The following is a 576,716-nucleotide window of genomic DNA, read 5'->3' as shown; positions in this document are numbered from 1 at the left end:
ATTTTGCGTCTTTTAGGGAGGCTGCACCTGGGACAGGCAAAAAATTTTTTGTGAGAGCCTGGAGATTGATGCATCCACTATCTGTGGTTTTTCCTATTTTTTCCTATCCTCAGGAGGAAAAGGAAAAGATGATAACAACCTTTTAGGGATTTTAAATTTCTTATCTGGATTAACCCACGGTTCTTCAAACAGGGTATTGATCTCCTTTGACACAGGAAAAGTAGCTGAGGATTTTTTCTTTATCTTCTATATAATAGCCTTGTGACTCTGTGCCTGGCCCTCTAACGCTGGGCGGAGTCACAGATCTGGCCAATTATATAGGAGCGGGATAAGAAACACCCAGGCCAGGATTCACTGTCTCTGGTGTCCCAGCATGGCTGCAGCCACGGGACACTGAGGCACAGCGCTCTCCCTATCCGGCGGTCTGCCCCGGGGCACAGCTCTCCAGACGCAGCCCCTCTCTGCACCATGCTGCAAGGGGGACTGCTCAGCTGTGTGACCCGGGGATCAGGGCCGGCGGCGGTGGCAGTGAAGCAGAGGATGCTGCGGCTGGGTGTGGAAGTGATGGGCTCGGGGGATGCCGGGCCACTGTTTCTCCTAACGGAGACGCCGGGGAGCGGAGGAGGCAGCGGCGGTGGCGGCGCTGTACGTGCTGCTGCTGTGGGAGATGTACTGCAGCTGTGTGATCCGGGGATCAGGGCCGGTGGTGGCGGTGGAGCAGAGCACGCTGCGGCAGGGTGGGGAAGTGACTGGTTCGGGGAATGCCGGCCCACTGTTTCTCCTAACGGAGACGCCGGGGAGCGGAGGAGGCAGCATCGGCAGCGCTGAACGTGCTGCTGTTGTGGGAGATATACTGCAGCTTTGTGGGGAAGTGCCGGGCCATGGGAATGCTGGGGCCCAGCACAGACACAAGTGGTGAGTGCGGACAGGAGTGCAGTCGCTGCGTCTGTATATGTCCATGCTGTACAGACCAGTATGTGTGTGCATATGTGCAATGCATGCTGTGTGTATAGGACCCCGTCTGCCACCCGCGGCAACCCCTGCAACTGCCCCTCCACCACCCGTGCCACCTCCTGACCCCCTCCCCCATCTGTCACACCACCGCACCTGACCTTCTCCCACCCGCACCACCCATGCTTCCCCCCCCCCACGCGGCACCTCCCAACCCCCTACCCCACCTGCAGCACCCCCCCTCCCCCACCTGCAATGCCGTCGGAACCCCTCCCCCATCCCCAACAGCCCTGCACCTGCCCCTGCCCCACCCGCCACACCCCCTCCCGTCCACTATTCGCACCGCCTCCAGACCCCCTCACCCATCCAAGCACCCCCTCCCCCATATTAACCACCCGCCACCCGTAGCATCTACAGACACCCTCCCCCACACCGCAGCAAACCCCGCACCCGTACCTTCCCCACCCACCCCTCCCCCCTACAACCGCCCCTCCCTTACTGCCCTCGGACCCTGTCCCCACCTGCGGCAACCCCCGCAACTGTCCCTCCACCACCCGTGGCACCTCCTCACCCCATCCCGCACACCACCGCACCTGACCCGCTCCCACAAGCACCACCCATGCTTCTTCCCCCCACATGCCACCTCCCAACCCCCTACCCCACCTGCAGCACCCCCCCCTCCCCCACCCGTGATATGCACACACCCCTGCACCTGCCCCTCCACCACCCGCAGCACCTCCGAGCCCCCTCTCTCATCCACAGCACCCCCGCAACCAGCCCCTTCTCCACCTGCAATGCCGTCGGAACCCCTCCCCCATCCCCAACAGCCCTGCACCTGCCCCTGCCCCACCCGCCACACCCCCTCCCGTCCACTATTCGCACCGCCTCCAGACCCCCTCACCCATCCAAGCACCCCCTCCCCCATATTAACCACCCGCCACCCGTAGCATCTACAGACACCCTCCCCCACACCGCAGCAAACCCCGCACCCGTACCTTCCCCACCCACCCCTCCCCCCTACAACCGCCCCTCCCTTACTGCCCTCGGACCCTGTCCCCACCTGCGGCAACCCCCGCAACTGTCCCTCCACCACCCGTGGCACCTCCTCACCCCATCCCGCACACCACCGCACCTGACCCGCTCCCACAAGCACCACCCATGCTTCTTCCCCCCACATGCCACCTCCCAACCCCCTACCCCACCTGCAGCACCCCCCCCTCCCCCACCCGTGATATGCACACACCCCTGCACCTGCCCCTCCACCACCCGCAGCACCTCCGAGCCCCCTCTCTCATCCACAGCACCCCCGCAACCAGCCCCTTCTTCACCCGCAGCGCCTTTGAAACCCCTCCCCCATCCCCAACAGCCCTGCACCTGCCCCTCCCCCACCCACCACACCTCCTCCCTCCACTGTTCGCACCGCCTCCAGACCCCCTACCCCATTTGCGGCCCCCCCAGCACCTCCCGACCCCCTCTCCCATCTGCGCACCTCCCCATATCAACCTCCCTCCACCCGTAGCATCTACAGACACCTTCCCCCACACTGCAGCAACCCCCGCACCCGTACCTTCCCAATCCCCCCCTCCCCCCACCAACCGCCCCTCCCCTACTGCCCTCGGACCCTGTCCCCCGCCTGCGGCAACCCCCGCAACTGCCCCTCCACCACTCGCGGCACCTCCTCACCCCATCCCGCACACCACCGCACCTGACCCTCTCCCACAAGCACCACCCATGCTTCTCCCCCCCACACGCCACCTCCCAACCTCCTACCCCACCAGCAGCACCCCCTCTCCCCCACCCATGACATGCACACACCCCTGCACCTGCCCCTCCACCACCCGCAGCACCTCCGGGCCCCCTCTCTCATCCACAGCACCCCCGCAACCAGCCCCTTCTTCCCCCGCAGCGCCTTGGAAACCCCTCCCCCATCCCCAACATCCCTGCAACTGCTCCTCCCCCACCCGCCACACCTCCTCCCCTCCACTGTTCGCACCGCCTCCAGACCCCCTCCCCCATTCGCGGCCCCCCCAGCACCTCCCGACCCCCTCACCCATCCGCGCACCTCCCCATATCAACCCCCCTCCACCCGTAGCATTTACAGACACCCTCCCCCACACTGTAGCAGCCCCCGCACCCATCCCTTCCCCACCCGCATCACCCACCCCTCACCCACACTCGGCACCCCCACAACCACCCCTCCCCAACTGCCCTCGGACCCCATCCCCCATCCGCGGCAACCCCTGCAACCACCCCTCCACCACCTGCGGCACCTCCGGACCCCATCCGCAACACCTTCGCACCTGTCCCTCTGCCACCCACGGCACCCATTCTCCTCCCCCACACACGGTACCTCCCAACCCCCTCCCCCACCCCCGCCATCGCCCTCCCCCTCCCGTGGCATCCACGCACCCCCTCTCCACCACCCACAGCACCTCCGGGCCCCCTCACACATCCACCCAACCCCCACAACCAGGCCCTTCCCTACCGGTAGCGCCTTTGGAATCCCTCCCCCCATCCCCAACAGCCACGCACCACCTCCGGACCCCCTTCCCCATCCACTGCCCCCACACCCTCTACCACACCCGCAGCACCTCCTGACCCCCCTCACCCATCCGCACCCCCCCATCCACCCCCTCCACCCGTAGCATCTACAGACACCCTCCCCCATCCGCAGCAAACCCCACAACTCCCCCATCTGCACCCCTCCCCATCCGCCCCCCCTCCACCCGCAGCATCTACACACACCCTTCCCCATCCGGGGGCCCCCCCGCACCCGCCCCTCCCCCACCCGTGGCATCCCCACACCACCTCAGGAAACCACACCTGCCCTTCCCCCACCCATAGCACCTCTGGACCCCACTCCCCTGCCCATCTACACCCGCAGCACCTCCCAACCCCCTCCCCCATCCAACCCTCCACCTGCAGCATCTACAGACACCCTCCCCCATCCACGGTCCCGCCCACACCCGCTACATTCTCTACATTGTGCCCTGCAGCCACAGTTCACGCCGTCACAAGAAGCGACGCTCCCTTCACTATTGGCTGCCCTTACATTACGCAATATTTTACCACTAACAACAGTAGGAATGCAGGTAATAATAAGAATTTACTTACCGATAATTCTATTTCTCATAGTCCGTAGTGGATGCTGGGAACTCCGAAAGGACCATGGGGAATAGCGGCTCCGCAGGAGACTGGGCACAAAAGTAAAAGCTTTAGGACTACCTGGTGTGCACTGGCTCCTCCCCCTATGACCCTCCTCCAAGCCTCAGTTAGGATACTGTGCCCGGACGAGCGTACACAATAAGGAAGGATTTTGAATCCCGGGTAAGACTCATACCAGCCACACCAATCACACCGTACAACTTGTGATCTGAACCCAGTTAACAGCATGATAACAGAGGAGCCTCTGAAAAGATGGCTCACAACAATAATAACCCGATTTTTGTAACAATAACTATGTACAAGTATTGCAGACAATCCGCACTTGGGATGGGCGCCCAGCATCCACTACGGACTATGAGAAATAGAATTATCGGTAAGTAAATTCTTATTTTCTCTGACGTCCTAGTGGATGCTGGGAACTCCGAAAGGACCATGGGGATTATACCAAAGCTCCCAAACGGGCGGGAGAGTGCGGATGACTCTGCAACACCGAATGAGAGAACTCCAGGTCCTCCTCAGCCAGGGTATCAAATTTGTAGAATTTAGCAAACGTGTTTGCCCCTGACCAAGTAGCTGCTCGGCAAAGTTGTAAAGCCGAGACCCCTCGGGCAGCCGCCCAAGATGAGCCCACTTTCCGTGTGGAATGGGCTTTTACAAATTTTGGCTGTGGCAGGCCTGCCACAGAATGTGCAAGCTGAATTGTACTACAAATCCAACGAGCAATAGTCTGCTTAGAAGCAGGAGCACCCAGCTTGTTGGGTGCATACAGGATAAACAGCGAGTCAGATTTTCTGACTCCAGCCGTCCTGGAAACATATATTTTCAGGGCCCTGACTACGTCCAGCAACTTGGAATCCTCCAAGTCCCTAGTAGCCGCAGGTACCACAATAGGCTGGTTTAAGTGAAACGCTGAAACCACCTTAGGGAGAAATTGAGGACGAGTCCTCAATTCTGCCCTGTCCGTATGAAAAATTAGGTAAGGGCTTTTATAGGATAAAGCCGCCAATTCTGAGACACGCCTGGCTGAAGCCAGGGCTAACAGCATTACCACTTTCCATGTGAGATATTTTAAGTCCACAGTGGTGAGTGGTTCAAACCAATGTGATTTTAGGAACCCCAAAACTACATTGAGATCCCAAGGTGCCACTGGAGGCACAAAAGGAGGCTGTATATGCAGTACCCCCTTGACAAACGTCTGAACTTCAGGAACTGAAGCTAGTTCTTTCTGAAAGAATATCGACAGGGCCGAAAATTTGAACCTTAATGGACCCTAATTTTAGGCCCATAGACAGTCCTGTTTGCAGGAAATGCAGGAAACGACCCAGTTGAAATTCCTCTGTAGGGGCCTTCCTGGCCTCACACCACGCAACATATTTACGCCAAATACGGTGATAATGTTGCACAGTTACATCCTTCCTGGCTTTGATCAGGGTAGGGATGACTTCATCCAGAATGCCTTTTTCCTTCAGGATCCGGCGTTCAACCGCCATGCCGTCAAACGCAGCCGCGGTAAGTCTTGGAACAGACAGGGTCCCTGCTGGAGCAGGTCCTTTCTTAGAGGTAGAGGCCACGGGTCCTCCGTGAGCATCTCTTGAAGTTCCGGGTACCAAGTCCTTCTTGGCCAATCCGGAGCCACGAGTATAGTCCTTACTCCTCTCCTTCTTATGATTCTCAGTACCTTGGGTATGAGAGGCAGAGGAGGGAACACATACACTGACTGGTACACCCACGGTGTTACCAGAGCGTCCACAGCTATTGCCTGAGGGTCCCTTGACCTGGCGCAATATCTGTCCAGTTTTTTGTTGAGGCGGGACGCCATCATGTCCACCTTTGGTTTTTCCCAACGGTTCACAATCATGTGGAAGACTTCTGGGTGAAGTCCCCACTCCCCCGGGTGGAGGTCGTGTCTGCTGAGGAAGTCTGCTTCCCAGTTGTCCACTCCCGGAATGAACACTGCTGACAGTGCTATCACATGATTTTCCTTGCAACTTCCGTCATTGCCCTCCTGCTTCTTGTGCCGCCCTGTCTGTTTACGTGGGCGACTGCCGTGATGTTGTCCGAATGGATCAACACCGGCTGACCCTGAAGCAGAGGCCTTGCCTGACTTAGGGCATTGTAAATGGCCCTTAGTTCCAGGATATTTATGTGAAGTGACGTTTCCATGCTTGACCACAAGCCCTGGAAATTATCTTCCCTGTGTGACTGCTCCCCAGCCTCTCAGGCTGGCATCTGTGGTCACCATGACCCAGTCCTGAATGCCGAAACTGCGGCCCTCTAGAAGATGAGCACTCTGCAACCACCACAGGAGAGACACCCTTGTCCTTGGAGACAGGGTTATCCGCTGATGCATTTGAAGATGCGATCCGGACCATTTGTCCAGCAGATCCCACTGAAAAGTTCTTGCGTGGAATCTGCCGAATGGAATCGCTTCGTAAGAAGCCACCATTTTTCCCAGGACCCTTGTGCATTGATGCACTGACACTTGGCCTGGTTTTAGGAGGTTCCTGACTAGGTCGGATAACTCCCTGGCTTTCTCCTCCGGGAGAAACACCTTTTTCTGGACTGTGTCCAGAATCATCCCTAGGAACAGCAGACGTGTCGTCGGAATCAGCTGCGATTTTGGAATATTTAGAATCCACCCGTGCTGTCGTAGTACTACTTGAGATAGTGCTACTCCGACCTCTAACTGTTCTCTGGACCTTGCCCTTATCAGGAGATCGTCCAAGTAAGGGATAATTAAGACGCCTTTTCTTCGAAGAAGAATCATCATTTCGGCCATTACCTTGGTAAAGACCCGGGGTGCCGTGGACAATCCAAACGGCAGCGTCTGAAACTGATAGTGACAGTTCTGTACCACAAACCTGAGGTACCCTTGGTGAGAAGGGCAAATTGGGACATGGAGGTAAGCATCCTTGATGTCCAGAGACACCATATAGTCCCCTTCTTCCAGGTTCGCTATCACTGCTCTGAGTGACTCCATCTTGAATTTGAACCTTTGTATGTAAGTGTTCAAGGATTTCAGATTTAAAATAGGTCTCACCGAGCCGTCCGGCTTCGGTACCACAAACAGCGTGGAATAATACCCCTTTCCCTGTTGTAGGAGGGGTACCTTGATTATCACCTGCTGGGAATACAGCTTGTGAATGGCTTCCAATACCGCCTCCCTGTCGGAGGGAGACGTTGGTAAAGCAGACTTCAGGAACCGGCGAGGGGGAGACGTCTCGAATTCCAATTTGTACCCCTGAGATACTACCTGCAGGATCCAGGGGTCCACTTGCGAGTGAGCCCACTGCGCGCTGAAATTCTTGAGACGGGCCCCCACCGTGCCTGAGTCCGCTTGTAAGGCCCCAGCGTCATGCTGAGGACTTGGCAGAAGCGGGGGAGGGCTTCTGTTCCTGGGAAGAGGCTGCCTGCTGCAGTCTTTTTCCCCTTCCTCTGCCCCGGGGCAGATATGAGTGGCCTTTTGCCCGCTTGCCCTTATGGGGACGAAAGGACTGAGCCTGAAAAGACGGTGTCTTTTTCTGCTGAGAGGTGACCTGAGGTAAAAAGGTGGATTTCCCAGCCGTTGCCGTGGCCACCAGGTCCGATAGACCGACCCCAAATAACTCCTCCCCTTTATACGGCAATACTTCCATATGCCGTTTGGAATCCGCATCACCTGACCACTGTCGCGTCCATAACCCTCTTCTGGCAGAAATGGACAGCGCACTTACTCTTGATACCAGAGTGCAAATATCCCTCTGTGCATCTCGCATATATAGAAATGCATCCTTTAAATGCTCTATAGTCAATAATATACTGTCCCTGTCCAGGGTATCAATATTTTCAGTCAGGGAATCCGACCAAGCCACCCCAGCACTGCACATCCAGGCTGAGGCGATTGCTGGTCTCAGTATAATACCAGTATGTGTGTATATACTTTTTAGGAAATTTTCCAGCTTCCTATCAGCTGGTTCCTTGAGGGCGGCCGTATCAGGAGACGGTAACGCCACTTGTTTTGATAAGCGTGTGAGCGCCTTATCTACCCTAGGGGGTGTTTCCCAACGCGCCTGTTATGCACACCAGTGCCTGCAGGAATGTACTGGTGTTTGAACTGTTATGCAAAACAAATGGACTCACAGACAGACTGGGGAATATGACATAACGTACACAGAAGGTGATAGGGTAACAAAATACACACAAAGTGAACAGAGAAGCCCAGAGGCTAAGGAACTGGGTGTCTCCCTTGTATTAGTAATGCTCAGATGAGAAAAGCAAGATGTTGTGTTTTAATACGTAGAGAACCCGAAATGCTGTTGCTAAGGGCAACAGCAAAACCCTAAAGGGTTACCAACGGGTGTGGCAGTAAACTCCTTGGTCAGAGATGGAATGATAGACACAAGGAGAGTCTCCACAATCCTAATTCTCACTTGCAGTGCACAGGTTCAGCTTACTGCCACTAAACTGACCCCTGACACCTAGCACAGTGAGACAGGATTAGACAGACAAGTCTTAGAATACAGCCGCAAACTTGCTAAGTTCACAGAGTAGTAACAGAACCCCAGCAAGCTAAACGACTGACTCCAGTCTTACTGCTAGGTCTGGATTGGCAGAGTGTAATACCAAATCCCCAGGCCTATTTGCAGTAAGCAACAAACAAATACAAAGCTACACAGTACTGGCTAACTTTCAGGAACTGACTAACCAACAAAGATTCAGCAGCATCTGCTTACCCTAAGAAGAGGCCTTATAAAGCAGGTGCTGTCCACACCCCACTCAGACCTCACAGACTGTGAGCACAAAAACCAGCACCGGATTCCCTACCGTGCACAGAGCCTGTAACCACTGCACAGCAAAAGACCCGAACCGGAGTATCAGCTGCGCTCAGGTTACTCTGCTAGCACTTGTCTCCCGGTTGCCATGACGACGTGGCAGCACAGGGCAGGAGACCCTAACAGTACCCCCCCTCTGACGAGGGGTCAAAGAACCCCTACCACCAGGTTTATCGGGGAACTGCGAGAAGAAAGAGCGTATCAGTCTGGGGGCATGAAGATCACAACTGCGCACCCACGACCGCTCCTCCGGGCCATACCCCTTCCAGTGCACCAAAAATGACAGCCGACCCCGAACCATCTTGGAGTCAAGAATCCTTTCAACAACAAACTCCCTCTGGCCACGTATCAGAAGAGGGGAAGGTCTTCCACTGGAAGAAGGATTACTAATCGCCCGTTTTAAAAGGGAACAATGAAATGTTTTATTGATACCCAAAGAACGGGGCAGATCTAACTGAAATGCCACCGGATTGATAACCCTGGTGATCTTATAAGGGCCGATGAACCGGGGGCCTAACTTATGAGATGGCTGTCTCAACTTCAAATTCTTGGTAGACAACCAGACGAAGTCTCCTAATTTGAAGCTGCAGGGTCTTTTCCGCTTATCAAAAACCCTTTTGCTCACTAATGACACAGACACAAGGGCTTTCTTCACTTTCCGCCAAATACCTCTAAGGACCGAAACCACAGAGGAACCACCAGGCGTGGAGTCCAGGGGGTCAAAAGAATTGGCCTTAGGATGATGCCCATACACACAAAGGAAGGGAGAGATCCCTGTAGCAGAGTGAGCCGCGTTGTTATAGGCAAACTCCGCCATGGACAGATGAGCAACCCAGTCAGTCTGACACTTGGAGACATAACACCTGAGGAACTGCTCCAAGGACTGGTTCACCCTTTCAGTCTGCCCATTAGACTGCGGATGGTAGCCTGACGACAAGCTGACAGAAATCTGGAGATCGGAACAAAATGCCCTCCAGAATTTGGCCACAAACTGGGATCCGCGGTCAGAGACCACATCAAGTGGCAACACGTGGAGACGCACAACATGCAGCATAAATAATTCAGACAGGCGTCTGGCCGATGGCAGCCCAACCAGTGGAACGAAGTGCGCCATCTTCGAAAACCTGTCAACGACAACCCAGATGGCTGTCATCCCCGAGGATTTGGGCAAGTCCACCACAAAATCCATTGAAATGTGGGTCCATGGTTTAGATGGGATAGAGAGTGGATGTAATGGGCCAACAGGAACCCCTCTAGGAGTCTTATTTCGGGCACAGATGTCACATGCCCGAACCCACTGATCCACATCCTTAGCCACCGAGGGCCACCACACCGCCCTAGATAGCAACTCCCGAGTTCTGGCAATACCCGGGTGACCTGCCGACTTCTTGGCATGGAATTCCAGGAACACTCGCTGTCTTAACCTAGGAGGCACAAACAAAAGACCTACCGGAAGGTCTGGAGGAGCCTGCTCCTGTGCTCTAAGGACTAATGATAAGAGGTCCTGGGTAATGCCCACTTTAATACATGATGGGGAAACAATGGGCAACGGCTCCTCGGTGGTCTCCTGGATTGGAGCAAAACTCCGCGAGAGCGCATCAGCCTTGATGTTTTTTGACCCAGGGCGATATGTTATCAAAAAATTAAAGCGAGCAAAAAACAAAGCCCATCGTGCCTGCCTGGCATTGAGACGCTTCGCTGACTCTAAATATGCCAGATTCTTATGGTCAGTGAGAATTGAGACCACAAACTTAGCCCCCTCAAGCCAGTGTCTCCACTCCTCGAGTGCATCCTTAATAGCCAACAATTCCCGGTTACCCACGTCATAATTCATCTCGGCAGGCGAAAATTTACGGGAAAAGTAAGCACAGGGATGAAGGCGATTATCAGACACTCCCATCTGAGAAAGCACTGCCCCAATACCCATCTCAGAGGCATCCACCTCCACCACAAAAGGACGCTCTGGATCTGGGTGTCGCAGCACCTTGGCCGAAACAAATGCCCTTTTGAGACGGGCAAAAGCCGCTTTAGCCTCACAAGACCAGTGAGCAACATCCGCCCCTTTCTTAGTGAGTGCCACCAAGGGCGCCACTATAGACGAAAATCCAGCGATAAATCGTCTATAAAAATTCGCAAAGCCCAGGAAACGCTGAAGCGCCTTCAAACTAGTGGGCTGCACCCAATCCAGGACTGCCTGTACCTTGGAACCCTCCATTTGGAAACCTTCTGGGGAGATAATATATCCTAGAAATGCGATTTGCTGAACTTCAAATTCGCACTTCTCCAGCTTCGCCCCAAGCCGGTGGTCTCTGAGTTTCTGGAGGACTAAGCGTACATGCTTCCGATGTTCCTCCAGGGAATGGGAGAAGATTAGGATGTCATCTAAGTATACAACTAAGAATCTATCCAAATATTCCCTGAGCACATCATTCATGAAATCCTGGAAGACTGCCGGGGCATTACAGAGCCCAAAAGGCATCACCAAATATTCATAATGCCCTGAGTGGGTATTAAAGGCAGTCTTCCATTCATCCCCCTCTCTTATTCGGATTAGATTGTACGCACCGCGTAGGTCAATCTTAGAAAAAATGGTGGCAGTACGAAGCTGGTCAAACAAGACCGAAATGAGAGGCAGTGGGTATGAGTTTTTAATCGTGATACGGTTCAATTCCCTGAAGTCGATGCAGGGTCGTGACAATGCTAAATTCCTTTGTCGTATAAACAACCCTTATGAAGCTAAGAACACTGTACGCTGCTTACTTAAGAAATACCGTAATGATACGCTATTTGCGTAACGATCGCTCAGCCGTAGGCGAGACGCTCAAGCGTCACGTTCGCTCACGGCCCAGTGATCACAGGACACGTTATTGGTTATGTCTAGGGGAAAGATTCGCTGTAACGTAGCATACGCTAGAGACCACGAGGAGGTCACCAGCGGTGCAGACGCTCACAACACTATACCTTTATGTTAAACCTTATACCGATGAAACACACAGAATACCTTAATGTGAGTACAGGGTGTAAATGCAACCTTGTGTAACCTGACTATCTACAAAGCTGTTTGAGCGTCACCGACGCTCAAGTGAACACTTAACACTATAGTAAATACACAGATACTGGTTTAGGTTTCCAAGGCCTATTAACTGTATTATGTCTAATATACTTGTAAAAGGGGATAACAGTACATATGATACACTACAATATAACAGAGACTTCCTAACCACAGAACTAAACAATAAATACAAAAAAGACAATACTACACTGACCTAAATGCAATACGATACAATACTATAATACTATAAGGTATTTAAGAGAAAAAGAGAGAGAGAGATAGAGAGAGAGAGAGAGAGATTGGCTCGCAGAAAGACAATGATTATGGAGAGAACTTACGCACAAAGGGTATGATCGCCAGCGCCTCGATATCCAGCTCCCGATTATCAGCAGATAACCGTTGATGAGAGAGTGAGAGCTGGATGTGGTCGGCCTGCCTATTTATGCTCCACACACAATGCAATCTCCTGGTCCTACAATCCCATTGTCCATTGGCCGAAGGAATTCGGCCCTGCATCATAACAAAAGGTCATAGGGTGATTCATACAGGTGGGCTGTGACGATTTCCAACAGCTCAGGTGGGTGGGAAACTGGGTTTCCCGCCGCATACCTGAGTATGTGCAAATCATAGAAATGGACATAAACTTCTTATGTCCATAACTATTCGCACGAGCGATTAATACGCTCCAAACCAACACCGGAATATTGCTAATTAAATACTCTTCCGATGGGTACCAAACACTGCAGTATGATTCCTGTTAAACCCTTCGTACGATGCAAAGAGGGATTCCTCAGCTCTGGGACATTATACTTTAACCAAACTTACAGAAACTATCAAAGGGATCATGATCTATAAACTACATTAATTGTGAACATTTGTAACTAATGAGTCGCACGCTACGATCACATAAACTCTACCGTAAATGCGCATACTGCGCGTGCGAGTGCACGCTATTGCGGGTATGCGCTTCCACGGGAGAGCGTACGCATGCGCAGCACGGACCAGTGTGCGGTGCAAATATGGCAACGTGCATTGAGACATTTTTCTGACTTTGACAGTCCACCCTTTGGCAGTCAATAATAACTGCCACAAAATATTTAAGGAGAAAAATGTAAGTCAGGGGTTAATTGATTTCCATGGTGGGGAAAGGAAGAAGAATGGAGTAGGTGTGAAGAGGGTATGACCTAGTGAGAAAGTAGAAGCATGTGTGTATGAGTCCATGTTTGGAGGGTCATGTATCATCGTGCCGTACGTGTGGTAAATCAAGCTTCGAGGTATTGCGAAGTATACATTTGAATTCCTTCTTATCCTGTGGTACAGGTCTGTGGATGGGCTGTCAAACTCTACCGAGCTCATTTCGGCTGTGGTTGTAACACAATGGGGATGCACATTTTAGTTGATGATACATGAATTGGGGGGGGGTATGTGGTTGCTGCTATCTGTGCCTGTATTCCCTATCGACTATGTGTGTTATTACCTGAGGGTTGCAGAGATGAAGATAAAGAACACTTACGAAAAATGCAATGATATTCTATGTCAGGTTAATGTACGTTCGTCGATTGGGGTCTTGATTGGTGTCGGTTGATTGGAGTCTTCTTCTTTGTGCTTTTGCTCATAAATCGTGAGTAAAGCATACAACGTCCATGGATTTACAAAAAATGTTGGGCTAGCGTGATTTTGAAGTTCCTAGGGAAACTGGGGTACCCATGGCATTGTCCATCAAAATCTTGTTTATCAGGTCGTCTGCTCTTCTTCTTTCCATCTTTCCGTTGTCGGCCCCTTGGCTCATCAAATCCTTCGTCTACGTGGGTCTTTGTACCTCGGAGGAAAACATAGAAATGGGTGAAAGACGGACCGTATACTCATTACATCATTACGTCATGGTTTCTAGCATTGGGTCATAAATCAAATCCAGGTTAATTACAGTTTCCTCACTCCTCAAGCTCATCACTTTTGTACTTTGTTTGCACCTTATTAAAGCCTGCCCGCATCTAAATATCAATCCAAACGATATAACGACACCCAAAATACATAGGAGAAACTTTCCAACATCCATTATGACTCCTTGAGCCCAGTCTCCTAAACCGGAGAACCAATTTCGCGGGTTCAACCATGACACCCAACCAGTCAGCTCATTACCTACAGCAGCAAGGGTGAGATTGTGTTTTCGACGAAATTCCCACTTCAATTGGAGAATATCGTCCATCTTTTGGTCTATGACCTCTACCGGATCCTCGGTGCTATTTGTGATATACGTGCAACACTTTATGCCGTACTGTGTTGCCAATGTAACACAATATCCGCCTGTTACTGCTGTAAGATAATTAAGAACCATCCTATGCTGAACTAGTTCTGTTTTGTAAGCTTGAAGTTCTCTTCCAGTGTATCTAAACGTGTCATCATACATTTCAGTGATATTATCTAACAAATTGGCGAGTGCGGAAATGTATCTATAATTCATCACACCTCGAGCGGTGCGAGTGAAATCTAACGCTACCAGAACCTGAATCCCGGTGGATTCATGGATAAGATCAGAGGCCGGATGCTCTAACCTTTCTGACAGTTGTCTTTTAACAAGGTGCTCGTAGTGAGTGTGAGTATAAGGAGTTTGGGCACCACGGTGTATGTCCTTCATTTTGTCATGTGTAACAGTCATTACTTCAGGCAATACTTTTCCAATATAACACAATCCTTCAGAGTTTGGGGCAAGCCACTTGTACGCCTTTCTCCCACATATGAAATATGCATCATCGGGGAGAACATAGGGGACGGAGAAGGACATGACCATGTTACAAACCTTCCAGGTGAAATCTCCTGACCCTAATTCTTCCATCTGCCTAATGCACGTATCGGTTTGTACGATATGTGCACAGTATCCTGGTGATACCTCTCCAACTTTAGTAATCCTATTTCCTAAGGTATATCGATACCGGAAAGATTTTCCTCTACTGGCTATGTGGCGTACGAGCTCTGTATCTGTAGGCATTCTATCTGCTCTGTGTGAAAAGGTCATGGTAAGGTTGCTCCATGACACTTCCCAATTTCCCGGTTTTCTGGGATTGGAGATGTTAAAACATATGAGGGACCTATCCACATGGTATTGGTGGAGCTTCAAACTAGGAGGGCTGGAGATGTTAAACCTCCGGTCCACCGGTCTCCCACCACTTAGCTCAAGTACCTCCCCTAACGTTAAAGGAAATGGTACTAGCCCTGATTTACTGTGACCCTGAGGTACTTGAGAGCATACCCAACAATCTGTTTGGTTTAACACGTTACCCACTAAGGAGTGATAGTCACTCAATGGATGCCGGTCTATATGGATATTAAAACTAGATTGGCATTTCTTTATGCATCCATCTTCAACCAGATTATCACAGAGCCTACAGATACAATTTTCCTCAGCTAACAATCCATCACAATTTCTTCTATCGGATCGTTTTCTGATACTCGCCTTTGCTTGTTGGCTTGGTTGATCTTGGAAAACTACGCCTACATCATCATAATCGGAACCCATTCCAGAACCTCTTTCGACCTCTATGGTACTCTCGCCGGAACAGACTGCTCTGGTCAACATCATGGTTAACATCAAAATCCGGACCACAGTCTCTTGGGGCAAGTCCATCTTTGAGGAGGAAATAGAGAAGAATGAGAAGGGGGAAAAAGAAATTTTAAAGGAGAGGGGATGGGAAGTGGAGAAAACAATAAAAGGGAGAGGGGAGTCGACAGCTGCTTTCGGTCTTCAAGGCTCAGGTGCCGCCTCAGTCCTCCTGGAACAGACACTCTAGTGATACAACCTCTACCGTCTGTTCCTTATCACGGGACTTCTCTGGATCAGCAACCTTCTTGCAGTGGGATGAATGGACCCAAGTCTCTCTCTCAGCAACCTTCAATGCTGTGGTGCTAGTCAATAAGACCTGGTATGGTCCTTCCCATCTATCAATAAGACAACCTGAGCGTAGAAAATTTCGTATCATTACATAATCCCCAGGTTCAATGTCATGACAATTACTACCTGGTAAATCAGGAATCACCAACTTCAGATTATCATTTTGATTCCTCAACTGTTTACTCATGTTAATCAAGTACTTTACAGTTACTTCATTGTTACATTTCAAATCATCCTGAGGGTTAATCATGACATGCGGTTGTCGACCAAACAAGATTTCAAAAGGGGACAGATTAAGAGGGGACCTGGGAGTGGTTCTGATGCTATACAGAACAATGGGTAAAGCTTCTGGCCACGTCAATCCTGTCTCTGCCATTACTTTACTCAATTTATTTTTAATAGTGCTGTTCACTCTTTCGACCTTCGCGCTCGCCTGTGGACGGTACGGAGTGTGCAGCTTACTATCAATTCCCATCAACTTACACATTCCTTGAAAGACATCACCTGTAAAATGGGTACCCCTATCACTTTCAATGATTCTAGGGATACCATATCTACATACAAATTCCTGCACAATTTTCTTAGCTGTAAACATAGCGGTATTTGTAGCTGTTGGAAAAGCTTCGACCCAATTCGAGAAAACATCTATACAAACAAGTACATATTTCAAATTTCTACATGGGGGTAATTGAATGAAGTCAATTTGTATTACTTGGAAAGGGCCGCCGGCAGGTGGGATATGGGATGGTTCTGTTGGTATTGCTTTTCCAATATTCTTTCTCAGACAGGTAAGGCATGACATTGCTCTTTTACTAGCATGAGAGGAGAATCCTGGGGCGCACCAGTATGCTCTTACCAACTTGCACATCCCCTCCTTGCCTAGATGAGTCAGCCCGTGAGCTGCTTCAGCCAGACACGGAAGGTATGCCCTGGGGGCCACTGGTTTACCATGTCCATCCGTCCAGAGCCCTGAGGACTCCTGGCCATATCCCTTTGCCTTCCAGACTGCCTTCTCCTGAGTGGAACACAAATTCTGCATTTCACACAACTTTTGTGTGTTGATGGTATTAAATACCATCAGTTGTGTGGTGTCTGTCCGTATGGGGGTAGCAGCTGCAAGCTTTGCAGCTTCGTCTGCTCGGCTGTTACCAAGGGATACTGGGTCTTGACTATATGTATGTGCTTTACATTTGATAACAGCCACTCTGTCGGGTTCCTGTATCGCTGTTAGAAGCCTTTTTATGTGAGCTGCATGCGCTATCGGTGTACCAGCTGCCGTCATGAAATTTCTGAGACGCCATAGCGCTCCGAAATCATGGACTACCCCGAACGCGTATCTAGAATCGGTGTAGATATTGGCAGACTTACCCTTAGCCAATTCACATGCTCTGGTTAGGGCGACCAGTTCAGCAACCTGGGCTGAGTGAGGTGGGCCTAGCGGTTCCGCTTCTATGGTGTCTTGGTCATCTACGACTGCGTATCCAGTACACAAGTCTCCCGAGTCTGACTGTCTGTGACAACTACCGTCCGTGTAGAACGTGAGTTCTGCATCTTCTAGTGGATTGTCACTGATGTCAGGCCTTGCGGAAAAATTTTGGGTCAATTTTGGGTCAAATATTCCATACAATCATGTGTATCTTCCTTTGCATTAAATCCTCCTTCCCCATCACTCTCACCTCCCACCCTTTGTGCCTGTCCAGGCACACCTGGGAGAAATGTTGCAGGGTTTAATGCGCTGCATCTCCTTATGGTGATGTTTACTGGGGCCATTAATGCCAATTCCCATCTCGTAAACCTTGCTGATGAGACATGTCTGGTTTGGGCAGAATTCAATAAGGCCGATACCGCATGTGGTGTATGGATTGTGAGGTTGTGGCCTAGCACGACATCTTCGCTTTTCGTCACTAGCAATGCTATCGCTGCAACGCTACGCAAGCATGTGGGGAGGGATCGCGCTACCGTGTCTAGCTGCGCGCTGTAGTATGCAATTGGCCTGCTGGCATCACCGTGTTTTTGTGTTAGTACACCTGCTGCGCACCCAGCACTTTCTGTTCCGTATAGTTCAAAGGGTTTCCCATAGTCTGGCATACCTAATGCTGGTGCCTGCGTTAGGCACTGTTTGAGTCTCTCAAATGCTGTTTCGGATTCGTCTGTATGCGAAATCCGATCAGGTTTGTTTGAAGAGACCATTTCCTGCAAAGGTAGCGCCAATATGGAAAACCCTGGGATCCAATTACGGCAATACCCACACATTCCTAAAAACGTCCTGATCTGTTGCTGGGTTTGTGGCAGTGTCATGTCTCTAATGGCTTGGATTCTATCAGCGGTCAGGTGTCTCAGTCCTTGTGTTAGACAGTGTCCCAAGTATTTTACCTTAGCTTGGCATAATTGCAACTTGTCTTTGGAGACCTTGTGACCTGTGTCTGAAAGATGAAACAGGAGCTGTTTCGTATCCTTCAGGGATGCCTCCAATGAATCAGAACACAGCAGTAGATCATCCACGTACTGTATCAACACTGATCCACTTTCCGGTTGGAAAGACTGTAAACAATCATGCAAAGCCTGAGAAAATATACTTGGACTATCTATGAAACCTTGGGGTAACCGAGTCCACGTGTATTGGACTCCTCTGTATGTGAATGCAAACAAATATTGGCTGTCAGGGTGCAGAGGTACCGAAAAGAAAGCGGAGCAGAGGTCAATAACAGTGAAAAATTTGGCAGTGGGAGGAATTTGCATTAGGATGACAGCTGGATTAGGCACTACGGGGAACTGACTCTCAACTATTTTGTTAATCCCCCTTAGATCCTGCACTAGCCTGTAACCCCTCCCCCCACTCTTTTTAACAGGGAAGATGGGACTATTTGCTGTGCTGGACGTTCTTACTAGAATGCCCTGTTGTAGCAAGCGCTCTATTACCGGGAAAACTCCTAACTCCACCTCTGGCTTCAGAGGATACTGTGGGATTTTTGGAGCTATCCTACCATCTTTTACTTGTACTACTACTGGAGCTACGTTTGCCATTAATCCAGTGTCCTGTCCATCTTTTGTCCAAAGCGACTCTGGTATCTGAGATGTCATCTCTTCTACTTGGGATGGATTCCTATTTGTCATAATGGAATGTGACATTAATTTTGATGGGGAGTCTAACATGTCTCGTACTTCCTGAGCGTGATTCTCAGGGATGTCCAAGAATACACCTTCAGGAGTACAATAAATGACGCAACCCATTTTACATAGTAAGTCTCTTCCCAGGAGATTGGTCGGTGCCGATGCAGCCAGCAAAAAGGAATGCTTGGTATGCAAAGGCCCTATTGTAATCTCGGCTGGTTTGCTAACAGGGTAGTGCTGGACTACTCCTGTTACTCCTATGGCTGGAACTGTCCTACCAGTGGTTCTCATGCCCACTGTCGAATTGATCACTGACTTGGCCGCCCCTGTGTCTACAAGAAAGTTTAAAGTTTTACCGGCTACATTGATTGCAATCTCTGGTTCGCTTCCAAGACTGGCAATCAATTTAACTGGTTGCAGATTACAGGTATGGCCACACCCCTATTGGGTATGCTGACCTCCCTGAATCCCGCTGGCAGCAACTACTTGTGAGGGAGTTAGCTGGGAACTACCAGAGGCATGCCAATCTCTGTGTGGGGGATATCTTTTTGTTTCCCCTGTATGTGGCTCAAAACTCCGCCTCTGTGGACCCTGCTCCCAATGTCGTGTGTGGTGTTGTTGTCTAGGGGGTTGAAAAGATCTTTGTACATTTCTTACTCTACAGTCTCGTGCAAAATGTCCTGGTTTGTTACAAGAAAAACATGTTATTACACTTGCCTTACCCACAGGATTCGGTGGTACATACGCAGGCTGCCTTGTGGTCAGCGCCTGTATACTTACGGACATCAACTTATCACTTTGCGACTCCCTGTGCCTAGTGATATTTCTGTCGTGATCAATAGCAGCCTCTCTCAAGGTGGACACTGACAGACCTCGCCAACATGGCTGCGTGGTCTGTACCCTAGCTTTTAATGTTTCTTTCAAACCATCCATCAGTACAGATACTGCTACTTCTCGATGGTTTGGGTTGGTCTTTATGTCTTCTATACCAGTGTACTTTGCCATTTCTAATAGTGCCCGGTGAAAATATTCTATTGCCGTTTCGGACTCCTTTTGCTTAATGGAAAATATTTTATTCCATTTAACAACGGCTGGGAAATACTCTTTTAGCTGTAAATTTATCCTTTTTACATTATCCTTATTGTACACGTCTGTAAGCGGTACATCTTTATCCAATGCACAATCAGCTAAAAACTGAGTTGCATCAACATTGGAAGGTAAACAAGCTCTTAGCAGTATCTGCCAATCCTTGTTGTTGGGTTCTACCGTGTTACCTAAATCCCTGATGTATTTTTGGCTAGCAACTAAATCCTTCCTGGGGTCAGGAAATTCGGACACTATTGTTCTTAATTCCATTCTGGAAAATGGAGTGTACATGGCAATGTTCCTTATGGGAGTGGCTCCAGACACATCTGTTTTTCCATTGGGAACTGCTATTACCCTTACAGGAGCAATTCTAACAGCCTCTTCCTGTGTAGATTCTACAGCTTGTTGTGGTACAATTGTTTCAGTGTAGTGCATGGTGCCGTACTTACCCGTTGACACGACCTCACCTATCCCTCCGCTAGGGGCTTTCACTAATCTCGTGGGTGTCGCTGTGCCTACTGTGGTCTCTGCTATGGTGGCTGCAAGAGAGAGAGCTGAAATTGTTGCTGAATCGTCTTCTTGATCACACTCCTGAGGAAGGTTCAAAACAGGGTACATCTTGCACGGGTTAATACTTGCATGAGTTATTTGGTTAACATCATTAACATTTACAGTGTTACTAAGAGTTTGTGTTTTACAACCCAGTGCGTTTCTCTCCGCAATCAACTTCTCTCCTGCAATGTATGGTGGAGGAGGAGCTGTGGCAATCAACTTCCTGACTGCCCCAGATCCCGCCGCCAGAGCCAAACCTCTCTGTATCTCACCTTCCTGGTGCCATAACTGTAAATAATCATGATGCTGAATTCGTCTCTTTGCTGATTTTACGAGACATATCCTCCTCCTTAAATTTTGTAACACCTCTGGACTGAAGCTACCTATTCTTGGGAACTTGTCCCTGTCTTGTACAGTCATTCTCTCCCATTCATCACATAAAACCTCTGTGTGACTACCGTATTTTTCACACATGATGTATCTTGCCGACCCGACTGGTCGGTTCTCTGAATCAACCTGAACCTGGGTTGATCGCCCCCTACCTGAGCAACTGGCCCCCATCGTCTGTAGGTGTTGCTTAATCCTCCTTGGATTTTCTGTATCAAGGTTTTCAGCAAGCCTTTTCAGACAACCAAATTACTCCACAGTAGGCCGGCGGTGGCGGTTTACCGAGTACCCCACTCACTCGCCCACCTCGACCAATACGACCTGTAAACACCGTTATGATGCCAGCGTACTCGATACAGGGCCCCTATGGAACCTTCAGTTTACTGGAACATATGAGGGTTACCCGCAGGACACTTACTCTTTCCAGTAAAGTTGGGGTTGTTAGATAGTTCCTGAGTGACCAGCGAACTTCCCTTCCAAAAATAAAAAATTACACAAATCACGTCAGAATGTACAAATAGCGTTTGTGACCACTTTACTCTAATGGTATTTAGGTCAGATTACTAACTACTGCACACAATTACGTGCGGTCCAATCGTTCAGTACACGAGCACTACTTGTCATGTACTGAAAGACCAATGGAATCGATGTTTCCGGCCGCGATTCCTTCAGCAAGAGCTTATGGCCTATATGGGTTCTGCACCAACACCCCAGGCGTTGTGCCACTGGACTTTTATAGCGGACCTTTTACCTTATGACCTCCTGGTCTTGTTACCTTATGGTCCGCTATACTCTAATGCTCAAATATTATTTAACCAGGGATGCCTCCCTGGCCACCGTATATGTCACTTACACGTATGTCCCTTGACGAGTACCCGACTTTCCTTTTGGTTCCACCTTAAAGTTATATAAACTTTTGTATACAAACACACTCACTCAACACATGTACACTTTGTTTCTATATCTATTTCTGCGCAGAAATTGTCTTCAGGCCAAAAGTGTTACCAATTAGGAGCAGGATCTGTTAAACTAAATTTCAGATTTTCCAAAAAATAGATTTGCGTTATTTACCGCGTCGCGTTATCTACCGCTGTGCGTTACTTATCGCTTTTGCGCTAATTATCGCTTTGCGTGACTTGGGCTACGTGGGCGTAACCAGACGCTACGTTGCGTAATGAACGCTGCGTGCGTCTGCCTTTTGGATTGCGTGCGCTAGTCTTTGTTAGCGACACGTGTACGCAATGCAAAGGATCCACCGTAACACAATATATTTATTTATCAATGTAGATGATCCCTGATCATCTACCGCAATCCACACTGACTGCCTTGTATCTCAGACAAACCGTGTGTTTGTTCTATACTTTAACTATTACCTCTACTTTTAAATAACAGCAAATCTCTTTTTAGCACTTTCTATCAACTATAAAAAAATTGGCAAACAGGAATAGTGATATACGAAATTTGAAAAAGAAATGCAGATAAATGTATGCGTACGCAAGACAAAAGAAAAATAAACAGTTTTAAAAGACACAAGCGTTTTGTTCTTACTTCCGGTTACCGGATTCCTTCAGCACTCTTTACCTAAGCGAAGCAGACGCTTATCCCGCCAGCACTATGAGACAACCTCCCACCCTTTGCTGGAGGGATAATGTCTGCTGATCTACCTAGTGCAGATGTGAAAAGGACCGGACGAGCCCGCAATTGACAATGCTAAATTCCTTTGTCGTATAAACAACCCTTATGAAGCTAAGAACACTGTACGCTGCTTACTTAAGAAATACCGTAATGATACGCTATTTGCGTAACGATCGCTCAGCCGTAGGCGAGACGCTCAAGCGTCACGTTCGCTCACGGCCCAGTGATCACAGGACACGTTATTGGTTATGTCTAGGGGAAAGATTCGCTGTAACGTAGCATACGCTAGAGACCACGAGGAGGTCACCAGCGGTGCAGACGCTCACAACACTATACCTTTATGTTAAACCTTATACCGATGAAACACACAGAATACCTTAATGTGAGTACAGGGTGTAAATGCAACCTTGTGTAACCTGACTATCTACAAAGCTGTTTGAGCGTCACCGACGCTCAAGTGAACACTTAACACTATAGTAAATACACAGATACTGGTTTAGGTTTCCAAGGCCTATTAACTGTATTATGTCTAATATACTTGTAAAAGGGGATAACAGTACATATGATACACTACAATATAACAGAGACTTCCTAACCACAGAACTAAACAATAAATACAAAAAAGACAATACTACACTGACCTAAATGCAATACGATACAATACTATAATACTATAAGGTATTTAAGAGAAAAAGAGGAGAGAGAGAGATAGAGAGAGAGAGAGAGAGATTGGCTCGCAGAAAGACAATGATTATGGAGAGAACTTACGCACAAAGGGTATGATCGCCAGCGCCTCGATATCCAGCTCCCGATTATCAGCAGATAACCGTTGATGAGAGAGTGAGAGCTGGATGTGGTCGGCCTGCCTATTTATGCTCCACACACAATGCAATCTCCTGGTCCTACAATCCCATTGTCCATTGGCCGAAGGAATTCGGCCCTGCATCATAACAAAAGGTCATAGGGTGATTCATACAGGTGGGCTGTGACGATTTCCAACAGCTCAGGTGGGTGGGAAACTGGGTTTCCCGCCGCATACCTGAGTATGTGCAAATCATAGAAATGGACATAAACTTCTTATGTCCATAACTATTCGCACGAGCGATTAATACGCTCCAAACCAACACCGGAATATTGCTAATTAAATACTCTTCCGATGGGTACCAAACACTGCAGTATGATTCCTGTTAAACCCTTCGTACGATGCAAAGAGGGATTCCTCAGCTCTGGGACATTATACTTTAACCAAACTTACAGAAACTATCAAAGGGATCATGATCTATAAACTACATTAATTGTGAACATTTGTAACTAATGAGTCGCACGCTACGATCACATAAACTCTACCGTAAATGCGCATACTGCGCGTGCGAGTGCACGCTATTGCGGGTATGCGCTTCCACGGGAGAGCGTACGCATGCGCAGCACGGACCAGTGTGCGGTGCAAATATGGCAACGTGCATTGAGACATTTTTCTGACTTTGACAGTCGCAACGAACCGTCCTTTTTACCCACGAAGAAGAACCCAGACCCAACTGGAGACTGTGAAGGTCTGATAAATCCCTTAGCCAAGTTCTCCTGAATGTACTCTGCCATAGCCTGAGTCTCAGGACGTGACAGGGAGTACAACCTGCTCTTGGGAAGCTTAGCATTTGGCAACAAATCAATGGCACAGTCATAGGGGCGATGGGGAGGTAGTACCTATGCAACTTTTTTGGAGAACACGTCCGCAAAATCTGCATAACACCCTGGCAATCCTGGCAAACTTAGTTGCGAGAGCCTGACTGGAAGGCTCAAGCAACTCCTGAAACAATCAGTACCCCAACTAAGAATCTCCCCAGAGACCCAGTCAAATTGAGGATTGTGGGCCCTTAACCAGGGTAACCCCAACACCAATGGGGCAAAAGTACAGACAGTCACATAAAAGGACAATTTTTCAGAGTGTGTGGCTCCAATAAACAAAGAAATCTGGCTAGTGCAAGAGGTAATTTTACCTTGGGATAATGGTTCCCCGTTTAACCCACAAATCTCAATTTCCGATGCCAAGGGTACTAAGGGAACAGAGTGTTTCAGGGCGAATTGGCGGTCCATAAAAACCCCGTCGGCCCCACTGTCCACAAAGGCCTCAGTCTTGACAGTTTGACCGAGGATCTTCAAGGTCACCGGAATGATAAAAGTCTTCTTGGGAAATTCTGACTTCTGGCCTGACAGGATATTTCCCATCACCCTCAGGCCCTGAAGTTTTCCGGCTTTTCTGGGCATGATACTACCACATGACCTTTATTCCCACAGTACAAACACAACCCCTGCTGTCTCCTCCGCGTCTTCTCACGCGAGGAGAGGCGGGTAGTCCCAATCTGCATAGGCTCCTCTGAAAATTCCTCAGAGTCTGAGGTTCCCTTGGGAAGGAAGGAAATCTCAGTCTCCCTTTCAAGCCTACGCTCTCTCAGCCGTCTATCCACCCGGATGGATAACTGCATGAGCTGATCCAAGCTATCAGGCAAGGGATATTGTACCAGTTGGTCCTTTATCTGGTTAGAAAGACCTCTTCGGTACTGGTGTCTCAGGGCTGGGTCATTCCACTGGGTATCATGGGCCAACCTCCGAAACTCCGTACAGTAAACCTCAACTGGCCTTCGCCCTTGCTTAAGGATCGAAATCTGAGCCTCGGCTGAGGCCGTCTTGTCAGGGTCATCATACAACATGCCCAGTGCCGTAAAAAAAGCATCAACACTTTTAAGCGACGGACAGTCAGGCTGCAACCCATATGCCCAGACCTGTGGGTCTCCTTGTAGCAAGGAAATCACTATGCCCACCCGCTGAATCTCCGACCCAGAAGACTGAGGCCTAAGCTGGAAGTATAGCTTGCAGCTCTCCTTGAAACAAAAGAACTGCGAGCGATCTCCAGAAAAACGATCCGGGAGATTTACTTTCGGCTCCTTAACCCCTGCAGGTGCTGCTGCTGCGGGAGCTCCGCCAGCAGCCTGGGAGGTGTGCATTTTAATGGACAAATCATTAAATTGTCGAGTCAGGACCTGCACCTGATCGACCACCTGTTGCAACGTATTTTGAGGGGTATGCTCCATATTCCCACAAAATTTCAACAGGAGTATTAGGCTGCTGAATATGTTATGCACACCAGTGCCTGCAGGAATGTACTGGTGTTTGAACTGTTATGCAAAACAAATGGACTCACAGACAGACTGGGGAATATGACATAACGTACACAGAAGGTGATAGGGTAACAAAATACACACAAAGTGAACAGAGAAGCCCAGAGGCTAAGGAACTGGGTGTCTCCCTTGTATTAGTAATGCTCAGATGAGAAAAGCAAGATGTTGTGTTTTAATACGTAGAGAACCCGAAATGCTGTTGCTAAGGGCAACAGCAAAACCCTAAAGGGTTACCAACGGGTGTGGCAGTAAACTCCTTGGTCAGAGATGGAATGATAGACACAAGGAGAGTCTCCACAATCCTAATTCTCACTTGCAGTGCACAGGTTCAGCTTACTGCCACTAAACTGACCCCTGACACCTAGCACAGTGAGACAGGATTAGACAGGCAAGTCTTAGAATACAGCCGCAAACTTGCTAAGTTCACAGAGTAGTAACAGAACCCCAGCAAGCTAAACGACTGACTCCAGTCTTACTGCTAGGTCTGGATTGGCAGAGTGTAATACCAAATCCCCAGGCCTATTTGCAGTAAGCAACAAACAAATACAAAGCTACACAGTACTGGCTAACTTTCAGGAACTGACTAACCAACAAAGATTCAGCAGCATCTGCTTACCCTAAGAAGAGGCCTTATAAAGCAGGTGCTGTCCACGCCCCACTCAGACCTCACAGACTGTGAGCACAAAAACCAGCACCGGATCCCCTACCGTGCACAGAGCCTGTAACCACTGCACAGCAAAAGACCCGAACCGGAGTATCAGCTGCGCTCAGGTTACTCTGCTAGCACTTGTCTCCCGGTTGCCATGACGACGTGGCAGCACAGGGCAGGAGACCCTAACAGCGCCCTAACCTCTGGCGGGAAAGGGTATAATGCCAATAATTTTTTAGAAATTAGCAGTTTTTTATCGGGGGAAACCCACGCTTCATCACACACCTCATTTAATTCATCTGATTCAGGAAAAACTACGGGTAGTTTTTTCACACCCCACATAATACCCTTTTTTGTGGTACTTGTAGTATCAGAAATGTTCAAAACCTCCTTCATAGCCGTGATCATGTAACGTGTGGCCCTACTCTAAAATACGTTTGTTTCCTCACCGTCGACACTGGAGTCAGTGTCCGTGTCTGGGTCTGTGTCGACCATCTGAGGTAACGGGCGCTTTAGAGCCCCTGACGGTGTTTGAGACGCCTGTACAGGTAATAACTGATTTGCCGGCTGTCTCATGTCGTCAACAGTCTTTTGTAAAGTGCTGACACTATCACGTAATTCCTTCCATAAGACCATCCAGTCAGGTGTCGACTCCCTAGGGGGTGACATCACTATTACAGGCAATTGCTCCGCCTCCATACCATTTTCCTCCTCATACATGTCGACACAACGTACCGACACACAGCACACACACAGGGAATGCTCTGATAGAGGACAGGACCCCACTAGCCCTTTGGGGAGACAGAGGGAGAGTTTGCCAGCACACACCAGAGCGCTATATATATACAGGGATAACCTTATATAAGTGTTTTTCCCTTATATAGCTGCTGTATAGATTTATCTGCCAAATTAGTGCCCCCCCTCTCTTGTTTTACCCTGTTTCTGTAGTGCAGGACTGCAGGGGAGAGTCAGGGAGCTTCCCTCCAACGGAGCTGTGAGGGAAAATGGCGCCAGTGTGCTGAGGAGATAGGCTCCGCCCCCTTCTCGGCGGCCTTTCTCCCGCTTTTTTAAGGAAAAATTGGCAGGGGTTAAATGCATCCATATAGCCCAGGAGCTATATGTGATGTATTTTTTGCCATGTAAGGAGTTTTTATTGCGTCTCAGGGTGCCCCCCCCCCCAGCGCCCTGCACCCTCAGTGACCGGAGTGTGAAGTGTGCTGAGAGCAATGGCGCACAGCTGCGGTGCTGTGCGCTACCTTAATGAAGACAGGACGTCTTCTGCCGCCGATTTTCCGGACCTCTTCAGTCTTCTGGCTCTGTAAGGGGGCCGGCGGCGCGGCTCTGGGACCCATCCATGGCTGGGCCTGTGATCGTCCCTCTGGAGCTAATGTCCAGTAGCCTAAGAAGCCCAATCCACTCTGCACGCAGGTGAGTTCGCTTCTTCTCCCCTTAGTCCCTCGGTGCAGTGAACCTGTTGCCAGCAGGATTCACTGAAAATAAAAAACCTATACTTAAACTTTTTCACTAAGCAGCTCAGGAGAGCCACCTAGTGTGCACCCTTCTCGTTCGGGCACAAAAATCTAACTGAGGCTTGGAGGAGGGTCATAGGGGGAGGAGCCAGTGCACACCAGGTAGTCCTAAAGCTTTTACTTTTGTGCCCAGTCTCCTGCGGAGCCGCTATTCCCCATGGTCCTTTTGGAGTTCCCAGCATCCACTAGGACGTCAGAGAAACTCCATATAATACGGGCGCGATGAAGCACCTAGTATTAATGTAAGATTCCTCACTCTCCTCTGTCACCTTATCAGGAATTTTGAGGGCTTCCCTGATAGCCTCTAAGAGAGCCTCTATTCCCTGCGACAGAGTACCCTCCCCCACCTCTGAGTCCACCTCACCCTCCTCCATTTCTGACTCCTCATTGTCAGAGTGCAGAATATGGGCCAAAGTACGTTTTTGGGGACTGAGATGCTGGTCTGGGTACTGAGTCCTTTTTCATAAACTCAGCCATAGACTGTCTTACGTATTGCATCTCTTTCTCATTCCGAGATAATTTAGAAGAAATGGTGGAAATCATTCCCCTAATGGAGTCCAGCCATGCTGGTTCTGCTCCACTAGCCTGGGAAGGGATACTACACTGAGTACACACCAGTGAACCCCCTGGAGAAGAGGAACACTGTGCCTTACATGAAACATACTCTTTGCCTGACATACTGTAGCAGTGACAGCACACACACATAGGAAAATGTTAAATACACAATTAACCCACAAAGAGCCCTTCCAGGGAGACACAGAGGGGTATATTTACTAAGGTCCCGATTTTGACCGAGATGCCGTTTTTTCATCAAAGTGTCATCTCGGTAATTTACTAAGCAAAAATCACGGCAGTGATGAGGGCATTCGTAATATTTTGGAAGTCCTAGGAAAAAATCACAAATCAATACACCATCGGTCAAATACACCTGCAATTTGCTAGAAATCGGGAATTTACTAAAAAGTGCAAAACACAAACACTGCCGACAATAGCCAAACACTGCCGTGATAAAATACAAATCGTGAAAAAGTGCTAAAAAAAAAACAGACCTGCTTTTTTATCCCGTGTTTGTATAGGCATGCACGGATCCATGAGATCCGTGCATGTTTTTCAGTGGGAACGGGGGGGAAATGTTATAAATTTTCTGGAAAAAAATTGCGTGGGGTCCCCCCTCCTAAGGCAAACCAGCCTCGGGCTCTTTGAGCCGATCCTGGTTGCAGAAATATGGGGAAAAAATGGACAGGGGTTCCCCCATATTTAAGCAACCAGCATCGGGCTCTGCGCCTGGTCCTGGTTCCAAAAATACGGGGGACAAAAAGAGTAGGGGTCCCCCGTATTTTTGAAACCAGCACCGGGCTCCACTAGCTGGACAGATAATGCCACAGCCGGGGGTCACTTTTATACAGTGCCTTGCGGCCGTGGCATCAAATATCCAACTAGTCACCCCTGGCCGGGGTACCCTGGGGGAGTGAGGACCCCTTCAATCAAGGGGTCCCCCCCCCCAGCCACCCAAGGGCCAGGGGTGAAGCCCGAGGCTGTCCCCCCCATCCAATAGGCTGCGGATGGGGGGCTGATAGCCTTTGTGAAAAGTGATTGATATTGTTTTTAGTAGCAGTACTACAAGGCCCAGCAAGCCTCCCCCGCAAGCTGGTACTTGGAGAACCACAAGTACCAGCATGCGGCGGAAAAACGGGCCCGCTGGTGCCTGTAGTACTACTACTAAAAAAATACCCCAATAAAGACAACACACACACACCTTGAAATTATAACTTTAATACATCCATCCACACCTCCATATACACATACTTACCTTATGTTCACACGCAGGTCGGTCCTCTTCTCCAGTAGAATCCATGGTGTACCTGTAGAAAAAATTATACTCACATAATCCAGTGTTTTCGGCTCCTCTGTAAATCCTTTTGTAATCCACGTACTTGAAAAAAAAAAAAAAAAACGGATACCCGACCACGAACTGAAAGGGGACCCATGTTTTCACATGGGCCCCCTTTCCCCGAATGCCAGAAACCCACTCTGACTGATGTCTAAGTGGGTTTCTTCAGCCAATCAGGGAGCGCCACGTTGTAGCACCCTCCTGATCGGCTGTGTGCTCCTGTACTGTCTGACAGGCGGCACACGGCAGTGTTACAATGTAGCGCCTATGCTCTTCATTGTAACCAATGGTGGGAACTTTCAGGTCAGCGGTGAGGTCACTTTCGGTCAACCGCTGACCTGAAAGTTCCTGGAACCAGGACCAGGCGCAGAGCCCGATGCTGGTTGCTTAAATATGGGGGAACCCCTGTCCATTTTTTTCCCATATTTCTGCAACCAGGATTGGCTCAAAGAGCCCGAGGCTGGTTTGCCTTAGGAGGGGGGACCCCACGCAATTTTTTTTTTAAATTTAAACTTTATTTTTTTGTTAAACAAAGTGCACAATGAAGCCCAGCACGGATCTCTCAGATCCGGCCGAGATTCATTGTATTAAAGTCGGCAGTGTTTTACAAGTCACTCACGTAAAACACTGCCAAAAAAAAACGAATGACATCGACATCGGAAAACCCGAAAATGCAGAATACGGCAGCTTAGTAAATTAGTCGTAATCAATTCAAAAAGTTGCATATTTACACTTTCGATGTCATTCGTGATTGAACTTTGACCTCAAACGGGAAAACACGAATCTTAGTAAATTTACCCCAGAGAGAGTATGGAACCAGCACACAGCACCCTAGTCCCTAATGCCAAACTTAGCCGGGTCGCAGACTAAGTACCTAGATTAGGGACTTAGTACTCTAATAAGTCGCTTCTTCCCCCCCCCCGCTATGACCCCATGGTACCGATGAGGTAATCTGGAGTTTCTCCGGAGGAGCTGCGCGTCCCTGTCAGTCAGCGTCTGTGTCAGCTGCAGTAGGGAAAATGGTGCTTGTGAGCTGCTGGATCCGCTCATAGTGAAGCCCCGCCCTTTCAATGGTGCGCGGTCTTCCCGCTCTTCTTTATACTGGCTGTGTATATCTATGTGCATAAAATGGAGTAAATCTCCTTTTATGGCTGTGGTGCCAGTCTGGGTACAGTGTATGCTGTACTGTACAGTGTATGCTGTACTGTACACAGTCAGGAGACTTAGTCCGCCCCCTTTAGAGGCCATGCGTCTCCATACCCTCATGCTGCCATAATGGCTGGCGACCCGCTAACCGGGACGCCAGCTTAGTACTCAACACTCTTCATTCTTCTGGGTCTGTTAGAGGTGGCGGCGTGCTGCGGGAATGTATGCTCACCATGGTGGGGCTTGCGAATAGTTCCCTCAGGTGCTAGTGTCCCGTCAGCGGGAACAGAACCATTAACCCTGAGAGATGTTGGGCAATTCCCCACCCTAAGTCCCACGAAGCAGGCAGGCTTGTGCCATCCAGTCCTGCCTAAAAATAACAGAAAATGCAGAAATGCAGAAAACTGTTCAGGAGCTTCCAGAGATGTGACTGGTTCCTACGGGCACATTTTCTAAACTGAGTCTGGTAGGAGGGGCATAAGGGAGGAGCCTGCACACCTAATCAAACTTCTATAGTGCCCATGGCTCCTAGTGGACCCATCTATACCCCATGGTACTAAATGAATTCCCAGTATCCCCTAGGATGTAAGAGAAATCAACATGAATTTTTCATACTTTACCATCCCAGTGGACATAGAGAGGGAATATAATAGTGTGCCGAGTGCTGTAAACTTATACGGTGTCCATGTATGTCAACATACACACCACATTTAAAAAAAAAACTGTCGACTTCGACCTGTCGACGTACTTTCACAACAGCTGAAGTAGTTTCACATAAGGTCTAGCGAAGCTTTTCAGTCGCACTGCTGGACGCAGAGTGATTGACAGGAAGAGGGCGTTTCTGGGTGTCAACTGACCGTTTTCAGGGAGTGTTCGAAAAAACGCAGGCATGCCAGGAAAAATGCAGGCGTGGCTGGCCGAACGCAGGGCGTTTGTGACGTCAAAGCAAGAACTGAATGGTCAAAATTATTTTGCAGCCGCTATGCGATCCTTTCATTTGCACTTCTGCTAAGCTAAGATACACTCCCAGTGGGCAGCGACTTAGCGTTTGCACGGCTAAAAGCAGCTAGCGAGCGAACAACACGGAATGACCACCATTGTCTCTATTTTGACAGTCGGTATTTTGATTATAGGTAAATCATACTGAGCCCCTTTTACTAAGGGGGGGGGAGTGGAATATAAAACTTTTTTTTTTTTATACTAAGGGCTTGGGAAATGAGTAAGGCAATCTTAATCCAATGTCCTACACATATATTATGGGAGTGGGGGAACCTTTCTAGGGCAGAGGTTCTCAAACGCGGTCCTCAAGGCACCCCAATGGTCCAAGTTTTAAGTATATCCATGCTTGGCCAAATGTGACTTAATTAACCCCTTAGTCAATTTGATTTAACCATCTGTTCTGAGCCTTAATGTCTGGACCGTTGGGGTGCCTTGATGACAGCATTTGAGAACTTCTGTTTTAGGGTAAGTTTTCCTCCACTCCCATATCATACTTGTAGACATTGGATTATTATTTCCTTACTCATTTCTTTTTTTAAAAGGGTATTTCCACACATGGACCACCCTGTATATATATATATATATATATATATATAGAAAGCTGCGGTCCGGCACTCCATGTAAGCCATTGTAGTAACTGTCGCTGGTGCCCTCACGAAAATATTGCAATATCAAGTCCACGGTGCGGCACTCATGCTAAATTCAGAATTAAACGGACCAGAGTCCTGGTTGCTTCAACGTTTCAATTTATTGTGTCAAATTGTCATCAGGAAGTGATACAACAAGAAATACAAAACATTTATATAGACATACCACATCAGGAGCAGGAAAGAATCAAGCGGGAAAATCACCCCGATCACCGGTGTGTGGATTACTCTGACATCATCAATCCAAGACTAAAGGCCAACCTCTATGACCTCAGTAAGATTGGTTGTCATAGTAACCGTGCAAATATATTTATCAAACATCGCATTTATTATAAGAGAACAACTTTAAAAATTACTTTAAAAACATACAACCATCAGAAAAACCCATAACACCTTTACTATAACGTATATACAAACGGTGTGTTATTGACAAGCTTTTCACAGTTGCACCGCACCACTCAGAGCGCGGCACTACGAACATTGTATTACAACATAAGCATCCAATGTGCAGAATTTGTTGTCCAAAATAAATCAATACTGTTAATACTAAAAATCTGTTTAATTTATATAACCAATATCAACTATTATTGTCATTATGCTGCATCCATTAATGCTTGATGTGAATTGGCTCACAGATGTATGTTACTGCTCATCAAACATCTGTGAGCCAATTCACATCAAGACATAGATGCTATGATCACACAATTCATGCAACGGGGTTACAATTTTGCATCTTTACAACAGGCAAAAGGGAAAGCTTTAGCTCTTCCCAGGGCACAACTGCTAGCGCCAGCCATATCCAGAACCGCACTACAGAATAAACAGGTATTTGTGCAGCAATACCATCCATTCAGTACATCAATTTCTAGGAAAGCAAAAAGGATTTAACGGTAGGTATTAAAATCCTATTTTCTCATACGTCCTAGAGGATGCTGGGGTCACATTAGAACCATGGGGTTATACCAAAGCTCTAGAACGGGCGGGAGAGTGCGGATGACTCTGCAGCACCGATTGACCAAACTTGAGGTCATCATCGGCCAAGGTATCAAACTGGTAAAACGTAGCAAAAGTGTTTGATCCCGACCAAGTAGCTGCTCGGCAAAGCTGTAATGCCGAGACCCCCCGGGCAGCCGCCCAGGACGAGCCCACCTTTCTAGTAGAATGGGCCTTCACCGATTTCGGTAATGGCAATCCTGCCGTGGAATGAGCACGCTGAATCATACCACAGATCCAGCGCGCAATGGTCTGCTTGGAAGCAGGACACCCAATCTTGTTGGGAGCATACAGGACAAACAGAGCCTCTGTTTTCCTAATCTGAGGCGTTCTGGCAACATAAATCTTCAAAGCTCTGACCACATCCAGAGACTTTGACTCAGCGAAAGCGTCAGTAGCCACAGGCGGGTTCCGTATGGTATGCCGGCGGTCGGGCTGGCGCCGGGAGCCCGACCGCCAGTTTACCGACAGTGCAACCACCGGCTTACCCGACCGCCGGCTTACCGAGCGCAAATGAGCACCTTGCGGGAGGAAACGTCACCTCCGGTTTCTTTTTTTTTATACATACAGACCCGTTTATCAGGAACAGCAGGGTCCCTAGTGATATGCAATACATCTTTAATAGCCACAATCATGTACTGAATGCTCTTTGCCAATTTTGGATCTAATCTGGAATCACTATAGTTGACACTGGAATCAGTGTCCGTGTCGGTATCAGTGTGCATCAACTGAGCAAAAGAACGTTTTTGCGACCCCGAGGGGTCCTGGACTTGCAATAACATATCCTCCACAGATTTTTTCCACGCCTGGGTCTGAGACTCAGACTTATCTAATCTCTTACTGATAAGAGCCATATTCGCATTCAAGACATTCACCCAGTCAGGAGTCGGCGGTGCCGTCATGGTCACCCCCACAGTCGTCTGTGTCCCTAATACAGCCTCCTCCTGGGAAGAGCACTCAGCCTCAGACATGTCGACACACGTGTACCAAACACCCACAGACACACCGGGCTTATAGGGGACAGACCCACAGTAAAGTCTGTCAGAGGGACACAGAGAGGATTTGCCAGCTCACAACCCAGTGCCAAACTAACAACTCTGAAAATACAAAAAAATGCCTCAGACCTGTAGCCCTTTCAAATGCCAATATACTGCACCAATATTTACTGCGCCCCCCCCCCCCCCCCCGTTTTGCACCCTGATATTTGTCAGCCGTGTAAGGAAGGACCAGCGTCTCTGCAGCCTTGTGGAGAGGAAATGGCGCCGAGCAGTGAGCTGTGAGAGTGAGGAAGAAGCTCCGCCCCCGTAATGGCGCGCTTCTGTCCCACTCAAATTAAACAAATAATTATACTGGCGGGGGTTAGGACAGTGCCCAGGCACTAATGTTGCCTCTTGCCAGTTAACTTTTAATGAGGATTTATGCTGCCCAGGGCGCCCCCCACGCCCTGCACCGTGCAGTGCCTGTGTATGTGTGGGAGCATGGCGCACAGCATTCCGCTCGCTGCGCGGTACCTCAGAATGCCGTCACTGGAGAAGTATTCTGATCTTCTGCTACTCACCTGTCTTCTGACTTCTGGCTCTATAAGGGGGTGACGGCAGGCTGCGGGAGTGAGCATCCGGGAGCGCCCAGCGATCATCACCCTCAGGAGCAAATGGTGTTCTGTCAGGCAGAAGCAGAGCCATTGAACTCACCAGAAGTTGGTCATACTTCTCTCCCCTAAGTCCCATGAAGCAGGGAGACTGTTGCCAGCAGTCCTCCCTGAAAATAAAAAACCTAACATAAGTCTTTTCAGAGAAACTCAGTAGCACTCCCCTAGAGTGCATCCAGTCTGCCTGGGCACAATTCTAAAACTGGAGTCTGGAGGAGGGGCATAGAGGGAGGAGCCAGTTCCCACCCTTTCAAAGTCTTAAAGTGCCCATGTCTCCTGCGGATCCCGTCTATACCCCATGGTTCTAATGTGACCCCAGCATCCTCTAGGACGTATGAGAAATAGGAATTTAATACCTACCGGTAATTCCTTTTCTCGTAGTCTGTAGTGGATACTGGGGAACTGTACTTTAGTACCATGGGGTATAGACTGGATCCACTGGAGCCTGGCACTTTAAAAACCTTTAGTGTGTGTATGTGTGTGCTGGCTCCTCCCCTCTATGCCCCTCCTACCAGATCAGTTTAGGAAACTGTGCCCGAGGAGACGGACATACCACGAGAGAAGAAAACAGGTACAACAGCGGTGAGGCACTAAGGCAACACACAACCATAACCGAAAGGAGGGTGCCAACCAGAACAGAGGATAGCAACACCAACCTAACCAGGATAGCACAGCTATCCTAACAACATAATGGGACCGCAATGGCGGGCCAACCAAACGCTTATCAGGTAAGCAGGAATCGAAGCACTGAGGCGGGCGCCCAGTATCCACTACGGACTACGAGAAAAAAAATTACTGATAGGTATTAAATTCCTATTTTCTCTAACGTCCTAGTGGATACTGGGGAACTGTACTTTAGTACCATGGGGAAGTCCCAAAGCTCCCAATCAGGTGGGAGAGTGCTGAGACCTCTGTAAAACCGCCTGACCAAACTGAAGGTCATCCTTGGCCAAGGTGTCGAACCAATAGAATTTCACAAAAGTGTTCGAACCAAACCAAGTAGCAGCTTGGCACAACTGTAAGGCCGAGACACCCCAGGCAGCCACCCAGAAAGAGCCCACAGACCTCGTCGAGTGGGCCTGAATAGACGTCGGCAAAGGCAGAGCTGCCAAAGTATAGGCCTGTTGAATGGTCAACCTGAGCCAACGAGCAACAGATTGCTTAGAAGCTGGATGACCAATCGTGGTGGCATCGTAAAGGACAAACAGCGAATCAGAGTTCCGATGACGAGCCGTCCTTTTGACATAAATCTTCAGAGCCCTCACCACCTCCAAGGACTCTGGACCAACGGAAGCGTCAGACAACACCGGAACCACAATGGGTTGATTCACATGAAAAGCTGAAACCACTTTTGGCAAAAACTGAGGCCGGGTCCTGAGTTCCGCCCTGTATTCATGAAAAATCAAAAAGGGCTCTTACAGGATAAGGCCCCCAATTCAGAGACATGTCTGGCAGATGCCAATGCTAACAACACCGTCTTCCAGGTAAGAGATTTCAACTCCACCATATGTAAGGGTTCAAACCAGTCCCATTGAAGAAAGGACCGCACCACTTTGAGATCCCATGGAGCCGTGGGAGGTACAAAGGGCGGTTGCATATGAAGAACTCCTTTTAGGAAAGTTTGTACTTCCGGCAACATGGCAAGTTGTTTCTGGAAGAAAATAGAGAGTGACGAAATCTGGACTTTGATGAAGCCTAAACGTAGGCCCATACCCACTCCCGCTTGCAGCAAGAGTAGAAAACGACCAATTCTAAATTCCACGGAAGAAACCTTTCTACTTTCACACCAGGAAACATACTTTTTCCAGATACGATGATAGTGTTTAGACGTAACCATCTTCCTGGCCTGGACCATGGTGGAAATAACCCGGGAGGGAAGACCTTTTCTTGCTAGAATCTGCCGCTCAACTTCCAAGCCGTCAAATGTCGCCGCTGCAAGTCTGGATAGACGAACGGACCTTGTTGAAGAAGATCCTTTTGGAGCGGCAGAGGCCAGGGATCCTCCAGAGCCATGGTTAGGAGGTCCGAGTACCATACCGTCACGCCCAATCCGGGGCAATTAGAACTGCTTGAATGCTTTCTCTTCTTAGTCTTTTTAGAACCCTTGGGATTAGCAGTAGAGGAGGGAACAGGTACACAAACTGGTACATCCATGGTGTCGTCCGCGCGTCCACTGCTACAGCCTTTGGATCCCTCGTTCTGGAACAGTAACGGCATAGCTTCTTGTTGAGACGAGAAGCCATCAGATCTATCTGCGGACAGCCCCACCGGTGAATTTTAATGTTGAAAGACCTGGGGATGTAGGCCCCATTCCCCCGGATGGAGGTCGAGGAAGTCTGCTTCCCAGTTGTCCAGTCCTAAAATGAATATGGCTGATATGGCCCTTGCATTGGCCTCCGCCCAGAGGAGGATTTTTGACACTTCCCACATGCCGCTCTGCTGCTTGTTCCCCCTTGTCAGTTTATGTACGCCACCACCATGACGTTGTCTGATTGAACCTGGATCGCCTGATCCTTCAGGAGATGGGAAGCTTGCAGAAAAGCATTGTAAATAGTTCCATGATATTTATCGGCAGAGCAGATTCCTGAATTGACCATATCCCGTGGAACTGGGCCCCTTGGGTCACAGCCCCCCAACCTCAGAGGCTGGCATCCGTTGTCAGTAGAATCCACGAGTGGATATTGAAATTCCTGCCTTCTACCAGGTGAGGAACTTGTAGCCACCATAATAGAGAAATACAGGCTTTCGGAGATAAGGTCACTTCCTGATGCATATGAAGGTGAGACCCCGACCATTTGTCCAGCAGATCCAGCTGAACTGGCCGGGCATGAAATCTGCCATATTGGATTGCCTCGTAAGCAGCAACCATCCTGCCCAGCAAGCGGATGCAAAGATGTATGGATACCTTGCGAGGATGGAGCACCATGCGGACCATAGCATGGATAGCCAAGGCCTTGTCCACCGGGTGAAACACCTTTTGAGACACTGTATCCAGTATCATTCCCAGGAACCGAAGACGTTGGGTCGGTTCCAGGTGAGATTTCTGAAAATTTAGGCTCCACCCATGATCCGTAAGCAGGCCGAGTCGTCAGATCGATGCTGTGCAGAAGATGCTCCCTGGACATAGCCTTTATCAGGAGATCGTCCAAGTAGGGGACAATGTTGACTCCCATCATGTGCAGTTGCAGCATCATCTCCGCCATGACTTTGGTGAAGACCCTCGGAGCTGTGGACAGGCCGAAGGGCAAGGCCTGAAACTGGAAATGGTCATCCAGGATGGAGAACCTGAGATAAGCCTGATGAAGGGGCCACATGGGAATGTGTAGGTAAGCATCCTTGACATCTAGAGATACCAGGAATCCCCCCTCCTCCAGACCAGACACCACTGCCCGCAGAGATTCCATCTTGAATTTGAACACCCGCAGATATGGGTTTAGAGACTTCAGGTTTAAGATGGGTAACACTGAACCGTCTGGTTTTGGAATGACAACAAGACTGGATCAAAAACTCCTGTTGTACAACAGAGGAGGTATCGGATCCACCACCCCTGTCCACAAAAGTTTTTGAATAGCCTCTTGCAAGGTAACTTTTGCAGAGGGCAAAACTGGAAGGCTGATTTGAAAAATCTGTGAGGAGAAAGTGCTTGAAATTCCAGCAGGTATCCCTGGGAAATGAGGTCCCTCACCCAAAAAGTCGCCTAGCTGCTGGGGCTAACCGTCACGTGGAAGGCTTAGCGGCAGGGGATCCGGTGGTCTGGTCCAGGGATGCAGCAGTTGCAGGTTTACGGGACTTACCATGAGATCCTCTCAGAGTGGTGGAGACTCCCAGGCCCCTGCCTCTGAACCTTGCCACACGAAAGGACTGCAAGGAGGGTCCTGTGTAAGAACGTTTAGCAGGTGGCGCAGTTGACGGCAGATATGTAGACTTACCCGCTGTTGCCTGGGAGATCCATTTATTTAATTTGTACCCAAACAAGGCATCACCTGTAAAGGATATAAAAAGTAAAAGAGCGCTTGATATATGTAAATATGTGTATGCGCAAGCCTGTGGAAAAAAGAAAGATTAGTAAAAATGTTTACAGCCCTTTTTGGACTATTTGGGATTGGATTGCAGTTCAGCCAAAGAAAACCAGGATAACTATCTACCCCTATCTAAATAGTTGTCAGTCCATAAGTTGTTAATAACTGGATTTGTATAAGGAGTGTCTTACCCCTGTTCGTCCTTGCTTTTGACGGCGGTCCCTGCACCCGTAGCTCACGGTGCTCACTCCCCACTGTTGTTGGGTAGATGGCTGATGGCTGGCCGCTTTGTTAATCAGCGGCTGGGCGGCTGGCTGACGGCTTTGATTAGCGGCTGGCTGGCTGACGGCGGGCCGCTTTGTTAATCAGCGGCTGGGCGGCTGGCGGCCGGCTGACGGCTGGCGGCTTTGATTTGCGACTGGCTGGCTGCTAGTTCCCCGTCCGTGTTACACAGTCTGATTTTCCAAATTCAGTGCACAGTAGGGGCTCCTTAGTGTGTAATCCAACACGTTTCAGGCCAGTCGCAAATCAAAGCCGCCAGCCGTCAGCCGGCCGCCAGCCGCTGATTAACAAAGCGGCCCGCCGTCAGCCAGCCAGCCGCTAATCAAAGCCGCCAGCCGCTGATTAACAAAGCGGCCAGCCGTCAGCCATCTACCCAACAACAGTGGGGAGTGAGCACCGCGAGCTACGGGTGCAGGGACCGCCGTCAAAAGCAAGGACGAACAGGGGTAAGACACTCCTTATACAAATCCAGTTATTAACAACTTATGGACTGACAACTATTTAGGTAGGGATAGATAGTTATCCTGGTTTTCTTTGGCTGAACTGCAATCCAATCCCAAATAGTCCAAAAAGGGCTGTAAACATTTTTACTAATCTTTCTTTTTTCCACAGGCTTTGCGCATACACATATTTACATATATCAAGCGCTCTTTTACTTTTTATATTATATCAGAACCTTGAACTGAGCTGCTTTAAAATCCCGTTCATAGCGCAATTTAGTATTTTTATTATCACCTGTAAAGGGAAGATTTTCTACACCTTTTTTGGAATCCGCATCCGCTGACCATTGAGGTAACCACAGAGTGTGCTGAAACTGCCATAGCAGTAGTGCGGCCATTTATCTTACACAATTCCTTTATAATCTCGCTCATAACATTTGCAGCATCCTGTATGTGTTGCAGCAGAGTAATGACCTCATCCTGGGGCAGAGTGTCTAATCCATTAATAACATTATCGGACCACTTGACTACTGCCCTGGAAATCCACCCACAAACTATTGTGGGGCGCTGTGCCACGCCTGCTGCTGTATATATTGCCTTGAGAGTGGTCTCAATTTTACGGTCAGCAGGGTCTTTATGGGATATAGCCCCTGGCACCGGCAGTACCAATTTCTTAGACAGTCTGGACACAGACGTATCGACTGACGGGGGGTTTTCCCATACCTTCCTGTCCTCAGCTGGTAGGGGAAAAATAGATAAAAACCTCTGAGGAATTTTACATTTCTTGTCAGGGTTTACCCATGCCTCCCTGGGCAGGGAGTTTAATTCCTTAGACACAGGAAAAGTGGCTGAGGTCTTGGGTCTAACATTAAAGTACAACTACTCATCTGGTTCTGCTTCCTGATCTGGTATGTTTAGTACCTCTCCTACAGCATACATGAGGGCCTCCACCCCAGTGGACAGAGAGCTGTCCTTATCCATATCATCATCATCCACATCAGGCTGATCAGAATCAGACTAGAGCACCTGTGGCAGTGAGCGTTTATGTGAGACCAACAGAGGGGGCTGAGAAGCCTTTTTGGTATCTGCTGCTTTAGCCATACAATCAATAGACTGTTTTAACACCTGTCTCTCCTTTTTAGCTGCAGGTAATTCTGAATTTACATTCTGAATCATGCTTTTAAAATTATCTAGCCAGTCAGGTGCCTGTGAACTGTGTCCCTGTGGAGATACAGAGCACTGTTCACACATGAGGGACCCTGCTGAAGAAGGGGTAGCACACATAACAAGAAGCACACATAACCATGTCAACTGACATATTTACACAACTGTAATACAGCACAGCTCACTGAAAAAACACCTCCACACAGACCGTAGAGAGCCCCTGGAGTGACACAGAGAAACGGAGTCCAGCACACAAAATACAGTAGTGCACTGTGGGAAAATATGTGTATAACCTTATAGATGTGCAGTGGCGCTACCGCTGGTGTGCTCCCCCTCTGCTATGACCCCCTGGTACCAGAACAGAGTCTGCAACAGTGTGGGTCCGTGGAGGAGTGGCGTGCATGCAGCCTTGATGATCCGCAGCAGCAGGAAATGGCACATTCCCGCCTCTGGTCCCGCTCTCCGGGAAGACCCGCCCCTTGTAATGGCGCGCGGTCCGATTAATGTTTATACTGGCTGCTTTCAACATAAAACAGTACATACAAAGCCTAATTGACAGTGAGCACTGTGGAGCATAAGCCCGCTGAGCCAGTGTATTCAGCGGCGGGCACCGCAGCTCGTGGCCCATGACCGCCGCATGACATGCCGCCAAACCGCACTGGGGACCCCCTAACCGGGACCCTGGTGTTAACACTCACCGCACCAGACCATCTTCGGCATCTGACTGTTAGACGGTGGTGGCTAGCTTCTGGAGTGGGCACACACAGTATTGGTGTGTGAAACAGCACCTCAGGAGCTCAGTGTCCTGTCAGCTGGGATTATGAACCATTAACCCTCAGGAGGTTGGTTCGGTCCCCACTCTAAGTTCCACGAAGCAGGTAAATGGTTGCCAACCAGTACTACCTGAAAATAAATAACTAAAATAAGAAATAAAGGAAACTCTCTGGAGCTCCAGAGAAATGCACTCGGCTCCTTGGGCACATTTTTCTAACTGAGTCTGGTAGGAGGGGCCTAGAGGGGAGGAGCCAGCACACACATACACACACTAAAGGATTTTAAAGTGCCAGGCTTCAGTGGACCCGATCTATGGGGGTAATTCTGAGTTGATCGCAGCAGGAAATTTTTTAGCAGTTGGGCAAAACCCTGTGCACTGCGGGGGAGGCAGATTTAACATGTGCAGAGAGAGTTAGATTTGGGTGTGGTGTGTTCAATCTGCAATCTAAATTGCAGTGTAAAAATAAAGCAGCCAGTATTTACCCTGCACAGAAACAAAATAACCCACCCAAATCTAACTCTCTCTGCACGTTATATCTGCCTCCCCTGCAGTGCACATGGTTTTGCCAAACTGCTAAAAAATTTCCTGCTTCGATCAACTTGGAATTACCCCCTATACCCCATGGCACTAAAGTACAGTTCCCCAGTATCCACTAGGACGTTAGAGAAAATGCCATTATCACACGAGTTTACCTGCCTAGCAGATATCAATGTATGTAAATTGTTTATGATTAAAATTGTATTACTACATACTGATATGCATATTAAAATAATACTGGAATAATAGGATTTTGATTACCTACCGGTAAATCCTTTTCTCGTAGTCCGTAGAGGATGCTGGGGTCCACATTAGTACCATGGGGTATAGACGTGTCTACCAGGAGCCATTGGCACTTTAAGAGTTTGAGAGTGTGGGCTGGCTCCTCCCTTTATGCCCCTCCTACCAGACTCAGTCTAGAAACTGTGCCCGAGGAGACGGACATCTTCGAGAGAAGGATTATACACAGATAGTGGCGAGATTCACACCAGCTCACACATACAAGGCACATCAAGCTAACTAGCTTGAAAACTCAGCAACAGCTGAAACATTACTTACCAAGTAATAATGCAGTACGTAACCAAAACAAAGTTGTACTGAACTAGATAACAATTTGCAAGGAAACAAAGCACTGGGCGGGCGCCCAGCATCCTCTATGGACTACGAGAAAAAGTATTTACCGGTAGGTAACCAAAATCCTATTTTCTGTTACGTCCTAGAGGATGCTGGGGTCCACATTAGTACCATGGGGATGTACCAAAGCTCCCTGAACGGGAGGGAGAGCGCGGAGGCTACTGCAGAACTGATAGACCAAACTTCAGGTGCTCAGAGACCAAAGTATCGAACTTGTAGAACTTTGCAAACGTGTTCAACCCAGACCAAGTAGCCGCTCAGCAGAGTTGTAACGCCGAGACACCCCGGGCAGCCGTAAGAAATTTGACCTCAACCTTCTATAGAGGCTCAAACCAGTCAGATTGGAGAAACTGCAACACCACGTTAAGATCCCATGGCGCCGTAGGCGGTGCAAAGGGAGGTTGGATGTGCAGAACTCCCTTCAAAAAAGTCTAAACCTCAGGGAGGGCAGCCAACTGTTTCTGGAAGAAAATGGATAGGGCCGAAATTTGACTTTTATGGATTCTCACCTCAGGCAAATATCCACACCTGTTTGTAGGAAGAGGAGAAAACGTCCCAGTTGAAGCTCCACCGCAGAAAACTTCTTGGACTCACACCAAGATACATATTTTTTCCAAATACGATGGTAATGTTTTGATGTTACTCCCTTCCTAGCCTGTATCAGGGTAGGAATAACCTTGTTCGGAATACCCTTCCGAGCTAGTCTCTGGCGTTCAACCTCCATGCCGTCAAACATAGCCGTGGTAAGTCTTGATAGGCGAACGGCCCCTGCTGCAGCAGGTCCTCCCGAAGAGGAAGAGGCTTCGGCTCTTCTAGCAGTAGATCCAGAAGATCCGCGTACCAAGCCCTTCTTGGCCAGTCCGGAGCAATGAGGATTGCCTGAACTCTTGTTCTCCTTATGAGTTTGAGAACTTTTGGAATTAGTGGAAGTGGAGGAAACACGTACACTGACTGGAACACCCACGGAGTCACTAGGGCGTCCACCGCCACTGCTTGCGGGTCCCCCAACCTGGAACAATACCGCCGAAGCTTCTTGTTGAGACGAGAGGCCATCATGTCGATTTAGGGTACGCCCCAAAGATCTGTTACCTCCTTGAACACCTTCGTATGGAGACCCCACTCTCCAGGGGGTACATTTACAAAGATTCGTGTTTTGGCAGTTTTGAAGGGTGTTTGAACTCGAACGGTATCGGGTGCATTTTACTGCAACTTTTTGAATCCTGATACGATCATTCACTAAGCTGCCGAGTTTTGCACAATCGTTTTTTCCGATGTCGATGTGATTCGTAATATAAGGCAGTGTTTTACGGGAGTGATGAGTAAAACACTGCCTGACAAAACACAAGGAATCCCGGCAGGATCTGTGAGATCCGTGCAGGGCTTCATTGTGTACCTTAAAAAGTTGATTAAAGTCTTAAAAAATCAGAAAAAAATTGCGTGGGGTCCCCCCTCCTAAGCACAACCAGCCTCGGGCTCTTTGAGACGGTCCTGGTTGAAAAAATAAGGGGTAAAAAATGACAGGGGTTCCCCCATATTTAATCAACCAGCACCGGGCTCTGAGCCTGGTCCTGGTTCCAAAAATACGGGGGACAAAAAGCGTAGGGGTCCCCCGTATTTTTGAAACCAGCACCGGGCTCCACTAGCCAGGTACATAATGCCACAGCCGGGGGACACTTTTATGCTGGTCCCTGCGGCCCTGGCATTACATACCCAACTAGTCACCCCTGGCCGGGGTACCCTGGAGGAGTGGGAACCCCTTAAATCAAGGGGTCCCCCCCGCGAGCCACCCAAGGGCCAGGGGTGAAGCCCGAGGCTGCCCCCCCCCCCCCCATCCAAGGGTGGCGGATGGGGGGCTGATAGCCCTGTGAAAAAATGTGAATATTGTTTTTAGTAGCAGTACTACAAGTCCCAGTAAGCCTCCCCCGCAAGCTGGTACTTGGAGAACCACAAGTACCAGCATGTGGTGGAAAACCGGGCCCGCTGGTACCTGTAGTACTACTACTAAAAAAATACCCCCAAAAAAACAGGACACACACACCGTGAAAGTATAAGTTTATTACATACATGCACACCTCCATACATACATACTTACCTATGTTCCCACGAGGCTCGGTCCTCTTCTCCATGTAGAATCCTTGGGGTACCTGTGAAAAAAATTATACTCACATAATCCAGTGTAGAATCCGACCTTTCAATAATCCACGTACTTGCCAAAAAAATAAAACGGAAACCCGACCACGCACTGAAAGGGGTCCCATGTTTACACATGGGACCCCTTTCCCGACTGCCGGGACCGCCCCTGACTCCTGTCAAAGAGGGTCCCTTCAGCCAATCAGGGAGCGCCACTTCAGCCAATCAGGGAGCGCCAATCAGGGGTCAACCTCTGACCGCAAAGTTCCCACCATTGGCTACAATGGAGCGCATAGGCGCTACATTGTATCTGTGCCGTGTGCTGCCTGACAGACACTACAGGAGCACACAGCCAATCAGGAGAGTGACACGACGTGGCGCTCCCTGATTGGCTGAAGGGACCCTCTTTGACAGGAGTCAGAGGGGGGTCCTGGCAGTCGGGGAAAGGGGTCCCATGTGTAAACATGGGACCCCTTTCAGTGCGTGGTCGGGTTTCCGTTTTATTTTTTTGCCAAGTACGTGGATTATTGAAAGGTCGGATTCTACACTGGATTATGTGAGTATAATTTTTTTCACAGGTACCCCAAGGATTCTACATGGAGAAGAGGACCGAGCCTCGTGGGAACATAGGTAAGTATGTATGTATGGAGGTATGCATGTATGTAATAAACTTATACTTTCACGGTGTGTGTGTCCTGTTTTTTTGGGGGTATTTTTTTAGTAGTAGTACTACAGGTACCAGCGGGCCCGGTTTTCCACTGCATGCTGGTACTTGTGGTTCTCCAAGTACCAGCTTGCGGGGGAGGCTTGCTGGGACTTGTAGTACTGCTACTAAAAACAATATTCACATTTTTTCACAAGGCTATCAGCCCCCCATCTGCCGCCCTTGCATGGGGGGGGACAGCTTCGGGCTTCACCCCTGGCCCTTGGGTGGCTGGAGGGGGGGGACCCCTTGATTTAAGGGGTTCCCACTCCTCCAGGGTACCCCGGCCAGGGGTGACTAGTTGGGTATGTAATGCCAGGGCCGCAGGGACCAGTATAAAAGTGTCCCCCGGCTGTGGCATTATGTACATGGCTAGTGGAGCCCGGTGCTGGTTTCAAAAATACGGGGGACCCCTACGCTTTTTGTCCCCCGTATTTTTGGAACCAGGACCAGGCGCAGAGCCCGGTGCTGGTTGTTTAAATATGGGGGAACCCCTGTCATTTTTTACCCCATATTTTATCAACCAGGACCGGCTCAAAGAGCCCGAGGCTGGTTATGCTTAGGAGGGGGGACCCCACGCAATTTTTTTCTCAGTTTTTACACTAAACAGACCCTTTCCCATAGATAACCATGCACAGATCTCACTGATCCATGCATGGTTATCCAAACTCGACTGGAAAAAGCAGGTCTATTTTTTTGCTGCTTTTTTTTCGATCATAAAATTTTTTATTATGAGAAATAAACAAAGTGAACAACATTCGGTAATAGAGCGAACAATGATACAATAAATGTGTCATGGGTCAAATTTCACAAAACTCGTCATGGAGAATGTTATGACAATAGAGATTCATGAGTGATCAGGGGAGAAAAAACACAGGAAAAAAAAAAAAAAGTGTGACTCCCCTAGGTGTAATCGTCGTATTAGAAGGTCTAGTCAGATTGAGTAAGGGAGGTGGGTGGGGAAATATCGGGAAGGAAGGAGAGATGGAAAGCAGGAAGAGATCTCCGACGAGCCAGGGGCCCAGGTAATAGGGAACAGGGAAAAGGAAAGAGAGCGAAAGGTATGAGAGAGAGAAGAGAGAGAAAAGGAAAGGAAAAAAAAAATGAAAAAAAAATGGGGAATTTGTGGGGGGGGGGGGGGGGGACGGAACATCAATCGCGCCCATTTTGAGTTACAATCTAGTTAAGTCCTGGAAGGGGTGAATTTTTATATCTGTACCAAGGAAGCCAAGTGGAATGGAATTTTTGGACTGTGTTGTGTTGGAGACTGGTAATGTATTCCATTTGTGCGATGAACCAAATCCTATTTGTTAGTGCCTGGCGGTTGGGGGCGTCTGGTGCTTTCCAGTTACGCGCTATTTGGTATTTAGCCGCACAGGAGATATGGAGGATCAGTTTATTTGAGTCTCTGGGTACTTGGTCCATGGGGGCACAGAGGAGTAGGTTTTTAGGTGAGAGAGGCTGCGGCAAATCTAGCAGCTGGGCAAGCAGGGCACGGACCATGGTCCAGTAACATGAGATCACTGGGCAAGATCACCACGTGTGAAAAAACGTGCCCACCTGACCACAGTTTCTCCAGCAAAGGTTTGAAGTGCTAGGAAACATTCTATGTAGGCGGTCTGGAACCAAATACCATCTTGTATAGATTTTAAACGAGTTCTCACGGATGGCCACGCTGATGGAGCACTTTGAGACCGCGGCCCGGATAGTTTCCCACTCCTCGACCTCGAATTGTCGCCCCAAGTCCGTTTCCCAGGCCTGTTCGTGAGGTTCTAGGGCGGGGGTTTCCGGGGATAAGATGGTTTTGTAAAGAAGAGAGATGACGCCTCTGTCAGTAGGGTTATGCAGGCAAAGCCTTTCAAAAGAGGAAGGGAATGGAAGTGGGAATGGAAGGTGTAGAGATGAAATGTAGTGCCGTATTTGTAGGTATTGGTAGTGCAGGGAGTTGGGCAGGCCATATGTAGTCTGTAGGTCAGAGAAAGATCTGATGGCGTGAGTTCCTGTAAAGTGGTGGATTCTAGTGACACCAGCAGAGATCCAAGGACGGGCCATTGCTGAGGATAAGCCTGGGGGAAATGCCAAATTGTTCCAGATAGGGGTTAGGGGGGAGGGGTAAATGGGCAATTTAAATTTTTTGCTCAGAAGCTCCCAGTTTCCGAGTGTGACCGCTACAGTGGGTGTAGGGAGGCTAAATTGAGGATAGCTTTTGCGGTGAACCCAAGGTAGATAGGAGACCGAAGGGACGCCAATTAAGTCGCTCTCTAAGTTGACCCATCGTTTAGCGCCCTTCGGAGCGTGCCAAGCAACCAATTGGCTCAGTTTAGTCGCAGCAAAATAACGCTGAAGGATGGGAAGGCCTAGGCCACCCAGCTGAGAATGTTTGGCCAGGGTTTCTCGGCGGAGTCGAGGTTTTGTATGGTTCCAAATAAAGTCACCTAACGAGGACTGGAGAGAGCGGAGGGTATGCGAGGGGATCTGAATTGAGAGCGTTTGGAATAAGTACAGGAGTTTGGGGAGTACATTCATTTTTATGGCGTTAATACGTCCAATCCAAGAGAGATAATAAGAGTCCCATTGGCGGATGTCCTTGAAAATTGAATTTATGAGTGGGGGGTAGTTAGCTCGGTAGAGAGAGTTGTAGGATTTGGTTATGAAGACTCCTAGGTATTTAAGTGAATGTTTACGCCATGAGAATTCGAAGTTTGTTTGTAACAGAGTCTTGGTGCGCTTGGGGATGTGTAAGGAAAGGGCCTCGGATTTTGATTGGTTGATTTTATATCCCGAGAGGTTGCCGTATACAGACAGCTCTCGAAATAGATTGGGAAGAGAGATGGTCGGGTTCGTTAATGTGAGGAGTATGTCGTCTGCGAATAGGGAGACAGTATAGTGAGTGCGGTTAACAGTGATCCCAGAAATATCTGGGTTGGCTCTGATACGCCACGCAAGAGGTTCGATTATCAGTGCAAAAATGAGGGGGGACAGCGGGCAACCTTGTCTAGTTCCGTTAGAGATCGTAAAAGGATCCGATAGTAGACCATTTGAGTGTACTGAAGCCGAGGGGTTGTGGTATAGAGCTTGTATAGCCTGAAGGAATTTACAGCGAAAGCCAAAGTGTTGCAGGGTTTGCAGCATGAAGGGCCAGGAAACCCTATCGAAGGCCTTCTCCGCGTCCAGAGCAAGCGCCAGGGATGGGATCTTGTGGAGGTTAATATAGTGAATAATGTCAATCGTGCGTCTAGTGTTGTCAAGCGCTTGTCTGGACGGGACAAAGCCCACCTGGTCAGGGTGAATCAGGGAGGGGAGAATAGGGTTGAGCCTGTTAGCCAAGACTTTGGCAAAAATTTTGAGGTCTGTGTTCAGTAGCGAAATGGGCGGGTAGTTAGTAATTAGTTGGGGATCTTTATTTGGTTTCGGAATTACAGTGATAGTAGCCTTGGTGGTTTGAGAGTGGAAGGGGGAACCCTCCAGTATTAGGTTAAATACCTTCGTGAGATGGGAAAGTAATGAAGATTGAAAGGTTTTGTAGTATGACATAGGAAAGCCGTCTGGGCCAGGAGCTTTAGACGGTTTCTGGAATTTAATAGCGAAAGCAATTTCTTCCTCAGAGATAGGCCTGTCCAAGCCTGAAGAGGTCTCTGGATCTAAATGGGGCAGGTCGCACGATGTCAGGTAGTCAGAAGCTGGCGGGTAGGTCTGGTTGGGAGTGGGCGGTCTATCTGGGAGATTGTAAAGTCGCTCATAATAAGCTTTAAAAAGGGAGTTGATAGTGGAAGGGTTATATTGGAGTGAGTCACTGTCATCCTTGATCGCCGAAATGGCGGATTGCGCTTTCCGAGCCCTCAGTCTGCTGGCCAGTAAAGTGTCAGCTTTGTTGCTCTTTTCGTAGTATCTTTGTTTCAGCCAGCGGAGTGAGTGCTCAGTTTTTTCGGCCAACAAAGCGTTTAGGGCCGCCCTGGCAGTGGTAAGTTGTGCATAGAGAGGGCGGGAGGGCCGCTGTTTATGTTGGGTTTCCAGATTGTGGACCTCTTCTGTGAGGGAGGCCAATTTTTGTTTATGTTCCTTGTTCCTGTGTGAGGCGTAACTAATGATGTGACCTCTGATGACGGCCTTGTGTGCCTCCCATATCAATGGGGTGCAAGAGGAGTCAGTGATGTTTAAAGTAAAATAGTCTACAAGGGCAAGTTTGATTTTTTTCCTGGAATTGAGGAATTTTCAGCAGCGTCTCATTTAAACGCCAGGCAGGTCGGGATGTCGGGGTGTCAAGGAAGTCAAAGGTGGCAGTGACGATGGAGTGATCTGACCACGGGTTGGTGATGATGGATGAGTCGGATATGTGTTTGGAGGCCTGGGTACTGCAAAAAAAGAGATCGATACGGGAGTAAGATTGGTGTGGAAACGAGAAGAAGGTGTAATCCTTGGATGTGGGGTTGAGGGCCCGCCAAACGTCAATAAGACCGGATTCCCGCGTGTGTTTATTTAGAGCTTGGGATGAGGAGTCACGGTGTAGGCGTGACTGGGGAGAGGATTTATCTAATTGAGTATCCGGGGCAGTATTAAAATCTCCACCTAATATTAAATAGCCTTTTCTGATTTTGGACAGTGTGGAGAAGAAGGAGTTGAAGAAGGACGCTTGTCCAGAGTTAGGGGCGTAGACAGTGGCTATTGTGCATTCTAAGTGTCCAAGCCTACCCGTTAAAATGATGAACCGCCCGTCTTTATCTGTATGTGAGGAATCCAACACAAATGGAATTTTAGAGTTTACCAAAATGGCCACCCCACTGTGTTTGGATTGGCTCGAGGAGTAAAAAGCCATCGGGTAATCGGGTATCGTTTGGAGGTGAGGGCCGGGTGTGACTGGGATTTGAAGTGAGTCTCCTGGATAAATACTAGGCCCGCCTTAAGGGTGCGAAGGGATCGAAATAAGGAGGAGCGTTTCTGGGGGGTATTGAGGCCCTTGACGTTCAAAGACGCTATCAACAGAGGCATTGTAAGTTGTGATTAAGAGGAGGGGAAAAAGAGAGGGAGAGGAGAAGAAGGAGAGAAAAAAGAAGGAGGGGGAAGAGAGAAAGAGGGGGAGAAAAAAAAAATTGTGGGGGGGGGGGGGGGAGGAGAGAGCTAGTGGAGGGTCCCGGCCCGTCGGAAGAAAAAGGGGAGTTAGCGGTAATGAACCAGGAGAGGGCAAGAGAAGAAAAAAAAAAAAAGGGGGGGTCCGTGCTAAGGTACCTCACGACCAGCGAGGAGGAACCAGCACAGAGATTAGGACTGACTGGTCCAGGGTGGGGAAGCACCGGGTGATAACCGTACTCCCTCCGAGGAGGTAGGGTGGGGGGGAGTGTGTTTACAAATTGGAGTTCGGCAATATGAACTCGTGGGTTATATAGAGTGGATGAGGGATCAAGGCCCTCCAGTGGTGGAATATTCAGAGAATGAGCTAACATTGGCCTTAGGGAAAAAAGCATTAAAGAGAAGTAACGTGGAATAAATGTATAAGCAGTAAATAACATAACAGTAACATTGATTAAGTATAAACAGAGCAAACAAGGTAGGGTCGTGAACATCAACCAGTACCCTATGTGCTCCAACATATTATCTCAAAGGTCGGTTCACACCCTATGGAGGTGTTCCGAGTCATAAGCCCAAATGTGTCCAGTATGACCGAGGCGTTGACTTAAAAGCAGTGAGTATGATAGCAAGATGGAGGGGTCTCGTAACACATTCTTAACTATACCGTTACATTAAGCATTGTGGAAGAACTAGGTGGTTGCTATATAAAACCCCTCCCCCCACATAATAGTAACCAATATATATTATATGCAATAAGCGTCAACTGGTCAAGTGGATCTAAAAAAAAAAAAAAAAATTTACACGGGTGGGCCAAGGTGCTTCTATCAAGCAAAAAGTTTAGGTAGCATTTGAAGTGAGGGTAGTTAGGTCGCCTGGTGGGTAGGGGTTGCCACCTGTGCTGAGTCGGAGTCCTCTAGGTGTGACAGGAAGGCTCTACCTGTTATGCACACCAGTGCCAGCAGGAATGTACTGGTGTCTGAACGGTGAGGGATGCGAAACAAATGAACTCACAGACAGACTGGGGAATATGACATTACATACACAGAAGGTGATAGGGTAACAAAATAAACACAAAGTGAACAGAGAAGCCCAAAGGCTAAGAACCTGGGTGTCTCCCTAGTATTAGGAATGCTCAGATGGAAAGAAGCAAGATGTAGTGATTTAATACGTAGAGAACCCGAAATGCTGTTGCTAAGGGCAACAGCAAAACCCTAAAGGGTTACCAACGGGTGTGGCAGTAAACTCCTTGGTCAGAGATGGAATAATAGACACAAGGAGAGTCTCCACAATCCTAGTCCTCACTTGCAGTGCACTGGTTCAGCTTACTGCCACTAAACTGACACCTGAACACCTTGCACAGTGAGAAAGGATTTTGGCAGGCAAGTCTGAGAATACAGCCGCAAACTTGCTAGGTTCACAGAGTAGCAAAAGAACCCCAGCAGGTTAAACGACTGACTCCAGTCTTACTGCTAGGTCTGGATTGGCAGAGTGTAATACCAAATCCCAAGGCCTATTTGCAGTAAGCAACAAACAAATACAAAGTTTACACAGTACTAGCTAGCTTTCAGGAACTGACTAACCAACAAAGATTCAGCAGCATCTGCCTAACCTGAGAAGAGGGTTTATATAGCAGGTGCTGTCCACGCCCCACTCAGACCTCACAGACTGTGAGCACAAAAACCAGCACCGGATCCCCTGCCGTGCACAGAGCCTGTAACCACTGCACAGCAAAAGACCCGAACCGGAGTATCAGCTACGCTCAGGTTACTCCGCTAGCACTTGTCTCCCGGTTGCCATGACGACGTGGCAGCACAGAGCAGGAGACCCTAACAGTACCCCCCCTCTGACAAGGGGTCAAAGAACCCCTACCACCGGGTTTATCGGGGAACTGCGAGAAGAAAGAGCGTAACAGTCTGGGGGCATGAAGATCACAACTGCGCACCCACGACCGCTCCTCCGGGCCATACCCCTTCCAGTGCACCAAAAATGACAGCCGACCCAGAACCATCTTGGAGTCAAGAATCCTTTCAACAACAAACTCCCTCTGGCCACGTATCAGAAGAGGGGAAGGTCTTCCACTGGAGGAAGGATTACTAATCGCCCGTTTTAAAAGGGAACAATGAAATGTTTTATTGATACCCAAAGAACGGGGTAGATCTAACTGAAATGCCACCGGATTGATAACCCTAGTGATCTTATAAGGACCGATGAACCGGGGGCCTAACTTATGAGATGGCTGTCTCAACTTCAAATTCTTGGTAGACAACCAGACGAAGTCTCCTAATTTGAAGCTGCAGGGTCTTTTCCGCTTATCAAAAACCCTTTTGGTCACTAATGACACAGACACAAGGGCTTTCTTCACTTTCCTCCAAATACCTCTAAGGACCGAAACCACAGAGGAACCACCAGGCGTGGAGTCCAGGGGGTCAAAAGAATTGGCCTTAGGATGATGCCCATACACACAAAGGAAGGGAGAGATCCCTGTAGCAGAGTGAGCCGCGTTGTTATAGGCAAACTCCGCCATGGACAGATGAGCAACCCAGTCAGTCTGACACTTGGAGACATAACACCTGAGGAACTGCTCCAAGGACTGGTTCACCCTTTCAGTCTGCCCATTAGACTGCGGATGGTAGCCTGACGACAAGCTGACAGAAATCTGGAGATCGGAACAAAATGCCCTCCAGAATTTGGCCACAAACTGGGATCCGCGGTCAGAGACCACATCAAGTGGCAACCCGTGGAGACGCACAACATGCAGCATAAATAATTCAGACAGGCGTCTGGCCGATGGCAACCCAACCAATGGAACAAAGTGCGCCATCTTCGAAAACCTGTCAACGACAACCCAGATGGCTGTCATCCCCGAGGATTTGGGCAAGTCCACCACAAAATCCATTGAAATGTGGGTCCATGGCTTAGATGGAATAGAGAGTGGATGTAATGGGCCAACAGGAACCCCTCTAGGAGTCTTATTTCGGGCACAGATGTCACATGCCCGAACCCACTGATCCACATCCCTAGCCACGAGGGCCACCACACCGCCCTAGATAGCAACTCCCGAGTTCTGGCAATACCCGGGTGACCTGCCGACTTCTTGGCATGGAATTCCAGGAACACTCGCTGTCTTAACCTAGGAGGCACAAACAAAAGACCTACTGGAAGGTCTGGAGGAGCCTGCTCCTGTGCTCTAAGGACTAATGACAAGAGGTCCTGGGTAATGCCCACTTTAATACATGATGGGGACACAATGGGCAATGGCTCCTCGGTGGTCTCCTGGATTGGAGCAAAACTCCGCGAGAGCGCATCAGCCTTGATGTTTTTTGACCCAGGGCGATATGTTATCAAAAAATTAAAGCGAGCAAAAAACAAAGCCCATCGTGCCTGCCTGGCATTGAGGCGCTTCGCTGACTCTAAATATGCCAAATTCTTATGGTCGGTGAGAATTGAGACCACAAACTTAACCCCCTCAAGCCAGTGTCTCCACTCCTCGAGTGCATCCTTAATAGCCAACAATTCCCGGTTACCCACGTCATAATTCATCTCGGCAGGCGAAAATTTACGGGAAAAGTAAGCACAGGGATGAAGGCGATTATCAGACATCCCCATCTGAGAGAGCACTGCCCCAATACCCATCTCAGAGGCATCCACCTCCACCACAAAAGGACGCTCTGGATTTGGGTGTCGCAGCACCTTGGCCGAGACAAATGCCCTTTTGAGACGGGCAAAAGCCACTTTGGCCTCACAAGACCAGTGAGCAACATCCGCCCCTTTCTTAGTGAGTGCCACCAAGGGCGCCACTATAGACGAAAATCCAGCGATAAATCGTCTATAAAAATTCGCAAAGCCCAGAAAACGCTGAAGCGCCTTCAAACTAGTGGGCTGCACCCAATCCAGGACTGCCTGTACCTTGGAACCCTCCATTTGGAAACCTTCTGGGGAGATAATATATCCTAGAAATGCGATTTGCTGAACTTCAAATTCGCACTTCTCCAGCTTCGCCCCAAGCCGGTGGTCTCTGAGTTTCTGGAGGACTAAGCGTACATGCTTCCGATGTTCCTCCAGGGAATGGGAGAAGATTAGGATGTCATCTAAGTATACAACTAAGAATCTATCCAAATATTCCCTGAGCACATCGTTCATGAAGTCCTGGAAGACTGCCGGGGCATTACAGAGCCCAAAAGGCATCACCAAATATTCATAATGCCCTGAGTGGGTATTAAAGGCAGTCTTCCATTCATCCCCCTCTCTTATTCGGATTAGATTGTACGCACCGCGTAGGTCAATCTTAGAAAAAATGGTGGCAGTACGAAGCTGGTCAAACAAGACCGAAATGAGAGGCAGTGGGTATGAGTTTTTAATCGTGATACGGTTCAATTCCCTGAAGTCGATGCAAGGTCGCAACGAACCGTCCTTTTTACCCACGAAGAAGAACCCCGACCCAACTGGAGACTGTGAAGGTCTGATAAATCCCTTAGCCAAGTTCTCCTGAATGTACTCTGCCATAGCCTGAGTCTCAGGACGTGACAGGGAGTACAACCTGCTCTTGGGAAGCTTGGCATTCGGCAACAAATCAATGGCACAGTCATAGGGGCGATGGGGAGGTAGTACCTCTGCAACTCTTTTGGAGAACACGTCCGCAAAATCTGCATAACATCCTGGCAATCCTGGCAAACTTAGCTGCGAAAGCCTGACTGGAAGGCTCAAGCAACTCCTGAAACAATCAGTACCCCAACTAAGAATCTCCCCAGAGACCCAGTCAAATTGAGGATTGTGGGCCCTTAACCAGGGTAACCCCAACACCAATGGGGCAAAAGTACAGACAGTCACATAAAAGGACAATTTTTCAGAGTGTGTGGCTCCAATAAACAAAGAAATCTGGCTAGTGCAAGAGGTAATTTTACCCTGGGATAATGGTTCCCCATTTAACCCACAAATCTCAATTTCCGATGCCAAGGGTACTAAGGGAACAGAGTGTTTCAGGGCGAATTGGCGGTCCATAAAAACCCCGTCGGCCCCACTGTCCACAAAGGCCTCAGTCTTGACAGTTTGACCGAGGATCTTCAAGGTCACCGGAATGATAAAAGTCTTCTTGGGAAATTCTGACTTCTGGCCTGACAGGATATTTCCCATCACCCTCAGGCCCTGAAGTTTTCCGGCTTTTCTGGGCATGATACTACCACATGACCTTTATTCCCACAGTACAAACATAACCCCTGCTGTCTCCTCCGCGTCTTCTCACGCGAGGAGAGGCGGGTAGCCCCAATCTGCATAGGCTCCTCGGAAAATTCCTCAGAGTCTGAGGTTCCCTTGGGAAAGAAGGAAACCTCGGTCTCCCTTTCAAGCCTGCGCTCTCTCAGCCGTCTATCCACCCGAATGGATAACTGCATGAGCTGATCCAAGCTATCAAGCAAGGGATATTGTACCAGTTGGTCTTTTAACTGGTTAGAAAGACCTCTTCGGTACTGGTGTCTCAGGGCTGGGTCATTCCACTGGGTATCATGGGCCAACCTCCGAAACTCCGTACAATAAACCTCAACTGGCCTTCGCCCTTGCTTAAGGATCGAAATCTGAGCCTCGGCTGAGGCCGTCTTGTCAGGGTCATCATACAACATGCCCAATGCCGTAAAGAAAGCATCAACACTTTTAAGCGATGGACAGTCAGGCTGCAACCCATATGCCCAGACCTGTGGGTCTCCTTGTAGCAAGGAAATCACTATGCCCACCCGCTGAATCTCCGACCCAGAAGACTGAGGCCTAAGCTGGAAATATAGCTTGCAGCTCTCCTTGAAACAAAAGAACTGCGAGCGATCTCCAGAAAAACGATCCGGGAGATTTACTTTCGGCTCCTTAACCCCTGAAGGTACTGCTGCTGCGGGAGCTCCGCCAGTGGCCTGCGAGGTGTGCATTTTAATGGACAAATCATTAAATTGTCGAGTCAGGACCTGCACCTGATCGACCACCTGTTGCAAAGTATTTTGAGGGGTATGCTCCATATTCCCACAAAATTTCAACAGGAGTATTGGGCTGCTGAATATGTTATGCACACCAGTGCCAGCAGGAATGTACTGGTGTCTGAACGGTGAGGGATGCGAAACAAATGAACTCACAGACAGACTGGGGAATATGACATTACATACACAGAAGGTGATAGGGTAACAAAATAAACACAAAGTGAACAGAGAAGCCCAAAGGCTAAGAACCTGGGTGTCTCCCTAGTATTAGGAATGCTCAGATGGAAAGAAGCAAGATGTAGTGATTTAATACGTAGAGAACCCGAAGTGCTGTTGCTAAGGGCAACAGCAAAACCCTAAAGGGTTACCAACGGGTGTGGCAGTAAACTCCTTGGTCAGAGATGGAATAATAGACACAAGGAGAGTCTCCACAATCCTAGTCCTCACTTGCAGTGCACTGGTTCAGCTTACTGCCACTAAACTGACACCTGAACACCTTGCACAGTGAGAAAGGATTTTGGCAGGCAAGTCTGAGAATACAGCCGCAAACTTGCTAAATTCACAGAGTAGCAAAAGAACCCCAGCAGGTTAAACGACTGACTCCAGTCTTACTGCTAGGTCTGGATTGGCAGAGTGTAATACCAAATCCCAAGGCCTATTTGCAGTAAGCAACAAACAAATATAAAGTTTACACAGTACTAGCTAGCTTTCAGGAACTGACTAACCAACAAAGATTCAGCAGCATCTGCCTAACCTGAGAAGAGGGTTTATATAGCAGGTGCTGTCCACGCCCCATTCAGACCTCACAGACTGTGAGCACAAAAACCAGCACCGGATCCCCTGCCGTGCACAGAGCCTGTAACCACTGCACAGCAAAAGACCCGAACCGGAGTATCAGCTACGCTCAGGTTACTCCGCTAGCACTTGTCTCCCGGTTGCCATGACAACGTGGCAGCACAGGGCAGGAGACCCTAACACTACCCTCTCTCGGGTCAGCAGCTTGAAGGGGAACCCCCAGCGATATCGAATTCCGCTCGTGCGAAGCGCGGAGGTCAGATCCTTAAGCTCTCTCCTTTTGAGTAGCGTGGAGGGAGCCAAGTCCTGAAAGAATTGCAACCTAGCGTTTTCGAATAGGATGTATGGCTTGCTCCGGGTAGGATTAAGAACCAGTTCTTTATCTTTAAAGTTGAGAAAGCGCAAGATTACATCTCTGGGGGGATCACCATCACGTGGCTTGGGCCGGAGAGCTCTATGGGCCCTTTCCAGTGGCAGTTCACGGGAGCCTAGGGTCGGCACTACGGTGGAGAATAGTTTGTGTAGGTATGCTTCGAGACTCGCGGGGAGGACGGATTCCGGGACATTCCGTATGCAGAGATTGTTTCTTCTCTCGCGATTCTCCAGGTCCTCGTTCTTATCGCGTAGTTCCGAGATGTCCCGGATAAGATGGTCGATGTCTCTAATGGTCTCACTCTGCTCTTTGTGAAGGGTGTCCTGACAGGTTTCAAGTTTGGAGGTCCTAGAGGATAGAGACGTAATATCCGACTTGATGGTGGCAACCACGTTGTCTAGTTTGGACTCCAGTGATTCCTTGAAATCCATGATGAGCGATTTCAGAGCTAGGATGTCCTCCTTGGTTGATAGAGCGGGGGATGGAGATGAGTCTTCCTTTTCGGACACCGAGTGGCTAGGGGAGGAGGGTCCAGAGAGCGAGGGTGGTTTGTCGTTTTTGTCAGCCCTGGTGAAGTGCTGGGTTATATCCGTCCCCGCCCGCTTTCTAATGGAGGCGGCGGATTTAGACATGGTAGCAGTCTGGCAGATTGAGTCGGGATGGGTTAGATAAAGTGTCGGAGCGGCTCGTGGAGATGTGCAAGTGATAAGGCCTGGGGGCGAACCACTGGAGGGCTAGATTATGGTATGTTCAGTGGGGCATGAGGCCCGTGGGCAGTAGTGTAGAAGAAGAAACCCAGGGGGTAGAACGATGCCCTGCGGGTTGTGGCTGAAGGTAGACTAGCAGTAGATGGGGAGAAGGTACGGCCTCCTTGTGTTGGTGCGGCCTCCTAGTGAAAGGGAGGGCTCGTTATAGATGGGTCGTGGCAATAGCTATATGCTGGGGCTGTAACTGTAAGATAAGGAAGCTACCTGCAAGGTTAGTAGGTCTTCAGCCAGCTGCGTGATGTTCACTACTGGATCGCAATGCTCCAGAGGGCAGCTCGTAGCAGCAGGGGGGAAATGGCCACCGGGACCCGTGTCGCGTCAGAGAGGTGAGATGCGGCACCCCTGTTCAGGTCCCCCTGTAGGGTTATCGGTCGTGGGCTGAGCAGGGCCGTCCGCTGGCAGCATCCAGGCCCAGGGGGATATCGGGGTAGATGGTGCAGGGTCAGGTGTCGTTGCCACTACGCGCCCGGAAGATCGGGGGACCCGGCGGGGGCTGGAAGTGGGGTGCTGCTGTTGTTGCAAGAGTGTTAATGATGATCCCCTGGCTGAAAATCCCGGTCGCAGGCACCTCTGATCCTCTGCGTGGTGGCGTTGGCGGGCTCCAAGTTTCCGCTGGCGGCCCCACGGGTCCGCAGGCAGAGGGAGGTAATGAACAGGGCAGGAGGACAGAGGGGAGAGTTCCTCACCGCACCATCGACGAGTTGTGGTAGTGACAGTGCGGCTCCCGTCTCCTTCTGTCACTGGTTCCCTCAGCAGCGGTGGCAAGATGGCCGCCAGGCCGGGATGAAGTGCTGGAGGTGCAGGCTTTAGGTCCGTCTCCAGGGTCGCCGGTGCAAGGTAGCCACCCCCGGGTCACCCAGGGCCCGCCACGGGCGGATGGCACCGCCGGATCGTGTAGGAGGGAGCAGGGCGCGCTCGTCCGTGGCCAGCACGAGCGCCCGGAGGTCCGGCGGGCCGACGCCAAACTCGATGTCCCCGGCTCTGAGCTGGTGAGTGGGCCTCCGCTCGCGGGAGCGTCCGCAGCAGCCCCCCGTTCAGTTTGGCTGCAGTGTGCGGTAGGGGTGAGGAGGGGGGTGAGGGTGCAGGGCAGTATAAATGCTCCCCAGGAAGGTATTTTAGGGTATTTGAGGGTGGATGATTGCAGGAGCTGATGGAAGCTGCATCCACTCTCCTCTAGCGCCAAGCCACGCCCTCTTTTTTGCTGCTTTTTTTAACGATTCGAAAAAAAAACAGACCCGCACTTGAGCACTCAGAAACTAACACCCAAATACGAATGAATAGTGAATGCCCGTATTGTATGAAATATCAGCCGCGTTTCACCGATGGTCTATTCATTCGTATTTCGGAACTTTGCAAATGAAACCATTACGAATAGTCCAAACACTGCCGAGATTGGTGCTTAGTGAATTCCCGGATTGGGACTTAGAAAAAAAACAACAAATCGGACAAACTCGAATTCTTAGTAAATATTGGCCCTGGATGGAGATCGTGTCTGCTGAGGAAGTCCGCTTCCCAGTTGTCTACTCCTGGAATGAAGATTGCTGACAGCGCCAATGCATGTTTTTCTGCCCAGAGGATGATTCTTGTTACCTCTGACATTGCAGCTCTGCTCTTCATTCCGCCCTGTCGGTTTATGTAAGCCACTGTTGTCACATTGTCCGACTGCACTTGAATGGCCTGATTTCTCATAAGATGGGCCGCTTGGCGAAGACCGTTGTAGACAGCTCTTAGTTCCAGAATGTTTATCGGCAGGCCGGCCTCCAGACTTGACCACCTTCCTTGGAATGTTTCCCCTTGAGACTTGCATCCGTAGTTAGAAGGATCCAGTCCTGAATCCCAAACCTGCGGCCCTCCAGAAGGTGAGGTAATTGCAGCCACCAGAGGAGCGAAATCCCGGCCTTTGGGGACAGATGTATTCTCTAGTACAAGTGTAGATGGGATCCCTACCACTTGTCCAGGAGATCCAGTTGGAAGGACCGAGCGTGAAACCTCCCGTACTGCAGAGCCTCGTAAGAGGCTACCATCTTTCCCAGAAGGCGAATGCACTGATGAACCGACACCCGGGTTGGCTTCAGGACATCCCAGACTATCATTTGAATCACCAATGCTTTTTCCTCTGGAAGAAACACCCTCTGCACTTCTGTGTCGAGGATCATTCCCAGAAATGACAACCTCCTGGTTGATTGCAAATGTGATTTTGGAAGATCAGGATCCAACCATGTTCCCTGAGAAGCTGGGTCATGAGAGCTATGGACCGTAACAGCTTCTCCTTGGACGATGCTTTTAACAGCAGATCATCCAGATATGGAATTATGTTCACCCCCTGCATGCGGAGGAGAACCATCATCTCCGCCATCACCTTGGTGAATACCCTCGGTGCTGTGGAGAGGCCGAATGGCAGGGTCTGGAACTGGAAATGACAGTCCAACAATGCGAAGCGGAGATAAGCCTGATGCAGCAGCCAAATCGGAATGTGGTGGTACGCATCCTTGATATCCAGGGATACCAGGAATTCCCCCTCTTCCAGACCTGATATCACTGCCTTTAGAGACTCCATTTTGAACTTGAACTCCTTCAGAAAGGGGTTTAGCGATTTTAGGTTCAGAATGGGTTTGACTGAACCATCCGGTTTCGGTACCACGAAAAGGTTTGAATAGTAACCTTTGTTTTGCAGATGAGGTGGTACTGGCACAATGACCTGTGCCTCCACCAACTTCTGGACGGCTTCTTGCAGGACAGTCCTGTCTGCCAGCAGAGCTGGCAAGCCTGATTTGAAAAATGGGTGAGGAGGGAGATTTTGAAATTCCAGCCTGTACCCCTGGGACACAATATCTTGCACCCAGGGGTCCAGGCCGGATGATACCCAGACATGACTGAAATGCCTCAGTCTCGCTCCCACCAGCCCCACCTCCTGGGCATGCAGTCCACCGTCATGCAGAGGACTTTGGTGTTCCTGAAGCAGGTTTCTGTTCCTGGGAACCTGCGGTAGCAGGTTTCTTGGACTTGGGCGACCTCCCCGAAAGAAGGTGTTGGACAGCTTGGCCTTTCTGGGCTTGGTAGGCCGAAAGGGCTGTGATGCAGTTGAAGAAAAGGGTTTCTTCAGGACAGGTGTAGCTGAGGGAAGAAAAGGTGACTTATCCGCCGTAGCCGTGGAGATCCACGCATCTAACGCTTCCCCAAAGAGAGCCTGACCTGTGTAGGGTAGGGTCTCCACACTTCTCCTGGATTCCGCGTCGGCAGACCATTGGCGCAACCACAGTCCTCGACGAGCTGATACAGACATGGAGGAAATTCCCGCAGCCATGGAACCCAAGTCTTTCATGGATTCTACCAGAAATCTTGCCGAATCCTGAATGTTACGTAAAAACAATTCAACATCACATTTCTCTATAGTATCCAAATCTTCAAGTAACGTGCCTGACCATTTTACTATAGCTTTGGCAATCCAAGCACTTGCAATAGTGGGATGTAGTATTGCTCCAGAAGCCGTGTACATGGATTTGAGAATATTACAGGTTGAGTATCCCATATCCAAATATTCCGAAATACGGAATATTCCGAAATACGGAATTTTTTGAGTGAGACTGAGATAGTGAAACCTTTGTTTTCTGATGGCTCAATGTACACAAACTTTGTTTAATACACAAAGTTATTAAAAATATTGTATTAATGACCTTCAGGCTGTGTGTATAATGTGTATATGAAACATAAATGCATTTTGTGCTTAGACTTCGGTCCCACCGCCATGATATCTCATTATGGTATGCAATTATTCCAAAATACGGAAAAATCCGATATTCAAAATACTTCTGGTCCCAAGCATTTTGGATAAAGGATACTCAACCTGTAGCAATTTTACGATCAGCCGGCTCTTTGAAGGCGGTAGATCCTGGAACAGGTAAAACCACCTTTTTTGAGAGTCTGGATACTGATGCGTCAACAATAGGCGGGGTTTTCCCATATTTTTCTGTCCTCTACCGGGAAAGGAAATGCCACCAGAACCCTTTTAGGTATCTGAAATTCTTTATCCGGGTTTTCCCAAGCTTTTTCAAAAATAGCATTTAATTCCTTTGACGCAGGGAAGGTTAGTGAGGTTTTCTTATTCTCAGTGAAGTAAGCCTCCTCAACCAATATTCAACACATCTCTAATAGCCTCTATCATCAACTGCACCCCTTTAGCAAGAGATGCTGCCCCCCGCAACACATCCCCATCACCGTCTGCAATGTCAGAGTCGGTATCCGTGTCATCCTGCATGATCTGCGCAAGAGCACGTTTATGTGAATATACAGCGGGGAGCCCTGAGGTACCTGAACTGGGCCAGACTGCCATAGAGTTCTGTAAAGCCTGAGTTGCAGATTAATTTTGTGCAACCATATTTGAAATCTGAGAAATCATAGCTTTGATAGAGGATAACCACTCAGGCTCCCTTGCTGGTATCTGTGCTAAACCAGTGCAATCCTGATTACATGGAATGGGATCATCTTGAGAGGACATATCCTCTGCAGTATATGACACAGAGGGGGTCATTCCGAGTTGATCGCTCGCTAGCAGTTTTGAGCAGTCGTGCAAACGCTAAGCCGCCGCCCTCTGGGAGTGTATTTTAGCTTAGCAGAAGTGCAAACGAAAGGATCGCAGAGCGGCTACAAAAAAAAATTGTGCAGTTTTAGACTAGCTCCAGACCTACTCAGCGCTTGCGATCACTTCAGACTGTTCAGTTCCGGATTTGACGTCACAAACACGCCCTGCGTTCGCCCAGCCACGCCTGCGGTTTTCCTGGCACACCTGCGTTTTTTCGAACACTCCCTGAAAACGGTCAGTTGACACCCAGAAACGTCCTCTTCCTGTCAATCACTCTGCGGCGGCCATTGCGACTGAAAAGCTTTGCTAGACCTTGTGTAAAAATACATCGGCAGTTGTGAAAGTACGTCGCGCGTGCGCACTGCGCCACATACGCATGCGCAGAAGTGCCTTTTTTTACTTAATCGCAGCGAACATTTTCAGCTAGCGATCAACTCGGAATGACCCCCAGAGTCCCTGGACATAGCTCAATGGAGACCACAGACACTCCACACACACACACACACACACACACACACACACACACACACACACACACACACACACACACACACACACACACACACACACACAAGGACAGACAGAGTTTCACCCCCAAGAATGGCAAGAGAGACAAAGAGATTGGAGCCAACCCACACACAGCGCTTCTAATGTAAAGGGTGACCCCTACCAATGCTGACTGTGCACCTTAATAGGTTACACAGTCTTTATGCAGCCCCCCCCCCCCCCCCCCTTCTACAACCCCCTGGTACCGTGTGTGATAGCTGGAGTTGCTGTGGAGGGACTTGCTCTTCCTGGACAGCGCTGTGCAGGCAGGAAAATGATGCTGAACACTGCTGGGTCCACTCTGAGGAGAAGCTCCGCCCCCAAAATGGCACAGTCTTCCCGCTCTTCACAAGAATTATACTGGCCTGAGGTAAAATGCTGGCTGAGATCCACGGACCCCGACAGGCTTGCTGAGCAGTGCAGGGTTCAGGCGCTGGCTCAGGGCGCCCATCACAGTACCGCTGAGCCTCCAGAGTGCAGTTAGTACTGCGCTTCCACCCTGTTGCCGCCATCTTCACACTGGCCCCCCCTTGCTAGGGGGGTCTGTGACTCACTCGCCACTGATCTTCTGGCTCTGTAAGGGGGTGGCGGCATGCTGCTGGGGTGAGCGATCCCCTGTGGCGGGGAACGATCTATCCCCTCAGGAGCTCAGTGTCCTGTCAGCGGAGATAGTGGCTCAGACCCCGCAGGGCGGACACTACTCCACCCTTAGTCCCACGAAGCAGGGAGGCTGTTGCCAGCAGCCTCCCTGTAAAATAATAAACTCTAAAAATAACTTTACTAAAGAAGCTCTGTAGAGCTCCCCTAGCTGTGACCGGCTCCTCCTGGCACATTTTCTAAACTGAGTCTGGTAGGAGGCGCATAGAGGAGCCAGCCCACACTCAAACTCTTAAAGTGCCAATGGCTCCTGGTGGACCCGTCTATACCCCATGGTACTAATGTGGACCCCAGCATCCTCTAGGACGTAAGAGAAAATAGGATTTTAATAACTACCGGTAAATCCTTTTCTCTTAGTCCGTAGAGGATGTTGGGGTCACATTCAGAACCATGGGGTATAGACGGGATCCGCAGGAGACATGGGCACTTTAAGACTTTCAAAGGGTGTGAACTGGCTCCTCCCTCTATGCCCCTCCTCCAGACTCCAGTTATAGGAACTGTGCCCAGGGAGACGGACATTTTGAGGAAAGGATTTATTGTTAAACCACGGTGAGCATCTTACCAGCTCACACCTCAAGTATGCCGCAGAACGTGGCATTTAACAGAATACAAACCAACGGCATGAATGATTTCAGCAACATGCTGACAAGAACCGTAACACCATATGTGTGTAACCACAAGTAATAACTGCAGATACAGTACGCACTGGGATGGACGCCCAGCATCCTCTACGGACTAAGAGAAAAGGATTTACTGGTAGGTATTAAAATCCTATTTTCTCATACATCCTAGAGGATGCTGGGGTCACACTCAGAACCATGGGGTTATACCAAAGCTCTAGAACGGGTGGGAGAGTGCGAATGACTCTGCAGTACCGAATGACCTAACTTGAGGTCATCATCGGCCAAGGTATCAAACTTGTAAAACTTAGCCAAAGTGTTCGAACCCGACCAAGTAGCTGCTCAGCAACGTTGTAACGCCGAGACCCCCCTGGGCAGCCGCCCAGGACGAGCCCACCGTTCTAGTAGAATGGGCCTTCACCGATTTCGGTAAAGGCAATCCAGCCGTGGGATGAGCCTGCTGAACCGTATTACAGATCCAGCGTGCAATGGTCTGCTTGGAAGCAGGACATCTAATCTTGATGGGAGTAGACAGGACAAACAGAGCCTCTGTTTTCCTAATCTGAGCCGTTCTGGCAACAGAAACTTTTCAACGCTCTGACCACCTCTAGAAATTTCGATTAAAAAAAGGCGTCAGTAGCCACTGGCACCACAATAGGCAGGTTCATGTGAAAAAATGAAACCGCTTTCGGCAGAAATCATGAACGAGTTCTCAACTCTGCTCTAACTTCATGGAAAAACAAATAAGTCTCTTGTGAAACAAGACCGCTAACTCAGACACCCGCCTCGCGGATGCCAAGGCCAACCGGATGACCACTTTCTAAACAAGGAATTTTAATTCCACCTTTCGTAAAGGTTCAAACCAATATGATTGAAGGAACTGCCACACCACATTAAGAACCCATGGTGCCACTGGGGCACAAATGGAGGTTGGATGTGCAACACACCCTTCACGAAAGTCTGAACTTCTGGAAGGGAGGCCAATTATTTTTGAAAGAACACCGAAAAGGCTGAAACTGTACCTTAATTGAGCCCAAACTTAGGCCCGCATCCACACCTGCCCGTAGAAAATGGAGAAAACGTCCTAGCTGAAATTCCTCCGTAGGAGCCTTCTTGGATTCCCACCAAGAAAATATATTTTCTCCAGTACGGTGGTAATGTTTAGATGTTACTCCTTTCCTGGCCTGAATAAGTGTGGAAATTGAAGATCTGGATACCAAGCCCTCCTTGGCCAGTCTGAGACAATGAGGATCACTTGAAACTTTGTTCTTCTTATGATCTTTCGAACTTTTGGAATGAGAGGAAGTGGAGGGAATATACCGACTGAAACACCCACGGTGTCACCAGTGCATCCACTGCTATTGTTTGAGGGTCCCTCGACCTGGAACAATATCTCTGAAGCTTCTTGTCTAGACGAGATGCCATTATGTCTATTTGAGGAAACACCCCAATGACTTGTCACTTCCGTGAAGACCTCTTGATGGAGGCCCCACTCTCCTGGATGGAGATCGTGCCTGCTGAGGAAGTCTGCTTCCCAGTTGTCCATTCCTGTAATGAAGTTCGCTGACAGAGCGCTTGTATGTTTTTTCGCCCAGCGGAGAACCTTTGTGACTTCTGCCATCGCTGCTCTGCTTTTTGTTTCGCCCTGGCGGTTTATGTACGCTACTGCTGTTACATCGTCCAACCGGATCAATACGGGCAGATCGCGAAGATGTTCCGCTTGCAGAAGGCCGTTGTAAATGGCCCCTAACTCCAGAACGTTTATGTGGAGACAAGTTTGATAATGTCGATATTATCTTAAACCATAAAGCTATACCTTTAAACACACTTTTACCATGGAGCCGCTGCGGCCGCTAGACTTAATACACACGCTACGCACTTTGTACGCTATTTGCGTACAGACTCCTGTACCTTGTACGGACTTAGCGTACAAACGCCGCGCTGGGGGTACAAAGTACACACAGCGCGCGCACACACTCTTGATGAACTTTAAACCTTATTAGTAATGAAATGCAATGATGTTATTACACTCTAAGCCGTATGCAGCAAAGCACTGCAATGATGTTACACCTTAAACCTTATGCAGCGCTGACGGTATAAAGTACCCGCAGTGCGTACACACCTTATCAATACACTCTTAAACCTTATACAGTTAAATACGCTTTTAAACCTTAGCAGGGAAAAGAGGACACAACACCGATTTGTAGTTAAACACTGGGATCCGAAACCTCAGCGTATATATCTGGAAGGGGATAACAATACAATTTATACACTACAAAATACAACAGAGTAAAATGGCTACAGTCAATGTACATACGTGAGAATATTCGCTTGCGTAACCTGGACCAGTCCTCCGCTCATCAGGTAGATAGCGTTCAGAGTCTTCTGACCGGCCAGGCAGCAACAGGCTTTTTATACACTACTTCCATAAACAATACAATGGTTACTGTAATCCCTTTGTCCATTGGACACAGAGATGCATCTTTACATTACAGGAGAGGTCATAGGTTGATTTGAAAAGGTGGGCGATGTCTTTCCCAACTGCTTTTGTGGGTGGTCTCCTCTGGATTCCCGCCGCATACATAATCTACAGTAAATACAGTTTATATCTATATTCTACTTCTGCACATAACTATACGCAGGAACATGCGATCTTCCTCTAACCAACACCGGAATGTTACCCTTAAAATACCCTACAGCTGGATTCTAGACATCACCTTATAACCTTAGTCTGTTCCTTCCTATCATGCAAAGGCGAATCCCTTAGTCCTGGAATCATTTAAACTGTTGATACTTGCTGATGTGGTGCAGGGGGGGCGGGGGGGGGGGGGGGGCTATGTGTACAATGTGCACTATTTGGGTTAAATATGTAATGTTTTGATAACCTTCTATGCGCTCACAAACTCCGCCGTAAATACCCATACCACACGCAGGACCGCGGGAGTGATCATACGCAAATTGCGGAAATGTGCACGCACGGCGGAACAAGTGCACGCGCAGCGGGCATGTGTGTGTGGTTAGTACGTGGTGTATGTACTGGAATATTTTTCGACTTTGACAGTCCACCCTTTGGCAGTCAACAATAACTGCCACTATCTAAACATTAAAAAGAAAAATATACAATACAATATCTACAGATGATTGGATGGTAGGAGGAGAGGTGTAGGTCGGAAATGTATGACCTAGTGAGATAGTAAAAGCATGTATGTATGAATCCATGTCTGAGGGGCATGTATCATCGTGCCGTATATGTTCTAGATATGCTTCGAGGTATTGCGAAGTATACATTAAATCCTTCTCATCCCGTATTAAGGGTCTGTAAGTGGGCCAACAAACACTACCGAGCTCTTTTCGGCTTCTTGTTCCAACAAATGGGGTGCACATTTAGTTGATGATACATGGAGGGGGGAACATATGTGAGTGCTAGTATATGTGGATATCACCTGTCGACTATGTGTGTCACTAACTGAAGGTTGTAGAGATGAAGATAAGACACATATCAAAAATACATTCACATAACATTTTCGTAATCATTCTTGGGTGTAGTTGATGTCTTTTCCGGATCGGTGTATCTGGGCCAAGGGGTAGACAAAGGAAAAACGGGTGAAAGAAACGGACCATGGAATTCATTTGCAATCCTTATCATAACATGGGCCCTCATTCCGAGTTGATCGGTCGCAAGGCGAATTTAGCAGAGTTACACACGCTAAGCCGCCGCCTACTGGGAGTGAATCTTAGCTTCTTAAAATTGCGACCGATGTATTCGCAATATTGCGATTACTAACTACTTAGCAGTTTCAGAGTAGCTCCAGACTTACTCTGCCTGTGCGATCAGTTCAGTGCTTGTCGTTCCTGGTTGACGTCACAAACACACCCAGCGTTCGCCCAGGCACTCCCACCGTTTCCCCGGCCACTCCTGCGTTTTTTCCGGAAACGGTAGCGTTTTCAGCAACACGCCCCTGAAACGCCGTGTTTCCGCCCAGTAATACCCATTTCCTGTCAATCACATTACGATCGCCGGAGCGAAGAAAAAGCCGTGAGTAAAAATGCTATCTTCATAGTAAAGTTACTTGGCGCAGTCGCAGTGCGAACATTGCGCATGCGTACTAAGCGGATTTTCACTGCGATGCGATGAAAAATACCGAGCGAACAACTCGGAATGAGGGCCATTGTTTCTATGGATGGGTCGTAAATTAAATCTGCTGCTGTAACAATGCCCCCGCTCCTTAAACTCATCAAATTTGTGCCGTGCTTGCGCCGCTTTAGAATTCGAACTGTTACCATATGGGTAATTGTCTGCACTTAGTATAATATTAGGCTAATAGATGTTGTCTGAATCAAAATATAATTCATTATAAATAGGCGATGTTACCATAGTGGACAGTATACTGGATATATATAGTAAGGAATAGATATGAAATAAGTTTGAATGTATGAGGTAATGTTTAGCTGATTTAAGAAATTAGTTTTGTATATGTGTTTATATAGATATACTGTATATTTGTGTTTTACTGCAAGATGGTAAAACAGTGTAGGGAACAGGTTTATTCTGCTCTAGCCATAAATAAGGCTAGAGAGGTCACAGTATAATAAAGAATGCATTTACAATCAAATGGACACTGGAATCCACAGGTGTACATTTAGATCAGAATCAAGATTGCAATGCCTCTGGCAATTATAAAACTAGCTGGTCAATTGTCCAGTAGAGGTTAAAGCTAGGGACCATAAATTAACTACTACGAAAAAAGATCACATCCATTGATAAAACATGCTTCAGGCAAACAAATATTGTTACACTTCAAATAACCAAAGGAAGGTCTTTGATGTACAGTATAAGGAAAGGACACGTTTTATGGCACCATACCTGCTTGAGCAGAATATCCAACTTGGAGCAGAGCATGTTTTACGACACCTTGGAATGTAAATGGCAAATCTATAATTATCTACTCCATTGGAAACTATGAGAATGTGTTAGTTTGAATTGGTAAAATATAGGATAAAAAGAGGTAGGTCTGATAGTTAAGAGTTAGAAGGAAGAGAGAAGAAGGAGGCAGGAGAAGGAGAGAAGGTAGGAAGTCAGTCAGGAGGAGAAGAAGTCATGGAGAAGATGCAGGAGCAAAGGATCTGTAACTTGCAAGTATAAATATGATAGTAATTGAAACTGTTTGTGAAACTTATGTCATGTTGTTTTATGTTATGTAACGAAGGAAGCATAGCATAGCTTAATATAATAATTAGTATATATATCACTACTGTGTATATCTTATTCTGTACGATTTGATCTGCCTGTAAATAAATAATCATATAAAAAGAGCGGTAATATTCAAGCTTGAACTCTCTTTAAGGAATCTTAACTTCATAATTTCATAAGTCATATATATATATAAGGACTGCATATATTTATCAGCCACTTAGTAAGCCTGACATAATATATTTGCAGATATATATGATAAACGCATATTAATTAAAATATATCCATATATTAAATACCATATATGATATAATAAATATTAATATTCATAAATATGATTCCATAAATCAATAGAACACACCTAAATATCAAGCCAATAATTATGACGACTCCCAGGATACAAAGGAGAAACTTTCCTACACTCATAATAACATTTTGAGCCCATCCTCCTAAACCTGAGAACCAATTGCGTGGGTTCAACCATGAGACCCAGCCGGTCAGTTCATTACTCACAGAACTCAGGGTAAGGTAGTGTCTCCTTCGGAACTCCCATTTTAACTGCAAGATATCGTCCATCTTTTGATCGATGATCTCGGTTGGGTCATCAGTGCTGTTTGTAATATACGTGCAGCACTTCACACCATATTGAGTTGCCAAAGTGACACAGTACCCACCCGTCACGGCTGTCATATAATTAAGGACCATCCTGTGCTGGATCAGTTCCATTTTGTAAGCTTGCAACTCCCTACCCGTATACCTGAAGGTGTCGTCATACATCTCAGTGATATTATCTATCTGGTTCGCTAGCGCATGGATGTACCTATAATTTATAATTCCTCTGGCAGTACGGGTGATGTCTAATGCGAGAAGGAATTGAATCCCGGTGGATTTGTGGATCAAATTAGAGGCTACGTGCACTGTCCTATCTATGAGGTGTCTCTTAACGATGTGTTCATAGTGAGTATGAGTATAAGGAGCCTGAGCACTGCGGTGAACGTCTTTCATCTTATCATGGGTTATGGTCATGACCTCTGGCAACACTCTTCCAACATAACACAATCCCTCTGAGTTTGGGGCAAGCCACTTATACGCCTTCCTCCCACATATGAAATAGGCATCATCGGGGAGAACATATGGGACAGAATATGACATTATCATATTACAAACTTTCCAAGTGAAAAACCCAATTCCTAGTTCTCTCATCTGTTCAGTACAAGTATCAGGCTGGATGATATGCGCACAGTACCCTGGTATAACTTCTCCGACCCACATGGTCTTGCTTCCTTGAGTATACCTATACCGAAAATACCTTCCACTGTTGGCTATTTGGCGTATAAGTTCAGAGTCTACGGGTATCCTATCAGCTCTGTGCGAAAATGCCATGGTTTGATTATTCCATGTCACCTCCCAATTTCCTGGTTTTCGGGAATTGGAAATGTTGAAACATACCAAGGATCTATCTACATGGTACTGGTGGAGCTTCAAACTAGGGGGCCTAGAAATATTAAATTTCTTGTCCACCGGTCTCCCACCCCGTAATTCGAGTACCTCATTTATTGCTAAAGGGTACGGTACTAATCCTGACTTGCTCTGACCTTGAGGTACTTGTGAGCACACCCAGCATTCTGTTTGGTTTAAAACCTTACCCACTAGTGAGTGGTAATCACTCAATGGATGAAGGTCCATGTTGATATTAAGGCTGGACTGACATCTCTGGATGCACCCATCCTCAACTATGTTCTCACAATTTTTACAAATGCAATTTTCCTCAGCCAATAACCCTTCACAGTGCCTCCTAGTTCCCTGACTACCAGATCGTTTTCTGATACTCGCCTTTGCTCGATTGATGTGTTGCTCTTGGAATTCTACAAATCCGTCCTCGCCATCAGAACCCATTCCAGATCCTTTCTCGACCTCTCTGGTACTCTCACCGAAACAGACTGTTCTGGTCAACAACAGGGTTAACAGAAAAACCCGGAACGCAGTCTCTTGGGGTAAGTCCATCTTGTTAAGGGAAGAGAAAGGAAACAAGAAGGGGGAGGAAAAGGGAAGGAGAGAAGGAGGGTAGTGGGAGATGGAGAAAATAATAAAAAAAATAAGATTTTACTCACCGGTAAATCTATTTCTCGTAGTCCGTAGTGGATGCTGGGGACTCCGTAAGGACCATGGGGAATAGACGGGCTCCGCAGGAGACTGGGCACTCTATGAAAGATTTAGTACTACTGGTGTGCACTGGCTCCTCCCTCTATGCCCCTCCTCCAGACCTCAGTTAAGGAAACTGTGCCCGGAAGAGCTGACATTACAAGGAAAGGATTTTGGAATCCAGGGTAAGACTCATACCAGCCACACCAATCACACCGTATAACTTGTGATGGAGCTGGGCTCATTAGCTCCGTCTGGTCACTAAAGAAATATCCTTCAAGTATCAAGTCACCTCTTTGCAGCAAAGGCCAACGCGTTGGGAGAACACTCAAATGAAACAACCACACAGGATATGTCTCACAAGTATTCTAGGTTTATTTTGGTCTGTTAGCATTTTTATACACACATTTCACATTCAGCCATAGTTGGCCAGCCCACATCTCTTCCCCAAAAGGAGGGGTTACAGTCTAAACATTGGTTCAACGTAAGCTACGTCCCTTCCATTTTGTAACATTCAATACATAATTTCCAGTAAATGTATAGCATAATAACGTCATACATTCCTAGCTCCACTACGCCCTGTCAACATCCTTTCACATCCGCCTATCTATTGTTCTCAACTTCCTCTGAGAACTACATTTAGATGCATTTCTGTTTCTCATGAGAGAACAGGACGCTAGCTACTTCCCTTTCAAACAATGGTGTGCGTGACTAACTTATGGTTCCAATATTCTATATATCAGTCTGAAATATGTCCAAACCTTGCTTAAACACAGCTTTTTATATATAAAGCATTTGATTATTATAACCCAATATAATGGCTAATTATCAACTATATAATTTTCCCTACTTTTTTATAATAAACAAATATTACAACCTTATCTGGCATTTTCCTAACAAGTCTATGCAATAACAGTCTACTCTAATGATACAGTGGCTACCCATCTCCTATAGGTAGGAAGCTACACCCTATCTGCAACAGGGTTGATGTCTTTCTGTTGGTCTTGGTTGGTAGACCGTTGACTCATATCCATTAGGGCAGACTGTTGTTGGACTTTCTTTGCCAGACTCTTCTGCAATGTCTTATATCTGGAAGATTCAAAGGCTTTCCTTATTCGTTTCTGACAGACTGAAAAACAACAAAGCAGTATCTTAAAACACAAATATAATTGCAATTCCAATAGCTTTTAGAAGGAACATTAGTATTCCTACAATCCATCCTTTAATTCCACTAAACCATGAAACTGGATTTAGCCATGATAACCAACCCCATTCACCCTCTAGAGTGTCAGGGATGTTATGTTTGTTGGCATATGTCAGTTTTGCATCTTCTATCTCTTGTACATGTTTTTCCACTATTTCTTGAGCATTGTCTGTTTCATTGGTAATAAAAGTACAACACAACTTTCCTGTCTGTGTATACAAGGTCATACAATAGCCTCCTGTCTGTGCTGTTAAGTAATCAATCAGAAGCCTGTGTTGTAACTGTTCCTTTTTTAGTTCTTGGATTTCTTTCCCTACATATCTGAAGGTACTATCATAGATTTCAGTAATATCATCCAAGAGTCCTGCAAGAGATTCAACTCTATAATATGAGTTTGACCCAAAGAGATCCAAAAATCCCATTCTCTCATGCCAGGGTGCATAGATTAGTTTCTTTGCATTTCTCCCTGCTTGCTTTACCTCTCTCCTACCTCTGTGCATAGGACTATACTTTTTCACTTGACCTTTTTGGTTTTTAATCATTTCTTTTAGCTCCTCATGATCTATTGCTCTTGCTGATGGTACTATGCGTCCTAGGGTGCAATTTCCATAATCACCATAGTTGAGCCACTTATAGGCATATTTTCCACATAGAAAATACAGATCTCTTGGAAGCCAAGGGGGTACATAGTCCCACATTCTTTTTAGGTTCTCTAGTCCTACTCTGGCAGCTCCATGTACTATTAACTGAGCAGGGGTGCTTCCTGTCTCATTCATCCAGTTAGGGAAACCTGGTCCTGGCCATACTCCAAAGTTGATCATTGATCTCCCTTCAAGTGGTGTCCCTCTATAGGTTGTAAGGGTTATGGGGTATGGAGCTTCTCCTGGCGTTGTATCCCCCTTTACACCACCCACTCTGAATGGGGCTGTAGTACAAGGGTAAAATGTCCCTAGGTAGACATTTGATGGATAATGTTGAACCTGTCTGTGGTCAACCACACCTTCCCTTTCCCTTTTTCCAAAGTCAATGCAAAAGAATACCTCTGGGGTGACTAGATGTGCCAGCAACTTAGGTGGTTTCTGGTTTAAATATCTATCTGATCTTGCCTTAAATAATACTTCATCAGTGTAGTCTTCTTGAAATTCCTCCCATTCCTCAAATGTGATGGGAAGGAATGTCCACTCTCCCCCTCCTGCTGAAGTGGGACCATGAGAGCAGACCCAACAATTTGTTGTGTCAAGGGCATTCCCTACTAACTGATGCAACTGTAGCAACATGTTTTGGTCTGATCCACTAGGGGCCTTACACCATTCTGTACATGACTCCTCTGGTGGATGTCCACAGTGCTCACAAATACATTTTGGGGTGAGTGACAGATTTCTGCATTCATGGATAGGGTTCTCTACTTCCCTTTCCTGGCGTGTGACGTTCACTTCACTGCCTCCTCCTTTCTTCAAAATGTCATGTAACTCTCTTTTGTGTCGCCCTATTTCATCACTTATGTTTTTCTTGTATGTGTCAGTTTCTTATTACACATACAATCTTTTTCCCCAATTACGACATATATGGCAAGAATAGTGCCTACTGTTACCAGTGGGGCACCCAATATTATTCCCCAAAGTGCTTTATCTGGCTTTTGGCCTAGTAACCTGTACATTCTTGTTTCTTATCCAAACTTAACTTTCAAAAGTTTGCAATGTGATGCATGCACCCAAGCCTCTCTGTCTTTCAACTTCACAGACGTCGGGGTAGTCAGTAACACCTGGAATGGACCATCATATCTGGGCTCCAGGGACTTCCTCACGTGTCTTTTCAGGTACACCCAATCTCCTGGCTGGAGATGATGTGGATTCTGATCTGCTGTAGAATCTGGAAGAGAAGTGTGTGCTACAACATGAAGATGGGTTAGTCTCTCAACCAGACTTTTTACATAAGCAGTTAAATCACCATGTTTATGCTGCAATTCTTGTGGATAATAACATCCTATCTTAGGTATACTACCAAACAAGATTTCATATGGTGAATATCCTGACTTTTTGTTAGGTGTAGTTCTAAGTCTAAACAGTGCCAAAGGCAAACAGTCAACCCATCCCTTCCCAGTGTCTTGCATTGCCTTCATGATCTTTGCCTTGATGCTATAGTTCGTTCTCTCCACTAGTCCACTAGCCTCTGGTCGATAGGCGGTGTGGAAGGCCTGCTGTATGCCCAAGTCTTCCATGATATGGGTCATGACTGCTTTTGTGAAGTGACTTCCTCTATCTGATTCAATCACTTCTGGTATCCCATACCTACATACTATTTCAGCCAGTATTTTCTTTGCTGTATTCCTTGCTGTGGCTTTGGCTACTGGAAATGCTTCTACCCATTTTGAGAAGGTGTCGACACAGACCAGTACATACTGGAAAGGCCCATGAGTTGGCATCTGAATATAGTCTATCTGTAATCTTTGGAATGGCATATTGGCTTTTGGAATGGCTCCTGCTGGAGTCTTGGTTCTCCTTCCTGGATTTGAGATTCCACATATCCAGCATGCTTGTGTATGCTTCTCTGCTGCCCCTTAGAATCCTGGGGCTATCCATCTTTGATTGACTTGTTTTGTCATTTGGTCTTTTCCTGCATGGGTGATTCCATGGCTTACTTGACACATAGCTGGATATAGTACTCTTGGCAAACATGTCTTATCTTCTGTCTTCCAGAGTCTTGTATCATGTTCTTGTATGGCTCCCTTCCTTTGCCATGTGTCTTTTTCTAAGGGACCTGCTTGATTCTGGAAGAGGATGAGTTGTTGTAGATCAGCCATGTGTGCTGGATTCTGGGTTTCACTTTCAGCTAGCATTACTTGTACTACTGATTTGTCAGGGCTCTTGGCTGCCCTCTTTGCTTCGGCATCTGCCAAATTATTTCCTCTTGTCTCTTTAGTCTGATTCTTAGTGTGTGCTTGGATCTTTATGATGGCTACTTCGATTGGCTTGTCCAGAGCTTCAAATAGTTTCTTTATCAGATCTGCATGTTGTATCTGTTTTCCTGTAACTGTTTTGAAGTCTCTGCTCTTCCAAATATGACCATAATCTTACGTAATTCCCCAGGCATATCTGGAGTCTGTGTATATGTTAGCTGTTGTGTTCTCTGCATACTCCAGAGCTTTGGTGAGAGCTATTAGTTCTGCAGCTTGTGCTGATAGTTGTGCTGGTAGACTTCCTGATTTGATTATATCAGTCTCTGTTGTAACAGCATACCCTGTATATGGGGTTCCATTATCATAGTATCTTGATCCATCCACATAGAGGTAGTGCTGGGCATCAGGAAGGGCTGTGTCTGTGACATGAGGTAGTGGTTGAGTCTCTTGTTCCATCAGAGCCATGCAGTCATGGGAAAAAAATTTATTGTGAATATTTTCATCACTTTCTGCATTCCCATAGTTCACGTGGTCCTCATCATCCTGGTTACTCTGGGTACCATTGCTAGAGATATATGTCCCTCTTCTCCCTCCTTTTGAATCTAGGGATTCACACTCTGCTCCTTCTTCCTGCAATAGGGCTGGTAGTAGAGTTGCTGGGTTGAGGGTGGTACATCTCTTGATGGTGACATTTGTAGCACTTAGTAGAGCTACTTCATACTTGGTGAGTCTTGCAGCTGATAAGTGCTTGGTTCTGGCTTGCTGTAATATTTCAGTCACTGCATGCGGTACCTGGATGATTAGTTCATGATTGAGCACAATGTCTATGCATTTCTGTTTGAGAACTGCTGTTGCTGCGACTGCTCTGATACAGGTGGGTGCTCCTTGGATAATGTTGTCCAGTTTGCTTGAAAGATAAGCTACTGGGCGTTGTTTGCTTCCATGCAGTTGCGTGATGACTCCAAGTGCATGGCCTTTCTCCTCATGGCAATAAAGAGTAAATGGTTTGGTGTAGTCTGGCAGACCCAATGCTGGTGGAGATGCTATGGCAGCCTTGAGTTTCCAAACTGCTTCTTCAACTTGCTCTGTGGTGTAGATTGGTACATCTTTCTTCGTACTATCATACAGAACTTGCATGTAGATAGAAGCATGAGGTATCCACTCTCTGCAGTAGCCGACAAGACCTAAGAATGACCTGGTCTGTTTGATGGTCTTTGGTACTTTGGTTTGTAGAATGAGCCGTTTTCTTTCTTCAGTGAGGTGTCTGGTTCCTTGTGAGATACAGTGACCAAGGAAGATGACCCTCTGCTGGCACAGTTGAAGCTTTTCCTTGGAAGCTCTGCAATTTTGCTCTTCCAGAAATCTTAACAGGGATACAGTCTCTTGTTTACATTGGTCTTCTGTACTTGTAGCCAGCAATAGATCATCTACATATTGTATGAGCTGTGTGTTGTCTGGGAACAATGGTCTCCATGCTTGTAGAATGAGTGACATCGCTTCAGTGTAGTCTGATGGACTGGTTGCTCCTCCTTGTGGGAGTCTGGTCCAACAGTACTGTTTTCCATCATGAGTGAAGGCTAGCATTGCCTGTGATTCTTCTGTGATCGGAATTGAAAAATAGGCGTTGGCCAAATTGATTACCGTGAACCAGGCCCCTGAAGGTGGGATCTGGTTCAGCAAGGTATGAGGATTTGGCACAATAGGAGAATTGATCACCAGTCTCTTGTTGACTTCTCTTAAATCATGAACAAGTCTATATTGTACTTCTTGTGCTCCATCTTGACCTAGACCTTGACCACCTTTCTTTTTTACAGGAAACAATGGAGTGTTCCATGGGGATCTACACTGGACAATGATCCCATTTTCTTGAAAGGCTTGGATTTGCTTTGCAATGGCTTCAGTTTGTGCAGTGGTAAGGGGGTACTGCCTGATTGAGACAGGTATGGTTCCGGGCTTGAGCTGCAGGTGGACAGGTTGAACTCGTAGTAGTCCAGTATCCATCTTTCCTTTTGACCATAGTCTGTCCGGGACTTGAGAAGTAACCCATTCTGGAAGGGTTAATTCTGTGCTAGGCTTGGCAGTTTCTTGTAGCAGAAAAACTTCAATTGCAGCTTCAATGTTGGGCTTCATAATAGCTGGAATGTTGCTGGTATACTTGATTCCTTGTGGGGTATACTGGATAGTAGCTTGCATGATGTTAAGGATATCAGCTCCCAGCAGATTCACTGGGCATGTGGGTGAAGTCAAAAATTCAATGGGTACAGGTGTAAGTTCATCATTTATACAGAGAGAAGTTGGCTTACTTCTCTGAAGAGGGAGGGGCTGTCCTCCCAGCCCTGTCCCTTCAACATAGTGGCTGGTTAAGAGTTCTTCTGGGACGTCAGTTTTCTTAAGTACAGTGACTGCTGCTCCAGTGTCCAAAAGGCATTCTAGGGTGTTTCCTGTAGGTAGAGTAAGCATAACAGTACCTTTAAGGGGGTCAGTGTAGGTGTCACTTGAGTAGGTGGACCCCGGAGCAGGATTCAGTCATTCCTGTTGTACCGTGAAGGCTGGGACAGAGTCCTTAGAGTTCAGCCATGCCTGGTATTTTCTGCAATCTTTCTTCTGATGACCTGAAACCTTGCACCAAAAACATTTACCAGTCATGTCTTCACCCTGCACATTTCTTGTGGTGTAGGGCCTGGAGTTATTAACACCTTTACCTTGATTTTGGACCTTAATTGTCTTGGTGTTAGACTGGGCAGCCTGCACTACATGTATAGTAACAGCTGGTGCTTTGGAAGTTCTCTTATCCCTCCTCTCTTTCTCATTATCTTGAATCCCTTCTAGGACTTCTACTAGTGAGGTAATGTTCATCAAATTTGCTTCTGGTCGGACAGCATACAACTGCTGCCTGTATTCAGGTCTAAGTCCATTAAGGAATCTGGTTTTGAACAGTCTGGCGTTGTTAGCCTCTGCAATGGGAAATCCTTCATTTTCTTGTTTAACTGCCAATTTATCATAGTATTCCCTTATGCTGAGGGTTTTTGTACCAGATCAGGTTCCGCTGGGGCAGTGTCTCTGATCTGCGCACACCTGACTTGTACTCTATATAACAGTTGCAAGCCTGAAGCTAGAGTATAACGGTTAGCTTCAGGGGGAGCTGCCTTAATTTCCCCTCTATCACCATCTGCAGCTTGGCTGGTTATTAGTGATGAGCGGATTCGGTTTTACTCGGTTTTACTCGGTTCTCAAAACCGAATCTTATTGGCTATCCAAAACACATGACATCACTGAGCCAATAAGATTCAGTTTTGAGAACCGAGTAAAACCGAGTAAAACCGAATCCGCTCATCACTAGTGGTTATAGCTAAAACTTTATTATATTCACCTATTCCTATGGAGGCTTTAAGAACCTGTTCTAAGTCAACCCAACATGGTCTATACACAACAGTAGCTTGTTTAATCTTCTTTTCAAATTCAGCTGGACTTTTTCTGATATCTGGTAAGTCATTTACAGTACGCATAACCTCTGAAGGGAGCCAGGGTATGTAGTGCTCCTGCTCCACATATTCTACAATATAACCCTCAGCCCCAGGTAACCTGTCAGTTGTATGTCTGGGATTTGGGTGGCTATTAACTCTGATAGGCAGTACGTGGTATCTATCACCAGGTACTGCTTTTGGATTTTTATCAGGACTATTATTGAAATCCCACAATCTCTTTAACATCCACGGAACTTGTGATTTTAGATTTCCCCCTTCTTTCACATATTGTGATTCACATGGCCCTGAGTTTGGGTCTACCCAGTTACCACAAAATGGACATTTTTCACTGCCCTCCGGGACACATCTCTCACAAACAGGACACTTTCTTTCAGGGTACTGGTTTACATCTCTAAGGACCAGTGTACCTTCTGGGTTCTCTACAAAACTTAAAGCATTTAAATAACGTTTTTCAGGTGTATTTTGTTCTGCATGCATTGGTATTAGTGAGGGATATAAGGCTCCTGTAACAGAAGGTGTAATTTGTTCTGCTTGTACTGGTACTACTAAGGGAGCTGACCCCCCTGCTACACCTTCAGTGGGTATACCACTGTTAACGGTATTATGTATTATTGGAACATAGGGTGGTGGCATTACATCAGACAGATAATCTTCCCTTCTCATTGTTTTTTCATCTTCAACTTCCTGTGAAACAGTTTGCCATATATTTACAGTGTCCAGATAACCCTTTCTCTGTAACCAGTGACCATCTGTGACTTGAAATCTTTTCCAAGCCTGTGGGTCTAATATCCCGTCTTTTGGAAAATTGGCCCTTTTAAGAATGGCATCAATGTGTTTGATGCCTTTCCTCCCTTCTTTCATCACAACAATCTCTATAGGTAAACGCGTTTCCATTCTACTCCCTGTCCCTCCCATTGGGGTAATTAAGCCCTATGGGTGTGGCCGTATCCACTTGCGGCGACGAGGGATATGTCTAGTTGTGTGAGAAGTTAACTATGTATCACTGGCTTAGGTTTTGTCTGGACATACACTTTTATCTCCTTTTTCCTGTTTCTTCTGAAGAATAATTTAACTTGTCTGACTGTAATACATCACATTTACCATACATGCAATCTAAAAACAATTTCAGTCTTCTAACATTTCTAAGAACTTGTTGGACACACTGCTGGTATTTTTTTTTAAATGATCAGTAGGTTAATCAGCTAAGCATAAAGGATATGGTTAATTTCTATGCACTGATAACATTTGAGCATTTAAATGACATCCCACAATAATCACAATTCTGTAAAAACACCTTTCTCATGCTGAGATGCTTATCTATGTTGCAAAAAATTTACTGGTTAGTTTTGCATAAAGGCCCTCATTCCGAGTTGTTCGCTCGGTAAAAATCTTCGCATCGCAGCGATTTTCCGCTTAATGCGCATGCGCAATGTCCGCACTGCGACTGCGCCAAGTAAATTTGCTATGCACTTAGTAATTTTACTCACGGCTTTTTCATCGTTCTGGCGATCGTAATGTGATTGACAGGAAATGGGTGTTACTGGGCGGAAACAGGCCGTTTTATGGGCGTGTGGGAAAAAACGCTACCGTTTCCGGAAAAAACGCAGGAGTGGCCGGAGAAACGGAGGAGTGTCTGGGCGAACGCTGGGAGTGTTTGTGACGTCAAACCAGGAACGACAAGCACTGAACTGATCGCAGATGCCGAGTAAGTCTGAAGCTACTCAGAAACTGCTACGAGGTGTGTAATCGCAATATTGCGAATACTTCGATCGCAATTTTAAGATGCTAAGATTCACTCCCAGTAGGCGGCGGCTTAGCGTGTGCAACTCTGCTAAAATCGCCTTGCGAGCGAACAACTCGGAATGAGGGCCAAAGTTTCAACCAAGGTATTCCTTTGTACCCTAACACAGCACTGGTTGCTCTGCGATTGCATGCGCTAATAAAGCACTTGACAGAAAAAATTTGAAACAAACTTTCAACCACAATATACTTATACAACATATAACACTGAGTTGATCAATTGTAAAGGCCAGGTTTGTTTTTTTTTTTTTTCTTTCTCATAAATCACCCAGGGGCTACAATTGACAGAAGACAGGACAAGCCTTTGATAGCAAATGCCAAGGGTCGTCTTTGATGATCTTATGGACTAACCACCTTTATACACTTTACACACTTATTTTTTTTTTAGACTTAAAACAGACAGTTTAACAGACAGATACGTGACACAGACAAGACAGTAAGCTGTTCATTGAGGCGGCAACCGTTGGTCGGCGATACCCCAAATTCCAGCTAAACAAACAGTTCCCGTAAAGGCTGAACCAAATATTCATACACATATACAACACATAAACATATAAACAACAACAAGCAATACGCCTTATCTGCTTTAAGCTGCAACAAGCAATACGCCTTATCTGCTTTAAGCTGCAACAAGCAATACAATATAATTCAGTTAGTCTAGGGGATGTGTGACAAGATAATCGGGTTCTATGATGACGGTCAAAAAGGACATAAATGATTTTTCTCTATAATGTACTTAGAACGACACTCAGAGAATCTGATTTTGAGTAACAATTATCACTCACCCGGGTATTATCAGAGTCTGTGAGAGCCGGTCAATTCCAAAACAGAAAGTATTCATTAGATGTCTCTTCTTGAATCAGTCATTCCGGCAACGATGCCCCCATGTAATGATGGAGCTGGGCTCATTAGCTCCGTCTGGTCACTAAAGAAATATCCTTCAAGTATCAAGTCACCTCTTTGCAGCAAAGGCCAACGCGTTGGGAGAACACTCAAATGAAACAACCACACAGGATATGTCTCACAAGTATTCTAGGTTTATTTTGGTCTGTTAGCATTTTTATACACACATTTCACATTCAGCCATAGTTGGCCAGCCCACATCTCTTCCCCAAAAGGAGGGGTTACAGTCTAAACATTGGTTCAACGTAAGCTACGTCCCTTCCATTTTGTAACATTCAATACATAATTTCCAGTAAATGTATAGCATAATAACGTCATACATTCCTAGCTCCACTACGCCCTGTCAACATCCTTTCACATCCGCCTATCTATTGTTCTCAACTTCCTCTGAGAACTACATTTAGATGCATTTCTGTTTCTCATGAGAGAACAGGACGCTAGCTACTTCCCTTTCAAACAATGGTGTGCGTGACTAACTTATAGTTCCAATATTCTATATATCAGTCTGAAATATGTCCAAACCTTGCTTAAACACAGCTTTTTATATATAAAGCATTTGATTATTATAACCCAATATAATGGCTAATTATCAACTCTATCACTTGTGATAAACTTACCCAGTTAACAGTATGAACAAACAATAGAGCATCAACCAATGGATGCCAACATAACATAACCCTTTATTAAGCAATAACTATATACACGTATTGCAGAAAGTCCGCACTTGGGACGGGCGCCCAGCATCCACTACGGACTACGAGAAATAGATTTACCGGTGAGTAAAATGTTATTTTCTCTAACGTCCTAGTGGATGCTGGGGACTCCGTAAGGACCATGGGGATTATACCAAAGCACCCAAACGGGCGGGAGAGTGCGGATGACTCTGCAGCACCGAATGAGCAAACACAAGGTCCTCCTCAGCCAGGGTATCAAACTTGTAGAATTTTGCAAATGTGTTTGAACCCGACCAAGTAGCAGGTCGGCAAAGCTGTAATGCCGAGACCCCTCGGGCAGCCGCCCAAGAAGAGCCCACCTTCCTTGTGGAATGGGCTTTCACTGATTTTGGATGCGGCAATCCAGCCGCAGAATGAGCCTGTTGAATCGTGTTACAGATCCAGCGAGCAATAGTTTGCTTTGAAGCAGGAGCACCCAGCTTGTTGGATGCATACAGGATAAACAGCGAGTCAGTCTTCCTGACTCCAGCCGTTCTGGTTACATAAACCTTCAAAGCCCTGACTACGTCCAGCAACTTGGAGTCCTCCAAGTCACGAGTAGCCGCAGGCACCACAATAGATTGGTTCAAATGAAAAGATGACACCACCTTTTGCAGAAATTGCGGACGAGTCCGCAATTCTGCCCTGTCCATATGGAAAACCAGATAGGGGCTTTTACATGACAAAGCCGCCAATTCTGACACCCGCCTAGCCGAAGCTAAGGCCAACAGCATGACCACTTTCCATGTGAGATACTTTAGCTCCACGGTCTTAAGTGGCTCAAACCAGTGGGATTTCAGGAAACCCAACACCACGTTAAGATCCCAAGGTGCCACTGGTGGCACAAAAGGGGGCTGAATATGCAGCACTCCCTTAACAAACGTCTGAACCTCAGGAAGTGAAGCCAGTTCTTTTTGAAAGAAAATGGATAGGGCCGAAATCTGGACCTTTATGGACCCTATGTCACAACTGAGGGCCTGAGCTGACGGGAGGCAGCCTCAGTTGTAGGGGCTGAGATGTACCGGAACCTGGGAGGTTGTATCAGACCCCTGGACATGTAAGTAACATGTAGAAGAACTGCCCAAAGGCGTGACCACGACAACTTGGATAAAAGTCAATGATGTTTATTATGACAACTCCGCAAAACACAGCAGCAGTAAAAGAAAACATAAAAGTCAGCAAAGAATAAATACAGTTCCTGGGTACTACAGGGTGGCAGGAGCCACAGGGCACTGGTAGTGTGAGATAGTTCTTATAATCTTCTAGATGGAAAGTCCTTACCAGGCCCGACTGTAGCAATGGAGATAACCCAGGATTGTACCAGCTGGTGTTCCAGGAAAAGCTGGGTTGCTGAAGATAAAACGGCTGCTGTGGATACTGGCTGGAACCAGACTGTTGTTAGCACGGAGTGGATACTGGCTGGAACCAGTTAAATAATAAATGAAGCTTGAGAGCGATGCAATATGAATGAAATGTAGAACTTGAGAGCGGAGAAATAATAATACCGGTGGAGAGTGGTAAAGTGTAGAAAGGACACCGGCCCTTTAAGAGAAGCTGTACTCTGCTGGAAGCTGGGCTGGAAGCAGGTAATGTTGTAGCTGGAAACAGATGAATCCACAATGGATCGGAGAGTCAGGCTACACCGCAGGTGGAATGCTGGTGCGGGTCTCTATGGTGGAAGTCTTGAGACAGGAGCTGGAACCTGGAAGACAATCACAGGAGAGAGACAAACAGGAACTAGGTTTGACAACCAAAGCACTGACGCCTTCCTTGCTCAGGCACAGTGTATTTATACCTGCAGCAAGGAAGGGATTGGCTAGGCAATTATGCAGATTAACAATACTGACAACAGATTGGAGGAAATGATCAGCTGACAGAATCCAAGATGGCTGCGCCCATGCAGACACTTGGAGGGAAGTTTGGTTTGTAATCCATGTGGTAATGAAAACAGTAATGGCGGCGCCGGCCACTGGAGACAGGAGACGCCAGGCTGACAAGTGCACATCCAACCACGCGGACACAGCGGAGGCCGCGGCTGACGTAATCGCCACTCTGACACTCTGCATGCAGAAGCTCAGGGACGGCGGCGGAGGCCGCGGGAGACGCCATGCCAGATGTAATATGGCGTTACTGTGACAGCGTCTCAGAGAGACAGGAGAGGATGCAGGAATGTGAACATTAGGATAACAGATGGGATCCGGTCCTGGAGCGCTGAGCCAGCCTTAGGAGGCATCTGATGGGTAAGAAATGGCGTCCAGATACCCGGATCGTGACAGCACCCCCCCCCCCTTTAGGAGTGGCCCCAGGACACTTCTTTGGCTTTTGAGGAAACTTGGAATGGAATCTCCGGACCAAGGCAGGAGCATGGACATCAGAAGCATTGGTCCATGAACGTTCCTCAGGGCCATAACCCTTCCAGTCAATAAGATATTGTAGTTGACCGTAACGGTGACGTGAGTCCAGGATCTTGGCTACTTCATACTCAACGCCTCGTTGAGTTTGGACTTTCGGAGTTGGAGGAAGTGAGGAATGAAACCGATTCAAGATCAGCGGTTTCAACAGGGAAACATGGAATGTCCTGGGTATTTTTAAGAAGGGAGGCAACTGAAGTCTGTAAGCAACAGGATTGATGACTTGTTCAATCTTGAAAGGACCGATATAGCGAGGTGCAAACTTCATACTGGGAACTCTTAACCTCAAATTCTTCGTGAATAACCATACCCGGTCACCCACCTTGAGAGCAGGAACTGCTCGACGCTTCTTATCCGCAAACTTCTTGTACCTGAACGATGCCTTGAGCAGAGCTGATCGTACGCTCTTCCAGATATTGGCAAACTGATGCAAGGTGATATCCACTGCGGGAACAGAAGTTGCTGGAAGCGGTTGGAACTCAGGGACTTTAGGGTGGAATCCAAAGTTAGTGAAGAATGGTGTTGAAGCAGATGAAGAATGATACTGGTTGTTATGACAGAACTCGGCCCAGGGAAGTAATTGAACCCAGTCATCTTGAGAGGAGGACACATAGATGCGGAGGAAGGCCTCCAAGTCCTGATTCACCCTCTCGGTTTGACCATTGGTCTGAGGATGGTAAGCCGTAGAAAACTTTAGCTTGACTTGGAGGACTTGACATAAACTTCGCCAGAATTTGGCTGTGAATTGAACTCCTCGATCTGAAATAATTTCTTCAGGAAGACCGTGCAGTCGGAAGATCTCTTGTATGAATACTTGAGCCAACTTGGGAGCTGACGGAAGACCGGTGAGAGGAATGAAGTGTGCCATCTTGGTGAACCGGTCAACTACCACCCAGATGGTATTGAACTTGTTGCACATGGGTAAATCTGTAATAAAATCCATCGACAAATGGGTCCAAGGTCGACAGGGAACAGATAGTGGAACCAGTTGCCCCGCAGGCGACTGGCGGGATACCTTATGTTGAGCACACTTTGGGCAAGATGCAATAAACTCCAAGACGTCCTTTTTCAGAGTTGGCCACCAATAGGACCTAGAGATAAACTCCAGGGTTTTTTGGATACCTGTATGTCCGGCAAAACGGGAAGCATGGGCCCAATGCATGAGCTTCTTCCTTAGCATCGGTTTCACAAAACTTTTCCCTGATGGGGGCGTAGAGTCCATCCCTACCGTGGAGAATGCCAACGGATTTATAATAGGATGCTTGTCTGAAGACTCTGACTCATTTTCTTGCTCCCATGAGCGGGAAAGGGCATCGGCCTTGCGATTCTGAGAGCCCGGACAGAACTGGAGTTTAAAGTCGAACCTGGAAAAGAAAAGTGCCCATCTGGCCTGACGTGGGTTGAGACATTGTGCGCCTTTCAGATATAAAAGGTTCTTGTGGTCTGTAAGTATGGTGATTGAATGAGAAGCTCCCTCCAACAGATACCTCCACTCTTCTAGAGCGAGCTTGATGGCTAGCAACTCCTGGTCGCCAATGGCATAGTTGCGCTCAGCTGGGGAGAACTTCCGGGAGAAGAAACTGCAAGGGTGTAAATGGCCATCTTTAGCCCTCTGAGATAACACCGCTCCTACTCCAACGGAGGAGGCATCCACCTCTAAGATGAAAGGAGAGTCGATGTCAGGCTGTTTCAGAACAGGCGCAGAGATGAACCTTTGTTTTAAAAGATGAAATGCTTGCATGGCTTCTTCAGACCACTTGGACGGGTTAGCACCCTTCTTAGTGAAAGCAGTAATAGGCGCCACAATGGTGGAAAAGTCTCGTATAAACTTTCGGTAATAGTTGGCGAACCCTAAGAACCTCTGGACCCCTTTGAGGGTTAAGGGTACCGGCCAATTTTGGATTGCTTGTAGTTTCTCAGGATCCATCTCTAGTCCGGAACCGGACACAATGTACCCTAGAAACGGAATGGACTTGACTTCAAAGACGCATTTCTCTAATTTGCAATAGAGATGATTGACACGGAGACGGGACAGAACCTCTTTAACCCAAAAACGATGTTCCTCTAAATCGTTGGCAAAAATGAGGATATCGTCTAGATAGACCACGACATGACGGTATAGAATGTCTCTGAAGATCTCATTGACAAAATGCTGGAAGACAGCTGGAGCATTGCTCAATCCGAAGGGCATGACGAGGTACTCATAATGTCCGTCACGGGTGTTAAAGGCGGTCTTCCACTCGTCACCCTCACGGATCCGGATGAGATTGTATGCACCTCTCAAGTCCAGCTTTGTAAAGATGGTAGCTCCGCTAACTCTGTCAAAGAGCTCAGTAATCAGGGGTAAAGGATAACGGTTCTTGATGGTAATGTCGTTCAAACCTCTGTAGTCGATGCACGGCCGCAGACCACCATCTTTCTTTTTTACAAAAAAGAAGCCTGCGCCGGCTGGAGAAGAAGAAGGTCGAATGAACCCCTTTGCTAGGTTCTCTTTAATGTATTCCTCCATAGAATGCGTCTCAGGCAGAGACAACGGATAAGTTCGGCCTCGAGGTGGAACCTTCCCTGGAACGAGATCAATCGGGCAGTCCCATTCTCTATGAGGAGGAAGGATATCAGCAGAAGCTTTACTGAACACATCCGTGAAATCTTGATATGGAGGAGGTGGAACATCAGACGACCTGGGGGAGGAAGAACAGACAGGCAATACTTTAAACAGACATGTCTCAGCACAGGAGGAACCCCATGCCAGGATTTGCGTAGTCGTCCAATCAATTGTAGGATTGTGAAGACGGAGCCATGGAAGGCCCAGGACCACAGGATGTGTGGCTCTTGGAATCACTAAAAAAGAAATAAGTTCGGAATGAAGAACTCCCACTCTCAGACGAACTGGTAGAGTCCTTAAAGAAATAACTGCATCAAAAATTTTGCTGCCATCCACGGCAGTTAAAGAAATGGACGAAGGAAGTCTCTCGGTGGGTAGGGACCACCGTTTAACATAGGCTTCGGTAATAAAGTTCCCAGCTGCTCCGGAATCAAGGAGGGCAATGACGTTCCGATAACGTTGAGCAACTTGAAGCGAGACTGGGAGATTACAATCTTGAGGAGATGGAGAGGAGATCATTACTCCTAGCCGGCCCTCTCCTTGGCGAGCTAGGATTTGGAGTTTCCCGGACATTTGGGACAGGCATTAATGGTGTGAGATGGAGCTGCACAATAAAGACAGAGAGACTCGGAGAGACGTCTTCGGCGCTCAGCAGGCGTTAAACGGGAACGGCCAATTTGCATGGGCTCATCTTTAGTTGGTGACAGTTGGCGAGGAGGAGGAGCAGAAGATTTTGGAGCAGATGATCTTCCACGCTCAGTTGCTCTCTCTCTGAAACGTAAATCAACTTTCGTGCAGAGTGAGATTAGCTCATCTAACTTAGAGGGTAAGTCTCTGGTAGCTAACTCATCTTTAATACGCTCAGATAAGCCATGCCAGAATGCAGCATACAGGGCCTCGTCGTTCCATGCCAGTTCGGATGCCAGGATCTGGAACTGTATCAGATATTGTCCTACAGTACGTGACCCCTGGCGTAAACGGAGAATCTCGGATGAAGCTGAGGTTACCCGGCCTGGCTCGTCGAAGATGCGCCTGAATGTTGACACGAAGGCAGTGTAGGAAGATAGCAGGGTGTCGGACCTCTCCCATAACGGTGATGCCCAATCAAGGGCTGAGCCACTGAGAAGAGAAATAATGTAGGCAATTTTTGTACGGTCACTGGGAAAATTGCCAGGTTGTAGCTCAAACTGAATCTCACACTGGTTGAGAAATCCCCTGCAGAATCTTGGAGATCCGTCAAATTTTGCTGGCGTTGGAAGATGAAGACGTGGAGCAGAAATGGGTAAGGTGGGTGGGGTTATAGCTGGAGTCACTGTGGTTGACGCACCAGACGCGCCTGATCCACGGAGAGTTGTCTGAATCCCATCCAGCCGAGTAGAGAAATCCTGGAGACAGCGGATGATGTGGCCCTGTGCAGCCTCCTGATGTTCTAGTCGGGCTGCCAGTTCTTGCATCGGCCTGGCCGCTTGATCCTGGTCTCCGGCTGGATTCATTAGGTCAGTGCTTACTGTCACAACTGAGGGCCTGAGCTGACGGGAGGCAGCCTCAGTTGTAGGGGCTGAGATGTACCGGAACCTGGGAGGTTGTATCAGACCCCTGGACATGTAAGTAACATGTAGAAGAACTGCCCAAAGGCGTGACCACGACAACTTGGATAAAAGTCAATGATGTTTATTATGACAACTCCGCAACACAGCAGCAGTAAAAGAAAACATAAAAGTCAGCAAAGAATAAATACAGTTCCTGGGTACTACAGGGTGGCAGGAGCCACAGGGCACTGGTAGTGTGAGATAGTTCTTATAATCTTCTAGATGGAAAGTCCTTACCAGGCCCGACTGTAGCAATGGAGATAACCCAGGATTGTACCAGCTGGTGTTCCAGGAAAAGCTGGGTTGCTGAAGATAAAACGGCTGCTGTGGATACTGGCTGGAACCAGACTGTTGTTAGCACGGAGTGGATACTGGCTGGAACCAGTTAAATAATAAATGAAGCTTGAGAGCGATGAAATATGAATGAAATGTAGAACTTGAGAGCGGAGAAATAATAATACCGGTGGAGAGTGGTAAAGTGTAGAAAGGACACCGGCCCTTTAAGAGAAGCTGTACTCTGCTGGAAGCTGGGCTGGAAGCAGGTAATGTTGTAGCTGGAAACAGATGAATCCACAATGGATCGGAGAGTCAGGCTACACCGCAGGTGGAATGCTGGTGCGGGTCTCTATGGTGGAAGTCTTGAGACAGGAGCTGGAACCTGGAAGACAATCACAGGAGAGAGACAAACAGGAACTAGGTTTGACAACCAAAGCACTGACGCCTTCCTTGCTCAGGCACAGTGTATTTATACCTGCAGCAAGGAAGGGATTGGCTAGGCAATTATGCAGATTAACAATACTGGCAACAGATTGGAGGAAATGATCAGCTGACAGAATCCAAGATGGCTGCGCCCATGCAGACACTTGGAGGGAAGTTTGGTTTGTAATCCATGTGGTAATGAAAACAGTAATGGCGGCGCCGGCCACTGGAGACAGGAGACGCCAGGCTGACAAGTGCACATCCAACCACGCGGACACAGCGGAGGCCGCGGCTGACGTAATCGCCACTCTGACACTCTGCATGCAGAAGCTCAGGGACGGCGGCGGAGGCCGCGGGAGACGCCATGCCAGATGTAATATGGCGTTACTGTGACAGCGTCTCAGAGAGACAGGAGAGGATGCAGGAATGTGAACATTAGGATAACAGATGGGATCCGGTCCTGGAGCGCTGAGCCAGCCTTAGGAGGCATCTGATGGGTAAGAAATGGCGTCCAGATACCCGGATCGTGACACCCTAATTTTAGGCCCATAGTCACTCCTGACTGTAGGAAATGCAGAAATCGGCCCAGCTGAAATTCCTCTGTAGGGGCCTTTCTGGCCTCACACCAAGCAACATATTTTCGCCATATACGGTGATAATGCTTTGCTGTTACGTCCTTCCTAGCCTTTATCAGCGTAGGAATAACTTCATCCGGAATGCCTTTTTCCGCTAGGATCCGGCGTTCAACCGCCATGCCGTCAAACGCAGCTGCGGTAAGTCTTGGAACAGACAGGGCCCTTGTTGCAACAGGTCCTGTCTGAGAGGCAGAGGCCATGGGTCCTCTGTGAGCATTTCTTGCAGTTCCGGGTATCAAGTCCTTCTTGGCCAATCCGGAACAATGAGTATTGTTCTCACTCCTCTTTTTCTTACGATTCTCAGCACCTTGGGTATGAGAGGAAGAGGAGGAAACACATAGACCGACTGGAACACCCACGGTGTTACTAGTGCGTCCACAGATATCGCCTGAGGGTCCCTTGACCTGGCGCAATACCTTTTTAGCTTTTTGTTGAGACGGGACGCCATCATGTCCACCTGTGGCAGTTCCCATCGATTTGCAATCTGCGTGAAGACTTCCTGATGAAGTCCCCACTCTCCCGGGTGGAGGTCGTCTCTGCTGAGGAAGTCTGCTTCCCAGTTGTCCACTCCCGGAATGAACACTGCTGACAGTGCTTGCACGTGATTCTCCGCCCACCGAAGAATCCTGGTGGCTTCCGCCATTGCCACCCTGCTTCTTGTGCCGCCCTGGTGGTTTACATGGGCCACTGCAGTGATGTTATCTGACTGAATCAGCACTGGTTGGTTTCGAAGCAGAGGCTCCGCTTGACTCAGGGCGTTGTATATGGCCCTTAGTTCCAGGATATTGATGTGCAGACAAGCCTCCTGACTTGACCACAGCCCTTGGAAGTTTCTTCCCTGAGTGACTGCCCCCCATCCTCGGAGGCTTGCATCCATGGTCACCAGGACCCAGTCCTGTATGCCGAGCCTGCGGCCCTCGAGAAGGTGAGCACTCTGCAGCCACCACAGAAGAGACACCCTGGCTCTGGGGGATAGGGTGAGCAGCCGATGTATCTGAACATGCGATCCGGACCACTTGTCCAACAGATCCCACTGAAAGATCCTCGCATGGAACCTTACCGAAGGGAATGGCTTCGTATGACGCCACCATCTTTCCCAGGACTCGCGTGCAGTGATGCACCGACACCGGTTTTGGTTTTAGGAGGTCTCTGACCAGAGTCACGAGCTCCTGAGCCTTCTCCGCCGGGAGAAACACCTTCTTCTGGTTTGTGTCCAGAATCATGCCTAGGAAGGGCAGACGCGTCGTAGGAATCAGCTGCGACTTTGGAATATTCAGAATCCAGCCGTGCTGTTGCAACACTTCCTGAGAGTGTGCTACGCTGACCAGCAACTGCTCCCTGGACCTCGCCTTTATGAGGAGATCATCCAAGTATGGGATAATTGTAACTCCTTGCTTTCGAAGGAGCACCATCATCTCCGCCATTACCTTGGTAAAAATCCTCGTGCCGTGGACAGGCCAAACGGCAACGTCTGGAATTGGTAATGACAGTCCTGTACCACAAACCTGAGGTACTCCTGATGAGGTGGATAAATGGGGACATGCAAGTAAGCATCCTTGATGTCCAGAGACTCCATAAAATCCCCCTCTTCCAGGCTTGCAATGACCGCTCTGAGGGATTCCATTTTGAACTTGAACTTCTTCAGATAAATGTTCAGGGATTTTAAATTCAAAATGGGTCTGACCGAACCGTCCGGTTTCGGTACCACAAACATAGTGGAATAGTAACCCCTTCCCTGTTGAAGGAGGGAACCTTTACCACCACCTGCTGGAGATATAACTTGCGAATCGCCGCTAACACTACCTCCCTTTCCATGGGGGAAGCTGGCAGGGTCGATTTTAGGTAACGGTGAGGTGGCGTCACCTCGAATTCCAGCTTGTATCCCTGAGACACAATTTGTATAGCCCAAGGATCCACCCGTGAGCGAACCCACTGATGGCTGAAATTTCGGAGACGCGCCCCCACCGCTCCTGGCTCCGCCTGTGGAGCCCCAGCGTCATGCGGTGGATTTAGTGGAAGCCGGGGAGGACTTTTGTTCCTGGGAACTAGCTGCATGGTGCAGCTTCTTTCCTCTACCCCTGCCTCTGGCAAGAAAGGATGCACCTCTAACTTTCTTGCTTTTTTGTGAACGAAAGGACTGCATTTGGTAATACGGTGCTTTCTTTGGCTGTGAGGGAATATATGGTAAAAAATTTGACTTCCCAGCCGTAGCTGTGGAAACTAGGTCCGAGAGACCGTCCCCAAACAATTCCTCACCCTTGTAAGGTAAAACCTCCATGTGTTTTTTAGAGTCGGCATCACCTGTCCATTGCCGAGTCCACAGGACCCTTCTGGCAGAAATCGACATTGCGTTTATTCTAGAGCCCAGCAGGCAAATGTCCCTCTGGGCATCCCTCATATATAGGACAGCGTCTTTGATATGTCCTAGGGTCAGTAAAACAGTCTCCCTGTCCAGTGTATATATCTCCTCAGACAGAGTATCTGTCCATGCTGCCACAGCACTACACATCCAGGCCGAAGCAATTGCTGGCCTCAGTACAGTACCAGAATGTGTATAAACAGACTTCAGGATACCTTCCTGCTTTCTATCCGCAGGATCCTTTAGGGCGGCCGTATCCTGTGACGGCAGGGCCACCTTCTTAGATAAGCGTGTCAACGCTTTGTCTACCCTAGGGGAGGATTCCCAGCGTAACCTATCCGATGGCGGGAAAGGATACACCATAAGTAATCTTTTGGAAATCAGCACTTTCCTATCAGGAGAATCCCACGCTTTTTCACATAATTCGTTTAATTCATGTGAAGGGGGAAAAGTCACTTCTTGCTTTTTCTCCCCAAACATATAAACCCTCTTGTCAGGGACAGGGTTTTTCTCCGATATGTGCAATACATCCTTCATTGCTATAATCATGTAGCGGATGGCTTTAGTCATTTTAGGCTGCAACTTTGCATCATCGCCATCGACACTGGAGTCAGAATCCGTGTCGATATCTGTGTCAACAATCTGGGATAGTGGGAGCTTTTGAGACCCTGACGGCCTCTGAGCTGTAGGATCAGACATGGGTTGAGACCCTGACTGTCCCAATGTGTCAGCTTTATCCAACCTCTTATGCAAGGAGTTCAACGTTATCATTTAACACCTTCCACATATCCATCCAATCTGTTGTCGGCACCGTCGGCGGCGACACCACATTCATTTGCACCTGTTCTGCCTCCACGTATCCTTCCTCGTCAAACATGTCGACAAACGTACCGACACACTGCACACACACAGGGGATGCTCTAAATGAGGACAGGACCCCCAAAGGTCTTTTGGGGAGACAGAGAGAGAGTATGCCAGCACACACCCCAGCGCTATATAACCCAGGGATTACACAGTAACTTAGTGTTTACCCAGTAGCTGCTGTATAATGATAAATGCGCCTAAATTTATGTGCCCCCCCTCTCTTTTTTACCCTTTTTCTACCTTGAGACTGCAGGGGAGAGCCTGGGGAGCTGCCTCTCAGCGGAGCTGTAGAGAGAAAATGGCGCTGGTGAGTGCTGAGGAAGAAGGCCCCGCCCCCTCAGCGGCGGGCTTCTGTCCCGCTTCTGTGTAAAAATAATGGCGGGGGCTCGTACATATATACAGTGCCCAGCTGTATATATGTGCCTTTTTGCCAAGAGGTATCATAATTGCTGCCCAGGGCGCCCCCCCCCCTGCGCCCTGCACCCTACAGTGACCGGAGTGTGCGGGTAGTGTGGGAGCAATGGCGCACAGCTGCAGTGCTGTGCGCTACCTCATGTGAAGACAGGAGTCTTCAGCCGCCGATTTCGATGTCTTCTTGCTTGTGCCGGCTTCTGTCTTCTGGCTCTGCGAGGGGGACGGCGGCGTGGCTCCGGGAACGGACGACCAAGGTTAAGATCCTGTGTTCGAACCCTCTGGAGCTAATGGTGTCCAGTAGCCTAAGAAGCGCAACCTAGCCGCAGTTAGTAGGTTTGCTTCTCTCCCCTCAGTCCCACGTAGCAGACAGTCTGTTGCCAGCAGAAGCTCTCTGAAAATAAAAAACCTAACTAAAATACTTACTTATTAGCAAGCTCAGGAGAGCTCACTAAAAGCACCCAGCTCTGGCCGGGCACAGATTCTAACTGAGGTCTGGAGGAGGGGCATAGAGGGAGGAGCCAGTGCACACCAGTAGTACTAAATCTTTCTTAGAGTGCCCAGTCTCCTGCGTAGCCCGTCTATTCCCCATGGTCCTTATGGAGTCCCCAGCATCCACTAGGACGTTAGAGAAAAGAAAAACTGGTGCGACAACCGCCTCTTGGTCTTGTTGTTCTCCGCGCTCAGGTGCCGTGACAACAGTCCTGCCTCTCAACCTTCTCGGAACAGACACTCCAGTGATACGATGTTCTCTACACTCTGCTCTTTGTCACGGGTTCTCTCTGGGTCAGCGACCTTCTTACAGTGGGACGAGTGAACCCAAGTCTCTCTTTCGGCAACCTTTAATGCTGTCGTGCTGGTTAGTAAGACTTGGTACGGTCCTTCCCACCTGTCAATGAGGCAACCTGAGCGTAGAAAATTTCGAATCATTACATAATCCCCAGGTTCAATGTCATGACAATTACTGTTTGGTAGGTCAGGAGTCACCAGCTTTAGATTTCTGTTTTGATTCCTCAGCTGCTGGCTCATCTTAACCAAATATTTTACAGTCACTTCGTTATTGCATTTCAAATCATCCTGGGGGTCTATCATTACATGGGGTTGTCGACCAAAAAGAATCTCAAAGGGTGATAGGTTAAGTGGGGACCTGGGAGTGGTTCTGATGCTGTACAATACTAGTGGCAAAGCTTCTGGCCACAACAATCCAGTTTCAACCATAACTTTGCTCAACTTGTTCTTAATAGTGCTGTTTACTCTCTCCACCTTCGCACTCGCCTGTGTGCGGTACGGAGTATGCAGCTTGCTATTAATTCCCATCAGTTTGCACATAACCTGAGACTTCACCTGTAAAATGGGTACCCCTATCGCTTTCAATTATTCTAGGGATACCATATCTGCACACAAATTCCTGCACAATTTTCTTTGCAGTGAACGTAGCAGTATTTGTGGCAGCAGGGAACGCTTCTACCCAATTGGAAAACACATCAATACAGACTAACACATATTTTAAATTCCTGCAGGGTGGTAACTGTATGAAATCAATCTGTATTACCTGAAAAGGGCCGTCTGTCGGCGGGATATGGGATGGTTCTGTTGGTATTGACTTTCCAATATTCTTCCTCAAGCAAATAAGACATGTCATTGCTCTCTTACCCGCATGCGAAGAGAATCCTGGCGCACACCAGTAGGCTCTCACCAGCTTACACATACCCTCTTTATATAAAGAGAGAGTAGTCCCTACAAAGAAATAGGGAACAAAAGAAAAAAGCCTCTTTGTGGGGGCACTCTTTCAAAAAATTAATTTTATTGTTTAAAAATTACATTTTATTTCAATAATTTAAAATAATGTGTATAGAGAAAGGGCAAAAAATGTACCTTTTGGTATAACCCTAAAAGACAAACAACCATAATTCTGTGGTGAATATAATATAATGTTCTCCTCCAAGCTGGCAATGTATCTCGAATTGAATAGTTTGTAGCAGCCTCTGTATCCAGTGATATGTCTGAGAGTGCAGGTAATAATCCCTGTACTCTTGACACAGGATGCAATTTAATAGAATAATTGCTTTAAGCAATACTTTATGGAGGGAAAATGGTTAATTAGATGCTAGGTGAAAATTATAGGCAAATAATTAGTATATCCAGTAGGCAAAAACTTGGTACTTATAATCCAGACCATTAGCTAAATCATTGCAATAAATTCAAACCATAGCAGAAATATTCTCATTAGTATCCTCATAGAATATAAAGCAATATAATTGCTAGATGATACTATTGTTTCAACAAATGCCTGAAATGGCAGATCCCACAGCAGAAATGTATAGCTGACAATCACTCAGGAAAACAACTTATTTGTATCAATTGTCTGGCGCATGCATGAAATAATAAGAATTTACTTACCGATAATTCTATTTCTCGGAGTCCGTAGTGGATGCTGGGGTTCCTGAAAGGACCATGGGGAATAGCGGCTCCGCAGGAGACAGGGCACAAAAAAGTAAAGCTTTACTAGGTCAGGTGGTGTGCACTGGCTCCTCCCCCTATGACCCTCCTCCAGACTCCAGTTAGGTACTGTGCCCGGACGAGCATACACAATAAGGGAGGCATTTTGAATCCCGGGTAAGACTCATACCAGCCACACCAATCACACCGTACAACTTGTGATCTAAACCCAGTTAACAGTATGACAACAGAAAGGGCCTCTTAAAGATGGCTCCTTAACAATAACCCGAATTAGTTAACAATAACTATGTACAAGTATTGCAGATAATCCGCACTTGGGATGGGCGCCCAGCATCCACTACGGACTCCGAGAAATAGAATTATCGGTAAGTAAATTCTTATTTTCTCTATCGTCCTAAGTGGATGCTGGGGTTCCTGAAAGGACCATGGGGATTATACCAAAGCTCCCAAACGGGCGGGAGAGTGCGGATGACTCTGCAGCACCGAATGAGAGAACTCCAGGTCCTCCTTTGCCAGGGTATCAAATTTGTAAAATTTTACAAACGTGTTCTCCCCCGACCACGTAGCTGCTCGGCAGAGTTGTAATGCCGAGACCCCTCGGGCAGCCGCCCAAGATGAGCCCACCTTCCTTGTGGAGTGGGCTTTTACAGTTATAGGCTGTGGCAGGCCTGCCACAGAATGTGCAAGTTGAATTGTGTTACAAATCCAACGAGCAATCGACTGCTTAGAAGCAGGTGCGCCCAACTTGTTGGGTGCATACAATATAAACAGCGAGTCAGATTTTCTGACTCCAGCCGTCCTTGCAATGTATATTTTTAAGGCTCTGACAACGTCCAACAACTTGGAGTCCTCCAAGTCGCTAGTGGCCGCAGGCACCACAATAGGTTGGTTCAGATGAAATGCTGATACCACTTTAGGGAGAAAATGCGGACGAGTCCGCAGTTCTGCCCTATCCGAATGGAAGATTAGATAAGGACTTTTATAAGATAAAGCCGCCAATTCAGATACTCTCCTGGCAGAGGCCAGGGCTAGTAACATAGTCACTTTCAATGTGAGATATTTCAAATCCACCTTTTTCAATGGTTCAAACCAATGGGATTTGAGGAAATCTAAAACTACATTTAGATCCCACGGTGCCACCGGAGGCACCACAGGAGGCTGTATATGCAGTACTCCCTTGACAAAAGTCTGGACCTCAGGGACAGAGGCCAATTCTTTTTGGAAGAATATTGACAGGGCCGAAATTTGAACCTTAATGGATCCCAATTTGAGACCCATAGATAATCCTGATTGCAGGAAATGTAGGAAACGACCCAGTTGGAATTCCTCCGTCGGAACCCTCCGATCCTCGCACCACGCTACATATTTTCGCCAAATGCGGTGATAATGTTTCACGGTGACTTCCTTCCGTGCCTTAATCAAGGTAGGAATGACTTCTTCTGGAATGCCTTTCCCTTTTAGGATCTGGCGTTCAACCGCCATGCCGTCAAACGCAGCCGCGGTAAGTCTTGAAAAAGACAGGGACCCTGCTGTAGCAGGTCCCTTCTCAGAGGTAGAGGCCACGGTTCGTCCGTGAGCATCTCTTGAAGTTCCGGATACCAAGTCCTTCTTGGCCAATCCGGAACCACTAGTATTGTTCTTACTCTTCTTTGCCGTATGATCTTCAATACCTTTGGTATGAGCGGCAGAGGAGGAAACACATACACTGACTGGTACACCCAAGGAGTTACCAGTGCGTCCACAGCTATTGCCTGTGGATCTCTTGACCTGGCGCAATATTTGTCCAGTTTCTTGTTGAGGCGAGACGCCATCATGTCTACAATTGGTCTTTCCCAACGGTCTATTAACATGTTGAAGACTTCTGGATGTAGACCCCACTCTCCCGGATGAAGCTCGTGTCTGCTGAGGAAGTCTGCTTCCCAGTTGTCCACGCCCGGGATGAACACTGCTGACAGTGCTATCACGTGATTCTCCGCCCAGCGAAGAATCTTGGCAGCTTCTGCCATTGCACTCCTGCTTCTTGTGCCGCCCTGCCTGTTTACATGGGCGACCGCCGTGATGTTGTCCGACTGAATCAACACCGGCTTTCCTTGCAGGAGAAGTTCCGCCTGGCTTAGAGCATTGTAGATTGCTCTTAGTTCCAGAATGTTTATGTGAAGAGACTTTTCCAGACTCGTCCATACTCCCTGGAAGTTTCTTCCTTGTGTGACTGCTCCCCAGCCTCTCAGGCTGGCGTCCGTGGTCACCAGGATCCAATCCTGAATGCCGAATCTGCGGCCTTCTAATAGGTGAGCCTTCTGCAACCACCACAGAAGTGACACCCTTGTCTTTGGTGACAGGGTTATTCGCAGGTGCATCTGCAGATGCGACCCTGACCATTTGTCCAACAGATCCCTTTGGAATATTCTTGCATGGAATCTGCCGAATGGAATTGCTTCGTAAGAAGCCACCATTTTTCCCAGGACTCTTGTGCATTGATGTACTGACACTTTTCCTGGTTTTAGGAGGTTCCTGACCAGATCGGATAACTCCTTGGCTTTTTCCTCTGGAAGGAAAACCTTTTTCTGAACCGTGTCCAGAATCATTCCTAGGAACAGCAGACGAGTTGTCGGGATTAAATGGGATTTTGGAATATTCAGAATCCACCCGTGTTGTCTTAGCACCTCTTGAGATAGTGCTAAAGCTGTCTCCAGCTGTTCTCTGGACCTTGCCCTTATTAGGAGATCGTCCAAGTATGGGATAACTAATACGCCTTTTCTTCGAAGAAGAATCATCATCTCGGCCATTACCTTGGTAAAGACCCGAGGCGCCGTGGACAATCCGAACGGCAGCGTCTGAAACTGATAGTGACAGTTTTGAACAATGAACCTGAGGTACCCCTGGTGTGCGGGGTAAATCGGAACGTGTAGATACGCATCCTTGATGTCCAAGGATACCATAAAGTCCCCTTCTTCCAGGTTCGCTATCACTGCTCTGAGTGACTCCATCTTGAACTTGAACTTTTTTATGTAGAGGTTCAAGGACTTCAGATTTAGAATAGGCCTTACCGAGCCATCCGGCTTCGGTACCACAAATAGAGTGGAATAATACCCCTTTCCTTGTTGTAATAGGGGTACTTTGACTATCACCTGCTGAGCGTACAGCTTGTGAATGGCTTCCAACACCCTCTCCCTTTCGGAAGAGACGGTTGGTAAGGCAGACTTCAGGAAACGATGAGGAGGATCCGTCTCTAATTCCAACCTGTACCCCTGAGATATTATCTGCAGGATCCAGGGGTCTACCTGCGAGTGAGCCCACTGCGCGCTGTAATTTTTGAGACGGCCCCCCACTGTCCCCGAGTCCGCTTGAGAGGCCCCAGCGTCATGCTGAGGTTTTTGCAGGAGCCGGGGAGGGCTTCTGTTCCTGGGAAGGAGCTGCCTGTTGGTGTCTCTTCCCTCTTCCTCTGCCTCGTGGCAGGTACGACAAGCCCTTTGCTCTCTTATTTTTGTAGGAGCGAAAAGGCTGCGGTTGAAAGGTCGGTGCCTTTCTCTGTTGGGGAGTGACTTGAGGTAAAAAAGTGGATTTCCCGGCAGTAGCCGTGGCCACCAAGTCTGATAGACCAACTCCAAATAACTCCTCCCCTTTATACGGCAAAACCTCCATGTGACGTTTTGAATCCGCATCGCCTGTCCACTGTCGTGTCCATAAGGCTCTTCTGGCTGAAATGGACATAGCACTCACCCGAGATGCCAGTGTGCAAATATCCCTCTGTGCATCACGCATATAGATAAATGCATCCTTTTGTTCTAACGACAGTAAAACATTGTCCCTATCTAGGGTATCAATATTTTCAATCAGGGATTCTGACCAAACTACTCCAGCACTGCACATCCAGGCAGTTGCTATAGCTGGTCGTAGTATAACACCTGCATGTGTGTATATATTCTTTTGAATAACTTCCATCTTTCTATCTGATGGATCCTTAAGTGCGGCCGTCTCAGGAGAGGGTAACGCCACTTGTTTGGATAAGCGTGTGAGCGCCTTGTCCACCTTAGGGGGTGTTTCCCAGCGCGCCCTAACCTCTGGCGGGAAAGGGTATAATGCCAATAACTTTTTTGAAATTATCAACTTTTTATCAGGAGCAACCCACGCTTCATCACACACGTCATTTAATTCTTCTGATTCAGGAAAAACTGTTTGTAGTTTTTTCACACCATACATAATACCCTGTTTTACGGTATCTGTAGTATCAGCTAAATGTAACGTCTCCTTCATTGCCAAAATCATATAACGTGTGGCCCTACTGGAAAATACGTTTGAATTTCTACCGTCGTCACTGGAATCAGTGCCCGTGTCTGGGTCTGTGTCGACCGACTGAGGCAAAGGGCGTTTTACAGCCCCTGACGGTGTTTGAGGCGCCTGGACAGGCATTAATTGATTGTCCGGCCGCCTCATGTCCTCAACTGACTGTTTAAGGGAAGATAAACCATCACGTAATTCCACAAATAAAGGCATCCATTCTGGTGTCGACCCCCTGGGGGGTGACATCTGCATATTTGGCAATTGCTCCGCCTCCACACCAATATCGTCCTCATACATGTCGACACCACGTACCGACACACACCGCAAACTCACAGGGAATGCTCTAATGAAGACAGGACCCACTAGCCCTTTTGGGGAGACAGAGGGAGAGTCTGCCAGCACACACCACAAAGCGCTATATATACAAGGGATATCCTTATATTAAGTGCTCCCTTATAGCTGCTTTAATATATATATATATAGCCATTAATGTGCCCCCCCTCTCTGTTTTACCCTGTTTCTGTAGTGCAGTGCAGGGGAGAGACCTGGGAGCCGTTCTGACCAGCGGAGCTGTGACAGAAAATGGCGCCGTGTGCTGAGGAGATAGGCCCCGCCCCTTTTTCGGCGGGTTCTTCTCCCGCTATTTTTCCAGTCAGGCAGGGGTTAAATATCTCCATATAGCCCCTATGGGCTATATGTGAGGTATTTTTAGCCTTGTATAAGGTTTATATTTGCCTCTCAGAGCGCCCCCCCCCAGCGCTCTGCACCCTCAGTGACTGCCCAGTGAAGTGTGCTGAGAGGAAAATGGCGCACAGCTGCAGTGCTGTGCGCTACCTTATGAAGACTGAGGAGTCTTCAGCCGCCGGTTTCCGGACCTCTTCACGCTTCAGCATCTGCAAGGGGGTCGGCGGCGCGGCTCCGGGACCGGACTCCACGGCTGGGCCTGTGTTCGATCCCTCTGGAGCTAATGGTGTCCAGTAGCCAAGCAGCAAATCCACTCTGCATGCAGGTGAGTTTACTACTTTCCCCCTAAGTCCCACGTTGCAGTGATCCTGTTGCCAGCAGGACTCACTGTAAAGAAAAAAACCTAAACTAAACTTTCTCTAAGCAGCTCTTTAGGAGAGCCACCTAGATTGCACCCTTCTCGTTCGGGCACAAAATCTAACTGGAGTCTGGAGGAGGGTCATAGGGGGAGGAGCCAGTGCACACCACCTGACCTAGTAAAGCTTTACTTTTTTGTGCCCTGTCTCCTGCGGAGCCGCTATTCCCCATGGTCCTTTCAGGAACCCCAGCATCCACTTAGGACGATAGAGAAAAATACAATTGATTAATGACCACGTTTGCTTCAACAGGTGCCAAAATGGTGAAATTCCACAGCAAAAAAAAAATTGATGAAAATAGATTTATATACTGGTTGATTTATACCATTAACCTTGTATTAATGTGGAGAGATAGTGAGAGTACCCGTGCCGTTCGTCCGCTAACTTCTGCTGCCTTCCCATATGTGAAAATTGCCACAGTGAATGGGAGGTGAGAGAGTCAGCGGCCGGAACGGGTATGAAGAAAGAAAGTGGCGTTACTTGCTGTTGTCGGGAAGCAGGGAGGGGTTACCCTGGTAACAGTTTGTCATTGCAGGGAAAAGCCCACTCCCGTCCCGCAATGAGTGCGCGCCGAAATACCTCTGAGAGTCGTATGTGGTCCTACTGTTAGGCTTCGTTATTGCCGTGGGTATACATTGACGTCACCCTGACGTCCTTTCCGGGAATCCCGTGAAGCGCTCACGGACCCGGACTCGTAGGCAAAACCGGAGACATGTGTCTAACCCACGGCAATAACGAAGCCTAACAGTAGGACCACATACGACTCTCAGAGGTATTTCGGCGCGCACTCATTGCAGGACGGGAGTGGGCTTTTCCCTGCAATGACAAACTGTTACCAGGGTAACCCCTCCCTGCTTCCCGACAACAGCAAGTAACGCCACTTTCTTTCTTCATACCCGTTCCGGCCGCTGACTCTCCCATTCACTGTGGCAATTTTCACATATGGGAAGGTAGCAGAAGTTAGCGGACGAACGGCACGGGTACTCTCACTATCTCTCCACATTAATACAAGGTTAATGGTATAAATCAACCAGTATATAAATCTATTTTCATCAACTTTTTTTTTTGCTGTGGAATTTCACCATTTTGGCACCTGTTGAAGCAAACGTGGTCATTAATCAATTGTATTTATTTCATGCATGCGCCAGACAATTGATACAAATAAGTTGTTTTCCTGAGTGATTGTCAGCTATAAATTTCTGCTGTGGGATCTGCCATTTCAGGCACTTGTTGAAACAATAGTATCATCTAGCAATTATATTGCTTTATATTCTATGAGGATACTAATGAGAATATTTCTGCTATGGTTTGAATTTATTGCAATGATTTAGCTAATGGTCTGGATTATAAGTACCAAGTTTTTGCCTACTGGATATACTAATTATTTGCCTATAATTTTCACCTAGCATCTAATTAACCATTTTCTTTCCATAAAGTATTGCTTAAAGCAATTATTCTATTAAATTGCATCCTGTGTCAAGAGTACAGGGATTATTACCTGCACTCTCAGACATATCACTGGATACAGAGGCTGCTACAAACTATTCAATTCGAGATACATTGCCAGCTTGGAGGAGAAGAATTATGGTTGTTTGTCTTTTAGGGTTATACCAATAGGTATATTTTTTGCCCTTTATACACATTATTTTAAATTATTGAAATAAAATGTAATTTTTAAACAATAAAATTAATTTTTTTAAAGAGTGCCCCCACAAAGAGGCTTTTTTCTTTTGTTCCCTATTTCTTTGTAGGGACTACTCTCTCTTTTTATAACTATATTAACACCTCTGGGGTTGCACCACCAACATATATAGAAATTTTTCCAACTACATCATGTTTATGATTATTTTGAAACTGTTGGTTTAACATTATAAAATAAAATTATCCTTAGCGGTGCAGGCAAACACAACCTTTTGCTTCACATACCCTCTTTACCCAGATGAGTCAGACGTGTGCCGCCTCAGCTAAGCTTGGAAGATATGCTCTGGGGGCCACTGGCTTACCCTGTCCATCTGTCCAGAGTCCTGAGGACTCCTGGCCATACCCCTTTGACCTCCAGACTGCCTTTTCCTGTAGGGAACACAAATTTTGCATCTCAATTAATTTTTGTGTGTTGACGGTGTTGAATATCATCAGTGATGTGATATCTGTTTGTATGGGGGTGCTGGCTGCTGATTAAGCAGCTTCGTCTGCCCGGCTGTTACCAAGTTACACTGGGTCTTGACTGTAAGTGTGGGCTTTGCACTTGATAACAGCCACTTTGTCTGGTTCTTGTATCGCTGTTAGAAGCCTTTTTATGTGGGATGCATGCGCTACAGGTGTGCCAGCTGCCATCATGAAATTTCTGAGGCGCCATAGGGCCCCGAAATCATGCACTACTCCAAAGGCATACCTAGAATCTGTATATATATTGGCTGACTTTCCCTTGGCCAATTCACATGCTCTGGTTAGGGCGACCAGCTCAGCAACTTGTGCTGAGTGTGGTGGGCCCAGGGGCTCAGCTTCTATGATACCTCTGTCATCTACGACTGCGTATCCAGTACACAGGTCTCCCGAGTCCGTCTGTCTGTGGCAACTACCGTCAGTGTAAAAAGTAAAATCTACGCCTTCCAGTGGGTTGTCACTAATGTCGGGTCTTGCAGTGAAAGTCTGGTTCAGATATTCCATACAATCATGTGTGTCAGTGTCTGTACTAAATCCTCCTTCACCATCATTCTCATCCTCCACCCTTTGTGCCTGTCCAGGCACACTTGGCAGATAAGTTGCAGGATTTAGTGCGCTGCATCTCCTTATGGTGATGTTTACAGGGGCCATTAGTGCTAATTCCCACCTTGTAAACCGTGCAGATGAGACATGTCTGGTTTGGGCAGAGTTCAGTAAGGCTGACACTGCATGAGGTGTATGGATGGTCAGGTTGTGTCCTAACACTACGTCTTCGCTTTTACTCACTAGCAAGGCTATCGCTGCAACACTTCGCAAGCATGTGGGGAGAGACCGCGCTACGGTGTCCAACTGTGCACTGTAGTAAGCTACCGGCCTGCTGGCATCACCATGTCTCTGGGTTAGGACACCTGCCGCACACCCAGCACTTTCCGTACCGTACAATTCAAAGGGTTTCCCATAATCTGACATGCCTAATGCAGGTGCCTGTGATAGGCACTGTTTGAGTCTCTCAAATGCCAGTTCGGACTCATCTGTGTGAGAGATCCGATCTGGTTTGTTCAAGGAGACCATTTCTTGCAAAGGTAAAGCCAGTATGGAGAACCCTGGGATCCAGTTTCGGCAGTACCCACACATTCCAAGAAAAGTGCGGATCTGTTGCTGGGTTTGTGGCAGAGTCATGTCGCGAATCGCCTGTATTCTATCAGCGGTGAGGTGTCTAAGTCCTTGTGTCAAGCAATGTCCCAAATATTTTACCTTGGTCTGGCACAACTGCAACTTATCCCTTGAAACCTTGTGTCCCGTATTAGAAAGGTGAAACAGAAGCTGTTTCGTGTCTTTCAAGGACGATTCGAGTGAATCAGAACACAGCAGTAAGTCATCTACATACTGTATTAATACTGATCCGCTCTCAGGTTGAAAGGATTGTAAACAGTCATGCAAAGCCTGGGAGAAAATACTTGGGCTGTCAATGAAACCTTGGGGTAGGCGAGTCCAGGTATACTGTACTCCCCTGTATGTAAATGCAAACAGGTATTGGCTGTCAGGGTGCAGAGGGACAGAAAAGAAAGCAGAACAGAGGTCAATGACAGGGAAAAATTTTGCAGCAGGGGGAATTTGCATGAGGATGACAGCTGGATTTGGTACTACGGGGAATTGGCTCTCATCTATCTTGTTTATCCCCCTTAGATCCTGCACTAGTCTGTAACCCCACCCCCCACTTTTTCACAGGGAAGATGGGACTATTGGCAGTGCTGGACGTCCTAACTAGGATGCCCTGTTGTAGCAAGCGCTCTATGACTGGGTACACTCCTAATTCCACCTCTGGCTTCAGAGGATACTGAGGGATTTTTGGAGCTATCCTACCATCTTTTACTTGCACTACTACAGGAGCTACATTCGCCATCAATCCAGTGTCTTGTCCATCTTTGGTCCAGAGGGATTCCGGTATCTGGGAGATTATTGCCTCTACCTTGGATGGACACTTGTCTATAACAGCAGAGTATGACATTAACCTTTGTGGGGTGTCTAACATATCCTGCACTTCCTGAACGTGATTCTCGGGTATATCCAAGAAGACACCCTCAGGAGTACAATATATGACACACCCCATTTTACACAATAAATCTCTCCCAAGTAGATTAGTCGGAGCCGATGCAGCCAGCAAAAAGGAATGCTTGGTCTGCAAAGGCCCTATCGTAATCTCCGCTGGTCTACTTAAAGGGTAGTGTTGCACTATTCCTGTTACTCCCATTGCTGAAATTGTTTTACCCGTAGTTTTCATACCTACCGTCGAATTTAACACTGACCTGGCCGCCCCTGTATCTACAAGAAAAGGTAATGATCTACCAGCTACATCAACTGTGACCTCGGGTTCACTACCAAGGCTAGCAATCAACTTCACTGGCTGCAGACTACAGGTGTGGCCCAACCCCTATTGTATATTGTGACCCTCCCGCAGTGCGCTGGCAGCTACAATATGTGAGGTGGGTAACTGAGAATTTTCGGAGACCTGCCAGTCCCTCCTAGGTGGATACCTCCTTGTTTCCCCTGCGTGTGGCTCATAATTTTTCCTATGTGATCCCTGATCCCAATTACGTGTATCATAATGTGGTTCATATCCTGGTCTAGGGGGTAGGTATACCTTATGTGTGTCCTTATACCTACAATTCCGTGCATAATGTCCTTACTTCTTACAGTTATAGCATACCACTACACGTAACTTACCATCAGGGGTCTGGGGTTTTGGCTGATGCGGCTTCGTTGTAAGGGCATTTATACTTACTGTCATCAGCTTATCCCCCTGTGACTCCCTGTGCTTAATGATGTTTCGATCGTGCTCGATAGCGGACTCTCTTAATGCAGCCACCGAGATACCTCTCTAGTTAGGTAGAGAGGTTTGTACCCTTGTTCTGAACGTTTCTTTTAACCCGTCCATTAATACTGACACAGCTACCTCCCTGTGATGTACATTTTCCTTAATGTCCTCGACCCCATTGTATCTAGCCATTTCCTGCAGTGCTCGGTGGAAATATTCAGATGCCGTTTCACCTTCTTTTTGTCTTATGGAAAAGATTTTATTCCATTTGACAACAGTAGGGAAATATACTCCTAATTGCAGATTGATCTGTCGTACATTCTCCTGAGTGTACTCATCAGTGAGAGGTACTTCTGCGTCTAATTTACAATCAGTAATGAATTTCACGGGGTTAATATTGGAGGGTAAACATGCCCGTAGCACTGTTCGCCAATCTTTGTTTGTGGGTTCGGTGGCATTACCTAATTCTTTAATAAACCTCTGGCATGCGACTAGATCCTTTCTGGGATCGGGAAATTCAGACATAATTGTCCTCAATTCTGTCCGGGACCAAGGATAATGCATAGCAATGTTCCTGATGGGAGTGACTCCCTGAGCGTCAGTCTTCCCATTGGGGACTGCGATCACCCTCACAGGATTTAATTCAATTACATCATTCTAAGTTGACTCCACAATCTGAGGTGCTATTGTCTCTGCATAATGTATGGTACCGTACTTACCTGTGGACACGAGCTCACTTATCCCTCCGCTAGGGGGCCTTACTACTGATCTTACTGGTTGGGCCATGCCCACCTGAGTGTTCTGTATGGTGGATGCTAGAGAGAGTGCCGATATCGTGCTGGGCTCATCTTCTTGCTCGCAGTCCTGAGGAAAGTTTAAAATGGGATACAACTTGCACGGGTTAGCATTAGTACATTTATCATCTACACTCTTATCAGATACCAGTATGCCATTGTCTGTAGCCACTTTCTCCCCTACAATATACGGTGGTGGTGGTGCAGTTGCCATCATTTTCCTGCTAGGTTTGGAACCTGCTGCGTGAGCTAGTTCCCTCTGCATATCACCCTCTTGCTGCCATAAATTTAAACAGTTTGTGTGTCTGACCCTTTGCTTTCGGGATTTTAGCAGACATATCCTAACCCTTAAATTCTGCAATACCTCTGGTTCAAAACTGCCTACCTTAGGGAATGATTCCCTATCTTCCGCGGTCATACGTTCCCATTCATTGCACAAAATTTCTGCGCGTGGTCCATGCTTCTCACACATTATGTACCTCGCCGACCCCCTGGGCCGTGGAATGTCAACCTGAACCATGGTTGAACGTCCCTTACTTGAGCAACTGGCCCCCATATTTTGCAGGTATTGCCGTCCCGGCTAATCTACAAAAAAAACAAAATACTCAATATAAGGCAACGGTGAAAGTTCTCCGAGTGCTTTCACCCACTCACCGCCCACGTTGGCCAATACTACTAAACACTGTCGTTAGCAAAGGTACGTACCCAACCTAGGGCCCCTGTATAACGTCTATTTACTGGAAGAATCTGGGAGTGACTTACCCTTTCCAGTAAATATTGGTTGTTGGAGATTTCCTGAGTGACCAGCGAAACTCACTGAACCTTTATTATACACAAATCACGCTTGCGTATGCTATATCCAGCGCTAATGATCCCGCGATTTTACGCAAAGCTCGTAAAAAGGGTATCACGTTGCGCTAAGTATTGCACCCACGAACGCGCGGTCCAATCGCACAGCGTATAGGTAACTGTTACTTATCCGCCGTACGACCAATGGAATCGATTTTTCAGGCTGCGAAACCTCAGCCGGAGCGAATCAATCAAAAACTAAATGGGTATCTTCGCTAACCCCCTGGGCTGCGGTACTCTACACAAAAACCTCGCTGACCTTTGGTCTGCGGTACTCTAAACCTTCGCTGACCTTCTGGCCTGCGGTATCTGCTACCTTGCTCATTTGTACTTCAATTTATATTAACGTGAGCTAGCTATTCTCACGCCACCAAGTCTCCACTCACCTGGTGTGGTCTCCTACGGGATCCCGAATTCACTGGGTCCACAAAACCTTTATTATGTTTGCACACTCACGTTCGTTCACTCAAATACACTTTGGTTTTTCTGTACAGAAAATTAACTTTCATTCAGATAAACAGCCTTAGTACCAGAGGTAATACAGTAAAAAAGGTTTTATTTAAACTAAATCTTGGAAACTGAGCAATTTGTGCAATTGTCGCGTGGCTACCGTCCCGCGCCTAAACTAAACAATGCTATTGTGTAATTTGTGCTTAGCGGCCGTACCCTTACGCACGTTGCGTTAACACGCGACCGTGCGTATGTCTTTACGTTGCGTACGCAGTCCCTTACTTTGTCCGAGACACGTGTACAAAGACCGTACGTCCGCAATAGCACAAATCCCACACTTCTATAAATGTAAGCGATATTACCTATAATCGTTTACTTAACACAACACAGTTTCTTCCTGTATAAACCTGTTTTACTAGGCCAGACTGTATTTGTGTTTTACGTTTACTTCCTTAATATTTAGTCTATGTTTTAAATAAATAGCAACAAATTTCTCAGCACAGGTCAAAATGAATCTAATAATCAATACTTATGGCAACAATGCAAGCAGGTATACAAATACAAAGTACAGATGTATGCTTGTGTTGTGTGCGCATTTGGCGCCAAACAGAAATTCACAGACTTTTAAAATAGCTTTGCGTATTTACCTTACGGATCCCACCAGCATCCCTACAAACCTTGCAGAGCAGACGCCATCTTATCAGCAATGAGATAGGGTTTACCAGTGTATCCACCAACCAGGAGAAGGCTTACGTGGGATACCTGTCTGCCCTTTGCTGATAGATAAAGTCTGCTTTAACCTGCTAGGTTGTGGGTATGAGGAAAAACCGGACGATGCCCCCAATTGATAATGTCGATATTATCTTAAACCATAAAGCTATACCTTTAAACACACTTTTACCATGGAGCCGCTGCGGCCGCTAGACTTAATACACACGCTACGCACTTTGTACGCTATTTGCGTACAGAGTCCCGTACCTTGTACGGACTTAGCGTACAAACGCCACGCTGGGGGTACAAAGTACACACAGCGCGCGCACACACACTTGATGAACTTTAAACCTTATTAGTAATGAAATGCAATGATGTTATTACACTCTAAACCGTATGCAGCAAAGCACTGCAATGATGTTACACCTTAAACCTTATGTAGCGCTGACGGTATAAAGTACCCGCAGTGCGTACACACCTTATCAATATACTCTTAAACCTTATACAGTTAAATACGCTTTTAAACCCTAGCAGGGAAAAGAGGACACAACACCGATTTGTAGTTAAACACTGGGATCCGAAACCTCAGCGTATATATCTGGAAGGGGATAACAATACAATTTATACACTACAAAATACAACAGAGTAAAATGGCTACAGTCAATGTACATACGTGAGAATATTCGCTTGCGCAACCTGGACCAGTCCTCCGCTCATCAGGTAGATAGCGTTCAGAGTCTTCTGACCGGCCAGGCAGCAACAGGCTTTTTATACACTACTTCCATAAACAATACAATGGTTACTGTAATCCCTTTGTCCATTGGACAGAGATGCATCTTTACATTACAGGAGAGGTCATAGGTTGATTTGAAAAGGTGGGCGATGTCTTTCCCAACTGCTCTTGTGGGTGGTCTCCTCTGGATTCCCGCCGCATACATAATATACAGTAAATACAGTTTATATCTATATTCTACTTCTGCACATAACTATACACAGGAACATGCGATCTTCCTCTAACCAACACCGGAATGTTACCCTTAAAATACCCTACAGCTGGATACTAGACATTACCTTATAACCTTAGTCTGTCCATTCCTATCATGCAAAGGCGAATCCCTTAGTCCTGGGATCATTTAAACTGTTGATACTTGCTGATGTAGTGCGGGGGGGGGGGGGCTATGTGTACAATGTGCACTATTTGGGTTAAATATGTAATGTTTGATAACCATCTATGCGCTCACAAATTCCGCCGTAAATACCCATACCACGGGAGCGATCATACGCAAATTGCGGAAATGTGCACGCACGGCGGAACAAGTGCACGCGCAGCGGGCATGTGTGTGTGGTTAGTTCGTGGTGTATGTACTGGAATATTTTTCGACTTTGACAAGTTCCATGACTTGACTAGACCATCTTCCTTGGAAGATTGACCTCCGTGCGACTGCACCTCAGCCTCGGAGGCTTGCATCCGTGGTTACCAGGATCCAGTCCTGGATCTCGAACCTGCGCCCCTCTCGGAAGTGAGAGCTGTGTAGCCACCACAAGATTGAGATTCTGGTCTCAGAAGTCAGGATAATCCTTCGGTGCATGTGTAGGTGGGATCCGGACCACTTGTCCAACAGATCCCCCTGGAACACTTCTGGCATGAAATCTGCCAAACTGAATGGCCTCGTAGGCCGCAACCATCTTTCCCAGCAACCGAATGCATTGATAAATTCACACTTTTGCCGGTTTCAGAACATGTCTGACCAGGCTCTGAAGTTCAAGAACCTTTTTCACTGGAAGAAAATAAGAATTTACTTACCGATAATTCTATTTCTCGTAGTCCGTAGTGGATGCTGGGAACTCCGTAAGGACCATGGGGAATAGCGGCTCCGCAGGAGACTGGGCACAAAAAGTAAAAGCTTTAGACTAGCTGGTGTGCACTGGCTCCTCCCCCTATGACCCTCCTCCAAGCCTCAGTTAAGATACTGTGCCCGGACGAGCGTACATAATAAGGAAGGATCTTGAATCCCGGGTAAGACTCATACCAGCCACACCAATCACACCGTACAACTCGTGATCTGAACCCAGTTAACAGTATGATAACCGTAGGAGCCTCTGAAAAGATGGCTTCCAACAATAAACAACCCGATTTGTTTGTAACAATAACTATATACAAGTATTGCAGACAATCCGCACTTGGGATGGGCGCCCAGCATCCACTACGGACTACGAGAAATAGAATTATCGGTAAGTAAATTCTTATTTTCTCTGACGTCCTAGTGGATGCTGGGAACTCCGTAAGGACCATGGGGATTATACCAAAGCTCCCAAACGGGCGGGAGAGTGCGGATGACTCTGCAGCACCGAATGAGAGAACTCCAGGTCCTCCTCAGCCAGGGTATCAAATTTGTAGAATTTAGCAAACGTGTTTGCCCCTGACCAAGTAGCTGCTCGGCAAAGTTGTAAAGCCGAGACCCCTCGGGCAGCCGCCCAAGATGAGCCCACCTTCCTTGTGGAATGGGCTTTAACAGATTTTGGCTGTGGCAGGCCTGCCACAGAATGTGCAAGTTGAATTGTACTACAAATCCAACGAGCAATCGTCTGCTTAGAAGCAGGAGCACCCAGCTTGTTGGGTGCATACAGTATAAACAGCGAGTCAGATTTTCTGACTCCAGCCGTCCTGGAAACATATATTTTCAGGGCCCTGATTACGTCCAGCAACTTGGAGTCCTCCAAGTCCCTAGTAGCCACAGGTACCACAATAGGTTGATTCATGTGAAACGCTGAAACCACCTTAGGGAGAAATTGAGGACGAGTCCTCAATTCCGCCCTATCCGAATGAAATATCAGGTAAGGGCTTTTATAGGATAAAGCCGCCAATTCTGATACGCGCCTGGCTGAAGCCAGGGCCAACAGCATTACCACTTTCCATGTGAGATATTTCAAATCCACTGTGGCAAGTGGTTCAAACCAATGTGATTTTAGGAACCCTAAAACTACATTGAGATCCCAAGGTGCCACTGGAGGCACAAAAGGAGGCTGTATATGCAGTACCCCTTTGACAAACGTCTGAACTTCAGGCACTGAAGCCAGTTCTTTCTGGAAGAAGATCGACAGGGCCGAAATTTGAACCTTAATGGATCCTAATTTTAGGCCCATAGACAATCCTGCTTGCAGGAAATGTAGGAAACGACCCAGTTGAAATTCCTCCGTAGGGGCCTTCTTGGCCTCACACCACGCAACATATTTTCGCCAAATGCGATGATAATGTTTTGCAGTTACATCCTTCCTGGCCTTGATCAGGGTAGGGATGACTTCATCTGGAATGCCTTTTTCCTTCAGGATCCGGCGTTCAACCGCCATGCCGTCAAACGCAGCCGCGGTAAGTCTTGGAACAGACAAGGTCCCTGCTGGAGCAGGTCCTTCCTTAGAGGTAGAGGCCACGGGTCCTCCGTGAGCATCTCTTGCAGCTCCGGGTACCAAGTTCTTCTTGGCCAATCCGGAGCCACGAGTATCGTTCTTACTCCTCTCCTTCTTATGATTCTCAGTACTTTTGGTATGAGAGGAAGAGGAGGGAACACATATACCGACTGGAAAACCCACGGAGTTACCAGAGCGTCCACCGCTATTGCCTGAGGGTCCCTTGACCTGGCGCAATATCTGTCCAGTTTCTTGTTGAGACGGGACGCCATCATGTCCACCTTTGGTTTTTCCCAACGGTTTACAATCACTTGGAAGACTTCTGGATGAAGTCCCCACTCCCCCGGGTGGAGGTCGTGTCTGCTGAGGAAGTCTGCTTCCCAGTTGTCCACTCCCGGAATGAACACTGCTGACAGTGCTATCACATGATTTTCCGCCCAGCGGAGAATCCTTGCAGCTTCTGCCATTGCCCTCCTGCTTCTTGTGCCGCCCTGTCTGTTTACGTGGGCGACAGCCGTGATGTTGTCCGACTGGATCAATACCGGTTGACCCTGAAGCAGAGGCCTTGCTTGACTTAGGGCATTGTAAATGGCCCTTAGCTCTAGGATATTTATGTGAAGAGACGTTTCCATGCTTGACCACAAGCCCTGGAAATTTCTTCCCTGTGTGACTGCTCCCCAGCCTCTCAGGCTGGCATCCGTGGTTACCAGCATCCAATCCTGAATGCCGAATCTGCGGCCCTCTAGAAGATGAGCCTTCTGTAACCACCACAGGAGAGATACCCTTGTCCTTGGAGATAGGATTATCCGCTGATGCATCTGAAGATGCGATCCGGACCATTTGTCCAGCAGATCCCACTGAAAAGTTCTTGCATGGAATCTTCCGAATGGAATCGCTTCGTAAGAAGCCACCATTTTTCCCAGGACTCTCGTGCACTGATGCACTGACACTTGTCCTGGTTTTAGGAGGTTCCTGACTAGCTCGGATAACTCCCTGGCCTTCTCCTCCGGGAGAAACACCTTTTTCTGGACTGTGTCCAGAATCATCCCTAGGAACAGTAGACGTGTTGTTGGAATCAGCTGTGATTTTGGGATATTTAGAATCCACCCGTGCTGACGTAGCACTACCTGAGATAGTGCTACTCCGACCTCTAACTGTTCCCTGGACCTTGCCCTTATCAGGAGATCGTCTAAGTAAGGGATAATTAATACGCCTTTTCTTCGAAGAAGAATCATCATTTCGGCCATTACCTTGGTAAAGACCCGTGGTGCCGTGGACAATCCAAACGGCAGCGTCTGAAACTGATAATGACAGTTTTGTATCACAAACCTGAGGTACCCTTGGTGAGAAGGGTAGATTGGGACATGGAGATAAGCATCCTTGATGTCCAGAGATACCATATAGTCCCCTTCTTCCAGGTTCGCTATCACTGCTCTGAGTGACTCCATCTTGAATTTGAACCTTTTTATGTAAGTGTTCAAAGATTTTAGATTTAAAATTGGTCTCACCGAGCCGTCCGGCTTCGGTACCACAAACAGCGTGGAATAATACCCCTTTCCCTGTTGTAGGAGGGGTACCTTGATTATCACCTGCTGGGAATACAGCTTGTGAATAGCTTCCAATACTGCCTCCCTGTCGGAGGGAGACGTTGGTAGAGCAGACTTCAGGAACCGGCGAGGGGGAGACGTCTCGAATTCCAATTTGTACCCCTGTGATACTACCTGCAGGATCCAGGGGTCCACTTGCGAGTGAGCCCACTGCGCGCTGAAATTCTTGAGACGGCCCCCCACCGTGCCCGAGTCTGCTTGCAGAGCCCCAGCGTCATGCTGAGGACTTGGCAGAAGCGGGGGAGGGCTTCTGCTCCTGGGAAGAGGCTGCATGGTGCAGTCTTTTTCCCCTTCCTCTGCCCCGGGGCAGGAATGAGCGGCCTTTTTCCCTCTTGCCCTTATAGGGACGAAAGGACTGGGTTTGAAAAGACGGTGTCTTTTTCTGCTGAGAGGTGACCTGGGGTAAAAAGGTGGATTTTCCAGCCGTTGCCGTGGCCACCAGGTCCGATAGACCGACCCCAAATAACTCCTCCCCTTTATACGGCAATACTTCCATATGTCGTTTGGAATCCGCATCACCTGACCACTGTCGCGTCCATAACGTTCTTCTGGCAGAAATGGACATCGCACTTACTCTAGATGCCAGGGTGCAAATATCCCTCTGTGCATCTCGCATATATAGTAATGCATCCTTTAAATGCTCTATAGTTAATAATATACTGTCCCTATCCAGGGTATCAATATTTTCAGTCAGGGAATCCGACCAAGCCACTCCAGCGCTGCACATCCAGGCTGAGGCGATCGCTGGTCGCAGTATAACACCGGTATGTGTGTATATACCTTTTAAGATATTTTCCAGCCTTCTATCAGCTGGTTCCTTGAGAGCGGCCGTATCAGGAGACGGTAACGCCACTTGTTTTGATAAGCATGTGAGCGCCTTATCTACCCTAGGGGGTGTTTCCCAACGTGCCCTAACCTCTGGCGGGAAAGGGTATAGTGCCAATAATTTATTAGAAATCAGCAGTTTTTTATCGGGGGAAACCCACGCTTTATCACACACCTCATTTAATTCATCTGACTCAGGAAAAACTACTGGTAGTTTTTTCACACCCCACATAATACCCTTTTTTGTGGTACTTGTAGTGTCAGAAATGTTCAATGCCTCCTTCATTGCCGTGATCATGTAACGTGTGGCCCTACTGGACATTACGTTTGTCTTGTCACCGTCGACACTGGATTCAGTATCCGTGTCAGGGTCTGTGTCGACCATCTGAGGTAACGGGCGTTTTAGCGCCCCTGACGGTGTCTGAGACGCCTGAACAGGCACTAATTGATTTGTCGGCTGTCTCATGTCGTCAACAGTTTTTTGCAAAGTGCTGACATTGTCACATAATTCTTTAATTACTACCATCCAGTCAGGTGTCGACTCCCTAGGGGGTGACATCACTAACACAGGCAATTGCTCTGCTTCCACATCATTTTCCTCCTCATACATGTCGACACAATCGTACCGACACCCAGCACACACACAGGGAATGCTCTGATAGAGGACAGGACCCCACTAGCCCTTTGGGGAGACAGAGGGAGAGTTTGCCAGCACACACCAGAGCGCTATATATATACAGGGATAACCTTATATAAGTGTTACTCCCTTTATAGCTGCTGTATTATATATTAGCTGCCAATAGTGCCCCCCTCTCTTGTTTTACCCTGTTTCTGTAGTGTAGTCTGCAGGGGAGAGTCAGGGAGCCGTCCTTCCAGCGGAGCTGTGAAAGAAAATGGCGCTTGTGTGCTGAGGAGAAAGGCTCCGCCCCCTTCACGGCGGCCTTTTCTCCCGCTTTTTTCAGGAAACTGGCAGGGGATAAATGCATCCATATAGCCCAGGAGCTATATGTGATGCATTTTTTTTAGCCATATAAGGTTTTTATATCGTTTTTATTGCGTCTCAGGGCGCTTCCCAGCGCCCTGCACCCTCAGTGACCGGAGTGTGAAGTGTGCTGAGAGCAATGGCGCACAGCTGCAGTGCTGTGCGCTACCTTATTTGAAGACAGGAACGTCTTCTGCCGCCGCTTTCTCCGGACCTCTTCGCTCTTCTGGCTCTGTAAGGGGGCCGGCGGCGCGGCTCCGGGACCCATCCAGGCTGAACCTGTGATCGTCCCTCTGGAGCTAATGTCCAGTAGCCAAGAAGCCCAATCCACTCTGCAGTCAGGTGAGTTCGCTTCTTCTCCCCTTAGTCCCACGATGCAGTGAGCCTGTTGCCAGCAGGACTCACTGAAAATAAAAATAAGAATTTACTTACCGATAATTCTATTTCTCGTAGTCCGTAGTGGATGCTGGGGACTCCGTAAGGACCATGGGGAATAGCGGCTCCGCAGGAGACTGGGCACAAAAGTAAAGCTTTAGAACTACCTGGTGTGCACTGGCTCCTCCCCCTATGACCCTCCTCCAAGCCTCAGTAAGGATACTGTGCCCGGACGAGCGTACACAATAAGGAAGGATTTTGAATCCCGGGTAAGACTCATACCAGCCACACCAATCACACCGTATAACTCGTGATCTAAACCCAGTTAACAGCATGATAACAGAGGAGCCTCTAGAAAAGATGGCTCACTACAGCAATAACCCGATTTTTTGGTAACAATAACTATGTACCAGTATTGCAGACAATCTGCACTTGGGATGGGCGCCCAGCATCCACTACGGACTACGAGAAATAGAATTATCGGTAAGTAAATTCTTATTTTCTCTAACGTCCTAAGTGGATGCTGGGGACTCCGTAAGGACCATGGGGATTATACCAAAGCTCCCAAACGGGCGGGAGAGTGCGGATGACTCTGCAGCACCAAATGAGAGAACTCCAGGTCCTCCTCAGCCAGGGTATCAATTTTGTAGAATTTTACAAACGTATTTGCTCCTGACCAAGTAGCTGCTCGGCAAAGTTGTAAAGCCGAGACCCCTCGGGCAGCCGCCCAAGATGAGCCCACCTTCCTTGTGGAGTGGGCATTTACAGATTTTTGGCTGTGGCAGGCCTGCCACAGAATGTGCAAGCTGAATTGTACTACAAATCCAACGAGCAATAGTCTGCTTAGAAGCAGGAGCACCCAGCTTGTTGGGTGCATACAGGATAAACAGCGAGTCAGATTTTCTGACTCCAGCCGTCCTGGAAACATATATTTTCAGGGCCCTGACAACGTCTAGCAACTTGGAGTCCTCCAAGTCCCTAGTAGCCGCAGGCACCACAATAGGTTGGTTCAGGTGAAACGCTGAAACCACCTTAGGGAGAAACTGAGGACGAGTCCTCAATTCCGCCCTGTCCGAATGGAAAATCAGATAAGGGCTTTTACAGGATAAAGCCGCCAATTCTGACACGCGCCTGGCCCAGGCCAGGGCCAACAGCATGACCACTTTCCATGTGAGATATTTTAACTCCACAGATTTAAGTGGTTCAAACCAATGTGACTTTTGGAACCCAAAAACTACATTGAGATCCCAAAGTGCCACTGGAGGCACAAAAGGAGGCTGCATATGCAGTACCCCTTTTACAAACGTCTGAACTTCAGGGACTGAAGCTAGTTCTTTTTGGAAGAAAATTGACAGGGCCGAAATTTGAACCTTAATGGACCCCAATTTCAGGCCCATAGACACTCCTGTTTGCAGGAAATGTAGGAATCGACCCAGTTGAATTTCCTCCGTCGGGCCTTACTGGCCTCGCACCACGCAACATATTTTCGCCAAATGCGGTGATAATGTTTTGCGGTTACATCCTTCCTGGCTTTGATCAGGATAGGGATGACTTCATCCGGAATGCCTTTTTTCCTTCAGGATCCGGCGTTCAACCGCCATGCCGTCAAACGCAGCCGCGGTAAGTCTTGGAACAGACAGGGTCCTTGCTGGAGCAGGTCCCTTCTTAGAGGTAGAGGCCACGGATCCTCCGTGAGCATCTCTTGAAGTTCCGGTTACCAAGTCCTTCTTGGCCAATCCGGAGCCACGAATATAGTGCTTACTCCTCTCCATCTTATCAATCTCAGTACCTTGGGTATGAGAGGCAGAGGAGGGAACACATACACTGACTGGTACACCCACGGTGTTACCAGAGCGTCTACAGCTATTGCCTGAGGGTCCCTTGACCTGGCGCAATACCTGTCGAGTTTTTCCCAACGGTTTATAATCATGTGGAAGACTTCTGGGTGAAGTCTCCACTCTCCCGGGTGGAGGTCGTGTCTGCTGAGGAAGTCTGCTTCCCAGTTGTCCACTCCCGGAATGAATACTGCTGACAGTGCTATCACATGATTTTCCGCCCAGCGAAGAATCCTTGCAGCTTCTGCCATTGCCCTCCTGCTTCTTGTGCCACCCTGTCTGTTTACGTGGGTGACTGCCGTGATGTTGTCCGACTGGATCAACACCGGCTGACCTTGAAGCAGAGGTCTTGCTAAGCTTAGAGCATTGTAAATGGCCCTTAGCTTCAGGATATTTATGTGAAGTGATGTCTCCAGGCTTGACCATAAGCCCTGGAAATTCTTTCCCTGTGTGACTGCTCCCCAGCCTCGCAGGCTGGCATCCGTGGTCACCAGGACCCAGTCCTGAATGCCGAATCTGCGGCCCTCTAGAAGATGAGCACTCTGCAACCACCACAGGAGGGACACCCTTGTCCTTGGTGACAGGGTTATCCACTGATGCATCTGAAGATGCGACCCGGACCATTTGTCCAGCAGGTCCCACTGGAAAGTTCTTGCGTGGAATCTGCCGAATGGGATTGCTTCGTAGGAAGCCACCATTTTACCCAGAACCCTTGTGCATTGATGCACTGAGAGTTGGCTCGGTTTTAGGAGGTTCCTGACTAGCTCGGATAACTCCCTGGCTTTCTCCTCCGGGAGAAACACCTTTTTCTGGACTGTGTCCAGGATCATCCCTAGGAACAGAAGACGAGTCGTCGGAACCAGCTGCGATTTTGGAATATTGAGAATCCAATCGTGCTGCCGCAACACTACCTGAGATAGTGCTACACCGACCTCCAACTGTTCCCTGGATCTTACCCTTATCAGGGAATCGTCCAAGTAAGGGATAACTAAAATTCCCTTCCTTCGAAGGAATATCATCATTTCGGCCATTACCTTGGTAAAGACCCGGGGTGCCGTGGACCATCCATACGGCAGCGTCTGAACTGATAGTGACAGTTCTGTACCATAAACCTGAGGTACCCTTGGTGAGAAGGGTAAATTGGGATATGAAGGTAAGCATCCTTGATGTCCCGAGACATCATGTAGTCCCCTTCTTCCAGGTTCGCAATCACTGCTCTGAGTGACTCAATCTTGAATTTGAACCTCTGTATGTAAGTGTTCAAAGATTTTAGATTTAGAATCGGTCTCACCGAGCCGTCCGGCTTCGGTACCACAACAGTGTGGAATAATACCCCGTTCCCTGTTGCAGGAGGGGTACCTTGATTATCACCTGCTGGGAATACAGCTTGTGAATGGCTTCCAAAACTGTCTCCCTGTCAGAAGGAGACATCGGTAAAGCCGACTTTAGGAAACGGCGAGGGGGAGACGTCTCGAATTCCAATTTGTACCCCTGAGATATCACCTGAAGGATCCAGGGGTCTACTTGCGAGTGAGCCCACTGCGCGCTGAAATTCATTGAGACGGGCCCCCCACCGTGCCTGATTCTGCTTGTAAAGCCCCAGCGTCATACTGAGGGCTTGGCAGAGGCGGGAGAGGGTTTCTGTTCCTGGGAACTGGCTGATTACTGCAGCCTTTTTCCTCTCCCTCTGTCACGGGGCAGAAATGAGGAACCTTTTGCCCGCTTGTCCACGAAAAGACTGCGCCTGATAATACGGCGTCTTCTCATGTTGAGAGGCGACCTGGGGTACAAACGTGGATTTCCCAGCTGTTGCCGTGGCCACCAGGTCTGAAAGACCGACCCCAAATAACTCCTCCCCTTAATAAGGCAATACTTCCAAATGCCGTTTGGAATCCGCATCACCTGACCACTGTCGTGTCCATAACCCTCTATTGGTAGAAATGGACAACGCACTTAGACTTGATGCCAGTCGGCAAATATTCCGCTGTGCATCACGCATATATAGAAATGCATCTTTCAAATGCTCTATAGGCAATAATATACTGTCCCTATCTAGGGTATCAATATTTTCAGTCAGGGAATCCGACCATGCCAACCCAGCACTGCACATCCAGGCTGAGGCGATTGCTGGTCGCAGTATAACACCAGTATGTGTGTAAATACATTTTAGGATACCCTCCTGCTTTCTATCAGCAGGATCCTTAAGGGCGGCCATCTCGGAGAGGGTAGAGCCCTTGTTCTTACAAGCGTGTGAGCGCTTTATCCACCCTAGGGGGTGTTTCCCAACGCACCCTAACCTCTGGCGGGAAAGGATATAATGCCAATAACATTTTAGAAATTATCAGTTGTTATCGGGGGAAACCCACGCATCATCACACACCTCATTTAATTTCTCAGATTCAGGAAAACTACAGGTAGTTTTTCCTCACCGAACATAATACCCCTTTTTGGTGGTACTCGTATTATCAGAAATGTGTAAAACATTTTTCATTGCCTCAATCATGTAACGTGTGGCCCTACTGGAAGTCACATTTGTCTCTTCACCGTCGACACTGGAGTCAGTATCCGTGTCTGCGTCTATATCTGCCATCTGAGGTAACGGGCGCTTTAGAGCCCCTGACGGCCTATGAGACGTCTGGACAGGCACAAGCTGAGTAGCCGGCTGTCTCATGTCAACCACTGTCTTTTATACAGAGCTGACACTGTCACGTAATTCCTTCCAACAGTTCATCCACTCAGGTGTCGACCCCCTAGGGGGTGACATCACTATTACAGGCAATCTGCTCCGTCTCCACATCATTTTTCTCCTCATACATGTCGACACAAATGTACCGACACACAGCACACACACAGGGAATGCTCTGATAGAGGACAGGACCCCACTAGCCCTTTGGGGAGACAGAGGGAGAGTTTGCCAGCACACACCAGAGCGCTATATATATACAGGGATAACCTTATATAAGTGTTTTTCCCCTTATAGCTGCTGTATTGTTAATACTGCGCCTAATTAGTGCCCCCCTCTCTTTTTTAACCCTTTCTGTAGTGTAGTGACTGCAGGGGAGAGCCAGGTGAGCTTCCCTCCAACTGAGCTGTGAGGGAAAATGGCGCCAGTGTGCTGAGGAGATAGGCTCCGCCCCTTTTCGCGGACTTTTCTCCTGCTTTTTTATGGATTCTGGCAGGGGTTAAAATTCATCCATATAGCCCTGGGGGCTATATGTGATGTATTTTCGCCAGCCAAGGTATTTTTATTGCTATTCAGGGCGCCCCCCCCTAGCGCCCTGCACCCTCAGTGACCGAAGTGTGAAGTGTGCTGAGGAGCAATGGCGCACAGCTGCAGTGCTGTGCGCTACCTTGGTGAAGACAGGACGTCTTCTGCCGCCGATTTTCCGGACCTCTTCTGTCTTCTGGCTCTGTAAGGGGGCCGGCGGCGCGGCTCTGGGACCCATCCATGGCTGGGCCTGTGATCGTCCCTCTGGAGCTAATGTCCAGTAGCCTAAGAAGCCCAATCCACTCTGCACGCAGGTGAGTTCGCTTCTTCTCCCCTTAGTCCCTCGATGCAGTGAGCCTGTTGCCAGCAGGTCTCACTGAAAATAAAAAACCTAAAACTAAACTTTTCACTAAGCAGCTCAGGAGAGCCACCTAGTGTGCACCCTTCTCGTTCGGGCACAGAGATCTAACTGAGGCTTGGAGGAGGGTCATAGGGGGAGGAGCCAGTGCACACCAGGTAGTTCTAAAGCTTTACTTTTGTGCCCAGTCTCCTGCGGAGCCGCTATTCCCCATGGTCCTTACGGAGTCCCCAGCATTCACTTAGGACGTTAGAGAAAAACCTATTTAAACTTTTACTTCTAAGCAGCTCAGGAGAGCCACCTAGCTTGCACCCTTCTCGTTCGGGCACAAAAATCTAACTGAGGCTTGGAGGAGGGTCATAGGGGGAGGAGCCAGTGCACACCAGCTAGTCTAAAGCTTTTACTTTTTGTGCCCAGTCTCCTGCAGAGCCGCTATTCCCCATGGTCCTTACGGGGTTCCCAGCATCCACTAGGACGTCAGAGAAAAAACTCTGTAGTTCTGTGTACAGTATGCTTCCCAAAAAAACGACAGTCGCGTTGTTGGAAACAACTCTGCTTTAGGCAAGTTTAGGAGCCAACCATGTTGTTGAAAAACTGTCAGGGAGAGTGCAATGTTTTGCACCAACTGGTCCCTGGATCTCGCCTTTATCAGGAGATCGTCCAAGTACGGGATAATCGTGACTCCATGCTTTTGAAGGGGAACCAGCATTTCCGCCATTATGTCGGTGAAAAAACCTCAGAGCCGTGGATAGACCAAACGGCAACGTCTGAAACTGGTAATGACAATCCTGAATTGCACACCGCAGTGACGCCGAAGAAAATGGATATCTGCAAGTAGGCATTCTTTATGTCTACCGAAACAAGGAAAACTCTTTCCACCAGACTGAAAATCACTGTCCTGAGAGATTCCATCTTGAATTCAAGTCTCTTATGGTAGACATTGAGGGATTTCCGTTTAGGATTGGCCTCTGTCCGGTCTCGGAACCACGAAAAAGGATTAACGGCTTCACCCTGGTGTGACGGGGGGAACCCGGACAATGACATGATTCAGACACAATTTTTGTATTGGGTCGCATACTACCTCCCTGTTCGGAGGTGAACTGGTAAGGCCTATTTGAAAAATCGTTGAGGGGAAACGTCTTGAAAACTGACAGTTTTCGAATGAATCCAGAACTGACTGAAGATTTTTTTTTTATTTTTTTTAGACGCGCCCCCACCGGTGCGGCCTCCCGCAAGAAAACCCCAGCGGCATGCGGTGGATTCGGCAGACGCAGAGGATGATTTCTGCACCTGTGATCTGGAAAAGGCTGCGGACCTCTTCCCTCTTCCCTTTCCTAAACCTGCAAAGAAAAGGGAATCTAACTTCTTGTGCATCTATTGGGTCGAAATGACGGCATCCGATAATGATGCGTCTTCATTCGTTGTGATTGACCATAGGGCCAGAAGGTTGACTTACCTGCGGCCGTTGCTGAGATCAAATCAACTAGGCCATCACCAAACAAGGCTTCCCCTTCATAGGGAAGAAGCTCCATTTCTTTTTGGAGTCAGCATCAGCATTCCACTGGTGAATGCACAACGACCGCCTACCCGAGACCGCTATAGAAATGGCCTGTGAATCCAAGAGTCCAATTTCCCCTGCAGTTTCACTTCAGCATGCTGCCGCATCCTTGATATGACCCAACGTAAGGAGTATCTCATCTCCCTCCAGGGTATCTATATCGGACGACAAGGTATCCTATCATTTTTGAATACTACTACTCACCCATGCGCCTGCCATGGCAGGTCTAAGTAAGGTACCCGTGGTTACATAGCTAGGATATAGCGTAGCTTCCTGTATACGATCCACTGGATTTGTGACATGGTCCCATGCAGAGCAGGGAGTGACTCACACTTTATTCTGTCCGTGGCGGGAACGAATAACCATCGGAAGCCACCAGGATTCTTTCTCAAACAGAGCGCTCAGTACATGAGATTAGCTATCCGTATATATCTATACATACATATACATACTATATACATATAAACATATATTAATCCACATACATATATATAGACCCTCCGTCAGGAACAGCAGGGTTCTCCGTGACGTTAATACGTCCTTAATTGCACTGCACAATATTGGATCTAATCAGGAAACAATCTGGTCGACACATGAATCAGTATCCGTGTCGGTATCAGGGAGTAGCAACTGGGCAAAATAACATTTTGTTATTCATGTACTGAATATGTTAATCATGTACTGAATGCTCTTTTCCAATTTTGGATCTAAACTGGAATCACTATAGTCGACACTAGAATCAGTGTCCGTGTCGGAATCAGTATGTAACAACTGGGCAAAGGAGTGTTTTTTTCCCCCTAATCTCTTACTGATATGCTCCATATTTGCATTCAAGACATTCACCCAGTCAGGAGTCAGCAGTGCTGACACGGTCACCTCCTCATACGTCTGTGTCTCTAATATAGCTTCCTCCTGGAAAGAGCACTCAGCCTCAGACATGTCGACACACGTGTATCAAACACCAACAGACACACCGGCGTATATGAGACAGACCCACAGTAAGACTGTCAGATGGACACAGAGAGGATTTTTGCCAGCTCATAACCCAGCGCAATCATACAAAGCCTGTGAATAGAATCATGATAACAGACTTGCAGCGCTTTTATCTGAAATACACTGCCCAAATTACAGGGTGCCCCCCCCTTTTTTAGCACCCTGATACTTGTGTCAGCAGTGAGGGAGGACCAGCGTCTCCGCAGCATGTAGGAGAAAATGGCGCTGAGCTGTGCTGGCCGAGTGAGGAAGAAGTCCCGCCCCCGTAATGGCGCGCTTCTTCCCGCTCTTAAATAAATAATTTATGTCTCTGGCGGGGGTAGGACAGTGCCTAGGCACTAATGTCCCCTTCTGCCAGCCAAAAAAAAATAGGATTTTGATAACCTACCGGTAAATCCTTTTATCCTAGTCCGTAGAGGATGCTGGGGACGACATTAAGACCATGGGGTATAGACGGAATCCGCAGGAGACATGGGCGCTCTAAAGACTTTTCATTGGGTGTGAACTGGCTCCTCCCTCTATGCCCCTCCTCCAGACCTCCGTTGTAGGAACTGTGCCCAGGGAGACTGACATTTCGAGGAAAGGAATTACTGAACTAGTGGTGAGATATCTACCAACTCACACCCTCAACCATGCCGCACACATGGCATTCAACATAATACACGCCAACAGGCATGAACTAATTGCAGCAACATGCTAAAACCAAGATAACACAACTTGTGTAACTGTAATAACTAAACTGCAGGTAAAGTACGCACTGGGACGGGCGCCCAGCATCCTCTACGGACTAGGAGAAAAGGATTTACCGGTAGGTTATCAAAATCCTATTTTCTCATACGTCCTAGAGGATGCTGGGGATGACATCAAGACCATGGGGTCTATACCAAAGCTCCAATACGGGCGGGAGAGTGCGGATGACCCTGCAGCACCGATTGACCAAACTTTAGGTCATCATCGGCCTGGGTGTCAAACTTGTAGAACTTAGCAAATGTGTTTGACCCTTACCAAGTAGCTGCTCGGCAAAGTTGTAATGCCGAGACCCACCGGGCAGCCGCCCAGGATGAGCCCACCTTCCTAGTGGAGTGGGCCTTTACCGACGTCGGTAACGGCAATCCAGCCGTAGTATGAGCTTGCTGAATCGTATTTCTAATCCAACGTGCAATAGTCTGCTTGTAAGCAGGACAGCCAATCTTGTTGTGATCATACAGGACAAACAGAGCCTCTGTTTTCCGTATACGAGCTGTTCTAGCAACATAGATTTTCAAAGCTCCAACCACATCTAGAGACTTTGAATCTGTGAATGTGTCAGTAACTACTGGCACCACAATAGGTTGGTTTATGTGAAAAGCAGAAACCACCTTTGGAAGAAAATGTTGGCGAGTTCGCAACTCTGCCCTATCTTCATGGGAAATCAGGTAAGGGCTCTTGTGAGACAAGGCCCCCAATTCCGACACCCGCCTTGCGGATGCCAATGCCAAAAGCATCACCACTTTCCAAGTGAGAAACTTCAACTCTATCTTTTGTAGAGGCTCAAACCAATCCGATTGAAGGAACTGCAATACCACGTTAAGGTCCCCTGGAGGCACGAATGGAGGCTGGATGTGCAGAACCCCTTTTTACGAAGGTCTGAACCTCTGGAAGAGAGGCCAATTGTTTTTGGAAGAACACTGACAAGGCTGAAATCTGGACCTTGATTGATCCCAATCGTAGGCCCATCTCCACACCATCCTGCAAAAAAATGGAGAAAACGTCCTAAGTGAAACTCTTCCGTAGGAGCTTTCTTGGATTCACACCAAGACACATATTTTCTCCAAATACGGTGGTAATGTTTTGACGTTACTCCCTTTCTGGCCTGAAGAAGGGTGGGGATGACCTCCTTAGGAATACCCTTCATGGCTAGGATACGGCGCTCAACAGCCATGCCGTCAAACGTAGCCGCTGTAAGTCTTGGTACACACACGGCCCCTGCTGCAGCAGGTCCTCCCGAGGAGGAAGAGGCCGAGGATCTCCTATGAGTAACTGCTGAAGATCTGGGTACCAAGCCCTTCTTGGCCAGTCTGGGGCAATGAAGATTGCTCGAACCCTTGTCTTTCTTATGATCCTGAGTACTTTTGGGATCAGCGGAAGTGGAGGGAAAACATACACTGACGGAAACACCCACTGGGTCAACAGTGCATCCACTGCTACTGCTTGAGGGTCTCTCGACTTGGAACAGTATCTCTGAAGCTTCTTGTTGAGACGAGACGCCATCATGTCTATTTGAGGAACTCCCCAAAGACTTGTCACCTCTGCGAAGACTTCTTGGTGGAGGCCCCACTCTCCTGGATGGATATCGTGTCTGCTGAGGAAGTCTGCTTCCCAGTTGTCTACTCCCGGAATGAATATTGCCGACAGAGCTTGTAGATGTTTTTCTGCCCAGCGGAGGATTTTTGTCGCCTCTGCCATTGCCGCTCTGCTTTTCGTTCCGCCCTGCCTGATTATGTATGCGACTGCTGTTACATTGTCCGCCTGGATCTGCACGGGACGGTCTTGAAGAAGATGTACCGCTTGTTGAAGGCCGTTGTAAATGGCTCTTAGCTCCAGAACGTTTATGTGAAGGCAGGCTTCCTGTTGTGACCAACGTCCCTGGAAGTTTTCTCCCTGAGAGACTGCTCCACAGCCTCGGAGACTTGCATCCGTGGTTACTAGGACCCAGTCCTGAATCCCGAACCTGCGTCCCTCCAGCAGGTGAGAGCTGTGCAACCACCACAGGAGCGAAATCCTGGTTTTTGACGACAGGATTATCTTTCTGTGCATATTGTCACGATCCGGGTATCTGGACGCCATTTCTTACCCATCAGATGCCTCCTAAGGCTGGCTCAGCGCTCCAGGACCGGATCCCATCTGTTATCCTAATGTTCACATTCCTGCATCCTCTCCTGTCTCTCTGAGACGCTGTCACAGTAACGCCTTATTACATCTGGCATGGCGTCTCCCGCGGCCTCCGCCGCCGTCCCTGAGCTTCTGCATGCAGAGTGTCAGAGTGGCGATTACGTCAGCCGCGGCCTCCGCTGTGTCCGCGTGGTTGGATGTGCACTTGTCAGCCTGGCGTCTCCTGTCTCCAGTGGCCGGCGCCGCCATTACTGTTTTCATTACCACATGGATTACAAACCAAACTTCCCTCCAAGTGTCTGCATGGGCGCAGCCATCTTGGATTCTGTCAGCTGATCATTTCCTCCAATCTGTTGTCAGTATTGTTAATCTGCATAATTGCCTAGCCAATCCCTTCCTTGCTGCAGGTATAAATACACTGTGCCTGAGCAAGGAAGGCGTCAGTGCTTTGGTTGTCAAACCTAGTTCCTGTTTGTCTCTCTCCTGTGATTGTCTTCCAGGTTCCAGCTCCTGTCTCAAGACTTCCACCATAGAGACCCGCACCAGCATTCCACCTGCGGTGTAGCCTGACTCTCCAATCCATTGTGGATTCATCTGTTTCCAGCTACAACACTACCTGCTTCCAGCTCAGCTTCCAGCAGTGTACAGCTTCCCTTAAAGGGCCGGTGTCCTTTCTACATTTTACCACTCTCCACCGGTATTATTATTTCTCCGCTCTCAAGTTCTATATTTCAGTTCATATTTCATCGCTCCCAAGTTCATTTATTATTTAACTGGTTCCAGCCAGTATCCACTCCGTGCTAACAACAGTCTGGTTCCAGCCAGTATCCACAGCAGCTGTTTTACCTTCAGCAACCCAGCTTTTCCTGGAACACCAGCTGGCACAATCCTGGGTTATCTCCATTGCTACAGTCGGGCCTGGTAAGGACTTTCCATCTAGAAGATCATAAGAACTATCTCACACTACCAGTGCCCTGTGGCTCCTGCCATCCAGTAGTACCCAGGAACTGTATTTATTATTTGCTGACTTTTACGTTTTCTTTTACTGCTGCTGTGTTGCGGAGTTGTCATAATAAACATCATTGACTTTTATCCAAGTTGTCGTGGTCACGCCTTCGGGCAGTTATTATTCATGTTACTTACATGTCCAGGGGTCTGATACAACCTCCCAGGTTCCGGTACATCTCAGCCCCTACAACTGAGGCTGCCTCCCGTCAGCTCAGGCCCTCAGTTGTGACAGTAGTAAGCACCGACCTAATGAATCCAGCCGGAGACCAGGATCAAGCGGCCAGGCCGATGCAAGATCTGGCAGCCCGACTAGAACATCAGGAGGCTGCACAGGGCCACATCATCCGCTGTCTCCAGGATCTCTCTACTCGGCTGGATGGGATTCAGACAACTCTCCGTGGATCAGGCGCATCTGGTGCGTCAACCACAGTGACTCCAGCTATAACCCCACCCACCTTACCCATTTCTGCTCCACGTCTTCATCTTCCAACGCCAGCAAAATTTGACGGATCTCCAAGATTCTGCAGGGGATTTCTCAACCAGTGTGAGATTCAGTTTGAGCTACAACCTGGCAATTTTCCCAGTGACCGTACAAAAATTGCCTACATCATCTCTCTTCTCAGTGGCTCCGCCCTTGACAGGGCATCACCGTTATGGGAGAGGTCCGACACCCTGCTATCTTCTTACACTGCATTCGTGTCAACATTCAGGCGCATCTTCGACGAGCCAGGCCGGGTAACCTCAGCTTCATCCGAGATTCTCCGTTTACGCCAGGGGTCACGTACTGTAGGACAATATCTGATACAGTTCCAGATCCTGGCATCCGAACTGGCATGGAACGACGAGGCCCTGTATGCTGCATTCTGGCATGGCTTATCTGAGCTTATTAAAGATGAGTTAGCTACCAGAGACTTACCTTCTAAGTTAGATGAGCTAATCTCACTCTGCACGAAAGTTGATTTACGTTTCAGAGAGAGAGCAACTGAGCGTGGAAGATCATCTGCTCCAAAATCTTCTGCTCCTCCTCCTCGTCAACTGTCACCATCTAAAGATGAGCTCATGCAAATTGGCCGTTCCCGTTTAACTCCTGCTGAGCGCCGAAGACGTCTCTCTGAGTCTCTTTGTCTTTACTGTGCAGCTCCGTCTCACACCATCAATGCCTGTCCCGAACGTCCGGGAAAACTCCAAACCCTAGCTCGCCCAGGAGAGGGCCGGCTAGGAGTAATGATCTCCTCTCCATCTCCTCATGATTGTAATCTCCCAGTCTCGCTTCAAGTTGCTCAACGTTATCGGAACGTCATTGCTCTCCTTGATTCCGGAGCAGCTGGGAACTTTATTTCTGAAGCCTATGTTAAACGGTGGTCCCTACCCACCGAGAGACTTCCTTCCTCCTTTTCCTTAACTGCCGTGGATGGCAGTAAAATTTTTGATACTGTTATTGCTCTAAGGACTCTACCAGTTCGTCTGAGAGTGGGAGTTCTTCATTCCGAACTTATTTCACTTTTAGTGATTCCAAGAGCCACACATCCTGTGGTCCTGGGCCTTCCATGGCTCCGTCTTCACAATCCTACAATTGATTGGACGACTACGCAAATCCTGGCATGGGGTTCCTCCTGTGCAGAGACATGTTTGTTTAAAGTATTGCCTGTCTGTTCTTCCTCCCCCAGGTCGTCTGATGTTCCACCTCCTCCATATCAAGATTTCACGGATGTGTTCAGTAAAGCTTCTGCTGATATCCTTCCTCCTCATAGAGAATGGGACTGCCCGATTGATCTCGTTCCAGGGAAGGTTCCACCTCGAGGCCGAACTTATCCGTTGTCTCTGCCTGAGACGCATTCTATGGAGGAATACATTAAAGAGAACCTAGCAAAGGGGTTCATTCGACCTTCTTCTTCCCCAGCCGGCGCAGGCTTCTTTTTTGTAAAAAAGAAAGATGGTGGTCTGCGGCCGTGCATCGACTACAGAGGTTTGAACGACATTACCATCAAGAACCGTTATCCTTTACCCCTGATTACTGAGCTCTTTGACAGAGTTAGCGGAGCTACCATCTTTACAAAGCTGGACTTGCGAGGTGCATACAATCTCATCCGGATCCGTGAGGGTGACGAGTGGAAGACCGCCTTTAACACCCGTGACGGACATTATGAGTACCTCGTCATGCCCTTCGGATTGAGCAATGCTCCAGCTGTCTTCCAGCATTTTGTCAATGAGATTTTCAGAGACATTCTATACCGTCATGTCGTGGTCTATCTAGACGATATCCTCATTTTTGCCAACGATTTAGAGGAACATCGTTTTTGGGTTAAAGAGGTTCTGTCCCGTCTCCGTGTCAATCATCTCTATTGCAAATTAGAAAAATGCGTCTTTGAAGTCAAGTCCATTCCGTTTCTAGGGTACATTGTGTCCGGTTCCGGACTAGAGATGGATCCTGAGAAACTACAAGCAATTCAGAATTGGCCGGTACCCTTAACCCTCAAAGGGGTCCAGAGGTTCTTAGGGTTCGCCAATTATTACCGAAAGTTTATACGAGACTTTTCCACCATTGTGGCGCCTATTACTGCTTTCACCAAGAAGGGTGCTAACCCGTCCAAGTGGTCTGAAGAAGCCATGCAAGCTTTTCATCTTTTAAAACAGAGGTTCATCTCTGCGCCTGTCCTGAAACAGCCTGACATCGACTCTCCTTTCATCCTAGAGGTGGATGCCTCCTCCGTTGGAGTAGGAGCGGTGTTATCTCAGAGGGCTAAAGATGGCCATTTACATCCTTGCAGTTTCTTCTCCCGGAAGTTCTCCCCAGCTGAGCGCAACTATGCCATTGGCGACCAGGAGTTGCTAGCCATCAAGCTCGCTCTAGAAGAGTGGAGGTATCTGTTGGAGGGAGCTTCTCATTTAATCACCATACTTACAGACCACAAGAACCTTTTATACCTGAAGGGCGCACAATGTCTCAACCCTCGTCAGGCCAGATGGGCACTTTTCTTTTCCAGGTTCGACTTTAAACTCCAGTTCTGTCCGGGCTCTCAGAATCGCAAGGCCGATGCCCTTTCCCGCTCATGGGAGCAAGAAAATGAGTCAGAGTCTTCAGACAAGCATCCTATTATAAATCCGTTGGCATTCTCCACGGTAGGGATGGACTCTACGCCCCCATCAGGGAAAAGTTTTGTGAAGCCGATGCTAAGGAAGAAGCTCATGCATTGGGCCCATGCTTCCCGTTTTGCCGGACATACAGGTATCCAAAAAACCCTGGAGTTTATCTCTAGGTCCTATTGGTGGCCAACTCTGAAAAAGGACGTCTTGGAGTTTATTGCATCTTGCCCAAAGTGTGCTCAACATAAGGTATCCCGCCAGTCGCCTGCGGGGCAACTGGTTCCACTATCTGTTCCCCGTCGACCATGGACCCACTTGTCGATGGATTTCATTACAGACTTACCTATGTGCAACAAGTTCAATACCATCTGGGTGGTAGTTGACCGGTTCACCAAGATGGCACACTTCATTCCTCTCACCGGTCTTCCGTCAGCTTCCAAGTTGGCTCAAGTATTCATACAAGAGATCTTCCGACTCCACGGTCTTCCTGAAGAAATTATCTCAGATCGAGGAGTTCAATTCACAGCCAAATTCTGGCGAAGTTTATGTCAAGTCCTCCAAGTCAAGCTAAAGTTTTCCACGGCTTACCATCCTCAGACCAATGGTCAAACCGAGAGGGTGAATCAGGACTTGGAGGCCTTCCTCCGCATCTATGTGTCCTCCTCTCAAGATGACTGGGTTCAATTACTTCCCTGGGCCGAGTTCTGTCATAACAACCAGTATCATTCTTCATCTGCTTCAACACCATTCTTCACTAACTTTGGATTCCACCCTAAAGTTCCTGAGTTCCAACCGCTTCCAGCAACTTCTGTTCCCGCAGTGGATATCACCTTGCATCAGTTTGCCAATATCTGGAAGAGCGTACGATCAGCTCTGCTCAAGGCATCGTTCAGGTACAAGAAGTTTGCGGATAAGAAGCGTCGAGCAGTTCCTGCTCTCAAGGTGGGTGATCGGGTATGGTTATCCACAAAGAATTTGAGGTTAAGAGTTCCCAGTATGAAGTTTGCACCTCGCTATATCGGTCCTTTCAAGATTGAACAAGTCATCAATCCTGTTGCTTACAGACTCCAGTTGCCTCCCTTCTTAAAAATACCCAGGACATTCCATGTTTCCCTGTTGAAACCGCTGATCTTGAATCGGTTTCATTCCTCACTTCCTCCAACTCCGAAAGTCCAAACTCAACGAGGCGTTGAGTATGAAGTGGCCAAGATCCTGGACTCACGTCACCGTTACGGTCAACTACAATATCTTATTGACTGGAAGGGTTATGGTCCTGAGGAACGTTCATGGACCAATGCTTCTGATGTCCATGCTCCTGCCTTGGTCCGGAGATTCCATTCCAAGTTTCCTCAAAAGCCAAAGAAGTGTCCTGGGGCCACTCCTAAAGGGGGGGGTGCTGTCACGATCCGGGTATCTGGACGCCATTTCTTACCCATCAGATGCCTCCTAAGGCTGGCTCAGCGCTCCAGGACCGGATCCCATCTGTTATCCTAATGTTCACATTCCTGCATCCTCTCCTGTCTCTCTGAGACGCTGTCACAGTAACGCCTTATTACATCTGGCATGGCGTCTCCCGCGGCCTCCGCCGCCGTCCCTGAGCTTCTGCATGCAGAGTGTCAGAGTGGCGATTACGTCAGCCGCGGCCTCCGCTGTGTCCGCGTGGTTGGATGTGCACTTGTCAGCCTGGCGTCTCCTGTCTCCAGTGGCCGGCGCCGCCATTACTGTTTTCATTACCACATGGATTACAAACCAAACTTCCCTCCAAGTGTCTGCATGGGCGCAGCCATCTTGGATTCTGTCAGCTGATCATTTCCTCCAATCTGTTGTCAGTATTGTTAATCTGCATAATTGCCTAGCCAATCCCTTCCTTGCTGCAGGTATAAATACACTGTGCCTGAGCAAGGAAGGCGTCAGTGCTTTGGTTGTCAAACCTAGTTCCTGTTTGTCTCTCTCCTGTGATTGTCTTCCAGGTTCCAGCTCCTGTCTCAAGACTTCCACCATAGAGACCCGCACCAGCATTCCACCTGCGGTGTAGCCTGACTCTCCAATCCATTGTGGATTCATCTGTTTCCAGCTACAACACTACCTGCTTCCAGCTCAGCTTCCAGCAGTGTACAGCTTCCCTTAAAGGGCCGGTGTCCTTTCTACACTTTACCACTCTCCACCGGTATTATTATTTCTCCGCTCTCAAGTTCTATATTTCAGTTCATATTTCATCGCTCCCAAGTTCATTTATTATTTAACTGGTTCCAGCCAGTATCCACTCCGTGCTAACAACAGTCTGGTTCCAGCCAGTATCCACAGCAGCTGTTTTACCTTCAGCAACCCAGCTTTTCCTGGAACACCAGCTGGCACAATCCTGGGTTATCTCCATTGCTACAGTCGGGCCTGGTAAGGACTTTCCATCTAGAAGATCATAAGAACTATCTCACACTACCAGTGCCCTGTGGCTCCTGCCATCCAGTAGTACCCAGGAACTGTATTTATTATTTGCTGACTTTTACGTTTTCTTTTACTGCTGCTGTGTTGCGGAGTTGTCATAATAAACATCATTGACTTTTATCCAAGTTGTCGTGGTCACGCCTTCGGGCAGTTATTATTCATGTTACTTACATGTCCAGGGGTCTGATACAACCTCCCAGGTTCCGGTACATCTCAGCCCCTACAACTGAGGCTGCCTCCCGTCAGCTCAGGCCCTCAGTTGTGACACATATGTAGGTGTGACCCCGACCACTTGTCCAACAGGTCCCACTGGAATACTCTGGCATGGAATCTGCCAAACTGTATGGCCTCGTAGGCTGCCACCATCTTCCCCAACAACCGAATGCACTGATTGATCGACACACTTGATGGTTTCAATATCTGTTTTACCATTTTCTGGATTTCCAGAGCCTTTTCCAGCGGAAGAAATACTCTCTGAACTTCTGTGTCCAGAATCATCCCGAGGAAAGACAACCTTGTCGTCGGTTCCAACTGTGACTTTGGGTAATTTATGATCCACCCGTGTTGTTGGAGTATTGACAGGGAGAGGGATATGTTTTGTAATAACTGCTCCCTGGATCTCGCCTTTATCAGGAGGTCGTCCAGATAAGGGATTATATTGACTCCTTTCTGATGAAGGAGGACCATCATCTCCACCATCACCTTGGTGAATACCCTCGGAGCCGTGGAGAGACCGAAAGGTAACGTCTGGAATTGGTAATGGCAATCCTGAATCGCGAATCTCAGATAAGCTTGGTGAGGAAGATAAATGGGAACATGCAGGTAAGCATCCTTTATGTCCACAGACACTAAGTAGTCCCCCTCCTCCAGACTGGCAATCACCGCCCGAAGTGATTCCATCTTGAACTTGAACCTTTTTAGGAATAAATTCAGATCTTTTAGATTTAGGATCGGTCTGACCGAGCCAGCCGGCTTCGGAACAACAAAGAGGCTTGAATAAAACCCCCGCCCTTGTTGTGACAACGGTATCAGGACTATAACCTGGTCTTGACATAATTTTTGGATTGCCGCTGTTACTGCTTCTCTCTCTGGCGGAGAAGCTGGCAAGGTCGATTTGAAAATCGGCATGGGGGAACGTCTTGAAACTCTAGTTTGTATCCTTGGGAAACTATTAACACCCAAGGATCCAGGCCAGACAGGATCCAATCCTGGCTGAAGAGTTTGAGACGTGCCCCCACCCGAGCGGCCTCCCACAAGGGAGTTCCAGCGTCATGCTGGGGATTTGGCAGAATTAGGGGTAGACTTCTGCTCTTGGGAACCTGGAGCCGGTGTGGGCTTCTTTCCCCTTCCCCTACCTGCAAAGAAGGGGGAACCTCTCGCCTTTTTGTATTTATTGGGCCGAAAGGACTGCATTTGCAGGTGATAAGTCTTTTTTGCCGGTGCAGGCGCAGAGGACAAAAATGTTGACTTACCTGCGGCAGCCACGAAACTAACGCATCCAGGCCATTGCCAAATAAGGCCTCACCTTTATATGGGAGAGCCTCCATGTTTCTTTTGGAATCTGCATCCGCGTTCCACTGGCGAATCCATAACGCCCGCCTAGCCGATACTGCCATGGTAGCGGCTTGTGAACTCAAGAGTCCAATATCCTTCATTGCCCAGCATGTAGGCGGCAGCATCCTTGATATTCCCTAACTTAAGGAGCATCTCATCTTTATCAATCGTGTCAATTTCTGATGGCACGCTTTCTGACCATTTTTCAATAGCGTGACTCACCCATGCGCAGGCAATAGTGGGCCTGAGCAGTGTACCATTGGTAACATAAATGGATTTCAATGTTGTTTCCATTTTGCGGTCTGCCGGCTCTTTAAGAGAAGCCGTGCCAGGAGCAGGGAGAATTACCTTCTTTGTCAACCTGGAAAGTGCACTGTCTAACACAGGGGGTGACTCCCATTTTTTCCTGTCTTCAACCGGGAAAGGTTAAGCTATGTGAATCCTTTTGGGAATATGACATTTTTATCAGGATTCACCCACATCCCTTCAAACAGAGCATTTAGTTTGTGTGAAGGAGGGAACATGACTTTGGATTTCTTTTCCTTACATAAATAAGTTTTCTCCTGAGGTACAGGAGTGCTTTCTGTAACCTCCAACACGTCCCTTATAGCCACAATCATATATTGTATATGATCTATCTCTCTGGATTCACTATTGTCGACACAAGAATCAGAATCCGTGTCGGTATCAATGTTTACAACATTTGCAAATGTTTTTTTATGTGACCCAGAGGGGACGCCCGCATAAGGAATAACAGCATTCTGAAAAATCACATTTTACACAGATTTTCTCCAGCATGTAGCCTTAGAGATTCAGATTTATCTAATCTACGGTTAAGCAGATGTATACTGTCACGTAGCTCTTTCAACCATGCAGGATCTTGGTGTGCCGGTAGCGCCACCACATTACAACTCTGTGTCCCTAAAATGGCTTCCTCCGGGGAGGAACTCCCTGCTTCAGACATGCCTCACACCTGTACACCACACTCACAGACACACTGGGACTTACTTTGGGGACAGACCCACAGTAAAATCTGTCAGAGGGACACAGGATAGGAGCAGCCAGTTCACAAACCCAGCGCCAGTATTGCCTGTGAACACAGTATGTCAACAGCCCAAAAGCGCTTTTAAATAGTAATATACACTATCAAATGCACCACAATCGCTTTGTGCCCCCCCTTCATAGCACCATGTACTTGTCAGAAGTGGAGGAGAGGACCAGCGTGTTCTCTGCAGCCTGAGGAGAGCATACCTCCCAACTGTCCCGATTTTCGCGGGACAGTCCCGTTTTTTGGGGACTGTCCCACCCGCGGGCCGCACTGTCCCGCGGTGGGGGGGACAGTTGGGAGGCTCTGTCTCTCGCTGCCCTGCTTAACAGTTAACAGCATGATAACAGCGGAGCCTCTGAAAAGATGGCTCACAACAATAACCCGATTTTTGTAACAATAACTATGTACAAGTATTGCAGACAATCCGCACTTGGGATGGGCGCCCAGCATCCACTACGGACTACGAGAAATAGAATTATCGGTAAGTAAATTCTTATTTTCTCTGACGTCCTAAGTGGATGCTGGGGACTCCGTCAGGACCATGGGGATTATACCAAAGCTCCCAAACGGGCGGGAGAGTGCGGATGACTCTGCAGCACCGAGTGAGAGAACTCCAGGTCCTCCTCAGCCAGGGTGTGCCCCTGACCAAGTAGCAGCTCGGCAAAGTTGTAAAGCCGAGACCCCTCGGGCAGCCGCCCAAGATGAGCCCACCTTCCTTGTGGAATGGGCATTTACTTATTTTGGCTGTGGCAGGCCTGCCACAGAATGTGCAAGCTGAATTGTACTACACATCCAACTAGCAATCGTCTGCTTAGAAGCAAGAGCACCCAGTTTGTTGGGTGCATACAGGATAACAGCAAGTCAGTTTTCCTGACTCCAGCCGTCCTGGAAACCTATATTTTCAGGGCCCTGACAACATCTAGCAACTTGGAGTCCTCCAAGTCCCTAGTAGCCGCAGGTACCACAATAAGCTGGTTCAGGTGAAACGCTGACACCACCTTAGGGAGAAACTGGGGACGAGTCCGCAGCTCTGCCCTGTCCGAATGGACAATCAGATATGGGCTTTTGTGAGACAAAGCCGCCAATTCTGACACTCGCCTGGCCGAGGCCAGGGCCAACATCATGGTCACTTTCCATGTGAGATATTTCAAATCCACAGATTTGAGCGGTTTAAACCAATGTGATTTGAGGAATCCCAGAACTACGTTGAGATCCCACGGTGCCACTGGAGGCACAAAAGGGGGTTGTATATGCAGTACTCCCTTGACAAACTTCTGGACTTCAGGAACTGAAGCCAATTCTTTCTGGAAGAAAATCGACAGGGCCGAAATTTGAACCTTAATGGACCCCAATTTGAGGCCCATAGACACTCCTGTTTGCAGGAAATGCAGGAATCGACCGAGTTGAAATTTCTTCGTGGGGCCTTCCTGGCCTCACACCACGCAACATATTTTCGCCACATGTGGTGATAATGTTGTGCGGTCACCTCCTTCCTGGCTTTGACCAGGGTAGGAATGACCTCTTCCGGAATGCCTTTTTCCCTTAGGATCCGGCGTTCAACCGCCATGCCGTCAAACGCAGCCGCGGTAAGTCTTGGAACAGACATGGTACTTGCTGAAGCAAGTCCCTTCTTAGCGGCAGAGGCCATGAGTCCTCTGTGAGCATCTCTTGAAGTTCCGGGTACCAAGTCCTTCTTGGCCAATCCGGAGCCACGAGTATAGTTCTTACTCCTCTACGTCTTATAATTCTCAGTACCTTAGGTATGAGAAGCAGAGGAGGGAACACATACACCGACTGGTACACCCACGGTGTTACCAGAACGTCCACAGCTTTTGCCTGAGGGTCTCTTGACCTGGCGCAATACCTGTCCAGTTTTTTGTTCAGGCGGGACGCCATCATGTCCACCTTTGGTCTTTCCCAACGGTTCACAATCATGTGGAAGACTTCCCGATGAAGTCCCCACTCTCCCGGGTGGAGGTTGTGCTGAGGAAGTCTGCTTCCCAGTTGTCCACTCCCGGAATGAACACTGCTGACAGTGCTATCACATGATTTTCCGCCCAGCGAAGAATCCTTGCAGTTTCTGCCATTGCCCTCCTGCTTCTTGTGCCGCCCTGTCTGTTTACGTGGGCGACTGCCGTGATGTTGTCCCACTGGATCAATACCGGCTGACCTTGAAGCAGAGGTCTTGCTAAGCTTAGAGCATTGTAAATTGCTCTTAGCTCCAGTATATTTATGTGGAGAGAAGTCTCCAGACTTGATCACACTCCCTGGAAATTTTTTCCTTGTGTGACTGCTCCCCAGCCTTTCAGGCTGGCATCCGTGGTCACCAGGACCCAGTCCTGAATGCCGAATCTGTGGCCCTTTAGTAGATGAGCACTCTGCAGCCACCACAGAAGAGACACCCTTGTCCTTGGAGACAGGGTTATCCGCTGATGCATCTGAAGATGCGATCCGGACCATTTTTCCAGCAGATCCCACTGAAAAGTTCTTGCGTGAAATCTGCCGAATGGAATCGCTTCGTAAGAAGCCACCATTTTTCCCAGGACCCTTGTGCAATGATGCACTGACACTTTTCCTGGTTTTAGGAGGTTCCTGACTAGCTCGGATAACTCCCTGGCTTTCTCCTCCGGGAGAAACACCTTTTTCTGGACTGTGTCCAGAATCATCCCTAGGAACAGCAGACGTATCGTCGGAGACAGCTGCGATTTTGGAATATTTAGAATCCACCCGTGCTGTCGTAGAACTACTTGAGATAGTGCTACTCCGACCTCCAACTGTTCTCTGGACCTTGCCCTTATCAGGAGATCGTCCAAGTAAGGGATAATTAAGACGCCTTTTCTTTGAAGAAGAATCATCATTTCGGCCATTACCTTGGTAAAGACCCGGGGTGCCGTGGACAATCCAAACGGCAGCGTCTGAAACTGATAGTGACAGTTTTGTACCACGAACCTGAGGTACCCTTGGTGAGAAGGGCAAATTGTGACATGGAGGTAAGCATCCTTGATGTCCAGGGACACCATATAGTCCCCTTCTTCCTGGTTCGCTATCACTGCTCTGAGTGACTCCATCTTGATTTGAACCTTTGTATGTAAGTGTTCAAATATTTCAGATTTAGAATAGGTCTCATCGAGCCGTCTGGCTTCAGTACCACAATATAGTGTGGAATAATACCCCTTTCCTTGTTGTAGGAGGGGTACTTTGATTATCAACTGCTGGGAATACAGCTTGTGAATTGTTTCCAATACTGCCTCCCTGTCGTAGGGAGACGTTGGTAAAGCAGACTTCAGGAACCTGCGAGGGGGAGACGTCTCGAATTTCCAATCTGTACCCATGGGATACTACTTGTAGGATCCAGGGGTCCACTTGCGAGTGAGCCCACTGCGCGCTGAAACTCTTGAGACGACCCCCCACCGCACCTGAGTCCGCTTGTACGGCCCCAGCGTCATGCTGAGGACTTGGCAAAAGCGGTGGAGGGCTTCTGTTCCTGGGAATGGGCTGCCTGCTGCAGTCTTCTTCCCTTTCCTCTATCCCTGGGCAGATATGACTGGCCTTTTGCCTGCTTGCCCTTATGGGGACGAAAGGACTGAGGCTGAAAAGACGGTGTCTTTTTCTGCTGAGATGTGACTTGGGGTAAAAAAAAGGTGGATTTTCCAGCTGTTGCCGTGGCCACCAGGTCCGATGGACCGACCCCAAATAACTCCTCCCCTTTATACGGCAATACTTCCATGTGCCGTTTGGAATCTGCATCACCTGACCACTGTCGTGTCCATAAACATCTCCAGGCTGATATGGACATCGCACTTACTCTTGATGCCAGAGTGCAAATATCCCTCTGTGCATCTCGCATATATAGAAATGCATCCTTTAAATGCTCTATAGTCAATAAAATACTGTCCCTGTCAAGGGTATCAATATTTTCAGTCAGGGAATCCGACCAAGCCACCCCAGCGCTGCACATCCAGGCTGAGGCGATCGCTGGTCGCAGTATAACACCAGTATGTGTGTATATACTTTTTAGGATATTTTCCAGCCTCCTATCAGCTGGCTCCTTGAGGGCGGCCGTATCTGGAGACGGTAACGCCACTTGTTTTGATAAGCGTGTGAGCGCCTTATCCACCCTAAGGGGTGTTTCCCAACGCGCCCTAACTTCTGGCGGGAAAGGGTATAACGCCAATAATTTTCTATCGGGGGAAACCCACGCATCATCACACACTTCATTTAATTTATCTGATTCAGGAAAAACTACAGGTAGTTTTTTCACACCCCACATAATACCCTCTTTTGTGGTACTTGTAGTATCAGAAATATGTAACACCTCCTTCATTGCCCTTAACATGTAACGTGTGGCCCAAATGGAAAATACGTTTGTTTCTTCACCGTCGACACTGGAGTCAGTGTCCGTGTCTGTGTCGACCGACTGAGGTAAATGGGCGTTTTAAAGCCCCTGACGGTGTTTGAGACGCCTGGACAGGTACTAATTGGTTTGCCGGCCGTCTCATGTCGTCAACCGACCTTGCAGCGTGTTGACATTATCACGTAATTCCCTAAATAAGCCATCCATTCCGGTGTCGACTCCCTAGAGAGTGACATCACCATTACAGGCAATTGCTCCGCCTCCTCACCAACATCGTCCTCATACATGTCGACACACACGTACCGACACACAGCACACACACAGGGAATGCTCTGATAGAGGACAGGACCCCACTAGCCCTTTGGGGAGACAGAGGGAGAGTTTGCCAGCACACACCAAAACGCTATATTATACAGGGACAACCTTATATAAGTGTTTTCCCTTATAGCATCTTAATATATAATAATATCGCCAAATAAGTGCCCCCCCTCTCTGTTTTAACCCTGTTTCTGTAGTGCAGTGCAGGGGAGAGCCTGGGAGCCTTCCTAGCAGCGGAGCTGTGTAGGAAAATGGCGCTGTGTGCTGAGGAGAATAGGCCCCGCCCCCTTTTCGGCGGGCTTCTATTCCCGTTTTTCTGACAACCTGGCAGGGGTTAAATACATCCATATAGCCCCAGGGGCTATATGTGATGTATTTTTAGCCAGCATAGGTACTTTCATTGCTGCCCAGGGCGCCCCCCCAAGCGCCCTGCACCCTCAGTGACCGTTGGTGTGAAGTGTGCTGAGAGCAATGGCGCACAGCTGCAGTGCTGTGCGCTACCTCATGAAGACTGAGAAGTCTTCAGCCGCCGATTTCTGGACCTCTTCTCTCTTCAGCATCTGCAAGGGGGTCGGCGGCGCGGCTCCGGTGACCCATCCAGGCTGTACCTGTGATCGTCCCTCTGGAGCTAGTGTCCAGTAGCCTAAGAAGCCAATCCATCCTGCACGCAGGTGAGTTCACTTCTTCTCCCCTAAGTCCCTCGTTGCAGTGAGCCTGTTGCCAGCAGGACTCACTGAAAATAAAAAACCTAACAAAACTTTTACTCTAAGCAGCTCTTTAGGAGAGCCACCTAGATTGCACCCTTCTCGGCCGGGCACAAAAACCTAACTGAGGCTTGGAGGAGGGTCATAGGGGGAGGAGCCAGTACACACCACCTGATCCTAAAGCTTTTACTTTTGTGCCCTGTCTCCTGCGGAGCCGCTATTCCCCATGGTCCTGACGGAGTCCCCAGCATCCACTTAGGACGTCAGAGAAAATGGTGCTGAGTAGTGTGCTGGTTGCCTGAGGAAGAAGCTCCACCCCTCAGTATCCATGACAATATATATACTGGCGGGGGTAGGGCTGTACCAGCGGCATCTTATGCCCCCTTTTAGCCAGTTTGAGGTATTTTTCTTGCTGCCCGGGGTGCACCCCACCCCCCCGCCCTGCACCACAGTGCCTGTGTGTGTGGGCAGCAATGGCGAGCTGCGCTCCCGCCAGCCGCGCCGTACCTCAGCCGTCACTTACTTGATGGAAGATCATTCTTCTCACCTGTTTTCTGACTTCTGGCTCTGTGAGGGGGGTGACAGCGTGCTGTGGGAGTGAGCATCTAGACACGGCTAGCGTTCAGTTCCCTTCAGGAGCTAATGGTGTCCTGTCAGCCAGAAACAGAGCCATGAAACTCTGAGGAAGTTGGTTCCGCTTCTGCCCCCTCAGTCCCACGAAGCAGGGAGATTGTTGCCAGCAGATCTCCCTGAAAATAAAAAACCTAACATAACTCTTTTCAGAGAAACTCAGTAGAGCTCCTCAGAGTGCATCCAGTCGACCTGGGCACATTTCTAAAACTGAGGTCTGGAGGAGGGGCATAGAGGGAGGAGCCAGTTCACACCCAATGAAAAGTATTAAGAGTGCCCATGTCTCCTGCGGATCCCGTCTATACCCCATGGGCTTGATGTCGTCCCCAGCATCCTCTAGGACGTATGAGAAAGAGGAATTATACATGCTGTCCAGGGCGCCCCCCCCCCCCTGCACCCTGCAGTGCCTGTGAAACGGGAGCATGGCGAGCAGCGTTCTCGCCCGCAGCACGGTACCTCACAATGCCGTCACTGAAGTCTTCTTTTCTTCTGCTACTCACCTGTCTTCTGACTTCTGGCTCTGTAAGGGGGTGACGGCAGGCTGCGGGAGTGAGCATATGAGCGTACCCAGCGATCAAACCCTCAGGAGCTAATGGTGTCCTGTAGCCAGAAGCAGAGCCCTTGAGCTCACTGGAAGTGGGTCATACTTCTCTCCCCTAAGTCCCACGAAGCAGGAAGACTGTTGCCAGCAGCCTCCCTGAACATGAAAAACCTAACAAAAGTATTTTTCAGAGAAACTTAGTAGAGCTCCCTGTAGTGCATCCAGTCTCACTGGGCACACTTCTAAAACTGGAGTCTGGAGGAGGGGCATAGAGGGAGGAGCCAGTTCACACCCTTTGAAAGTCTTAAAGTGCCCATGTCTCCTGCGGATCCCGACTATACCCCATGGTTCTGAATGTGACCCCAGCATCCTCTAGGACGTATGAGAAACTTTATTTTATTGTTTGTGTATATATTTCATTTTGTTAGTTGCTTAGCTCCTACTGACAGAAGAGCATTTCGTGATAAAATAAGATTTTAAACCTACCGGTAAATCTTTTTCTCCTAGTCCGTAGAGGATGCTGGGGACTCCGTAAGGACCATGGGGTATAGACGGGCTCCGCAGGAGACATGGGCACTATAAAGAACTTTAGATGGGTGTGCACTGGCCCCTCCCTCTATGCCCCTCCTCCAGACCTCAGTTAGAGAAACTGTGCCCAGAGGAGATGGACAGTACGAGGAAAGGATTTTTGTTAATCTAAGGGCAAGATTCATACCAGCCCACACCATCCACACCGTATAACATGGAATATACGCAACCAGTTAACAGTATGAACAAAAAACAGTATCAGTCCAAGACCGATCACAACTGTAACATAACCCTTATGTAAGCAACAATTATATACAAGTCATGCAGATTTAGTCCGCACTGGGACGGGCGCCCAGCATCCTCTACGGCAGGCATTCCCAACCACGGTCCTCAAGGCACACTAACAGTCCTGGTCTTAGTGATATCCAGCCTTCAGCACAGGTGACTTAATTAGTAGCTCAGTTATTTTGATTTAACCATCTGTGCTGCAGCCTGGATATCACTAAAACCTGCACTGTTGGTGTGCCTTGAGGACCGTGGTTGGGAATGCCTGCTCTACGGACTACGAGAAAAAGATTTACCGGTAGGTTTAAAATCTTATTTTCTCTTATGTCCTAGAGGATGCTGGGGACTCCGTAAAGACCATGGGGATTATACCAAAGCTCCAGAACGGGCGGGAGAGTGCGGATGACTCTGCAGCACCTACTGAGCAAACGCAAGGTCCTCATCAGCCAGGGTATCAAACTTGTAGAATTTTGCAAACGTGTTTGAACCCATCCAAGTAGCTGCTCGGCAAAGCTGTAATGCCGAGACCCCTCGGGCAGCCGCCCAAGACGAGCCCACCTTCCTAGTGGAATGGGCCTTCACTGAATTTGGTAACGGCAATCCAGCCGTAGAATGAGCCTGCTGAATCATGTTACAGATCCAGCGAGCAATAGTCTGCTTAGAAGCAGGAGCGCCAATCTTGTTGGCCGCATACAGGACAAACAGAGTCTCTGTTTTCCTAACCCTAGCCGTACTGGCTACATAAATCTTTAAGGCCCTGACTACATCCAGGGACTTGGAGTCCTCCCAGTCCCTCACAGCCACAGGCACCACAATAGGTTGGTTCATATGAAATGAAGAAACCACCTTAGGCAAAAATTGAGGACGCGTCCTCAATTCAGCCCTATCCGCATGGAAAATCAAATAGGGGCTCTTGTGGGACAAGGCCGCCAATTCTGACACCCGCCTTGCAGATGCCAAGGCCAATAACATGACCACCTTCCACGTGAGAAATTTTAAATCCACTGTTTGAAGAGGTTCAAACCAGTGAGATTTCAGGAAACTTAACACCACGTTAAGGTCCCACGGTGCCACTGGGGGCACAAAGGGGGGCTGGATGTGCAGCACTCCCTTCACAAACGTCTGGACTTCTGGTAGAGAAACCAATTCCTTCTGGAAGAATATATATAGGGCCGAAATCTGTACCTTAATGGAGCCTAACTTCAGGCCCATATCCACTCCTGTCTGTAGAAAGTGGAGAAAACGGCCCAAGTGGAAATCTTCCGTAGAAGCATCCTTAGCTTCACACCAAGATACATACTTCCTCCAAATACGGTGATAGTACTTTGCGGTCACCTCCTTCCTAGCCTTCATCAGAGTAGGGATGACTTCATCCGGAATACCCTTCCCAGCTAGGATTCGGTGTTCAACTGCAATGCCATCAAACGTAACCGGGGTAAGTCTTGGAACACACATGGCCCCTGCTGTAACAGGTCCTCCCTGAGAGCAAGAGGCCACGGATCTTCTGTGAGCATTTCTTGAAGATCTGAGTACCAGGCCCTTCGAGGCCAATCTGGAACAATGAGTATTGTCTGCACTCTTCTTTGTCTTATGATTCTCAATATTTTTGAGATGAGAGGAAGAGGAGGAAACACATAGACCGACTGAAACACCCACGGTGTCACTAGGGCGTCTACTGCTACTGCCTGAGGGTCCCGCGACCTGGCACAATACCTCCGAAGCTTCTTGTTGAGGCGTGACGCCATCATGTCTATTTGAGGAATTCCCCAACGACTTGTTATCTCTGCAAAAACTTCTTGATGAAGTCCCCACTCTCCTGGTTGGAGATCGTGTCTGCTGAGGAAGTCTGCTTCCCACTTGTCCACTCCCGGAATGAAGACAGCTGACAGAGCGCTTTCGTGATTTTCCGCCCAGCGAAGAATCCTGGTGGCTTCCGCCATTGCCACTCTGCTCCTTGTCCCGCCTTGGCGGTTTACATGAGCCACGGCTGTGACGTTGTCTGATTGAATCAGAACCGGTAGGTCGCGAAGAAGATTCTCCGTTTGTCGTAGGCCGTTGTATATGGCCCTTAATTCCAGTATGTTGATGTGTAGACAAGCCTCCTGGCTCGACCATAATCCCTGAAAATTTCTTCCTTGTGTGACTGCTCCCCACCCTCGGAGGCTCGCGTCCGTGGTCACCAGAACCCAATCCTGAATGCCGAACCTGCGACCCTCTAGAAGGTGAGCACTCTGCAGCCACCCCAGGAGAGACACCCTGGCCCTGGGGGACAGGGATATTTTCTGATGCATTTGTAGTTGGGACCCGGACCACTTGTCCAGAAGGTCCCACTGAAAAGTCCTCGCATGAAACCTGCCGAAGGGGATGGCCTCGTAGGCTGCCACCATTTTTCCCAGCACACGAGTGCATTGAAGAACAGACACTCTTTTTGGTTTTAGCAGGTCTCTGACCATGTTCTGGAGATCCTGGGCTTTTTCCAATGGAAGAAAAACCCTCTTTTGTTCCGTGTCCAGAATCATGCCTAGGAATGACAGCCGAGTCGTTGGAACCAATTGTGACTTTGGCAGATTGAGAATCATCGCTGTTGCAGCACTTTCAGGGAGAGCGACACGGTCTCTCGTCTCGCCTTTATCAGAAGATCGTCCAAGTATGGGATAATTGTGACCCCCTGCTTGTGCAGGAGCATCATCATCTCTGCCAATACCTTGGTAAAAATCCTCGGGGCCGTGGAAAGCCCAAACGGCAACGTCTGAAACTGGTAATGACAGTCCTGTACAGCGAATCTCAGGTACTCTTGATGAGGGGGGTAAATAGGGACATGAAGGCTGGATATTACAGCACGGAGCGATTCCATCTTGAATTTGAACTTTTTCAAGTACAGGTTTAGGGATTTTAGATTTAAAATGGGTCTGACCGAACCATCCGGCTTCGGGACCACAAACAGGGTGGAATAATACCCTTTTTCCTGTTGGACCAGGGGGACCTTGACCACCACCTGCTGTTGACACAGCTTTTGAATTGCAGCTAACACCACTTCCCTCTCCGGGGGTGAAGCTGGCAAGGCCGACTTGAAAAATCGGCGAGGGGGCACCTCTTTCAATTCCAACCTGTAGCCTTGGGAGACAATTTCCATCGCCCAAGGATCCACGTCTGATAGCATCCAGATCTGGCTGAAAAGTCGAAGGCGTGCCCCCACTGGTGCGGACTCCCTTAGGGGAGCCCCAGCGTCATGCAGTGGATTTTGTAGAAGCCGGGGAGGACTTCTGATCCTGGGAACTAACCGAAGCAGGTGTTCTCTTTCCTCTACCCTTACCTCTGGCAAGGAAGGAGGAACCCCGACCTCTTCTGGACTTATGCGACCGAAAGGACTGCATCTGATACTGTGGAGTTTTCTTTTGCTGTTGGGGGACAAAAGGTAAAAAGGTAGATTTACCCACGGTAGCTGTGGCAACCAGGTCCGCGAGCCCCTCCGCAAACAACACTTCACCCTTGTAAGGTAAAACCCCCATATGCTTCTTTGAGTCTGCATCACCCGTCCATTGATGGGTCCATAGAGCTCGTCTCGCAGAAATCGCCATGGCATTGGCTCTGGAACACAGCAGCCCAACGTCTCTTTGAGCGTCCCTCATATATAAGACTGCGTCTTTAATGTGAGCTAAGGTTAATAAAAATAAGATTTTACTTACCGATAAATCTATTTCTCGTAGTCCGTAGTGGATGCTGGGGACTCCGTCAGGACCATGGGGATATAGCGGCTCCGCAGGAGACAGGGCACAATAATAAAAGCTTTAGGATCAGGTGGTGTGCACTGGCTCCTCCCCCTATGACCCTCCTCCAAGCCTCAGTTAGGATACTGTGCCCGGACGAGCGTGCATAATAAGGAAGGATATTGAATCCCGGGTAAGACTCATACCAGCCACACCAATCACACCGTACAACCTGTGATCTGAACCCAGTTAACAGTATGATAACAACGAAGGAGCCTCTGAAAAGATGGCTCACAACAAGAATAACCCGATTTTTGAAACAATAACTATGTACAAGTATTGCAGACAATCCGCACTTGGGATGGGCGCCCAGCATCCACTACGGACTACGAGAAATAGATTTATCGGTAAGTAAAATCTTATTTTCTCCGACGTCCTAGTGGATGCTGGGGACTCCGTCAGGACCATGGGGATTATACCAAAGCTCCCAAACGGGCGGGAGAGTGCGGATGACCCTGCAGCACCGAATGAGAGAACTCCATGTCCTCCTCAGCCAGGGTATCAAATTTGTAGAATTTAGCAAACGTGTTTTCCCCTGACCAAGTAACTGCTCGGCAAAGTTGTAAAGCCGAGACCCCTCGGGCAGTCGCCCAAGATGAGCCCCCTTCCTTTTGGAATGGGCTTTTACCGATTTTGGCTGTGGCCGGCCTGCCACAGAATGTGTAAACTGAATTGTATTACAAATCCAGCGAGCAATCGTCTGCTTAGAAGCAGGAGCACCCATCTTGTTGGGTGCATACAGGCTAAACAGCGAGTCAGATTTTCTGACTCCAGCCTTCCTGGAAACATATTTTTCAGGGCCCTGACAACGTCAAGTAACTTGGAGTCCTCCAAGTCCCTAGTACCCGCAGGTTCCACAATAGGTTGGTTCATGTGAAAAACAGAAAACACCTTAAGGAGAAATTGAGGACGAGTCCTCAATTCTGCCCTGTCAGAATGAAAAATTAAGTAAGGGCTTTATATATGATAAAGCCGCCAATTCTGACACACGCCTGGTTGAAGCCAGGGCTAATAAAATATCTCACATGGAAGGTGACGATGCTAAGTCCACAGTGGTGAGTGGTTCAAACCAATGTGACTTTAGGAAACTCAAAACAACATTGAGATCCCAAGGTGCCACTGGGGCACAAAAGAAGGCTGTATATGCAGTACCCCTTTTACAAACATCTGAACGTCAGGCACTAAAGCCAGTTCTTTCTGGAAGAAATTCGACAGGGCCGAAATTTGAACCTTAATGGACCCTAATTTTAGGCCCATAGACAGTCCTCTTTTCAGGAAATGTAGGAAACGACCCAGTTGGAATTCCTCTGTAGGGGCCTTCTTGGCCCCACAACACGCAACATATCTTCGCCAAATGCGGTGAAAATGTTTTGCGGTTACATCCTTCCTGTCTTCGACTAGGGTAGGGATGACTTCATCTGGAATGCCCTTTCAGGATCCGGCGTTCAACCGCCATGCCGTCAAACGCGGCCGCGGTAAGTCTTGGAACAGACAAGGCCCCTGCTGGAGCAGGTCCTTTCTTAAAGGTAGAGGCCACGGGTCTTCCGTGAACATCTCTTGAAGTTTCAGGTACCAAGTCCTTCTTGGCCAATCCGGAACCACGAGTATCATTCTTACTCATCTCCCTCTTATGATTCTCAGTACTTTTTGTATGAGAGGCATAGGAGGGAACACATACTCTGACTGGTACATCCACAGTGTTACCAGAGCGTCCACCGCTATTGCCTGAGGGTCCCTTGACCTGGCGCAATATCTAGTTTTTTGTTCAGGCGGGACGCCATCATGTCCACCTTTGGTTTTTCACAACGGTTTACAATCATGCGGAAGACTTCCCGATGAAGTCCCCACTCTCCCGGGTGGAGGTCATGCCTGCTGAGGAAGTCTGCTTCCCAGTTTTCCACTCCCGGAATGAACACTGCTGAGAGTGTTATCACATGATTTTTCGCCCAGCGAAGAATCCTTGCAGTTTCTGCCATTTCCCTCCTGCTTCTTGTGCCGCCCTGTCTGTTTACGTGGGCGACTGCCGTGTGTCACAACCGAGGGCCTGAGCTGACGGGAGGCAGCCTCAGTTGTAGGGGCTGAGATGTACCGGAACCTGGGAGGTTGTATCAGACCCCTGGACATGTAAGTAACATGAATAATAACTGCCCGAAGGCGTGACCACGACAACTTAGATAAAAGTCAATGATGTTTATTATGACAACTCCGCATCACAGCAGCAATAAAAGAAAACGTAAAAGTCAGCAAAGAATAAATACAGTTCCTGAGTACTACAGCATGGCAGGAGCCACAGGGCACTGGTAGTGTGAGATAGTTCTTATGATCTTCTAGATGGAAAGTCCTTACCAGGCCCGGCTGTAGCAATGGAGATAACCCAGGATTGTACCAGCTGGTGTTCCAGGAAGAGCTGGGTTGCTGAAGGTAAAACAGCTGCTGTGGATACTGGCTGGAACCAGACTGTTGTTAGCACGGAGTGGATACTGGCTGGAACCAGTTAAATAATAAATGAACTTTGGGAGCGATGAAATGTGAACTGAAATGTAGAACTTGAGAGCGGAGAAAATAAGATTTTACTTACCGATAAATCTATTTCTCGGAGTCCGTAGTGGATGCTGGGGTTCCTGAAAGGACCATGGGGAATAGCGGCTCCGCAGGAGACAGGGCACAAAAAGTAAAGCTTTTTCCGATCAGGTGGTGTGCACTGGCTCCTCCCCCTATGACCCTCCTCCAGACTCCAGTTAGGTACTGTGCCCGGACGAGCGTACACAATAAGGGAGGATTTTGAATCCCGGGTAAGACTCATACCAGCCACACCAATCACACCGTACAACTTGTGATCTAAACCCAGTTAACAGCGGAGCCTCTGAAAGATGGCTTCCTACAACAATAACCCGAATAAGTTAACAATAACTATGTACAATTTATGCAGATAATCCGCACTTGGGATGGGCGCCCAGCATCCACTACGGACTCCGAGAAATAGATTTATCGGTAAGTAAAATCTTATTTTCTCTATCGTCCTAGTGGATGCTGGGGTTCCTGAAAGGACCATGGGGATTATACCAAAGCTCCCAAACGGGCGGGAGAGTGCGGATGACTCTGCAGCACCGAATGAGAGAACTCCAGGTCCTCCTTAGCCAGAGTATCAAATTTGTAAAATTTTACAAACGTGTTCTCCCCTGACCACGTAGCTGCTCGGCAAAGTTGTAATGCCGAGACCCCTCGGGCAGCCGCCCAAGATGAGCCCACCTTCCTTGTGGAGTGGGCCTTTACAGATTTAGGCTGTGGCAGGCCTGCCACAGAATGTGCCAGTTGGATTGTGCTACAGATCCAACGAGCAATCGTCTGCTTAGACGCAGGAGCACCCATCTTGTTGGGTGCATACAATATAAACAACGAGTCAGATTTTCTGACTCCAGCTGTTCTTGCAATATATATTTTTAATGCTCTGACAACGTCCAGTAACTTGGAGTCCTCCAAGTCACTTGTAGCCGCAGGCACTACAATAGGCTGGTTCAGATGAAATGCTGACACCACCTTAGGGAGAAAATGCGGACGAGTCCGCAGTTCTGCCCTGTCCGAATGGAAAATCAGATATGGGCTTTTGTAAGATAAAGCTGCCAATTCTGACACTCTCCTGGCAGAAGCCAGGGCTAGAAGCATGGTCACTTTCCAAGTGAGATATTTCAAATCCACCTTATTTAGTAGTTCAAACCAATGAGATTTTAGAAAATCCAAAACTACATTGAGATCCCACGGTGCCACTGGAGGCACCACAGGGGGCTGTATATGCAGCACTCCCTTAACAAAGGTCTGGACTTCAGGGACTGAAGCCAATTCTTTTTGAAAGAAAATCGACAGGGCCGAAATTTGAACCTTAATAGATCCCAATTTGAGACCCATAGACAATCCTGATTGCAGGAAATGTAGGAATCGACCCAGTTGAAATTCCTCCGTCGGAGCACTCCGATCTTCGCACCACGCAACATATTTTCGCCAAATTCGGTGATAATGTTGCACGGTTACTTCTTTCCTTGCTTTAATCAAAGTAGGAATGACTTCTTCCGGCATGCCTTTTTCCATTAGGATCCGGCGTTCAACCGCCATGCCGTCAAACGCAGCCGCGGTAAGTCTTGAAACAGACAGGGACCCTGCTGAAGCAAGTCCCTCCTTAGAGGTAGAGGCCACGGATCTTCCGTGATCATCTCTTGAAGTTCCGGGTACCAAGTCCTTCTTGGCCAATCCGGAACCACTAGTATCGTTCTTACGCCTCTTTGCCGTATAATTCTCAATACTTTTGGTATGAGAGGCAGAGGAGGAAACACATACACCGACTGGTACACCCAAGGCGTTACCAGCGCGTCCACAGCTATTGCCTGCGGATCTCTTGACCTGGCGCAATACCTGTCCAGTTTTTTGTTGAGGCGAGACGCCATCATGTCCACCATTGGTCTTTCCCAACGGGTTACCAGCATGTGGAAGACTTCTGGATGAAGTCCCCACTCTCCCGGGTGAAGATCGTGTCTGCTGAGGAAGTCTGCTTCCCAGTTGTCCACTCCCGGGATGAACACTGCTGACAGTGCTATCACATGATTCTCTGCCCAGCGAAGAATCCTTGCAGCTTCTGCCATTGCACTCCTGCTTCTTGTGCCGCCCTGTCTGTTCACATGGGCGACTGCCGTGATGTTGTCCGACTGGATCAACACCGGTTTTCCCTGAAGCAGAGGTTCTGCCTGGCTTAGAGCATTGTATATTGCTCTTAGTTCCAGAATGTTTATGTGAAGAGACGTTTCCAGGCTCGTCCATACTCCCTGGAAGTTTCTTCCTTGTGTGACTGCTCCCCAGCCTCTCAGGCTGGCGTCCGTGGTCACCAGGATCCAATCCTGTATGCCGAATCTGCGGCCCTCCAATAGATGAGGACTCTGCAACCACCACAGAAGAGACACCCTTGTCCTTGGAGACAGGGTTATCCGTAGGTGCATCTGAAGATGCGACCCTGACCATTTGTCCAACAGATCCCTTTGGAAAATTCTTGCGTGGAATCTGCCGAATGGAATTGCTTCGTAAGAAGCCACCATTTTTCCCAGGACTCTTGTGCATTGATGTACAGACACCTTTCCTGGTTTTAGGAGGTTCCTGACAAGCTCGGATAACTCCTTGGCTTTTTCCTCCGGGAGAAAAACCTTTTTCTGAACCGTGTCCAGAATCATCCCTAGGAACAGCAGACGAGTTGTCGGCATTAACTGGGATTTTGGAATATTCAGAATCCACCCGTGCTGTTTTAGCACTTCTTGAGACAGTGCTAATCCCATCTCTAGCTGTTCTCTGGACCTCGCCCTTATTAGGAGATCGTCCAAGTATGGGATAATTAATACGCCTTTTCTTCGAAGAAGAATCATCATCTCGGCCATTACCTTTGTAAAGATCCGAGGTGCCGTGGACAATCCGAACGGCAGCGTCTGAAACTGATAGTGACAGTTTTGTACAACGAACCTGAGGTACCCCTGGTGTGAGGGGTAAATTGGAACGTGGAGATACGCATCCTTGATGTCCAAGGATACCATAAAGTCCCCCTCTTCCAGGTTCGCTATCACTGCTCTGAGTGACTCCATTTTGAACTTGAACTTCTTTATGTACAGGTTCAAGGACTTCAGATTTAGAATAGGCCTTACCGAGCCATCCGGCTTCGGTACCACAAAAAGAGTGGAATAATACCCCTTCCCTTGTTGTAGAAGAGGTACCTTGACTATCACCTGCTGAGAGTACAGCTTGTGAATGGCTTCCAAAACCGTCTCCCTTTCGGAGGGGGACGTTGGTAAAGCAGACTTCAGGAAACGGCGAGGTGGATCCGTCTCTAATTCCAACCTGTACCCTTGAGATATTATCTGCAGGATCCAGGGATCTACCTGCGAGTGAGCCCACTGCGCGCTGTAATTTTTGAGACGACCGCCCACCGTCCCCGAGTCCGCTTGAGAAGCCCCAGCGTCATGCTGAGGCTTTTGTAGAAGCCGGGGAGGGCTTCTGTTCCTGGGAAGGAGCTGCGTGTTGCTGTCTCTTCCCTCGACCTTTGCCTCGTGGCAGATATGAATAGCCCTTTGCTCTCTTATTTTTAAAGGAACGAAAGGGCTGCGGTTGAAAAGTCGGTGCCTTTTTCTGTGGGGGAGTGACTTGAGGTAGAAAGGTGGATTTCCCGGCTGTAGCCGTGGCCACCAAATCTGATAGACCGACTCCAAATAACTCCTCCCCTTTATACGGCAAAACTTCCATATGCCGTTTTGAATCCGCATCGCCTGTCCACTGTCGCGTCCATAAAGCTCTTCTGGCCGAAATGGACATAGCACTTACCCGTGATGCCAGTGTGCAGATATCCCTCTGTGCATCACGCATATAAAGAAATGCATCCTTTATTTGTTCTAACGACAGTAAAATATTGTCCCTGTCCAGGGTATCAATATTTTCAATCAGGGACTCTGACCAAACTACCCCAGCACTGCCCATCCAGGCAGTCGCTACAGCTGGTCGTAGTATAACACCTGCATGTGTGTATATACTTTTTTGGATATTTTCCATCCTCCTATCTGATGGATCTTTAAGTGCGGCCGTCTCAGGAGAGGGTAACGCCACTTGTTTCGATAAGCGTGTTAGCGCCTTGTCCACCCTAGGAGGTGTTTCCCAGCGCTCCCTAACCTCTGGCGGGAAAGGGTATAATGCCAATAATTTCTTTGAAATTATCAGCTTTTTATCAGGGGCAACCCACGCTTCATTACACACGTCATTTAATTCTTCTGATTCAGGAAAAACTATAGGTAGTTTTTTCATACCCCACATAATACCCTGTTTAGTGGTACCTGTAGTATCAGCTAAATGTAACGCCTCCTTCATTGCCAAAATCATATAACGTGTGGCCCTACTGGAAAATACGGTTGATTCGTCACCGTCACCACTGGAGTCATCGCCTGTGTCTGGGTCTGTGTCGACCGACTGAGGCAAAGGGCGTTTCACAGCCCTTGACGGTGTTTGAGTCGCCTGGACAGGCACTAATTGATTGTCCGGCCGCCTCATGTCGTCAAACGACTGCTTTAGCGTGTTGACACTATCCCGTAGTTCCATAAATAAAGGCATCCATTCCGGTGTCGACTCCCTAGGGGGTGACATCCTCATATTTGGCAATTGCTCCGCCTCCACACCAATATCGTCCTCATACATGTCGACACACACGTACCGACACACAGCAGACACACAGGGAATGCTCCTAACGAAGACAGGACCCACTAGCCCTTTGGGGAGACAGAGGGAGAGTTTGCCAGCACACACCAAAAGCGCTATATATATATCAGGGATAGCCTTATACTAAGTGCTCCCTTATAGCTGCTTTGTTATATCAAAATATCGCCATAAATGTGCCCCCCCCTCTCTGTTTTGCAGGGGAGAGACTTGGGAGCCGTCCTGACCAGCGGAGCTGTGAGAGGAAATGGCGCCGTGTGCTGAGGAGATAGGCCCCGCCCCTTTTCTGGCGGGCTCGTCTCCCGCTATTTAGAAAAATTAGGCAGGGGTTAAATATCTCCATATAGCCTCTAGGGCTATATGTGAGGTATTTTTAGCCTTTATAGGTAATCATTTTGCCTCCCAGGGCGCCCCCCTCCCAGCGCCCTGCACCCTCAGTGACTGCCGTGTGAAGTGTGCTGAGAGGAAAATGGCGCACAGCTGCAGTGCTGTGCGCTACCTTTTGAAGACTGCAGGAGTCTTCAGCCGCCGATTCTGGACCTCTTCTGTCTTCAGCATCTGCAAGGGGGCCGGCGGCGTGGCTCCGGTGACCATCCAGGCTGTACCTGTGATCGTCCCTCTGGAGCTTGATGTCCAGTAGCCAAGAAGCCAATCCATCCTGCACGCAGGTGAGTTGACTCCTTCTCCCCTCAGTCCCTCGCTGCAGTGATCCTGTTGCCAGCAGGAATCACTGTAAAATAAAAAACCTAGCTAAACTTTTTCTAAGCAGCTCTTTAGGAGAGCCACCTAGATTGCACCCTTCTCGGCCGGGCACAAAAATCTAACTGGAGTCTGGAGGAGGGTCATAGGGGGAGGAGCCAGTGCACACCACCTGATCGGAAAAAGCTTTACTTTTTGTGCCCTGTCTCCTGCGGAGCCGCTATTCCCCATGGTCCTTTCAGGAACCCCAGCATCCACTAGGACGATAGAGAAATAATAATTCCGGTGGAGAGTGGTAAAGTGTAGAAAGGACACCGGCCCTTTAAGGGAAGCTGTATTCTGCTGGAAGCTGAGGCTGGAAGCAGGTAGTGTTGTAGCTGGAAACAGATGAATCCACAATGGATTGGAGAGTCAGGCTACACCGCAGGTGGAATGCTGGTGCGGGTCTCTATGGTGGAAGTCTTGAGACAGGAGCTGGAACCTGGAAGACAATCATAGAAGAGAGACAAACAGGAACTAGGTTTGACAACCAAAGCACTGACGTCTTCCTTGCTCAGGTACAGCTTACTTATACCTGCAGCAAGGAAGGGGTTGGCTAGGCAATTATGCAAATCAACAACACAGACAGCAGATTGGTGGAAATGATCAGATGACAGAATCCAAGATGGCTGCGCCCATGCAGACACTTGGAGGGAAGTTTGGTTTGTAATCCATGTGGTCTGGGAAACAGTAATGGCGGCGCCGGCCACCGGAGACAGGAGACGCCAGGCTGATAGATGCACATTTAACCACGCGGGCACAGCGGAGGCCGCGGCTGATGAAAAGACCACTCTGTATGTGGAAACTCAGGAACAGCGGAATCCGGTCCTGGAACGCTGAGCCCGCCTTAGGAGGCATCTGAAGGGTAAGTAATGGCGTCCAGATACCCGGATCGTGACAGCACCCCCCCCTTTAGGAGTGGCCCCAGGACACTTCTTAGGCTTTAAAGGAAACTTTGCGTGGAAATTTCGGACCAAGGCAGGAGCATGGACGTCAGAGGCATTGGTCCAAGAGCGTTCTTCAGGACCATAGCCCTTCCAGTCAATGAGATACTGAAGTTGACCGTAACGGTGACGTGAGTCCAGGATCTTGGCCACTTCATACTCAACGCCTCGTTGAGTTTGGACTTTCGGAGTTGGTGGAAGTGAGGAATGAAACCGATTCAAGATTAGCGGTTTCAACAGGGAAACATGGAATGTCCTGGGTATTTTTAAGAAGGGAGGTAACTGGAGTCTGTAAGCAACAGGATTGATGACTTGATCAATTTTAAAAGGACCGATGTAGCGAGGTGCAAACTTCATACTGGGAACTCTTAACCTCAAATTCTTCGTGGATAACCATACCCGATCATCGACCTTGAGAGCAGGAACTGCTCGACGCTTCTTATCCGCAAACTTCTTGTACCTGAACGATGCCTTGAGCAGAGCTGATCGTACGCTCTTCCAGATATTGGCAAACTGATGCAAGGTGATATCCACTGCGGGAACAGAAGTTGCTGGAAGCGGTTGGAACTCAGGGACTTTAGGGTGGAATCCAAAGTTGGTGAAGAATGGTGTTGAGGAAGATGAAGAATGATACTGGTTGTTATGACAGAACTCGGCCCAGGGAAGTAATTGAACCCAGTCATCTTGAGAGGAGGACACATAGATGCGGAGGAAGGCCTCCAAGTCCTGATTCACCCTCTCAGTTTGACCATTGGTCTGAGGATGGTAAGCCGTGGAAAACTTTAACTTGACTTGGAGGACTTGACATAAACTTCGCCAGAATTTGGCTGTGAATTGAACTCCTCGATCTGAGATAATTTCTTCTGGAAGACCGTGGAGTCGGAAGATCTCTTGTATGAATACTTGAGCCAACTTGGAAGCTGACGGAAGACCGGTGAGAGGAATGAAGTGTGCCATCTTGGTGAACCGGTCAACTACCACCCAGATGGTATTGAACTTGTTGCACATGGGCAAATCTGTAATAAAATCCATCGACAAATGGGTCCATGGTCGACGGGGAACAGATAGTGGAACCAGTTGCCCCGCAGGCGACTGGCGGGATACTTTATGTTGAGCACACTTTGGGCAAGATGCAATAAACTCCAAAACGTCCTTTTTCAGAGTTGGCCACCAATAGGACCTAGAGATAAACTCCAGGGTTTTTTGGATACCTGTATGTCCGGCAAAACGGGAAGCATGGGCCCAATGCATGAGCTTCTTCCTTAGTGTCGGCTTCACAAAACTTTTCCCTGATGGGGGCGTAGAGTCCATCCCTACCGTGGAGAATGCCAACGGATTTATAATAGGATGCTTGTCTGAAGACTCTGACTCATTTTCTTGCTCCCATGAGCGGGAAAGGGCATCGGCCTTGCGATTCTGAGAGCCCGGACAGAACTGGAGTTTAAAGTCGAACCTGGAAAAGAAAAGTGCCCATCTGGCCTGACGAGGGTTGAGACATTGTGCGCCTTTTAGATATAGAAGGTTCTTGTGGTCTGTAAGGATGGTGATTGAATGAGAAGCTCCCTCCAACAGATATCTCCACTCCTCTAGAGCGAGCTTGATGGCTAGCAACTCCTGGTCGCCAATGGCATAGTTGCGCTCCGCTGGGGAGAACTTCCGTGAGAAGAAACTGCAAGGATGTAAATGACCATCTTTAGCCCTCTGAGATAACACCGCTCCTACTCCAACGGAGGAGGCATCCACCTCTAAGATGAAAGGAGAGTCGATGTCAGGCTGTTTCAGGACAGGTGCAGAGATGAACCTCTGTTTTAAAAGATGAAAAGCTTGCATGGCTTCTTCAGACCACTTGGACGGGTTAGCACCCTTCTTGGTGAAAGCAGTAATAGGCGCCACAATGGTGGAAAAGTCTCGTATAAACTTTCGGTAATAATTGGCGAACCCTAAGAACCTCTGGACCCCTTTGAGGGTTAAGGGTACCGGCCAATTCTGGATTGCTTGTAGTTTCTCAGGATCCATCTCTAGTCCGGAACCGGACACAATGTACCCTAGAAACGGAATGGACTTGACTTCAAAGACGCATTTCTCTAATTTGCAGTAGAGATGATTGACACGGAGACGGGACAGAACCTCCTTTACCCAGAAACGATGTTCCTCTAAATCGTTGGCAAAAATGAGGATATCATCTAGATAGACCACGACATGACGGTATAGAATGTCTCTGAAGATCTCATTGACGAAATGCTGGAAGACAGCTGGAGCATTGCTCAATCCGAAGGGCATGACGAGGTACTCATAATGTCCGTCACGGGTGTTAAATGCGGTCTTCCACTCGTCACCCTCACGGATCCGGATGAGATTGTATGCACCTCTCAGGTCCAGCTTTGTAAAGATGGTAGCTCCGCTAACTCTGTCAAAGAGCTCAGTAATCAGGGGTAAAGGATAGCGGTTCTTGATGGTAATGTCGTTCAAACCTCTGTAGTCGATGCACGGCCGCAGACCACCATCTTTCTTCTTTACAAAAAAGAAGCCTGCGCCGGCTGGAGAAGAAGAAGGTCGAATGAACCCCTTTGCTAGGTTCTCTTTAATGTATTCCTCCATAGAATGTGTCTCGGGGAGAGACAACGGATAAGTTCGGCCTCGAGGTGGAACCTTCCCTGGAACGAGATCAATCGGGCAGTCCCATTCTCTATGAGGAGGAAGGATATCAGCAGAAGCTTTACTGAACACATCCGTGAAATCTTGATATGGAGGAGGTGGAACATCAGACGACCTGGGGGAGGAAGAACAGACAGGCAACACTTTAAACAAACATGTCTTAGTACAGGAGGAACCCCATGCCAGGATTTGCGTAGTCGTCCAATCAATTGTAGGATTGTGAAGACGGAGCCATGGAAGGCCCAGGACCACAGGATGTGTGGCTCTTGGAATCACTAAAAATGAAATAAGTTCGGAATGAAGAACTCCCACTCTCAGACGAACTGGTAGAGTCCTTAGAGAAATAACTGTATCAAAAATTTTACTGCCATCCACAGCAGTTAAGGAAAAGGACGAAGGAAGTCTCTCGGTGGGTAGGGACCACCGTTTAACATAGGCTTCAGTAATAAAGTTCCCAGCTGCTCCGGAATCCAGGAGGGCAATGACGTTCTGATAACGTTGAGCAACTTGAAGCGAGACTGGGAGGTTACAATCTTGAGGAGATGGAGAGGAGATCATTACTCCTAGCCGGCCCTCTCCTTGGCGAGCTAGGATTTGGAGTTTCCCGGACGTTTGGGACAGGCATTAATGGTGTGAGACGGAGCTGCACAATACAGACAGAGAAACTCGGAGAGACGTCTTCGGCGCTCAGCAGGAGTTAAACGGGAACGGCCAATTTGCATGGGCTCATCTTTAGATGGTGACAGTTGGCGAGGAGGAGGAGCAGAAGATTTTGGAGCAGATGATCTTCCACGCTCAGTTGCTCTCTCTCTGAAACGTAAGTCAACTTTCGTACAAAGTGAGATTAGCTCATCTAACTTGGAGGGTAAGTCTCTGGTAGCTAACTCATCTTTAATACGCTCGGATAAACCATGCCAGAATGCAGCATACAGGGCCTCGTCGTTCCATGCCAGTTCGGATGCCAGGATCTGGAACTGTATAAGATATTGTCCTACAGTACGTGATTCCTGGCGTAAACGGAGAATCTCAGACGAAGCTGAAGTTACCCGGCCTGGCTCGTCGAAGATGCGCCTGAATGTTGACACAAATGCAGTGTAAGAAGATAGCAGGGTGTCGGACCTCTCCCATAACGGTGATGCCCAATCAAGGGCTGAGCCACTGAGAAGAGAAATAATGTAGGCAATTTTTGTACGGTCACTGGGAAAATTGCCAGGTTGTAGCTCAAACTGAATCTCACACTGGTTGAGAAATCCCCTGCAGAATCTTGGAGATCCGTCAAATTTTGCTGGCGTTGGAAGATGAAGACGTGGAGCAGAAATGGGTAAGGTGGGTGGGGTTATAGCTGGAGTCACTGTGGTTGACGCACCAGACGCGCCTGATCCACGGAGAGTTGTCTGAATCCCATCCAGCCGAGTAGAGAGATCCTGGAGACAGCGGATGATGTGGCCCTGTGCAGCCTCCTGATGTTCTAGTCGGGCTGCCAGTTCTTGCATCGGCCTGGCCGCTTGATCCTGGTCTCCGGCTGGATTCATTAGGTCAGTGCTTACTGTCACAACTGAGGGCCTGAGCTGACGGGAGGCAGCCTCAGTTGTAGGGGCTGAGATGTACCGGAACCTGGGAGGTTGTATCAGACCCCTGGACATGTAAGTAACATGAATAATAACTGCCCGAAGGCGTGACCACGACAACTTAGATAAAAGTCAATGATGTTTATTATGACAACTCCGCATCACAGCAGCAATAAAAGAAAACGTAAAAGTCAGCAAAGAATAAATACAGTTCCTGAGTACTACAGCATGGCAGGAGCCACAGGGCACTGGTAGTGTGAGATAGTTCTTATGATCTTCTAGATGGAAAGTCCTTACCAGGCCCGGCTGTAGCAATGGAGATAACCCAGGATTGTACCAGCTGGTGTTCCAGGAAGAGCTGGGTTGCTGAAGGTAAAACAGCTGCTGTGGATACTGGCTGGAACCAGACTGTTGTTAGCACGGAGTGGATACTGGCTGGAACCAGTTAAATAATAAATGAACTTTGGGAGCGATGAAATGTGAACTGAAATGTAGAACTTGAGAGCGGAGAAATAATAATTCCGGTGGAGAGTGGTAAAGTGTAGAAAGGACACCGGCCCTTTAAGGGAAGCTGTACTCTGCTGGAAGCTGAGGCTGGAAGCAGGTAGTGTTGTAGCTGGAAACAGATGAATCCACAATGGATTGGAGAGTCAGGCTACACCGCAGGTGGAATGCTGGTGCGGGTCTCTATGGTGGAAGTCTTGAGACAGGAGCTGGAACCTGGAAGACAATCATAGAAGAGAGACAAACAGGAACTAGGTTTGACAACCAAAGCACTGACGTCTTCCTTGCTCAGGTACAGCTTACTTATACCTGCAGCAAGGAAGGGGTTGGCTAGGCAATTATGCAAATCAACAACACAGACAGCAGATTGGTGGAAATGATCAGATGACAGAATCCAAGATGGCTGCGCCCATGCAGACACTTGGAGGGAAGTTTGGTTTGTAATCCATGTGGTCTGGGAAACAGTAATGGCGGCGCCGGCCACCGGAGACAGGAGACGCCAGGCTGATAGATGCACATTTAACCACGCGGGCACAGCGGAGGCCGCGGCTGATGAAAAGACCACTCTGTATGTGGAAACTCAGGAACAGCGGAATCCGGTCCTGGAACGCTGAGCCCGCCTTAGGAGGCATCTGAAGGGTAAGTAATGGCGTCCAGATACCCGGATCGTGACACCGTGATGTTGTCCCACTGGATCAATACCGGCTGACCTTGAAGCAGAGGTCTTGCTAAGCTTAGAGCATTGTAAATTGCCCTTAGCTCCAGTATATTTATGTGGAGAGAAGTCTCCAGACTCGATCACACTCTCTGGAAATTTTTTCCTTGTGTGACTGCTCCCCAGCCACTCAGGCTGGCATCCGTGGTCACCAGGACCCAGTCCTGAATGCCGAATCTGCGGCCCTTTCATAGATGAGCACTCTGCAGCCACCGCAGAAGAAACACCCTTGTCCTTGGAGACAGGGTTATCCGCTGATGCATCTGAAGATGCGATCCGGACCATTTTTCCAGCAGATCCCACGTAAAGGTTCTTGCGTGAAATCTACCGAATGGGATCGCTTTGTAAGAAACCACCATTTTTCACAGGATCCTTGTGCAATGATGCACTGATACTTTTCCTGGTTTTAGGAGGTTCCTGACTAGCTCGGATAACTCCCTGGCTTTCTTCTCCGGGAGAAAACATCCTTTTCTGGACTGTGTCCAGAATCATCCCTAGGAACAGTAGACGTGTCGTCGGAAAAAACTGCGATTTTGGAATATTTAGAATCCACTCGTGCTGTCGTAGAACTACTTAAGATAGTGCTACTCCGACCTCCAACTGTTCTCTGGACCTTGCCCTTATCAGGAAAGCGTCCATATTTCTTTTAAGAAGAATCATCATTTCGGCCATTACCTTGGTAAAGACCCGGGGTGCCGTGGACAATCCAAACGGCAGCGTCTGAACTGATAGTGACAGTTCTGTACCACGAACCTGAGGTACCCTTGGTGAGAAGGGCAAATTTGGACATGTAGGTAAGCGTCCCTGATATCCAGTGACACCATATCGTCCCCTTCTTCCTGGTTCGCTATCACTGCTCTGAGTGACTCCATCTTGATTTGAACACTTGTATGTAAGTGTTCAAATATTTCAGATCTCACCTAGCCGTCTGGCTTCAGTACCACAATATAGTGTGGAATAATACCCCTTCCCTTGTTGTAGAAGGGGTACTTTGATTATCACCTGCTGGGAATACAGCCTGTGAATTGTTCCCAATACTGCCTCCCTGTCGGAGGGAGACGTTGGTAAAGCAGACTTCAGGAACTTGTGAGGGGGAGACGTCTCGAATTTCCAATGTACACCTGGGATACTACGTGTAGGATCCAGGAGTCCACTTGTGAGTGAGCCCACTGCGTGCTGAAACTCTTGAGATGACCCCCTACCGCACCTGAGTCCGCTTGTACGGCCCCAGCGTCATGCTGCGGACTTGGCAGAAGCTGTGGAGGGCTTCTGTTCCTGGGAATGGGCTGCCTGCTGCAGTCTTCTTCCCTTTCCTCTACCCCTGGGCAGATATGACTGGCCCTTTTGCCCGCCTGCCCTTATGGGGACGAAAGGACTGAGACTGAAAAGACTGTGTCCTTTTCTGCTGAGATGTGACTTGGGGTAACAAAAGGTGGATTTTTCAGCTGTTGCCATGGCCACCAGGTCCGATGGACCGCCCCTTTATACGGCAATACTTCCATGTGCTGTCTGGAATCTGCATCACCTGACCACTGTCGTCTGGCAGATATGGACATCACATTTACTCTTGATGCCAGAATGCAAATATCCCTCTGCGCATCTCGCATATATAGAAATGCATCCTTAAAATGCTCTATAGTCAATAAAATCTTGTCCCTGTCAAGGGTATCAATATTTTCAGTCAGGAAATCCGACCAAGCCCCCTCAGCGCTGCACATCCAGGCTGAGGCGAATGCTGGTCGTAGTATAACACCAGTATATGTGTATATACTTTTAGGATATTTTTCAGCTTCCTATCAGCTGGCTCCTTGAGGGCTGCCGTATCTGGAGACGGTAACGCCACTTGTTTTTATAAGCGTGTGAGCGCCTTATTCACCCTAAGGTGTGTTTCCCAACTCGCCCTAACTTCTGGCGGGAAAGGGTATACCGCCAATAATTTTCTATCGGAGGAAACCCACGTATCATCACACACTTCATTTAATTTATCTGATTCAGGAAAAACTACAAGTAGTTTATTCACACCCTACATAATACCCTTATTTGTGGTACTTGTAGTATCAGAAATATGTAACACCTCCTTCATTGCCCTTAACATGAAACGTGTGGCCCTAAAGGAAAATACGTTTGTTTCTTCACCGTCGACACTGGAGTCAGTGTCCGTGTCGACCGACTGAGGTAAATGGGCGTTTTTACAAGCCCCTGACGGTGTCTGAGACGCCTGGACAGGTACTAATTTGTTTGCCGGCCGTCTCATGTCGTCAACCGACCTTGCAGCGTGTTGACATTATCACGTAATTCCTAAATAAGCCATCCATTCCAGTGTCGACTCCCTAGAGAGTGACATCACCAATACAGGCAATTTGCTCCGCCTCCTCACCAACATCGTCCTCCTACATGTCGACACACACGTACCGACACACAGCACACACACAGGGAATGCTCTGACAGAGGACAGGACCCACTAGCCCTTTGGGGAGACAGAGGGAGAGTTTGCCAGCACACACCAAAAACGCTATAATTATACAGGGACAACCCCTTATACAAGTGTTTTCCCTTATAGCATTTTTATATATGTAATCATATCGCCAAATAAGTGCCCCCCCTCTCTGTTTTAACCCTGTTTCTGTAGTGCAGTGCAGGGGAGAGCCTGGGAGCCTTCCTCACAGCAGAGCTGAGCAGGAAAATGGCGCCGTGTGCTGAGAATAGGCCCCGCCCCCTTTTCGGCGGGCTCTTCTCCCGGAGTTTGTGAGATCTGGCAGGGGTTAAATACATCCATATAGCCTCAAGGGCTATATGTGATGTATTTTAGCCATAAAAGGTATTATACATTGCTGCCCAGGGCGCCCCCCCCAGCGCCCTGCACCCTCAGTGACAGTTGGTGACTGTTGGTGAAGTGTGCTGACAACAATGGCGCACAGCTGCAGTGCTGTGCGCTACCTTATGAAGACTGAAAGTCTTCTGCCGCCTGTTTCTGGACCTCTTCAACTTCGGCATCTGCAAGGGGGGTCGGCGGCACGGCTCCGGGACGAACCCCAGGGTGAGACCTGTGTTCCGACTCCCTCTGGAGCTAATGGTGTCCAGTAGCCTAAGAAGCAAATCCATCCTGCACGCAGGTGAGTTTTCTTCTCTCCCCTAAGTCCCTCGTAGCAGTGAGCCTGTTGCCAGCAGGACTCACTGAAAATAAAAAACCTAACTTAAACTTTTATTCTAAGCAGCTCAGGAGAGCCACCTAGATTGCACCCTTCTCGTCGGGCACAAAAATCTAACTGAGGCTTGGAGGAGGGTCATAGGGGGAGGAGCCAGTGCACACCACCTGATCCTAAAGCTTTTATTATTGTGCCCTGTCTCCTGCGGAGCCGCTATATCCCCATGGTCCTGACGGAGTCCCCAGCATCCACTAGGACGTCGGAGAAATGATATCCCTGTCTAGGGTATCAAGGCCAGCTGACAAGGTATCTGTCCATGCTGCAACCGCGCTACATACCCATGCCGATGCGATCGCCGGTCTGAGCAAAGCACCTGTATGCGCATAAATAGACTTTAAAGTAGTCTCCTGCCTGTAATCTCCTGATCAGCAGGATCCTTGAGGGCTGCCGTGTCCGGAGACGGTAGCGCCACCTTCTTTGACAGGCGTGTTAAAGCCTTGTCCACCCTGGGAGAGGATTCCCAACGTACCCTGTCCTGTGCAGGGAAAGGATACGCCATAAGAACCCTTTTGGGAATCTGCAATTTTTTTATCTGGAGTTTCCCAAGCTTTTTCAAATAACTCGTTAAGCTCATGAGATGGGGGAAAGGTTACCTCAGGTTTCTTTTCCTTATACATGCGCACCCTCGTGTCAGGGACAGAGGGGTCATCTGTGATATGCAAAACATCTTTTATTGCAATAATCATACAGTGAATACTTTTTGCCATCCTTGGGTGCAATTAAGCATTATCGTAGTCGACACTGGAATCAGAATCCGTGTCGGTATCCGTGTCTACTATTGGGGACAGGGGACGTTTTTGAGACCCAGAAGGGCCCTGTGACCCAGTCCAATCCGAGGATTGACTCCCTGATTTCTCCCTGCACTGAGCTTTGTCCAGTCTCTTATGTAATGAGGCCACACTTGCATTTAACATATGCCACAGGTCCATCCAATCATGCGTCGGCGTTGCCGACGGATACACACCACTCATCTGCTCCACCTCCTCCTTGGACGAGCCTTCCGCTTCAGACATGCCGACACACACGTACCGACACCCCCACACGGATATATCTATAGGGGGACAATTCCCCAATAAGGCCCTTTGGAGAGACAGAGAGAGAGTATGCCAGCACACACCCAGCGCCAACTGACACTGGAATAAACCCAGACAGAGCTTTTATATATATATATATATATATATATATATATATCTCAATGTTATACACTCAATTATTGTGCCCCCCCCCTCTTTTCCAGCCCTCTGTCACCGAGTTCAGCAGGGGAGAGTCCGGGGAGCCAGCTTCTCTGCAGCTTCTGTGGAGAAAATGGCGCTGTTAGTGCTGAGGGATCAAGCTCCGCCCCCTCCAGCGGCGGGCTTCGGTCCCGCTGTAATTTTAAAAAAATGGCGGGGGATCTCTACATTTACTGCCCAGCAGCCTAATGTGCCCTGAAATGCCGGTCCGGAGGTTTATTGCTGCCCAGGGAGCCCTCCCTGCGCCCTGCACCCATCAGGGCCCGTTCTGTGTGTGTAGCGTGTGGGAGCAATGGCGCGCAGCGGCTTACCTCAGTGAAGATCTGAAGTCTTCTGCCGCCTTGAAGTCTTCTTTTCTTCTTATACTCACCCAGCTTCTATCTTCCGGCTCTGCGGCTCTGGGACGAACGGCGGGGTGAGACCTGCGTTCCGACTCCCTCTGGAGCTAATGGTGTCCAGTAGCCTAAGAAGCAGAGCCTATCATTTAAGTAGGTCTGCTTCTCTCTCCTCAGTCCCACGAAGCAGGGAGCCTGTTGCCAGCAGTGCTCCCTGAAAATAAAAAACCTAACAAAATTATTTTTCAGAGAAACTTTGGAGAGCTCTCCTCTGGGCACAAAATCTAACTGATGTCTGGAAGAGGGGCATAGAGGGAGGAGCCAGTGCACACCCATCTAAAGTTCCTTATAGTGCCCATGTCTCCTGCGGAGCCCGTCTATACCCCATGGTCCTTACGGAGTCCCCAGCATCCTCTAGGACGTAAGAGAAAAGTGAGTTACATGAACAGCAACCACCCTGCTGCCTGCCCTGTAATCCTGTTTACTAAATCTCTGTTTACATCTATTTATCTATTATAACTATCCCTTTAAACCGTGACACCCATGATTTACACAGGTTCTGTGGCTGGCTGACTTCAAGCCTGAATTTCAGCTAGTTTTAATCAGTGACAGAACCTGCGTAATTCAGTGTCCTAGTTTAAATGGACAGTATGGCAATGGTTAGCCTAATTTATAGCTTGCCTCTACTTCCACGAGAACAAACTTTCAGCCTAGATCAGCAGGGTCCAGGATGTACATGGAAGAAAACTAATTACATAAATATTTTGGGGTTCGAGAAACACTCTGGGACGCCGCCATTTTGACCACAAGAAGCGCAAGAGAACCGCTGCTGGCTGCTGCGCCGTCGTCAGCCAATCACCGCATCCAGGAAGAAACGTGACGACCAACGGGCGGCTGCCGTCATTTTCCCAGCAGCACCGTGGGGTTTGCGCAGAGATAGTGTACGGCCTACTCCTAGGGTTGGTTCTATATCGGAGGGGCTGAAGGGACCTTGTGACGTATTGAGGGGAGGAGCTACGTCACCAGGGGGAGGAGCTACGGGCGAACAGGGTACCCGAAAAGTACCCTCGCGGGCTCGCTTCGCTCGCCACGCTTCGGGCACGGTGGCTCGCTCCGCTCCGCTTCGCTCACCACCTAATTACTAAAGGTAATAGTTGGTGGCGTGGATAGTAGAGGAACTATCCCGCTGGCCTAGCTCCTCCCCCTTGCGTCGTAACTCCTCCCCCTTACGGAAAAGGTCCCTTAGCCCACTTGATTCTAGCATCTACCCTACTCCTAGGCTCCATCTCCACACACCCCGTAGGCGGTGGTAGTAATACTGCGCAGCAGCAGCGTGGTGCTGTTATTGGGGTACACTTTTACTGTTGTTACTTTTGCTCACGATTTCCTTTCATCTAATAAATTGTAGTTGAAGTTACAGAGGTCACTAGGGGCATGGTTACAATGACTTGGGTGTTTGCTTGGCTACTAGGCTTGCAGTAAACTGCTTTTTGTTGTTCGTGTCGCACAGTGCAATCACCAGGTTAGAGCTCTGACTAGAGCTGTCTGTATAGTGAGGGTGTTGATTATGGCTATAGGGAGCATGTGGGATAATAATGGGCATAATGGGATTGAATACATCTGAAACAAAGGAGTGTATGCAGACCTGTTTAATCTGATATGCCCTTTGTATAATATGATTTGGAAGTAAGGATTACCTTTCTGTTTATTTTATTTTTTTAGCATTGGTATAAAGGATGGGGGACTGTGATAATGAAGTCCCTATTTTAGGCGTTTGTGTTGTAACTGTACACTGGCCCTGTCTAGAGATGCTTGCCATAATATCGCTTTTCATCTGGGATACCAATGATTTACACAGGTTCTGTGGCTAATTTAAAACTAGTTGAAATGCAGATTTGAATTTAGCTAGCCACAGAACCTGTGTAAATTCTAGGTGTCCCGGATTAAAGAAACATTATGGCAAGCCTATGTATAGAGCACATTTCTCTTACGTCCTAGAGCAGGCATGTCCAAACTGCGGCCCTCCAGCTGTTGTGAAACTACATATCCCAGCATGCCCTGACACAGTTTTGCTGTCAGAGAATGCTAAAGCTGTGTCAGGGCATGCTGGGATGTGTAGTTTCTCAACAGCTGGAGGGCCGCAGTTTGGACATGCCTGTCCTAGAGGATGCTGGGGACTCCGTAAGGACCATGGGGTATAGACGGGCTCTGCAGGAGACATGGGCACTATAAAGAACTTTAGAAGGGTGTGCACTGGCTTCTCCCTCTATGCCCTTCCTCCAGACCTCAGTTAGATCCTGTGCCCAGAGGAGACTGGGTGCATTACAGGGGAGCTCTCCTGAGTTTCTCTGAAAAAAGAATTTTGTTGGGTTTTTATTTTCAGGGAGCACTGCTGGCAACAGGCTCCCTGCATCGTGGGACTGAGGAGAGAGAAGCAGACCTACTAAAATGATAGGCTCTGCTTCTTAGGCTACTGGACACCATTAGCTCCAGAGGGTCGGAACGCAGGTCTCACCCTCGCCGTTCGTCCCGGAGCCGCGCCGCCGTCATCCTCCATAGAGCCGGAAAATAGAAGCCGGGTGACTATTAGAAGAAAGAAGACTTCAAAGGCGGCAGAAGACTTCAGTTCTTCTCTGAGGTAACGCTGCGCGCCATTGCTCCCACACACAACACGCACTTATGGGTGCAGGGGGGGGGGGGCGCCCTGGGCAGCAATAAAAAATCTCTAGGACTGGCTAATAAGTTATATAGGCTGCGGAGGCAGTAGATTATACAATACCCCGCTAGTATTGAAAATTTGAGCGGGACCGAAGCCTGCCGCTGATGGGGCGGAGCTTGATCCCACAGCACTAACCAGCACGATTTTCTCCATAGCACTGCAGAGAAGCTGGCTCCCCAGACTCTCCCCTGCTGAACATGGTGACAGAGGGCAAAAAGAGGGGGGCACTTATAATAGGTGCAGTGAGTGTATATTGATATATATAAAAGCGCTGTTTATCTGGGAATTTTACTTCCAGTGTCAGTTGGCGCTGGGTATGTGTCGGCATACTCTCTCTCTGTCTCTCCAAGGGGCCTTGTTGGGGAACTGTCTCCATATACATATATCCCTGTGTGTGTGGGGGTGTCGGTACGCGTGTGTTGGCATGTCTGAAGCGGAAGACTCATCTAAGGAGGAGGTGGAGCAGATGATTGTGGTGTCTCCGTCGGCAACGCCGACACCTGATTGGTTGGATATGTGGAATGTTTTAAATGCAAATGTGACTTTATTACATAAGAGATTAGACAAAGCAGAGTCCAGGGATATTGCAGGGAGTCAATCAATGGCTTTGACTGTGTCACAGGGCCCTTCAGGGTCTCAAAAACGTCCCCTATCTTAAATAGCAGACACTGATACCAACACGGATTCTGACTCCAGTGTCGACTACGATGATGCAAGGTTACACCCAAGGGTGGCCAAAAGTATTCATTATATGATTATTGTAATAAAAGATGTTTTACATATCACAGATGACCCCTCTGTCCCTGACACGAGGGTACACATGTCTAAGGAAAAGAAACCTGAGGTAACGTTTCCCCCATCTCATGAGCTGAACACGCTATTTGAAAAGGCTTGGGAAACTCCAGACAAAAAACTGCAGATTCCCAAGAGAATTCTTATAGCATAATCTTTCCCTGCACAGGACAGGGTACAGTGGGAATCCTCGCCCAGGGTGGACAAAGCTTTAACGCGCTTATCCAAGAAGGTGGCGCTACCGTCTCCAGACACGGCATCCCTCAAGGATCCTGCTGATCGCAGACAGCAAACGACTTTAAAATCAATTTATACACATACGGGTGCTTTGCTCAGACCGGCAATAGCATCAGCTTGGGTTTGTAGTGCGGTAGCAGCATGGACAGATACCTTGTCAGCTGATATTGATACCCTTGATAGGGATACCATTTTATTGACCTTAGGTTACATCAAAGACGCAGTCTTATATATGAAAGACGCTCAGAGAGACGTTGGGTTACTAGGTTCGAGGGCCAACGCCATGGCTATTTCGGCTAGGCGAGCACTGTGGACCCGCCAATGGACGGGTGATGCCGACTCAAAGAGGCATATGGAAGTTTTGCCTTACAGGGGTGAGGTTTTATTTGGGGAAGGTCTCGCGGACCTGGTTTCCACAGCTACCTCGGGTAAATATACTTTCTTTTTCATCCACTAGGGGTCACTGGAGTACTCTTGGGATATGGATGGTGTTAGCAAGGACTGGGCACTGAATATTCAAATTTCAGTAACTCTCCTCCCCTCCATACTCCCAGAATACCTCAGTGTGGACCTCCAGAGGGGGACATACATTTTTTACTTTTAAATATTTTTGTTTTTATTTTTTATACATTACAATCCTTTCCCAGCTTCCACAAAAGCTATGGGTCCAGGATTACAGAAGCTGCTGCGTGCAGCTCTTGGCGTGTCGGGTCTCACAAAGGAGCCCCCTCACAGCCACAAGCAGCTCAGCTAACAACAGCTGAGGCTGCAGAAAGGACTGGACGAAGCTTGCTGGAAGAAGCCCCGTCAGAGCCCAAGTACATCAGCTACCTTCAGCTGAGAATGCAGAACGGAGCTTGCTGTAGAAGCCCCGTCAGAGCACAGGAACCCAGGTATTTATGACCGGGGCGGTCAGCTCACGCTGCCGCCCCGCCGTGTGGGGGGACTGCTATTATGTGCGTCGCCCGAGGCATCCCGCTGCTCCGTCCCCGCCACCGCTGTTATCAGCTCCCCGCCGCCGCTCCCCTATTCCCGGCCGCCGCTCAGAGGGACGCGCTGGACGGCCGCTGCAAGCGCCGTTCTCAGCGCTCCCTGCCTGTAATGCACAATCAGACAGCGTTCAGTGCTGCCGCGGTCCGTTCCTGTAATGGCCGGAGGCTTAGGGGAAGGTAAATGCTCAGACCGCGGACAGCGTTCACTGCTGCCGCGGTCTGTCTCAATAACGGCCGGCAGCTCAGCACGGCCAGCGCTCCCTGCACACGCTAAGGGGGTAGCAGGGGGGGGGAGATGCCGGCGCCTCTGATCACTCAGACCGCGGACAGTGCACACTGCTGCCGCGGTCTGTCCCTGTGAAACAGCCCTCTAGTAACTAGTGGGCTCATGCTGGGCAGTCAGGAGTTTCCCTGTCCCTATTACATGTAGCGCAGCTGCTGGGGGGGGAGAGATTATGCCACAGCAGCAGCAATAGAAGGGTTGCATTGTGTTATCTATGCATTCGTGTAGCACTTGTTATACCATACAACATGTTATACCATAGAAAATGTATATAAAATACTGTATGTATATATGGTCAGGTAAGGAAATATGCTATATGTTCTTTGACTATAAGCACATGGCTGGAGGCCATTTTAATCATACTTTCTCTAACGTCCTAGTGGATGCTGGGGACTCCGAAAGGACCATGGGGAATAGCGGCTCCGCAGGAGACTGGGCACAAAAGTAAAAGCTTTAAGACTACCTGGTGTGCACTGGCTCCTCCCCCTATGACCCTCCTCCAAGCCTCAGTTAGATTTTTGTGCCCGAACGAGAAGGGTGCATACTAAGGGGCTCTCCTGAGCTGCTTAGAGTAAAAGTTTAAAGTAGGTTTTTTATTTTCAGTGAGACCTGCTGGCAACAGGCTCACTGCACCGAGGGACTAAGGGGAGAAGAAGCGAACTCACCTGCGTGCAGAGTGGATTGGGCTTCTTAGGCTACTGGACATTAGCTCCAGAGGGACGATCACAGGCCCAGCCATGGATGGGTCCCAGAGCCGCGCCGCCGGCCCCCTTACAGAGCCAGAAGACTGAAGAGGTCCGGAAAATCGGCGGCAGAAGACGTCCTGTCTTCAATAAGGTAGCGCACAGCACCGCAGCTGTGCGCCATTGCTCTCAGCACACTTCACACTCCGGTCACTGAGGGTGCAGGGCGCTGGGGGGGGGGGCGCCCTGAGACGCAATAAAAATACCTTTTTTGGCAAAAAATACATCACATATAGCTCCTGGGCTATATGGATGCATTTAACCCCTGCCAATTTTTCCATAAAAAAGCGGGAGAAAGGCCGCCGAGAAGGGGGCGGAGCCTATCTCCTCAGCACACTGGCGCCATTTTTTCCTCACAGCTCCGTTGGAGGAAGGCTCCCTGACTCTCCCCTGCAGTCCTGCACTACAGAAACAGGGTAAAACAAGAGAGGGGGGGCACTAATTTGGCAGATAAATATATACAGCAGCTATATCAGGGAAAAACACTTATATAAGGTTATCCCTATATATATATATATAGCGCTCTGGTGTGTGCTGGCAAACTCTCCCTCTGTCTCCCCAAAGGGCTAGTGGGGTCCTGTCCTCTATCAGAGCATTCCCTGTGTGTGTGCTGTGTGTCGGTACGTTGTGTCGACATGTATGAGGAGGAAAATGGTGTGGAGGCGGAGCAATTGCCTGTGTTAGTGATGTCACCCCCTAGGGAGTCGACACCTGACTGGATGGTCTTATGGAAAGAATTACGTGATAGTGTCAGCACTTTACAAAAGACTGTTGACGACATGAGACAGCCGGCAAATCAGTTAATACCTGTACAGGCGTCTCAAACACCGTCAGGGGCTATAAAACGCCCGTTACCTCAGGTCGATACAGACACGGACACTGACTCCAGTGTCGACGGTGAGGAAACAAACGTATTTTCCAGTAGGGCCACACGTTACATGATCACGGCAATGAAGGAGGTTTTGAACATTTCTGATACTACAAGTACCACAAAAAAGGGTATTATGTGGGGTGTGAAAAAACTACCCGTAGTTTTTCCTGAATCAGATGAATTAAATGAGGTGTATGATGAAGCGTGGGTTTCCCCCAATAAAAAACTGCTAATTTCTAAAAAATTATTGGCATTATACCCTTTCCCGCCAGAGGTTAGGGCACGTTGGGAAACACCCCCTAGGGTAGATAAGGCGCTCACACGCTTATCAAAACAAGTGGCGTTACCGTCTCCTGATACGGCCGCCCTCAAGGAACCAGCTGATAGGAAGCTGGAAAATATCCTAAAAAGTATATACACACATACTGGTATTATACTGCGACCAGCAATCGCCTCAGCCTGGATGTGCAGTGCTGGGGTGGCTTGGTCGGATTCCCTGACTGAAAATATTGATACCCTGGACAGGGACAATATATTATTGACTATAGAGCATTTAAAGGATGCATTTCTATATATGCGAGATGCACAGAGGGACATTTGCACTCTGGCATCAAGAGTAAGTGCGATGTCCATTTCTGCCAGAAGAGGGTTATGGACGCGACAGTGGTCAGGTGATGCGGATTCCAAACGGCATATGGAAGTATTGCCGTATAAAGGGGAGGAGTTATTTGGGGTCGGTCTATCGGACCTGGTGGCCACGGCAACGGCTGGGAAATCCACCTTTTTACCCCAGGTCACCTCTCAGCAGAAAAAGATACCGTCTTTTCAGGCTCAGTCCTTTCGTCCCCATAAGGGCAAGCGGGCAAAAGGCCACTCATATCTGCCCCGGGGCAGAGGAAGGGGAAAAAGACTGCAGCAGACAGCCTCTTCCCACGAACAGAAGCCCTCCCCCGCTTCTGCCAAGTCCTCAGCATGACGCTGGGGCCTTACAAGCGGACTCAGGCACGGTGGGGGGCCGTCTCAAGAATTTCAGCGCGCAGTGGGCTCACTCGCAAGTGGACCCCTGGATCCTGCAGGTAGTATCTCAGGGGTACAAATTGGAATTTGAGACGTCTCCCCCTCGCCGGTTCCTGAAGTCTGCTTTACCAACGTCTCCCCCCGACAGGGAGGCGGTATTGGAAGCCATTCACAAGCTGTATTCCCAGCAGGTGATAATCAAGGTACCCCTCCTACAACAGGGAAAGGGGTATTATTCCACGCTGTTTGTGGTACCGAAGCCGGACGGCTCGGTGAGACCCATTTTAAATCTGAAATCCTTGAACACTTACATAAAAAGGTTCAAGTTCAAGATGGAGTCACTCAGAGCAGTGATAGCGAACCTGGAAGAAGGGGACTATATGGTGTCTCTGGACATCAAGGATGCTTACCTCCATGTCCCAATTTGCCCTTCTCACCAAGGGTACCTCAGGTTTGTGGTACAGAACTGTCACTATCAGTTTCAGACGCTGCCGTTTGGATTGTCCACGGCACCCCGGGTCTTTACCAAGGTAATGGCCGAAATTATGATTCTTCTTCGAAGAAAAGGCGTCTTAATTATCCCTTACTTGGACGATCTCCTGATAAGGGCAAGGTCCAGAGAACAGTTTGAGGTCGGAGTAGCACTATCTCAAGTAGTACTACGACAGCACGGATGGATTCTAAATATTCCAAAATCGCAGCTGATTCCGACGACACGTCTGCTGTTCCTAGGGATGATTCTGGACACGGTACAGAAAAAGGTGTTTCTCCCGGAGGAGAAAGCCAGGGAGTTATCCGACCTAGTCAGGAACCTCCTAAGACCAGGCCAAGTGTCAGTGCATCAATGCACAAGGGTCCTGGGAAAGATGGTGGCTTCTTACGAAGTGATTCCATTCGGCAGATTCCACGCAAGAACTTTTCAGTGGGATCTGCTGGACAAATGGTCCGGATCGCATCTTCAAATGCATCAGCGGATAACCCTGTCTCCAAGGACAAGGGTGTCTCTCCTGTGGTGGTTACAGAGTGCTCATCTCCTAGAGGGCCGCAGATTCGGCATTCAGGATTGGGTCCTGGTGACCACGGATGCCAGCCTGAGAGGCTGGGGAGCAGTCACACAGGGAAAAAATTTCCAGGGCTTGTGGTCAAGCATGGAAACGTCACTTCACATAAATATCCTGGAACTAAGGGCCATTTACAATGCCCTAAGTCAGGCAAGGCCTCTGCTTCAGGGTCAGCCGGTGTTGATCCAGTCGGACAACATCACGGCAGTCGCCCACGTAAACAGACAGGGCGGCACAAGAAGCAGGAGGGCAATGACGGAAGTTGCAAGGATTCTTCGCTGGGCTGAAAATCATGTGATAGCACTGTCAGCAGTGTTCATTCCGGGAGTGGACAACTGGGAAGCAGACTTCCTCAGCAGACACGATCTTCACCCGGGGGAGTGGGGACTTCACCCAGAAGTCTTCCACATGATTGTGAACCGTTGGGGAAAAACCAAAGGTGGACATGATGGCGTCCCGCCTCAACAAAAAACTGGACAGATATTGCGCCAGGTCAAGGGACCCTCAGGCAATAGCTGTGGACGCTCTGGTAACACCGTGGGTGTACCAGTCAGTATATGTGTTCCCTCCTCTGCCTCTCATACCCAAGGTACTGAGAATCATAAGAAGGAGAGGTGTAAAGACTATGCTCGTGGCTCCGGATTGGCCAAGAAGGACTTGGTACCCGGAAATTCAAGAGATGCTCACGGAAGACCCGTGGCCTCTACCTCTAAGAAAGGACCTGCTCCAGCAGGGACCATGTCTGTTCCAAGACTTACCGCGGCTGCGTTTGACGGCATGGCGGTTGAACGCCGGATTCTGAAGGAAAAAGGCATTCCAGATGAAGTCATCCCTACCCTGATCAAAGCCAGGAAGGATGTAACTGTGCAACATTATCACCGTATTTGGCGTAAATATGTTGCGTGGTGTGAGGCCAGGAAGGCCCCTACAGAGGAATTTCAACTGGGTCGATTCCTGCATTTCCTGCAAACAGGACTGTCTATGGGCCTCAAATTGGGGTCCATTAAGGTTCAAATTTCGGCCCTGTCAATATTCTTCCAAAAAGAACTAGCTTCAGTTCCTGAAGTTCAGACGTTTGTCAAGGGGGTACTGCATATACAGCCTCCTTTTGTGCCTCCAGTGGCACCTTGGGATCTCAATGTAGTTTTGGGATTCCTAAAATCACATTGGTTTGAACCACTCACCACTGTGGACTTAAAATATCTCACATGGAAAGTGGTAATGCTGTTAGCCCTGGCTTCAGCCAGGCGTGTATCAGAATTGGCGGCTTTATCCTATAAAAGCCCTTACCTAATTTTTCATACGGACAGGGCAGAATTGAGGACTCGTCCTCAATTTCTCCCGAAGGTGGTTTCAGCATTTCACTTAAACCAGTCTATTGTGGTGCCTGCGGCTACTAGGGACTTGGAGGAATCCAAGTTGCTGGACGTAGTCAGGGCCCTGAAAATATATGTTTCCAGGACGGCTGGAGTCAGAAAATCTGACTCGCTGTTTATCCTGTATGCACCCAACAAGCTGGGTGCTCCTGCTTCTAAGCAGACGATTGCTCGTTGGATTTGTAGTACAATTCAGCTTGCACATTCTGTGGCAGGCCTGCCACAGCCAAAATCTGTAAAAGCCCATTCCACACGGAAAGTGGGCTCATCTTGGGCGGCTGCCCGAGGGGTCTCGGCTTTACAACTTTGCCGAGCAGCTACTTGGTCAGGGGCAAATACGTTTGCAAAATTCTACAAATTTGATACCCTGGCTGAGGAGGACCTGGAGTTCTCTCATTCGGTGCTGCAGAGTCATCCGCACTCTCCCGCCCGTTTGGGAGCTTTGGTATAATCCCCATGGTCCTTTCGGAGTCTCCAGCATCCACTAGGACGGACGTTAGAGAAAATAAGAATTTACTTACCGATAATTCTATTTCTCATAGTCCGTAGTGGATGCTGGGCGCCCATCCCAAGTGCGGATTGTCTGCAATACTTGTACATAGTTATTGTTACAAAAATCGGGTTATTATTGTTGTGAGCCATCTTTTCAGTGGCTCCTCTGTTATCATGCTGTTAACTGGGTTCAAATCAAAAGTTGTACGGTGTGATTGGTGTGGCTGGTATGAGTCTTACCCGGGATTCAAAATCCTTCCTTATTGTGTACGCTCGTCCGGGCACAGTATCCTAACTGAGGCTTGGAGGAGGGTCATAGGGGGAGGAGCCAGTGCACACCAAGTAGTCTTAAAGCTTTTACTTTTGTGCCCAGTCTCCTGCGGAGCCGCTATTCCCCATGGTCCTTTCGGAGTCCCCAGCATCCACTACGGACTATGAGAAATAGAATTATCGGTAAGTAAATTCTTATTTTCTGTTTCTTTTCCAGAACGTTCCTGTCCTACAACACTGCTCCACCGGATGGCGCAGGGGTGTTGGTAGGAATTTTTGGATCAGGTTTCTTATGGTCTGGCCACGTGCACTGCACTTTGACCATATACACATTTTCACAATTTTACTGAGGTGGAATTGGTCTGTCTTTGTCTATTTATTTGTCTGGTTACATAATAAGTAAGTCACCAGCAAAGATGGAAAAGTTGTTTCACTGCAATGTCTGTACCAGTGGGTTCCCGGTGAGTTCTACCACATGCACAGTATATTTTATACTCCCATTTCATCTCCTATTTTGCAAAGATAGTTCTCATTTGCCTTTATAAATTCCCAGTTTCTGCTATGTTGCAATCCTGATTATTCTATGCCAGGCCTAACTGCGCAAGATGAATGTGAGAAGGGTGAATAGACCAGCAGTCAGATAGTGTGGGTGCGTCAGTCTCTGAAGTTTACAGGGACTGAAGAGGCTCTGACAATGTATAAGGTGGTCTTTACTAGACCACAGATCTCCAGCGTGTTTCTTATTTTTTTTTTTCGGAATCTCTAAATAAGATGTTAATAGGATCCTGATACACAGGCTTCTAAACCTCGCCGATTTCAGTCTAGTTACCCGTTTCCAAAGTCAGTGACATCTCCATGGGAGCTATGCTAGAGTCGCTGTATACAGCAGCAGGGGTGTTGCTTCGACCGTGTTTGGTTGGCATTTGGGTAACTACGGCGTTGCTTGTCTGGATAACAGGACTCAGGTCCGCCCTAGAAAACGTCCACCTTATGCTTCTTGCTAATCAGATCTGCGAAGCTACTGATTATCTATGTACAGCTTCTACGGATGTCTGCCTAGTCAGTTCTCGCCTTTCAGCGTCACTCGTTGTGGCACGACAAGCGCTCTGGCTGCGTCCTTAGCAGGCGGAGGCAAAGGTCGAGAGAAGAATAGAAGCATTACCTTATGCGAAGGTTGTTTGGTCCTGATTTGGACAAAGGTATTTTTCACGGAATACTCTGGACCAGCGTTCGAATCCTTCAGACCTCAGCCCTTTCGAGGCCGTGGTAGACAAACAGCCACGCCTGGTAGGCGAGGTCGAGGACGTGGTTTTCAACAAACCAACACCAGTCGTCCAGACGCTAAGGTCACCGGCAAGCCAGTGGCATGACGGCCTCCCAGCCCATCTCGGTTCTCCAGTTGTGGGAGCACGCCTTCAGACGTTTCATTTGGCGTGATTCCAGACATCCTCAGATGGGTGGATCCGCAATTTGGTGTTAAAAGATAAGAGTTCGACTGTCTACCGCCTCTGCCTGTGTCGGACGCCAAGAGGGCGGTTCGGTAAATTGCCATCACTTTCTGCTGGATTCAGCAGTTTTGTGTCCGGTCCCTGTACACCAACAAGGTCAGGGTTATTATTCCAGTCTGTTTGTGGCCAAAGCCGGATGGCTCGGTCAGGCCAATATTGCATTCTTACTACAGATTCAAGATGGAATCTCTGCGGACAGTACTTGCAGGTTTAGAGCCACAGGAATTCATGATTGCGCTGGATCTCGAGGATGCGTACTTACACATTCCGATTTGGCCACCTCATCAGAGGTTCTTGCGTTTTGCGATACGGCAGATCCATTATCAGTTTCAGGCTCTACCGTTTGCCCTCTCGTCGGCGCTTAGGGTATTCACCAAAGTGATGTCTGTTATGATGGCTCATCTTATATCCCTGGAAGTGATAATAGTTCCGTACTTAGATGATTGGCTCATCAAAGCTCCGTCTCACCAAATGCGCCTTCAACATGCGTTGCTAACGTACAATGTGCTGGTTCAGCACGGTTGGATTGTCATCTTCAAGAACTCACATCGGATTCCGTCTCAACGACTTCAATTCCTAGGGATGATTCTCGATACGGTAGATCGAAGAATTTGCCTACCGGAACAGAAAGTACAGACTATTCGTCATCTGGTACGATTAGTGCTCAAGCCTCGGTACGTTTGTGCATTCGCCTGTTAGGCACAATGGTTTGCGGCTTTCAAATCGCTTCTGTTTGGAAGATTTCACTCACGTCCTTTTCAACTGCATGTTCTCGCACAGTGGTCGGCCTCGCATCTGCAGATTCACTAGAGGGTGAAGTTGTCTCCACGGGCCAGAGTTTCTGTACTCTGGTGGCTCCAAGTACACAATCTAACCGCAGGAAATCGGTTCGGCGTCTGGAATTGGATAGTTCTACCCACAGACGCGAGTCTCAGAGGTTGGGGAGCTGTAGTTCAAAATTGTCAGCTCCAGGGTCTCTGGGCGGATCACGAAAGATTGCTGTCTATAAATGTCCTAGAACTCCGGCCAATTTATAATGCGCTACGACAAGTAGTGCACATGCTTCGGTCTCAGACTGTCCAAGTGCAGTCAGACAACGCAACGGCGGTCGCGTACATCAACAAACAAGGAGGAACGAGAAGCCGCATGGCATGCGGGAAGTAGCTCGAATCCTCAATTGGGCGGCCATCACCAAGTGATATTGGCGGTAGTGTTCATTCCGAGAATGGACAACTGGGAGGCTGATTATCTCAGCCATCGGGATTTTCATCCTGGAGAATGGGCATTAAATCCAGAAGTGTTTCACATGTTGGTCCAGAGGTGGGGTTACCCTCAAGTGGACCTGATGGCATCTCGCCACTATCACCAAAAGCCCCAGTATGTGTCCAGAACGCGAGATCCAAAGGCAGTGGCAGTGGATGCTCTAACGATTGCGTGGCCGTACAGCCTCGTGTATCTGTTTCCGCTGCTCCCTCTGTTGCTAAAACTGATCAAACGAGAGTCCGCCACAGTCCTACTGGTGGCGCCTCATTGGCCTCGGAGAGCGTGGTTCTCGGATTTTCACGGGCTACTCGCAGACGATCCTTGGCCGCTTCCGCTACGTCCGGACTTGTTACACCAGGGTCCATTCCTTTACCCCGATTTAGCGCGGATGCGTTTGAAGGGGTGGCTGTTAAGACCGCCCTCTTAAGAAGAGAGGGCATCCCACTATCGGTTATACCAACCATGTTACGTACTAGAAATCCAGTTACGACAGCTCATTATTACAGGATTTGGCGTGCCTATATAGGTTGGTGTGAAGCTCGGAAGTTTCCGACATCATCTTTCAGGTTATCCCGTTTTTTGTTATTTCTACAGATGGGCTTAGTTGGAGGACTGCGTTTATCTACACTAAAGGTGCAGGTATCTGCTTTGTCAATTTGCTTTCAAAGACGATTGCCTCTATTGCCGCCTGTACACACCTTTTCTGCAAGGTGTCCTCAGAGTACAGCCTCCATTCATTCCACCTACAGCGCCATGGTACTTGCATCTGGTTTTAGATTTTGTACAGTCTTCATACTTTGAACCCTTACATCAAGTGGATATTAAGTTTCTCACTTGGAAAACGATTTTTCTACTAGCCTTATCTTCGGCAAGGCGTGTTTCAGATTTGGGTGCATTGTCATGCAAGCCACCGTTTTTAGTGTTTCATGATGACAGAGCGGAGTTTCGGACGAATCCCGCTCTCTGGCCAAAGGTAGTGTCATATGTTCACATCAATCAACCAATAGTAGTTCCTGTGTTAACAGGACAGTCTGGAACTTTGGATGTGGTACACGCATTACGCGTTTATGTATCCCGAACATCTACAGTTTGTAAGACGGATACGTTTGTTCTCTATTGGCCAGCTTCTAAGCAGACCTTATCCAGATGGATTATACTGACCATACGTCAGGCTTACCTTCATGCTAGGTTACAGCCGCCTACATCAGTAACTGCTCATTCCACACGTTCTGTGGAAACTTCATGGGCAGCTGGTCGTGGGGCTTCTACGACGCAGCATTGCCGTGCGGCTACATAGTCATCAGTGCACATGTTTGTGCGCTTTTACAAGTTTGATACGTTTGCGGCATCAGCATCTAGCTTTTGCCGCCTAGTGTTACAGGTGCCAAACAGCTCTCCCGCCCACGAGGGAAGCTTTGGTACGTCCCAAGAGTACTCCAGTGACCCCTAGTGGATGAAAAAGTAAATAGGATTTTGGTACTTACCAGGTAAATCCTTTTCTTTGAATCCATAGGGGGCACTGGACGCCCACCCAGAGCAGTTTTACCTGGTTGTGGTAAGTTCAGTGGATCTTATGGTAATATATTCTCACCGATTTATCGGTTATGGTGTCAACTGGTTAGTTGTCGGTTACGTTATGTGTCAACTTTATTGTTGTCCGTTATGTTATAATGTTATAGGTAATTCTCCATTGTTCATCCTCTCTTTCCTGTTCGCCTCAGGAAAAAACACTGAGGTATTCTGGGAGTATGGAGGGGAGGAGAGTTACTGAAATTTTAATATTCAGTGCCCAGTCCTTGCTAACACCGTCCATATCCCAAAAGTACTCCAGTACCCCCTATGGATTCAAAGAAAAGGATTTACCTGGTAAGTACCAAAATCCTATTTCTCTATCGTCCTAGTGGATGCTGGGGTTCCTGAAAGGACCATGGGGGAACAGCGGCTCCGCAGGAGACAGGGCACAAAAAGTAAAGCTTTAGGATCAGGTGGTGTGCACTGGCTCCTCCCCCCATGACCCTCCTCCAAGCCTCAGTTAGATTTTTGTGCCCGGCCGAGAAGGGTGCAATCTAGGTGGCTCTCCTAAAGAGCTGCTTAGAAAAGTTTAGCTTAGGTTTTTTATTTTACAGTGAGTCCTGCTGGCAACAGGATCACTGCATCGAGGGACTTAGGGGAGAAGAAGTGAACTCACCTGCGTGCAGGATGGATTGGCTTCTTTGGCTACTGGACATTAGCTCCAGAGGGACAATCACAGGTACAGCCTGGATGGTCACCGGAGCCTCGCCGCCGGCCCCCTTGCAGATGCTGAAAAGAGAAGAAGGTCCAGAATCGGCGGCAGAAGACTCCTCAGTCTTCTTAAGGTAGCGCACAGCACTGCAGCTGTGCGCCATTGCTCTCAGCACACTTCACACGGCAGTCACTGAGGGTGCAGGGCGCTGGGAGGGGGGCGCCCTGGGAGGCAATGTAAACCTATTTTTTGGCAAAAAATACCTCACATATAGCCTCCGGGGGCTATATGGAGATATTTAACCCCTGCCAGAATCCGTTGAAGAGCGGGAGACGAGCCCGCCGAAAAAGGGGCGGGGCCTATCTCCTCAGCACACAGCGCCATTTTCCCTCACAGAAAGGCTGGAGGGAAGGCTCCCAGGCTCTCCCCTGCACTGCACTACAGAAACAGGGTTAAAACAGAGAGGGGGGGCACTAATTTGGCGTTAGAAATATATAAAAAGATGCTATAAGGGAAAACACTTATATAAGGTTGTCCCTATATAATTATAGCGTTTTTTGGTGTGTGCTGGCAAACTCTCCCTCTGTCTCTCCAAAGGGCTAGTGGGTCCTGTCCTCTATCAGAGCATTCCCTGTGTGTGTGCTGTGTGTCGGTACGTGTGTGTCGACATGTATGAGGACGATGTTGGTGAGGAGGCGGAGCAATTGCCTGTAATGGTGATGTCACTCTCTAGGGAGTCGACACCGGAATGGATGGCTTATTTAGGGAATTACGTGATAATGTCAACACGCTGCAAGGTCGGTTGACGACATGAGACGGCCGACAAACAATTAGTACCGGTCCAGACGTCTCAAAAACACCGTCAGGGGTTTTAAAACGCCCGTTTACCTTAGTCGGTCGACACAGACACAGACACGGACACTGAATCCAGTGTCGACGGTGAATAAACAAACGTATTCCTTATTAGGGCCACACGTTAAGGGCAATGAAGGAGGTGTTACATATTTCTGATACTACAAGTACCACAAAAGAGGGTATTATGTGGGATGTGAAAAAACTACCTGTAGTTTTTCCTGAATCAGATAAATTAAATGCGTGGGTTCCCCCCGATAAACACCCCTTAGGGTGGATAAGGCGCTCACACGCTTATCAAAACAAGTGGCGGTACCGTCTATAGATAGGGCCGTCCTCAAGGAGCCAGCTGACAAGAGGCTGGAAAATATCATATAAAAGTATATACACACATACTGGTGTTATACTGCGACCAGCGATCGCCTCAGCCTGGATGTGCAGTGCTGGGGTGGCTTGGTCGGATTCCCTGACTAAAAATATTGATACCCTTGACAGGGACAGTATTTTATTGACTATAGAGCATTTAAAGGATGCATTTCTATATATGCGAGATGCACAGAGGGATATTTGCACTCTGGCATCAAGAGTAAGTGCGATGTCCATATCTGCCAGAAGATGTTTATGGACACGACAGTGGTCAGGTGATGCAGATTCCAAACGGCACAAAGGTGTATTGCCGTATAAAGGAAGAGGAGTTATTTGGGGTCGGTCCATCGGACCTGGTGGCCACGGCAACTGCTGGAAAATCCACCGTTTTTACCCTAAGTCACATCTCTGCAGAAAAAGACACCGTCTTTTCAGCCTCAGTCCTTTCGTCCCTATAAGAGTCATATTTGCCCAGGGATAGAGGAAAGGGAAGAAGACTGCAGCAGGCAGCCCATTCCCAGGAACAGAAGCCTTCCACCGCTTCTGCCAAGCTCTCAGCATGACGCTGGGACCGTACAGGACCCCTGGATCCTACAAGTAGTATCCCAGGGGTACAGATTGGAATGTCGAAACGTTTCCCCCTCGCAGGCTCCTGAAGTCTGCTTTACCAAGGTATCCCTCCGACAAGGAGGCAGTATGGGAAAAAATTCACAAGCTGTATTCCCAGCAGGTGATAATCAAATTACCCCTCCTACTACAAGAAAAGGGGTATTATTCCACACTATATTGTGGTACTGAAGCCAGAAGGCTAGGTGAGACCTATTCTAAATCTAAAAAAATTTGAACACTTGCAAAGGTTCAAATCAAGATGGAGTCACTCAGAGCAGTGATAACGAACCAGGAAGAAGGGGACTATATAGTGTCCCGGGACATCAGGGATGCTTACCTCCATGTCCCAAATTTGCCCTTCTCACTAAGGGTACCTCAGGTTCGTGGTATAGAACTGTCACTGTCAGTTTCAGACGCTGCCGTTTGGATTGTCCACGGCACCCCGGGTCTTTACCAAGGTAATGGCCGAAATGATGATTCTTCTTCGAAGAAAAGGCGTCTTAATTGCCCTTATCAGGAGATCGTCCAAGTAAGGGGTAAAGTCCAGGGAACAGTTGGAGGTCGGAGTAGCACTATCTCGGATACTGCTACAACAGCACGGATGGATTCTAAATATTCCAAAATCGCAGCTGATCCTGACGACACGTCTGCTGTGCCTAGGGATGATTCTGGACACAGTCCAGAAAAAGGTGTTTCTCCCGGAAGAGAAAGCCAGGGAGTTATCCGAGCTAGTCAAGAACCTCCTAAAACCAGGAAAAGTGTCAGTGCATCATTGCACAAGGGTCCTGGTAAAAATGGTGGCTTCCTACGAAGCAATTCCATTCGGCAGATTTCACGCAAGAACTTTTCAGTGGGATCTGCTGGACAAATGGTCCGGATCGCATCTTCAGATGCATCAGCGGATAACCCTATATCCAAGGACAAGGGTGTCTCTCCTGTGGTGGTTACAGAGTGCTCAACTTCTAGAGGGCCGCAGATTCGACATTCAGGATTGGATGCTGGTGACCACGGAGGCCAGCCCGAGAGGCTGGGGAGCAGTCACACAAGGAAAAAATTTCCAGGGAGTGTGATCAAGTCTGGAGACTTTTCTCCACATAAATATACTGGAGCTAAGGGTAAATTTATAATGCTCTAAGCTTAGCAAGACCTCTGCTTCAAGGTCAGCCGGTATTGATCCAGTGGGAAAAACATCACGGCAGTCGCCCACGTAAACAGACAGGGCGGCACAAGAAGCAGGAGGGCAATGGCAAAAACTGCAAGGACTTTTCGCTGGGCGGAAAATCATGTGATAGCACTGTCAGCAGTGTTTCATTCCGGGAGTGGAAACTGGGAAGCAGACTTCCTCAGCAGGCACGACCTCCACCCGGGAGAGTGGAAACTTCATCGGGAAGTTTTTCCACATGATTGTGAACCGTTGGGAAATACCAAAGGTGGACATGATGGCGTCCCGTCTGAACAAAAAACGGGACAGGTATTGCGCCAGGTCAAGAGACCCTCAGGCAATAGCTGTGGACGTTCTGGTAACACCGTGGGTGTACCAGTCGGTGTATGTGTTCCCTCCTCTGCTTCTCATACCTAAGGTACTGAGAATTATAAGACGTAGAGGAGTAAGAACTATACTCATGGCTCCGGATTGGCCAAGAAGGACTTGGTACCCGGAACTTCAAGAGATGCTCACAGAGGACTTATGGCCTCTGCCGCTAAGAAGGGACTTGCTTCAGCAAGTACCATGTCTGTTCCAAGACTTACCGCGGCTGCGTTTGACGGCATGGCGGTGGAACGCCGGATCCTAAGGGAAAAAGGCATTCCGGAAGAGGTCATTCCTACCCTGGTCAAAGCCAGGAAGGAGGTGACCGCACAACATTATCACCACATGTGGCGAAAATATGTTGCGTGGTGTGAGGCCAGGAAGGCCCCACGAAGAAATTTCAACTCGGTCGATTCCTGCATTTCCTGCAAACAGGAGTGTCTATGGGCCTCAAATTGGGGCCCATTAAGGTTCAAATTTCGGCCCTGTCGATTTTCTTCCAGAAAGAATTGGCTTCAGTTCCTGAAGTCCAGAAGTTTGTCAAGGGAGTATTGCATATACAACCCCCTTTTGTGCTTCCAGTGGCACTGTGGGATCTCAACGTAGTTCTGGGATTCCTCAAATCACATTGGTTTAAAACCAGTCAAATCTGTGGATTTGAAGCATCTCACATGAAAAGTGACCATGCTCTTGGCTCTGGCCTGGGCCAGGCGAGTGTAAAATTGGTGGGTTTTTTCTCAAAAAAGCCCATATCTATTTGTCCATTCGGACAGGGCAGAGCTGCGGACTCGTCCCCAGTTCTCTCCCTAAGGTGGTGTCAGTGTTTCACCTGAACCAGCTTATTGTGGTGCCTTGCGCCTACTAGGGACTTGGAGGACTCCAAGTTGCTGGATGTTGTCAGGGCCCTGAAAGTATAGGTTCCAGGACGGCTGGAGTCAGGAAAACTGACTTGCTGTTACCCTGTATGCACCCAACAAACTGGGTGCTCTTGCTTCTAAGCAGACTATTGCTAGTTGGATGTGTAATACAATTCAGCTTGCACATTCTGTGGCAGGCCTGCCACAGCCAAAATATGTAAATGCCCATTCCACAAGGAAGGTGGGCTCATCTTGGGCGGTTGCCCGAGGGGTCTCGGCTTTACAACTTTGCCGAGCGGCTATTTAGTCAGGGGCAAACACGTTTGTAAAATCCTACAAATTTGATACCCTGGCTAAGGAGGACCTGGAGTTCTCTCATTCGGTGCTGCAGAGTCATCCGCACTCTACCGCCCGTTTGGGAGCTTTGGTATAATCCCCATGGTCCTTTCAGGAACCCCAGCATCCACTAGGACGATAGAGAAAATAAGAATTTACTTACCGATAATTCTATTTCTCGGAGTCCGTAGTGGATGCTGGGCGCCCATCCCAAGTGCGGATTATCTGCATTACTTGTACATAGTTACAAAAATCGGGTTATTATTGTTGTGAGCCATCTTTTCAGAGGCTCCGCTGTTATCATACTGTTAACTGGGTTCAGATCACAGGTTGTACAGTGTGATTAGTGTGGCTGGTATGAGTCTTACCCGGGATTCAAAATCCTTCCTTATTGTGTACGCTCGTCCGGGCACAGTATCCTAACTGAGGCTTGGAGGAGGGTCATGGGGGGAGGAGCCAGTGCACACCACCTGATCCTAAAGCTTTACTTTTTGTGCCCTGTCTCCTGCGGAGCCGCTGTTCCCCCATGGTCCTTTCAGGAACCCCAGCATCCACTACGGACTCCGAGAAATAGAATTATCGGTAAGTAAATTCTTATTTTTTTTGCCTTATGTTCCCGCACAGCAAAAGAAAACACCACAGTATCAGATGCAGTCCTTTCGGTTGCATAAGTCCAGAAGAGGTCGAGGCTCTTCCTTCCTCGCCAGAGGTAAGGGTAAAGGGAAAAGAATGCCTGCTACGGCTAGTTCCCAGGAGCAGAAGTCCTCCCCGGCTTCTACTAAATCCACCGCATGACGCTGGGGCTCCACTGAGGGAGTCCGCGCCGGTGGGGGCACGTCTTCGACTCTTCAGCCACCTCTGGGTTCAGTCGGACGTGTATCCTTGGGCGATGGAAATTGTATCCCAAGGCTACAAGCTGGAATTCGAAGACGTGCCTCCTTGCTGATTCTTCAAATCGGCTTTACCAGCTTCTCCCCCAGAGAGGGAGATAGTTTTAGCTGCAATTCAAAAGCTGTGTCAACAGCAAGTGATTATCAAGGTTCCCCTAATACAACAGGGAAAAGGGTATTATTCAACCCTGTTTGTGGTCCCGAAACCGGATGGCTCGGTCAGACCCATTCTAAATTTAAAATCCCTAAACCTGTACTTAAAAAGGTTCAAGTTCAAGATGGAATCGCTCAGGGCAGTTATCGCCAGCCTGGAAGGGGGGGATTTATGGTGTCACTAGACATAAAGGATGCATACCTTCACGTCTCCATATATCCTCCTCATCAGGCATACCTGAGATTCGCTGTACAGGACTGTCATTACCAGTTTCAGACATTGCCGTCTGGGCTTTCAACGGCCCTGAGGGTTTTCACCAAGGTAATGGCGGAAATGATGGTGCTCCTGCGCAGGCAAGAGGTCACAATTATCCCGTACTTGGACGATCTCCTGATAAAAGCGAGATCAAAGGAACAGTTGCAGAAAAGCGTGTCGCTCTCCCTGAGAGTGCTGCAGCAGCATGGTTGGATTCTAAATCTACCAAAGTCACAGTTTATTCCAACGACTCGACTATCTTTCTTAGGCATGATTCTGGACATGGAACAGAAGAGGGTTTTTCTCCCAAAGGAATAAGCCCAGGAACTCCAGAACATGGTCAGAGACCTGCTAAAGCCAAAAAGGGTGTCAGTCCATCAATGCACTCTAGTACTGGGGAAAATGGTGGCGACCTATGAGGCCATCCCCTTCGGCATGTTTCATGCGAGGACTTTTCAGTGGGACCTTCTGGGCAAGTGGTCCGGGTCCCATCTTCAAATACATCAGAAAATAACCCTGTTCCCCAGGGCCATGGTGTCTCTCCTGTGGTGGCTGCAGAGTGCTCACTTTCTAGAGGGTCGCAGGTTCGGCATTCAGGACTGGGTTTTGGTGACCACGGACGCGAGCCTCCGAGGATGGGGAGCAGTCACACAAGGAAGGAATTTTCAGGGATTATGGTCAAGCCAGGAGGCTTGTCTACACATCAACATACTGGAATTAAGGGCCATATACAACGGCCTACGACAAGTGGAGAATCTTCTTCGCGACCTACCGGTTCTGATTCAATCAGACAACGTCACAGCCGTGGCTCATGTAAACCGCCAAGGCGGGACAAGGAGCAGAGTGGTAATGGCGGAAGCCACCAGGATTCTGCACTGGGCAGAAAATCACGTAAGCGCTCTGTCAGCGTTATTCAAACCGGGAGTGGACAACTGGGAAGCAGACTTCCTCAGCAGACACGATCTCCATCCAGGAGAGTGGGGACTTCATCAAGAAGTTTTTGCAGAGATAACAAGTCTTTGGGGACTTCCTCAAATAGACATGATGGCGTCACGCCTCAACAAGAAGCTTCGGAGGTATTGTGCCAGGTCAAGGGACCCTCAGGCAGTAGCGGTGGACGCCCTGGTGACACCGTGGGTGTTTCAGTCGGTCTATGTGTTCCCTCCTCTTCCGCTCATCTCAAAAATATATTGAGAATCATAAGACGAACAAGAGTACAGACAATACTCATTATTCCAGATTGGCCTCGAAGGGCCTGGTATTCGGATCTTCAGGAAATGCTCAGACGATTCGTGGCCTCTTCCTCTCAGAGAGGACCTTTTGCAACAGGGGCCCTGCGTGTTCCAAGACTTACCGCGGTTACGTTTGACGGCATGGTGGTTGAACACCGAATCCTAGCTGGGAAAGGTATTCCGGAGGAGGTCATCCCTACTCTGATAAAGGCTAGGAAGGAGGTGATGGCGTAACATTATCACCGTATCTGGAGGAAGTATGTATCTTGGTGTGAAGCTAAGGATGCTTCTACGGAAGATTTCCACTTGGGCCGTTTTCTCCACTTTCTACAGACAGGAGTGGATATGGGCCTAAAGTTAGGCTCCATTAAGGTACAGATTTCGGCCCTATCTATATTCTTCCTGAAGGAATTGGCTTCTCTCCCAGAAGTCCAGAATTTTGTAAAGGGAGTGCTACACATCCAGCCTCCTTTTGTGCCCCCAGTTGCACCATGGGACCTTAACGTGGTGTTACAGTTCCTAAAATCTCACTGGTTTGAGCCTCTTCAAACAGTTGAATTCAAATTTCTCACTTGGAAGGTGGTCATGTTGTTGGCCTTGGCATCTGCTAGGCGGGTGTCCGAATTGGCGGCTTTGTCTCATAAGAGCCCCTATCTCATTTTCCATGTGGATAGATCTGAGTTGAGGACTCGTCCTCAATTTTTGCCTAAGGTGGTGTCATCGTTTCATATGAACCAACCTATTGTGGTGCCTGTGGCTACGGGAAACTTGGAGGATTCCAAGTCCCTTGATGTAGTCAGGGCCTTAAAAATTGACGTAGTCAGGACGGCTCAGATTAGGAAAACAGAGGCACTGTTTGTCCTGTATGCAGCCAACAAGGTTGGCGCTCCTGCTTCTAAGCAGACCAGTGCTCGCTGGATCTGTAACACGATTCAGCAGGCTCATTCTACGGCTGGATTGCCGTTACCAAGTTCGGTCAAGGATTATTCCACTAGGAAGGTGGGCTCTTCTTGGGCGGCTGCCCGTGGCGTCTCGGCTTTACAGCTTTGCCGAGCAGCTACTTGGTCGGGTTCAAACACTTTTGCAAAATTCTACAAGTTTGATACCCTGGCTGAGGAGGACCTCATGTTTGCTCAATCGGTGCTGCAGAGTCATCCGCACTCTCTCGCCCGGTTGGGAGCTTTGGTATAATCCCCATGGTCCTTTCGGAGTCCCTAGCATCCTCTAGGACGTAAGAGAAAATAAGATTTTAAACCAACCGGTAAATCTTTTTCTCCTAGTCCGTAGAGGATGCTGGGCGCCCGTCCCAGTGCGGACTAAATCTGCAAGACTTGTATATAGTTGTTGCTTACATAAGGGTTATGTTACAGTTGTGATCGGTGTTGGACTGATACTGTTTTTTGTTCATACTGTTAACTGGTTGCGTATATTCCATGTTATACGGTGTGGATGGTGTGGGCTGGTATGAATCTTGCCCTTAGATTAACAAAAATCCTTTCCTCGTACTGTCAGTCTCCACTGGGCACGGTTTCTCTAACTGAGGTCTGGAAGAGGGGCATAGAGGGAGGAGCCAGTGCACACCCATCTTAAGTTCTTTATAGTGCCCATGTCTCCTGCGGAGCCCGTCTATACCCTATGGTCCTTACGGAGTCCCCAGCATCCTCTACTGACTAGGAGAAAAAGATTTACCGGTAGGTTTAAAATCTTATTTTTCTCAGTCAGGTGCAGTATATGAACACCTTTGAGGTTAATGCCAATATCCTATAAGAGTATTTTATGGGATCTTCAAGATAAATGGTTTCCCTTGTCACTTTCCAAATTCAGTGAGTATACCACTGGTGACAGCAGATGTTATGCTTTCCATCCCTTCATATCATGCATCAATGGAGTGTTTATCGTTTCCTACATATTTTTTATTTTGTATGAGCCGTTACTCAAAATAACACATTCCTGTATTAGTATTACCCCTTTCACACTGCAAAAATAACCTGGTATTGACCCGGTATATTGCGGGTCGACACGTGTTACTGTGCGGTGTGAAAGGGGCCATGACAAATTCCCAGGTCGTCTGGCACGGTAATTCAGCCTGGGAATAAAGCAGTGTTATTCCCGGGTTAAATACCGGGTTAGGTGCAGTGTGAAGGGGTTGCCGGGTCGATGCAACCTGTTCACTCTATAGGGAGAGGCGGCGCAGAGATGTCATCCCCAGCGCCACACCTGCCCCCAAAGATGCCATGGTCCCATTGCCCCCCCCACTCCCCCATGGGTACCCGGCATATTTAGTGTTCACGCTAGGCAGTTTTAGCAGGGTGCCGTGCCTTGCCCAATTTTTTTATTTTTATTTTTTAAGGGAAAAACCCTCCCTGCCCTTTCTGCGGCGCCCTGCTAAAACTGCCGCCCGCTTCCTGCCCTCACAGCCGTGTAAAGATGCCGCTCGCATGCGCGCGGCATCCATTCACGCTGAGAGTGCGCTTGGGGGAAGCCCAGCGCCTCTGTAGGTGCCGGGCACGCCCCCAACAGTGACGCCGCCGGCCGCCCACGCCCCCTTTTAGTACCCGCAATGACCCCACCCCCTATTTTGCATACTAATATTGCTGGTTCAGGGAAACCAATGCCGGTTCCCACCCGAGAAGGACCCGTTTCCAATTCTCGGGTGGGACCTCACATTGCGATATGAAAGGGGTATAAATGATGAAGTCACAGTGAGACTGATTAAACAGCTACAGATATAAGGGCAAAGGCAGAACTACCGTTGGTGCAGCAGGTGCATTGCACTGTATAAGGAGGCTATTTATCAAAGCATGGAGAGACAAATCACAAACCAATCTGCTTCTGTCATTTTTCAACCGCAGCCTGTAAAATGAGAGGAGCTGATTGGTTGGTTCTTCTTTATATCCACTTTCTCTAACGTCCTAGTGGATGCTGGGGACTCCGTAAGGACCATGGGGAATAGACGGGCTCCGCAGGAGACAGGGCACTTTAAGAAAGAATTAGGAATACTGGTGTGCACTGGCTCCTCCCTCTATGTCCCTCCTCCCAGACCTCAGTTAGAATCTGTGCCCGGGCGAGCTGGGTGCACTTTAGTGAGCTCTCCTGAGCTTGCTAATAAGAAAGTATTTTGTAAGGATTTTTTATTTTCAGAGAGATCTGCTGGCAACAGGCTCTCTGCTTTGTGGGACTGAGGGGAGAGAAGCAGACCTACTAACTGCGGATAGGTCATGTTTCTTAGGCTACTGGACACCATTGGCTCCAGAGGGATCGAACACAGGAACGCACCCTTCCGATCCCGGAGCCGCGCCGCCGTCCCCCTCGTAGAGCCAGAAGCCGGCGTGTAAAGCAAGAAGACGTCAAAAGCGGCGGAAGAAGACTCCAGTCTTCATATGAGGTAGCGCACAGCACTGCAGCTGTGCGCCATTGCTCCCACATTACACCCACACACTCCGGTCACTGTAGGGTGCAGGGGGGGGGGGGGCGCCCTGGGCAGCAATTAGAGACCTCTTGGCAAAGTGGGCATATATACAGTTGGGCACTGTATATATGCATGAGCCCCCGCCATTATTTTACACAAAATCGTGGGACAGAAGCCCGCCACTGAGGGGGGCGGGGCTTCTTCCTCAGCACTCACCAGCGCCATTTTCTCTCCACAGCTCCGCTGAGAGGAAGCTCCCCAGGCTCTCCCCTGCAGAAGCACGATAGAAGAGGGTGAAAAGAGAGGGGGGGCACATAAATTTGCCGTAAAAACAATATATACAGCAGCTACTGGGTTAACACTACGTTACTGTGTGTTTCCTGGGTCATATAGCGCTGGGGTGTGCTGGCATACTCTCTCTCTGTCTCTCCAAAGGGCCTTGTGGGGGAACTGTCTTCAAATAGAGCATCCCCTGTGTGTGTGGTGTGTCGGTACGTGTGTGTCGACATGTCTGAGGTAAAAAGCTCCCCTACGGAGGAGATGGAGCGAATATGTGTGTGAGAGGGTGTCTCCGTCGTCAACGCTGACACCTGTTTGGATATGTGTAAGTGCTAAGGTGAATTTATTGCACAAAAGATTAGAGAACAGACAGGAAATCTACCCATGCCTGTCCCTATGGCGCAGAGACCTTCAGAGTCTCACAATGCTCACTATCCAAAATAATAGACACTGATATCGACACGGAGTTTGACTCCAGTGTCGACTACGATAATGCAAAGTTACAGCCAAAATGGCAGAAAAGTATTCAATATATGATTATTGTAATAAAGATGATTTGCATATCCCTGATGACTCATCTGTCCCTGACACAAGGGTACACATTTTAAGGGGAAGAAAGCTGAGGTAAATTTCCCTCCTCTCATGAGGAAAAAGAACGGGAATCTCCAGACAAGAGACTGCAGCTTCCCACAAAGAATTCTCAGGCAGTATCCTTTCCCCACTAGGGCCAGGATGTGATGGGAATCTTCCCCTAGGGTGTCACGTTTGCCCAAAAGGTAGCCCTAGCTATTCTCAGGGATCCTGCAGATAGTGTGCACATTTTGTTACACTATTCAGACCGGCGATTGTGTCGGCATGGGTTTATAGCGCTGTGGCGGCGTGGACAGGTACCTTAGCAGAAATTGAGACCCTAGTATGTGTGTGTGTATATATATATATATATATATATATATATTTTTTTTTTTTTGAGAGATATATATATATATATATATATAAGATGCTGTCTTAAGAGATATATATCATAAAACATGCCCAAAGAGACATGAGTATACTGGGTCCCAGAGGCAAAGCGATGTCGATTTCTGCTTGACGTATCCTGTAGAATATGCAATGGACAGATGATGCCAACTTAAGTGGCATATGGAAGGCTGAGGATTGTGTGGAGAAAGGTTCTCGGACCTAGTCTCCACAGCTATAGCTGGTAATTCTGATATTTTGCCTTGTATTCCTGCACAGCCTAGGAAAGCACGTCGTCATCAAATGCAGCCTTTCGAACAAAGAAACAAGAAAGTCCGAGGTGCGTCCTTTCTTGCCAGAGGCGGGGGCAGAGGAAACCAGCTGCACAACACAGCTAGTTCCCAGGAACAAAAGTCCTCCCCGGCCTCTACGAAAATCCACCGCAGGTCCCTGGGGCTCTACAGGCGGAGCTAGGCCCGGTGGGGGCACGCTTTCGTAAGTTCAGCCACAAGTGGGTTCACTCCCTGTTAGATCCCTGGGCAATAGATATTGTGTCTCAGGGATACAAGCTGGACTTTGAGAAGATGCCTCCTCACTGACGGCCCTGCCGGCTTCCCCCCCCCCCCCCCCGAGAGGGAAACAGGGTTAACTGCAATTCACAAATTGTATCTTCAACAGGTGGTGGTCAAGGTTCCCCTCCTTCAACAAGTAGGGGGTTATTATTCGACCATGTTGTAGTCCCGAAACCAGATGGTTCGGTCAGACCCATATTGAATTAAAATCCCTGAACATATACTTGAAAAGTTCAAGTTCAAGATGGAATCGCTCAGAGCGGTCATCGCAAGGGAGGGGGATTTTATGGTGTCTCTGGACATAAAGGATGCTTACCTTCATGTACCCGTTTATCCACCTCATCAGGAGTACCTCAGATTTGTGGTACAGGATTGTCATTACCAATTCCAGACGTTGCCGTTTGGTCTGTCCACGGCACCGAGAGTATTTACCAAGGTAATGGCAGTAATGATGGTGCTCCTGCGAAAGCAAGGAGTCGCAATTATCCCATACTTGGACGATCTCCTCATAAAGGCGAGGTCCAGAGAGCAGTTGCCGATTAGTGTAGTACGCTCTCGGGAAGTGTTACAACAGCACTGCTGGATTCTGAATATTCCAAAGTCGCAGCTTATTCCTACGACGCGTCTGCCCTTCCTGGGCATGATTCTGGACGCAGACCAGAAGAAGGTTTTTCTCCCGACGGAGAAGGTTCAGGAACTCATGACACTGGTCAGTGACCTCTTAAAACCAAAACAGGTGTCGGTGCATAACTGCACGAGAGTCCTGGGAAAGATGGTGGAGTCATACGAGGCCATTCCCTTCGGCAGGTTCCATACGAGGACCTTTTCAATGGGATCTGTTGGACAAGTGGTCCGGATCGCATCTACAGATGCATCGGCTGATCACCCTATCCCCCAGGGCCAGGGTGTCTCTTCTGTGGTGGCTGCAGAGTACTCACCTTCTCGAGGGCCGCAGGTTCGGCATTCAGGACTGGGTCCTGGTGACCACGAATGCAAGCCTCCGAGGGTGGGGAGCAGTCACTCAGGGAAGAAATTTCCAGGGGCTGTGGTCAAGTCAGGAGACTTGTCTGCACATCAATATTCTGGAACTAAGGGCCGTTAACAACGCCCTGAGTCAAGCGGAGCCTCTGCTTCGCGACCAACTGGTGCTGATTCAGTCAGACAACATCACCGCAGTGGCTCATCTGAACCACCAGGGCGGCACAAGAAGCAGGGTGGCGATGGCAGAAGCCACCAGAATTCTTTGCTGGGCGGAGAATCACGTGCAAGCACTGTCAGCAGTGTTCATTCCGGGAGTAGACAACTGGGAAGCAGACTTCCTCAGCAGGCACGACCTCCACCCGGGAGAGTGGGGACTTCATCAAGAAGTCTTCGCGCAGATTGTAGGTCGGTGGGAACTGCCACAGGTGGATATGATGGCATCCCGACTCAACTAAAAGCTACAGAGGTATTGCGCCAGGTCAAGAGACCCTCAGGCGATTGCTGTAGACGCACTGGTGACACCGTGGATGTTCCAGTCGGTTTATGTGTTTCCTCCTCTTCCTCTCATACCCAAGGTGCTGAGAATCATAAGAAAAAGAGGAGTGAGAACAATACTCATTGTTCCGGATTGGCCAAGAAGGACTTGGTATCCAGAGCTGCAAGAAATGCTCACAAAGGACCCATGGCCTCTGCCTCTAAGGCAGGATCTGTTGCAGCAGGGACCTTGTCTGTTCCAAGACTTACCGCGGCTGCGTTTGATGGCATGGCGGTTGAACGCCGGATCCTAGTAGAAAAAGGGATTCCGGATGAGGTTATTCCTACGCTAATAAAGGCTAGGAAGGACGTGACGGCTAAACATTATCACCGTATACGGCGAAAATATGTTACTTGGTGTGAGGCCAGGAATGCCCCTACAGAGGAATTCCAGCTGGGCCGTTTCCTTCACTTCCTACAGTCGGGAGTGACTTTGGGCCTAAAATTGGGGTCCATTAAGGTCCAGATTTCGTCCCTATCCATTTTCTTTCAAAAAGATCTAGCTTCTCTAACTGAAGTTCAGACGTCTGTAAAGGGAAGGCTGCATATTCAGCCCCCGTTGTGCCTCCAGTGGCACCTTGGGATCTTTACGTGGTGTTGAGTTTCCTGAAATCACACTGGTTTGAGCCACTTAAAACCGTGGAGTTAAAATATCTCACGTGGACGGTGGTCATGCTATTAGCCTTGGCTTCGGCTAGGCGTGTGTCAGAATTGGCGGCTTTGTCACATAAAAGCCCCTATTTGGTTTTCCATATGGAAAGGGCAGAATTGCGGACTCGTCCGCAATTTCTGCCAAATGTGGTGTCCTCTTTTCACATGAACCAACCTATTGTGGTGCCTGTGGCTACTCGTGACTTGGAGGATTCCGAGTTACTGGATGTAGTCAGGGCTTTGAAGGTTTATGTAGCCAGTACGGCTAGAGTCAGGAAAACTGAGTCGCTGTTTATCCTGTATGCATCCAACAAGCTGGGTGCTCCTGCTTCAAAGCAAACTATTGCTCGCTGGATCTGTAACACGATTCAGCAGGCTCATTCTGCGGCTGGATTGCCGCTTCCAAAATCAGTGAAAGCCCACTCCACAAGGAAGGTGGACTCTTCTTGGGCGGCTGCCCGAGGGGTCTCGGCATTACAGCTTTGCCGAGCGGCTACTTGGTCGGGTTCAAACACTTTTGCAAAGTTCTACAAGTTTGATACCCTGGCTGAGGAGGACCTTGTGTTTGCTCATTCGGTGCTGCAGAGTCATCCGCACTCTCCCGCCCGTTTGGGAGCTTTGGTATAATCCCCATGGTCCTTACGGAGTCTCCAGCATCCACTAGGACGTTAGAGAAAATAAGATTTTACTTACCGGTAAATCTATTTCTCGTAGTCCGTAGTGGATGCTGGGCGCCCGTCCCAAGTGCGGACTTCTTCTGCAATACTTGTACATAGTTATTGCTTAAATAAGGGTTATGTTATGGTTGCATCAGGGTTATCTGATGCTCTGTTGTTATTCATACTGTTAACTGGGTAAGTTTATCACGAGTTATACGGTGTGATTGGTGTGGCTGGTATGAGTCTTACCCTGGATTCCAAAATCCTTTCCTTGTACTGTCAGCTCTTCCGGGCACAGTTTCCTTAACTGAGGTCTGGAGGAGGGACATAGAGGGAGGAGCCAGTGCACACCAGTATTCCTAATTCTTTCTTAAAGTGCCCTGTCTCCTGCGGAGCCCGTCTATTCCCCATGGTCCTTACGGAGTCCCCAGCATCCACTACGGACTACGAGAAATAGATTTACCGGTAGGTAAAATCTTATTTTTTCTTTCTGAACATGTTATCTGCCTCCCCTGCAGTGCACATGGTTTTGCCCAACTGTTAAAAAAAATTCCTGCTGCGATCAACTTGGAATTACCCCCAGTGTCCGCTCGCCATGCTTTGGGCAAGGTGCCTTGTTGCACTCGGCACAGGTTACTATTCCGAAACAAATTCCACGTGGATCATAAAGTATGAAAAAGTTAAAAAAATTAAGAAAAAAAAATGTCGATCTAGAAACCATGTTGATCGATTTACTGTCGACCAATAGTGGTCGACCTAGACATTGTCAACCTAAAGAACTGATCCCCTGACTATACCAGTTGATCCCAAACACATTTCTCAAGGCACCCCAGCGGTCCACGTTTTAGGTATATCCCTGCTTATGCACAGATGTTGTAATCAAACTGACTTAGATACTAATTAAGTCATCTGTGCCTAAAGCTGGGTACACACTGGCAGATATATCTACAGACTGATCACGCAGTGTGTTGTGCATACACACTGCCCGATCCATCTTGACTGACGTCACGAACTGGGTGGGCAGTTACATATATCTGTGGATATATTAGTCATCATGTGTTCTGCAGGGCCGACGCAATATGTCCGATAAACACCGTTGTTGGTACACACTCGCCGACAGATGGCTGATATATCAGCCAGTGTGTACGCACCTTTAGCATGGATATCCTTAAAACTGAGACTGTAGGGTTGCCTTGAGGGACGCTTTTTGGAACCACTGGACTATACATTTAGCAATGCAGTATTGCTTATTTCAGCGCAAAGCATTTTTGTATTTATTCTTATCTATCAGATAATTTCTTTACAAGTAAAATATATTTCTCCAACGTGAAAAAAAAAAAAAAAAAAAACACGTCCTGATTGTAACTTAACATGCAACAGGCAGGCATGCCCAAACTTGATGCTACACCAATATGGGTGTGAACAGGGAAATACGGGTTAGGCACAAGAATTTTATCACAACTCACTGAGAAAATGCAGATAATCTTCCCTGATATGGGTTAAAAATATGCAATAACAAATGCCAGTTGCTGTCTTTATCCAATTTATATTTATGTCTTTTATTATTTTAAATTTTACCATAGTTCGATGAAATGGCTCCTGGCTTGCGTCTTTCTTACTGGAACCCTCGTCTTATGCGTACAGTGTACTTTCAGCTGCATCAACAACAGCAGGCTGGTCTATTCTGCGATGTCACTCTACAGGGCGATGGTGAGAGCGCATATTGGGCACTAGTTATTTAAAAGTTCACTAATATGAATTAAAAAAAAAAGTTGTCACATGTATGCTTTAAATTTAATGTGGTTTTCTGTAATCCTGTTTTTTTTTGTGCATATATCCAGGTCCTACATAGTAGCCATATGTAGATCAGGCTAACAAGTGATGACAATGGACACTTTCCACAGTGTACTACACAATTTGTGACTGTAATTACTTTAAATTTCTTAAAGTGATAGACAATCCGACCCTACCCATGCACCAGCATTGAGGATCGGAATAAACAAACTGACAGAAATATAGTATAGTCAGCAATCACACTAGCAGTCACATGTTATACATTAGTATATTAAGCAATATGAGCTCATCATCAACTACAACTACATTTCTCTATCGTCCTAGTGGATGCTGGGGTTCCTGAAAGGACCATGGGGAATAGCGGCTCCGCAGGAGACAGGGCACAAAAAGTAAAGCTTTTCCAGATCAGGTGGTGTGCACTGGCTCCTCCCCCTATGACCCTCCTCCAGACTCCAGTTAGATTTTTGTGCCCGGCCGAGAAGGGTGCAATCTAGGTGGCTCTCCTAAAGAGCTGCTTAGAAAAAGTTTAGCTTAGGTTTTTTATTTTACAGTGAGTCCTGCTGGCAACAGGATCACTGCAACGAGGGACTGAGGGGAGAAGAAGTGAACTCACCTGCGTGCAGGATGGATTGGCTTCTTGGCTACTGGACATCAGCTCCAGAGGGACGATCACAGGTACAGCCTGGATGGTCACCGGAGCCGCGCCGCCGGCCCCCTTGCAGATGCTGAAGTCAGAAGAGGTCCAGAATCGGCGGCTGAAGACTCCTGCAGTCTTCTAAAGGTAGCGCACAGCACTGCAGCTGTGCGCCATTTTCCTCTCAGCACACTTCACACGCAGTCACTGAGGGTGCAGGGCGCTGGGGGGGGGCGCCCTGGGAGGCAAATGTAACCTATATAAAGGCTAAAAATACCTCACATATAGCCCCCAGAGGCTATATGGAGATATTTAACCCCTGCCTGGATTCACTAAATAGCGGGAGACGAGCCCGCCGGAAAGGGGGCGGGGCCTATCTCCTCAGCACACGGCGCCATTTCCTCTCACAGCTCCGCTGGTCAGGACGGCTCCCAGGTCTCTCCCCTGCACTGCACTACAGAAACAGGGTAAAACAGAGAGGGGGGGGCAAATTTATGGCGATATTTTGATATATATAAAGCAGCTATAAGGGAGCACTTATTATAAGGCTATCCCTGTTATATATAGCGCTTTTGGTGTGTGCTGGCAAACTCTCCCTCTGTCTCCCCAAAGGGCTAGTGGGTCCTGTCTTCGTTAGGAGCATTCCCTGTGTGTCTGCTGTGTGTCGGTACGTGTGTGTCGACATGTATGAGGACGATATTGGTGTGGAGGCGGAGCAATTGCCAAATATGAGGATGTCACCCCCTAGGGAGTCGACACCAGAATGGATGCCTTTATTTATGGAACTACGGGATAGTGTCAACACGCTAAAGCAGTCGTTTGACGACATGAGACGGCCGGACAATCAATTAGTGCCTGTCCAGGCGACTCAAACACCGTCAGGGGCTGTGAAACGCCCTTTGCCTCAGTCGGTCGACACAGACCCAGACACAGGCACTGACTCCAGTGGTGACGGTGACGAATCAACCGTATTTTCCAGTAGGGCCACACGTTATATGATTTTGGCAATGAAGGAGGCGTTACATTTAGCTGATACTACAGGTACCACTAAACAGGGTATTATGTGGGGTGTGAAAAAACTACCTATAGTTTTTCCTGAATCAGAAGAATTAAATGACGTGTGTAATGAAGCGTGGGTTGCCCCTGATAAAAAGCTGATAATTTCAAAGAAATTATTGGCATTATACCCTTTCCCGCCAGAGGTTAGGGAGCGCTGGGAAACACCTCCTAGGGTGGACAAGGCGCTAACACGCTTATCTAAACAAGTGGCGTTACCCTCTCCTGAGACGGCCGCACTTAAAGATCCATCAGATAGGAGGATGGAAAATATCCCAAAAAGTATATACACACATGCAGGTGTTATACTACGACCAGCTATAGCGACTGCCTGGATGTGCAGTGCTGGGGTAGTTTGGTCAGAGTCCCTGATTGAAAATATTGATACCCTGGACAGGGACAATATTTTACTGTCGTTAGAACAAATAAAGGATGCATTTCTTTATATGCGTGATGCACAGAGGGATATCTGCACACTGGCATCACGGGTAAGTGCTATGTCCATTTCGGCCAGAAGAGCTTTATGGACGCGACAGTGGACAGGCGATGCGGATTCAAAACGACATATGGAAGTTTTGCCGTATAAAGGGGAGGAGTTATTTGGAGTCGGTCTATCAGATTTGGTGGCCACGGCTACAGCCGGGAAATCCACCTTTCTACCTCAAGTCACTCCCCAACAGAAAAAGGCACCGACTTTTCAACCGCAGCCCTTTCGTTCCTTTAAAAATAAGAGAGCAAAGGGCTATTCATATCTGCCACGAGGCAGAGGTCGAGGGAAGAGACAGCAACACGCAGCTCCTTCCCAGGAACAGAAGCCTTCCCCGGCTTCTACAAAAGCCTCAGCATGACGCTGGGGCTTCTCAAGCGGACTCGGGGACGGTGGGTGGTCGTCTCAAAAATTACAGCGCGCAGTGGGCTCACTCGCAGGTAGATCCCTGGATCCTGCAGATAATATCTCAGGGGTACAGGTTGGAATTAGAGACAGATCCACCTCGCCGTTTCCTGAAGTCTGCTTTTACCAACGTCCCCCTCCGAAAGGGAGACGGTTTTGGAAGCCATTCACAAGCTGTACTCTCAGCAGGTGATAGTCAAGGTACCTCTTCTACAACAAGGGAAGGGGTATTATTCCACTCTTTTTGTGGTACCGAAGCCGGATGGCTCGGTAAGGCCTATTCTAAATCTGAAGTCCTTGAACCTGTACATAAAGAAGTTCAAGTTCAAGATGGAGTCACTCAGAGCAGTGATAGCGAACCTGGAAGAGGGGGACTTTATGGTATCCTTGGACATCAAGGATGCGTATCTCCACGTTCCAATTTACCCCTCACACCAGGGGTACCTCAGGTTCGTTGTACAAAACTGTCACTATCAGTTTCAGACGCTGCCGTTCGGATTGTCCACGGCACCTCGGGTCTTTACAAAGGTAATGGCCGAGATGATGATTCTTCTTCGAAGAAAAGGCATATTAATTATCCCATACTTGGACGATCTCCTAATAAGGGCAAGGTCCAGAGAACAGCTAGAGATGGGATTAGCACTGTCTCAAGAAGTGCTAAAACAGCACGGGTGGATTCTGAATATTCCAAAATCCCAGTTAATGCCGACAACTCGTCTGCTGTTCCTAGGGATGATTCTGGACACGGTTCAGAAAAAGGTTTTTCTCCCGGAGGAAAAAGCCAAGGAGTTATCCGAGCTTGTCAGGAACCTCCTAAAACCAGGAAAGGTGTCTGTACATCAATGCACAAGAGTCCTGGGAAAAATGGTGGCTTCTTACGAAGCAATTCCATTCGGCAGATTCCACGCAAGAATTTTCCAAAGGGATCTGTTGGACAAATGGTCAGGGTCGCATCTTCAGATGCACCTGCGGATAACCCTGTCTCCAAGGACAAGGGTGTCTCTTCTGTGGTGGTTGCAGAGTGCTCATCTATTGGAGGGCCGCAGATTCGGCATACAGGATTGGATCCTGGTGACCACGGACGCCAGCCTGAGAGGCTGGGGAGCAGTCACACAAGGAAGAAACTTCCAGGGAGTATGGACGAGCCTGGAAACGTCTCTTCACATAAACATTCTGGAACTAAGAGCAATATACAATGCTCTAAGCCAGGCAGAACCTCTGCTTCAGGGAAAACCGGTGTTGATCCAGTCGGACAACATCTCGGCAGTCGCCCATGTGAACAGACAGGGCGGCACAAGAAGCAGGAGTGCAATGGCAGAAGCTGCAAGGATTCTTCGCTGGGCAGAGAATCATGTGATAGCACTGTCAGCAGTGTTCATCCCGGGAGTGGACAACTGGGAAGCAGACTTCCTCAGCAGACACGATCTTCACCCGGGAGAGTGGGGACTTCATCCAGAAGTCTTCCACTTGCTGGTAACCCGTTGGGAAAGACCAATGGTGGACATGATGGCGTCTCGCCTCAACAAAAAACTGGACAGGTATTGCGCCAGGTCAAGAGATCCGCAGGCAATAGCTGTGGACGCGCTGGTAACGCCTTGGGTGTACCAGTCGGTGTATGTGTTTCCTCCTCTGCCTCTCATACCAAAAGTATTGAGAATTATACGGCAAAGAGGCGTAAGGACGATACTAGTGGTTCCGGATTGGCCAAGAAGGACTTGGTACCCGGAACTTCAAGAGATGATCACGGAAGATCCGTGGCCTCTACCTCTAAGGAGGGACTTGCTTCAGCAGGGTCCCTGTCTGTTTCAAGACTTACCGCGGCTGCGTTTGACGGCATGGCGGTTGAACGCCGGATCCTAAAGGAAAAAGGCATGCCGGAAGAAGTCATTCCTACTTTGATTAAAGCAAGGAAGGAAGTAACCGTGCAACATTATCACCGAATTTGGCGAAAATATGTTGCGTGGTGCGAAGATCGGAGTGCTCCGACGGAGGAATTTCAACTGGGTCGATTCCTACATTTCCTGCAATCAGGATTGTCTATGGGTCTCAAATTGGGATCTATTAAGGTTCAAATTTCGGCCCTGTCGATTTTCTTTCAAAAAGAATTGGCTTCAGTCCCTGAAGTCCAGACCTTTGTTAAGGGAGTGCTACATATACAGCCTCCTGTGGTGCCTCCAGTGGCACCGTGGGATCTCAATGTGGTTTTGGACTTTCTAAAATCTCATTGGTTTGAACCACTAAAGAAGGTGGATTTGAAATATCTCACATGGAAAGTGACCATGCTTCTAGCCCTGGCTTCGGCCAGGAGAGTGTCAGAACTGGCAGCTTTATCTTACAAAAGCCCATATCTGATTTTCCATTCGGACAGGGCAGAACTGCGGACTCGTCCGCATTTTCTCCCTAAGGTGGTGTCAGCATTTCATCTGAACCAGCCTATTGTAGTGCCTGCGGCTACAAGTGACTTGGAGGACTCCAAGTTACTGGACGTTGTCAGAGCATTAAAAATATATATTGCAAGGACAGCTGGAGTCAGAAAATCTGACTCGTTGTTTATATTGTATGCACCCAACAAGATGGGTGCTCCTGCGTCTAAGCAGACGATTGCTCGTTGGATCTGTAGCACAATCCAACTTGCACATTCTGTGGCAGGCCTGCCACAGCCTAAATCTGTAAAGGCCCACTCCACAAGGAAGGTGGGCTCATCTTGGGCGGCTGCCCGAGGGGTCTCGGCATTACAACTTTGCCGAGCAGCTACGTGGTCAGGGGAGAACACGTTTGTAAAATTTTACAAATTTGATACTCTGGCTAAGGAGGACCTGGAGTTCTCTCATTCGGTGCTGCAGAGTCATCCGCACTCTCCCGCCCGTTTGGGAGCTTTGGTATAATCCCCATGGTCCTTTCAGGAACCCCAGCATCCACTAGGACGATAGAGAAAATAAGATTTTACTTACCGATAAATCTATTTCTCGGAGTCCGTAGTGGATGCTGGGCGCCCATCCCAAGTGCGGATTATCTGCAATAATTGTACATAGTTATTGTTAACTAATTCGGGTTATTGTTGAAGGAAGCCATCTTTCAGAGGCTCCGCTGTTATCATACTGTTAACTGGGTTTAGATCACAAGTTGTACGGTGTGATTGGTGTGGCTGGTATGAGTCTTACCTGGGATTCAAAATCCTCCCTTATTGTGTACGCTCGTCCGGGCACAGTACCTAACTGGAGTCTGGAGGAGGGTCATAGGGGGAGGAGCCAGTGCACACCACCTGATCTGGAAAAGCTTTACTTTTTGTGCCCTGTCTCCTGCGGAGCCGCTATTCCCCATGGTCCTTTCAGGAACCCCAGCATCCACTACGGACTCCGAGAAATAGATTTATCGGTAAGTAAAATCTTATTTTCTCATACGTCCTAGAGGATGCTGGGGTCCACTTCATGACCATGGGGTATAGACTGTTCCGCAGGAGCCATGGGCACTCTTAAGACTTTTCAATGGGTGTGAACTGGCTCCTCCCTCTATGCTCCTCCTCCAGACCTCAGTTTTAGAAATGTGCCCAGGCAGACTGGATGCACTCCAGAGGAGCTCTACTGAGTTTCTCTGAAAAGACTTGTTAGGTTTTTTATTTTCAGGGAGAACTGCTGGCAACAGTCTCCCTGCTTCGTGGGACTGAGGGGGCAGAAGTAGGAACCAACTTCCTGAAGAGTTTTATGGCATATACTAGCAGGTCCAGCAGACGTTACCAGGCTGTGGCCGGAGCACTGGGAGAAGGTAAGGCATGGATTCCACTTAGAAGGGGAATACGGACACAGCCGCACTGTTTTGGGAAGGAGACCACCAAACAGTCACTGACGCGGCTGCCACCTCGGGAGCACCAGCACTAGGCCTTAAGGATCAGAGGCTCCAGGATTAATATGAGGCCGTGATCCCTAGGCTTGATGTCAGCAGTGGGAAGTCAGACGCTCTCCTGGTCGCCCCTCCCCCGGTTCATGACCAGTTTCCTCCGAGTCACCCGCCATGAACTGTTTCCCGCTTCCATCTCAGACGCTGTATATGTAGGGGACCGTGTTCACTAGTAGCGTCTGGATCCACTCAGCGTTCGCTAACGTATTGATTAGTCCTGGAAGCAAGGGGAGTCTCCCTGTATCCCACTCTACTGAGTACGGGTTGTACAGCACTAAGTCTCTATCTACCTTTTGAGTACGAATAGTTAGATAAGTGCCTATTGCATACGAGTCTGTATACATTTACTGTTGTTTCTTTCGCATTTGCGTCTGAATACGTTAGATCTGTTTAAACATAATGCAGTAATATGTTCTCCTACATACTTAAAAATAGTATTTTGATACCTACCGGTAAATCCTTTTCTCCTAGTCTGTAGAGGATGCTGGGGTCCACTTCATGACCATGGGGTATAGACGGTTCCGCAGGAGCCATGGTCACTCTAAAGACTTTTCAATGGGTGTGAACTGGCTCTTCCCTCTATGCCCCTCCTTCAGACCTCAGTTTTAGAAATGTGCCCAGGCAGACTGGATGCACTCCAGAGGAGCTCTACTGAGTTTCTCTGAAAAGACTTATGTTAGGTTTTTTATTTTCAGGGAGAACTGCTGGCAACAGTCTCCCTGCTTCGTGGGACTGGGGGGGCAGAAGTAGGAACCAACTTCCTGAAGAGTTTCATGGCTCTGCTTCTGGCTGACAGGACACCATTAGCTCCTGAAGGGTACTGAACGCTAGCCGTGTCTAGATGCTCACTCCCACAGTGCGCCGTCACCCCCCTCACAGAGCCAGAAGTCAGAAGACAGGTGAGTGTAAGAAGATAGATCTTCAATCAAGTAAAGTGACGGCTGAGGTACCGCGTGGCTGGCGGGAGCGCAGCGCGCCATTGCTGCCCACACAAACAGGCACTGCAGGGCGCAGGTGGGGGAGGGGGGGCGCCCTGGGCAGCAAAATACCTAAATAAACTGGCTAAAAGGGGGCATAAGATGCCCAGGCACAGCCCTACCCCAGCCAGTATAAATATTATGTACAATCTCTGAGGTAAAAACGCGCTATTGCGGGGGCGGAGCTTCTTCCTCAGGCAGCCAGCACACTGCTCAGTGCCATTTTCTCTCTCTCTCCTCAGGCTGCAGAGACATCGCTGCTCCTCCTCCACTTCTGACTACAAGTATCAGGGTGCAAAACTGGGGGGGGAGGGCACAAGCGAATTTGGTGCTTTACAAGTGTGTTTCCTGTGTAAAACAGCGCTGCATGTCAGTGGGCATTTTGTGTTCACATGCATTAGATACTGGCGCTGGGGTTGTGAACTGGCTGCTCCTAAACTGTGTCCCTCTGACAGATTTTACTGTGGGTCTGTCCCCTATAAGTCCCAGTGTGTCTGTGTAGGTGTTGTGCACGAGTGTGACATGTCTGAGGCATGGAGTTCTTCCAAGAGCCTGCATGGGTGAGAGAAATACGTTATAGTATGTATCATATCAATAGGAGATTAGATAAGTCTGAATCTCATGCAGGATGCTGAGAAAATCTGTGGAAGATGTGATATTTCAGGGTTCTGTTCTTCCATCCGCAGGCGACCCCTCTGGGTCACACTGATACCGACACGGACACTGATTCCTGTGTCAACGATAGTGACTCCAGGGGAATAGATCATAAAATTGGAAAAAAATATACAATATATGATTGTGGCTATAAGGGAGGTTCTGGAAGTCACGGACGCCACTCCTGTACCTCAGGTTAGTCGAATTTTTTGCCTTCTGCTCCTGCACCGGCAAAAAAGTCATATCACTCTCACATGCAGTCCTTTCGGCCCAATAAGTACAAAAAGGCAAAAGGTTCCCCCTTCTTTGCAGATAGGGGAAAGGGAAAGAAGTCCACAGCGGCTTCAGGATCCCAAGAGCAGAAGTCAACCCCTACTTCTGCCAAATCTGCAGCATGACGCTGGGGCTCCCTTGCGGGAGACCGCTCAGGTGGGGGCACGTCTCAAACTGTTCAGCCAAGGTTGGATTCAGTCTGGCCTGGACCCCTGGGTTTTGCAAATAGTATCCCAGGGGTACAAGCTGGAGTTTCAAGACGTCCCCCCATGCCGATTTTTCAAATCGACCTTGCCAGCTTCTCTTCCAGAACGAGAGGCAGTAACAGCAGCAATTCAAAAATTTATGTTGGGATCAGGTCGTAGTCCTGGTACCCTTGTCACAACAAGGGTAGGGGTTTTATTCAAGCCTCTTTGTAGTTCCGAAGCCGGACGGCTTGGTCAGAGATTCGCGGTTCAGGATTGCCATTACCAGTTCCAGACATTGCCTTTCGGTCTATCCACGGCGCCAAGGGTATTCACCAAGGTGATGGCGGAGAGGAGTCAAAAAGGAGTCAATATAATTCCTTATCTGGACGATCTCCTGATAAAGACGAGATCCAGGGAGCAGTTGTTACAGAACGTCACACTCTCCCTGTCCATACTCCAACAACACGGTTGGATCATACATTTTCAAAAGTCACAGTTGGAACCGACGACAAGATTGTCTTTTCTCGGGATGATTCTGGACACAGAAGTTCAGAGAGTATTTCTTCCGGTGGAAAAGGCTCTGGAAATCCAGAAAATGGTAAAACAGATATTGAAACCATCAAGTGTGTCCGTCCATCAGTGCATTCGGTTGTTGGGGAAAATGGTGGCGGCCTACGAGGCCATACAGTTTAACAGGTTCCATGCCAGAGTATTCCAGTGGGACCTGTTGGACAAGTGATCGGGATCCCACCTACACATGCACCGGAAGATAGTCCTGTTGTCAAAAGCCAGGATTTCGCTCCTGTGGTGGCTGCACAGTTCGCACCTACTAGAGGGACGCAGGTTCGGGATTCAGGACCGGGTCCTGGTAACCGCGGACGCAAGTCTCCGAGGCTGGGGAGCTGTCACTCAGGGGGAAAGCTTCCAAGGAAAATGGTCAAGTCAGGAAGCCTGCCTTCACATAAACGTGCTGGAATTGAGAGCCATTTACAACGGCCTTCAACAAGCGGTACATCTTCTTCAAGATCATCCCGTGCAGATCCAGTCAGACAATGTAACAGCAGTCGCATACATAAACAGGATGGGCGGAACGAAAAGCAGAGCGGTAATGGTAGAGGGGACGAGGATCCTCCTCTGGGCAGAAAGGCATGTAAAGGCTCTGTCGGCAATTTTCATTCTGGGAGTAGACAACTGGGAAGCAGACTTCCTCAGCAGACACGATCTCCATCCAGGGGGTACATTTACTAAGGTGGGAGATTTTTAGAACTGGTGATGTTGCCCATAGCAACCATTCAGATTATATCTATTATCTGCTAGAAGCAGCTAGATAAATGGTAAGTAGAATCTGATTGGTTGCCATGGGCAACATCACCAGTTCTAAAAATCTCCCACCTTAGTAAATTTATCCCAGGAGAGTGGGGCCTCCACCAAGAAGTCTTCGCAGAGGTGACAAGTCTTTGGGGAGTTCCTCAAGTAGACATGATGGCATCTCGTCTCAACAAGAAGCTTCAGAAATATTGTTCCAGGTCGAGAGACCCTCAAGCAGTAACAGTGGATCCGCTAGTGACCCAGTGGGTATTCCGGTCAGTGTATGTCTTCCCTCCACTTCCGCTGATCCCAAAAGTTATCAGGATCATAAGAAGAACAAGGGTTCGAGCAATCTTCATTGCGCCAGACTGGCCAAGGAGGGCTTGGTACCCAGATCTTCAAGATTTGCTCATAAATTATTCTCTGCCTCTTCCTCTTCACGAGGACCTGCTGCAGCAGGGGCTGTGCGTGTATCAAGACTTACCGCGGCTACGTTTTGACGGCATAGCTGTTGAGCGCCGGATCCTAGCCCGAAAGGGTATTCCAAAGGAAGTCATTCCCACACTTATTCAGGCTAGGAAAGGAGTAACGTCGAAACATTACCACCGTATTTGGAGAAAATATGTGTGTTGGTGTGAATCCAAGAAGGCTCCTACGGAAGAGTTTCAGTTGGGACGTTTTCTCCATTTTCTACAGGCTAGTGTGGAGGCGGGCCTTCGATTGGGGTCAATCAAGGTCCAGATTTCGGCCTTGTCAATTTTCTTCCAAAAACAATTGGCTGCTCTTCCAGAGGTTCAGACCTTCGTGAAAGGGGTTCTGCACATCCAGCCTCCATTCGTGCCTCCAGTGGCACCATGGGACCTTAACGTGGTGTTGCAGTTCCTTTAATCGGATTGGTTTGAGCCTCCTCTACAAGAGATAGAGTTGAAGTTTCTCACTTGGAAAGTGGTGATGCTTTTGGCATTGGCATCCGCAAGGCGGGTGTCTGAATTGGGGGCCTTGTCTCACAAGAGCCCTCACCTGGTCTTCCATGAAGATAGGGCAGAGTTGAGAACTCGCCAACATTTTCTTCCAAAGGTGGTTTCATCTTTCCACATAAACCGACCTATTGTGGTGCCAGTAGTTACTGACACGTTCACTGAGTCAAAGTCTCTAGATGTGGTTAGAGCTTTGAAGATTTATGTCACTAGAACAGCTAGGGTACGGAAAACAGAGGCTCTGTTTGTCCTGTATGCTCCCAACAGGATTGGGTGTCCTGCTTCCAAGCAGACTATTGCGCGCTGGATCAGAGGTACGATTCAGCATGCACATTATATGGCTGGATTGCCGTTACCTACGTCGGTGAAGGCCCATTCTACTAGGAAGGTGGGCTCATCCTGGGAGGCTGCCCGGGGGGTCTCGGCATTACAACTTTACCGAGCAGCTACTTGGTCAGGGTCAAACACATTTGCTAATTTCTACAAGTTTGACACCTTGGGAGGGGGGGGGGGGGGAGGGGCGACCAGGAGAGCGTCTGACTTCCCACTGCTGACATCAAGCCTAGGGATCACGGCCTCATATTAATCCTGGAGCCTCTGATCCTTAAGGCCTAGTGCTGGTGCTCCCGAGGTGGCAGCCGCGTCAGTGACTGTTTGGTGGTCTCCTTCCCAAAACAGTGCGGCTGTGTCCGTATTCCCCTTCTAAGTGGAATCGATGCCTTACCTTCTCCCAGTGCTCCGGCCACAGCCTGGTAACGTTTGCTGGACCTGCTAGTATATCCGACACAGACGCCCGCTGAAACAGCACTGTACTCGTGGGTAAGCATTATCGCGATCCGGCAGAGAGTTGTTGGAGCGACTCTTTCTAAGGTACGTATAAGACGCTGTTTAGAAAGATCACTCAAAAAAAGTAGACTATAAAAATAAAATAAGAAAGCTTAGGGCTGCTAAGAACCAGCCAAGGATGTGCAGTCAGGGGAAGCTCTGCCTCCCCTGTCATATTTCGCTCTGATGATGAGAATAATACAAAGATGATATTTATAACACAGATTCAGTGTTATAAATTACTTCTTTGTATTAATATACTTATTTCTCTTACGTCCTTGAGGATGCTGGGGTCCATTTTAGTACCATGGGGGTATAGACGGTTCCGCAGGAGTCTTCGGCACTTTAAGACTTTTCAACAGTGTGAACTGGCTCCTCCCTCTATGCCCCTCCTCCAGACCTCAGTTTAGAAAATGTGCCCGGGAGACTGGCTGCACATCAGTGACACTCTACTGAGTTTTGCTGAAAAAGACTTTGTTAGTTTTTTAATTTACAGGAAAGCTGCTGGCAACAGCTTCCCTGCTTCGTGGGACTTACGGGTGTAAGTAGGAACCAACTTCTCAGTTAGTTTAATGGCTCTGCTTCCGCTGACAGGACACCATTAGCTCCTGAAGGGTACTGAACACAGCCCTTGCCTGGCTGCAGCTCACTCCCACAGCACTGCCGCCACCCCCTAACAGAGCCAGAAGTCAGAAGGCTGGTGAGTATTAACCGGAGACCTGTAGAGAGGGGCCCTCCGGTCATCATGGCGGCATAAAGGTACCAGCGCAGCGCGGGACGCTGCACATCAACATGTCTCTCCGCAAAGGGTGTAGGGCGTGCGCGGGGGGTGCGCTCTGAGAGACATGATAAATCCTTACTCTCGCTGGCAAAATGTACATACATGTGATCCGCTGATGTACACTACCCCGGCCAGTATAAATAATACTGTGGCTGCGCCATTACAGGGGGCGGGGCTTCACCTTAGAATTGCTTGTAACACTCAGTTGGCCGGAGATGATGGTTACACTCATCACAGAGACGCCGAAGCACTGATCCTACAGGCTGCTTCTCCTCACACATCGCTGATACAAGTACCAGGGTGTTATAGAAGGGGAGATGAGCACATAATTTATTGAAGTCTGCGGGCTTCACATTGGATATAAAGCTCTGTTTTGGTATGTATGTATAGTCATTGTATGTAATACATATAGGGCGCATGGTGTGGACTGGCAATTCCCTCTGGGTCCCTCTGACAGACATTAGTGTAGGTCTGTCCCCATTAGTTCCCGTGTGTGTGTGAGTGGTGTGACTGTACACGTGTGTACCATGTCTAGAGAAAGTAGTTCCCCAGAGGAACCCATTTTGGAGGCATAAGAGTGTTCTGAGCCTGTGTGGGTGAGAAAGCTGCAGAGTAATATGGCTAAACTAGCAAGGAAATAGTCTGAAGGGGTGGTCTTCTGTATGCCGAATGTCGGGATCCCGGCGCACAGTATACCGGCGCCGGAATCCCGGCATACCGACAACTATTCTTCCTCGTGGGGGTCCACGACCCCCCTGGAGGGAGAATAAAATAGTGTGGCGCGCATAGCGCGCCACCGTGCCCGCAAGGGGCTCATTTGTGCTCGCCACACTGTCGGTATGCCGGCGGTCGGCCTCCCGGCGCCGGTATGCTGGTCGCCGGGAGACCCAGCGCCAGCATACCGTACTACACCCGTCTGAAGAACAGACAAAGCATTGGAGACAGTCTGTGGATGATGCTTTATTTGCTGATTCACCTACAACATCCACTCGGGACCCCTCCAGTTCCCAGAAAAGGTCCCTGGCCCAAATTATGCAAAGGAACACTGACACAGATTCCGACACTGACGTCGACACTGTGGATTTGAGGGGTGTAGATCCCAAACTGGCTAAGAGCATTCAATGTATGATAGTCGCTATAAAAGAGGTGTTGGAATTTCCTGACACAACACCTCAGATTATTTTTAAATTAAATAAAAAACAGGTGGTGACTTTTTTTCCCCTCCGTCTAAGGACTTAAATACTTTTTTTGAGGAATCCTGGGCTAACCCGGAAAATAAATTTGCTATACCTAAAAGGTTGCGGGTAGCATACCCTTTCCCTGAAGAGGATAGGCGTGAGTGGGAGTCACCCCCAATGATTGACACCTCAGTCTCTAGGTTGTCAAAGAAAATCATTTTACCTGCCTCTGGGTCAGCTTCATTAAAAGAACCTGCTGAACGCAAATTAGAGACGACTTCAAAGTCCATCTATGTTGCTACGTGTACATTACTCAGGCCCACAATTGCTTCTGCGTGGGTAGGTAACACAGTTGAAAAGTGGGCAGATAACTTGATTGTTAATATTGACACGGTCGATAAAGATGACATGCTGCAAATTCTAGGTCATATCAAAGACTCTGCAGTATATCGTTCTCATACTATGCAGTCCTTTCGGCCCAACAAGTACAAAAAGGCTAAAACTACCCCTTTTTTCACAGGAAAGGGGAGAGGAAAAGGTAGAAAACCTACAACACCCTCAGGCTCCCAGGAGCAGAAGTCAGCAACTACTTCTGCAAAAGCCACAGCATGACGCTGGGGCTCCTCTGCGGGAGTGCGATCGGGTGGGGGCACGTCTATTACTTTTCAGCCAGGTCTGGCTTCGCTCAGACCTGGATCCTTGGATTTTACAGATAATATCCCACGGTTACAAGTTGGAATTTCAAGACCTTCCCCCATGCCGATTTTTCATATCAGCCTTGGCAGTTTCTGCTCAAGACAGCACAAATGAACGCAATACACAAATTATGTCAAGACAAAGTAATTGCCTTGGTTCTTGCCGAACAAAGGAACCAAGGCTTTTATTCAAGCCTGTTTGTGGTACCGAAGCCGGATGGCTCGGTCAGACCGATTTTTAAACCTAAAATCTCTGAATCTTTATTTGAAAAGATTCAAATTCAAGATGGAATCCTTGAGAGCAGTGATTTCCAGCTTGGAAGAAAAGGAATTTCTGGTGTCAGTGGACATAAAGGATGCTTACTTGCATGTCCCCATTTACCTGCCACATCAAGCATACTTGAGGTTTGCGGTTCAGGATTGCTGCTACCAATTCCAGAAATTACCGTTCGGGCACTCCACGGCTCCGAGAATATTCACTAAGGTGATGGCGGAGATGATGGTTCTCCTTCGCAAACAAGGAGTCAACATAATTCCACACCTGGACGATCTCCTCATAAAAGCGAAATCCAGGGAAAAGTTACTCCCGAACATAGCATTTGCCCTGAAGGTGCTTCAACAGCACGGTTGGATCATCAACTTTTCAAAATCCCAGTTGGAACCGACAATGAGATTATCATTTTTGGGAATGATACTGGACACCGAGGTACAGAGAATATTTCTACCGGTGGAAAAGGCTCAGGAGATCCAGAGCATGGTCAAACAACTTTTGAGACCAAGATCAGTATCAATTCATCAGTGCATTCGCCTATTGGGGAGAATGGTAGCGGCTTACAAGGCGCTACAATATGGACGATTCCATGCCAGGGTCTTCCAGTGGGACCTACTGGACAAGTGGTCAGGGTCGCATCTCCACATGCATCAAAGGATAATCTTGTCAGCGAAAGCCAGAATTTCGCTCCTGTGGTGGCTACACATTTCTCACCTCCTGAAGGGACGCAGGTTCGGGATTCAGGCCTGGATCCTGGTAACCACAGATGCAAGTCTCCGAGGATGGGGAGCAGTCACGCAAGGAGGAAGCGGAAGATGGTCAAGTCAAGAAACTCTCCTTCACATAAACATTCTAGAGTTGAGAGTTGTGTACAACAGCCTTCATCAAGCGGCACACCTTCTTCAAGGTCGTCCCATACAGATCCAGTCAGACAATGTAACGGCAGTAGCTTACATAAACCGTCAAGGCGGAACAAAAAGTAGGGCGGCAATGGCAGAGGTGACAAAGATACTCCTCTGGGCAGAAAGACATGCAAAAGCTCTGTCGGCAATTTTCATTCCGGGAGTGGACAACTGGGAAGCAGACTTCCTCAGCAGACACGATCTCTATCCAGGAGAATAGGGCCTTCACCCAGAAGTCTTTGCGGAGGTAACAAGTCGTTGGGCCGTTCCTCAAGTGGACATGATGGCATCTCGTCTCAACAAGAAGCTTCCGACATATTGTTCCAGGTCGAGAGATCCACAAGAAATAGCAGTGGATGCACTGGTGACCCAGTGGGTGTTACAGTCGGTGTATCTGTTCCCTCCACTTCCACTTTTCCAAAGGTTCTCAAGATCATCAGAAGAACAAGAGTTTGAGCAATTCTCATTGCTCCAGACTGGCCAAGGAGGGCCTGGTATCCAGATCTTCAAGAGTTATTACTGGAAGATCCTCTTCCTCTTCATGAGGACCTGCTTCAGCAGGGGCCGTTAGTTTATCAGGACTTACCGCGGCTGTGTTTGACGGCATGGCTGTTGAGCGCCAGATCCTAGCCCGTAAGGGTATTCCCAATGAAGTCATTCCCACACTTATTCTGGCCAGGAAAGGGGTAACGTCCAAACATTAGCATCGTATTTGGAGAAAATATGTATCTTGGTGTGTATCCAAGAAGTCTCCTGCGGTGGAGTTTCAATTAGGATGTCTAATCCTATTTCTACAGGCGGGTGTGGATGCTGGATTGAGATTAGGATCTGTCAAGGTTTAGATTTCGGCCTTGTCAGTTTTCTTTAAAAAAAACAATTTGGTTTCTCTTCCAGAGGTCCAGACGTTCGTAAAGGGGGTACTGCGCATCCAACCGCCCCTTGTGCCTCCTGCGGCGCCATGGGATCTAAATGTGGTGTTGCAGTTCCTTAAATCGGACTGGTTTGAGCCTCTACAAGACGTAGAGTTGAAGTTTCTCACTTAGAAAGTGGTCATGCTATTAGCCTTGGCCTCAGGCAGACAGGTGTCTGAGTTAGGAGCTCTCACACAAGAGTCCTTACTTAATATTTCATGAAGATAAGGCTGAACTGAGAACACGTCAGCACTTTCTACTGAAGGTTGTGTCTTCTTTTCATATCAACCAACCAATGGTGGTGCCAGTAGCTTCTGACACCTCAGCCGTCTCAAAATCCTTGGATGTCGTCAGAGCGTTGAGGATTTATGTTGCAAGAACGGCTAGGATAAGGAAAATAGAATCTTTGTTTGTCCTCTGTGACCCCCAACAAGATTGGGGGTCCTGCTTCTAAGCAGACTATTGCGCGCTGGATCAGGGGTACCATTCAGCACGCTCATTCCACGGCAGGATTGCCGTTACCGACTTCGGTAAAAGACCACTCTACAAGGAAAGTGGGTTCGTCCTGGGCGGCTGACCGGGGTGTCTCGGCTTTACAAATCTGCCGAGCTGCTACTTGGTCAGGTGCAAACACGTTTTATAAGTGTGACACCTTGGCTGCTGACGACCTAAGATTTGGTCAGTCAGTTCTGCAGGAACATTAGCACTTTCCCGCCCGTACTGGGAGCTTTGGTACATCCACATGTTACTAAAATGGACCCCAGCATCCTCTAGGACGTAAGAGAAAATAGGATTTTAATTACCTGCTGGTAAATCCTTTTCTTATAGTCCATAGAGGTTGCTGGGCGCCCACGCAGTGCTCAGTTTTCCTGCTAATTTACATTTATCTTTTTGCACATTTTTCATGTTAACATGTCAAATGTTAACAGCTGTTGCTGTTGCGATATGCATGCTGGTTGGCATGACTTATGTTCATGTCAAATTACTTTCTCTAACGTCCTAGTGGATGCTGGGGACTCCGTCAGGACCATGGGGAATAGCGGGCTCCGCAGGAGACAGGGCACATCTAAAAAGCTTTTTAGGTCACATGGTGTGTACTGGCTCCTCCCCCTATGACCCTCCTCCAAGCCTCAGTTAGGTTTTTGTGCCCGTCCGAGAAGGGTGCAAACTGGATGGCTCTCTTAAGGAGCTATTTAGTAAAGTTTTTTTTTAGGTTTCTAATCAGTGATTCCTGCTGGCGACAGGATCACTGCAACGAGGGACTTAGGGGAGAGACTGGCAACTCACCTGCGTGCAGGAGGATTGAAGTCTTAGGCTACTGGACACTGAGCTCCAGAGGGAGTCGGAACACAGGTCAGCCTGGGGTTCGTCCCGGAGCCGCGCCGCCGATCCCCCTTACAGACGCTGAAGAAAGACGGCGAAACGGAGGTCCGGAAACAGGCGGCAGAAGACTTCACAGTCTTCAGAGAGGTAGCGCACAGCACTGCAGCTGTGCGCCATTGTTGTCACACGGCTCACTGACACGGTCACGGAGGGTGCAGGGCGCTGCTGGGGGCGCCCTGGGCAGCAATATAAATACCTATTTGGCAAATAAATACATCACATATAGCCATTAAGGCTATATGTATGTATTTTAACCCAGGCCAGTTATTAAAAAACCGGGAGGAAAAGCCCGCCGAAAAGGGGGCGGAGCTTATTCTCCTCAGCACTCAGCGCCATTTTCCTGATCAGCTCCGCTGGTGAGGAAGGCTCCCACTCTCCCCTGCACTGCACTACAGAAACAGGGTTAAAAGAGAAGGGGGGCATAAATTGGCGATATAATGATATATTAAGAGCGCATATATAGAAACAACACCTTCTAGGGTTGTTATATACATTATAGCGCTTTTGGTGTGTGCTGGCAAACTCTCCCTCTGTCTCCCCAAAGGGCTAGTGGGTCCTGTCCTCTATCAGAGCATTCCCTGTGTGTGTGCTGTATGTCGGTACGTGTGTGTCGACATGTATGAGGAAAATGTTGGTGAGGAGGCGGAGCAAATTGCCTGTAATGTTGATGTCACTCTCTAGGGAGTCGACACCGGAATGGATGGTCTACTTATGGAATTACGTGATAATGTCAACACGCTGCAAGACGGTTGACGACATGAGATGGCCGGCGGACAAATTAGTACCGGTCCAGGCGTCTCAGACACCGTCAGGGGCTTGTAAAAACGCCCATTTACCTCAGTCGGTCGACAGACACAGACATGGACACTGACCCCAGTGTCGACGGTGAAGAAACATACGTAATTTTCCTTTAGGGCCACGAGTTACATGTTAAGGGCAATGAAGGAGCTGTTACATATTTCTGATACTACAAGTACCACAAATAAGGGTATTTTGTAGGGTGTGAATAAACTACTTGTAGTTTTGCCTGAATCAGATAAATTAAATGAAGTGTGTGATGATACGTGGGGTTCCTCCGATAGAAAGTTATGGGCGGTATACCCTTTCCCGCCAGTAGTAAGGGCGAGTTGGGAAACACACCTTAGGGTGGATAAGGCGCTCACACGCTTATAAAAACATGGCGTTACCGTCTCTAGATACGGCCGCCCTCAAGAAGCCAGCTGATAGGAAGCTGAAAAATATCATGACAGTATATACACACATACTGGTGTTATACTACGACCAGCAATCGCCTCAGCCTGGATGTGCAGCGCTGAGGGGGCTTGGTCGGATTTCCTGACTGAAAATTTTGATACCCTTGACAGGGACAAGATTTTATTGACTATAGAGCATTTTAAGGATGCATTTCTATATATGCGTGATGCGCAGAGGGATATTTGCATTCTGGCATCAAGAGTAAATGTGATTTACATATCTGCCAGACGAAGACACGACAGTGGTCAGGTGAGGCAGATTCCAGACGGCATGTGGAAGTATTGCCGTATAAAGGGGCGGTCCATCGGACCTGGTGGCCATGGCAACAGCTGAAAAATCCACTTTTGTTACCCCGAATCACATATCGGCAAAAAAGGACACAGTCTTTTCAGTCTCAGTCCTTTCGTCCCCATAGGGGCAGGCGGGCAAAGGCCAGTCATATCTGCCCAGGGGTAGAGGAAAGGGAAGAAGACTGCAGCAAGCAGCCCATTCCCAGGAACAGAAGCCCCTCACAGCTTCTGCCAAGTCCGCAGCATAACGCTGGGGCCGTACAAGCGGACTCAGGTGCGGTAGGGGGTCATCTCAAGAGTTTCAGTACGCAGGGGGCTCACTCGCAAGGGAACTCCGGGATCCTACATGTAGTATCCCAGGTGTACATTGGAAATTCGAGACATCTCCCCCTCACACAATTCACAGGCTGTATTCCCAGCAGGTGATAATCAAAGTACCCCTCTTACAACATGGAAGGGGGTAGTATTCCACACTATATTGTGGTACTGAAGCCAACCGGCTCGGTGAGATCTGAAATATTTGAACACTTACATACAAGCGTTCAAATCAAGATGGAGTCACTCAGAGCAGTGATAGCGAACCAGGAAGAAGGGGACGATATGGTGTCACTGGATATCAGGGACGCTTACCTACAGGTCCAAATTTGCCCTTCTCACCAAGGGTACTTCAGGTTCCTGGTACAGAACTGTCACTATCAGTTCAGACGCTGCCGTTTGGGTTGTCCACGGCGCCCCGGGTCTTTACCAAGGTAATGGCCGGAATGATGATTTTTCTTAAAAGGAAACATGGACGCTTTCCTGATAAGGGCAAGGTCCAGAGAACAGTTGGAGGTCGGAGTAGCACTATCTTAAGTAGTTCTACGTCAGCACGAGTGGATTCTAAATATTCCAAAATCGCAGCTTTTTCCGATGACACGTCTACTGTTCATAGGGATGATTCTGGACACAGTCCAGAAAAACGTGTTTCTCCCAGTGGAGAAAGCCAGGGAGTTATCCGAGCTAATCGGGATCCTCCTAAAACCAGGAAAAGTGTCAGTGCATCATTGCACAAGAGTCCTGGTAAAAATGGTGGCTTATTACGAAGCAATTCCATTCGGCAGATTTCCCGCAAGAACTCTTCGGTGGGATCTGCTGGACAAATGGTCCGGATCGCATCCTCAGATGCATCAGCGGATAACCCTATATCCAAGGACAAGGGTGTCTCTCCTGTGGTGATTACAGAGTGCTCATCTTCTAGAGGGCCGCAGATTTGGCATTCAGGATTGGATGCCGGTGACCACGGAGGCCAGCCTGAGAGGCTGGAGAACATTCACACAGGGAAAAAATTTCCAGGGAAGTGTGATTAAGTCTGGAGAATTCTCTCTGCATAAATAAGCTTAGAGCAAATTTATAAGGCTCTAAACTTAGCAAGACCTCTGCTTCAAGGTCAGCCGGTATTGATCCAGTGGGATAACATCACGGCAGTCGCCCACGTAAACAGAAAGGGCGGCACAAGAAGCAGGAGGGCAGTGACAAAACTGCAAGGATTTTTCGCTAGGCGGAAAATCATGTGATAGCACTGTCAGCAGTGTTCTTTCCGGGAGTGGACGACTGGGAAGCAGACTTCCTCAGCAGGCATGACCTCCACCCGGGAGAGTGGAAACTTCATAGGGAAGTTTTTCAGCATGATTGTGGACCGTTGGCAAAGACCAAAGGTGGACATGATAGCGTCCCGCCCGAAAAACGGGACAGGTATTCCGCCAGGTCATGAGACCTTCAGGCGATAGCTGTGGATGTTCTGGTAACACCGTGGGTGTACCAGTCAGTGTATGGGTTCCCTCCTCTGTTTCTCATAACCAAGGTATTGAGAATTATAAGACATAGAGGAGTATGAACTATACTAGTGGCTCCGGATGGGCCAAGAGGGACTTGGTACCCGGAGCTTCAAGAGATGCTCACAGAGGACTAAGGGCCTGGGGAGCTAAGAAGGGACTTGCTTCAGCAAGTACCATGTCTTTTCCAAGAATTACCGCGGCTGCGTTTGACGGCATGGCGGTTGAATACCGGATTCTGAAGGGAAAAAGGCATTCCATAAGAGGTCATACCTACCTTGGTCAAAGCCAGGAAGGAGGTGACCGCACAACGTCATCACCACATGTGGTGAAAATATGTTGCGTGGGTAAGGCCAGGAAGGCTCCACGAAGGAAATTCAACTAGGTCGATTCTGCACTTCCTGAAAACAGGAGTGTTTTGAGCCTCAAATTGGGGTTCATTAAGATTTAAATTTCGGCCCTGTAGATTTTCTTCCAGAAAAAATTGACTTCAGTTCCTGAAGTCCAGATTGTAAAGGGTGTATTCCATATACAGTTCTTTTGTGCCTCTAGGGGCACCGTGAGATCTCAACATAGTGTTGGGATTCCTTAAAATCATATTGGTTTGAACCGCTCAAATCTGTGGATTTGAAATATCTCACATGGAAAGTGACCATGCTGTTGACCAATATCTCACATGGAAAGTGACCATGTTGTTAGTCCTGGCCTCGGCCAGGCGATTGTCAAAAAGAATGGGCGGTTTTGTTTTACAAAAGCCCATATTAGAATTTTCCATTTGAACAGGGCAGAACTGGGACTCGTCTCCAGTTTCTTCCTAAAGGGGTGTCAGCGTTGTCACCTGAAACAACCTATTGTGGTGCCTGCGGCTACTGGGGACTTGGAGGACTCCAAGTTACTAGACGTTGTCAGGGCCCTAAAAATATATAAATAAATATATATATATATATATATATATATATATATATATATATATATGTGTATATATGTGTATATATGATAAACGACTGCTCCGGCACTCCACATAGTCCAATGCTGGACTAATCTTGCTCTGGTGCCATCCACGACCGGGAGCCGGTGACATGCAGGGAAAGAATTGAGGCGGCACTCAGAGACTTGAAACAGCATTCATATATTTGTGCAAAAGGTGCAAAGCGTATCAACGTTTCGGGGACCTATTCCCCTTCTTCAGGATAACACAAGTGGCAAACAAAGGTGTTTAAATAGACAGTACAAACACTTACCCCCTGTCCCCATCCAATCTGCAGCTGCAGCGTGTCCGTCCGGCCGCCCTAACGTGACTTCCGCCCGGCTGTTCGCGTCACCGCGGGACCGGAAGTGATGTATCGCATGCAGGGCGCGTTACCATGGTGACTGCTCTGTCTGAGTATCATCTCACGGCCGCTTCACTTGCACTGCCCTTCACCTAATGCTCGATCCCGCGAGATCTCGGGTCCTGGCTGGAGAGATAGCTGGCGTTACCATAGACTCGCTGTCAGCTGTGAAACAGTAAAAACAAAAGTGAACAAACAAATAGCAACAAGTGACATGTTAAGATGACATATAGCAGTCAATATTGTGACAAAACGACAATTTAAAAAAAGCAATTTTTTGTGTACTAGTGCAAACTCAATAGAGCATATATTTAAAAACATCTGAAAGTGAGAAGCAGAGCAAAAAGCACCAATAGGTATCCATGTCATAAAAACACACCGACAACCTATTAAAAGAAATTCTAAAACGGGCACCTTGTATATATAGCAGCTTGAGTTTCATAATGCTGTGTTATGTTAGAAAAATACACTATGAGTGCCCCAGGCACGGAGTCCCCAAGGGCTGACTAATCTTGCATCTAGAGTCAACTGACTAAGGCCCAATCAGGTTCACAAAAAATTGATTAATCCCAAATTGTCATTAAGCCCCCCTGGTTTCAAAGTGTTGAGCCTGTGTATCCACATGGACTCCAACTGTAATAGTCTTCGTCCACGATCTCCACCCCGTATTGACTCGGGGACGTGGTCTATGATACGATGTTTAAAAGTGGCCATCGAGTGTCTGAATGTCACGAAATGTTTGGCCACGGGCTGTTCACCACTGCCCGAAGCCAACGCATTCCTAATGGCAAGTCTGTGTTGAGCCATTCTGATTTTAAATTGGCATTCTGTTTTGCCAACGTAATATCGCCCACATGGGCAAATGATGGCATAAATGACAAACTTCGTGCTACATGTGAGAGGCCATTTGATTTTAAACAACTTTCCTGTAAATGGGTGGGCTATAGTGGTCCCTATTGACATATGGGAACAAGTGGTGCATCCGGTACACTTAAAGCAACCATTGCGTCTGGTAAGAAAATGTGTGGGATTAGATCGCATTTTTGTCATGTCAGTTTTTACTAATATGTCCCTAATACTTCTTCCTTTTTTGTAACTGGGCATGATGCGTTTATCATGTAGCATCTTTAGTTCTGGATCAGATGCTACTATGGGCCACAATTGTCTTAAATGACGTTGCTTTTCCTTACTGGTTACATCATATTCACACACCCACGGGATGATTTTAGACATGTCTTTGGTGTGTTTACTTTTCTTTGAGGCATCCCTCTGAGTGGCCTCAGCCTTTAGGCGGGCCGATCGTATTAATGCCCGAGGGTAACCTCTGGTCAGGAATCTGTCCTCCATTTCTCTCAGCTGATCCATCTTGGTGGACTCACTGTTGTTGGCCCTACACACCCTTAGGAACTGAGAGTATGGAAGACCCCTGACGGTGGAACGGGGGTGAAAGCTATCAAAACGCAAAAGCGTGTTGCGATCAGTTGGCTTTCTATAAAGGCATGTCAGGATTTTGTTCTCCTGGATTTTGATTAGGATGTCAAGAAAGCAGATTTCAACTGGACTGCTGGTCATGGTAAGTTTGGCCGGATTATCAGATTGATTGTGTGAATCAATCAATGAGCCTAAGTCCTGTATATCACCCCTCCAAAAGATCAGCACATCATCTATGTATCTAAAATACACAAACAATCTATCGGAAATGTTTCTGTTGACTAAAAATAACTCTCGTTCAGTTTCCCACATGAAGGCATTTGCGAACGAGGGTGCCACAGAAGACCCCATAGCACACCCCGTTCGCTGCCTGTAAAATTTACCGTCAAAAATAAAGAAATTATGTGTCAACGTGAAACATAACAATTCAAGGAAAAACTCAATGTCTGGCCCAGTGTACCGTGCATTTCCTACTATGAGATGTCGCACAGCCTGCAACCCCTGCTGGTGAGGAATGCAGGTGTATAGGCTGGTGACATCTACCGAGGCCAGCGACACATCGGTGGGAATGTCATCAAAAGTGCTGAGTGTCTGTAAATATATATATAGTTAGGACGGCTGGAGTCAGAAAGTCTGACTTGCTGTTTATATTGTATGCACCCAACAAGCTGGGTGCTCCTGCTTCTAAGCAGTCTATTGCACGCTAGATTTGTAGTACAATTCAGCTTGCACATTCTGTGGCAGGCCTGCCACAGCCGAAATATGTAGATGCCCATTCCACAAGGAAGGTGGCCTCATCCTGGGCGGCTGCCCGAGGAGTCTCTGCATTATAACTTTGCCGAGCAGCTACGTGGTCAGGGGAGAACACGTTTGTAAAATTTTACAAATTTGATACTCTGGCTAAAGAGGACCTGGAGTTCTCTCATTCGGTGCTGCAGAGTCATCCGCACTCTCCCGCCCGTTTGGGAGCTTTGGTATAATCCCCATGGTCCTGACGGAGTCCCCAGCATCCACTAGGACGTTAGAGAAAATAAGAATTTACTTACCGATAATTCTATTTCTCGTAGTCCGTAGTGGATGCTGGGCGCCCATCCCAAGTGCGGATTGTCTGCAATGCTTGTACATAGTTATTGTTACAAAAATCGGGTTATTACTATTGTTGTGAGCCATTTTTTCAGAGGCTACTTCGTTTTGTTATCATACTGTTAACTGGGTTCAGATCACAAGTTGTACGGTGTGATTGGTGTGGCTGGTATGAGTCTTACCCGGGATTCAAGATCCTTCCTTATTGTGTACGCTCGTCCGGGCACAGTACCTAACTGAGGCTTGGAGGAGGGTCATAGGGGGAGGAGCCAGTACACACCATGTGACCTAAAAAGCTTTTTAGATGTGCCCTGTCTCCTGCGGAGCCCGCTATTCCCCATGGTCCTGACGGAGTCCCCAGCATCCACTACGGACTACGAGAAATAGAATTATCGGTAAGTAAATTCTTATTTTCTAACAAATATTTAAAATGCCAGCTTTAATATATACTGCGGACGCCTGCGCATCTTATTACCATGTGCTATGAATGTTCGCTATACATCGCAAAACACTACATCCCATAAGAGAAAACAATACACCCACATATTATCTGAGTTCCAAAGCTCATTGATGTATATATTTGTTGTTAAAAGGATATGTATTCAATATATCACAATGTACAGTGTGTGTATGTGTGTGTATGTATATGTGTGTGTGTGTATGTACGTATGTATGTGTGTGTATGTATATGTGTGTGTGTGTATGTACGTATGTATGTATGTATGTGTATATATATATATATATATATATATATATATATATATATATATATATATATATATATATATATATATATATATATATATATATACACACAGAGTAAAAACCACAGCACTCACCGCACCAGAAGCGGGGCACAGCTATGCACCTACCACTCACAGGGTGGGGTGCATGCAACACTGCACTCTCCACCACAGAAGCGGGGCACACAGCTGTACTTACCACTCACAGGGCGGGGTGCATGTAGCCCATGACCACATCGCTCCAATAAATACAAACAGAGAACCCAGCACTCACCAAAGTAAACTCACTTATCCTCAACAATTCAATAAACAAATGATGGGGGTCTAGTTGGTGGATTGGCCAATGCACGGAAGCCTGCATACCGATTCAAGGTACCCCACCTTCATACAGGTCCTACACTATCACAGAGTCTCAAAACCTGACTACCACACTGCTGCATCATCTGCCTGCTAGATGTAATGTGCACCCGCCACAGACTTATATGGCTTTCAAAGGCACACTAGTCACCTATTGCACTGGCTCAAAGATGATTGCTAAAAAACAGCTGAGACAGGTTCAGGACAATAAAGTCCACACAGGGGTGCATGAGAAAGCTAGTGGCCACGGTTAACAAGAGCCAACCATAGATTAACCCCTTCATATACACACAGAGTAAAAACCACAGCACTCACCGCACCAGAAGCGGGGCACAGCTATGCACCTACCACTCACAGGGTGGGGTGCATGCAACACTGCACTCTCCACCACAGAAGCGGGGCACACAGCTGTACTTACCACTCACAGGGCGGGGTGCATGTAGCCCATGACCACATCGCTCCAATAAATACAAACAGAGAACCCAGCACTCACCAAAGTAAACTCACTTATCCTCAACAATTCAATAAACAAATGATGGGGGTCTAGTTGGTGGATTGGCCAATGCACGGAAGCCTGCATACCGATTCAAGGTACCCCACCTTCATACAGGTCCTACACTATCACAGAGTCTCAAAACCTGACTACCACACTGCTGCATCATCTGCCTGCTAGATGTAATGTGCACCCGCCACAGACTTATATGGCTTTCAAAGGCACACTAGTCACCTATTGCACTGGCTCAAAGATGATTGCTAAAAAACAGCTGAGACAGGTTCAGGACAATAAAGTCCACACAGGGGTGCATGAGAAAGCTAGTGGCCACGGTTAACAAGAGCCAACCATAGATTAACCCCTTCATATACACACAGAGTAAAAACCACAGCACTCACCGCACCAGAAGCGGGGCACAGCTATGCACCTACCACTCACAGGGTGGGGTGCATGCAACACTGCACTCTCCACCACAGAAGCGGGGCACACAGCTGTACTTACCACTCACAGGGCGGGGTGCATGTAGCCCATGACCACATCGCTCCAATAAATACAAACAGAGAACCCAGCACTCACCAAAGTAAACTCACTTATCCTCAACAATTCAATAAACAAATGATGGGGGTCTAGTTGGTGGATTGGCCAATGCACGGAAGCCTGCATACCGATTCAAGGTACCCCACCTTCATACAGGTCCTACACTATCACAGAGTCTCAAAACCTGACTACCACACTGCTGCATCATCTGCCTGCTAGATGTAATGTGCACCCGCCACAGACTTATATGGCTTTCAAAGGCACACTAGTCACCTATTGCACTGGCTCAAAGATGATTGCTAAAAAACAGCTGAGACAGGTTCAGGACAATAAAGTCCACACAGGGGTGCATGAGAAAGCTAGTGGCCACGGTTAACAAGAGCCAACCATAGATTAACCCCTTCATATACACACAGAGTAAAAACCACAGCACTCACCGCACCAGAAGCGGGGCACAGCTATGCACCTACCACTCACAGGGTGGGGTGCATGCAACACTGCACTCTCCACCACAGAAGCGGGGCACACAGCTGTACTTACCACTCACAGGGCGGGGTGCATGTAGCCCATGACCACATCGCTCCAATAAATACAAACAGAGAACCCAGCACTCACCAAAGTAAACTCACTTATCCTCAACAATTCAATAAACAAATGATGGGGGTCTAGTTGGTGGATTGGCCAATGCACGGAAGCCTGCATACCGATTCAAGGTACCCCACCTTCATACAGGTCCTACACTATCACAGAGTCTCAAAACCTGACTACCACACTGCTGCATCATCTGCCTGCTAGATGTAATGTGCACCCGCCACAGACTTATATGGCTTTCAAAGGCACACTAGTCACCTATTGCACTGGCTCAAAGATGATTGCTAAAAAACAGCTGAGACAGGTTCAGGACAATAAAGTCCACACAGGGGTGCATGAGAAAGCTAGTGGCCACGGTTAACAAGAGCCAACCATAGATTAACCCCTTCATATACACACAGAGTAAAAACCACAGCACTCACCGCACCAGAAGCGGGGCACAGCTATGCACCTACCACTCACAGGGTGGGGTGCATGCAACACTGCACTCTCCACCACAGAAGCGGGGCACACAGCTGTACTTACCACTCACAGGGCGGGGTGCATGTAGCCCATGACCACATCGCTCCAATAAATACAAACAGAGAACCCAGCACTCACCAAAGTAAACTCACTTATCCTCAACAATTCAATAAACAAATGATGGGGGTCTAGTTGGTGGATTGGCCAATGCACGGAAGCCTGCATACCGATTCAAGGTACCCCACCTTCATACAGGTCCTACACTATCACAGAGTCTCAAAACCTGACTACCACACTGCTGCATCATCTGCCTGCTAGATGTAATGTGCACCCGCCACAGACTTATATGGCTTTCAAAGGCACACTAGTCACCTATTGCACTGGCTCAAAGATGATTGCTAAAAAACAGCTGAGACAGGTTCAGGACAATAAAGTCCACACAGGGGTGCATGAGAAAGCTAGTGGCCACGGTTAACAAGAGCCAACCATAGATTAACCCCTTCATATACACACAGAGTAAAAACCACAGCACTCACCGCACCAGAAGCGGGGCACAGCTATGCACCTACCACTCACAGGGTGGGGTGCATGCAACACTGCACTCTCCACCACAGAAGCGGGGCACACAGCTGTACTTACCACTCACAGGGCGGGGTGCATGTAGCCCATGACCACATCGCTCCAATAAATACAAACAGAGAACCCAGCACTCACCAAAGTAAACTCACTTATCCTCAACAATTCAATAAACAAATGATGGGGGTCTAGTTGGTGGATTGGCCAATGCACGGAAGCCTGCATACCGATTCAAGGTACCCCACCTTCATACAGGTCCTACACTATCACAGAGTCTCAAAACCTGACTACCACACTGCTGCATCATCTGCCTGCTAGATGTAATGTGCACCCGCCACAGACTTATATGGCTTTCAAAGGCACACTAGTCACCTATTGCACTGGCTCAAAGATGATTGCTAAAAAACAGCTGAGACAGGTTCAGGACAATAAAGTCCACACAGGGGTGCATGAGAAAGCTAGTGGCCACGGTTAACAAGAGCCAACCATAGATTAACCCCTTCATATACACACAGAGTAAAAACCACAGCACTCACCGCACCAGAAGCGGGGCACAGCTATGCACCTACCACTCACAGGGTGGGGTGCATGCAACACTGCACTCTCCACCACAGAAGCGGGGCACACAGCTGTACTTACCACTCACAGGGCGGGGTGCATGTAGCCCATGACCACATCGCTCCAATAAATACAAACAGAGAACCCAGCACTCACCAAAGTAAACTCACTTATCCTCAACAATTCAATAAACAAATGATGGGGGTCTAGTTGGTGGATTGGCCAATGCACGGAAGCCTGCATACCGATTCAAGGTACCCCACCTTCATACAGGTCCTACACTATCACAGAGTCTCAAAACCTGACTACCACACTGCTGCATCATCTGCCTGCTAGATGTAATGTGCACCCGCCACAGACTTATATGGCTTTCAAAGGCACACTAGTCACCTATTGCACTGGCTCAAAGATGATTGCTAAAAAACAGCTGAGACAGGTTCAGGACAATAAAGTCCACACAGGGGTGCATGAGAAAGCTAGTGGCCACGGTTAACAAGAGCCAACCATAGATTAACCCCTTCATATACACACAGAGTAAAAACCACAGCACTCACCGCACCAGAAGCGGGGCACAGCTATGCACCTACCACTCACAGGGTGGGGTGCATGCAACACTGCACTCTCCGCCACAGAAGCGGGGCACACAGCTGTACTTACCACTCACAGGGCGGGGTGCATGTAGCCCATGACCACATCGCTCCAATAAATACAAACAGAGAACCCAGCACTCACCAAAGTAAACTCACTTATCCTCAACAATTCAATAAACAAATGATGGGGGTCTAGTTGGTGGATTGGCCAATGCACGGAAGCCTGCATACCGATTCAAGGTACCCCACCTTCATACAGGTCCTACACTATCACAGAGTCTCAAAACCTGACTACCACACTGCTGCATCATCTGCCTGCTAGATGTAATGTGCACCCGCCACAGACTTATATGGCTTTCAAAGGCACACTAGTCACCTATTGCACTGGCTCAAAGATGATTGCTAAAAAACAGCTGAGACAGGTTCAGGACAATAAAGTCCACACAGGGGTGCATGAGAAAGCTAGTGGCCACGGTTAACAAGAGCCAACCATAGATTAACCCCTTCATATACACACAGAGTAAAAACCACAGCACTCACCGCACCAGAAGCGGGGCACAGCTATGCACCTACCACTCACAGGGTGGGGTGCATGCAACACTGCACTCTCCGCCACAGAAGCGGGGCACACAGCTGTACTTACCACTCACAGGGCGGGGTGCATGTAGCCCATGACCACATCGCTCCAATAAATACAAACAGAGAACCCAGCACTCACCAAAGTAAACTCACTTATCCTCAACAATTCAATAAACAAATGATGGGGGTCTAGTTGGTGGATTGGCCAATGCACGGAAGCCTGCATACCGATTCAAGGTACCCCACCTTCATACAGGTCCTACACTATCACAGAGTCTCAAAACCTGACTACCACACTGCTGCATCATCTGCCTGCTAGATGTAATGTGCACCCGCCACAGACTTATATGGCTTTCAAAGGCACACTAGTCACCTATTGCACTGGCTCAAAGATGATTGCTAAAAAACAGCTGAGACAGGTTCAGGACAATAAAGTCCACACAGGGGTGCATGAGAAAGCTAGTGGCCACGGTTAACAAGAGCCAACCATAGATTAACCCCTTCATATACACACAGAGTAAAAACCACAGCACTCACCGCACCAGAAGCGGGGCACAGCTATGCACCTACCACTCACAGGGTGGGGTGCATGCAACACTGCACTCTCCACCACAGAAGCGGGGCACACAGCTGTACTTACCACTCACAGGGCGGGGTGCATGTAGCCCATGACCACATCGCTCCAATAAATACAAACAGAGAACCCAGCACTCACCAAAGTAAACTCACTTATCCTCAACAATTCAATAAACAAATGATGGGGGTCTAGTTGGTGGATTGGCCAATGCACGGAAGCCTGCATACCGATTCAAGGTACCCCACCTTCATACAGGTCCTACACTATCACAGAGTCTCAAAACCTGACTACCACACTGCTGCATCATCTGCCTGCTAGATGTAATGTGCACCCGCCACAGACTTATATGGCTTTCAAAGGCACACTAGTCACCTATTGCACTGGCTCAAAGATGATTGCTAAAAAACAGCTGAGACAGGTTCAGGACAATAAAGTCCACACAGGGGTGCATGAGAAAGCTAGTGGCCACGGTTAACAAGAGCCAACCATAGATTAACCCCTTCATATACACACAGAGTAAAAACCACAGCACTCACCGCACCAGAAGCGGGGCACAGCTATGCACCTACCACTCACAGGGTGGGGTGCATGCAACACTGCACTCTCCACCACAGAAGCGGGGCACACAGCTGTACTTACCACTCACAGGGCGGGGTGCATGTAGCCCATGACCACATCGCTCCAATAAATACAAACAGAGAACCCAGCACTCACCAAAGTAAACTCACTTATCCTCAACAATTCAATAAACAAATGATGGGGGTCTAGTTGGTGGATTGGCCAATGCACGGAAGCCTGCATACCGATTCAAGGTACCCCACCTTCATACAGGTCCTACACTATCACAGAGTCTCAAAACCTGACTACCACACTGCTGCATCATCTGCCTGCTAGATGTAATGTGCACCCGCCACAGACTTATATGGCTTTCAAAGGCACACTAGTCACCTATTGCACTGGCTCAAAGATGATTGCTAAAAAACAGCTGAGACAGGTTCAGGACAATAAAGTCCACACAGGGGTGCATGAGAAAGCTAGTGGCCACGGTTAACAAGAGCCAACCATAGATTAACCCCTTCATATACACACAGAGTAAAAACCACAGCACTCACCGCACCAGAAGCGGGGCACAGCTATGCACCTACCACTCACAGGGTGGGGTGCATGCAACACTGCACTCTCCACCACAGAAGCGGGGCACACAGCTGTACTTACCACTCACAGGGCGGGGTGCATGTAGCCCATGACCACATCGCTCCAATAAATACAAACAGAGAACCCAGCACTCACCAAAGTAAACTCACTTATCCTCAACAATTCAATAAACAAATGATGGGGGTCTAGTTGGTGGATTGGCCAATGCACGGAAGCCTGCATACCGATTCAAGGTACCCCACCTTCATACAGGTCCTACACTATCACAGAGTCTCAAAACCTGACTACCACACTGCTGCATCATCTGCCTGCTAGATGTAATGTGCACCCGCCACAGACTTATATGGCTTTCAAAGGCACACTAGTCACCTATTGCACTGGCTCAAAGATGATTGCTAAAAAACAGCTGAGACAGGTTCAGGACAATAAAGTCCACACAGGGGTGCATGAGAAAGCTAGTGGCCACGGTTAACAAGAGCCAACCATAGATTAACCCCTTCATATACACACAGAGTAAAAACCACAGCACTCACCGCACCAGAAGCGGGGCACAGCTATGCACCTACCACTCACAGGGTGGGGTGCATGCAACACTGCACTCTCCACCACAGAAGCGGGGCACACAGCTGTACTTACCACTCACAGGGCGGGGTGCATGTAGCCCATGACCACATCGCTCCAATAAATACAAACAGAGAACCCAGCACTCACCAAAGTAAACTCACTTATCCTCAACAATTCAATAAACAAATGATGGGGGTCTAGTTGGTGGATTGGCCAATGCACGGAAGCCTGCATACCGATTCAAGGTACCCCACCTTCATACAGGTCCTACACTATCACAGAGTCTCAAAACCTGACTACCACACTGCTGCATCATCTGCCTGCTAGATGTAATGTGCACCCGCCACAGACTTATATGGCTTTCAAAGGCACACTAGTCACCTATTGCACTGGCTCAAAGATGATTGCTAAAAAACAGCTGAGACAGGTTCAGGACAATAAAGTCCACACAGGGGTGCATGAGAAAGCTAGTGGCCACGGTTAACAAGAGCCAACCATAGATTAACCCCTTCATATACACACAGAGTAAAAACCACAGCACTCACCGCACCAGAAGCGGGGCACAGCTATGCACCTACCACTCACAGGGTGGGGTGCATGCAACACTGCACTCTCCACCACAGAAGCGGGGCACACAGCTGTACTTACCACTCACAGGGCGGGGTGCATGTAGCCCATGACCACATCGCTCCAATAAATACAAACAGAGAACCCAGCACTCACCAAAGTAAACTCACTTATCCTCAACAATTCAATAAACAAATGATGGGGGTCTAGTTGGTGGATTGGCCAATGCACGGAAGCCTGCATACCGATTCAAGGTACCCCACCTTCATACAGGTCCTACACTATCACAGAGTCTCAAAACCTGACTACCACACTGCTGCATCATCTGCCTGCTAGATGTAATGTGCACCCGCCACAGACTTATATGGCTTTCAAAGGCACACTAGTCACCTATTGCACTGGCTCAAAGATGATTGCTAAAAAACAGCTGAGACAGGTTCAGGACAATAAAGTCCACACAGGGGTGCATGAGAAAGCTAGTGGCCACGGTTAACAAGAGCCAACCATAGATTAACCCCTTCATATACACACAGTCTCAGCTGTTTTTTTGGTCATGGGCTACATGCACCCCGCCCTGTGAGTGGTAAGTACAGCTGTGTGCCCCGCTTCTGTGGTGGAGAGTGCAGTGTTGCATGCACCCCACCCTGTGAGTGGTAGGTGCATAGCTGTGCCCCGCTTCTGGTGCGGTGAGTGCTGTGGTTTTTACTCTGTGTGTATATGAAGGGGTTAATCTATGGTTGGCTCTTGTTAACCGTGGCCACTAGCTTTCTCATGCACCCCTGTGTGGACTTTATTGTCCTGAACCTGTCTCAGCTGTTTTTTAGCAATCATCTTTGAGCCAGTGCAATAGGTGACTAGTGTGCCTTTGAAAGCCATATAAGTCTGTGGCGGGTGCACATTACATCTAGCAGGCAGATGATGCAGCAGTGTGGTAGTCAGGTTTTGAGACTCTGTGATAGTGTAGGACCTGTATGAAGGTGGGGTACCTTGAATCGGTATGCAGGCTTCCGTGCATTGGCCAATCCACCAACTAGACCCCCATCATTTGTTTATTGAATTGTTGAGGATAAGTGAGTTTACTTTGGTGAGTGCTGGGTTCTCTGTTTGTATTTATTGGAGCGATGTGGTCATGGGCTACATGCACCCCGCCCTGTGAGTGGTAAGTACAGCTGTGTGCCCCGCTTCTGTGGTGGAGAGTGCAGTGTTGCATGCACCCCACCCTGTGAGTGGTAGGTGCATAGCTGTGCCCCGCTTCTGGTGCGGTGAGTGCTGTGGTTTTTACTCTGTGTGTATATGAAGGGGTTAATCTATGGTTGGCTCTTGTTAACCGTGGCCACTAGCTTTCTCATGCACCCCTGTGTGGACTTTATTGTCCTGAACCTGTCTCAGCTGTTTTTTAGCAATCATCTTTGAGCCAGTGCAATAGGTGACTAGTGTGCCTTTGAAAGCCATATAAGTCTGTGGCGGGTGCACATTACATCTAGCAGGCAGATGATGCAGCAGTGTGGTAGTCAGGTTTTGAGACTCTGTGATAGTGTAGGACCTGTATGAAGGTGGGGTACCTTGAATCGGTATGCAGGCTTCCGTGCATTGGCCAATCCACCAACTAGACCCCCATCATTTGTTTATTGAATTGTTGAGGATAAGTGAGTTTACTTTGGTGAGTGCTGGGTTCTCTGTTTGTATTTATTGGAGCGATGTGGTCATGGGCTACATGCACCCCGCCCTGTGAGTGGTAAGTACAGCTGTGTGCCCCGCTTCTGTGGTGGAGAGTGCAGTGTTGCATGCACCCCACCCTGTGAGTGGTAGGTGCATAGCTGTGCCCCGCTTCTGGTGCGGTGAGTGCTGTGGTTTTTACTCTGTGTGTATATGAAGGGGTTAATCTATGGTTGGCTCTTGTTAACCGTGGCCACTAGCTTTCTCATGCACCCCTGTGTGGACTTTATTGTCCTGAACCTGTCTCAGCTGTTTTTTAGCAATCATCTTTGAGCCAGTGCAATAGGTGACTAGTGTGCCTTTGAAAGCCATATAAGTCTGTGGCGGGTGCACATTACATCTAGCAGGCAGATGATGCAGCAGTGTGGTAGTCAGGTTTTGAGACTCTGTGATAGTGTAGGACCTGTATGAAGGTGGGGTACCTTGAATCGGTATGCAGGCTTCCGTGCATTGGCCAATCCACCAACTAGACCCCCATCATTTGTTTATTGAATTGTTGAGGATAAGTGAGTTTACTTTGGTGAGTGCTGGGTTCTCTGTTTGTATTTATTGGAGCGATGTGGTCATGGGCTACATGCACCCCGCCCTGTGAGTGGTAAGTACAGCTGTGTGCCCCGCTTCTGTGGTGGAGAGTGCAGTGTTGCATGCACCCCACCCTGTGAGTGGTAGGTGCATAGCTGTGCCCCGCTTCTGGTGCGGTGAGTGCTGTGGTTTTTACTCTGTGTGTATATGAAGGGGTTAATCTATGGTTGGCTCTTGTTAACCGTGGCCACTAGCTTTCTCATGCACCCCTGTGTGGACTTTATTGTCCTGAACCTGTCTCAGCTGTTTTTTAGCAATCATCTTTGAGCCAGTGCAATAGGTGACTAGTGTGCCTTTGAAAGCCATATAAGTCTGTGGCGGGTGCACATTACATCTAGCAGGCAGATGATGCAGCAGTGTGGTAGTCAGGTTTTGAGACTCTGTGATAGTGTAGGACCTGTATGAAGGTGGGGTACCTTGAATCGGTATGCAGGCTTCCGTGCATTGGCCAATCCACCAACTAGACCCCCATCATTTGTTTATTGAATTGTTGAGGATAAGTGAGTTTACTTTGGTGAGTGCTGGGTTCTCTGTTTGTATTTATTGGAGCGATGTGGTCATGGGCTACATGCACCCCGCCCTGTGAGTGGTAAGTACAGCTGTGTGCCCCGCTTCTGTGGTGGAGAGTGCAGTGTTGCATGCACCCCACCCTGTGAGTGGTAGGTGCATAGCTGTGCCCCGCTTCTGGTGCGGTGAGTGCTGTGGTTTTTACTCTGTGTGTATATGAAGGGGTTAATCTATGGTTGGCTCTTGTTAACCGTGGCCACTAGCTTTCTCATGCACCCCTGTGTGGACTTTATTGTCCTGAACCTGTCTCAGCTGTTTTTTAGCAATCATCTTTGAGCCAGTGCAATAGGTGACTAGTGTGCCTTTGAAAGCCATATAAGTCTGTGGCGGGTGCACATTACATCTAGCAGGCAGATGATGCAGCAGTGTGGTAGTCAGGTTTTGAGACTCTGTGATAGTGTAGGACCTGTATGAAGGTGGGGTACCTTGAATCGGTATGCAGGCTTCCGTGCATTGGCCAATCCACCAACTAGACCCCCATCATTTGTTTATTGAATTGTTGAGGATAAGTGAGTTTACTTTGGTGAGTGCTGGGTTCTCTGTTTGTATTTATTGGAGCGATGTGGTCATGGGCTACATGCACCCCGCCCTGTGAGTGGTAAGTACAGCTGTGTGCCCCGCTTCTGTGGTGGAGAGTGCAGTGTTGCATGCACCCCACCCTGTGAGTGGTAGGTGCATAGCTGTGCCCCGCTTCTGGTGCGGTGAGTGCTGTGGTTTTTACTCTGTGTGTATATGAAGGGGTTAATCTATGGTTGGCTCTTGTTAACCGTGGCCACTAGCTTTCTCATGCACCCCTGTGTGGACTTTATTGTCCTGAACCTGTCTCAGCTGTTTTTTAGCAATCATCTTTGAGCCAGTGCAATAGGTGACTAGTGTGCCTTTGAAAGCCATATAAGTCTGTGGCGGGTGCACATTACATCTAGCAGGCAGATGATGCAGCAGTGTGGTAGTCAGGTTTTGAGACTCTGTGATAGTGTAGGACCTGTATGAAGGTGGGGTACCTTGAATCGGTATGCAGGCTTCCGTGCATTGGCCAATCCACCAACTAGACCCCCATCATTTGTTTATTGAATTGTTGAGGATAAGTGAGTTTACTTTGGTGAGTGCTGGGTTCTCTGTTTGTATTTATTGGAGCGATGTGGTCATGGGCTACATGCACCCCGCCCTGTGAGTGGTAAGTACAGCTGTGTGCCCCGCTTCTGTGGTGGAGAGTGCAGTGTTGCATGCACCCCACCCTGTGAGTGGTAGGTGCATAGCTGTGCCCCGCTTCTGGTGCGGTGAGTGCTGTGGTTTTTACTCTGTGTGTATATGAAGGGGTTAATCTATGGTTGGCTCTTGTTAACCGTGGCCACTAGCTTTCTCATGCACCCCTGTGTGGACTTTATTGTCCTGAACCTGTCTCAGCTGTTTTTTAGCAATCATCTTTGAGCCAGTGCAATAGGTGACTAGTGTGCCTTTGAAAGCCATATAAGTCTGTGGCGGGTGCACATTACATCTAGCAGGCAGATGATGCAGCAGTGTGGTAGTCAGGTTTTGAGACTCTGTGATAGTGTAGGACCTGTATGAAGGTGGGGTACCTTGAATCGGTATGCAGGCTTCCGTGCATTGGCCAATCCACCAACTAGACCCCCATCATTTGTTTATTGAATTGTTGAGGATAAGTGAGTTTACTTTGGTGAGTGCTGGGTTCTCTGTTTGTATTTATTGGAGCGATGTGGTCATGGGCTACATGCACCCCGCCCTGTGAGTGGTAAGTACAGCTGTGTGCCCCGCTTCTGTGGTGGAGAGTGCAGTGTTGCATGCACCCCACCCTGTGAGTGGTAGGTGCATAGCTGTGCCCCGCTTCTGGTGCGGTGAGTGCTGTGGTTTTTACTCTGTGTGTATATGAAGGGGTTAATCTATGGTTGGCTCTTGTTAACCGTGGCCACTAGCTTTCTCATGCACCCCTGTGTGGACTTTATTGTCCTGAACCTGTCTCAGCTGTTTTTTAGCAATCATCTTTGAGCCAGTGCAATAGGTGACTAGTGTGCCTTTGAAAGCCATATAAGTCTGTGGCGGGTGCACATTACATCTAGCAGGCAGATGATGCAGCAGTGTGGTAGTCAGGTTTTGAGACTCTGTGATAGTGTAGGACCTGTATGAAGGTGGGGTACCTTGAATCGGTATGCAGGCTTCCGTGCATTGGCCAATCCACCAACTAGACCCCCATCATTTGTTTATTGAATTGTTGAGGATAAGTGAGTTTACTTTGGTGAGTGCTGGGTTCTCTGTTTGTATATATATATATATATATATAATGTATAAATGTAGCAGACAGATGGGCGGCACTCAGAAATAATATCAGTCAACAAGCAGGGTAAGGCCTGATATTATTTCTGAGTGCCGCCCAACTGTCTGCTATTTTGGACCTTAGGCCATTGAGGTACCTAGGAGGGCACCAGGCAAGTAATCGTTGTTACTATGGAGTGCTGCCACAATTGCTGTGTGTGTGTGTATATATATATGTATATATATCTATATATATATCTATATTTCTCTAACGTCCTAGTGGATGCTGGGGACTCCGTCAGGACCATGGGGAATAGCGGCTCCGCAGGAGACGGCACAAAAGCAAGCTTTTAGGATCACATGGTGTGTACTGGCTCCTCCCCCTATGACCCTCCTCCAAGCCTCAGTTAGGTTTTTGTGCCCGGCCGAGAAGGGTGCAATCTAGGTGGCTCTCTTAAAGAGTTACTTAGAAAAAGTTTTTAGGTTCTTTATTTTCAGTGAGTCCTGCTGGCAACAGGCTCACTGCATCGAGGGACTTAGGGGAGAGATTTTCAACTCACCTGCGTGCAGGATGGATTGGATTCTTAGGCTACTGGACATAGCTCCAGAGGGAGTCGGAACACAGGGCTCGCCCTGGGGTTCGTCCCGGAGCCGCGCCGCCGACCCCCCTTGCAGACGCTGAAGATGAAGAGGTCCGGAACCAGGCGGCAGAAGACTCTCAGTCTTCATCAGGTAGCGCACAGCACTGCAGCTGTGCGCCATTGTTGTCAGCACACTTCACACAGCGGTCACGGAGGGTGCAGGGCGCTGGAGGGGGGCGCCCTGGGCAGCAATGTATAATACCTGTATGGCGAAAAATACATCACATATAGCCCTTGAGGCTATATGGATGTATTTAACCCCTGCCAGATATCTAAAACTCCGGAGAAGAAGCCCGCCGAAAAGGGGGCGGGGCCTATTCTCCTCAGCACACAGCGCCATTTTCCCTCACAGAAAGGCTGGGGGGAAGGCTCCCATGCTCTCCCCTGCACTGCACTACAGAAACAGGGTTAAAACAGAGAGGGGGGGCACTGATTTGGCGATATGTATATATATTAAAATGCTATAAGGGAGGAACACTTATATAAAGGTTGTCCCTGGATAATTATAGCGTTTTGGTGTGTGCTGGCAAACTCTCCCTCTGTCTCCCCAAAGGGCTAGTGGGTCCTGTCCTCTATCAGAGCATTCCCTATGTGTGTGCTGTATGTCGGTACGTGTGTGTCGACATGTATGAGGAAAATATTGGTGAGGAGGCGGAGCAAATTGCCTGTATGGTGATGTCACTCTCTAGGGAGTCGACACCGGAATGGATGGCTTATTTATGGAAATTACGTGACAATGTCAACACGCTGCAAGCCGGTTGACGACATGAGAGGGCCGGCGAACAAATTAGTATCTGTCCAGGCGTCTCAAACACCGTCAGGGGCTGTAAAATGCCCATTTACCTCAGTCGGTCGACACAGACCCAGACACGGACACTGATTTCAGTGTCGACGGTGAAGAAACAAACGTATTTTCTTTTAGGGCCACACGTTAAGGGCAATGAAGGAGGTGTTACATATTTCTGATACTCCAAGTACCACAAAAAAGGGTATTATGTGTGAGGTGAAAAAACTACCTGTAGTTTTTCCTGAATCAGATAAATTAAATGAAGTGTGTGATGATGCGTGGGTTTCCCCCGATAGAAAATTATTGGCGGTATACCCTTTCCCGCCTGAAGTTAAGGCGCGGTGGGAAACACCCCTCAGGGTGGATAAGGCGCTCACACGCTTATCAGAACAAGTAGCGGTACCATCTACGGATAGGGCCGTACTTAAGGAGCCAGCTGATAGGAGGCTGAAAAATATCCTAAAAAGTATACACACACATGCTGGTGTTATACTGCGACCAGCGATCGCCTCAGCCTGGATGTGCAGAGCTGAGGTGGCTTGGTCGGATTCCCTGACTAAAAATATTGATACCTTTGACAGGGACAGTATTTTATTGACTATAGAGCATTTAAAGGATGCATTTCTATATATGCGAGATGCGCAGAGGGATATTTGCACTCTGGCATCAAGAGTAAATGCGATGTCCATATCTGCAAGAAGATGTTTATGGACACGACAGTGGTCAGGTGATGCAGATTCCAAGCGGCACAAAGATGTATTGCCGTATAAAGGGGAGGAGTTATTTGGGGTCGGTCCATGGGACCTGGTGGCCAGGGCAACTGCTGGAAAATCCACCGTTTTTTACCCTAAGTCACATCTCTGCAGAAAAAGACACCGTCTTTTCAGCCTCAGTCCTTTCGTCCCTATAAGAGTCATATCTGCCCAGGGATAGAGGAAAGGGAAGAAGACTGCAGCAGGCAGCCCATTCCCAGGAACAGAAGCCTTCCACCGCTTCTACCAAGTTCTCAGCATGACGCTGGGACCGTACAGGACCCCTGGATCCTACAAGTAGTATCCAAGGGGTACAGATTGGAATGTCGAGAGGTTTCCCCCCTCGCAGGTTCCTGTAGTCTGCTGTACCAATGTCTCCCTCCGACAGGGAGGCAGTATTGAAAACAATTCACAAGCTGTATTCCCAGCAGGTGATAATAAAATTACCCCTCCGACAACAAGGAAAGGGGTATTACTCCACACTATATGGTGGTACTGAAGGCTAGGTGAGACCTATTCTAAATCTGAAAAATTTGAACACTTACAAGGGTTCAAATCCAGATGGAGTCACTCAGAGCAGTGATAGCAAAGAACAAGGGGACTAGATGGTGTCCCGGGACATCAGGGATGCTTACCTCCATGTCCCAAAATTTGCCTTTTCTCACCAAGGGTACCTCAGGTTCGTGGTACAGAACTGTCACTATCAGTTTCAAGACGATGCCGTTGGATTGTCCAAGGCACCCCGGGTCCTTACCAAGGTAATGACCGAAAGGAGGATTCGTCTTCAAAGAAAATGGACGACCTCCTGATAAGAACAAGGTCCAGAGAACAGTTGGAGGTCGGAGTAGCACTATCTCAAGTAGTTCTACGACAGCACGGGTGGATTCTAAATATTCCAAAACCGCAGTTGTTCCGACGACACGTCTGCTGGTCCTAGGGATGATTCTGGACACAGTCCAGGAAAAGGTGTTTCTCCCAGAGGAGAAAGCCAGGGAGTTATCCGAGCTAATCGGGATCCTCCTAAAACCAGGAAAAGTGTCAGTGCATCATTGCACAAGAGTCCTGGTAAAAATGGTGGCTTATTACGAAGCGCTTCCATTCGGCAGATTTCACGCAAGAACTCTTCAGTGGGATCTGCTGGACAAATGGTCCGGATCGCATCTTCAGATGCATCAGCGGATAACCCTATATCCAAGGACAAGGGTGTCTCTCCTGTGGTGATTACAGAGTGCTCATCTTCTAGAGGGCCGCAGATTCGGCATTCAGGATTGGATGCTCGTGACCACGGAGGCCAGCCTGAGAGGCTGGGGAGCAGTCACACAAGGAGTGTGATCAAGTCTGGAGAATTCTCTCCACATAAATATACTGGAGCTAAGAGCAAATTTATAATGCTCTAAGCTTAGCAAGACCTCTGCTTCAAGGTCAGCCGGTATTGATCCAGTGGGATAACATCACGGCAGTCGCCCACGTAAACAGAAAGGGCGGCACAAGAAGCAGGAGGGCAGTGGCAAAACTGCAAGGATTTTTCGCTAGGCGGAAAATCATGTGATAACACTGTCAGCAGTGTTCATTCCGGGAGTGGACGACTGGGAAGCAGACTTCCTCAGCAGGCACGACCTCCACCCGGGAGAGTGGGAACTTCATCGGGAAGTTTTCCGCATGATTGTGAACCGTTGGGAAAGACCAAAGGTGGACATGATGGCGTCCCGCCCGAACAAAAAATGGGACAGGTATTGCGCCAGGTCACGAGACCTTCAGGCGATAGCTGTGGACGTCCTGGTAACACCGTGGGTGTAACAGTCGGTGTATGTGTTCCCTCCTCTGCTTCTCATAACCAAGGTATTGAGAATTATAAGACATAGAGGAGTAAGAACTATACTCGTGGCTCCGGATTGGCCAAGAGTGACTTGGTAACCGGAACTTCAAGAGATGCTCACAGAGGACTAATGGCCTCGGGAGCTAAGAAGGGATTTGCTTTCAGCAAGTACCATGTCTGTTCCAAGAGGAACCGTGGCATCGGCCTTTAAGAAAGGACCTGCTCCAGCAGGGACCTTGTCTGTTCCAAGACTTACCGCGACTGCGTTTGACGGCATGGCGGTTTGAACGCCGGATCCTAAGGGAAAAGGCATTCCGGAAGAGGTCATACCTACCCTGGTCAAAGCCAGGAAGGAGGTGACCGCACAACGTTATCACCACATGTGGTAAAAATATGTTGCGTGGGTGAGGCCAGGAAGGCCCCACGAAAAAATTTCAACTAGGTCGATTTCTGCACTTCCTGCAAACAGGAGTGTCTATGAGCCTAAAATTGGGTCCATTACGGTTCAAGTTTCGGCCCTATAGATTTTCTTCCAGAAAGAATTGGCTTCAGTTCCTGAAGTCCAGACGTTTGTCAAGGGAGTATTGCATATACAGCCCTTGTGTGCCTCCAGTGGCACCGTGGGATCTCAACGTAGTGTTGGGATTCCTCAAATCATATTGGTTTGAACCACTCAAATCTGTGGATTTGAAATATCTCACATGGAAAGTGACCATGCTGTTGGCCCTGGCCTAGGCCAGGCGATTGTCAAAATTGGCGGCTTTGTCTTACAAAAGCCCATATTTGATTTTCCATTCGGACAGGGCAGAACTGCGGACTCGTCCCCAGTTTCTTCCTAAGGTGGTGTCAGCGTTTCACCTGAAACAACCTATTGTGGTGCCTGCGGCTACTAGGGACTTGGAGGACTCCAAGTTGCTAGACGTTGTCAGGGCCCTAAAAATATATATATATATATATATATATAATATATAATATATATATATATATATATATATATATATATATATATATATATATAATTCCAGGACGGCTGGAGTCAGAAAGTCTGACTTGCTGTTTATATTGTAGGCACCCAAAAAGCTGGGTGCTCCTGCTTCTAAGCAGACTATTGCTCGTTGGATTTGTAGTACAATTCAGCTTGCACATTCTGTGGCAGGCCTGCCACAGCCAAAAATCTGTAAATGCCCATTCCACAAGGAAGGTGGGCTCATCTTGGGCGGCTGCCCGAGGGGTCTCGGCTTTACAACTTTGCCGAGCAGCTACTTAGTCAGGGGCAAACACGTTTGCTAAATTCTACAAATTTGATACCCTGGCTGAGGAGGACCTGGAGTTCTCTCATTTGGTGCTGCAGAGTCATCCGCACTCTCCCGCCCGTTTGGGAGCTTTGGTATAATCCCCATGGTCCTGACGGAGTCCCCAGCATCCACTAGGACGTTAGAGAAAATAAGATTTTACTTACCGATAAATCTATTTTTCATAGTCCGTAGTGGATGCTGGGCGCCCATCCCAAGTGCGGATTGTCTGCATTACTTGTACATAGTTATTGTTACAAAAAAATCGGGTTATTATTGTTGTGAGCCATCTTTTTTAGAGGCTACTTCATTGTTATCATACTGTTAACTGGGTTAAAATCACAAGTTGTACGGTGTGATTGGTGTGGCTGGTATGAGTCTTACCCGGGATTCAAGATCCTTCCTTATTGTGTACGCTCGTCCGGGCACAGTACCTAACTGAGGCTTGGAGGAGGGTCATAGGGGGAGGAGCCAGTACACACCATGTGATCCTAAAAGCTTGCTTTTGTGCCCTGTCTCCTGCGGAGCCGCTATTCCCCATGGTCCTGACGGAGTCCCCAGCATCCACTACGGACTATGAGAAATAGATTTATCGGTAAGTAAAATCTTATTATATATCTATATATATATCTATATATATATATCTATATATATATATCTATATATATATATATATATATATATATATATATATATATATATATAGTTACAATTTACACAGGAAGCTGTTATTACAAACTTATTCATTACAGACACGGCCAGCAGTACATCACCATATTTGCTCAGTGCTTACTACGCTCTCCCTCCATGCTCAAAGCAGCAGAGCATCGGCAGAATCCCATCTCCGTCAGCACCTGGGACAAACAGGAAGCTCTTCTATGTGGCATCAGCTATATCTCTGAGACCGTTGGGAGTATACAGATCTCTTGCTATTGGTCTAGGGGAGGGAACTTTCTCATCCATGATGAGTCAGTGTGAGGGCTTTTGTCCTGTGTTGCTGGCACATGTGTCTGCCCCCAGGGCCATGCTGTGGAGCTAGTTTCAAGTCTTCAAGAGGTCTTTTGTTCACTTTAGAATTGTGGCTTCATATTCCTACATTTAATCATATCTACTCATGGCAATGTGCTACAACATAACCACAGGCATCAAATGAATCTACACATTAATCTGGTTACTTTGATACCAAGCACGACATGTCCATCTTACTCCGCTGCAATAATACACATACACGACGTTACTCCATTATATAATTTAAAACCTTATGATGTCTGGTGCTTGATATGTTTAAATTTATGTGCTGTATAAAATATGTGTTGAATCTATCTTTGTGGCATGTCTGTGTAAATGCGTATGTTACCATATATTGCTGAGCGCGCTGTGCGTATTCGCAAGCATAGCGACTCATAATGTGTGGAGTCTGTATGTTCTCTCTAGGTAATATTTTTGACTTCGACAGTCCACCCTTTGGCAATAAAAACAATAACTGCCATAAATTATTAACATAAGAAAAATATTTCAGACAATAATCGGTGACCTAGACACACAAAATGTATTCATTTTGCAAATCAGACACTTGACTATATTTGGGGAAGACAGGGAGGAAGACGAGACATCATCTATATGCACTCGGCGGTCACGGGACCACTGGTTGGGTGTGGGACAACATTCAACCTATAGAGCACGGGTGGGGAACCTTTGGCCCTCCAGCTGTTGTTGAACTACACATACCAGCATGCCTTGCTACAGTTTTGCCATTTGGCCATGCTAAAACTGTTGCAGGGCATGCTGGGATGCGTTATTAAACAACAGCTGGAGGGCCGAAAGTTCCCCATCCCTACTACAGAGTATGCTGGGACAGTGCTATGGCCTATAATGTCTGATTTGAACGAAGATTTCACACATACATGTACCTACGTCTTTGTACACTGATGTTCGGATTCGATTGAGGTTCTGCTGGGTAAAGGGAGAAAACACAAACAAATCGTGAAAGAGACATATAAAATTTTCATGATTTACATTCCTATCATTCCCTAAACATTGTTTCCATTTCTGGAACGTATGCTAGGTCTGTTTCATCATTGAACTTCGGAGTTCGGGGAGAGCCACTCATAAACCTTTCTTCCACATATATTAATGAGCTCTTTATCTGCTATGTATGAATAGCCATTGTCTGATTGTTCCTGATTACCTCCCAATTTCCTGATGTCCTGAAATTGGTGAGACATAAACATACCAAAGATTTATCTATGGTACTGGTGGATCTTAAGACTAGGGGGTGTAGTTATATTATATTCTTTGTCCACCGGTCTCCTCCCCCTTCCGTGTAATTGAAGTACCTCAGCTAACTTCTAAAAAAAAATATGGCACTAATCCTGCAGCTTTTCGTCTTAGAGGTACCTGTGAGCACATCCAACATTCCGTTAGGTTTAAGACCTTAGCCACTAGTGAGTGGTAATCACTCAAGGGATTTCTATCAAATGCTGCCTTATTGCTAGACTTACATCTCTGGATGCAGTCCTCTTCAAATATGGGGTCACATTAACTACAAAATACAGTATTCCTCAGACAATAGCTTATCGCGTTACCTCCAAACTCCATAACTATTAGACCTTTGATTTTTCTCTGGCTTTAACAAACTGATAGGCTAATCCTGGGATCCTATAAGGAAATCACTCCTTCTCCCAGAACCAGTTCCAGTCCCACACTCGACTCCTCATAAAAAACTCTCAAAAATAGAATGTCCTGAAAAAAATGTTTGTCAGCGGGGAAAAAGGAAAAAAAACAAAACAAATAGAACAAAACAAATCTTGTCCATAGCAAATCAATTACAACGACTGGTCTTTCTGTAATCCTTTAGCACGCTCAGGTAGTGTTCAAAAGTGCTGCCTCTCAGTCTTCACGGAACAGACTCTCTAGTGATACTTTTGCGATCTCACTCCATTTACGAGTTCCTTCCAGACTACTGACTTTCCTGCAATGGGAATCATGAACCCAAGTCTCTTTCGGCTACTTTCACTGGGATAGTGCTGTCAACAAAACTTGGTATGGTCCTTCCCACCTGTCTATTAGGCAACCTGAGCGTTAGAACAATCACACAGTCTCTTGGTTCACAATCAAGACAGTTAGTATTTGGCATACCAGGAATCAACAGTCTCAAGTTCTTTTGTCAAATTCTCAAATGCTGGCTCATCTCGATAAGGTACTGTACTGTCACCTCATTGGTGTATTTCTCTAACGTCCTAAGTGGATGCTGGGGACTCCGTAAGGACCATGGGGATTAGCGGCTCCGCAGGAGACTGGGCACAACTATAAAGAAAGCTTTTAGACTACTGGTGTGCACTGGCTCCTCCCACTAAGACCCTCCTCCAGACTTCAGTTAGATTCTTGTGCCCGGCTGAGCTGGATGCACACTAGGGGCTCTCCTGAGCACCTAGAAAGAAAGTATATTTAGGTTTTTTATTTTACAGTGAGATCTGCTGGCAACAGACTCACTGCAGCGAGGGACTAAGGGGAGAAGAAGCGAACCTACCTAACAGGTGGTAGTTTGGGCTTCTTAGGCTACTGGACACCATTAGCTCCAGAGGGATCGACCGCAGGACCCGACCTTGGTGTTCGTTCCCGGAGCCGCGCCGCCGTCCCCCTTACAGAGCCAGAAGCAACGAAGAGGTTCGGAAAATCGGCGGCAGAAGACTTCGGTCTTCACCAAGGTAGCGCACAGCACTGCAGCTGTGCGCCATTGCTCCTCATGTACACCTCACACTCCGGTCACTGATGGGTGCAGGGCGCTGGGGGGGGGGCGCCCTGAGGCCAATATATGACACCTTGGCTGGCAAATATACATCATATATAGTCCTAGAGGCTATATAGATGTAAAATTACCCCTGCCAGTATTCCAGAAAAAGCGGGAGAAAGTCCGCCGAAAAGGGGGCGGGGCTTCTCCCTCAGCACACTGGCGCCATTTTTCCCTCACAGTTCCGCTGGAAGGAAGCTCCCTGGCTCTCCCCTGCAGTCTGAACACTACAGAAGGGTAAAAAAGAGAGGGGGGGCACTAAATTTAGGCGCAGTATAGATAATATATATATATATATATATATATATATATGATATATAAAAAAGCAGCTATAAGGGAAAACACTCATTGATAGTGGGATCCCTGTGTTATATAGCGCTCTGGTGTGTGCTGGCATACTCTCTCTCTGTCTCCCCAAAGGGCTTTGTGGGGTCCTGTCCTCTGTCAGAGCATTCCCTGTGTGTTTGCGGTGTGTCGGTACGGCTGTGTCGACATGTTTGATGAGGAGGTTTATGTGGAGGCGGAGCAAATGCCTGTAAACGTGATGTCACCCCCTGCGGGGTCGACACCTGAGTGGATGGTGCTGTGGAAGGACTTACGCGACAGTGTCGACTCCTTGCAGAAAAGGTTTGACGACATACCTATTGTGGGACAGCCGGCTTCTCAGCCTGTGCCTGCCCAGGCGTCTCAAAAGCCATCAGGGGCTCTAAAACGCCCGCTACCTCAGATGGCTGACACAGATGTCGACACGGATACTGACTCCAGTGTCGACGACGATGAGACTAATGTAACTTCCAGTAGGGCCACACGTTACATGATTGAGGCAATGAAAAATGTGTTGCACATTTCTGATGTTAACCCCGGTACCACAAAAAAGGGTATAATGTTTGGAGAGAAAAAACTACCAGTAGCTTTTCCTCCATCTGAAGAGTTAAATGAAGTGTGTGAAGAAGCGTGGGCTTCCCCTGATAAAAAGCTGGTAATTTCTAAGAGGTTACTAATGGCGTACCCTTTCCCGCCAGAGGATAGGTCACGCTGGGAAACATCCCCTAGGGTGGATAAAGCGCTCACACGCTTGTCAAAGAAGGTGGCACTGCCGTCTCCGGATACGGCCGCCCTGAAGGAATCTGCTGATAGAAAGCAGGAGGCTATCCTGAAATCTATATATACACACACAGGTGTTATACTGAGACCGGCTATTGCTTCAGCCTGGATGTGCAGTGCTGCTGCTGCGTGGTCAGATTCCCTGTCAGAAAATATAGATACCCTAGACAGGGACACTATATTGCTAAACGTAGAGCATATAAAAGACGCACTTTTATACATGAGGGATGCACAGAGGGATATTTGCCGGCTGGCATTTAAAATTAGTGCAATGTCCATTTCTGCCAGGAGAGGGTTATGGACTCGGCAGTGGACAGGAGATGCAGATTCCAAACGACACATGGAAGTTCTGCCTTATAAGGGTGAGGAGTTGTTCGGGGATGGTCTCTCGGACCTCGTTTCCACAGCAACAGCTGGGAAGTCTACATTTTTACCCCATGTTCCCTCACAACCAAAGAAAGCACCGTATTATCAGGTACAGTCCTTTCTGCCCAATAGGGGCAAGCGGGTTAAAGGCGCGTCCTTTCTGCCCAGAGGCAGAGGTAGGGGAAAGAAGCTGCAGCATACAGCCAGTTCCCAGGAGCATAAGTCCTCCCCCGCTTCCTCTAAGTCCACAGCATGACGCTGGGGCTTCACAGGCGGAGCCAGGTACGGTGGGGGCCCGTCTCAAAAACTTCAGCAATCAGTGGGCTCGCTCACAGGTGGATCCCTGGATCCTTCAAGTAGTATCTCAGGGGTACAAGCTGGAATTCGAGACGTCTCCCCCCCGCCGTTTCCTCAAATCTGCCTTGCCAACCACTCCCTCAGGCAGGGAGGCAGTGTTACAGGCAATTCACAAGCTGTATTCACAACAAGTGATAGTAAAGGTGCCCCTACTTCAACAAGAAAGGGGTTACTATTCCACAATGTTTGTGGTACCGAAACCGGACGGTTCGGTGAGACCCATTTTAAATTTGAAATCCTTGAACACATATATAAAAAAATTCAAGTTCAAGATGGAATCGCTCAGGGCGGTTATTGCAAGCCTGGACGAGGGGGATTACATGGTATCACTGGACATCAAGGATGCTTACCTACATGTCCCCATTTACCATCCTCACCAGGAGTACCTCAGATTTGTGGCACAAGATTGTCATTACCAATTCCAGACGTTGCCGTTCGGTCTATCCACGGCTCCGAGGGTCTTTACCAAGGTAATGGCCGAAATGATGATACGCCTTCGAAAGAAGGGAGTTTTAATTATCCCGTACTTGGACGATCTCCTGATAAAGGCGAGGTCCAGAGAGCAGTTGTTGGTAGGGGTAGCACTATCTCGGGAAGTGCTACAACAGCACGGCTGGATTCTAAACATTCCAAAGTCACAGCTGGTCCCTACGACACGTCTGCTGTTCCTAGGGATGGTTCTGGACACAGAACAGAGAAAAGTGTTTCTCCCGGAGGAGAAGGCCAAGGAGCTGTCCTCTCTAGTCAGAGGCCTCCTAAAGCCAAAACAGGTGTCGGTGCATCACTGCACGCGGATCCTGGGAAAAATGGTAGCTTCCTACGAAGCGATTCCATTCGGCAGGTTTCATGCAAGAACCTTTCAGTGGGACCTGTTGGACAAGTGGTCCGGATCGCATCTTCAGATGCATCGTCTGATAACCCTGTCTCCGAGGACAAGGGTGTCTCTGCTGTGGTGGCTGCAGAGTGCTCATCTTCAAGAGGGCCGCAGATTCGGCATACAGGACTGGGTCCTGGTGACCACGGATGCCAGCCTTCGAGGCTGGGGAGCAGTCACACAGGGAAGAAACTTTCAAGGACTATGGTCAAGTCAGGAGACTTCCCTGCACATATATATTCTGGAACTGAGGGCCATTTACAATGCCCTAAGTCAGGCAAAAACCCTGCTTCAAAACCAGCCGGTACTGATCCAGTCAGACAACATCACGGCGGTCGCCCATGTAAATCGACAGGGCGGCACGAGAAGCAGGACGGCAATGGCAGAAGCCACAAGGATTCTCCGATGGGCGGAAAATCACGTGTTAGCACTGTCAGCAGTGTTTATTCCGGGAGTGGACAACTGGGAAGCAGACTTCCTCAGCAGGCACGACCTCCACCCGGGAGAGTGGGGACTTCATCCAGAAGTCTTTCAAATTATTGTAAACCGGTGGAAAAAGCCACAGGTGGACATGATGGCGTCCCGCCTAAACAAAAAGCTAGAAAAATATTGCGCCAGGTCGAGAGACCCGCAGGCGATAGCTGTGGACGCTCTAGTAACACCGTGGGTGTACCGATCGGTTTATGTGTTCCCTCCTCTTCCTCTCATACCAAAGGTACTGAGGATAATAAGGAGAAGAGGAGTAAGAACTATACTCATTGTTCCGGATTGGCCAAGAAGAGCTTGGTACCCGGAACTTCAAGAAATTATGTCAGAGGACCCATGGCCTCTACCGCTCAGACAAGGGGCCCTGTCTGTTCCAAGACTTACCGCGGCTGCGTTTGACGGCATGGCGGTTGAACACCGGATCCTGAAGGAAAAGGGCATTCCGGAGGAAGTAATTCCTACGCTGATTAAAGCTAGGAAAGAAGTAACCGCAAACCATTATCACCGCATATGGCGAAAATATGTTGTGTGGTGTGAGGCCAGGGAAGGCCCCAACGGAGGAATTTCAGCTGGGCTGTTTCCTGCACTTCCTACAGTCAGGGGTGACTATGGGCCTTAAATTGGGTTCCATTAAGGTCCAGATTTCGGCTCTATCGATTTTCTTCCAGAGAGAACTGGCTTCACTACCTGAAGTTCAGACTTTTGTTAAGGGAGTGCTGCATATTCAGCCCCCTTTTGTGCCTCCAGTGGCACCTTGGGATCTCAACGTGGTGTTGGATTTCCTAAAGTCACATTGGTTTGAGCCACTGAAAACCGTGGATTTGAAATATCTCACGTGGAAAGTGGTCATGTTGTTGGCCTTGGCTTCGGCCAGGCGTGTATCAGAATTGAAGAAAAGATATACAGCGCTAATTGACACAGTGAATTCTAAAAGTATAAGTATCCGTGAACCAGGACTCCTACTGGCATTGCTATTGCCTACTACATCCATAGGAGAACCCACTCAATGGAACACGGAGTTCCGAGTGAACTGTGAACCAGGACCCCAACAATTGGTGCCGTTGCCACACGGACTTGTACTCTACGGGAGCCTCTTTAAACGGAACACAGACTCGGTAACCACATCCAATTGGATGAATTATCTCACATCTGGCCCACTATTATGACTGTATATGTGTTGGTACAATTATGTTGATGAGTGCCCAGCATACTTGGTGTCAGTATAAGCAGATCTTCTAGTCCACCTGAAGTCAATATTGAGACATATTATACCTTAGATTGTAGGTTTTTTAAATTGTCTAAAATAATTTTTATTCATAATTTTTTTATATTAAATACTTATACTTTTAGAATTCACTGTGTCAATTAGCGCTGTATATCTTTTCTTTTCTTCTTGTTATTTAAAGGGTTTGACTACCCCTTATTTATCCAGCTGCTAGGAGAAACACACTCATCACAGCGCCTGTATATATACTTGTTATATATTTTCTCCAGTGTATCAGAATTGGCGGCTTTGTCATGTAAAAGCCCTTATCTGATTTTCCATATGGATAGGGCAGAATTGAGGACTCGTCCCCAGTTTCTCCCCAAAGTGGTATCAGCTTTTCATCTGAACCAACCTATCGTGGTGCCTGCGGCTACAAATGACTTGGAGGCTTCCAAGTTATTGGATGTAGTCAAGGCCCTAAAAATCTATGTTTCCAGGACAGCTGGAGTCAGAAAGACTGATTCGCTCTTTATCCTGTATGCGCCCAACAAGTTGGGTGCACCTGCTTCAAAGCAGACTATTGCTCGCTGGATCTGTAGTTCGATTCAGCTTGCACATTCTGCGGCTGGACTGCCGCATCCTAAATCAGTAAAAGCCCATTCCACGAGGAAAGTGGGCTCTTCTTGGGCGGCTGCCCGAGGGGTCTCGGCTCTTCAACTTTGCCGAGCAGCTACTTGGTCGGGGTCAAACACGTTTGCTAAATTCTACAAGTTTGACACCCTGGCTGAGGAGGACCTTGAGTTTGCTCATTCGGTGCTGCAGAGTCATCCGCACTCTCCCGCCCGTTTGGGAGCTTTGGTATAATCCCCATGGTCCTTACGGAGTCCCCAGCATCCACTTAGGACGTTAGAGAAAATAAGAATTTACTCACCGGTAATTCTATTTCTCATAGTCCGTAGTGGATGCTGGGCGCCCATCCCAAGTGCGGATTGTCTGCAATACTTGTATATAGTTATTGCTTAACTAAAGGGTTATTGTTGAGCCATCTGTTGAGAGGCTCAGTTGTTATCATACTGTTAACTGGGTATTGTATCACGAGTTATACGGTGTGATTGGTGTGGCTGGTATGAGTCTTACCCGGGATTCAAAATCCTTCCTTATTGTGTCATTCTTCCGGGCACAGTATCCTAACTGAAGTCTGGAGGAGGGTCTTAGTGGGAGGAGCCAGTGCACACCAGTAGTCTAAAAGCTTTCTTTATAGTTGTGCCCAGTCTCCTGCGGAGCCGCTAATCCCCATGGTCCTTACGGAGTCCCCAGCATCCACTACGGACTATGAGAAATAGAATTACCGGTGAGTAAATTCTTATTTTCTGATCATTGTGCGGATCAATCATGACATGAGGTTGTCTCCAAAAACACACAAAAAACAAAAACAAAAATTTCGAAGAGGGTGATTCGTTAAGTGAAGATCTGGGAGTGGTTCCGATGCTACATAATACTAGTGGCAGTGTCTATGACCACAGTAGTCCAATTTCACTTTGCTCCTACTTCTAGGGGTACCATATCTACACACAAATTTCTGCATAATTTTTCTTTGCGGTAAACACAGCAGTACTTGTGGAGGCAGGAAATGCCTCTACCTAGTTTGAGAAAACATCAGTGCACACCAATACATAACAATAACTCCTAAAGGGTGTTAACTGAAAAGGTCCGTCTGCAGGAGGGATATGGGATGGCTCTGTTAGTACTACCTTACCAAATGTTCTCCCTCATGCAAGTAAGACAGGTCATTGCTTTCCTGCTTGCCTAAGAGAACCCTGGTACATGCCAGTAAGTTCTTACCAATTTGCACATACTTTCCTTACCCTAGGTGAGTCAGACCATATGCCCCCTCAGCTAGGCTGGGGAGATGCATCCTGGGGGCCACTGGCTTACCTTGTCCATCTCTCCAGAGTCCTGGGGACTCCTAACCATACCCCTTCGACTTCCAGACCTCCTTTTCCTGTAGGGAACACAAATTTGTATCTTAATTTCTCTAACGTCCTAGTGGATGCTGGGGACTCCGTAAGGACCATGGGGAATAGACGGGCTCCGCAGGAGACTGGGCACTCTAAGAAAGATTTAGTACTACTGGTGTGCACTGGCTCCTCCCTCTATGCCCCTCCTCCAGACCTCAGTTAGAATCTGTGCCCGGACAGAGCTGGGTGCATTTTAGTGAGCTCTCCTGAGCTTGCTAATAAGAAAGTATTTAGTTAGGTTTTTTATTTTCAGAGAGCTTCTGCTGGCAACAGACTCTCTGTTACGTGGGACTGAGGGGAGAGAAGCAAACCTACTAACTGCGGCTAGGTTGCGCTTCTTAGGCTACTGGACACCATTAGCTCCAGAGGGATCGAACACAGGAACTTAACCTTGATCGTCCGTTCCCGGAGCCGCGCCGCCGTCCCCCTCGCAGAGCCAGAAGACAGAAGCCGGCGGGTTGAAGCAAGAAGACGTCAAAATCGGCGGCAGAAGACTCCTGTCTTCATATGAGGTAGCGCACAGCACTGCAGCTGTGCGCCATTGCTCCCACACTAACCCGCACACTCCGGTCACTGTAGAGTGCAGGGCGCAGGGGGGGGGGGCGCGCCCTGGGCAGCAATTGATTACCTCCTGGCAATAAAGCAGCATATATACAGCTGGGCACTGTAATATGCGTGAACCCCCGCCATTAATTTTACACAAAATCGCGGGACAGAATCCCGCCGCTGAGGGGGCGGGGCCTTCTTCCTCAGCACTCACCAGCGCCATTTTCTCTCCACAGCTCCGCTGAGAGGAAGCTCCCCAGGCTCTCCCCTGCAGACTCACGGTAGAAAGAGGGTAAAAAGAGACGGGGGGCACATAAATTTAGCGCATTAATCATATATACAGCAGCTACTGGGTAAACACTAAGTTACTGTGTGATTCCTGGGTCATATAGCGCTGGGGTGTGTGCTGGCATACTCTCTCTCTCTGTCTCTCCAAAAGGCCTTGTGGGGGTCCTGTCCTCATATAGAGCATCCCCTGTGTGTGTGGTGTGTCGGTACGCTTGTGTCGACATGTTTGACGAGGAGGGCTATGTGGAGGCAGAACAGGTGCAGATGAATGACGTGTCGGCGCCGACACCTGACTGGATGGATATGTGGAAGGTGTTAAATGATAATGTAAACTCCTTGCATAAAAGGTTGGATAAAGCTGATGCCTTGGGACAGTCGGGGTCTCAGCCCATGCCTGATCCTACAGCGCAGAGGCCGTCAGGGTCTCAGAAGCGCCCACTATCCAAACTTGTTGACACAGATATCGACACGGATTCTGACTCCAGTGTCGATGACGATGATGCAAAATTGCAGCCTAAAATGGCTAAAGCCATCCGCTACATGATTATAGCAATGAAGGATGTATTGCACATATCAGAGGTATACCCTGTCCCTGACAAGAGGGTTTATATGTATGGGGAGAAAAAGCAAGAGGTGACTTTTCCCCCTTCACATGAGTTAAGTGAGTTATGTGAAAAAGCGTGGGATTCCCCCGATAGGAAAGTGCTGATTTCCAAAAGGTTACTTATGGCGTACCCTTTCCCGCCAACGGACAGGATACGCTGGGAATCCTCCCCTAGGGTAGATAAAGCTCTGACACGCTTATCTAAGAAGGTGGCCCTGCCGTCACAGGATACGGCCTCCCTAAAGGATCCTGCCGATAGGAAGCAGGAAAGTATCCTGAAGTCTGTTTATACACATTCAGGTACTTTACTGAGGCCGGCAATTTAATTCAAAAAAATAAATTGAATATAATTTTTATAAAATGTATTTTTTTGTTTCACTTTCTTCACAAATTTATTATTTTTATTCACATATTTCGCCAGCTATTAACGGTATATAATAAAAGTTATATTTTAACATTAGTGGTCATAAGTAACCTTTTGGAAATCAGCACTTTCCTATCGGGGGAACCTTTACCACCACCTGCTGGAGATATAACTTGTGAATTGCCGCTAACACTACTTCCCTTTCCATGGGGGAAGCTGGCAGGGCCGATTTGAGGTAACGGTGAGGGGGCATCACTTCGAATTCCAGCTTGTATCCCTGAGACACAATCTGTATAGTATTGGGCAAACAGAGAAAAAGTATTCCTTTATTAGGGCACACAAGGACTAATACCATTTATTTATACTATAAGTCATTATCCTTTCAGATAATGACCACTAATGTTAAAATATAACTTTTATTATATACCGTTAATAGCTGGCGAAATATGTGAATAAAAATAATAAATTTGTGAAGAAAGTGAAACAAAATTCAGACCGGCTGTCGCTTCGACGTGGGTGAGTAACGCGATTGAAAAGTGGGCGGATAACTTGTCATCGGACATAGACACCCTGGATCGGGATAGCGTGCTGTTGACTCTGGGTCATATCGGGGACGCTGCAGTCTGTTTAAAAGAGACAGCGAGGGATATTGGCCTCTTGGGATCAAGGGCCAATGCCATGGCAGTCTCTGCTAGAAGGGCGTTGTGGACTCATCAATGGAATGGTGATGCTGATACTAAGAAGGCTATGGAGGCTCTGCCCTACAAGGGTGGAGTTTTGTTTGGTTAAGGCCTCGCGGACCTGGTTTCTACAGCTACCGCGGGTAAGTCCTCTTTTCTGCCTTTTGTTCCTCCACAGCAAAAGAAAACGCCTCCATATCGAATGCAGTCCTTTCGGTTGCAGAAATTCCGGAAAGGACGTGGGTCATCCTTCCTTGCGGCAAGATGCAAGGGAAGGGGAAAAAGATAGCCGGCTGTAGCAAGCTCCCAGGAGCAGAAGTCCTCCCCGACATCTGCCAAATCCACCGCATGACGCTGGGGCTCCCCTGCGGGAGTCCGCACCGGTGGGAGCGCGTCTTCAACTCTTCAGTCGGGTCTGGGTTCTCTCGGGCCTGGATCCTTGGGTACTGGAAATTGTGACCCAAGGTTACTGATAAAGCTTATTATCTTTACTGGAATGAAAGCTAAACCTTAAACATACCTTAAATATACTTTAAACCTTTAGCCGCTGCGGCCGCTATACTTAATTCACACTCTACGCACCTTTTACGCAATTAGCGTACAGAGTCCCGTACAGGGTATGGACTTTGCGTACACACGCTGCGCTGACGGTACAAAGTACTCACAGCGCGTACACACCCAGAGATACACTTTAAACCTTCTACAGCAATGCAATAATAATACACTTTAAACCTTAGCAGGGCAATGAGGACACGACACCAATTGTGATTTCACCGCTGGGTTCTGACACCACAGTGGATTATTTCTGAAAGGGGGTTTACAATACAAATACAAGAAAATATAACAGAATAATGGCTACAGTCAATGTACATACGTGAGTATATTCGCGTGCGCTTCCCGGTCCGGTCCTCCATCATCAAATAGATAACGTTGTGAGTCTTGTATGTGGCCAGGCTGCAGCAGGCTTTATTTATACAATTCTTCCAAAAGCAATACAATGGATACTGTAATCCCTTTGTCCATTGGACACAGGAATGCACTTATACAGTACAGGAGAGGTCATAGGTTGATTTGAAAAGGTAGGCAATGTCTTTCTCAACTGCTCTTGTGGGTGGTCTCTGGATTCCCGCCGCATACATAATATACAGTAAATATCTATATTCTGCTTCTGCACATAACTATCCGCAGAAACATGCGATCTTCCGCAGACCAACACCGGAATGTTACCCTTAAAATACCCTACAGCTGGATACCAAAAACCACCTTATAACCTTGGTCTGTCCCCTCTTATCCTGAAAAGGTGAATCCCTTTGTTCTGTAACCATTTAAACAGCTATAACTTTCTGATGTGGTGCAAGGAGACTATGTGTACATTGTGCACTATTTGGATTAAATATGTAATGTGTTCTGATGACCCTCCATGCGTACACAAACTCTGCCGTAAATACCCATACCACGCGTCGATGCGCAGGACCGCGGGAGCGACAATACGCAAATTGCGGATATGTGCAAGCACGGCAGAACAAGTGCACGCGCAGTGGGCATGTGTGTGCAGTTTGTACGTGATGTGTGTTCTGCAATATTTTTTGACTTTGACAGTCCGCCCTTTAGCAGTCACCAATAACTGCCACTATCTAATCACTAAACAGAAAAATATTAATACAATATCTACAGACGATTGGATGGTCGGAGGAGAGTTGTAGGCGGGAAATGTATGACCTAGTGGGATAGTAAAAAGCATGTATGTATGAATCCATGTCTGAGGGGCATGTATCATCGTGCCGTATATGTTTTAGATAAGCTTCGAGGTATTGCGAAGTATACATTAAATCCTTCTTTTCTCTATCGTCCTAAGTGGATGCTGGGGTTCCTGAAAGGACCATGGGGAATAGCGGCTCCGCAGGAGACAGGGCACAAAAAAGTAAAGCTTTTACCAGATCAGGTGGTGTGCACTGGCTCCTCCCCCTATGACCCTCCTCCAGACTCCAGTTAGATTTTGTGCCCGAACGAGAAGGGTGCAATCTAGGTGGCTCTCCTAAAGAGCTGCTTAGAGAAAGTTTAGCTTAGGTTTTTTACTTTACAGTGAGTCCTGCTGGCAACAGGATCACTGCAACGAGGGACTTAGGGGAGAAGTAGTGAACTCACCTGCGTGCAGAGTGGATTTGCTGCTTGGCTACTGGACACTAGCTCCAGAGGGACGATCACAGGTACAGCCTGGATGGTCACCGGAGCCGCGCCGCCGGCCCCCTTGCAGACGCTGAAGAGAGAAGAGGTCCAAAATCGGCGGCTGAAGACTCCTGAGTCTTCATAAAGGTAGCGCACAGCACTGCAGCTGTGCGCCATTTTCCTCTCAGCACACTTCACACAACAGTCACTGAGGGTGCAGAGCGCTGGGGGGGGCGCTCTGAGAGGCAAATAAAAACCTTATTAGAGGCAAAAAATACCTCACATATAGCCCACAGAGGCTATATGGAGATATTTAACCCCTGCCTAACTTCAAAAATAGCGGGAGACGAGCCCGCCGTAAAAGGGGCGGGGCCTATCTCCTCAGCACACAGCGCCATTTTCTCTCACAGAAAAGCTGGAGAGAAGGCTCCCAGGCTCTCCCCTGCACTGCACTACAGAAACAGGGTTAAAACAGAGAGGGGGGGCACTGATTTTGGCGATATTGTATATATATAAAAGATGCTATAAGGGAGAAACACTTATATAAGGTTGTCCCTATATAATTATAGCGTTTTTGGTGTGTGCTGGCAGACTCTCCCTCTGTCTCCCCAAAGGGCTAGTGGGTCCTGTCCTCTGTCAGAGCATTCCCGGTGTGTGTGCTGTGTGTCGGTACGTGTGTGTCGACATGTATGAGGACGATGTTGGTGAGGAGGCGGAGAAATTGCCTGTAATGGTGATGTCACTCTCTAGGGAGTCGACACCGGAATGGATGGCTTATTTAGAGAATTACGTGAGAATGTCAACACGCTGCAAGGTCGGTTGACGACATGAGACGGCCGACAATCTATTAGGACCGGTCCAGGCGTCTCAGAAACACCGTCAGGGGTTTTAAAAACGCCCATTTACCTCAGTCGGTCGACACAGACACAGACACGGACACTGAATACAGTGTCGACGGTGAATAAACAAACGTATTTCTCATTAGGGCCACACGTTAAGGGCAATGAAGGAGGTGTTACGTGTTTCTGATACTACAAGTACCACAAGAAAGGGTATTATGTGGGAGTGGAAAAAACTACCTGTAGTTTTTCCTGAATCAGATAAAATAAAATGAAGTGTGTGATGATGCGTAGGGTTACCCCGATAGCAAATATTGGCGTTATACCCTTTCCCGCCAGAAATTAGGGTACGTTGGGAAACACCCCTTAGGGTGATAAGGCGCTCACACGCTTATCAAGTGGCGTTACCGTCTCCAGATACGGCCGCCCTCAAGGAGCCAGCTGATAGGAAGCTGGAAAAATATCCTAAAAAGTATATACACACATACGGTGGTTATACTGCGACCAGCGATCGCCATCAGCCTGGAGATGCAGTGCTGGGTTGGCTTGGTCGGATTCCCTGACTGAAAATATTTTATTCATGTAGAGCATTTAATAGGATGCATTCTATATATATGTATGTGAGATGCACAGAGGGATATTTGCTCTCTGGCATCAAGATAAGTGCGTTGTCCATATCTCCCAGAAGATGTCAGGGACACGACAGTGGTCAGGTGATACAGATCCCATACGGCAGATGGAAGTATTGCTGTATAAAGGGAAGGAGTTATTTGGGGGTCGGTCCATCGGACCTGGGGACCACAGCAACAGCTGGGAAATCCAACCTTTTTTACCCCAAGTTACATCTCAGCTAAAAAAGACACCGTCTTTTCAGCCTCAATCTTTCCTTTCCCATGAGGGCATGCAGGCAAAAGGCCAGTCATATCTGCCCAGACATAGAGGTAAGGGAAGTAGACTGCAGCAGGCAGCCCTTTCCCAGGAAAAGAAGCCCTCCACCGCGTCTGCCAAGTCCTCAGCATGACGCTGGGGCCGTGCAAGCGGACTCAAGGTGGGGGGTAGTCTCAAGAGTCTCAGGGCGCAGTGGGATCACTCGCAAGTTGACCCCTAGATCGTACGAGTATTATCCCAGGGGTAAAGATTGGAGAGTCGAGACATCTTCTCCTCGCAGGTTCCTGAAGTCTGCTTTACCAACGGCTCCCTCCGACAGGGAGGCAGCATTGGAAACAATTCACAAGCTGTATATCCAGCAGGTGATAATCAAAGTACCCCTCCTACGACAAGGAAAAGGGTATTATTTTTCCACACTATATTGTGGTACTGAAGCCAGACGGCTTGGTGACACATAGTCTAAATCTAAAATGTTTTGAACACTTACATAAAAGGTTCAAATCGAGATAAAGTCACTCAGAGCAGTGATAGCGAACCGGAAAAAAGGGGACTATATGGTGTCCCTGGACATCAAGGATTACCTCCATGTCCAAATTTTGTCCTTCTCATCAAGGGTACCTCTGGTTCGTGGTACAGAACTGTCAATATCAGTTTCAGACGATGCCGTTTGAATTATCCACGGCACCCCGGGCCTTTTTACCAAGGTAATGGCCGAAAAGATGTTTCTTCAAAGAAAAAAGGCATCTAAATTATCCCTTACTTGCACGACCTAAAAAGGGCAAGTTCCAGAGAACAGTTGGAGGTCGGAAGAGCACTATCTAAAGTAGTTCTTCGACGGCACGACTGGATTCTAAATATTCCAAGAATCGCAGCTGTTTTCCGACGATACGTCTGCTGTTCCTAGGGATGATTCTGGACACGGTTCAGAAAAAGGTTTTTCTTCCCGAGGAAAAAGCCAAGGAGTTATCCGACCTGTCAGGAACCTCCTAAAACCAGGAAAGGTGTCTGTACATCAATGCACAAGAGTCCTGGGAAAAATGGTGGCTTTTTACGAAGCAATTCCATTCGGCAGATTCCATGCAAGAATTTTCCAAAGGGATCTGTTGGACAAATGGTCAGGGTCGCATCCTCAGATGCACCTGCGAATAACCCTGTCGCCAAGGACAAGGGTATATCTTCTGTGGTGGTTGCAAAAGGCTCATCTATTGGAGGGCCGCAGATTCGGCATACAGGATTTGATCCTGGTGACCACGGACGCCAGCCTGAGAGGTTGGGGAGCAGTCACACAAGGAAGAAACTTCCAGGGGGTATGGACGAACCTGCAAAAGTCTCTTCACATAAACATTCTGGTACTAAGAGCAATCTAAAATGCTCTAAGCCAGGCGGAACCACTCCTGCAAGGAAAACCGGTGTTGATTCAGTCGGACAACATCACGGCGGTCGCCCATGTAAACAGACAGGGCGGCACAAGAAGCAGGAGTGCAATGGCAGAAGCTGCCAAGATTCTTCGCTGGGCGGAGAATCACGTAATAGCACTGTCAGCAGTGTTCTTCCCGGGCGTGGACAACTGGGAAGCAGACTTCCTCAGCAGACACGATATTCACCCGGGAGAGGGGGGTCTTCATCCAGAAGTCTTCCACATGCTAATAAACTGTTGGGAAAGACCAATGGTAGACATGATGGCGTCTCGCCTCAACAAGAAACTGGACAAGTATTGCGCCAGGTCAAGAGATCCACAGGCAATAGCTGTGGACGCACTGGTAACACCTTGGGTGTACAAATCAGTATATGTGTTTCCTCCTCTGCCTCTCATACCAAAGGTATTGAAGATTATACGGTGAGGAGGAGTAAGAACAATACTAGTGGCTCCGGATTGGCCAAGAAGGACTTGGTACCCGGAACTTCAAGAGTTGGTCACGGACGACCCGTGCCCTCTACTTCTGAGAAGGGACCTGCTACAACAGGGTCCCTGTCTCTTTCAAGACTTACCGCGGCTGCGTTTGACGGCATGGCGGTTGAACGCCAGATCCTAAAAGGGAAAGGCATTCCAGAAGAAGTCATTCCTACCTTGATTAAGGCAAGGAAGGAAGTCACCGCGAAACATTATCACCGCATTTGGCGAAAATATGTCGCGTGGTGCGAGGATCGGAGTGTTCCGACGGAGGAATTTCAACTGGGTCGTTTCCTACATTTCCTACAATCAGGATTGTCTATGGGTCTCAAATTGAGATCTATTAAGGTTCAAATTTCGGCCCTGTCAATATTCTTCCAAAAAGAATTGGCCTCAGTTCCTGAGGTACAGACTTTTGTTAAAGGAGTACTGCATATACAGCCTCCTGTGGTGCCTCCGGTGGCACCGTGGGATCTAAATGTAGTTTTAGATTTCCTCAAATCCCATTGGTTTGAACCATTGAAAAAGGTGGATTTTAAATATCTCACATGGAAAGTGACTATGTTACTGGCCCTGGCTTCCGCCAGGAGAGTATCTGAATTGGCGGCTTTATCTTATAAAAGCCCTTATCTAATCTTCCATTCGGATAGGGCAGAACTGAGGACTCGTCCGCATTTTCTCCCTAAGGTGGTATCAGCGTTTCACCTGAACCAACCTATTGTGGTGCCTGCGGCCACTGGCGACTTGGAGGACTCCAAGTTGTTGGACGTTGTCAGAGCCTTAAAAATATACATTTCAAGGACTGCTGAAGTCAGAAAATCTGACTCGCTGTTGATACTATATGCACCCAACAAGTTGGGTGCCCCTGCTTCTAAGCAGACGATTGCTCGTTGGATTTGTAACACAATTCAACTTGCTCATTCTGTGGCAGGCCTGCCACAGCCTAAATCTGTTAAGGCCCATTCCACAAGGAAGGTGGGCTCATCTTGGGCGGCTGCCCGAGGGGTCTCGGCATTACAATTCTGTCGAGCAGCTACGTGGTCGGGGGAAAACACGTTTGTAAAATTCTACAAATTTGATACCCTGGCAAAAGAGGACTTGGAATTCTCTCATTCGGTGCTGCAGAGTCATCCGCACTCTCCCGCCCGTTTGGGAGCTTTGGTATAATCCCCATGGTCCTTTCAGGAACCCCAGCATCCACTTAGGACGATAGAGAAAATAAGAATTTACTTACCGATAATTCTATTTCTCGGAGTCCGTAGTGGATGCTGGGCGCCCATCCCAAGTGCGGATTATCTGCAATACTGTACATAGTTATTGTTAACAAATTCGGGTTATATTGTTAAGGAGCCATCTTTAAGAGGCTCTTTCTGTTATCATACTGTTAACTGGGTTTAGATCACAAGTTGTACGGTGTGATTGGTGTGGCTGGTATGAGTCTTACCCGGGATTCAAATTGCCTCCCTTATTGTGTACGCTCGTCCGGGCACAGTACCTAACTGGAGTCTGGAGGAGGGTCATAGGGGGAGGAGCCAGTGCACACCACCTGATCTGGTAAAAGCTTTACTTTTTTGTGCCCTGTCTCCTGCGGAGCCGCTATTCCCCATGGTCCTTTCAGGAACCCCAGCATCCACTACGGACTCCGAGAAATAGAATTATCGGTAAGTAAATTCTTATTATCCCGTATTAAGGGTCTGTAAGTGGGCCGACAAATACTACCGAGCTCTTTTCGGCTTCTTGTTCCAACAAATGGGGTGCACATTTAGTTGATGATACATGTGAGTGCTAGTATATGTGGATATCACCTGTTGACTATGTGTGTCATTAACTGAAGGTTGTAGAGATGAAGATAAGACACATATCTAAAATACATTCACATAACATTTACATAAACATTCTTGGGTAGGGCTGATGTCTTTTCCGGATGGGTGTATCTGGGCAGAGGGGGAGACAAAAGGAAAAACGGGTGAAAGAAACAGGCCATGGAATTCATTTGCAATCCTTATCATAACACTGTCTCTATGGATGGGTCGTAAATTAAATCTTTGCTGCTATGACAATGCCCTCGCTCCTTAAACTCATCAAATTTGTGCCGTGCTTGCGCCGCGTCAGAATTTGAACACACCTAAATATCAAGCCAATAATTATGACGACTCCCAGGATACAAAGGAGAAACTTCCCTACACTCATAATAACATTTTGAGCCCACTCTCCTAATCCTGAGAACCAATTTTGTGGGTTCAACCATGAGACCCAGCCGGTCAGCTCATTACCCACAGCGGTCAGGGTAAGGTTGTGTCTCCTCCGGAACTCCCACTTCAACTGCAAAATATCGTCCATCTTTTGATCGATAATCTCCGTGGGGTCGTCAGTGTTGTTTGTAATATACGTACAGCACTTCACACCATATTGAGTTGCCAAAGTGACACAGTACCCACCCGTCATGGCTGTGATATAATTAAGGACCATCCTGTGCTGGATTAGTTCCGCCTTGTAAGCTTGTAACTCCCTTCCCGTATACCTGAAGGTGTCGTCATACATCTCAGTGATATTATCTATCAAGTTCGCTAGCGCATGGATATACCCATAATTTATAATTCCTCTGGCAGTACGGGTGATGTCTAATGCGAGAAGGAATTGAATCCCGGTGGATTCGTGGATCAAATCAGAGGCTACGTGCTCTGTCCTCTCTATGAGGTGTCTCTTGACGATGTGTTCATAGAGAGTATGAGTATAAGGAGCCTGAGCACTGCGGTGAACATCTTTCATCTTATCATGGGTTATGGTCATGACCTCTGGCAACACTCTTCCAACATAACACAATCCCTCTAAGCTCGGGGCAAGCCACTTGTACGCCTTCCTCCCACATATGAAATAGGCATCATCGGGGAGAACATAGGGGACAGAATATGACATTACCATATTACATACTTTCCAAGTGAAAAACCCAATCCCTAGTTCTCCCATCTGCTCAGTACAAGTATCGGGCTGGATGATATGAGCACAGTGCCCTGGTGATACTTCTCCAACCCACATGGTCTTGTTTCCTTGAGTATACCTATACCGAAAATACCTTCCACTGTTGACTATTTGGCATACAAGTTCAGAGTTTATGGGTATCCTATCAGCTCTGTGCGAAAAGGCCATTGTCTGGTTATTCCATGTCACTTCCCAATTTCCCGGTTTTCGGTAATTGGAAATATTGAAACATAATAAGGATCTATCTACATGATACTGGTGGAGCTTCAAGCTAGGGGGCCTAGAAATATTGAATTTCTTGTCCACCGGTCTCACACCCTGTAATTCGAGTACCTCATCTATTGCTAAAGGGTACGGTACTAATCCTGACTTGCTCTGACTTTGAGGTATTTGTGAGCACACCCAGCATTCTGTCTGGTTTAAGACCTTACCCACTAGTGAGTGGTAATTACTCAATGGATGATGGTCCATGTTGATATTAAAGCTGGACTGACATCTCTGGATGCACCCATCCTCGACTATGTTCTCACAATTCCTACAAATGCAATCTTCCTCAGACAATAGCCCTTCACAGTGCCTCTGAGCTCCCTGACTACCAGATCGCTTTCTGATACTCGCATTTGCTCGAGTGATGTGTTGCTCTTGAGATTCTACAAATCCATCCTCGCCATCAGAACCCATTCCAGATCCTTTCTCGACCTCTCTGGGTCCCTCACCGAAACAGACTGTCCTGGTCAACAACAGGATTAACAGGAAAACCCGGAACGCAGTCTCTTGGGGTAAGTCCATCTTGTTAAGGGAAGAGAAGGGAAACAAAAAGGGGGAGAAAGAGAAGGAGGGTAGTGGGAGATGGAGAAAAAAAAAAAAAAAACTGGTGCGACAACCGCCTCTGGTCTTGTTGTTCTCCGCGCTCAGGTGCTGTCTCAACAGTACTGCCTCTCAACCTTCCCGAAACAGACACTCCAGTGATACGATGTTCTCTACACTCTGCTCTTTGTCACGGGTTCTCTCCGGGTCAGCGACCTTCTTACAGTGGGACGAGTGGACCCAAGTCTCTCTTTCGACAACCTTTAATGCTGTCGTGCTGGTTAGCAAGACTTGGTATGGTCCTTCCCACCTGTCAATGAGGCAACCTGAGCGTAGAAAATTTTGAATCATTACATAATCCCCAGGTTCAATGTCATGACAATTACTGTTTGGTAGGTCAGGAATCACCAGCTTTAGATTTCTATTTTGATTCCTCAGCTGCTGGCTCATCCTAACCAAATATTTTACAGTCACTTCGTTATTGCATTTCAAATCATCCTGGGGGTCTATCATTACATGATAGTTGTCGGCCAAAAAGAATCTCAAAGGGTGATAGGTTAAGGGGGGACCTGGGAGTGGTTCTGATGCTGTACAATACTAGTGGCAAAGCTACTGGCCACAACAATCCAGTCTCAGCCATCACTTTGCTCAGCTTGTTCTTAATAGTGCTGTTCATTCTCTCCACCTTCGCACTCGCCTGTGGTCGGTATGGAGCATGCAGCTTGCTATTAATTCCCATCAGTTTGCACTTTACCTGAAAGACTTCACCTGTAAAATGGGTACCCCTATCGCTTTCAATTATTCTAGGGATACCATATCTGCACGCAAATTCCTGCACAATTTTCTTTGCAGTAAACGTAGCAGTATTTGTGGCAGCAGGGAACGCTACTACCCAATTGGAAAATACATCAATACAGACTAACACATATTTTAAATTCCTACAGGGTGGTAACTGTATGAAATCAATTTGTATTACCTGAAAAGGGCCGTCTGTCGGAGGGATATGGGATGGCTCTGTTGGTATTGACTTTCCAATATTCTTCCTCAAGCAAGTAAGACATGTCATTGCTCTCTTACCCGCATGAGAAGAGAATCCTGGCGCACACCAGTAGGCTCTCACCAGCTTACACATACCCTCTTTACCCAGATGAGTCAGACCGTGTGCCGCCTCAGCTAAGCTTGGAAGATATGCTCTTGGGGCCACTGGCTTACCGTGTCCACCTGTCCAGAGTCCTGAGGACTCCTGGTCATACCCCTTTGACCTCCAGACCGCCCTTTCCTGGAGAGAACACAAATTTTGCATTTCAATTAATTTTTGTGTGTTGATTGTGTTGAATGTCATCAGTGATGTGATGTTCATTTGTAAGGGGGTGCTGGCTGCTGATTTAGCAGCTTCGTCTGCCCGGCTGTTACCAAGTGAAATTGGGTCTTGGTTGTAAGTGTGTGCTTTGCACTTAATAACAGCCACTCTGGTTCTTGTATCACTGTTAGAAGCCTTTTTATGTGGGATGCATGCGCTACAGGTGTGCCAGCTGCCGTCATGAAATTTCTGAGGCGCCATAGGGCCCCGAAATCATGCACTACTCCAAAGGCATACCTAGAATCTGTGTATATATTGGCTGACTTACCCTTGGCCAATTCACGCGCTCTGGTTAGGGCGACCAGCTCAGCAACTTGTGCTGAGTGCGGTGGGCCCAGGGGTTCAGCTTCTATGATACCTCTGTCGTCTACAACTGTGTATCCAGTACACAAGTCTCCCGAATCCGTCTGTCTGTGGCAACTACCGTCAGTGTAAAAGGTAAAGTCTACGCCTTCCAGTGGGTTGTCACTGATGTCAGGTCTCGCAGTGAAAGTCTGATTCAGGTATTCCATACAATCATGGGTATCAGTATCTGCACTAAATCCTCCTTCACCATCATTCTCATCCTCCACCCTTTGTGCCTGTCCAGGCACACTTGGCAGATAAGTTGCAGGATTTAGTGCGCTGCATCTATTTATGGTGATGTTTACAGGGGCCATTAGTGCTAATTCCCACTTTGTAAACCGAGCAGATGAGACATGTCTGGTTTGGGCAGAGTTCAGTAAGGCTGATACAGCATGAGGTGTATGGATGGTCAGGTTGTGTCCTAACACTACGTCTTCACTTTTACTTACTAGCAAGGTTATCGCTGCAACACTTCGCAAGCATGTGGGGAGAGACTGTGCTACGGTGTCCAACTGTGCACTGTAGTAAGCTACTGGCCTGCTGGCATCACCATGTCTCTGGGTTCAAACTCCTGCTGCGCACCCTGCACTTTCTGTACCGTATAATTCAAAGGGCTTCCCATAATCTGGCATACCTAATGCAGGTGCCTGTGATAGGCACTGTTTGAGTCTCTCAAATGCCAGTTCGGACTCATCTGTGTGCGAGATCCGATCTGGTTTGTTCGAGGAGACCATTTCTTGCAAAGGTAAAGCCAGTATGGAGAATCTTGGGATCCAGTTTCGGCAGTACCCACACATTCCAAGGAAAGTGCGGATCTGTTGCTGGGTTTGTGGCAGGGTCATGTCGCGAATCACCTGTATTCTATCAGCGGTGAGATGTCTAAGTCCTTGAGTCAAGCAATGTCCCAAATATTTTACCCTGGTCTGGCACAGCTGCAACTTATCCTTTGATACCTTGTGTCCCGTATGGGAAAGATGAAACAGAAGCTGTTTCGTGTCTTTCAAGGACGATTTGAGTGAATCAGAACACAGCAATAAGTCATCGACATACTGTATTATTACTGATCCGCTCTCAGGTTGAAAGGATTGTAAACAGTCTTGCAAAGCCTGGGAAAAAATACTTGGGCTGTCAATGAAACCTTGGGGGAGACGAGTCCAGGTGTACTGTACTCCCCTGTATGTAAATGCAAAGAGGTATTGGCTGTCAGGGTGCAGAGGGACAGAAAAGAAGGCAGAACAGAGGTCAATGACAGTGAAAATTTTTGCAGTAGGGGGAATTTGCATGAGGATGACAGCTGAATTGGGCACTACGGGGAATTGGCTCTCAACTATCTTGTTTATCCGCCTTAGATCCTGCACTAGCCTGTAACCCCTCCCCCCACTCTTTTTCACAGGGAAGATGGGACTATTGGCAGTGCTGGACGTCCTGACTAGTATGCCCTGTTGTAGTTACCGCTCTATGATGGGGTACACTCCTAATTCTACCTCTGGCTTCAGAGGATACTGAGGGATTTTTGGAGCTATCCTACCGTCTTTTACTTGCACTACTACCGGAGCTACATTCGCCATCAATTCACTGTCTTGTCCATATTTGGTCCAAAGGGAACCCGGTATTTGTGAGATCATTTCCTATACCTTTGATGGACACTTGTCTATAACGGCAGAATGTGACATTAGCCTTTGAGGGGTGTCTAATATATCTTGCACTTCCTGAACGTGATTCTCAGGTATATCCAAGAAGACACCCTCAGGAGTACAGTATATGACACACCGCATTTTACACAATAAATCTCTTCCAAGCAGGTTAGTCAGAGCCGCTGCAGCCAGCAAAAAAGAATGCTTGGTTTGCAAGGGCCCTATTGTAATCTCTGCAGGTCTACTCAAAGGGTAGTGTTGCACTATTCCTGTTACTCCCATTGCCGAAATTGTTTTACCCGTGGTTTTCATACCTATAGTTGAATTTAACACTGACCTGGCCGCCCCTGTGTCTACAAGAAAAGGTAATGGTACACCAGCTACATCAACCGTGACCTCAGGTTCACTACCAAGGCTAGCAATCAACTTCACTGGCTGCAGACTACAGGTGTGGCCCAACCCCTATTGTGTGGTGAGACCCTCCCGCAGCGCGTTGGCAGCTACGATATGTGGGGGAGGTAGCTGAGAATTTCCGGAGGTCTGCCCATCTCTCCTTGGGGGGTACCTCCTTGTTTCCCCTGCATGTGGCTCGTAACTTCTCCTATGTGGTTTCTGATCCCAATTATGTGAGTAGTAGTGTGGTTCGTATTCTCTGTCTAGGGTTCTATCTTGGCTATGCGCTCTACCACTCCTACAGTCTTTGGCAAAATGCCCTTCCTTCCTACAAATGAAACATGTTCTAGGTCTGTCCCAAACAACAGGGGTCCGGGTTTTTGGCTGATGTGGTTTTGCCGTAAGGGCCTGTATACTTACCGTCATCAGTTTTTCCCCCTGTGACTCCCTGTGTTTAATGATGTTCCTATCATGCTCGACAGCGGACTCTCTCAATGCAGCCACTGAGATACCTCTCCAGTTTGGTAGAGAGGTCTGTACCCTTGTTCTGAGTGCCTCCTTCAACCCGTTAATTAATACTGAAACAGCTACCTCCCTATGATGTGCATTGTCTCTAATGTCCTCGATCCCAGTGTATCTAGTCATTTCCTGCAGTGCTCGATGGAAATATTCGGATGCCGTTTCACCTTCCTTTTGTCTTATGGAAAAGATTTTATTCCATTTGACAGTAGGGAAATATATTCCTAATTGCAGATTGATTTGTCGTACCTTCTCCTGAGTGTACTCATCAGTGATAGGTACTTCTTCGTCTGAATTGAAATCAGTTATGAACTTCGCGGGGTCAATATTGGAGGATAAACATACCCGTAGCACTGTTCGCCAATCTTTGTTTGTGGGTTCGGTGGCGTTACCTAACTCTTTAATGAACCTCTGGCATGCGACTAGATCTTTTCTGGGATCGGGAAATTCTGACATAATTGTACTCAATTCTGTCCGGGACCAGGGACAATGCATGGCAATGTTCCTGACTGGAGTTACTCCCTGAGCGTCAGTCTTCCCATTGGGGACTTCAATCACCCTGACAGGATTTAATTCAATTACATCATTCTGGTTTGATTCTACAATGTGGGGTGCTATGGTTTCTGCATAATGTACGGTACCGTACTTACCTGTGGACACAACCTCACTTATCCCTCCGCTAGGGGGCCTGACTACTGCTCTTGTTGGTTGGTCCGTGCCCACCTGAGTGTCTTGTATGGTGGCTGCTAGAGAGAGTGCCGATATCGTGCTGGGCTCATCTTCTTGTTCGCAGTCCTGGGGAAAATTTAAAACGGGGTACAACTGGCAAGGGTTAGGGTTAGTACATTTTGCAATTACACTCTTATTCTGTACCAATGTATCATTGCCTGCAGCCATTTTCTCCCCAACAATATATGGTGGTGGTGGTGCCGTCGTCATTGTTTTCCCGCTAGGTTTGGAACCTGCTGCGCGAGCTAATTCCTTTTGCATATCCCCCTCCTGTTGCCATAAATTTAAACAGTCTGTATGTTTAATCCTTTGTTTCTTGGATTTTATCAGACATATCCTTAACCTTAAGTTCTGTAATACCTCTGGTTCAAAGCTGCCCACTCTAGGGAATGGTACCCTATCATTGTTGGTCATACATATCCACTCATTGCATAAACCTTCTGTGTGTGAACCATATTTTTCACACATGAAAAACCTTGCTGAGCCTTTCGGCCACAATTCTGCCTGAACCCTGTCTAAACGCCTCTTACTTGAGCAACTGGCTCCCATATTTGTGGGTCTCTTCTAATACCTTTAAAAAATTCCCACAAACACCAAAATACTCAATATAAGTAGACGGGGGAAGTATACCTGAGCACCTTCCACTCGCTCGCGCCCACGCTGGCCAATACAACGATACACTGTTGATAGCGGATCGCAATGTACCCAACTTAGGGCTCCTATCAGACCTTACACCGTAATTTCTTTCGGTGGAAGTTCTGTTTGGTATATTTTCTTGAGAGAGGCAGTGAAAATTTCCTTTTCGGTATCTTTCAACTGGAATTGTTTGTAGGGTGAAAATCAGAGAAATTAGATAACTATCCTTCACCCTTTCCAGTGAAGCCCACCAGGGAGATTTCCCGAAGTTGTCAAAGAAAAACCCCTTTGTCTATACAATCACGTCTGCGTATGCTTTTCCACAGCAAATGTGACACAATAATATCACGTTGCGCTATGCAGAACAAACGGACATGTGATGCAATAGACCACCTAGAGTTGTATGGTATACCACTCAGTCCACCAAGACCACCTAGTCCACTTAGTTAATAACGCAGGGTTGCGATCCCTACGCCACCGGGCCTCTACTAACCCAGTGTGTCCACCTAGACCACCTAGCAATCCACCTAGTCCACCTAGTTCTTGGGTTCAGTATCCACTCACTCCTGCACTCGCTCCCTCAAATACACTTTATTTTTCTGTACAGAACATTATCATTCAGGCAAGCAGCTTTACTCCCAGAGGCAATACAGTAAATAAGGGTTTTATACTAAACTTTGGAAATTGGGCAATCTTGTGTTATTGTAGCGTGGCTACTATCCCACCTTTAAACTATACGAACTATCGTGTGGTTCTATTATGCGCACACAACGCTACGCAAGCTTGCGTAATTACGCAACCGTGCGTACCTTTATGCCACGTGTGCGGCCTTGCGCTACGTGCACGTTTTGCGTACGCTGTCCTCACGTTCCGTACCACGTGTACCAATGTGCGGACGCAATAAAACAACTCGCACAATTTCTATAAATGTGAGCAATATTAACTATAATCGCTCACTTAACACGCCACACAGTTTCTTTTCTGTATAAACCTTTATAACTAGGCCAGACTGCGTTTGTGTTTTACACTTTCTTAATATTTATATTATGAATCTAGTAATCTGAATGTTATGGCAACAATGTGGGAGAATATGCACAGAGTATAGGTGTACGCTTTTGCTGTGTACGCATTTGGCGGCAAACATAAATTCACAGATTTTAAATAGCTTTTTTCCTGCTTATCTTACGAGTTCTACCAGCATCCCTACAAACCATACAGAGCAGACACCATCTGATCAGCAATTAAGTAGGGTTTTCAGTGCATCCACCGACCAAGAAAAGGATACGTAGGATCCCTGTCCACCCTTATGCTGATAGATTAAGTCTGCTTGTGACCTGTTAACCAGTAAAAATGTGGAAAACCGGAGAGCCCCCAATTGATAAAGCTGATTATCTTTACAGGAATGAAAGCTAAACCTTTAAACATACCTTAAATATACTTTAAACCTTTAGCCGCTGCGGCCGCTATACTTAATTCACACTCTATGCACCTTTTACGCTATTAGCGTACAGAGTCTCGTACAGGGTACGGACTTTGCGTACAAACGCCGCGCTGACGGTACAAAGTACTCAAAGCGCGTACACACCCAGAGATACATTTTAAACCTTCTACAGCAATGCAATGCAATAATAATACACTTTAAACCTTAGCAGGGCAATGAGGACACGACACCAATTGTGATTTTACCGCTGGGTTCCGACACCACAGTGGATTATTTCTGAAAGGGGGTTTACAATACAAATTATGCACTACAATACAAGAAAATATAACAGAATAATGGCTACAGTCAATGTACATATGTGAGTATATTCGCGTGCGCTTCCAGGTCCGGTCCTCCGTCATCAAATAGATAACGTTGTGAGTCTTGTGTGTGGCCAGGCTGCAGCAGGCTTTATTTATACAATTCTTCCAAAAGCAATACAATGGATACTGTAATCCCTTTGTCCATTGGACACAGGAATGCACTTTTACAGTACAGGAGAGGTCATAGGTTGATTTGAAAAGGTAGGCGATGTCTTTCTCAACTGCTCTTGTGGGTGGTCTCCTCTGGATTCCCGCCGCATACATAATATACAGTAAATACAGTTTATATCTATATTCTGCTTCTGCACATAACTATCCGCAGGAACATGCGATCTTCCGCAGACCAACACCGGAATGTTACCCTTAAAATACCCTACAGCTGGATACCAAATACCACCTTATAACCTTAGTCTGTCCCCTCTTATCCTGTAAAGGTGAATCCCTTTGTTCTGCAACCGTTTAAACAGCTATAACTTTCTGATGTGGTGCAAGGAGACTATGTGTACATTGTGCACTATTTGGATTAAATATGTAATGTGTTCTGATGACCCTCCATGCGTACACAAACTCTGCCGTAAATACCCATACCACGCGTCGATCCGCAGGAGCGACCATACGCAAATTGCGGATATGTGCATGCACGGCAGAACAAGTGCACGCGCAGTGGGCATGTGTGTGCAGTTTGTACGTGATGTGTGTTCTGCAATATTTTTCGACTTTGACATTACAAGCTGGAGTTTCAAGACGTGCCCTAATGCCAATTTTTCAAATCGGCCTTGCCAGCTTCTCTTCCGGAAAGAGAGGTAGTGTGTGCGGCAATACAAAAGCTGTGTCAGCAGCGGGTCATTATCGAGGTTCCCCCGTCACAGCGGGGAGAAGGGTTTTATTCAAGCCTGTTTGTGGTCCCGAAGCCGGACGGCTCGGTCAGACCAATTCTGAATTTAAAATCCCTCAATGTGTATTTGAAAAGTTTCAAATTCAAGATGGAGTCTCTCCGAGCGGTGATCTCCAGTCTGGAGGCGGGGGATTTTATGATGTCAGTCGACATAAAGGATGCTTATCTGCATGTCCCCATTTATCCTCCTCATCAGGCGTACCTGAGGTTCGCTGTTCAGGATTGTCACTACCAATTTCAGACGTTGCCGTTTGGTCTTTCCACGGCCCCGAGGATTTTTTACCAAAGTAATGGCGGAAATGATGGTACTCCTGCGCAAGCAAGGGATCACAATTATCCCGTTCTTGCACGATCTCCTGATAAAGGCGAGATCACAGGAGCAGTTGCTAAAAAGCCTTGCGCTCTCCCTGCAGGTGCTGCAACAGCATGGCTGGCTCCTAAATTTCCCAAAGTCGCAGTTGATTCCGACAACTCGGCTGTCGTTTTTGGGCATGATCTTGGACACGGAACGGCAGAGGATTTTTCTACCGTTGGAAAAAGCTCAGGAAATCCAGAACATGGTCAAGGAACTTCTGAAACCGCCAAGAGTGTCGATTCATCAATGCACTCGAGTGCTGGGGAAAATGGTGGCGGCCTACGAGGCCATTCCGTTTGGCAGGTTCCATGCAAGAACGTTTTAGTGGGACCTACTGGACAAGTTGTCAGGGTCCCATCTACAGATGCACCGGAAAATAACTATGTCCCCCAGGACCAGGGTTTCTCTCCTGTGGTGGCTCCAAAGTGCTCACCTTCTAGAAGGTCACAGGTTCGGCATCCAAGATTGGATTCTGGTGACCAGAGGTTGGAGAGCAGTCACACAGGGAAAAAATTTCCAGGAAGCTTGTCTGCACATAAACATTCTGGAATTAAGGGCCATCTATAACGGCCTGCTACAAGCGGAACATCTTCTTCGCGACCTGCCCGTCCTGATTCAGTCATACAACATAACAGCCATGGCGCACATAAACCGCCAGGGCGGGACGAAGAGCAGAGGGGCGATGGCGGAAGCCACCATGATCCTTTGCTTGGCGGAAAAGCATGCAAGCGCTCTGTCAGCGGTCTTCATTCCAGGCGTGGACAACTGGGAAGCAGACTTCCTTAGCAGACACGATCTCCATCCAGGAGAGTGTGGTCTTCATCAAGAGGTATTTGCAGAAGTGACAAGTCGTTGGGGACTTACTCAAATAGACATGGCGTCGCGCCTCAACAAGAAGCTGCCGACATATTGTTCCAGGTCGAGGGACCCTCAAGCAGTAGCGGTAGACGCTCTGGTGACACCGTGGGTGTTTCAGTCGGTCTATGTGTTCCCTCCACTTCCACTCATCCCAAAGGTGATAAGGATCATAAAAAGAACAATGGTCCAGGCGATACTCGTTGTTCCAGATTGGCGACGGAGGGCCTGGTATCCGGATCTTCAGGAATTACTCACAGGAGATCCCTGGCCTCTTCATCTAAGAGAGGATCTGTTACAGCAGGGACCGTGCGTGTTCCAGGACTTACCGCGGTTGCGTTTGACGGCATGGCGGTTGAACGCCAAATCCTAGCCAGAAAGGGTATTCCCGGGGAAGTCATCCCCACTCTATTTAAGGCTAGAAAGGAGGTTACTGCGAAGCATTATCACCGTATTTGGAGAAAATATGTGTCTTGGTGTGAATCCAAGAAGGCTCCTACGGAAGAATTTCAGCTGGGTCGGTTCCTCCATTTTTTGCAAGCGGGTAGGGATGCGGGCCTGAAGTTAGGCTCCATTAAAGTGCAGGTTTCGGCATTATCAATTTTCTTTCAAAGGGAGTTGGCTTCGCTTCCAGAAGTACAGACCTTCGTGAAAGGCGTGCTGTACATCCAACCTTCATTTGTGCCCCCAGTGGCTCCGTGGGACCTTAACTTGGTGTTACAGTTCCTTACGTCACATTGGTTTGAACCTTTACAAAAGGTTGAGTTGAAATTTCTCACTTGGAAAGTGGTCATGCTATTGGCCTTGGCATCCACAAGGCGGGTGTCCGAATTGGCGGCTTTGTCTCACAAAAGCCCCTTTCTGATTTTTCATGAGGATAGAGCGGAGTTGAGAACTCGTCAACAATTTCTACCGAAGGTGGTTTCTTCGTTTCACATGAACCAACCTATTCTGGTGCTTGTAGCTACTGAAGCCTTGGCTGATTCAAAGTCCCTGGATGTGGTCAGAGCTTTGAAAATGTATGTAGCCAGAACGGCTTGGGTGAGGAAAACAGAGGCTCTGTTTGTCCTGTATGCGGCCAACAAGGTTGGCGCTCCTGGTTCTAAGCAGACTATTGCACGCTGGATCTGTAATACGATTCAGCAGGCTCATTCTACGGCTGGATTACCGTTACCGAAATCGGTGAAGGCCCATTCCACTAGGAAGGTGGGCTCATCCTGGGCGGCTGCCCGGGGCGTCTCGGTATTACAGCTTTGCCGAGCAGCTACTTGGTCGGGGTCAAACACTTTTGCAAATTTCTACAAGTTTGATACCCTGGCTGATGAGGACCTTATGTTTGCTCAATCGGTGCTGCAGAGTCATCCGCACTCTCCCGCCCGGTTTGGAGCTTTGGTATAAACCCCATGGTCCTTTTGGAGTGCCCAGCATCCTCTAGGACGAAGGAGAAAATAGGATTTTAATACCTACCGGTAAATCCTTTTCTCTTAGTCTGTAGAGGATGCTGGGCGCCCGTCCCAGTGTGGACTCTATCTGCAGTAATTGTACATAGTTATTGTTTAATTTACACAAAGGTTGTGTTTGGTAAAGGTCAGGCTGTTGCTGATCTGTTTTGGTTCACACTGTTAACTGGGTATAGTTGAATGCTATGTTGTACGGTGTGGTGTCAGCTGGTATGTATCTCACCCTTAGTTTAACAAACTCCTTTTCCTCGAAATGTCCGTCTCCTCTGGGCACAGTTCCTATAACTGAGGTTTGGAGGAGGGGCATAGAGGGAGGAGCCAGTTCACACCCATTCAAAGTCTTATAGTGTGCCCATGTCTCCTGCGGATCCCGTCTATACCCCATGGTCCTTTTGGAGTCCCCAGCATCCTCTACAGAACTAAGAGAAAAGGATTTACCGGTAGGTATTAAAATCCTATTATTTTCTATAGTTTGTATGCTGGCCGTAACTGCTTCCACATCTACATATGGCAGTGTACTTGCTTTCTCTTTTTGTTTTTCTTCCTACTTGTTTATTGTTGCTACACGTTCAAACAGTTCTTATAGTTCCGTTCTTGTCTTATGACTTTGGTTAGACATACTACCTGCAATACCTCAGGATCAAACTCGCCAACCCTAGGGATTGATGCCCTATGCCACGCAGTCGTACATACCCATTCATTGCAAAAAGCCTCCGTGTGTAGACCATATTTCCCACACTTTATCAACCTTGCTGACCCCTTGGACCGCACCTCTTCAGCCTGAACCCCTGGCTGCCAAACGCCTTCCGCTTGTGCAATTGGATCTCATTGCGGACTTTTTAAACACAATACTCAACTGCACAATGAACAGACGGTGTAAGTTCTCCGAGCGCTTTACACCCACTGCTTCTCTGACGTACCATGACTCACTCCAGTAGTGACCACCGCGTACCCAGTGAGGAACCTATCAGCAACTGGCTTCTATTTACTGGAATTTGTGTAGGGAGAGAAAAATACTATTGATTCCTCCCCCCCCCCTCCCTTCCTCTGAATGTCTCACCTTGGACAATTTCTTCCTGAGAGAGACAGCGAAAAAACTTCCTTCTACCATACACAAATCACGCTTGCGTATGCTCTACACGACGCGTATGATAACGTAATTTATGCAAAAGCACGCAAACTGTTATCACGTTGCGCCACGTATCGTATGCACAAACGTGCGGTCCAATCGCACAGCATATAGATACTTGTTATCTCTCCGCCCTGCGATCAATGGATTCTAATTCACAAGCTGCGCTCCTCAGCCGGAGTATAACACAAAACCTTAACTTCAATTCACAATTCTATATTCGCAATTCCTTATCACGCTCCTGTGCAAGTCTCCTCACGACTTGCGTACTTCTCTATATATTGACGTGAGGTAGTGGACCTTACGCACCGAGCCTCTACTAACTCAGTGTCCCCACGGTATACCGATTTCCAGGTTCAATACATCCACTCCTACTTTCACTCACTCAAATACACAGTGTATTTCTTTTCTGTACAGAAAATATCACTCCCTTTGATTGATGGTTTTAACCCAGAGGCAGTACAGTTTAAACAAAGTATTGTAATAATCTGTTTTTGTAAAATCGGATAGTTATGTGCTACTGTATTAAATGTAATCCCGCTTTAAATTGAGCTGCTATTGTGCGGTTATAATTTGCGCTGCGATTCTACGCAACCTTGCGTAAACACGCGACTGTGCGTGTCTCTACGTCACGTGCGTGCTTCTGTACGCTGTCCTCAGGTACTGTGCTACGTGTACAAACGTGCGTTCGCAATTTAATAAACCACACTATTTCGATAAATGTGAGCAATAAAAATACTATCGCTCACTAACACGACACACAATTATTCCGTATAAACATGAACGACTAGGCTAGAACTGCGTTTCATGTTTTTATTATTACTCCCTTAACACACTAATTCAAATATATATTTCTCTAACGTCCTAAGTGGATGCTGGGGACTCCGTAAGGACCATGGGGAATAGCGGCTCCGCAGGAGACTGGGCACATCTAAAGAAAGCTTTAGGACTATCTGGTGTGCACTGGCTCCTCCCCCTATGACCCTCCTCCAAGCCTCAGTTAGATCTTTGTGCCCGAACGAGAAGGGTGCACACTAGGGGCTCTCCTGAGCTTCTTAGTGAAAGTTTTAGTTTAGGTTTTTTTATTTTCAGTGAGACCTGCTGGCAACAGGCTCACTGCATCGAGGGACTAAGGGGAGAAGAAGCGAACTCACCTGCGTGCAGAGTGGATTGGGCTTCTTAGGCTACTGGACATTAGCTCCAGAGGGACGATCACAGGCCCAGCCTGGATGGGTCCCAGAGCCACGCCGCCGGCCCCCTTACAGAGCCAGAAGGCAGAAGAGGTCCGGAAAATCGGCGGCAGAAGACGTCCTGTCTTCAACAAGGTAGCGCACAGCACTGCAGCTGTGCGCCATTGCTCTCAGCACACTTCACACTCCGGTCACTGAAGGTGCAGGGCGCTGGGGGGCGGCGCCCTGAGACGCAATAATAAACACCTTGGATGGCAAAAAATGCATCACATATAGCTCCTGGGCTATATGGATGCATTTAACCCCTGCCAAAATACATAGAAAAACGGGAGATAAGGCCGCCGATAAGGGGGCGGAGCCTATCTCCTCAGCACACTGGCGCCATTTTCCCTCACAGCTCCGTTGGAGGGAAGCTCCCTGTCTCTCCCCTGCAGTCACTACACTACAGAAAGGGTTAAAAAAGAGAGGGGGGGCACTAATTACGCGCAGTATTAAAGATACAGCAGCTATAAGGGGAAAAACACTTACAGTATATAAGGTTATCCCTGTATATATATAGCGCTCTGGTGTGTGCTGGCAAACTCTCCCTCTGTCTCCCCAAAGGGCTAGTGGGGTCCTGTCCTCTATCAGAGCATTCCCTGTGTGTGTGCTGTATGTCGGTACATTTGCGTCGACATGTATGAGGAGAAAAATGATGTGGAGACGGAGCAGATTGCCTGTAATAGTGATGTCACCCCCTAGGGGGTCGACACCTGAGTGGATGAACTGTTGGAAGGAATTACATGACAGTGTCAGCTCTGTATAAAAGACAGTGGTTGACATGAGACAGCCGGCTACTCAGCTTGTGCCTGTCCAGACGTCTCATAGGCCGTCAGGGGCTCTAAAACGCCCGTTACCTCAGATGGCAGATATAGACGCCGACACGGATACTGACTCCAGTGTCGACGGTGAAGAGACAAATGTGACTTCCAGTAGAGGCAATGAAAAATGTTTTTACACATTTCTGATAATACGAGTACCACCAAAAAGGGGTATTATGTTCGGTGAGGAAAAACTACCTGTAGTTTTCCTGAATCTGAGAAATTAAATGAGGTGTGTGATGATGCGTGGTTTTCCCCCGATAACAACTGATAATTTCTAAAATGTTATTGGCATTATATCCTTTCCCGCCAGAGGTTAGGGTGCGTTGGGAAACACCCCCTAGGGTGGATAAAGCGCTCACACGCTTGTAAGGGCTCTACCCTCTCCTGAGATGGCCGCCCTTAAGGATCCTGCTGATAGAAAGCAGGAGGGTATCCTAAAATGTATTTACACACATACTGGTGTTATACTGCGACCAGCAATCGCCTCAGCCTGGATGTGCAGTGCTGGGTTGGCGTGGTCGGATTCCCTGACTGAAAATATTGATACCCTAGATAGTGACAGTATATTTTTGCCTATAGAGCATTTAAAAGATGCATTTCTATATATGCGTGATGCACAGCGGAATATTTGCCGACTGGCATCAAGTCAAAGTGCGTTGTCCATTTCTACCAGTAGAGGGTTATGGACACGTCAGTGGTCAGGTGATGCGTATTCCAAACGGCATTTGGAAGTATTGCCTTATTAAAGGGAGGAGTTATTTGGGGTCGGTCTTTCAGACCTGGTGGCCACGGCAACAGCTGGGAAATCCACGTTTGTACCCCAGGTCGCCTCTCAACATGAGAAGACGCCGTATTATCAGGCGCAGTCTTTTCGTGGACAAGCGGGCAAAAGATTCCTCATTTCTGCCCCGTGACAGAGGGAGAGGAAAAAGGCTGCAGAAATCAGCCAGTTCCCAGGAACAGAAACCCTCTCCCGCCTCTGCCAAGCTCTCAGTATGACGCTGGGGCTTTACAAGCAGAATCAGGCACGGTGGGGGGCCCGTCTCAATGAATTTCAGCGCGCAGTGGGCTCACTCGCAAGTAGACCCCTGGATCCTTCAGGTGATATCTCAGGGGTACAAATTAGAATTCGAGACGTCTCCCCCTCGCCGTTTCCTAAAGTCGGCTTTACCGATGTCTCCTTCTGACAGGGAGACTGTTTTGGAAGCCATTCACAAGCTGTATTCCCAGCAGGTGATAACAAGGTACCCCTCCTGCAACAGGGAACGGGGTATTATTCCACACTGTTGTGGTACCGAAGCTGGACGGCTCGGTGAGACCGATTCTAAATCTAAAATCTTTGAACACTTACATACAGAGGTTCAAATTCAAGATTGAGTCACTCAGAGCAGTGATTGCGAACCTGGAAGAAGGGGACTACATGATGTCTCGGGACATCAAGGATGCTTACCTTCATGTCAAAATTTACCCTTCTCATCAAGGGTACCTCAGGTTTATGGTACAGAACTGTCACTATCAGTTCAGACGCTGCCGTATGGATGGTCCACGGCACCCCGGGTCTTTACCAAGGTAATGGCCGAAATGATGATATTCCTTCGAAGGAAGGGAATTTTAGTTATCCTTTACTTAGACGATTCCCTGATAAGGGTAAGATCCAGGGAACAGTTGGAGGTCGGTGTAGCACTATTTCAGGTAGTGTTGCGGCAGCACGATTGGATTCTCAATATTCCAAAATCGCAGCTGGTTCCGACGACTTGTCTTCTGTTCCTAGGGATGATCCTGGACACAGTCCAGAAAAAGGCTTTTCTCCCGGAGGAGAAAGCCAGGGAGTTATCCGAGCTAGTCAGGAACCTCCTAAAACCGAGCCAAGTCTCAGTGCATCAATGCACAAGGGTTCTGGGTAAAATGGTGGCTTCCTAAGAAGCAATCCCATTCGGCGGATTCCACGCAAGAACTTTCCAGTGGGACCTGCTGGACAAATGGTCCGGGTCGCATCTTCAGATGCATCAGCGGATAACCCTGTCACCAAGGACAAGGGTGTCCCTCCTGTGGTGGTTGCAGAGTGCTCATCTTCTAGAGGGCCGCAGATTCGGCATTCAGGACTGGGTCCTGGTGACCACGGATGCCAGCCTGCGAGGCTGGGGAGCAGTCACACAGGGAAGGAATATCCAGGACTTATGGTCAAGTCTGGAGACATCACTTCACATAAATATCCTGAAGCTAAGGGCCATTTACAATGCTCTAAGCTTAGCAAGACCTCTGCTTCAAGGTCAGCCGGTGTTGATCCAGTCGGACAACATCACGGCAGTCACCCACGTAAACAGACAGGGTGGCACAAGAAGCAGGAGGGCAATGGCAGAAGCTGCAAGGATCTTCGCTGGGCGGAAAATCATGTGATAGCACTGTCAGCAGTATTCATTCCGGGAGTGGACAACTGGGAAGCAGACTTCCTCAGCACGACCTCCACCCGGGAGAGTGGGGACTTCACCCAGAAGTCTTCCACATGATTATAAACCGTTGGGAAAAACTCGACAGGTATTGCGCCAGGTCAAGGGACCCTCAGGCAATAGCTGTAGACGTTCTGGTAACACCGTGGGTGTACCAGTCAGTGTATGTGTTCCCTCCTCTGCCTCTCATACCCAAGGTACTGAGATTGATAAGATGGAGAGGAGTAAGCACTATATTCGTGGCTCCGGATTGGCCAAGAAGGACTTGGTAACCGGAACTTCAAGAGATGCTCACGGAGGATCCGTGGCCTCTACCTCTAAGAAGGGACCTGCTCCAGCAAGGACCCTGTCTGTTCCAAGACTTACCACGGCTGCGTTTGACGGCATGGCGGTTGAACGCCGGATCCTGAAAAGGCATTCCGGATGAAGTCATCCCTATCCTGATCAAAGCCAGGAAGGATGTAACCGCAAAACATTATCACCGCATTTGGCGAAAATATGTTGCGTGGTGCGAGGCCAGTAAGGCCCGACGGAGGAAATTCAACTGGGTCGTTTCCTACATTTCCTGCAAACAGGAGTGTCTATGGGCCTGAAATTGGGGTCCATTAAGGTTCAAATTTCGGCCCTGTCAATTTTCTTCCAAAAAGAACTAGCTTCAGTCCCTGAAGTTCAGACGTTTGTAAAAGGGGTACTGCATATACAGCCTCCTTTTGTGCCTTCAGTGGCACTTTGGGATCTCAATGTAGTTTTTGGGTTCCAAAAGTCACATTGGTTTGAACCACTTAAATCTGTGGAGTTAAAATATCTCACATGGAAAGTGGTCATGCTGTTGGCCCTGGCCTGGGCCAGGCGCGTGTCAGAATTGGCGGCTTTATCCTGTAAAAGCCCTTATCTGATTTTCCATTCGGACAGGGCGGAATTGAGGACTCGTCCTCAGTTTCTCCCTAAGGTGGTTTCAGCGTTTCACCTGAACCAACCTATTGTGGTGCCTGCGGCTACTAGGGACTTGGAGGACTCCAAGTTGCTAGACGTTGTCAGGGCCCTGAAAATATATGTTTCCAGGACGGCTGGAGTCAGGAAAACTGACTCGCTGTTTATCCTGTATGCACCCAACAAGCTGGGTGCTCCTGCTTCTAAGCAGACTATTGCTCGTTGGATTTGTAGTACAATTCAGCTTGCACATTCGGTGGCAGGCCTGCCACAGCCAAAAATCTGTAAATGCCCACTCCACAAGGAAGGTGGGCTCATCTTGGGCGGCTGCCCGAGGGGTCTCGGCTTTACAACTTTGCCGAGCAGCTACTTGGTCAGGAGCAAATACGTTTGTAAAATTCTACAAAATTGATACCCTGGCTGAGGAGGACCTGGAGTTCTCTCATTTGGTGCTGCAGAGTCATCCGCACTCTCCCGCCCGTTTGGGAGCTTTGGTATAATCCCCATGGTCCTTACGGAGTCCCCAGCATCCACTTAGGACGTTAGAGAAAATAAGAATTTACTTACCGATAATTCTATTTCTCGTAGTCTGTAGTGGATGCTGGGCGCCCATCCCAAGTGCGGATTGTCTGCAATACTGGTACATAGTTATTGTTACCAAAAAATCGGGTTATTGCTGTAGTGAGCCATCTTTTCTCGAGGCTCCTCTGTTATCATGCTGTTAACTGGGTTCAGATCACAAGTTGTACGGTGTGATTGGTGTGGCTGGTATGAGTCTTACCCGGGATTCAAGATCCTTCCTTATTGTGTACGCTCGTCCGGGCACAGTATCCTAACTGAGGCTTGGAGGAGGGTCATAGGGGGAGGAGCCAGTGCACACCAGATAGTCCTAAAGCTTTCTTTTAGACGTGCCCAGCCTCCTGCGGAGCCGCTATTCCCCATGGTCCTTACGGAGTCCCCAGCATCCACTACGGACTACGAGAAATAGAATTATCGGTAAGTAAATTCTTATTTTATATATATATATATATATATATATATATATATATAGCAAACAAATGTATCACACAGATCTATAATGACTGCAATAATCTATAATTTAAATGCTATGATTCAGATTGGATAGCTATTTTACAGTACATATACTGATATATACACATAATTATAATATAATTGTGTGTGTGTGTGTATATATGTGTGTGTGTGTGTATATATATATATATATATATATATATATATATATATACAAATACTGCACTTCTGTGAAACACCTTCATATGTATTCGTGGGCACACTGAATGGCTGTAGCTTCTATCAGGGCCTCTATGATTTGCATATCAAAGATATTTGCCTTGCTTGTACAAGAAAGTGGTTAAGCAAGTTAATTAACATTTCAATGCCTATCCTACCCTAGTAGAGGGTTAACAAATCCTGGGAAAGAAGAAAAAAAACATATATGTGTGTGTAATTACCTTACATCAAGTATTAATTTATCTCACCATTAACTCTCACTAGGCCCAATTAAAACTATTTGTAATTGACTATGGCATGGGTTAAATAAATTCATTGGTAACTTATAAATGGTGCTGGATTTGTAGATATGGGGAAACTTTGACAAAGGAAACTGATTGTTTTAACCAGACTGAAAGTCGGCTATTTAGAAAGTGACATTCCTAAAATGGCCTCTGCTCCTACCCCTTTCACATCCATGTGGCTTGAACAAGATGGTGGACAGGCCATGTGGCTAGCCCAAAATGGAGGACAGACCATGCAGCTCTTTTGTCACAAATAAATCACACTCTATACAAGTACCAAAAGGCCTGGGTTTAAAAATATACGAATTTGCCTCAGCATGCTAACACAGCTATATTATGGCTATGCACCAACTTTTAAATGTTCTTTAAATTTACTTAACAGATAAACAATCCAATCTGAATCAAACACAATATGACTTATTTGAACTTTGTTTTGCAACAATAAAAATACGCTGTAGCATTTTAAATATTGTGAGAAACACGTTGTCCCTTGAATTTCATATCAGCGCCTTACTGATAACACACAGATAAAAACGGATGTGATTCGGCAGCATGTCGCGATTCGTCCATCGTTAGCTGGTAGACCACAGCGGCGTTTGTACAGTGCATTCATTAAGAACGTGATATTGCGGACGCGCCCCCATCTGTTCATGTCAAATTTACTTTCTAACAAACATTTAAAATGCCAGCTCTAATATATACTGCGGATGCCTGCACATCTTATTACCATGTGCTATGAATGTGCTATACATCGCAAAACACTACATCCCATAAGAGAAAACAATACACCCACACATTATCTGAGTTTCAAAGCTCATTGATGTATATATTTGTTATTAAAAGGATATGTATTCAATATATCACAATGTACAGTGTATATGTGTGTGTGTGTGTGTGTGTGTGTGTGTGTGTGTATATATATATATATATATCTATATATAGTTGTGCTCATAAGTTTACATACCCTAGCAGAATTTGTGATTTTCTGGCCATTTGTCAGAGAATATGAATGATAACTCACAAACTTTTCTTTCACTCATGGTTAGTGGTTGGGTGAAGCCATTTATTGTCAAACAACTGTGTTTTACTCTTTTTAAATCATAATGACAACAGAAACTACCCAAATGACCCTAATCAAAAGTTTACATACCCCAGTTCTTAATACCGTGTATTGCCCCCTTTAACATTAATGACAGCTTGAAGTCTTTTCTGGTAGTTGTGGATGAGGCTCTTTATTTTCTCAGATGGTAAAGCTGCTCATTCTTCTTGGCAAAAAGCCTCCAGTTCCCGTAAATTCTTGGGCTGTCTTGCATGAACTGCACGTTTGAGATCTCCCCAGAGTGGCTCAATGATATTGAGGTCAGGAGACTGAGATGGCTACTCCAGAACCTTCACTTTATTCTGCTGTAGCCAATGACAGGTCGACTTGGCCTTATCTTTTGGATCATTGTCATGTTGGAACATCCAAGTACGTCCCATGCGCAGCTTCCGGGCTGATGAGTGCAAATTTTCCTCCAGTATTTTCTGATAACATGCATTCATCTTGTCATCAAGTTTCCAGTGCCTTTGTAGCTCACACATCCCCAAAACATCAGCGATCCACCTCCATGTTTCACAGTAGGAATGGTGTACCTTTCATCATAGGCCTTGTTGACTCCTCTCCAAATGTAGTGTTTATGGTTGTGACCAAAAAGTTCAATTTTGGTCTCATCACTCCAAATGACTTTGTTCCAGAAGTTTTGAGGCTTGTCTCTATGCTGTTTGGAGTATTGTAAGTGGGATGCTTTGTGGCATTTGCGTAGTAATGGCTTTCTTCTGGTGACTCGACCACGTAGCCCATTTTTCTTCAAATGCCTCCTTATTGTGCATCTTGAAACAACCACACCACTTTTTTTCAGAGTCCTGTATTTCAGCTGAAGTTATTTGTGGATTTTTTTTTGCACCCCGAACAATTTTCCTGGCAGTTTTGGCTGAAATTTTTGTTGGTCTACCTGACCGTGATTTGGTTTCCACAGAATCCCTCATTTTCCACTTCTTAATTAGAGTTTGAACACTGCTGATTGGCATTCTCAATTGCTTGGATATCTTTTTATATCCCTTTCCTGTTTTATACAGTTCATTTACCTTTCCCCGCAGATCCTTTGACAATTCTTTGCTTTCCCCATGACTCAGAATCCAGACACGTCAGTGCAGCACTGGATGAAAGATGCAAGGGTCTTTCAGGAGTCCAGAAACTCACTGACCTTTTATACACACACACTGATTACAAGCAAACAGATCACAGGTGAGGATGGTTACCTTTAGTAGCCATTCAAACCTGTTTGTGTCAACTTGTGTGCATGTTATCAGGCCAAAATCTCCAGGGTATGTAAACATTTGATCGGGGTCATTTGGGTAGTTTCTGTTGTCATTATGATTTAAAAAGAGTAAACACAGTTGTTTGACAATAAATGCCTTCACCCAACCACTAACCATTAGTGAAAGAAAAGTTTGTGAGTTATCATTCATCTTCTCTGACAAATGGCCAGAAAATCACAAATTCTGCTAGAGTATGTAAACTTATGAGCACAACTGTATATGCGTACGTACGTACGTACAGTACATGTATGTGTGTGTGTATGTATATGTGTATATATGTGTATATATATATAATACATGGTTGCAATTTACACAGGAAGCAGTTATTACAAACTAATTCATTACAGGCACGGCCAGCAATACACCACCATATTTGCACAATGCTAATTATGCTCCCCCTCCTCCATCTTTAGCTCTCCCTCCATGCTCAAAGCAGCAGAGCATCGGCAGAAGGCTATCTCGGTCAGCACCGGGGACAAACAGGAAATTCTTCTATATGGCATCAGCTATATCTATGAGACCGTTGGGGGTATACAGATCTCTTGCTATTGTTCTAGGGGGGGGGGACGACGACGACGACTTTCTCATCAATGATGAGTCATTGGTCAGTGTGAGGGCTTTTTTCCTGTGTTGCTGGCACATGTCTGCCCCCTGTGCCATGCTGTGGAGTCTTCAAGAGGTCTTTTGTTCACTTTATAATTGTGGCTTCATATTCCTACATTTAATCATATCTACTCATGGCAATGTGCTACAACATAACCACAAGCATCAAATGAATCTACACATTAATCTGGTTACTTTGATACCAAGCACGACATGTCCATCTTGCTCCGCTCCAATAATACACATACATGACGTTACTCCATTATATAATTTGAAACCTTATGATTTCTGGTGCTTGATATGTTTAAATTTATGTGCTTTATGAAATATGTGTTGAATCTATCTTTGTGGCATGTCTGTGTAAATGCGTATGTTACCATATATTGCTGAGCGCGCTGTGCGTATTCGCAAGCATAGCGACTCATAATGTGTGGAGTCTGTATGTTCTCTCTATGTAATATTTTTGACTTTGACACTTATGTTAAAGACCATGTTAGCCGACATTTTGTTTATGGATGGTGTGAGCTGGTGTGAATCTCGCCACATGTTTAATAGTAATTCCTCTCTCGAGAATGTCAGTCTCCTCGGACACAGTTCCTATACTGAGGTCTGGAGGGAGGAGCCAGTTCACACTGTTGAAAAGTCTTTAAGTGCCGAAGGTTCCTGCGGAACTGTCTATAACCCCATGGTACTAAAATGGACCCCAGCATCCTCTACGGACTACGAGAAAAGGATTTACCGGCAGGTAATAAAAATCCTATTTTTTGCATTCAAATCCTAGCCATACTTGGATGTGAGGCAGCGACAGCAATTCTAAACTGTACAGAGCGGAGGGCGGGGCCGGGGGCAGGAAAAACCCATTGAAAAAAACAAGGGGATGCAGCAGCTGTATATTTGCCTCAGTGACAGGGCTGTACCTTGAGCCCACATCAAGGCACACCCCTTTCAGGCAAATGTGAAAGCTGATGCAGGGACGGATCCAGAGGGGGCGTGGCAGACTGCCTACTGACCTCACTGATTGGATTCTTTAAAAAGGAGGCCTGGTTACACTAATTTACATTACTCACTCACTCATCTGTTTGTACAAAATGATTGTTAGAGGTCAGCGGTGCCCAGTTCTGCAGAGGGAGGTGGGCCCCGCTAGGCTGACACCTGTGACATTAATGCTGACTGAGTGATGTAGGGCATACTGTAGATGTTATGTACAGCTCAGCTACACATGTCCTTGTTTGCAGTCTGTCCAGTCAGATCTGATGGGCGGGCAATGATGTCACAGGGAACTCTAATTCCCCGGCAGTTCTGTCATTCCCCTTTTACATCTGTATCACGGGTCGCAGCCGTGTCGCCTGACACGGTTGCAACCCATGCTACAGCCCCCTTTCCTACAGCACTCACCAAACCGGCATATTGCCTGGTTGGTGATACTGCTAGTGACGCAGCAGGGGTGGCGCTGGGAGATCACATTACTCCCAGTGCCACCCTCCCATACACTGTGAACGGGAGCGACACTGCTCCCGTTCACACTACACAGCTTACTGGGTTGAACACGTGTTCAACCCTGCAAGCTACCCGGGTAGGATTCCCGGATCACTTAACCGCGCCCCCGCACATTTACCAGTGTTTTAAAAGCTAGTGGAAAAGTGGTATAAGTCACTCATACAATAAGAATGGGGTGGGCGTGGCCTCTGCACACTATACTGGCTGTGAAGGGAAAGGAAGCTCCCACCATGACTAGCACTGCCTGGCTGCTACCTGCTGCCTGAGGGGATGCTTCTGAAAGTTCCATCATGCCCTTTAGTGCACATGGGGATAGGGAAGAATGCACACTGTAGGCAGTGGCGTCAAAAGGCGGGTGCGGGGGGTGCGGCCCGCACCTGGGTGTGACGCCTGGAGGAGGGTGACACCAAATGTCAGCTCCTCCGCACTGACAGGAACCAGGTGCTGCAGTGAGAAAGTCTCCTACAGCACCTGGCTCCTGTCACAGAAGATAAGCCGACAGCGGACGGAGACTGGCTCTGGGGGAAGCCCAGCATCTCCGGAGATGCTGGGCACGCCCCCAGAGTGACGATTCCGGGATCCCCATGAAGCCACGCCCCCTAAGTGCAAGGCCACGCCCCCTGCCCCACGCGGCAGGAGATCAGGGGCGCGCACCGGGTGTCACCACACCCTGTGATGCCTCTGACTGTAGGTGAGTCGTATAAGAAATAGAACTTGCACAGCTTGGTACCTCAGTTTCAGCAGTCTAGGATATATGGGTTACAATGCCAGTAATTAGAGATATGCAACATACATTTCTCTGACGTCCTAGTGGATGCTGGGTACTCCGTAAGGACCATGGGGAATAGAAGGGCTCCGCAGGAGACTGGGCACTCTTAAAAGAAAGATTAGGTACTATATCTGGTGTGCACTGGCTCCTCCCTCTATGCCCCTCCTCCAGACCTCAGTTAGAATCTGTGCCCGGCCAGAGCTGGATGCACCTAGTGGGCTCTCCTGAGTTTACTAGAAAAGAAAATATTTGTTAGGTTTTTTATTTTCAGTGAGATCTGCTGGCAACAGACTCACTGCTACGAGGGACTGAGGGGAGAGAAGCAAACCTACCTGCTTGCAGCTAGCTTGTGCTTCTAAGGCTACTGGACACCATTAGCTCCAGAGGGATCGAACACAGGGCCCGACCTCGATCGTCCGTTCCCGGAGCCGCGCCGCCGTCCCCCTTGCAGAGCCAGAAGACGGAAGATAAAGATGAAAAACGGCGGCTGAAGACTCCTGTCTTCATTGAGGTAGCGCACAGCACTGCAGCTGTGCGCCATTGCTCCCATAGCACACCACACACGCCGGTCACTGTTGGGTGCAGGGCGCTGAGGGGGCGGGGCTATCTTCCTCAGCACAGCCAGCGCCATTTTCTCTTCACAGCTCCGCTGGAAGGACGCTCCCCAGGCTCTCCCCTGCAGTATCCAGTACGACAGGGGTAAAAAAGAGAGAGGGGGCACATAAATTTAGGCGCAATTTGTGTATTAGCAGCTATTGGGAAAAATCACAGTATAGTGGAAATCCCTGTGTTATATAGCGCTGTGGTGTGTGCTGGCATACTCTCTCTCTGTCTCCCCAAAGGACTTTGTGGGGTCCTGTCCTCAGTCAGAGCATTCCCTGTGTGTGTGCGGTGTGTCGGTACGGCTGTGTCGACATGTTTGAGGAGTAGGGCTACGCGGAGGCGGAGCAGGAGCCGATAAGTGTGATGTCGCCCCCTACGGGGCCGACACCAGAGTGGATGGATATGTGGAACAGTGTCAACTCTTTACATAAAAGGTTCGATGACGTAACCGCCTTGGAACAGCCGGCATCTCAGCCCGCGCCTGCCCAGGCGTCTCAGAGGCCATCAGGGGCTCAAAAACGCCCGCTAGCTCAGATGGCAGACACAGATGTCGACACAGAGTCTGACTCCAGTGTAGACGAGGATGAGACAAATGTACAGTCCACAAGGGCCATCCGATGCATGATTACGGCAATGAAAAATGTATTGCACATTTCTGACATTAACCCGGTTACCACAAAAAAGGGTATTATGTTTCGGGAGAAAAAGCAGCCAGTGACTTTTCCCCCATCTGATGAATTAAATGAATTGTGTGAAGAAGCGTGGTGTTCCCCTGATAAGAAACTAGTGATTTCTAAGAGGTTACTGATGGCGTACCCTTTCCCGCCAACGGATAGGTTACGCTGGGAGACATCCCCTAGGGTGGACAAGGCGCTCACACGATTATCTAAAAGGGTGGCACTGCCGTCTCAGGATACGGCCGCCCTAAAGGAGCCTGCAGATAGAAAGCAGGAGGCTATCCTGAAGTCTGTATATACACACTCAGGTACTATACTGAGACCTGCTATTGCTTCAGCATGGATGTGTAGTGCTGCAGCAGCATGGTCTGATACCCTGTCAGACAACATTGATACCCTCGACAGGGATGCTATTTTGCTAACCATAGAGCATATAAAGGACGTTGTCTTGTATATGAGGGATGCACAGAGGGACATTTGCCGGCTGGCATCTAGAATTAATGCAATGTCCATTTCTGCCAGGAGAGTATTATGGACTCGGCAGTGGACAGGTGATGCTGATTCTAAAAGGCACATGGAGGTTTTGCCTTATAAGGGTGAGGAATTGTTTGGGGACGGTCTCTCGGACCTCGTATCCACAGCAACAGCTGGGAAGTCGACTTTTTTACCTCAGGTTTCCTCACAGCCTAAGAAAGCACCGTATTATCAAGTACAGTCCTTTCGGCCTCAGAAAGGCAAGCGGGTCAGAGGCGCTTCCTTTCTGCCCAGAGGCAGGGGTAGAGGGAAAAAGCTGCACCAGACAGCCAGTTCCCAGGAACAAAAATCCTCCCCTGCTTCCACTAAGTCCACCGCATGACGCTGGGGCTCCACAGGTGGAGCCAGGTGCGGTGGGGGCGCGTCTCCGGAACTTCAGCGACCAGTGGGTTCGCTCACAGGTGGATCTCTGGGTTCTACAAGTGGTATCTCGGGGATACATGCTGGAGTTCGAGGCGACTCCCCCTCGCCGTTACCTCAAATCAGCCTTGCCAGCGGCTCCCAGGGAAAGGGAGGTAGTGCTGGCGGCTATTCACAAGCTGTACCTTCAGCAGGTGATAATCAAGGTTCCCCTCCTTCAACAGGGACGGGGTAACTATTCCACAATGTTTGTGGTACCGAAACCAGACGGTTCGGTGAGACCCATTCTAAATTTGAAATCCTTGAACACTTATGTAAGGAAGTTCAAGTTCAAAATGGAATCGCTCAGGGCGGTTATTGCGAGCCTGGAAGAGGGGGATTTTATGGTGTCGCTGGACATCAATGACGCTTATCTGCATGTCCCCATTTACCCACCTCACCAGGAGTACCTCAGGTTTGTGGTACAGGACTGTCATTACCAATTCCAGACGTTGCCGTTTGGTCTGTCCACGGCACCGAGGGTATTTTACCAAGGTAATGGCCGAAATGATGATACTCATTCGGAAGAAGGGAGTTATAATTATCCCGTACTTGGACGATCTTCTTATAAAGGCGAGGTCCAGAGAGCAGTTGTTAGTCAGCGTGGCACTTTCTCGGGAAGTGTTGCAACAGCACGGCTGGATTCTGAATATCCCAAAGTCGCAGCTGATTCCTGCGACGCGTCTGCTCTTCCTGGGCATGATTCTGGACACAGAACAGAAGAAGGTTTTTCTCCCGGTGGAGAAGGCCCAGGAATTGTCATCGCTGGTCAGGGACCTCCTGAAACCAAAACAGGTGTCGGTGCATCACTGCACGCGAGTCCTGGGAAAGATGGTGGCTTCTTACGAAGCAATTCCCTTCGGCAGGTTCCATGCAAGGATCTTTCAGTGGGATCTGTTAGACAAATGGTCCGGAACGCATCTTCAGATGCATCGGTTGATCATCCTGTCCCCAAGGGCCAGGGTGTCTCTGCTGTGGTGGCTGCAGAGTGCTCATCTTCTCGAGGGCCGCAGATTCGGCATACAGGACTGGATCCTGGTGAGCACGGACGCAAGCCTCCGAGGATGGGGGGCAGTCACTCAGGGAAGGAACTTACAGGGACAGTGGTCAAGTCCGGAGACTTCACTGCACATAAATATACTGGAACTAAGGGCCATTTACAACGCCCTGAGTCAAGCAGAGCCCCTGCTTCAAAACCAACCAGTGCTGATTCAATCAGACAACATCACGGCGGTCGCCCATGTAAACCGCCAGGGCGGCACAAGAAGCAGGATGGCGATGGCAGAAGCCACAAGGATTCTCCGATGGGCGGAAAATCACGTGCTAGCACTGTCAGCAGTGTTCATTCCGGGAGTGGACAACTGGGAAGCAGACTTCCTCAGCAGGCACGACCTCCACCCGGGAGAGTGGGGACTTCATCCAGAAGTCTTCCAGCTGATTGTAAACCGTTGGGAACGGCCACAGGTGGACATGATGGCGTCCCGCCTCAACAAAAAGCTAAAAAAATATTGCGCCAGGTCAAGAGACCCTCAGACGATAGCTGTGGACGCACTAGTGACACCGTGGGTGTACCAGTCGGTTTATGTGTTCCCTCCTCTTCCTCTCATACCCAAGTACTGAGGATAGTAAGAAAGAGAGGAGTAAGAACTATACTCATCATTCCGGATTGGCCAAGAAGAACTTGGTACCCAGAACTACAAGAAATGCAGAGGAACCATGGCCTCTGCCTCTCAGACAGGACCTGTTACAGCAGGGGCCCTGTCTGTTCCAAGACTTACCGCGGCTGCGTTTGATGGCATGGCGGTTGAACGCCGGATCCTAACGGAAAAGGGCATTCCAGATGAAGTGATTCCTACGCTGATAAAGGCTAGGAAAGATGTGACAGCACAACATTATCACCGTATATGGCGAAAATATGTTGCTTGGTGTGAGGCCAGGAAGGCCCCTACAGAGGAATTCCAGCTGGATCGATTCCTGCACTTCCTACAGTCAGGAGTGACTATGGGCCTAAAATTAGGATCCATAAATGTCCAGATTTCGGCCCTATCTATTTTCTTTCAAAAAGAACTGGCTTCACTACCTGAAGTTCAGACGTTTGTTAAGGGAGTGCTGCATATTCAGCCCCCTTTTGTGCCTCCAGTGGCACCTTGGGATCTTAACGTCGTGTTGGATTTCCTGAAATCCCACTGGTTTGAGCCACTTAAGACCGTGGAACTAAAATATCTCACGTGGAAAGTGGTCATGCTATTGGCCTTAGCTTCGGCTAGGCGTGTGTCAGAATTGGCGGCTTTGTCGTGTAAAAGCCCTTATCTGAACTTCCATATGGACAGGGCGGAATTGAGGACTTGTCCCCAATTTCTCCCTAAGGTGGTATCAGCGTTTCATTTGAACCAACCTATTGTGGTGCCTGCGGCTACTCGGGACTTGGAGGACTACAAGTTACTAGATGTAGTCAGGGCTTTGAAAATCTATGTAGCCAGGACGGCTGGAGTCAGGAAGACTGACTCGCTGTTTATCCTGCATGCGCCCAACAAGCTGGGTGCTCCTGCTTCAAAGCAAACTATTGCGCGCTGGATCTGTAACAAGATTCAGCAAGCTCATTCTGCGGCAGGATTGCCGCATCCTAAATCAGTTAAAGCCCATTCCACGAGGAAGGTGGGCTCTTCTTGGGCGGCTGCCCGAGGGGTCTCGGCTTTACAACTTTGCCGAGCTGCTACTTGGTCGGGTTCAAACACATTTGCTAAATTCTACAAGTTTGATACCCTGGCTGAGGAGGACCTTGCCTTTGCTCATTCGGTGCTGCAGAGTCGTCCGCACTCTCCCGCCCGTTTGGGAGCTTTGGTATAATCCCCATGGTCCTTACGGAGTACCCAGCATCCACTAGGACGTCAGAGAAAATAAGAATTTACTCACCGGTAATTCTATTTCTCGTAGTCTGTAGTGGATGCTGGGAGCCCGTCCCAAAGTGCGGACTCTCTGCAATACATGTATATAGTTATTGCTTACCTAAAGGGTTATTGTTTTGAGCCATCTGTTGACTGAGGCTCAGTTGTTGTTCATACTGTTAACTGGGTATGGTTATCACAAGTTGTACAGTGTGATTGGTGTGGCTGGTATGAGTCTTACCCTGGATTCCAAATCCTTTCCTTGTAACGTCAGCTCTTCCGGGCACAGTTTCCCTAACTGAGGTCTGGAGGAGGGGCATAGAGGGAGGGGCCAGTGCACACCAGATATAGTACCTAATCTTTCTTTTAAGAGTGCCCAGTCTCCTGCGGAGCCCGTCTATTCCCCATGGTCCTTACGGAGTACCCAGCATCCACTACGGACTACGAGAAATAGAATTACCGGTGAGTAAATTCTTATTTCTCTAACGTCCTAAGTGGATGCTTGGACTCCGTAAGGACCATGGGGAATAGCGGCTCCGCAGGAGACTAGGCACAACTAAAAGAAAGCTTTAGACTACTGGTGTGCACTGGCTCCTCCCACTATGACCCTCCTCCAGACCTCAGTTAGATTCTTGTGCCCGGCTGAGCTGGATGCACACTAGGGGCTCTCCTGAGCTCCTAGAAAGAAAGTATATTTAGGTTTTTTATTTTACAGTGAGATCTGCTGGCAACAGACTCACTGCAGCGAGGGACTAAGGGGAGAAGAAGCGAACCTACCTAACAGGTGGTAGTTTGGGCTTCTTAGGCTACTGGACACCATTAGCTCCAGAGGGATCGACCGCAGGACCCGACCTTGGTGTTCGTTCCCGGAGCCGCGCCGCCGGCCCCCTTACAGAGCCAGAAGCAAGAAGTGTTCTGGAAAATCGGCGGCAGAAGACTTCAGTCTTCAACAAGTTAGCGCACAGCACTGCAGCTGTGCGCCATTGCTCCTCATGCACACCTCACACTCCGATCACTGATGGGTGCAGGGCGCTGGGGGGGGGGCGCCCTGAGGGCAATATAAGACACCTTGGCTGGCAAATCATCACAATATATAGTCCCAGGGCTATATATGTGATAAATTACCCCTGCCAGAATCCATGAAAAAGCGGGAGAAAAGTCCGCCAAAAAAGGGGAGGGGCTATCTCCCTCAGCACACTGGCGCCATTTTATCTTCACAGTGCAGCTGGAAGATAGCTCCCCAGGCTCTCCCCTGTAGTTTTCAGGCTCAAAGGGTTAAAAAGAGAGGGGGGGGGCACTAAATTTAGGCGCAATATATGTATACAAGCAGCTATTGGGGGAAAAATCACTCAGTTATAGTGTTAATCCCTGCATTATATAGCGCTCTGGTGTGTGCTGGCATACTCTCTCTCTGTCTCCCCAAAGGACTTTGTGGGGTCCTGTCCTCAGTCAGAGCATTCCCTGTGTGTGTGCGGTGTGTCGGTACGGCTGTGTCGACATGTTGGATGAGGAAGGTTACGTGGAGGCGGAGCAGAGGCCGATAAATGGGATGTCGCCCCCTGTGGGGCCGACACCAGAGTGGATGGATAGGTGGAAGGTATTAACCGACAATGTCAACTCCTTACATAAAAGGCTGGATGACGTAACAGCTGTGGGACAGCCGGCTTCTCAGCCCGCGCCTGCCCAGGCGTCTCAAAGGCCATCAGGGGCTCAAAAAACGCCCGTTACCTCAGATGGCAGACACAGATGTCGACACGGAGTCTGACTCCAGTGTCGACGAGGTTGAGATATATATACACAATCCACTAGGAACATCCGTTGCATGATCTCGGCAATAAAAAATGTGTTACACATTTCTGACATGAACCCAAATACCACATAAAAGGGGTTTTATTTTTGGGGAGAAAAAGCAGCCAGTGTTTTGTTCCCCCATCAGATGAGTGAATGAAGTGTGTAAAGAAGCGTGTGTTCCCCCGATAAGAAACTGGTAATTTCTAAAAAGTTACTGATGGCGTATCCTTTCCCGCCAGAGGATAGGTCACGTTGGGAGATATCCCCTAGGGTGGATAAGGCGCTCACACGTTTGTCAAAAAAGGTGGCACTGCCGTCTTAGGATACGGCCACCTTGAAGGAGCCTGCTGATAAAAAGCAGGAGGCTATCCTGAAGTCTGTATATACACACTCAGGTACTATACTGAGACCTGCAATTGCCTCAGCATAAATAGTGCTGCTGCAGCGTGGTCTGATACCCTGTCGGATAATATTAAACCCCTAGACAGGGATAATATTTTGCTAACATAGAGCATATTAAAGACGTCGTCTTATATGAAGGATGCACAGAGGGATATTTGCCGGCTGGCATCCAGAATTAATGCAATGTCCATTCTGCCAGGAGGGTATTAGAGACCCGGCAGTGGACAGGTGATGCTGCCTTTAAAAGGCACATGGAGATTCTGCCTTATAAGGGTGAGGAATTGTTTGGGGATGGTCTCTGGGACCTCGTATCCACAGCAACAGCTGGGAAGAAAATTTTTTACCTCAGGTTTCCTCACAGCCTAAGAAAGCACCGTATTTTCAGGTACAGTCCTTTCGGCTTCAGAAAAGCAAGCGGGTCAAAGGCGCTTCCTTTCTGCACAGAGACAAGGGAAGAAGGAAAAAGATGCACCAGACAGCCAGTTCCCAGGATCAAAAATCTTCCCCCGCTTCCTCTGAGTCCACCGCATGACGCTGGGGCTCCACAGGTGGAGACAGGTGCGGTGGGGGCGCGTCTCGGGAACTTCAGGGACCAGTGGGCTTGCCCACAGGTGGATCCCTAGGTTCTGCAAGTAGTATCACAGGGATACAGGCTGGAGTTCGAGGCGACTCCCCCTTGCCGTTACCTCACATCAGCCTTGCCTGCTGCCCTCGGAGAAAGGTAGCACTGGCGGCAATTCACAAGCTGTACTTCCAGCAGGTGAAATCAAGGTACCCCTCCTTCAACAAGGCCGGGGTTACTATTCCAAAATGTTGTGGTACCGAAACCAGACGGTTCGGTGAGACCCATTCTAAAATTGACATCCTTGAACACTTATATACGAAGGTTCAAGTTCAAAATGGAATCGCTCAGGGCGATTATTGCAAGCCTGGAGAATTTCAGGGTATCACTGGACATCAAGGATGCTTACCTGCATGTCCCTATTTACCCTCTTCACCAGGAGTACCTCAAAATTGTGGTACAGGATTGTCATTACCAATTCCAGACGTTGCCGTTGGTCTGTCCCCGGCACCGAGGGTATTTACCAAGGTAATGGCCGAAGTACTTATCCCGTACGGACGATCTCCTTATAAAGGCGAGGTCCAGGGAGCAGTTGTTCGTCGGAGTAGCACTATCTCGGGAAGTGCTACAACAGCACGGCTGGATTCTGAATATTCCAAAGTCGCAGCTGGTTCCTAGAACGCGTCTACTGTTCCTGGGTATGGTTCTGGACACAGAACAGGATAAAAAGGGTTTCTCCCGGAGGAGAAGTCCAAGGAGTTGGCGTCTCTAGACAGAGACCTCCTAATACAAATACAGGTGTCGGTGCATCAATGCACGCGAGCCCTGGAAAAGATGGTAGCTTCTTACGAAGAAATTCCATTCGCCAGGTCCCATGCAAGGATCTTCCATTGGGATCTGTTGGAAAAGTGGTCCGGGTCGCATCTTCAGATGCATTGGCGGATAACCCTGTCTCCAAGGGCCAGGGTGTCGCTGTGGTGGTGGCTGCAGAGTGCTCATCTTCTAGGGGGCCGCAGATTCGGCATACAGGACTGGGTCCTGGTGACCACGGATGCCAGCCTTCGAGGCTGGGGGGCAGTCACACAGGGAAGAAACTTCCAAGGCCTATGGAAAAGTCAGGAGACTTCCCTACACATAAATGTAATGGAACTAAGGGCCATTTACAATGCCCTAAGTCAGGCTAGCCCCTGCTTCAACACCGGCCGGTGCTGATCCAGTCAGACAACATCACGGCGGTCGCTCATGTAAACCGACAGGGCGGCACAAGAAGCAGGATGGCGATGGCAGAAGCCACAAGGATTCTCCGATGGGCGGAAAATCATGTGTTAGCACTGCCAGCAGTGTTCATTCCCGGAGTGGACAACTGGGAAGCAGACTTTCTCAGCAGCCACGACCTCCACCCGGGAGAGTGGGGACTTCATCCAGAAGTCTTCCAAATGATTGTACACCGTTGGGAAAGGCCACAGGTGGACATGATGGCGTCCCGCCTCAACAAAAAGCTATAAAGATATTGCGCCAGGTCAAGGGACCCTCAGGCGATAGCTGTGGACGCTCTGGTAACACCGTGGGTGTACCAGTCGGTGTATGTTTTCCCTTCTCTGCCTCTCTTACCCAGGGTAATGAGAATAATAAGAAGGAGAGGAGTAAGAACTATACTCATTGTTCCGGATTGGCCAAGAAGAGCTTGGTACCCAGAATTTCAAGAGATGATCTCAGAGGACCCATGGCCTCTGCTGTTCAGACAGGACATGCTGCAGCAGGGGGCCTGTCTGTCCCAAGACGTACCGCGGCTGCGTTTGACGGCATGGCGGTTGAACGCCGGATCCTGAAGGAAAAGGGCATTCCGGAGGAAGTTATCCCTACGCTAATTAAAGCTAGGAAAAGAAGTGAACGCAAACCATTATCACCGCATATGGCGGAAATATGTTGCGTGCTGTGAGGCCAGGAAGGCCCCAAAGGAGGAAATTCTGCTAGGTCGATTTCTGCACTTCCTACAGTCAGAGGTGACTATGGGCCTAAAATTGGGTTCCATTAAGGTCCAGATTTCGGCTCTATCGATTTTCTTCCAAAATAGAACTGGCTTCACTGCCTGACGTTCGGACTTTTGTTAAGGGAGTGCTGCATAGTCAGCCCCCGTTTGTGCCTCCAGTGGCACCGTGGGATCTCAACGTGGTGTTGGATTTTCTGAAGTCGCATTGGGTTGAGCCACTTAAATCCGTGGAGCTACAATACCTCACGTGGAAAGTGGTCATGCTGTGGGCCTTGGCGTCGGCCAGGCGTGTATCAGAATTGGCGGCTTTGTCATGCAAAAGCCCTTATCTGTATTTTATATGGATAAGGCGGAATTGAGGACTCGTTCCTAATTCCTTCCTAAGGTGTTATCAGTTTTTCATGTGAACCAACCTATTGTGGTGCCTGCGGCTACTTGGGACTTGGAGGATTCCAAGTTACTGGACGTAGTCAGGGCCCTGACAAGACTGATTCGCTCTTTATCCTGTATGCGCCCAACAAGTTGGGTGCACCTGCTTCAAAGCAGACTATTGCTCGCTGGATCTGTAGTTCGATTCAGCTTGCACATTCTGCGGCTGGACTGCCGCATCCTAAATCAGTAAAAGCCCATTCCACGAGGAAGGTGGGCTCTTCTTGGGCGGCTGCCCGAGGGGTCTCGGCTCTACAACTTTGCCGAGCAGCTACTTGGTCGGGGTCTAACACGTTTGCTAAATTCTACAAGTTTGACACCCTGGCTGAGGAGGACCTAGAATTTGCCCATTCGGTGCTGCAGAGTTATCCGCACTCTCCCGCCCGTTTGGGAGCTTTGGTATAATCCCCATGGTCCTTACGGAGTCCCAGCATCCACTTAGGACGTTAGAGAAAATAAGAATTTACTCACCGGTAATTCTATTTCTCGTAGTCCGTAGTGGATGCTGGGCGCCCATCCCAAGTGCGGATTGTCTGCAATACTTGTATATAGTTATTGCCTAACTAAAGGGTTATTGTTGAGCCATCTGTTGAGAGGCTCAGTTGTTGTCATACTGTTAACTGGGTATTGTATCACGAGTTATACGGTGTGATTGGTGTGGCTGGTATGAGTCTTACCCGGGATTCAAAATCCTTCCTTATTGTGTCAGCTCTTCTGGGCACAGTATCCTAACTGAGGTCTGGAGGAGGGTCATAGTGGGAGGAGCCAGTGCACACCAGTAGTCTAAAGCTTTCTTTTAGTTGTGCCCAGTCTCCTGCGGAGCCGCTATTCCCCATGGTCCTTATGGAGTCCCAGCATCCACTACGGACTACGAGAAATAGAATTACCGGTGAGTAAATTCTTATTTCTCTAACGTCCTAGTGGATGCTGGGAACTCCGAAAGGACCATGGGGAATAGCGGCTCCGCAGGAGACTGGGCACAACTAAAAGAAAGCTTTTAGACTACCTGGTGTGCACTGGCTCCTCCCACTATGACCCTCCTCCAAGCCTCAGTTAGATTTCTGTGCCCGGCTGAGCTGGATGCACACTAGGGGCTCTCCTGAGCTCTTAGAAAGAAAGTATATTTTAGGTTTTTTATTTTACAGTGAGACCTGCTGGCAACAGGCTCACTGCAACGAGGGACTAAGGGGAGAAGAAGCGAACCTACCTGCTTGCAGCTAGCTTGGGCTTCTTAGGCTACTGGACACCATTAGCTCCAGAGGGATCGACCGCATGGAACTGGCCTTGGTGTTCGTTCCCGGAGCCGCGCCGCCGTCCCCCTTACAGAGCCAGAAGCAAGAAGAGGTCCGGAAAATCGGCGGCAGAAGACATCAGTCTTCACCAAGGTAGCGCACAGCACTGCAGCTGTGCGCCATTGCTCCTCATGCACACTTCACACTCCGGTCACTGAGGGTGCAGGGCGCTGGGGGGGGGGCGCCCTGAGCAGCAATAAAAACACCCTGGCTGGCATATATATCACAATATATAGCCCCAGAGGCTATATATGTGATAAATACCCCTGCCAGAATCCATAAAAAAGCGGGAGAAAAGTCCGCGAAAAAGGGGCGGAGCATCTCTCTAAGCACACTGGCGCCATTTTCTCTTCACAGTGCAACTGGAAGACAGCTCCCCAGGCTCTCCCCTGTAGTTTTCAGGCTCAAAGGGTTAAAAAGAGAGGGGGGGCACTAAATTTAGGCGCAATATTGTATATACAAGCAGCTATTGGGAAAAATTCACTCAATATAGTGTTAATCCCTAAATTATATAGCGCTCTGCTGTGTGCTGGCATACTCTCTCTCTGTCTCCCCAAAGGGCTGTGTGGGGTCCTGTCCTCAGTCAGAGCATTCCCTGTGTGTGTGCGGTGTGTCGGTACGGCTGTGTCGACACGTTTGATGAGGAGGCTTATGTGATGGCAGAGCAGATGCCGATAAATGTGATGTCGCCCCCTGTGGGGCCGACACCCGAGTGGATGGATAGGTGGAAGGAATAAACCGACAGTGTCAACTCCTTACATAAAAGGCTGGATGACGTAACAGCTATGGGACAGCCGGCTTCTCAGCCCGCGCCTGCCCAGGCGTCTCAAAGGCCATCAGGGGCTCAAAAAACGCCCGCTCCCTCAGATGGCAGACACAGATGTCGACACGGAGTCTGACTCCAGTGTCGACGAGGTTGAGACATATACACAATCCACTAGGAACATCCGTTACATGATCCCGGCAATAAAAAATGTGTTACACATTTCTGACATTAACCCAAGTACCACTAAAAAAGGGTTTTATGTTTGGGGAGAAAAAGCAGGCAGTGTTTTGTTCCCCCATCAAATTAGTGAATGAAGTGTGAAAAAGCGTGGGTTCCCCCGATAAGAAACTGGTAATTTCTAAAAAGTTACTGATGGCGTACCCTTTCCCGCCAGAGGATAAGTTACGCTGTGAGATATCCCCTAGGGTGGATAAGGCGCTCACACGTTTGTCAAAAAAGGTGGCACTGCCGTCTTAGGATACGGCCACTTTGAAGGTACCTGCTGATAAAAAGCAGGAGGCTATCCTGAAGTCTGTATTTACACACTCAGGTACTAGACTGAGACCTGCAGATAGTGCTGCTGCAGCGTGGTCTGTAACCCTGTCAAACAGGGATACTATTTTGCGAACATAAGACGTTGTCTTATATATGAGGGATGCACAGAGGGATATTTTGCCGGCTGGCATCCAGAATTAATGCAATGTCCATTCTGTCAGGAGGGTATTAGAGACCCGACACTGGACAGGTGATGCTGACTTTAAAAGGCACATAGAGCCTTATAAGGGTGAGGAATTGTTTGGGGATGGTCTCTGGGACCTCGTATCCACAGCAACAGCTGGGAAGGAAAAAATTTTACCTCAGGTTTCCTCACAGCCTAAGAAAGCACTGTATTATCAGGTACAGTCCTTTCGGCTTCAGAAAAGCAAGCGGTTAAAAGGCGCTTCCTTTCTGCACAGAGACGAGGGAAGAGGGAAAAAGCTGCACCAGTCAGCCAGTTCCCAGAATCAAAATTCTTCCCCCGCTTCCTCTGAGTCCACCGCATGACGGGGGGGCTCCACAGGCGTTGCCAGGTACGGTGGGGAGCCGCCTCAAAAATTTCAGCGATCAGTGGGCTCGCTCACAGGTGGATCCCTGGATCCTTCAAGTAGTATCTCAGGGGTACAAGCTGGAATTCAAGGCGTCTCCCCCCCGCCGTTTCCTCAAATCTGCCTTGCCGACAACTCCCTCAGGCAGGGAGGCTGTGCTAGAGGCAATTCACAAGCTGTATTCCCAGCAGGTGATAGTCAAGGTGCCCCTACTTCAACAAGGATGGGGTTACTATTCCACACTGTTTGTGGTACCGAAACCGGACGGTTCGGTGAGACCCATTTTAAATTTGAAATCCTTGAACACATACATAAAAAAATTCTAGTTCAAGATGGAATCGCTCAGGGCGGTTATTGCAAGCCTGGAGGAGGGGGATTACATGGTATCCCTGGACATCAAGGAGGCTTACCTACATGTCCCCATTTACCATCCTCACCAGGAGTACCTCAGATTTGTGGTACAGGATTGCCATTACCAATTCCAAACACTGCCGTTTGGACTGTCCACGGCACCGAGGGTCTTTACCAAGGTAATGGCAGAAATGATTATACTCCTTCGAAAAAGGAAGTTTTAATTATTCCGTACTTGGACGATCTCCTTATAAAGGCGAGGTCCAAGGAGCAGTTGTTGGTCGGAGTAGCACTATCTCGGGAAGTGCTACAACAGCACGGATGGATTCTATACATTCCAAAGTCACAGCTGGTTCCTACCACACGCCTACTGTTCCTGGGGATGGTTCTGGACACAGAACAGAAAAAAGTGTTTCTCCCGCAGGAGAAAGCCAAGGAGCTGTCATCTCTAGTCAGAGACCTCCTCAAACCAAAACGGGTATCGGTGCATCACTGCACACGAGTCCTGGGAAAAATGGTTGCTTCTTACGAAGCTAAATTCCATTCGGCAGGTTCCATGCAAGAACCTTTCAGTGGGACCTCTTGGACAAGTGGTCGGGATCGCATCTTCAGATGCATCGGCTGATAACCCTGTCTCCAAGGACCAGGGTATCTCTACTGTGGTGGCTGCAGAGTGCTCATCTAAAAGAGGGCCGCAGATTCGGCATACAGGACTGGGTCCTGGTAACCACGGATGCCAGCCTTCGAGGCTGGGGGGCAGTCACACAGGGAAGAAATTTCCAAGGACTTTGGTCAAGTCAGGAGTCGTCCCTACACATAAATATTCTGGAACTGAGGGCCATTTACAATGCCCTAAGTCTGGCAAGGCCTCTGCTTCAAAACCAGCCGGTACTGATCCAATCAGACAACATCACGGCAGTCGCCCATGTAAACCGACAGGGCGGCACAAGAAGCAGGATGGCGATGGCAGAAGCCACAAGGATTCTCCGATGGGCGGAAAATCACGTCTTAGCACTGTCAGCAGTGTTCATTCCGGGAGTGGACAACTGGGAAGCAGACTTCCTCAGCAGACACGACCTACACCCGGGAGAGTGGGGACTTCATCCAGAAGTCTTCCAACTGTTGGTAAACCGTTGGGAAAGGCCACTGGTGGACATGATGGCGTCCCGCCTAAAAAAAAAAAAAACTAGATATTGCGCCAGGTCCAAGGGACCCTCAGGCAATAGCTGTGGACGCTCTAGTGACACCGTGGGTGTACCAGTCGGTTTATGTGTTCCCTCCTCTGCCTCTCATACCAAAGGTACTGAGAATAATAAGAAAACGAGGAGTAAGAACGATACTCGTGGTTCCGGATGGGCCAAGAAAAACTTGGTACCCAGAACTTCAAGAAATGATATCAGAGGACCCATGGCCTCTACCGCTCAGACAGGATCTGCTACAGCAGGGGCCCTGTCTGTTCCAAGACTTACCGCGGCTGCGTTTGACGGCATGGCGGTTTAACGCCGGATCCTAAAGGAAAAGGGCATTCCGGAGGATGTCATTCCTACGCTGATTAAAGCCAGGAAAGATGTAACTGTAAAACATTATCACCGCATATGGCGGAAATATGTTGCTTGGTGTGAGGCCAGTAAGGCCCCAACAGAGGAATTTCAGCTGGGTCGATTTCTGCACTTCCTACAGGCAGGACTGACTATGGGCCTAAAATTAGGCTCCATTAAAGTGCAGATATCGGCTCTGTCGATTTTCTTCCAAAAAGAACTAGCTTCACTACCGGAAGTCCAGACATTTGTAAAAGGAGTGCTGCATATTCAGCCCCCTTTTGTGCCTCCAGTGGCACCCTGGGATCTCACCGTGGTGTTGAGTTTCCTAAAATCACATTGGTTGAGCCACTAAAGACCGTGGATCTAAAATATCTCACGTGGAAAGTGGTCATGTTATTGGCCTTGGCTTCGGCCAGGCGTGGGTCAGAATTGGCGGCTTTGTCATTTAAAAGCCCTTATCTGAGTTTCCATATGGATAGGGCAGAATTGAGGACTCGTCCCCAGTTCTCCCTAAGGTGGTATCTGCTTTTCACTTGAACCAACCTATTATAGTGCCTGCGGCTACTAGGGACTTGGAGGATTCCAGGTTACTGGACGTAGTCAGGGCCTTAAAAAATTATATTTCCAGGACGGCTGGAGTCAGGAAAACTGACTCGCTTTTTTATCCTGTAGGCACCCAACAAAATAGGTGCTCCTGCTTCTAAGCAGACTATTGCTCGCTGGATCTGTAGCACAATTCAGCTGGAGCATTCTGCGGATGGATTGCCGCATCCTAAATCAGTAAAAGCCCATTCCACGAGGAAAGTGGGCTCATCTTGGGCGGCTGCCCGAGGGGTCTCGGCTTTACAACTTTGCCGAGCTGCAACTTGGTCAGGGGCAAACACGTTTGCTAAATTCTACAAATTTGATACCCTGGCTGAGGAGGACCTTGAGTTCTCTCATTCGGTGCTGCAGAGTCATCCGCACTCTCCCGCCCGTTTGGGAGCTTTGGTATAATCCCCATGGTCCTTTCGGAGTTCCCAGCATCCACTAGGACGTTAGAGAAAATAAGATTTTACTCACCGGTAAATCTATTTCTCGTAGTCCGTAGTGGATGCTGGGCGCCCATCCCAAGTGTGGATTGTCTGCAATACTTGTATATAGTTATTGTTAACTAAAGGGTTATTGTTATGAGCCATCTGTTGAGAGGCTCAGTTATGTTTCATACTGTTAACTGGGTATAGTATCACGAGTTATACGGTGTGATTGGTGTGGCTGGTATGAGTCTTACCCGGGATTCAAAATTCTTCCTTATTGTGTCAGCTCTTCCGGGCACAGTATCCTAACTGAGGCTTGGAGGAGGGTCATAGTGGGAGGAGCCAGTGCACACCAGGTAGTCTAAAAGCTTTCTTTTAGTTGTGCCCAGTCTCCTGCGGAGCCGCTATTCCCCATGGTCCTTTCGGAGTTCCCAGCATCCACTACGGACTACGAGAAATAGATTTACCGGTGAGTAAAATCTTATTTTTTTTCCTCTTTCGTCCTAGAGGATGCTGGGGACTCCGGAAGGACCATGGGGTATAGACGGGCTCCGCAGGAGACATGGGCACTATAAAGAACTTTAGAATGGGTGTGCACTGGCTCCTCCCTCTATGCCCCTCCTCCAGACCTCAGTTAGATCCTGTGCCCAGAGGAGACTGGGTGCGTTACAGGGAGCTCTCCTGAGTTTCTCTGATAAAAGAATTTTGTTAGGTTTTTATTTTCAGGGTGCACTGCTGGCAACAGGCTCCCTGCATCGTGGGACTGAGGGGAGAGAAGCAGACCTACTTAAATGATAGGCTCTGCTTCTTAGGCTACTGGACACCATTAGCTCCAGAGGGAGTCGGAACGCAGGTCTCCCCTCGCCGTTCGTCCCGGAGCCGCGCCGCCGTCCTCCTCACAGAGCCGGAAGATAGAAGCCGGGTGAGTATAAGAAGGAAGAAGACTTCAAAGGCGGCAGAAGACTTCAGATCTTCTCTGAGGTAACGCTGCGCGCCATTGCTCCCACACACAACACACATGGCAGGCACTGATGGGTGCAGGGCGCAGGGGGGGCGCCCTGGGCAGCAATTTTAAACCTCTAGGACTGGCTAAAATGAATATATAGGCTCCGAGGGCTGTATATAGTAAATCCCCCGCCAGTATTTAAAAAAAATCGAGTGGGACCGAAGCCCGCCGCTGAGGGGGCGGAGCTTGATCCCTCAGCACTAACCAGCGCCATTTTCTCCACAGACACTGCAGAGAAGCTGGCTCCCCGGACTCTCCCCTGCTGAACACGGTGACACAGGGCAGAAAAGAGGGGGGGGGGGGCACTTGTAAGGTGCAGTGGGTGTATTATATGCACATAATTATATAAAAGCGCTATTTATCTGGGAATTGGTTTTTCCAGTGTCAGTTGGCGCTGGGTGTGTGCTGGCATACTCTCTCTCTCTCTCTCTGTCTCTCCAAAGGGCCTTCTTGGGGATCTGTCTCCATATAAATATCCCTGTGTGTGTGGGGGTGTCGGTACGAGTGTGTCGGCATGTCTGAAGCGGAAGGCTCTTCTAAGGAGGAGGTCGAGCAGATGATTGTGGTGTGTACGTCGGCAACGCCGACACCTGATTGGTTGGATATGTGGAATGTTTTAAATGCAAATGTGACTTTATTACATAAAAGGATGGACAAAGCAGAGTCCAGGGAAAAAGCAGGGAGTCAATCCATGGCTTTGACTGTGTCACAGGGCCCTTCAGGGTCTCAAAAACGTCCCCTATTCCAAATTTCAGACACGGATACCGACACGGATTCTGACTCCAGTGTCGACTACGATGATGCAAGGTTACACCCAAGGGTGGCCAAAAGTATTAATTATATGATTATTGCAATAAAAGATGTTTTACATATCACAGATGACCCCTCTGTCCCTGACACGAGGGTACACATGTTTAAGGAAAAGAAACCTGAGGTGACATTTCCCCCATCTCATGAGCTGAACGCATTATTTGAAAAAGCTTGGGAAACTCCAGACAAGAAACTGCAGATTCCCAAAAGAATTCTTATGGTGTACCCTTTCCCAGCACAGGACTGGGTACGGTGGGAATCCTCGCCCAGGGTAGACAAGGCTTTGACGCGCTTATCCAAGAAGGTGGCGCTACCGTCTCCAAACACGGCATCCCTCAAGGATCCTGCTGACCGCAGACAGGAAACTACGTTAAAATCAATTTATACACATACGGGTGCCTTGCTCAGACCGGCAATAGCATCGGCTTGGGTTTGTAGCGCGGTAGCAGCATGGACAGATACCTTGTCAGCTGATATGGATACCCTTGATAGGGATACCATTTTATTGGCCTTAGGTTACATCAAAGACGCATTCTTATATATGAGGGACGCTCAGAGAGACGTTGGGTTACTAGGTTCAAGGGCCAACGCCATGGCGATTTCTGCTAGGCGAGCACTGTGGACCCGTCAGTGGACGGGTGATGCTGACTCAAAAAGGCATATGGAAGTTTTCCCTTACAAGGGTGAGGTTTTATTTGGGGAAGGTCTCGCGGACCTGGTTTCCACAGCTACCGCGGGTAAATCTACTTTTTTGCCTTATGTTCCCCCACAGCAAAAGAAAACACCACAGTATCAGATGCAGTCCTTTCGGTCGCATAAGTCCAGAAGAGGTCGGGGCTCTTCCTTCCTCGCCAGAGGTAAGGGTAAAGGGAAAAGAATGCCTGCTACGGCCAGTTCCCAGGAACAGAAGTCCTCCCCGGCTTCTACTAAATCCACCGCATGACATTGGGGCTCCACTGAGAGAGTCCGCTCCGGTGGGGGCACGTCTTTGACTCTTCAGCCACGTCTGGGTTCAGTCGGACGTGGATCCTTGGGTGATGGAAATTGTATCCCAAGGCTACAAGCTGGAATTCGAAGACGTGCCTCCCCGCCGATTCTTCAAATCGGCTTTACCAACGTCTCCCCAGAGAGGGAGATAGTTTTAGCTGCAATTCAAAAGCTGTGTCTACAGCAAGTGATTATCAAGGTTCCCTTAATACAACAGGGAAAAGGGTACTTTTCAACCCTATTTGTGGTCCCGAAACCGGATGGCTTGGTCAGACCCATTCTAAACTTAAAATCACTGAACCTGTACTTAAAAAGGTTCAAGTTCAAGATGGAATCGCTAAGGGCAGTGATCTCCAGCCTGGAAGGGGGGGATTTTATGGTGTCACTAGACATAAAGGATGCATACCTTCATGTCCCCATTTATCCTCCTCATCAGGCGTACCTGAGATTCGCTGTACAGGACTGTCATTACCAATTTCAGACGTTGCCGTTTGGGCTTTCCACGGCCCCGAGGGTTTTCACCAAGGTAATGGCGGAAATGATGGTACTCCTGCGCAGGCAAGGTGTCACAATTATCCCGTACTTGGAAGATCTCCTGATAAAAGCGAGATCAAAGGAACAGTTGCAGAAAAGCGTGTAGCTCTCCCTGAGAGTGCTGCAGCAACATGGCTGGATCCTAAATCTGCCAAAGTCACAGTTGGTTCCAACAACTCTGCTGTCTTTCTTAGGCATGATTCTGGACACAGAACAAAAGAGGGTTTTTCTCCCAATGGAAAAAACCCAGGAACTCCAGAACATGGTCAGAGACCTGTTAAAACTGAAAAGAGTGTCAGTACATCAATGCACTCGAGTACTGGGGAAAATGGTGGCGACCTACGAGGCCATCCCCTTCGGCAGGTTTCATGCGAGGACTTTTCAGTGGGACCTTCTGGACAAATGGTTGGGGTCCCACCTTCAAATACATCAGAAAATAACCCTGTCCCCCAGGGCCAGGGTGTCTCTCCTGTGGTGGCTGCAGAGTGCTCACCTTCTAGAAGGTCGCAGGTTCGGCATTCAGGACTGGGTTCTGGTGACCACGGACGCAAGCCTCCGAGGATGGGGAGCAGTCACACAAGGAAGGAATTTTCAGGGACTGCGGTCAAGCCAGGAGGCTTGTCTACACATCAACATACTGGAATTAAGGGCCATATACAACGGCCTACGACAAGCGGAGAATCTTCTTCGCGACCTACCGGTTCTGATTCAATCAGACAACGTCACAGCCGTGGCTCATGTAAACCGCCAAGGCGGGACAAGGAGCAGAGTGGCAATGGCGTAAGCCACCAGGATTCTGCGCTGGGCAGAAAATCACGTAAGCGCTCTGTCAGCGGTATTCATTCCGGGAGTGGACAACTGGGAAGCAGACTTCCTCAGCAGACACGATCTCCATCCAGGAGAATGGGGCCTTCATCAAGACGTCTTTGCAGAAATAACAAGTCTTTGGGGACTTCCTCACATAGACATGATGGCATCACGCCTCAACAAGAAGCTTCGGAGGTATTGTGCCAGGTCAAGGGACCCTCAGGCAGTAGCGGTGGACGCCCTGGTGACACCATGGGTGTTTCAGTCGGTCTATGTGTTCCCTCCTCTTCCTCTCATCTCAAAAATATTGAGAATCATAAGACGAAAAAGAGTACGTACAATACTCATTGTTCCAGATTGGCCTCGAAGGGCCTGGTATTCAGATCTTCAGGAGATGCTCACAGAAGATCCGTGGCCTCTTACTCTCGTGGAGGACCTGTTTCAGCAGGGACCCTGCGTGTTCCAAGACTTACCGCTGTTACGTTTGACGGCATGGCGGTTGAACACTGAATCCTATCGGGGAAGGGTATTCCAGAAGAAGTCATACCTACTCTGATAAAGGCTAGGAAGGAAGTGACGGCGAAACATTATCACCGTATCTGGAGGAAGTATGTATCTTGGTGTGAAGCCAAGAATGCTCCTACGGAAGATTTCCACTTGGGCTGTTTTCTCCACTTTCCACAGACAGGAGTGGATATGGGCCTAAAGCTAGGCTCCATTAAGGTACAGATTTCCGGCCCTCTCTATATTCTTCCATAAGGACTTGGCTTCTCTCCCAGAAGTCCAAACTTTTGTAAAGGGAGTGCTACACATCCAGCCTCCTTTTGTGCCCCCAATGGCACCATGGGACCTTAACGTGGTGTTACAGTTCCTAAATTCTCACTGGTTTGAACCTCTTCAAACAGTTGAATTAAAGTTTCTCACTTGGAAAGTGGTCATGTTGTTGGCCTTGGCATCTGCAAGGCGGGTGTCCGAATTGGCGGCCTTAACTCATAAGAGCCCCTATCTCTTTTTCCATGAGGATAGATCAGAGTTGGGGACTTGTCCTCAATTTTTGCCTAAGGTGGTGTCATCATTTCATATGAACCAACCTATTGTGGTGCCCGTGGGTACGGGAGACTTGCAGGATTCCAAATCCATTGATGTAGTTAGGGCCTTAAAAATTTACTGTTTGTCCTGTATGCAGCCAACAAGGTTGGCACTCCTGCTTCTAAGCAGACTATTGCTCGCTGGATCTGTAACACGATTCAGCAGGCTCATTCTACGGCTGGATTGCCGTTACCAAATTCAGTAAAGGCCCATTTCACTAGGAAGGTGGGCTCTTCTTGGGCGGCTGCCCGAGGCGTCTCGGCCTTACAGCTTTGCCGAGCAGCTACTTGGTTGGGTTCAAACACTTTTGCAAAATTCTACAAGTTTGATACCCTGGCTTATGAGGACCTCATGTTTGCTCAATCGGTGCTGCAGAGTCATCCGCACTCTCCCGCCCGGTTTGGAGCTTTGGTATAATCCCCATGGTCCTCTAGGACGTAAGAGAAAACAAGATTTTAAACCTACCGGTAAATCTTTTTCTCCTAGTCCGTAGAGGATGCTGGGCGCCTGTCCCAGTGCGGACATATTTCTGCATGACTTGTATATAGTTATTACTTACATAAGGGTTATGTTACAGTTAAGATCAGTCGTTGGCTGATACTGTTTTATTCATACTGTTAACTGGTTGCGTATATTCCAGGTTATATGGTGTGAATGGTGTGGGCTGGTATGAATCTTGCCCTTGGATTAACAAAAATCCTTTCCTCGTACTGTCCGTCTCCTCTGGGCACAGTTTCTCTAACTGAGGTCTGGAGGAGGGGCATAGAGGGAGGAGCCAGTGCACACCCATTCTAAAGTTCTTTATAGTGCCCATGTCTCCTGCGGAGCCCGTCTATACCCCATGGTCCTTACGGAGTCCCCAGCATCCTCTACGGACTAGGAGAAAAAGATTTACCGGTAGGTTTAAAATCTTATTTTTCCAGCACTTTCATAACAAGAATCCTCCCCCCCCCCCCCTAACCCTGTGCACTAAGTTACATCCCCATCCCACCAGGTCTAAAATAACGGGGCATTACCCCCTCCCCCTCACAAGCACACCCAAGAGCTAATAAAGTCCCCCTGGGGCATTAACCACCCTCACCAATGGTATTATACCTCATCCTTATTTAGCGCACAGCAAAGCACATGTTGAGGGTGGAGGAGTCCTGATGATGCTGAAACTGATTTTTGCACTCAGAGAGAATGGCCAAATAGTGCAATTTGCACCTCTCTCTCGTGCTCTCTCTCTCTCTGATTGTCCCTCTCTCTCTCTCTCTCTCTCTGTCTGACTGTCTCACTCTCACTGTCCATCTCCCTGTGTGAGTGCTGCACCCTCATTTTCCCTTCTATGACACTCTCACTCTCCTGTTTCTCTACTTGTCCTCTCTTTTGCCCCTCTTCCTTCTTGTGTGACTGCTGTCATTGTCCTAACTAATTACCCCCAGCCACAGCCCCCTTCAGTTTCTCCACCTGCCCGTCTCTGCCCCTTTCCCTTTGTGACTGCTCTGTCATTGTACTGTTTTTGACACTGTTACCTCCCCCAGTCACCTCTCTGCCACTATTCCTCCCCCCTGTGTGACTGCACTCTCATTGTCTTGTCTCTAACACTATCTCTCTCTCTCTCTCTCTGTCTCTTTCTTTCGCTCATTGCACCACCCATACTGACCAGTGCCTCCTCAGCCATTGACCTCACCGCACGTCACTGGAACCAGCAGCCCTCTGACCATGGTCCGGCTCCTGCCGCACCAAACAAAAAACTGATTTGCTTGAGCAAGGAGGCAGGGATATATGGACGGGCACGTTGCATGCTGGGAGGCTGGAAAAGCTTTGACCGATTGGTGCAAATCCATGTCGCTTCATCATATCCCATTGTTATCCTGTGGATAATCTCTTCACCCTGCCGGAGAGATATATATAAATAGATAAATAAAAAAATAAAAAAAATATATATAATAAATATATATATATATATATATATATATATAATAATAAAATGTGTAACACACACACACACACACACACACACACACACACACACACACACACACACACACACTGTTGCCCTGTTGCTAGGGAAACAAATAACGGCACTCCAGAGACTTGATGGAAAAAAAAGTCAAAACTGTATTTAAATCATTTGCAAACAATGCACCACCGACGTTTGGGGGTTCGAACTCCCCTTCTTCAAGCTGACATACAACAAGAACATAGTGAGAAGCTTACCTTAAGTAGGCAGGAATTCCCGCCACCAGTGCACGGTGAGTCAAGCGCCGCGTCTCCGTCCCGTCCCTCCTTCGGCTATGACGTGATAACCTCCGTGCCGTCCGTTGCCTAGCGACGGGGTACAGCCGGGAAAGCCATGGTCTGACTACGCCGTCTCCCATAGGGTGCTTGAAACCCAAAAAGTGTGTATTAGGCCAGTGTTAAGACTCCCACTATGGTGTAAAAGATAAATCGTAGGAGAACAATAGAGTGAACATGTGTATTGAATAAAAGCCTTGAAACATTGAGTGAGGATGTAGAAGTATAGATTACAGACATGCAACATTAAAGACATCTTTATCATTCATATCGGCACATATTGTGGGATAATAGGACATTATGTTACATGGATGTAAACATATACAAAATGCTGGATAAGGGCATATAATTGGGGCAGCAGGCGTCCAAAGGGGAAGCCCTGGAAAGTAAATGAGGGGACAACTACTAAAGGAATACAATACTAGTATTAACTGGCCTAGACTTAGATACGGCAATGGCCATGTGTATAAATGCATTAGAGGACCGTGCAATAATGGAAATATTATAGGCAGTAACCACAAATGTTATAATGTATACTATTAACTATGTGGTCATCGCTAACTTCAAAGATGCTGTTGTATTATGTCCCCACTATAAAGTCAGAAATTTCTTCTCTGGATGTATGTCTCTTTACATGAAAACATTCCATTGTATCTACTTGTCCAAGGGATCACTTCTTTATCTTCCCGTATTTTCTGTTGGAGCAATGTGTTCCTAGGAAGCTTCATTACCTCCTCCTTTTGTTGGATCAAGGTCCTGTAATCGTAACCTCTGTTTCTCTATCGTCCTAGTGGATGCTGGGGTTCCTGAAAGGACCATGGGGAATAGCGGCTCCGCAGGAGACAGGGCACAAAAGTAAAGCTTTCCGATCAGGTGGTGTGCACTGGCTCCTCCCCCTATGACCCTCCTCCAAGCCAGTTAGATTTTTGTGCCCGGCCGAGAAGGGTGCAATTCTAGGTGGCTCTCCTAAAGAGCTGCTTAGAGAAAGTTTAGCTTAGGTTTTTTATTTTACAGTGAGTCCTGCTGGCAACAGGATCACTGCAACGAGGGACAGAGGGGAGAAGAAGTGAACTCACCTGCGTGCAGGATGGATTGGCTTCTTGGCTACTGGACATCAGCTCCAGAGGGACGATCACAGGTACAGCCTGGATGGTCACCGGAGCCTTGCCGCCGGCCCCCTTGCAGATGCTGAAGTAAGAAGAGGTCCAGAATCGGCGGCAGAAGACTCCTCAGTCTTCTAAAGGTAGCGCACAGCACTGCAGCTGTGCGCCATTTTCCTCTCAGCACACTTCACACGGCAGTCACTGAGGGTGCAGGGCGCTGGGAGGGGGGCGCCCTGGGAGGCAAATGAATACCTATTTTGGCTAAAAATACCTCACATATAGCCTCCGGAGGCTATATGGAGATATTTAACCCCTGCCAGAATCCGTTAAGAGCGGGAGACGAGGCCGCCGAAAAAGGGGCGGGGCCTATCTCCTCAGCACACAGCGCCATTTTCCCTCACAGAAAGGCTGGAGGGAAGGCTCCCAGGCTCTCCCCTGCACTGCACTACAGAAACAGGGTTAAAACAGAGAGGGGGGGCACTAATTTGCGATATGCTTATATATTAAGATGCTATAAGGGAAAACACTTATATAAGGTTGTCCCTATATAATTATAGCGTTTTTGGTGTGTGCTGGCAAACTCTCCCTCTGTCTCTCCAAAGGGCTAGTGGGTCCTGTCCTCTATCAGAGCATTCCCTGTGTGTGTGCTGTGTGTCGGTACGTGTGTGTCGACATGTAGGAGGACGATGTTGGTGAGGAGGCGGAGCAATTGCCTGTAATGGTGATGTCACTCTCTAGGGAGTCGACACCGGAATGGATGGCTTATTTAGGAAATTACGTGATAATGTCAACACGCTGCAAGGTCGGTTGACGACATGAGACGGCCGACAAACAATTAGTACCGGTCCAGACGTCTCAAAAACACCGTCAGGGGTTTTAAAACGCCCGTTTACTTTAGTCGGTCGACACAGACACAGACAGGGACACTGAATCCAGTGTCGACGGTGAATAAACAAACGTATTCCTTATTAGGGCCACACGTTAAAGGCAATGAAGGAGGTGTTACATATTTCTGATACTACAAGTACCACAAAAGAGGGTATTATGTGGGATGTGAAAAAACTACCATAGTTTTTCCTGAATCAGATAAATTAAATAAAGTGTGTGATGATGCGTGGGTTTCCCCCGATAGAAAATTATGGGCGGTATACCCTTTCCCGCCAGAAGTTAGGGCGCGTTGGGAAACACCCCTTAAGGTGGATAAGGCGCTCACACGCTTATCAAAACAAGTGGCGGTACCGTCTATAGATAGGGCCGTCCTCAAGGACCAGCTGACAGGAGGCTGGAAAAATATCATAAAAAGTATATACACACATACTGGTGTTATACTGCGACCAGCGATCGCCTCAGCCTGGATGTGCAGAGCTGGGGTGGCTTGGTCGGATTCCCTGACTAAAAATATTGATACCCTTGACAGGGACAGTATTTTATTGACTATAGAGCATTTAAAGGATGCATTTCTATATATGCGAGATGCACAGAGGGATATTTGCACTCTGGCATCATGAGTAAATGCGATGTCCATAACTGCCAAAAGATGTTATGGACACGACAGTGGTCAGGTGATGCAGATTCCAAACGGCACAAAGGTGTATTGCCGTATAAAGGAAGAGGAGTTATTTGGGGTCGGTCCATCGGACCTGGTGGCCACGGCAACTGCTGGAAAATCCACCGTTTTTTACCCTAAGTCACATCTCTGCAGAAAAAGACACCGTCTTTTCAGCCTCAGTCCTCTCGTCCCTATAAGATCATATCTGCCCAGGGATAGAGGAAAGGGAAGAAGACTGCAGCAGGCAGCCCATTCCCAGGAACAGAAGCGTTCCACCGCTTCTGACAAGTTCTCAGCATGGCGCTGAGACCGTACAGGACCCCTGGATCCTACAAGTAGTATCCCAGGGGTACAGATTGGAAGGTCGAGACGTTTCCCCTTCGCAGGCTCCTGAAGTCTGCTTTACCAAGGTCTCCCTCCGACAAGGAGGCAGTATGAAAAAAAAAAAAAAATTCACAAGCTGTATTCCCAGCAGGTGATAACTAAATTACCCCTCCTACTACAAGAAAAGGGGTATTATTCCACACTATATTGTGGTACTGAAGCCAGAAGGCTAGGTGAGACTTATTCTAAAAAATTTTTTGAACACTTACAAAGGTTCAAATCAAGATGGAGTCACTCAGAGCAGTGATAACGAACCAGGAAGAAGAGGACTATATAGTGTCCCGGGACATCAGGGATGCTTACCTCTATGTCCCAAATTTGCCCTTCTCACTAAGGGTACCTCAGGTTCGTGGTGCAGAACTGTCACTATCAGTTTCAGACGCTGCCGTTTGGATTGTCCACGGCACCCCGGGTCTTTACCAAGGTAATGGCCGAAATGATGATTCTTCTTCGAAGAAAAGGCGTCTTAAGTATCCCTTACTTGGACGATTTCCTGATAAGGGCATAGTCCAGGGAACAGTTGGAGGTCGGAGTAGCACTATCTCGGATACTGCTACAACAGCACGGGTGGATTCTAAATATTCCAAAATCGCAGCTGATCCGACGACACGTCTGCTGTGCCTAGGGATGATTCTGGACACAGTCCAGAAAAAGGTGTTTCTCCCGGAAGAGAAAGCCAGGGAGTTATCCGAGTTAGTCAGGAACCTCCTAAAAACAGTGCATCATTGCACAAGGGTCCTGGTAAAAATGGTGGCTTCCTACGAAGCAATTCCATTCGGCAGATTTCACGCAAGAACTTTTCAGTGGGATCTGCTGGACAAATGGCCCGGATCGCATCTTCAGATGCATCAGCGGATAACCCTATATCCAAGGACAAGGGTGTCTCTCCTGTGGTGGTTATAGAGTGCTCATCTTCTAGAGGGCCGCAGATTCGGCATTCAGGATTGGATGCTGGTGACCACGGAGCCCAGCCCGAGAGGCTGGGGAGCAGTCACACAGGGAAAAAATTTCCAGGGAGTGTGATCAAGTCTGGAGACTTTTCTCCACATAAATATACTGGAGCTAAGGGTAAATTTATAATGCTCTAAGCTTAGCAAGACCTCTGCTTCAGGGTCAGCCGGTATTTATCCAGTGGGAAAAACATCACGGCAGTCGCCCACGTAAACAGACAGGGCGACACAAGAAGCAGGAGGGCAATGGCAAAAACTGCAAGGACTTTTCGCTGGGCGGAAAATCATGTGATAGCACTGTCAGCAGTGTTTCATCCCGGGAATGGAAACTGGGAAGCAGACTTCCTCAGCAGGCACGACCTCCACCCGGGAGAGTGGAAACTTCATCGGGAAGTTTTTTCCACATGATTGTAAACCGTTGGGAAATACCAAAGGTGGACATGATGGCGTCCCGTCTGAACAAAAAACGGGACAGGTATTGCGCCAGGTCAAGAGACCCTCAGGCAATAGCTGTGGACGTTCTGGTAACACCGTGGGTGTACCAGTCGGTGTATGTGTTCCCTCCTCTGCTTCTCATACCTAAGGTGCTGAGAATTATAAGACGTAGAGGAGTAAGAACTATACTCATGGCTCCGGATTGGCCAAGAAGGACTTGGTACCCGGAACTTCAAGAGATGCTTACAGAGGTCTTATGGCCTCTGCCGCTAAGAAGGGACTTGCTTCAGCAAGTACCATGTCTGTTCCAAGACTTACCGCAGCTGCGTTTGTCGGCATGGCGGTGGAAAGCCGGATCCTAAGGGAAAAAGGCATTCCGGAAGAGGTCATTCCTACCCTGGTCAAAGCCAGAAAGGAGGTGACCGCACAACATTATCACCACATGTGGCGAAAATATGTTGCGTGGTGTGAGGCCAGGAAGGCCCCACAAAGAAATTTCAACTCGGTCGTTTCCTGCATCTCCTGCAAACAGGAGTGTCTATGGGCCTCAAATTGGGGTCCATTAAGGTTCAAATTTCGGCCCTGTCGATTTTCTTCCAGAAAGAATTGGCTTCAGTTCCTGAAGTCCAGAAGTTGTCAAGGGAGTATTGCATATACAACCCCCTTTTGTGCCTCCAGTGGCACTGTGGGATCTCAACGTAGTTCTGGGATTCCTCAAATCACATTGGTTTAAAACCAGTCAAATCTGTGGATTTGAAGCATCTCACAGGAAAAGTGACCATGCTCTTGGCCCTGGCCTGGACCAGGCGAGTGTCAAATTGGTGGTTTTTTCTCAAAAAAGCCCATATCTGTTTGTCCATTCGGACAGGGCAGAGCTGCGGACTCGTCCCCAGTTCTCTCCCTAAGGTGGTGTCAGTGTTTTACCTTAACCAGCTTATTGTGGTGCCTTGCACCTACTAGGGACTTGGAGGACTCCAAGTTGCTAGATGTTGTCAGGGCCCTGAAAATATGTTCCAGGACGGCTGGAGTCAGGAAAACTGACTTGCTGTTATCCTGTATGCACCCAACAAACTGGGTGCTCTTGCTTCTAAGCAGACTATTGCTAGTTGGATGTGTAATACAATTCAGCTTGCACATTCTGTGGCAGGCCTGCCACAGCCAAAATATGTAAATGCCCATTCCACAAGGAAGGTGGGCTCATCTTGGGCGGCTGCCCGAGGGGTCTCGGCTTTACAACTTTGCCGAGCAGCTACTTGGTCAGGGGCAAACACGTTTGCTAAATTCTACAAATTTGATACCCTGGCTAAGGAGGACCTGGAGTTCTCTCATTCGGTGCTGCAGAGTCATCCGCACTCTCCCGCCCGTTTGGGAGCTTTGGTATAATCCCCATGGTCCTTTCAGGAACCCCAGCATCCACTAGGACGATAGAGAAAATAAGAATTTACTTACCGATAATTCTATTTCTCGGAGTCCGTAGTGGATGCTGGGCGCCCATCCCAAGTGCGGATTGTCTGCAATACTTGTACATAGTTATTGTTACAAAAATCGGGTTATTATTGTTGTGAGCCATCTTTTCAGAGGCTCCGCTGTTATCATACTGTTAACTGGGTTTAGATCACAAGTTGTACGGTGTGATTGGTGTGGCTGGTATGAGTCTTACCCGGGATTCAAAATTCCTCCCTTATTGTGTACGCTCGTCCGGGCACAGTACCTAACTGGCTTGGAGGAGGGTCATAGGGGGAGGAGCCAGTGCACACCACCTGATCGGAAAGCTTTACTTTTGTGCCCTGTCTCCTGCGGAGCCGCTATTCCCCATGGTCCTTTCAGGAACCCCAGCATCCACTACGGACTCCGAGAAATAGAATTATCGGTAAGTAAATTCTTATTTTACGAAGCGATGACTTTATCCAGAGCCTGACTAACATCTTGATGGTTACTGGTGATTATTGAGACCCTGATCATCTGGGATTTTGGTAGGCTTTTCTTAAGAGCACTTGGGTGATGACTGTTGGCTCTAAGTTGGGTGTTTTTATCTGTTGGTTTTGTGTAAACCCCTGTTTGTATTTGGCCTTCGACAATGGAGATTTGAACATCCAGATAGTTCATCGAGCAAGTAGATGTTTGAAAGGTAAGTTTGATGGGTGACTCCCTCGTGTTGCTGTTCCTAATAGTGTCCTCGAAAGAAGCCTGTCCTCCGGTCTATAGAAGAAAAAGGTCATCTATGTACCATGCAAAGATGAATATGTGTCCCTCTATGTTAGGGTCTGAAAAGAACATGGCATACTCCTCCTGGAACATATATATGTTTGCGTACGATGGCGCCGCATTACTGCCCATCGTGCATCCGTTTCTTTGGAGGTAGAAATTCCTGTCAAAGATAAAATAGTTTCTGGTTAGAGTAAGTTCAAGCAAAATAAGGAACAAGTTCACATCCAAACTGGTCATATCTTCCTTGATTAAGAATGCTCTCATGGCTGCCAAACCCCCCTCATGTGCTTTGCTGGTATACAGGCTACTACCGTCCATAACGCAAATAAGCGTTTCCTGGGGAACCATGTCAATTGTGTTCAAAAGGTTCAAAAAGCTAGTGGTATCTTTTATGAAGGTATCATGTTTAACAATTAGTGGTTGTAAAATGCTGTCCAGTAATAGGGAGATTGGCTGGTTCAGGGAGTTGCGGGCAGAAATGATGGGCAGAAATGGTGGATTCTGAATATTTTTGTGCATTTTCGGAACAGCAAAGAAGATGGGAACCACAGGGAATTCTTGAATGAAAGCTTTATGCAGTTTATCCGATATTAAATCCTTGTTCTTGGCTTTCAACAGGATATCGTCTAGTTCTTTTTTTATACATCGCAGTGGGATCTGTTGATAGTAATTGATACGTGTCAGTGTCTGCCAGCTGTCGATATATCCCACCCCCCCTTGTCGGCGAGGCGGATCACGATGTCTGTGTAGTTGCCTAGATTCTTTAAGGCAGCGCCGTAACTACCTCTGTGCCAGGTGTGCCTGGCACACAGCGCAGTTACTCTGAGGGCGCACGGCCAGCGGCATGTAATGATTCAGAGTGACGTTGGGGCTCCACAGGCGGAGCCAGGTGCGGTGGGGGCGCGTCTCCGAAACTTCAGCAACCAGTGGGTTCGCTCACAGGTGGATCTCTGGGCTGTACAAATTGTATCTCAGGGATACAAGCTGGAACTCGAAGCGACTCCCCCCCGCCGTTACCTCAAATCAGCCTTGCCAGCTTCCCCCATGGAAAGGGAGGTAGTACTGGCGGCAATTCACAAGCTGTACCTCCAGCAAGTGATTATCAGGGTCCCCCTCCTTCAACAGGGAAGGGGTTACTATTCCACAATGTTTGTGGTACCGAAACCGGACGGTTCGGTGAGACCCATTCTGAATTTAAAATTCTTGAACACTTATATAAAGAAATTCAAGTTCAAAATGGAATCGCTCAGAGCGGTTATTGCAAGCCTGGAAGAGGGGGATTTTATGGTGTCGCCGGACATCAAGGATGCTTACTTGCATGTCCCCATTTACCCACTTCACCAGGAGTACCTCAGGATTGTGGTACAGGACTGTCATTACCAGTTCCAGACGTTGCCGTTTGGCCTGTCCACGGCACCGAGGATATTTACCAAGGTAATGGCCGAAATGATGATACTCCTTCGGAAGAAGGGAGTTATAGTTATCCCGTACTAGGACGATCTCCTCATAACGGTGAGGTCCAGAGAGCAGTTGTTGATCAGCGTAGCACTCTCTCAGGAAGTGTTGCAACGGCACGGCTGGATTCTGAATGTTCCAAAGTCGCAGCTGATTTCTGCGACGCGTCTGCTTTTCCTAGGCATGATTCTGGACACAGAACAGAAGAAGGTGTTTCTCCCGGTGGAGAAGGCCCAGGAATTAGCATCTCTGGTCAGGGACCTCCTGAAACCAAAACAGGTATCGGTGCATCACTGCACGCGAGTCCTGGGAAAGATGGTGGCTTCATACGAAGCCATTCCCTTCGGCAGGTTCCATGCAAGGATCTTTCAGTGGGATCTGTTGGACAAGTGGTCCGGATCGCATCTTCAGATGCATCGGCTGATCACCCTGTCCCCAAGGGCCAGGGTTTCTCTTCTGTGGTGGCTGCAGAGTGCTCACCTTCTCGAGGGCCGCAGGTTCGGCATACAGGACTGGGTCCTGGTGACCACGGATGCAAGCCTCCGAGGATGGGGGGCAGTCACTCAGGGAAGAAACTTCCAAGGGCTGTGGTCAAGTCTGGAGACTGCTCTACACATAAATATACTGGAACTAAGGGCCATTTACAACGCCCTGAGTCAAGCAGAGCCCCTGCTTCGAAACCGGCCAGTGCTGATTCAGTCAGACAACATCACGGCGGTCGCCCATGTGAACCGCCAAGGCGGCACAAGAAGCAGGATGGCAATGGCGGAAGCCACAAGGATTCTTCGGTTGCCGGAGAATCACGTGCAAGCACTGTCAGCAGTGTTCATTCCTGGAGTGGACAACTGGGAAGCAGACTTACTCAGCAGACACGACCTCCACCCGGGAGAGTGGGGACTTCATCAAGAAGTCTTCACACAGATTGCAAAGCGATGGGAACTGCCACAAGTGGACATGATGGCGTCCCGCCTCAACAAAAAGCTAAAAAGATATTGCGCCAGGTCAAGGGACCCTCAGGCGATAGCTGTGGACGCCCTAGTGACACCGTGGGTGTACCAGTCGGTATATGTGTTTCCTCCTCTTCCTCTCATACCCAAGGTACTGAGAATAGTAAGAAATAGAGGAATAAGAACAATACTCATTGTTCCGGATTGGCCAAGAAGGACTTGGTACCCGGAACTGCAAGAAATGCGCACAGAGGACCCATGGCCTCTGCCTCTCAGACTGCAACAAGGGCCCTGTCTGTTCCAAGACTTACCGCGGCATGGCGGTTGAACGCCGGATCCTAGCGGAAAAAGGCATTCCGGATGAAGTTATTCCTACGCTGATAAAGGCTAGGAAGGACGTGACAGCAAAGCATTATCACCGTATATGGCGAAAATATGTTGCTTGGTGTAAGGCCAGGACGGCCCCTACAGAGGAATTCCAGCTGGGTCGATTCCTGCACTTCCTACAGTCAGGAGTGACTATGGGCCTAAAATTGGGGTCCATAAAGGTCCAGATTTCGGCCCTATCCATTTTCTTTCAAAAAGAACTGGCTTCACTGCCTGAGGTTCAGAAAATTGTTAAGGGATTGCTGCATATTCAGCCCCCTTTTGTGCCACCAGTGGCACCCTGGGATCTTAACGTTGTGTTGGATTTCCTGAAATCCCACTGGTTTGAGCCACTTAAGACCGTGGAACTAAAGTATCTCACGTGGAAAGTGGTCATGCTGTTGGCCTTAGCATCGGCTAGGCGTGTGTCGGGCGGCTTTGTCATGTAAAAGCCCATATCTGATCCTCCATATGGACAGGGCAGAATTGAGGACTCGTCCCCAATTTCTCCCAAAGGTGGTATCATCGTTTCATTTGAACCAACCTATTGTGGTGCCTGCGGCTACTCGGGACTTGGAGGACTCCAAGTTGCTGGACGTAGTCAGTGCTTTGAAAATATATGTTTCCAGAACGGCTGGAGTCAGGAAGACTGACTCGCTGTTTATCCTGCATGCACCCAACAAGCTGGGTGCTCCTGCTTCAAAGCAAACTTTCTCTGACGTCCTAGTGGATGCTGGGAACTCCGAAAGGACCATGGGGAATAGCGGCTCCGCAGGAGACTGGGCACAACTAAAGAAAGCTTTTAGGTCACCTGGTGTGCACTGGCTCCTCCCACTATGACCCTCCTCCAAGCCTCAGTTAGATTTTGTGCCCGGCCGAGGTTGGATGCACACTAGGGGCTCTCCTGAGCTTCTAGAAAGAAAGTATATAATCAGGTTTTTTATTTTACAGTGAGACCTGCTGGCAACAGGCTCACTGCAGCGAGGGACTAAGGGGAGAAGAAGCGAACCTACCTGCTTGCAGCTAGCTTGGGCTTCTTAGGCTACTGGACACCATTAGCTCCAGAGGGATCGACCGCATGGAACTGGCCTTGGTGTTCGGTCCCGGAGCCGCGCCGCCATCCCCCTTACAGAGCCAGAAGCAAGAAGAGGTCCGGAAAATCGGCGGCAGAAGACATCAGTCTTCACCAAGGTAGCGCACAGCACTGCAGCTGTGCGCCATTGCTCCTCATACACACTTCACACTCCGGTCACTGAGGGTGCAGGGCGCTAGGGGGGGGCGCCCTGAGCAGCAATAAAAACACCTTGGCTGGCAAAAATACCACAATATATAGCCCTAGAGGCTATATATGTGGTAATTACCCCTGCCAGAATCCATAAAAAAGCGGGAGAATAGTCCGCGAAAAAGGGGCGGAGCTATCTCCTTCAGCACACTGGCGCCATTTTCTCTTCACAGTGCAACTGGAAGACAGCTCCCCAGGCTCTCCCCTGTAGTTTTCAGGCTCAAAGGGTTAAAAAGAGAGGGGGGGCACTAAATTTAGGCGCAATATTGTATATACAAGCAGCTATTGGGAAAAATTCACTCAATATAGTGTTAATCCCTAAATTATATAGCGCTCTGGTGTGTGCTGGCATACTCTCTGTCTCCCCAAAGGGCTGTGTGGGGTCCTGTCCTCAGTCAGAGCATTCCCTGTGTGTGTGCGCGGTGTGTCGGTACGGCTGTGTCGACACGTTTGATGAGGAGGCTTATGTGATGGCAGAGCAGATGCCGATAAATGTGATGTCGCCCCCTGTGGGGCCGACACCAGAGTGGATGGATAGGTGGAAGGTATAAACCGACAGTGTCAACTCCTTACATAAAAGGCTGGATGACGTAACAGCTATGGGACAGCCGGCTTCTCAGCCCGCGCCTGCCCAGGCGTCTCAAAGGCCATCAGGGGCTCAAAAACGCCCGCTCCCTCAGATGGCAGACACAGATGTCGACACGGAGTCTGACTCCAGTGTCGACGAGGTTGAGACATATACACAATCCACTAGGAACATCCGTTACAAGATCCCGGCAATAAAAAATGTGTTACACATTTCTGACATTAACCCAAGTACCACTAAAAAAGGGTTTTATGTTTGGGGAGAAAAAAGCAGGCAGTGTTTTGTTCCCCCATCAAATGAGTGAATGAAGTGTGAAAAAGCGTGGGTTCCCCCGATAAGAAACTGGTAATTTCTAAAAAGTTACTGATGGCGTACCCTTTCCCGCCAGAGGATAAGTTACGCTGGGAGATATCCCCTAGGGTGGATAAGGCGCTCACACGTTTGTCAAAAAAGGTGGCACTGCTGTCTTAGGATACGGCCACTTGAAGGTACCTGCTGATAAAAAGCAGGAGGCTATCCTGAAGTCTGTATTTACACACTCAGGTACTAGACTGAGACCTGCAGATAGGCCTTATAAGGGTGAGGAATTGTTTGGGGATGGTCTCTGGGACCTCGTATCCACAGCAACAGCTGGGAAGGAAATTTTTTTACCTCAGGTTTCCTCACAGCCTCAGAAAGCACTGTATTATCAGGTACAGTCCTTTCGGCTTCAGAAATGCAAGCGGGTAAAAGGCGCTTCCTTTCTGCACAGAGACGAGGGAAGAGGGAAAAAGCTGCACCAGTCAGCCAGTTCCCAGAATCAAAATTCTTCCCCCGCTTCCTCTGAGTCCTCCGCATGACGGGGGGGCTCCACAGGCGTAGCCAGGTACGGTGGGGGGCCGCCTCAAAAATTTCAGCGATCAGTGGGCTCGCTCACAGGTGGATCCCTAGATCCTTCAAGTAGTATCTCAGGGGTACAAGCTGGAATTCGAGGCGTCTCCCCCCCGCCGTTTCCTCAAATCTGCCTTGCCGACAACTCCCTCAGGCAGGGAGACTGTGCTAGAGGCAATTCACAAGCTGTATTCCCAGCAGGTGATAGTCAAGGTGCCCCTACTTCAACAAGGACGGGGTTACTATTCCACACTGTTTGTGGTACCGAAACCGGACGGTTCGGTGAGACCCATTTTATATTTGAAATCCTTGAACACATACATAAAAAAATTCTAGTTCAAGATGGAATCGCTCAGGGCGATTATTGCAAGCCTGGAGGAGGGGGATTACATGGTATCCCTGGACATCAAGGAGGCTTACCTACATGTCCCCATTTACCATCCTCACCAGGAGTACCTCAGATTTGTGGTACAGGATTGCCATTACCAATTCCAAACACTGCCGTTTGGACTGTCCACGGCACCGAGGGTCTTTACCAAGGTAATGGCAGAAATGATTATACTCCTTCGAGAAAGGAAGTTTTAATTATCCCGTACTTGGACGATCTCCTTATAAAGGCGAGGTCCAAGGAGCAGTTGTTGGTCGGAGTAGCACTATCTCGGGAAGTGCTACAACAGCACGGATGGATTCTATACATTCCAAAGTCACAGCTGGTTCCTACCACACGCCTACTGTTCCTGGAGATGGTTCTGGACACAGAACAGAAAAAAGTGTTTCTCCCGCAGGAGAAAGCCAAGGAGCTGTCATCTCTAGTCAGAGACCTCCTGAAACCAAAACAGGTATCGGTGCATCACTGCACACGAGTCCTGGGAAAAATGGTAGCTTCTTACGAAGCTAAATTCCATTCGACAGGTTCCATGCAAGAACCTTTCAGTGGGACCTCTTGGACAAGTGGTCGGGATCGCATCTTCAGATGCATCGGCTGATAACCCTGTCTCCAAGGACCAGGGTATCTCTACTGTGGTGGCTGCAGAGTGCTCATCTTCAAGAGGGCCGCAGATTCGGCATACAGGACTGGGTCCTGGTAACCACGGATGCCAGCCTTCGAGGCTGGGGGGCAGTCACACAGGGAAGAAATTTCCAAGGACTTTGGTCAAGTCAGGAGTCGTCCCTACACATAAATATTCTGGAACTGAGGGCCATTTACAATGCCCTAAGTCTGGCAAGGCCTCTGCTTCAAAACCAGCCGGTACTGATCCAATCAGACAACATCACGGCAGTCGCCCATGTAAACCGACAGGGCGGCACAAGAAGCAGGATGGCGATAGCAGAAGCCACAAGGATTCTCCGATGGGCGGAAAATCACGTCTTAGCACTGTCAGCAGTGTTCATTCCGGGAGTGGACAACTACACCCGGGAGAGTGGGGACTTCATCCAGAAGTCTTTCAACTGTTGGTAAACCGTTGGGAAAGGCCACAGGTGGACATGATGGTGTCCCGCCTAAACAAAAAACTAGAGAGATATTGCGCCAGGTCAAGGGACCCTCAGGCGATAGCTGTGTACGCTCTAGTGACACCGTGGGTGTACCAGTCAGTTTATGTGTTCCCTCCTCTGCCTCTCATACCAAGGGTACTGAGAATAATAAGAAAACGAGGAGTAAGAACAATACTCGTGGTTCCGGATTGGCCAAGACGAGCGTGGTACCCGGAACTTCAAGAGATGATCTCAGAGGACCCATGGCCTCTGCCGCTCAGACAGGACCTGCTGCAGCAGGGGCCCTGTCTGTTCCAAGACTTACCGCGGCTGCGTTTGACGGCATGGCGGTTGAACGCCGGATCCTGAAGGAAAAGGGCATTCCGGAGGAAGTCATTCCTACGCTGATTAAAGCCAGGAAAGATGTAACTGTAAAGCATTATCACCGCATATGGCGGAAATATGTTGCTTGGTGTGAGGCCAAAAAGGCCCCAACAGAGGAATTTCAACTGGGTCGATTTCTGCATTTCCTACAAGCAGGAGTGACTATGGGCCTGAAATTAGGCTCCATTAAGGTACAGATCTCGGCTCTGTCGATTTTCTTCCAGAAAGAACTAGCTTCACTACCTGAAGTTCAGACGTTTGTGAATGGAGTGCTGCATATTCAGCCCCCGTTTGTGCCTCCAGTGGCACCTTGGGATCTCAACGTGGTGTTGAGTTTCTTAAAATCACATTGGTTTGAGCCACTTAAAACCGTGGATCTAAAATATCTCACGTGGAAAGTGGTCATGTTATTGGCCTTGGCTTCAGCCAGGCGTGTGTCAGAATTGGCGGCTTTGTCATGTAAAAGCCCTTATCTGATTTTCCATATGGATAGGGCGGAATTGAGGACTCGTCCCCAGTTTCTCCCTAAGGTGGTATCAGCTTTTCACTTGAACCAACCTATTGTGGTGCCTGCGGCTACTAGGGACTTGGAGGATTCCAAGTTGCTGGACGTAGTCAGGGCCTTGAAAATTTATGTTTCCAGGACAGCTAGAGTCAGGAAAACTGACTCGCTATTTATCCTGTATGCACCCAACAAGCTCGGTGCTCCTGCTTCTAAGCAGACTATTGCTCGCTGGATTTGTAGCACAATTCAGCTGGCGCATTCTGCGGCTGGACTGCCGCATCCTAAATCAGTAAAAGCCCATTCCACAAGGAAGGTGGGCTCATCTTGGGCGGCTGCCCGAGGGGTCTCGGCTTTACAACTTTGCCGAGCTGCTACTTGGTCAGGGGCAAACACGTTTGCAAAATTCTACAAATTTGATACCCTGGCTGAGGAGGACCTTGAGTTCTCTCATTCGGTGCTGCAGAGTCATCCGCACTCTCCCGCCCGTTTGGGAGCTTTGGTATAATCCCCATGGTCCTTTCGGAGTTCCCAGCATCCACTAGGACGTCAGAGAAAATAAGAGTTTACTCACCGGTAAATCTATTTCTCGTAGTCCGTAGTGGATGCTGGGCGCCCGTCCCAAGTGCGGATTGTCTGCAATACTTGTACATAGTTATTGTTAACTAAAGGGTTATTGTTGAGCCATCTGTTGAGAGGCTCAGTTGTTTTCATACTGTTAAACTGGGTATGGTATCACGAGTTATACGGTGTGATTGGTGTGGCTGGTAAGAGTCTTACCCGGGATTCAAAATCCTTCCTTATTATGTCAGCTCGTCCGGGCACAGTGTCCTAACTGAGGCTTGGAGGAGGGTCATAGTGGGAGGAGCCAGTGCACACCAGGTGACCTAAAAGCTTTCTTTAGTTGTGCCCAGTCTCCTGCGGAGCCGCTATTCCCCATGGTCCTTTCGGAGTTCCCAGCATCCACTACGGACTACGAGAAATAGATTTACCGGTGAGTAAAATCTTATTATTGCTCGCTGGATCTGTAGCACGATTCAGCTGGCTCATTCTGCGGCTGGATTGCCGCATCCAAAATCAGTAAAAGCCCATTCCATAAGAAAGGTGGGCTCTTCTTGGGCGGCTGCCCGAGGGGTCTCGGCTTTACAGCTTTGCCGAGCGGCTACTTGGTCGGGTTCAAACACCTTTGCAAAGTTCTACAAGTTTGATACCCTGGCTGAGGAGGACCTCGTGTTTGCTCATTCGGTGCTGCAGAGTCATCCGCACTCTCCCGCCCGTTTGGGAGCTTTGGTATAATCCCCATGGTCCTTACGGAGTTCCCAGCATCCACTAGGACGTCAGAGAAAATAAGAATTTACTCACCGGTAATTCTATTTCTCGTAGTCCGTAGTGGATGCTGGGCGCCCGTCCCAAGTGCGGACTTTCTGCAATACGTGTATATAGTTATTGCTTAAATAAGGGTTATTGTTATGAGCCATCCGTTGAGTGAGGCTCAGTTGTTGTTCATACTGTTAACTGGGTAAGGTTATCACAAGTTGTACGGTGTGATTGGTGTGGCTGGTATGAGTCTTACCCTGGATTCCAAATATCCTTTCCTTGTAATGTCAGCTCTTCCTGGCACAGTTTCCCTAACTGAGGTCTGGAGGAGGGGCATAGAGGGAGGAGCCAGTGCACACCAGATAGTACCTAATCTTTTCTTTAGAGTGCCCAGTCTCCTGCGGAGCCCGTCTATTCCCCATGGTCCTTACGGAGTTCCCAGCATCCACTACGGACTACGAGAAATAGAATTACCGGTGAGTAAATTCTTATTTTTTGCGCACGCGCACTGCTCCTGGCATGCGGGGGGGGGGGGGGGCGCCAATGCCGTTTCTTGCAGACAGCGCTAAAATACCTAGTTACGGCACTGCTTTAAAGCATTCCATTGCAAAAGCCGAATAAGATTGTGATGTTCCTTTTGTGGGGCCCTGGAGTATTTATTGACTTTTCTGCAGCGGGGTACACTGGGCTCCACAAGGAATTACATCGGGTGTAGAGTAGGATCTTGATCCGAGGCACCAACAGGCTCAAAGCTTTTGACTGTTCCCAAGATGCACAGCGCCACCTCCTCTATAACCCCGCCTCCATGCCAGTGAGATCAGTTTGTAAGTTGGTGCCTTGCAGTATGCAGGCACTTGACAGGAGGCTGCCATAAGCAGCCTTTTCAGAGCTTCGTTTTACAGACCGAACAGAGAAAATGTAAAGAAGACTTCCAGGGCTGCTGCAGGCAAAGTCTCATAGACTTTCCTGCGTGCAGCTCCATCACCCCCAGCGGCGCTGTATACTCCCGCGCCGCGGTTTCCAGGTCACTGCAGCGGAGGCGCCGGCTTTTTCCATCCTAAAGTGAGTCACACGCGCTGCCGTCTCCTGGATCGTGGGGCCGCAGATAAGGGGGAGGTAAGGGGCTTCTGTGCCACACTTTACCGCGATCCAGCGCGGCCGTAGGAGGCGTGCCGCGCGTGCTGGCGTTGACACGGATTACTGGCCTGATATTCCACTAGCCACCAGGGTTATATTATGGGCACAGGTCAAGGGGGATGTTGTACCAAGTTCCCCCCGCTTTATGTTTACTGCCTGCACACCCGGTGGGAATGCCAGCAGGGGGAGCAGGTCGGACCTGAGGCCCCTCCCCCCAGCCCCAGTGCGCCATTTCAGCAATGTTCCCGCCCTGGAGCTGCTTCCCTCTCCCTCATTCCTGATCAGCAGCCATTACAGATAGAGCCTTGCTGTTTCCTGGGATTGCTGGGGCAAATCCTCCTCTGTGGAACCGCCTGACTGCCAGTGCTGTGCTTCCTACAGGACACTTGAGTATTCTACCTGTCACTGGGACTGTGTTAGTTAAGAGAGTGCATACTTTCAGGGTTGTGTGGTACAATCACACTGTGATATACATCCAGTGCTTACTGTGTTTGTTATATCTATAGTTATCACATTTCTCTGACGTCCTAGTGGATGCTGGGAACTCCGTAAGGACCATGGGGAATAGCGGCTCCGCAGGAGACTGGGCACAACTAAAGAAAGCTTTAGGACTACCTGGTGTGCACTGGCTCCTCCCACTATGACCCTCCTCCAGACCTCAGTTAGAATCCTGTGCCCGGCTGAGCTGGATGCACACTAGGGGCTCTCCTGAGCTCCTAGAAAGAAAGTATATTTAGGTTTTTTATTTTACAGTGAGATCTGCTGGCAACAGACTCACTGCAGCGAGGGACTAAGGGGAGAAGAAGCGAATCTACCTAACTGGTGGTAGCTTGGGCTTCTTAGGCTACTGGACACCATTAGCTCCAGAGGGATCGACCGCAGGAACCGGCCTTGATGTTCGGTCCCGGAGCCGCGCCGCCGGCCCCCTTACAGAGCCAGAAGCAAGAAGTGTTCCGGAAAATCGGCGGCAGAAGACTTCAGTCTTCACCAAGGTAGCGCACAGCACTGCAGCTGTGCGCCATTGCTCCTCATGCACACCTCACACTCCGGTCACTGATGGGTGCAGGGCGCTGGGGGTGGGGGCGCCCTGAGCAGCAATATTAAGACCTTGGCTGGCAAAAAAATCACAATATATAGTCCCAGAGGCTATATATGTGATAAATACCCCTGCCAGAATCCATAAAAAAGCGGGAGAAAAGTCTGCCGAAAAAGGGGCGGGGCTATCTCCCTCAGCACACTGGCGCCATTTTCTCTTCACAGTGCAGCTGGAAGACAGCTCCCCAGGCTCTCCCCTGTAGTTTTCAGGCTCAAAGGGTTAAAAAGAGAGGGGGGGCACTAAATTTAGGCGCAATATTGTTTATACAAGCAGCTATTGGGGAAAATTCACTCAGTTATAGTGTTAATCCTTACATTATATAGCGCTCTGGTGTGTGATGGCATACTCTCTCTCTGTCTCCCCAAAGGGCTGTGTGGGGTCCTGTCCTCAGTAAGAGCATTCCCTGTGTGTGTGCGGTGTGTCGGTACGGCTGTGTCGACATGTTTTGATGAGGAGGCTTATGTGGAGGCGGAGCAGATGCCGAAAAATGTGATGTCGCCCCTGTGGGGCCGACACCAGAGTGGATGGATAGGTGGAAGGTATTAACCGACAGTGTCAACTCCTTACATAAAAGGCTGGATGACGTAACAGCTGTGGGACAGCCGGCTTCTCAGCCCGCGCCTGCCCAGGCGTCTCAAAGGCCATCAGGGGCTCAAAAAACGCCCGTTACCTCAGATGGCAGACACAGATGTCGACACGGAGTCTGACTCCAGTGTCGACGAGGTTGAGACATATACACAATCCACTAGGAACATCCGTTGCATGATCCCGGCAATAAAAAATGTGGGCCCTCATTCCGAGTCGTTCGCTCGTTCTTTTTTTTCGCATCGCAGTGAAAATCAGCTTAGAGCGCATGCGCAATGTTCGCACTGCGACTGCGCTAAGTAATTCTGCTATGAAGAAAGGATTTTTACTCACGGCTTTTTGTTCGCACCGGCGAACGTAGTGTGATTGACAGGAAATGGGTGTTACTGGGCGGAAACTCAGCGTTTTATGGGCGTGTGGCTGAAAACGCTACCGTTTCCGGAAAAAACGCAGGAGTGGCCGGAGAAACGGGGGAGTGTCTGGGCGAACGCTGGGAGTGTTTGTGACGTCAAACCAGGAACGACAAGCACTGAACTGATCGCACAGGCAGAGTAAGTCTGGAGCTACTCTAAAACTGCTAAGTTTTTTTTGTTCGCAATATTGCGTAAACTTCGTTCGCACTTTTAAGATGCTAAGATACACTCCCAGTAGGCGTAGACTAAGCGTGTGTAACTCTGCTAAATTCGCCTTGCGACCGATCAACTCGGAATGAGGGCCGTGGTACACATTTCTGACATTAACCCAAGTACCACTAAAAGAGGGTTTTATGTTTGGGGAGGAAAAGCAGGCAGTGTTTTGTTCCCCCATCAGATGAGTGAATGAAGTGTGTGAAAAAGCGTGGGTTCCCCCGATAAGAAACTGGTAATTTCTAAAAAGTTACTGATGGCGTACCTTTTCCCGCCAGAGGATAGGTTACGCTGGGAGATATCACCTAGGGTGGATAAGGCGCTCACACGTTGTCAAAAAAGGTGGCACTGCCGTCTTAGGATACGGCCACTTTGAAGGTACCTGTTGATAAAAAGCAGGAGGCTATCCTGAAGTCTGTATTTACACACTCAGGTACTAGACTGAGACCTGCAATTACCTCGGCATGGATAGTGCTGCTGCAGCGTGGTCTGTGACCCTGTCAGACAGGGATACTATTTTACTAACATAAGAGCATATTAAAGACGTCGTCTTATATATGAGGGATGCACAGAGGGATATTTTGCCGGCTGGCATCCTGAATTAATGCAATGTCCATTCTGCCAGGAAGGTATTAGAGACCCGGCACTGGACAGGTGATGCTGACTTTATAAGGCACATAGAGATTCTGCCTTATAAGAGTGAGGAATTGTTTGGGGATGGTCTCTGGGACCTCATATCCACAGCAACAGCTGAGAAGAAAAACTTTTTTACCTCAGGTTTTCCTCACAGCCTAAGAAAGCACTGTATTATCAGGTACAGTCCTTTCGGCTTCAGAAAAGCAAGCGGGTCAAAGGCGCTTCCTTTCTGCACAGAGACAAGGGAAGAGGGAAAAAGCTGCACCAGTCAGCCAGTTCCCAGGATCAAAATTCTTCCCCCGCTTCCTCTGAGTCCACCGCATGACGCGGGGGCTCCACAGGTGTAGCCAGGTGCGGTGGGGGGCGCATCTCGAGAACTTCAGCGTCCAGTGGGCTCGCTCACAGGTGGATACCTGGGTTCTGCATGTAGTATCACAGGGATACAAGCTGGAGTTCGAGGCGACTCCCTCTCGCCGTTACCTCAAATCAGCAAGCAGTACTTCCAGCAGGTGAAAATCAAGGTACCCCTCCTTCAGCAAGGCCGGGGTTACTATTCCACAATTTTGTGGTACCGAAACCAGACGGTTCGGTGAAACCCATTTTAAAATTGAAATCCTTGAACACTTATATACGAAGGTTCAAGTTAAAAATGAAATAGCTCAGGGCGGTTATTGCAAGCCTGGACGAGGGAGATCACATGGTATCTCTGGACATCAAGGATGCTTACCTGTATGTCCCCATTTACCATCCTCACCAGGAGTACCTCAGTTTTGTGGTACAGGTTTGTCGTTACCAATTCCAGACGTTGCCGTTCGGTCTGTCCACGGCACCGAGAGCATTTACCAAGGTAATGGCCGAAATGATGATATTCCTTCAAAAAAAGGGAGTTTTTAATTATCCCGTACTTGGACAATCTCCTGATAAAGGCGAGGTCCAAGGAGCAGTTATTGGTCGGGGTAGCACTATCTCTGGAAGTGCTACAACAGCACAGCTGGTTCCTACGACACGTCTACTGTTCCTGGGGATGGTTCTGGACACAGACCAGAAAAAAGGGTTTCTCCCGGAGGAGAAAGCCGAGGAGCTATCATCTCTAGTCAGAGGCCTCCTGAAACCAAAACAGGTGTCGGTGCATCACTGCACGCGAGTCCTGGGAAAAATGGTAGCTTCCTACGAAGCAATGCCATTCGGCAGGTTCCATGCAAGAGCTTTTCAGTGGGACCTGTTGGACAAGTGGTCCGGATCGCATCTTCAGATGCATCGGCTGATAACCCTGTCTCCAAGGACCAGGGTATCTCTACCGTGGTGACTGCAGGGTGCTCATCTTCGAGAGGGCCGCAGATTCGGCATACAGGACTGGGTTCTGGTGACCACGGATGCCAGCCTTCGAGGCTGGGGGGCAGTCACACAGGGAAAAAACTTCCAGGGACTATGGTCGAATCAGGAGATTTCCCTACACATAAACATTCTGGAACTGAGGGCCATTTACAATGCCCTAAGTCAAGCAAGACCCCTGCTTCAAAACCAGCCGGTACTGATTCAGTCAGACAACATCACGGCGGTCGCCCATGTAAACCAACAGGGCGGCACAAGAAGCAGGATGGCGATGGCAGAAGCCACAAGGATTCTCCGATGGGCGGAAAATCATGTGTTAGCACTGTCAGCAGTGTTCATTCCCGGAGTGGACAACTGGGAAGCAGATTTTCTCAGCGACCTCCACCCGGGAGAGTGGGGACTTCATCCGGAAGTCTTCCAAATGATTGTACACCATTGGGAAAGGCCACAGGTGGACATGATGGCGTCCCGCCTCAACAAAAAGCTAAAAAGATATTGCGCCAGGTCAAGGGACCCTCAGGCGATAGCTGGGAACGCTCTGGTGACACCGTGGGTGTACCAGTCGGTGTATGTGTTCCCTCCTCTGCCTCTCATACCTAAGGTACTGAGAATAATAAGAAGGAGAGGAGTAAGAACTATACTCGTGGTTCCGGATTGGCCAAGAAGAGCTTGGTACCCAGAACTTCAAGAAATGATCTCAGAGGACCCATGGTCTCTGCCGTTCAGACAGGACCTGCTGCAGCAGGGGCCTTGTCTGTTCCAAGACTTGCCGCGGCTGCGTTTGGCGGCATGGCGGTTGAACACCGGATCCTAAAGGAAAAAGGCATTCCGGAGGAAGTCATTCCTACGCTGATTGGGGCTAGGACAGATGTGACCGCACAACATTATCACCGCATATGGTGAAAATATGTTGCTTGGTGTGAGGCCAGGAAGGCCCCAACAGAAGAATTTCAACTGGGTCGATTTCTGCACTTCCTACAGTCGGGAGTGACTATGGGCCTAAAATTGGCTTCCATTAAGGTCCAGATTTCGGCTCTGTACATTTTCTTCCAAAAAGAACTGGCTTCACTGCCTGAAGTTCAGACTTTTGTTAAGGGAGTGCTGCATACTCAGCCTCTTTTTGTGTCTCCGGTGGCACCTTGGGATCTCACCGTGGTGTTGAGTTTCCTAAAGTCACATTGGTTTGAGCCACTGAAAACCGTGGATTTAAAATATCTCACGTGGAAAGTGGTCATGTTGTTGGCCTTGGCTTCGGCCAGGCGTGTATCAGAATTGGCGGCTTTGTCATGTAAAAGCCCTTATCTGATTTTCCATATGGATAGGGCAGAATTGAGGACTCGTCCCCAGTTTCTCCCTAAGGTGGTATCAGCATTTCACTTGAACCAACCTATCGTAGTGCCTGCGGCTACTAGGGACTTGAAGGATTCCAAGTTACTGGACGTAGTCAGGGCCTTGAAAATTTAAGGTTTCCAGGACGGCTGGAGTCAGGAAAACTGACTCGCTATTTATCCTGTATGCACCCAACAAGCTGGGTGCTCCTGCTTCGAAGCAGACGATTGCTCGCTGGAATTGTAGCACAATTCAGCTTGCGCATTCTGCGGCTGGACTGCGGCATCCTAAATCAGTGAAAGCCCATTCCACGAGGAAGGTGGGCTCTTCTTGGGCGGCTACCCGAGGGGTCTCGGCTTTACAACTTTGCTGAGCTGCTACTTGGTCAGGGTCAAACACGTTTGCAAAATTCTACAAATTTGATACCCTGGCTGAGGAGGACCTTGAGTTCTCTCATTCGGTGCTGCAGAGTCATCCGCACTCTCCCGCCCATTTGGGAGCTTTGGTATAATCCCCATGGTCCTTACGGAGTTCCCAGCATCCACTAGGACGTCAGAGAAAATAAGATTTTACTCACCGGTAAATCTATTTCTCGTAGTCCGTAGTGGATGCTGGGCGCCCGTCCCAAGTGCGGACTGTCTGCAATACTTGTATATAGTTATTGCCTAGCTAAAGGGTTATTGTTATGAGCCATCTGTTAGTGAGGCTCAGTTATATTTCATACTGTTAACTGGGTATAATATCACGAGTTATACGGTGTGATTGGTGTGGCTGGTATGAGTCTTACCCGGGATTCAAAATCCTTCCTTATTGTGTCAGCTCTTCCGGGCACAGTATCCTAACTGAGGTCTGGAGGAGGGTCATAGTGGGAGGAGCCAGTGCACACCAGGTAGTCCTAAAGCTTTCTTTAGTTGTGCCCAGTCTCCTGCGGAGCCGCTATTCCCCATGGTCCTTACGGAGTTCCCAGCATCCACTACGGACTACGAGAAATAGATTTACCGGTGAGTAAAATCTTATTATTGCCATACTGAGTATTACTTTGTATTGCTAGTCCAGTGCAGTTTATGGTACATCATTTCTGCATGTTACTCTTGTGATATATATGTGTGTGTGCATGTAGCTGCTGCGTGGTTGCCTTATTGCAGGGTATTTCTTTACGTCCTAGAGGATGCTGGGGTCCACATTAGTACCGTGGGGTATAGACGGGTCCACCAGGAGCCATTGGCACTTTAAGAGTTTAATAGTGTGGGCTGGCTCCTCCCTCTATGCCCCTCCTAACAGACTCAGTTTATAAAATGTGCCCGGAGGAGTCGGTCACAGCTAGGGGAGCTCTACAGCGTTCTCTTAGGAAAAGTTATTTTTCTTTATTTCAGAGTTAATTTTTTTACAGGGAGGCTGCTTGCGACAGCCTCCCTGCAGCGTGGGACTGAGGAGGAGGGGGGGGGGAAGCAGTGTCCGTCTTGCGGGGTCTTGAGCCACTGCCCCCGCTGACTGGACGTTTAGTTGCAGAGGGGTCTGATTGTACCCCGCCGCAGGGGAACGCTCCCCCCGGCAGCCAGCTGCCACCCCCTCAGGGAGTTGAAGATAGGCGAGTGAGTCACTGTACCCCCTTGCAAGCGCTCCTGGAAGGCTCAGCGGTGCTACGGTGCGGCGCTGGGGGGGGGGGGCGGCGCCCGGGCGCCCTGGGCCAGCTCCGGACCATACACTGACCACAAGCAGCCTGTCGGGGTCCACGGATCCGGCCAGTATAATCTCCATTGAGCGGGAAGACAGCGCCATTGAGGGGGTGGAGCTTCTCAGAGCGGACCCAGCAGCGTTCAGCGCCATTTTACAGCCTGCAGCTCACTGCCAGTGGATGCCAGGTCCCTCCTGCACGACTCCAGCTATCTGTACGGTAACAGGTGGTTGTAGAAGGGGGGGGGGGGGGGGGAACTGTGTTAAGGCTGTGTCACCTATTAAGGGACACAGTCAGCGCGGGTTTAGGGTCTCCCTATACTCCAACAGCGCTGTGTGTGGGTTGGCTTTAATCTCTGTGTCTCTCTGCCATTCTTGGGAGGGAATCTCTGTCTGCCCAAGTGCCCTATGTGTTTGTGGGATGTTTAAGGGTGTGTGACAACATGTCTAGGGACACTGTTTCATATGCTGCAGAGTATTTTTCTTCCCAGGAGGACTCCATTCCATGTAATCAGGATTGCACTGTTTTAGCACAGATCCCAGCTAGAGAGCCAGAATGGTTAGTCTCTCTGACGGGGACTATTTCTCAGATTTCTGATAGAGTTGCTAGGACTGAGCATGCCACTCAGGTCCTCCAGTCCTCTATGGTGATATGGTCTGATACTGCCTCCTCGGGGTCCCCTGCGGTACATTCTCACAAACGTGCACTTGCAATTATGCAGGATGACACGGACACCGACTCTGACGCTGCAGACGGTGACGGGGATGTGTTGAGGGGGACAGCATCACTTGCCAAGGGGGTGCAGTTGATGATTGAGGCTGTTAGGGATGTTTTACACATTTCGGACACAGCTCCGGAACAGGTGGAGGAGGCCTTCGTTCTGGATAATAAGAAGCTCCCCCTCACCTTCCCGGCATCCAAAGAATTGAATGCTATCTTTGAAAAGGCATGGGAAACTCCGGAAAAGAAATTCCAGATTCCCAAGAGGGTCTTGGTGGCTTTTCCCTTCCCTGAGGAAGATAGGAAGAGATGGGAGTCACCGCCGATAGTCGACGCTTCTGTCTCCAGGCTGTCCAAACAGGTGGCATTACCGCTCCCGGGATCTACCGCGTTAAAGGACTCGGCAGATCGCAAGGTGGATGCTACGCTGAAATCCATTTACACGGCTTCAGGGGCTATATTGCGGCCTACTATAGCCTGTGCTTGGATTGCTAAAGCTATTGCCAGGTGGTCAATCACTCTGCAGGAGGAATCGACTATGCTGGACAAAGGTGACGTTGATTTATTTTACGTAATATTCAGGATTCTGCAGGGTTCCTGGTGGATTCCATGAAGGACCTGGGGATCTCCTCCATGTCTGCCTTGGCTCGCAGAGGTCTCTGGCTGTGCAACTGGTCTGCAGACGCGGAATCCAGGAAGTGTGTGGAGAGCCTACCATACAAAGGTCAGGCTCTCTTTGGGGAGGCGCTGGATGCGTGGATTGCCATGGCTACCGCGGGTAAGTCTCCTTTCCTCCCCTCAGCTGCACCGGCTACGAAGAAGCCTTTTTCCTCTACCACGTCACAGTCCTTTCGGCCCGTGAGGCCTAGAAAGAATAAGCCTTCGAACACCTCCTTCAGAGGTGGTCGTGCATAGGGAAAGAAACCTGCTCCCGCAGGTTCCCAGACCCAGAAGCCCGCTTCTGATACCACTAAGTCCTCCGCATGACGGTGGACAGCTAGGCCTGGAGGAAGGTCAGGTGGGGGCAAGACTCTAGCAGTTCAGCCACGTCTGGGTGTCGTCGAGTCTGGACCCCTGGGTTCTGGATATAGTGTCCAGAGGGTACGGACTGGAGTTTCAAGATCCCCCGCCTCACCGTTTCTTCAAGTTAGGCTTGCCAGCCCTACTGGCAGACAGGGCAATTCTTCTGGAGGCCATCAGAAAATTGGTGGTGTCAGAGGTCATTGTTCCGGTTCCACTTCAGCAGCGGAACAAGGATTATTATTCGATCCTTTTTGTGGTACCGAAACCGTATGGTTCGGTACGGCCTATTCTAAACTTAAAATCTTTGAACCCTTATCTCAGGGAGTTCAAATTCAAGATGGAATCTCTGAGAGCTGTCATCTCAGGACTGTCGGAGGGGGAGTTCCTGGTGTCCCTGGACATCAAGGATGCTTACCTCCATATTCCCATTTGGTCGCTGCATCAGGCATATCTCAGGTTTGCGCTGATGGACAATCACTATCGGTTCCAGGCACTGCCGTGTGGCCTCTCCACAGCACCAAGGATCTTCACCAAGGTGATGGCGGAGATGATGGTTCTCCTCCGCAAACAGGGGGTGAACATAATTCCATATCTGGACGCTCTCCTGATCAAGGCGTCGTCCAGGGAGTGGTTGTTGCGTTCCATCGCACTCACGACAAGGCACGGTTGGATCCTGAACCTTACAAAGTCTCATCTGGAGCCGACAAGGTGGCTGTCTTTCCTGGGAATGATACTCGACACGGAAGTGCAGAGGGTATTTCTCTCGGTGGAGAAAGCCTGCCCGGGTATCTGTTCATCAATGCATACGCATTGGGGGGCAGCAACCATCTTCTGGGGAAGATGGTTGCTGCCTACGAGGCTCTGCAGTACGGCAGGTTTAATGATCGACCCTTTCAGCTGGACCTATTGGACCAGTGGTCGGGCTCTCACCTACACATGCACAAGAGAAAGCCAGTATTTCACTCCTCTAGTGGCTGCAACTTCCACACCGTCTGGAAGGGAGAAGGTTCGTAATTCAAGACTGGATCCTTCTAACCACAGATGCAAGTCTAAGAGGTTGGGGAGCAGTCGCTCTGGGGGAAACCTTTCAGGGACGATGGTCGGATCAAGAGTCACTTCTCCCAATAAACATCCTGGAACTCAGGGCCATTTACAACGCCCTTCTGCAAGCAGCACAATTTCTACAGGATCGGGCTTTTCAGGTGCAGTCGGACAATGTGACCACAGTGGCCTACATAAACCGACAAGGCGGAACGAAGAGCAGGGCTGCCATGTCAGAGGTGTCAAAAATCCTCATCTGGGCAGAAAGGCGCGCGGTGGCGATGTCGGCAATCTACATTCCGGGCGTAGACAACTGGGAAGCAGACTTTCTCAGCAGACATCCAGGAGAGTGGGGCCTCCATCCGGAGGTGTTCGAGGAGGTTACCGGTTGGTGGGGGGTTCCCCACATAGAAATGATGGCCTCACGCCTCAACAAGAAGCTACGGAGGTACTGTTCCAGGTCAAGAGACCCACATGAAGTGGCGGTGGACGCACTGGTAACACTGTGGGTGTTCAAGTCAGTGTATGTGTTCCCTCCACTTCCTCTGATACCAAAGGTTCTTCAGGTCGTGAGAAGAACAAAGGCCCTGGCAATCCTCATTGCTCCGGACTAGCCAAGGAGGGCTTGGTACGCGGATCTGCTGGATCTTCTGCTGGAAGATCCACGGCCTTTACCTTTTTCGGGAGGATCTGCTTCTGCAGGGGCCGTTCGCTTATCAAGACTTACCGCGGCTACGTTTGGCGGCATGGCGGTTGAACGCCAGATCTTAGCTCGGAAAGGTATTCCGAGTGAGGTCATTCCTACCCTGATACAGGCCAGGAAGGGGGTAACGTCTAAACATTACCATCGCATTTGGAAGAAATATGTTTCTCTTACGTCCTAGATGATGCTGGGGACTCCAAAAGGACCATGGGGTATAGACTGGATCCGCAGGAGCTTGGGCACACTAAAAAGACTTAAAACTGGGTGTGAACTGGCTCCTCCCTCTATGCCTCTCCTCCAGACCTCAGTTAGACTTTGTGCCCAGGAGTGACTGGATGCTCACTAGGGGAGCTCTACTGAGTTTCTCTAGAAAAAGACTTTTGTTAGGTTTTTTATTTTCAGGGAGCCCTGCTGGCTACAGGCTCCCTGCAGCGTGGGAGTGAGGGGAGAGAAGCAGGACCTACTTCTGTGAGTTTCAAGGCTCTGCTTCTCGGCTACTGGACACCATTAGCTCCAGAGGGTTCGATCACTCGGTGCGCCTAGCTGCTTGTTCCCGGAGCCAGGCCGTCACCACCTCACAGAAGCCAGAAGGCAGAAGTCGGGTGAGTATGAGAAGATCAGAAGACTTCAGTGACGGCAGAAGACTTCACCAACGGTTGTCACTGGGTGCAGGGCGCTGGGGGGGGGGGGCGCCCTGGGAGGCATGTTACTGAAGTTTTGTAAGGGCGGCATATGATTGTGGGTGCCGAGGCACCTTTTACAGACCCCCGCCGGCATTTTACATGAGTTTGAATTTGGTGGGCCGAAGCCGCCGGGAAGGGGGCGGAGCTTCGGTCCGCGGCTCACACGCACCATTTTCTCCCTGCACCAGACGGAGGGAGAGACGCTGCCAGGACCTCCACGCTGATTTCAAGTAAAGGGGGCATCTCCAGAGGGGAGCCGCAGTGGGGTACCAGTCGTTTTGATAATAAGGCAGCGCTGGGTACATATATTCGTGTACCAATATACAGGCGCTGGGGTGTGAGCTGGCATACTCCCTCTGTCTCCTCTTCTGGGCTGCATTGTGGGCCTGTCACCTTGCTGGGACGGTTCTGTGTGTGTTGTGTGTCGGTACTACGTGTCGACATGTCGGAGCCTGAATGTTATTCACCAGAGGAGGTTATGGGAGGTGGGGATGCGGGGCTAGATGTAGCACTGTCGACGCAGCAGACTCCTGATTTACTAGCACTCCTTAATACATTAAATTCCAATGTAGCTTCTTTATCTAAGAGGTTAGATAAGTCGGAGTCACAGACGCAGGTGTGGAAAAAGTCCATGGAGGAGGTTTTATCGCAGGTACAGACCCCATCCGGGTCCCATAAGAGGCCTTTTATTCAGGTGGGGGATACGGATACCGACACGGACTCTGATTCCGAGGTCGATTTCACTGAGGCTGCGTTACATCCACGATTAGTTAAGAGTATTCAGTACATGATTGTGGCTATAAAGGATGTTTTGCAAATTTCTGATGAACCTGCGGTACAGGAAACAATGATTTGCTTGTTCAAGGGAAAGAAACCTGAGGTGAAGTTTACCCCCTCTCATGAAATGAATACTCTTTGTGAAAAGGCTTGGGAGTTGTCGGATAAGAAATGGCAGATTCCCAAGAGGATTTATATGGCGTATCCTTTCCCCTCTGATGACAGGGAAAAATGGGAGACATCTCCAACTGTTGATAAAGCTCTATCCCGTTTGTCTAAGAAGGTGGCGCTTCCGTCTCCTGACACGGCAGCTCTCAAGGATCCGGCGGATCGCAAGTTGGAGACGTGTCTGAAGTCCATTTTCGCTAATACGGGTGCATTGCTCAGACCTGCTGTGGCGTCTGTATGGGTGAGTAGTGCTATTGCTAAATGGGCTGAGAATTTAGCTAGTGACATGGATACTCTTGATAAAGATAATGTCCTTCTAACTCTCGGTTATATTAAGGACGCTGCGGATTACCTAAAGGACGCGGCAATGGACTCTTGGGATCAAGGACCAATGCCATGTCGATATCTGCCAGGAGGGCCTTGTGGATCCATCAATAGAATGCTGATGCCGACTCCAAGAGGTCTATGGAAGCTCTACCCTTTAAAAGTACTGTCTTGTTTGGGGACGGCCTGGCGGACCTAGTCTCGACCGCGACTGCGGGTAAGTCCTCTTTTCTTCCTTATGTTCCCACACAACAGAAAAAGGCACCACATCAACAAATGCAGTCCTTTCGTCACAATAAATACAGGCGTGGGAAAGGTTCGTCTTTCCTCGCCTTAAAGGGTAGAGGACGGGGAAGAAAACTTCCTGCAGCCTCAGGCGCACAGGACCAGAAGTCCTCCCCGGCTGCTACCAAGTGCACCGCATGACGCTGGGGCTTCCTTGGGTGAGTCCGGACCGGTGGGGGGGTCCGTCTTCAGGTATTCAGCCAGGTCTGGATTCAATCAGACCTGGATCCTTGGGTGTTAGAAATCGTGTCTCAAGGATACAAACTGGAGTTTCAGGAGATGCCCCCTCACCGGTTCTTCATTTCGCATTACCAGTGGTTCTTCCGGACAGGGAGGTGGTCCGGGTGGCTATTCAAAAATTGTGTCTACAGAGGGTCATTGTTCCCGTCCCAGCGGGGGGAGGGGTTCTACTCGAGCCTCTTTGTGGTACCGAAACCGGACAGTTCGGTCAGACCAATTCTAAATCTAAAATCCCTCAATCCATGCTTGAAAGTCTTCAAGTTCAAGATGGAATCCCTTCGAGCGGTGATTGCCAGCCTGGAGGGGGGGGGATTTTATGGCGTCAGTCGACATAAAGGATGCCTACTTACATGTGCCGATATATCCTCCACATCAGGCTTTCCTCAGGTTTGCGATACAGGATTCTCATTACCAATTTAAGACGTTGCCGTTTGGGCTTTCCACGGCTCCGAGGATTTTCACCAAGGTCATGGCAGAAATGATGGTTCTTCTTCGCAAACAAGGGGTTTCAATTATCCCGTACTTGGACGATCTCCTGATAAAGGCGAGGTCCAAGGAACGGTTTCTGAGAAGTGTAGAGTTGTCACTATCGGTTCTGCGACAGCACGGTTGGGTGCTCAATTTGCCGAAATCCCAGTTGATTCCGACCACTCGGCTTCCTTTTCTGGGCATGATTCTGGACACGGATTTACAGAAGGTATTCCTTCCAGAAGAAAAGGCTCGGGAACTGCAGACGATGGTCAGAGAACTTCTGAAGCCGACGAGTGTGTCGATCCATTATTGTACTCTGGTTCTGGGGAAGATGGTTGCGGCGTACGAAGCCATTCCATTTGGCAGATTTCACGCCTGCGTGTTTCAGTGGGACTTGCTGAGCAAATGGTCCGGATCTCATCTACACATTCACCGGAAGATAAGTCTATCTCCCAGAGCCAGACTTTCTCTCCTGTGGTGGCTACAAGCTCATCACCTCCTGGGGGGACGCCGATTCGGTATCCAGGATTGGGTACTTCTGACGACAGATGCAAGTCTCCGAGGCTGGGGCGCAGTCACCCAGGGAAGAAATTTCCAGGGAAAATGGTCGCTCCAGGAAGCCTGTCTCCGCATAAATATTCTCGAGTTAAGAGCCATTTACGACGGCCTGCTCCAAGCAAGAAGTCTTCTTCAGGATCGACCGGTCCTGGTACAGTCAGACAACATCACAGCGGTGGCCCATATAAACCGGCAAGGCGGAACGAGGAGCAGAGCGGCAATGGCGGAGGCCACAAAGATCCTTCGCTGGGCGGAACAACACGTCAGCGCACTGTCAGCAGTTTTCCTACCGGGGGTGGACAACTGGGAAGCGGATTTCCTCAGCAGACACGACCTCCATCCGGGAGAGTGGGCTCTGCACCAAGAGGTATTTGCAGAAGTGACAAGACGCTGGGGAATTCCGTTGATAGACATGATGGCGTCTCGGCTCAACAAGAAGATCCCGAGGTATTGTTCCAGGTCAAGGTACCCACAAGCCACTGCGGTGGACGCCCTGGTGTCTCCGTGGGTCTTCCAGTCGGTGTATGTGTTCCCTCCACTTCCTCTCATTCCAAAGGTGCTGGGGATCATTCGTCGAGCAAGGGTTCAGGTGATTCTCGTCGTTCCAGACTGGCCAAGAAGGGCCTGGTACCCGGATCTTCAGGACTTGCTGGTGGAAGATCCTTGGCCGCTTGCTCTAAGAAAGGATCTGTAGTTACAGGGTCCATGCGTGTTTCAAGACTTACCGCGGCTGCGTTTGACCGCATGGAGGTTGAGCGCCAGATCTTAGCTCGTAAGGGTATTCCCAGGGAGGTCATTCCAACTCTCATTAAGGCTAGGAAAGAGGTTACGGCGAAACACTATCACCGTATCTGGAGGAAGTTTGTTTCCTGGTGTGAGCTTAAAAAGGCTCCTGCGGAGGATTTTCACTTGCGTTGTTTTCTCCACTTTTTACAGGCGGGCGTAGATGCAGGCCTGAAATTGGGTTCCATCAAGTGCAAATTTTGGCTTTGTCTATTTTCTTTCAAAAAGAGTTAGCTGCCCTCCCAGAGGTTCAGACCTTTGTGAAGGGTGTAATGCATATCAATCCGCCGTTTGTACCTCCTGTAGCTCCATGGGACCTCGATGTCGTCTTACGGTTTCTCATGTCTTCCTGGTTTGAACCTTTGCTAAAGGTTGAGTTGAAATTTCTCACTTGGAAGGTCGTTATGCTTTTGGCGCTGGCATCTGCCAGGTGAGTGTCGGAATTGGCAGCTTTATCTCATAAGAGCCCGTACTTGATTTTTCATTCGGATAGGGCGGAATTGAGGACTCGTCAACAATTTCTACCGAAGGTGGTTTCTTCATTTCACATTAACCAGCCTATTGTGGTTCCGGTAGCTACGGAAGAGGTGGCGATTCCAAAATCTCTGGATGTTGTAAGAGCGTTAAAAGTATATGTTTCTAGTACAGCTGTTACTAGGAAAACTGAAGCGTTGTTTGTTTTGTATGGGGCCAACAAGATTGGTCATCCCGCTTCAAAACAGACTATTGCACGCTGGATTTGTAGTACGATCCAGCAGGCTCATTTTTCGGTAGGACTGCCGGTGCCGAAATCGGTTAAAGCCCATTCTACCAGGAAAGTGGGCTCATCTTGGGCGGCTGCCCGAGGTGTCTCGGCGCTACAGCTTTGCCGAGCAGCTACTTGGTCGGGTTCGAACACTTTTGCTAAGTTCTATAAGTTTGATACCCTGGCCGATGAGGACCTGGCGTTTGCTCAGTCGGTGCTGCAGAGTCGTCCGCACTCTCCCGCCCGTTCTGGAGCTTTGGTATAATCCCCATGGTCCTTTTGGAGTCCCCAGCATCCGCTAGGACGTAAGCGAAAACAGGATTTTGGTACTCACCGTTAAATCCTTTTCTCCTAGTCCGTAGAGGATGCTGGGCGCCCGTCCCAGTGCGGACTATTACTTGCAGTGTGTTTTCTTACTGGTTAAGTTAGTTTGTACACGAGTTGTGTATTGGTTTGTTGCAGCTGGTTGCTGGAGTTTTATGCATACTGTTATCTGGTTTGGCGTTATTCCGGTTGTACGGTATGTTTATGGTGTGGGCTGGTAGTTTGGTAGCCCTTAGTTAAAACAAAAATCTTTCCTTGTACTGTCCGTCTCTCCTGGGCACAGTTCCTATAACTGTGGTCTGGAGGAGGGGCATAGAGGGGGGAGCCAGTTCACACCCAGTTTTAAGTCTTTTTAGTGTGCCCAAGCTCCTGCGGATCCAGTCTATACCCCATGGTCCTTTTGGAGTCCCCAGCATCCTCTACGAACTAGGAGAAAAGGATTTAACGGTGAGTACCAAAATCCTGTTTTCTTGGTGTGAGGCCAAGAAGTTTCCGGCAGTGGAGTTTCAACTTGGACGTTTTCTTTTTTCCCCTGCAAGCAGGGGTGGATATGGGACTGAGACTGGGCTCCATCAAGGTCCAGATCTCTGCTTTGTCCATCTTCTTCCAAAAACAATTGGCTGTTCATCCTGAGGTTCAGACCTTTTTGAAAAGGGTTCTGCACATCCAGCCTCCCTTTGCGGCGCCTACGGCTCCATGGGATCTTGATGTGGTGTTGCAGTTCCTGTAATCTGCTTGGTTTGAGCCTCTACAGGAGGCTGATCTCAAGTTTAAGGAGGTCACCTTGTTGGCCTTGGCTTCTGCACGATGCGTGTCGGAATTGGGTGCTTTATCTTGTAAAAGCCCCTATCTGATCTTCCATGAAGACAGGGCGGAATTTAGGACTCGTCCACAATTCCTACCTAAGGTTGTGTCGGCTTTCCACATCAACCAACCTATTGTGTGCCTGTGGCTACTGACTCCTCAATTACTTCAAAGGCCTTGGATGTAGTGAGGACTTTGAAGATTTACGTGAAGAGGACGGCTCGTCATAGGAAAAGTGACTCTGTTTGTCCTCTATGATCCAAAGAAAACTGGATGTCCTGCTTCTAAGCAGTCGATTTCCCGCTGGATCAGGTTCACTATCCAGCATGCTTATTCCATGGCAGGATTGCCGGGTCCGAGATCTGTAAAGGCCCACTCTACTCGTAAAGTGGGCTTTTCCTGGGCGGCTGCCCGGGGTGTCTCAGTGGTACAGCTCTGCCGAGCAGCTACTTGATCTGGGTCGAACACGTTTGCCAAGTTTTACAAGTTCGATACTTTGGCCTCTGATGACCTCAAGTTTGGTCAAGCAGTATTGCAGGAGCCTCCGCGCTCTCCCTCCCGTACTGGGAGCTTTGGTACATCCCCATGGTACTAATGTGGACCCCAGCATCCTCTAGGACATAAGAGAAAATAGGATTTTGGTTACCTACCGGTAAATCCTTTTCTCGTAGTCCGTAGAGGATGCTGGGCGCCCGCCCAGCGCTTCGTTTTCCTGCATTGGTTTTATGACTCAGTGTTACCTGGTTCCTAGGTAAGTTCTGCGTTGTTTACTGTTTCAGCTGTTGCTGAGTTGTTCCGGCATGTTGGCCGGATTATCATGTTTGTGTAAGCTGGTATGAATCTCGCCACTATCTGTGTAATTCCTTCTCTCGGAGTATGTCGTCTCCTCGGGCACAGTTTCTAGACTGAGTCTGTTAGGAGGGGCATAGAGGGAGGAGCCAGCCCACACTATTAAACTCTTAAACTGCCAGTTGCTCCTGGTGAACCTTTCTATACCCCATGGTACTACGTCCTACAGGTGGCTGATCAACTGGAAGAAATCCTCCCTGGTTCCGGCTCGGAGCATGGTACACCTAGGAGCGTTGTTGGACACTCACAACCAGCGGTTGTTCCTGTCTCCGGAGAAAGTCCTGAAACTTCAGGACAAGATCCGATGCTTCCTATCCCGTCTGCAAGTGTCGATTCATTCGGCAATGCAAGTGTTAGGTCTCATGGTGTTGACTTTCGACATGGTTGAGTATGCTCAATTCCATTCTCGCCCTTTACAGAAGTTGATTCTATCCAAGTGGGACGGCCTGCCTCACCGGATCAGATCTCACATGATCTCCCTGTCACCGGAGGTCCGCCTGTCATTAAGCTGGTGACTTCAGGACCAACGATTGATCAGGGGTCGTCCCTTCCTGCTGACGACGGATGCCAGTCTGAGAGGTTGGGGCTCGGTGTTGGAACAACATTCTCTCCAGGGTCGGTGGACCAAGGAGGAGTCCCTACTCCCGATAAACATTCTGGAACTGCGGGCGGTGTTCAGTGTGTTGACAATGGCCCAGCATCTCATTCAGAACAGACCTGTTTAAGTACAATCGGACAACGCCACCACGGTGGCGTACATCAATCATCAAGGCGGCACTCAAAGCCGCATGGTAATGAGGGAAGTATCAAGGATTCTTCAGTGGGCGGAACTCCATCTGCCGGCCATGTCGGCTGTGTTCTTTCCGGGCGTTCTGAACTGGGAGGCAGACTATCTCAGTCGTCAGGACGTGCACGCCGGAGAATGGAGCCTACATCCAGAGGTGTTTCAACTTCTTGTGGACAAGTGGGGCCTCCCAGATGTGGACCTGATGGCGTCTCAACACAATCAAAAGGTTCCGGTCTTCGGAGCAAGGACAAGGGATCCTCAAGCAGCGTTCGTGGATGCTCGGTCAATCTCGTGGAACTTTCGGCTGCCGTATGTGTTCCCTCCTGCCCAGAGTAAAACGTAAGTTCAAGCAAGAAGGAGGAAACCTACTTCTAGTCGCTCCAGCGTGAACCAGACGGCACTGGTTCTCCGATCTACAGGGCCTCTTGTTGGATCGTACCCTTCTACATCCACAACGACCAGACCTCCTCATTCAGGGCCCGTGTGTTTACCAGGATTTGGCCTGGCTGTCTTTGACGGCATGGCTCTTGAAGCTTCCGTCCTGAGGGCCAAGAGTTTTTCTGAGGCGGTCGTTCAAACTATGTTGAAGGCCCATAAGCCGGCTTCTGCTCTGATATACCATAGGGTCTGGAATGCTTAATTTACGCGGTGTGCGTCTTACAATCATGATGTTTCAAGTTTAGTACTGCCAAACTATTGGACTTTCTGCAACAAGGCCTAGATTTGCATTTGGACTTCCTGAAGGTGCATATCTCTGCCTTGTCGGTTTGGTTTCAGAGAAAGATCGCTACCCTACCTGATGTTTATACATTCACTCAGGGTGTGTTGAGGATTCAGCCTCCTTATGTGCCACCTGTGACCCCTTGGGATCTGTTGGTGGTCTTGGAGGCCTTACAAGAGTCTCCGTTTGAGCCTCTTACCTCTTCTGACCTTAAGTGGCTTTCCCTTAAGGTGTTATTTTTGCTGGCTATTGCTTCAGCTAGGAGGGTCTCGGACTTGGGTGCCTTATCCTATAAATCTCCCTATTTGATTTTTCACCGTGACCGGGCGGTGCTTTGAATGCGCCCAGGTTATTTACCCAAGGTGGTGTCTTCCTTCCATCTTAACCAGGAGATTGTGGTTTCGACCTTTAATTCTCCTGAGTTGTCATCCAAAGAGCGGTCTTTGGATGTGGTACGGGCTCTTCGTATCTATGTGAAGAGAACTTCCTCCATTAGGAAATCCGATTCTCTTTTTGTGTTGTTTGGTTTTCACAAACGTGGCTGGCCTGTTTCCAAGCAGATTCTGGCCAGATGGATTAGAATGGTGATTGCACATGCTTATGTACAGGCTGGTCGTCCGGTTCCTGCTACCATCAAAGCCCATTCTACTTGGTCGGTTGGACCTTCTTGGGCGACCCACCGTGGTGCGACCCTTGACCAATTGTGCAAGGAGGCTACGTGGTCCTCAGGGTACACGTTTATATGGTTCTATGCCTTCGATTCCGCCGCTTTCCAGGATGCTTCCTTTGGACGCCGGGTTCTTGTGCCCGCTACAGTGCCTCCCCTCCCAAGAGGAACTGCTTTAGGACATCCCAGATGTAATTCCTTGTGGAGCCCAGTGTACCCCGCAGCAGAAAACGAGATTTATGGTAAGAATTTACCATTGTTAAATCTTTCTGCGAGGTACACTGGGCTCCACAAGGTGCCCACGCTGACGCACTTAGCTTTTTTTGGTTGGTATTGGCATAGCCGCTGACACCCTCTCCTGCGGTGAGTGTGTTGTGTAATTGGCTACAATCGGTTGTCGTCTCTGGTACCTGCTACTGCATTGGGCTGGTTAACGAAACTGAGCTCTCAGGCATGGAGGCGGGGTTATAGAGGAGGCGGCGCAGTGCATCTTGGAAACAGTCAAAAGCTTTAAGCCTGTTGGTGCCTCGTATCAAGATCCTACTCTACACCCGATGTAATTCCTTGTGGAGCCCAGTGTACCTCGCAAAAAGAGATTTAACAACGGTAAGTTCTTACCATAAATCTCGTTATTCGTCCACAGGCCCCGTCATTTAAAGACCATCAAAATGACAAAATATACAAAATTAAACACGTTCTTACGTGCACCTCTACACATGTGTATTTCATCACGTGCCCATCTAACATCCTGTATATCGGCAAAACCATCAGGACCGTGACAGAGAGGATAGCCTTACATCGCTCAGCGATCAATGCTGCCCTTAAAGAAAAAGGCTCACATCAACCGGTAGCCAGGCACTTCCTCGAACATGGCCACACCATGAATCCATTCAAACACATGGTTATAGATCATGTTCCTAATACCCCTTTCACACCAGAAATGCAGTGGCAAAACCTTTCATACCAGCATTTGGAGCCGAGACATCCCAGGTCTGCACCTTTCATACTGAACCCGGGATGGCCCTGCATTTTCTGAAAATGGGCGTCTCAGAAAAGACACAAAACCAGGAAGTGCCCTGAATAGCCAATCAGCATCAGTATAGGCAACCCGGGAAGGTGGGACATGTCCCTGCACCATTCACACTGTCCAGGTTCCAGGGAACATCCCGGGACCAACCCTGATCGATTGCAGGGTTGAAATGCAGGGACAGAAATCCGGGGTTTTTGTCCCTGTACCCTTTCACACCGAGAAATTTCCCGGGTTGATGCGCGTTCATGTGTTTTAACCCGGGAAATTTTGGGCTGTGTGAAAGGGGTATAAGACTCTTAGGGGAGGTGATGGGGCAAGAAAGCTACTACAGATGAAGTCACGGTGGATCTACCGCCTGAACACAATGGTGCCGGCAGGATTGAACGAGAATATTTCGTGGAATGTTTTCATGAAAAGAGACATACATCCATAGAAGAATTTCCTGACTTTACAGTGGGGACATAATACAACAGCATCTTTGAAGTTAGCGGTGACCACATAGTTAATAGTATACGTTATAAAATTTGTGGTTACTGCCTATAAAATTTCATTGTTGCACGGTCCTCTAGTGCATTTATACACATGGCCATTGCCGTATCTAAGTCTAGGCCAGTTAATACTAGTATTGTATTCCTTTAGTAGTTGTCCCCTCATTTACGTTTCCTTTGGACGCCTGCTGCCCCGATTAAATGCCCTTATCCAGCATTTTGTATATGTTTACATCCATGTAACATAATGTCCGATTATCCCACAATATGTGCCGATATGAATGATAAAGATGTCTTTAATGTTGCATGTCTGTAATCTATACTTCTACATCCTCACTCAATGTTTCAAGGCTTTTATTCAATACACATGTTCACTCTATTGTTCTCCTACGATTTATCTTTTACACCACAGTGGGAGTCTTAACACTTGCCTAATACACACTTTTTGGGTTTCAAGCACCCTATTGGAGACTGAGTAGTCAGACCGCGGTGTCCCCGGCTGTACCCCGGTGCTAGGCAACGGACAGCGCGGAGTTGATCACGTCATAGCCGATGGAGGGATGGGATGGAGATGCGGCGCTCGACTCGCCGTGGCAGGAATTCCTGCCTACTTAAGGTAAGCTTCTCACTATATTCTTGTTGTATGTCAGCTTGAAGAAAGGGCGTATGAGCCCCGAAACGTCAGTGGTGTATTTTTTTCAAATTATTTAAATCCAGTTTTTAATTTTTTTTCCATCAAGTCTCTGGAGTGCCGTTGTTTGTTTCCTCTAGCAACAGGGGAACAGTGTTTGTGTATGCCCCCTAGAATGTAAGCTCTCACGAGTAGGGCCCTCTTCCCTAATGTGCTCACCCTTTTCTTACTTTAATAATTCTCAACTGCCCAAATCACAGTTTTTGGGCCACCTGGAACTTATCTCTGTCATTTACTGGTGTAGTTATGCTTAGTTACCCTGTACTTGTCCAAAATTGATTTCAACTGTAAGTCACTGTTTTGATTATGTGCATATGTACTCTGTAATTGGGCGCTGCGGAACCCTTGTGGCGCCATATAAATAAATGATAATAATAATAATGCCATTCATACTGAGGGCAACCGGAGCAGTTGTCTTTTAGTAAGGAGTGCCAGTCTACCTGTCTCTAGATTTATTGATAGATATAGATTATGTGTGTGTGTGTGTGTGTGTGTGTGTGTGTGTGTGTGTGTGTGTGTGTGTGTGTGTGTGTGTGTGTAAAACACTGATTGCAGAAGGGTTGGGTTTTTTTGTTTTATTTTTAGTGAGTCACCAACTTCTCAACTTTGGGTCACCTAATAAGTGAATTGAGCCTATGCCTTTTTCTTCTCTTTTCCACCTTCACTTTAATTCATAAAGTTTGTCTTCATTTCTGAGTCATAGAGAACACGTCAATGCACTACTTGAGATTACATTCTAATACTAAGATTTGAAACATAGGGGTATATGCAATTGCGGTCGAATTCCCGAAATTGTCGAATTTCGGGACTTTTTCGACCAAAAAAAAAAATCGCCAATGCAATTCAGTACTTTCCGACAAAAAAACGGACTTTCAAAATTCGACTTTTTGAAATTCGACTTTTGACAAATTCGACTTTTTTGCAATGATACACATGCTGCAATTCGACCAAAGTCTATTCAATGGAAGTTTGGAAATTCGACAACAGTGCTTTTAGACAGTAAATTCGTCATTTTCAATCCGACACACTTTGGAGGGTGAAACTAATAAAAAAAAATTAAAACATGTTTTTTTTGTGTTTTTTTTTCTTGGTAATATCATATCTATTTATATTAGAAGGGATTAGGTACTTGGTTTGTCTTTTTTGGAGGCACAAGTATTATTTATATATTTTTTAAAATAATATTTTTTTTTATTTTTTTTGGATGGAATGGTTAAATCCCTGAAAAAAATGGCGTGGGGTCCCCCCTCCAAAGCATAACCAGCCTCTGGCTCTTCGAGCTGGTCCTGGTTCTAAAAATGCGGGGGGAAAATTGACAGGGGTTCCCCCGTATTTTTAAAACCAGCACCGGGCTCTGCGCCTGATGCTGGTGCAAAAAATACGGGGGACAAAAAGAGTAGGGGTCCCCCGTATTTTATACACCAGCATCTGGCTCCACTAGCTGGACAGATAATGCCACAGCCGGGGGTCACTTTTATACAGCGCCCTGCGGCCGTGGCATTAAATATCCAACTAGTCACCCCTGGCCGGGGTACCCTGGGGGAGTGGGGACCCCTTCAATCAAGGGGCCCAGCCACCCAAGGGCCAGGGGTGAAGCCCGAGGCTGTCCCCCCATCCAAGGGCTGCGGATGGGAGGCTGATAGCCTTGAGAAAAATGTCAGAATATTGTTTTTTCCAGTAGTACTACAAGTCCTAGCAAGCCTCCCCCGCAAGCTGGTACTTGGAGAACCACAAGTACCAGCATGCGGGAGAAAAACGGGCCCGCTGGTACCTGTAGTACTACTGGAAAAAAAATACCCAAATAAAAACAGGACACACACACCGTGACAAGTACAACTTTATTACATACTGCCGACACACACATACTTACCTAAGTTGACACGCCGACTGCCACAGTCTCCGACGATCCGAGGGTACCTGTTAAAAAATTATACTCACCTTCCAGCGTCCAGAGATAAATCCACGTCCAGAGTATAATCCAGGTACTTGGCAAAATAACAAAACGCAAAAACCCGTGCCAGCGGACTGAAAGGGGTCCCATGTTGACACATGAGACCACTTTCCCCGAATGCAGAGACCTCTACGTGACAGCTGTCACTGAAAGGTCTCGTAAGCCAATCAGCGAGCGCAACGTCCTTGCACTCTGCTGATTGGCTCTGTGCGCGTCTGAGCTGACAGCGCATCGCAAAGCCTCTCCATTATATTCAATGGTGGGAACTTTGCGGCTGCGGTTCCCACCATTGAAAATAATGGGAGAGGCTTTGCGATGCGCTGTCTGAGGTCACACGCGCACAGCCAATCAGGTGAGCGCCACGGAAGTAGCGCTTCCTGATTGGCTGAAGGGACCTCAGTGACCGGAGACACGTGGTGTCCCGGCATTCGTGGAAAGGGGTCTCATGTGTCAACGTGGGACCCCTTTCAGTCCGTTGGTACGGGTGTGCGTGTTTTTATTTTGCCAAGTACGAGGATTTGATCTCTGAACGTGGATTTATCTCTGGACACTGGCAGGTGAGTATAATTTTTTTCACAGGTACCCTCGGATCGTCAGAGACTGTGCCAGTCGGCGTGTCAACATAGGTAAGTATGTGTGTGACGGCGGTGTGTAATAAAGTTGTACTTGTCACGGTGTGTGTCTCCTGTTTTTATTTGGGTATTTTTTTCCCAGTAGTACTACAGGTACCAGCGGGCCCGTTTTTCTCCCGCATGCTGGTACTTGTGGTTCTCCAAATACCAGCTTGCGGGGGAGGCTTGCTGGGACTTGTAGTACTACTGGAAAAAACAATATTCTGTCATTTTACTCAAGGCTATCAGCCTCCCATCCGCAGCCTTTGGATGGGGGGACAGCCTCGGGCTTCACCCCTGGCCCTTGGGTGGCTGGGGTGGGGGGACCCCTTGATTGAAGGGGTCCCCACTCCCCCAGGGTACCCCGGCCAGGGGTGACTAGTTGGATATTTAATGCCACGTCCGCAGGGCGCTGTATAAAAGTGACCCCTAGCTGTGGCATTATCTGTCCAGCTAGTGGAGCCCGATGCTGGTGTATAAAATACGGGGGACCCCTACTCTTTTTGTCCCCCGTATTTTTGCACCAGCATCAGGCGCAGAGCCCGGTGCTAGTTTTAATAATACGGGGGATCCCATGTCAATTTTGTCCCCGCATTTTTAGAACCAGGACCAGCTCGAAGAGCCCGAGGCTGGTTATGCTTTGGAGGGGGGACCCCACGCCATTTTTTTCCGGGTTTTTACCCGTTTTTTTAATTCGCGGCAAAATCCGGCAAATCGGCAGTTTTTCGCCCGCGGGACTGTCGAATCCGTTTTTCATTGAATATGATGAATTCCGGCAGCCACCTGCCGGAATTCACCTGTCGAATTAAAAAACGGCGATAATTTGCCGCGATTCGCCGTGAATTGCATATACCCCATAAAATCCCTGTTATGAGGTTTCTGAACAGAGGCTGATGGGAAGCGAAGACATGTTTCCTTCTCGGAGCCAAAGAAGGGCAGAGCCAGTAGAAGAGTTAGCGCCCCATAGCAGACCACGTGACGCAGCAGCTCTCATTTTTGGAGAGCTACTGCTTCATGTAATCCAGCTCCTCTACTGCATTTGGGCCTGGAAGAGGCATGGCCAATGCGCACCTATCTGCAGATTTACCATGTATGAGTACTTAACAATAACACTGTAAGAAAAAAAAATGTGACCTACATAGTTGCTGAGGTTGAAGAAACAATTTGATCTTCTACACTGTAATATTTTTAAGACTAATTTTAGCTGTGGTGAATGTTTTATGTAACTTCCTCCTATTTTTTTTTCAATTTTATTACTATGGTGATTTACCCACCATATCCTTGTATATCCTTATCCATTAGGAATTTATCTAGCCCATTCTTAAAAGTAGTGACCAAGTCTGCCATTACTACTCTCTCAGGCAGGTAATTCCAAATACGTTTTGTCCTTACTGTTCAGAAGTCTTTTCGTCTCAGTGTGCGAAATCTCATCTCCTCTAATCTAAACTGGTGTCCACGTGTCCTTTGTGATGATCTTACCAAAAACAAATCCCCCGCTAGCTTTGTGTATTGACCCCTTATATATTTGTAAATGTTGATCATGTCCCCTCTTAATCTACTCTTTTCCAGTGTAAACATGCCTAGCAAGCCTTTCCTCGTATTCTAGCATCTCCATCCCCTTAAACAATTTGGTCGTCCGTCTCTGAACCTTTTCTAGCTCCAGGATATCATTTTTGTAGTATGGTGCCCATAGTTGTGCACAGTATTTGAGATGTGGCCTCACTAGTGATTTATATAATGGGAGTATAACACTCTCATCCCTTGCATCAATACCCCGCTTTATGCATGCTAATACCTTGTTTGCCGTTTTTGCTGCATACCTACTTTGGGTACGACTGCTAGGTTTGTTATCGATGTGAACACCTAAATCTTTTTGCAGTACAGAATCCCCTAGTTTCCCCATTTAGTATGTAGGTAGTGTTTCTTTTCTTGTTACTGAAGTGCATTACCTTACATTTGTCTATATTGAACCTCATTCTCCATTTTGCTGCCCATGTTTCCAGTTTAAAAGTAAAAGTTTACAACTCTGCCCACCTTTAATTTGTGTTTAAATAGAACCTGTCACCTGTAATGAAGGGGTCTTTAAGTATAGACTCTTGTGCAATATGAACAGTTGCACACAAGTGTATTGTGAGGATTGATGTTGCAATTTTTAGCACTGTGCACGCTCTAGCCGATTGCGCTCATCTAATGTTGATTCTGAGCCTTGTGGAATTTCACTTGCAGCTGAATGTGCCTCACAGGGTGGCAATGAGGTATTTGCACACAGGCTTACTTTAGTGAGGACATGTATTCAGAATTGGAGGCTGTTGAGTGTATTTAGCAGTCCACCTGTTTTCAGATAGGTCTCCTAAACATAGAAACTTAGGATTTGATTGCAGATAAGAACCATTTGGCCCATCTAGTCTTCCCTTTTAGGGTGTGGTAGTTAGGTGTTGGATTAGGGGTTTGGTTAGGGTATTAGTATTAGGGTCACTGTTTGGATTAAGGGTTAGGTTGTTAGGGTAGCTGGATTAATTGTGATAGTTTTGGGTTTTAATGTTAGGGTTTAAGATTCAGGGTGGGATTTGTCTGCAATGTCTTGTCATTTAAGTCACTTTTTCTCCTGCAGGGTCCACAGGTTATCCACAGGATAAATATTGGGATATGCGATAGCGTCAGCGGATTGGCACCAACGATCAAAGCTTTCAGAATGCAATGGGCCAGTCACCTATATCCCTGCCTCCTGGCAATTACGTTTTTTTTTTTGGTACGGAAGGAGCCGGACCACGATCTTTGGGCTGCTGATTTTGGCAGCCATAAGCTTGTTATTAAATTTATTTTTATAGTCTAACATTTTTTGAGCGAGTTTTCTAAATAAAAGTCTTCCACGCACCTTAGAGTTGCTCCAACAACTCTCCGCCGAGTCACGACAGCACTTACCCACTTGTACAGTGCTGTTTCCACGGGCGTCTGTCGGATGTACTAGCAAGTCCAGCGGACGTTACCAGGCTGTAGCCAGCACACGGGGAGAAGGTAAGGCGTCGGTTATGCTTAGCGGGGGAGACGCAAGACACAGCCGCACTATTTTCGGGAGGATACTACCGAACAGCACCTCAGGTGCACCAGCGCTAGGCCTCAGGGTCACTCCTCCCCCCCAATTCATGACCAGTTTCCTCGAAATTTCCCGCCATGAACTGATTTCCTGCTTCATCTGAGACGCTGTGTATCTGAAAAGGACCCAGTCGCAGCGTGGGCGGCTGTGTGACTGGTGCGTCGGTGTTCACTTGGGCATCTGTGTTCACTTTAGGTTCACTGGGCGTTTGTGTACCCTATTAGCGTCTGGATCCACTCAGCGTTCACTAACGTTTTGATCGATACTGGAAGCGGGGTGAAGTCTCCCTGTATCCCACTCTCTTGAGCCGGGTGATAGAGTACTAAGGGGTAAATTTACTAAGATGGGAGTTCTATTTAAGATGGGATGTTGCACATAGCAAACAATCAGATTCTACTTCTCATTTATCTAGCATCTTCTAGAAGATTATACCTGGAATCTGATTGGCTGCTATGGGCAACATCCAATCTTAAATAGAACTCCCATCTTTGTATATTTACCTCTAAGTCTCTACCTACCATTGGGTACAAGTAGTTGGATAAGTGCCTGATGCATGTGAGTCTGTAAACTATTGTTGCTGTTTCTTTCGCTGTGCGACTGAATACGTTTAAAAGTCCTATATAAGGTAATGCAGTAATATTTTTCTCCTACATACTTTAAATGTATCTATAGTTGAATATGTGCTCATATTGCTTTTAATACTAATGTATAACCTGTGACTGATTGCTAGTGTGATTGCTGACTTTACTATTTCTGTCAGTTTCTGTGTATTCCGATCCTCAGTGCTGGTGCACAGCAGGGAGGGATCGCATTGTATGTCACTTTAACAAGTTTTAAAGTGATTTCAGTCACAAATTGTGTAGTTAACACTGTGCAGGTGTGTGATTTGTTTATCATGTCTAAGAGAGGCAAGGGTGAAGAGGATACACTCTTCACAGCTGTACCAATACTCATTTCATGTTTGTCTTGCAAAACTGGGTTAACCTCTCAGGATCTGGTTCAAAATGGATTATGTGCAAACTGTTTTAGCTTTCACCAAAGCCTCCTGAATAATCCAAGGCAGGCACAGGTTCAAGTTGAACCCCCATGGGCTACTTTTGCACAGACATTATCCAGTATAGCTGAGCGGATAATGCCAGCTCCTATACCAGGGATAGGTTACCCTATTAACCCTTACATGCGACATTCCTCCTGGGGTTTATCACATCCAGTCCAGGAATCTGCAGCCTTTCAACAAAAACAGGCTGAAAGGCCGGTGGAAAGTAAATCACATAGACATGAAGCAACATCTTCACAGTCTACAGGTTTTAGATGGGGACTCGTCAGAGGAGGAGGACTCGTCACACTCCGGGTCTGCAGGTCTCAGCTCAGTGGACATACCTGAGCTAATTACTTCTATGAAAGCCATTCTATCCTTAGAGGAAGCAGCAGAACCTTTGTTAAAATCTAAGGCACTTGTGTTTAGATGTCCCAAAACAGTCAGGACTGAATTTCCTGGGTCAGAACAGCTGACGGAAAATATGCAAGAGGCTTGGGTAACACCCAGTAAGAAGTTTAGAATTCCATTCCAACTGGGGACTGTTTAAAAAAAGGGAGGTGGCTCCCAAAGTAGATACTCATGTCATTAGATTGGTGCGAAAATCTACATTACTTCTGCCTTCAACAGCATTAAATGACGTCACTGATAGGAAAACAGATGTTTTTTAAAAACCATTTTGACCTTGTCTGGGGTAATCGTAAGACCAGCCGTGGCTTCAGCCTGGATGGCAAAAGCAGGATGATCTTTCATTAGCATCTAGAGAGCAAAAGTCCAAAATTGCACATATTAAACAGGCGGCAATTTTTCTGGAAGAAGCAGCCTTGGATATGGATACAATTGCTTCTCAAGCATCCGCCTCAGCAGTAGCATCTCACAGAGAAGTTTGTCTATATACATGGAAAGCTGACTCAGAATCCAAGAAGGTTCTGGAGTCTTTGCCTTTTTACTGGAGATATTCTTTTTGGTAAAGAAGTAAACAGTATTTTGGAGTCCGAAACAGACTCCAAGAAAGTGAAGTTTCCTTCCACACACAAATCCAAGCCTAGATTTCCAGCTTTTCGGACTGAAGGAAAAGCAAAAGGAAAGGGGTATAGCAAACAGTCTCAATCAGACAAGTCTGTTAAGACTAAAAAGCATTGGGCTACCAGAGAGCCAGCTTCCAAGCCAGAAGATAAGCCATCAGCCTGATGGCGCGGGCCTCCACTTGGGGGATCCCAGGGTAGGAGGCCGACTTCTTCATTTTGCACAGATCTGGCAGCGGTCCACTACAGATGCTTGGGTGCAAGAAGCGGTATCTCACGGTTATGCGTTTGCCTTCAAGAAACACCCTCCTCAAATGTTTTTTTCTCTTACGTCCTATAGGATGCTGGGGACTCCGTAAGGACCATGGGGTATAGACGGGCTCCGCAGGAGACATGGGCACTATAAAAAACTTTTAGTATGGGTGTGCACTGGCTCCTCCCTCTATGCCCCTCCTCCAGACCTCAGTTAGATTCTGTGCCCAGAGGAGAATGGGTGCATTACAGGGGAGCTCTACGGAGTTTCTCTGATAAAAGAATTTTGTTAGGTTTTTTATTTTCAGGGAGCACTGCTGGCAAGAGGCTCCCTGCATCGTGGGACTGAGGAGAGAGAAGCAGACCTACTTAAGTGATAGGCTCAGGCTTCTTAGGCTACTGGACACCATTAGCTCCAGAGGGATCGGAACGCAGGTCTCCCCCCGCCGTTCGTCCCAGAGCCGCGCCGCCGTCCTCCTCGCAGAGCCGGAAGATAGAAGCCGGGTGAGTATAAGAAGAAAGAAGACTTCAAAGGCGGCAGAAGACTTCAGATCTTCCCTGAGGTAAGCGCGCAGTGGTAACGCTGCGCGCCATTGCTCCCACACATTACACACACTGACAGGCACTGATGGGTGCAGGGCGCAGGGGGGGGCGCCCTGGGCAGCAATATAAACATCTGGATGGCATTTTTAATATATGGGCTGCGGAGGCAGTAGATATATACATTCCCAGCCATTATTTGTACATTTGAGCGGGACCGAAGCCCGCCGCTGAGGGGGCAGAGCTTGGTCTCACAGCACTAACCAGCGCCATTTTCTCCACAGTGATCTGCAGAGAAGCTGGCTCCCCGGACTCTCCCCTGCTGAACGGTGATACAGGGCTGAAAAAGAGGGGGGGGAGGGCACATGTAGGCGCAGTTAGTGTACAGTTAATATATATAAAAGCGCTTTATCTGGGACTTGGTTCCAGTGTCAGTTGGCGCTGGGTGTGTGCTGGCATACTCTCTCTCTGTCTCTCCAAAGGGCCTTGCTGGGGAACTGTCCCCTTATAGATATATCCCTGTGTGTGTGTGGGGGTGTCGGTACGCATGTGTCGGCATGTCTGAAGCGGAAGGCTCATCCAAGGAGGAGGTGGAGCAGATGATTGTGGTGTCTCTGTCGGCAACGCCGACTCATGATTGGTATGATATGTGGAATATTTTAAATGCAAATGTGACCTTATTACATAAGAGAATGGACAAAGCTGAGTCCAGGGAAACAGCAGGGTGTCAATACACGGATTTGACTCGGTCACAGGGCCCGTCAGGGTCTCAAAAGCGTCCCCTATCCCAAATAGCAGACACTGATACCGACACAGATTCTGACTCCAGTGTCGACTATGATGAGGCAAGGTTACACCCAAAGGTGGCCAAAAGTATTCATTATATGATTATGGCAATAAAAGATGTTTTTCATATCACAGATGAACCCTCTGTCCCTGACACGAGGGTGTGCATGTGTAAGGAAAAGAAACCAGAGGTAACTTTTTCTCCATCTCATGAACTGAACGAATTATTTGAAAAAGCTTGGGAAACTCCAGACAAAAAACTGCACATTCCCAAGAGGATCCTTATGGCGTATCCTTTCCCTGCAAAGGACAGGGTACGGTAGGAATCCTCGCCCGGTGTGGACAAGGCTTTAACGTGTCTGTCCAAGAAGGTGGCGCTACCGTCTCCAGACACCGCAGCCCTCAAGGATCCTGCGGATCGTAGACAGGAAACTACCTTAAAATCTATTTATACACATACGGGTGCTTTGCTCAGGCCGGCAATAGCATCGGCATGGGTTTGTAGCGCAGTGGCAGCGTGGACAGATACCTTATTAGCTGACATTGATACCCTGGACAAGGATACCATTTTACTGACTTTAGGTCACATTAAAGACGCAGTCTTGTATATGAGAGACGCTCAAAGAGACGTGGGGCTGCTTGGTTCCAGAGCCAACCCCATGGCAGTTTCGGCGAGACGAGCTCTGTGGACCCGCCAATGGTCGGGTGATGCCGACTCGAAGAAGCATATGGAGGTTTTACCTTACAAGGGTGAAGTTTTGTTTGGGGATGGTCTCGCGGACCTGGTTTCCACAGCTACCGCGGGTAAATCTACATTTTTGCCTTTTGTTCCCCCACAGCAAAAGAAAACTCCACAATATCAGATGCAGTCCTTTCGGTCGCATAAGTCCAGAAGAGGTCAAGCCTCCTCTGTCCTTGCCAGAGGTAAGGGTAGAGGTAAGAGAGCACCTGCTTCGGCTAGTTCCCAGGAGCAGAAGTCCTCCCCGGCTTCTGCTAAATCCACCGCATGACGCGGGGGCTCCAGTGAGGGAGTCCGCGCCGGTGGGGGCACGTCTTCGAGACTTCAGCCAGGTCTGGGTTCTGTCAGACGTGGATCCTTGGGCATTGGAAATTGTATCCCAAGGTTACAAACTGGAGTTCGAAGAGGTGCCCCCTGCCGATTTTTCAAGTCGGCCTTGCCAGCCTCTTCCCCGGAGAGGGAAGTAGTATTAGATGCAATTCAAAAGCTGTGTCAACAGCAAGTGATTGTCAAGGTTCCCCTGGTCCAACAGGGAAAAAGGGTACTGTTCAACCCTGTTCGTGGTCCCGAAGCCGGATGGTTCGGTCAGACCCATTTTAAATCTAAAATCCCTAAACCTGTACTTGAAAAAGTTCAAATTCAAGATGGAATCACTCTGGGCTGTGATATCCAGTCTGGAAGGAGGGGATTTTATGGTGTCGCTGGACGTGAAGGATGCCTACCTTCATGTCCCCATATTTCCTCCTCATCAGGAGTACCTGAGGTTCGCGGTACGGGACTGTCATTACCAGTTTCAGATGTTGTGGCGCTACCGTAACCACAAATACATTCAGAAAAGGTGGTCTATGATTCACAAAGACCAAGGTATAATCCACTTACATAAATAAAACTGGATTCTAGAACAATAAAAGAAATAGACACAATAGTGTAATATATAATGATAAAACTCCAAAGCGTGTTTTTATTAGTTCCACTCACATAGATAAACTTTTATCAGTGCATATCATCCTCATACGAGGTGTATCCAGAGGTCATCAGCAGGATAATAGATGAAATTAATCTGTACGCGTCATCCTTATAAGAGGAATATCCAGAAATTCCCAGCGAAATACTGAAGACTTAAAAAGACCAATATAGCGCAATAAAGTCTTAAAAGGAACAGAATTTCATAAAAAAATATACACTCACAATTTAAAAAAACATAAAAGGCATATATCACCAATCACGTGGTGTGTCAAATGATATCCCGCCACTGCATCGACCCAAAGTCCCTCTGCATCCAGAAAGAAATCCCAGCTGTCAGAGACGTTAGGTGTAGAGCCGATTACCAAATAATGGAAGCGCAGGAATACCAAATGGAGAATTGCTTAAACGCGTTTTCGGTCCTAAGACCTTCCTCAACTCCCTTTTATACCCTCTTAATTAACTTGACACAAAACACCCTTTTCAAATTAAAAACACCTGTACATTTAAATGAAATATCTCCCAAACAGGAAGTGCGTCACCGGAAATGACGCTTTTTGCGTTCCGCCAGTCCTCCTGATAAAGCTAAATATTTATCTTATATAAAACCCTTTATGAGGTCTAAGAACACTGTACGCTATTTACGTATGGAGTACCGTAAGGGTACGCTCGTTGCGTAACAATCGCTTAGCCGTAGTCGAGACGCTCAAGCGTCACGTTCGCTCACGGCCAAGAGATCACAGGCAGGCACGCTATTGGCTGCCGACTAACGTAATGATTCGCTATAGCGTAGCGGACGCTCGGGACCACGAGGAGATCACCAGCGGCGCTGACGCTCACAATGTTAAACCTTTATATCTAAACCATAAACAATGTAATATGCTGTAAAACCTTAGTGTAGAGATAGGGTGTAGATGCAACACAGTGTAACCTTATTAACTTAAAAGCTGTTTGAGCGTCACCGACGCTCTGAGAATACTTAATACTATAAGAAATACACAGATACCTGGGCTTAGGGTCCAACGCCTTATATATATATTATGAATGTTATACTTGCAAAAGAATTAATACAATACAAGTCATACACTACAATATAACATAGACTACCTAACCAGATAACTACACAGGAAATACAATACAATACTATTACGTTTAAGAGAATACGAGAGAAAGAGGAGAAGAGAGAGAGAGAGAGAGATATGGCCCACAATAACAAGAAAGACAATATGATTGCAAAGAAAAACTTACGCACAAAGGGGAACGATCGCATGCGCCTCTGGACATCCAGCTCCCGATTATCAGCAATGAGAACCGTTGAAAAGTGAGAGCTGGATGTGATCGGCTTGTCTATTTATGCCCCACACACAATACAATTCAATGGTCCCTACAATCTCATAGTTCATTGGACACAGGAATTCCTCCTCGCATCATAACAAAAGGTCATAGGTTGATTCATACAGGTGGGCTGTGACAATTTCCAACTGCTCAGGTGGGTGGGAAACTAGGTTTCCCGCCGCATGGATAAGTAAGTGCAAATAATAGTAAATGGACATAAACTTCTTATGTCCATAACTATTCGCACGAGCGATTAATTCGCTTCAAACCAACACCGGAATATTGCTAATTAAATACTCTTCCGATGGATACTAAACACCACTGTATTACTCCTGTCTGACCCTTCGTATCAAACAAAGAGGGATTTCTCTGTCCATGAACATTCTACATTAACCAAACTTTCAGATTCTATCAAAGGGACCATAATCTACAAAATACATTATATGGTGAAAATATGTAACGAAAGAGTCGCCCGCTAGACGCATACAATCTCTACCGTAAATGCCCATACCGTGCGCCTGCGGGTGCACGCGACTGCGTGTATGCGCACGCACGGGAGAGTGTACGCATGCGCAGAGCGGACATGTATGAGGTGCAAATATGGCAGTGTGCATCGTGATATTTTTCTGACTTTGACAGTCCACCCTTTGGCAGTCAACAATAACTGCCACTTCCTAAAACATTTCAAAAAGAGAAAAATACATGTCAGGGGTTAGTACATTTACATGGTTGGGTAGGGGAGGAGAGGAGAAGGTAGGAAAAGGGTATGACCTAGTGAGATAGCAGAAGCATGTGTGTATGAATCCGTGTTTGGGGGTCATGTATCATCGTGCCGTACGTGTTTTAAATCAAGCTTCGAGGTATTGCGAAGTATACATTTGAATTCCTTCTTATCCCGTGGTACGGGTCTGTGGATGGGCTGTCAAACTTTACCGAGCTCTTTTCGGATTTTGGTTGCAACAAAATGGGGAGCACATTTTAGTTGATGATACATGAATGGGGGAATATGTGATTGCTGATATCTGTGCCTGTATTCCCTATACTATGTGTGTAATTACCTGAAGGTTGTAGAGATGAAGAAAAGACATAATTACGGTAAATGCAGTGGTATTCTATGTCAGGTTAATGAACATTTGTCGGTTGAAGTCTTGTTCGGTGTCTGTTGAATGCAGTCTTCTTTGTGCTTTTGCCAAAAGGCGTGTGGGCAAAAGCTTTGTCAATGTCCATAGACTTACAAAAGTGTTGGGCTAGCGTAATTTTAAAATTTCTAGGGAAACTGGGGGTCTATGGCAAAGTTCATCAAATATCTGTGTATAAGGTTGTCAAAACTTCTTCTTTAATCCATCAGTTGTCTGTATACAGGATCATCAAATTCCTCGTCCAAGTGGGTCTTTTTACCTTGGAGAAAACGGAAAAACAGGTGAAAGAAACGGACCGTAGAAATCGCATTTTCATCACATCATTGTTTCTACATTTGGGTCATAAATCAAATCCATTGGAGTTACAATTTCCTCACTCCTTAAACTCATCACCCTGGTACTTCGTTTGCACTTCATTAAAGCCTGACCGCATCTAAATATCAAGCCAATCGTTATGATAACACCTAAGATACATAGAAGAAACTTCCCTACATTCATTATGACTCCTTGAGCCCATTCTCCTAAACCAGAGAACCAATTTCGCGGGTTCAACCATGACACCCAACCAGTCAGCTCATTACTCACAGCAGCAAGGGTGAGATTGTGTCTCCTGCGAAATTCCCACTTCAATTGGAGAATATCGTCCATCTTTTGGTCTATGACCTCGACCGGGTCCTCGGTACTATTTGTAATATATGTGCAACATTTCACGCCGTACTGCGTTGCCAGTGTGACACAATATCCACCTGTTACTGCCGTGAGATAATTGAGAACCATTCTATGCTGAACCAGTTTTGTTTTATAAGCTTGAAGCTCTCTTCCAGTATACCTAAAAGTGTCATCATACATTTCTGTGATATTGTCTAACAAATTTGCGAGCGCAGATATGTATTTATAATTCAACACTCCTCTGGCGGTACGAGTGAAATCTAACGCGATTAGAACCTGAATCCCGGTGGATTCATGGATCATGTCAGAGGCCGGATGCTCTGTTCTTTCTATCAGGTGCCGTTTAACTACGTGCTCGTAATGGGTGTGAGTATAAGGAGCTTGGGCAACACGGTGTATATCTTTCATTTTGGCATGTGATACAGTCATTACTTCAGGCAGTACTTTTCCAATATAACACAATCCTTCAGAGTTTGGGGCAAGCCACTTATACGCCTTCCTCCCGCATATGAAATATGCATCATCGGGGAGAACATATGGGATGGAGTAGGACATAACCATATTACACATCTTCCATGTGAATTCTCCTAACCCTAATTCTCCCATCTGTCTAGTACACGTATCAGCTTGTACGATATGTGCACAGTATCCTGGTGATACCTCTCCAACTCTCGTAATCCTACTTCCTAGGGTATACCTATATCGGAAAGATTTTCCTCTACTGGCTATGTGGCGTATAAGCTCTGTATCTGTAGGCATTCTATCTGCTCTATATGAAAAGGTCATGGTTTGGTTACTCCATGACACTTCCCAATTTCCCGGCTTTCGGGGATTGGAAATGTTAAAACATATTAGGGATCTATCCACATGATATTGGTGGAGCTTCAAACTAGGAGGACTGGAGATATTAAACCTCCTGTCCACCGGCCTCCCACCACTTAGCTCAAGTACCTCCCCTATCGTTAAAGGAAATGGTACTAGTCCTGATTTGCTATGACCTTGAGGTACTTGAGAGCATACCCAACAATCTGTTTGATTTAACACACTACCCACTAAGGAGTGATAGTCACTCAAGGGATGCCGGTCCATGTGGATATTAAAACTGGATTGGCATTTCTTAATGCACCCATCCTCAACTACATTGTCACAGAGCCTACAGATACAGTTTTCTTTTCAGCTAACAATGTTTACAAATAACATGGCTGTTAGATCGTTTCCGGTACTCGCCTTTTGCTTGGTGGTTGTGTTGCTATTGGAAATTTACACCTCCGTCTCAGTCATCGGAACCTTTCTAGATCCTTTCTCGACCTCCCTGGTACTCTCGCCGGAACAGACTGCTCTGGTCAACATCATGGTCAACAGGAAAATCCATATCACAGTCTCTTTGGGCAAGTCCATCTTACAGGAGGAGAAGAGAAGAAATTTGTAATGGGGTACAGAAAATCAGTTTGAGGGGGAGAAAAACTTGTTACGATAATTAAGTTCTCTAGTCTTTGTCGTTCTTCCCGTTCTGTTGTCATCTCAAAGGTGCTGTCTCTCAGTCTTCCAAACGAACATTCCGATGATGCAATATTTCTTCCAAACCAGCGATCTTTCTGTAAGGAGCAAAAATCTTGCATTACCATTTTCCTAACTGAGGTGTGACATACCATCTTTAAAACATAAAAACATGGGTGAGAAGAGGGAGAGGAAAAAAAAAAAAAAAAAGAGAGAGAGAACCGTTCATATATGTATATATCACATAAATCAACAATAAACAACAACAAAAAACATTTTTCAAACATAAACATTTTTTTTTTTTTTAAAACATTGTCAGCAGAGATGGGGAGAGAAAAAGAAACATTTCACAGATACATTTACAACGTTTCACCCGGTCATTCCTGTGTCTTCAGGGAATGACCTCCCAATTTATTAACTGTTACCTCAGGCTTACCATCAGTCCTAATGATCACCTTTCCTGATTGCACATTATGGGTGTGGCTCAAAATTCTTCCTATATGATCCCTGTTTATAATTTTGTGTGTCATAACCCTGCTCATCTCTTTGTCTAGGGGGTTTATGTGAATTTTGTCTACTTCCTGATCTGCAATCTCTTGCAAAATGACCTTCCTTCTGGCAGTTATAACACCTTTTCACCTTTGGCTTAACCACAGGGATCTGAGGTTTCTTTGTTTCCCTGTGCTTGATGCTGGTTTGCTCATGCCCAACAGCAGAGTCCCTTAATGCAGTTACTGATTTATCTCTCCAGTATGGATTGGTGATCTGTATCTTTGCTCTCAACACTTCCTTTAAACCATCCATTAGCACAGATACTGCTACTTCTCTGTGCGGTGCACTTGTTTCGATGTTTTCTATACCCGTATACCTGGTCATGTCCTGCAATGCCCGGTGGAAATAATTAGAAGTACTTTCCCCTTTGTTTTGTCTTATGGAGAAGATTTTGTTCCACTCGACAATGGCTGGGAAATATACTTCTAACTGTCGGTTGATCTGCTTAATACATTCCTGATTGTGTTCCTCCGTACAAGGTACCTCTGTGTCTAATTTACAATCAGCAATAAATTTCGCAGGGTCAACACTGGAGGGCAAACATGCCCTCAGCACTGTCCGCCACTCTTTGTTGGTGGGTTCTGTGGAGTTTCCTAGTTCTTTAACAAACCTTTGACATGCTACTAGATTTTTCCTGGGATCAGGAAATTCAGACATAATTGATCTCAATTCCATCCGGGACCAGGGACAGCGCATTGCACTGTCCTTGACGGGAAGGATTCCCTGATCGTCAGTCTTCCCATCGGGGACTGTGATCACCCTGACAGGACTAAACTCAATTACATCACCTTGTTTTGGTCTTACAATATGGGGTACATTTGTTTGTGCGTGATATAAAACATTGTACGTACCTGTGGACACGACCTCACCTGACCCTCCGTTAGGGGGTTTGATTATTGCCTTTACTGATTTGGTCGCGTCCACCTGGATGTCTTGTGTGATGGCTGCTGGAAGAGGTGCCGACATCGGGCTGGGTTCACTTTCTTGTTCGTATTCCTGAGGGAAGTTTGACATGGGGTGCAACTTGCACGGGTTAATAGTTGTACATTTAACAGCATTACAATTATCATTGTTATGTTTATTACACTTATTCTTATCATCTATACTACAGTTGCTAAGTGCGTTTTTATTGTTCAACATTGTGCCTTTCTCCGCAACCATAATTCTCTCCATTGCCATGTCTCTCCTCCCAAGATAAGAGTCAGATATGTCAGTTAACTCTCTTTGCAATTCACTTTCCTGTTGCCATAACTGTAAACAATCAAAATGTTTAACTCGCCTCTTTGCTGATTTAATGAGACTTATCCTTCTCCTTAGATTCAGTAACACTTCTGGGCTGAAGCTACCTACTCTTGGGAATTTCTCCCCGTCATGCATTGTCATTCTCTCCCATTCATCACATAAAACTTCTGTGTGTGAGCCGTATTTTTCACACATTACGTACCTTGCCGACCCGATTGGTCGGTTTATAGAATCAACCAGAACCGAGGTTGATCGCCCCCTTCCTGAACAACTGGCCCCCATAATTTGCAGGTGTTGCTTGCAGCGAACCCTTACAAAAAACCAAAATATTCACGATAGGTTGATGGTGGTGGTTTACCGAGCACCCCACTCACTCGCCCACGCCGACCAATACGCCCACACACTGATATAGTGCTGGCGTACTCGACCCAGGGTCCCTATGAACCTTCGTTTACTGGAACATGTGGGTGTGATCCGCAGAGCATTGACCCTTTCCAGTAACTGTGGGGTTGTTGGATAATTCCTGAGTGACCAGAGAACTTCCCTTTTAAAAATAAAAAATTACACAAATCACGTCAGAATGTACAAATAGTGTTTATGACCGGGTTCGTACACAAATGGTACTGGTCAGACTAACTAATGCACACAATTACGTGCGGTACAATCGTTCAGTACATAAGCAACTAATCTTATGTACGGAGCGACCAGTGGAATCGACATTCGGCAGCTGCGAATTCCTTCAGCCTGAGCTTTATTGTCCTATATGGGTGTTGCACCAACCCTTCTTGGTGTTGTGCCTTGTCTCTATAGCGGACTTCCTTGTCTGCTGTACCTGGACCTCCTGGTCTGTTATGCGACCTCCTGGTCTGACCTCCTGGTCTGTTACAGTATGACCTCCTGGTCTGCTACACTCTAATGCTCAAATTTTATGTTTAACCATAGATGCCTCCCTAGCCACCATGTATGTCACTTACACGTATGTACCTTCACGAGAACTCGATGATTTCTGTGGTTCAATCCCCAAAATTGTAAAACTTAAAAACACTCACTCATCACATGTACACTTTTGTTTCTATTTCTATTTCTGCGCAGAAATTTTTCTTTAGACCAGATGTGTTGTAAATTTGGAGAAGGATCTGTTAATTTAAATTTCGGATTTAAAATAGATTTGCGCTATTTATCGCCTGTTGCGCTACTTATCGCCTGTTGCGCTATTTATCGCCTGTTGCGCTATTTATCGCCTGTTGCGCTACTTATCGCCTGTTGCGCTACTTATCGCCTGTTGCGCTATTTATCGCCTGTTGCGCTATTTATCGCCTTTTTAAAAATCAACACTATCGTGTGACTTGAGTTACGTGGGCGTACCCAGACGCTCCGTTGCGTAATTTACGCTGCGTGCGTCGGCCTTTGCGTACGCGAGTCTCAGCCCTTTGTTAGAGACACGTGTACACAAAACCAATGTCCACCGTAACACAATGTACACGTTTATCAATGTAGATGATCCTCGATCCTCTACTGAACCCCACACCAATCTCTCCTTGTACCTTTAGGTAGAGCTGCGTGTGTGCTTTACACTTTATCCCTTAACGCATTACTTTTACACTTTAACTATGAAATAGCGACAAATCTCTCTTAGCACGTTTTATCAATTATAAAATGGCAAACAGGAGAGTGATATGAAAATACACGAATGAAAAAGAAATGCAGATATGTGCGTGTGTACGCAAGACAGAAATAAACAGTTTTAAAAGACACTAGTGTGTTGTTCTTACCTCCAGTTCCGGATTCCTTCAGCACCCTTTACTAAGCGAAGCAGACGCTTATCCCGTCAGCACTGCGAAGAATATGATCTCCCGCCCTTTGCTGATGGATAATGTCTGCTGAAATTACCTAGCAGAGATATGTGAAGGACAGGACGAGCCGCCAATTGATAAAGCTAAATATTTATCTTATATAAAACCCTTTATGAGGTCTAAGAACACTGTACGCTATTTACGTATGGAGTACCGTAAGGGTACGCTCGTTGCGTAACAATCGCTTAGCCGTAGTCGAGACGCTCAAGCGTCACGTTCGCTCACGGCCAAGAGATCACAGGCAGGCACGCTATTGGCTGCCGACTAACGTAATGATTCGCTATAGCGTAGCGGACGCTCGGGACCACGAGGAGATCACCAGCGGCGCTGACGCTCACAATGTTAAACCTTTATATCTAAACCATAAACAATGTAATATGCTGTAAAACCTTAGTGTAGAGATAGGGTGTAGATGCAACACAGTGTAACCTTATTAACTTAAAAGCTGTTTGAGCGTCACCGACGCTCTGAGAATACTTAATACTATAAGAAATACACAGATACCTGGGCTTAGGGTCCAACGCCTTATATATATATTATGAATGTTATACTTGCAAAAGAATTAATACAATACAAGTCATACACTACAATATAACATAGACTACCTAACCAGATAACTACACAGGAAATACAATACAATACTATTACGTTTAAGAGAATACGAGAGAAAGAGGAGAAGAGAGAGAGAGAGAGAGATATGGCCCACAATAACAAGAAAGACAATATGATTGCGGAGAAAAACTTACGCACAAAGGGGAACGATCGCATGCGCCTCTGGACATCCAGCTCCCGATTATCAGCAATGAGAACCGTTGAAGAGTGAGAGCTGGATGTGATCGGCTTGTCTATTTATGCCCCACACACAATACAATTCAATGGTCCCTACAATCTCATAGTTCATTGGACACAGGAATTCCTCCTCGCATCATAACAAAAGGTCATAGGTTGATTCATACAGGTGGGCTGTGACAATTTCCAACTGCTCAGGTGGGTGGGAAACTAGGTTTTCCGCCGCATGGATAAGTAAGTGAAAATAATAGTAAATGGACATAAACTTCTTATGTCCATAACTATTCGCACGAGCGATTAATTCGCTTCAAACCAACACCGGAATATTGCTAATTAAATACTCTTCCGATGGATACTAAACACCACTGTATTACTCCTGTCTGACCCTTCGTATCAAACAAAGAGGGATTTCTCTGTCCATGAACATTCTACATTAACCAAACTTTCAGATTCTATCAAAGGGACCATAATCTACAAAATACATTATATGGTGAAAATATGTAACGAAAGAGTCGCCCGCTAGACGCATACAATCTCTACCGTAAATGCCCATACCGTGCGCCTGCGGGTGCACGCGACTGCGTGTATGCGCACGCACGGGAGAGTGTACGCATGCGCAGAGCGGACATGTATGAGGTGCAAATATGGCAGTGTGCATCGTGATATTTTTCTGACTTTGACACTCCGTTCCTTCCTGTTTGTATTCCACTCTACGTACATCTCTACTAGTACTTTCTATCAAAGAGATAATATAATACGACAGATCCCATGAATAGCAACAACCTCACACAGGGCGCCTTTCTCAAATAAAGATCACCTGTGCGTTTTCGAATACTGAGTTTCCCAAACAGGAAGTGCGTGACCGGAAGTGACGCTTTTGCGTTCCACAGGTCCTCCGCTCCTTCCTGATTGCATTCCACATATACACATTACAGTTTCCACATTATATTTAACAGGTATCATCAATAACCCTAGGTTGGGCTCCTACTAGTACACAATTATTTCATTTTATAAAGAAACACATACAGTTTGAACAGATCCATTTCTAAACAGGAAGTACATAATCGGAAATGATTTTATTGCGTTCCACGAGTCCTCCATAACGTCCTGTTTGCGTTCCACTTACTACAGTGTACTTCAACCAAGATCCTGTATTTCCAAACGAGTTCTTCAGCCATTCTTATGGAATCAAGGATATAAATAGTCCCTTAAATAGTCTGTTCAAATTCTCATAGGGACACAAATCGATCCAATGATTTATATAAAACAAAAAATAAATAAAATATATGAGATACTTATACATAAATAGAATAAACAGAACATTAATCAGACAAGAATAGAAGGGATACATATTTAGGACTTTAATTCGAAATCGCCGTTCAGTCCTTGGGGTGACAGGGTCCCCAATTTGTAGATCCAGCGCATCTCAGACTTCGCCAACCTGATCTCAATATCTTTGCTGCGCCAAGTCGGACCCACAAGCTGGATCCCCCAAAAGGACTTTATCCCATTAATACTGCAGCCATGAACAGATTTAAAGTGAGCAGATAAACATTGCGTCTCAAGTCCCTTCTTAATATTATATAGGTGTTCTGACATCCTAATTTTTAGGCATCTAGTCGTTTTTCCTATATATATACTAGACCGCAGTTACATTCTATGGCGTAAATCACGTTTTTCGAATTACACGTTATGAATTCCTTAATTGCATATTTATTTCCTTTTACTATAAACTCCTTCATCTTACTGGTACCCTTTGTCGCCCTGCACATATTACACATAGCGCACCTATGGAAGCCCTGAGTTCTAACACTGCTTCGTATAGGTGCTTCTATTGAACTGTGCACCAATCTATCTTTTAAGGATCTTGACTTCCGATATATAAAGCGAAGTCTGTCAGGCAAAAGAGCCCCAATAACATTATCTTTTTTAAGCATTTTCCAATGTTTTCTAAAGATTCCTTCAATTTGTTTATGTTGTGAATTAAAGTCTGATATAAAGGACCACTGATTATCTACATTCTCAACTTTATTATTAATATTATAAATCATCTCCTTTCTATCAAATGTATTGACCTTCAGATATGCACAAATCTAAATAAGAGATTTCTACTGAACTCTTAGTAGCTGTAAGATTAATGTTAGACTTATTCACATTTAGTGAATTTAGAAAGAGCTGGAGCTCCTCCATACTTTTATCCCATATAAATAGCACATCGTCGATATATCTGCGCCAGAGCACCAGGCCCACCCCCAGAACACCATCATGCCATACTACTTGATCTTCCCAGTAAGCCATGAAAAGATTGGCGTAACTGGGGGCGAACCTGGTGCCCATCGCAGTCCCAATGCGCTGCAAATAATATGTGCCGTTAAACACAAAATAATTGTTAGTCAGAATAAATCTGATACTTTCAATTAGGAAACTTTTAAGATCACTGGAATAGTCTGACTGTTCTAAAAAATACTTAACTGCTTCTATTCCCCTTTCTTCCTGAATTATAGTATACAGGCTTGTGACATCGGCGCTTACTAGGATGACCACCCGTATCTTTAAGATAGGATTTTGTTTGTTTTACTAGGGGCTGTAAATAATGATCCACTACAGATGAAAGATTAGATGTAATACTATTACTACCTGATATGATAGGTCTACCAGGAGGGTGGACAGGGTCCTTTCGGAAGGGTATAAATGGTCGGTCGGTACTGATGGATATTTTATATTGATATGGAAAACTGAAGAGTGATCCAAGTGCTCGGATTGCGAAATCGTTGGCAGTACTAACAGACGGTGCTTTATCAAAAAATGTGATTACTAAATCCCAACATGAATATATCAATATAAAATATCCATCAGTACCGACCATTTATACCCTTCCGAAAGTCCACAAGGACCCTGTCCACCCTCCTGGTAGACCTATCATATCAGGTAGTAATAGTATTACATCTAATCTTTCATCTGTAGTGGATCATTATTTACAGCCCCTAGTAAAACAAACAAAATCCTATCTTAAAGATACGGGTGATGTATTGAAGCTGCTGGATAGTATAGGCTGGAATGAAAATTTCATCCTAGTAAGCGCCGATGTCACAAGCCTGTATACTATAATTCAGGAAGAAAGGGGAATAGAAGCAGTTAAGTATTTTTTAGAACAGTCAGACTATTCCAGTGATCTTAAAAGTTTCCTAATTGAAAGTATCAGATTTATTCTGACTAACAATTATTTTGTGTTTAACGGCACATATTATTTGCAGCGCATTGGGACTGCGATGGGCACCAGGTTCGCCCCCAGTTACGCCAATCTTTTCATGGCTTACTGGGAAGATCAAGTAGTATGGCATGATGGTGTTCTGGGGGTGGGCCTGGTGCTCTGGCGCAGATATATCGACGATGTGCTATTTATATGGGAAAAAGTATGGAGGAGCTCCAGCTCTTTCTAAATTCACTAAATGTGAATAAGTCTAACATTAATCTTACAGCTACTAAGAGTTCAGTAGAAATCTCTTATTTAGATTTGTGCATTTATGTAAAGGATAATAAGGTACAAACTAAATTGTATCGGAAGACTACGGATTCGAATAACTTTATAGAAAAGGGGAGTCAACATCATGAAAATTGGCTAAATAGCATCCCCTACAGTCTATATATGAGGGTTAAACGTAATTGTACCGAAGTAGAAGTCTATGAGAGTCAGTCAGCAGAGATGACCGATCGCTTTCTTGAGAAGGTATATGAAACCGAACGGTTAAAAGAAGCATATCTGAAGGTCAATACATTTGATAGAAAGGAGATGATTTATAATATTAATAATAAAGTTGAGAATGTAGATAATCAGTGGTCCTTTATATCAGACTTTAATTCACAACATAAACAAATTGAAGGAATCTTTAGAAAATATTGGAAAGTGCTTAAAAAAGATAATGTTATTGGGGCTCTTTTGCCTGACAGACCTCGCTTTATATATCGGAAGTCAAGATCCTTAAAAGATAGATTGGTGCACAATTCAATAGAAGCACCTATACGAAGCAGTGTTAGAACTCAGGGCTTCCATAGGTGCGCTATGTGTAATATGTGCAGGGCGACAAATGGTACCAGTAAGATGAAGGAGATTATAGTAAAAGGAAATAAATATGCAATTAAGGAATTCATAACGTGTAATTCGAAAAACGTGATTTACGCCATAGAATGTAACTGCGGTCTAGTATATATAGGAAAAACGACTAGATGCCTAAAAATTAGGATGTCAGAACACCTATATATTATTAAGAAGGGACTTGAGACGCACTGTTTATCTGCTCACTTTAAATCTGTTCATGGCTGCAGTATTAATGGGATAAAGTCCTTTTGGGGGATCCAGCTTGTGGGTCCGACTTGGCGCAGCAAAGATATTGAGATCAGGTTGGCGAAGTCTGAGATGCGCTGGATCTACAAATTGGGGACCCTGTCACCCCAAGGACTGAACTGCGATTTCGAATTAAAATGGTTCCTACAGTCCTAAATATGTATCCCTTCTATTCTTGTCTGATTAATGTTCTGTTTATTCTATTTATGTATAAGTATCTCATATATTTTATTTATTTTTTGTTTTATATAAATCATTGGATCGATTTGTGTCCCTATGAGAATTTGAACAGACTATTTAAGGGACTATTTATATCCTTGATTCCATAAGAATGGCTGAAGAACTCGTTTGGAAATACAGGATCTTGGTTGAAGTACACTGTAGTAAGTGGAACGCAAACAGGACGTTATGGAGGACTCGTGGAACGCAATAAAATCATTTCCGATTATGTACTTCCTGTTTAGAAATGGATCTGTTCAAACTGTATGTGTTTCTTTATAAAATGAAATAATTGTGTACTAGTAGGAGCGCAACCTAGGGTTATTGATGATACCTGTTAAATATAATGTGGAAACTGTAATGTGTATATGTGGAATGCAATCAGGAAGGAGCGGAGGACCTGTGGAACGCAAAAGCGTCACTTCCGGTCACGCACTTCCTGTTTGGGAAACTCAGTATTCGAAAACGCACAGGTGATCTTTATTTGAGAAAGGCGCCCTGTGTGAGGTTGTTGCTATTCATGGGATCTGTCGTATTATATTATCTCTTTGATAGAAAGTACTAGTGGAGATGTACGTAGAGTGGAATACAAACAGGAAGGAACGGAGGACTGGCGGAACGCAAAAAGCGTCATTTCCGGTGACGCACTTCCTGTTTGGGAGATATTTCATTTAAATGTACAGGTGTTTTTTAATTTGAAAAGGGTGTTTTGTGTCAAGTTAATTAAGAGGGTATAAAAGGGAGTTGAGGAAGGTCTTTGGACCGAAAACGCGTTTAAGCAATTCTCCATTTGGTATTCCTGCGCTTCCATTATTTGGTAATCGGCTCTACACCTAACATCTCTGACAGCTGGGATTTCTTTCTGGATGCAGAGGGACTTTGGGTCGATGCAGTGGCGGGATATCATTTGGCACACCACGTGATTGGTGATATATGCCTTTTATGTTTTTTAAATTGTGAGTGTATATTTTTTAATTAAATTCTGTTCCTTTTAAGACTTTATTGCACTATATTGGTCTTTTTAAGTCTTCAGTATTTCGCTGGGAATTTCTGGATATTCCTCTTATAAGGATGACGCATACAGATTAATTTCATCTATTATCCTGCTGATGACCTCTGGATACACCTCGTATGAGGATGATATGCACTGATAAAAGTTTATGTGAGTGGAACTAATAAAAACACGCTTTGGAGTTTTATCATTATATATTACACTATTGTGTCTATTTCTTTTATTGTTCTAGAATCCAGTTTTATTAGTGTAAGTGGATTATACCTTGGTCTTTGTGAATCATAGACCACCTTTTCTGAATGTGTTTGTGGTTACGGTAGCGCCACGAGTTCTCATTTTGGTTTTTGTATGGTGTATAGACAAAGTCTTGGTGAAGGCTTTTTTGTGGGAACACGGGCTGTCATTCTAACCTGTAAGCGCGGTTCTGGGATAAAACCTTATATTTTCTAGTTTCAGACGTTGCCGTTTGGGCTTTCCACGGCCCCGAGGATTTTCACCAAAGTGATGGCGGAAATGATGGTGCTCCTGCACAGGCAGGGAGTCACAATTATCCCGTACTTGGACGATCTCCTGATAAAGGCGAGATCGAGAGATCAATTGCTGAAAAGCGTGTCGCTCTCCCTGAGAGTGTTATAACAACACAGTTGGATTCTCAATCTGCCAAAGTCACAGTTGATTCCAACGACTCGACTATCATTCCAAGGCATGATTCTGGACACGGAACAGAAGAGGGTTTTTCTACCAATGGAAAAAGCCCAGGATCTCCAGAACATGGTCAGGGACCTGCTAAAACCAAAAAGAGTGTCTGTTCATCAATGCACTCGAGTTCTGGGAAAAATGGTGGCAGCCTACGAGGCCATCCCCTTCGGCAGGTTCCATGCGAGGACGTTTCAGTGGGACCTTCTGGACAAGTGGTCAGGGTCCCATCTGCAGCTACATCAAAAGATAAGCCTGTCCCCCAGGGCCAGGGTGTCTCTCCTGTGGTAGCTGCAGAGTGCTCACCTTCTAGAAGGTCGCAGGTTCGGCATTCAAGACTGGGTTCTGGTGACCACGGACGCGGGCCTCCGAGGATGGGGAGCAGGCACAAAAGGAAGAAATTTTCAGGGTCTATGGTCAAGCCAGGAGGCTTGTCTACACATCAACGTGCTGGAATTGAGGGCCATATACAACGGCCTACGACAAGCGGAGAATCTTCTTCGCAACCTACCAGTTCTGATTCAATCAGACAACGTCACAGCCGTGGCTCATGTAAACCGCCAAGGCGGGACAAGGAGCAGAGTGGCAATGGCGGAAGCCACCAGGATTCTGCGCTGGGCGGAAAATCACGTAAGCGTTCTGTCAGCAGTCTTCATACCGGGAGTGGACAACTGGGAAGCAGACTTCCTCAGCAGACACGATCTCTATCCAGGAGAGTGGGGACTTCATCAAGAGGTCTTTGCAGAGATAACAAGTCTTTGGGGACTTCCTCAAATAGACATGATGGCGTCACGCCTCAACAAAAAGCTTCGGAGGTATTGTGCCAGGTCAAGGGACCCTCAGGCAGTAGCGGTAGACGCCCTAGTGACACCATGGGTGTTTCAGTCGGTCTATGTGTTCCCTCCTGAGAATCATAAGACGAAAAAGAGTACAGACAATACTCATTGTTCCAGATTGGCCTCGAAGGGCCTGGTATTCGGATCTTCAGGTGATGCTCACAGAAGATCCGTGGCGTCTTCCTCTCAGAGAGGACCTGTTGCAACAGGGGCCTTGCATGTTCCAAGACTTACCGCGGTTGCGTTTGACGGCATGGCGGTTGAACACCGAATCCTAGCTGAGAAATGTATTCCAGAGGAAGTTATCCCTACTCTGATAAAGGCTAGGAAGGAGGTAACGGCGAAGCATTATCACCGTATCTGGAGGAAGTATGTATCTTGGTGTGAAACCAAGAATGCTCCAACGGAAGATTTCCATCTGGGCCGTTTTCTCCACTTCCTACAGACAGGAGTGGATATGGGCCTAAAGTTAGGCTCCATTAAGGTACAGATTTCGGCCCTATCTATATTCTTTCAGAATGAATTGGCTTCTCTCCCAGAAGTCCAGACTTTTGTAAAGGGAGTGCTGCACATCCAGCCTCCTTTTGTGCCATGGGACCTTAACGTGGTGTTACAGTTCCTTAAATCACACTGGTTTGAACCACTTGAAACTGTTGAATTAAAATTTCTCACCTGGAAGGTGGTCATGTTATTAGCCTTGGCATCTGCAAGGCGGGTGTCAGAGTTGGCGGCCTTGTCTCACAAGAGCCCCTACTTGATATTTCATGTGGATAGAGCGGAATTGAGGACTTGTCCTCAATTTGTGCCTAAGGTGGTTTCTTCATTTCATATTGTGGTACCTTTGGCTACGAGTGACTTGGAGGACTCCAAGTCCCTAGATGTTGTCAGGGCCTTAAAAATCTATGTAGCCAGAACGGCTAGGGTTAGGAAGACAGAGGTTCTGTTTGTCCTGTATGCAGCCAACAAGGTTGGCGCGCCTGCTTCTAAGCAGACTATTGCTCGCTGGATCTGTCACACGATTCAGCAGGCTCATTCTACGGCTGGATTGCCGTTACCAAATTCGGTAAAGGCCCATTCCACTAGGAAGGTGGGCTCTTCTTGGGCGGCTGCCCGAGGCGTCTCGGCATTACAGTTGTGCCGAGCAGCTACTTCGTCGGGTTTAAACACTTTTGCAAAATTCTACAAGTTTGATACCCTGGCTGATGAGGACCTCGCGTTTGCTCAATCGGTGCTGCAGAGTTATCCGCACTCTCCCGCCCGGTTTGGAGCTTTGGTATAAACCCCATGGTCCTTACGGAGTCCCCAGCATCCTCTAGGACGTAAGAGAAAATAAGATTTTAAACCTACCGGTAAATCTTTTTCTCCTAGTCCGTAGAGGATGCTGGGCGCCCGTCCCAGTGCGGACTGAATCTGCAAGACTTGTATATAGTTGTTGCTTACATAAGGGTTATGTTACAGATGAGATCGGTCGTTGACTGATGCTGTTTTTGTTCATACTGTTAACTGGATGCGTATATTCCAGGTTATACGGTGTGGTTGGTGTGGGCTGGTATGAATCTTGCCTTTAGATTACAAAATCCTTTCCTCTTAGTGTCCATCTCCTTTGGACACAGTTTCTCTAACTGAGGTCTGGAGGAGGGGCATAGAGGGAGGAGCCAGTGCACACCCATACTAAAAGTTCTTTATAGTGCCCATGTCTCCTGCGGAGCCCGTCTATACCCCATGGTCCTTACGGAGTCCCCTGCATCCTCTACGGACTAGGAGAAAAAGATTTACCGGTAGGTTTAAAATCTTATTTTTTTGTACCAGCCCGTCTTCAGTGGAAATGAAGGCCAGGGCTTTGCAAGAGGCATTTCAGATGTTGTTTCAGTCGGGAGTGATAATTCCAGTTCCTCCTGCGCAATGAGGACAAGATTTTTATTCCAACCTGTTTTTAGTCCAGAAGCCAAATGGGTCGTTCCGGCCTATTCTCAATCTCAAGGTGCTGAACAAGTACATTTGGGTGCCTCGTTTTTATATGGAGACATTATTTTGGCCATGGAGCCGGAGGATTTTATGGTATCCCTGGATATACAAGATGCTTACCTACATGTTCCTATAGCACTGTCCCATCAGTGCTATCTCAGGTTTGCTTTCCTCCAGCAACATTTTCAGTTTCAGGTCCTACCTTTGGACTGGCCACAGCTCCCAGAGTGTTCACCAAAATTATGGTGGTAATGGCGGATTATCTCCGTCAGCAGGGGATAAAGTTTTTTTCCATACCTCGATGATTTATTAATCCTGGCACAATCTCAGGAATTGCTTCAGTGTCATCTGCAACAGACAATAGCTTGTTTACAGAGACACGGTTGGCTCATAAATTGGACAAAGTCGTCCCTGGTTCCATCACAACAGATTACTCATTTGGGGGCTGTTGGATTCTGGTCTTCAGAGAGTAATTTTACCTCTGAACAAAATATCCAAAATTCATTTAAGGATCCAGGAGCTGCTATACAGTCAGAGGGGGTATCCATTCACGCAGCAATGCATGTGATGGGATCTATGGTGTCAACATCTGATCCTTTCCAAATGGAATGGGTTACATCAGACAATAAAAACGCATACTATGGTCCTTCCTCTGGAAGTAAGGAGGTCATTATCCTGGTGGCTACAGACATCCCATCTGTACAAAGGGAGACCCTTTTGGATATCCGATTGGGATGTTCTGACAACGGATGCCAGTCTTCAGGGCTGGGGGGTTGGGGAGCAGTGTCGGGAAGAAGTTGCTTCCAAAGGCAGTGGACCAAGGAAGAAAGTTGCCTGCCAATAAATATATTAAAACTTCGGGCCATGTATATGGAACTCATACAGGCAAAGGACATCCTTCAGGGGAAACCTGTTCAAATTCGCTCGCACAATGCAATGGCAGTAGCGTACCTCAATCATCAGGGAGGAACTCACAGCCAAAAAGCAATGAAGGAGGTAAACTGCACGTTAAGGTGGGCAGAACTTTATCATCCAGCCTTGTCCGCAGTGTTCATTCCGGGAGTCCTAAACTGGGAAGCGGATTTTCTCAGTTGACACGCCATTCATGCAAACGAATGGGCTTTACACCCCGAGGTCTTCCAGACTTTGGTAGACAAGTGGGGGTTACCGGAGATAGATCTCATGGCGTCCCGTCAGACCAACAAAGTTCCCGCATACGGGTCAAGAACAAAGGATCCCAAAGAGACTTTTGTGGATGCCCGTTCAGGATGGGACTTTCGTCTGGCCTATGTGTTTCCACTGATTTCCCTGTTGCCCAGGGTGATGCGAAAGGTAAAACAACAAAATGGCGCCGTGATATTAATGGCCAGGGGCGGATTGGCCCACCAGGACACCACGGCAGATTCCGATGGGCCGGTTCCATATCCCCCTAAGCCAGGCTGATTCACACTCAGGCTGTGCTGGCTCACACTGCTTCCAGTACTTACGGTTCATTGGAATGCAATCCGGAAGTTAGGCTAGTGGGCACTTCCAGGTGCCGCTAGCCATGAAAAGTGGTGAAGCTGTTCTACCTACGGGGGACCTGGAGAAAGTTAACCAGCCCAGCAGCATGCACTCTCTGGCCCCAGCCAATGGTCTCTTCAACGAGCCTGGAAGCAGTAGCATAGCGATGGTCGGAGCCGGGTTCACTATTTCTCATACGTCCTAGAGCAGGGCTGGCCAAACCGGTCCTCGAGATCTACCAACAGTTCATGTTTTCCAGGCCTCCTGGAGACCTGTAGAATTGTCAGTTAGGAATGAATGCAGCACATCTTAATTAGTAATGACTACACCTGTTCACCAGCTAGGTGATCTGGAAAATGTGTACTGTTGGTAGATCTCGAGGACTGGTTTGGACAGCCCTGTCCTAGAGGATGCTGGGGACTCCAAAAGGACCATGGGGTATAGACGGGATCTGCAGGAGACATGGGCACACTATAAGACTTTGAATGGGTGTGAACTTGCTCCTCCTCCAGACCTCAGTTAGACTCTGTGCCCAGAGAGACTGGACACACACTAGGGGAGCTCTCCTGAGTTTCTCTGAAAAGACTTTGTTAGCTTTATTAATTTCAGGGAGACCTGCTGGCTACAGGCTCCCTGCTTCGTGGGAGTGAGGGGAGAGAAGTCAGACGTACTTCTTCTGAGTTCAAGGGCTCTGCTTCTTAGGCTACTGGACACCATTAGCTCCAGAGGGTCTGATCACTTGGTTCGCCTAGCTGCTCGTTCCCGGAGCCGCGCCGTCACCCCCCTTACAAAGCCAGAAGAAAGAAGCCGGGTGAGTATTAGAAGAACAAGAAGACTTCAGTGACGGCAGAAGACCTCAGATATCTGAGGTACCGCACAGCGGACGCGCTGCGCGCCATTGCTCCTACACACACAGGCAGCACTACATGGGTGCAGGGCGCAGGAGGGGTGCCCTGGGCAGCAATATACCTCTTGGCTGTGACCTGGCAAAGCTATATACAGTGCTTAGGCCGCTAGTATAAAAATATACATAAATATCGGGACTGAAGCGCGCCGAGAAGGGGGCGTGGCTTAGCCCTCACAACTCTATACAGCGCCATTTTCTCATATATATATATATATATATATATATATATATATATTTATCTCTATCTATCTATCTATCTATCTATAATCTCCAGGGTAGTCCTGCACTCACATCTACATAAATTCAACGGTGGGGGTGCACCCAGTGGTGTCCACCAAGTTCTAGTGGGTCCACAAATATACAAACAGTTCCAGTATTCCTGGGGGGCACTCTCCTAGAGGAATGAAATCCAATCACAGTCTTATGTAGTCATAATCGGCTTTTAATTGGTCGACGTTTCGTCTCTAAAACCAGAGCCTTTCTCAAGACAAGCCACGTACAATTTTCAAAATGTTGCAAGCAGTCAAGCAGTCATTTACTGCCCAATAAAAAAGAAAAGAAATACAATAATTACAATCAGCCTCACGGGCCCAATAAAGGATACCGTCACCAGTGTAAAATAATAAATAATGTATACACATAAAGTGGTAGTACATACACCAAAAAAGTGAATATAGTATAAGTATACCAGGCAACACCCTCAGTGCCCAACCAGCACCTATCATCATTAATGCCCATACTTACTAACGGCAATTTCAGACAGCTCCACAGTGTATCACTGTGATGGAATGGACTATCAAAGCAGCCAAAATGTCCTACAAATAAGGGCAAATGGATCTAAATAATCTCATAGTGGAATACAACATCCAACACATGTGACACTTATACAGGGCTACTCACTTAATATGTGTAAGTGAATGGTCAAACCTCCTCAAAGGATGATATCACATCACTAAGTCTAAGGATCCCCCTATAACATAATAATCAAGCCTCCTGAATCACATATTCACCTCAAGATCACAAGTAAGTCACAAAGATTTATGACAATATAACAAGTTCCAAGGAGAGCAATATAGGATATGAGATGTAAACTCACCACCACGCTGAGGGGACCAGTAGCCCTGTCAAAAGCTGCACATTCACATTACTAGCAGACTCCCTTATAAGACTGGGTAGATTATGATGCAGAAATCAACCGTCCGTTGTCAGATGAATTGACCTATAGGAGGGTTAGAACTAATCCTTTGGTACAGGTAAAAACACAGATAGATGCATGTCTCAAGAGAGGTCTTGACAACCAGTGGATTGATAGTGATTTATTCGAGTATCTCACGGTGGAGAAACCCAGTTGCCCAATTACATATACATTACCCAAAATACATAAGACCTTGAATAATCCACCAGGGCGACCGATCATTGCGGCGGAGGCGTCACTGCTACAACCTGTGGCCCAATTTGTCGATTCATTGTTACAGCCTTATGTCATTAAGAACCCCAGCTATATCCGCGACACCAGTGATTTCCTTGCTCATTTAAAACAACATCAGGATTTAAATGATAATATCTTGTTCGCCACTATGGACTGCACGTCCTTATATACAGTGATTCCTCATACTGAAGGGATTGATGCCCTGCGTGAAATAATCTCTCTTGAACCCACCAAGGGAATACCAACGGAGTATATTCTTGAGTTAACTGACCTTGTTTTGGGTTTGAATCACTTTAAATATAGGGGCGGGTACTTTTTTCAAGTATCAGGGACCGCGATGGGTTCAAATCTAGCACCATCCTACGCCAATATGTTTATGACGAAGTTTGAACAGGATCATATCTTGTCCACATTTGGCCATAATATTAAAATCTATAAACGTTTTATAGATGACATATTTGTCGTCTGGCTGGATACACGTGATTCCTTTGTTGCTATGATTGATCACATTAATGGCCTTGATAGTCCCATTAAACTTACCTTTGACATCTCAGCTGAACAGGTGAATTTTTTGGATGTCGCCGTTGGACACTGTGGAGGGGCGTTCACTACGACCCTCTATAGGAAACCCACTGACAGGAATACTACACTCTTGACGAGTAGTTTCCATCCACCAGCACTCAAAGACAATCTCCCTATATCACAACTGCTTAGGGTAATGAGAAACAACACTGAGGACACTTTGAGGGAATCACAACTGACTGACATGATGCATAGATTTCAAGAGCGAGGCTATACGCCACGAACATTGCAGAAATGTCTGGGAAAAGCACGTGATATTTATGCGAACAGGAACCCAACGGGTTCTAAAACTTCTTCTTGGATGATTTACACCAACAGATACAACAATCATGCACAGGCCACCGGTAAGGCATTACGCAAACATTGGCCCATATTGGCATCGGATCCCTCACTGCCATTTGCGCACATGGAACCGCCCATGATGGCATTTGGCAGAGGTGCGAATTTGAAACAACTCCTTATGCGACCAACCCTCACACCTGACGAACAATTGAGTACGATACAAATGATGCGTTTAAAACCTGGATGTTACTCATACGGGAATTGTACCACCTGTAGAGCTATGAGGGTTGGAAAGACCTCCTCACATCCGCACACGGGTAAAAATATTAAAATGAAATATCATCTTCATTGCAAACTTGATCATGTCATCTATTGCTTAATTTGCCCGTGTGGCCTTTTTTATGTTGGGTTGACAACGAGGTGTTTTAGGGATCGGATGGCCAACCACCGGACCTCAATCCGAGCAGCAATACAAACTGGCTCCTTGGATAAACCCGTGGCACGACACTACTTAGAAAATAGACACCAAGTGGCCAATCTCAAGTGCATGCTCATAGATTGGGTTCCGCCTTCACCCAATGGGGGCGATAGAGCATTATCCCTAAAAAAGAAAGACATTTTTGGATACATTCCCTCGATACTGTGGCACCGAAGGGCCTTAATGAATATAACACAATGAGCATATTTCTATTTCTATAACACGTATGAGATAGTGGTTAGCCACTTAACTCATTGTGATATGCTTTACATGTTTTCTGATATCTTCATGTATTTATGTATATAAGTTTTCTTTTTTATGTTCTGTGTGTCTATAGATTTTCTATAGTGTTAGTTTCTCTGACGTCCTAGTGGATGCTGGGAACTCCGTAAGGACCATGGGGAATAGACGGGCTCCGCAGGAGACTGGGCACTCTAAAAAAAAGATTAGGTACTATCTGGTGTGCACTGGCTCCTCCCTCTATGCCCCTCCTCCAGACCTCAGTTAGAATCTGTGCCCGGCCAGAGCTGGGTGCTCCTAGTGGGCTCTCCTGAGCTTACTAGAAAAGAAAGTATTTATTAGGTTTTTTATTTTCAGTGAGTTTCTGCTGGCAACAGACTCACTGCTACGTGGGACTAAGGGGAGAGAAGCAAACCTACCTGCTTGCAGCTAGCTTGTGCTTCTTAGGCTACTGGACACCATTAGCTCCAGAGGGTTCGAACACAGGCACCTGTCCTCGATCGTCTGTTCCCGGAGCCGCGCCGCCGTCCCACTTGCAGAGCCAGAAGAACAGAAGCTGGAAGACGTCGAAATCAGCGGCTGAAGACTCCTGTCTTCATTAAGGTAGCGCACAGCACCGCAGCTGTGCGCCATTGCTCCCAGCACACTTACACACTCCGGTCACTGTAGGGTGCAGGGAGCTGGGGGGGGGGGGCGCCCTGGGCTGCAATTGAGATACCTTTGGCACAAAATCATACATATATACAGTCTAGCACTGTATATATGTAAAAACCCCCGCCATTATTATACACTGAAAGCGGGACAGAAGCCCGCCACTGAGGGGGCGGTGCCTTCTTCCTCAGCACACCAGCGCCATTTTCCCTTCACAGCTCCGCTGGAAGCACGCTCCCCAGGCTCTCCCCTGCAGTATCCAGGTACAAGACGGGTTAAAAAGAGAGGGGGGGCACATAAATTTAGGCGCAAATCGATACAGACAAGCAGCTATTGGGAAAATCACTTATTAGCAGTGTAAATCCCTGTGTTATATAGCGCTGTGGTGTGTGCTGGCATACTCTCTCTCTGTCTCCCCAAAGGACTTTGTGGGGTCCTGTCCTCAGTCTGAGCATTCCCTGTGTTTGTGCGGTGTGTCGGTACGGCTGTGTCGACATGTTTGATGAGGAAGGTTACGTGGAGGCGTAGCAGGGGCAGATAAGTGTGGTATCGCCCCCGTCGGGGCCGACACCAGATTGGATGGATATGTGGAAGGTCTTAAATGACAATGTAAACTCCTTACATAAAAGGTTTGATGACGCTGCAGCCTTGGGACAGCCGGGGTCTCAGCCCGCCTCTGCCCAGGCAACTCAGAAACTGTCTGGGGCTCATAAACGCCCTCTAGCTCAGATGGTTGACACTAATGCCGACACGGAGTCCGACTCCAGTGTCGACGATGATGAGGCACATTTACAGTCTAAAATGACTAAGGCCATCCGATACATGATTATTGCAATGAAAGATGTATTACACATTTCTGAGAGTAACCCGGTTAATACCAGAAGGGTTTATATGTTTGGGGAGAAAAAGCAGCCAGTGACTTTTCCCCCATCTGATGAATTAAATGAATTGTGTGAAAAAGCGTGGAGTTCCCCTGATAAGAAATTAGTGATTTCTAAGAGGTTACTGATGGCGTACCCTTTCCCGCCAACGGACAGGTTACGTTGGGAAACATCCCCTAGGGTAGACAAAGCGCTGACACGCTTATCTAAAAGGGTGGCCCTGCCGTCTCAGGATATGGCCGCCCTAAAGGAGCCTGCGGATAGAAAGCAGGAAGCTATCCTGAAGTCGGTGTATACACACTCTGGTACTCTACTGAGACCTGCTATTGCTTCAGCCTGGATGTGTAGTGCTGTAGCAGCGTGGACAGATACTCTGTTAGACGACATAGATTCCCTCGACAGAGATACTGTTTTGCTAACCCTGGGCCATATCAAAGACGTCGTCTTATATATGCGGGATGCTCAGAGGGACATTTGCCTGCTGGGCTCTAGAATTAATGCTATGTCCATTTCTGCCAGGAGGGTCTTATGGACTCGGCAATGGACAGGAGATGCTGATTCTAAAAAACACATGGAGGTTTTGCCTTATAAGGGTGAGGAATTGTTTGGGGACGGTCTGTCGGACCTCGTGTCTACAGCGACAGCTGGAAAGTCCACTTTCTTGCCTCAGGTTTCCTCACAGCCTAAGAAAGCACCGTATTATCAAATGCAGTCCTTTCGTTCCCAAAAAGGCAAGAGGGTCAGGGGTGCATCCTTTCTTGCCAGAGGCAGGGTTAGAGGTAAGAAGCTGCACCATGCAGCAAGTTCCCAGGAACAAAAGTCCTCCCCTGCTTCCACTAAGTCCACCGCATGACGTTGGGGCTCCACAGGCGGAGCCAGGTGCGGTGGGGGCGCGTCTCCAAAACTTCAGCAGCCAGTGGGTTTGCTCACAGGTGGATCTCTGGGCTACACAAATTGTATCTCAGGGATACAGACTGGAATTCGAAGCAACCCATCCCCCCCCCCCCCCCCCGCCGTTACCTCAAATCAGCCTTGCCAGCTTCCCCCATGGAAAGGGAGGTAGTGCTGGCGGCAATTCACAAGCTGTACCTCCAGAAAGTGATTGTCAGGGTCCCCCTCCTTCAACAGGGAAGGGGTTACTATTCCACAATGTTTGTGGTACCGAAACCGGACGGTTCGGTGAGACCCATTCTGAATTTAAAGTACTTGAACACTTATATAAAGAAATTCAAGTTCAAAATGGAATCGCTCAGAGCAGTGATTGCAAGCCTGGAAGAGGGGGATTTTATGGTGTCGTTGGACATCAAAGATGCTTACTTGCATGTCCCCATTTACCCACCTCACCAGGAGTACCTCAGATTTGTGGTACAAGACTGTCATTACCAATTCCAGACGTTGCCGTTTGGCCTGTCTACGGCACCGAGAATATTTACCAAGGTAATGGCCGAAATGATGATACTCCTTCGGCAGAAGGGAGTTATAATTATCCCGTACTTGGACGATCTCCTCACAAAGGCGAGGTCCAGGGAGCAGTTGTTGATCAGCGTGACACTCTCTCAGGAAGTGTTACTACAGCGCGGCTGGATTCTGAATGTTCCAAAGTCGCAGCTGATTCCTACGACGCGTCTGCTTTTCCTGGGCATGATTCTGGACACAGAACAGAAGAAGGTGTTTCTCCCGGTGGAGAAGGCCCAGGAATTAGCATCTCTGGTCAGGGACCTCCTGAAACCAAAACAGGTATCGGTGCATCACTGCACGCGAGTCCTGGGAAAGATGGTAGCTTCATACGAAGCCATTCCCTTTGGCAGGTTCCATGCGAGGATCTTTCAGTGGGATCTGTTGGACAAGTGGTCCGGATCGCATCTTCAGATGCATCGGCTGATCACTCTGTCCCCAAGGGCCAGGGTGTCTCTTCTGTGGTGGCTGCAGAGTGCTCACCTTCTCGAGGGCCGCAGGTTCGGCATACAGGACTGGGTCCTGGGGACCACGGATGAAAGCCTCCGAGGGTGGGGGGCAGTCACTCAGGGAAGAAACTTCCAAGGGCTGTGGTCAAGTCTGGAGACTTCTCTACACATAAATATACTGGAACTAAGGGCCATTTACAACGCCCTCAGTCAAGCAGAGCCTTTGCTTCGAAACCGGCCAGTGCTGATTCAGTCAGACAACATCACGGCGGTCGCCCATGTAAACCGCCAGGGCGGCACAAGAAGCAGGATGGCAATGGCGGAAGCCACAAAGATTCTTCGATGGGCGGAGAATCACGTGCAAGCACTATCAGCAGTGTTCATTCCGGGAGTGGACAACTGGGAAGCAGACTTCCTCAGCAGACACGACCTCCACCCGGGAGAGTGGGGACTTCATCAAGAAGTTTTCCAACTGATTGCAAACCGATGGGAATTGCCACAGGTGGACATGATGGCGTCCCGCCTCAACAAAAAGCTAAGACGTTATTGCGCCAGGTCAAGGGACCCTCAGGCGATAGCTGTGGACGCCCTAGTGACACCGTGGGTGTACCAGTCGGTATATGTGTTTCCTCCTCTTCCTCTCATACCAAAAGTACTGAGAATAGTAAGAAAGAGAGGAATAAGAACAATACTCATTGTTCCGGACTGGCCAAGAAGGACTTGGTATCCGGAACTGCAAGAAATGCGCACAGAGGACCCATGGCCTCTGCCTCTCAGACAGGACTTGCTACAACAAGGGCCCTGTCTGTCCCAAGACTTACCGCGGCTGCGTTTGACGGCATGGCGGTTGAACGCCGGATCCTAGCGGAAAAAGGCATTCCAGATGAAGTTATTCCTACGCTGATAAAAGCTAGGAAAGACGTGACAGCAAAACTATATCACCGTATATGGCGGAAGTATGTTGCTTGGTGTGAGGCCAGGAAGGCCCCTACGGAGGAATTCCAGCTGGGTCGATTCCTGCACTTCCTACAGTCAGGGGTGACTATGGGCCTAAAATTGGGGTCCATAAAGGTCCAGATTTCGGCCCTATCCATTTTCTTTCAAAGAGAACTGGCTTCACTGCCTGAGGTTCAGACATTTGTAAAGGTAGTGCTGCATATCCAGCCCCCTTTTGTGCCACCAGTGGCACCCTGGGATCTTAACGTTGTGTTGGATTTCCTGAAATCACACTGGTTTGAGCCACTTAAAACCGTGTAACTAAAGTATCTCACGTGGAAAGTGGTCATGCTGTTGGCCTTAGCATCGGCTAGGCGTGTGTCGGAATTGGCGGCTTTGTCGTGTAAAAGCCCATATCTGATCTTCCATATGGACATGGCAGAATTGAGGACTCGTCCCCAATTTCTCCCAAAGGTGGTGTCATCGTTTCATTTGAACCAACCTATTGTGGTGCCTGCGGCTACTAGGGACTTGGAGGACTCCAAGTTGCTGGACGTAGTCAGGGCTTTGAAGATATATGTTTCTAGAACGGCTGGAGTCAGGAAGACTGACTCGCTGTTTATCTTATATGCACCCAACAAGCTGGGTGCTCCTGCTTCAAAGCAAACTACTGCTCGCTGGATCTGTAGCACGATTCAGCAGGCTCATTCTGCGGCTGGATTGCCGCATCCAAAATCGGTAAAAGCCCATTCCACGAGGAAGGTGGGCTCTTCTTGGGCGGCTGCCCGAGGGGTCTCGGCATTACAGCTTTGCCGAGCTGCTACTTGGTCAGGTTCAAACACATTTGCAAAGTTCTACAAGTTTGATACCCTGGCTGAGGAGGACCTTGTGTTTGCTCATTCGGTGCTGCAGAGTCATCCGCACTCTCCCGCCCGTTTGGGAGCTTTGGTATAATCCCCATGGTCCTTACGGAGTTCCCAGCATCCACTAGGACGTCCGAGAAAATAAGAATTTACTCACCGGTGATTCTATTTCTCGTAGTCCGTAGTGGATGCTGGGCGCCCGTCCCAAGTGCGGACTCTCTGCAATACGTGTATATAGTTATTGCTTAACTAAGGGTTATTGTTATGAGCCATCAGTTTAGTGAGGCTCAGTTGTTGTTCATACTGTTAACTGGGTAAGGTTATCACAAGTTGTACGGTGTGGCTGGTATGAGTCTTACCCTGGATTCAAAATTTCCTTTCCTTGTAATGTCAGCTCTTCCGGGCACAGTTTCCCTAACTGAGGTCTGGAGGAGGGGCATAGAGGGAGGAGCCAGTGCACACCAGATAGTACCTAATCTTTTCTTTAGAGTGCCCAGTCTCCTGCGGAGCCCGTCTATTCCCCATGGTCCTTACGGAGTTCCCAGCATCCACTACGGACTACGAGAAATAGAATTACCGGTGAGTAAATTCTTATTTTTTGTATATATTAGTATTTATTTAATGTTTATGTTTGTGTTTTCTTTCTCCTACTCACGGGCCTGATAGGATACACCAATACACTCACTCTGTATGGGTGATACAGGGGTTGACTGGTGACTATATAGTTATCATTATATGTTTGCTACAGTGGAGTACTACACCAATTAGGGACGATAGTCCTTGTATTGCTTATTTTGGATTATGCCCCTTTAAGGTTTTGATTCTCGCTACACCCTATACGTGATTGATATCTATGTGGGTGCGGAATGGGACCTTCCATGAATTCTTATATATGCAGTAATTTTTTATATGACTCAGTTACAGGCATTAATATACATTGATGGCTAGTCGTCTTTTCCAATTTTATCTATTTGCTTACAGTCTGTTTTTGACACTGGTATTCACGGCATGTTGTCACTAGTTTGCGATGATAGACATGGATCCACGCCCCGTTAGGGTGGCACAGGGTCCGTGATTGCTCGTGTCTAAACTTCCGCCTCCTCTTGTAAATACCTCCCCTGGTTTGAGAGATGGAACGCATGATGTGACGGCACTTCCGGCCGGTGAAGCGCATGCAGCGGCTATGCTTCCGGTTGTTGGAACGCACGCCGCTCGTGGCAGCGGTATCGCTTCTAACACTATGTTGACAGTACTGATCGCGGTCTGGTGTAATTTTTTATACATTACTGATTGATCTAGTCGTGTGATTCTACCTTTAGGTTGGTGTCCTATATTAGCTTTGTATGGTTTGGCTGATCAGTGTGTACTTCCGGTTGGATTCCCTTATAAGGGAGTCTGCTAGTAATGTGAATGTGCAGCTTTTGGAAGGGCTACTGGTCCCCTCAGCGTGGTGGTGAGTTTACATATCATATCCTATATTGCTCTCCTTGGAACTTGTCATATTGTCATAAATCTGTGACTTACTTGTGATCTTGAGGTGAATATGTGATTCAGGAGGCTTGATTATTTATGTTATAGGGGGATCCTTAGACTTAGTGATGTGATATCATCCTTTGAGGAGGTTTGACCATTCACTTACACATATTAAGTGAGTAGCCCTGTATAAGTGTCACATGTGTTGGATGTTGTATTCCACTATGAGATTATTTAGATCAATTTGCCCTTATTTGTAGGACATTTTGGCTGCTTTGATAGTCCATTCCATCACAGTGATACACTGTGGAGCTGTTTGAAATTGCCGTTAGTAAGTATGGGCATTAATGATGATAGGTGCTGGTTGGGCACTGAGGGTGTTGCCTGGTATACTTATACTATATTCACTTTTTTGGTGTATGTACTACCACTTTATGTGTATACATTATTTTATATTTACACTGGTGACGGTATCCTTTATTGGGCCCGTGAGGCTGATTGTAATTATTGTATTTCTTTTCTTTTTTATTGGGCAGTAAATGACTGCTTGCAACATTTTGAAAATTGTACGTGGCTTGTCTTGAGAAAGGCTCTGGTTTTAGAGCCGAAATGTCGACCAATTAAAGCGATGGAGGCTTAAGGTGGTGCAGTTGTCTCTGCACAATCGCGGCCACTCTGACAGTCTCAGGTATTGCGCACATGTAGATTAGGGATCTCCTATGGCTATCTCCTAATCTCCTATATATTAGCCCAGATTAGCCTAGATCTGTGAGATCTATGGCTTGACTCCGCCCAGCGTTAGCAAATGAGGCACAAAGTCACAGATCTGGGCTAATATATAGGAGATATATATATATATATATATATATATATATATATATACACATATATATATATATATATATATATATATATATATATATATATATATATATATATATATATATATATACAAATCGGCCGGCACTCAAATTCAACAGACAACTTGCCCCGGTGCCATGATCCAAACGACATGCACAAATCCAATGGCGGACAGTAAGGCACTCCAGAGGCTTAATACAAACAGCAAGTTGTGTTGACAAGAGCGACGTTTCGGGGCAGGGCCCCTTCCTCAAGGCATACCAATACATAGTGAAAAACAAACACTTACCCACTAAAATACCCTTCAGGGCCGAGTGCGCCGTCCTCCACGTCTCCCGCCGCGTCTCCGTCTCTGCTCACCACCGCCTAATGCTTCCGGGTCCCGGCTTGTCCTGGTTACCATGGTAACCCAGGCAGCATGCGTTCCACCACAGAAGGTGCTGCGTGCGGTTCACGTCTCGTAGCGCTGGCCAGGGGGGCGGAGAGGACATGCATCTCTATTAGGCCCTACAACATAAAAACAAAACAATAACGTATGTAAAATACAGTAACCATATCAGAGCATGTAAAGGGCATGCTTAACAGACTCTGGAGTGCCTTATTGTCCGCCATTGGATTTGTGTATATATATATATATATATATATATATATATATATATATATACAAATATGCAAATAGGCGGCACTCACGGACTTCTCAGGAATAACACTCGAGATCACTCAAGGTTAAATGACTTAACGTTTCGGTTTATTAAACCGTCATCAGAAGATACAAAAACAATCAACATTATCTTACCTTTATACAAGTTGCTAAACACCGCCAGTGTCACGTCCTCGGCGTGCACGCCGGGACTAACTTCCGGACGCGTCATCAATCTGGGACACTGTTGCCCTGACGACGGCGCAATGCCGGCTAACGTGCTCTACCCATCACCATGACTATCTTAAAAACAAAACAGAGCAGGAGAAGCTGTCATACCGATGCAAAGCATACCACTAAGTGAACAAAATAAACTTATACTTCAACATGTATATTGCCTACAATGACAAATCATAATAAAAAGGTTAAGATTATAAATACTATAGGAAACATGTCAACGAAAGTGTTTCATTCAGGCCGTATGGAGCCACCGTGTTTAATCGGTGAATCCAACGGGCCTCCTTCTGTAATAATGCCCTATTTCGGTCACCTCCTCGTTTTGACAATGGAACTTGCTCCAGCATCTTGTATCTAAGGGTAGACAGGCCATGATGATATGATTTAAAATGTTTAGCCACTGGCTGATCTATACTTTTCCCCTCTAGAATTTGTTTTATAGCACTTCTGTGCTGTGTCATCCGTTCCTTGAATTGGCAGCTAGTTTTGCCTATATAACATAGACCACATGGACACCTGATACAATACACAACATATCTACTGGTGCATGTCAAAATTTGCTTAATTTTAATCTTTTGACCTGTGTGAGGATGTGTCACAAAATCACCGGTTTCTAGGTACAGGCAGGTAGTGCACCCTGTGCATTTATAATTTCCTGGTTTTCTTGAAAGAAAAGTACCAGAATTTATTATTGATAAAGGGGAGATATCATTATGAACTACCATGTCCCTAATGTTGGTGCCTCGCCTGTAACAGGGCATAAATCTACTTGATTTTAAGCTAGTCAAGTCAGGATCTGCTTGGATGACCGGCCAAATTCTCTTGGCTGTTCTAGTTAAATTATGGCTGACCGTAGTATAGTTGGTTACACAAGTAACCACATTAGAGGAGGTGTTATTAGAACTGTTCTTAGACACAGGTACTTTGGGCTGTAACATGGCCTTTGTCCTAGCTGTCTGAAGCAATTTATTTTTGTAACCTCTCTCCAAAAATCGATTGGTCATGAGGTCCATTTGGATCTTTTCATCTTCCAAGTCACTGCAGATGCGGTGAACCCGCAAATACTGGGAATAGGGTAAACCATTCCTTAATGCCTTAGGGTGATGACTCGAGGACAAGAGAAGACTATTGGCGTCAGTGGGTTTACTGTAAACCGAGGTCTTGAATCTGCCTTCGGCCAAAGTAATTCTGACGTCCAAAAAATTAATGCTGACAGGCTGTATATCAAAAGTGAACTTGATTGATGCATCACTCTGATTAATCTCTTGCATCATCATAATAAAGTTCTCTCGTGTATCGGTCCATAAGATGAACACGTCATCTATGTACCGTGTAAACATGGCTATATGCGATTTGAAATGTTCTTTCGAAAAAAAATAGGTTCTGCTCTACTCCAAACATAAACGAATTTGCATATGCCGGAGCTGCGCAAGAACCCATGGCGCAGCCCTGCACTTGCCTGAAAAACTCGTTATTAAATAAAAAATAATTCCTTTGAAGTGTCAAATCTAATAATGTTAGAAAAAAAGTGATGTCTGGACCTGCATAATGCGGGCTAGATTCTATTAATGATTTGACAGCTGACAAACCACGTTCATGGGGAATGCTGGTGTATAAGCTGATGACATCAGCTGTACACAACCAGCATTCACCGGCGGGCACATCTATGCTTCTCAATTTCTGTAAGAAAGTCGCAGTGTCTTTTAGATATGTGTCCTGTTTCTGAATAACCGGTTGCAAAAAGTAATCAATATACTGTGCAATCTTAGAATACAACGAATCCCTAGCCGCAATAATGGGGCGTCCCGGTGGCTGTACGGGATTTTTATGAAGCTTAGGGATTGTATAAAAGACTGGCACATGTGGTGTACTAACAACTAAAGCCTTTCTGGTGGTGACAGAAATGATACCACTGTCTTCAGCCTGTTGTAGTAAAAAATCAAGTTCACCGGTGTATTCAGAAGTAGGATCCACAGACAACCTGCAATAGACTGATTGATCATCAAGCTGACGATAGGCCTCTGACTTATAGTCAGTCAAATCCTGAATCACGATGCCACCCCCCCTTATCGGCCTGTCAGCATTAATTTTTTGGACGTCAGAATTACTTTGGCCGAAGGCAGATTCAAGACCTCGGTTTACAGTAAACCCACTGACGCCAATAGTCTTCTCTTGTCCTCGAGTCATCACCCTAAGGCATTAAGGAATGGTTTACCCTATTCCCAGTATTTGCGGGTTCACCGCATCTGCAGTGACTTGGAAGATGAAAAGATCCAAATGGACCTCATGACCAATCGATTTTTGGAGAGAGGTTACAAAAATAAATTGCTTCAGACAGCTAGGACAAAGGCCATGTTACAGCCCAAAGTACCTGTGTCTAAGAACAGTTCTAATAACACCTCCTCTAATGTGGTTACTTGTGTAACCAACTATACTACGGTCAGCCATAATTTAACTAGAACAGCCAAGAGAATTTGGCCGGTCATCCAAGCAGATCCTGACTTGACTAGCTTAAAATCAAGTAGATTTATGCCCTGTTACAGGCGAGGCACCAACATTAGGGACATGGTAGTTCATAATGATATCTCCCCTTTATCAATAATAAATTCTGGTACTTTTCTTTCAAGAAAACCAGGAAATTATAAATGCACAGGGTGCACTACCTGCCTGTACCTAGAAACCGGTGATTTTGTGACACATCCTCACACAGGTCAAAAGATTAAAATTAAGCAAATTTTGACATGCACCAGTAGATATGTTGTGTATTGTATCAGGTGTCCATGTGGTCTATGTTATATAGGCAAAACTAGCTGCCAATTCAAGGAACGGATGACACAGCACAGAAGTGCTATAAAACAAATTCTAGAGGGGAAAAGTATAGATCAGCCAGTGGCTAAACATTTTAAATCATATCATCATGGCCTGTCTACCCTTAGATACAAGATGCTGGAGCAAGTTCCATTGTCAAAACGAGGAGGTGACCGAAATAGGGCATTATTACAGAAGGAGGCCCGTTGGATTCACCGATTAAACACGGTGGCTCCATACGGCCTGAATGAAACACTTTCGTTGACATGTTTCCTATAGTATTTATAATCTTAACCTTTTTATTATGATTTGTCATTGTAGGCAATATACATGTTGAAGTATAAGTTTATTTTGTTCACTTAGTGGTATGCTTTGCATCGGTATGACAGCTTCTCCTGCTCTGTTTTGTTTTTAAGATTGTCATGGTGATGGGTAGAGCACGTTAGCCGGCATTGCGCCGTCGTCAGGGCAACAGTGTCCCAGATTGATGACGCGTCCGGAAGTTAGTCCCGGCGTGCACGCCGAGGACGTGACACTGGCGCTGTTTAGCAACTTGTATAAAGGTAAGATAATGTTGATTGTTTTTGTATCTTCTGATGACGGTTTAATAAACCGAAACGTTAAGTCATTTAACCTTGAGTGATCTCGAGTGTTATTCCTGAGAAGTCCGTGAGTGCCGCCTATTTGCATATTTGTATATGATCCGATACCTGGAGGGCACCCGGCAGGCTGTCTTACTGCATCTTAGTGGAGTGCCGAATATCTCTTTTCATATATATATATATATATATATATATATATATAATGGGCGTGTGTAAAGTGAGTTAGTTAAAATTTCTGTGTTTTCCCTTTCAGAAATCTGCCCTTTTAACAATGTTGGGGGGTGTTTAGTACACGTGTACGACATGTGTGAGTGCTCTACCACAAACAGATATGTTTGTGGTAGAGCACTCTGTCGGCATTGCCGACTTCAGATGGTACTTGATTCATGTGATTAAGTGTCAGTAGTGTATGCTTTTCTAAAGTACACAGTGTTTGGGAGACACAGACGTATGTGGGTGACCCTGTCGGCACCAACTATTAGGACTGGGTGTACAATAATGTAAAAAACCTATACCTGTATGTTTATATATGTATGGTACGTTTGCATTGAGCTGTAGCTCGAGTACAGATTTGATAGTTTTTGTGGGGGCGTCCTAGTGAACTTAGGTATATGTTTCCCTCAGACCCCTCGGGGTCACAAAAATTTTATTTTGCCCAGATACTACTCCCTGTTGTCGACACGAATACTGTGTTCTATGTCGGCCATTATGTTTCCTGATTAGATCCGCAACATTGGCATTTAGTACATGTTCATACACATTCAGAACACATTAATGTCACTAGGGACCCTGATGTTCCTGACACACATATATATATATATATATATATATATATATATAAAAGATGTGTATATATAGATATATGTGTATTTAAATGTCTACATTTATATTACAGTTTATTATGAATGCTGAAGTAAAGTTATTCCTTCTCACGTGCTGGTCGCTCTGTTGATGAAGCTCTAGGTCAGCCGTGACAAAATGGTCTCGAATCCTCACGAGGAGTCCGAGTGTTTATTCTTCTCCCGCCGTGGGTAGAATAAAGTGGACGTCAACCCCTGGTCTGCACGGGGCCCTGTCAAAAAGGATCGGATACAGGAAGCTAAGTGATATTTTAATTATATGATTTGATGATATTTGCATTACATACGCATGGGGGAGTGCTTGTATTCAGAAATGGTCGGTTACCTTGTTATCCGATATAATTACCCTGGGGAGAAATGGGATATTCCTTGGGTCTTATCTAGTACATTACAGCTGGCTGCCGTGCGACTACAAGAGGTATGCACTGACTCCGAGAAATACTGGGGTATCTTCCCTATGAAGGGACAATCTGGTTTGGGGATGACTTGATTAAGTTGTTCTCGGCAGATACCACTGGTAAGTCTACCTTCTTGTGCTATGTTCCATCACAACGGTTGGTGACGCATTTGTTGGGGGTTGCAGTCATTTTGACCGGTAGGATACCGTTGTTATTCCCCTTCTTTGTAGGTAGAGGGAGGTGAAAAGGTAAGCAGCCTTTTCAACTTCACAGAACCTGATATCGTCCTCTGTGTCTACCACATCCACCGCAGGTCGCTGGGTCTATCTTGCTTGAGCCCACACCGGTGGGAACTCGTCTAATACTCTTCAGTCAGTCCTAAAAGGGACTTATCACAGTGAGTTAAGAATCCAAAAGGGGACATACTCGAGTTGTCCAAATGATTCCCCTCACTGAATTTTCAAATAGATCTTACCGATTCTCCTCGGAAGAGGTAGTATGCAAAGCCATACAAGAGTTGGGTCAGGATCAGGACATTGTTCCTGCTGTCCCTGTCACACAAAAAAAAAAGCTGTTATTCAAGTTTTTTCGTTCTTCTGAACCAGGACAGCTCGGTCAGAACAATCCCATAAAAGATTTCTACTCAAGAAAATGAACTACAAGATGGAATCTCTCAAGGCAGGGATCTCCAACCTGTAAAAGAAGAAAGAGGGTTTAAATGCAGTCATCCGCATTAAGCTTACCTGGTTTTGCTATTCAGGATTGTCATTGCCATTTCACCGGAGTGATAGCAGTATGATGGTTTTCCTTCTATAGTAAGAACCATTATTATCCTGTACTGGGACGCTCTCTTGACTACGGCGAGGTCAAGAAACAAGTGGTACAATTCGTTGTTTCTCTCTGACAGTTCTTCAACACAAAGAATCGCTGTTGATCCCTCCGACGCAGAGGTCGGAGTTGGGAATAAGATTAGTTACTGATCTGTTAAGAGTTTGTTTTTTCCTGTGGAAAGAGATCTGATGATCCAGAGTCGGATCAGATTTGCAACAGGGTAAACCCGTCAATACGTTCCGTTGATGCAGAAGATGGTTGCGGCCTACGAGACCATTCGGTGAGCAGGTCAAATGCCAGAGTTGTTTTTGCGGGACCAGTTGGACAGGTGGTCCGGGTCTTACCTGCACATGCACCGGAAAATAATCCTATTTTCCATATATCTCCTGTGATGGCTTCACAGTTCTCACCTCCTAGAGGGACGAAGGTTCGGGATCCAGGATTAGATCCTGGGGTCCATGGATACAAATCTCCGAGGCTGGGGAGCAGTCTTCCCAGGGGAAGAGTTTCCAGGGGGAAAGGATCAAGTCGGGAAGCTTGTTTGCAATAAGCATTCTTGATTTAAGAGCTATTTACAACGGAACATCTTCTTCGTGTTCTGCCCGTCTTATTTCTGTCGGACGACTAAACAGCAGTGGCGTAAGTAAGCCGCTAGGGCAGAACGAGGTGCGAGGCGCATAAGTTTCCGAGGAGCGGAAAGGCATGTAAACGCTCTATTAGAGGTCGTCGTTCCGGGTGAAGACAACGGAGAAATAGACTTCCTCAGCAGACACGATCTCCATCCAGGAGAGTGGGGTCTTCATCAAGAAGTTTTCACAGAAGTGACAAGTTTTTGGGGAATTCCTCGATTAGACATGACGGCGTCTCGCCGAAACATAAAACTTCAGGGATAATGTACCAGGTCTAGGGACACTCAAGCTATATCGGTGGATGCTCTCGTGACACCTTGGGTGTTTCAGTCGGTCTATGTGTTCCCTCCACTTTCACTCTTTCCGAAGGTGATAAACATAAGAAGAACAAATGTTCGGGCGATCCTCATTGTTCCGGTCTAGCCAGATCTTCACGACTTACTCATAGAAGATCCCTGGCCTCTTCCTCTACAAGAGGACCTGTTACAGCAAGGACCGGGCGTGTATCAAGACTTACCGGGGCAGCGTTTGACGGCTTGGCGGTTGAACGCCATATCCTAGCCCGAAAGGATATTCCCGGTGAAGTCATTCCCACATTGCTTCAGGCTAGGAAAGAAGTAACGGCGAAGATTTACCACCGTATTTGGAGGAAGTATGTGTCTTGGGGTGAATCCAAGAAGGCTCCTACGGAAGGTTTTCAGCTGGGTCGTTTTCTCAATTTTTTTGCAAGCAGGTGTGGATGCAGGCCTATAGTTAGGCTCTATTAAAGGGCAGATTTCGGCCTTATCAATTTTCTTTAAGAAAGAATTGTCCACCTTTCCGGAAGTTCAGACTTTCGTGAAAGGAGTGCTGCACATCCAACCTCCATTTGTGCCCCCAGTGGCACCAGGGGACCTTAACGTAATGTTGACGTTTCTTATGTCACACTGATTTGAAACCTTTACGAAAGGTTGGGTAAAAATTTCTCACTTGGTAAGTGGCCATGCTATTGGTCTTGGCGTCCGCAAGGCGGGTGTCTGAATTGGCGGCTTTGTCTCACAAGAACCCTATTTGATCTTCCATGTGGATAGTGCAGAATTGAGTACTCTGCAACCACAATTCTGCCAAAAGTGGTTTCTGCGTTTCACAGGAACCAGCCTATTGTGGTGCCTGGGGCTATTTAAGCCTTGGCTGATTCGAAGTCTCTAGAGGTAGTCAGAGCTTTGAATATTTATGTCGCCAGAACGGCTCAGATTGTGGAAACAGTCGCTCTGTTTATCCTGCATGCTCCGAACAATAGTGGGGCCCCTGCTTCTAAGCAGACTGTTACACGCTGGATCTGTGATACGATTCGGCATGCTCATTCTACGGCTGGATTGCCGGTACCGAAGTCGGTGAAGGCCCATTCTACCAGGGAGGTGGGCTCTTGGGGCAGATGCCCGAGGAGTCTCGGCGGTTCAACTTTGACGAGCAGCTACTTGGTCGGGTTCAAACACTTTTGCTAAGTTCTACAAGTTTGATACCCTGGCTGATGAGGACCTCATGTTTGCTCAATCGGTGCTGCAGAGTCGTCCGCACTCTCCCGCCCGGTCTGGAGTTTTGGTATAAACCCCATGGTCCTTTTGGAGTCCCCAGCATCCTCTAGGACGTATGAGAAAATAGGATTTTAATGCCTACCGGTAAATCCTTTTCTCTTAGTCCGTAGAGGATGCTGGGCGCCCGTCCCAGTGCGTACTGTATCTGCAGCTCTTGGTTGTCGTTACACTCATGTGGTGTTTCTTTTCAGTCAAGTCTGTTGCTGCTGTTATTCATGCCATGACATGCGTTATGTGATTATTGGTCGTGTCTACACACAGGTTGTGTCACATTTTCGGTCAGCATATTGCTGTATGTTTTTTTTTTCATGCCGTTAGCTGGTCTTCTATTGAATGCCACGTTCTGCGGCATGTTCGAGGTGTGAGCTGGTATGACACTCACCGTGTTTAAACAATAAATTATTTCCTCGAAATGTCCCTCTCCCTGGGCACAGTTTTCTAACTGAGGTCTGGAGGAGGGGCATAGAGGGAGGAGCCAGTTCACACCCATTCAAAGTCTTATAGTGTGCCCATGTCTCCTGTGGATCCCGTCTATACCCCATGGTCCTTTTGGAGTCCCCAGCATCCTCTACAGACTAAGAGAAAAGGATTTACAGGTAGGTATTAAAATCCTATTTTTTAATTACATTATTTGCATGATCATGATGGTGTAAGGCAGGGGTGGGGAACCTACGGCCCGCGAAGCCGTTTGGTCCGGCCCACCAGCTTGTGTCAGTGAGACACGCTGCCGCTCAGTCCGGCGGCAGCGTGTCTCAGCTGTCAGAACAGGGAGGAGAGCGGCGGCGTGTAGTACTTCAAACCAGCCGCCGGTCCGTGAGCCAATCAGGGCTCGCGGACCGGCAGCTAATCAGGAGCCGCGACTGCCGGTCCGCGAGCTCTGACTGGCTCTCGAACCGGCGGCTGGTTTGAAGTACTACACGCCGCCGCTCCCACCCGACAGCCGCGCTCTCCTCCGTGTCCCACGGTAAGCAGCACGGAGGGGAGGGCATCTGTATACCTGGCACTGTGGGGGCATCTGTATAACTGGCACTATGGGGGCATCTGTATACCTGGCACTGTGGGGGCATCTGTATACCTGGCACTGTGGGGGCATCTGTATACCTGGCACTGTGGGGACATCTGTATACCTGGCACTGTGAGTGGCATTTGTATACCTGGCACTGTGAGGGGCATTTTTATACCTGGCACTGTGGGGGCATTTGTATACCTGGCACTGTGAGGGGCATTTGTATACCTGGCACTGTGGGAGCATCTGTATACCTGGCACTGTGGGGGCATCTGTATACCTGGCACTGTGGGGACATCTGTATACCTGGCACTGTGAGGGGCATTTGTATACCTGGCACTGTGGGGGCATCTGTATACCTGGCACTGTGGGGACATCTGTATACCTGGCACTGTGAGGGGCATTTGTATACCTGGCACTGTGGGGGCAATTGTGGATCTGGCACCGCAGTATTGGGGGCATATGTGTATCACGTCCCATTTTAACTGGCCACACCCATTTTTTTGGCGCGTGCGCGCCTCCATCGCGCGCACACACTACCTCTAAGGGGCAGACCTACTGGGGGGCAGGGTAATTTTTTAAGTTGAGAATTTTTGTATGGACCCCGAAGGATTTTATAAATATCCAAATGGCCCTCGGTAGAAAAAAGGTTCCCCACCCCTGGTGTAAGGGTTAGGGCGTCCCCGGTCACAGTGTATGGTTTGGGGACTAGATAGGAGCAGGATCTCAGGATGCCAGCTGATCAGGCAGCACTCACAGTCAGCCCTGGGACAATTTCTAATGCAAAGTCCTTCAGCCCTGTAGCTGCCTAATGTCCGTCTATGATGATGGGCATATTTCTGTAATGCGGTGTCTACGTATGTAATGTGGTGATTATGTATGTAATGTGGTGCGATTTGTATATTGTGGTGCTATACATGTAATGTGGTGCTATACGTGTAATGTGGTGCTATTGGTTTAATGTGGTGTTATGCATGTAACAATGTGGTGGCTATGTATGTAATCAGGGCGGATTGGCCACTGGGACAGATTCTGCTGCGCGGGTCCCCTGTATCTGTATTTCACTACTTGTATGTGCTCCCTCCCTGTACTGTGCTGTATGTAGTGTGTGCTCCCCCTCCCTGTACCGTGCTGTATGTAGTGTGTGCTCCCCCCCTCTCTGTACTGTGCTGTATGTAGTGTGTGCTCTCCCCCTCCCTGTACTGTGCTGTATGTAGTGTGTGCTCCCCCCCTCCCTGTACTGTGCTGTATGTAGTGTGTGCTCCCCCCTCCCTGTACTTTGAAACATATAAGGTTAAAAAAAAAAGGGGTTTATAGAATGAAAAATCAATAAAATCAGAAGTAGATTAAAGGCATGACAGCAGTGTCAGTAGATACTGAAAGTGGACATATCAGTCCTTGTATATTCAGACGTATGGATGTACATCAGGGAGAAGCATTGTGGCAGCATATGCATAAAGTCGTAAAGCAAGGGAGGCCCCAACTGTGTCTATCTCAGAATCAGGACCTCTGATGAGTGACCCCGCCCTCTTGTCAAACCCCTCTACCTCAACAGACTCCGCCCCCATTAGGGCTGCTTCCATAAATTTCTTGGGCTGATGTTTGATCCCAATCTGCCCCTGCTAATGGCTCCGGCTTGGCCCAGAAGACATTGGTACACAGATCTGCAGAGGCTGTCGATGGATGCTCCATTCCTACTCCCTCAACGTCCAGATCTACTGTCTCAGGGTCCTTGCTATGACATGCACCTGGATCAACTGTCTTTGACGGAAAGCTAGAGGGTTCTCACAACAGGTAATGCAAGGAAACCACCCTCGGCTCGCATTTATCACTGAATATGGCAAGCCTATATTCAATGGTGCAGTGGCCGGAAATTTGACCCTAGGTCGTTCAGAGTTTCCAGAGTCCTAGCATTCCTTCAGGCAGGAATGGACAAAGGTCTACGGGTGGCTTCCTTGAGAGTGCAGATGTTAGCATTGACTGTATGGTTCCAAAAGAAAATTGCTAACCTACAGGATGTTCGCACTTTTTTTTTACAGGGAATGCTTCACATCCAACCTCCTTTCTCTGACGTCCTAGTGGATGCTGGGAACTCCGAAAGGACCATGGGGAATAGCAGCTCCGCAGGAGACTGGGCACAAAAGTAAAAGCTTTAAGACTAGCTGGTGTGCACTGGCTCCTCCCCCTATGACCCTCCTCCAAGCCTCAGTTAGATTTTTGTGCCCGAACGAGAAGGGTGCAATCTAGGTGGCTCTCCTGAGCTGCTTAGAGTAAAAGTTTAAATTTGTTTTTTTATTTTCAGTGAGTCCTGCTGGCAACAGGCTCACTGCATCGAGGGACTAAGGGGAGAAGAAGCGAACTCACCTGCGTGCAGAGTGGATTGGGCTTCTTAGGCTACTGGACATTAGCTCCAGAGGGACGATCACAGGCCCAGCCATGGATGGGTCCCAGAGCCGCGCCGCCGTCCCCCTTACAGAGCCAGAAGAGCAGAAGAGGTCCGGAAAATCGGCGGCAGAAGACGTCCTGTCTTCAATAAGGTAGCGCACAGCACCGCAGCTGTGCGCCATTGCTCTCAGCACACTTCACACTCCGGTCACTGAGGGTGCAGGGCGCTGGGGGGGGGCGCCCTGAGACGCAATAAAAATACCTTATATGGCAAAAAAATACATCACATATAGCTCCTGGGCTATATGGATGCATTTAACCCCTGCCAGGATACATAGAAAAACGGGAGATAGGCTCCGCCCCCTTATCGGCGGCCTTATCTCCTCAGCACACTGGCGCCATTTTCCCTCACAGCTCCGTTGGAGGGAAGCTCCCTGGCTCTCCCCTGCAGTCACTACACTACAGAAAGGGTTAAAAAAGAGAGGGGGGCACTAATTAGGCGCAGTATAAACAATACAGCAGCTATAAGGGGAAAAACACTTATATAAGGTTATCCCTGTATATATATATATATATAGCGCTCTGGTGTGTGCTGGCAAACTCTCCCTCTGTCTCCCCAAAGGGCTAGTGGGGTCCTGTCCTCTATCAGAGCATTCCATGTGTGTGTGCTGTATGTCGGTACGTTTGTGTCGACATGTATGAGGAGAAAAATGATGTGGAGACGGAGCAGATTGCCTGTAATAGTGATGTCACCCCCTAGGGGGTCGACACCTGAGTGGATGAACTGTTGGAAGGAATTACGTGACAGTGTCAGCTCTGTATAAAAGACAGTGGTTGACATGAGACAGCCGGCTACTCAGCTTGTGCCTGTCCAGACGTCTCATAGGCCGTCAGGGGCTCTAAAGTGCCCGTTACCTCAGATGGCAGATATAGACGCCGACACGGATACTGACTCCAGTGTCGACGGTGAAGAGACAAATGTGACTTCCAGTAGGGCCACACGTTACATGATTGAGGCAATGAAAAATGTTTTACACATTTCTGATAATACAAGTACCACCAAAAAGGGGTATTATGTTCGGTGAGGAAAAACTACCTGTAGTTTTCCTGAATCTGAGAAATTAAATGAGGTGTGTGATGATGCGTGGGTTTCCCCCGATAACAACTGATAATTTCTAAAATGTTATTGGCATTATATCCTTTCCCGCCAGAGGTTAGGGTGCGTTGGGAAACACCCCCTAGGGTGGATAAAGCGCTCACACGCTTGTAAGGGCTCTACCCTCTCCTGAGATGGCCGCCCTTAAGGATCCTGCTGATAGAAAGCAGGAGGGTATCCTAAAATGTATTTACACACATACTGGTGTTATACTGCGACCAGCAATCGCCTCAGCCTGGATGTGCAGTGCTGGGTTGGCGTGGTCGGATTCCCTGACTGAAAATATTGATACCCTAGATAGGGACAGTATATTATTGCCTATAGAGCATTTAAAAGATGCATTTCTATATATGCGTGATGCACAGCGGAATATTTGCCGACTGGCATCAAGTCTAAGTGCGTTGTCCATTTCTACCAGTAGAGGGTTATGGACACGACAGTGGTCAGGTGATGTGGATTTCAAACGGCATTTGGAAGTATTGCCTTATTAAGGAGAGGAGTTATTTGGGGTCGGTCTTTCAGACCTGGTGGCCACGGCAACAGCTGGGAAATCCACGTTTGTACCCCAGGTCGCCTCTCAACATGAGAAGACGCCGTATTATCAAAGGCTGCAGAAATCAGCCAGTTCCCAGGAACAGAAACCCTCTCCCGCTTCTGCCAAGCCCTCAGTATGACGCTGGGGCTTTACAAGCAGAATCAGGCACGGTGGGGGGCCGTCTCAATGAATTTCAGCGCGCAGTGGGCTCACTCGCAAGTAGACCCCTGGATCCTTCAGGTGATATCTCAGGGGTACAAATTGGAATTCGAGACGTCTCCCCCTCGCCGTTTCCTAAAGTCGGCTTTACCGATGTCTCCTTCTGACAGGGAGACAGTTTTGGAAGCCATTCACAAGCTGTATTCCCAGCAGGTGATAATCAAGGTACCCCTCCTGCAACAGGGAACGGGGTATTATTCCACACTGTTGTGGTACCGAAGCCGGACGGCTCGGTGAGACCGATTCTAAATCTAAAATCTTTGAACACTTACATACAGAGGTTCAAATTCAAGATTGAGTCACTCAGAGCAGTGATTGCGAACCTGGAAGAAGGGGACTACATGATGTCTCGGGACATCAAGGATGCTTTCCTTCATGTCCAAATTTACCCTTCTCACCAAGGGTACCTCAAGTTTATGGTACAGAACTGTCACTATCAGTTCAGACGCTGCCGTATGGATGGTCCACGGCACCCCGGGTCTTTACCAAGGTAATGGCCGAAATGATGATATTCCTTCGAAGGAAGGGAATTTTAGTTATCCCTTACTTGGACGATTCCCTGATAAGGGTAAGATCCAGGGAACAGTTGGAGGTCGGTGTAGCACTATCTCAGGTAGTGTTGCGGCAGCACGATTGGATTCTCAATATTCCAAAATCGCAGCTGGTTCCGACGACTCGTCTTCTGTTCCTAGGAATGATCCTGGACACAGTCCAGAAAAAGGTGTTTCTCCCGGAGGAGAAAGCCAGGGAGTTATCCGAGCTAGTCAGGAACCTCCTAAAACCGAGCCAAGTCTCAGTGCATCAATGCACAAGGGTTCTGGGTAAAATGGTGGCTTCCTACGAAGCAATCCCATTCGGCAGATTCCACGCAAGAACTTTCCAGTGGGACCTGCTGGACAAATGGTCCGGGTCGCATCTTCAGATGCATCAGCGGATAACCCTGTCACCAAGAACAAGGGTGTCCCTCCTGTGGTGGTTGCAGAGTGCTCATCTTCTAGAGGGCCGCAGATTCGGCATTCAGGACTGGGTCCTGGTGACCACGGATGCCAGCCTGCGAGGCTGGGGAGCAGTCACACAGGGAAGGAATTTCCAGGGCTTATGGTCAAGCCTGGAGACATCACTTCACATAAATATCCTGAAGCTAAGGGCCATTTACAATGCTCTAAGCTTAGCAAGACCTCTGCTTCAAGGTCAGCCGGTGTTGATCCAGTCGGACAACATTACGGCAGTCACCCACGTAAACAGACAGGGTGGCACAAGAAGCAGGAGGGCAATGGCAGAAGCTGCAAGGATTCTTCGCTGGGCGGAAAATCATGTGATAGCACTGTCAGCAATTCCGGGAGTGGACAACTGGGAAGCAGACTTCCTCAGCAGACACGACCTCCACCCGGGAGAGTGGGGACTTCACCCAGAAATCTTCCACATGATTATAAACCGTTGGGAAAAACTCGACAGGTATTGCGCCAGGTCAAGGGACCCTCAGGCAATAGCTGTAGACGCTCTGGTAACACCGTGGGTGTACCAGTCAGTGTATGTGTTCCCTCATCTGCCTCTCATACCCAAGGTACTGAGATTGATAAGATGGAGAGGAGTAAGCACTATATTCGTGGCTCCGGATTGGCCAAGAAGGACTTGGTAACCGGAACTTCAAAAGATGCTCACGGAGGATCCGTGGCCTCTACCTCTAAGAAGGGACCTGCTTCAGCAAGGACCCTGTCTGTTCCAAGACTTACCGCGACTGCATTTGACGGCATGGCGGTTGAACGCCGGATCCTGAAGGAAAAAAGGCATTCCGGATGAGGTCATCCCTATCCTGATCAAAGCCAGGAAGGATGTAACCGCAAAACATTATCACCGCATTTGGCAAAAATATGTTGCGTGGTGCGAGGCCAGTAAGGCCCGACGGAGGAAATTCAACTGGGTCGATTCCTACATTTCCTGCAAACAGGAGTGTCTATGGGCCTGAAATTGGGGTCCATTAAGGTTCAAATTTCGGCCCTGTAAATTTTCTTCCAAAAAGAACTAGCTTCAGTCCCTGAAGTTCAGACGTTGTAAAAGGGGTACTGCATATACAGCCTCCTTTTGTGCCTCCAGTGGCACCTTGGGATCTCAATGTAGTTTTTGGGTTCCAAAAAGTCACATTGGTTTGAACCGCTTAAATCTGTGGAGTTAAAATATCTCACATGGAAAGTGGTCATGCTGTTGGCCCTGGCCTGGGCCAGGCGCGTGTCAGAATTGGCGGCTTTATCCTGTAAAAGCCCTTATCTGATTTTCCATTCGGACAGGGCAGAATTGAGGACTCGTCCTCAGTTTCTCCCTAAGGTGGTTTCAGCGTTTCACCTGAACCAACCTATTGTGGTGCCTGCGGCTACTAGGGACTTGGAGGACTCCAAGTTGCTAGACGTTGTCAGGGCCCTGAAAATATATGTTTCCAGGACGGCTGGAGTCAGAAAATCTGACTCGCTGTTTATCCTGTATGCACCCAACAAGCTGGGTGCTCCTGCTTCTAAGCAGACTATTGCTCGTTGGAATTGTAGTACAATTCAGCTTGCACATTCTGTGGAAGGCCTGCCACAGCCAAAAATCTGTAAATGCCCACTCCACAAGGAAGATGGGCTCATCTTGGGCGGCTGCCCGAGGGGTCTCGGCTTTACAACTTTGCCGAGCAGCTACTTGGTCAGGAGCAAATACGTTTGTAAAATTCTACAAAATTGATACCCTGGCTGAGGAGGACCTGGAGTTCTCTCATTTGGTGCTGCAGAGTCATCCGCACTCTCCCGCCCGTTTGGGAGCTTTGGTATAATCCCCATGGTCCTTTCGGAGTTCCCAGCATCCACTAGGACGTCAGAGAAAATAAGAATTTACTTACCGATAATTCTATTTCTCATAGTCCGTAGTGGATGCTGGGCGCCCATCCCAAGTGCGGATTGTCTGCAATACTTGTACATAGTTACAAAAATCGGGTTATTATTGTTGTGAGCCATCTTTTCAGAGGCTCCTCTGTTATCATGCTGTTAACTGGGTTCAGATCACAGGTTGTACGGTGTGATTGGTGTGGCTGGTATGAGTCTTACCCGGGATTCAAAATCCTTCCTTATTGTGTACGCTCGTCCGGGCACAGTATCCTAACTGAGGCTTGGAGGAGGGTCATAGGGGGAGGAGCCAGTGCACACCAGCCAGTCTTAAAGCTTTTACTTTTGTGCCCAGTCTCCTGCGGAGCCGCTATTCCCCATGGTCCTTTCGGAGTTCCCAGCATCCACTACGGACTATGAGAAATAGAATTATCGGTAAGTAAATTCTTATTTTTTTTCCCTCCTACAGTGCCTTAGGATTTAAGTTTAGTTCTAAAGTCGCTTCAAGTTGCACCAATTGAACCACTGAAGCAAGTGCATCTGAAATGGCTGACAGCTAAACTTCTCTTTCTACTGGCTACTGCTTCAGATTTAGGGTCATTATTATGTTGCCCTCCTTTTCTGATTTTTCATCCAGATAGAGTGATTCTTAGATCTGGTTATCTTCCTAAGGTGGTGTCTAAATTCCACCTTAACAAAGAAATTGTAGTCCCGGCCTTCCAAGGGCCGGACCTTTCTGTGGGAGATGCATCATTGGACATAGGTGGTCATTTCGAGTTGATCGCTCGCTAGCAGTTTTTAGCAGCCGTGCAAACGCATTGTCGCCGCCCACCGGGGAGTGTATTTTCGCTTTGCAGAAGTGCGAACGCCTGTGCAGCAGAGCGCCTGCAAAAACATTTTGTGAAAAACAAGACCAGCCCTGTACTTACTCTTCGTGTGCGTTGATTCTAACATTGGTGGGTTGGCTTTTGACGTCACACACCCGCCCAGCCACGCCTGCGTTTTCCCTGGCACGCCTGCATTTTTCTAAGCACTCCCTGAAAACGGTCAGTTGACACCCAGAAACGCCCCTTTCCTGTCAATCTTGTTGCGGCCGCCAGTGCGAATTAAAACGTCGCTAGAACCTGTGCAAAACCACAAAGGCCTTTGTACCCGTACGTCGTGCGTGCGCATTGCGGTCCATACGCAAGCGCAGAAATGCAGATTTTTTAGCCTGATCGCTGCGCTGCGAACAACGGCAGCTAGCGATCAACTTGGAATTACCCCCATAATCCGTGCCAGAAGGATCTACGTGGATTGTACCAGTGCCATCAGAAAGACACACTCTTTTCGTTCTCTACGGATTTCACAAAAGAGGATGGCCTGCTGACAAGCAGGCACTGGCGAGGTGGCTTCGGATGACGATTTCAGAAGCATATTCTCAAGTTGATCTCCCTATTCCGGCTAATGTCTCTGCTCACTCTACTTGTAAGGTAGGTCCGTCATGGGCAGCACAACGTGGTGCTTCAGCTGAACAGATATGTAAGGCTGCCACATGGTCTTCCATTAACACATTCATTAGACATTATGCCTTTGATACCTTTGCCACTCAGGACGCTGAATTCGGGCAAAGGATTCTCTTATCCAATCAGGAGTGTCCCCACCACTAAATTTGCTTTGGGACATCCCAATGTTTATACTGTTGATAACCTGTGGACCCTGCAAGAGAAATACGTAGTTATGGTAGACTTACCGTTGATAACTCTATTTCTCCTCTAAGTCCACAGTATCCACAGGGATCCCACCCTGACGCACCTAATTTGAGGTTCCTTTCACCTACTAACCTCTTTCTTCTTGTACGGAAGGGTGTGCATGTGTGTTATTCTCGTCTAATTAGGGCTCTCTATGATGCTCCTGCCTTGAGTTTTGGAAAACAACTGAATTGCCTGAGCCAGGAGGCAGGGATATATGGACTGGCCTGTTGCATTCTGTGAGGCCGAAAACTTGGATCGTTTGTGCCAATCTGCTGATGCTACCTCATATCCCAATATTTATCCTGTGGATACTGTGGACTTAGGAGAAATAGTTATCGACGGTAAGTCTACCATAACTACTTATATTTTTGATTGTAGCCTTTTTATTATCATTTTTGTTACTGCTGTAACCATTTTTACAAATAAAATGTTAGTCTGTTCATATATGGTCTGGAACCGGGTGGTATTCATGTGACCGCCGGTCAGCTGAACGACAGTCACATGACGTCCTCCACCAGGCCGACGGGTCAGTATCCCGATGGTCGGCATGCCGACCAACAGGGACTATTTCCACTCGTGGGTGTCCACGACACCCATAGAGTGGGAATAGAACCCGTGGCGCCCGCAGCGTGGCGAGCACAGCGAGCCCGCAAGGGGCTTGCTGCACTCGCCCCTCCCCGCCGGGATCCCGGCGTCGCCACCGAGCCCGCAGCGTGGCGAGTACAGCGCGGCGAGCACAGCGAGCCCGCAAGGGGCTTGCTGCACTCGCCCCTCCCCGCCGGTCAGCAGTACTTCACCCTCTGGAACCTAGTCTTCGTAGAAGGAAATTTCTCTCATAAGTTATCCTATATTTATAGAGTTATTGTGAGACTAATCAACTGAGTAATAGTTCGTATAACAGAGACTAGGCATATGTAACAAAGGAGATTCGGGGACCTGTGGCCCTGATACCACAGGTGTAAGCAGACACATAAGGGTAGTAAAATATTAGTTGTAGAGATAATATTAAGCCCCCTCCTCCACATACAGATGGGTCCACGGTTATCTTGGCTAGTTTGCTGCGCCTACGCACAACATGGTTTATTAACATAAACCCTTCATCTATTGTTCTCAGCTGCAATACAGTACAGAGAACAATACAGCAGGGGATTAAGTCCGACTGCCCAGTCTCAGTTAATCCTATTAAAGCTCAAGATAAACATGGACCCATCTGTATCAGGACATGTAATTTTACTAATGGGCGATTTTGCCTGCAGAATTTAAAATAGCAGTACTGTTATGTACAAAACCAGCGTCGGGATGTAATGCCTCCCGAGTTTGGCGGCTGAGTGGGATGCCGGCCGAACTTGGATGTTTTTTTATAAAGGGGCAATCACTTACAAGTCAAAACGATGCATTGTAAGTGATTGCCCCTTTAAAAAACATCCAATGTAAATGTGTTTTGCACTTAATAGCATTGCTATTTTAAAATTCAGCTGACAAAAATGCTTTGAAAGCCACCATTTAGTAAATAAACCCATAAATGTTAATACATGAGTCCCAAGCTGCCGTGTGGAAGCTTATACACAGATAAAGGCATGCATAAAACTGAAGACTTACAAGTAAAAATAGTAATAAAGAATTGGAATTGATAGACTAACTAGACTGATCGTTGTATTTCCACTATATAAATTGTTTTCTTTTTTTCTTTAGGTGAAGGCCTTAATGTTCACTCTTGTGTAATTGCAGCCTGCAGTCCATACATAGCCAAACTTCTCACATGTCCAGGTGAAATGTCGGATATTGTTGATCCTTCAAAACCAATACTATTCAATAGACGTGTAGTACACATTAGTGAAATTTCCAGCCACTACTTATTTCCTCTTGTCCGTTACATGTACACATCAGAACTGGAGGTTGCACCAGCAGATGTCCATGGTGTTCTCAAAGCAGCAAAGAAGTTACAGATACCAGAGCTGGAGATGTTAAAGCTGCAGGGAGGCAGGTTAGTCAGGCCTGAATGTGGAAGAAGGCTAAACAGAAATTGTCTTGGTAGCATGAAACACACTCAATATGCAGTGGCCGACATGCAAAATGATGGTTTAAGACTAGTTTTTGAGGCTATGAATGCCAAGAACAATAAGAAAAGCAGCTCAGATATGCTGAAGATGGAGCCAAGAAGTCAGGTAAAACAGGAGGTGGAGCTGAGCTGCCGGGGCCCTCAGGAGGTGGAGCTGAGCTGCCGGGGCCCTCAGGAGGCGGAGCTGAGCTGCCGGGGCCCTCAGGAGGCGGAGCTGAGCTGCCGGGGCCCTCAGGAGGTGGAACTGAGCTGCCGGGGCCCTCAGGAGGTGAGCTGCCGGGGCCCTCAGGAGGTGGAGCTGAGCTGCCGGGGCCCTCAGGGGGTGGAGCTGAGCTGCCGGGTCCCTCAGGGGGTGGAACTGAGCTGTCTGGAGGGCATACTAGAGAATGAGCCAATTAGCCAGAGTATAGCAGAAAAAACAGCTAGTTCACCCAGATCTTTTCACTACCAAAATAGGCCTGGGACAGTATATGAAAAACAGAATACAGGCAGTCCTAAAATGTTTCCAAACCAAGAGAAAGAGATTGTCACAGTAGAAAAACAAACAGCATATGACATTCAGTCAAGAAAAGGATTGGTGAAAAGGATACGACTGGACAGAGGAAGAAAAGATGCTATATTACCTGATAATAAGAATTATAAGCCTAAGGTTCGAGTGATGGATAGCAAAAATATTAACATAACTTCACATCATCTGCAGGATGACCTGCAGTTTCTAGAGCGATCAAGAGGACATCAACTACCGGATAAAACAGCAAGTGAGGGACATGCTCAATGTTTGGAGGGTTTGGTGGACTGTAGATTGAGGCCAGAAAAAATAAAAACTTCCCATCAAACAGAAGTTACTGATACAGCTTGGTGTATAAGCTGTGAAATGACTGAGCCTACAGAACATACTGAAACTGTAAGTTTTAATAAATGTGAAGGTCTGGAAGGTGTAAGGAAAGAATGGTCAGATCTGATGACCAAGATGGAAAGTGAAACTGTAAACCAAAAGAGTTTACTAACAGTTGGCCAATGTAAATCTAATACTGGTATGGTATATCCTTATGATATAACTATGAATGAACAGGGAAAGAGACGTCTGAGTGTGAATGAGTCTCAAGCAAGTGAAGTAGAGAAGGTAAAACTGAGGAAAGTCAGTAATGGGCGTAGCTGGGAAGTCGTAAGAGAAGTGGAGTCCCCGCGCACTGAGTGCACTGACGGCAGAGAAGCGGAGTCCCAGTGCACTGACGGGAGAGAAGCGGAGTCCCAGTGCACTGACGGCAGAGAAGCGGAGTCCCAGTGCACTGACGGCAGAGAAGCGGAGTCCCAGTGCACTGACGGCAGAGAAGCGGAGTCCCAGTGCACTGACGGGAGAGAAGCGGAGTCCCAGTGCACTGACGGGAGAGAAGCGGAGTCCCAGTGCACTGACGGGAGAGAAGCGGAGTCCCAGTGCACTGACGGGAGAGAAGCGGAGTCCCAGTGCACTGACGGGAGAGAAGCGGAGTCCCAGTGCACTGACGGGAGAGAAGCGGAGTCCCAGTGCACTGACGGGAGAGAAGCGGAGTCCCAGTGCACTGACGGGAGAGAAGCGGAGTCCCAGTGCACTGACGGGAGAGAAGCGGAGTCCCAGTGCACTGACGGGAGAGAAGCGGAGTCCCAGTGCACTGACGGGAGAGAAGCGGAGTCCCAGTGCACTGACGAGAGAGAAGCGGAGTCCCAGTGCACTGACGGGAGAGAAGCGGAGTCCCAGTGCACTGACGGGAGAGAAGCGGAGTCCCAGTGCACTGACGGGAGAGACAAACAGTTCAATGAGCTGGAGCAGCTTCTGGAGGAGATACTAAATGTACCATCTCCTGTGTCTCCAGTTGTGGATGTGGGTGGCTGTAGTCCAGTGACTGTTGTGGAGGGTGTGTGGCCTGACCTGTCCTCGGACTCTGATATAGATGTTGATGTTCTTGGCTAAGGGGACAAAAAATATACACGTCATGCTGAAAGCACTTAATAGGCAGTATGCTCAATGTACTATACTAAATGGAGCAGTAGTCTTAAGGCATTAGTGGTAAGATCTTTTGTCATTATCAATCGTAAATTTTTATATTTTGCTATTAAGCTAATAATTATGGTACTTAAATACTGTTAGTCTTTCCCTATTCAGGTTCCACTGTTTTGATGGCATAGTATTTGTATCTTCAATGTAATTGAATTTGTGTATTTTACCATTGGTAATGCTTATTTGATTCAAAAAGATAATCATAAAAAAGCAGTTTAATTTCGTTAACTTGATAGCTTGTAAAATGTCTTGATTTATTAAGTTTTGTTTTAAAAATTGTTTAAAAAAAAGTGATATGACAGGATAATTTGGTCTGGGGTTTTGCAGCATTTTGTTTCGTACTTTCTATTATAGATTAAACAAAGTTTATATGTAATTATTTAGTGTGATTTTTTTTTCTTTCCCATGTAATATGTATAGATGGTGAAATAATCACTTCTTCTCTCGTCTTATGGGGGACATTGGGGATATAGGGCCCTGTTTTTCAAACTCCTCAATTTAAATGCATTTTTAAAATGCTATTAATGATTAATTCGTAATGCTATAATTTAAATTATAACATAAACGTAATAAAACTTGCATGCCAGAATAAAATAGGATTTTGGTACCTACCGGTAAATCCTTTTCTCGTAGTCCATAGAGGATGCTGTGGTCTACATTAGTACCATGGGGTATAGACGGGTTCACCAGGAGCCGTTGGCACTTTAAGAGTTTGAGAGTGTGGGCTGGCTCCTCCATCTATGCCCCCCCTATCAGACGTAGGGGTAAATTTACTTAGGTGGGAGATTTTTAGAACTGGTGATGTTGCCCATGGCAACCAATCAGAGTCTACTTACCATTTATCTAGCTGCTTCTAGCAGATAATAGATATAATTTGATTGGTTGCTATGAGAAACATCACCAGTTCTATAAATTGACGACATACTTCGTGAGAAAAGGATTTACCACAGATAGTGGTGAGATTCATACCAGCTCACACATACAAGGCACGTCAAGACAACTAGCTTGAACTACTCAGCAACAGCTGAAACATTACTTACCAAGTAACATTGCAGTATTCAACTAAAATGAAGTTGTACTGAACCAAATAACAATTGCAGGAAAACGAAGCCCAGCATCCTCTACGGACTACGAGAAAAGGATTTACCGGTAAGAACCAAAATCCTATTTTCTCTTACGTCCTAGAGGATGTTGGGATCCACATTAGTACCATGGGGATGTACCAAAGCGCGAAGACTCCTGCAGAACTGATTGACTGAACTTCAGATCATCAGAGGCCAAAGTATCGAACTTGTAAAACTTTGCAAACGTGTTCGACCCAGACCTCGTTGCAGCTCGGCAAAGTTGCACTGCCGAGACACCCCGGGCAGCCGCCCAGGAAGACCCGACCTTACGAGTAGAGTGGGCCTTAACAGAATTTGGACACGGCAGTCTTGCCGTAGAATAAGCGTGCTGGATAGTGAACCTAATCCAGCGAGAAATAGTCTGCTTAGAAGCAGGGCACCCAATTTTCTTGGGATCATATAGGACAAACAGAGTCCCACTTCCTGTGACGAGAAGTTCTCGTCACATATATCTTCAGAGCCCTCACGACATCCAAGGACTTTGAAGTAATTGAGGAGTCAGTAGCCACTGGCACCACAATAGGTTGGTTGATATGAAATACCGACACAACCTTCGGAAGAAACTGCTGGCGAGTCCGGAGCTCAGCCCTATCTTCGTGGAAGATCAAGTAAGGGCTTTTACAGGATAAAGTCCCTAGCTCGGAGACACGTCTAGCAGAAGCTAAGGCCAACAAAGTGACCGCCTTCCATGTAAGAAATTTGAGCTCCACCTCCTGTAGAGGCTCAAACCAATCCGACTGGAGGAACTGCAACACACCGTTAAGGTCCCATGGTGCCGTAGGCGGTACAAAGGGAGGTTGGATATGCAGAATTCCCTTCAAAAAGGTCTGAACCTCAGGGAGGGCAGCCAATTGTTTCTGAAAGAAAATGGACAGGGCTGAAATCTGGACCTTCACAGATCCCAACCTCAGCCCCATATCCTCTCCTGCTGGCAGGAAGAGGAGGAAACGTCCCAGTTGAAATTCCACCGCAGGAAACGTCTTGGACTCACACCAAGACACATTTCTTCCAAATACGATGTGATAATGTTGATATTATCTTAGACCGCAAAGCTATACCTTTAAACACACCTTTACCATGGAGCTGCTGCGGTCGCTAGCTCACGCTACGTACTTCGTACGCTATTTGCGCACAGAGTCCCGTACCGTATACGCACTCAGCGTACAAACGCCGCACTGTGGGTACAAAGCACACACAGCGAGCGCACACACAATTGATAACCTTTAAACCTTGTTAATAATACAATGTAATGATATGCTTACACTTTAAACCTTAGCAGCAAAGTACTGCAACGATGTAATACCTTTAAACCTTAAGTAGCGCTGGCGATACAAAGTATCCGCAGTGCGTACACCTTAACAATGCTTATACACCTTAAACAGGTTAATCTACTTTAAAGCCCAGGCAGGAAAGTGAAAACACAACACCGTTTGTAGTTGAAACCACAGGGTTCTAAGGCCTCCATGGATTGATTCCAAAAAGGTAAAACAATACAAGTTATACACTACAGACTAACAAGTAAATCTAAACAGAATAATGGCTACAGAGAATGTACATACGTGAGAATGTTTCGCAAGCGCAACCCGAGTCGGTCCTCCGCTGGTCATACAGATAGCGTTCAGAGTCTTGTGTCCCCAAGCCTGCTGCAAGCTCTCTTTATTCACTTCATCCAAAACAATACAATGGTCACTGTAATCCCTTTGTCTATTGGACACAGAGATGTACCTTTTCATTACGGGAGGGGTCATAGGTTGATTTGAAAAGGTGGACTATGTCTTTCTCAACTGCTCCTGTGGGTGGTCTCCTCTGGATTCCCCCCGCATACACAATACACAGCAAATTAAGTTTAAACCTATATTCTGCTTCTGCATCTAACTATCCTCAGGAACATGCGATTTTCCTCAAACCAACACCAGAATGTTTCCCTTAAAATACCCTACAGCTGGATACCAAACACCACCTTGTAACCTTGTTCTGTCCCCTCCTATCATGTAAAGGTGAATCCCTTTGTTCTGTTATCATTTTAAACAGCTATTTCTTTCTGATGTGGTGCAGGGTGCTATGTGTACAATGTGCACTATTTGGGTTAAATATGTAATGTTCTAATAACACTCTACGCGCTCACAAACTCCGCCGTAAATACCCATATCACGCGCATGATCGCCGGAGCGATCCTACGCAAATTGCGGATATGTGCACGAACGGAGGACTGGGTGCACGAGCAGCGGGCATGTGCATGGGGTTAGTACATGGGGCATGTATTACAATATTTTTCGACTTTGACAGTCCACCCTTTGGCAGTCAACAATAACTGCCACTATCTAAACATTAAACAGAAAAATATACAATACAATATCTATAAAATAATTGGATGGTAAGAGGAGAGGAGTAGGCGGGAAATGTATGGCCTAGGGGGATAGTAAAAGCATGTATGTATGAAATCCATGTCTGAGGGGCATGTATCATCGTACCGTACATGTTCTAGATAAGCTTCGAGGTATTGCGAAGTATACATTAAATCCTTCTTATCCCGTATTAAGGGTCTGTAAGTGGGCCAACAAACACTACCGAGCTCTTTTCGGCTTCTTGTTCCAACAAATGGGGTGCACATTTAGTTGATGATACATGGAGGGGGAATACATGTGAATGCTAATATGTGTATATCACCTGTCGACTATGTGTGTCACTACCTGAAGGTTGTAGAGATGAAGATAAGACACGTATCACAAATACATTCACATAACATTTGTGCAATCGTTCTTGGATGTTGATTGAAGTCTTGTCCGTGTGGGTGTATCTTTGCTGTGAGTGTCAATCAAAATCTTTAGAGTGTCCATTAAAGTCTTTTCCAGATGGATGTATTTTCGCTGAGGGAAAACAAAGGAGAAACGGGTGAAAGAAACGGACCGTGGAAACACGTCTTATCACATCATTGTCTCTATTGAAGGGTCATAAATTAAATCAGTTGTTGTAACAATGCCCCCGTTCCTTAAACTCATCACTTTGGTACTGCGCTTGCACCGCATTAGAACTCGAACACACCTAAATATCAAACCAATCATTATGACAACTCCCAGGATATAAAAGAGAAACTTTCCTACATTCACAATAACATTTTGAGCCCATTCTCCTAAATCTGAGAACCAATTGCGTGGGTTCAACCATGAAACCCAGCCGGTCAGTTCATTACTCACAGCAGTCAGGGTAAGGTTGTGTCTCCTTCGGAACTCCCATTTCAATTGCAAGATATCGTCCATCTTTTGATCTATGACCTCTGTTGGGTCATCAGTGCTGTTTGTAATGTACGTGCAACACTTCACACCATACTGAGTTGCTAGGGTGACACAATACCCGCCTGTCACCGCTGTGATGTAATTGAGAACCATCCTGTGCTGGATCAGTTCCGTTTTGTAAGCTTGCAATTCCCTCCCAGTATACCTGAAGGTGTCATCATACATCTCGGTGATATTATCTATCAGGTTCGCTAGCGCATGAATATACCTAAAATTTATAATTCCTCTGGCGGTACGGGTGATATCTAACGCGAGTAGGAATTGAATCCCGGTGGATTCGTGGATCAAATCAGAGGCTGCGTGCTCTGTCCTATCTATAAGGTGTCTCTTAGCGATGTGTTCATAATGAGTGTGAGTGTAAGGAGCTTGAGCATTGCGGTGAACGTCTTTCATCTTATTATGGGTAATGGTCATAACCTCTGGCAACACTCTTCCAATGTAACACAATCCCTCTGAGTTTGGGGCAAGCCACTTATACGCCTTCCTCCCGCATATGAAATATGCATCATCGGGGAGAACATATGGGACAGAATATGACATTACCATATTGCAAACCTTCTAGGTGAAAAATCCTATCCCTAACTCTCATCTGTTCTGTACACGTATCAGGCTGTATGATATGCGCACAGTACCCTGGTGATACTTCTCCAACCCGCATGGTCCTACTTCCTAAAGTATACCTGTACCGGAAATACCTTCCACCGTCGGCTATTTGGCGTATAAGTTCAGTGTCTACGGGCATTCTGTCGGCTCTGTGTGAAAATGCCATGGTTTGGTTATTCCATGTCACTTCCCAATTTCCCGGCTTTCGGGAATTGGAAATGTTGAAACATACTAAGGATCTATCCACATGATATTGGTGGAGCTTCAAACTAGGGGGCCTAGAAATATTGAATTTCTTGTCCACCGGTCTCCCACCCCTTAATTCAAATACCTCATCTATTGTTAAAGGGTACGGTACTAGTCCTGACTTGCTCTGACCTTGAGGTACTTGTGAGCACACCCAGCATTCTGTTTGGTTTAAAACCTTACCCACTAATGAGTGATAGTCACTCAATGGATGACGGTCCATGTTGATATTAAGGCTGGACTGACATCTCTGGATGCACCCGTCCTCAACTATGTTTTCACAATTTCTACAGATACAATTTTCTTCAGCCAATAACCCTTCACAGTGTCTCCTAGTTTCTTGACTACCAGATCGTTTTCTGATACTCGCCTTTGCTCGGTGAATGTGTTGCTCTTGGAATTCTACAAATCCGTCCTTGCCATCAGAACCCATTCAAGATCCTTTCTCGACCTCTCTGGTACTCTCACCGAAACAGACTGCTCTGGTCAACAACAGGGTCAACAGGAAAACCCGGAATACAGTCTCTTGGGGTAAGTCCATCTTGCTAAGGGGAGGAAAGGAGGGTGATGGGAGGTGGAGAAAATAATAAAAGGGAAAAAGAAAAACTGGTGCGACAACCGCCTCTGGTCTTATTGTTCTCAGTGCTCAGGTGCCGTCTCAACCTTCCCGGAACAGACACTCCAGTGATATGATGTTCTCTCCGAGTCAGCGACCTTTCTGTAGGGAACATAAATCTTGCATTACCATGTGTTTAACTGTTGTGTGAAATAAACCATCCGTAGAAAATGAAAAAAGAGAGAGAGAATAATAAAAAGAAAATTTGTCAGATTTGCGTTCACCATCAGGCTGTCACACCATCATGTCTATCGGTATCTCTGCACATTCTCCCTTTACCAGTATTTCCACTCTCCACCCTCTGTGCATGGCCAGGCACAATGATTCTGGTGAGATATACTGGGGTTGGGCAGACCTCTGAAAAGACCGAGTAGATATGTGACGTTTGAGCTGTAAATCTGTCGGTGAACGTCAGAGATGAAGAGGAAACTTTAAAGATAAATCACAGAGTTTAACTGGCCGCCCCTGTATCTACAAGAAATGATCTGCCAACTACATCAACTGTGACCTCAGGTTTACTACCAAGGCTAGCAATCAATTTCACTGGCTGCAGACTACAGGTGTGGCCCAAAATTTTTCCTATGTGATCCCTGATCCCAATTACGTGTATCATAACTTTGCTCGTGTTCTTGTCTAGAGGGTCTGAATTTATGTGTGCTGTTACAGTTGCTGGCATAATGCCCTTCCCTTTTACACAGATAACAAACTCTTGGCTTCCTCCATGTGCCAGAGGCCTGGGGTTTTGGTCGAGTTGATGCTTCCAGTGCTTGGATGCTCATCACCATCAACCGCTCTCCCTGTGCCTCCCTGGTTCTTTGGATATTACGGTCATGCTCGATAGCGGACTCTCTTAATGCAGTCACCGAGATACCTCTTCAGTTAGGTAGAGAGGTTTGTACCCTGGTTCTTAGTGTGTCTTTTAACCCGTTCATTAATACGGACACGGCTACCTCTCTATGATGTATATTTTCCCCAATGTCCTCGATCCCAGTGTATCTAGACATTTCCTGCAGTGCTCGGTGGAAATATTCAGATGCCGTTTCACCTTCCTTTTGTCTTATGGAAAAGATTTTATTCCATTTGACAACAGTAGGGAAATATACTCCTAATTGCAGATTGATTTGTCGTACATTCTCCTGAGTGTACTCCTCAGTGAGAGGTACCTCTGCATCTAATTTACAGTCAGCAATGAATTTCACAGGGTCAATATTAGAGGGCAAGCATGCCCGTAGCACTGTCCGCTAATCTTTGTTATTGGGTTCGGTGGCGTTACCTAATTCTCTAATAAACCTCTGACATGCGGCTAGATCTTTCCTGGGATCGGGAAATTCAGACATAATTGTCCTCAATTCTGTCCGGGACCAGGGGCAATGCATAGCAATGTTCCTGACGGGAGTGATTCCCTGTGCGTCAGTCTTCCCATTGGGGACTGCGATCACCCTGACAGGATTTAGTTCAATTACATCATTTTGTGTTGACTCTACAATGTGAGGTGCAGTTGTCTCTGCATAATGTACTGTACCGTACTTACCTGTGGACACAACCTCACCTGTTCCTCCGCTAGGGGGCTTTACTACTGCTCTTACCGGTTGGGCCGTGCCCACCTGGGTGTCCTGTATGGTGGCTGCTAGGGAAAGTGCCGATATCGTGCTGGGTTCATCTTCTCGCTTGTAATCCTGAGGGAAGTTTAAAATGGGGTGCAACTTGCACGGGTTAGAATTAATACATTTATCAGTTTTACTCTTATCGTCATTAATACATTAATCAACTTTACTCTTATATATCAGTATGCCATTCTCTGTAGCCATTTTCTCTCCTGTAATGTACGGTGGTGGTGGTGCAGTTGCTATCAGTTTCCTGCTAGGGTTGGAACCAGCTGTGTAAGCTAGTCCCCTTTGCGTATCACCCTCCTGTTGCCATAAATGTAAACAATCTGTATGTCTAATCCTCTGTTTTCTGGATTTTAACAGACATATCCTAAGCCTTAGATTATGCAATACCTCTGAGTCAAAACTACCTATCCCAGGAAATGGTGCTTTATCCCCCACAGTCATTCGTGTCCATTCATCACAAAAGGTCTCAGTGTGGGGACCATACTTCCCCCACATTACTAACCGAGCTGACCCCCTGGGTCTGAAATCTGCAGTCTGAACCCTGACTGCTGAACGTCCCTGTGTTGTGCACTTGGCTTCCATTGTGGACCTTTTTAACACGGGAAAACTTCCTAAAATGCACCAAACACAGTAGTCTACCGGTGGAAGTCCTCAAAGTTCTTCCACTAACTTCTTCTGCTCCGAGTACCACGAATCCGCCTTATTTAGCAGACACGTGTAGCCGTTGCAGGCCCTACTTCAGCCTATATCCCCTGGACCTTTTGGGTACCCAGTGAATATCTGCCTTTGGAGATTTTCCTGAGAGACCAGCGAAAACTCCCTAAACCTTTACTTTACACAAATCACGCTTGCATGTGCTTCCTATAACGCGTATGATGACGAGATTTACGCACAAATATGCAAAACTTCGTATCACGTTGCGTCACGTATTGCCCATACAACCGTGCGATCCAATCGTACCGCTTATAGACTCTTGCTATCTATAAGTGGTAGGATCACTGGAGTCTACACACTGTGCTCCAAAACAGCCGGAGCGTAATACCATGAAAACTTTATCACACTCCGTTGCACGTATTCACCAAGACCGTGCTCACCACGTTTTCACCTAGACCGTGCTTCACCAAGCTTCACCAAGTTCACCAAGTGGGATTCAATACATTCACACCCTATTCAGCCCACACTAACATTCTATAGTTTTCTGATCAGAAAAATCCTTTCCTGTTAACTGATAGCTTTCCCCAGAGGTAATACAGAAAAAAAAGTTTTTTTAAACTAAATTTTGGAAACTGAACAAATTTGTGCTATTATCGCGTGGCTACCGTCTCGCGCTTAAACTAAAACAATGCTATTGTGTGATTTGTATTTTAGCGGTCGTACTGTTACACATGTTGCGTAAACACGCCACGTGTGTATGCCTTTACGTTGCATACGCAGTCCCGTGTTTTGTCCGAGACACGTGTACAAAGGCCGTACGTCCGCAGTACTACAAATCCCACACATCTATAAATGTAAGCGATATTTAACTATTATCGCTTACTTAACACTACATACAGTTTCTACTGTATAAACCTTTATTAGGCCAGGCTGCGTGTGCGTCTTACACTTACTCCCTTAAATATTAACTCTATATGTTAACTAAATAGCAACAAATTTTCCAGTACAGGTCAAAATAAATCTAGTAATCGCTAATTCAAATGGTATGATTCAGATTGGATAGCCATCTTGCAGAACATACATTGATATAAACACACACATAATTAATATTATATATATGTACCATTCACTGGTCTCCTGAGACTCGTATACCCATTAAGTGCTTCTAATTTGCATATGAATGCTATGTGCTATTGGCTGCCTGTAAAGGTGGTTTTTTTCCACTGCTAGGAAAAAGCAGTTACACAGGTTAATTTGCATTTCAATGGCTATCTTATAGCCAGCAGAGTTAACTGAATCCTAGAGGTAAAGAAAAAAACAACAACTTTGTTTATATCTGTGTGTCGTTCTTACATCAAGTATTCATCTTATTATTAACTTTCATTAAGCCCCATCTGAAACTATTTGTAATTGACTATGGCATGGGTTAAATAAATGCATTGGTAACTCATAAATGGTGATTTCTTTTTGACCAAGGATGGCTGATTATTCTTGAGCAGACTGAAAATCAGCCATTTAGAAAAATGACCTTCCCAACATGGCCGCTGCTCCTCCCGCTTCCACATCCATGAGGGTTACACAAAATGGTGGACAGGCCATGTGGTTAGTCCAAAATGGAGGACAAACCATGCGGCTTCCTTTGTCACAAAGAAATCACACACCATGCAAGCCCCTGAAGTTATTTTAGGCCTGAGTTAAAAAACAACAACACTATATCAAGGCTTTTGCAGCAACTTTTAAATGTACTTTTACCCTACTTAACAGATAAGCAATCCAATCTGAATCAAACACAACATGACTCATTTGAACCTTGTTTTGCAACAATATGATCAGATATGCAGAGTACAGGTGTATGCTTGTATTGTGTGCGCATTTGGAGCCAAACAGAAATTTACAGATTTTAAAATTGCTTTGCTTTCTTACCTTCCAGATCCCACCAGCATCCCAACAAACCTTGCAGATCAGACACCATCTTATCAGCAATGAAATAGGGTTTACCAGTGTATTCTACAGCCAAAAAAAAAGCTTACGTAGGATACCTGTCCGCCCTTTTGCTGATAGATAGAGTCTGCTTTAACTTGCTAGGCTGTGGGTATGAGGAAATCCCGGACGAGACCCCAATTGATAATGTTGATATTATCTTAGACCGCAAAGCTATACCTTTAAACACACATTTACCATGGAGCTGCTGCGGTCGCTAGCTCACGCTACGTACTTCGTACGCTATTTGCGCACAGAGTCCCGTACCGTATACGCACTCAGCGTACAAACGCCGCACTGTGGGTACAAAGCACACACAGCGAGCGCACACACAATTGATAACCTTTAAACCTTGTTAATGATACAATGTAATGATATGCTTACACTTTAAACCTTAGCAGCGAAGTACTGCAACGATGTAATACATTTAAACCTTAAGTAGCGCTGGCGATACAAAGTATCCGCAGTGCGTACACCTTAACAATGCTTATACACCTTAAACAGGTTAATCTACTTTAAAGCCCAGGCAGGAAAGTGAAAACACAACACCGTTTGTAGTTGAAACCACAGGGTTCTAAGGCCTCCGTGGATTGATTCCAAAAAGGTAAAACAATACAAGTTATACACTACAGACTAACAAGTAAATCTAAACAGAATAATGGCTACAGAGAATACATACGTGAGAATGTTTCGCAAGCGCAACCCGAGTCGGTCCTCCGCTGGTCATACAGATAGCGTTCAGAGTCTTGTGTCCCTAAGCCTGCTGCAAGCTCTCTTTATTCACTTTATCCAAAACAATACAATGGTCACTGTAATCCCTTTGTCTATTGGACACAGAGATGTACCTTTTCATTACGGGAGGGGTCATAGGTTGATTTGAAAAGGTGGGCTATGTCTCAACTGCTCCTGTGGGTGGTCTCCTCTGGATTCCCCCCGCATACACAATACACAGCAAATTAAGTTTAAACCTATATTCTGCTTCTGCATCTAACTATCCTCAGGAACATGCGATTTTCCTCAAACCAACACCAGAATGTTTCCCTTAAAATACCCTACAGCTGGATACCAAACACCACCTTGTAACCTTGTTCTGTCCCCTCCTATCCTGTAAAGGTGAATCCCTTTGTTCTGTTATCATTTTAAACAGCTATTTCTTTCTGATGTGGTGCAGGGGGCTATGTGTACAATGTGCACTATTTGGGTTAAATATGTAATGTTCTAATAACCCTCTACGCGCTCACAAACTCCTCCGTAAATACCCATATCACGCGCATGATCGCCGGAGCGATCCTACGCAAATTGCGGATATGTGCACGAACGGAGGACTGGGTGCACGAGCAGCGGGCATGTGCATGGGGTTAGTACATGGGGCATGTATTACAATATTTTTCGACTTTGACAGATGGTGATGTTTTGACGTTACCCCTTTCCTAGCCTGTATGAAGGCTTTCTTCGGAATACCTTTCCGAGCAAGAATCAGGCACTCAACTTCCATGCCGTTAAACGTAGCCGCGGTAAGTCTTGATAGGCGAACGGCCCCTGCTGCAGCAGGTCCTCCCGAAGAGGAAGAGGCCTCGGCTCTTCTTGCAGTAGATTCAGAAAGTCCGCGTACCAAGCCCTTCTTGGCCAATCTGGGGCAATGAGGATCGCTTGAACCCTTGTTCTCCTTATGAGCCTTAGGATTTTTGGGATGAGTGGGAGTGGAGGAAACACGTACACTGACTGGAACACCCACGGAGACACCAGGGCGTCCACTGCCTGTGGGTCCCTCGACCTGGAACAATAACGCTTAAGCTTCTTGTTGAGACGAGAGGCCATCATGTCTATTTGGGGCAATCCCCAAAGATCTGTTATTTCCTTGAAAACCTCCGGATGGAGTTCCCACTCTCCTGGATGGAGATCGTGTCTGCTGAGGAAGTCTGCTTCCCAGTTGTCCACTCCCGGAATGAAGATGGCTGACAGCGCCAACGCGTGTTTTTCTGTCCAGAGGAGTATTCTTGTCACCTCTGACATTGCTGCTCTGCTCTTCGTTCTGCCCTGTCGGATTATGTAAGCCACTGTTGTTACGTTGTCCGACTGCACTTGAATGGCCCGATTTCTTAGAAGATGGTCCGTCTGAAGAAGACCGTTGTAGACGGCTCTTAGTTCCAGGATGTTGATGGGCAGGCCGGCTTCCAGGCTTGACCACCGTCCTTGAGTGACTGCTCCCCAGCCCCGGAGGCTCACATCCGTTGTTAGCAGGACCCAGTCCTGAATCCCGAACCTGCGGCCTTCTAGGAGGTGAGGCAATTGGAGCCACCAGAGGAGAGAAATCCTTGCCCTTGGCGACAGACGAATTCCCTGATGCATGTGGAGGTTAGATCTCGACCACTTGTCCAGGAGATCCAGTTGGAAGGGCCGATCATGGAACCTCCCGTACTGGAGAGCCTCGTAGGAGGCCACCATCTTTCCCAATAGGTGAATGTATTGATGAATCGACACCCGGGGTGGCTTCAAGACATCCCGGACCATGGATTGGATCACCAACGCCTTGTCCCGAGGAAGAAACGCCCGCTGCACTTCCGTATCCAGGATCATTTCTAGAAATGACAATCTCTGGGTTGGTTCCAAAAATTCAGAATCCACCCGTGACTCTGGAGCAGTCGCGTTGTGAGAACAGTGGACTGCAGCAGCTTCTGCTTGGACGCTGCCTTTATCAAGAGATCATCCAGATAAGGAATGATGTTCACACCCTGCTTGCGGAGTAGCATCATTTCCGCCATCACCTTGGTAAACACCCTCGGTGCTGTTGAGAAGCCGAATGGCAGGACCTGGAACTGAAAATGACAGTCCAGCAATGCGAAGCGGAGATATGTCTGATGCGGCAGCCAAATCGGAATGTGAAGGTACGCATCTTTGATATCCAGTGATACCAGGAATTCCCCATCTTCCAGACCTGATAACACCGCCCTGAGAGACTCCATCTTGAACTTGAACTCCTTTAGAAAGGGGTTCAATGATTTTAGGTTCAGAATGGGCCTGACCAAACCATCCGGTTTCGGTACCACGAAAAGGTTCGAATAGTAAGCCTTTGTCAGCATGTGAGGTGGTACCGGCACTATGACCTGTGTCTCCACCATCTTTAAGCACTGTGCTGTCCTCCAACAAAGTTGGCAAGCCCGACTTGAAAAAACGATGAGGAGGGAGAGTTTGAAATTCCAGCCTGTATCCCTGAGACACAATATCTACCAGCCAGGGATCCAGGCCGGACGATACCCAGACATGACAGAACTTGCTGAGTCTCGCTCCCACAGGTCCCACCACCGGGCCGTGCAGTCCACCGTCATGCGGAGGACTTTGGGGTACCTGAAGCAGGCTTTTGTTCCTGGGAACCTGCAGTGGCAGGTTTCTTGGACTTAACCTTACCTCCCCTAAACAAGGTATTGGATGATCTGGCCTTTCTAGGCTTGTTAGGCCGAAATGACTGCTGCGCAGCTGAGGAGAAGGATTTCTTCGGAGCAGGTGCTGCTGAGGGAAGAAACGGAGACTTACCCGCTGTAGCGGTTGATATCCACGCGTCTAGAGCTTCCCCAAAGAGAGCCTGACCTGTATAGGGTAGCGACGACTCACTTCTTCTGGATTCCGCGTTGGCCGACCACTGGCGGAGCCACAGTCCCCGACGAGCTGAAACGGACATGGAAGAAATTCCCGCAGCCATGGAACCCAGGTCTTTCATGGATTCTACCATAAAACCTGCAGAATCATTAATGTTGCGTAAATACAATGCAACATCATCCCTAACCATTGTATCCCAAACCTCAAACAAGGTAGCCGACCACTTCACGATTGCCTTTGCAATCCATGCACTAGCAATAATGGGACGTAATATGGCCCCTGAAGCAGTGTACATTGATTTAAGCGTGTTATCAATTTTCCTATCTGCCAGCTCCTTTAAGGCGGTAGATCCCGGAACAGGCAAAACCACCTTTTTTGAGAGTCTGGGTACAGATGCGTCAACAATCGGTGGGTTTTCCCACCTTTTCCTATCCTCCTCAGGGAAAGGAAAAGCCACCAGAATCCTCTTAGGGATCTGAAACTTCTTTTCAGGGTTTACCCAGGCCTTTTCAAATATAGCATTCAGCTCTTTTGACGCAGGAAAGGTTAGCGAGGCTTTCTTATTTTCTCTTACGTCCTAGAGGATGCTGGGGACTCCGTAAGAACCGTGGGGTATAGACGGGCTCTGCAGGAGACATGGGCACTCTAAAGACTTTAGATGGGTGTGCACTGGCTCCTCCCTCTATGCCCCTCCTCCAGACCTCAGTTAGATCTTGTGCCCAGAGGAGACTGGATGCACTGCAGGGGAGCTCTACTGAGTTTCTCTGAAAAAGACTTTTGTTAGGTTTTTTATTTTCAGGGAGCACTGCTGGCAACAGGCTCCCTGCATCGTGGGACTGAGGGGAGAGAAGCAGACCTACCTAAATGATAGGCTCTGCTTCTTAGGCTACTGGACACCATTAGCTCCAGAGGGTTGGAACGCAGGTCTCATCCTCGCTGTTCGTCCCGAAGCCGCGCCGCCGTCCTCCTCACAGAGCCGGAAGATAGAAGCCGGGTGAGTATAAGAAGAAAGAAGACTTCAAAGGCGGCAGAAGACTTCAGATCCCACATTCGCACACACTGACGGCACTGTATGGGTGCAGGGCGCAGGAGGGGCGCCCTGGGCAGCAATAATAAACCTCAAGGGACACTGGCTGACATATATATACTGCGGAGGCAGTATATTAAATAAACCCTCACCAGTATAAATAATTTGAGCGGGACCGAAGCCTGCCGTTGAGGGGGCGGAGCTTGATCCTCCAGCACTAACCAGCGCCATTTTCTCCGCAGCACGCTGCAGAGAAGCTTCTCCCCTGCTGAACACAAGTACAGAGGGCAAAAAGGAGGGGGGGGGGGGGACATTTATTTGGCGCAGTGAGTGTATTATTGATATATAAAAGCGCTGTACAGACTGGGATTTTGTCCCAGTGTCCAGTGCCGCTGGGTGTGTGCTGGCATACTCTCTCTCTGTCTCTCCAAAGGGCCTTATTGGGGGACTCTCTCTCTCTCTCTCTCTCTCTCTCTCTCTCTCTCTATATATATATATATATATAAAACCTCCTGTGTAAAGCACACTGTTGAAAGCAGCCTATCCACATAGAGACCAGCACACCAATTAGATGCAAAAATATTTTAGTGAAGAAATTCAAACAGTTCATCAATAAAATTCAAAATAGCAGCAGTTGGTGAAAAATATTGTAGATAAATACATGATAGCAGCTTCAAACCAAGGAACTTATCTGGTCAGCTCATGGATGCATTGTCCTGTAGTGATAAGCCCGACAGCTGTTTCGGTGTATAACCACCTTCCTCAAGGGCTCCACAACAATAAGCCACATAGTTGCTGCTTAAATAGCCAAGGTGCCCGTCATCAATATCCTGACACTCCGCACATGTGACGACTCTCTCATCCGTCCACCCGTGCCTCACCATCTCTCTCAATGGCGCCGCCGTGAACCGCACGCCATCCGGCTATGGAACGCACTTCCGGTTCCGGTCTAGGCGCTCACAGTGTCATCCGTGGAGAAACACTGCCGTTTGCATCGCATGGTCCGTGCCACTTCTGTAACACGCCAGCAAATGCTGCATAGCAGGTCTCATTACACGGAAGCTAGTCAGTCACTGGACTCAAAATGCATTTACATCATTCACACCGGGGGAATGGTTCCAAATCTGGGTTCCCTTGCAATTTCCCCTGAACAACTGCTGACATTAATTTGTATATCCAGACAATATTATGAAAGAGAATTCAGGTTGGCAACCAGGGTTTTTGGATTACCGGGTCATCACACAGTGACAGATGTCAGTGATGCCTGACAGGCACCATATGGCTATTATATAGATAGGAATCACTTGATAAACAACCATCAAAGGGAATATTGTGATATGACAGAGTAGTGTAACCACAAGGAAGAAATTATTATCATTATTGTATGATCAAAATATTATGATTAAACGCTCATAATATCCATAGCTCAAATACACATGAGGACAATCAAATGGGCATACACATCCAATAGAATCTAGAAAATACAAAAAAATAATTTTGCAAAAAAATCAATATAAAAATATCAATGAATCAATCAATCACGGCCTCCTATGCAAGCAGTCCTCCTCTAAATCTTATAGAAAGACATTCAAATTTAGTTCCTCATTGAGGCCTCCCGGGTAAACTGTATCAAATTTGTATATTAGTTCACACTCCCGTTGGAGTAAAAGTTTATTGCGGTCTCCTCCCCTCTTTAGCGGTCTCACTTGGTCCAAGGGCATGAATTTGAAGTCCTTGAGTGTGTGGCCAGCTTCAAAAAAATGCTTTGCCACTGGTGGTGTACTCTGGTCAATTTTAAACATGGCTTTTTTGATGGAAGAACGATGCATTCCAATCCTTTCTTTTAGCATCCGGATGGTTTTACCAATATAAATTAATTGGCAAGGGCAAATAATTAAATAGATCACATATTTGCTGTCACACGTCATGTGTTGCCGTAACAGATGTTTAACGCCAGTCTTTGGATGCATAAAGAAATCTCCTGTTAGTAAGTGTCTACAATTGACACATCTCCCACATTGGTATGAGCCTGTCTTGAGGGATAACCAATTCTGTTGAGCTGCTGTCGGGCTTATATCAGAGGATGTTAATTGATCTTTTAAATTCCTGCTACGTTTATATGCAAACAATGGTCTGTTTTTACAAAAGTCACTCATGATGGGATCAGACTCTAGTATATGCCAATGCTTCAATATCGTGTCTCTCAAATGCCGAGAAGCTATTGAAAATGTGCTAGGAAAAATCAATCTGTTGATTTGCTTATCCTTGTTCCCACCAGCCAACAGCGTTTCCCTATCCAGGGTCAGACACTTTCGTATCGCGTCATCCACATCACTTTTATTATAGCCCCGTTGGACAAAATCAGACCCCATTTTATGAAGAGCTTCATCCAAAAGAGCAGGATCAGATGTTATCCTGACAATTCGTGACAGTTGTGCAAAGGGCAAGCCCATTTTTAATGGTTTGGGGTGAAAGCTTTCTGCTAATAGTACCGTGTTTTTATCAGTGCTTTTCTTAAAAATAGAGGTCTCAAATTTTCCTTCCCGGATAGAAATTGCTACATCAAGGAAATCTATATTGGAGGAGCTGCTTGCACAGGTGAGCTTAATGGTGCCCGTAAGACTATTGAGATGTGAAACAAACTCATTGAGGCTTATTAGATCCCCAGTCCATACCATAAAGATATCATCAATAAAACGAGCGAAAAACGCTATATATGAAGAAAATTTGATGTTATTTAAAAAATTAATCTTTTCATATTCATGCATGAATAAATTAGCGTATGCTGGGGCCATATTAGACCCCATCGCTGTTCCACGCAATTGTAAATAAAATGTATTCTCAAACAAAAAATAATTTTTGTGTAAAATTATATCAATCAACAATAAAAAAAATTCAATTGCGGGACCTTTATAGTATGGACTGGAAACAATGGATCTCTTAATGGCCTCTATACCCTCTGTATGACCTATATTTGTGTACAAGCTTACAATATCACACGTGACAAGAAGACATCCTGGTGGAGGATTTCCAAAAGATCTTAATTTGATCAAAAAATCTGTTGTATCCTTCAAAACAGTGGGGGTATTGAGAACTAGGGCTTGGAGAAAAAAGTCAACATACTGTGATAAACTTTGACAAAGGGAGCCTCTTGAAGAAATGATAGGCCTCCCTGGGGGCTTTTCCAAAGATTTATGAATCTTGGGCAAGATGTATAATAATGGAGTAATGGGATTATCTTGTGTCAAAAAACTAGCTGTATTCTCATCAATCCAACCATTACCCAATCCTAAAGCTATAACAGCATCTATCTCCTTTTTGTATCCAAAAGTAGGATCATATGATAACTTTTTATAACAGCCCGGATCCTCCAGTTGTCTGTTCACCTCTGCAATATAGTCAACACGATTAAGAACCACCACCCCTCCCCCCTTATCTGCGGCCCGAATAATAATTGAGTCATTACCTCTCAGACTCAAAATGGCTTGTTGTTCCTCCTTGGTGATATTATTATAGGAGCGTTTTTGCTTTTTGATAAAAGGGATGATGTCTTGTTTGACCAACCTCATAAAGGTGTTAATTGACGGATTAGTACATGGGGGATCAAACGTACTCTTGCCACGAAATGGTAATTTAGGCTCGTCTGTCTGTGTTTGCTTAGCAAAAAAGTTTTTTAATTTCAATTGTCTGTGAAATTTATGTAATTCAACTTCACAGTCAAAGGCCCTTTGTCTGTAGGTCTGTACAAAAGACAGACCCTTGGCCAATACATCAGATTCGGCCTCTGTCAGTGTGTGATCTGAGAGATTAAAAACTGTCATTTCCTTTGACCTTTGCCCACAGCTTCTCTTGCTATGCCTGTTCTTGTACCCGCCCCTCCTGCAGCGTTTTGATATTTTTTGTTCCTGGTTCTGGCCAGTGCACCGTCCTTTAAAAAAGGATCACTATTCGATGCAGACTGGTCAGAATCAGATGTGTGGGATTCAATATCCGTGTATGGTCTATCAAACCTTTTTCTGCCCTCCATTCTAGGTTTCCACTGTCGTGTATTTCCCTGGTGAAACACCCACGGGTAAACTCTAAGTTCCTTGTAGTCTTCCCTAACTTTTTTATATTTATTTATTTTTTAAATTAACAATTCTGTTCTAAAAGTAGATATATTACTCTCTAATTTACTGAGCCATTCTGAGGTTGAATCAGATTTTAACAATTCTAAACCCCCTGTTTCACATCTCAATATATCCTTCTCCAGGATCTGGATGTCATTGTTGACCTGTTGAATTACAAGCACCATTAAGTCCAGACTACACTGATTTAAAATGTGGCACCATTGTTTACAAAAATCTTTGTTATTCCTGCCAATGGTTGGCTGATTCTTTATCCTAAAGCCACGAGGAATACATTTTTCCTTGTGGTATTGTGAAAGTGTAAGGCCATGAAGTTCAAGCTCCACTTGTCGCTTTTTCATTTTTAGTAGGTCAGCATAAATCTCAGCTGGACTATCAACATCAAATTTCAGAGAGTCTGTGTTGGAAAATAGGATTTTAGTAATATCCTTTTCTAAAAAACGTTTTGTGCCTGCCAAGTCACTTGCATCCAGATCCATGTTGCTTAATAGTGACTCCAACAATTAATTTAAGCTGTAAATGTGTATCAAACACCAAGGTTTTCTTTGAGAGAAAAAAAGAAAAAATGTTGAATAAATTCAAACACTTAAGGTGCAGGTTTCACGTAGTGTAATTACATAAATGTCAGTGGAAGAAACCGCACTCATTTCCTTGTAAAAGTCAGGTGCTGCAATCTCATATTGCAAACATAAAACCTCCTGTGTAAAGCACACTGTTGAAAGCAGCCTATCCACATAGAGACCAGCACACCAATTAGATGCAAAAATATTTTAGTGAAGAAATTCAAACAGTTCATCAATAAAATTCAAAATAGCAGCAGTTGGTGAAAAATATTGTAGATAAATACATGATAGCAGCTTCAAACCAAGGAACTTATCTGGTCAGCTCATGGATGCATTGTCCTGTAGTGATAAGCCCGACAGCTGTTTCGGTGTATAACCACCTTCCTCAAGGGCTCCACAACAATAAGCCACATAGTTGCTGCTTAAATAGCCAAGGTGCCCGTCATCAATATCCTGACACTCCGCACATGTGACGACTCTCTCATCCGTCCACCCGTGCCTCACCATCTCTCTCAATGGCGCCGCCGTGAACCGCACGCCATCCGGCTATGGAACGCACTTCCGGTTCCGGTCTAGGCGCTCACAGTGTCATCCGTGGAGAAACACTGCCGTTTGCATCGCATGGTCCGTGCCACTTCTGTAACACGCCAGCAAATGCTGCATAGCAGGTCTCATTACACGGAAGCTAGTCAGTCACTGGACTCAAAATGCATTTACATCATTCACACCGGGGGAATGGTTCCAAATCTGGGTTCCATTGCAATTTCCCCTGCAGATTCCGTGTAATGAGACCTGCTATGCAGCATTTGCTGGCGTGTTACAGAAGTGGCACGGACCATGCGATGCAAACGGCAGTGTTTCTCCACGGATGACACTGTGAGCGCCTAGACCGGAACCGGAAGTGCGTTCCATAGCCGGATGGCGTGCGGTTCACGGCGGCGCCATTGAGAGAGATGGTGAGGCACGGGTGGACGGATGAGAGAGTCGTCACATGTGCGGAGTGTCAGGATATTGATGACGGGCACCTTGGCTATTTAAGCAGCAACTATGTGGCTTATTGTTGTGGAGCCCTTGAGGAAGGTGGTTATACACCGAAACAGCTGTCGGGCTTATCACTACAGGACAATGCATCCATGAGCTGACCAGATAAGTTCCTTGGTTTGAAGCTGCTATCATGTATTTATCTACAATATTTCTCTATCGTCCTAAGTGGATGCTGGGGTTCCTGAAAGGACCATGGGGAATAGCGGCTCCGCAGGAGACAGGGCACAAAAAAGTAAAGCTTTTACCAGATCAGGTGGTGTGCACTGGCTCCTCCCCCTATGACCCTCCTCCAGACTCCAGTTAGATTTTGTGCCCGAACGAGAAGGGTGCAATCTAGGTGGCTCTCCTAAAGAGCTGCTTAGAGAAAGTTTAGCTTAGGTTTTTTACTTTACAGTGAGTCCTGCTGGCAACAGGATCACTGCAACGAGGGACTTAGGGGAGAAGTAGTGAACTCACCTGCGTGCAGAGTGGATTTGCTGCTTGGCTACTGGACACTAGCTCCAGAGGGACGATCACAGGTACAGCCTGGATGGTCACCGGAGCCGCGCCGCCGGCCCCCTTGCAGACGCTGAAGAGAGAAGAGGTCCAAAATCGGCGGCTGAAGACTCCTGAGTCTTCATAAAGGTAGCGCACAGCACTGCAGCTGTGCGCCATTTTCCTCTCAGCACACTTCACACAACAGTCACTGAGGGTGCAGAGCGCTGGGGGGGGCGCTCTGAGAGGCAAATAAAAACCTTATTAGAGGCAAAAAATACCTCACATATAGCCCACAGAGGCTATATGGAGATATTTAACCCCTGCCTAACTTCAAAAATAGCGGGAGACGAGCCCGCCGTAAAAGGGGCGGGGCCTATCTCCTCAGCACACAGCGCCATTTTCTCTCACAGAAAAGCTGGAGAGAAGGCTCCCAGGCTCTCCCCTGCACTGCACTACAGAAACAGGGTTAAAACAGAGAGGGGGGGCACTGATTTTGGCGATATTGTATATATATAAAAGATGCTATAAGGGAGAAACACTTATATAAGGTTGTCCCTATATAATTATAGCGTTTTTGGTGTGTGCTGGCAGACTCTCCCTCTGTCTCCCCAAAGGGCTAGTGGGTCCTGTCCTCTGTCAGAGCATTCCCGGTGTGTGTGCTGTGTGTCGGCACGTGTGTGTCGACATGTATGAGGACGATGTTGGTGAGGAGGCGGAGAAATTGCCTGTAATGGTGATGTCACTCTCTAGGGAGTCGACACCGGAATGGATGGCTTATTTAGAGAATTACGTGAGAATGTCAACACGCTGCAAGGTCGGTTGACGACATGAGACGGCCGACAATCTATTAGGACCGGTCCAGGCGTCTCAGAAACACCGTCAGGGGTTTTAAAAACGCCCATTTACCTCAGTCGGTCGACACAGACACAGACACGGACACTGAATACAGTGTCGACGGTGAATAAACAAACGTATTTCTCATTAGGGCCACACGTTAAGGGCAATGAAGGAGGTGTTACGTGTTTCTGATACTACAAGTACCACAAGAAAGGGTATTATGTGGGAGTGGAAAAAACTACCTGTAGTTTTTCCTGAATCAGATAAAATAAAATGAAGTGTGTGATGATGCGTAGGGTTACCCCGATAGCAAATATTGGCGTTATACCCTTTCCCGCCAGAAATTAGGGTACGTTGGGAAACACCCCTTAGGGTGATAAGGCGCTCACACGCTTATCAAGTGGCGTTACCGTCTCCAGATACGGCCGCCCTCAAGGAGCCAGCTGATAGGAAGCTGGAAAAATATCCTAAAAAGTATATACACACATACGGTGGTTATACTGCGACCAGCGATCGCCATCAGCCTGGAGATGCAGTGCTGGGTTGGCTTGGTCGGATTCCCTGACTGAAAATATTTTATTCATGTAGAGCATTTAATAGGATGCATTCTATATATATGTATGTGAGATGCACAGAGGGATATTTGCTCTCTGGCATCAAGATAAGTGCGTTGTCCATATCTCCCAGAAGATGTCAGGGACACGACAGTGGTCAGGTGATACAGATCCCATACGGCAGATGGAAGTATTGCTGTATAAAGGGAAGGAGTTATTTGGGGGTCGGTCCATCGGACCTGGGGACCACAGCAACAGCTGGGAAATCCAACCTTTTTTACCCCAAGTTACATCTCAGCTAAAAAAGACACCGTCTTTTCAGCCTCAATCTTTCCTTTCCCATGAGGGCATGCAGGCAAAAGGCCAGTCATATCTGCCCAGACATAGAGGTAAGGGAAGTAGACTGCAGCAGGCAGCCCTTTCCCAGGAAAAGAAGCCCTCCACCGCGTCTGCCAAGTCCTCAGCATGACGCTGGGGCCGTGCAAGCGGACTCAAGGTGGGGGGGTAGTCTCAAGAGTCTCAGGGCGCAGTGGGATCACTCGCAAGTTGACCCCTAGATCGTACGAGTATTATCCCAGGGGTAAAGATTGGAGAGTCGAGACATCTTCTCCTCGCAGGTTCCTGAAGTCTGCTTTACCAACGGCTCCCTCCGACAGGGAGGCAGCATTGGAAACAATTCACAAGCTGTATATCCAGCAGGTGATAATCAAAGTACCCCTCCTACGACAAGGAAAAGGGTATTATTTTTCCACACTATATTGTGGTACTGAAGCCAGACGGCTTGGTGACACATAGTCTAAATCTAAAATGTTTTGAACACTTACATAAAAGGTTCAAATCGAGATAAAGTCACTCAGAGCAGTGATAGCGAACCGGAAAAAAGGGGACTATATGGTGTCCCTGGACATCAAGGATTACCTCCATGTCCAAATTTTGTCCTTCTCATCAAGGGTACCTCTGGTTCGTGGTACAGAACTGTCAATATCAGTTTCAGACGATGCCGTTTGAATTATCCACGGCACCCCGGGCCTTTTTACCAAGGTAATGGCCGAAAAGATGTTTCTTCAAAGAAAAAAGGCATCTAAATTATCCCTTACTTGCACGACCTAAAAAGGGCAAGTTCCAGAGAACAGTTGGAGGTCGGAAGAGCACTATCTAAAGTAGTTCTTCGACGGCACGACTGGATTCTAAATATTCCAAGAATCGCAGCTGTTTTCCGACGATACGTCTGCTGTTCCTAGGAATGATTCTGGACACGGTTCAGAAAAAGGTTTTTCTTCCCGAGGAAAAAGCCAAGGAGTTATCCGACCTGTCAGGAACCTCCTAAAACCAGGAAAGGTGTCTGTACATCAATGCACAAGAGTCCTGGGAAAAATGGTGGCTTTTTACGAAGCAATTCCATTCGGCAGATTCCATGCAAGAATTTTCCAAAGGGATCTGTTGGACAAATGGTCAGGGTCGCATCCTCAGATGCACCTGCGAATAACCCTGTCGCCAAGGACAAGGGTATATCTTCTGTGGTGGTTGCAAAAGGCTCATCTATTGGAGGGCCGCAGATTCGGCATACAGGATTTGATCCTGGTGACCACGGACGCCAGCCTGAGAGGTTGGGGAGCAGTCACACAAGGAAGAAACTTCCAGGGGGTATGGACGAACCTGGAAAAGTCTCTTCACATAAACATTCTGGTACTAAGAGCAATCTAAAATGCTCTAAGCCAGGCGGAACCACTCCTGCAAGGAAAACCGGTGTTGATTCAGTCGGACAACATCACGGCGGTCGCCCATGTAAACAGACAGGGCGGCACAAGAAGCAGGAGTGCAATGGCAGAAGCTGCCAAGATTCTTCGCTGGGCGGAGAATCACGTAATAGCACTGTCAGCAGTGTTCTTCCCGGGCGTGGACAACTGGGAAGCAGACTTCCTCAGCAGACACGATATTCACCCGGGAGAGGGGGGTCTTCATCCAGAAGTCTTCCACATGCTAATAAACTGTTGGGAAAGACCAATGGTAGACATGATGGCGTCTCGCCTCAACAAGAAACTGGACAAGTATTGCGCCAGGTCAAGAGATCCACAGGCAATAGCTGTGGACGCACTGGTAACACCTTGGGTGTACAAATCAGTATATGTGTTTCCTCCTCTGCCTCTCATACCAAAGGTATTGAAGATTATACGGTGAGGAGGAGTAAGAACAATACTAGTGGCTCCGGATTGGCCAAGAAGGACTTGGTACCCGGAACTTCAAGAGTTGGTCACGGACGACCCGTGCCCTCTACTTCTGAGAAGGGACCTGCTACAACAGGGTCCCTGTCTCTTTCAAGACTTACCGCGGCTGCGTTTGACGGCATGGCGGTTGAACGCCAGATCCTAAAAGGGAAAGGCATTCCAGAAGAAGTCATTCCTACCTTGATTAAGGCAAGGAAGGAAGTCACCGCGAAACATTATCACCGCATTTGGCGAAAATATGTCGCGTGGTGCGAGGATCGGAGTGTTCCGACGGAGGAATTTCAACTGGGTCGTTTCCTACATTTCCTACAATCAGGATTGTCTATGGGTCTCAAATTGAGATCTATTAAGGTTCAAATTTCGGCCCTGTCAATATTCTTCCAAAAAGAATTGGCCTCAGTTCCTGAGGTACAGACTTTTGTTAAAGGAGTACTGCATATACAGCCTCCTGTGGTGCCTCCGGTGGCACCGTGGGATCTAAATGTAGTTTTAGATTTCCTCAAATCCCATTGGTTTGAACCATTGAAAAAGGTGGATTTTAAATATCTCACATGGAAAGTGACTATGTTACTGGCCCTGGCTTCCGCCAGGAGAGTATCTAAATTGGCGGCTTTATCTTATAAAAGCCCTTATCTAATCTTCCATTCGGATAGGGCAGAACTGAGGACTCGTCCGCATTTTCTCCCTAAGGTGGTATCAGCGTTTCACCTGAACCAACCTATTGTGGTGCCTGCGGCCACTGGCGACTTGGAGGACTCCAAGTTGTTGGACGTTGTCAGAGCCTTAAAAATATACATTTCAAGGACGGCTGAAGTCAGAAAATCTGACTCGCTGTTGATACTATATGCACCCAACAAGTTGGGTGCCCCTGCTTCTAAGCAGACGATTGCTCGTTGGATTTGTAACACAATTCAATTTGCTCATTCTGTGGCAGGCCTGCCACAGCCTAAATCTGTTAAGGCCCATTCCACAAGGAAGGTGGGCTCATCTTGGGCGGCTGCCCGAGGGGTCTCGGCATTACAATTCTGTCGAGCAGCTACGTGGTCGGGGGAAAACACGTTTGTAAAATTCTACAAATTTGATACCCTGGCAAAAGAGGACTTGGAATTCTCTCATTCGGTGCTGCAGAGTCATCCGCACTCTCCCGCCCGTTTGGGAGCTTTGGTATAATCCCCATGGTCCTTTCAGGAACCCCAGCATCCACTTAGGACGATAGAGAAAATAAGAATTTACTTACCGATAATTCTATTTCTCGGAGTCCGTAGTGGATGCTGGGCGCCCATCCCAAGTGCGGATTATCTGCAATACTGTACATAGTTATTGTTAACAAATTCGGGTTATATTGTTAAGGAGCCATCTTTAAGAGGCTCTTTCTGTTATCATACTGTTAACTGGGTTTAGATCACAAGTTGTACGGTGTGATTGGTGTGGCTGGTATGAGTCTTACCCGGGATTCAAATTGCCTCCCTTATTGTGTACGCTCGTCCGGGCACAGTACCTAACTGGAGTCTGGAGGAGGGTCATAGGGGGAGGAGCCAGTGCACACCACCTGATCTGGTAAAAGCTTTACTTTTTTGTGCCCTGTCTCCTGCGGAGCCGCTATTCCCCATGGTCCTTTCAGGAACCCCAGCATCCACTACGGACTCCGAGAAATAGAATTATCGGTAAGTAAATTCTTATTTTTTCACCAACTGCTGCTATTTTGAATTTTATTGATGAACTGTTTGAATTTCTTCACTAAAATATTTTTGCATCTAATTGGTGTGCTGGTCTCTATGTGGATAGGCTGCTTTCAACAGTGTGCTTTACACAGGAGGTTTTATGTTTGCAATATGAGATTGCAGCACCTGACTTTTACAAGGAAATGAGTGCGGTTTCTTCCACTGACATTTATATATATATATATATATATATATATATATATCTATCCCAGTATGTGTGGGGGTGTCGGTACGTGTGTGTCAGCATGTCTGAAGCAGAAGGCTCGTCTAAGGAGGAGGTAGAGCAGATGATTGTGGTGTCTCCGTCGGCACAGTCGACACCTAATTGGATGGATATGTGGAATGTTTTAAATGCAAATGTGTCTTTATTACATAAAAGATTGGACAAAGCAGAGTCCAGAGAAAGAGCAGGGAGTCAATCCATGGCTTTGACTGTGTCACAAGGCCCTACAGGGTCTCATAAACGTCCCCTGTCCCAGGTAGCAGACACTGATACCGACACGGATTCTGACTCCAGTGTCAACTACGATGAGGCGAGGTTACACCCAAGGGTGGACAAAAGTATTCATTATATGATTATTGCAATAAAAGATGTTTTGCATATCACAGAGGACCCCTCGGTGCCTGACACGAGGGTATGCATGTTTAAGGAGAAGAAACCTGAGGTAACCTTTCCTCCATCTCATGAGCTGAACGCTTTATTTGAAAAAGCTTGGGAAACTCCAGACAAGAAACTGCAGATTCCCAAGAGAATTCTTATGGCGTATCCTTTCCCCGCACAGGACAGGTTACGGTGGGAATCCTCGCCCAGGGTGGACAAGGCTTTGACGCGCTTGTCCAAAAAGGTGGCGCTACCGTCTCCAGACACGGCAGCCCTCAAGGATCCTGCTGATCGCAGACAAGAGACTACCTTAAAATCAGTTTATACACATACGGGGGTCTTGCTCAGACTGGCAGTAGCATCGGCATGGGTATGTAGCACAATAGCAGCATGGGCAGATAACTTGTCATCTGACATTGACACCCTAGATAAGGATAGCATTTTATTGACCTTGGGTCATATAAAAGACGCAGCGTTATATATGAGAGATGCTGCGAGAGACGTTGGGCTGTTGGGTTCAAGAGCCAATGCCATGGCAATTTCTGCTAGGCGAGCCCTGTGGACCCGCCAATTCACGGGTGATGCCGATTCAAAGACATATGGAAACTTTGCCTTACAAGGGTGAGGTTTTATTTGGGGAGGGCCTCGCGGACCTGGTTTCCACAGCTACCGTGGGTAAATCTTCTTTTTTGCCTTATGTTCCCCAACAGCAAAAGAAAACACCTCAATATCAGATGCAGTCCTTTCGGTCGCATAAGTCCAGAAGGGGCCGGGGCTCTTCCTTCCTCGCCAGAGGTAAGGGTAGAGGGAAAAGAATGCCTGCTACGGCTAGTTCCCAGGAACAGAAGTCCTCCCTGGCTTCTACAAAATCCACAGCATGACGCTGGGGCTCCACTGCGGGAGTCCGCGCCGGTGGGGGCACGTCTTCGACTCTTCAGCCAGATCTGGGTTCTGTCAGATTTGGATCCTTGGGCGATAGAAATTGTATCCCAAGGCTACAAACTGGAATTCGAAGAAGTGCCTCCTCGCCGATTTTTCAAGTCGGCTTTGCCAGCCTCTCCCCCAGAGAGGGAAATAGTTTTAGCTGCGATACAAAAGCTGTGTCAACAGCAAGTGATGATCAAGGTTTCCCTAGTGCAACAGGGGAAGGGGTACTATTCAACCCTATTTGTGGTCCCGAAACCGGATGGCTCGGTCAGACCCATTCTGAATCTAAAATCCCTAAACCTGTATCTAAAAAAGTTAAGTTTCAAGATGGAATCTCTCCGGGCAGTGATCTCCAGCCTGGAAGGGGGGGATTTTATGGTGTCACTAGACATAAAGGATGCATACCTTCATGTCTCCATTTATCCTCCTCATCAGGCGTACCTGAGATTCGCTGTACAGGACTGTCATTACCAGTTTCAGACGTTGCCGTTTGGGCTGTCCACGGGCCCGAGGATTTTCACCAAGGTAATGGCGGAAATGATGGTGCTCCTACGCAGGCAAGGAGTCACAATTATCCCATACTTGGACGATCTCCTGATAAAAGCGAGATTGAGAGATCAGTTGCTGAAAAGCGTGTCACTCTCCCTGAGAGTGCTGCAGCAACACGGCTGGATCCTAAATCTGCCAAAATCGTAATTGATTCCAACGACTCGGCTATCATTTTTAGGCATGATTCTGGACACGGAAAAGAAGAGGGTTTTTCTCCCAATGGAAAAAGCCCAGGAACTCCAGAGCATGGTCAGAGACCTGTTAAAGCCAAAAAGAGTGTCAGTTCATCAATGCACTCGAGTACTGGGGAAAATGGTGGCGGCCTACGAGGCCATACCCTTCGGCAGGTTCCATGCGAGGACATTTCAGTGGGACCTTCTGGACAAATGGTCGGGGTCCCATCTACAAATACATCAGAAAATAAGCCTGTCCCCCAGGGCCAGGGTGTCTCTCCTGTGGTGGCTGCAGAGTGCTCACCTTCTAGAGGGTCGCAGGTTCGGCATTCAAGACTGGGTTCTGGTGACCACGGACGTGAGCCTCCGAGGATGGGGAGCAGTCACACAAGGAAGAAATTTTCAGGGACTGTGGTCGAGCCAGGAGGCTTGTCTACACATCAACGTGCTGGAATTAAGGGCCATATACAACGCCAACGACAAGCGGAGACTCTTCTTCACGACCTACCTGTTCTGATTCAATCAGACAACGTCACAGCAGTGGCTCATGTAAACCGCCAAGGCGGGACAAGGAGCAGAGTGGCAATGACGGAAGCCACCAGGATTCTTCGCTGGGCGGAAAATCACGTAAGCGCGCTGTCAGCAGTCTTCATTCCGAGTGTGGACAACTGTGAAGCAGACTTCCTCAGCAGACACAACCTCCATCCAGGAGAGTGGGGACTTCATCAAGAAGTTTTTGCAGAGATAACAAGTCGTTGGGGGTTTCCTCAAATAGACATGATGGCGTCACGCCTCAACAAGAAACTTTGGAGGTATTGTTCCAGTTCAAGGGACCCTCAGGCGGTAGTGGTAGACGCCCTGGTGACACCATAGATGTTTCCGTCGGTCTATGTCTTCCCTCCTCTTCCACTCATCTCAAAAAATACTGAGAATCATAAGACGAAAAAGAGTCCAGACAATACTCATTGTTCCTGATTGGCCTCGGAGGGCCTGGTATTCAGACCTACAGGAAATGCTCACAGAAGATCCGTGGCCTCTTCCTTCCAGGGAGGACCTGTTGCAGCAGGGGCCCTGCGTGTTCCAAGACTTACCGTGGTTACGTTTGACGGCATGGCGGTTGAACGCCAAATCCTAGCTAGGAAAGGTATTCCGGGGGAGGTCATCCCTACTCTGATAAAAGCTAGGAAGGAGGTGACGGCGAAACATCACCGTATCTGGAGGAAATATGTATCTTGGTGTGAAGCCAAGAATGCTCCTACGGAAGATTTTCACCTGGGCCGTTTTCTCCACTTTCTGCAGACAGGAGTGGATATGGGCCTAAAGTTAGGCTCTATTAAGGTACAGATTTCGGCCCTGTCAATATTCTTTCAGAAGGAATTGGCTTCTCTCTCAGAAGTCTAGACTTTTGTAAAGGGAGTGCTGCACATCCTGCCTCCTTTTGTGCCCCCAGTGGCACCATGGGACCTTAACGTGGTGTTACAGTTTATTAAGTCACACTGGTTTGAACCTCTTCAAACAGTTGAGTTGAAATTTCTCACTTGGAAAGTGGTCATGTTGTTGGCCTTGGCATCTGCGAGGCGGGTGTCTAAATTGGCGGCTTTGTCTCACAAAAGCCCCTATCTGATTTTCCATGTGGATAGAGCGGAGTTGAGGACTCGTCCTCAATTTCTGCCTGAGGTGGTTTAATCGTTTCATATGCACCAGCCTATTGTGGTGCCTGTGGCTACGGGGGACTTGGAGGATTCCAGGTCTCTTGATGTAGTCATGGCCTTAAAGGTTTATGTAGCCAGGACGGCTCGGGTTAGGAAAACAGAGGCACTGTTTGTCCTGTATGCAGCCAACAAGGTTGGCGCCCCTGCTTCTAAGCAGACTATTGCCCGTTGGATCTGTAACACGATTCAGCAGGCTCATTCTACGTCTGGATTGCCGGTGCCAAATTCGGTAAAGGCCCATTCCACTAGGAAGGTGGGCTCTTTTTGGGCGGCTGCCTGAGATGTCTCGGCATTGCAACTTTGCCGAGCGGCTAATTGGTCGGGTTCAAACACTTTTGCTAAATTCTACAAGTTTCATACCTTGGCTGTGGAGGACCTCATGTTTGCTCAATCGGTGCTGCAGAGTCATCCGCACTCTCCCGCCCGGTCTGGAGCTTTGGTATAATCCCCATGGTCCTTACGGAGTCCCCAGCATCCTCTAGGACGTAAGAGAAAATAAGATTTTAAACCTACCGGTAAATCTTTTTATCCTAGTCCGTAGAGATTGCTGGGCGCCCGTCCCAGTGCGGACTAAATTCTGCAAGACTTGTATATAGTTATTGCTTACATAAGGATTAAGTTACAGTTTTGATCAGTCTCTGGCTGATGCTGTTTTGTTTCATATTGTTAACTGGTTCGTATGTTCCAAGTTGTACGGTGTGGATGGTGTGGGCTGGTATGTATCTTGCCCTTAGATTGACAAAAATCCTTTCCTCGTACTGTCCGTCTCCTCTGGGCACAGTTCCTTAACTGAGGTCTGGAGGAGGGGCATAGAGGGAGGAGCCAGTGCACACCCATCTAAAGTCTTTAGAGTGCCCATGTCTCCTGCGGAGCCTGTCTATACCTCATGGTCCTTACGGAGTCCCCAGCATCCTCTACGGACTAGGAGAAAAAGATTTACCGGTAGGTTTAAAATCTTATTTTCAGTGAAAAAAGCCTCCTCAACCTGCTCAGGTGTGGTATCATTTAACACATCCCTGATATCCTCTTTCAACAATTGCACCCCCTTGCAAGAAATGCGGACCCCCGCAACACATCCCCACCACCATCTGTAGTGTCAGAGTCGGTATTTGTGTCGTCTTGTGTTACCTGCACAAGCGCACGTTTGTGAGGATTTTCACCAAAGTAATGGCGGAAATGATGGTTCTCCTTCGCAAGCAGGGAGTCACAATTATCCCGTACTTGGACAATCTCCTGATAAAGGCGAGATCCAGGGACCAGTTGATGAAAAACGTTGCCCTGTCTCTGACAGTTCTTCAACAACACGGTTGGCTCCTGAACTTGCCAAAATCACAGTTGATTCCGGCAAGGAGGTTGTCATTTTTAGGGATGATACTGGACACAGAACTACGGAGAGTTTTTCTTCCGGTGGAAAAGGCTCAGAAACTTCAGAGCCTGGTCAAACAAATTCTGAAACCACCAAGAGTGTCAATCCATCAGTGCACTCGGTTACTGGGGAAGATGGTGGCGACCTACGAGGCCATTCAGTTTGGCAGATTCCATGCCAGAGTATTTCAGTGGGACCTGTTGGACAAATGGTCCGGATCCCACCTGCACATGCACCGGAAGATAGTCCTGTCCTCAAGGACCAGAATTTCACTCCTGTGGTGGCTACACAGCTCTCACCTCCTAGAGGGGCGCAGGTTCGGGATCCAGGATTGGGTCCTAATAACCACTGATGCAAGTCTCCGAGGATGGGGTGCAGTCACGCAAGGGGTAAACTTCCAAGGAAGATGGTCATGCCAGGAAATTTTGTCTCCACAAAAACGTTCTGGAGTTACGGGCCAGCTTCTTCGCAGTCTGCCCGTGCTGATCCAATCGGTCAATGTGACAGCAGTAGCGTACATAAACCGGCAGGTCGGAACAAAAAACAGAGCGGCAATGGCAGAAGTCACAAAAGTTCTCCGCTGGGCAGAGAAGCATACAAGAGCGCTGTCAGCGATCTTCATTCCAGGAGTGGACAACTGGGAAGCAGACTTCCTCTGCAGACACGATCTCCATCCAGGAGAATGGAGCCTCCATCAAGAGGTCTTCACAGAAGTTACAAATCGTTGGGGAATTCCTCGCGCCTCAACAAAAAGCTTCAGAGATATTATTCCAGGTCCAGGGACCCTCAAGCAATGCCAGTGGATGCACTGGTGACACCATGGGTGTTTCTGTCGATGTATGTGTTCCCTCCACTTCCTCTCATTCCAAAAGTTCTAAAGATCATAAGAAGAACAAAGGTTCAAGCATGTTTCATTGTCCCAGACTGGCCAAGGAGGGCTTGGTATCCAGATCTTCAGGAATTACTCATAGGAGATCCCTGACCTCTTCCTCTACGCGAGGACCTGTTACAGCAAGGGCCGTGCGTATACCAAGACTTACCGCGGCTACGTTTGACGGCATGGAGGTTGGACTCCAGATCTTAGCACGGAAGGGTATTCCCAGTGAAGTCAGTCATTCCCACACTTCTTCAGGCCAGGAAAGGAGTAACGTCTAAACATTACCACCGCATTTGGAGGAAGTATGTGTCTTGGTGTGAATCCAAGAAGGCTCCTGCAGAAGAGTTTCAGCTAGGACGTTTTCTCCATTTTCTACAAACTGGTGTAGAGGCGGGCCTAAAGTTGGGTTCAATTAAGGTTCAAATTTCAGCCTTGCCGGTTTTCTTTCAAAAACAATTGGCCTCCTTTCCAGAAGTTCAAACTTTCGTGAAGGGTGTGTTACACATCCAACCTCCATTTGTGCCCCCCGTGGCACCGTGGGATCTTAACGTGGTGTTGCAGTCCCTTCAATCACATTGGTTTGAGACTTTACAGTCGGTGAAGTTATAGTTTCTCACTTGGAAAGTGGTCATCCTGTTGGCTTTGGCGTCCACAAGGCGGGTGTCTGAGTTGGCGGTCTTGTCTCACAAGAGCCCTTATTTAATCTTTCATGAAGATAGAGCAGAGTTGAGGACTCTGCAATAATTTCTGCCGAAGGTGGTTTCATCTTTCCACATGAACCAACCTATTGTAGTGCCAGTGGCTCCTGCCTCTTTCGTTGAGTCAAAATCTTTGGATGTGGTCAGAGCTCTGAAAATCTATGTCGCCAGAACGGCTCGGGTTAGGAAAACCGAAGCTCTGTTTGTCCTGTATGCTCCCAACAAGATTGGGTGTCCTGCTTCCAAATAGACCATTGCACGCTGGATCTGTAACACGATTCAGCATGCTCATTCCACGGACGGTTTGCCATTACCGGATTCGGTGAAGGCCCATTCTACTAGAAAGGTGGGCTCTTCTTGGGCGGCTGCCCGAGGGGTCTCGGCATTGCAACTTTGACGAGCAGGTACTTGGTCGGGTTCGAACACTTTTGCGAAGTTTTACATGTTTGATACACTGGCCGATGATGACCTCGAGTTTGGTCGATCGGTGCTGCAGAGTCATTCGCACTCTCCCGCCCGTTCTAGAGCTTTAGTATAACCCCATGTTTCTTTTGGTGTCCCCAGCATCCTCTAGGACGTAGGAGAATATAGGATTTTAATACCTACCGGTAAATCCTTTTCTCTTAGTCCGTAGAGGATGCTGGGCGCCCGTCCCAGTGCGTACTGTATCTGCAGTTATTATTTCTGGTTACACACTTGTTGTGTTATGTTTATAGTCAGCCTGTTGCTGACATTGGTTCATGCCGTTGGCTTGGGTTCTGTTGAATGCCACATTCATGCGTGTTTGCGGTGTGTGCTGGTATGAATAGCACCTTAGTTTAACAATAAATCCTTTCCTCGAAATTTGTCAGTCTCCCTGGGCACAGTTGATATAACCAGAGTCTGGAGGAGGGGCATAGAGGGAGGAGCCAGTGCACAGCCTTTTCAAAGTCTTAAAGCGCCCATGTCTCCTGCAGATCCCGTCTATACCCCATGGTTCTTTTGGTGTCCCCAGCATCCTCTACGGACTAAGAGAAAAGGATTTACTGGTAGGTATTAAAATCCTATTATCAGCGCTGACTTGTGCTCCTTAATAGGACACAGTCAAATAACAGCCTCCCCTCCCATCTACAACCCCTTGGTACAGTATACAGTAAGCTTGAGTTGCTGTGGAGGGACCAGTATCTTCCTTTCAGCTTTGCATGCAGGATAATGGTGCTGGAATGCTGCAGGGTCCGCTCTGAGGAGAAGCTCCGCCCCTTTAATGGCGCTGTCTTCCCGCTCTTCAGAAGTTTAAACTGGCCTGAGGAGTTTTGCTGGCTGAAATCCCTGGACCCCGACAGGCTTGCTGACCAGTGTGGGGATTAAGCGCTGGCCCAGGGTGCCCCTCACAGCGCCGCCCTATGTGCCTCTGGTATCATCCCGGAGCGCGGTTAATACCGTGCTACGTCCACTATTGCAGCCATCTTCACACCGGCCCCCGCTTGCTAGGGGGGCTGATGACTAACTCACCACTCACTTCAGCTCTGTAAGGGGTCGGCGGCATGCTGCTGGGGCGAGCGGTCCCCCTGTGGCGGAGACTGATACCCCTCTGGAGCTCAGTGTCCAGTCAGCGGAGTCAGTGGCACAGAACCCGCAGGGCGGACACTGCTTTCCCCCTTAGTCCCACGCTGCAGGCAGGCTGTTGCCAACAGCCTCCTGTAAAAAATAAAAAAAACTCTAAATTAAAACTTTTCCAGGAAAACTCAGGAGAGCTCCCCTAGCTATGACCGGCTCCTCCGGGCACATTTTCTAAACTGAGTCTGGTAGGAGGGGCATAGAGGAAGGAGCCAGCCCACACTCTCAAACTCTTAAAGTGCCAATGGCTCCTGGTGGACCCGTCTATACCCCATGGTACTAATGTGGACTCCAGCATCCTCTAGGACGTAAGAGAAACCATGCAAGAAAGCTCTGTCCCGGCAAATCCCTCTCCCTGCTGTTCAGCCGCACTATTCACATTTACGATAGTCTGTCTGTTACTGCGCATGCGCCAGCAGCTGCATTGAACGCAGAGCCAACGGAGAGAGATGTCTTACAGAAGAGAGACTGGACCCAGACTCTGGTCGGAGGAGAGACCCAACGTTGAAGAGGGTGTGCAGATGGTGCACACGATTGTATTTTTTTTATTTTGGTAAACAAAAAAGAATTATGAACAGTGCTAATATTAAAAGTTAAATAGTAAATCAATTTCATATTAACCAATTGCAGTTAAAGGCATAGCTAAATATGAAAATACTGTATTGAAATCTGTAATCATTAAATATGTAAAGGATATAAATACGGCTTTATTAAAAGTAATCAAAGTTTCTCAAACTTCCTAGAGGATGCTGGCGACTCCGTAAGGACCATGGGGTATAGACGGGATCCGCAGGAGACATGGGCACACTATAAGACTTTGAATGGGTGTGAACTGGCTCCTCCCTCTATAGCCCTCCTCCAGACCTCAGTTAGACTCTGTGCCCAGGAGTGACACACTAGGGGAGCTCTACGGAGTTTCTCTAAAAGACACACTAGGGGAGCTCTACTGAGTTTCTCTAAAAGATTTTATTGTTAGGTTTTTTATTTTCAGAGAGACCTGCTGGCTACAGGCTCCCTGCATCGTGGGACTGAGGGGAGAGAAGTCAGGGGGACATGCTGAGCACTCGCAGCCGCACTCGCCCCCCCCTCCCACCCGCGGCAACCACCCACGGCACTCCCGCCCTCTCCCCCTCCCGCAGCACCAACATCCGCGGCATCCACCCGTCACTTACTTTTATAAGACGCGGTCGCGGGTGAAAAGGGGGCGTGGCTTTGTGGAAGGAGGCGTGGCTTCGCATCCCGACCCCCCCCCCGTTTTCGGCACATTGTGGTTCGGGGGATACGGCCTTCACCCGGACACTGCTGAATCTGCAGTGCTGGCTTCTGCACTGTGACAGGAGCCGGCACTTTGGTGTCACACCTCAGAGGGTAACACCCGGGTGCGGCCCGCACCCACGTTGTGTCGCCACTGCTCCCTCCCCCACCCGTAGCACAAACACCCGCCGCATCCACCCACCACCCGCGGCACTCCCGTCCCCTCCCCCGCCCAGTGCACAAACACCCGCGCCACCCACCCGCGGAACTCCCGCCCCCTCCCCCACCCGTAGCACCAACACCCGCGGAAACCAACCGCATTCGCCCCCCACCCGCGGCACTCCCACCCTCTCCCCCACCCGCAGCACCAACACCCGCGCCACCTACCCACGGTGCCCACCGCATCCACCCACCACCCGTGGCACTCCACCCCCTCCCCCACCCGCAGCACCAACACCCGCACCACCCGTGGCACTCTGCCCCCTCCCCCATCCACAGCACCAACACCCGCTGTCCCCCCCTGCGGCACCCAACGCATCCCCCACATCCGCTCCCACCCGCGGCACTCACGCCCCCACCCGTAGCTCCCACACCTGCAGCACCCCCCGCCCCTCCCCCACCCACTGCAACCGTGCCCCTCCCCCATACCCACCTCCCCCCCCCCCGCTGCACTCTTCACCCAACCCGCACCACCACCGCATCTGCCCCTCCTGCACCCACCCGCACCACAGCCCCAACCCTCGGAACCCCAGCAGCTGCCTCCCACCACCCAACTGCACCACCACTGCTCCAGCCCCTGCCCCTCCTCCGCACCTGTCCCCCCACCCATGGCACCCCACCCCCAGCACCCCCCCTCCCCCATCCACGGCACTCCCACACCAGCTTCTCCCACAGCCCTCCCACACCCACATCACCACTGCTCCCAACCCCCCACCGATGGCACCCCCGCCGCTCTCCTACGCACAGCACCCCTGCTACCGCACCCCCACCCCTTCCCTACCTGTAGCACCCGCCCCTGCAACCGTGGCACCCTCAAACCCACCACCACCCCAAATGCACCACACCGGCAAACCGCCCCTTCCCCCACCCGTGGCACCCCCCCACTCCACCACCATACCCACCTCTCCCCCCGCTACACCCCTGCATCCTCCACTCCACCCGCACCACCACCGCATCTGCCCCTCCTGCACCCACCCCTCCCCCATCCGCAACACCCCTGCTCCTGCACCCCCACCCACGCCACACCCCCAACCCTCGGAACCCCCGCAGCCGCCTTCCACCCCCCATCCGCACCACCACTGCACCCGCCACTGCCCCCCCACACCTGTCCCCCACCCATGGCACAACGCCCCCACACCCAGAACCCACCCCCTCCCCTACCCACGGCACTCCCACACCAGCTTCTCCCACAGCCCCCCCAACCCTCCCAAACCCACATCACCCCTGCTCCCAACTCCCCACCCATGGCGCCCCGACCCTCCACTACGCACAGCACCCCTGCTCCCGCACCCCCACCCCTCCCCTACCTGCAGCACCACCCACCCGCCCCCCTGCAACCATAGCACCCTCACACCCACCCACCCCCAACCGCACCACCCCGGCAAACTGCCCCCTCCCCCACCCGCGGCACCCCCGCCCCTCCCCCACTCCACCCCCATACCCACCTCTCCCCCGCTAGACCCCTCCACCCCACCCGCACCCCCACCGCATCTGCCCCTCCTGCACCCGCCCCTCCCCCATCCGCAACACCCCTGCTCCCGCACCCCCTCCCCCACCCGCGCCAACCCTCGGAAACCCCGCAGCCGCTTCCCACACCCCAACCGCAGCACTACTGCACCCGTCCCTGCCCCCTGCACCTGTCCCCACACCCATGGCACCACACTCCCACCCGCAGCCCCCCCTCCCCCACCCACGGCACTCCCACACCAGCTTCTCCCACACCCATATCACCCCTGCTCCCAACCCTCCACCCATGGCACCCCGCCCATCCCCTACGCATAGGACCCCTGCTCCCGCACCCCCACCCGTCCCCTACCTGCAGCACCACCCGCAACCGTGGCACCCTCACACCCACCTCCCACCCAACCGCACCACCCCGCCAAATGGCCCCCTCCACCACCACAGCCGGCCCTCCCCAACTGCGTTAACCCCGCACCAGCCCCTCACCCACCCACAGCGCCCTCTGATCCCCTCCCCCATCCCTGCACCCGCCTCTCCCCTGCCCACGGCACATCCGGACCACAGCCACCACTCCCCCACCCACAGCACCTCCCCCACCCCCATCATCTACAGACACCTCCCCCACCCCCAGCACTTCTACAAACCATCACCCAACCTCCCCCTCTGCAACCCCACCTCCCCCTACATCGCCCCTCCCCACACACAGCACCTCCAGGCCCCCTCCTTCATCCACTGCCTCCTGCCCCTCCACCACCAGCAGCATCTACAGACCCCATCCACACCCCCTCACGCCCCCCCCCACCCCTGGCACCCCACCCGCAGCATCCTCACACCCGCCCCTTCCCCACCGCCGCGCCCCCTCCCTTGCCCCTCCCCTAGCCGCCGCAGCTGCACCAACCGCCCTACCCCAACTGCGGTATCCCTGCACCAGCACCCTCCCCAACCACCGCAGCAGCACACCTGGCCCACCACAACCGCCGTAACCCCGCACCCACCCCTCACTCATCCACAGCGCCCACGGACCCCCTCCCCCATCCGTGCCATCCCCGCACCCGCCCCTCCCCTGGCTACCGCACATCCACATCACCTACCCCACCTGCAACACCCCCGCCACTCCCACAACCACAGCACCTACCCGCCCGCATTATCTACAGACACCCTCCACATCTGTGGACCTCCCACACCTGCCCCTCCCCCACCCGCAACACCTCTGGACCACCACCCGAACCACCTCCGGACTCCCTCCCCCATCCACAGCTCCCCCGTATCCACCCCTCCCCCATCCACAACATCTACATCCCCCATCCGTGCCATCCCACACCTCCCCCACCCACAGCACTTCTGAAACCCATCACCTAAGCTCACCCCCCCCTGAACCTCCAAACGCACACCCCTACATCGTCCCTCCCACACACACATCACCTCCATACCCCCTCCTTCATCCACAGTCCCCCGCACCCACCCCTCCCCCACCAACAGCAACTACACTCCCCATCTGCGCCCCCTCTACACCTACCCCTCCCCCACCCACAGCACCTCTGCACCCTTTACGCCATCCGTGCCCCTGCACCCACCCCTCCGCCACCCACAACACCTCTGGACCCACACCCACCCCTCCACCACACGTAGCACCTCGGACACCATCCACAGCCGCTACAAGTGATTCCCTGAATCGGGCTGATCAGCCGCACGGATAGGAACCTCACTGAACCCACCCCCTTTCCAAACCCCCCAAACTTTTGTGAGTATAGTTGCTACCAATGGACATTGGATTAATTAGAAACACTAATACTGTGGCCATTATGTGTATAAGCAACACTGCTACCTGTGCCCATTGTGTATAAGTGGCGCTGCTACCTGTGCACACTGTGTGTATAAGCGGCTTTGCTACCTGTGGGCACTGTGTGTATAAGCGGCTTTGCTACCTGTGGGTATTGTGTGTATACGCCGCTCTGCTACCTGTGGGTATTGTGTGTACACGTGGCTCTGCTACCTGTGCCCATTGTGTGTATAAGCACCTCTGCTACCAGTGGGCACTGTGTATAAGCGCCTCTGCCCCCTGTGGGTATTGTGTGTATAAGCGGTTCTGCTACCTGTGGGTAATGTGTGTATAAGCGGCTATGCTACCTGTGGGTATTGTGTGTATAAGCGGTTCTGCTACCTGTGGGTATTGTGTGTATAAGCGGCTCTGCTACCTGTGGGCATTGTGTGTATAAGCGGCTCTGCTACCTGTGGCCACTGTGTGTATAAGCGCCTCTGCTACCTGTGGGTATTGTGTGTATAAGCGGCTCTGCTACCTGTGGCCACTGTGTGTATAAGCGGCTCTGCTACCTGTGGGTATTGTGTGTATAAGCGCCTCTGCTACCTGTGGGCACTGTGTGTATAAGCCCCTCTGCTACCTGTGGGCACTGTGTGTATAAGCGCCTCTGCCCCCTGTGGGTATTGTGTGTATAAGCGGCTCTGCTACCTGTGGGCACTGTGTGTATAAGCGCCTCTGCCCCCTGCGGGTATTGTGTGTATAAGTGGTTCTGCTACCTGTGGGTATTGTGTGTATAAGCGGTTCTGCTACCTGTGGGTATTGTGTGTATAAGCGGCTCTGCTATCTGTGGGCACTGTGTGTATAAGCGCCTCTGCCCCCTGTGGGCACTGTGTGTATAAGCGGCTCTGCTACCTGTGGCCATTGTGTGTATAAGCGGTTCTGCTACCTGTGGGCGCTGTGTGTATAAGCGGCTCTGCTACCATTGGGTATTGTGTGTATAAGCTGCCCTGCTACCTCTGGCCACTGTGTGGATACGTGGCTCTGATACCTGTGGCCACTGTGTGTATAAGCTGCGCTGCTACCTGTGGGCGCTGTGTGTATAAGCTGCGCTGCTACCTGTGGGTATTGTGTGTATAAGCGGTTCTGCTACCTGTGGGTATTGAGTGTATAAGCGGCTCTGCTACCTGTGGCCATTGTGTGTATAAGCGGCTCTGCTACCTGTGGCCACAGCACCTTGGTATCTTATCTACAGTGCATTGCTGTTACTCATCTGGTACTTCATAATGCAGACACTAGCAATATATACTACACTCTACACTATGTTATTCATTGTGCCCTGCGGCCACTCTGCACGCCCTCACAAAGGCCTACGCCCCCTTACAATATTTACCCACTGCCATAAAAAAAAAATCAGGTAATACTCCATCTAAAAACAATTATAGCACAGCTGAAGCCCGTGCAGGGGATAACGGGTCGTAGCCTCTTGCAACGGTATTTTCTGTCTAACCCCTTGCCTCTCTTTATCCTCTCCCTACCACCCTGACTCTCCCTATCCTTTACCTATCGCACAGCGTTTCTGCACATTCCCTTTCTCCCCCCCCCTACGCATCTCTATCTTATCTCAACTGAACACCTTTTCTATATGCCCTCTATACTGCCCTGCGTTTCTGATTCTGTTATCTACCGCCCTGCGTATGTTCAAAGGCATGCAGAGGTTAATGGGGCGTAGCCCCCAACGACGGTGTGAAGAGCGCCCGTAGGGCGCGATGAATCACCTAGTGTTTTATATATATATATATATATAAATATAGTTAGGATATGTGTGTATATGTTTATTACAATATGTATATTCATATTACGATTTCTAATGAATGCTGAAGTAACAGTATTCCTTTTCATGTGCTGGTCGCTCTGTTGATAAAGCTCTAGGTCGGCTGTGACGAGTTGGTCTCAGATCCTCTCAAGGAGTCCGAATGTTTATTCCTTTCCCGCTGAGGATAGAATACTGTGAAAGTCAACTCCTGGTCGACACGGGGCCCTGTCACAAAGGATCGTACACAGGAAGCTCAGTGATATTTTATTTCTATGCTTTGGAGTTATTTGCATTACATGCACATGGGGGAGTGTTTATATTCAGAAGGGCATCCGATAGAATTACCCTACAGAGAGAGGGGATGTTTCTCAGGTTGATTCTTCTCTATAACATTGCGGCAGGTTGCTGTGCGACTGCAGGAGGGAATGCTGAGGCTGTTTGGGGATGCCTCGGTTAAGTCGATCTCGGCGGTTACAACTGGGAAGTCTACCTTCGTGAGTTAGATTCCCTCACAAAGGTTGGTGACGCATTCTGTTGTGGGATGCAGTCATTTTAACCGGTTCGTTACCATTCTTTTTTTCCCTTTCTGTGAAGATAGTGGAAGGTAAAAAGGTAAAGAGTTCTGCAGCCTTGTTAGGTTCGCAGAAGTGGATGTCGTTTTCTGTGTCTACCACATCCACCGCATGTCGCTGGGTCTATCTGGCTGGAACCCACACCGGTGGGAACTCGTCTAACACTCTTCAAAATAACTTGGGTCTGTGAGTTAATAATAGAATCCATATGGGGACATACTGGAGTTTACAGATGATTCCCCTCACGGATTTTTCAAATGGATCTTACCGATTCCCCTCTGGAAGGGGAGGTAGTACGTGATGCCATACCAGAGTTGTGTTCGTTTCAGGACATTGTCCTCCTGTCTCTGTTAAAAAAACAAAAAAAACGTGAAGGATGAAAAGGATTTAATTGCGTTTTTCTCCGCATTCAGCTTACCTGGGTTGTTATCCAGGATTGTCTTTGCCATTTCACCGGAGTGATGGTAGTATGATGGGTTTCTTTCAATATTAAGAGCCTTTGTTATTCTGTACTGAGACGCTCTCCTGATTAAGGCGAGGTCAAGAAACAAGTGGCGCAAATCGTTGTTTCTCTCTGACTGTTCTTCAACACAGGGAATGGCTGTTGTTCCCAACGACGCAGATGTCGGAGGTGGGTATCAGAGTAGATGCTGAACGGCTGAGGTTCTGTGTTTTCCTGTGGAAAGAGGTCTGAGGATCCAGACTCGGATCAGATTTGCAGTGACAATCCTTCAATATGTTCCGTTGATGAAGAAGATGGTGCGGCCTAAGAGGCTTTTCGGTGAGCAGGTCAAAGGCCAGAGTGGTTTTCACGGGGCCAGTTGGAAATGTGGTCCGGGTCTCACCTGCACATGCGCCAGAATGTAATCCTAATGGCCAGGATATCGCTCCTGTGGTGTCTGCTCAGTTCTCACCTCCTAGAGCAGGGGTGTCAAACACAAGGCCCGCGGGCCAAATCCGGCCCGCCAGACCTCGTCTGATGGCCCGCGGACTCGCATTTCAAACATGGGTGGGTCCGTGGGACGCGCTTCGCTGCAGCCAATCCCTAGCCTGCCAGATTGATTGATGGCTCTGTGGCCCGGCTGCAAACTTTAAAAATAGGAGGTGGAGCCTTGCCAGTGCGGACTTGATGGCGCAGCTCTCCTCGATTTGGTGAGTTGTGCTTCGGACAGTGGATAACCTGCGGCTGGAGGAGGGTGTTGGGGTCTGAGAGCTGCCAGTGTTCCGCAGCCGGGGATCGGGGCTGGGTACTCCGTGATCCCGCGGCCAGCTCCGGGTGGTGATGCTGCTTTAGCTCTGAGCTGTTACAATCAGCGGTGACAGGGGGGCTGACTGTTCCCGCGGTGGGGGCTGGTTCAGGTCCCCGAGCTTCCGGCATTACAATGAGTCTCACTGACTCATTTAATGCCGCCACCAACGCTGCGCCTGTCTGCCCACCACCAGTGCCCCGGAGCCCTGTGCATTAAGACAGTCACTGCACAGTCAGTGACTCGGGTCCCGACTCCCGGCCGGAGGGGGAGAAGGAGATGCTCTGCTTTCAGCTCCTCCACCATAGACTCAAATGCTGCATGTGCCCGACTTGTTTAACTATTCCAAGTCCCTCTCTCTATTGCTGTTCACACGGACACCTGGCTGTTACACCCCGGTCCTGATTGTCACCAGCGCCAAAAGTTCATGGGAGGGATGCATAGAGTCACTGGCAGCCATCTCCATGCACAGTGACAGCCCCTGATTGTAAGCACTACTGATGCCAGGCAGGAAAATGCAATACTATTGTTGTACAAGTGGAAAGTGCTGCTCCTCCTCTCTCTCGCTCCTCTGCCCCCCCTCTCTCCATGTATCCCCCTCTATGCATCTCCTTCCTCTCTGTCTCCCCCCACTCTCCGTCTCTCCTCCTTTCTCGCTCTGTCTGTCTCCCCCCTTTCTCTCTCCGTCTCTTCCCCCTCTCTATCCCTATCTCCTCACTATCCATTTCCCCTCTCTGTCTCCCCCTTAATTAATGTTTGTTACCAAAAAACATTTTCCAATACATTGTACAATAATTGTACATTTGAATATCTACTTGTCATTATTCTGACTATGTTTCTGCTTTCAGAGCTAGTTATTACTTACATTATTACAAAAAACAGTAATAATTGAATGCAGTGACATTAATTTATGATAATAAAGAGTGGACACATAGACCTACAGATACAACCGGCCCTTTGATGGGGACCAAACTGCTGATGCGGCCCCCGATGAATTTGAGTTTGACACCCCTGTCCTAGAGGGACGAAGGTTCGGAATCCAAGTGGAGTTCCTGGTGTCCATGCATACTGATCTCCGAGACTGGGGAGCAGTCCTGGCAAGGAAAGTATTTCCAGAGGAAAAGGTCCAGCTGGGAAGCTTGTCTGTAATAAGTTTTCTTGAATTAAGAGCTATTTTCAATGAACATATGCTTAGTGATCTGCCCGTGCTAATTCTGTCGGACGACTTGGCAGCAGTGGTGTAAGTAAGCCTCTAGGGCGGAACAAGGAGCAAAGCGGAAATGGCAGAGGCCTTAAATGTTTCCGCTGGGTGGAAAGACTGGTAAACGCTATGTTAGCAGTTTTCGTTCCGGATGTTAAAGACGGAGATATAGAGTCCTCTGCAGATGCGATCTCCATCCGGGAGACATACGGTCGTCATCGAGAAGTTTCACTGAAGCGACAAGTCTTTGAGGAGTGCCTCAATTGGACATGTTGGCGTCTCGCCTCAACGAGAGATCTCAGGGATATTGTTCTAGGTCAGGGGACACTCAAGCTATAGCAGTGGACGTCCTCGGGACACCTTGGGTGTTTTCAGTCGGTCTGTGTGTCCCCTCCGTTTTCCCTCTTCTGAAGGTGATAAACGTAAGACGAACGAAGGTTCAGGCGATCCTCATTGTTCTGGTCTAAACATCCAGTTCTTCAAGATCTACTCATAGAAGATCCCTGGCCTCTTCCTCTACGTGAGGAACTGTTACAGCAAGACTTGCTGCGGTTGACGGCGTGGCGGTTGAACGCCATATCCTAGCCAGAAAGGGTATTCCCAGTGAAGTAATTTCCACTTTTCTTCAGGCTAGAACAGAGGTAATGGCAAAGCCTTACCACCGTGTATGGAGAAAATGTGTTTTGGTGTGAATCCAAGAAGGCTACTACGGAAGCTTCAGCTAGGTCCTTCTTCTCCATTCTTTTCAAGCAGGTGTGCGTGCAGGCCTATAGTTAGGCTCCATTCGAGTGCGGTTTTGGCCTTATAAATTTTCTTTCAAGAAAGAATTGGCGACCTTTCCGGAGGTTCGGACATTTGTGGATGGAGTACTGCACATCCAACCTCCATTTGTGCCCCCATTGGCACCGTGGGACCTTGACGTGGTGTTGAGTTTCTTGTGTTACAATGATTGGAACCTTTATGAAAGGTTCTGTTAAAATTTCTCTCTTGGAGAGTGGTCATGTTTTTGGCTTTGGCGTCCGCAAGGCGGGTGTCAGAAGTAGCGGCTGGGTCTCACAAGAGACCTGTTTGATCTTCCAGGTGTATGAAGCGAAATTTGAGAACTCGGATAATAGTTCTGCCAAAAGTGGTTTAGGTGTTTCGCAGAAATGCCTGTGGTTACTTAAGCATTGGCTGTTTTCAAGGTCTCTCGATGTAGTCAGGGCTTTGAATATTTATGTCGCCAATTTGTCTCAGATTGTGAAAACAGAGGCCCTGTTTGTCCGGTTTGCTTCCAGCGTGATTAGGGCGCCTGCGTCTCTGCAGTCGGTTACACGCTAGATCTGTGATCTGTTTCGGTGTGCTCGTTCTACAGCTGGATTGCCGTTACCGAATTCGGTGGTGACCCATTCTACTAGGAAGGTGGGGTTTTTTCTTGGGCGGATGCCCGAGGAGTCTCGGCAGTTCAACTTTGCCGAGTGAATACTTGGTCGGGTTCAAACACTTTTGCTAAGCTCTACAAGTTTGATACCCTGGCTGATGGGGGACCTCATGTTGCTCAATCGGTGCTGCAGAGTCTTCCGCACTCTCCCGCCCGGTCTGGAGCTTTGGTATAAACCCCATGGTCCTTACGGAGTCCCCAGCATCCTCTAGGACGTTTGAGAAAATAGGATTTTAATACCTACTGGTAAATCCTTTTCTCTTAGTCCGTAGAGGATCCTGGGCGCCCGTCCCAGTGCGTACTGTGTCTGCAGTTGTTGGTTAGGGTTACACACTTGTGGTGTTTCTTTTTTGTCAAGCTGTTGCTGACGTTGTGCATGCCATGGCAGGCGGTGTCTTATTATTGGTTGTGTTGACACACTGGTTGTGTTACATATTCTCTCAGCGTGTGGCTGTGTATTTTTCATGCCGTTGCCTGGTATTCTATTGAATGCCACATTTTGCGGTATGTTCGTGGTGTGAACTGGTATGACACTCACCGTGTTTGATCAATAAATTCTTTCCTCGAAATGTCCGTCTCCCTGGGCACAGTTTTCTAACTGAGGTCTAGAGGAGGGGCATAGAGGGAGGAGCCAGATCACACCCATTCAAAGTCTTATAGTGTGCCCATGTCTCCTGCGGATCCCGTCTATACCCCATGGTCCTTACGGAGTCCCCATCATCCTCTACGGACTAAGAGAAAAGGATTTGGGTGTGATTCATCAAATCGACAGTGTCTAGGTCGACAATGTTTAGGTCGACCACTATAGGTCGACAGTCACTAAGTCGACATGGATGGAAGGTCGACAGGGTTTCTAGGTCGACATGTGCTAGGTCTAAAGGTCGACATGAGGATTTATTTTTTTTTGGGGTGTCGTTTTCTTCGTAGAGTGACCGGGATCCCAAATTAGTGCACCGCGTCCCCTCGCATGGCTCGCTTCGCTCGCCATGCTTCGGGCATGGTGCCTTCGCTCCGCTACCGCTTCGCTCGGCACACTTTACCGTTCCAATCGTAGTCCACGTGGATCGTTAAGTATGAAAAAATTCAAAAAAAGAAAAAAATGTGAAAAACTCATGTCGACCTTTAGACCTGTCGACCTAGCACATGTCGACATAGAAACCCTGTCGACCTTCCATCCATGTCGACCTAGTGACTGTCGACCTATAGAACATTGTCGACCTAGACACTGTCGATCTTCAGACCGGATCCCAAGGATTTACCGGTAGGTATTAAAATCCTATTTTTATTTTATTAATAAAATGTTTTTTTATAAAATCAATAACATTAGTATTGGTACTGACACCTCACGTACTTGGACCATATATGTTTAGAGTCACTAATAGTCCAAAACGGTAACATTTAATAGTCTTTAATGATGTTATCCAGAATAATAGTCAGCAAGGAAAGCAATATTACCAGCTTTGTGAAAAGCCTAAGAATCCATCTTGAAATATTAGCAAAGAGTCTTGCAATGGGATATATGGTTGATGGTAAGTGTTGTCTTTCACTCGGAACGGACCGTTCTTCGGACGCGGTTGGTCTAGATCGAAGGTCATTACTCATTTCCAGATTAACCAAGAGAACTTGGTCCCGGCCTTTCGTGCCCCTGCTTCTTTCTGGGATGATGCTTCTTTAGATGTAGTGCGGGCCTTACGGATCGACGTGGACCGTACTTGCAAGTTCTGTAGGTCGCATTTCCTGTTTTTTCTTTATGGTTTCCAACCAGACGTTGGCCACACATACCTGGTGGCTAGTTTTCCTGTCCCGGTCATAATTTATTATTCTTGTTATCCTTTATTTATATGGTGCCACAAGGGTTCCGCAGCGCCCAATTACAGAGTACATAAAAATCAAACAGGAAAACAGCAACTTACAGTTGATGACAATATAGGACAAGTACAGGATAAATAAACATAGCTACATCAGCAGATGACACTGGAATAAGTATCAGGTGGCAGAAGACTGCTGGATTTGGTGCAGTTGAAGAATATTAAAGTAAGAAAAAGGATAAGCACATGAGGGAAGAGGGCCCTACTCGTGAGAGCTAACATTCTGAAGGGGAGGGGTAGACAGACAGGGGTGACACAGACGGGGTACATAGAGAGCGTGGAACAGAGGGTTAGGATGAGATTTGGCTGGGTTTGGTGAAGAAATGGGTCTTGAGAGCCGTTTGAAGTTTTGTAGAGAGGTGGAGAGTCTGAGGGGGAGAGGTAAGGAATTCCAGAGAAGTGGTGCAGCACATGAAAAATCTTGGAGGTAGGAGTGGGATGAAGTAATCCGTAGGCAGGACTGTCTGCGTGCATTAGCAGAACGAAGAGGACGGGTGGGATTGTAAAGGGAGATAAGGTCAGAAATGTAGATGGGAGAGGAGTGGGTGAGGGCTTTGTAAGTGAGTGTGAGAAGCTTGAAATGGATTCCGAAAGGGAAGGGAAGCCAGTGAAAGTCTTGTAAGAGAGGAGAGGTGGACGTAGTGCGTTTGGTGAGGAAAATAAGACGGGCAGCAGCATTGTGGAGTGGAGAGAGGTATTTGTCAGGAATGCCAATCAGGAGGAGATTACAGTAATCCAGTCTTGAGATGACAAGTGAGTGGATAAGAGTCTTAGTAGCATCCTGGGTCAGAAAGGGTCTGATCCTGGAAATATTTTTTAGATGAAAACGGAAGGTTTGTGAGAGGTCCTGAATGTGTGGTTTGAAGGAGAGGGAGGAGTCCAGGATTGCTCCAAGACAGCGTACTTGCGGGCAAGAGGAGATAGTAGTGCCATTAATAGATAATTAAATTACAGGAGGTGAGGTTATGCGGGAGGGAGGGAAGATGATCACCTCGGTCTTAGACATGTTAAGTTTAAGAAAGTGCTGGGACATCCAAACAGAGATAGCAGAGAGACAGTTGGAGATATGTGTGAGGAGAGCAGGGGAGAGGAAAGATAGATTTGAGTGTCATCAGCATAGAGATGATATTGGAAACCAAAAGAACTAATGAGCTTACCTAGTGAGGACGTATAGAGAGAGAAAAGAAGACCAAGGACAGAACCTTGGGGTACACCTACAGTTAGTGGAAGTGAGCGGGAGGTGGAATCATGAGAGGAGACAGAGAATGAACGGTCAGAGAGGTAGGAAAAGAGCCAAGAGAGGGCAGTATCACGCAGACCAGTGGAGTGAAGGATTTAAAGTAGGAGAGGATGGTCTACAGGGTCAAAAGCAGCAGAGAGATCAAGTAGAATAAGTAGAGAGTAGTGTCCCTTAGATTTAGAAGAATGGATGTCATTGCATACTTTTGTAAGGGCAGTTTCAGTGGAGTGGAGAGGACAGAAGCCAGACTGGAATGTGTCAAGCTTGTTGTAGACAATACGCTCAAGGAGTTTGGAGGCAAAAGGGAGGTGAGAGATGTGTCGATAGTTGGAGAGATTGTTTGGATCAAGGGTAGGTTTTTTAAGAATAGAGATGAGTGCATGCTTGAAGGCAGGGGGGACAGTGCCTAATGAGAGGGAGAGATTGAGAAGTTGGGAAAGATGGGAACAGGCAGAAGGAGAGAGGTATCGGAAGAGGCGGGAGGGGATAGGGTCAAGTGGGGAGGGGACAGGAACGAATGAGGGCCATGACTTCCCCACCAGATGCATGGGAGAAAGATGTCAGATTTGGTGAGAGGGATGGGGAGAGGTGGTAAGGGATAGGAGGAGGCTGGTTACTGATGGTCTGGTGTGATGTGATGTCCTGACGTATGGAGTCAATTTTGGATGTGAAGTAAGTGGCAAAGTCTCTTTAAGAGCAGAGAGTGAGGAAGTGGAGGTGGAAGTGGGCAGAGGAGTGAGTTGAGAGTGGCAAAGAGGGGGGCGTGGCCTGGAGGCTGAGTGAGTAGGCAGCGTTTCTTGTAAGCTCTCAGGGATCTGGGAGCTAACTATAAAATAATAACCCCCTCACATCCCAGTTTCGACCCTGTGCTATTCAACTGCGGTGCTGGATCAGTGAGAGAGCGGGGAAGTGGTGCTGCGGAGTCGGGGAGCCGGTTTTCTGGCTCCCGCGGATTGCGGCCCACTCCCTGCCCCGAAGCCGGGACCTCAATTTTAGGCTTCACCCGTCGGCTGGGCGGCTGCCATACCGGGACGTCTGGAGGACCCGCTTGACCCCTGCTCCCTTGGAGAATCCCCTGCAAACCTACCAGTGCCCCTCGCCGGGAGACGGGGGGGATCGAGGCCTGGATCGGAGCGGCGGCCATCTTGGGTGCCGGGAGCAGGAGAGGCGATCCGGCTGCAGCGAGGAGGAGTCGGCTGACGGCCCCCCGGGTGAGTGAGACCTACAGACCCGGCTCGGACGAGCGGACGGCGGGCCTCTCCTCCCTCCCCGTAGACACCTGGTGCCGCTGCGATCTGCCCTCCCTCCCTCCCTCTGACCTCGGCCTGGCTGGGGCCCAGCACGGCGACGCGTACTGCAGGTGCACCCCCTGCAAATATTAAAACCTGCTTGCACCACCTGTCCGTGCCCTGGAGTGAGAGCTGCCCCCTGTAGGTGGTGGAGACTTCCCCCCCCCCCCCTGCAGATATCCTTTTACACGACTGGGAGCTCTGGGGCACCCCTGCTTTCCTGAGTGGCCTCCCACGGCCGTGGGTGGCTGGCCGGACGGGCCTGGGGATCGACTCGGCCCTCCACAGCCTTCAGCTATTACGGGGCTGAAGTGTAGAAGCCTAACACACCACGACAGGAAAGGGGTGAATAAAAAGGAAGCGACTCCCGGCCCTACCGTTACCGTTTCATACCTACTTTGGTCGGAATCTTACCTGGTGAGGGGGATACACCCCCTGACCCTGCTCCTGGGATGGCCAGGAATTCATCGTTTAAGTGAGGACGACTAGTTCAATGGCCCTGTCTACTCTGCTCATACCAATGTAAGCCAAGAGATCTCTCCTACCTCTGCCATTATCCACGTGATGTCTTGTTAGCTTCTGAAAAAGTGGAGCCTCCTAGTTTCTCCATCCTCCGTGTTTGGATACATTAAGCTATCTTCGTCTGGGCTTTACCATGCCCACTAGGCGCAGCAAACCGTCAAAGCCTGCACAGCAGCTCTCATTTTTCAAATCATCCCCAAAAATGCCTGGCCCTAAAGTCACCGGGCCCTCTACAGCAGGTGCAGCTCCCCAGACCCCTCCGTCACTGGAGGTACGTCCGTCGGCCACGGCCTTGGATAAGGTTGGAGATGGGGAGGCCCTCACGGTGGGCACTATGAAGTTACTTTTGACCCGCTTTAAAGAGGAAGTGGCAGCTGAGTTCCGTACCACCTTAACGGCATGCCAACAATCTGTAGATGATCTGGGTGGCCGTACGGACCATTTGGAAACTAAAATGGAAGAAGTCGTGGGGTCTCATAACGACCTACTGGACTCTCATGATGCATTAGAAGCAGAGGTGAAGCTCTTACGGGACAAGGTCACAGATCTGGAAGACAGATCGCGTCGCAGCAATCTTAAACTACGCGGAGTCCCCGAGTCGGTGTCACACAGTAGTTTGCACGATTACGCGGTGACCATTTTTAAGGCTTTGCTGCCTCGGTCTGCATCTACAGACCTCATTATTGACCGCATACACCGGCTACCGAAGGCCAGAACGGCCCCAGGAGATGCACCGAGAGACGTCCTCATGAAGATGCACTACTTTCATGTTAAAGAGGCCTTACTGAAAGCATCCAGACCGACGTCTGATACATCTTCAGCCCTAAAAGGACTTCAACTCTTTGGGGACCTATCTGCAGCCACTCTCTACAAACGGCGATCATTTCATCAGATCACTGTGGCCCTCAGAAAGGCTGATATCCCATACAGATGGGGTTTCCCCACCAAGCTGCTGATTCATCGGGATGGCTCTACTGTCTCTATCTCTACTGCAGATGAAGGAGAAAAGCTGCTTAAATCGTGGAATATCACGGAACACACGGCGGGCTCCTCCCCCCGACGTCTTCAGCAGGACTGGTCGTCGGTGAAGTGAGGATGTTTGCTTTGTGGCGGATACCTTACCGTTATGGTAACGATGTTACGACTCCAGTGACTCTTCAGATAAAGGCTTTACCCCAGGCATAAAGGGCCATAGTCTGTCGAGGTGGGGGGCGCTGGGTATAGCGAAAGAAATGTCTCTGTCTTAAAGCATTTCAACGATTCCCTGCTATGCTCAATTAGTTGCTCTTTTTTTGGGGAGCTGTGCCTGGCGCCCCCCCGGGCATGACTGTTCACATTAATGTTGGCCTGTGGGATTAGTTTTACAGTTTGATAAGCTATATGAGCCGCTGGACTAGTTCTAATGTTAGAAGTGATAGTCCTGGTTTTTATGTTGGAGCGCCTTTGCTCCGCCGTATTTGTTCTTAAGGTTCCGTGTGCACAGATGTGCATACATCTGCTATTATGCTATCAAGACGTCCTTATATTCTTTGGTTTAAAGTAAATAAGTATGGCAGTGGGTGGGAGTTATGCCGCTAACCCCTCCCTTAGCCTACACAGTCGCCTTAATATGGCGACTGGATGTGATCTCACGAGAGATCAATTTAGTTTGGTTTTGTCTTATATTTTATGTTTGTTTTCCCACATGTATTCCTATATGTTCCCCCCCCCCCCTATCAGGTATACCGGACTCAGCACAGATATTGGCCATCAGAGATATCAGTTCCTTCTGTAATTGAAAATGGTGAAGATAGTCTCCATTAATGCCAAAGGGCTTAACTCTCCTCAAAAACGTAGGGTAGCCTTGAATTCTTTTTATAAGCTAAGAGCACACGTAGTAGCTGTTCAGGAAACCCATTTTCAGAGTCAAAATCCCCCCCTCTTCACTAATTCACGTTACCCCCCTTTGCTATACTGCAAATGGACCTGCCAAGAAAGCCGGCGTGGCTCTTCTCATAGCACAACACTGCCCGTTTGTCCTGTCCTCTAAATATGAAGATCCTGACGGGAGATATTTAATTTTAGTAGGTCGGCTAGATAATGTGGAGACCACTCTGGTCTCTTGCTACGCCCCCAATACCAAACAAATAAAATTCCTTAGAACCTTTTGTAAAATTCTTCAAGAGCATACGAAAGGAGCCCTGTTGATCCTTGGAGATTTCAACATGGTGCTGGACCCCAATATAGATCGCTCTCGTCCAACCCGAACTCTTCGTAGCAGTCCGACCCAGGATCCCTCAGGCAGATTCGGTCAATTGTTAGCTGAATATTCGCTGTATGATGTATGGAGAGCCAAACACCCTGCAGAACGAGATTACACTTTCTTTTCCCATGTCCATAGCTCGTACTCTAGAATAGACTTGGCATTAGTTGATAAGTGGACGTTAGCTGCCATTAGTAAGGTGGACATATTACCTATGTCTTGGTCAGACCACTCGCCACTTGTTGTGATTTGGGAAGCCGATAAGAGGGTGGTCCCCCATGGCCCCTGGAGATTAGGCCCGTACCTTCTATCCCGCCCTGAGGCCCGCCAGGCCATTCAGCAATCTTTTGACCTATATTTAGCTACTAACTGTCCCAAGGACACAAATGTTTTCAACCATTGGTGTTCTCTGAAAGCCGTGGTTAGAGGCTCTGCAATCCAAATAGCAGCTAGACTTAAACGTGAGTATAAAAGTAGACAGGCCTCGGCCGAAAGGGAGGCTGCTCGTCTGGAAACTGCACATAAAAGTAACCCTAATAATAAAGCCCTCTTTAAGGAACTCCTTGATGCCCGCGACAAAGTGAATGCATTTGCCCTATCGGAAGTTCATCGCAATCTGCAGCGACTCAATCAACAATATTATAGGCTTGGTAACAGAGCGGGACGCTTGTTGGCGCGTAAACTAAGGGGACGTAGAGCTAAAGAACGCATACATGCTGTACATACAGCTTCGGGAGTTAAAGTAACCGATCCGGGAGAGTGGCAAAGAGGCGCCGGAGGTTGGAAGACTGGGAGCAGATGGGGTTCTTGAAGTATGACTGTTTAGCAAGAGAAAGGGCAGCACTGAAGGATGAGAGCATAAGTTTGAAATGGAGGAAGTCTGCCTTAGAGCGTGATTTCCTCCAGTGTCGCTCAGCAGTACGTGAGCATTTTTGCAGCTATCTGTTGCATTTGGTGTGCCAGGGTTGAGTTGTTAATTTGCAAGGGTGAATCGTGGTTGGTGGAGCAACAGAGTCGAGAGCAGAAGTAAGGGATGCATTGTATATGGAAGTGGCTTGTTCAGGGCATGAGAGAATAGGAGAGAAGTAAGTCAAACAGGGCGGAAAGGAATGTGGTGGTAATAGCCTCAATGTTACGCTTAGTGATGGTTGCCTTAGGAGGTAGAGATGGTGAAGCAGAGAGAGAGAGAGGTTAAAGAAGAGCAGGTGGTGGTCAGAGTAGGTAAATGGGGAGTTGGAAAAATCAGAAATATCACAACGGTGAGTTGAAGACCAGATCCAGTGAGCTCCCATTCACATGGGAGGGTGAAGAGGTCCACTGGGAAAGACCAAGTGAAGAGGTAGGGGATTGTGTGGGGATGTCGATAGGGATGTTGAAATCGCCTAGGATAATGGAGGGAATGTCAGAAGTGAGGAAGCCAGGAAGCAAAGTTGTCGATGAATTTGGAAGCAATGCCAGGGGGGCGGTAAATGACAGCTACTCTAAGATGGACTGGTTGAAAGAGGTGTATAGCATGGACCTCAAATGTAGAGAATGTAAGGGACGGTTCTGGTGGTATGAGTTGGTAGGAGTAACTAGAAGATGAAAGGACCCCAACACAACCCCCATGGGGACCCCTAGGGTCGGGGTGTGTTTGTGAATGTGAGTCCCCCAGCAGAGAGAGCAGCAGGAGAAGTAATGTCAGAGGAAGTGATCCAAGTTTCAGTAATGGCTAGTAGGTGCAGGGAGTTGGAAATGAAAAGGTCATGAGTGGGGACCAGTTTGTTACAAACAGATCTGGCATTCCAGAGGGCACAGGATAGGGGGTATGAGTTTGTGGGAGTGATGTGAATGGGATTATCAGGGTTGCTGTAGCGATGAGGTGAGCTTAACTTTGAGGGCAGGGATGGTGAGAGAGTAGTGATGGTGTGGGTGCCTGAGTTAGGAGGGGAAACTGCAGGAGGTGGGCAGGGGGGGGGGAGTTCAGTGTGATGGGGTGTGGGTAGGTGACAAGGAAGGGAGGGAAGGAGCAGGGCTGAGTTGTGGTGTAACAGGACCATGGGGCAGAGGTGAGTGAAAGTGGGGTAACAGGAAAGGAGGGGAGAGAGGGGGAGGTGTAGGAGACTAGGGGGGAAGGATAAAGGGGTCTGGGACTCCAGGTCGACAACAAAAAGGTCGACACACCTTAGGTCGACGCCAATTGGTCGACATGTACAAAAGTTCGACAGGAACAAGGTCGACATGGAAAAAGGTCGACATGAATTTTTCTTTTTTTGGTGTCGTTTTCTTCGTAGAGTGACTGGGAACCCCAATTAGTGCACCACGTCCCCTCGCATGGCGAGCGAAGCATGGTGCCTTCGCTCCGCTTCGCTCGGCACCGATTACCGTTCCAATCGTAGTCCACGTGGATCGTTAAGTATGAAAAAGTTCCAAAAAAGAAGAAAATTGTGAAAAACTCATGTCGATCTTTTTCCGTGTCGACCTTGTTCATGTCGACCTTTTGTCCATGTCGACCTAAGGTGTCGCGACCAATTGGCGTTGACCTAAGGTGTGGCGACCTTTTTGTTGTCGACCTGGAGTCCGGATACCGGATAAAGATACATGATTAGGTAGACACTGAGTGATGTGGGGAGTAGAAGAAACCCTTGACATAGTGTTAAGTAGGTAAATAAGCTGAGGGAAACTGGAAGTAGGAGTGGAGGCTGTAAGGGAATCAGAGCAGAAAAATTGCAGAAATGCAGGTGAGAAAAGTAGTGTAGGCTCAATGGGTGTAGATTTAGTTTCAAGTGAATCAAGAGCGTTGATAAAGTGGGTGCAGAAATGTATTTGGACTGTAAGAAATGTAAGGATTGTGAGAGGGTTAAAAAGCAATGGTAATTCTGTAAGGTTTTTTAAGTGTTTGGAGGTAAAATTGCATTGGTGCAGTTGTGCATAAAAACAAATTACAAAAATACAGATACAAGCATTTGTTGGTGAAATGGATGGTTTTTGAAATGTCCAAGTAAGGTAGTTCCGTGCTATTTAATCAGATTCAACAATCAGGAGGTGAATGATATGAAGAGTAAGTGACTCACATTTGTTATTAGTTCTTCAGTTTTCTTTGTTTTGTTAGATTGGTGTGCTTCTGTTTTCATTCTTTTTCACTTTGATTTAACACTGATGGAATGCTGCTATGTGGCAATTTTATCACCCTTTGATAACAATGCACGCTTAGATAATAAATGCACAGCCTACAGGATAGAACTTAAGTAGAGAAATATTACAAGTGAAACCAATAATTGAAATCTCCAACCACACCCCACACCCTAAAATGCCAGGCAGTAAATTACCTTACAAAAAACAAACAGGCATTCCACATAGGCAACTGGGTCCATACAATTCCAAACTATAGACAGTACATCAGAATGAGATACTATGCAATAATGTTTCAATTTGCATTACCTAGCAGTATAAGCCTGGCCTATAGAAGTATAATGCAGCAGAATATGTTGACGGTTTATTCCACTAGATTGGTTGGTCCTTCTTGGACAGGTCATAATGACTATTTATTCCACTAGATTGATTGGTCCTTCTTGGACAACTTGCCATGGTGCCTCTGCAAAACAACTCTGTAAGGCGGCTACATGGTTGTCTTCCTTTGACACCTTCGCCTCCGATGACGCATTCTTTGGGCGGAGGGTTCTCTGCACACCTCAGGAGCATTCCCTCCCTTAGGCAAATTGCTTTAGGATGTCCCAGCATTATCCCTGTGTCCCCTGTGGATGCGAAGATGAAAAGGAGATTTGCTGTATGTTACCTGGTTAAGGAGGTAATTCAGACCTGATCGTAGATGTGCGTAAAAACGCACATAGTTACATAGTTGGTAAGGTTGAAAAAAAGACAAGATGTCCATCGAGTTCAAACTGTATTTTACATTATAAAACACTTAGATGCTGTAGACCTGGATATTTCTATCAGTTAGGAATTTATCTAATCCATTTTTTTTACTTATTTAGTGAGTCCACCATTACTACCACTCTGGTAGGGAATTCCAGATCTTTATTGTTCTTACTGTGAAGAACCCTTTCCTCCGTTGTGTATGAAACTTTTTTTCTTCTAACCTCAGGGGGTGTCCTGTGTAGCGTTTTTTTTTTATAAACAGATCGTCTGATAAGTCCTTGTATTGTCCTTTAATGTATTTATAAATGTTAATAATGTCCCCACTCAGCCTCCTCATTTCCAGTGTAAACAAATCTAACCTTGTAAGTCTTTCCTCATTTTCCAGTGCCTCTAACCTAGGGGTGGGCAAAATACGGCCCGCGGGCCGGATGCGGCCCGCAAACCGATCCTGCCCGGCCCACTGCCTCCCACCAGCGAGCAATGACAAGCGGCCCGACTGCTTGTCATTGCTCTGCAGTACCTTCAAGCTGCCGATGCAGTCTCCCCTGCTGCTGCTGCACGGCGCCTCCAGAGTCCCCAGTGACAACGGCTGTGTTCAGCCGAAAAAGGGGCGGAGCTATGGGCCGGCGAGGGGGCGTGGCTATACGGGACCTAAGGGGGCGGGGCAACACGGGACAAGAGCAGACTACTACAGATCAAAATACCGTTTTGTATGTATACACAACCACCCCACACCACTATGTGTGGACTGGTGTGTATACCCTTAAGCGCTGGTATCTACCAGAAAGATGGAGATCAAATAACAGTGCGGACTGCTGCTCCTAATTACAGGATAATTGCAATCCTTATAAGAACCAAAAAGCACACTTACTACAGGGATGTAACCCCCTGTAGAAAATCAGGAGCGCTGTCCGCACTAATTAAAGAGACAGTTTAAAAATATGCATTTAAGAGTAATGACAATTTAAAATTGAGTAAAATTTATTAATCTGCACTACTGCAGCATAAATGGCATTCAATCAACATATATTATGCATGTTAAATGTCATGATACAAACAATTCATATACAACTATTGATTTGGCTATACTGCACTAAAATACTGAGGCTTGGACTTTGATATTGCTATAATTCACAGTGTCCACTCATTAAATCATGAACAGGCTATTAGTAGCGCTTCAAACACTTCGTGTGTTCAGAGGTCCTCAGTTCCTTAATGTTCCAATTGAACATGTGTGCACACATATATTGAATTAAAATGGGTAGTTACCATCCAATGATAGCATTTGGTTCACCTCCAAGATTTTTATTATGCTGAGACAATCCCAATTTCAAAAACTCCCTCTGCTGGCACTTATCCGTCTATTGCAGAATATCTGGAGAAGATGTCATGGGGACTTGTCCACAGTGCTCAGGCTCCCTCTGCTGGTGGTTAGCCGCAACTGCAAATGCACTGATTGATGATCATACCACACGACGATGTTTGTGTCGGTGAATGGAAGGTGAACGTCCTAGATATCGGTCACTCCAAAAACGCGTTTCTCCGCCTTCTAGACACACTCAGCGGCTTCCTCAGTTTGAATGACCGAACTCACCGGGTTGCATTTATATAGCCACCCTAATTTGTAATTCCCGCGGCCGTCCGCGCATGCGCACTCCGGCGTGCGTTCCAAGCCTCATTTTCGCTCTGCTCCTTAAATAGACTCCGGTGGCCATTTTTGAGCCTCATGCCAAGCCTCACTTTCATATAGAATTAGATATTTCTACTATAGAATCCAAGCCTCGTTTTGAATCCAGGAAGCTAGATCAAACCTCTCTTTCATATGCTATTCAATCTTGATAATAATGTATCCAAGCCTAATTTTTAGCCAAATTTAGTTGTCACTACTCACATAATTGCTAAAATTAAACTCCAATAGCCATTTTATCACATTTACACGTTTTCACATTCGAATAAAACCACACTTGTTTAAAACACATTTTTATGTTTTTATATATACACATATCTATCCGGGCAATGGGGGAGAGGGATAGTACTATTATCAAATTCCCTCATATTTGCGGTACATTTACCTAACTACAATCCCCTCATATCACCATATAAAATACATAGTCTCCATCTCCATCTCTCGGTATCGCAAGGAACCGTACACTATCTATAAATATATATAGTTTTATAATTAGCAACATTTTCAAAAGATTAAATTTTGTTTAGCTCTACTGAATCGTTGAGTCCCTGGGGGATCAGAGTTTTGAGGTTGAAAATCCAGAATGCCTCCTTCTTACATAACCTCCTAAACCTATCCCCCCCCCTATTGGTTACCGCCACCTGTTCGATGGCCATGATATTTATATTCTCACTCGTCCCCTCCCCACATTCCAATATATGACAATAAAGGTGAGTATTCCCTGCTCTTTTGTTTATCTGTCGTTGATGCTCCATGAACCTAACGTGGAGAGCCCGGGTGGTACGCCCCACATACTGTGCTCCACATCCGCACTGCAATACATAGATAACATATGTGGACCTGCAGTTCAAAAAACTTTTTATATTAAATTTTTCACCTGATACAGTTGAGGAGAATTGTGTCGTTTTCTTTGCTGTGTGTTTGCATGTTACACAATTAATTCTACCACACTTATGAAATCCTATTGGTGGTTTGGGTAACCATGTATTTATTTGTCCCCCTTGTGCCCCTAATCTTACGGATTTATCACATGGTCTGTTGAAAAAACTAGGTGCTAATACGGATTTCAAACTATCTGATTTTTGAAATATGACCTGTTCACTGAGCTCTAAGTTGGCATTCAACACTTCATCCAATTTTAAAATCGGAGAATTCTTTTTGATAATTTTTTAATCTCATATGCACTAGTGTTATATTTTGTTACAAACATTGATGTCCTATCTATCTTCTTTTTATTCTTATTTTTCCTGGCACTAGTTCCGGTGGTATCTAATAAGGTATCCCTCTCTATCCCATCCACTTCCCTCAAGGCTTGATCTAACACAGATTTTGGATAGCCTTGAGTCAGAAATGCCCCATATAAGGATTCCATCTGTTCTTTCGCCCCTTCATTAGAGGAACAGTTCCTTTTAATCCGAAGGAACTGGCCCTTGGGTATGTTATCTTTCCATCGCTGCAAATGACTACTTCTATAATGTAAATACCGATTTTGGTCTACTTCCTTAACAAACGTACTAGTTACTATACTCTCATTTTCAATTTTAAGCGCTATATCCAAAAAAGTCACCTGTGTAGGGTGGCAATACCCAGTGAATTTTAACCCATATTTATTATGGTTCAAACTGGCAATAAATGACTCTGCCGACTCCGTGCTCCCCTCCCAAACAAAAAACAAATCATCTATGAAACGGCCATAGAGGACCAGGTTCGCCCCGAGCCCGCCGCCCCACACATGTTGTTCCTCGAACCGCCCCATGAACAGGTTGGCGAAACTCGGAGCAAACCTGGTCCCCATGGCCGTCCCTCTTAACTGTAAATAATACCGTTTATCAAAAATGAAATAATTGTGTTGCAATATGAATTTAATACTCTCCAAAATCAACCTTCTCAATTCCTCCCCTATATTGGGATCTCTTGCCAAATAAAATTCTACTGCTTCAATCCCCAAGTGGTGTTCAATATTCGAATAAAGTGATTCCACATCACATGTGATGAAACAATAATTAGGCTGCCATTTAATGGTTTTAATCAAATTTAAAAAAAATGTGGTGTCCTTAATGTGAGATTTAAGTTTAGTAACATAACCCTGTAGAAAACTATCTATAAAAAATGACAAATTACTTGTCAGTGAATCCACACCCGCAATAATGGGTCTCCCCGGTGGGTTCACTAACGTTTTATGCACCTTAGGCAAACAATAATATGCGGGAATCACAGGGTTCTCGCAAAACAAAAACCGTTGTGTTTCCCTGGATATAGCGCCTGAGTCTAATGCTTTTTTTAACAAGATTTTTAATTCTTCCTGAAACTGGGCGGTGGGGTTGTGGGTCATCCTTGAATACAGACTGGCGTCACCCAATTGTCTATTCGCCTCCGCCAAATACATCACTGTATCCATTACCACAACCCCACCGCCCTTGTCAGCTTGTTTAATGGTCAAGGAGGAATCTCCCTTCAACATTTTTAATGCTAATCGTTCTTGTGTGTTTAAATTGTCCTTTAGCGATTGTCTGTCAGACTTATAACACATCTCCCTAAACTGTTCTAATGTTGATTTGTAAAAACTCTCAATATAAGGCCCTCTATATGCCAACGGATAGAACTCAGACTTGTTTTTAAACTTAGTAGTTTCACTAGCATCAAATATTTCTCTGACGTCCTAGTGGATGCTGGGACTTCCGTAAGGACCATGGGGAATAGCGGCTCCGCAGGAGACTGGGCACAAAGAGTAAAAGCTTTAGACTAGCTGGTGTGCACTGGCTCCTCCCCCTATGATCCTCCTCGAAGCCTCAGTTAGATTTTTGTGCCCGAACGAGAAGGGTGCATGCTAGGTGGCTCTCCTGAGCTGCTTAGAAGTAAAAGTTTAAATAGTTTTTTTATTTTCAGTGAGTCCTGCTGGCAACAGGCTCACTGCATCGTGGGACTAAGGGGAGAAGAAGCGAACTCACCTGCGTGCAGAGTGGATTGGGCTTCTTGGCTACTGGACATTAGCTCCAGAGGGACGATCACAGGTTTAGCCTGGATGGGTCCCGGAGCCGCGCCGCCGGCCCCCTTACAGAGCCAGAAGAGCGAAGAGGTCCGGAGAAATCGGCGGCAGAAGACGTTCCTGTCTTCAGATAAGGTAGCGCACAGCACTGCAGCTGTGCGCCATTGCTCTCAGCACACTTCACACTCCGGTCGCTGGGGGGGAGCGCCCTGAGACGCAATAAAACATGTTTAAACCTTATATGGCTAAAGAAATACATCACATATAGCTCCTGGGCTATATGGATGCATTTCACCCCTGCCAGTTTTCCTAAAAAAAGCGGGAGAAAAGGCCGCCGTGAAGGGGGCGGAGCCTATCTCCTCAGCACACAAGCGCCATTTTCCCTCACAGTTCCGCTGGAAGGAAGGCTCCCAGACTCTCCCCTGCAGTCCTGCTACAGAATCAGGGTAAAACAAGAGAGGGGGGGCACTATTGGCAGCTAATATAAAACAGCAGCTATAAAGGGAGTAACACTTACATAAGGTTATCCCTGTATATATATAGCGCTCTGGTGTGTGCTGGCAAACTCTCCCTCTGTCTCCCCAAAGGGCTCGTGGGGTCCTGTCCTCTTTCAGAGCATTCCCTGTGTGTGTGCTGGGTGTCGGTACGATTGTGTCGACATGTATGAGGAGGAAAATGATGTGGAAGCAGAGCAATTGCCTGTGTTAGTGATGTCACCCCCTAGGGAGTCGACACCTGACTGGATGGTCGTATTTAAAGAATTACGTGACAGTGTCAGCACTTTGCAAAAAACTGTTGACGACATGAGACAGCCGGCAAATCAATTAGTGCCTGTTCAGGCGTCTCAGACACCGTCGGGGGCGCTAAAACGCCCGTTACCTCAGATGGTCGACACAGACCCAGACACGGATACTGAATCCAGTGTCGACGGTGAGGAGACAAACGTAATGTCCAGTAGGGCCACACGTTACATGATCACGGCAATGAAGGAGGCATTGAATATTTCTGACACTACAAGTACCACAAAAAAGGGTATTATGTGGGGTGTGAAAAAACTACCAGTAGTTTTTCCTGAATCAGATGAATTAAATGAGGTGTGTGATAAAGCGTGGTTTTCCCCCGATAAAAAACTGCTTATTTCTAATAAATTATTGGCACTATACCCTTTCCCGCCAGAGGTTAGGGCGCGTTGGGAAACACCCTCTAGGGTAGATAAGGCGCTCACACGCTTATCAAAACAAGTGGCGTTACCGTCTCCCGATACGGCCGCCCTTAAGGAACCAGCTGATAGAAGGCTGGAAAATATCCTAAAAGGTATATACACACATACTGGTGTTATACTGCGACCAGCAATCGCCTCAGCCTGGATATGCAGTGCTGGAGTGGCTTGGTCGGATTCCCTGACTGAAAATATTGATACCCTGGATAGGGACAGTATATTATTAACTATAGAGCATTTAAAGGATGCATTACTATATATGCGAGATGCACAGAGGGATATTTGCACCCTGGCATCTAGAGTGAGTGCGATGTCCATTTCTGCCAGAAGAGCGTTATGGACGCGACAGTGGTCAGGTGATGCGGATTCCAAACGACATATGGAAGTATTGCCGTATAAAGGGGAGGAGTTATTTGGGGTCGGTCTATCGGACCTGGTGGCCACAGCAACGGCTGGAAAATCCACCTTTTTACCCCAGGTCACCTCTCAGCAGAAAAAGACACCGTCTTTTCAAACTCAGTCCTTTCGTTCCCATAAGGGCAAGCGGGCAAAAGGCCACTCATTTCTGCCCCAGGGCAGAGGAAGGGGAAAAAGACTGCACCAGGCAGCCTCTTCCCAGGAGCAGAAGCCCTCCCCCGCTTCTGCCAAGTCTTCAGCATGACGCTGGGGCCTTACAAGCGGACTCAGGCACGGTGGGGGGCCGTCTCAAGAATTTCAGCGCACAGTGGGCTCACTCGCAAGTGGACCCCTGGATCCTGCAGGTAGTATCACAGGGGTACAAATTGGAATTCGAGACGTCTCCCCCTCGCCGGTTCCTGAAGTCTGCTCTACCAACGTCTCCCTCCGACAGGGAGGCGGTAGTGGAAGCTATTCACAAGCTGTATTCCCAGCAGGTGATAATCAAGGTACCCCTCCTACAACAGGGAAAGGGGTATTATTCCACGCTGTTTGTGGTACCGAAGCCGGACGGCTCGGTGAGACCAATTTTAAATCTAAAATCCTTGAACACTTACATAAAAAGGTTCAAATTCAAGATGGAGTCACTCAGAGCAGTGATAGCGAACCTGGAAGAAGGGGACTATATGGTGTCTCTGGACATCAAAGATGCTTATCTCCATGTCCCAATCTACCCTTCTCACCAAGGGTACCTCAGGTTTGTGGTACAAAACTGTCATTATCAGTTTCAGACGCTGCCGTTTGGATTGTCCACGGCACCACGGGTCTTTACCAAGGTAATGGCCGAAATGATGATTCTTCTTCGAAGAAAAGGCGTCTTAATTATCCCTTACTTGGACGATCTCCTGATAAGGGCAAGGTCCAGGGAACAGTTAGAGGTCGGAGTAGCACTATCTCAGGTAGTGCTACGTCAGCACGGGTGGATCCTAAATATTCCAAAAATCACAGCTGATTCCAACAACACGTCTACTGTTCCTGGGGATGATTCTGGACACAGTCCAGAAAAAGGTTTTTCTCCCGGAGGAGAAGGCCAGGGAGTTATCCGAGCTAGTCAGGAAACTCCTAAAACCAGGCCAAGTGTCAGTGCATCAATGCACGAGAGTCCTGGGAAAAATGGTGGCTTCTTACGAAGCGATTCCATTCGGAAGATTCCATGCAAGAACTTTTCAGTGGGATCTGCTGGACAAATGGTCCGGATCGCATCTTCAGAGGCATCAGCGGATAACCCTATCTCCAAGGACAAGGGTGTCTCTCCTGTGGTGGTTACAGAGTGCTCATCTTCTAGAGGGCCGCAGATTCGGCATTCAGGATTGGATGCTGGTGACCACCGATGCCAGCCTGAGAGGCTGGGGAGCAGTCACACAGGGAAGAAATTTCCAGGGCTTGTGGTCAAGCATGGAAACGTCTCTTCACATAAATATCCTGGAACTAAGGGCCATTTACAATGCCCTAAGTCAAGCAAGGCCTCTGCTTCAGGGTCAGTCGGTATTGATCCAATCGGACAACATCACGGCAGTCGCCCACGTCAACAGACAGGGCGGCACAAGAAGCAGGAGGGCAATGGCAGAAGCTGCAAGGATTCTTCGCTGGGCGGAAAATCATGTGGCACTGTCAGCAGTGTTCATTCCGGGAGTGGACAACTGGGAAGCAGACTTCCTCAGCAGACACGACCTCCACCCGGAGGAGTGGGGACTCACCCAGAAGTCTTTCAAGTGATTGTAAACCGTTGGGAAAAACCAAAGGTGGACATGATGGCGTCCCGTCTCAACAAAAAACTGGACAGATATTGCGCCAGGTCAAGGGACCCTCAGGCAATAGCGGTGGACGCTCTGGTAACACCGTGGGTGTACCAGTCGGTGTATGTGTTCCCTCCTCTGCCTCTCATTCCAAAAGTACTGAGAATCATAAGAAGGAGAGGAGTGAAGACTATACTCGTGGCTCCGGATTGGCCAAGAAGAACTTGGTACCCGGAACTGCAAGAGATGCTCACGGAGGACCCGTGGCCTCTACCTCTAAGAAAGGACCTGCTCCAGCAGGGACCTTGTCTGTTCCAAGACTTACCGCGGCTGCGTTTGACGGCATGGCGGTTGAACGCCGGATCCTGATGGAAAAAGGCATTCCAGATGAAGTCATCCCTACCCTGATCAAAGCCAGGAAGGATGTAACTGCGAAACATTATCACCGCATTTGGCGAAAATATGTTTCCTGGTGTGAGGCTAAGAAGGCCCCCACAGAGGAATTTCAACTTGGTCGTTTCCTGCATTTCCTGCAAGCAGGACTGTCTATGGGCCTAAAATTAGGATCCATTAAGGTTCAAATTTCGGCCCTGTCGATCTTCTTCCAGAAAGAACTGGCTTCATTGCCTGAAGTTCAGACGTTTGTCAAGGGGGTACTGCATATACAACCTCCTTTTGTGCCACCAGTGGCACCTTGGGATCTCAATGTAGTTTTAGGGTTCCTAAAATCACATTGGTTTGAACCACTCACCACTGTGGAATTAAAATATCTCACATGGAAGGTGGTCATGCTGTTAGCTCTGGCGTCAGCCAGGCGTGTCTCAGAAATGGCGGCTTTGTCATATAAAAGCCCTTACCTAATTTTTCATTCAGACAGGGCAGAATTGAGGACTCGTCCTCAATTTCTCCCTAAGGTGGTTTCAGCGTTTCACATGAACCAACCTATTGTGGTGCCTGCGGCTACTAGGGACTTGGAGGACTCCAAGTTGTTGGACGTAGTCAGGGCCCTGAAAATATATGTTTCCAGGACGGCTGGAGTCAGAAAATCTGACTCGCTGTTTATCCTGTATGCACCCAACAAGCTGGGTGCTCCTGCTTCTAAGCAGACGATTGCTCGTTGGATTTGTAGTACAATTCAGCTTGCACATTCTGTGGCAGGACTGCCACAGCCAAAATCTGTTAAAGCCCATTCCACAAGAAAAGTGGGCTCATCTTGGGCGGCTGCCCGAGGGGTCTCGGCTTTACAACTTTGCCGAGCAGCTACTTGGTCAGGGGCAAACACGTTTGCAAAATTTTACAAATTCGATACCCTGGCTGAGGAGGACCTGGAGTTCTCTCATTCGGTGCTGCAGAGTCATCCGCACTCTCCCGCCCGTTTGGGAGCTTTGGTATAATCCCCATGGTCCTTACGGAAGTCCCAGCATCCACTAGGACGTCAGAGAAAATAAGAATTTACTTACCGATAATTCTATTTCTAATAGTCCGTAGTGGATGCTGGGCGCCCATCCCAAGTGCGGATTGTCTGCAGTACTTGTATATAGTTATTGTTACAAAAAATCGGGTTGTTTATTGTTGTGAGCCATCTTTTCAGAGGCTCCTACGTTTATCATACTGTTAACTGGGTTCAGATCACAGGTTGTACAGTGTGATTGGTGTGGCTGGTATGAGTCTTACCCGGGATTCAAAATCCTTCCTTATTATGTACGCTCGTCCGGGCACAGTATCCTAACTGAGGCTTGGAGGAGGGTCATAGGGGGAGGAGCCAGTGCACACCAGCTAGTCTAAAGCTTTTACTCTTTGTGCCCAGTCTCCTGCGGAGCCGCTATTCCCCATGGTCCTTACGGAAGTCCCAGCATCCACTACGGACTATGAGAAATAGAATTATCGGTAAGTAAATTCTTATTTTTAATATAAGCCTCCTTATTCGAATTATTCATTGATTCATCCGCCAGCGATTCTAATATATTGACCATTAATTGGTCCTCTTGATCCAATATAATCGGGATCCCTTCATTTCCTCTTTTCTTCATGTTTTTTATCGCGAAATATCGCTTCCTACTCAGGGACCTGATGTATCTATTCAGGTCAACGAATAATTCGAATAAATTGGGTTTTTGGGCAGGGGCAAAATTTAAACCCTTCTCCAATAATCTTAACTGATCATTATTCAATTTCTTTGAAGATAGATTAAACACCCCTTTTCCTTTTATTTTAATTTCATACTTTTTACTTGACCTGTTCTTTCTCCCTCTTTTTCCTCTAGCTCTTGTTCTCTTTGTCTTTTTCCTGACCACCCTACTCCTTCGTATTTTTTGTATGGACGGTTTTGGAATCTGTGGCTGTCCTCCAAAAAATTATCCGTACCTCCATAGGTATTGTATGATAGTCTATTTCTAACTCCCACATCTATCCACTCATCACTCCCTGAGTTTCTTCTATTCCATTTAGGATGTATGGCTGGGGACCTGGTACTAATTGGTTGTGATCGAATCCCATACCTATTCCTATTGGCCAGAGATTCACAATTCTCCTCACCCTGACTCCTATAACCCCTTGACTCTCTATAACCTGAATAGGTTCTTGTTCCCCTATATTGGTGTGGCCTATAGTCAACATTTTGTGTGTCCTTTTTTATGGCTCCCAACTCTCTTTGAGAGGACTTATAATTAACTGTATTCTCCCTTTTTCTATTAAAGGTATGTATCTCACCTTTTTGATAATCCAGTTTATCCCGATTTAGTTTATTATTTTTCCTGAAGACTAAGGTTTTTTCAAAATCCTCCACCTTACGATTGACTCTAAGGTCTCTATCATTAAACCCCTTATCTCCAGAAAATGATTTTAATATATCATGGGTTTTCTCAATCTCTTTTTGTATCACATTTACTTTCTCCTCCCTATATTTGACAAGCAGCTTCATGAGGTTTATGGAGCAATTATCCAATATTGTATTCCATTCCTCTGAAAACTGTTTATCCTCTTTAAAGGTGGAGGTTTTTAAAATCCTCAGTCCTCTAGGAATCAATCCTTGATCAAGGTATTTCTGTAATGACACCTGATCCCACCAGTGCCTCGTTTCTTCTATGCAAAGATTTTCTAATCTATTAAATAGACCATGCATATCATCGGAATTTTCATCCCTTTCCATGGGTTGTATTTCATCTGACCCCTTCAGATATATACTACGTCTTTCCAATCGTTCAGCTATACATTTAAGAGCTGCCATAATACACAGTTCCCTGTGTTCCCTGCTGCTCAAGATGCAATTATCTAAATTGAATCACCAAAATACCATTTTGTATGTATACACAACCACCCCACACCACTATGTGTGGACTGGTGTGTATACCCTTAAGCGCTGGTATCTACCAGAAAGATGGAGATCAAATAACAGTGCGGACTGCTGCTCCTAATTACAGGATAATTGCAATCCTTATAAGAACCAAAAAGCACACTTACTACAGGGATGCGGACAGCGCTCCTGATTTTCTACAGGGGGTTACATCCCTGTAGTAAGTGTGCTTTTTACTACAGATCAATCCTTCCTGCCACTACTAGCCAGATCAGTGAGTTACTGGAAAAAGTGAGTGAAAGAAATAAAGTGTGTGTGTTAATGTGCGTATATTTGTGTGTGCGGGCAGTGGCGTCAGACTGTTTTTAGGTTGGGGGTAGAGATCTTTAGCTCTCGCTGTACCAACCCCTCCCGTGTTCTGTCACCATGTCACCCCCCCATGTTCTGTCACAGTGACACCCCCCGTGTTCTGTCACTGTCACCCCAGTGTTCTGTCACCCCCCGTGTTCTGTCACTGTCACCCCCACCGTGTTCTGTCACTGTGTCACACCCCAGTGTTCTGTCACTGTCACACCCCCGTGTTCTGTCACTGTCACACCCCAGTGTTCTGTCACCCCCCGTGTTCTGTCACTGTGTCACCCCCACCGTGTTCTGTCACCATGTCACCCCCACCGTGTTCTGTCACTGTGTCACACCCCCGTGTTCTGTCACTGTGTCACACCCCCGTGTTCTGTCACTGTGTCACACCCCCGTGTTCTGTCACTGTGTCACCCCCACCTTGTTCTGTCACTGTCACCCTAGTGTTCTGTCACCGTGTCACCCCCAGTGTTCTGTCACCGTGTCACCCCCCGTGATCTGTCACCGTGTCACCCCCACCATGTTCTGTCACCGTGTCACCCCCACCGTGTTCTGTCACCATGTTACCCCAGTGTTCTGTCACCGTGTTACCCCAGTGTTCTGTCACCGTGTCACCCCAGTGTCCTGTCACCGTGTCACCCCCACCGTGTTCTGTCACTGTCACCCCCACCGTGTTCTGTCACTGTCACCCCCCCCCCCCCGTGTTCTGTCACTGTGTCACCCCCCCCCCCGTGTTCTGTCACTGTGTCACCCCCCGAGTTCTATCACTGTGCCACACCTTTCCCCAGGGGCCATAAGACACTGGATAATTTGCTTGCTGCGCAATGATTATCCCAAATAAAATGTTAATGTGTAAAAGGGGGCTCTACCTGCTGTAATGTGTAAAAGGGGGCTCTACCATCCATACTGTGTATAAGGGAGCTCTACCTGCCATAATGTGTGTAAAAGGGGCTCTGCCTGCCATAATGTGTGTAAAAGGGGCTCTACCTGGTGTAATGTGTGTAAGTGGTGCTACTGTGTGGCGCAATTTGAATAATGGAGCAGCCTAATATGAATCTGTATTATTTTTTGGCCATGCCCCTTCCACACGAAGCCACGTCCCTATATTTTTGGTACGTGGGGGGGGAAGCTGCTATTTTATGCGTGGCCCATGGATAGTGACAAGAAAGTGTCAAGTGGCCCCTCAGCTGAAATAATTGCCCACCCCTGCTCTAACCCCTTAACCAGTTTGGTGGCTCGCCTCTGAACCCTTTCTAGTTCCAAGATATCTTTTTTATAGTGTGGTGCCCAGAACTGTACACAATATTCCAGGTGCGGCCGTACCAATGATTTATACAATGGCAGTATTACACTCTCATCCCTTGTCTCCATTCCCTGTTTTATGCATGCCAACCCCTTATTTGCTTTTGTTGCTGCATTTTGACACTGCGTACTGCTACTAAGTCTATTATCGATGAGCACACCCAAATCCTTTTCAACTACGGTTATCCCTATATTTTCCACATTTAATTTATAGGCTGCCCGATTATTCTTAGTCCCAAAGTGCGTATTTTTACATTTTTCTATATTGAAACTCATTCCCCATTTGTCTACTCAGACCTCCAGTTTGGATAAATCATTCCGCAGAGACTCAACATCCTTGTGAATTACTCGACACAGTTTAGTGTCGTCTGTGAAAATTGACACTGTGTGCTTTCTAGGCCCACTCCCAGGTCATTAATGAATATGTTAAACAGCAATGGCCCGAGTACTGAATCCTGCGGTATTCCACTAAGCACTGAGGCCCATTCAGAAAACATCCCATTAATCACCACTCGCTGTTTCCTGTTGTACTGCCAATTACTTACCCAAGTACAAATAGTGTTTTTCACCACAAGCTCTCTCAATTTGAAAATTAGTCTCTTATGTGGCACTGTGTCAAAGGCCTTAGCAAAGTCCAAAAAGACCACATCCACTGTTTTACCCTGATCAATATTGTCACTCACTTTGTCGTAGAAGGTTATTAAGTTTGTTTGGCATGACCTGTCCTTCATAAAACCATGTTGGTGCCTATTAATAACCTTGGAGGTATCTAAGTACTCTAGTATACTATCCCTTAATATTCCTTCCAGTATTTTCCCCACTATTGATGTCAAACTTAATGGTCTATAGTTGCCGGGATGAGTTTTAATTCCCTTTTTAAATAGTGGGACTACCTCTGCTGTACGCCAGTCTTTTGGTATCTTTCCTGATGTAATTAACTCACTGAAAATCAAATATAGGGGCCTCGATAGCTCTGAGTTAAGTTCCATAAGAATCATGGGGTGTAATCCATCTGGCCCAGGATATTTATGTATCTTAATTTTACTTAATCTCTCTCAGACCACTTTCTCGTTTAACCAAGTACTTAGCAAAGTGTTTGCTATTAACGCTCATGTTGTGCACTTCTCCCGTCAACCGGTCCTCTGTCGTGGATACTGATGAAAATAATTTATTCAATAAATCTGCTATTTCCGTATCGTCATTAATCAAGACATCTAGCTCGCCCTTTAGTGGTCCAATATTCTCCTTTTTTAGCCTTTTACTGTTTGTATACTTAAAGAACATTTTGGGGTTTGTTTTGCTCTCCTTTGCTATTTGTTTTTCGTTTTCTATTTTGGCTGCTCCTGATTTATTTATTTTTTTTTGCATTTTTTGTCACATTCCCTGTACAACTGGAAAGATTCCCCTTCCTGTCAGACTTAAATGCTTTGAAAGCTCTCCTCTTTTTATCCATTTGTTCCTTGACCTTCTTATTAAGCCACATTGGCTTGAATTTATTACTCCAGTTTTTGTTAACCTTGGGAATGAACAAATGAGTGTACTTTTTGAGCTCAGTTGTAAAAACATCCCACATTTCAGCCGTATTCTTACCATGAAACACAATTTCCCAATTTATGTCCTTCATTGCTTGTTTCAGCAAGTCGAAATTAGCTTTTCTAAAGTTTAAAGTCTTAGACCCTTATAGTGTTGTTTTTGGAATTTGATATCGAAAGTGATCATATTATGATCACTATTTCCCAGGGTCTCCCCTACTTTAGTATTTGATATTATCTCCATATTATTAGTTAATACTAGGTCCAGTATAGACCTATGTCTAGTTTGTTCTTATATTATCTGTGACATCTACGATCAAAATGTTTGAAATGTGGGGGGAGATGCCCAGCACAGGGCAAGTTTAGAGAAGCCCTCTGCCTACGCAGCCTAGCTGCGAAGGCAGACGGCTACCCGCCGTGTTTTTGGTCGCAGAGGCGAACTTCCCCTGCAACAGTCTGGGCACACATCCGATGTCCGGACTGCGCCCCTTATACAGGGTCGCTCACAAAATGCGGCGTCGACGCCCCATTCCCGCCCCCCTCCAGGTCTTAAACTGCGTTCTGCAGAGAACGCAGTTTAGGAGCTTGCACATACATGCATGTATCGAAAAATTGATTTGTAGCTATTTTTGCACATCAGCGACGGCGTCTGAATTAGGCACTAAATCTTTCTTCAAACTCCACAGGGGACAAAGAGTGTCCACCCTGATGCACCTGGCTTGCAGGTGTTTGCCTTGTTTCTGGTTATCCTGTCCCTCTCAGTGGCGGTCCCAGGGGGGGTTTCCGAGCACCCAGAAACCCCCCTCCACTAAAAAAAAAAAAAAAAAAAAATTTTTTTTTTTTTATAGCTGCATGAGTATTATTAATGGCTGTCTAGCGTCCTCTGCAGCCTGCTGTCTTCCTGGTGGCACTTGTAAGTGCAATAAAAGTTTACTTTATTGTAATTATAGTACATATATATCCATGTGCATACATATATACACATGTATATACATACATACATATAAACACACACACACACACATATGATATATATACATGTGTATATATACGTGTACTGTATGTGTGTATATATATAATATATATATATATATATGCATGTTTAATATGCTATGTGTATATGTGTGTGTGTGTGTGTATATATATATATATATATATATATATATACACACACGGTATATATATGGGGTGGTCTTCAGTATGTCGACTGACGGGATCCCGGCGCACAGTATACCGGCGCCGGGATCCCGACAGCCGGCATACCGACAATTGTTCTCCCTTGTGGGGGTCCACAACCCCCCTGGAGGGAGAATAAAATAGCGTGGTGCGCATAGCGCGCCACCGTGCCCGTAGCGTGGCGAGCGCAGCGAGGCCGCAAGGGGCTCATTTGCGCTCGCCACACTGTCGGTAAGCCGGCGGTCGGGCTCCCGGCGCCGGTATGCTGGTCGCCGGGAGCCTGTCCGCCGGCATACCATAGTGAACCCTATATATGTGTAGATATGTATGTATGTGTATATATATATATATATGTATACACAGACACACTAGTTTTACGGACCCAGCATATACTGGGTCACCTCAGTCCCCACCCCCGTGATTAGCTCCACCCAGTTCTGGAACCCCCCCTACCCCCATGCAAATCCTGCGTTTGCCACTGCCTCTCGTGTGTGATACCGGTCTTTCTTCCCCTTCTCCTTGCTCTTGCCTTGGGCTTGCTAACTTAAATGGCTGGCCAGGGGACGGGGTATAGGGGAGGAGGAGTCTGGGCTGCCCGGTGTCAAAAGCTTTAACTGCTCACCCTATACTGCCATTATCCCTGTGTTCCCTATGAAGTTCGAAGAAAGAGATTTCACCAGGTAAGAACATAAATCTCCTTTTATGCACCACTATTAGTTAATTTGAAGTTGATTTAATGATTATTTATTTTGAATACTATTAATGCTGTTCATCCTTTTTTTTGTTTACTGATCTATGGGCCCGATTCAGACCTAATCGCTGTTGTGCGAATTCGCACAGTGGCCGATTATGGAATGACTGCATATGCACCGTAATGCGCAGGTGCGTCACCAATCAGCGACAAGATGGTGCGAAAATTTCAATCGCAAGGTGATTGACAGGGAGGACGTTTGTTGGTGCTAACTGCCCGTTTTCAGGGAGTGTCAGGAAAAACGCAGCCATTCCCAAACATTTTTAGGGCATGTGTGACGTCGGCTCTGGCCCCGAACAGCCTATTTGTATCGCACTGTAGGAGTAAGTCTTGGGCTACGTATAGACTGGATAAATCACAAAGCTTAAAATAGTAGGCACAACAACTGTGCAAACCCCTTTTGCTGCCCTTTAGTAAAAAGAACAGAGCACCCTGGTTTATGAAACTTGGAATGTGAAAGGATAGGGTGTGATACCACAAAAGGTACTAGGAGTTCCTTGGACAACTCAGAGCAGCTTAAGAAACAAAATTTTTCTCCGGCAGGGTCCACAGGTTATCCACAGGATAACAATGGGATATGATGGAGCGACAGCGGATTGGCACCAAATGATCAAAGCTTTCTGGCCTCCCAGGATGCAACGGGCCCATCCATATATCCCCACCCACTGGCTCAGGCAAATCAGTTTTTTACTTGGTGCGGCAGGAGCCGGACCATGGTCAGAGGGCTGCTGTTTTTTTAGCAGCCCTAAGCTTTATTATGTTATTTTCATAGTCTTACTAGTTTTTCTCTTACGTCCTAGAGGATGCTGCGGTCCACATGAGTACCATGGGGTATAGACGGGTCCACCAGGAGCCATTGGCACTTTAAGAGTTTGAGTTGATAAAGCTAAATATTTATCTTATATAAAACCCTTTATGAGGTCTAAGAACACTGTACGCTATTTACGTATGGAGTACCGTAAGGGTACGCTCGTTGCGTAACAATCGCTTAGCCGTAGTCGTGACGCTCAAGCGTCACGTTCGCTCACGGCCAAGAGATCACAGGCAGGCACGCTATTGGCTGCCGACTAACGTAATGATTCGCTATAGCGTAGCGGACGCTCGGGACCACGAGGAGATCACCAGCGGCGCTGACGCTCACAATGTTAAACCTTTATATCTAAACCATAAACAATGTAATATGCTGTAAAACCTTAGTGTAGAGATAGGGTGTAGATGCAACACAGTGTAACCTTATTAACTTAAAAGCTGTTTGAGCGTCACCGACGCTCTGAGAATACTTAACACTATAAGAAATACACAGATACCTGGGCTTAGGGTCCAACGCCTTATATATATATTATGAATGTTATACTTGCAAAAGAATTAATACAATACAAGTCATACACTACAATATAACATAGACTAACCAGGTAACTACACAGTAAATACAATACAATACTATTACGTTTAAGAGAATACGAGAGAAAGAGGAGAAGAGAGAGAGAGAGATATGGCCCATAATAACAAGAAAGACAATATGATTGCGGAGAAAACTTACGCACAAAGGGGAACGATCGCATGCGCCTTTGGACATCCAGCTCCCGATTTTCAGCAATGAGAACCGTTGAAGAGTGAGAGCTGGATGTGATCGGCTTGTCTATTTATGCCCCACACACAATACAATTCAATGGTCCCTACAATCTCATAGTTCATTGGACACAGGAATTCCTCCTCGCATCATAACAAAAGGTCATAGGTTGATTCATACAGGTGGGCTGTGACAATTTCCAACTGCTCAGGTGGGTGGGAAACTAGGTTTCCCGCCGCATGGATAATTAAGTGCAAATAATAGTAAATGGACATAAACTTCTTATGTCCATAACTATTCGCACGAGCGATTAATTCGCTTCAAACCAACACCGGAATATTGCTAATTAAATACTCTTCCGATGGATACTAAACACCACTGTATTACTCCTGTCTGACCCTTCGTATCAAACAAAGAGGGATTTCTCAGTCCATGAACATTCTACATTAACCAAACTTTCAGATTCTATCAAAGGGACCATAATCTATAAAATACATTATATGGTGAAAATATGTAACGAAAGAGTCGCCCGCTAGACGCATACAATCTCTACCGTAAATGCGCATACCGTGCGCCTGCGGGTGCCCGCAACAGCGAGTATGCGCACGCACGGGAGAGCGCACGCATGCGCAGCAGGGACACATATGAGGTGCAAATATGGCAGTGTGCATCGTGATATTTTTCTGACTTTGACAGTCCACCCTTTGGCAGTCAACAATAACTGCCACTTCCTAAAACATTTCAAAACGAGAAAAATATATGTCAGGGGTTAATACATTTACATGGTTGGGTAGGGGAGGAGAGGAGAAGGTAGGAAAAGGGTATGACCTAGTGAGATAGCAGAAGCATGTGTGTATGAATCCGTGCTTGGGGGTCATGTATCATCGTGCCGTACGTGTTTTAAATCAAGCTTCGAGGTATTGCGAAGTATACATTTGAATTCCTTCTTATCCCGCGGTACGGGTCTGTGGATGGGCTGTCAAACTTTACCGAGCTCTTTTCGGCTGTGGTTGTAACAAAATGGGGAGCACATTTTAGTTGATGATACATGAATGGGGGAATATGTGATTGCTGATATCTGTGCCTATATTCCCTATCGACTATGTGTGTAATTACCTGAAGGTTGTAGAGATGAAGGAAAGACATAATTACGGTAAATGCAGTGGTATTCTATGTCAGGTAAATGAACATTTGTCGGTTGAAGTCTTGTTCGGTGTCTGTTGAATGCAGTCTTCTTTGTGCTTTTGCCAAAAGGCGTGTGGGCAAAAGCTTTGTCAATGTCCATAGACTTACAAAAGTGTTGGGCTAGCGTAATTTTAAAATTTCTAGGGAAACTGGGGGTCTATGGCAAAGTTCATCAAATATCTGTGCATAAGGTTGTCAAAACTTCTTCTTTAATCCATCAGTTGTCTGTATACAGGATCATCAAATTCCTCGTCAAAAGTGGGTCTTTTTACCTTGGAGAAAACGGAAAAACAGGTGAAAGAAACGGACCGTAGAAATCGCATTTTCATCACATCATTGTTTCTACAGTTGGGTCATAAATCAAATCCATTGGAATTATAATTTCCTCACTCCTTAAACTCATCACCCTGGTACTTCGTTTGCACTTCATTAAAGCCTGACCGCATCTAAATATCAAGCCAATCGTTATGATAACACCTAAGATACATAGGAGAAACTTCCCAACATCCATTATGACTCCTTGAGCCCATTCTCCTAAACCAGAGAACCAATTTCGCGGGTTCAACCATGACACCCAACCAGTCAGCTCATTACCTACAGCAGCAAGAGTGAGATTGTGTCTCCTGCGAAATTCCCACTTCAGTTGGAGAATATCGTCCATCTTTTGGTCTATGACCTCGACCGGGTCCTCGGTACTATTCGTAATATATGTGCAACATTTCACGCCGTACTGCGTTGCCAGTGTGACACAATATCCACCTGTTACTGCCGTGAGATAATTAAGAACCATTCTATGCTGAACCAGTTCTGTTTTATAAGCTTGAAGTTCTCTTCCAGTATACCTAAAAGTGTCATCATACATTTCTGTGATATTGTCTAACAAATTTGCAAGCGCAGATATGTATTTATAATTCAACACTCCTCTGGCGGTGCGAGTGATGTCTAACGCGATTAGAACCTGAATCCCGGTGGATTCATGGATCATGTCAGAGGCCGGATGCTCTGTTCTTTCTATCAGGTGCCGTTTAACTACGTGCTCGTAATGGGTATGAGTATAAGGAGCTTGGGCAACACGGTGTATATCTTTCATTTTGGCATGTGATACAGTCATTACTTCAGGCAGTACTTTTCCAATATAACACAATCCTTCAGAGTTTGGGGCAAGCCACTTATACGCCTTCCTCCCGCATATGAAATATGCATCATCGGGGAGAACATATGGGACGGAGTAGGACATAACCATATTACACATCTTCCATGTGAAATCTCCTAACCCTAATTCTCCCATCTGTCTAGTACACGTATCAGCTTGTACGATATGTGCACAGTATCCTGGTGATACCTCTCCAACTCTCGTAATCCTACTTCCTAGGGTATACCTATATCGGAAAGATTTTCCTCTACTGGCTATGTGGCGTATAAGCTCTGTATCTGTAGGCATTCTATCTGCTCTATATGAAAAGGTCATGGTTTGGTTACTCCATGACACTTCCCAATTTCCCGGCTTTCGGGGATTGGAAATGTTAAAACATATTAGGGATCTATCCACATGATATTGGTGGAGCTTCAAACTAGGAGGACTGGAGATATTAAACCTCCTGTCCACCGGCCTCCCACCACTTAGCTCAAGTACCTCTCCTATCGTTAAAGGAAATGGTACTAGTCCTGATTTGCTATGACCTTGAGGTACTTGAGAGCATACCCAACAATCTGTTTGATTTAACACACTACCCACTAAAGAGTGATAGTCACTCAAGGGATGCCGGTCCTTGTGGATATTAAAACTGGATTGGCATTTCTTGATGCACCCATCCTCAACCACATTGTCACAGAGCCTACAGATACAGTTTTCCTCAGCTAACAATCCTTCACAATTCCTTCTATGGTCAATGCTATCGGATCGTTTTCTGATACTCACCTTTGCTTGTTGATTATGTTGTTCTTGGGAAACTACGCCTCCATCTCTGTCATCAGAACCCATTCCAGAACCTCTCTCGAACTCCATGGTACTCTCGCCGGAACAGACTGCTCTGGTCAACATCATGGTCAACAGGAAAATCCGGATCACAGTCTCTTGAGGCAAGTCCATCTTAGGAGGAAACGAAGAAGAATGAGAAGGGGGAAAAAATAATTTGAGGGAGAGGGGATGGGAAGTGGAGAAAAACAATAAAAGGGAAACGTGGTTCGACAACTGCTTTTGATCTTGTGATTCTCGATGCTCAGGTGCCGGCTCAGTCCTCCTGGAACAGACACTCCAGTGATACAACTTCCTCTACCGTCTGTTCCTTATCACGGGACCTCTCTGGATCAGCAACCTTCTTACAATGGGACGAATGAACCCAAGTCTCTCTCTCTGCAACTTTCAATGCTGTAGTGCTAGTCAATAAGACTTGGTATGGTCCTTCCCATCTGTCAATAAGGCAACCTGAGCGTAGAAAATTCCGTATCATTACATAATCCCCAGGTTCAATGTCATGACAATTACTATCTGGTAAATCAGGAATCACCAACTTCAAATTATCATTTTGATTCCTTAGCTGTTTACTCATGTTAATCAAGTATTTTACAGTCACTTCATTGTTACACTTCAAATCATCCTGAGGGTTAATCATAACATGCGGTTGTCGACCAAACAAGATTTCAAAGGGAGACAGATTAAGAGGGGACCTGGGAGTGGTTCTGATGCTGTACAGTACAATGGGTGAAGCTTCTGGCCATGTCAATCCTGTCTCTGCCATAACTTTGCTCAGTTTATTTTTAATAGTGCTGTTCACTCTTTCCACCTTCGCACTCGCCTGTGGGCGGTATGGAGTGTGCAGCTTGCTATCAATTCCCATCAACTTACACATTCCTTGAAAGACATCACCTGTAAAATGGGTACCCCTGTCACTTTCAATTATTCTAGGGATACCATATCTACATACAAATTCCTGCACAATTTTCTTAGCAGTAAACATAGCGGTATTTGTGGCCGCAGGAAATGCTTCGACCCAATTTGAGAATACATCTATACAAACAAGTACATATTTCAAATTTCGACAAGGGGGTAATTGAATAAAGTCAATCTGTATTACCTGAAAAGGACCGCCTGTAGGTGGGATATGAGATGGTTCTGTTGGTATTGCCTTTCCGATGTTCTTTCTCAAACAGGTAAGGCATGACATTGCTCTCTTACCTGCATGAGATGAAAATCCTGGGGCGCACCAATATGCTCTTACCAACTTGCACATTCCCTCCTTGCCCAGATGAGTCAGCCCGTGTGCTGCCTCAGCTAAACATGGAAGATATGCTCTGGGGGCCACTGGTTTACCTTGTCCATCCGTCCAGAGTCCTGAGGACTCCTGGCCATATCCCTTTGCCTTCCAGACTGCCTTTTCCTGTGTGGAACACAAATTTTGCATCTCACACAACTTCTGTGTGTTGATGGTATTAAATACCATCAGTTGTGTGGTGTCTGTCTGTCTGGGGGTACCAGCTGCTAACTTAGCAGCTTCATCTGCTCGGCTGTTACCAAGTGATACTGGGTCTTGGCTATATGTGTGTGCTTTACACTCGTTAACAGCCACTCTGTCGGGTTCCTGTATCGCTGTTAGAAGCCTTTTGATGTGAGCTGCATGCGCTACCGGTGTACCAGCTGCCGTCATGAAATTTCTGATGCGCCATAGGGCTCCGAAATCATGGACTACCCCGAATGCGTATCTAGAATCGGTGTAGATATTGGCTGATTTGCCCCTAGCCAATTCACATGCTCTGGTTAGGGCGACCAGTTCAGCAACCTGGGCTGAGTGAGGTGGGCCTAGCGGTTCTGCTTCTATGGTGCCTTGGTCATCTACGACTGCGTATCCAGTACACAAGTCTCCCGAGTCTGACTGTCTGTGACAACTACCGTCCGTGTAGAAGGTTAGATCTACATCTTCCAGTGGGTTGTCACTGATGTCAGGCCTTGCGGTAAAATTTTGGGTCAAATATTCCATACAATCATGTGTGTCTTCCTTTGTATTAAATTCTCCTTCCCCACCACTCTCATCCTCCACCCTTTGTGCCTGTCCAGGCACACCTGGGAGATATGTTGCAGGATTTAATGCATTGCATCTCCTTATGGTGATGTTTACGGGGGCCATTAGTGCCAATTCCCATCTTGTAAACCGCGCTGATGAGACGTGCCTGGTTTGGGCAGAATTTAGCAAGGCCGACACTGCATGTGGTGTATGAATTGTGAGGTTGTGACCTAGCACTACATCTACGCTTTTCGTTACTAGCAATGCTATCGCAGCAACGCTTCGCAAGCATGTGGGGAGGGATCGCGCTACCGTGTCTAGCTGAGCGCTGTAGTATGCTACTGGCCTGCTGGCATCACCGTGCTTTTGGGTTAAGACGCCTGCCGCGCAACCAGCACTTTCTGTTCCGTACAGCTCAAAGGGTTTCCCATAGTCTGGCATACCTAATGCTGGTGCCTGCGTTAGGCACTGTTTAAGTCTCTCAAATGCCATCTCGGACTCGTCTGTATGCGAAATCCGATCAGGTTTGTTTGAGGAGACCATCTCCTGCAAAGGTAACGCTAGAATGGAAAACCCTGGGATCCAGTTACGGCAATACCCACACATTCCTAAAAATGTTCTGATCTGTTGCTGGGTTTGTGGCAGAGTCATGTCTCTAATTGCTTGAATTCTATCAGCGGTCAGGTGTCTCAGTCCTTGTGTTAGACAGTGTCCCAAATATTTTACCTTAGTTTGGCATAATTGTAACTTGTCTTTGGAAACCTTGTGTCCTGTGTCTGAAAGATGAAACAGGAGCTGTTTCGTATCCTTCAGGGATGCTTCCACTGAATCAGAACACAGTAGTAGATCATCCACGTACTGTATTAATACTGATCCACTCTCTGGTTGGAAAGACTGTAAACAATCATGCAAAGCCTGGGAAAATATACTTGGACTGTCTATGAAACCTTGTGGTAATCGAGTCCATGTGTATTGCACTCCTCTGTATGTGAATGCAAACAAATATTGGCTGTCAGGGTGCAGAGGTACCGAAAAGAAAGCGGAGCAGAGGTCAATAACAGTGAAAAATTTCGCAGTGGGAGGGATTTGCATAAGGATGACAGCTGGATTTGGCACTACGGGGAACTGACTCTCAACTATTTTGTTAATCCCCCTTAGATCCTGCACTAGCCGGTAACCCCTCCCCCCACTCTTTTTCACAGGGAAGATGGGACTATTGGCAGTGCTGGACGTTCTTACCAGAATGCCCTGTTGTAGCAAGCGCTCTATTACGGGTACACTCCTAACTCCACCTCTGGCTTCAGAGGGTATTGTGGGATTTTTGGAGCTATCCTACCATCTTTTACTTGTACAACTACCGGAGCTACGTTTGCCATTAATCCAGTGTCCTGTCCATCTTTAGTCCAAAGTGACTCTGGTATCTGGGATGTCATTTCTTCTACTTGGGATGGAGTCCTATTTGTCATAATGGTATGTGACATTAATTTTGATGGGGAGTCTAACATGTCTCGCACTTCCTGAGCGTGATTCTCAGGTATGTCCAAGAATACACCTTCAGGAGTACAATAAATGACGCACCCCATTTTGCACAATAAATCTCTTCCCAGGAGATTAGTCGGTGCCGATGCAGCCAGCAAAAAGGAATGCTTGGTATGTAACGGCCCTACTGTAATCTCGGCTGGTTTGCTAACAGGGTAGTGCTGGACTACTCCTGTTACTCCCATGGCTGGAATTGTCTTACCAGTGGTTCTCATGCCCACTGTCGAATTTATCACTGATTTGGCCGCCCCTGTATCTACAAGAAAGTTTAATGATTTACCAGCTACATTGATTGCAATTTCGGGTTCACTTCCAAGACTTGCAATCAATTTTACTGGCTGCAGATTACAGGTATGGCCACACCCCTATTGGGTATGGTGACCTCCCTGAATCCTGCTGGCAGCAACTACTTGTGAAGGGGTTAAATGGGAACTACCAGTGGCTTGCCAGTCTCTGTTCGGGGGGTATCTTTTTGTTTCCCCTGTATGTGGCTCATAACTCCGTCTCTGCGGACCCTGATCCCAATGTCGTGTGTCGTGTCGTTGTCTAGGGGGTTGATATGATCTTTGCGAATTTTTCGCTCTACAGTCTCGTGCTATGTGTCCCTGTTTATGACAAAAATAACATGTTACCACATTTGACTTACCCACAGGGTTTGGTGATATAAACACAGGCTGTTTTGTGGTCAGGGCCTGTATACTTACTGACATTAACTTATCACCTTGCGACTCCCTGTGTCTGGTGATATTCCGGTCGTGATCAATAGCAGCCTCTCTCAAAGTAGCCACCGACAGACCTCGCCAACATGGTTGTGTGGTCTGTACCCTGGTCTTTAATGCCTCTTTTAAACCATCCATTAGCACAGATACTGCTACTTCTTGATGGTTTGCATTGGTCCTAATGTCCTCTATGCCAGTGTACTTTGCCATTTCTAACAATGCCCGGTGAAAATAATCAGCAGCTGTTTCTGACTCTTTTTGTTTAATGGAAAAAATTCTATTCCATTTGGCTACAGCTGGGAAATACTCCTTTAACTGTAAATTTATTCTTTTTACGTTATCTTTGTTGTACACATCTGTAAGAGGTACATCCTGATCCAGTCCACAGTCAGCTAAAAATTGAGCTGCGTCGACATTGGAGGGTAAACAAGCCCTCAGCAATACCTGCCAATCTCTGTTATTGGGCTCTAAAGTGTTTCCTAGGTCTCTGATGTATTTTTGGCTAGCAACTAAGTCTTTTCTGGGGTCAGGGAATTCAGACACTATGGTCCTTAATTCCATTCGGGAAAACGGGCTGTACATGGCAATGTTCCTAACAGGAGTGACTCCTGAAGTGTCCGTTTTCCCATTTGGCACTACTATTACCTTAACAGGATTAATTCTAACAACATCATTCTGTGTAGGTTCTACAGCCTGTGGTGAAATAGTCTCAGCATATTGTATGGTGCCGTACTTACCCGTTGATACGACCTCACCTGTCCCTCCGCTAGGGGGCTTTGTTACTAATCTTATGGGTTGGGCCGTGCCTACTGTTGTTTCTGATATGGTGGCTGCTAGAGAGAGCGCCGATATTGTTGCCGATTCGTCCTCTTGATCACACTCCTGGGGAAAGTTCAAAACAGGGTACAACTTGCACGGGTTAATACTTGCATTGGTTAACTTATTAACATTATCCTTAACATTTATACAGTTGCTAAGTGCCTGTTTGTTACCCCCTGATGCGTCATTCTCCGCAACCAATTTCTCTCCTGATATGTATGGTGGCGGCGGGGCCGTGGCTATCAGTTTCCTGATAGGGCCAGATCCCGCCGCCTGAGCCAATCCTCTCTGTATTTCACCCTCCTGTTGCCATAGCTGCAAATAATCATAATGTTTGATTCGTCTCTTTGCTGATTTAATGAGACATATCCTTCTCCTTAAATTCATTAACACTTCTGGGCTGAAGCTACCTACTCTTGGGAATTTCTCCCCGTCATGTACAGTCATTTTCTCCCATTCATCACATAAAATTTCTGTGTGTCTTCCGTATTTTTCACACATTACATACCTTGCCGACCCGACTGGTCGGTTTACAGAATCAACCCGAACCGAGGTTGATCGCCCCCTTCCTGAACAACTGGCCCCCATAATTTGCAGGTGTTGCTTGCTCTACCTCTGACCTTTATATCAGGGTGTTCAGCGAACCCTTACAAAAAAAAACAAAATATTCAAAGATAGGTTGACGGTGAAGTTTACCGAGCACCTCACTCACTCGCCCACGCCGACCAATATGCCCACACACTGATATAGTGCTGGCGTACTCGACCCAGGGCCCCTATTAACCTGAGTTTACTGGAACATGTGAGTGTGATCCGAAGAGCATTAACCCTTTCCAGTAAAGGTGGGGTTGTCGGATAATTCTAGAGTGACCAGCGAACTTCCCTTTTTGAAAAAATAAAAAATTACACAAATCACGTCAGAATGTACAAATAGCGTTTGTGACCGGGTTTGTACACAAATGGTACTGGTCAGGTTACTAACTAATGTACACAATTACATGCGGTACAGTCGTTCAGCACATAAGCAACTAATCTTATGTACGGAGCGACCAGTGGAATCGACATTCGGCAGCTGCAAATTCCTTCAGCCTGAGCTTTATTGGCCTATATGGGTGTTGCACCAACCCTTTTTGGTGTTGTGCCTTGTCTCTATAGCGGACTTCCTTGTCTGCTGTACCTGGACCTCCTGGTCTGTTATGCGACCTCCTGGTCTGACCTCCTGGTCTGTTACAGTATGACCTCCTGGTCTGCTACACTCTAATGCTCAAATTTTTATGTTTAACCAGAGATGCCTCCCTAGCCACCGTGCATGTCACTTACACGTATGTACCTTCACGAGAACTCGATGATTTCTGTGGTTCAATCCCCAAAATTGTAAAAACAAACACTCACTCACCACATATACACTTTTGTTTCTATTTCTATTTCTGCGCAGAAATTTTTCTTTAGACCAGATGTGTTGTAAATTTGGAGAAGGATCTGTTAATTTAAATTTCGGATTTAAAAATAGATTTGCGCTATTTATCGCCTGTTGCGCTACTTATCGCCTGTTGCGCTATTTATCGCCTGTTGCGCTATTTATCGCCTGTTGCGCTATTTATCGCCTTGCCACCTTTTCGCTTTTTTTTTTAAATCAACACTATCGTGTGACTTGAGTTACGTGGGCGTACCCAGACGCTCCGTTGCGTAATTTACGCTGCGTGCGTCGGCCTTTGCGTACGCGAGTCTCAGCCCTTTGTTAGAGACACGTGTACACAAAGCCAATGTCCACCGTAACACAACTAACACGTTTATCAATGTAGATGATCCTCGATCGTCTACCGCGCAACACACCAATCTCTCCTTTTACCTTTAGGTAGAGCTGCGTGTGTGCTTTACACTTTATCCCTTAACGCATTACTTTTACACTTTAACTATGAAATAGCGACAAATCTCTCTTAGCACGTTTATCAATTATAAAATGGCAAACAGGAGAGTGATATATGAAAATACACGAATGAAAAGGAAATGCAGATATGTGCGTGCGTACGCAAGACAAAAATAAACAGTTTTAAAAGATACTAGCGTGTTGTTCTTACCTCCGGTTCCGGATTCCCTCAGCACCCTTTACTAAGCGAAGCAGACGCTTATCCCGTCAGCACTGCGAAGAATATGATCTCCCGCCCTTTGCTGATGGATAATGTCTGCTGAAATTACCTAGCAGAGATATGTGAAGGACAGGACGAGCCGCCAATTGATAAAGCTAAATATTTATCTTATATAAAACCCTTTATGAGGTCTAAGAACACTGTACGCTATTTACGTATGGAGTACCGTAAGGGTACGCTCGTTGCGTAACAATCGCTTAGCCGTAGTCGAGACGCTCAAGCGTCACGTTCGCTCACGGCCAAGAGATCACAGGCAGGCACGCTATTGGCTGCCGACTAACGTAATGATTCGCTATACCGTAGCGGACGCTCGGGACCACGAGGAGATCACCAGCGGCGCTGACGCTCACAATGTTAAACCTTTATATCTAAACCATAAACAATGTAATATGCTGTAAAACCTTAGTGTAGAGATAGGGTGTAGATGCAACACAGTGTAACCTTATTAACTTAAAAGCTGTTTGAGCGTCACCGACGCTCTGAGAATACTTAACACTATAAGAAATACACAGATACCTGGGCTTAGGGTCCAACGCCTTATATATATATTATGAATGTTATACTTGCAAAAGAATTAATACAATACAAGTCATACACTACAATATAACATAGACTAACTAACCAGGTAACTACACAGTAAATACAATACAATACTATTACGTTTAAGAGAATACGAGAGAAAGAGGAGAAGAGAGAGAGAGAGAGATATGGCCCATAATAACAAGAAAGACAATATGATTGCGGAGAAAACTTACGCACAAAGGGGAACGATCGCATGCGCCTCTGGACATCCAGCTCCCGATTTTCAGCAATGAGAACCGTTGAAGAGTGAGAGCTGGATGTGATCGGCTTGTCTATTTATGCCCCACACACAATACAATTCAATGGTCCCTACAATCTCATAGTTCATTGGACACAGGAATTCCTCCTCGCATCATAACAAAAGGTCATAGGTTGATTCATACAGGTGGGCTGTGACAATTTCCAACTGCTCAGGTGGGTGGGAAACTAGGTTTCCCGCCGCATGGATAATTAAGTGCAAATAATAGTAAATGGACATAAACTTCTTATGTCCATAACTATTCGCACGAGCGATTAATTCGCTTCAAACCAACACCGGAATATTGCTAATTAAATACTCTTCCGATGGATACTAAACACCACTGTATTACTCCTGTCTGACCCTTCGTATCAAACAAAGAGGGATTTCTCAGTCCATGAACATTCTACATTAACCAAACTTTCAGATTCTATCAAAGGGACCATAATCTATAAAATACATTATATGGTGAAAATATGTAACGAAAGAGTCGCTCGCTAGACGCATACAATCTCTACCGTAAATGCGCATACCGTGCGCCTGCGGGTGCCCGCAACAGCGAGTATGCGCACGCACGGGAGAGCGCACGCATGCGCAGCAGGGACACATATGAGGTGCAAATATGGCAGTGTGCATCGTGATATTTTTCTGACTTTGACAGAGTGTGTGGGCTGGCTCCTCCCTCTATGCCCCTCCTACCAGGCTCAGTTTAGTAAATGTGCCCGGAGGAGCCGGTCACAGCTAGGGGAGCTCTCCTGAGCTTTTTATTTTTTTTACAGGAGGCTGTTGGCAACAGCCTGCCTGCAGCGTGGGACTAAGGGGGGGGGGAACAGTGTCCGCCCTGCGGGGTCTGAGCCACTGACTCCGCTGACTGGACACTGAGCTCCAGAGGGGTCTGATCGGTCTCCGCCACAGTGGAACCGCTCGCCCCAGCAGCATGCCGCCAACCCCTTACAGAGCTGAAGAGAGTGGTGAGTTAGTCACCGACCCCCCCCCCCCCCCCCCCCGCCCTAGCAAGCACAGTGTGAAGATGGGGGCAATGGGGAGGGAGCGCGGTGTTAACCGCGCTCCTGGGATGGTACCAGAGGCACATAGTGCGGCGCTGTGAGGGGCGCCCTGGGACAGCGCTTACCCCCCACACTGGTCAGCAAGCCTGTCGAGGCACAAGAACAAAAAGCGACCGGGCACTGGTCCAAGGTGGATTATAGTATAATTGTGTAAAAGACCAAATGTGGACAATTAAAGAAAGAAAATTACTATCTTTTGGATTGTAGTCCTAGTTGGTGGTGCGCCCAGAGCCAGAAAGTACAAGTACTAACAACAGGAGAAAAAAAAGGCTCTTGTGTGGGCGCACTCTTATTCAAAGAAGAAAATTCTTCAAATGTATGTCAAGAAGATATTTAAAACATCCATTTATTATTCAAAATTAAAAAGGCGATACCCATTTGTGATCCAAATGTGAAATAAGAAAGACATAACGAATATACGAAAAATTGTTAAAATGTTCTGGTCTTTTTTTAGAGAGGTTGTAGACACTTGATTGTCTAACAGCCGTCTCCCCTGACCAGTATAGAAATTCTGTATTAATGAGACCAAGGAAGGAAAAAAGTGTGTACCTGGTGTATCTTCAAAGAACCAATATAGTTGGATCTATGTTGTACACTTTGCTGGCAACCAATTGCTCGAATTACCCACGTATTGGGGCTATCTGTTACTGTACTACAAGTCTGACGCTAAACTGTTATATAACAGAGCAGGGGGGGGGGGGGGAAAGAGATTAGTGGTGATACTGCTGTTGGTATTCACCTTAAAAAGGAGTAGCCTGTCGAGGTCCAGGGATCTCAGCCAGCAACTTTCCTCAGGCCAGTATAATCATCTGAAGAGCGGGAAGACAGCGCCATTAAGGGGGCAGAGCTTCTCCTCAGTGCGGACCCAGCAGTGTTCCAGCACCCTTTTCCTGCCTGCAAGCGCTGAGAGGAAGATTCCGGTCCCTCCACAGCAACTCCAGCTTACTGTACACGGGACCAGGGGGTTGTAGAAGGGAGGGGAGGCTGTAATTAGACTGTGTGTCCTATTAAGGAGCAAAGTCAGCGCTGATAAGGGGTTTCTCCTTGCTACAAAGCGCTGTGTGTGGGTTGGCTCCAATCTCTGTCTCTCTCTTGCGATTCTTGGGGGGGAAACTCTGTCTGCCCCCACGTGTGTGTGTGTGTGTGTGTGTGTGTGTGTGTGTGTGTGGAGTGTTTGGTGGTCTCCTTTAGCTATGTCCAGGGACACTGCCATATGCTGCAGAGGATTTATCCTCCCAGGATGATCCCATTCCATGTAATCAGGTTAGCACTGGTTTAGCTCAGATACCAGCAAGGGAACCAGAGTGGTTTTCCTCTATCAAAACGTGGATTTCTCAGATTTCTGACAGGGTTGCTAGTACTGAATCTGCAGCCAAGGTATTACAGAGCTCTATGGCAGTATGGCCCTTGTCGGGTACCTCAGGACACCCCGCTATATACCCATGTATATGCATGTCACACAAGACGACACGGATACCGATTCTGACACTACAGATGGTGATGGGGATGTGTTGCGGGGGTCCGCATCTCTTGCAAGGGGGTGCAGTTATTGATAGAGGCTATCAGGGATGTGTTGAATGTAGATGATACCACACCTGAGCAGGTTGAGGAGGCTTTTTTCACTGAAAATAAGAAAGCCACGCTAACCTTCCCTGCATCAAAGGAGCTGAATGCTATATTTGAAAAAGCATGGGTAAACCCTGAAAAAAAAGTTTCAGATCCCTAAAGAGGATTCTGGTGGCTTTTCCTTTTCCCTGAGGAGGATGGGAAAAGGTGGGAAAACCCGCCAATTGTTGACGCATCTGTATCCAGACTCTCAAAAAAGGTGGTTTTGACTGTTCCGGGATCTACCGCCTTAAAGGAGTCGGCAGATAGGAAAATTGTTAACACGCTTAAATCAATGTACACTGCTTTAGGGGCCATATTACGTCCCACTATTGCTAGTGCATGGATTGCAAAGGCAATAGTGAAGTGGTCGGCTACCTTGTTTGAAGTTTGGGATACAATGGATAGGGATGACGTTGCATTGTATTTACGCAACATTCATGATTCTGCAGGTTTTATGGTAGAATCCATGAAAGACCTGGGTTCCATGGCTGCGGGAATTTCTTCCATGTCCATTTCAGCTCGTCGGGGACTGTGGCTCCGCCAGTGGTCGGCTGACGCGGAATCCAGAAGAAGTGTGGAGTCGCTACCCTATACAGGTCAGGCTTTCTTTGGGGAAGCTCTAGACGCGTGGATATCCACCGCTACAGCGGTTAAGTCTCCGTTTCTTCCCTCAGCAGCACCTGCTCTGAAGAAATCCTTCTCCTCAGCTGCGCAGCAGTCATTTCGGCCTAACAAGCCTAGAAAGGCCAGATCATCCAATACCTTGTTTAGGGGAGGTAAGGTTAAGTCCAAGAAACCTGCCACTGCAGGTTCCCAGGAACAAAAGCCTGCTTCAGGTACCCCAAAGTCCTCCGCATGACGGTGGAGTGCACGGCCCGGTGGTGGGACCTGTGGGAGCGAGACTCAGCAAGTTCTGTCATGTCTGAGTATCGTCCGGCCTGGATCCCTGGGTAGTAGATATTGTGTCTCAGGGATACAGGCTGGAATTTCAAAGTCTCCCTGCTCATCGTTTTTTCAAGTCGGGCTTACCAACTCTGTTGGAGGACAGCACAGTGCTTCAAGATGCTGTCCAAAAGCTGGTGGAGGCACAGGTCATTGCGCCGGTGCCACCTCACATGCTGATCAAAGGTTACTATTCGAACCTTTTCGTGGTACCGAAACCGGATGGTTCGATCAGGCCAATTCTGAACCTAAAATCATTGAACCCCTTTCTGAAGGAGTTGAAGTTCAAGATGGAGTCTCTCCGGGCGGTGATATCAGGTCTGGAAGAGGGGGAATTCCTGGTATCACTGGATATCAAGGATGCGTATCTTCACTTTCCGATCTGGCTGCCGCATCAGGCTTATCTCCACTTCGCATTGCTGGACTGTCATTTTCAGTTCCAGGCCCTGCCATTCGGCCTCTCCTCAGCACCAAGGGTGTTTACCAAGGTGATGGCGGAAATGATGCTACTCCGCAAGCAGGGTGTGAACATCATTCCTTATCTGGATGATCTCCTGATAAAGGCAGCGTCCAAGCAGAAGCTGCTGCAGTCCATTGTTCTCACAACGCGACTGCTCCAGAGTCACGGGTGGATTCTGAATTTTCCAAAGTCACATTTGGAACCAACCCAGAGATTGTCATTTCTAGGAATGATCCTGAATACGGAAGTGCAGCGGGTGTTTCTTCCTCCTTCCAATTTGATCTCTTGGACAAGTGGTCGGGATCTCACCTCCACAAGCATCAGAGAATTCGTCTGTTGCCAAGGGCAAGGATTTCTCTCCTCTGGTGGCTCCTATTGCCTCACCTCTTAGAAAGCCACAGGTTCGGGATTCAGCACTGGGTCCTGCTAACAACGGATGTGAGCCTCCGGGGCTGGTGAGCAGTCACTCAAGGAGTAACCTTCAAAGGACGGTTGTCGAGCCTGGAAGCCGGCCTGCCCATCAACATCCTGGAACTAAGAGCCGTCTACAACGGTCTTCTTCAGGCGGCCCCTCTTCTGAGAAATCGGGCCATCCAAGTGCAGTCGGACAACGTAACAACAGTGGCTTACATAAACCGACAGGGCGAAACGAAGAGCAGAGCGGCAATATCAGAGGTGACAAGAATACTCCTCTGGACAGAAAAACACGCGTTGGCGCTGTCAGCCAACTTCATTCCTGGACAACTGGGAAGCAGACTTCCTCAGCAGACACGATCTCCATCCAGGAGAGTGGGGACTCCATCTGGAGGTGTTCGAGGAAATAACAGATCTTTGGGGATTGCCCCAAATAGACATGATCGTCTCAACAAGTAGCTTCGGCGTTATTGTTCCAGGTCGAGGGACCCACAGGCAGTGGCAGTGGACGCCCTGGTGTCTCCGTGGGTGTTCCAGTCAGTGTACGTGTTTCCTCCACTCCCACTCATCCCAAAAATCCTAAAGCTCATAAGGAGAACAAGGGTTCAAGTGATCCTCATTGCCCCAGACTGGCCAAAAAGGGCTTGGTACGCATACCTTCTGAATCTACTGCAAGAAGAGCCGAGGCTTCTTCCTGTTCGTGAGGACCTGCTGCAGCAGGGTCCGTTCGCCTATCAAGACTTACCGCGGCTACGTTTGACGGCATGGAAGTTGAGCGCCTGATTCTTGCTCGGAAGGGCATTCCGAAGAAGGTTATTCCTACTCTCATACAGGCTAGGAAAGGGGTAACGTCAAAACATTACCATTGTATTTGGAAGAAATGTGTTTCTTGGTGCGAGTCCAAGAAGTTTCCTGCGGTGGACTTTCAACTGGGATGTTTCCTCCTCTTCCTGCAAGCAGGAGTGGATATGGGTCTGAGGTTGGGATCTGTGAAGGTCCAGATTTCAGCCTTATCCATTTTCTTTCAGAAGCAATTGGCTGTCCTCCTTGAGATTCAGACCTTTTTGAAGGGAGTTCGGCATATCCAACCTCCCTTTGTACCGCCTACGGCGCCATGGGACCTTAACGTGATGTTGCAGTTCCTCCAGTCGGATTGGTTTGAGCCTCTGCAGGAGGTGGAGCTCAAATTTCTTACATGGAAGGCAGTCACTTTGTTGTCTTTAGCTTCTGCTAGACGTGTGTCCGAGCTGGGGGCTTTATCCTGTAAAAGCCCTTACTTGATCTTCCAGAAGATAGAGCTGAGCTCCGGACTCGTCAGCAGTTTCTTCCGAAGGTTGTGTCGGCATTTCATATCAACCAACCTATTGTGGTGCCAGTGGCTACTGACTCCTCAATTACTTCAAAGTCCTTGGATGTCGTGAGGGATCTGAAGATATATGTGAAGCAAACTTCTCGTCACAGGAAGAAAATTGGTGTCCTGCTTCTAAGTAGACTATTTCTCGCTGGATTAGGTTCACTATCCAGCACGCTTATTCTACGGCAGGACTACCGTGTCCAAATCTGTTAAGGCCCACTCTACTCGTAAGGTGGGGACTTCCTGGGTGGCTGCCCGAGGTGTCTCGGCAGTGCAACTTTGCCGAGCTCCAACTTGGTGGTAAATTTACTAAGATGGGAGATTTTTAGAACTGGTGATGTTGCCCATGCCAACCAATCAGATTCTACTTACCATTTATCTAGCTGCTTCTAGCAGATAATAGATATAATCTGATTGGTTGCTATGGGCAACATCACCAGTTCTAAAAATCTCCCATCTTAGTAAATTTACCCCCAAGTTGGAGCTCGGCAAAGTTGCACTGCCGAGACACCCCGGGCAGCCACCCAGGAAGTCCCCACCTTAGGAGTAGAGTGGGCCTTAACAGATTTGGACACGGCAGTCCTGCCGTAGAATAATCTCCCACCTTAGTTAATTTACCCCTTGGTCTGGGTCGAACACGTTTGCAAAGTTTTACAAGTTCAATACTTTGGCATCTGAAGTTCAGTCAATCAGTTCTGCAGGAGCCTCCGCGCTCTCCCTCCCGTTCTGGGAGCTTTGGTACATCCCCATGGTACTAATGAGGACCCCAGCATCCTCTAGGACGTAAGAGAAAATAGGATTTTGGTACCTACCGGTAAATCCTTTTCTCGTAGTCCGTAGAGGATGCTGGGCACCCGCCCAGCGCTTCGTTTTCTTGCAATTATTTGATTCAGTACAACTTAATTTTAGTGAGTATTGCATTGTTACTTGGTAAGTAATGTTTCAGCTGTTGCTGAGTAGTTCAAGCTAGTTGTCTTGACGTGCCTTGTATGTGTGAGCTGGTATGAATCTCGCCACTATCTGTGTTATATCCTTCTCTCGAAGTATGTCGTCTCCTCGGGCACAGTTTCTAGACCGAGTCTGGTAGGGGCATAGAGAGAGGAGCCAGCCCACACTCTTAAACTCTTAAAGTTCCAATGGCTCCTGGTGGACCCATCTATACCCCATGGTACTAATGTGGACCCCAGCATCCTCTACGGACTTTGAGAAAAGGATTTACCGGTAGGTACCAAAATCCTATTTTTTGAGTGATCTTTCTAAATAGCGTCTTATACTCTCAGAAAGAGTAGCTACAACAACTCTCCGCTGGGTCGCGACAAGGCTTACCCACGAGTCCAGTGCTGTTTCGGCGGGCGTCTGTGTCGGATATACTAGCAGGTCCAGCAGACGTTACCAGCACGGGGAGAAGGTAAGGCATCGGTTCCGTTTAGTAGATGGAATACGGACACAGCCGCACTGTATTGGGAGGAGACTACCAAACAGTAGCTGACATGGCTGCCACTGCAGGTGCACCAGCGCTAGGCCTTAGGGATCTTAGGCACCAGGAATAGTATGAGGACACGATCCCTAGGGTTGATGACAGCAGGGGGAGTCCGACGCTTTCCTGGTCGCCCCTCCCCCCGGTTCATGACCAGTTTCCGCCGAGTCTCCCCCCATGAACTGTTTCCTTGCTTCCGTCCCAGACGCTACCACAAGGGGGCACGGTCGCAACATAGATGGCTGTGTGACGGTGCGTCTGTGTTCACTGAGTGTTACCACGAGTGGACCCGGTCGTAGCATAGGCAGCTGTGTGACCGGTGCGTCTGTGTTCACTGAGCACTACCACGAGACCCGGTCGCAGCATAGGTGTGTGACCGGTGCGTCTGTGTTCACTATAGGTTCATGGAGCGGCAGTGTACACTAGTAGCGTCTGGATCCACTCAGCGTTCGCTAACGTAGTGATCGATCCTGGAAGCGAGGCCATTCTCTCTGTATCCCACTCTACTGTGTACGGGCTATACAGCACTAAATCTCGATCTACTTTTTTGAGTATGAATAGTTAGATAAGTGCCTATTGCATATGAGTCTGTATACATTTACTGTGGTTTATTTCGCATTGCGTATGAATACGTTACATCTGTTTAAACAATGTGACTGACTGCTAGTGTGATTGCTGACTTTACTATATGTTGTTAGTTGTTTTTTCTGATCCTCAATGCTGGTGCATGGGTAGGGTCAGATTGTATATCACTTTAGAAGGTTTAAAGTGATTACCGTCACAAATTGTGTAGTACACTGTGAAGGTGCTGATTATTTATCATGTCTAAGAGCGGCAAAGGTGACAAAGGTACACTTACAGCAATAAACAACAAACAAAGTAGCAGCGCTGTGAGATGTAAATATAAACATAAATTCAAATCATTCAAAATGGTGGGAGAGATAAACACACGTGGAGCTGTATGAACTGAAGGTGAAAAAAAGGGGTTAATTTATTAAAATATCTCATACAATATGTCAATAAAATTGATATAGGATAATAAAATAAAAAAGTAAAATACAATGAGCAGGATCACTGTAGGGCTGCCTTAGTAAGACTATCCGTTTTCTTAATTAGTGTGGACTAAATGACGGTATTTTGAGTTAGGTGACAACTGGACTTTATAACACAGTTCTGATGGCATCAGTGCCACATGATTTACCGCTGGAGGAGGGGGTTCTCTGGATAGCGTCCCTTATGACGGGTGGAACCAATAACAGTCTTGACTGTTATTGGTTCCACCCGTCATAAGGGACGCTATCCAGAGAACCCCCTCCTCCAGCGGTAAATCATGTGGCACTGATGCCATCAGAACTGTGTTATAAAGTCCAGTTGTCACCTAACTCAAAATACCGTCATTTAGTCCACACTAATTAAGAAAACGGATAGTCTTACTAAGGCAGCCCTACAGTGATCCTGCTCATTGTATTTTACTTTTTTATTTTATTATCCTATATCAATTTTATTGACATATTGTATGAGATATTTTAATAAATTAACCCCTTTTTTTCACCTTCAGTTCATACAGCTCCACGTGTGTTTATCTCTCCCACCATTTTGAATGATTTGAATTTATGTTTATATTTACATCTCACAGCGCTGCTACTTTGTTTGTTGTTTATTGTGCATAGTGTTTTCAGGACTGACTAGACCTGTTTTTTAGCAGCTGCTATAATTAGAACACCAGCCCACCTTGCGCCTGATCCTTTCTTAACCTTGGTTAAGAAATAAAAACTCTTTCTGCTTCTACACTTACAGCAATACCAACACTCATATCATGTTTGTCTTGCAAAACTGTATTATCCTCTCAGGATCTGGTTCAGGATGGTTTATGTGCAAATTGTTTTGCTTTTCAGCAGGATACAAGGCGGATCCCTGTACAACGTCAGGTACAGATGGCTCCACCTTGCGCTATATTTGCACAGACCTTTTCCAGTATAGCTGAGCGGATAATTCCTACAGCTTCTGTACCAGGAATGGGGTACACTATTAACCCTTACATGCAGCTCCCTACCTACAGTATATTATTTCCCCCAGCTGCTTCTCAAATGAAACAAGCTGATAAACCGGTGGTAAGTAAATCTTCACCTTCACAGGTTACACATGAGGATTCATCGGAAGATGAGAGCTCAATTTAGTCTACTTCGGCATACGAAGAGGAGGAAGAAGGTCTCAGCTCAGTGGATATAGCTGAGTTAATTAGAGCAATGAAAGCCATTCTATCCTTAGAAGATACAGCAGAGCCTGTGTTAAAAACCAGGGCACCTGTGTTTAAACGTCCCAAAACAGTTAAGACTGAGTTTCCAGGGTCAGATCAGCTGACGGAATCATGGAAGATGCTTGGGCTACACCCAATAAAAATTATAGGATTCCCCCAAAAATGGGATTCCAATTATCCTCTTCCAGTTGGGGATTGTTTAAAAAGGGAGGTGGCTCCTATCGTAGATACGCATGTGATTCGATTAGTGCGAAAATCTATTTTGCCTTTGCCGTCAACATCATTAAATGAATAAATCACGTATAGGAGAGTGGATGGTTTCCTAAAAACCATATTTCTCCTGCGTCCTAGAGGATGCTGGGGACACTTCAAGAACCATGGGGTATAGACGGGATCTGCAGGAGACATGGGCACTTTAAGACTTTAAAAGGGTTGTGAACTGGCTCCTCCCTCTATGCCCCTCCTCCAGACTCCAGTTTAGAATCTGTGCCCAGTGAGACTGGATGCACACTGAGGAGCTCTCCTGAGTTTCTCTGAAAAAAGACTTTTGTTAGGTTTATTATTTTCAAGGAGACCTGCTGGCAACAGGCTCCCTGCATCGTGGGACTGAGGGGAGAGAAGCAGACCTACTTCTGTGAAGTTTCAAGGCTCTGCTTTTTAGGCTACAGGCCACCATTAGCTCCTGAGGGTCTGAACGCTAGGTACGCCTAGATGCTCGTTCCCGGAGCCCGCCGTCACCCCCCTTACAGAGCCAGGAGTCAGAAGACAGGTGAGTAGAAGAAGATCAGAAGACTTCAGTGAAGGCTTTGAGGTAACGCACAGCGGCCACGCTGCTCGCCATGTTACCACACACACAGCGGCACTGCAGGGCGCGCGGGGGGGGGGGGGGGGGCAGCATAAAATCCTAATTTTGAGACTGGCTACGTGGTATTTAAGTGCCTAGGCACTAAATCCGGACCCCGGCCAGTATAAATAATTTACAAAATAGTGGGGCTGAAGCGTGCCATTAAGGAGGTGTGGCTTAGCCCTCACTGCTCTCATCAGTGCCATTTTCTCTTCACACAGCTGCAGAGACGCTGGTCCTTCCTCATCACTGCTGTATCAAGTAACAGGGTGCAAAACAGGGGGGGACACAGTTAATTTGGTGCTTGATTAATGATATAAAAGCGCTAACAGGTCTGAGGCATTATATAAAAAGTTTCAGAACCGGGATAGGCGCAGGGTTGTGAGCTGGCACACTCCCTATGTGTTTCTTTGACAGGCTTTACTGTGGGTTTGTCCCCTATATGCCCAGTGTGTTTGTGCTGTCTATACACGTGTGTCGACATGTCTGAGGCTGAGTTCTCTTCCCAAGAGGAGACTGAATTAGGGAAAGAAACGACTGTGGGAGTGACCCTGTCGGCACCGCCGACGCCTGATTGGGTAAATGTTTTGAGTGCTTTGAATGCGAAAGTGGCTCTATTAAATAAGCGATTGGTTACGTCTTAGTCTCAGACCCAAGCATGGAAGAAATCCGTGGAGGATGTGTTGTCACAAGTTCAGACCCCCTCGGGGTCAAAAAAGCGTTCTTTTACCCAGATAGCAGATACAGATACCGACACGGACTCTGACTCCAGTGTCGACTATAGTGATGCCAGATTAAATCCAAAACTGGCTAAAAGCATTCAGTACATGATTGTGGCTATAAAAGACGTGTTACATATCACGGAGGACCCTGCTGTTCCTGATACAAGGGTCTGTATGTTTAAAGGAAAGAAACCTGAGGTAACGCTCCCTCCCTCTCATGAACTGAACGCTCTCTTTGAAAAGGTTTGGGAAAAACCTGACAAGAAGTTTCAGATTCCCAAGAGAATTACGGTGGCATATCCATTCCCCTCTGGGGATCGGGAGTCACCCCCCACTGTGGACAAAGTTCTATCACGACTGTCCAAAAAGGTGGCGGCTCCGTCTCCTGACACGGCAGCCCTAAAGGAACCTGCGGATCGTAAGCAGGAAAATACATTGAAATCCATTTATGTCACTACGGGTACGCTACTCAGACCTGCAGTTGCTTCGGCGTGGGTGAGTAGCGCTATTGAAAAGTGGGCAGATAACTTGTCATCTGAGTTAGATACCCTGGATAGCATTCTTTTGACACTGGGTCATATCAGGGATGCTGCAGCCTACCTTAAGGAAGCTGCGAATTACATTGGCCTTTTGGGATCAAGGGACAATGCTATGGCAGTCTCAGCTAAGAGAGCATTGTGGATTCATCAATGGAATGCTGATGCTGACTCTAAGAAGGCTATGGAGTCTCTGCCATATAAAGGTGGTGTCTTGTTTGGTGGCGGCCTCGCTGACCTGGTATCTACGACTATCGCCGGTAAGTCATCCTTTTTACCTTATGTTCCTGCACAACAAAAGAAAACGCACCACTATCAGATGCAGTCCCTTTCGGCCATATAAATACAACAGAGGACGAGGGTCTTCCTTCCTTGCTTCTAGAGGAAGAGGAAAGGGAAAACGGTCACCGGCTGTGGCAGGTTCCCAAGAGCAGAAGTCCTCGCCGGCTTCTACCAAATCCACCGCATGACGCTGGGACTCCTCTGCGGGAGTTCGCACCAGTGGGGGCACGTCTCCGACTCTTCAGTCATTTCTGGGTTGGTTCGGCCCTAGACCCATGCGTATTAGAAATAGTGTCCCAATGGTACAAGCTAGAATTTCAAGACGTGCCCCCTCGACGATTTTTCAAATCAGCCTTACCAGTTTCTCTTCAGGACAGGGAGGTGGTATGCGGTGCTATACAAAAGCTATGTCAAAATCAAGTCATTGTCACGGTACCCCCGTCACAACAGGGAGAAGGCTTTTATTCCTTTCCTGTTCGTGGTCCCGAAGCCGGACGGCTCGGTCAGACCAATTCTGAACTTTAAAATCCCTCAATTTCTATCTAAGAAAATTTAAATTCAAGATGGAGTCTCTCCGAGCAGTGATCTCCAGTCTGGAGGAAGGGGATTTTATGGTGTCGGTCGACATAAAGGATTGCCTACTTACACGTCCCCATATATCCTCCACATCAGGCTTACATGAGGTTTGCCGTTCAGGATTGTCATTACCAATTTCAGACGTTGCTGTTTGGTCTGTCCACGGCTCCGAGGGATTTCACCAAAGTTATGGCGGAAATGATGGTTCTCCTGCGCAAGCAAGGAGTCACAATTATCCCATACTTGGACGATCTCCTGATAAAAGCGAGGTCCAAGGAACAATTACTGCAGAGCATGACGCTCTCCCTGACAATTCTGTAACAACATGGTTGGCTCCTAAACTTGCCAAAATCACAGTTGGTTCCGACGACAAGGCTGCCGTTCTGGGTATGATTCTGGACACGGAATTACAGAGAGTTTTTCTTCCACTGGAAAAGGCTCTAGAAATTCAGAACCTGGTCAAACAGATTCTGAAGCCAACAAGAGTGTCGATTCATCAATGCACTCGGTTGCTAGGGAAGATGGTGGCGGCCTACGAGGCCATTCAGTTTGGCAGATTCCATGCCAGAGTGTTTCAGTGGGACCTGTTGGACAAATGGTCCGGATCCCATCTGCACATACACCGACAGATAATCCTTTCTTCCAAGACCAGAATCTCACTCCTGTGGTGGCTGCACAGCTCTCACCTCCTAGAGGGACGCAGATTCGGGATCCAGGACTGGATCCTGGTGACCACGGATGCGAGTCTCCGAGGCTGGGGTGCAGTCACACAGGGGGGAAATTTCCAGGGAAATTGGTCAAGCAAGGAAGTTTGTCTACACATAAACATCCTGGAATTAAGGGCCATTTACAACGGCCTTCTACAAGCGGAACATCTTCGTGATCTGCCCGTCTTGATTCAGTTGGACAAATGGCGTCTCGCCTCAACAAGAAACTTCCGAGATATTGTTCCAGGTCGAGGGACCCTCAAGCAATAGCGGTGGACGCCCTAGTGACACCGTGGGTGTTTCAGTCGGTATATGTGTTCCCTCCGATTCCACTCATTACAAAAGTGATAAAGATCATAAGAAGAACAAGGGTTCATGCAATCCTCATTGTTCCAGACTGGCCAAGGAGGGCCTGGTATCCAGATCTTCAGGAATTGCTCATAGGAGATCCCTGGCCTCTTCCTCTACGAGAGGATCTGTTACAGCAGGGGCCGTGCGTGTACCAAGACTTACCGCGGCTTTGTTTGACGGCTTGGAGATTGAACGCAGGATCCTAGCCCAAAAGGGTATTCCCGGTGAAGTAATTCCCACACTACTTCAGGCTAGAAAAGAGGTAACAGCGAAACATTATCGCCGTATTTGGAGAAAATGTGTCTTGGTGTGAATCCAAGGAGGCTCCTACGGAAGAATTTCAGCTGGGCCGTTTTCTCCATTTTCTGCAAGCAGTGGTGGATGCGGGCCTAAAATTAGGCTCAATTAAAGTACAAATTTCGGCCTTATCAATTTTCTTTCAAAAAGAATTGGCTTCCCTTCCGGAAGTTCAGACTTTTGTGAAAGGCATGCTGCACATCCAACCTCCGGTGACACCATGGGATCTTAACATGGTGTTGCAGTTCCTGCAATCTCATTGGTTTGAACCTTTACGTAAAGTAGAGTTGAAATTCGTCACTTGGAAAGTGATCATGCTGTTGGCCTTGGCCTCTGCAAGGCGGGTGTCTAAATTGGCGGCTTTGTCTCACAAGAGCCCCTATTTGATCTTCCATGAAGATAGAGCGGAGTTGAGAACTAGTCAGCAATTTCTGCCAAAAGTGGTGTCATCGTTTCACATGAACCAACCTATTGTGATGCTAGTGGCTACTGACGCCTTAGAGGAATTGAAGTCTCTAGATGTGGTCAGAGCTTTGAAATTTTATGTAGCCAGAACGGCTCAGATTAGGAAAACGGAGGCTCTGTTTGTCCTGTATGATCCCAACAAGATTGGGGCTCCTGCTTCCAAGCAGACTATTGCACGCTGGATCTGTAATACGATTCGGCAGGCTCATTCTACGGCTGGATTGCCGTTACCGAAATCAGTGAAGGCTCATTCTACCAGAAAGGTGGGCTCATCCTGGGCGGCTCCCCGGGGGGTCTCGGCATTACAGCTTTGCCGAGCAGCTACTTCGTCGGGTTCAAACACTTTTTTGCAAAGTTTTACAAGATTTATACCCTGGCTAAGGAAGACCTCTTGTTTGGTCAATCGGTGCTGCAGAGTCATCCGCACTCTCCCGCCCGTTCTTGAGCTTTGGTGTAAACCCCATGGTTCTTGAAGTGTCCCCAGCATCCACTAGGACGTAGGAGAAAATAGGATTTTAATACCTACCGGTAAATCCTTTTCTCTTAGTCCGTAGAGCAGGGATGGGGAACCTTCGGCCCTTCAGCTGTTGTTGAACTACACATACCAGCATGCCTTGCTACAGTTTTGCTATTTGGTCATGCAAAAACTGTTGCAGGGCATGCTGGGATGTGTAGTTCAACAACAGCTGGCAGGCCAAAGGTTCCTCATCCCTGCCGTAGAGGATGCTGGGCGCCCGTCCCAGTGCGTACTGTATCTGCAGTTATTGGTTATGGTTACACACGTGTTGTGTTGCGTTTATAGGCAGCCTGTTGCTGTCATTATTCATGCCGTTGCATGCGTTGAGTTGAATGCCATGTTGTACCGCATGCTTGAGGTATGAGCTGGTATGTATCTCACCTTAGTTTAAATAAAAAAAAAACCTTTTTCCTCGAAATGTCCGTCTCCCTGGGCACAGGTCCTATAACTGGAGTCTGGTGGAGGGGCACAGAGGGAGGAGACAGTTCACACCCCTTTTAAAGTCTTAAAGTGCCCATGTCTCCTGCGGATCCCGTCTATACCCCATGGTTCTTGAAGTGTCCCCAGCATCCTCTACAGACTAAGAGAAAAGGATTTACTGGTAGGTATTAAAATCCTATTTTTCTCTGTCTGGAGCAGTCATAAGGCCAGCCATGGCTTCAGCTTGGATGGCAAAGGCAGTGGCTGCCTGGGCTGATGCGTTGGAAGGGGATTTCTCATTGGTTTCCAGAGAGCAAAAATCCCATATAGCTCATATTAAACAGGCTGCAATATTCTTGGGAGAAGCAGCATTAGATATGGGTACTATTGCTTCTAGGGCATCAGCTTCAACAATAGCTGCTCGCAGAGCAGTTTGACTACGTACGTGGAAAGCTGATTCAGAATCCAAGAAGGTTTTGGAATCTGTGCCCTTTTATAGAAATATTCTTTTTGGTAATGAATTCACAGATATTCTGGAGTCAGAAGCAGACTCCAAAAAGGTCAAGTTTCCTTTCACATATTTCTCCAAACCTAAAGGTCTGGCTTTCCGGCCCTTTCGGTCTCAAGGAAAAGCAAAGGGAAAAAGTGATCGCAAGCAGCCCCAATACAATAAGTTTGGTAAGTCAAAAAAGCGTTGGGCTACCAGAGGGCCAGCTTCCAAACCAGAAGACAAGCCATCAGCCTGATGTTGCGGGCCTCCACCTGGGGTAACCCAGGGTAGGGGGCCAACTTCTTCAGTTTGCACAGATCTGGCAGCAGTCTACAACAGATGCCTGGGTGCAGGAAGCGGTATCTCTAGGTTATGTTTTTCCCTTCAAGAAGCATCCTCCTCAAAGGTTCTTCTGCACCAGCCCATCTCCGGTAGAGACGAAGGCCAGGGCTTTGCAAGAAGCAGTTCAGAAATTGCTTCAGTCAGGAGTAGTTATTCCAGTTCCTCCTGCACAACGAGGACAGGGTTTTTACTCCAACCTGTTTTTGGTTCAGAAGCCAAATGGGTCATTTCTGCCCATTCTCAATCTAAAAATGCTAAACAAATACATTTGGGTACCGCGGTTTCACATGGAGACTTTACGTTCCATAGTTTTGGCCATGGAACTAGGGGATTATATGGTATCCCTGGATTTTTTCAGGATGCTTACCTACATGTTCCTATATCACTGTCCCATCAGTGTTATCTCAGGTTCGCTATCCTCCAACAGCATTTTCAGTTCCAGGCCCTACCCTTTGGGTTAGCCACAGCCCCCAAAGTATTTACCAAGATTATGATGGTTATGGCAGATTATCTCCACAAGCAGGGGATAAGATTTTCTCCATACCTCGACGACCTTTTAATCCTGGCACAGTCACAGGAATTGCTCCGGTGTCATCTCCAACAGACAATAACATGTCTGCAGGCATGGGTGGCTCATAAATTGGGCAAAATCATCTCTGGTTCCGTCACAAAGGATGACTCACTTGGGGGCTGTACTGGATTCAGGTCTGCAGAGAGTATTTTACCTCGGAACAAGATATCCAAGGTACAGTCAAGGATTCAGGACCTGTTACACAGTCAAACGGTATCCATTCACGCAGCAATGGAAGTGATGGGTTTGATGATGTCAACATTCGACATGGTGGAGTATGCACTGTCACAACTGAGGGCCTGAGCTGACGGGAGGCAGCCTCAGTTGTAGGGGCTGAGATGTACCGGAACCTGGGAGGTTGTATCAGACCCCTGGACATGTAAGTAACATGAATAATAACTGCCCGAAGGCGTGACCACGACAACTTAGATAAAAGTCAATGATGTTTATTATGACAACTCCGCATCACAGCAGCAATAAAAGAGAACGTAAAAGTCAGCAAAGAATAAATACAGTTCCTGAGTACTACAGCATGGCAGGAGCCACAGAGCACTGGTAGTGTGAGATAGTTCTTATGATCTTCTAGATGGAAAGTCCTTACCAGGCCCGGCTGTAGCAATGGAGATAACCCAGGATTGTACCAGCTGGTGTTCCAGGAAGAGCTGGGTTGCTGAAGGTAAAACAGCTGCTGTGGATACTGGCTGGAACCAGACTGTTGTTAGCACGGAGTGGATACTGGCTGGAACCAGTTAAATAATAAATGAACTTTGGGAGCGATGAAATGTGAACTGAAATGTAGAACTTGAGAGCGGAGAAATAATAATTCCGGTGGAGAGTGGTAAAGTGTAGAAAGGACACCGGCCCTTTAAGGGAAGCTGTATTCTGCTGGAAGCTGAGGCTGGAAGCAGGTAGTGTTGTAGCTGGAAACAGATGAATCCACATTGGATTGGAGAGTCAGGCTACACCGCAGGTGGAATGCTGGTGCGGGTCTCTATGGTGGAAGTCTTGAGACAGGAGCTGGAACCTGGAAGACAATCATAGAAGAGAGACAAACAGGAACTAGGTTTGACAACCAAAGCACTGACGTCTTCCTTGCTCAGGCACAGCTTACTTATACCTGCAGCAAGGAAGGGGTTGGCTAGGCAATTATGCAAATCAACAATACAAACAGCAGATTGGTGGAAATGATCAGATGACAGAATCCAAGATGGCTGCGCCCATGCAGACACTTGGAGGGAAGTTTGGTTTGTAATCCATGTGGTCTGGGAAACAGTAATGGCGGCGCCGGCCACCGGAGACAGGAGACGCCAGGCTGATAGATGCACATTTAACCACGCGGGCACAGCGGAGGCCGCGGCTGATGAAAACACCACTCTGACACTCTGCATGTGGAAACTCAGGAACAGCGGAATCTGGTCCTGGAACGCTGAGCCCGCCTTAGGAGGCATCTGAAGGGTAAGTAATGGCGTCCAGATACCCGGATCGTGACAGCACCCCCCCCTTTAGGAGTGGCCCCAGGACACTTCTTAGGCTTTAAAGGAAACTTTGCGTGGAAATTTCGGACCAAGGCAGGAGCATGGACGTCAGAGGCATTGGTCCAAGAGCGTTCTTCAGGACCATAGCCCTTCCAGTCAATGAGATACTGAAGTTGACCGTAACGGTGACGTGAGTCCAGGATCTTGGCCACTTCATACTCAACGCCTCGTTGAGTTTGGACTTTCGGAGTTGGTGGAAGTGAGGAATGAAACCGATTCAAGATTAGCGGTTTCAACAGGGAAACATGGAATGTCCTGGGTATTTTTAAGAAGGGAGGTAACTGGAGTCTGTAAGCAACAGGATTGATGACTTGATCAATTTTAAAAGGACCGATGTAGCGAGGTGCAAACTTCATACTGGGAACTCTTAACCTCAAATTCTTCGTGGATAACCATACCCGATCACCCACCTTGAGAGCAGGAACTGCTCGACGCTTCTTATCCGCAAACTTCTTGTACCTGAACGATGCCTTGAGCAGAGCTGATCGTACGCTCTTCCAGATATTGGCAAACTGATGCAAGGTGATATCCACTGCGGGAACAGAAGTTGCTGGAAGCGGTTGGAACTCAGGGACTTTAGGGTGGAATCCAAAGTTGGTGAAGAATGGTGTTGAAGAAGATGAAGAATGATACTGGTTGTTATGACAGAACTCGGCCCAGGGAAGTAATTGAACCCAGTCATCTTGAGAGGAGGACACATAGATGCGGAGGAAGGCCTCCAAGTCCTGATTCACCCTCTCAGTTTGACCATTGGTCTGAGGATGGTAAGCCGTGGAAAACTTTAACTTGACTTGGAGGACTTGACATAAACTTCGCCAGAATTTGGCTGTGAATTGAACTCCTCGATCTGAGATAATTTCTTCTGGAAGACCGTGGAGTCGGAAGATCTCTTGTATGAATACTTGAGCCAACTTGGAAGCTGACGGAAGACCGGTGAGAGGAATGAAGTGTGCCATCTTGGTGAACCGGTCAACTACCACCCAGATGGTATTGAACTTGTTGCACATGGGCAAATCTGTAATAAAATCCATCGACAAATGGGTCCATGGTCGACGGGGAACAGATAGTGGAACCAGTTGCCCCGCAGGCGACTGGCGGGATACTTTATGTTGAGCACACTTTGGGCAAGATGCAATAAACTCCAAAACGTCCTTTTTCAGAGTTGGCCACCAATAGGACCTAGAGATAAACTCCAGGGTTTTTTGGATACCTGTATGTCCGGCAAAACGGGAAGCATGGGCCCAATGCATGAGCTTCTTCCTTAGTGTCGGCTTCACAAAACTTTTCCCTGATGGGGGCGTAGAGTCCATCCCTACCGTGGAGAATGCCAACGGATTTATAATAGGATGCTTGTCTGAAGACTCTGACTCATTTTCTTGCTCCCATGAGCGGGAAAGGGCATCGGCCTTGCGATTCTGAGAGCCCGGACAGAACTGGAGTTTAAAGTCGAACCTGGAAAAGAAAAGTGCCCATCTGGCCTGACGAGGGTTGAGACATTGTGCGCCTTTTAGATATAGAAGGTTCTTGTGGTCTGTAAGGATGGTGATTGAATGAGAAGCTCCCTCCAACAGATATCTCCACTCCTCTAGAGCGAGCTTGATGGCTAGCAACTCCTGGTCGCCAATGGCATAGTTGCGCTCCGCTGGGGAGAACTTCCGTGAGAAGAAACTGCAAGGATGTAAATGACCATCTTTAGCCCTCTGAGATAACACCGCTCCTACTCCAACGGAGGAGGCATCCACCTCTAAGATGAAAGGAGAGTCGACGTCAGGCTGTTTCAGGACAGGTGCAGAGATGAACCTCTGTTTTAAAAGATGAAAAGCTTGCATGGCTTCTTCAGACCACTTGGACGGGTTAGCACCCTTCTTGGTGAAAGCAGTAATAGGCGCCACAATGGTGGAAAAGTCTCGTATAAACTTTCGGTAATAATTGGCGAACCCTAAGAACCTCTGGACCCCTTTGAGGGTTAAGGGTACTGGCCAATTCTGGATTGCTTGTAGTTTCTCAGGATCCATCTCTAGTCCGGAACCGGACACAATGTACCCTAGAAACGGAATGGACTTGACTTCAAAGACGCATTTCTCTAATTTGCAGTAGAGACGATTGACACGGAGACGGGACAGAACCTCCTTTACCCAGAAACGATGTTCCTCTAAATTGTTGGCAAAAATGAGGATATCATCTAGATAGACCACGACATGACGGTATAGAATGTCTCTGAAGATCTCATTGACGAAATGCTGGAAGACAGCTGGAGCATTGCTCAATCCGAAGGGCATGACGAGGTACTCATAATGTCCGTCACGGGTGTTAAATGCGGTCTTCCACTCGTCACCCTCACGGATCCGGATGAGATTGTATGCACCTCTCAGGTCCAGCTTTGTAAAGATGGTAGCTCCGCTAACTCTGTCAAAGAGCTCAGTAATCAGGGGTAAAGGATAACGGTTCTTGATGGTAATGTCGTTCAAACCTCTGTAGTCGATGCACGGCCGCAGACCACCATCTTTCTTCTTTACAAAAAAGAAGCCTGCGCCGGCTGGAGAAGAAGAAGGTCGAATGAACCCCTTTGCTAGGTTCTCTTTTATGTATTCCTCCATAGAATGCGTCTCGGGGAGAGACAACGGATAAGTTCGGCCTCGAGGTGGAACCTTCCCTGGAACGAGATCAATCGGGCAGTCCCATTCTCTATGAGGGGGAAGGATATCAGCAGAAGCTTTACTGAACACATCCGTGAAATCTTGATATGGAGGAGGTGGAACATCAGACGACCTGGGGGAGGAGGAACAGACAGGCAACACTTTAAACAAACATGTCTTAGTACAGGAGGAACCCCATGCCAGGATTTGCGTAGTCGTCCAATCAATTGTAGGATTGTGAAGACGGAGCCATGGAAGGCCCAGGACCACAGGATGTGTGGCTCTTGGAATCACTAAAAGTGAAATAAGTTCGGAATGAAGAACTCCCACTCTCAGACGAACTGGTAGAGTCCTTAGAGAAATAACTGTATCAAAAATTTTACTGCCATCCACAGCAGTTAAGGAAAAGGACGAAGGAAGTCTCTCGGTGGGTAGGGACCACCGTTTAACATAGGCTTCGGTAATAAAGTTCCCAGCTGCTCCGGAATCCAGGAGGGCAATGACGTTCTGATAACGTTGAGCAACTTGAAGCGAGACTGGGAGGTTACAATCTTGAGGAGATGGAGAGGAGATCATTACTCCTAGCCGGCCCTCTCCTTGGCGAGCTAGGATTTGGAGTTTCCCGGACGTTTGGGACAGGCATTAATGGTGTGAGACGGAGCTGCACAGTACAAACAGAGAAACTCGGAGAGACGTCTTCGGCGCTCAGCAGGAGTTAAACGGGAACGGCCAATTTGCATGGGTTCATCTTTAGTTGGTGACAGTTGGCGAGGAGGAGGAGCAGAAGATTTTGGAGCAGATGATCTTCCACGCTCAGTTGCTCTCTCTCTGAAACGTAAGTCAACTTTCGTACAAAGTGAGATTAACTCATCTAACTTGGAGGGTAAGTCTCTGGTAGCTAACTCATCTTTAATACGCTCGGATAAACCATGCCAGAATGCAGCATACAGGGCCTCGTCGTTCCATGCCAGTTCGGATGCCAGGATCTGGAACTGTATAAGATATTGTCCTACAGTACGTGATCCCTGGCGTAAACGGAGAATCTCAGACGAAGCTGAAGTTACCCGGCCTGGCTCGTCGAAGATGCGCCTGAATGTTGACACGAATGCAGTGTAAGAAGATAGCAGGGTGTCGGACCTCTCCCATAACGGTGATGCCCAATCGAGGGCTGAGCCACTGAGAAGAGAAATAATGTAGGCAATTTTTGTACGGTCACTGGGGAAATTGCCAGGTTGTAGCTCAAACTGAATCTCACACTGGTTGAGAAATCCCCTGCAGAATCTTGGAGATCCGTCAAATTTTGCTGGCGTTGGAAGATGAAGACGTGGAGCAGGAATGGGTAAGGTGGGTGGGGTTATAGCTGGAGTCACTGTGGTTGACGCACCAGACGCGCCTGATCCACGGAGAGTGGTCTGAATCCCATCCAGCCGAGTAGAGAGATCCTGGAGACAGCGGATGATGTGGCCCTGTGCAGCCTCCTGATGTTCTAGTCGGGCTGCCAGTTCTTGCATCGGCCTGGCCGCTTGATCCTGGCCTCCGGCTGGATTCATTAGGTCAGTGCTTACTGTCACAACTGAGGGCCTGAGCTGACGGGAGGCAGCCTCAGTTGTAGGGGCTGAGATGTACCGGAACCTGGGAGGTTGTATCAGACCCCTGGACATGTAAGTAACATGAATAATAACTGCCCGAAGGCGTGACCACGACAACTTAGATAAAAGTCAATGATGTTTATTATGACAACTCCGCATCACAGCAGCAATAAAAGAGAACGTAAAAGTCAGCAAAGAATAAATACAGTTCCTGAGTACTACAGCATGGCAGGAGCCACAGAGCACTGGTAGTGTGAGATAGTTCTTATGATCTTCTAGATGGAAAGTCCTTACCAGGCCCGGCTGTAGCAATGGAGATAACCCAGGATTGTACCAGCTGGTGTTCCAGGAAGAGCTGGGTTGCTGAAGGTAAAACAGCTGCTGTGGATACTGGCTGGAACCAGACTGTTGTTAGCACGGAGTGGATACTGGCTGGAACCAGTTAAATAATAAATGAACTTTGGGAGCGATGAAATGTGAACTGAAATGTAGAACTTGAGAGCGGAGAAATAATAATTCCGGTGGAGAGTGGTAAAGTGTAGAAAGGACACCGGCCCTTTAAGGGAAGCTGTATTCTGCTGGAAGCTGAGGCTGGAAGCAGGTAGTGTTGTAGCTGGAAACAGATGAATCCACATTGGATTGGAGAGTCAGGCTACACCGCAGGTGGAATGCTGGTGCGGGTCTCTATGGTGGAAGTCTTGAGACAGGAGCTGGAACCTGGAAGACAATCATAGAAGAGAGACAAACAGGAACTAGGTTTGACAACCAAAGCACTGACGTCTTCCTTGCTCAGGCACAGCTTACTTATACCTGCAGCAAGGAAGGGGTTGGCTAGGCAATTATGCAAATCAACAATACAAACAGCAGATTGGTGGAAATGATCAGATGACAGAATCCAAGATGGCTGCGCCCATGCAGACACTTGGAGGGAAGTTTGGTTTGTAATCCATGTGGTCTGGGAAACAGTAATGGCGGCGCCGGCCACCGGAGACAGGAGACGCCAGGCTGATAGATGCACATTTAACCACGCGGGCACAGCGGAGGCCGCGGCTGATGAAAACACCACTCTGACACTCTGCATGTGGAAACTCAGGAACAGCGGAATCTGGTCCTGGAACGCTGAGCCCGCCTTAGGAGGCATCTGAAGGGTAAGTAATGGCGTCCAGATACCCGGATCGTGACATGCACAATTCCTTCAAGACTTCTGCAGCGTCTGATTCTTGCCAAATGGAATGGAGTACATCAGACAATAAAGAAACAAACTATGGTACTTTCGGTAAAGGGAGACCCTTTTGGATATCAGATTGGGAGATCCTGACAACAGATGCCAGTCTTCAGGGCTGGGGAGCAGTGTCTGGAAAATTGTGGTTCCAGGGACAATGGACCAAAGAAGAAAGTTACCTGCCAATAAATCTTTTGGAACTTCGAGCCATATACATGGCACTGATTCAGGCAAAGGACATTCTTCAAGGAAAACCAGTCCAGATCCGCTCGGACAATGCAACGGCAGTAGTGTACCTCAACCATCAGGGAGGAACTCGCCGCCAAAAAGCAATGAAGGAGGTAAGTCACATACCAAAGTGGGCAGAACTCTTATCTTCCAGCATTGTCTGCAGCGTTCGTTCCAGGAGTCCTAAACTGGGAAGCGGACTTTCTAGTCGACACACCATTCAAGCAAGCGAATGGGCTCTACACCCGAAGTATTTCAGACTCTGGTAGGAAAGTAGGGTTTGCCAGAGATGGATCTCATGGCGTCCCGTCTGAACAACAAAGTGCCCGCATACGGGTCAAGAACAAAGGATCCCAGAGCGATCTTGGTGGATTCCTTGTCTGTGAGATGGGACTTTCATCTGGCTTATCTGTTTCCCTACGATCACCCAATTACCCAGGGTGGTGAGGAAAATAAAGCAAGCAAAGGGTGCCGTGATTCTAATAGCTCCGGCTTGGCCCAGAAGACACGGATCTGCAGAAAATGTCGATAGATGCTCCATTTCTGCTCCCTTAACGTCCAGACCTACTGACGCAGGGTCCTTGTTATCACAGACTTCTGGATCGGCTGTCTTTGACGGCGTGGCTCTTGAAACCTCTATCCTGAAGTCGAGGATTCTCACAACAGGTAATTCAAACAATGCTCAGAGCAAGGAAACCATCCTCAGCTCGTATTTATCACCGAATATGGCAAGCCTATATTCATTGGTGCAGTGAAAGAAATGTGGACCCGAAATCTTTCAGAGTTTCCAGGATCTTAGCATTCCTTCAGGCAGGAATGGATAAAGGTTTGAACATGGCTTCCTTGAGAGTGCAATTATCTGCATTGACTGTATGGTTCCAAAAGAAAATTGGCAACTTACAGGATGTTCCTACTTTTTTTCCAGGGAATGCTGCGCATTCAATCTCCTTTTATTCCGCCTACAGTACCGTGGGACTTATGTTTAGTCCTGAAAGCTCTTCAAGTTGTCCCATTTGAACCACTTAATAAAGTGGATCTTAAGTGGTTGACAGCTAAAGTGCCCTTTCTGCTGACTATGGCATCAGCTAGAAGAGTATCAGTTTTAGGGGCGCTGTCATGTCGTTCCCCATTTCTGATTTTTTTTTTATCCAGACAAAGCAGTTCTCAGAACTAGGTCTGCGTATCTTCCTAAGGTGGTGTCTAAATTCTACCTTAATGAAGAAATTGTAGTCCTGGCTTTTCAGGTATCAGGACTTTCTGCGGGAGCTGCATCGCTGGACGTGGTCCGTGCATTAAGGATCTACGTGGATCGTACCAGTGCCATCAGAAAGACAGATTCTCTCTTCATTCTCTACGGATTTCACAAGAGAGGATGGCTTGCTACTAAACAGATGCTGGCAAGATTGCTTCGAATGACTATTTCAGAAGCATATTTGCAAGCTGATCTCCCTGTTCCGGCTAATGTCTCTGCTCACTCTACTCGTAAGCTAGGTCCTTCATGGGCAGCACAACATGGTGCTTCAGCAGAACAGATACGTAAGGCAGCAACATGGGCTTCCATTAACACATTCATTAGACATTATGCCTTGGATACTTTTGCCTCTCATCACGCTGAATTCGGGAGTAAGGTTCTCCTGTCCAATCAGGAGCATCCCCACCACTAAATTGCTTTGGGAAATCCCATTGTTATCCTGTGGATAACCTGTGGACCCTGCCGGAGAAATATACGTTATGGTAAGAACTTACCGTTGATAACGGAATTTCTCCTAAGTCCACAGGTTCCACAGGGATCCCAACCTGACGCACCTGATTTGAGGATCCTTCTACTCGCTAACCTCTTCTTTCTTGTATGGAAAGGTGTGCATGTGTGTTCTTATCGCCTGATTAGGGTTCTACATGATGCTCCTGCCTTGTGCTTTGGAATACAACTGATTTGCCTGAGCCAGTGGGCGGGGATATATGGACGGGCCCATTGCATCCTGGGAGGCCAGAAAGCTTTGATCATTTGGTGCCAATCCGCTGTCACTCCATCATATCTCATTGTTATCCTGTGGAACCTGTGGACTTAGGAGAAATACCGTTATCAACGGTAAGTTCTTACCATATATTGCACACAATAAAACAATGCAATACTGGATAAAATTGCAAGTCCATAAAACTATTTAAAAATCCATTCGTAGCCTGTGGGGTATTCTTACCCGGTAATAAGTAGAGGAGCTACTGGTGTTATTTTGTTGAGTACTTTTCTGGATTAACACTCCAGCTAGGCTCCTAAGCTTAGTAGCCAGAAAAAGAAGTGCCCCTCAGTCCTGGGCCACTGCTGCCAGCCTGGGACACTGCTTCTCAGGAGCCTAGCTGGAGTGTTTATCCGGAAAAGCACTCAGCAAAATAACACCAGTAGCTCCTCTACTTGTTACAGGGTAAGAATACCCCATAGGCTACAAATGGATTTTTAGATTGTTTTTTGGACTTGCAATTTTATCCAGCATTAGACTGGAAAAATCGTTAGATGTGAGTGAGTTGCGAACAGATGTGCAGATATCTGCTGTGTGATGGAATTTTTGCGTACACATTGTAAAGTTCTAATTATTTCTAAATAAACATTTCAAATGCCAGCGTTAATATTTGCTGCGGACGCATAGCGCATCTTATTACCATATACGATAAAAGTGCGCTGTACAACGCAAACACTATATCCCTTAAGAGAAAGCAAGCAGTGCACGCATTGTAGGCTGAGGTCCAACGCTCAGAGATGTATATATTTGATATTAAAAGGGTATGCATACAATATAACGTATGTACAGTATATCATTCAATTATAATATATATAAATATGGTTACAGAGGTACAATTACATAAGAAGCAGTTGTAGTTACATAAGGATCCGTTATAGCCAGCATACTTCACTCTATTTGCTCAATGCACAGTCCTCTCTATCTTTGAATCTGCACCAACAGCAACAAAACAGCTTCCTGGGTGAGCGGAAATACCTATATACTGTGTAATGGGGGAGGTACATGTCTGGGACTGAGTCTTCTGTTATTGGTCCAGGGGAGGGAGATCTCTGATTCATGATGTGTTATTGGTCAGTTTGAGGGCTTTTGTCCTCTGTTGCTGGCACATGTGTCTTCAGGAAATCCTTTGTATTTATACATTTGGTCATAACTTATCGTTGCAATGTGCTACAATCTACTCATAGCTATCAAATTAACACACACATACTCCCGATCATTTTGACACTAAGCATGATATGTTTAACTTGTTCCGTTCCAATAATACACATATATATATCTATATCTATATATCTATCTATATATATATATATATAAAACAAAGGGTGAGAATAGGTGCCTCCTAGTGTAGTATTATGTATAACAGTGTGCCCAACACCTTCAGTATCACCCCTACAAATTTAAGGTGTACCGTATATGGTGGAATTCCAACCACCTTTCTTAATGGCAAAAATGTCACACTTTCAATATGCTGTGAAATTAGATGTCATCTGTGGTATCCTGGTGGTATGTCTCCCTTGTTTCTCTGACGTCCTAGTGGATGCTGGGGACTCCGTCAGGACCATGGGGATATAGCGGCTCCGCAGGAGACAGGGCACAATAATAAAAGCTTTAGGATCAGGTGGTGTGCACTGGCTCCTCCCCCTATGACCCTCCTCCAAGCCTCAGTTAGATTTTTGTGCCCGACGAGAAGGGTGCAATCTAGGTGGCTCTCCTGAGCTGCTTAGAATAAAAGTTTAAGTTAGGTTTTTTATTTTCAGTGAGTCCTGCTGGCAACAGGCTCACTGCTACGAGGGACTTAGGGGAGAGAAGAAAACTCACCTGCGTGCAGGATGGATTTGCTTCTTAGGCTACTGGACACCATTAGCTCCAGAGGGAGTCGGAACACAGGTCTCTCCCTGGGGTTCGTCCCGGAGCCGTGCCGCCGACCCCCCTTGCAGATGCCGAAGTTGAAGAGGTCCAGAAACAGGCGGCAGAAGACTTTCAGTCTTCATAAGGTAGCGCACAGCACTGCAGCTGTGCGCCATTGTTGTCAGCACACTTCACCAACAGTCACCAACTGTCACTGAGGGTGCAGGGCGCTGGGGGGGGCGCCCTGGGCAGCAATGTATAATACCTTTTTATGGCTAAAATACATCACATATAGCCCTTGAGGCTATATGGATGTATTTAACCCCTGCCAGATCTCACAAACTCCGGGAGAAGAGCCCGCCGAAAAGGGGGCGGGGCCTATTCTCCTCAGCACACGGCGCCATTTTCCTGCTCAGCTCTGCTGTGAGGAAGGCTCCCAGGCTCTCCCCTGCACTGCACTACAGAAACAGGGTTAAAACAGAGAGGGGGGGCACTTATTTGGCGATATGATTACATATATAAAAATGCTATAAGGGAAAACACTTGTATAAGGGGTTGTCCCTGTATAATTATAGCGTTTTTGGTGTGTGCTGGCAAACTCTCCCTCTGTCTCCCCAAAGGGCTAGTGGGGTCCTGTCCTCTGTCAGAGCATTCCCTGTGTGTGTGCTGTGTGTCGGTACGTGTGTGTCGACATGTAGGAGGACGATGTTGGTGAGGAGGCGGAGCAAATTGCCTGTATTGGTGATGTCACTCTCTAGGGAGTCGACACTGGAATGGATGGCTTATTTAGGAATTACGTGATAATGTCAACACGCTGCAAGGTCGGTTGACGACATGAGACGGCCGGCAAACAAATTAGTACCTGTCCAGGCGTCTCAGACACCGTCAGGGGCTTGTAAAAACGCCCATTTACCTCAGTCGGTCGACACAGACACGGACACTGACTCCAGTGTCGACGGTGAAGAAACAAACGTATTTTCCTTTAGGGCCACACGTTTCATGTTAAGGGCAATGAAGGAGGTGTTACATATTTCTGATACTACAAGTACCACAAATAAGGGTATTATGTAGGGTGTGAATAAACTACTTGTAGTTTTTCCTGAATCAGATAAATTAAATGAAGTGTGTGATGATACGTGGGTTTCCTCCGATAGAAAATTATTGGCGGTATACCCTTTCCCGCCAGAAGTTAGGGCGAGTTGGGAAACACACCTTAGGGTGAATAAGGCGCTCACACGCTTATAAAAACAAGTGGCGTTACCGTCTCCAGATACGGCAGCCCTCAAGGAGCCAGCTGATAGGAAGCTGAAAAATATCCTAAAAGTATATACACATATACTGGTGTTATACTACGACCAGCAATCGCCTCAGCCTGGATGTGCAGCGCTGAGGGGGCTTGGTCGGATTTCCTGACTGAAAATATTGATACCCTTGACAGGGACAAGATTTTATTGACTATAGAGCATTTTAAGGATGCATTTCTATATATGCGAGATGCGCAGAGGGATATTTGCATTCTGGCATCAAGAGTAAATGTGATGTCCATATCTGCCAGACGACAGTGGTCAGGTGATGCAGATTCCAGACGGCACATGGAAGTATTGCCGTATAAAGGGGCGGTCCATCGGACCTGGTGGCCATGGCAACAGCTGAAAAATCCACCTTTTGTTACCCCAAGTCACATCTCAGTAGAAAAGGACACAGTCTTTTCAGTCTCAGTCCTTTCGTCCCCATAAGGGCAGGCGGGCAAAAGGGCCAGTCATATCTGCCCAGGGGTAGAGGAAAGGGAAGAAGACTGCAGCAGGCAGCCCATTCCCAGGAACAGAAGCCCTCCACAGCTTCTGCCAAGTCCGCAGCATGACGCTGGGGCCGTACAAGCGGACTCAGGTGCGGTAGGGGGTCATCTCAAGAGTTTCAGCACGCAGTGGGCTCACTCACAAGTGGACTCCTGGATCCTACACGTAGTATCCCAGGTGTACATTGGAAATTCGAGACGTCTCCCCCTCACAAGTTCCTGAAGTCTGCTTTACCAACCTCTCCCTCCGACAGGGAGGCAGTATTGGGAACAATTCACAGGCTGTATTCCCAGCAGGTGATAATCAAAGTACCCCTTCTACAACAAGGGAAGGGGTATTATTCCACACTATATTGTGGTACTGAAGCCAGACGGCTAGGTGAGATCTGAAATATTTGAACACTTACATACAAGCGTTCAAATCAAGATGGAGTCACTCAGAGCAGTGATAGCGAACCAGGAAGAAGGGGACGATATGGTGTCACTGGATATCAGGGACGCTTACCTACATGTCCAAATTTGCCCTTCTCACCAAGGGTACCTCAGGTTCGTGGTACAGAACTGTCACTATCAGTTCAGACGCTGCCGTTTGGATTGTCCACGGCCCCCCGGGTCTTTACCAAGGTAATGGCCGAAATGATGATTCTTCTTAAAAGAAATATGGACGCTTTCCTGATAAGGGCAAGGTCCAGAGAACAGTTGGAGGTCGGAGTAGCACTATCTTAAGTAGTTCTACGACAGCACGAGTGGATTCTAAATATTCCAAAATCGCAGTTTTTTCCGACGACACGTCTACTGTTCCTAGGGATGATTCTGGACACAGTCCAGAAAAGGATGTTTTCTCCCGGAGAAGAAAGCCAGGGAGTTATCCGAGCTAGTCAGGAACCTCCTAAAACCAGGAAAAGTATCAGTGCATCATTGCACAAGGATCCTGTGAAAAATGGTGGTTTCTTACAAAGCGATCCCATTCGGTAGATTTCACGCAAGAACCTTTACGTGGGATCTGCTGGAAAAATGGTCCGGATCGCATCTTCAGATGCATCAGCGGATAACCCTGTCTCCAAGGACAAGGGTGTTTCTTCTGCGGTGGCTGCAGAGTGCTCATCTATGAAAGGGCCGCAGATTCGGCATTCAGGACTGGGTCCTGGTGACCACGGATGCCAGCCTGAGTGGCTGGGGAGCAGTCACACAAGGAAAAAATTTCCAGAGAGTGTGATCGAGTCTGGAGACTTCTCTCCACATAAATATACTGGAGCTAAGGGCAATTTACAATGCTCTAAGCTTAGCAAGACCTCTGCTTCAAGGTCAGCCGGTATTGATCCAGTGGGACAACATCACGGCAGTCGCCCACGTAAACAGACAGGGCGGCACAAGAAGCAGGAGGGAAATGGCAGAAACTGCAAGGATTCTTCGCTGGGCGAAAAATCATGTGATAACACTCTCAGCAGTGTTCATTCCGGGAGTGGAAAACTGGGAAGCAGACTTCCTCAGCAGGCATGACCTCCACCCGGGAGAGTGGGGACTTCATCGGGAAGTCTTCCACATGATTGTAAACCGTTGTGAAAAACCAAAGGTGGACATGATGGCGTCCCGCCTGAACAAAAAACTAGATATTGCGCCAGGTCAAGGGACCCTCAGGCAATAGCGGTGGACGCTCTGGTAACACTGTGGATGTACCAGTCAGAGTATGTGTTCCCTCCTATGCCTCTCATACAAAAAGTACTGAGAATCATAAGAGGGAGATGAGTAAGAATGATACTCGTGGTTCCGGATTGGCCAAGAAGGACTTGGTACCCGAAACTTCAAGAGATGTTCACGGAAGACCCGTGGCCTCTACCTTTAAGAAAGGACCTGCTCCAGCAGGGGCCTTGTCTGTTCCAAGACTTACCACGGCCGCGTTTGACGGCATGGCGGTTGAACGCCGGATCCTGAAAGGGCATTCCAGATGAAGTCATCCCTACCCTGGTCGAAGACAGGAAGGATGTAACCGCAAAACATTTTCACCGCATTTGGCGAAGATATGTTGCGTGGTGTGGGGCCAAGAAGGCCCCTACAGAGGAATTCCAACTGGGTCGTTTCCTACATTTCCTGAAAACAGGACTGTCTATGGGCCTAAAATTAGGGTCCATTAAGGTTCAAATTTCGGCCCTGTCGAATTTCTTCCAGAAAGAACTGGCTTTAGTGCCTGACGTTCAGATGTTTGTAAAAGGGGTACTGCATATACAGCCTCCTTTTGTGCCCCAGTGGCACCTTGGGATCTCAATGTTGTTTTGAGTTTCCTAAAGTCACATTGGTTTGAACCACTCACCACTGTGGACTTAAAATATCTCACATGGAAGGTGACGATGCTATTAGCCCTGGCTTCAGCCAGGCGTGTGTCAGAATTGGCGGCTTTATCATATATAAAGCCCTTACTTAATTTTTCATTCTGACAGGGCAGAATTGAGGACTCGTCCTCAATTTCTCCTTAAGGTGTTTTCTGTTTTTCACATGAACCAACCTATTGTGGTACCTGCGGGTACTAGGGACTTGGAGGACTCCAAGTTACTTGACGTTGTCAGGGCCCTGAAAAATATGTTTCCAGGAAGGCTGGAGTCAGAAAATCTGACTCGCTGTTTAGCCTGTATGCACCCAACAAGATGGGTGCTCCTGCTTCTAAGCAGACGATTGCTCGCTGGATTTGTAATACAATTCAGTTTACACATTCTGTGGCAGGCCTGCCACAGCCAAAATCGGTAAAAGCCCATTCCAAAAGGAAGGGGGCTCATCTTGGGCGACTGCCCGAGGGGTCTCGGCTTTACAACTTTGCCGAGCAGTTACTTGGTCAGGGGAAAACACGTTTGCTAAATTCTACAAATTTGATACCCTGGCTGAGGAGGACATGGAGTTCTCTCATTCGGTGCTGCAGGGTCATCCGCACTCTCCCGCCCGTTTGGGAGCTTTGGTATAATCCCCATGGTCCTGACGGAGTCCCCAGCATCCACTAGGACGTCAGAGAAAATAAGATTTTACTTACCGATAAATCTATTTCTCGTAGTCCGTAGTGGATGCTGGGCGCCCATCCCAAGTGCGGATTGTCTGCAATACTTGTACATAGTTATTGTTACAAAAATCGGGTTATTCTTGTTGTGAGCCATCTTTTCAGAGGCTCCTTCGTTGTTATCATACTGTTAACTGGGTTCAGATCACAGGTTGTACGGTGTGATTGGTGTGGCTGGTATGAGTCTTACCCGGGATTCAATATCCTTCCTTATTATGCACGCTCGTCCGGGCACAGTATCCTAACTGAGGCTTGGAGGAGGGTCATAGGGGGAGGAGCCAGTGCACACCACCTGATCCTAAAGCTTTTATTATTGTGCCCTGTCTCCTGCGGAGCCGCTATATCCCCATGGTCCTGACGGAGTCCCCAGCATCCACTACGGACTACGAGAAATAGATTTATCGGTAAGTAAAATCTTATTTTTTACCTCATGTAAGGGAGATAAGAGCAGAAAAGGACCAATGGTGCAATACGTTTTTAAAAATAAAAACACACATTTATTCAGAACTAGTCCAATGATAAAAAATTGCCCGTACAATGTAAAAGATTAAAAACCGCTTATCTATCATTGGTCGTCCATAAGAGTAAAACACTCAACGCGTTTCGTCCGTTGCCCACGGCCTGGACTTCCTCAGGAGTGTGATAGTGTGATCTGTATGGACATATATTTATACCCATAGTAATTAGTCTAATTTAGACAGGAAATTAACAATTTTTCCGGTTTTCCGGAAGTGACGTCACTTCCGCCCAGTATATATTTTACTAATTCTTAAATTATAAAAAAAAAAACTATCAGCTGAATTAAACTGATGTCCCCCATAGGTGTGCTTAAATGTGCATTAGAACATAGTGCAGTTTGCAGGGATGTTATAGCCCCTGTCCGCCGCGACCGCCGGAAGTCGCGAGCAGACCTGGGCAACACAGCCGCCCTCACTCAGAACGGCCTCAAGGCCCCCTCTGCGCATGCGCCGGCTGGATCAGTCACAGCGCTGCCCGCCGCCGCGCTCAGGAACCCTATGCCGCTGAGATGAGCCTGTCAATGTCCCTGCACAGTGGCGCCATCTTTCCGGAGTCCGATGATACAATATTGAATGTATATAAACTTAAAGATGAAAATGAGTAATAAAAATGAAACATGGGTATTAATATACAGGTTGAGTCTCCCTTATCCAAAATGCTTGGGACCAGAGGTATTTTGGATATGGGATTTTTCCGTATTTTGGAATAATTGCATACCATAATGAGATATCATGGTGATGGGACCTAAATCTAAGCACAGAATGCATTTATGTTACATATACACCTTATACACACAGCCTGAAGCTAATTTTAGCCAATATTTTTTATAGCTTTGTGCATTAAACAAAGTGTGTCTACATTCACACAATTCATTTATGTTTCATATACACCTTATACACACAGCCTGAAGGTCATTTAATACAATATTTTTAATAACTTTGTGTATTAAACAAAATTTGTGTACATTGAGCCATCAAAAAACAAAGGTTTCACTATCTCACTCTCACTCAAAAAAGTCCGTATTTCGGAATATTCCGTATTTCGGAATATTTGGATATGGGATACTCAACCTGTATTACCATACTAATGTGAATATGAAGAATGTAAGAGGATGGAAAAAATAGTATTTTGAAGAGGTTCTTATAACTATAAGGAACGTGAGTCAGAGGTGACTTACAGTTTTAGTATAAAGTGCTAAATATATGAATATTAAAGTGCTTATGCATTAGTTATGTGCATATATTAGTTAAACCCCAGACTTACACATACATTGTGGGTACTATGATTTAAGGGGACAGTGCAATGCAGATATTACAAAATTGTATGCATTGACAAGTGTAAAGTGACTGTGCTTATAATAAATGAAAGTATTAAAAAAGGATAATGCAAGATAAGTAATTTAAAGGAATGGTGCTATTTCATAATTATCATTAAGACCCCTAGGGGCCAGAGTCTTCAGTTCATATATCCAATACATTTCCCTCTGTGACCGTTTTTTCTCTCTGTCACCTCCTCTGTGTCCCATTTGAACAACTTCCAATGTTCTAATCGTGATGCCCTTCGTATCCGAGCCATGGAAAAGTTTAAAGTGCTTTGGTACCGAATGATGTTCTTGTTTATTTTTGATACTTCTAATGTGCTCTTGAATACGTAGATTCAATTGCCGTTTCGTCTTCCCTATATATCTAAGTTTACAGGGGCATTCAAGCATATATATTACCCAGGACGTATTGCATGTTGTCCGGTCTCTTGGGAAGTATGTCTTTGAGCCATCTGAATTAGTGAATGATTTAGCATGAGAGTTCACGAACTGACAAACGTTACAGTGCTGGCACTTAAAGAGTCCTTTCATATCCCATAAAAAATTTTTCCTGTCGGATAGGAAGCAGCATGCTGGGTGCAAGATGGTCTTTGAGATTTTTTTGCTTTTTTAAAAACTACCTGTGGTCTATCTGGTAAAATGGTGTTTAAAATAGGATCCATTTGTAAAATCCCCCAGTGTTTGTTTAGGATGCCTCGAATCTTCTTATCTTGACAGTTAAAAGTTGTAATGAAATTCAGCCCTTGATTGAGTTTATCCTTATTTTTGTATTTCAGTAGATCCTGACGGTTTGTGGCAAGAGTCCTAGCTTGTGCCTCGTCTATTAGGTTTTTAGGATAGCCCCTTTCTAGAAAACGTTCTACATATAAAGTCAGTTGTTCTTCCATATCCCCTGCTTTGGTACAGTTTCTTTTAATTCTGCATTGGTCTTCCATTTACTTGCATGGCTGCTTTTATAATGTACATATGTGTTGGTATCCACTTTTTTGATAACATTTTTTGTTATCACCTCAGTGTCAGTATTACTTAAAATCAGGTCCAAATATTCAATTTCTGTGGTGCCCACCTTGTAAGTAAAAGATAAATTATAATCGTCGTTCTCCAGGTGTATCATAAAATCCATAAAACATTCCATGATGCCATCCCAGATTAAAAGTATATCATCAATATAACGCTTATACATCACAATATGTTCAGGGTAGGGATTATTACTGTATATATTTCTCTAACGTCCTAGTGGATGCTGGGAACTCCGTAAGGACCATGGGGAATAGCGGGCTCCGAAGGAGGCTGGGCACTCTAGAAAGATCTTAGACTACCTGGTGTGCACTGGCTCCTCCCACTATGACCCTCCTCCAAGCCTCAGTTAGATTTCGTGCCCGGCCGAGGTTGGATGCACACTAGGGGCTCTCCTGAGCTCTTAGAAAGTTATAGTCTTAGAATTTGTTATTTTCAGTGAGACCTGCTGGCAACAGGCTCACTGCAGCGAGGGACTAAGGGGAGAAGAAGCGAACTCGCCTGCTTGCAGCCGGATTGGGCTTCTTAGGCTACTGGACACCATTAGCTCCAGAGGGATCGACCGCAGGCCCAGCCTTGATGTTCAGTCCCGGAGCCGCGCCGCCGTCCCCCTTACAGAGCCAGAAGCAAGAAGATGGTCCGGAAAATCGGCGGCATGAAGACATCCTGTCTTCACCAAGGTAGCGCACAGCACTGCAGCTGTGCGCCATTGCTCCTCATACAAACTTCACACTCCGGTCACTGAGGGTGCAGGGCGCTGGGGGGGGGCGCCCTGAGGCAGCAATAAAAACACCTTGGCTGGCTAAAATACCTCAATATATAGCCCCTGGGGCTATATATGAGGTAAATACCCCTGCCAGAATCCCATAAAAAGCGGGAGAATAGGCCGCGAAAAAGGGGCGGAGCCTATCTCCTCAGCACACTGGCGCCATTTTTCCCTCACAGCTCGGCTGGAAGGAAGCTCCCTGGCTCTTCCCTGCAATTCTACAGTACAGTAAGAGGGAAAAGAGAGGGGGGGCATTAAAATTGGCACTGTATACAGTATATTATATAAAAAGCAGCTATTAGGGACATAACTCAGTTAGTCCCTGTATATATATAGCGCTCTGGTGTGTGCTGGCATACTCTTACTCTGTCCCCCCAAAGGGCTTTTGTGGGTCCTGTCCTCTATTTGAGCATTCCCTGTGTGTGTGGAGTGTGTCGGTACGGCTGTGTCGACATGTTTGAGGAGGATAATGATGTGGAGGGGGAGCAGATGCCTTTAGCAGGGATGTCACCCCCTGGGGGTCAGACACCTGAGTGGATGGTATTATGGCAGGAAATGAGTGCACGTATAGACTCCTTACATAAAAAATTTGCCGACATGCCGACTGGGACAGCCGAGTCTTCAGCTCGTGCCTGTCCAGGTGTCTCAAAAGTCATCAGGGGCTCTGAAACGCCCGTTATCTCAGGTGGCACAAGTAGATGTCGACACGGATACTGACACCAGTGTCGACGACGATGAGTCAAATTTAATGCCCGTTAAGGCCATTCACTGCATGATTGAGGCAATGAAAGAGGTGTTAAATATTTCTGATTTACATCCAGGTACCACAAAAAAGGGTATTATGTTTGGGGAGAAAAAACTACCTGTAGTTTTTCCCCCGTCAGATGAATTAAATGAAGTGTGTGAAGAAGCATGGGCTTCCCCTGATAAGAAATTGGTAATTCCTAAGAAGCTACTAATGGCGTTCCCTTTCCCGCCAGAGGATAGGTTACGTTGGGAAACACCCCCGAGGGTGGATAAAGCGCTCACACGTTTGTCTAAAAAGGTGGCACTACCGTCCCAGGATACGGCCGCCCTTAAGGAACCTGCTGATAGAAAGCAGGAGGCGATCCTGAAGTCTGTATATACACACTCAGGCATTATACTCAGACCAGCTATTGCGTCAGCATGGATGTGCAGTGCTGCCGCTGCGTGGTCAGATAAACTGTCAGAAAATATTGACATGTTAGACAGAGACACGATCCTGCTAACATTTGACCATATAAAAGACTCAGTCTTATACATGAGAGATGCACAGAGGGAAATCTGCCGGCTGGCATCTAAAATAAGTGCATTATCTATCTCTGCTAGGAGATGCTTATGGACTCGCCAGTGGACTGGAGATGCACAGGGGAAAAAGGCTGCAGCAAACAGCAGGTTCCCAGGAACAAAAGTCCTCCCCCGCTTCCTCTTCCAAGTCCGCCGCATGACGGTGGGGCTTCACAGGCGGAGCCAGGTACGGTGGGGGCCCGCCTCAGGAATTTCAGCGATCAGTGGGCCCGCTCACAGGTGGATCCCTGGATCCTTCAAATAGTATCTCAGGGATACAGGCTGGAATTCGAGGCGACTCCACCCCGCCGTTTCCTAAAATCCGCCTTGCCGATTGCTCCCTCAGACAGGGAGGCGGTGCTAGCAGCGATTCACAAGCTGTATTCCCAGCAGGTGATAATCAAGGTACCCCTACTTCAACAAGGCCGGGGTTACTATTCCACACTATTTGTGGTGCCGAAACCGGACGGTTCGGTGAGACCCATTTTAAATTTGAAATCCTTGAACACATACATAAAAAAATTCAAGTTCAAGATGGAATCGCTCAGGGCGGTTATTGCAAGCCTGAACGAGGGGGATTACATGGTATCCCTGGACATCAAGGATGCTTACCTGCATGTCCCCATTTACAATTCTCACCAGGAGTACCTCAGATTTGTGGTACAGGACTGCCATTACCAATTCCAGACGCTGCCGTTTGGACTCTCCACGGCACCAGGGTATTTACCAAGGTTATGGCGGAAATGATGATACTCCTTCGAAAAAAGGGAGTTTTAATTATCCCATACTTGGACGATCTCCTAATAAAGGCACGATCCAAGGAACAGTTGTTAGTGGGAGTAGCACTATCTCAGGAAGTGCTGAGCCAGCACGGCTGGATTCTGAATATCCCAAAGTCACAGCTGGTCCCCACGACACGTCTAATGTTCCTGGGAATGATTCTGGACACGGCCCAGAAAAAAGTGTTTCTCCCGGAGGAGAAAGCCAGGGAGTTGTCTTCTCTAGTCAGAGACCTCCTAAAACCAAAACAGGTATCGGTGCATCACTGCACGCGGGTCCTGGGAAAGATGGTAGCTTCTTACGAAGCAATTCCATTCGGCAGGTTCCATGCCAGGATTTTTCAGTGGGACCTGTTGGACAAGTGGTCCGGATCGCATCTTCAGATGCATAGTTTAATAACCCTGTCTCCACGAACCAGTATGTGGGGGATGACCACCTGTTCGTTCAGAGAGCGGATGGCAAACCATTGCAGTTCAATTCATCAAGCACTGCAAACAGGTCGCACTGACAAACCGGTGGCTCAGCATTTCCTAAATGAAGGACACCAAGTGGCATCCTTGAAGTGTAGGATTATTGATTGGGTCCCTGTCCCCAATAGAGGGGGTGATCGTTCACTTCTCCTAAAAAAGTTAGAAGCAAGGTGGATACATAGATTGGGTTCAGTGACACCCAATGGTCTGAATGAGTCAAACCCGTTAAACATTTTTTTACGCTGATAATTTTTTCTGTGAAATCTAGGAAGCTTTTCTTGCCCGATGCACCCTTTAGTGTTTTTTGCCTTTGTCTGCTATCTGTATATTATTTGAGTTATATTTTGTGTGTTTTATTGTTTTGATCCCCAGAGTGTAATGGAGGTACGCTGAACCGGCCTAAGTGAATAGTGGTAGATTGCTTTAGAATTTGGGTTATTCGTATACAGCGGCTCGGTGTCGTTCAGCCATTGCACTCTGGGGATCTAGTTAATTATGAAGGGATGGGAGTTTGTTGGGGAATGTTCTAACTGCCCTGTCTGGCTCTACTATCCTCGTTTTTGCAATTTATGTGCACATTGCCACTTGCACTTTGATATATTTGCACACTTGCCCTATATGGGTGTGAGGTACAAGGCTGGTGTATTTTAATGACAGTCCGCCTAACTATGATGTTTTATGGTGTTTTGTTTAAGTTACAACCTCTACTAAGGGGGACTAGCGCCTGACTTCCTGTTTGCGTTCCAAGTGGCGTCTGGGCACTTCCGGCCGGGTGACATTTGCGTTCCACGGACCGGAAGTGCTCCGCGCCGGGACGCGGCGGGTGTCAGAGATGGGTTGCTGCGGCCCCATCGTCCCTTACTTGCCGATTATGACTTTAGCTACTTGTGCTCTCGGATGGGGACTAGTGTGGTGTTTTATATTCTTTGAATATGTGGTAATCTATTAAGGAGAATATTTTGTCCCTGTTTGATGACATCACAATACTTTTGGCGCCTTTTTTAAGTGGTGAGGGTATTTAGAGCCAGTCAGGCAGGATCAGCGTTATTGCTGGATGTCTGAATTTCTGCTCTTGTTTGTTGGAAGCTGTGATTGATGTGCAGTGCCTCCTGAGGAAGACCCTTGTTGGTCCGAAAGCGCTTGAGGAAATTCTTGCCATTATGCTGATCATGTAAAGTATATCACAAATAAATGAACAGTTGTTTATATTGAAAAAGTCTGGAGAGTGCCCCCTCTGATTTTTATCTACAAATTTGGATACCGTGGTATTCGAGTGGACACCCCAGCGTTTGCTTATCATGAAGATGTGAGTGCTACCGTTTGTTGAATTTATATATATGTATGTATATATGTATGTATGTATGTGTATATATATATATATATATATATATATATATATGTATGTATAAATATATATGTATGTATGTATGTATAAATATGTATGTATATGTATGTGTGTATATATATATATATATATATATATATATATATATGTGTATATATATATATATATGTATGTGTATATATATATATATATATGTATGTATGTGTGTGTGTATATATATATATATATATATATATGTATGTGTATATATATATATATATATATATATGTATGTGTATATATATGTATATATATGTGTATATATATATGTATGTTGTCAAAGTCAGAAAAATATCATGCTACACGTTGCCATATATTCACCTCATGCACTTGCCCGCTGCACATGCCCTTTCTCTGGCGTGCGTGCACATATTCGCAGTTGCGTGACGGCGCCTCTACGGGCGTGCGCTCGAGCGCATGGTATGTGCATTTACGGTAGAATTTGTGTGCATCTAGCGGGCGACTCAATCGCTGCTTAATAACTCCATATAGCATGTATTATTGGTAATGTTCCCCTTAGTGATAAGTGTAAGTTTGTTTAAAGTGAATTGGTCCCTGGACAAAGGAATTCCTCTTTACGTGGTACAAAGGGTCTGATTAAGGTTGAACAGTGGTGTCTGGTACCTAACCGAAGAGTATTTTAATAGCAATAATCCGGTGTTGGTTAGGTAAAGATTAATCGCTCCTGCATATAGTTATGGCCATTAGTAGTTTCTGGACATTTTCTATATTTGCAGTTCATTGTCCATGTGTTGGAAATCCTGAGTTTCCCTCCCACCTGAGCAATTTGATATAGTCACAGCCCACCTGTTCAAACTAACCTATGACCTTTTGTTATGATGCGAGGAGACATTCCTGTGTCCAATGAACAATGAGATTATAGGTCCCTTTGTAGTATACTGTATGCAGTGTATATAAGATCAGCCAGCCTGGACAGCTCACTCTCTCACACTCCACAAACGGTTTTCATCTTGACTAACTTGGAGTTGGTACCAGAAGCTGAGCAGCGATCATTCCCAGTGTGTGTAAGTAATTCTCTGTAACCATTCTAAATCTTTGTTTGTATTGGCCATATTCTCTCTCTCTCTGTTAGATTGTGACGTTATTGTATATTTCTGTCTAGATATTCTGTTAGAATTATATGTTAGTATGTAGAGTATAAGCTGTAACTGTGTACCCCTTTTGATATATCTAAAAGCTCGTTAGTAAAGGTGTTGGAACCTCAGCAGGGTGTCTGTGTCTCTCTAGCTAGTACAAAGGGTTTCTGAGTTTCTAAATCGCTCTAACAGCATTTACATTAACAAGGTTAAGCAGCGTTATATCGTTGCAGTATTTCAGTAGTAAGGTTTACAATACAAACTCAATCATAGTGTGTTGCATTAAGGTTTACAATGTAAGCATATTCTGTGTTTAAAGTTTATAAAGGTTACGGTCTGTGTGTATGCTCGCTGTGGGTATTCCGTACACCCAGCACAGCGTGTGTACTTAATTTGCGTACCACGTGCGAGGTCTTCATACGCAAATAGCGTACGGAGTGCGTAGCATGTGCACGTGGTTTAGCAGCCACTACGGCTACACGGTATTAGTATATAGCTAATGTTAAAAGGTAGATACTTGACTCTATCAATTGCGGGCTCATCCGTTCTCCACATATCCGCACTAACGAAAACAGACGTTATCTGTCAGCAAGGGCGGGAAGGCAGTAGTGCTGGCTAGATAAGCGTCTGTTTCGCTACGTTGTAGGAGTGCTGGTGGAATCCGGAACCAGAGGTAGGAACATTAAGCTATTGTCTTTGTAAATCTGGTTTTTATTTCTATTTGGTGCCAACTGCACACGCAGATTGGATGGTTTGTCTGTTTAAATAGGTTTAAAAATTATTTCTCTAACGTCCTAAGTGGATGCTGGGGACTCCGTAAGGACCATGGGAATAGCGGCTCCGCAGGAGACTGGGCACATCTAAAGAAAGCTTTAGGACTATCTGGTGTGCACTGGCTCCTCCCCCTATGACCCTCCTCCAAGCCTCAGTTAGATCTCTGTGCCCGAATGAGAAGGGTGCACACTAGGGGCTCTCCTGAGCTTCTTAGTGAAAGTTTTAGTTTAGGTTTTTTATTTTCAGTGAGACCTGCTGGCAACAGGCTCACTGCATCGAGGGACTAAGGGGAGAAGAAGCGAACTCACCTGCGTGCAGAGTGGATTGGGCTTCTTAGGCTACTGGACATTAGCTCCAGAGGGACGATCACAGGCCCAGCTTGGATGGGTCCCAGAGCCGCGCCGCCGGCCCCCTTACAGAGCCAGAAGGCAGAAGAGGTCCGGAAAATCGGCGGCAGAAGACGTCCTGTCTTCAACAAGGTAGCGCACAGCACTGCAGCTGTGCGCCATTGCTCTCAGCACACTTCACACTCCAGTCACTGAGGGTGCAGGGCACTGGGGGGGGGCGCCCTGAGACGCAATAATAAACACCTTGGATGGCAAAAAATGCATCACATATAGCTCCTGGGCTATATGGATGCATTTAACCCCTGCCAAAATACATAAAAAAACGGGTGATAAGGCCGCCGATAAGGGGGCGGAGCCTATCTCCTCAGCACACTGGCGCCATTTTCCCTCACAGCTCCGTTTGAGGGAAGCTCCCTGGCTCTCCCCTGCAGTCACTACACTACAGAAAGGGTTAAAAAAGAGAGGGGGGCACAAATTAGGCGCAGTATTTAACTATACAGCAGCTATAAGGGGAAAAACACTTATATAAGGTTATCCCTGTATATATATAGCGCTCTGGTGTGTGCTGGCAAACTCTCCCTCTGTCTCCCCAAAGGGCTAGTGGGGTCCTGTCCTCTATCAGAGCATTCCCTGTGTGTGTGCTGTATGTTGGTACTTTTGTGTCGACATGTATGAGGAGAAAAATGATGTGGAGACGGAGCAGATTGCCTGTAATAGTGATGTCACCCCCTAGGGGGTCGACACCTGAGTGGATGAACTGTTGGAAGAAATTACGTGACAGTGTCAGCTCTGTATAAAAGACACTGGTTGACATGAGACAGCCGGCTACTCAGCTTGTGCCTGTCCAGACGTCTCATAGGCCGTCAGGGGCTCTAAAGCGCCCGTTACCTCAGATGGCAGATATAGACGCCGACACGGATACTGACTTCAGTGTCGACGGTGAAGAGACAAATGTGACTTCCAGTAGGGCCACACGTTACATGATTGAGGCAATGAAAAATGTTTTACACATTTCTGATAATACGAGTACCACCAAAAAGGGGTATTATGTTCGGTGAGGAAAAACTACCTGTAGTTTTCTTAAATCTGAGAAATTAAATGAGGTGTGTGATGATGCGTGGGTTTCCCCCGATAACAACTGATAATTTCTAAAATGTTATTGGCATTATATCCTTTCCCGCCAGAGGTTAGGGTGCGTTGGGAAACACCCCCTAGGGTGGATAAAGCGCTCACACGCTTGTAAGGGTTCTATCCTCTCCTGAGATGGCCGCCCTTAAGGATCCTGCTGATAGAAAGCAGGAGGGTATCCTAAAATGTATTTACACACATACTGGTGTTATACTGCGACCAGCAATCGCCTCAGCCTGGATGTGCAGTGCTGGGTTGGCGTGGTCGGATTCCCTGACTGAAAATATTGATACCCTAGATAGGGACAGTATATTTTTGCCTATAGAGCATTTAAAAGATGCATTTCTATATATGCGTGATGCACAGCGGAATATTTGCCGACTGGCATCAAGTCTAAGTGCGTTGTCCATTTCTACCAGTAGAGGGTTATGGACACGTCAGTGGTCAGGTGATGCGTATTCCAAACGGCATTTGGAAGTATTGCCTTATTAAGGGGAGGAGTTATTTGGGGTCGGTCTTTCAGACCTGGTGGCCACGGCAACAGCTGGGAAATCCACGTTTGTACCCCAGGTCGCCTCTCAACATGAGAAGACGCCGTATTATCAGGCGCAGTCTTTTCGTGGATAAGCGGGCAAAAGGTTCCTCATTTCTGCCCCGTGACAGAGGGAGAGGAAAAAGGCTGCAGAAATCAGCCAGTTCCCAGGAACAGAAACCCTCTCCCGCCTCTGCCAAGCCCTCAGTATACGCTGGGGCTTTACAAGCAGAATCAGGCACGGTGGGGGGCCCGTCTCAATGAATTTCAGTGCGCAGTGGGCTCACTCGCAAGTAGACCCCTGGATCCTTCAGGTGATATCTCAGGGGTACAAATTAGAATTCGAGACGTCTCCCCCTCGCCGTTTCCTAAAGTCTGCTTTACCGATGTCTCCTTCTGACAGGGAGACAGTTTTGGAAGCCATTCACAAGCTGTATTCCCAGCAGGTGATAATCAAGATACCCCTCCTGCAACAGGGAACGGGGTATTATTCCACACTGTTGTGGTACCGAAGCCGGACGGCTCGGTGAGACCGATTCTAAATCTAAAATCTTTGAACACTTACATACAGAGGTTCAAATTCAAGATTGAGTCACTCAGAGCAGTGATTGCGAACCTGGAAGAAGGGGACTACATGATGTCTCGGGACATCAAGGATGCTTACCTTCATGTCAAAATTTACCCTTCTCACCAAGGGTACCTCAGGTTTATGGTACAGAACTGTCACTATCAGTTCAGACGCTGCCGTATGGATGGTCCACGGCACCCCGGGTCTTTACCAAGGTAATGGCCGAAATGATGATATTCCTTCAAAGGAAGGGAATTTTAGTTATCCCTTACTTGGACGATTCCCTGATAAGGGTAAGATCCAGGGAACAGTTGGAGGTCGGTGTAGCACTATCTCAGGTAGTGTTGCTGCAGCACGGTTGGATTCTCAATATTCCAAAATCGCAGCTGGTTCCGACGACTTGTCTTCTGTTCCTAGGGATGATCCTGGACACAGTCCAAAAAAAGGTGTTTCTCCCGGAGGAGATAGCCAGGGAGTTATCCGACAGGAACCTCCTAAAACCGAGCCAAGTCTCGGTGCATCAATGCACAAGGGTTCTGGGTAAAATGGTGGCTTCCTACGAAGCAATCCCATTCGGCAGATTCCACGCAAGAACTTTCCAGTGGGACCTGCTGGACAAATGGTCCGGGTCGCATCTTCAGATGCATCAGCGGATAACCCTGTCACCAAGGACAAGGGTGTCCCTCCTGTGGTGGTTGCAGAGTGCTCATCTTCTAGAGGGCCGCAGATTCGGCATTCAGGACTGGGTCCTGGTAACCACGGATGCCAGCCTGCGAGGCTGGGGAGCAGTCACACAGGGAAGGAATATCCAGGACTTATGGTCAAGCCTGGAGACATCACTTCACATAAATATCCTGAAGCTAAGGGACATTTACAATGCTCTAAGCTTAGCAAGACCTCTGCTTCAAGGTCAGCCGGTGTTGATCCAGTCGGACAACATCACGGCAGTCACCCACGTAAACAGACAGGGTGGCACAAGAAGCAGGAGGGCAATGGCAGAAGCTGCAAGGATTATTCGCTGGGCGGAAAATCATGTGATAGCACTGTCAGCAGTATTCATTCCGGGAGTGGACAACTGGGAAGCAGACTTCCTCAGCACGACTTCCACCCGGGAGAGTGGGGACTTCACCCAGAAGTCTTCCACATGATTATAAACCGTTGGGAAAAACTCGACAGGTATTGCGCCAGGTCCAGGGACCCTCAGGCAATAGCTGTAGACGCTCTGGTAACACCGTGGGTGTACCAGTCAGGGTATGTGTTCCCTCCTCTGCCTCTCATACCCAAGGTACTGAGATTGATAAGATGGAGAGGAGTAAGCACTATATTCGTGGCTCCGGATTGGCCAAGAAGGATTTGGTAACCGGAACTTCAAGAGATGCTCACGGAGGATCCGTGGCCTCTACCTCTAAGAAGGGACCTGCTCCAGCAAGGACCCTGTCTGTTCCAAGACTTACCGCGGCTGCGTTTGACGGCATGGCGGTTGAACGCCGGATCCTGAAGGAAAAAAGGCATTCCGGATGAAGTCATCCCTATCCTGATCAAAGCCAGGAAGGATGTAACCGCAAAAACATTATCACCGCAATTGGCGAAAATATGTTGCGTGGTGCGAGGCCAGTAAGGCCCGACGGTGGAAATTCAACTGGGTCGATTCCTACATTTCCTGCAAACAGGAGTGTCTATGGGCCTGAAATTGGGGTCCATTAAGGTTCAAATTTCGGCCCTGTCAATTTTCTTCCAAAAAGAACTAGCTTCAGTCCCTGAAGTTCAGACGTTGCATATACAGCCTCCTTTTGTGCCTCCAGTGGCACTTTGGGATCTCAATGTAGTTTTGGGTTCCAAAAGTCACATTGGTTTGAACCACTTAAATCTGTGGAGTTAAAATATCTCACATGGAAAGTGGTCATGCTGTTGGCCCTGGCCTGGGCCAGGCGCGTGTCAGAATTGGCGGCTTTATCCTGAAAAAGCCCTTATCTGATGTTCCATTCGGACAGGGCGGAATTGAGGACTCGTCCTCAGTTTCTCCCTAAGGTGGTTTCAGCGTTTCACCTGAACCAACCTATTTGTGGTGCCTGCGGCTACTAGGGACTTGGAGGACTCCAAGTTGCTAGACGTTGTCAGGGCCCTGAAAATATATGTTTCCAGGAGGGCTGGAGTCAGGAAATCTGACTCGCTGTTTATCCTGTATGCACCCAACAAGCTGGGTGCTCCTGCTTCTAAGCAGACTATTGCTCGTTGGATTTGTAGTACAATTCAGCTTGCACATTCTGTGGCAGGCCTGCCACAGCCAAAAATCTGTAAATGCCCACTCCACAAGGAAGGTGGGCTCATCTTGGGCGGCTGCCCGAGGGGTCTCGGCTTTACAACTTTGCCGAGCAGCTACTTGGTCAGGAGCAAATGCGTTTGTAAAATTATACAAAATTGATATCCTGGCTGAGGAGGACCTGGAGTTCTCTCATTTGGTGCTGCAGAGTCATCCGCACTCTCCCGCCCGTTTGGGAGCTTTGGTATAATCCCCATGGTCCTTACGGAGTCCCCAGCATCCACTTAGGACGTTAGAGAAAATAAGAATTTACTTACCGATAATTCTATTTCTCATAGTCCGTAGTGGATGCTGGGCGCCCATCCCAAGTGCGGATTGTCTGCAATACTTGTACATAGTTATTGTTACAAAAATCGGGTTATTATTGTTGTGAGCCATCTTTCAGAGGCTCCTCTGTTATCATGCTGTTAACTGGGTTCAGATCACAGGTTATACGGTGTGATTGGTGTGGCTGGTATGAGTCTTACCCGGGATTCAAAATCCTTCCTTATTGTGTACGCTCGTCCGGGCACAGTATCCTAACTGAGGCTTGGAGGAAGGTCATAGGGGGAGGAGCCAATGCACACCAGATAGTCCTAAAGCTTTCTTTAGATGTGCCCAGTCTCCTGCGGAGCCGCTATTCCCATGGTCCTTACGGAGTCCCCAGCATCCACTACGGACTATGAGAAATAGAATTATCGGTAAGTAAATTCTTATTTTTTAATCGCTCTGCATAGCGTGATAGTTTTTACCCAGGCTTAAAAATAACTAAAAGGAGCTGGCATGATGATTTTCTTTATGACAAAAGGAACCGCATGGTCTGTCCACCATTTTGTGTAACCCTCATGGAGGTGGAAGGGGGAGGAGCAGCGGCCATTTTGGGAAGGTAAAAAAAAAAATTTCCCCCTAAGCGGCTGATTTTCAGTTGACTCAGGAAATAATCAGCCATCCATTGTCAAAAAGAAATCATCATTTAATGAGTTTTTTTTTAATGCATTTATTTAATCTATATCATAGTCAATCATAAGTGGTTCAGATAGAGTTTAATAAAAGTTAATAATAAATTAAATATTTGATTTAAGAAATATACAAATAAAACAAAGTAGTTTTTTTTTTGTTTTGTCACTGTCTCCATTCAAGAGCCTAGTTAACTCTGCTTGGTGTAGGATAACCATTGAAGTGCAAATTAACCTTTGGTTTTTTTTCTCTCCCAGCAGTGAAAGAAATTGCCTTTACAGAGTTAGTTAAAAAAAAAGCACATTCATATGCAAATTAGAAGTACTGAATAAGGTCTCACATAAGTAATAGTGATTAGTACATATATGTAATATCTATATGCGTGTGCTTACATCAATGTATGTTATTAGATTAATTTAGATTTGCATGTTCATTTGTGTAAGTTTCACATCTCACTTTCCTGTTTGCCATTTCATAATTGATAACGTGCTAAGAAAGATTTGTTGCTATTGATAGTTAAAAAAAGTAAAAATAATACGTAAGGAAGTAATTTGTAAAACACGCACACGGCTTGCCTAAAATACAAGGAAGTTCTGTGTGGTGTTCAGTAGATGATTACAGTTAAAGGTCATTTACATTGATAAACGTGTTAGTGGTGTTACTGTGGACATACCTGGCTTACGTACACGTGTCTCTAACAAGGGGCAGAACGAGTGTACGCGACACAAGGGCCGATGCACGGAGCGTATATTACGCAACGGAGAGTCTGGGTACGCCCACATGATACAAATCACACGATAGTATTGTTTTAAATAGACGAAAAGGAGGCAACGCGATAAATAGCGCAAGTCAATTTCAGTGTCCAAAATTTTAAGCTAAAAGATCCTTCTCTAAGTTGCAACTCCTCTGGACTAGACTGTGTTACTGAATGAAAGGGATTTCTGCGCAGAAACGAAAGTGAAGTGTATATGAGGTGAAAGTGTGTGTATACATATATAAGTATTCTCTCATTTTTGATTGGAACGTAGAAGTCGAGTTCTCGTGAGGACATTCACGTAAGTGACGGCGTGGTGGCTTGGGAGGCATCCCTTGTTAAACATATATAGGAGCATTAGAGTATAGCAGAGTAAAAGTCTACTGTAGACACAGACCAGGAGGTCACGGACCAGGAGGTCCAGAGAGACAGACCAGGAGGTCTAGGTACAGCAGACTAGGAAGTCCGCTATAGATAGAGAAAAGAGGCACAACCCAGGGGGTTGGTGCAGTACCCATATAGGCCATTAAGCTCCGGCTGAAGGAATTCGCAGCAGCAATTTTCGATTCCACTGGTCGTTCCGCACATAAGATTAGTTGCTTATGTGCAGTACGATTGTACCGCACGTAATTGTGTGCATTAGTTAATAACTTGACCCAGTACCATTTGCGTACGCTAGAGGGGTCATAAACGCTATTTGTACATTCTAACGTGATTTGTGAAATTTTTTTATTTTAAGGGAGGTTCGCTGGTCACTCGGGAATTCTCTAACAACCGATACTTGCTGGGGACGGGTAACCTACTCCCACACGCCCCAGTAAATAAAGGTTCATAGGGGCCCTAGGTTGGGTACAGCAGCTCTGAGTCAGTGATTGCAGTATTGGCCAACGTGGGCGAGAGTTTGTGAAGGTACTCGGTAAAGTTTCACCGTCGGCCTACCGGACATCTTGGTTTTTGTAAGGGTTCGCTGAAGACCCTGATTTGAAGGTCAGAGGTAGTGAAGCCAACGCCTGCAAGGATGGGGGCCAGTTGTTCAGGTAGGGGGCGATCAACCATGGTTCCGGTTGATGTAGTAAACCGGCCAACAGGGTCGGCAAGGTCTATAACATGTGATACAGACCAGGAGGTCCGAGATGGATCACACACAGAGGTTTTATTCAATGAATGGGAAAGAATGACTGTGCATGACGGGGAAAAGTTCCCACGGGTAGGCAGTTTCAGCCCAGACGTGTTACAAAATCTAAGGAGAAGGATATGTCTCATTAAATCTGCAAAGAGACGGATCAAATATTATGATTGTTTACAATAAGTTGCAACCAGGAAAGGTGATCATTAGGACTGATAGTAAGCTTGAGGTTACAGTTAATAAAATTGGGAGGTCAGTTCCTTGTAGACACAGGAACGGCCGGGTAAACGTTGTAAATTTATCTATAAATGTTTCTTTCTCTAACGTCCTAGTGGATGCTGGGGACTCCGTAAGGACCATGGGGAATAGACGGCTCCGCAGGAGACTGGGCACACTAAAAGAAAGATTTGGTACTACCTGGTGTGCACTGGCTCCTCCCTCTATGCCCCTCCTCCAGACCTCAGTTAGATCTCTGTGCCCGGCCGAGCTGGATGCACACCAGGGGCTCTCCTGAGCTCCTAGAAAGAAAGTATATTTTAGGTTTTTTATTTTACAGTGAGACCTGCTGGCAACAGGCTCACTGCAACGAGGGACTAAGGGGAGAAGAAGCGAACCTACCTGCTTGCAGCTAGCTTGGGCTTCTTAGGCTACTGGACACCATTAGCTCCAGAGGGATCGACCGCAGGACCCGTCCTTGGTGTTCGTTCCCGGAGCCGCGCCGCCGTCCCCCTTACAGAGCCAGAAGCAAGAAGATGGTCCGGAAAATCGGCGGCAGAAGACTTCAGTCTTCACCAAGGTAGCGCACAGCACTGCAGCTGTGCGCCATTGCTCCTCATACACACTTCACACTCCGGTCACTGAGGGTGCAGGGCGCTGGGGGGGGGGGCGCCCTGAGCAGCAATAATATCACCTTGGCTGGCAAAATAACCACAATATATAGCCCCAGAGGCTATATATGTGGTAATTACCCCTGCCAGAATACAGAAAAAAGCGGGAGAAAAGTCCGCCGAAAAAGGGGCGGAGCCATCTCCCTCAGCACACTGGCGCCATTATTCCCTCACAGTTCCGCTGGAAGGAAGCTCCCTTACTCTCCCCTGCAGTCTACACTACAGAAAAGGGTAAAAAAGAGAGGGGGGGCACAGATTGAGGCGCAGTAAATATTATAGTAGCTATAAGGGACATAATTCAGTTAGTCCCTGCATTATATAGCGCTCTGGTGTGTGCTGGCATACTCTATCTCTGTCTCCCCAAAGGGCTTTTGTGGGGTCCTGTCTCCTTTAAGAGCATTCCCTGTGTGTGTGTGCGGTGTGTCGGTACGGCTGTGTCGACATGTTTGATGAGGAGACTTATGTGGAGGCGGAGCAGATGCCTATAAATGTGATGTCACCCCCTGCGGGGCAGACACCTGAGTGGATGGACTTATGGAAGGAATTACGTGCAAGTGTCGACTCCTTACATAAAAAATTTGACGACAGGCCAAATACGGGACAGCCGGCTTCTCAGCCCGTGCCTGCCCAGGCAATTCAATGGCCATCAGGGGCTCTAAAACGCCCACTACCTCAGATGGCAGACACAGATGTCGACACGGATACTGATACCAGTGTCGACGACGAGTCAAATTTAATGTCCACTAGGGCCATTCGTGGCATGATTGAGGCAATGAAAGAGGTTTTACACCTTTCTGATATAAACCGAGGTACCTCAAAAAAGGGTATTATGTTTGGGGAGAAAAAACTACCAATAGTTTTTCCCCCATCTGAAGAATTAAATGAAGTGTGTGAAGAAGCGTGGGCTTTCCCTGATAAGAAATTGGTGATTTCAAAAAAATTACTAATGGCGTTCCCTTTCTCGCCAGAGGATAGGTCACGTTGGGAAACTCCCCCTAGAGTGGATAAAGCGCTCACACGTTTGTCTAAGAAGGTGGCACTACCGTCTCCGGATACGGCCGCCCTAAAGGAACCTGCTGATAGAAAGCAGGAGGCTATCCTAAAGTCTATATATACACACACTGGTGTTATACTGAGACCAGCTATTGCTTCAGCGTGGATGTGCAGTGCTGCTGCTGCTTGGTCAGATTCCCTGTCAGAAAATATTGACACCCTGGACAGGGACACTATATTGCTTACCATAGAGCATATAAAAGACTCAGTCTTGTACATGAGAGATGCACAGAGGGAGATCTGCCGGCTGGCATCTAGAATAAGTGCATTGTCCATTTCTGCTAGGAGAGGCTTATGGACTCGGCAGTGGACAGGGGATGCAGATTCTAAAAGGCACATGGAAGTTTTGCCTTATAAGGGTGAGGAGTTATTCGGGGACGGTCTCTCAGACCTTGTTTCCACAGCAACAGCTGGGAAGTCAGCATTTTTACCCCATGTCCCCTCACAGCCTAAGAAAGCGCCGTACTATCGGGTACAGTCCTTTCGGACCCAGAAAAACAGGCGGGGAAAAGGCGGGTCCTTTCTGTCTAGAGGCAGAGGAAGGGGGAAGAAACTGCACCACGCAGCAGGTTCCCAGGAACAAAAGTCCTCCCCCGCTTCTTCCAAATCCGCCGCATGACGGTGGGGCTCCACAGGCGGAGCCAGGTACGGTGGGGGGCCGCCTCAAAAATTTCAGCGATCAGTGGGTTCGCTCACGGGTGGATCCCTGGATCCTTCAAGTAGTATCTCAGGGGTACAAGCTGGAATTCGAAGCGACTCCCCCCCGCCGTTTCCTCAAATCGGCCTTACCGACAATTTCCTCGAGCAGGGAGGCTGTACTAGAGGCAATTCACAAGCTGTATTCCCAGCAGGTGATAGTAAAAGTGCCCCTACTTCAACAAGGACGGGGTTACTATTCCACACTGTTTGTGGTACCGAAACCGGACGGTTCGGTGAGACCCATTTTAAATTTGAAATCCTTGAACACATACATAAAAAAATCAAAGTTCAAGATGAAATCGCTCAGGGCGGTTATTGCAAGCCTGGACGAGGGGGATTACATGGTATCCCTGGACATCAAGGATGCTTACCTGCATGTCCCAATTTACCTTCCTCACCAGGAGTACCTCAGATTTGTGGTACAGGATTGTCATTACCAATTCCAGACACTACCGTTTGGACTGTCCACGGCACCGAGGGTGTTTACCAAGGTAATGGCAGAAATGATGATACTCCTTCGAAAAAAGGGAGTTTTAATTATTCCGTACTTGGACGATCTCCTAATAAAGGCGAGGTCCAGGGAGCAGTTACTGGTCGGAGTAGCACTATCTCGGGAAGTGCTACAACAGCATGGCTGGATTCTAAACATCCCAAAGTCACAACTGGTTCCTTCCACACGCTTACTGTTCCTGGGGATGTGTCACAACTGAGGGCCTGAGCTGACGGAAGGCAGCCTCAGTTGTAGGGGCTGAGATGTACCGGAACCTGGGAGGTTGTATCAGACCCCTGGACATGTAAGTAACATGAAGAGAAACCGCCCGAAGGCGTGACCACGACAACTTGAGTAAAAGTCAATGATATTTATTTATGACAAACTCCATGCATCACAGTAGCAGTAAAAAGTAACATAAAAATCAGCAGAGAAATAATAATACAGTTCCTGGGTACTACAGGGTGGCAGGGGCCACAGAGCTCTGGTGGTATGAGACAGTTCTTATTATCTGCAAGTTGGAAAGTCCTTACCAGGCTCAACTGTAGCAATGAGGAAAGCCCAGGGTCGTACCAGCTGGTGTTCCAGGGAAAGCTGGACTGCTGTAGATAAAATGCTGCTGTGGGTACTGGTTAGAACCAGACAGGTGTTGGCACGGAGTGGATACTGGCTGGAACCATTTAAATAATAAATAAAGCTTGAGAGCGATGCAATGTAGATGAAATGTAGAATTTGAGAGCGGAGAAATAATAATACCGGTGGAGAGTGGTAAACTGCAGAAAGGACACCGGCCCTTTAAGAGAAGCTGTACACTGCTGGAAGCTGAGCTGGAAGCAGGTGATGTTGTAGCTGGAAACAGGTGAGTCCAGAATGGATCGGAGAGTCAGGCTACACCATCACCTGCTTCCAGCTCAGCTTCCAGCAGTGTACAGCTTCTCTTAAAGGGCCGGTGTCCTTTCTTCAGTTTACCACTCTCCACCGGTATTATTATTTCTCCGCTCTCAAATTCTACATTTCATCTACATTGCATCGCTCTCAAGCTTTATTTATTATTTAACTGGTTCCAGCCAGTATCCACTCCGTGCCAACACCTGTCTGGTTCTAACCAGTACCCACAGCAGCATTTTATCTACAGCAGTCCAGCTTTCCCTGGAACACCAGCTGGTACGACCCTGGGCTTTCCTCATTGCTACAGTTGAGCCTGGTAAGGACTTTCCAACTTGCAGATAATAAGAACTGTCTCATACCACCAGAGCTCTGTGGCCCCTGCCACCCTGTAGTACCCAGGAACTGTATTATTATTTCTCTGCTGATTTTTATGTTACTTTTTACTGCTACTGTGATGCATGGAGTTTGTCATAAATAAATATCATTGACTTTTACTCAAGTTGTCGTGGTCACGCCTTCGGGCGGTTTCTCTTCATGTTACTTACATGTCCAGGGGTCTGATACAACCTCCCAGGTTCCGGTACATCTCAGCCCCTACAACTGAGGCTGCCTTCCGTCAGCTCAGGCCCTCAGTTGTGACAGTAAGCACTGACCACGGATTGGTAGGAATGATCAGCTGACAGAATCCAAGATGGCTGCGCCCATGCAGACACTTGGAGGGAAGTTTGGATTGTAATCCATGTGGTCTGGAAAAACAGTAATGGCGGCGCCGGCCACCGGAGACAGGAGACGCCAGGCTGACAGATGCACATCCGACCACGCGGACACAGCGGAGGCCGCGGCTGACGTAATCGCCACTCTGAATGCAGAAGCTCAGGGACGGCGGCGGAGGCAGCGGGAGACGCCATGCCAGATGTATAAGGCGTTACTGTGACTGCGTCCAGAGAGACAGGAGAGGATGCGGGAATGTGCACATCAGGATAACAGATGGGATCCGGTCCTGGAGCGCTGAGCCAGCCTTAGGAGGCATCTGATAGGTAAGAAATGGCGTCCAGATACCCGGATCGTGACAGGATGATTCTGGACACAGAACAGAAAAAAGTGTTTCTCCCGCAGGAGAAAGCCAAGGAGCTGTCATCTCTAGTCAGAGACCTCCTAAAACCAAAACGGGTATCGGTGCATCACTGCACACGAGTCCTGGGAAAAATGGTTGCTTCATACGAAGCAATTCCATTCGGCAGGTCCCATGCAAGGACCTTCCAGTGGGACCTCTTGGACAAGTGGTCGGGATCGCATCTTCAGATGCATCAACTGATAACCCTGTCTTCAAGGACCAGGGTGTCTCTACTGTGGTGGCTGCAGAGTGCTCATCTTCTAGAGGGCCGCAGATTCGGCATACAGGACTGGGTCCTGGTGACCACGGATGCCAGCCTTCGAGGCTGGGGAGCAGTCACACAGGGAAGAAACTTCCAAGGACTATGGTCAAGTCAGGAGACTTCCCTGCACATAAATATTCTGAAACTAAGGGCCATTTACAATGTCCTAAGTCAGGCAAAACCCCTGCTTCAAAACCAGCCGGTACTGATCCAGTCAGACAACATCACGGCAGTCGCCCATGTAAACCGACAGGGCGGCACAAGAAGCAGGATGGCGATGGCAGAAGCCGCAAGGATTCTCCGATGGGCGGAAAATCACATAATAGCACTGTCGGCAGTGTTCATTACGGGAGTGGACAACTGGGAAGCAGACTTCCTCAGCAGACACGACCTACACCCGGGAGAGTGGGGACTTCATCCAGAAGTCTTCCTACTGTTGGTAAACCATTGGGAAAGGCCACAGGTGGACATGATGGCGTCCCGCCTCAACAAAAAGCTAAAGAGATATTGCGCCAGGTCAAGGGACCCTCAGGCGATAGCTGTGGACGCGCTAGTGACACCGTGGGTGTACCAGTCGGTTTATGTGTTCCCTCCTCTGCCCCTCATACCAAAGTAACTGAGAATAATAAGAAGGCGAGGAGTAAGAACGATACTCGTGGTTCCGGATTGGCCAAGAAGAGCTTGGTACCCGGAACTTCAAGAAATGTTATCAGAGGACCCATGGCCTCTACCGCTCAGACAGGATCTGCTACAGCAGGGGCCCTGTCTGTTCCAAGACTTACCGCGGCTGCGTTTGACGGCATGGCGGTTGAATTCCGGATCCTAAAGGAGAAGGGCATTCCGGAGGAAGTCATTCCTACGCTGATAAAAGCCAGGAAAGAAGTAACCGCAAACCATTATCTCCGCATTTGGCGAAAATATGTTGCGTGGTGTGAGGCCAGGAAGGCCCCCACAGAGGAATTTCAGCTGGGTCGTTTTCTGCACTTCCTACAGTCAGGAGTGACTATGGGCCTAAAATTGGGTTCCATTAAGGTCCAGATTTAGGCACTGTCGATTTTCTTCCAGAAAGAACTGGCTTCACTGCCTGAAGTTCAGACTTTTGTAAAGGGAGTGCTTCATATTCAGCCCCCTTTTGTGCCTCCTGTGGCACCTTGGGATCTCAATGTGGTGTTGAGTTTCCTAAAATCACATTGGTTTGAACCACTTAAAACCGTGGATCTCAAATATCTCACGTGGAAAGTGGTCATGTTATTGGCCTTGGCTTCGGCCAGGCGTGTGTCAGAATTGGCGGCTTTGTCGTGTAAAAGCCCTTATCTGATTTTCCATATGGATAGGGCAGAATTGAGGACTCGTCCCCAGTTTCTCCCTAAGGTGGTATCAGCTTTTCACTTGAACCAACCTATTGTAGTGCCTGCGGCTACTAAGGACTTGGAGGATTCCAAGTTACTGGACGTAGTCAGGGCCTTGAAAATTTATGTTTCCAGGACGGCTGGAGTCAGGAAAACTGACTCGTTTTTTATCCTGTATGCACCCAACAAAATAGGTGCTCCTGCTTCTAAGCAGACTGTTGCTCGCTGGATTTGTAGCACAATTCAGCTGGCGCATTCTGCGGCTGGTTTGCCGCATCCTAAATCAGTGAAAGCCCATTCCACGAGGAAGATGGGCTCATCTTGGGCGGCTGCCCGAGGGGTCTCGGCTTTACAACTTTGCCGAGCTGCTACTTGGTCAGGGGCAAACACGTTTGCTAAATTCTACAAATTTGATACCCTGGCTGAGGAGGACCTTGAGTTCTCTCATTCGGTGCTGCAGAGTCATCCGCACTCTCCCGCCCGTTTGGGAGCTCTGGTATAATCCCCATGGTCCTTACGGAGTCCCCAGCATCCACTAGGACGTTAGAGAAAATAAGAATTTACTCACCGATAATTCTATTTCTCGTAGTCCGTAGTGGATGCTGGGCGCCCATCCCAAGTGCGGATTGTCTGCAATACTTGTATATAGTTATTGCCTAACTAAAGGGTTATTGTTGAGCCATCTGTTGAGAGGCTCAGTTGTTATTCATACTGTTAACTGGGTAGAATATCACGAGTTATACGGTGTGATTGGTGTGGCTGGTATGAGTCTTACCCGGGATTCAAAATCCTTCCTTATTGTGTCAGCTCTTCCGGGCACAGTATCCTAACTGAGGTCTGGAGGAGGGGCATAGAGGGAGGAGCCAGTGCACACCAGGTAGTACCAAATCTTTCTTTTAGTGTGCCCAGTCTCCTGCGGAGCCGTCTATTCCCCATGGTCCTTACGGAGTCCCCAGCATCCACTACGGACTACGAGAAATAGAATTATCGGTGAGTAAATTCTTATTTTCTCCCCATCTCTGACGTTCATCGGCAGAACTCAAACATCACATAGCTACTTGGTCTTTGCAGAAGTCTACCTAACCCCAGCGTGACCTACCGACATTGGTGTGTCCTGGCCAGGCACAAAAAGGGTGGAGTGTGGAAATACTGGTGGGAAGAGACTGCGCAAAGATACCAATGGATGTGTTGGTGTGACAGCCTGATGGTGAACGGAAGATCTGACAATGTTTTTTTTTGTTGTTTAATGCAAAATGTGATGAATTATTCTCTCTCTCGTTTGTTTTACTCTCTTCTCTTCTTTCTCATGTTTTAAAGATGGTATGTCACACATCAGTTAGACAAATGGTAATGCAAGATTTTTGCTCCTTACAGAGAGATCGCTGATTTGGAAGGAATATTGTATCACCAGAGTGTTCGTTTGAAAGACTGAGAGACAGCACCTTTGAGATGACAGCAGAACAAGAAGAACAACAAGACTAGAGGACATAAGACATCGTAACATTTTTCTTTCCCCTCAAAGTATTTTTTTTGTACCCCCATTACAAATTTCTTTCTCCTGTAAGATGGACTCGCCCCAAGAGACTGCAGTCCGTGTTTTCCTGTTGACCATGATGTTGACCAGAGCAGTCTGTCTCGGTGAGAGTACCAGTGAGGTCGAGAAAGGATCCGGAATGGGTTTCTGATGACAGAGACGGAGGCGTAAATTTCCAATAGAAACACAATCACTGAGCAAAGGCGAGTACCGGAAAACGATCTAGCAGCCATGTTATTTATAGACATTGTGAAGGATTGTTAGCTAAAGAGAACTGCATCTGTAGACACTGTGACAGTATAGTCGAGGATGGGTGCATCAAGAAATGTCAGTCCAGTTTTAATATCCATACGGACCGGCATCCATTGAGTGACTATCACTCATTAGTGGGTAAAGTGTTAAATAAGACAGACTGTTGGGTATGCTCTCAAGTACCTCAAGGCCATAGCAAATCAGGACTAGTACCATTCCCTTTAACTGTAGGAGAGGTACTTGAGCTAAGTGGTGGGAGGCCGGTGGACAGGAGGTTTAATATCTCCAGTCCTCCTAGTTTGAAGCTCCACCAATATCATGTGGATAGGTCCTTAGTGTGCTTTAACATTTCCAATCCCCGAAAGCCGGGAAATTGGGAAGTGTCATGGAGTAATCAAACCATGACATTCTCACATAGAGCCGACAGATTGCCCATAGAAACAGAACTTATACGCCAGATAGCCGACCATAGGAAATTCTTTCGGTATAGGTACACCTTAGGAAGTAGGATCATGCGAGTTGGAGAAGTATCACCAGGATACTGTGCACAGATCGTACAAACTAATACGTGTACTAAACAGATGGGAGAATTAGGGTTAGGAGAGTTCACATGGAAAATTTGTAACATGGTAATGTCATACTCCGTCCCATATGTTCTCCCCGATGATGCATATTTCATATGCGGGAGGAAGGCGTATAAGTGGCTTGCCCCAAACTCAGAAGGGTTATGTTATATTGGAAAAGTACTGCCTGAGGTAATGACTGTATCCCACACTAAAATGAAAGATATTCACCGTGGTGCCCAAGCTCCTTACACTCACACTCATTACGAGCACGTCGTTAAAAGGCAACTGATAGAAAGAACAGAGCATCCGGCCTCTGATTTGATCCATGAATCCACCGGGATTCAAGTCCTACTCGCGTTAGATGTCACTCGTACCGCTAGAGGAGTGTTAAATTATAGATATATATCTGCGCTTGCAAATTTATTAGACAATATCACTGAAATGTATGACGACACGTTCAGGTATACTGGAAGAGAGTTACAAGCCTACAAAACAGAACTGGTTCAGCATAGGATGATTCTCAATTATCTCACAGCAGTGACAGTGTCACAACTGAGGGCCTGAGCTGACGGGAGGCAGCCTCAGTTGTAGGGGCTGAGATGTACCGGAACCTGGGAGGTTGTATCAGACCCCTGGACATGTAAGTAACATGAATAATAACTGCCCGAAGGCGTGACCACGACAACTTGGATAAAAGTCAATGATGTTTATTATGACAACTCCGCAACACAGCAGCAGTAAAAGAAAACGTAAAAGTCAGCAAAGAATAAATACAGTTCCTGGGTACTACAGGATGGCAGGAGCCACAGGGCACTGGTAGTGTGAGATAGTTCTTATGATCTTCTAGATGGAAAGTCCTTACCAGGCCCGACTGTAGCAATGGAGATAACCCAGGATTGTGCCAGCTGGTGTTCCAGGAAAAGCTGGGTTGCTGAAGATAAAACAGCTGCTGTGGATACTGGCTGGAACCAGACTGTTGTTAGCACGGAGTGGATACTGGCTGGAACCAGTTAAATAATAAATGAACTTGGGAGCGATGAAATATGAACTGAAATGTAGAACTTGAGAGCGGAGAAATAATAATACCGGTGGAGAGTGGTAAAGTGTAGAAAGGACACCGGCCCTTTAAGGGAAGCTGTACTCTGCTGGAAGCTGAGCTGGAAGCAGGTAATGTTGTAGCTGGAAACAGATGAATCCACAATGGATTGGAGAGTCAGGCTACACCGCAGGTGGAATGCTGGTGCGGGTCTCTATGGTGGAAGTCTTGAGACAGGAGCTGGAACCTGGAAGACAATCACAGGAGAGAGACAAACAGGAACTAGGTTTGACAACCAAAGCACTGACGCCTTCCTTGCTCAGGCACAGTGTATTTATACCTGCAGCAAGGAAGGGATTGGCTAGGCAATTATGCAGATTAACAATACTGACAACAGATTGGAGGAAATGATCAGCTGACAGAATCCAAGATGGCTGCGCCCATGCAGACACTTGGAGGGAAGTTTGGTTTGTAATCCATGTGGTAATGAAAACAGTAATGGCGGCGCCGGCCACTGGAGACAGGAGACGCCAGGCTGGCAAGTGCACATCCAACCACGCGGACACAGCGGAGGCCGCGGCTGACGTAATCGCCACTCTGACACTCTGCATGCAGAAGCTCAGGGACGGCGGCGGAGGCCGCGGGAGACGCCATGCCAGATGTAATAAGGCGTTACTGTGACAGCGTCTCAGAGAGACAGGAGAGGATGCAGGAATGTGAACATTAGGATAACAGATAGGATCCGGTCCTGGAGCGCTGAGCCAGCCTTAGGAGGCATCTGATGGGTAAGAAATGGCGTCCAGATACCCGGATCGTGACAGCACCCCCCCCCCCCTTTAGGAGTGGCCCCAGGACACTTCTTTGGCTTTTGAGGAAACTTGGAATGGAATCTCCGGACCAAGGCAGGAGCATGGACATCAGAAGCATTGGTCCATGAACGTTCCTCAGGGCCGTAACCCTTCCAGTCAATAAGATACTGTAGTTGACCGTAACGGTGACGTGAGTCCAGGATCTTGGCCACTTCATACTCAACGCCTCGTTGAGTTTGGACTTTCGGAGTTGGAGGAAGTGAGGAATGAAACCGATTCAAGATCAGCGGTTTCAACAGGGAAACATGGAATGTCCTGGGTATTTTTAAGAAGGGAGGCAACTGGAGTCTGTAAGCAACAGGATTGATGACTTGTTCAATCTTGAAAGGACCGATATAGCGAGGTGCAAACTTCATACTGGGAACTCTTAACCTCAAATTCTTCGTGGATAACCATACCCGATCACCCACCTTGAGAGCAGGAACTGCTCGACGCTTCTTATCCGCAAACTTCTTGTACCTGAACGATGCCTTGAGCAGAGCTGATCGTACGCTCTTCCAGATATTGGCAAACTGATGCAAGGTGATATCCACTGCGGGAACAGAAGTTGCTGGAAGCGGTTGGAACTCAGGAACTTTAGGGTGGAATCCAAAGTTAGTGAAGAATGGTGTTGAAGCAGATGAAGAATGATACTGGTTGTTATGACAGAACTCGGCCCAGGGAAGTAATTGAACCCAGTCATCTTGAGAGGAGGACACATAGATGCGGAGGAAGGCCTCCAAGTCCTGATTCACCCTCTCGGTTTGACCATTGGTCTGAGGATGGTAAGCCGTGGAAAACTTTAGCTTGACTTGGAGGACTTGACATAAACTTCGCCAGAATTTGGCTGTGAATTGAACTCCTCGATCTGAGATAATTTCTTCAGGAAGACCGTGGAGTCGGAAGATCTCTTGTATGAATACTTGAGCCAACTTGGAAGCTGACGGAAGACCGGTGAGAGGAATGAAGTGTGCCATCTTGGTGAACCGGTCAACTACCACCCAGATGGTATTGAACTTGTTGCACATGGGTAAGTCTGTAATGAAATCCATCGACAAGTGGGTCCATGGTCGACGGGGAACGGATAGTGGAACCAGTTGCCCCGCAGGCGACTGGCGGGATACTTTATGTTGGGCACACTTTGGGCAAGATGCAATAAACTCCAAGACGTCCTTTTTCAGAGTTGGCCACCAATAGGACCTAGAGATAAACTCCAGGGTTTTTTGGATACCTGTATGTCCGGCAAAACGGGAAGCATGGGCCCAATGCATGAGCTTCTTCCTTAGCATCGGCTTCACAAAACTTTTCCCTGATGGGGGCGTAGAGTCCATCCCTACCGTGGAGAATGCCAACGGATTTATAATAGGATGCTTGTCTGAAGACCCTGACTCATTTTCTTGCTCCCATGAGCGGGAAAGGGCATCGGCCTTGCGATTCTGAGAGCCCGGACAGAACTGGAGTTTAAAGTCGAACCTGGAAAAGAAAAGTGCCCATCTGGCCTGACGAGGGTTGAGACATTGTGCGCCCTTCAGGTATAAAAGGTTCTTGTGGTCTGTAAGTATGGTGATTGAATGAGAAGCTCCCTCCAACAGATACCTCCACTCTTCTAGAGCGAGCTTGATGGCTAGCAACTCCTGGTCGCCAATGGCATAGTTGCGCTCAGCTGGGGAGAACTTCCGGGAGAAGAAACTGCAAGGGTGTAAATGGCCATCTTTAGCCCTCTGAGATAACACCGCTCCTACTCCAACGGAGGAGGCATCCACCTCTAAGATGAAAGGAGAGTCGATGTCAGGCTGTTTCAGAACAGGCGCAGAGATGAACCTTTGTTTTAAAAGATGAAATGCTTGCATGGCTTCTTCAGACCACTTGGACGGGTTAGCACCCTTCTTAGTGAAAGCAGTAATAGGCGCCACAATGGTGGAAAAGTCTCGTATAAACTTTCGGTAATAGTTGGCGAACCCTAAGAACCTCTGGACCCCTTTGAGGGTTAAGGGTACCGGCCAATTTTGGATTGCTTGTAGTTTCTCAGGATCCATCTCTAGTCCGGAACCGGACACAATGTACCCTAGAAACGGAATGGACTTGACTTCAAAGACGCATTTTTCTAATTTGCAATAGAGATGATTGACACGGAGACGGGACAGAACCTCTTTAACCCAAAAACGATGTTCCTCTAAATCGTTGGCAAAAATGAGGATATCGTCTAGATAGACCACGACATGACGGTATAGAATGTCTCTGAAGATCTCATTGACAAAATGCTGGAAGACAGCTGGAGCATTGCTCAATCCGAAGGGCATGACGAGGTACTCATAATGTCCATCACGGGTGTTAAAGGCGGTCTTCCACTCGTCACCCTCACGGATCCGGATGAGATTGTATGCACCTCGCAAGTCCAGCTTTGTAAAGATGGTAGCTCCGCTAACTCTGTCAAAGAGCTCAGTAATCAGGGGTAAAGGATAACGGTTCTTGATGGTAATGTCGTTCAAACCTCTGTAGTCGATGCACGGCCGCAGACCACCATCTTTCTTTTTTACAAAAAAGAAGCCTGCGCCGGCTGGAGAAGAAGAAGGTCGAATGAACCCCTTTGCTAGGTTCTCTTTAATATATTCCTCCATAGAATGCGTCTCAGGCAGAGACAACGGATAAGTTCGGCCTCGAGGTGGAACCTTCCCTGGAACGAGATCAATCGGACAGTCCCATTCTCTATGAGGAGGAAGGATATCAGCAGAAGCTTTACTGAACACATCCGTGAAATCTTGATATGGAGGAGGTGGAACATCAGACGACCTGGGGGAGGAAGAACAGACAGGCAATACTTTAAACAAACATGTCTCAGCACAGGAGGAACCCCATGCCAGGATTTGCGTAGTCGTCCAATCAATTGTAGGATTGTGAAGACGGAGCCATGGAAGGCCCAGGACCACAGGATGTGTGGCTCTTGGAATCACTAAAAAAGAAATAAGTTCGGAATGAAGAACTCCCACTCTCAGACGAACTGGTAGAGTCCTTAAAGAAAGGACTGCATCAAAAATTTTGCTGCCATCCACGGCAGTTAAAGAAATGGACGAAGGAAGTCTCTCGGTGGGTAGGGACCACCGTTTAACATAGGCTTCGGTAATAAAGTTCCCAGCTGCTCCGGAATCAAGGAGGGCAATGACGTTCCGATAACGTTGAGCAACTTGAAGCGAGACTGGGAGATTACAATCTTGAGGAGATGGAGAGGAGATCATTACTCCTAGCCGGCCCTCTCCTTGGCGAGCTAGGATTTGGAGTTTCCCGGACGTTTGGGACAGGCATTAATGGTGTGAGACGGAGCTGCACAATAGAGACAGAGAAACTCGGAAAGACGTCTTCGGCGCTCAGCAGGAGTTAAACGGGAACGGCCAAGTTGCATGGGCTCATCTTTAGATGGTGACAGTTGACGAGCAGGAGGAGCAGAAGATTTTGGAGCAGATGATCTTCCACGCTCAGTTGCTCTCTCTCTGAAACGTAAATCAACTTTCGTGCAGAGTGAGATTAGCTCATCTAACTTAGAAGGTAAGTCTCTGGTAGCTAACTCATCTTTAATACGCTCAGATAAGCCATGCCAGAATGCAGCATACAGGGCCTCGTCGTTCCATGCCAGTTCGGATGCCAGGATCTGGAACTGTATCAGATATTGTCCTACAGTACGTGACCCCTGGCGTAAACGGAGAATCTCGGATGAAGCTGAGGTTACCCGGCCTGGCTCGTCGAAGATGCGCCTGAATGTTGACACGAAGGCAGTGTAGGAAGATAGCAGGGTGTCGGACCTCTCCCATAACGGTGATGCCCAATCAAGGGCTGAGCCACTGAGAAGAGAAATAATGTAGGCAATTTTTGTACGGTCACTGGGAAAATTGCCAGGTTGTAGCTCAAACTGAATCTCACACTGGTTGAGAAATCCCCTGCAGAATCTTGGAGATCCGTCAAATTTTGCTGGCGTTGGAAGATGAAGACGTGGAGCAGAAATGGGTAAGGTGGGTGGGGTTATAGCTGGAGTCACTGTGGTTGACGCTCCAGACGCGCCTGATCCACGGAGAGTTGTCTGAATCCCATCCAGCCGAGTAGAGAGATCCTGGAGACAGCGGATGATGTGGCCCTGTGCAGCCTCCTGATGTTCTAGTCGGGCTGCCAGTTCTTGCATCGGCCTGGCCGCTTGATCCTGGTCTCCGGCTGGATTCATTAGGTCAGTGCTTACTGTCACAACTGAGGGCCTGAGCTGACGGGAGGCAGCCTCAGTTGTAGGGGCTGAGATGTACCGGAACCTGGGAGGTTGTATCAGACCCCTGGACATGTAAGTAACATGAATAATAACTGCCCGAAGGCGTGACCACGACAACTTGGATAAAAGTCAATGATGTTTATTATGACAACTCCGCAACACAGCAGCAGTAAAAGAAAACGTAAAAGTCAGCAAAGAATAAATACAGTTCCTGGGTACTACAGGATGGCAGGAGCCACAGGGCACTGGTAGTGTGAGATAGTTCTTATGATCTTCTAGATGGAAAGTCCTTACCAGGCCCGACTGTAGCAATGGAGATAACCCAGGATTGTGCCAGCTGGTGTTCCAGGAAAAGCTGGGTTGCTGAAGATAAAACAGCTGCTGTGGATACTGGCTGGAACCAGACTGTTGTTAGCACGGAGTGGATACTGGCTGGAACCAGTTAAATAATAAATGAACTTGGGAGCGATGAAATATGAACTGAAATGTAGAACTTGAGAGCGGAGAAGTAATAATACCGGTGGAGAGTGGTAAAGTGTAGAAAGGACACCGGCCCTTTAAGGGAAGCTGTACTCTGCTGGAAGCTGAGCTGGAAGCAGGTAATGTTGTAGCTGGAAACAGATGAATCCACAATGGATTGGAGAGTCAGGCTACACCGCAGGTGGAATGCTGGTGCGGGTCTCTATGGTGGAAGTCTTGAGACAGGAGCTGGAACCTGGAAGACAATCACAGGAGAGAGACAAACAGGAACTAGGTTTGACAACCAAAGCACTGACGCCTTCCTTGCTCAGGCACAGTGTATTTATACCTGCAGCAAGGAAGGGATTGGCTAGGCAATTATGCAGATTAACAATACTGACAACAGATTGGAGGAAATGATCAGCTGACAGAATCCAAGATGGCTGCGCCCATGCAGACACTTGGAGGGAAGTTTGGTTTGTAATCCATGTGGTAATGAAAACAGTAATGGCGGCGCCGGCCACTGGAGACAGGAGACGCCAGGCTGACAAGTGCACATCCAACCACGCGGACACAGCGGAGGCCGCGGCTGACGTAATCGCCACTCTGACACACTGCATGCAGAAGCTCAGGGACGGCGGCGGAGGCCGCGGGAGACGCCATGCCAGATGTAATAAGGCGTTACTGTGACAGTGTCTCAGAGAGACAGGAGAGGATGCAGGAATGTGAACATTAGGATAACAGATAGGATCCGGTCCTGGAGCGCTGAGCCAGCCTTAGGAGGCATCTGATGGGTAAGAAATGGCGTCCAGATACCCGGATCGTGACAGACAGGCGGGTATTGTGTCACCTTGGCTACTCAATATGAAATAAAGTGTTGCACGTATATTACAAACAGCACTGAGGACCCGGTCGAGGTCATAGACCAAAAGATGGATGACATCTTGCAATTAAAATGGGAGTTCCGAAGGAAACACAATCTCACCCTTGCTGCTGTGGGTAATGAGCTGACCAGTTGGTTGTCATGGTTGAACCCACGAAATTGGTTCTCTGGTTTAGGAGAATGGGCCCAAGGTATTATTATGGATGTAGGGAAATTTCTTTTGTGTATTCTGGGTGTCATCATATTGGTCGGTCTGATATTTAGATGCGTTCGGGTTTTAACGAAGTGTAAACGTAGTGCCTGAGTGATGAGTTTAAGGAGTGAGGAAACTGTAATAACAACAAATTTGATTTATGACCCAACGATAGAGACAATGTTGTGATGAAAATGTGATTCCACGGTCCGTTTCTTTCACCCGTTTCTCCTTTGTTTTCCTCCAAGGTACAAAGACATCCGCTTGGAAGAAGAATTTGACAACCTTTTTATACAGACCATTGATGGACAATGCCATAGACCCCCAATATCCCTAGTGACTTTAACTTTTACGATAGCCCAATACTTTAAAGATTGTAAGTCTATGGACATTGAGAAAGCTTTTTGCTCAGCAATTATAGCAAAAGCATCGGGAGACTACAGTCAACATGTACATCGAGACAAGACACAAGACAAGACCTCAATCAGCAAATGTATATTAAACTCACATAGTTTATGACTGCATTTACCATAATTGCTTCTTATCTTCATTTCTACAACCTTCAGGTAATGACACACATAGTCGATAGGGAATATAGGCACAGATATCAGCACTCACATATCCCCCCATTCATGTATCATCAACTAAAATGTGCTCCCCCATTTTGTTGCAACCAAAAGCCGAAAAGAGCTCGGTAAAGTTTGACAGTCCATCCACAGACCCTTAATACGGGATAAGAAGGATTCAAATGTATACTTCGCAATACCTCGAAGCTTGATTTAAAACACGTACGGCACGATGATACATGACCCCTCAAACATGGACTCATACACACATGCTTCTACTATCTCACTAGGTCATACTTTTTTCCCACCTTCTTCTCTTCTCCCTTACCCAATCATAGAAATGTATTACATATGACATATATTTTTCTCTTTTTGAACTGTTTTAGGAAGTGGCATTATTGATGACTGCCAAAGGGTAGACTGTCAAAGTCAGAAAAATATCATGCTACACGTTGCCATATATTCACCTCATGCGCTTGCCCGCTGCACATGCACTTTCTCTGACGTCCTAGTGGATGCTGGGAACTCCGTAAGGACCATGGGGAATAGCGGCTCCGCAGGAGACTGGGCACAATTAAAGAAAGCTTTAGGTCACCTGGTGTGCACTGGCTCCTCCCACTATGACCCTCCTCCAAGCCTCAGTTAGATTTTGTGCCTGGCCGAGGTTGGATGCACACTAGGGGCTCTCCTGAGCTTCTAGAAAGAAAGTATTTATTTAGGTTTTTTTATTTTACAGTGAGACCTGCTGGCAACAGGCTCACTGCAGCGAGGGACTAAGGGCAGAAGAAGCGAACCTACCTGCTTGCAGCTAGCTTGGGCTTCTTAGGCTACTGGACACCATTAGCTCCAGAGGGACCGACCGCATGGAACTGGCCTTGGTGTTCGGTCCCGGAGCCGCGCCGCCGTCCCCCTTACAGAGCCAGAAGTAAGAAGAGGTCCGGAAAATCGGCGGCAGAAGACATCTGTCTTCACCAAGGTAGCGCACAGCACTGCAGCTGTGCGCCATTGCTCCTCATACACACTTCACACTCCGGTCACTGAGGGCGCTAGGGGGGGGGGGCGCCCTGAGCAGCAATAAAAAGACCTTGGCTGGCAAAAATACCACAATATATAGCCCCAGAGGCTATATATGTGATAATTACCCCTGCCAGAATCCAGAAAAAAAGCGGGAGAATAGTCCGCGAAAAAGGGGCGGAGCTATCTCCTTCAGCACACTGGCGCCATTTCTCCCTCACAGCTCCGCTGGAAGGAAGCTCCCTGGCTCTCCCCTGCAGTCTACACTACAGAAAAGGGTAAAAAAGAGAGGGGGGGCACTAAATTTAGGCGCAGTATATATAACAGCAGCTATAGGGGACATAATTCAGTTAGTCCCTGCATTATATAGCGCTCTGGTGTGTGCTGGCATACTCTCACTCTGTCTCCCCAAAGGGCTTTTGTGGGTCCTGTCCTCTGTTAGAGCATTCCCTGTGTGTGTGCGGTGTGTCGGTACGGCTGTGTCGACATGTTTGATGAGGATAATGAGGTGGAGGCGGAGCAGTTGCATATAGAAGGGATGTCACCCCCTGCGGGGCAGACACCTGAGTGGATGGACTTATGGAAGGAATTGCGTGCACGCGTCGACTCCTTACACCAAAAATTTGACGACATGCCGAATGCGGGACAGCCGGCTTCTCAGTTCGTGCCTGTCCAGGTGTCTCAAAGGCCTTCGGGGGCTCTAAAACGCCCGCTACCTCAGATGGCAGACGCGGATGTCGACACGGATACTGACACCAGTGTCGACGACGATGAGTCTAGTCTAATGTCCACTAAGGCCATTTGTTGCATGATTGAAGCAATGAAAGAGGTGTTACACATTTCTGATATAAACCCAGGTACCACTAAAAAGGATATTATGTTTGGGGAGAAAAAACTACCCGTAGTCTTTCCCCCATCAGAAGAATTAAATGAAGTGTGTGAAGAAGCGTGGGCTTTCCCTGATAAAAGATTGGTAATCTCTAAGAAGTTACTAATGGCGTTCCCTTTCCCGCCAGAGGATAGGTCACGTTGGGAGACACCACCTAGGGTGGATAAAGCGCTCACACGTTTGTCTAAAAAGGTGGCACTACCGTCTCCGGATACGGCCACCCTCAAGGAACCTGCTGATAGAAAGCAGGAGGCTATCCTGAAGTCTGTATATACACACTCAGGCATTATACTTAGACCTGCTATTGCGTCAGCATGGATGTGCAGTGCTGCCACTGCGTGGTCAGATTCCCTGTCAGAAAATATTGACACCCTAGACAGGGACACTATTCTGCTAACCATAGAGCATATAAAAGACTCAGTCTTATACATGAGAGATGCACAGAGGGAGATCTGCCGGCTGGCATCTAAAATAAGTGCACTGTCCATTTCTGCTAGGAGAGGCTTATGGACTCGCCAGTGGACAGGGGATGCAGATTCAAAAAGGCACATGGAAGTTTTGCCTTATAAGGGTGAAGAGTTATTCGGGGATGGTCTCTCGGACCTAGTTTCCACAGCAACTGCTGGGAAGTCAGCATTTTTACCCCATGTTCCCTCACAGCCTAAAAAGGCGCCGTTTTATCAGGTACAGTCCTTTCGGACTCAGAAAAACAGGCGTGGAAAAGGCGGGTCCTTTCTGTCCAGAGGCAGAGGTAGGGGAAAAAGGCTGCAACAAACAGCAGGTTCCCAGGAGCAAAAGTCCTCCCCCGCTTCTTCCAAGTCCGCCGCATGACGGTGGGGCTCCACAGACAGAGCCAGGTACGGTGGGGGGCCGCCTCAAAAATTTCAGCGATCAGTGGGCTCGCTCACAGGTGGATCCCTGGATCCTGCAAATAGTATCTCAAGGGTACAAACTGGAATTCGAGGCGTCTCCACCCCACCGGTTCCTAAAATCTGCCTTACCGACAACTCCCTCAGGCAGGGAGGCTGTGCTAGAGGCAATTCACAAGCTGTATTCCCAGCAGGTGATAGTCAAGGTGCCCCTACTTCAACAAGGACGGGGTTACTATTCCACACTGTTTGTGTTACCGAAACCGGACGGTTTGGTGAGACCCATTTTAAATTTGAAATCCTTGAACACATACATAAAAAAATTCAAGTTCAAGATGGAATCGCTCAGGGCGGTTATTGCAAGCCTGGACGAGGGGGATTACATGGTATCCCTGGACATCAAGGATGCTTACCTGCATGTCCCCATTTACTATCCTCACCAGGAGTACCTCAGATTTGTGGTACAGGATTGCCATTACCAATTCCAGACGCTGCCGTTTGGACTCTCCACGGCACCGAGGGTGTTTACCAAAGTAATGGCAGAAATGATGATACTCCTTCGAAGAAAGGGAGTTTTAATTATCCCGTACTTGGACGATCTCCTAATAAAGGCGAGGTCCAAGGAGCAGTTGTTGGTGGGAGTAGCACTATCTCAGGAGGTGCTACACCAGCACGGTTGGATTCTGAATATTCCAAAATCACAGCTGGTTCCGACGACACGTCTACTGTTCCTGGGTATGATCCTGGACACAGTCCAGAAAAAAAAAGTGTTTCTCCCGGAGGAGAAAGCCAAGGAGCTGTCATCTCTAGTCAGAGACCTCCTGAAACCAAAACAGGTATCGGTGCATCACTGCACGCGGGTCCTGGGAAAGATGGTGGCTTCTTACGAAGCAATTCCTTTCGGCAGGTTCCATGCCAGAATCTTTCAGTGGGACCTGTTGGACCAGTGGTCCGGATCGCATCTTCAGATGCATCGCCTGATAACCCTGTCTCCAAGAACCAGGGTGTCTCTGCTGTGGTGGCTGCAGAGGGCCCATCTTCTAGAGGGCCGCAGATTCGGCATACAGGACTGGGTCCTGGTGACCACGGATGCCAGCCTTCGGGGCTGGGGGGCAGTCACACAGGTAAGAAACTTCCAAGGACTATGGTCGAGTCAGGAGACTTCCCTACACATCAATATTCTGGAACTAAGGCCCATTACAACGCCCTAAGTCAGGCAAGGCCTCTGCTTCAAAACCAGCCGGTACTGATCCAGTCAGACAACATCACGGCAGTCGCCCATGTAAATCGACAGGGCGGCACAAGAAGCAGGATGGCAATGGCAGAAGCCACAAGGATTCTCCGATAGGCGGAAAATCACGTACTAGCACTGTCAGCAGTGTTCATTCCGGGAGTGGACAACTGGGAAGCAGACTTTCTCAGCAGGCACGACCTCCACCCGGGAGAGTGGGGACTTCATCCAGAAGTCTTCACGCTGATTGTAAATCGATGGGAACGTCCACAAGTGGACATGATGGCGTCCCGCCTAAACAAAAAACTAGAGAGATATTGCGCCAGGTCAAGGGACCCTCAGGCGACAGCTGTGGACGCTCTGGTGACACCGTGGGTGTACCAGTCAGTTTATGTGTTCCCTCCTCTGCCTCTCATACCAAGGGTACTGAGAATAATAAGAAAACGAGGAGTAAGAACAATACTCGTGGTTCCGGACTGGCCAAGGCGAGCGTGGTACCCGGAACTTCAAGAGATGATCTCAGAGGACCCATGGCCTCTGCCGCTCAGACAGGACCTGCTGCAGCAGGGGCCCTGTC

The 576,716-nt window shown here is 47.7% G+C and overlaps 1 protein-coding gene across 3 annotated transcripts; it reads left to right on the top strand.

Moving 5' to 3' along the window:
• Positions 1-169,394: 169,394 nt before the first annotated feature.
• Positions 169,395-419,338, top strand: BTBD18 (BTB domain containing 18). 3 transcript variants are annotated; one of them, XM_063958557.1, is made up of 4 exons: positions 169,395-169,627; positions 200,830-200,956; positions 416,604-416,678; positions 416,799-419,338. In XM_063958557.1, exons 2-4 carry the CDS (start codon positions 200,839-200,841, stop codon positions 418,916-418,918), a joined length of 2,313 nt encoding a protein of 770 aa, XP_063814627.1. In that variant the 5' UTR covers positions 169,395-169,627; positions 200,830-200,838; the 3' UTR covers positions 418,919-419,338. The 3 variants fall into 3 exon arrangements, with proteins under 3 accessions (XP_063814627.1, XP_063814626.1, XP_063814628.1); XM_063958556.1 differs by having other exon boundaries at positions 416,604-419,338; XM_063958558.1 differs by lacking the exon at positions 169,395-169,627 and adding an exon at positions 354,035-354,238 and having other exon boundaries at positions 200,874-200,956; positions 416,604-419,338.
• The last annotated feature ends 157,378 nt before the right edge of the window (positions 419,339-576,716 follow it).

This window comes from Pseudophryne corroboree, chromosome 3 (assembly GCF_028390025.1).
Source record: "Pseudophryne corroboree isolate aPseCor3 chromosome 3, aPseCor3.hap2, whole genome shotgun sequence".
Classification (NCBI taxonomy): domain Eukaryota; kingdom Metazoa; phylum Chordata; class Amphibia; order Anura; family Myobatrachidae; genus Pseudophryne; species Pseudophryne corroboree.
This window is presented reverse-complemented; position numbering and strand designations above follow the sequence as displayed.

Coding starts and splice junctions, on each gene's coding strand:
- BTBD18 (XM_063958556.1), top strand. CDS start 200,839: ATGGCTCCTGGCTTGCGTCTTTCTTACTGGAACCCTCGTCTTATGCGT. Junction 200,957..416,603: donor TGTCACTCTACAGGGCGATG/GTGAGAGCGCAT, acceptor TTTTTTCTTTAG/GTGAAGGCCTTAATGTTCAC.